The sequence below is a fragment of the Vicugna pacos genome, chromosome 31 (genome assembly GCF_048564905.1).
Source record: "Vicugna pacos chromosome 31, VicPac4, whole genome shotgun sequence".
In the NCBI taxonomy this organism is placed as follows: Eukaryota; Metazoa; Chordata; class Mammalia; order Artiodactyla; family Camelidae; genus Vicugna; species Vicugna pacos.
In genome coordinates, this window is record NC_133017.1 from 15,745,083 (window position 1) to 16,321,798 (window position 576,716).

At 46.7% G+C, this 576,716-nt stretch overlaps 6 protein-coding genes and 2 long non-coding RNA genes across 19 annotated transcripts; 4 read left to right on the forward strand and 4 right to left on the reverse strand.

The window, feature by feature from the left end:
* Window positions 1–3,293: 3,293 nt before the first annotated feature.
* C31H8orf74 (chromosome 31 C8orf74 homolog) lies at window positions 3,294–27,102 on the reverse strand. Its single transcript, XM_006203184.3, has 4 exons — window positions 27,013–27,102; window positions 25,259–25,451; window positions 6,147–6,550; window positions 3,294–3,664 (listed from the first exon to the last, which is right to left on the reverse strand). Exons 1-4 carry the CDS (start codon window positions 27,058–27,060, stop codon window positions 3,425–3,427), a joined length of 885 nt encoding a protein of 294 aa, XP_006203246.2. The 5' UTR covers window positions 27,061–27,102; the 3' UTR covers window positions 3,294–3,424.
* Window positions 27,103–29,397: 2,295 nt separating this feature from the next.
* RP1L1 (RP1 like 1) lies at window positions 29,398–76,836 on the forward strand. 3 transcript variants are annotated; one of them, XM_072952553.1, is made up of 6 exons: window positions 29,398–29,563; window positions 29,999–30,233; window positions 30,427–30,586; window positions 66,453–67,080; window positions 68,598–68,739; window positions 70,304–76,836. In XM_072952553.1, the coding sequence occupies exons 3-6, from the start codon at window positions 30,450–30,452 to the stop codon at window positions 76,342–76,344; spliced, it is 6,948 nt and encodes a 2,315-aa protein (XP_072808654.1). In that variant the 5' UTR covers window positions 29,398–29,563; window positions 29,999–30,233; window positions 30,427–30,449; the 3' UTR covers window positions 76,345–76,836. The 3 variants fall into 3 exon arrangements, with proteins under 3 accessions (XP_072808654.1, XP_072808653.1, XP_072808655.1); XM_072952552.1 differs by having other exon boundaries at window positions 29,398–29,550; XM_072952554.1 differs by lacking the exons at window positions 29,398–29,563; window positions 29,999–30,233 and having other exon boundaries at window positions 30,451–33,962.
* Window positions 76,837–123,098: 46,262 nt separating this feature from the next.
* PRSS55 (serine protease 55) lies at window positions 123,099–133,877 on the reverse strand. Its single transcript, XM_072952610.1, has 5 exons — window positions 133,741–133,877; window positions 130,954–131,146; window positions 130,144–130,394; window positions 128,612–128,754; window positions 123,099–123,442 (listed from the first exon to the last, which is right to left on the reverse strand). Exons 1-5 carry the CDS (start codon window positions 133,805–133,807, stop codon window positions 123,140–123,142), a joined length of 957 nt encoding a protein of 318 aa, XP_072808711.1. The 5' UTR covers window positions 133,808–133,877; the 3' UTR covers window positions 123,099–123,139.
* A 2,872-nt stretch (window positions 133,878–136,749) lies between these two features.
* PRSS51 (serine protease 51) lies at window positions 136,750–145,628 on the forward strand. 4 transcript variants are annotated; one of them, XM_072952605.1, is made up of 6 exons: window positions 136,750–136,884; window positions 141,642–141,739; window positions 142,456–142,715; window positions 143,696–143,838; window positions 143,996–144,052; window positions 144,561–145,628. In XM_072952605.1, the coding sequence occupies exons 1-6, from the start codon at window positions 136,879–136,881 to the stop codon at window positions 144,576–144,578; spliced, it is 582 nt and encodes a 193-aa protein (XP_072808706.1). In that variant the 5' UTR covers window positions 136,750–136,878; the 3' UTR covers window positions 144,579–145,628. The 4 variants fall into 4 exon arrangements, with proteins under 4 accessions (XP_072808706.1, XP_031548337.2, XP_072808707.1 ...); XM_031692477.2 differs by lacking the exon at window positions 144,561–145,628 and having other exon boundaries at window positions 143,996–144,298; XM_072952606.1 differs by lacking the exons at window positions 136,750–136,884; window positions 144,561–145,628 and having other exon boundaries at window positions 141,645–141,739; window positions 142,436–142,715; window positions 143,996–144,298.
* A 5,246-nt stretch (window positions 145,629–150,874) lies between these two features.
* On the forward strand, window positions 150,875–176,917 carry LOC140690689 (serine protease 52-like). 5 transcript variants are annotated; one of them, XM_072952594.1, is made up of 5 exons: window positions 150,875–151,048; window positions 153,036–153,231; window positions 153,991–154,235; window positions 155,559–155,701; window positions 176,778–176,917. In XM_072952594.1, the coding sequence occupies exons 1-5, from the start codon at window positions 150,967–150,969 to the stop codon at window positions 176,883–176,885; spliced, it is 774 nt and encodes a 257-aa protein (XP_072808695.1). In that variant the 5' UTR covers window positions 150,875–150,966; the 3' UTR covers window positions 176,886–176,917. The 5 variants fall into 5 exon arrangements, with proteins under 5 accessions (XP_072808695.1, XP_072808693.1, XP_072808697.1 ...); XM_072952592.1 differs by lacking the exon at window positions 176,778–176,917 and adding an exon at window positions 158,880–159,433 and having other exon boundaries at window positions 150,876–151,048; XM_072952596.1 differs by lacking the exon at window positions 176,778–176,917 and adding an exon at window positions 166,297–166,583 and having other exon boundaries at window positions 150,877–151,048.
* MSRA (methionine sulfoxide reductase A) lies at window positions 161,931–447,086 on the reverse strand. Of its 3 annotated transcripts, none has more exons than XM_072952597.1 (6): window positions 446,666–447,086; window positions 320,594–320,662; window positions 303,822–303,941; window positions 256,868–256,972; window positions 243,565–243,671; window positions 161,931–162,168 (listed from the first exon to the last, which is right to left on the reverse strand). In XM_072952597.1, exons 1-6 carry the CDS (start codon window positions 446,799–446,801, stop codon window positions 162,004–162,006), a joined length of 702 nt encoding a protein of 233 aa, XP_072808698.1. In that variant the 5' UTR covers window positions 446,802–447,086; the 3' UTR covers window positions 161,931–162,003. The 3 variants fall into 3 exon arrangements, with proteins under 3 accessions (XP_072808698.1, XP_072808699.1, XP_072808700.1); XM_072952598.1 differs by lacking the exon at window positions 161,931–162,168 and adding an exon at window positions 220,607–220,787; XM_072952599.1 differs by lacking the exon at window positions 161,931–162,168 and adding an exon at window positions 221,504–221,543.
* LOC140690750 (uncharacterized) lies at window positions 232,848–233,235 on the reverse strand. Its single transcript, XR_012066029.1, has 2 exons — window positions 233,085–233,235; window positions 232,848–232,960 (listed from the first exon to the last, which is right to left on the reverse strand). It is a non-coding gene; the product is annotated as an uncharacterized lncRNA (long non-coding RNA).
* On the forward strand, window positions 233,428–236,256 carry LOC140690749 (uncharacterized). Its single transcript, XR_012066028.1, has 2 exons — window positions 233,428–233,459; window positions 235,937–236,256. It is a non-coding gene; the product is annotated as an uncharacterized lncRNA (long non-coding RNA).
* Window positions 447,087–576,716: the final 129,630 nt, after the last annotated feature.

Genomic DNA, 576,716 nt, shown 5'->3' on the forward strand with positions numbered 1-576,716 from the left:
GAAATCTGAAGCCCACAGGGGAGACAGCCTCCTGAGAAAGTCTTCTGGGATTGATTGGGGCCGGGAGAATGCAGTCTTATGGTATCAGGTTCCCTGCTCTCACCCCGGCCCACGTGCCTTGGAACCTCAGCTGGGAGCCCCATTGCCATGTTCTTAGAACGCTGAGGGGTCAGCAGGAGCCTCAGAAAGTTCCTAGGGGCTCCCTTGCTCCTCATCTCAAAAATGCAGGCATGGGGAATGGCCTGTTTTCTCAAGCTTTTGAGTGGGTGTAAGAGAACTTGACAGAAAATATCAGAAATCCCTTTGGGTTCTTTGGAGGACATTTTACAAGTAACGCGGTGAGGAGTTATAATAATAAAACACTAATGGTTGACAGAAGTTTGGACTGACTGTACTTTATGGCAGACACCCTACTGGATGAGTGGGGCACGATGACATTGCTGTTGAGGTAGACGTTCTCAAAAGAGGGAGTGATGAGATTCTGTTTAGTGTTGCTCAGGTCCTCCATTCGACTTCAAGTGTCAAGTAGTCTTCCGTCTAAGAGTAGTGGCTGTGGTCCCTCTCAGAGTCTAGGACAGAAAGGGTGGCTTCTACCCCGGAGCCATCACACACGCAGGCAGGGCGCTGGTCTTGGCTACAGGGAGCATGCCTTTTGAGACAGTAGAGGACACAAAAGCTCTCATCTGGAGGCTGGATGTCATGGCTTCAGTGACCTTGAGTAACCATTTCACCTGTCTGAGTCTCAGTTTCCTCATCTCTCATGGGAGAAGCATTCCCGGTCTTGCCTGCCTACTGACCTCGTCAGATAATGGGTGTGTGCACGTCAGCTCAAACCACTGGCAGGGTGGAGCTGCCTCCGGGGTGACTGGATTAAGGTGCAATCTCTCCATCTCTCTTCTTTCTCTTCTGCTTCCCTTCACATGCTGTCTTCCTTCTCTCCACCTGGAGTCTGTCTTCTAGAATCCTTACAGCCTCACACCAAGAGGGAGGGAACCTTGTCCGCTCTAGTGAGAAAAATACCTGAGTTAATCACCAGGGCTGGGGGTGTGGTGGGTGGCGTGACTCTAGAGGATTTTGATTGGTCTAGCTTGGGTCATGTGCCCGTGCTTGGCCCAATCACTGTGGCCAAGGGCAATGGAGGACTAGAGTTGGTCCACTCGGGGAATGTGCACATCCTTTGGCCAGGGAGCGGGGCACCGTGGCTGGGAGCCCCCATCAGAACCACCTGGCGGGTGCAAGAGGTGTTGAACAGTTTTCAAAGGAGGAGTTGTTGATTTGGGGCAGTCAAAACTGTGAATGTTCACTGAGGTGCAGGGCTCCTTTGTAAGCCACAGGTGCCAGGTACCTACAAGGTGGGGTCGGTGTTTCTGCTGTTAGCCTGTCAGCCCTGTACCTGAGTTTCTGTCAGGAGGTCCCTGGCCAAGGAAGATGGGGACTTGATTTCTCACCGATTGTTGAAAATTCCAATAGTCCACAGTCTTTTGAAAGTTAATGCTGACCTTTGGGTCAGATGCTGATGGTTCCAGAGCGGATTTGTGCCTTGCTTTTTATGTATATAGTCGGTAACAGCGCAGTGGGTCTCAGGGTGGATGGTAAACGCAGAGAACCAGTTGCACACGTTTCCTTTTCATCATTAACGTTCTTGAAAAAGAGAAAGTCAAGATCCTTGCATTTTCGTTACTCATGCACTTCCCTTTTTTGTCGAGCTCCTTGCTGCTGAGGGTTTATTGAAAAATGAAAAGGCAGCTGCAAACAGTAAGATAAGTAGTTGTAGGTTTATACCACCCAGGAAGGGGCCAAGCGGCTGCAACCAGGTTGCTCCGACTGCTGCCTGGGAGCCCTTCGGCGACACTCCGACTGAGTCGCTGCGCATCCCACATAGACCCTTCCCCTGTCTCTCCCGCTTCCCCACTGGCCCACCCAGCGGCCTGCTGGCCTGGTGCCTCTTGCAGACCCTGGCACAGCCGGCAGGGGCAGCACACGGAGTGCGCTTCGCACCGCCCCAGAGGGGGACTTAGCACTCCTGAGCTGTGTCTGGGAGCGTTGCGCCGTCTCAGGGAGAGCCGAGTGTGCTGACCTGGAGGGGGTGACACTGAGACAGGAAAGGGCTGGGAAGGAGAGGTAGGTCAGCCCTCGTCACCTTCCGGATTCAGCCTCGAGTTTACTGAAAACTCGCTCACTGCACATGTGACTCACACGCCCAGGGCCGGCAGAGGCCGGACGTGCAAGTGGAGGAGCACCAATCCGACCTTGGCTTCTTTTAGAGCAATTCTCAACAACACTCTACTGAACAATGAGAAGCCAGGCAGGGCTCCAGGACAATTGTAGTCAACCAGGACATCCCGGCAACGGAGAGATGGCGTGAGGGATGGGAGCGCTGTGCAGGGCCCTGCCCGTCGTGAGCAAGGACCCCATGGCAGACGGCAGAGGAGACAGAGCAGGTGGCGGGGATGGCGAGAGGCAGTGAGTGGTTCCGTCCTTTCTGCCCTAATCTCAGGGGTCACGGTCACCTGTCAATTATATAGCTGCCCTAAGCCAACAACTGCTGAGTTAGAGGCTCTCTGCCCGAGGCACGATGTGCAGAGGTGGGGGCACCAATAAGGGTCCGAGGCCTGAGTTCTACTCCTGATTCTTTCATTGCCTTGCTGTGTGGCTTTGAGTAGGTGCTCAATCTCCTTGGAGCTTGAACCCCTGCAAGACGGGCTGGCCAACCTTGCTTTGTCTCTCCCTTAGGATGTTAGCGTGGGAGAGGGGCCTTACACACTAGCCAGCAACTCTCCACTTGACAAGAGGGAGAGCTGACGCTCAGAGACAGAAGGGACTCAGGCAAGGTCACACAGCTGACCAGCGGCAGGGCTGATCAAAGCCAGGTCTCTGACCTCTCGGATAGCGCCTGCTCCCCTGCCTCAGTCTAAACAGTGTGGATTGTCACAGAAGGAAGGGTTTTCCAGCAGCCCGGGCTCTGCGCCCTCCAGGAGGCCCAGCAGGCGTGGCTGGCTGCACACGCTCAATCCCATTGTACAAACCTCGGAAAGGAAGGAGGGTCCTGGTGTTCTCTCCACTGTGTTGGCTACAAGTCCTTCCTGGTGTCGGGTCTCACCCTCCTTCTCACCTGCTGATCCCCACTGGGGGGCCACTCTGCCCTCAGCGTGGAAGCTCAGGCTTAGCCGACAGGGATGTTCGCCTGTGCTTACAGGACAGCCGTCTCCCGCGATGCAGGGAAAATCCACTTGGGTGGATTTGCAGGTGGTGAAAGATCGTTTCCAGGAAGAAGACAGAGAAAATACGATACGTGTTGTTTTGGTTTCTTTTAATCGCTGAAAATCTCTGATCTGTTGGGCGCCGAGCGCATCGCACACTACTTTCCTAATCGCCACTGGCTCTTCCTCGGTCAGAGTCCTAGACAGTGGACACCAGGGGCTTTCTACTTCTTCTTCGCTTTTGCTTTCTTTCCTTTGTTTGCTTTGTGCAACTTAGGAGATTCATCCTGGCCTGGCGGGCCGGTGGTTGGGAGTGGGAGAGGGATGGGAGCGTTGAGGTTGAGTGTCTTCTTCTGAAGTTTCAGGTCCAAAATATCAAAGGTGACCTGTATCTCGTACTGCAGCAGCTCCCTCAGGCACTTGACCTGGACGTGGATGGCCTTGTTGATGAGGTCTCCTAACTCCTGGAAGAAGCGGAACGTGGCGGGTGAACAGGGCTCTGGAAAAGGGCTGGGCCATCTGCAGAGAGACTCCCATCACCGGGTCCAGTTCTCCACACAGCCACCGCCTTTCTCGGTGCTGGGACCTCCCATCCACGCCCCACCCCACCGCCCCCCAGATCTCCTCTCCATCCGTCCCCACCCCACCCTGTGCCCTGGGAGGCTGACTTTTAAAGGGCTGCATCAACTGACTTTTTTTTTGTTTGCTTTGTTTGTTTGTTTAATTTATAATAGAGGTACCGGGGATTGAACCCAGGACCTTGGGCATAGCTAAGCAAGTGCTCTACCACTGAACTATACCCCACCCGCCTCACCTCCACAGGCTACCTTGACCTGTGGCTCCCGGCTGGGTTCAGCCAATGGGAGGCACTGGCAGGAGGCCTGAGGGTGGGGAGAGGATGGAGTCTCTTACCTTCCCGCCGGCCAGCTAGGGGTTGGTCGTGGCGTGGCCCCCCACCTGCAGCCATACCTCCCGTCCCGTGGCCCTCCCCTATAGCTCTCTCTTTGGGGTTCTTGTGATGGCTTCTTCCCTCCTCCCTTCAGGCCTACTGTGGCAATCACCCCATTTGAGTGTGTCATTTATTACTAACATTGTTCTGGGTGCAGAAGCCAGTCCCATATCCCCTCCTTTCTGGCCAGTGTAAGCTCCGTCTGGATACCCGCCCTCTTCTTTCCACTTCTGCCCTAATCTCATTCTCTCATCTCAAAGTTCTGTGGCAGGCTTCATCGGAGGGGACGGGGAAGTTGCTCGGCGGGTGGGTGTGTCCCCCAGCCAGCTAGCCTTGGGAAGAATGGAGACCCAGCCACCACGTGCCACGTTAAACAGGAGCCCCTCTCTGTCGTCCCAATCAGGATTAGGGCGTCATGGAATCCTGGAGCCATGGACCATGTAACTGTTGCTCCAGGTTCCCTGCCCAGACAGGCAACCAGCAGAGGAGAGTTCATGCTTGTTCTAGGGTGTCAGGGAGTATCTGGTTGCCTAGAAGTCATTTTTTTTTTTGAGATCTCACATTTTAACTTAAAATCTCACGCAAAATCTTACATTTGCCCTAGAATGTCTCCTTGATTGTTTTTATATAAAAATAATGCTCTTCCCCTAGATGCTTGGAGACGATTGTGCTCCGAGAAGGTGCACTCTATTCATCCGGTGGTGTGAGTGTCCCCCAGCTCAGGCACACCACCGGGGGCACACAGTGGAGCGGACCCTAGCCTGCAAACTCCAACTGGCAGGGACCAGGAGCAAAGTATCGGAGGCCCACGGGGGAGCTGGGAGGAGCAGGGGAGAGCAGCGCTGCGGGGAAGTGGAGGGGGACAGCCCCTTCCATCGCGGCTTAGCCCGTGTATCTAGGGAGGTCCCTCGAAGTGGGGGGAGGCAACCCCTTGTGCTCTGTTGGGTGCCCCCCGGACGTCTTAATGCACGAAGGTTACATGGCAGCCCAATATGCTATTTATCTGGGAGACTTATTCATTCATTCTGTTAACTGTTGTTCAGAGATTTCCCCAATGTTTTCCATATATTTAAAGGGATCTGTCCCATGGCCATTCACTCTTTGCTGACAATTCAGAAACCAAAATGCTTTTGGAACACAGTCCCTGCGACTCCCCTCCCCAACCCCCAGCCCTAACCCCCTCAGCGCCTGCACACATGTGCACACGCATACTTGTCTCTGTGTTCAAAGGCAGGCAACAGTGGTGATATCAGTGCCTGTGTACAGTTGCAAAGTGAATTTAGACACTGCCAGGCCCTGAAGATGTTGGCTGCCTTGGGACCACACTAGTCACCATTTATGGAAGAGCTGGTGCTGGGGACTCTGGCTCCAGGAGCCCCAGGGGTCCTTAAGACCAGCCCAGAGGGCAGCCAGCTTCTTAGACCTAAACATGTCGGGCGGACTCTGCCAGGTTCTCCCTGGGCCACTAGCTCCACCCCTCGCCCACCTCATGGCATCATCCATGTTGAGCTATCTGTCCCCCATGGCCCTCCTTTCAAACCCCCAACCCCCAGCCCACATGGACACTGGCTGCAGGCAGGCAAAGGGCACTGAGAGAATCCACGGTGATTGGGAGCCTGGGGACTGGGGACTGAGCCCAGGACCTCGCGCTTGGGCTATTTCAGTGGAATCTGCAATGGGAAGACCTCGGGCTTTGGGGTCAGCCAGACCACAGTCCAAATGGAACCACGACCACGTGCTAGCTCGGGGATCTTGGGCAAGTTGATGAACGTCTCTGAGCCTCAGTTGCCTCGTCACTAAAATGAGGACACGAATCGCACCTTTCAGGGATGTCTCATGAAACGTGCGTGCAAAGCCTGAGGCTGACGCTAGTGCCTGTCCCCCCATCCCCTCCCATGTGTGCAGATGACAGGGTCCCTCCTGGACATTCTCTTGGTAGGAAGGGACGTTTGAGCATGGCAGGTGAGCCTCCTCCCACCTCGACAGCCCCACCTCACCTCTCTTTTCAGAGCCTGGCTGAGTCGCACTGGCCCCTCCGAGAGCGTCTTCTGCAGCAGGTGCTCCTGCTCCAGGCGCAGCGCCTCCTTCAGGAGCAGCATGTTGGTGCGCTTCTGCTCCTCGCCCAGGATGAGCTCCGCCACCTGCTGCTCATGCTTCCAGACGTCCCTGTCCTTGCCCTCGGCCAGCGGGAGGGGCTGGGGAGGCGCGCACACCTCCAGGTGAGTGACGGTCAGGTTGACATCCTGGTCCTGGCCCAGGACATACTGGTAGAGTCTGTAGTGGCGGAGGAAGGTGTTGTGGAAGTAGTCGCACAGGGCCAGCAGGTGGCTGGTGTTGAACTGCCCCTGATAGTCTCTGAGCTTGTTCCCCAGGGTCATCACAGCCTCGGTGATGGAGCAGCCTGTGGACACAGAGGGGCCAGGCCTCTATGTGAACTGGGGCAAAGCTGCACTGATGGCTGATCAGTGTAGTCTTGGACCCCAAAGTCCCACGTCCTACCAGCTATCCTAGACCACCATTTATTCTTGAAAGCTCTGGGGGTGTGTCTCATTTCCCCTTTTACCTTGGCTTCCAGGAGGCTCCGAGGTAATTTTATGCACATTTATCCCATTTTTTTTCTTTCTATGATTACCCCACTCCTTACCACTATTTTGACATTTAAGTCTTTTTTTTTAATTTTTAAAAATATTTTTACTTTTTAAAAAACTTTATTTTTCATGGAGGTACTGGGGATTGAACCCAGGACCCCGTGCATGCTAAGCACACACTCTACCACTGAGCAACACCCACCCCCCCCAACTCGTCTTTTAAAGACTTAGTGCAGCTGGGCTTTATGTTGTTTCCACTTCAAATCCTGTGGGAAGGAGATGAGGGTGTAAACGAGGGATTCTGATACGAATGGAGCATGAGATGACTGGGAAGGCAGAGGCATTATACCGGAAACACCGGTCACAGAGTTAGGCAAATATTGTTCCGACCAGGCAGAGATGGGCTGCGAGGGTAGCCCTGGGCAACACTCTTCAGAGGATAAATTGCCTTCTCCCACCTCCTCACTTTCACCCCTCTTGCCTGCAACTCCATCAGAATCTCAGGGTAGGAGTGTGGTCGGAGGACAGGACTCTCCCCAGCATATGACTGGGTCTAAAGACAGGGGTGATTCAGTAAAGGGCTGCGGCTGAATGAGGTGCCTGCCCTGTGAACAGACGTCAGGCAGGGAGAGTGCAGGACAAGAGACAGAGAAGGAACCTGGCCCCGGTGTGGGGAGACCTGTGTCCACACACAGATGCCATCCTCGAGGTGACTGTGAAGTCTCTCCTGTTCCCTGATTCAGTGTCACTGCTATAGGGTGGGACTTTGAGCCAGGTGACCACCAGGTCATGTGCTTTGGGGGACTCCACATTTCTGTCTACTGAGGACGGAGACCAAACATTGCAGACGGAGAGCCTGGCTCTCCTCCTGGGGTGGAGGCCAGCCTGCCTGCAGATCCCCGTCCTTGTCTCCCCTGGGTGCGCCCCCCGACGGGACCCTGGTGGAGTCTCCCCCTCCCCAACCAGAGGCCTCCATGCGCCTTTAGGAGTGAGGAGCCCAGCCCAATGCGCAGAGTTGTTCTTCAAGCCCTCCCCACCCCCGAGTCTACGTTCACTTTGGTGCCTCACTCTTGGCTCTGCGTGGATGTATTTACCTTGAATCTCCGAGTGTACTGAGAGAATGGAGGCATCAGGCTCTTAGAGAAACATTAGTACATGGAGCTCTGCTCCACCTTGAGCCTCCTTAGAATGGGCTGGGAAGGGTCACCGGGATTTAGGCTTCAGTCTCCTGGGGGAGGGGAGGAGGGAGGCCCCTCCATTGTGCAGAATTAGAGGTAGGCGGGCTGTGCTGTCCCCTCCTTTCAGGGCAAGTCAGTGGGCTCAGAGGTCTGGGAGAGTGCTCTGTCCCAGGGTGGGGACACTGTGGGGGAGGGCTCTGGTCTGGAGGACTGCCAGCTCTGTGCCTTCCTAGGTGGCACGCTTGGGCCTCCGTTCCCCTCAAATGTAAAATGGGAGATAATTTTATTTACTTCATAGGATGGTTAGGGGGGTCAAATGGGAAGACACGTCCAGGTGCCTTGCACAGAGCCTGCTGCAAAGTGGTAATCAATAAGTGCTGCAGGAAAAGAAGCATTTGTTTCTGTGCTGGGAGCAAAGTTTCTCCTGGCCACATCTTTCCATCTGGCTTTCCATCTCCATTGGCTTGTTCACCCATCCATCCATCCATCATCCATCCATTCATCCATCCATCTATCCATCCATCCATTATCCATCCATTCATTCAACCATCCATCCATCTCTCCATCCATCCATTCATCTTCCATCCGTCCAAGACTAATTGATCAAACTGTTACCAAGGGCCTATTAATTACTAGGCACTATGCCAGGTTCTAGCAATACTATGATGTGTCTTATTAGACGCATCCTGTACCCTCGGAGATCTCACAGGAGAGAGACACAAGCAGCTGTTGACACATATGTGAAGAGGAACAGAATCAGGTGATGAGGAAGGCTGAGTTGAGGGAAGGCCTTTGTGTCTTGGAGAAAGTGACGCATGAGCTCCATCTTGGAAGCTGAGTGGGACTGAGAAAGCAAAGACGGTGGGGGAGGGACTTCATGGGTACCACCTGAGCGAGACCAGAGGGGCAAGAAGCCACATGGCACTGGGGGGGAAGAAGACCGAGTTTGTTGTTGTTGGCACCGAAAGGTGGAGACAGAGAGTGGCAAGCATGGAGCGGAGAGGTGGGCGGAAGACAGCAGGAGGACCTTGAATGCTGTTCGGGAGCCAGGGCTTTGTACTCTCGGCAGTGTGGGGCCTGCCAGGGCTGCCAGCAGCTGGCAGACGTGGTTATGCTTGCTGTGAGCTTGATCCCACTGACGGTCACGTGGTGGCCTATGGGGCGACTATGACCCAGTCGGGACAGAGCTGCTAGGGCCTGCGAGAACCAGGCGAGCAGGTGTGGGCAGACGGGGCAGATTGGAGCTGCAGGACTGATGGCCAGATGTGGAGTGTGACCGAGGCCTGCGCAACTCCCAGGCTCTTTCTGGGGACACTGGAGGAGTGGTGGGGCCACCAATAGACTACAATACTATGGGACATTTACGTCTGATGTGATCCCTGCCCTCAGAGAGCTTCCAATCTATGGGAAAGGAGACAGTTGAACAAATGATATCCCTTCTTTATTCCTCAACCCCCAGCCCAGGATTCTGTGCTCAGTGGGAGCTGATAGGTATCTGGTGAGTAAAGGAACCCATTCTGATAATAAATTAAGTGTGCTGATGGAGCTGTTCATTTATCCATTCAACAGGTATTTTTCAGGGGCTCTTCCTTCCATGTGTCAAAAACTCATGTGGGTTTCAGGGAAGCGGTGAAGGGCTTGGGGGAAACACACGGACAGTATGACTCTGCTCAGGGCTACACGGGGCTGGGCGGGTGCATAGTAGGAAGAAGTGACTTTCTCAGGGAAGTCAGGGAGCAGTTCCCCAAGGAAGTGGTGCAGGAGCTGAGATGGGCTGTGTCAGAGGGCTCACTGGGCAAAGAGAGATGGAAAAAAATGAAGCAGGCAGCGGAAACAGTATGTGCAAAGGCCCTGCGGTTGGAGAAAGCATGGCCCATTTGAGGAACTGAAAGGCTGGGTGTTGAAGAGTTGGCAGGCTAGAGAGCAGCTGGTGAGACCCTCTGGTTCTGGAGGAGCCAGGTGGTGCAGAGCCTCACACACCGCTATGGGAGGAATGTGGTCTTCAGCATGAAAGTGTTGTTAAAACAGTATCTCTTTCACAACGTGAGTCAGGTTATGGTCCTCCTGTGTAAAAAACCCTCCGCAGGCTGCCAGTCCATCCCTCATGCTGCAAAAGTCATTTGGGGGCCCAGCCATCCCTTCCTTCTGACTTAGTTCCTCCTCTTCCCCCCTCCCTCTGCTCCTGGCACCTGCCGCCCACTATTCTCCACCGCGCCGCACACGCCTTTGTGCCATCCCTCAGCCTAATTGCCCTCACGCCCATGGGCACCACCTTCTCACAGGGGCCTCCCCGACCACCCCTCCCACAACCCCCATCAACTGGTTACTTTGCCATTTTAAGCAAAAGTTGAAAGTTACATTTACTGAAAATAATGTTTAAGAAATTAACTTTGTCAGTTGTTTTTTTGCCAGAAAAAAAAAGGACAGTTTTGAATGACATTTTAAGATTTGATTCCATTCCTCTTATCATTATGTATTTATGTAAATTGCTTCTTTGCACTTGTCATTTGACAATTACAATTTATGCAAGTCACATTAAAAGCTACTTAGAAAGTACTGTTAAGTTCGACGTTGAAAGCTTTTCAATTTTTAATTTAACTTAAAAATGTTATTTAGTCATCTTTAACCTTGCATTGAACAAACAATGAGCTTTATATGTATAAAGCAGGTATACATACAGCATGTAACAGACATACAGAAAATCCATGATGTTAAAATTTGATAGGGGTTGGCAATTAGGGAAAACAATTTAAAAATGGCTTCTCAAAAGGATCCAGCAACCCTACTTACACCCAAAGAAATGAAATTAGGCTCTTGAAGGGATATCTGCAACCTGTGTTCATGGCTCATTGTTTACAATAGCCAAGATATGGAAATAGCCTACCTGTCTGTCGATGGATGATGGTTAAAGAAATTGTGATACACACACAAAATGGAATACTATTCAGCCTTCACAAAAAGAAGGAAATCCTGTCATTTGCCACAACATGGATGAACCTGGAGGACATGGTGCTAATTGAAATAAGCAAGACCCAGAAAGACAAATACTGTGTGATTTCAATTGTATGTGGAATCTAAAAAAAAGGAGAACTCATCACAGCAGAGAGTAGAACGGTGGTTGCTGAGGGCTGGGGCGCGGAGGTCACAGGGAACTGTTGATCAAGAGGTAGAGAAGCCCCGATTATGCAGGACCAGTAAGTTCTGGAGATCAACCACAGAGCACATGCCTACAGCGAACAGTACTGCAGTGTGTGTTTGAAATGCGCTGCGAGAGTAGATCTTAAAGGTCCTCCCTGCAAGGAGAAGTGGGGGCCACGTGGACGGTGGACACGGGGGTCATTTCACTCTGTAAGTGTGTACGTACATCGAAACGTCATGTGGGGCACCTTATTTATTTTTCAATTATTGACAAATTGATCATTTTTATTTGTTAGTTATTTCTTAGTAATGCTGAGGGGATCACACATAGAAAAATTAATAAATCCAACAGCTCCTCATGGAAATGATAATGAAAATACCAGGCGGAGATGCTGCTTCTGCAGAGCAGTGCACTTTCTCCCTACTTTCTAATTGGTTCTCAGTTTCCCATCTGTGTCACGGGGACCAGTGGGCACTGGGCATGCTCCTGCATGGAGGACGGCAGAGACGGCCAGCAAAGGGTTCCCAGCTGGTGGGCAGCAGTGTGAGGTCATCGGTTTCTGATCAGAGTGGAAGCACCTGTATGTGAACTTGGTGAGGTGAATCGTGGAAACGTCTCTTGCTTCCACGGAGCTGAACCGGCTGGAAGACACCCCGCTCCTCTTCCCCGCTGGCCTGGCAGGCGTGGGGCGGGGGTCTCCTGCCCCCTCCAGCTGTGGGCAGCCATGATTGCCTTGTTTGGCCGGGCCAGCCCTGGTCTTCTCCTCTCGGTTCTCCCAACCACGCACGGAGCCAGATTGAACCAAGAAGTCCATGGGCCCCGTGGTGCCGAGCGCCCTCAGCCAACACGCACAGCTATCCCAGCGGCCCGTCACCCTGGTGGATCTGCTCCTACGAGCATGGCCGCAGCCTCAGCCATAAGACCCAAGTGTGGACCTTGTCCCAGCTCAACAGGGAGGTACCCACAGGCTGAATTCTAACTTCCAGCCCCTAGACACTTTTTGGACCAGTTCTGGTTTTCAGCAAACATGATCCCAAGCTGGCTCATGAGACACCCTAACTTGGCCCCCAGACCACCCTCCATCTGCCCCAGGTTGAGAAGTCCCTGATGATTCAGAAAGCCCGGGATTAAGTCTCGGAGAGAAGCCTCTGGCTGACAGGCGGACAGATCCGTACCTGCAAGTTGCTCTTCAATAACAGGGAGTGGCCTTCATTTGCATTGGCTGCTGGGAACTTCCTGAAGACGGTCCCCAAGGGCCTGGAGGCCAGCACCTGCGGAGCGCAGGGGAGAGGAGGAGGGCGGCGGGCGGGGGACGAGCGTGGGCGGGGTGACAGCGCCAGACGCTCCGGAATCAGGGCGAAAAGGCACCGGGCCTGGACTGGGCGCTCCGGGCGCCCTCCACCCGCCCTTCACCGCGGAATCTGGGGCTGGGCGGGGGCGAGGGGATGGGCACCTCCCGGCGGGGTTGAGAAAGGTGAAAAGGGGCTGCTCCCCCTGGGTGGGCGTGAGGGGGAGGATCCAGGTGTCACTGGCGCCCCCTGACAAACCAGTTTGGTTGCCCCCGTCTTGGCTGCGAGGGGCGGAACCGAATCAGGGTTACCTTCCAAATACTTGAGCGCCTACCAGGGCACCCGGCATGGTGGGAAGCCGAGGAAAGCGCGGACCCGCCCCGCCGCCCCACTCCTGAGTCCTGAACGCTGCCCCCCACCTCCTTTCTGCTCTTGAAAAGGTTCTGCCCAACCCATCCACCACAAGGTGCCAAGGACAGTGACAGCTCAGATGAGGGGCGTGTTTTCTTTGGGGCCGGGGAGACTGTCTTTCAGGGAGCTCCCACTGTGCCGGCTTGCCCTGGGTCACCTCAGGCTCCGCCCAAATCCTCCCAGCAATGTGAGCAGGTGTAGCCACCAGACCCAATTCACCCTGAAGAGAAACTGACGCTCAAAGAGGTCAAGGGAATTGCCCCAGGGCGCACAGCTGGTGCGTGGCAGAGCCAGGATTTCAACCCCAGCCGGACGTGATCCAGGTCCAAGCGGCGTGGGCTCTCCTTGTAGACCCTGGAGATGGACACTGGAAGGGGCCCCAACTCCCAGGTCACAGTTTTCCAACCGTCGTTCTGCAGTAGGCCTTACACAGAAATGAATGACCTTGAACACGTGTTGGATCCAGGGAAACAATATGCTAATGAGCTCAGCAAAATATGCTAATAGGCCAAAATAGCAAATGGCCAAAGATGGTTGAGCCTCTGCCATGAGGCCAATACAGGCAGACTTTGGAGGTATGGTGGGTTCCATTCCAGACCACCGCAATAAAGCGAATACTGCAATAAAGGGAGTCACCCAAATTTTTTTGGTTTCTCAGTATGTATAAAAGTTATGTTTACACAACACTGGAGTCTACTAAGTGTGCAGTAGCACTATGTCTGAAAAACAATGTACATACCTTAAAAATCTTTTATTGCTAAATTTGCTAGCCACCTGAGCCTTCAGCGAGTACTAATCTTTTCAATAGGGGAGGGTCTTGCCTGGATGTCAGAGGCTGCTGCCCAGCGAGCACGGCAGCTGTGGTGCCAAGGATCTGGTAGTGCCGCGTCTTGCCGGCCTCGTGCTCTGCTCTCAGCCACTGCTCATGGTTGCATGGAGGCCCCCAGGGAGATAGGGAAGCCCCTGGCCCGAAGATGGCCTTGGTGCTGGGGCCGTTCCTCACGGCTTGGTGTGGCTGTGCTGTGTAAGAGCACAGACTGGGAGTCCAGACAGATGCGGGCTCACAGCTTGCTTCTGCTTCTTAACAACAATTGCTGGCACAAGTTATTTTCCCTCTCTAGACATTAGCGTTCCCATCTGTAAAATGGAGGCATTGAAGGTGTCTGCCCCCCCAGGGTTAGACTCAGGCATGTGACAGAGCTTCCCACAGCGCTTGGCACTCGGTGGCACGCAATAGATCACATAGTCATCATCATTGCATCATGAAGATTCTCCTGGCATTGCAACTCCCCGGGCGCTGTGAGCTGTTCTGGGATAAACCTGGCTTTCCGGAGGACCCTGTCTGCTCCTAGGGCAATGCATCCTACAGACTGGGTTTCCCGAGTCCAGTCCCTCCTAGGTCCTTACCTGGCGGCTCTCTCCACCTTGCTGGGGGCAGGGCGTGGAATACCGATGCGCTTTCTTTCCTGGGCACACTGGCTGCTGAGGGCAGAGGCTGGCTGAGTGTTGGCTGACCCCTGTTATGGGGATGCAGAGGGTAGAGGAAGGGGCAGCCCTTCCGGTCAGACCATTTACTGAGTGACTCAATAGTTCATAGCCCCCTTGCCCCCAGCCCCACATGTCTGGAGCATTCTCTGCTCTCCTGTCTACTGTGAGCTCCTCAGTGGCAGGAACCTGCTAGAATGGACCAGATTTCCTGATTCCAAAGGATCTTTTCAGAAAGCTCTGGATATGTAGTCGTTGCCCAGTGCTCAGCCGACGCTGGTGTGCTGCTTTACAGTTGTAAATCATTTTAATTATCCATCAATTTATTTAATTGGTCACAATTAGCCTATAATACAGGTAATTGCTGCCATTTAACAAATGAGGAAACTGAGGTTCAGTGGCCCTATGAGAAATCAGGACTCTCCAACTCCGAAGCAAGTAGACCTCAGCTACTGAAGGATTTTTGAGGCGTGAACGGAAGATATAGAATTACAGGACTTCCACTAGGACTTTTAATTTTTTTATTTTAATTTTTATTGTGCTAAAATATGCATGGCATAAAATTTGCCATTTTAACCAATTTTTAAGTGTACGGTTCAGTGGCATTAAGTACGTCTGCATTGTCGTGCACCCAGCGCCCTCTTCCATTTCCAGGACTTTTTCATTTTTCCAAACTGAAACTCTGTATCCACGAAACACCAGCTCCCCCTTTCCCCTCCCCCAGCCCCTGGCAACTCGCGGTCTACTCTCTGTCTCTATGAACTTGACCACCCTCTGGACCTCGCTCCAGTGGAATCATCAGCATTTGTCTTTGTGTGACTGGCTTCCTTCACCTCGCGGATGTCCTTAAGGTTCATCCACATTGCAGCTTGCAACAGAATTTTATTCCTGTTTAAGGCTGAGTAATACTCCAGTGTATGGGTAGACTACCTTTTGTTTATCCAGCCATCTGTTGGAGGGTTGAGTCCATCTTTCGGCTATTGTGAGTAGTGCTGCTATGAACGCGGGTGCTGAGATATCTGTTCAAGTGCCTGCTTTCATTTCTTCTGAGTAAATACCCAGCAGTGGAATTGCTGGATCATGTGGTAATTCTATGTTAAATTTTTTGAATCAGTCCCCTGCTGTTTTTCCCATTCACTAGGTTTTTTTGTGTTTGTTTTTAAGATTAACCAATAGCCATATTAAAGGAAAAACCTACCCACACATTAGGATTTAGCAAGATTTTGTTGTCCTTTTAGAGATTTCCTCCCTGTTCATGTTCCTGGGACTCAGAGGGTGGACACAGCGCCAGGTAATTAAGATTGTCATGGGCTTTTGCCCGAGCTCTTCTCTTTGCCCATGGTGGGCCCCCTGCCTTGTCTGCTTGACACATGCACCCCTCACTGACCCTCACCCACACTCCTCAAGAAGTTGGCTAATGCTGAAGAGCTTTGGCAGAAGGACAGATTCTGGGGCCAGGCGATCTCAAGGTTAATGCTGGTTTTGCTTTTTACTATGGGATGATTTGCAAATTACCTAACCTCTCGGAACCTCAGTTACATCATCTTGAAATGGGGACAGTAGTACCCACCCAGCTGAGCTTGCTGTGAACGTTAAATGAGATGATCTAGGCAGAGAACTTGTGCACCTTGACTGCTGAGTGGACGTCCCCTCTTCTCCACCCGCTGCCACCAGGCTCTGGCAGTGCTTGCTGGAGAATGGCTGAGTGAGTGGGCAGGGTGAAGCTGACTTGGGAAGGGTTCAGAAGTCAGAACAGGAGCCATCAGGCAGAAGATCAAAGAGACAGATTTCAGATCAGTAGTGGGAAGAACTTTCTAGAAGCAAGAGCTTTATTAGCAGAAGAGTGAGGAGGAATGGGGAGAGAATTCCTGACTAACATGTGTGAGATGGGGGTAGGCGTGAGGGGAGCTTGGATCGGGTGACCTCTTGGGTCCCTTCGACTCTAAGAAGCTATGGTGATTTCCATGGAGTTGACTGTCCCCAGAGCCACATCTCGGATGCCGTGGGCGCCTCCTGCAGCCATCTCAAGTTTGGTGAGTGGCCTGTGACTTGGCATCTTCATTATCATCTCCGAGATAAAAATGACCACATAGTCCCACCGTCTCAGGGACAGGGCACTGGACCGAGACTAAAATTGGCTACTTCATACCTGTCCCCTGTCCCCTCTGATGTTGGGGGGCTCAGGGACCGACTAACACGTCTAGCCAACCGAGGAGGGACGTGGGAAGTTAGAAGTAGGGCAAGTGGTCACTCTGAAGGGCCAGAAGTCTGGTCCCGAGGGCACCAGTAACATCCACCCACACACGGTGGCGCATCTCGGCCAGAACACATCAGCTGATGGGCGCAGCTTACCCCCTCGGCTGGCCCTGCACCACTACTGCGTCGGGGCCATCCTGCTGGGGGCTGGGATCCAGGTTCATGCTGTAACTCCAGGTGACTCAGTTAGGAGCCCAGCCCCCAGGTGTGCCACTGGTATTTGCGGGTGCCCAGCTGCCCTGCCTGCCAGCAGCCTCATTCCACTCCCTGCCGGATGCTCTCCTGGGGCTCCGTGCTGCTCCGGTCCTCCTGTGCCCCGAGTAAGATCCCTCTGGTCAAGTTGGAAGGTCTCATGGCTGGAGGTTGGGGGGGTGAGTGGTGCGCTCTGCTGTCACACAGACCGGGGTTCAAATTCCGACTCCACTTACTGGAGGTTCTTCCTGGTACCAGTTACTCAAACTCTCTGGGCCTCAGTTCCTTCATCTTTAAAACAATGCTTATGACACTAAGTCATAGCGAGGCTTACAGATGCTATGGGTGAAAATGCCAGGATCTCTGTTCCTCCCTCTGCAGCAGGTGTGGCCGCCGGGGAAGGCTGGGGAAGGTTTCTATGACCGGCGACTGGCCCAGCCTCACCTGATGAGCTGTGACCTCACTCACTATTCTAGGCTAAATCAACAGTGCTACCCGCCCCCCCATTCATATGTTGAGGTCCTAACCCCCAGGACCTCAGAATGTGACTGTACTTGGAGACAGGGTCTTTGCAGAGGTAATTAAGGTTAAATGAGGTCATGTGTGGCCCTAATCCGATATGACGGATGTCTTTATAAGAGGAGATTAGGACAGACACACGCAAAAGAAAAGCCATGTGGGGTGTGTGGTGAAAAGACGGCCACCCACCAGCCAAGGAGTGAGGCCTTGGAAGAAACCAACCCTGCTTGCACCTTGATCTTAGGCCCCCAGCCTCCAGAACATGAGAAAATAAGTGTCCATTGTGGAAGCCGCCCAGGCCGGGGTACTTTGTTGTAGCAGCCTGAGCAGGCGAATACACTCAGGGAGGTGTCTCTGGGATGATGGCTGTGCCGTTGCTCCAAGAAGTGTGCTCCTGAGATCTCAGTCAGTGGCTTCTGTGGAAACTTCCTCTCTCCATCAGCAAAGTTGCCTCCAAAAGCCTCTCCTCCAGCTTTAGACTGAGGGCCATGGGGTCTGGGCTGCCCGGGAGAAAGCTGCGGGAGGGGCAAAGTTTCAGGAAGATGGAAAGGCACCTGCTCCCTGCAGCACTGGTCCTGAATCTCCGGAGGCTCCCCAACGTGGGCAGATTCTGAGCAGCTGGCCGTGTGGACCCTGGGCACGGCCATGAGCTCCCTGGGAGAGTTTATGTGGGGATCTTGGGGCAGTCATCACCTCCCGGCAGCCCCAGGCTGTGGTGGGTGCTGGTGGTGGGGTGGCTGCCTTCCATCCTCCAGCCGCCTGGATGACATTTCCTGGAGAATCAAGAGGGGCCGTGGGTGGAACTGCAGATACCAGGGCTGTGACGCACCTCACTGGACACTTGCCCAGTCGCTTCGTGCCTCCACTGACTGGTCATCAGGGCCCCCAGCCCCAGGATTTAAGGGCCAGGGCTGCCGGAAAGTCCAGATGTCCAGGTGGAGCACCGGAGAGAGGCCAGTGCCGGCCAGATGCTGGTGATGAAAAGAGGCAGAAGTGGCGAAGTGGCTGAAGTGATGGTTGGAACAGATGGGCAGGTGGTCATGGGCCCGGGGCAAGCATCTCTGCTGAGTCACGCGCCTCCGGCCCTCAGCTCCCCACTGAGCGGAGCCTGTGACGCGGGAGGCTGCTTCCCGCTCCCTGTCCCCTTCTGCAAAGTGCCAGCTGGAGACAGGAAATGTGGGTCCTCCTGGGCACCCTGAATTTCTGCAGCTCCCCGACGTCCCCAGATGCCCCAGCATCTGTCTCCTCTCCAATCTGGCTATGCCAGATCTGCCGCTTCCTTTGATTTCCTCCCGCCAGGACAGAGCTGGTAGCGGCCTGGCCCTCTGCGCCGAGACTGGTGGCTTCACCCTCGGCTCCAAGGACACAGCAGGATGGGATCGGCCTGGGGTTTCCCGGAGGCTGGCAGAGGAGGGAGGACTCTTTCTTCTGGCCGAGAGCTGAGACCAGAACATCCTGATAAGCCATTTGCCAGGACAGAATCAGCTTCTGCTTTTGAATAAAGGCCCCCCTCCCCACTGGTACTGCAGCCCGATCTGGCTGGGAGATAAGCTGCGCTGGTGGCCAACCCCGCTGAGCTCTGAATCACTGTTGTGCAAACAGGACCCTCCTTAAAGGCTGTCGGCCAACTCTGTCATCTAGTGTGCAAACGAAACTCTGCCATCGCTAGCCCAAGATTAACTTAAACAGAAAAACCCCTGGAGAAGCGACCTTCCGAGAAGAGTGACAGCCCAGAGTGGACTTTAACCTAAACGGAAGCTTGAATGTGAGCTGGCCAGACAGTGGGACCCCCAGCTGTTTGCCTGCCACACCCTACAACCTGTGACAGGTGGACATGCGCCCGGGGAAAGGGCAGCGACAGGAGATGGGAAGGCTAGAGCTCGTTTGGAATCTGATCTGCTGTCTTTGCGAGCTCCTCCTGCCCCCTCCGGCCTGGGTTCCCTAACGAGGGTGGTCCAGAGACACCTCCTCGTGCCGCACAGCCGAGTCTCCTCCCCTGTGTGCCCGAGGGTGGGCAGCCGCATTAGGTGCCAGGCTAGAGGTTGTCTGGACCTCCATTCTGCAGGCCCACGACTTGAACCTGTCTGCGGTCCTGCCCGCATTGCTGGGGGAGGTAAGAAATGGTACAGAGAGAGAGCCCCTGGGGGGCAGCAGGCAGCAACCCCTGGTCCTGGACCACCAGCCTCTGCAGTGCAGCCCTCTGTGCCTCACCACCACGTGTGATGGAAGCTGACCTCTGCCGAGCACTTCCCCTGTGCCTGTCAGTCTGGTACACTCTGCAGGCCCTGTCTCGTGAACTTTTCCAGCTGCCCCATGAGTTGGAACTGTCATGGCCCTCATTAAAGAGATAAGGAACCAAAGGCCCAGACAGGTGATGTTTTCAAGGTGACACAGTAGTAAGTGATGGAGGCAGGACCTGAACCCAGATCTCCTGACTGTAGAATCTAGTGCCCAATCGCTCTGCAACGTGGCCTTAACCAGGCCCAGCCTGAGCCTGGAACTAACTGCAGAGTGAAGGGGAGCGTCCCCGGGGAGGGAGGAGGCACCTGCTGAAATCCCCCCCACCCCCGCCTCCGAGGATCGACGAGCTCATTCACGCTCTTGTGAGGGTCCGTGTGACAGATTTCTGGGCGGCAGTGTGGACACGGCTCCGTGGGGCGGCGTCTGGGCCAGCCCAGCCATCTTCTGGAGCAGCAGGTGTCATCCTGACGGCACCGAGGCTGGGCCCAGCTCAGAAGGCTGGGTTCTGGTGTGGCTCTCCACCTGTGGGGGCCCCCACTGCACCCCACTGTCTGCACCCTCCAAGCCTGGCACCAGCCTGGCATGGCCCTCACAGCGGGTCAGTTCCCCAGGAGCAGAGCCCGGACAGCGTCATCGGCCACCTCTCTTGCGCCCCCACTTCGGCGATGAGTCTGCAGCTTGCTTGACCTCCGGCTGAAGCACCAGCCCCCTCACTGCCAGCGCGTCATCCTGCTCTGCTCCTTGTGATGTAGCTGAGGAGAAAGGGCCTCGGGACAGCCTCTACTGTTGAGAGGGAGCCGAGGTGACTCCTGTATATCTGCAGGCTGATGCAAAGTGGATTCTTCATGAAGCGCGCCCAGCCTCACTCGATCAGGCCGAACCATCTCACTGCCTGTCACGCCTCCGGGTCTTTGTCCCTGTGGTCCCTCCTGAAAATAAGCGTCAGCCCTCACCGAGCGCTGACTAGGCACCAGCGCTGTGCTGTGGGCTTTATCTTTATAACCCTGAAAACAGCCCTCTGGAGCGCTGCTCTGGGTTCCCCATTCTCCAGACGAGTGGGCAGAGGCTCAGAGGCAGTGCGGCTGCCCAGGACCACACGTCCTGTAAGGGACTGAACTAGGGTTTGAGTCTTCTCTCTGGGCTCTGAGCCTCCAGATGGATTCTGTTTCCAGCGAGTCGAGTTTCAGGCATAGGGAGCCCACCCAAGAGCTTGTTCCTACTTGATGTTTGTATCAACCTTGTTTCACAAACTTGGAGACGATTTAAAAGTAAGAGGATGATCTTGTAAGCTGGATGTCCCAGGATCAAGATTTAAAAGATGCCATGAGGAAAAAAAGATGGGCCAATGTTGACAGTCAGTGGGAATGACTGTCAAGTCCCACGTGGACATTCAAAATCGGTATGTGCAAGGGCAGGATGGGAAACATGGGAAAATAGGGATGACGGACTGTCTGCCCAGTATCAATCAATGTGACATTGATGCTGATAAAGCAGATGCTCCCATAGGCTATATAAACAGGAGCATCTTCACCAGCACAAGGGAGGTGATAAAATTCCTTATCACTTCATTGATCAGATTGCAGGTGGTATTGTGTTTGGATCTGGATGCCATATTTTAAGAATGATATCGACAAACACAAGTATGCCCAGGGAAGGGCAGCAAGCTGGGGACAGAGGAGGTGAGGTGGGGTGGAGGGGTCTATGGAAATGATGGCATATTAAGAATGATAAAAGGTTCTGGGGATGTCTAGTGTAAACGTGAAGACACAACCATCCCAGTGTATACAGCCATGCAGCACCTGCAGGGCTGGCACGCTGCTTCAGAGGACAGACTTTGAGTGTGTGAGTAAAAGGTGCAGCAGGCAGGTGTAGCTGCGGATAAGGAAGAATTCCTAATAGTGAGACTGATTGTACAAAGGAATGCATTGCCTCAGAAGGAAGGAGCTCCCCGTTACTTGAAGGGTGCCAGCAAAGGCTGGGAAAACCTCACCAGCTGGTTGAAGAGGGTCCTCACAGTAGAGGGAGTTAAGTTTTCTGATGACCAAGTCTCCTGACAACTCTAAGGTTGTAAAAGTCTACGAGACAGACTGTCGGCGAGGTCTGCGATGACCAGAAACACTGAAAGTGTCATGCGATTTAATCTCTCCGGTTTGAGGTTGGGTTTGCATCATCATTGACTGTTTCTCGAGGGCTCAGCCAGTCAAAGGCGCTGATGGAAACTTGAAAGAGCCCGAGTTCCCACCTGCTTGGGGTTGACATTCTTCTCCCCGCTCGTCAGTGTTTGTTCTGGCCACGAGCCACCGCAGAGCTCAGACGGCAGGGCTGAACTTTGGTACCCAGGCGCTGCTGTGAGCAGCGGGGAGCGGGACCCAGAGGGATGCCAGGGAGGCCCGGGGGCCAGGGTCAGGGGATTTCTGGGGGTGTCTGGGTTGGAATGAAATTTCCCAAGGATCTCTGAAACCAGCCCATGATAATGCCATGTCTTGCTCAAGCCTTCAGGCTGGGACCACTGGGTGGGAACGCTGGCCTGGAGGAGAGATGTGGAAGGGTTCCTGGGCAGCTCAGGAAAGTAAAAAAACAAACAACAACAACAAAAAACCTGGTGCAAGTGCACCTGAGATGTGTAAAAGGGACACTGAATGGCTTGAAGCCGAGGAGTGATGAGATTTTATTTGTGTCTGAAAAAAATCACAGTGCCGTTTGGTGAATGGGTGCAGAAATACAAAATTTGAAAGCCGTAGACTATTCAAAAGATGGAGGTCAGTTAGACAGAATGGTGGAAGAGGAGATGGCGAAAGGTGCTGAGACTGGACATTGAGGTGCTGATAGGACTGGTGGGTGAGCTCTGGGTGCATCAGAGATGGAGACATCATGCATCAGGGACAAGGCATTGTGTGTCCTGTTTGCTGGGCACCTGTTTAAGATCTTGGTCAGAAGACCAGTGGAGGACCTCAAACGTGCCACATATGTTAAAATTTTTATACTTAAAAATATCAAAATAAAGAAATACAGAAAAGTTTCCCCAAAAGTACATAAGGCAGTGTGACACTGGCAAAACAACAGACAGACCAATGGAACAGAATAGAGAGCCCCGAAAATACAGGTGACTGACCTTTGACAGAGGAGCAAAGGCAATACAATAAAGAAACTGTGCTGGATCAACCCGAATCCACGTGCAAAAAACAAAGTTAATCTAGACACAGACCTTACACCCTTCACACTAATTGACTCAAAATGGAACACAGATCTCAATATAAAATACAAACTATTAAACTTCTAGCCTATGACATAGGAGAAGTTCTAGATGACCTTGGATTTGGCAATGATTTTTTATATGCAACACCAAAAGCGTGATTTCATGCAAGAAGAATTGATGACCTGGATTTTATTAAAATTAAGAACTTCTGCTCTGCAAAAGACAATATCAAGAGAATGAGAAGAGAAGCCACAGACTGGGAGGAAATATTTGCAAAAGGCGTATCTGATCAGGGGCTGGGATCCAAACATACAAAGAACTCAAAATTCAGCAGTAAGAAAACAACCCAATTGAAAAAAGGGTAAAGATCTTCACAGTCACGTCAACAAAGATGTACAGATGGCAAAAAAGCTTATGGAAAGATGCTTCACATCATTTGTCACCAGGGAAATGTAAATTATAATAATGAGATACTACAAGATACCTATCGGAATGGCCAAAACACAGAACACTGACAATACCAACTGCTGGCAAGGACGAGGAGCAGCAGGAACTCTCATTCTTTGTTGGAGAGAATGCAAAACAGTGTAGCCACTTTGGAAGACAGTTTAACAGTTTCTCAGAAAAACTAAACATACTCTGACCTTACGATCCAGCAATCATGCTACTTGGTATTTACCTAAGGAGGTGAAAACTTATGTCCACACACAAAGTTGCACACCGATATTTATTGCAGCTTTATTTATAATTGCCCAAACTTGGAAGCAACCAAGATGTCCTTCAGTAGGTGAATGGATACATAAACTAGTACATCCAGACAATGGAACATCATTCAGCCCTAAAAAGAAATGAGCCGTCAAGCCATGTAAAGACATGCAGGAAACTGAAATGCACATTACTAATGAGAGAGGCCAACCTGGAAAAGGCTATGTACTGTATGATTCCAACGGCATGACTTTCTGGAAAAGGCAAAACTACGGAGACAGTAAAAAGATCAGTGGTGACCAGGAGCTGAGGATGGAGAAGGGGATGAATAGGTGGAACACGGAGCATTTTTATGTCGAAACTATTCTGGAGGATACTTTACTGGAGGGTACACATCATTACACATTTGTCAAAACCCATTGAATGTGTAACTCCAAGCACGAACCTTAATGTAAGCTGTGGACTTTGGGTGATAGCCATGTATCGACGTGGATTCATTGATTATAGCAGGTGTACCACTCTGTGGAGGGGGATGTTGGTGATGGCGGAGGCTGTGAGTGTGCAGAGGCAGGGTTTCTGTAGGAAATCTCTGTATCTTCTGCTCTATTTTGCTGTGAACTTAAAACCACTCCTAAGAACAAGCTCTATTAAAAAATAGTACAGCCTGAAACCATAAAACTCCTAGAAGGCAACAGGGGGAACGCTCCTTGATGTCAATCTTAACACTGATTTTTTTGGATATGACACCAAAAGTAAAGGCAACAAAAGCGAAAATCAACACGTGGGACGACATCGAATGGAAAGCTCCGTCTTTCCCTGGTTCCCATGACCTTAATGCTCCTGAATCTTAAAGGAGAGGGACTTTGTTTAGTGCCCTTAACTGGAAGTTTTCTCGTGATGAGGTCAGGCTCTGAGTCTTTGCTAAACCATCACGGAAGGATGCTGGCTTCTTCTGTGCCAAGTGGCACAGTATTCTCAGTGTGTCCTCTCCCCAGTGGGTCGAATACTAAGGGGGTGTCTGCTAGGCTCCCTCACGAAAGTACTCTCTTCCCCTTTGTGGTCAGTAAGAATGTTGGGGGGAGGAAGGATGTAAGTATCCCATTTCTCATCAAGCATTCACCCGCTGGTTCTAACACGTACTGATGATTCTTGGCTGAAATTACTATGATGGTGGCATTGAAGGGTTGCTCCATATATTTGCTTAATGAATGAATCTGCATCTCACAGCTCAAGGCGTGGACAGATATGGCCATGTCCCCTCGTGCCATGCGTCCCAGGGAGTGATGCTCTTCTCCTGAAGCCTGGCAGAGGGTAGGCCTGAGAGTAATGCTCCCTTTATGAGCTCACCTGACTGCAGTTCCCCCATCCCTGCCAGCAAGCTGATGCCTGTAGAGGCTCCTTGCAAGATACTCAGCAGAGCAAACCCTGATACTGGGAACAATTTGCAATCTCTCAGGAGTACAGTAGAAAGTCAATAAAGAGTTTTAAGAAGAATAGTGACACGGTTGATCTATGTCAAGCAGAAATAAAACAAAAACTCTAAATTATGGTCCCTCTTCTCTCTTCTCCAAACAAAAATTGATTTCCCTCTGAGTCGACTCTCAGAGGTATAAATCAGATGATGAAGTTCATGCTAAAGTGTAAATGTCTGAAAATCACCCCCCCTCCAGCTGCTTTGTGAACAGCTTGGAGAGGTACAAGATTTTCAGCCAGGGAGATCGAGGACAGGACTTAGCAAGGACATTCTGTTCGCTCCACTTTCTAGATAGTCTGGACGGAAACCCTGTTTATGAGCATGTGCGGAGGTTGAATGCCAGAGAAAGAAAGGAGGGGCTCCAGGCTCCTCCGAGGGCTCCTGGGGCTGTGTGCCCTCCCTAAGCCTCACCGACACTGCCCTGGATGCCCCATACCTTTGGTTTCCTTGAGCAGCTCTTCTGTGAATTTGACCACCTTGGCCACCTCCACCCACGGGAAGCCTTTGCCCGCAGCGAAGATGATGCTGTCATAGAGGGTGTCCAGCAGGATGCTTCTGCGGGCGTCTCTGAGTTCGTCAAACTCTTCCCAGTTCAGCAGGCTCCGCAGGTGCTCCCGACCTTCCAGTTTCTGCAGGGCGTGGCATGAAGGGGTGGAGGGTGAGACTGGGGAATCGAGATGCCATCATCCCTGGACAGTACACTACAGGGGGCCCTACCTGGGCTCCCCACCATTCCTGAAGAGTGACTGGGAGCGTGGGTATGCATTGGCACAACCTTCCCTCACCTTCCCAGGAGCATGCTCTCCTTTCTGGCCCTGCTCCTTCCTCTGGGAGTCCTCATGCTGGGGTTGTATACCTCCAGCAGGCCCCAAGTCCTGAATTATGGTCCTTTTTCCCTCTTCCCTAAAATAAAATTTGACTTCCCTTGGAGACTACTCCCAACTAAGTGCTGCAGAGAAATCGATCTGATAATGAAATTCATACTAAAGAGTAAACGAGTGACCGAGAAGAGCCTCAGTGAGGCAATACTTTAGCAGAAGAGACATATCTTGCTTGGTGAAGCTAGAGGGTAGAGACTGGTCAGGATGCCTTTTATTTCTCTCTATAGGTAAGAATTCATTTTACTTGAGAGTTTGCCAAGCCCATCCAGAAAGGTTCTTAGAGATTGCCAATGGATGTAGGATAATCAAGTGCCTTTAAGTGAGGGGGTAAGAAAAGGTGTGGCATGAAGTGGAGACCCACTGAACACAGGAGTCTTGCTACCCTGGGGTGAGAGGAGGCCCAGGAAAGGGGAGCTGATGGCAGATGTGGGACCAGAGGGAGACCCGGGGCCCTGTCCTCAGCCCCCAGGGACTCCTCTCCCCTTCCCTGCATCCCTCATAGGTCCCTAGGTCAGCATCCGATGGGACCGCTGGCTGGAAGGTCCAGGGAAGGTGGTGAAAGCACACGTCCCAGGCCCGGGAGGGAGGCCCCAGCCAGAGGCAGCCTCCCTGGTGCTCGCCCAGCAGCTCGTGGCTGTGGGTCAGGGGCCGACCTGTGCGCACAGCTGGCCTGGGGCCCCCGGCCCGAGGGCTGCTGCAGAGCCCGGTGGACTCTGGACGCCCTGCTCTGGAAGAAGCCGGCTTAGAGGCCTGGGCCCAGGCCCTGCAGGTTGGATTCTCATCCCTCAACAGGTGCCCACCTTCTCATGCATTTCAGCCTCAGAGATGGTTCTGAGGAGCCATCAAAATCTACCTCTGTCTTTGCCCTAAAGGCACGGCCCTCCCCCCGCCACACACACAACCACACACAAGCACTCCCTGCACACACTGGGATACAATCCCAGAGGGCTCACAGGGCCCTGCAGCTCCTGGTGAAGGTGGCGCCCTGGGACCAGCCCAGGGGCTTCCCAGGCCCTCCCTGGAGAGGAGGCGGGCACAGGGCCTCCAGTCCGCCACCTCTGTCCCTGCACGTGGGCTCTGCTGCATCAGGGGCTGTCCCTGCAGGCCGGAAAATAGCCCCCAAGCTCCAAGGGCTGGGCAGACTTTGGCCTGGCATCCCCCCGGCACGCAGCAGTGGCGGGCCTCAGAGCTGGTGTGCTGGGACAGGGGTGCCGTCCAGGGGTCCCTCAGAGGAGGCCCTCCTCACACACGCTTCACTCTTAGACCCACCCTAGCAAACTTCCTTTGAAAAGCCACATGTTCTCGTCACCTGAAATTGGAAGACTCTTTTCACTCCCTGGGGTGTTAAGAGTGCCATGGCCTCTGCATCCAGTTGCTAGGAGACCTGGCCAGGAAGGACTCAGAGCCTCAGGGACGCTGGGCTGGTCATGCCTGCTTTGTGAGGTCACGGTGACCCGCTGTGAGGTGGTCTCCCAGGCCCCTTTCTCCCGCCCCTCCTCTCCAGCTGGCTCTGGATCTCACTCCCAACAACTGCTCGGGGACCTGGAGCCCTTTCCTATCTCTCCAGCCTCCCCCCGGCAACCTGTAAACACAAGAACATGGCCCTGGGCCCCCATCCCACACATCCTTCTAACCCAAGCCCCACTTCTCTCCTTCCTTCCACAATCAAGGATTTGTCTTCATAAAAATTTGCTCCCCGTTTGCCATCTTCACCTCCTCACCGACTCCTCGTCCCACCAGGATCTGGCTCCTGCCTCGCTTCATGGCGAGTGGCATCTTGACCCCCTGCTTCCTGCATCCTGGCTTTGCCTTGGGTGCAGAAAACAGCTCTACTTAAATTCTTAAGGCCCTAAAAGTATTCCTGAGCCTCCAAACCAAACAAGCAGGAGGTGGGCCCTAAGGGCTGGGAATTTCTATGGAAAGTCATCCTCCCAAACTCTGTTCTGAGGTGGAGCCGGGGGAATAATGGATGAGGCAGAGGGGAGAGCAACGGGGAAGATTTTTGAGGGAGATTCTCCCAGAGGGTGAAGCAACTGGCCAGGCTGGTTAACCAAGGAGTGAAGACCATGGCCAAGGCCAAGAGCCCTCACTGGTTCTGTCGCAGAGTATTCCCACGGGGCAACGGGTTTCCCATTATTCCCTTTTCTTGATGGGAACTTTTAATGACATTTACCTTCCTTTTCTGCCGTTGCATATGGGGTGTGCTGGGGCAGACTCTTTAACTTTTAGTTCTTAGAGCTTTGGGCCACAAGGACCACATCCATTCACAATAGAAAGGAGGACACCACCCTTAGTGGACATGGACATGAATGCAAAGAAGGTGTTTATGGTTGAAGGGTAGCTCAGGAGAGTGGATCCTGGCAGATACTCTTTGTGGTCTGTCTGTTGTTTATTCTCCTGAATTCCAGTTTTCCCAGGGGCAGAAATGTACACAGCTGAAAAACATTTACCTGCCTCCCTTGCAGATTGGAGTGCTCATGTGACATGTCTCCTACGTAGGTTTTCCAGGCTTTGAAAAGTTCATTTGCCCTTTGTCCCTTTCTTTCTGCCAGTCTGGAATGCAGAGATGATTGCTGGGACACCAGCAGCCATACTGCAAGCACATGAATGGGAATCCCACCCTGACGACAGCCAAGATCTGCTGGCCAGCCACTAACTACTGACCTCAAAACTTTTTGTGACGTGAGATGAAAAACCACCCACCCCTTCTTTAAGCCACTGTTATTTGGGTTTAGAGTTACATGTCGCTACACTCAATCTCTCAGTGCTATGGAGACCAATTTCTGAGCCTCTCGTTGGGTCAGATCAGGTCATGAGATACACCAGGCAGTGAGGGGTTCTTGTTCACAGAAGTAAAGCGATTTGCCAGAGCCAGGATGTGGGGGCGTTTCGGTTGCAGGATGTGTCCACTGGTCACCAGTGTGAGCTGCACGTCTTACTTCCTGGCAGGGCCCTGAGAAAGGGACAGTGGGGTCGTCATCTTGGGAGACTTTTTCAAGGCTGGGGAGGGCAGGACGTCTGCTCATTAATGTAAAAGGAGCTCCATCAAGGACAAATCTCTTGACAAACCAAGAGTCTTCCCTCTTGTGGGTCTTTCTTGGAAGGCAGATTTAGCCTTCGAGAGCATGCAGCTGGCTAGACGGTGGGAACCCTTTGTGCCCCTGGGGAAGGGCCCTGGGAGGAGTGGGGCGGATACACAGTTGAGAAAGGTCACTTTTAGGACACAGCAAATCTTAGCATGTTTCTCAGCATTCATTCATTCATTCACTCAAAGAATGTTAATGGAGCACATAAGAGTGGCCATTCTGCTAAAGGCATGAGATACAGAGACAACCCATAAAGTCTGCTCTGACGTGGCCCCGCCTTCCTCTCCCACCCCATCTCCTGGCACCGGCGCTCACTCTGGTTGTTTTATCTGCACGGCTGGACTTCCTGGGCCTCGGAGCACGCTCCTTCTCAGGGCCTTTGTACCTTTTCTTGTCCCCGTCTGGGAGGCTCTTCTCCCAGGTGCCTGCTTGGCCAGCTCACTTCACTCAAGCCTTGCCCACAGGTCACATCCTCAGAGATGCTTCCTCTGACCTTGCCTCTAAAATGGCCACCCCTCCTCTCCCTACCCTCCCGTCCTGCTTCAGTGTCCTTCACTGCACCTGACACGCACTTATTTATGCTGTGTTTGTCTCCTCCCACAGGAATGAGATCTCCGTGACAGCAGAGTCTTTGCTTGCTGTGGGGACCCTGAGCCTAGAACAGTGCCTGGCATGGGGCAGGCACTCTGTACGGATTTGCCGGATGAATGAGCACTCAAGATGCTCCCAGTCTCGGGCAGGAGCAGACCAAGTTACTAACGGTGCTGTCTGAAAGTGATGAGGGGCGCTCGAGGGTGGTGAGGGAGGAGAGGAGGTGCCCCCGGTCCAGAGAGGGACAGCTTTCTGGAGAGAATGACTCTGCCAGAGACAGAGTGGGACTAACTGGGGACTGAGGGTCAGTGCAGACAGAGAGAAGGGGGTCTGCTAGGTTAGGCGGGCTGGCAGGTTGGGGGCCCTCCTGAATCAGGGGAAGTGTTGGATGATGAGACAGACATTGGTGAGGTGGGACGAGGGGTCATGATGGAAGGTTGAGAAGGGCCATCACACCCCATGACCCTAATTTCAATGTGGGAAAGAGAAGTGTGGCGGTCAGCCTTAGAGCCAGAGGGACAATTCTTCTGGGGGAGGAATTAAAAAAATTTTAATATTAAATTTTAAAATATTAAGAGCTATTTTAAAATAGATTTTAATAAACCTCTTGGGCTGCAGAAACGTGGCCCTGGGGGGCTACTGGAGGAGAGGACAGAAGACCACAGGATGGTTAAGAGGCTCTGCACAGGAAGTGGCTGGACATTCAATATTCAACCCCAAAGAGCGGGGCTCCGTTGGCAGGGAAGAAAGAGGACAGTCGCCCCACCTGCCACAGCAGCAGAGCCTTCCTGCCTGGGATGAGCGCTCCTCGACTAGGGGAAAGGGAAGCAGCAGGACCTCGGTGGTGGGAGAGGTGAGGGATCCGGGGGCTCCGGGAAGCTGGGGCAGAGGGCACGATGGAGGAGGCTGGGGTCTTGGGGGAGCCCATCATGAAGAGTCCTCAGTGGGGGAGGAGGGGTGAGGACCAAGGGGCGTGTCGGAGTCACTTTCGAACGTTCTGCCTCACTGGGCTGCGTGGAAGCTTGACTGTCTTTCTCTCCCCCAAGGTCACAGGCGTCTGTTATGCACGATGGTCTGGTTGCGAAGAAATCACAATCACCGTGGGGCAGAGCCAAGCAGCAAGCCGCTGGGCGAGACTGGGAATTCAACAGCCGTAAAGGAGACTCGGGCGCAATGCGATGAATCCCTCCAGAGATGTGGGGAGAGGTGCTGAGTTTCCCCTCCACGTGGGATGGGGCGGGAGCCTGTTTAACCGCTTCTCTGAGAAGAGAGTGACCCCAGCCTGGTCTTCACGGTATAGCAGTGGGGCACCGACGATGTCACACAGGGCGAGGGGGCAGGGATGGAGTTTGGACGGTGGGATAAGCAGAGGTTTGGAAGAGCAGCTGTCAAGAGCAGGACGGTGATGGATACAAGGGTAATCCTGCGTCCCCCGCCCCCAACGGTTCAGTCAAAGCCTCTACCACACGGGGGGGGGGGTGGGCTCAGTCAGGGTCTAAAGTTTCTCCGAGGGACTCTTTTGGAGAGGGGAGTGTGGCAGAGAGGTTAGACTGGGTGGGGGGTGGGGTGGAACAGGTGGCAGAGGAATAATTTTAACCCGTGAACAAAGAGCCCAGCTCCTATTATCCTGGTCAGATGTCAAGTGGAGACAGTGACCTGGGTTCAGATTCATCCACAGCAATGAGTGAATTCCTCCAGAAGCTTCTAACCCCTGGAGGTGGGAGAATCGAGGAAGGAGGCAGCTGGGCTGATTGGCAAGAGAGTGGCGGGTGTTCTGCTCCGTGGCTGCTAGGCTGGCGCAGAGCATCGATCTGGAGCTGGTGGGTGGGCGAAGGGATGGGGAGGGTGACGCACCTGCTGAGGGTGCAGAGAAGAGGTGGTGGGAGGGAGAGAGGAAGAGAGCCAGATACTCATCTCACAGTGCGGAGGTACCCAGAGCCGATGAGGGACGTGGCCCCGGGAGCGGACAGAGGAGTGAGCTGGTGAGACAGGGTGCAGACACAGGAGATTGAGTCAGAAGGATTCCAGGTCGGGCTGTGGGCTGCATGCTGCGCAGCTGTCATTGCTTCTGGCGTTCTTTTACATCTGGACATGGACCCGCTGAAGGCAGGGCCAAAATCCGTCTCCCAGCCACTCTCTTTTTTTATTAATTGTCTTTTTTTTTTTTTTTGGTAAACCTAAATATTGTTTTTTGGTTTTCCTTTTTCTCATTTTCTCTGGCATGGCTTCATGGCTGTGAACTTGGAGGGGAACATGTACATTCATGCATGAATATACTGCTTTGTCAGGGTCAGAATTTCCTTTCTTTCGCGGGCTTCAAGAAGGGCGTCCTCCTTTGTGAAACCTTTCCAATCACGAGGGCCTTTCTAGCACTCTCCGTCTCTAACACTCACTTGGCACGCTCTGTCCTGGGCCACCTGAAGGGTTGTCAGACTCTGGGATGGATATTTAGCCTTTACTGGCTTATCTTTTATCTCCACACCCAGATGGTAGTTTATCTGAGATAGTGGCTCAGGAGGAAGTTGAAAAACAGCAGGTACAGTAGAAACATTGTGTCCTGAATGCCTTATGCATTGATACACAGGCGCAAATGTCCCTCCATGTAGAGGCCACTTGTTTCACTCCCGTCATGTCATAAATGTGGACGTTGGACAGATTATATTTTCCGGTTACTTGCAGTGATGCCCCATGTTCCTCTGGGGTCGGGGGAGCTAGTGAGCGGTTTGGTTCTCCTTGTGTTCGTAAGTTCAGGCTGAACACCAATGAATGCTGTACACTGTGCAGAGCCATCAGATGTGAGCCCACCCTGGGCGCCTGACGTTTCTTTGTGTCACCCATGCTCTGCACTTTCCATGAAGAATCTGGGTCTCAGCCAAGGACTCTTGGGTTTGTCCTAACTTATTCAAATGACTTGGGAAAATGCAGTGTGGTAGTTTATTTTATGTGTCAACTTGACTGGGCTAAGAGATGCCCGGAGAGCCGGTAACACGCTCTTTCTGGGTTTGTCTATGAGGGTGTTTCTGGGAGAGATGAGTGTTTGAGTGGGTAGACTGGGGAAGGCAGACCACCCTCTCCACTGTGGGTGGGCATTGTCCATCTGCTGGGGGCGCCAACAGGCTGGTGGAGGAAAGGTGATTTGTTCTCTCTGTTGGGGCCAGGACCTCCATCTTCTCCTGCCCTTGGACTTCGGGGCTCTCTCAGACTGAGACTCACCCCCTCCGCTCTCCTGGTTCTCAGGCCTTCGGGCTGGGTCTGGAGCTACACCACTGCTCTCCCTGGGGCTCCAGCTTGCAGACAGCGGACGGTGGTGCTTCTCAGCCTCCAGAACTGCATAAGCCAACCTTTGGTGATAAATCTGTTTCTGGAGGTCTCTATATATCCTGTTACCTCTGTTTCTCTGGTGACTTTTACAAGCAAAGCGATCTCCACTTCAGCCCGCATCCACACACATCTGATTGTTTGGACTAAACTGCTGTATCTGTCAGCCAGAAGCAAACCTTGAGTGGTTTTGTTTGCAGAACTGATTAGCCATGTTGGCGCTGACCGCACATCAGCAAAGCCTCCGCCTCCCAATGGCCAGGCTCTCTCAGGCCCATAGTGGCCGTAGGTGGCTGGTCAACCTGATTAGTTTCCAGTGAGGAAGTCCCCAGGCTTCAGATCACACAGTTCGTGCCTGCCCGTTGGAAACCCTGCACCACCTAAACACCATATGCTAAGAAGAAACCGTTTTTTGCCCTCAGAGAGAGTAGATTCGATTATTCCAGGCTTCAAATCTTTCCCCCAGAGTGTTGCCAGCGCAAAGTCAAAATGATCAACTTAGTCTGAAACAGTAAGGAGTGTCCTCCGAGGGGAAACGGGTTACTCAGCGCTGGCGGAGAGGACAGCTGGTGGACGGGGTGTCCGCTGGTTCTTTCTGGCCTCCGTGCACCTGATTCCCGTCTCAGGCGAGGGCATCCTGCTTCCTTTCTTGCCTTATTCAGGGATACGGCAACCAGCCAGCTGCCTTTTCCCCTAGTGTCCCCCACTCAAGACTGACGTTTCCGTGGGGTGCCCTTGGTGGGCCAGTGCCCCTGCCAGCACGCAGGCAGCTGGAACTGGGGCCGGGGGAGGCCCTGGGGCCCTGGTGCTCAGAGGGTTCCCCTGCAAGCCCACCGGCTGTGTTTAACAGCCTTGAAGAGTGTACCCTTGGGCAGAGGGCCAGGAACCATCTGCGTAAACCTCTAAGCTAATTACTCTCTCCGCAGATGGTGTTCCCACTAATCCTCCCTGGGTTTGTCATAATCCAGCTCTGTTCTGGGGAGGCTGTGGGTGTCTGGCCTCAGCACAAATGGGCTGTCTGCTCGGACGGAGGAGGCAGGGTGCCCTCTCTGTGGGGCTGGAGCTCTGGGCTCTGGCGCCAAGGAGAGTGGCCGTGAGGACTGCCTGGAGGATGGCTGCCAGCCCTGTGGCCCCAGGAGGCTGAACCACTGCAGGGAGAGGGGCGGCGCCCACATTGGCCTGACTTCCCTCTGCTGGACATTCCCCTGGGGCTCGGAGGACTCAGGGGAGCCGGCCTTCCCTTGTTCTCCCTGGAGGATGGTGAGTCGGTAGCTGTCTGTGTGCCACGGGGTTGGCTGCCTGAGGGTATCTGGGCAACGCACACCTGGTGTGGATAGAGTATCTGGAAGTCACAGGCAACGGGGAGGCGCTCCCACCTGAGACTCCGGGAGGGACATCCTGAGCAGGATGCTCGTGTGATGCAAGACCAGGTCTCTTCCCCGCTGCCTGCGGGGCTGTGTGGTGGTAGGTCATGTTTAAACACGGCACTGCTGAGATGCAAGCTCCTGCTCGTTGATTTACGGGATGTTAGTATCATAGCCTGTCTGGTTCTCTCACCTGGACCTGGAGGGGGAACAATGCAGTCGCTGGGGCCAGAGAGGGAGCCATCCCTCCTGCAGACACTCCTGTGGCTCCTGGAGTAGGGGGTGCCCCCTCCACTCCTGCAGGGTGAGAACTCCTGTGTGGGGACGGAGCATGTTTGCTTCTCAGAGGATCAAGATCCAGGGCGACAGGGAGAGTGGCGAGGAGTGGGCTGGGGTCCCTAGGCATCGCCTCTTTGAATTTCCTCTGCTGACTTCAAGGCTGGCATCGCTGCACATCTCTATAGAAGAAGAAAAGGAGGCGCCCGAGAAATTGAGTTCCAGAAAGGCCACAAATCTCAACCCGGGTCTTCCTCAGCCCTCTTTCCTCCTTGTTGCTCTTTTCACAATCATCCCTGGGCAAGTGCCATCTTCCTGTCCCGGATGAACTGACAAAGAGACCAAGGCCCGAAGGAGGAGGGCGGTTCACAGAGGCCACTCGGCCAGTGAGGGCCAAGTCCGGCATGATTGCCACTGTTGTCCCTGTGCCCGGGTCTGTACCTTCCCGCACCCCCACTGCAGCCTCCCTCCCTCCAGAGGGAAGTCCGCTCCATAGCACAGGAAAGGGCAAAGCCATCTCCTCCCCGCCATGTGACCGTGGAGGAGGCCCTGGGAGGACATCTGGTCCCCCCTCAGCCAGCGCACACCCCCTGCTCGGGGCAGCCTCTTGAGAAGCTCAGCCTTCGTGTGCTGTCTGAGATGCAGTCACAGCATCCAGCAGCCCTCTTATCAGTTATGGTAACCGCGGGCGGGCCTGCTCTCCTGGTCTAACTGGGGGAAGAGAAGAGCTGGTTGCCGTGTTCAGCACCCCGGTGCCGACGTGCGCGTCTGTGGGTGTGGGTGTGTGAGCCTATAGGTATGCGCTTGTGCGTGTGGGTGGATGTGTGCGCTGGAAGGGGAGACACGGTGTTGGGAAGAGAGCATTGCTACCAGCAGCCACGATGCCCAGGCCTGCGCTGGCTGGCTGCGTGGTACCCCTGCTCCCTGCGCCCTGGCTCCTGGGTGGAAAGGGACTGGGTTTGACGAGATCAGCCATCGCTCCCTTCCAGGGAGATGGCCTGTGCGCGGGGCTCAGCCGCTTCTCAGCTCCAAGTTAAATAACCCCCGTCGCTATAACCTTACCCTGTAAAGCACATTTTCCAGTACTTTAATCATCTTGGTTATTTTCCTCTGAACTCCCTCCAAGATACCTACGTCACTGGATAAGTATGTCATATAAATTAGTCAGTAAATCAGTCTGTCAACAGTATCTCTTGAGCAACCACCCTGCGGTTTGCAGAAGGTGCTGGGCTGATACAACCCAACCACACAGGAACACAAAGAATTTTTAGTCTGGCTCAGACCCCTGGCTCCTTTGTTCAGCAGTGGCCCGAGGCACGAGGGGTCACCCTGGAAGGACATCACCCCTTTTAATGCTATCGTCTCGCAAAGAGCAGGGACTGCCCCCAGCACCAATTTCTGAAAGTGTTTTAAGGAATCACTGAAGGGCACCTGTGAGGGTTAAAGCAATGAGCGTGATGCAGTCCCTGACCCCCGGGACAAGGGAGAGTGGAGGGCACGGAAGCAAAGAGGAACACGAGGGTCGTGGGTGGGGACCTAGCCAGCCTCAAGGATGCATTGGAGACACTGGCATTGGCTGTGGGCTGCTCTGAAAGGTTTTCTCCCAGAAGCAACACAATCCATAGCTAAGTGAAGCAGCCAAAAGAATCCAGAGTTTGGAGAAAACCAGATCTCTATTTCGCAGGCAAGAATTCTACCACTGAACCACCAATGCTCGGCATCAGATCTCTATTTGAGTAGTGATTTCCCCACTCATTAGCTGAGCATATCTTGGGCGAGCTGTTTAAGCTTTCTGAGCCCCAGGTTCTTTAAGGATAACGTAGCAGGATTCTACGTACCAGGCAAGACTGAGCTTAGATGACATCAGGTTTGTGCATGGCTGGTGCGTCGTGGGTTCTCCACGCTAATCTCTTCTCCACCGCAAATTAGGGTCAGTTTCTGAAGAGCGTTCAGCTCTTCTGGGTGGGTATTCATTGGTGGCCGTCCCGCTAGCTGGGATTCTAAGTTCTGTCAGTCAACGGTGTGATGTATACAACAGCATTCTCTCCGCTTATTGATCCTAAGATAATTTCCTTCAAGGCTGGAGGGCAATCTTCTCCTGACAGCACAGTGTATGCTTCATGATTTTACAGTCTTAGGTCAACAGCTGTGATCTTAGCTTTTATCTTTATGGTTCGGGGTCTGTATTCCTTTTCCTAGATTAGCCTCAGTTTTCTGCATTAGAAAGAACACTCGGCCCTTGACCGAGACCTCTGGTTCACTGGGCAGGGCAACTCTGGACAAGTCACCGAAGAGACAGCTGTGGTGCAAAATAAATGCTTCTTACATGTGATCGTGCAGCAGAATCACCTGGACGTCTTAGGAAAAGAGGTTGCTGGGCTCCACCCTGGAGTTTCTGATTCGGTGAGTCTGGGTGGAGCCCGATAATTTGCATTTTTAGGAAGTTCTCTGGTGACGCTAAGGCTGCCTGCTGGTCCAGGGACTGCACCGTGAGAACCACTGATGTAGGAAGAACAGCCCTGGAGCTTAGTGGAGGTTGGCCAAGTGCGTCGACCCTTCTGAGCCTGCCTCTTCATTTATAAACTTCCCCTCACAGGTTAGATTTGAAGGTAGTAATTAGACAAACTATGATGTGCAAAGCACTTTATAAACTATAAAACACAATATTGTTATTAATAGCTTAATACCCCCCATCAGCTTTACCTTACCTATAAAATGGGGATAATAATAGTAATTTTTGTAAAGATTAAGTGTGATGATCTATATAAAAGCAATTTGTGAAATACAAAGAACTATGGAGTCTTGTTCTTGTAAGTTCCCTAAGCCATAATTTCCTCAACCGTCATATGGCAGGATGGCCGCTGGGTTCATCTTGTGGGCCATTGTTGTTCCTGGGGCATTTCACTATTCTAGAAGTGGACGAGGCAAGTTTATTTTGTACCCTGGTTAATGCTACCCTGTGTCTCCAGGACTCTTTGGTCAAAGCTGCATGTTGGGCCACTGTTGCAAGTTAATGCTTCTGGCTGCAAGAGACAGAATTTCTAGCTAAAAGCAGCTTTCAGATATGGGGTTTGTTGTCTCATCTAATAAGAAGTCCAGAGTAGGATGGTTTCAGGGTTGATTAATTCAATGGCTTGACCAAGTTAAGACTTTGGAATTCTTTGGGCTTTTTCCTCATGGTCACATGGTGGCTGCAGCAGTGCCAAGCATCACATCCACATTTGACAACAATCTAAAGCAGAAAGAGATGAATCCTGACTTGTATTCCTTTTAATGGATTAACCAAAAACAACTTTTTAGGAGCCTCTTATTGGCCAAGTTTGTATCACGTGTCCTATGACAAGGAAATGGAATTGTGTGATTGGCTTAGACTAGTCAATATTCAACCCCTGTGGCTAAGAAGAGGCTCATGAAACACACGGTCACCCAATCAGTGTTTGCTGCACTCTGTATCATTTTCCAACAAGAATCATGTCCATAAGGGCTTGACTTGCCCATCTACTAGACGTGTGAGATCTTCCTGTAGCCAGGGGCACGGTGAGAAAGCAACCCCAGCAGAATCTCAAAAAGCTGTTTAAATAGGTATTTGTGAGCCTTCACAAGAGGGACTGACCTCTCTGGGAGGCAGGGGCAGCAATCCAGTCCTCCGTCCTGATGGGGCAGGTTCTCGATCAGGGCAAGACCACAGCCGAGTGGTCCCCATGGCCACAAGGTCTTTCCCAGGCAAAGTGCTTGACCCTGAGGACTTACCAGTCAACATCCCAGCGTTACTCCTGCTTGTGGTGCTCCCTCCCGGATCCAGCGTAGTCCTAGTACCAGAGCAGGTGCCCGAGAGACACCTAAGTGCTTAAGAAAGATGCTCTAACTGCTGCAGTCGAAGTAGCCTGGTCAGCCAAAGGGGGTGGGGAGGCTGAAGGCGGCTTTTATATGGGATAGGTGTGGGTCGTGTCCGTGGGTTTCAATCTCACTCCTCCTTCTCTGTAAGAGCGTTGTGAACCCATCAGAGTGGTGAACCCAGGGCTTCTCTAAGGGAAGGGAAGACCCCACCAGGTTTTTATTCTAAGGCACAGGCTCCTGTCTGGGCTCAGAGATGGCCACACTCTGGAAGGAAACGGAGCAGGGAGGGGTGGGGATGGCGAAGCCTCACTGCCCTGACCTGCAGGCCTGTGGGATGCGTGTCCTTGGGCTTGGAACTCCCTCCTAGCTCTGCGAAGTGTGGTGGGAAAGCCGCGTGGTGGAGATCCTTGCAGGGTGCTGGGCGGGGGGGTAGGGGGTCTCTAGGGGAGGCACGTGTGGCATTGAGGAGGCAAAACCCTGAGAAGGTGGAAGGTCATGCCCAACTCCCCTGTGCGTGCAGTGTCTGTCTGTGCTCAGCAGAAATGACTGTAAATGAGCTCCTAGCCAAGTCTCACAGCCAGTGCAAGAGTTGGAGACGGCAAAGTCAGGCGGCTCTTGTTGCTTTTCTGGTTCGAAGCTCCCATTTTACTGGCAAAGACGTGGAGGCCGCTTCAAAGGAGACAGAGGACCCAGGGCTCTGGATGTTACGGTCCCAGGCCTGTCCCACCATTTCTTGTGACGTTTGTCTTAAAAGCTCGGAAACGCTCATCCAATCCATGCCAGCGCGGGACTCTGTGGCTGGTGGACCTCGGAGCTGTGGTTCTCAGACCTGTTTGTGTGTCAAGCCTGTCTGGGGACTTAGGAAACAAGGCCCATCTAGGAGGGGCCTGGGAAGCTACACTGAAAAACAAGGCGGCCATGAGGACGGCTGCTCTCCAAGAAACCCCAGAACATCACAAGTGTGGGGGAGGATGCGGAGCGCTGGGACCCCTGTGCACTGTTGGTGGAAATGCAAAATGGTGCGGCCACTGTGGAAGGCAGTGTGGTGGTTCCTCAAAAAATTAAGCACAGGATTAGCACACAATCCAGCAATCTCGGCCCTGGGCATACACCCGAAGGAACTGAAAGTAGGGTCTCAAAAAGAGCCTCGAAATATCTACACCCATGTTCATAGCAGCCTTTTTCATCATAGCCAAAAGGAGGAAGCAACTCCAGTGTCTATCAATGGATGAATGAATAAAGAAAATGTGGTGTCTACGTACCTGCAAGGAAGCTCTGGCTCCTGCTGCAGCACGGACGCACCGGAGGACAGCACGCTAAGTGAAATAAGCCAGTCACCGCGGGAGAACTATTGTATGATTTCGTTACTTACACTGGATTCCCAGCGTTGTCAGATTCGTAGAGACAGGTTGCCAGGGGCTGGGGGGTAGGAAGTGGGGCGTTAGTTTTAATGGGTAGAGTTTGTTTCAGTTTTGTAAGATGAAGAGATCTGGGATGGATGGTGGTGACAGTAAGCATGAGATGCGAACATACTTATGTCACAGAACTGTACACATAAAAACGGTGAGGATGGTAAATTTTATGTTATGCACACTTACTGTAATTTAAAAAAAAACAGGAGCAGCAACAACTATAAGAGCATGTTGTCAGCTGTCGGAGATCAGGTTCCCCAGGGAGCCGCCCCTGAGGGGGAGGTTAGGGGGCCGACATTTATCAGGGGAGCCCCTGGGGACCAGTCCACGTGGAGGGGAGAGAAGGAAGCCGGACCAGAGGGAGAAGGCGGGCTGCCGTGTTCTCTCTCGGTGGAGACTCAGCCGGTTTTACAGGGTGTCCTGGGGGCGGGACAGCCCTTCAGCACACTTCCCATGTGGGGCGAGACGGCCAGGCCTCTGTAGCCGGGCATGGATTTGTCACTGGATGTGCGCTGTCTTGCGCAGGTGCGGCCTGGGGCAAGGCTGTCTTCTGCTGAAGCAATTCCTAAGGGGGTGACAGCTGAGAGCTGTCATCTGAGAAAAAGAGATGCAAAGTGCTTAAGAGCACGGGCGCATGGTAGCCCTTCAGGCCCATTCTTTCATCTGCACTGGAATCTTTGTAGCCCTCTCTGGGGAAAGCGCAGCAGCTTGCATTGTATGTGAGGCACCGAGCAGTTAAGTCACACGCCTGCCCACGCAGCTAGGGAGTGGCTGAGCTGCTTTAGAAGTCCAGCCTCCCTGTCTGCATGCAGAGCTCTGTCCACGCTGCGCTGAGGGCCCCGCTCAACCTTCCTCCAGCTACACCCCTTCCTAGGAGACGAGGTGTCCAGAGGCACAGGGGATGGGCACCATTTACAGGGCCCCGCTTAACGGGTGGGAACACGGAGGCCCGGTAAGCAGAACCCAAGGCTCAAGGTCGCAGAACCGTTTCCCTTCCAGGAGGCCCTCTTTCTTGGCACATCCGGGATGTGCCCATCCGGAAGGTGTTAACAGAGACCCTCCAACTTGGCTGTGCTTCAGAAGCACCTGGAGCGATGGCTCACACCGGTCCCCCTCTCAGAGGCTGCACTCGGTTTCATGGAGCGGATGGGGAACCAAGGTTACAGAGATTAATTTAAGGTTTTACATTTTTTTTCTGTTTGTTTATTTCCTCATTTCCACAAGAATCTGAAGCATTAGGAAGCCCTGGAGAGCACCGTATGGGGTTATGCAGTTATGACGTAGGACAGTGTTCAAGTTCGCACAGAAATGGGTTAGTTTTATAGAAACAAAATAATTGTCTGACTGCATTTTTCATCTTTATTGGCAAAAGCAGCCCCTGTATTTACCCAGAGTTGGAGAGAAGTATTTCTCTTCCCTGGCTGTACATTAGAATCCTGTGGGGAACATTAGAAATGGGCCAGTTGAGTAGGGACCCCTGAGGGGGCTCTGGGTGGATGCTGACATCAACCAGATGTGAGAACTACCGCTCGGGCATTGACAAAGCTCCCCCCACCCTGTCACCAACATCGTGGCATCCTCCACAGGCAAGCCTGTGAAATTGGCAGGGACTTCTCTTGTATTTTACTGAAGAAAAAGGATGAAAAAGCTAAGGTCCAGAGAGGTGAATGGACTAGCTGAAAGCTAGACAGGGAAAGGGCTGATTCCGTGTCTCTCTTTGTGGATGTGGGGACCTCCCCTTGACCTGGTCAGCTCTTAGTCGTCACAGCTCTCTGCAGAGTTGAGAGCAGGGGTGAATCAGACCCGTGTGGCCACGTGTGCATCCTCTAAGGGGAGGGGTGAGGCGGGGAGGGACAGCCATTGACTTCTCTACTCTGGACGCTACTGGCTTTCTGCAGAATCACAGACTTTGAAGACTTGCCGGCTCTGTAGGGATCACCTTATCTGGCCTCCTCACTTTTTGGAGAAGAAATGAGAAGTCCAGAGATGTTGTGTGAAGTTCTGGAGTCCCCACCCTCCACCCCGTGAGACAGCAGCCAGGTCACCTGGCCCCAGGCTAGAGCACTCCCCAGGGGAGTGCTTGTCCTGCCTTTCAGTGGGGCTTTGGTTCTCTGGGAGAAGAGGGCCAGGAGCATCTACAAATCTTCCCAGAACTGGGCTGGATGCTCTCAGAACCCAATAGGGCCTCTTCACATCCCAAACCAGTTCCTGGCAACACGCACCCTTGTTGACAGATGCTGGAACATTCTGCTACGTACCTGACCACCTCCCCATCTCTTTCCACCCACCCCTGGCCGTGTTTGCCAGAATGACACACACTACACTCAGATTTATTGCTCTGGTCTTGTAGATCAGTTTCTTGTAACATTCCAGTTGCTTTCATTCTCTGAATTTCCATGAGTCTATCAATACACTCCTGGAGTGAAAGGCTTTGCCACGCACCACTGCCTGCCCAGGTGAGAGGTAGCCAGCAAGCCCCTGGGCGAGGAAGGAGTGTTTTTCCAGCACCCACATTAGGTTGTTGACTGAACCAAGATCTTCCCTTTCCTGGTGCAAGGACTGGCTTTCCTCTCCCAGGGAGGCAAGACCACATTCCAGCTTTTTGCAGACTCTTGATTACTTGGCAAGAGAAACAGATGGAAAGACAGTGCTCCCCCCCACCCCCAACCAAGACATCAGTACAAATGCTTTCTCCGTATTTCTGAGAAGCTAAGAATGTGTCTCTCATCGCTGATTCCCATGTGTTTCAGCAGATTGGCCATCCTACAGAAGAAGTTGGATTAGGAATGGTTGGAAGAGGGGCAGGACTGCCCTGAGTACCTACTGTGTGCCAGCCATTTTCAAATGCGTGCTCTCATGTAGAACTTGGGGCCAGCTTTATTTCCTTTTTCAGATGAACAAATGGAGGCTTTGGGGCACTACTTAATTTATCCCAAATTACATAACCAGTAAGTAGGGGGATATCCCAAAATTTGATTGCACCTGTGAGGTTCTAAGCTTCATTGTACCTTGATTGAAGATCTGCATAAAAAAAAAAAGAGAGAGAAAAAGAACCTCCTTGACTTTCCTCTTAAAAACTATCTTTTGCACTTTTTAAAAGTTGATGATAGCTTTTCTAGAGCGGGTGTTCCCCTGCCTGTGCCTCCTAAAAACAGCTACTTTCTTCTTTTCACGTATGTTACCGAGCATTAAGCGCAGGACACACTGGGTGCACAGGCAATTCGTGTGTAACCCAAATACACCTGGGCTGCCTGGTGGCACTTCTCAGCATGCTGTCACACGCAAAGAAACACTGTTCTGATATTTTAAAAATAATTTTTCAAAAGCCAAATCTGAACTCAAACTTCCCTAAAAGGCCCCAAGGAGGTTATTTCACAGCACAACATCCAACAGATCTTCGTTGACTTTGCCCTCCAGATTTTCCTAGAAACCTCTCAACAATTTTCTCTCTGGATCTCCGCCAGTGCTATTCACTGTTCTCTTTTCCCTCGCTTTCAACTTCCCAATTATTTTTGTTCTTTTTTAGTTTCTTGAGACTTTTCTAGTATAAATGAATGAGCTTTTCTCTGCTTTTTCGGTTCTGCAGGCTTACTTGTTCATTACCTGGTAAGTACGACTAAACCCCAGGCCGACAAGTCACCTTTCCTCTGTGGGGCGTGGGGACAGCTGGGACTGGGCAGAGGGACATGAAGCAGAGAGACATGTTGCGAATGATAGGGCATACCAATGAAGATTAGGTTTGACTTCATGTAATGAGAAATTAGATGCCAATGGCTTAAATGAGAAACACAGGAGCAGTCAGGGGTGGTACGGTGTCTTCATGGCTATTGGCATCCAAGCTCCTTCTGTCCGTATTCTTAGTATTGGATTCCATTGTGGTGGCAAAATGGTGTCTGTAGCTCCAGCCATTGTGTACCTGTCCCAGGCATCTGGAAAGAGAAAAGAGCAATGAAAAAGGGTTTTTGCAACTGTGAAAGAAGTTACCTAGAAGCTTCTCCAAATACCTTCTGGTTAAAACTCACTGGCCTTTCCTAGCTGAAAAAGAACCTGGGAAATGTAATTCAGTATAACTGGATCAATCACAGTACAGAACTTCAGTGACTAAGAAGAGATATTTGACAGTCTCTGCCATACATGGTAATAATTTTTATCTGTCATTCTTAAGACTTTTTTAAAAACCTTAAAAAAATCAAACCTTTTAATCTGAGATAACTGTAGATTTATATGCAGGTGTAAGAAATAATACAGAGAGCTCTGCTGTACCCTATATTCAGTTTTCTCCCAAAGGTCACATGTCATAAAACTATAGTCCATCACACTCAAGTTACTGACATTGATGCAGTCCAGATACAGAACATATCGTCACCACAAGAATCCCTCATTTTGCCCTATTAGGGCCACACTCTCTTACCTCCCCAACCGCAGCAACCATTCATCCTTTGTCCATTTCTATAATTTTGTCATTTCAAGATTATTCTATGAATTTCATCGCAGAGTACGTAATATTTTATGCCACAATTTGCTGTGCACATCAATACTCTGTTCCTTCCTATTGCTGAGTAGTGTGCCATGGTATGGATGGATCACGGTTTGTTTAAGCATCCTGGCACTGAAGAATGTCTGGGTTGTTTCCAGTCGGGCTGTTATGAATAAAGCTGCTGCGAACACTTGTGTAGAGGTTTTTGCGTGAACCTGTCTTCATTTCTCTGGGATAAAAGCCCAAGAAGGCAGTTGCTGGGTCGTACAGTAGTTGCTTGTTCTGTGAGAAATTGTCAAGCTGTTTTCCAAAGTGGCTATACAATTTTACGTTCCCACCAGCAATGTGTGAGTGATTCTGCTTCTCTGCATCTTAGCCAGTGTTTGATAGGGTCACAATGTTTTATTTTAGCCACTCTGATAGGTAGGTAAAGATAACGCATAGTGATTTGAATTTGCATTTCCCAGTGGCTGGTAATGCTGAGCATCGTTTCGTGTTCTTATTTGCCATCCACATCTCCTCTTTGATGGAGAGTCTGCTCATGTCTTCCATCCATTTTCTAATTGGATTGTTTGCTCCCTGTTTGTCTTGGGATTTCCTTATATACTGTAGATACCACATCTTTGTTGGATACATAGTTTGTAAATATTTCCCCCCCTTTGTAACCTTCTTTTCATCCTCTTAATGGGATCTTTTGCAGAACAAACATTTGGATCCTGATAAGGTACAATTGAACCAATTGTCTTTCTCTGGACCATGTGTCTGAGTTTAAGAACTTTCATCGAGCCCTAAATCCTATGATTTTCTCCTATATTTTCTAAAAGTTTTATTGTTTTATGTTTTACTTTGAAGACTGTGATTCTTTTTGAGTTAATTTTTGTATAAAATATGATGTTTGAGGTTAATTTTTTATTATGTATGTCCAATTGCTCCAACACTATTTGTTGAAAAAACTATTTTTCTCATTCTGCATCTTTGTGAAAAATCAGTTGGACATATTTCTGTGGGTCTTTTTGGGGATCTCTCGTCTGTTCCATTCATCTATGTATCTATGCCTCCAATAGTAACTTTTGGAGCTTTTAAAAGAAAAATTTTTCCCCCACTTAAAGAAATGTATTACATTAAGGAGTATTGAAAACATACAAAAGTTTATTTTTTTAAAATTACCTGTAGGTACCACAATCTAAAGCCAGAACTATAAGCACTTTGGAGTGTTTTCTCCACGCATCTTTAAGACAAATGTGTTTTTTAAATTTTTGTTGTTCTCATGTTTACATTATGTATTAGTGTGGATAGGCTAGGTTATGCTGCAGTGACAAATCTCAGTGGCTTAATCCAATGAAGTTTACCTCTTATTTACACAGGATTGCTGTCAATCCAGGCAACCCTCTGGGGCTATTGTACTGTAAGTGGTGACCTGGGGATCCCAGCTGCTCTAATTGGCCCAACTGTCCCAACTTGAGGGCTCCATATTCGCTGCCTCCGCAGAGTAACAACATGTGTCATGTTTGTTTACATTTCATTGTTCAGAGCTGGTCACGTGGCCCACCTACCTGCAAAGGACAGAAAATGTGATCATATTCAGGAAAGTGATGCAGGATGTGGTGAGCTGTGGCACTGCATCCACCACACACTATATGGAAAATGTTGCATTTTATAGGTTAATATTATAACACAATCTCTTTCCTATTGACCAATTTTTCCAAAAAAAAATTTTTAGAATGATTTACAGCATTAAAAAAAAATCTTAGTATTTTACAAAGTAAAACTTTTGTTACTTGGAAAGTTGGCGTCTGTAAAATGGCTCATTCTCCAAGAATGTGAGATACAGGAGGCCTCACCGTCAGAATAGAGTCATTGCTAAGACAAAGGGACAGAGTTAAGCATTTGGTTCATGCAGCTCTACTTCCTGGGCCTGTCCAAGGCTCTTATCAACCTCATTCTAAAATCTTCCAGTTTCAGTACTTTTCTTCCTATGACTGGCATCATTCCAAGCTGCCTTTATTTTTTGTTTTGTTTTTAACTAGAATAAAATAGAACCAAAAGACAAACAAAAAAACCTAACCATTTAGGACCCTATAATGAATATACCCCATGCAACAGTCTGCCAATAACATCCCCTAAAAGGAGGGAAATGCCCCAGGGCCTTTGCTCATGTCATTCCTTTTACCTGAAATGCTTTTCATGTTGTCTCTGCCAAGTTAAGTGCCATTTCATCTTCTTGATCTCTTGTATGGGGATATCTTGGTGCATTGGTAGTATAAGTAGAGTTTGGCCAAGTTTCCCTGGGGTCGTGAAATGGAAAGTCTCACAAAAATGCTCAAATAGCTCAAATAGCATGATTTATTAAATACACTGAATACATCAGCAAGAAGCAAAAGAAAAGGGATGGGACAGGTTGACACACCTAGGATTGAACTGCATTACTTGAATCTGGGATTACAAAACATCCATATGTCCTGTCCCTCTCTCTCATCACCTTTCCTGCTGCTACTGAGGTTGCAAGGACCAGAACTGAGGGTGATCAAAGGGCCTCAGCAGAAATAACACATGCTTGCTCCATCAGAAAGAGGAGGTCCCAGCTGCCCCCGTTCAGCTCCTCCACGAATCTGTTGAGCAGCTAATGGGTTTTATCTGCATCCCTTTCTAGGGTGAACCCCCTTATTTGTCCTCAGCTCTGGCCCCAATAATTCCAACCCTTGAGAAATTTGAGTAGAAATTTTTATCTAAGTTTGTAAGGGAAAAAAAAATAAAGGCAATAAAGCATTCCAATTCATTCTTCAATTTTTTAAAATTTCACCCTTCCATTCATACTTTTTCCATCCAAGCTAACCAAACTGCTTTACTCTTAGGTGACACCTCGTGAGGATCCAGCAAGTGCTTGTGGATAAATGGAAATGTGTTTGAATGTTTGTTTAGTTTGCACAGGCAAGCTTAGACAAGATGTTTGTGTTCACGTGTGTCATCGACATAAGCCGTACCTGAAACTAACAAAATATTACAACAGCAGGTGTTTTTCAGTCGTTCTTTCCTGTCGCGGATTTAGGGCATGTTCCCTGATCTGAGTCTGTGTTGCCCAAGCTGCTCTGGCCTCTGAGGACACCGGTTCCAGGAGTGGGTGCATCGCCTACTCTTGCTACAGAGGGGACCAGCCGTGGGGCCGCAGGCAGAAGGGTGGGGCCATCTCAAGAACCAGTTCCTTATCAGGAGGATACAGAGTCCTGAAAATCCCCCCACCCCCAGAGCCCGTATTTCCTTTTGGATCTCTGAGCATCTTTTGATCTTTCAACTAATTCATTTTTCCTCTCTCTCTTCCTAGCCCCCCCCACCACTTCTTTCCTCCCCTGTCTCAACCAATTTAGGGAAATAAGAGCCTATGGGAGATAAGTGACCACAAATAACAGCTCCATTAACTCCTTCCCTGCAGGAGAGCTCAGCTGAGCTGTAATTAAGCAGAATATCTAGCACACATCAGGTGGGCTGGCTCACTCAAGGGGGAGTTCTCTTGAGCATATTTTTATTGCTGCGTTTAGGCCTCCATTTAATGCCAGAAAGACATGCAAGCGTCTTCTGGTCCCCAGTTAATATCACACACAGTAAGTGTTCCTTAAATGTATTTCCTAATTGGCTGGACTTCAGTGCATTAGATAAATACTGAAGGAGATCACGAGGGCCCTGTCAGTCAGCGGATTCCCTGACAAGCCTGGAGGGCTGGGGAGGGAGCGCGTGATGCCTCTGACTGTGTGAGTGTTGAGTCTGGGGTCCAGAAACCTGACCCGGAAGGTTCTGCTCTCTCCTCTCCTGCTCTGTGGGCCCTCAGCAGGCCTGTCTCCTCTCTGGGCTCCAGCTTCTTTCACTCTCTCTCTGTCTGTCTGTCTCCCTCACAAGGCGTCTGCAAGGATCAGCTGAGAGTAGGTTAAAGTGCTCTGTAATACTGCAAGGGGCCTCCTCCAGCTGGGCCTGTTGTCATGGCTTCAGGTCCCACGCGGAGCTGGTTTGGGAGCTGTGTCAGGGAGCCGTGTGCGCGGGCTGACCCTGACCCGGGTCACCCGCACTCTGTCTGGGCATCTGGCATCTTCCCGAGGGGCATCTCTCAGGCAGCCTCTGTGTCTTCTAGGATGGGTTGGTTCCGACCTGCTTCAGGCAACAAGCCGAGCTCTGAATTACCTAATCCCAGCTAAGAGCATTTCTGATTGCTTGACCGCTGACCTCCTGCAGCTGGATTATCAGATGTGGCTTTGGGGAATAGGCTTGTTTATAATGCTGGAGACAAAAGGAGGAAACGCAGAGCAGTTAAAACAACAGTCCTTCCTGTTGCCCCAGCACCTTTCATCCAACGAGGTCATTATAAAGCAGATTCCTCGGGGCTGGCTGGCGGGGCCCTGAGATGCGATTCGAGGGGGAAGGGGAAGAAGGAAGGCTCTGACGTGCAGGGAGGGCTCAGGCAATCCCCAGCACAACCTTGAGGGCAGGTGTTGACGTCTCCATTTCACACAGGAGCGCTGACCAAGTGCAGACAGGTTCATTCATTAGTTCAAGTTCAAGGCTTTACAGCTGCCAAAGGGCAGCCCTGGAACTTCCAGGGGTCTGGCTGACTCCAAACCTGCTTTTCTTCCCTTTGCCTCCTTTATGCTGAACAAATCAAGCCTTAACCTCCTCCGAAGGGCCCCAGCACCCCTCTTTAAGGCTCAGGCGTGAGGTGGCCTTTGTTAGAGTCTCAGAAAGGGTGGGAACTGGAAGGACCCCTGAGCATCACTGGGTTCAAACAACTGATTTGACAGATGAGGAAACTGAGACCCAGAGAGGTGAAGCAACTCATCCATACCCACACAGCAATCAACACCGTACCTGGTGGAAGGCAGGTCACCCAAAGAGAGCTGCTGAATGAGTGATGGAGTCTGTGGGGAAGCTGGACCCGCGCCCAAGTCCACCCCGAGGCTCGTCCTCTCAGCCTGTGCAGGCCTCTTCAACGGGAATGGTTTTGTCCCCAGGTCAATGTGGTGGCCTGACCGGGGGTGGGGGCATTGTCCCCCCCCCATCAATTCAATCGCTTTGTGCATTTATAATTAATAGCCCATGTTATTGTGGCAAAGAGGAGACAACAGCTCACAAGTGCTCTACCCACTCTCACAAGATGCCCTGCAGGAAAAACGGGACTCAACAGCATCCCAGGGTCCTGGTGGAGCATTCCTGAGGGAGGGGGACCCCAATTCCTGGTGAAGAGGGGCCCAGGGAGACTGGAGAGGCCATGTCTATTGGTGTCCCTTGAGGAGAGGGAATCCCCACTGGGTTTGGGTGGCCTGAGACCACGTGGAAGAGACATAGTGCCTGGAAGTGCATTTGCTCTGCGCATGGGTGGGGTGGGGTCCCAGGCCTGGTGGGTGCTCTGTGAGGGCTCCACTATCGCCGGCAGCAAGCAGAACCCGCGGTGCTGCCACCGCGCCTATAGACTTGATTCCTGTTGGGTTGTCTCCTAGCCTCTTGGATGGCCTCCTAATCCATCAAGAACACAGAGATTTGGTACTTTTCTGCCGGCTGCCCTGCCAGACTCAGAGCCTCCTTCAGCTCCAGCAAGTGGTACCCAAGCAATGCCAGTAACTTTGGGGGTGGCCCTGGACAGTCATGGAAACCAAGTTCTCCCCACACAGCAACATCAGACCCAACACCCACCTTCTAAGCTCTGGCTGTTTCACATTCTTTGATTTAATCTTCCTAAACTTGTCACAATCCCAGAGGGTCAGCTCACATGGCCTCAAAGATGCCAAGGAAGATGAGGTTGTCCTGTAGGATACATCTTGCTCTGTGGTCCATGTGCTGAGCATCTTTCTGCTCTCGCCCACAGCCGTGGTTGCTGCTCCTTCCTGGATCCCAGGAGAGCACGTTTTCTGAACAGTTCGCAGAAGAGAGGAGTAGACACGTGGTTGAGGTCATGTAGGAAGTGAGTGAGTGGGGTGGTGTCAAAGAGGAGCCAAGAGCACCTGCTCTCCCAGCAGGTGCTGTGTGGCATGAGCACTCTACCCCATCCTGTGCACCCATCGCCTCTCTCCTGTTCAGACATCTGTGGTGTGGTCCAGCTCTGAGCCCTGTCTCTAATTCAGGAGCCTGAGGCCACTTAGGACTAATTGGGGAGCAGGGTGAATCTGACAGCTTGGTCAGGCCCTCAGCCACCCTTCGTCACAGGTGAAGGGAGACGACAGGGTTCCCAGCGTCATAAAGCCTGGGTTCCCCTCACATCTGTCAATTAGTTTTCTCACCTGAAAAAATATAGGGAACGTGGGAAAGATAGTAGATTTTGCATCTCTTATGGGACTATGTGGGGATTATACACAATAATATGAAAATGCCTTGTGAACAGTGGCCCCCGCCACCAGTTCGTGGTTTTTGAAGTTCACGTGATCTTGATGTAGGTGTAGATCTTGGTGTGGGTCTGGAGGACCTTCCAGGGTGACTTGGGTCACAGTCTGGAGGTCTGAAGCCCCTCCTGGTGCTCTAGGTTGATATCAGATTCGAGAAGGATGAAAAAGATGACATTTTGCTTTTTCCTGGACTGTGGTCTCCTCTGGGCAGTCTTATGACCCCCAGTGCCTGGCACATAGGAGGGCTGTGCAGTGTGTTTATGGAGCCTAAATGCACTCAAGGGCTCAGGGATGCCCGCGCCCAGGGTTCCCTTGTGCTGCAAGCTGATCTCATTTGTGGCGTTCCGCTTGTTAAATCTTCATCTGCCCTTCCTGCTCTATTCTTAGTCCTCTGACCTAGGAGTTTGACCTCTGTGGATTACCTCATGGGCCCCTTGCCTTCTGGCTTCTGGTTGGGTTTGGCCAATGGGAGGCACCAGTGGGAGATCAGAGGGCAAGAGGGAGGGAGTCGGAATGTCTGCTTCCCTCTTCCCTGCCCAGCCATCGCTTTGGTGATGTGTGCTCTCGTCCACTCAGGGCCACTGGGGGCTGCTCTCTAGCTTGAGCTCTCACTGGTCCAGCCATGCTCTGTCCTCCCCGTGCCCCTTCTGGCTCAGGGGCGGTAACAACTTCCCACTGTTACCGTCTCCTCGGCACATCTCTGTCCCTTGTTGGACACAGAGTGTTGGACCCTCTACCCATGTCTTTTCCTTGAACTCCCTTCAATTAACCTTTTGACTGTTTCTCATGGGGACCCTGACTGTCGGGGGTGGGTGCCATCAGATGCCGACTGTCGCTCTCAGAGTGGCACCTGAGGTTCAGTGGCTCCAATCCCTGAGCTTCTAGGGGGCCCAGCCCAGCATGATAAATAAGTGAAGTCAGCGGCTGGGGTACCACTCATCATACGTCACAGTCTCGCCCGAAAAGGAGTAAAACCTGATGACTCTGATGGGTGGGCTGAGCAGTCTCAAAGGGTATATCATTCGTGGCTCCAAATAGTGTCAGAACCATCAAAGGGCCCGTGAATGCTTTTAAATCTTAGCATTGACCTCACTGAGCCCATATCGGGTCAACCTCAGACCAAGAATCGTACGCCGTTCTGTCCAGTGAATGTTCATCCTTTCACTCCTTTGGGCTCTCGGCACACGTTTCCTGAGCACCTTGATGTGCCGCCCTGTGCTGCGCACTGGAGACCCCGAAATAAATGGCCTCGCTCTCACCCCTGACCATCTCCTAGTGGAGTAGGAGAAATGAGTTGTGTACACACGTGGCAAGTCTACAGTCAGCATGAGAATGAGACAGGAAGAGGTAAAAAGTGCTGAAGGAGTTCAGGGCAAAAGAGGAAATCTGGACGAGACACAAATTCAAAACCCGAAATTTGGGTGAGGATAACCACACAAATCAGTACGTTGGATTGTACGGCCAAGAGTCGACTGTTTGCCAATAAGCTAAACCAGAAGGGAGATGTAACCTTGACTGATGTCCTACTGTGTGCCAGGTACTCTGTAACCATCACCTCAAGCTTCCTGGTAAACACTATTATCCCCACTGCGCAGGGCAGGAAGCAGCTCTGAGGGTTGGACAGTTGCCCAACAAGCTCCAGATTCAAGGCCTGCCTCTCTGCAGACTCTGCTACCTGCAGACACCACAAGCAAACTGCTTCCATCTGTTTTCCAGAAGAGAAAAGGCTGACGTGGAATGCTCTGTCTCCATCCCAGTGAAGGGTCACGCGTGGAGAGCCGGCCAGCTGTACCTGACCCTAACCAGGGGAGACAGGAATTTCTCATGGTTCTCACTCCCTGTGGCTTCCCCAAGCTAGAGTATGTCATTGGTTAGAACCGGTGTGTGATGGTTAATTGTACCTGTCAACATGGCTAGGCTAAGGGGTACCCGATTGCGGGTAAAACATCCTTTCTGGGTGTGTCTGTGAAGGTGTTTCTGGAAGAGGTAAGCATTTGAATTGGTCAGCTGAGTAAAGGAAGTGGTCCTCACCAACGCGAGTGGTCATCATCCAACCCACTGGGGGCCCGAATAGAATGAAAAAGCAGAGGAAGGAGGGTTCTCTTTCTGCCTGAGCTGAGAACTCCACCTTCTCCGGCCCTGGGACGCCAGCGCTCCTGGCTCTTGGGCCCTCAGACTCTCTCAGGTCTGCTGGTTTGCAGACCTCTGAACTCAGTCCCAGCACATCTCTGGCTCTCCTGGGCCTCCAGCTTGCAGATGGCAGATGTGGGGCTTCTCGGCTTCCATGGTCATGGGCGCCAGTTCCTCGTGAAGAACCTCTCTCTGTGAATCTGTATTTATCCCACTGATTCTGTCTCTCTGGAGAACCCTGACTGACACACAGCAACAGGACTGTGTAAACAGAGCCCCCCCAGCCTGCACCCCTCAGCCTCCTCCCAGCGCTGGACCTTGGCTCCTGTTCCTTCCTCGGCAGGACCTGTCCTCTGGGGGCCCCCTCCCACGCCCCTCCCCCACCGCCTCCCATCGTGAGAAGCGGGAGGACAAAATGACAAAAACATTCTCGAAGGAAGCCAGCCGCCCCGCTCGCGGAGGCCACCCTGAGTGTCAGAGAAAGCAGGATTTGGAGTTATTCATTCCACTTCCATGGACCGATTCCAAATCTGCCCTGTGCTGGTTTTCCCCTTCCTGTTTTTGAATCCAGACACTTGCGATCACAGCATCTTGCCCTCGGTGCAGAATCTTGAAGGGCCGGCCAGCCTTGGTTTCCATTTCGTCAAAACGGGCTGCTGCTCTCCTGCCTTCAATCAGCCCTCATCAAGGGACGGAGGCCGTGCTGGGGACAGGAACTCGGGGCAGCAGCCTGAGGGCCCAGTAGGGCATCCCTCGGCCATCGACGACCCGGAGGCCAAGGGACAATCAAACCCTGGAACTCTGCCCATCCCTGGATTTCTCCTTTGTTCAGTGGGGTTTCCCAGCCTCTCCTCTCCTTGCAGGGTATTGTCGGAGCAGTGAGATAATCCTTATGTCTTTATATTTATATTATATAAATGTTATTATACTTATATATTATTTAAAAATATTTGTATAAATACATATTAATTTATATGTGTATATTTATATAATATTTATATATATGATCATTTTGTAACCTGAAAAGAGCTTTAAACATGTTGGATTTAAGAGTTCTTTTCAAAAAAATTTTATGTTTACAAGGCTGTTTATAAAATAACCACAGTGGGAAATGCCTACACCATAGGGTACTGGTTGGTACATAGGGTACATATGTGGTACTACTACACAAAAATAGGTAAACAAGGTCCTACTGTAGAGCACAGGGAACTATATTCAGTATCTTGTAATAACCTATAATGAAAAAGATTATGAAGAGGAATAGATATATATATACACACGTATATATAAAACTGAATCACTAGATTGTACACCAGAAACTAACATGACATGGTAAATCAACCATACTTCAATGTTTAAAATATCTCTTCCATGGGATATCATGAAGCTTTTTTAAAAATTAAACTTTATTTTTATTGAAATACAACATACGTACAGAATAGTGTGGGAGTCAGGAACGAGTCATCACTAAGTGATTCTGATCGATGATCAGAATGTTCCCAGCGTTCCAGAGCCGTCCTCAAACGTGCCCCCAATCTTCAGTCCCTCCCCTGGCAAGGAGAGAACCACTGTCCTCCCCGTTAACAGCACAGATTCATTACTCCTGTGTCGAACTACGTGAAAGGTCACATGCTGTGGGATTTCTCATGTCTAGTTAAGGACTCTTTAGGCTCTGTGAGCTCTTGCTGAGCTGTGGTTGTATATTCATCATGTGCTTTGAAGAAGTGCCCCTCCCTCGTTATGCATATGTGTGTGTGTGTGTGTGTGCGCTTGCACGCGTGTCTGTGCATGAGCACGTGTGTCAGCACCGTTGCCATGACAACATCCCCACCTGGGAGTCACTCCCCACAGGCCCTCCAGTGCATCTTGCTGGTTGATCTTGAGTGAGCGCCGCTTTTACGACATGGTGCCCCTGCTCAGAAGTCCACCATGGCTCCCGACTGCAGTGGCCGCTTTACATACAACCCCTGCTCCCCTAACCAGGCAATGCCATCCTTCCGGAGAGGCAGGCGTTGGCTCTCACAAGCAAGGCCCCACTTGCAAAGTCACTGGAGGCCTCGCCCCCGCTCTGTCAACGCAGGTCTTCCCAACCTTCCCAAACCCACTGGGACGACTCTGTCAGGTTCTCCGGCAGTGATGACCAGACTTGCCTTTTATGAACCTCTGTTGTGTTTAGACTTAACATCACGTGGGTCGGCACACAACTGGCATCCAATTGTGTCTGGCTGTTACTTTAGCTCAGTGCTTTTCAACACTGGCTGAGAATCAGCTGGGAAGCTTTAAAAAAAAGAAAAAGAAACTGAAAACATTTTTAAGTACTAAAAAATGATTTGGGCCTCAGGCCAAACTAAAGGCTCTGAGTCGCTGAAGGTGGCGTCTGAGTGTCAGTGCTTTCAAAAAGCTTTCCAGGAGGTGGGGCTGAACCGTGTACCCCCGCTCCCTCTCCACTATATTCACAGGCTGAAATCCCAACCTGAGAGCCTCAGAATGTGATGGTATTCGGACACGCGGCCTTTACGGAGGTAATTAAGTTAAATGCGGTAACTAATTAAGGTGGGCCCTAATCCAGTATGACTCTGTCCGGATCAGAAGAGGAGATTAGGGCATAGATTCACACAGAAGGAAGACTGTGTGAAGACACTGGGAGAAGACACGCCATGGAGAGAGGCCCCAGGAAGACCCAACCCTGCAGACACATTGATCTTGGGCTTCCAGCCTCCAGAGCTGTGAGAACACACACATCTGGTGTTGAAGCCACCAGCCCACGGTACTTTGCATGGCAGCCCGAGCTAAGACACCAGGTGATTCTGCTGTGCAGCCAGGAGCAGCCTTTCTGCCACCACCCGGATCTCCCCACCCACGCCTCCCAGCTAGACGGTGACCTCCCCAAGGCCAGGGGTGGGGCTGTGCCTTTGACTCCCTCGGTGGCTATTGACCCATCAGTAAGTAGCTGCCGATGGTGCCGCAGAATGTGGCCTCCCTGACTTGTTCTCATGGGTCTTTACTTCTTATACCCCCATCATACTTGAAGATGTTTGGGAATTTTTCTAAGTGTTTTCCTACTAAGCATCTTGGCCAGTTTTGCATCATCAGTAACATGTCATTTTTTGTGAAAGGCTTTTTTATGTTCCAGGGATCCTGACTTTCGTTGGCAGGTTTAATATTTTCTCTCGTTTTGGGTAAGCATCTGACTCTTCTGACCCTCTTTATGTGACCTGCTTGGCCCCCTGGCCTCAGATAATTGCCACTTCCACCCACGACTTCCCATTCCCGGGAGGATCCCTTTTAATCTTATTCGGAGATGCCACTGGCCTCTCCTTCCAAAGGCTCATTCACCTCCACATGCCTCGTGTGGCCCCAGGCCATCACGCCCTGGTGCGGGGTGGGTCCTCTTTACAGAAACTGGGCTGTTTAAGGGCCATTGGATTTAGGGTTTGGAAGTAACTTAGAGGTTGTTTTACTGATGGGAAACTGAGGCCCAGAGGTGGGAAGTGACTGCTCGCAGTCACAGAGCGAGGCGGTGGCCAAGCTGGTGCTGGATGCTGCCTGCCCGACAGTGCAGAGTGCTGCTCCCTGAGCCACTTGGCCACCCTGTCCAGGGGGGATTTCTTCTCCTGGGAAACGTCAATAGAGAACAAAAGCAAAACTCCTCTCTCCAGGAAGCCTCTTGAGGTTTTTTCTCAGTTTGTCCTTCATAGTGCTCAAATTTTATACCACTTTCCCTTTTAATCGCTTGCATGCTGACCGTGGCCTGAGCGGTCATGGCTGCCAGGCCTCCGCATCCCGTCTGCTGCTGCGGTCGCTTCCGGCTCCCCACACACATAGCGATGGCCGTGGACGTGGGTTCTGCAGTGGGATATGGGCAGACGCTGTTAGAGGAAAGTTTCAGCTTTCTAAGGGGCTAACTCAGTAAGTGTCCCTGCCTTACCCCTTCCTCCTGCCTGGCATGTGGGTGGTTAGCAAAGAGGCAAAGGGCACAGAGATGGATAAAAGCAAGTCAGGGTTCTGGTTCCTGGCTCTTCAGTCTCCACACCCAGCTTGGAGTCAAGTGAAGGAGTCCTGGTTGGGGTGGGGAGAAATATCTAGATAAAATGCAAGACACTCCAACAGTGGAAGTTTCTCCTCCAGTGAAGGCCCATAACTGAGCTCTTAAGGAGACCTCCTTTTGGACTCCTCATCCCACTTCCATTTGGGACAGGGCTTCATTGAGGTATATTTGGAGGAATGTGTTGGAGGAAGCTCTGATGTTCAGCTTTCCTGAGACACTTGGGTGCCACGGGTGTGGACAGGACCAGGCAGGAGCTCAGGGGCTGGCTGTGACGCTGTAGTAGGTGGTCTTTGTCAACACAGAGACTAAGAAGGTAGACCATTAGCATCAGACTGAATGGATCCCAGTCAAACTGCAGGGCCCACAGCAGCCATCTTGTGACTAAGAGGAAATTTGAAGAGGGAAGTCAGGGTGAGGCAATCAGGACAGAAAAATGGAAAGTGCCAGGAACATTGATGGCATCATGGAGCTTTTGTACCAGCTTGAGAGGGTCTATCTCTAGACTTCTTTTATGTGATAGAAAAATTAACTTCTGTCTGGTTTAAGTCATTTCTGGAGGAAATTTCCTTGCAGTGAAAGGCAATTTCTGATACAGCTGTCATCTTGGGATCACTCCAGTTATTTAAAAGTTGTTTCTTAAGTTGAGCTGAGCTCAGCTGCATTTGTCCTAGGGAAGTCCTGGTGCCGTCTAGGGTCACCCCAAAGAAATCTAATCTCTTCGTCTCTCCAGCTTCTCCCAGTTCCTTCCCATTGGCTTTTTCATGTTAATGTTTTTGACTCCACCTCTCAGCCTGCGATTACTTGTTGGTTGGACCACAGGCCCCCTTAGTTGCTTTCTCAGATGCTCAGGGCCATGGGCAGCCCAAGGGTACGTGTCCTGCCTGTCACTTCATAGACCCTCCCCGCCCAGGGCAGCTGTTGGATTGCATTTGCCTTGCTTGTTTATTTGTTTCCTCCATGCCCTGGCCCATGATCGGGCAGGAAAGGTTTCTTCCCTTGGGCAAACCTGCCCTCGATGTATTATTATCATATTCTTTGCTGACTGTACGCCTCACCCCAGTCATACCACCACATGGCCTCTCAAACATCATTTATTCCGCAAACATTTGTCAAGCACTTATGATGTGCTGTGTACTGCCTGGGACACCAGGGACACCAGCAGAACACTTCCTGCCTTCAAGGAGCTCAGCCATCCCACTTTGCCCACTCCACTTTGCATTTTAAGCCTTGTAAATCCGAGCCAGCTCATTAGCCTACTTCCATTGTGGATCAGCTGTCTAGAGAATATTAGTGTGTGTGTGGGTGGGTGGGTGGGTGTGTGGGTGGGTGTGTGTATGTGTGTGTGTGTACAGGGGAGGCAGAAGGATTCTCTAATGCTGGTGTTTTTTTTTTTTCTAAGACAGTTTCCAAGGATTTTCCTTTCTGTGTCAATATCAGGTTTCTTCCTGCCCTACGTCTCTCTTCCTGAGTTGTCATGACCATGTGGTCATGTACGTGTTTTCCCAGTGTCACCAAGGAGAAAGGGAATCCTCTTTGGGAAAACTTTTCTCTGGGGCTACAGGTTGAACAAGAGGGTTTACATTCACAAACACAATCTTTTCTTCCTTCCTCCCTCCCTTCCTTCCTCCCTTCCTTCCTCCCTCCCTCCCTTCCTTCCTCCCTCCCTCCTGTCTTCCCTCCCTTCCTTCCTTCCTCCTTTCCTTCCTTCCTTCCTCCCTCCCTCCCTCCCTCCCTTCCTTCCTTCCCTCCGTCACATCATCCACATCTACTGGTCAGCCCCGAAGCTCTATGTTTTTTCTCTCTGTTGTCCCTCTTCTCCTTAGTTTCCTCATCTTCAAGGACTACATCAAAGGTTTTTCTCATTGTTGTTGTTGTTGAGAGCATTTAAGTCCTATTCTCTTAGCAAATTTCGATAATATAATGCAATGTTGTCAACTATAGTCGCCATGTTATACATTAAATCCTCAGGCCTGGATCAAAGGTTCACAATTCGGGCTTTGTGATCTCTTCTATAGGTGGGTTTCAGAGATCCGTGTGCCTTGAAATTGTATGCAGTATTTTGTGCGTATGGGGATGTGCTCATTTTTAAGAAAAGGGACATTGTTTATGGTTTTCACCATAATTTGAAAGAGAAGGGTATTACCTGGGAATTTTTCAGAACTAATGCCTTTGATATTTTCTCAAGGAGTCTTCCAGATTCAGGGGTGAATATTTATAGTACAGTATCATGTGCTATCTTTTCCTACAAACTCCTAGTGTAACCTCAGCAGCCCTTTCGTTCAGCACCTTCATTTTATGATTAAAGTAACTGAAATTCAGAGAAGTCAAGTAGCTAGCCCACAGCCATCAGTTACTGGCAGAAGCAAGGTGGTCTCATGAGCTTGGGGCCCCCGGGACACTCGTGGGCCAAAGGGTGAGGACTCAGGAGCAGAAGTCCTGTCTTCTTTCCTGGACTTTAAATTCTGTGAGGCATGAGCCCATCTCACCACACTGTGCCTCATTCTCTGTGTCTAACTGAATTTTAGCACATGGTAGATCCTCAGTACCTGCTGCTGGATTGCTTTAGAACATCTGCTCATCAAGCGTACAGGTCTTGTTAGACCGACTCTCCCTCTCACTCTGTTCATTTCTTCCTGAATCCACTGCTCAGAACCTGCAGCCCAGGGGCTTCTGCTGTGTGGAGCCGGTTCCCTCATCCCTCACCACCGCAGCCCCAGCTCTGGGAAGGCTTCATCCACCAAATCGCCTTTCTTAAAGGGCAGTTCATCACACCTCCTTCTTTTTTTAATATGAGTCACACTTTCCCATCTGATCATCATGACATGAGCATCAGGGCACAGCACCCTGGCTTGAAGAAGTGCTGTGTCTTTATCGTCTGTGCGGGGCTCCTTGTAGTGTGTGTTTCACTGACTTTAAGATACGCAGGTTACCCCACCCCCCCATGTCATGTTTTAATATCTCCAAAATCAGGGTGCAGCTTGCAATGAATAGTATGTCTTTGTCTTCGCTGGTCACTATTTTTTCTTTCTTTCTTCTTGGCTCGTAAAATAATGGTGCTCCTTGGCAAATTCAAGTCACTGAAAGGTAGTGTTGAAAGTGGCTCCAGATCCCGTACGGATTGTGTAGACCCGTGCAGCGCTGGAAGGCTCCACGAGGGGGCTTAGCTGCTGCTCTGCGGACCGAAGGCGGTGCTTGTTCTCCCTGGGGGCTGCGTGTGACTGCAGTTTTCCTTGGGGACGTGTACTGTTCACAGCATCCTGGCTCCTTTCCGCTGCTCACGTGTGATATCAGTCAATCAACCTTCAAGGTTTCGGCCCCAGCCCTCCCCGCCCTCCCCGCCCCGCCCCTTCCTGCTAACTCCCTCTAAGGTCTGCTTTGGTGACTTTGCCACCGGAAGTTTTTCTTCTGCAAAGCCCAGCCTCCATCCTGCCAGCGGACTGCTCTCATCCTATTTATTCACTTCCTGAACCCATCACTCTTGCTGCCTGCGCCCGCCTCCAGCCCGTCGGCACTCTTTCCTCCCTGCAGGCTTACCCAGTCCAATTCCTCCACCTGGGCTGTCACCTTTTGGAGCATTTCCTGTAACTTCTGTTTTTTTCTCCTTTTGCCCCTTCATCTGTTTTTCTCCTCTTCCCTCCCCCACCCACTCGCAGCTGGAATGCCTCCTCTGCTTCCTCCTGAAATCCCCTGGCATCCCCCCCATCCTTTGCTGCCCTAAACCAACCCTATCATGGTTAGGACTGGTGCTGTGGGCCTGGGTTTTGCCGGGACTCATTTAGCACTAGTGATCTGCACACCCCTGTGCATCTCTGTGCTGATCAAGACCTCCGACCGCAGCTCAACAGGAAGCCTCTAAGCCCTGGCCTGGGCCTCTCCCCACCCCGCGGAACCCAGGTGGTTCAGGAAAGCTGCACATGAGAGCAGCTGCCCAGCATGCCTTGAGGCCCCGTCCCTGTGGGAGAAGGGTGAGGGGTCTGAAAGGAGGTCTCCTTTCGAGCTCAGCCACGGGCCAGCTGGGCAGAAGCCCTCTGCTGCAGGAGGGACCCCCTTCTCAAGACAGTTCCCCCCCGACACCTGTCCCCCACGTGAGCCAGGCTGGGAGCCGAGTGTGGAGACCTGGTCCCCAGCTGTCCCCCAGCTCTGCAGCCTTCTCCCCAGCTCTTCCTCGCACCCGGAAAGCTCAGCTCCCCTCCTTCATAGCCTTGTCTTGCGGTGAATGTGAGTGAGCGAAGGGCTGTCCTCTCTCTACTGTTGGGGGGGGGGTCCTGATCACGTGGCCTGCCTGGTTCTGTTCAGGGCAAAGAGGTGCTAAATGGACCCTCAGTCTGGGCCCAGCATGGGAGCCGATCTAGTTTGTCTTGTTAAGGAGGTCAAGTCCTCTCCCAGCCCTGCTTAGGGAGAGATGGCTCATTATTTTTTTATTATTCTTATTCTTATTTTTTGTTGAAGTGAAGTAGATTTACAATGTTTGTTTCAGGTGTACGGCAGTTATACATATCCATACATACAAATTTATTTTTCAGTTTCTTTTCCTTTTCGGCTCATGACAAGGAATTGAATATAGTTCCCTGTGCTCCGCAGTAGGTCCTTGCTCCTTACCCACTTCACATGCAGGACTGTGTATCCGTGAGTCCCAGATGCCCAGTCTGTCCCTCCCCCCACCCCTTTCCCCCGGTAACCAGTTTGTTTTCTACGTCCGCGAGAGAAACCTCATGATGCTGAAAGAAGGAAAGCGATGAGGGAAAACTGGACAGATTCGACTTTACAAGTCAGCTGACCAGTAATCCTTGGTCCCACCTCTGAGGGCCGGGGCCTGTGTTCTACTTCCTCCATCCCTCCCTCCCGGCCAGATGGGAGTGAGACGGTTGTCCCCCATCAGGGACAAATCGGGGGCTGGGGACTGAGAGGAGCCTCTGCGCCCCGCCCCCTGCTCCCAGGGGTCCTCCTAACTCAGAAATCCAGCTTCAGAATCTGGGAAAGAGCGAACCCTCACCGCGCAGCTCCCTGATGGATCTGTGATCCTGTCTGTTTCAAATGACAAACCCCAACGCAGATCAGTTAAGCTAAGGAGAGAACTGTTGCCTCATGGACCTGCAGAGTCCAGTTTTCCGTTGGGCTCTGGGTTCAGGCCTCACTGCATGGAGGGGCTCAGCCAGGCTGTTAAGACTTGGTTTCCCATCCTTCATGGAGGCCTCTTTTTCTGGCTCCATGAGGCAAACTGCTTATCTCGGCCTCACTGCCAGCAGGGCCAGTGCCAGGAAGAGGCCACTCGATCCTGGGAAGCTGCCTGGGCCCCACACTGAAGGCAGCTGGTTAGCTGGGGACAGGAGGTGCCAGGGGTGAGTGGGGTCCCAGCACGGGGCCCTTCAGAGCTGAAACTGGGGCAGCCCAGGTAAAGAGCTTGCAGTGGCACCCGCTTCTCATTTCTCCTCTGTTTTTCCAGACTCAGTTACCAGCCCCCTCATCCTCACCTGTTCTTGGATCTAAGGCAGGGGCCCCCCAAGTTTGCTTTCCCAGCCATTAGCCTCTCAGACTTCAGCGGGAGAAGGGCTTTGGGTTCTGCTGTTGAGGTTCCTGGGCCAGAGATGATCATACTGGGTCTGTGATGTCCCATCCTCATGGGCTGTTTGTCAGTCCCCTTAACGCAGCCGGGCAAATGCACCCGGTGCAGAGCCCCCTGCTCCTGCCGAGAGGACGGCCCTTCCCACGGCCTCTCACTCCTTCCTCCAAAACTGCTCCTCTGTCTGCTGTCCCGCTGGGGAGTAGAGTACCGCCTTGTACCGCGTCCCTGAGCCCGAAACCCAGGAGCCATGCTGGACCGCATCCTCCCCACGGCGCCCCCCACAGCCCATCCGCAGGTCATCCGGTCCTGCTGGCCCCTCCTTCTCAGCCTCTGCTGGATCGTCCCTCGGGCTCTATTTCAGTGCAGTCGTCCTTGTTCCCCGGTAACTTTCCCGGTTGTCCTAGAGGGGTCTTCCTACATCATCAGGATGTCATCCATTGAAGGCCATTCCAGAACGCCCAAGCTTTCTCTCCCCACTGCACTTTTGCATGCACGCCCCCACCCCGAATGCTGGAAGCAGAGCAGGGATGGGAAGTGTCAGGCACTGTGTGGCCCTTCTCTGCCCAGACGCTATGGCAGCCTGGCTATCTGATCACAGCACATGGGAAGTCTGGGCACTGGAAGTCCTCTGCCCATCCTTCCAGCCCACTCGGTGGGTCAGAGTTGGCACCAAGGCCATATCTATTTGCCATGCAGGTCCTAACTTCCCCTTTCTCTGGCTAATCCCCAAGTTTATCTTTTAGGTTGTAGCTCAGGAGGCTGCACATCACCTCCTCCAGGAAGTCTTCCCTGACTTGCATTCCCCTTAATCTGCTTTCAGTCACAGCCTGTGTATAATATCTGTATCTGTATTTCAGAACATGTCTTATGCTGCATTTTAATGATGTGCCTACTTGTCACACTGAAACATGAAGTTTCTGAAGATGGGTGCTACATCTCAGTAATCTTTGTGTTCCCAAGACCCGGCATAGAGGCTGGCACACAACAGAAGCTCAGAAATCTTTGTTGGGTACACAGTGAAGTGAATGAAGGGGTGATTAAGTGAATGAGCCCCCTGGTGGGGGCCAGGTCGTTTTGAAGGTGAAAGAATCAAAAGTTCATTAAACTTCTTTGAAAAGGAAAATCAGTTTGCTTCTTCATTCCCTGTGGCTGCAGGAGGAGGTCATGATTCTGTGACTCACCCTGCAGAGGATGCAGACCCTGCTTGTGTCTGCTGATGGGGCTGGAGAGCAAGGGGTCGCCTGGTCTTCCCTTGAGGAGCTGAGTGATGTGTGCAGTCCTGCGTGCCCTCCCCCGGCATAGGCCATGTGCCCAGGCCACCTGCACCATCAGCTCCTGCACGTGGGGCCTGAGTGTTCTAACTTCTCTCTGTGTGTGTATCTGTGGATGTGCATGTAAATGTGCACAGTGCATGTATGTGTGGCTGTGTGTATACGTGTATATGTGTGTGTGTGTGTCTGTGTGTGTGTGTGCAGAACATGGTCTGTTATCTGGGTGCAGATATGTCAGCAGGGAGGGGCGGTCCGCAGCTTCCCTCACTTCTCTGGGGCTGTGCGCTTGGCCTCGCGTTAGGAAGGAGCCTTCAGGATGGACCCTGGCTGGTGACAGCCTGATCTTTGGTACTTAGGGTCCCTTGGGCCTTTTCCTTTTTTATTTCAAAAATCCACTTGGAGATTGAGAATTCCAGTTCAGAGAGAGATTATTTTCTAGAGGAATGTCAGAGGAGAGGGGCCGTCAGCTCTCAAGTGTACTGAATATACCACGAGGCGCTTTGGCCTGGGTTCTCAAGGGGCCCCGATGGCTTTTGCCTTCCCTCCAGGCCAGGCTCCCCTTTCCTGCAGAGCTGCTGTCAGGAGGCGCTAGAGAAGCCCTCTCTGCTCAGAAGTGGGCTGTGAGGAGCTGCGGCCCTTGGAGGCAGCAGGGATGTTGGGGACATGGTGACACTGAAGGACCCCATGACACTGGGGAATGCAGTGATGCTGGGGGGCATGGTGATTATGGGGGACACTGGGAGACACAGTGACACCATAGTGGCACTGGAGGATGCGGTGACCCTCAGGGGCACAGTGACCCTGGAGGACAAAGTGACATTGAGGGATATGGTGATGCTGGGGGACATGGTGTTTATAAGGACATGGTGACAGTAAAGGACATGGTGACACTGGGAGACATGGTGACGCTGAGAGGGACAGTGACATTGGGGGACACAGTGATGCTGGGAACACGGGGATACTGGAAGACATGATGACCCTGGGGGACATAGTGACATTGGGGACATGGTGATGCTGGGGGACACGGTGACTCTAGGGGACACTGTGAGCCTTCCTTCCCCTCTCAGTCCCTCAGTGACGGCCAAGAAGGGTGCTCATTGTCACAAGTGAAACTGAAAATCAAGGGGGAAGAGAGCAGTCCCCCGGGAAGGCACGGCCCAGGAGCAGCGCGCAGCCGCTGCGGGGACGTTAGCGGGAGAATAAGAAAGCAGCTTATAGGGCTTAGCTGGGAGGGAGGAGGCTGAGGAAGCTAATTATAAAGTTTGTGCCGGAGAGGAGAGAAGATTATAAGGCCTCTTTGCACCCCAAGATTTTGAAAATGAGACAAGAGTTCTTTCCCCAAAGACAAATGGGGGTAAGCGGTGAGTAACGGTATGAAGGGAGCCTTGGGTGCTGGCCGGGCCGTGGGTGGGGCTGGCGGCTGCATCACGGGAGACCATGGTCACTGCAGTGGGCGCAGTAACGCGGGTCCTGCCAGGGTCTGAGCCCCACGTAATCAGAGGAGACTCCTCACCTGATTGTGTGGCAGCCGACTGGCAGGCAGGCCGGTCTCTGCTGTGAGGCTCTGGGAAGTACCCGTGTTATCAGTCAGGGGTGTTTCCTGGGCCCCTGCTGTGTGCCAAGCATGGGGCTGGGGCCCCGGGGAGTATGGGTTCTGCACCCCATGCCTTGGGGTAGTTGGCCAGGAAGGATACAGGCCCAGGATGTGGGAAATGTCAGGGAGCCAGGCTGAAAAGCGGTTACCCCAGAATGGGGGGCTGAGGAAGCCTCCACAAAGGGGAGAAGCCAAGCAGGGTGCAGAAGGATGGGTCCACCCTGCAGGGAGAGCCCCTGGGTCAGGCAGCCTGGTCAGAGAGGAGAATTCCTGCAGGAAAGAGGCCAGAGCCGAGGCCCAGCGGGGTGGCAGGAGCAAATCCGAGAGGCCGTGGGTCGTGAGGTCCTGGGCTTTTTCTGCAGCCACTGCAAACCACCTGAGGGGCTTGCGGCACAGAAAAGGTCTGGGAAGAGCTGGAGTTGGGGACAGCTTGTCCGGCGGGGGCACAGAATGGAGCGCCACATGGTGACCTGGGCAGGAAGAGCTGCGGCAGGCTTTCGCAGGAGTCCTGGGTGAGGCAAAAGGCCCCACCATGGCAGGAACAGATGCCAACAGTTGGACGAATAGCCTTGACCCTACACGGCTGGCCTGACGCCCTCTCTCCCGTGTCAGTGGCAGTGGGCTGCGGTACCTACCCACAGGGTTGGTTCATCACACGTGAACCAAAAAGACTTTGGAAGAATGCAGGAGGGCACATTCTTTTGATATTAAAGCCAACCTCCCTATACAATGGAGAAAACACACAGCGTCAAATGGTGGCATCTTCTTTGAGTCACACATCTCCTTGTCTGCATGCGAGCCCTGAGGGGTTTGGGATGAGGGACTCTGCTCCAGCCCTCCCACCCGGCAGCTGGAGGGTGTGAGTGCAGAGAGCTGGGATGCCCCCACCGTCACGCAGGAGACTTGGCTCTGAGAGACTGGGCCGGGTGTCTGTGTCCCTGGCTGCTTGCCTGGCGTTTTCACGTCCCTTTATTCACCCACCTCCTTAGGAGATAAATTCGACAGTGTTCAAAGGAGGTCCAGGTGGGAGGAGAGGGTAAGAGAAACAGCAAGAGGATGGGAAGGAATAAAGGTTTTTTGGATGCTCGCTCTTTGCCAGGTGCTCTGTAGCATGAATTCATTGACTCCTTATAAACCCCGTGCAGACGAGTGTGGCTGCATTTAAGCAGAGCAGATTACATCGTGAACCTCCTGGGTCACACAGGCAGGAAGTGGGAGGTAGAGATGGTGGGATTTGAACTCAGATCTGTTTGATGCCAGATGCTTGGCCTCTTTTCTGTTCGTCAAAATGAATGAACCTGCCTCTACACGCTTGAGTGGAGCAAATTTGGGGTGGGCAGGGAGCACCTCTGTAACAAGGGGAGAGAGAAAACGCAAAACCCCGCAGGTGGCTCTCTGACCCTCGCCTTACTTTGATCTGTTACAGCTGCCTGGTCCCCCCGACCATGCACAGCATCCAGAGGGATGCCCAGGCCCCCGGCCACCCTGCGTGCCTCCTGCCTTCTGTGGCCCGGATCCCCTCGGTCACCCAGGTCACGCCAGCCAAGAAGATAACCTTCCTCAAGCGAGGGGACCCCCGGTTTGCCGGGGTTCGCCTGGCTGTTCACCAGCGGGTCTTCAGGAGCTTTGGCGCCCTGATGGATGAGCTCTCCCAGCGCGTGCCTCTCTCCTTCGGGGTGCGCTCCGTCACCACGCCCCGCGGCCTGCACGGCCTCAGCGCCCTGGAGCAGCTGCAGGATGGTGGCTGCTACCTCTGCTCCGATAAGAAGCCCCCCAAGACCCCCAGTGGGCCAGGTCGGCCCCCGGGGAGAAGCCCTCCCGCTCAGCCGTCACGAGATTTCGAAGGACGCTATGAGGCGCCAGGAACATCCTCTTCCTGCAAAAGTCTCAAAACCCCCAGGAGGATAACGCTGGTCAAGAACGGGGACCCTCGGCTCCAGCAGACCGTGGTGCTCAGTCACAGAAACACCAGGAACTTGTCAGCCTTTCTCAGCAAAGCCTCGGATCTTCTGCACTTTACCGTGAAGCAGGTGTACACGACCAGTGGGAAGAAGGTAGGCTGCTGAGTATGACATTTCCTTACGAAGTTCTCTGGACCTCAGCTCAAGGCCCTTAGCTGGAATGGGGGAGTTATGCCTTAATAAGAGGCACTGATTGCTTCTGCTACACATTAGAAGTGAAGAGAGTGCAGACATTCAGTTGGTTAAACACACGCACGATGGTTATTCATGCTTTTAGCTACCATTTAGCGAGTGCTGAGTACCCTATGGCTTGCACACTTTGATTATTTTCTTATCCAACCCTCTTAATACGGGTGAGAGTTCAGTGTAGGAAACAGAAACTTCTCCAAGAACCTTCAGCAGGAAGCAATTTAACACAGGGCATCAGGGGGCTTCCTGATCTTGGGAAAGCTGGAGTGAACCCCATGCGGGGTCTGCAGTATGGTGCCTAGCATCCTGCAGAAAACTGCCACCTCGGCCTGAAGCCGATGTGGTTACTGAGCTCAGGATCACTTCCCTGTGGTGGAACCCAGGCTCACAAAGCCGGCCCAGGACGCTGCCACGGCTGCATCTCGACGCCCAGCAGCATCAGGGCGCCGGCTCTGGCCACTGCAGCCCGAGCTGCCATGATCTCTCGTTACCCACAGACTTGCTTTGCAACAACAACCAGAAGGAGAAGCGGTGGTGTCTACCCCTCCTGCCTTCCCAGTCCTGAGCTGCTTGATGGACAGTGTGATCCACATGCAGCCTAACTGTAAAGAAGGCTAGGGGATGTGAGTTTTGCCTTTGTGGGTTTTGCAGAACATGAATGTAACCAAAGGCGGATGGGCTGGAAGATGGAGGTTGATTGACCTAATCCACACAATCTCCCACAGTCTAGTCCTGTGGCTACGTGACACCTGTATACACCATTCTGCCAGTCCTTAAATTTGAACAGCAGCTGCTGCAGCGTGTTCCCAGCTAAGAGTGGAACCATCCCTCCTACAGTGGAGACATAGTCACCTGCTCCCCAAAGTCATGTCAGTGCTGCACCAGCCATCCTCCAGCCCAGTCACAATCCCACCTTTATAGCCTCTAACTTAAGATTTAACTCTCAAGTCCACAACCACCAATTTACTTTATATAAAGCATTATAGGAAAGCAGGGGCAAAAATATGGGAAATTGGTTTACATATACGCCTAGCGGAGCTGTGAAGAAAATTCGAGTATTTACTGCAAGGCTAGTGTTGGTATTAAGTTCCTCCCACTGTCCATTCCAGGTTCCCGTTGCCCTACACCTGGCTGTGGTTATGGACCTGATGGAGTGACTGGGTCATTATTCCTGTGGTCCTTGGAAATCCTTCCTAAATGGGGCTGCTGTGATCTTGTGGTCACTTCTACCACTGAATGTGGCAACCACAGAAGCCATCCCAAGGGGTTCCCTGGGCAACATGTGACCTCCTCCTTGACACCATGGCATAACAACAGCACCCTGTTTCCCCTCGATAATCCAACACTGAAACCCTCCGTCTCGCTGGGCAGAGGGGGTTCCTGCAGACCAGGCCTCCTGACCCAACTCTCTCCCTCCTCAGGTGGACTCTCTGAAGGGTCTGCTGTGCAACCCGCCGGTGCTGGTGTGCGCCGGCCATGAGCCCTTCAGACCTCTGGCAATGGAAGACGTCAGAAGGAATGGAACTGAAACTTTGTCTGGGCAGACTTCAAGGAACAAGTATGGTGAGTTCGTTTTGGAGTATCCCCAATCTTATTTGCCACTGAGTGGAGGTTCAGTAGGGTTGGACAGGTTTCCTTTTTAAATAATTTAGGAAACCTGCCTTTGGCCCCAGTTCTTGGGCATCCCGATTGTTTTGCGGTCTGTCTTGCCTCTTCCTCCTTGTCATCACTATCAGCTTTAACTGGGTTGAACATTTGACTAGGAGAGGAGAGAGGGGAGTTTGGAATTTAAAGAGAATAGGGATTAGGAGATCTTGAACCCTAAGCTTCTAGGATCTAAAATAAACTTTATTAAGGACCATGCTGGACATAACATTATAGAGGCAATGGACCCTGAGTGTGTGGCATTTGCATCTTTCAAGAGTCATGACTCTCTTAGGCAACAGTGGAGGCCAAACAGACCAAAACAAATGATAACTATCAATCATCCATTGGTCCACGTGTATAGCCGAGAAGTCTTAAGTGCCAGAGGTAGGCTTTGTTATTTTAAAAAAAGAAAAACACGTTATTTCAAAAGCACAATTGATACATGCAGAGTTAAAGTTTCAGCGAAATTACTGAAGTGACAGTGGACAGACTTGGGTGAGTAAACAAAGTAATGCCCTTGTGAAAGTCTGTTAAGAGAATGACAACAGTGGTCCCAGTGACCGCCACACGCCAGGGGCTGGAGGCACAAACCACCAGCCACAGCACCTTCTCTAGGGGAGCCCCAGTCTCATTTGGTGCTGACAGGGGAGCAGGGCTTGGCAAAACCATCTCCTGCCCAGATGGACTCGAGGGGGTCTGCTCTGCTGCTGGCCATCAGCTCGGCTTCCGCCAGCCCCACCCTGCCAAGCTTTAGCTCAGGAGAGGAAGTGAGAAAGTCCAAGAGGCTTCTTTCTTTCTTGGGGTCATGTCTTTCTATCCCCAGTGACCCCGTCTTCTTCTCTTTCTTGGCTGAGGGGTAAGCTTAGCTCTCAGGACCTGCTATTGTGTGTCCAGGTCCTTCCTTGCAAGCATCATCAACCCCAAAGCTTGATGAGGGTTAAGATGATAAATCACCTCTAATAACTACAAAGCACTTTACAGTTTACAATCAGGTGTGTATGCGGCAGCTTACTGACTGTGCTTCCTGGGCTGGGGGCGGGTATAAGCAGGGCCAGGACTTAGCTCTGGGCACCGCTGCTCTGCAGCCAGCTCCCCTGTCTGTTGAGAACCTGCTCTGGGCCAGCAACCCTGCAGGAAGTTTTAGAGGCACTGCCTCACATCCTCGAAACAAACCAGCCAGACACCATGACTCTTTTACAGCTCAGGAAAGAGGCTCTGCCAAAGACTGCACAGCTAGGAAGTGGCGGGGTGAGGCCGAATTCAGACGTCAAGTTCATCCTGCTAGGCTCTGCAGGTTCACCCCCTGGCAGCTCTGCGGAAGTTCATTCTAGAACAGTTTCTGTCCTTACTGCTGGTTTTGGAGGTGGCAGGGTGTACAGACCGGGAAAGGCTCACGACCAGCCTGGATTCTCCCAGCCCGAAGCTCCTGCAGCAGCTCACTGTCTTTCCCTCTTTTCTCTCACTCTTCCTCGTGCACCAGGGAGCTGGGGGCCAAAGGCCAAGCAGAGCATCATCCACTCACGGTCCAGGCCAGGCAGCAGGCCGCGGCGGTCTTCCTTGCTGTCGGAGAGGTCTGGGCTCAGCGACCCCTCCGTGTCCCTACCTGGCGCCTGCATGGGCCCTGCTCCTGACAGGCACCCCAGGGACATGCCTGTCCAGCTCGGCCCATTGGTGGCTGGTGATGACATTGAGAAGAACATCCGCATGAACCAGGATGGCAGCCTGTCTGTGGAGATGAAAGTCCGCTTCCACTTGCTGGGGGAGGACCCGCTCCTGTGGTCCAGGAGGGTCAGGAGGGCGAGCACTCTCACGGCAGCCAGTGGGGAGGGTGCCGTCCTGGGGGAGGCAGATCCCCCCCACTGTGTGTGGAAGGGCCACCCTGGGGACCCCACAGAGCTTGGGGGCCAGGGACTGGAGCCCTGCAAAGCAGGAGGCATGGGAGCCTTTGACCGTGGCCGGTGGCAGCCAGGGTCCCCATACGAGATCTGGATGAACCCCCTGTACGGCTCCCAGGGAGATCAGACAGCCTCTCGGAGGAGGCCCGGGCCGACCCAGGGCTCCCACTCCAGGGTCCCCCGGAGCCAAGAGGTTGCCACCAGGAAAAGAAGGAGCAAGGACAGCATCAGCCCTGCCTCCAGTGACAGAGCCCCTGAAGGCTCAGAGCCAAACTCTTCCTGCTGTTCCAGGTCCCTAGAGGATGGCGGGGGCAGCTGTGACCTACATCTGGCCTCCAGGGCTGGTGAGGGCCCAGGTGGAGGAGCAGCACCGGGCAGCAGGGACCATCACAGCTGCCTGAAACCTGGGACCCAAGGCCCCACAGGTCCTCTTTCTGACTCCTCGGCGAGTGCCGGGTCCCACGAGGAGTCCAGTGAAAGGGGTGGGCTGCACCCGGGCTGCCCCAGCAAGGTGAGCAGGGTCGTGACTTCCAGGGGGACCACCCAGCAGGGAGGACGCAGTCCCCCCACCGTGAGCCCCTCATCTCTGAGGAACGAGGACCCACAGGCCGAGGTGAGTGGACAGGGCAGCAGGCATCCCCCGGCCAGGAGTGGGTCTGGGTTGAGGCTGCCCTTGGCTCTGGGCCGGGCTGGCCCTGGGGACGATGCAGGAGGCCGTTCCCCACTTTCCGCCTGTGCCTCAGCCCCGGGCGGGAGCAGAAAGCAGGAGGGCAGAGCCAGCCGTCTGTCTTCACCCGGCACTTCCGCCAGCCGAGGGGCCCAGGGGGGCCGCCCCAGGCCGCGCCACAGCTCAAGGGACCCCCACAGCCTACTCGGCTCGCTTGTGTCCAAGTCGGTGCCGGGGACACCCAGCAGAGGCGGGGCCCGCCCAGACGGCCCAGCGCCCGGCCTCTCTGAAAGCCCACGTAGCGCCAGGAAGCGGCCTTCCCGGGACCCAGGGCCGCCCTTCTCGGCCTCTCTTCATTCCCAGGACACGCGAGGGCTCAGCAGCGCCCCCATCACCCCTGTGAGCAATTCCGACTGTGCTTCCAACTTCTACCCACCGAACTCGCCCTCCGCTGAGACCGGCCCTGAGTTCAGGGCATGTTCACCAGCTCCCACACCTTCCAACACATCCGACTCTCTCAGCTCCCAAGCTGATGGCCTGGGCGGAAAGGCAGGGGGTGATGGTCCCAAGGCTTCCTGGCCCTTGGTCCTGCCAGTCGGGTGGCCTGAGGGAGGGAGGTGGCAGGGATCCCACCGAGGCAGCTGCTGCTCACAGATGAGTGTATCCCCAGCCTGCGGGTCCCCCGGTGGGAAGACATGGCCGCTGCCGACCTCCCAGCCTCGGGGCAGCCAGGGGCCCTCCTCTGAGGCCTGCTTGGTGTGCAGCAGGTACTGCCCCACGCCCCCCAGCGCACGGCCCGCGGGCAAGAAGCACACTTCATGCAGCCACAGCCACAGTGTTGGAGACCACGGTGCTGATGGGAGGCTGGGAGGGGGCAAGGCCAGGGAGGGAAAGCAGGGCGCGTGGCGCCCTCGGCCCCCCGACTCTCAGACAGGGGCTGCGGGGAGAGCAGTCAGAGCTGTGAGAAGGGGCAGTCCCCACAGTGATCCCAGGCTTGGGAGAATGTTCCAAGGAAGGTTTGCCGATGGAGGGGAAGGCCTCGGGGAGCAAGAGGAAGGTGGCGGGTTGGTGCTGGGCGCCCTGCCACGGGCCTCCCCTGAAGCCGTGGTCCGTGCATGGCTGAGCAACATTCCGGAGGAGCCGGGGCCCGTGAAATATGAAAGAGTGGATGAGAGCATGGATGGGGCTGGGCATGGCCCGGAAGGCCCTGCGGAGGACCCTGGTGATGAACGTTCCCCTGATGGCCTGGAAGGGCCAATTCAGGCCAGAGGCTCGTCCCTGGAAGGAGCCGCCAGTGAGAAAGCAGAACCAGATGGAGCCCTCCCAGTGCCTGGTGGTTCTGATCCCAAGTCAGGAGACAGCCTTCCTTGCAGCAGAGTTTCAGGAGCCCCCATGGAGGTGGGGACAGGCAAAGGAGCGGCTGCAGACTGCGGGATGGGCCAGAGCGTGCTTCCCAGTAGGGTCTCTGCCTCTATACAGATCATGAAGGCGCTGATGGGCTCCAAGCAGGGCCGGCCCAGCAGCCTCCCTGAAGTGTCTAGCTCCAAGGGCAAGAGGCTCAGCCGCTCGGCCCAGGCCCTCATCACCTGCCTCGCCAGGCTCCGCTTCTTTGACGACCACCTTGGGTCTCCCGCTGGCAAAGGGAGGTTCATGGACTCTCCTAGGTACCAGGAGCTCCTGAGCACCTTCCAGGCCCTGTGGCCGGGCTGTGGCCTCGGGCACCAGGAGCTGGACTCAGGTCTCCGGGAGCTTGGCTGGGGCCAGGCTCTGCCAGGCCCAGGTTCACATGCTGCAACTGAGGACTTCACACCAACGTCCTCCTCTGGGGTGGATGTCGCCAGTGGCTCCGGAGGCTCAGGGGATGGCAGCGGACCCTGCGTGGTGGGCTGCACCCCGGCCCCTGAGAGGATGGAGCTGCCCTTGAACATCCCCTGCCAGAGACCTGATTCCAGAACCTCAGGAAACCCAGAGGATCTGGGGACCCATCAGCCGAGTGATTCTGATGCTTGTGCTACCAGCAAGGATGCGGCAAAAAGAAACAGCGAGGAGCAGCTGCTGGGCAGTGACCTGGACCAGGGGGCTGAAAACATGATGCAGGAAGAGAAGGTAGAATTAGAGGAAATGAAAGAAGAGAAAGAAAGTGCAGAGCTGCAAGAAGAGGGTGTCAAAGGGTTTCCAGAAGAGGAAGGTGTCACAGGACAGGAATTGTCAGGGATGGGCTCTCAGGATGGGATGGGAGCCCGGGAAGATCGGAGCCTGCAGGAAGAGGAGGAAGGAGACCCTCCGTCGGCCACACTAAGCCCTCCAGGGAGGAAAGAGAACCCGACAGAGGGCCCCAGGAGCCTCAGAGAGGGAGACTTCGATGCCATTGCAGCTCAAAGTGGCTCTAAAGCTGAGCTCACTTTAGAGAAGTTGCCCAAAGCAACTGAGACAGGCTGTGGGCAAACCCAGGCAGCGCTCCCCCAGGGGGCTGGGGAGACAGGCCCTCCTACACCTCGCAGAGGGTCTCTGGGGCCTGACCCGCTCTGGGTGTCCAGGTTGCTGAAGAAGATGGAGAAGGCCTTCATGGCCCACCTCGCCAGTGCCACGGCCGAGCTCCGCGCCCGCTGGGACCTGCCGAGCAACGACCTGCTGGACCAGATGGTGGCTGAGCTGCAGCAGGACGTGGGCCAGCGGCTGCAGGACAGTGTGGAGAAGGAGCTCCGTAAGGTCCAGAGCCGGGCGGGGGCCACGGTGCCCGGGCCGCCCAGGGAGGCCCTCCAGTGGGAGGTGTCCCCGCAGGCAGAGCAGCGCCGACGCCGCCTCCGGGGTCTGCGCGACCTCTCGGCCTTCTCTGAGCAGATGCGGGGCTGGGGGCCGCCCTCCTTCTCCCTGGAGGACGCGCCAGCCCTCAGCGCAGCCCTGGGGGCCCGGCTGGAGGAGGAGGCGGGGAGGGACGAGTTCTGTCCCTGCGAGGCCTGCGTGAGGAAGAAAGTGGTTCCAGCCTCCCTGAGAGACAAGGTGGGGGTGGCCAGCACGCCCATCAGAGAGGCCTTTGATCTGCAGCAGATTCTGCAGAAGAAGAAAGGAGGGTGTGTGCACTTGGAGACCAAAGAGGCTGCTCCTGCAAAGAGGGAGATGGAGCCCCTTCAGAGGGACCCCTCTGGGACAGGTGCCATCCAGGGAGCTGACGGAGGCCTGGAGCTGGGCTCAGGCCAGGGCCCTGGGGTGGCGGAGAGGGGCGAGGCTGAGGGCAGTCGAACCCTGGACAGAGACGAAGACCCCCAGGGGGCAGGGGAGGAGGCAGCTGCTCAGAAGAGAGAGGGGCAAACAGATACCTGTGGAGGCAGCGACCCAGAGGGGCCAGAGATGGAGGAGCGGGGCGTGGGTGGGAAGGAAGAAAACTCGGGGGTGGGCTCTGGGGCTGAGGACACTCTGGAGGGCGACGCCTCGGGAGGAGGTGACCAAAGTCTGGGAGGACAGAATGCTGGCGCCGACCCCGCAGAGGCCCAGGAAGCTGAAGGGGAGCCACAGCCCAAGTCAGGAGAGGGACACGGGGATGAGGAAGAAGGGGGCCCTCAGGCTGGCCCGGCGGACAGCCAGTGGGGTGAGGCTTCTGGAAATGGCAGCCCAGACTGGGAGGGGAGGCCCACACTGTCCCCAGCCCCTGGTGCAGACACCCCCCGCCAAAGGTCAGGCCCGACAGCAGGCCTCTCCTCCTCCAGCGCGTCATCTCTGGGGAAGTGCTCTCAGCTCTCCCAGAAAGGCTCTGAAGACGAGCCTTCAGACAGACACACAAGAACCGCTGAAGACGAGTCCAAGGGCATCTCTGGTCCAGAGAGAAAAGTCACCGGCATGTGTCCAGAAAGCTCTACTTCTGAGCAAGAAGGGGACCCCTCAGGCTCAAGGACTCCAGAGCAGAGGGAAGAGGAAGGACCAACTTCAGAGCATGGGGAGGAGAAAGGTCTCACTCCAGAGCAGGGAGAGGAGGAGGGGCTGACTCCAGAGCAGGGGGAGGAGGAAGGACCAACTCCAGAGCAGGGGGAGGAGGAAGGACCAACTTCAGAGCATGGGGAGGAGAAAGGTCTCACTCCAGAGCACGGAGAGGAGGAGGGACTGACTTCAGAGCAGGGGGAGGAGGAGGGACCGACTCCAGAGCAAGGGGAGGAGGAGGGGCTGACTCCAGAACAGGGGGAGGAGGAGGGACCGACTCCAGAGCAGGGGGAGGAGGAGGGACCGACTTCAGAGCAAGGGGAGGAGGAGGGACCGACTCCAGAGCAGGGGGAGGAGGAAGGACCAACTTCAGTGCATGGGGAGGAGAAAGGTCTCACTCCAGAGCACGGAGAGGAGGAGGGACTGACTCCAGAGCAGGGGGCGGAGGAGGGACCGACTCCAGAGCAAGGGGAGGAGGAGGGGCTGACTCCAGAGCAAGGGGAGGAGGAGGGACTGACTCCAGAGCAGGGGGAGGAGGAAGGACCAACTTCAGAGCATGGGGAGGAGAAAGGTCTCACTCCAGAGCACGGAGAGGAGGAGGGACTGACTTCAGAGCAGGGGGAGGAGGAGGGACCGACTCCAGAGCAAGGGGAGGAGGAGGGGCTGACTCCAGAACAGGGGGAGGAGGAGGGACCGACTCCAGAGCAGGGGGAGGAGGAGGGACCGACTTCAGAGCAAGGGGAGGAGGAGGGACTGACTCCAGAGCAGGGGGAGGAGGAAGGACCAACTTCAGAGCATGGGGAGGAGAAAGGTCTCACTCCAGAGCACGGAGAGGAGGAGGGGCTGACTCCAGAGCAAGGGGAGGAGGAGGGGCTGACTCCAGAGCATGGGGAGGAGAAAGACTCGACTCCAGGGCAGAGGGCAGAAGAAAGTTCTGACTTAGAAGATGAGAAGGTAGTGAAAAGTCTCACTTCCACAGAAATGAGGTTTAAAAAGCTCCCCACAGACAGGACAGATGGCTTTGACCAAGACGACTTAGATTTCTAGAGCTCCAGCTGTGAGATGGTCTTAAGTCTGGAGCTCAGCCCACCGGAGAGGCACAAAGAACACGGGCAAAGATCAAGGACTTGCCAAGGACACAGCCACCCCAGGCTGCCCGGGCTTCCAAATTCCGGGCTTCTGAGGCCCCCTGCCCATGCACGCAGCATGTCAGGGAAGGGCATCTCAGATGACCCCGTTATTGGAAGTCAGCTGCCCCCTCCCCACATCTGCCTGCTGAGCCCAGGAGGATGGAACTGACTGGAAACGGTCCAGAACGGTCCCCAGCTCTGGCTGTGTTTGTTTTTTGCTCGCTAGTATTTCCCTTGTTCTTCTGTCTATTGATCTCCAGTTATTTCTCTCCTTGGCCTCCCTTGGCACTGACCTCTCTTGACTTTGAAGTGCTTTTTTCTGGTCTTGACTACATTTGGTGACTCTGCAGATGTGAACACTTGGGAGAGGAGGATAAATTCAGGGTCATTGGACAAAATTTGTTCTTAACCCAAAAGTCCAAGTGTCTTTCCTTAATTCATATATATATTTTTTGTAATAGAAAAAAATTGGAAAACTCAAAAAAGCAGAAAAGAAAAGTAGTCACTCTTAATCCTGCCCCTCGTGTTAGCAGTTTGATGTATTCCCTTCCCACCATTCCCCTAATTATTTGATAGCTGTGCTCATCCTTATAAACTTCTTTTTTAACCTAATATAAGAATTTTCCTTTGAATCTCAAAGTCTTCCTAAACCTATTTTTTATACCTGAATAATGTTTTTAATGCTTGATACTGTATTATGAGACTATAAAATACTTCACCATCTCCTATTGTTGGTCATTGAAGTACTTTCCATTATTTTTTCATATATATATATGAAAAAAAATAATTATATATATATAATTTTTTTTCCCTTGAGGTGCAGGTGATTTCCTTAGGGTAGATTCCCAGGCATGGAATTATTGGGTCAAAGGATACCGCTGTTTTTAAGGCTCTTGACATCTTGCTGCCAAACTGTTTTTCTAAAAGTATGTACTAATTTGCATCACCTGATCCCCCACATTCTCATCCGTGTTTGGTGGTCATTAAAAATGAGAAATCTTTCGCTAATTTCATGGGAAAAAATAGTACCTCATTTTAATGTGGTACTATTTTAGATATATTTGGTTGCTAATGAGATTAAAGAGTTTTCTAGTATTTTTTTAAGAATACTATTTGCATATAAATTATATGTCTACACCTTTTGCTCATTTTCAGTGAAACTCTAGCTTTTAAAAAATGAATAGATTTACATGTGCCCTTTATAATTTTAAAAAGACATTCTACTTATTTTTGAGATTGAAAAGAAATGCCCTGTCTCAGCATCCTTCTCTAGCAAGACCTGGACGGGGCCCATCTGGGTCGGGATCTCTTTGATGGAACAGAACTTCTTTCACTGGTTCTCATGTGCATTCCCACTCATCCAGGACCATTCTGTGTATTCAGAATTATTAAAATGGGAGTCTGTGCTGCAAGAACAGGTATTGTTCATTGGTTGTTTAAATGTAAATGTTAATAATTAAAAATAAATTAAAATAAATTAAATAATAATTTAAAAATAAGGCAAATGTTGGGTGTAGGCTGTGTCTTCACGCCCAGAGTCATCCCTCCTGCTCTGAGTGCAGAAGATATTCTTAATAAAATTTGACATGTTTTTAAAATTTCTGTGGAGGTGATCTTTAAAGTTTTTACATTGAAAGTATATATACATATACATACGCTGGTATCTTAGCCAGACGCCCCCAACAGAGCAGATGGTGTTGTGAGCCTGGTTTAGGTAGGGTGATGTCCAGAACTGGTCACTATTAGTTGACGTGGAACATCTACTGTGCACCTCTTCTGTGACTTGAGGTCCTCAGTCATTTCCTAAGGGATGTTCCAACCTCTTTGCTTCATGATCTGCTATCTCCCCAAATGACAGAGACAGCCACCCCTGGCACCTACTGTCCTGGCACTTCATTAAAATGGTCTCTGGTCAAGAGAATGCAATGGAGAGAGTTTGGGACTTGGAGTTGGATGACCTTGGCTCAAGTCTCAGTGATGGCACCTCAGTTTAAACATCTATGAAGTGGACCAAGTAGAATTTTCCTTGCTGCATTGTTGAGAAATAGATAACATACAAAACTTCATTACATGTATGTCGGAAAAATATCAGTATTCTGATTAGAACTGCTAAGTTTTCCATGCTTGTTATGTGTTAGATACCATATGACATAAGTGAACACATTTAATCTTCTCAACTTGTCTGGGGAGCAGGCACGTCGACACTGTTATCCCCATTTCACAGACAAAGCAACCGAGGCAGAGGAGGCTTAATAAACTTGTCCAAGCTCACACAATGAGGTAGGAGCAAAGGCTGGATTTAAACTCAGATATTTCAGACTCCAAAGGCCACATCCTTTTCCATTGTACCATATTTTCCTCAGTTTGATTCAGGGCCCATAAATAAATAACTAAAGGTGATCAACACTTTGTTGAATGAATTTACTGCAAACTAGTTAGGAAAGTCAATTAGATGGGGTTTTTGGTTCAACTGATTCCAGCATGTCCTTAAGTAATGTTCTACTTACGTACAGACATTGGAAGCCCTAGATAACCTGGTTTTATAAAGCTAAGAGTTAAATTCAGAGTTTAGCCATCCACGGATTCTCCTTTCAGGTACAAACTCACCTGCTTTAAGCCCTCAAATATTTCTGCCCCTTATATTTTAAAAAAAATTTTGCTTTTAATGGAAAACTCTATGCTTTCTTCTGACTTGGCGATGAAATATTTCAGGGCCATCAGCTAAGGTGGGGATTTCGGTGTCTCCTCACCTCTCTCCTCCAGAGCAACTGGATTGCACAGCACGGCCAGGCCTCCTAAATTTAGCACCTTTTGAAAATCTTAGCCGCAACCCATCCCTGAATCAAAACCTGATGCGTTTGCAACTCAAAGCATTGCCAAAGGACTTTTAGTCTCACCAGTAAAATAAGCATTTTTAGCCAGTGGAGTTTCTCCTTGAAGTAAGTGGGGAAGAGAAGTGAGTGAGGAGAAAGCAAGCTCCTGCCCCAGCTCCTGTCCAGCTGCTGGGGATCAGAGACTCCAGCTCAAAGGGGCCATCCTTCAGCGGCTAGGAACTAAAGACTCGGGTCCACACCCTGCACCAAAGCTTCTGACTTTACTGGTCCAGGTTAGGGCCCCAGCCCAGCTGCGCTGTCCAACTCCCAGCTGTACGCAGTGTTCGGTCCCAGTGGCCCGTCACTGATCTAGTCTAGCTTCCCTTTTCCGAGTGAGAAGACATCCATCCTGAAAAAGTGCATTGTCTAAATCACGCAGCTGGAAAAGTGGCCATGCTGGGCCCAGACACTGGGTCTCTCTCCATAGCCCACCTCACAGTCCCCTGTCCCCAGGGTGGGAGAGGCCCTGCCAGGGAACGCGACAAACAACCAGCTTTGTAACCTAGACCCTGCCCCCCTCACCTGCACGCCCACCTGCCTCCCTCCTCACCCAGCTCCCTGCATCTGAGTCTGACCTGGAGGCCCAGGCGCTGGCTCCAGGAAGGCCCTTCTAAGGTGCCCAGGGCAGGAGTAACCTATTCTCAGTCCGCGAAGCCCTGAGTACAAGTACAGCTTGGGAGGGGACGCGTCCTGAGAGGTTTCCAAACAAATCAGAGGCTGGGATATTTTTCCTTCACTCTAACGAACATGTAAACCATTTAGATAGCATCGTTAAAACGCTCTTTCCACGCTGGAGAGTCTGGTTCTGCGTGTCTGCACGTGGGCCTGGGAAGGTGCATTTCAGCAAGTCCCTGGGGGAACCCCCCTGTATGTCCTCCCCCTGAAGGGGCCTGCATCCTATGGTCGGACCATCCTGCCAGGCCTGGGGGTCCTCAGAGAGGCTGAGTACCTCTCACCAGCCCTGCCAGCCACACAGACACACAGACACACACGCCCCTTCCCTGCCCTCCCTCATTATCCCGTCTCCCTGGGGGACACTGTGGGTCAGTCAGGTCATCCTCTCTCTCTGCCTTCCTCTCCTGAGAGGCAATTAGTGGGGAGAGCACGCTCCCCCTGCCGGCCCCCCAAGAGGCACTGTGGGCCTCCGGGGCCCTGGATTTCCGTGGGACTCACGAGAGGCAGACGCGCCAGGCCCGCACGGGCCCTCCAGCTCACGCCCGCTCACCAGCCCGGCTGCCCCAGAAGAGTGACCCCGGCTAGTCCCGGGGCTTCCACTGGAAGGAGTCAGGCACGGACTCCTGGGGTAATCGGCCTTCCACCCTCCGCCCGGCAAGCCTGCCCAGCACCTGGGCTGGGGCCCCGCATCCAGCGGGGGAGGCTGGCTGCCCCGTGATGCTCGTCCGCGGAGCCAGCTCTCCGCCCTCCCACTGCCTCCGCACCCTCGCCGCAGGGCTGCTTCCAGACACCCCCGTGCCCTACCCTTGTCCTCCTGGGTTACATGCTTAGACCTGGTTGGAGGAGGGGGTCATTGCCCAAGGCACCCAGTTTGCTGTTGAGAAGACCAGTGGAAACCCCCACAGGAGGTCGGGAGAACGCTCCGCCCCCACCACCGCTGCCCCCACCTCCACTTTCATCCAATCCCCCTCCATCTCAGCCCACCGCCCCCACTACTCTCTTGATCCCGAAATCACTGCTGGTTGTGTATCTTCCAAACACTGGGGCCTGGTTTGGTCACCATCTCCCGAGATGGCGGTGGCCCACGGCCCCAACGCCGCCCCGCCCCGCCGCCCCCGCTCCGGCTCCTCGTCCTCTGCCTGCACTTTGCACCGGAAGCGCCGGTGACTCCTCATTCTCAGCCGGCGGCTCCGCTCTCGCAGTCCCCTCCCTGGGGGATCTCACCCTCTCTTGCTGTTTCTGCTCCTACTTTGGTCTGAGGAAGCCCAACAAAAACCTGCGATCCCAAAATGCACCCCTACTGTGTGCCAGGAAGAGGCTTTTATGTACAGTCACTTTTCAGCTTTGCCACCACCTACAAGGTTGCCTTAGCGCCAGTTTATGGCTGAAGAAATGGGATCGGAGGTGAGTCGCCCAAGGACATATGGCTGGTAGATGCTGAAGTCCTGATTTAAACCCAAGCCTGACTCTCCCAGGCCTGGGTTCTCTCTTCCATGCAGCCAGGTCCCAGGCCCCAAGCCCCGGGCTCTGAGAGACCTATTACCTCGTACCCCTTGGGTTGGGCTTCAAGCCCCACCACCTCCCCTCGAAGCCCCATTGCCAGAGGCCAACGGCGGATAGGCTGGGCTCCACTGGGCTGCACCTCTGGCCTCCCAGCAGTCTTGCCCTTGGTCTGAGGGGCTGAGCCTTCCAGGTGGTCCTAGCCAGCATCTCCCCACTCCAGGGTCCACCGTCCTTGGCCGCATCCCTGACACCCCCACTGGCCAGTCCCCGGTCCCCACAACAGGGAACTTGTGGTTTTCCATCTGTGGGGAGCCTTAGAAAAGCACTGAACATTTTTGTTTGTCGCAATGATTGGCAGGACCGGTGATGTGTGCGGTGCAGGGGCCAGGACCCTGATCGCCCTGCCACGTTGAGGCCAGTCCCTCACAAGGATGGGTGGTCCTACCCAAGATGTCCCAAGTATTACTATGGCTGCACTTGACAGATGATGAGATTGAAGTTCGCGAGCACAGTGGCTTCCCCAGAGGGCAAGGAGCAGAGGAGTGCCCCTTGTCTGAGTTCTAACTCTTCCACCGTGTCTCAGGAGGAATGATGCAGCCTCCCAACTTTCCATGTTGGCTTGGAGGCTCCCACACTCAAGTTGGAGGTATGAATCCAGGGACCTCTCGAAGCTCCATCATCACAGCCGTTCCAGGAATGGATAAACCTAGGGTCTCATGCCTACCGGGTGCAATGGTGGAAGGTGGGAAGAGTGAGAGTTGGAACTGATTCATTTTCTTGGAAATGGCTGAGCCCCGCTGCACATGGCTTCCAGTTCCAGGTCTGTCCCTAACCAGCAGCAGGATGAGCGGGGCACTGGAGGGCCCAGACTACCCTTACCAGTGCTTAGCAGCCACAGCAGAGGAGCGGGAAGGAGAAAGGATGACTTCACATCTTAAGAGACATTGGGCTGCTGGGGCTGGTGACCTTGGACTTTTGGGAAAGCACCGCTGTTTTCCAATTCTCTGTGTTCTAGAAGCAAGAGACTTTTGGACCAGGAGGGGCCATATACCTGCCTTGTTTGGCTCTGTGTCATTTGAGAGATAAGCACCCAGAGGTCCAGAGAGGGCCCGCCCTGGCCCAAGGTCACACAGCAAGTCAGTACAAAGTCAGGCCTGGAAACCGGGTTCCCTGACTTGCACGCCGGCCTTGGCTCCACCTTCTGAGAGCCCAGAGCCCCATCCTCAGAGGCCGGGCTGCCTCCTCTGCTCGCGCAGGCCGACAGCCAGCAGGGAGGGCAGCCTCCAGCCTAATTAGAAGCTGTAGAGGAGCGGGGACACGGGGGGCGCAGATTAGTGCCCCCTCCATAGATCATACGCACGCCAAGGACATAATAAATAATCTGCCCAAAGGTTTTAAAGGTAAAAATCAGCAAACCATTAATAACGTCCCCGGCACCATACATCACGCTTCCCATTATGCCGCTCCCGGAGCCGATTCGCGTTTTCTAGGCTGTTTTTCTTTTTTTTCCTTTCCCTTCCCGAGGTGATGTGCTCTGCTGCCCCTCTGAAGCCCCTCCCCCGTAGCCCGTGGGCCGGAAGGATGGGAGCCTGAGACCTTTTCGGATTTACCATCTAGGTTCTATTCAGGCACGTGGAGGGATGCGCGCCCCTTCCTCCAGTCAGGGTTTCTGTCTCCGCTTTTTCTTTTAGTGAATGAGATGGAGCTGCACCCCCCCCCCAGCTTTAAGTAGGGGTAATTCTGTGGCCACTCCCCAAACGGCCGAGGAGGGTCACTTTATATAAGAGAAGTGCTGATGGCTACACTGTCCGACCCCTGGTGTCCCCTGCTCTGCTGGAGGCAGCAGGGGGCGTGAAGATTTGGGTGCACAGGACACGTCTCATCATTTGAAGGTAACCTGTGGCATCAAGCAGACCAAGAGCCCGAAGGAGGAAAGTTAGGAGGAGAGAAGCTGGGCCAGCAGCCTGATGGCTTGTGACGTGGGGCGGCCGGGGATGTGGCCACAGCGTGCAAGAGAGGCAAGGATGCCTCCAGCACTGGCCATGTCACCCTCATTTGGCCTCAGCTTCCTCAGCTGAGTTAGGAAAGTCCCCGGCAGTGGCCGCTGACCGCCTGCCATGAGCTCTTTGAAGCGCGCAAAGATTGAGGGGCTCTCAGAACTGCCCCAGTGAAATGGTTTCTTGGATGCAGGGCGTATGAAAACAGAAGAGGAATTCTGTGCTGGCTGGTTCTTGACTCCTGGGAAGGGCCCTCTGACAGGACCCCTGAGGGGGAAGGGGCCTCTCGGGCAGCCCGGTAAGGGGCTCCCATCCTGGCTCTCTTGCCATGGGCTGAGCTGGGTGACTTCAGGCCAGTCCCTTCACTCTTCTGGGCCTGCTTCCTCATCTGCAGCATCCTCGGAGTCCCTCCCAGCTCTGAGCTGCTGGGCTGAGCCACCATCCTGAACCATGGAGCTGGGGCCATGTACTGGTCATTCTGCAAAACCTCTTGAGCTGTCCTGGGCCAGGGCCTGCGAGCCGCCAGCCTCAGCCATTCTTGACCTTGCCTAAGACATATACTTCTCCACAGTCAGAATTCCGTTCTCATCCACTGAACTCCACAAAGTAGACAGTGGGCGTCCACCAGATCACCCCGCACACGCTGGGGGGCTCTGCACACTTCAGAAAGCACAGCCTGGTTTCCTCAGGCCTTCAGAATGGCCCAGTGAAGAAACAAGCCAGGCCACGTCTGCTGTACCCATTTAATGGGTGGGGAAACTGATACAGACAGGTGAACAGGAGAAGTGAGAAATCCTCTGGGAAAAGGCCCCTTGTGGAGAGGAGCTCAGGGTGTGTGGGCTGGCAGTGGGGGTTCTGAGAGCCAAGGAGGCGGGAGGCTGTCAGACACAGACAGCCCTCTCCACGAGTGAGGTCACTTTCTCTAGAATAGCTTGGGGTTTAGTGCGAACCATGCACAGTGTGAGCAAGTCTCAACTGGGAGTCACACTTGACAAGACCTGGATTCCCTAGGCCCCCAAGCGACGTCTCAAATTGATGCTGCAGGGGTGACTCGAAGCCAGGTCCCAGCGGTCGACAAGGAGGTTGGACCCCATGACCAGCAGACACACAATGGCCTCTCCCTGCCCTGGCAGGGGCTCCTGCAAGACCAGCATCCTCCTGAGGCTGGTGGGACTTCCCAGGACAGACCCTCTCAGCCACCCCGGGTCCGAGGGAAGTGCCATCTAGTGCAGGTTCTCCAGGGGTGTGTCGGCAGATCCCCAGGACTCCGCTGGCGGGTCCCTCTGCCATGCCCTCCTTTGTACCTTCGGTTTGCCCATCTGCCCCACGCTACTCACCAGCCGTGTGGTTTGGACAAGTTACCCGTGTCTCTGAGCCTCCACTTACCCTTCTATTAAGATGGGCCTAGCGCCCTCCTGACTGAGTGACTATGAGAATAAACAGTGTAATAACTGCAGATGTGCCGTTGTGAGCATTTCATCAATTAGTTATTCCTGGGACACGCTGGAGATTATTCATCTGAGCGGGTACAGAAGGCTGCTGGGGTGCAGCCAGAGGAGAGAAAGTGCCTTCCTACCGGAGGGGAGAAATCTGGGGAAGGCTTCCCGAAAGAGAGAGCATTTGATCAGCACTTTGACAAAGAGCAGAGTTTGGTTGGAGGAGTTGGGAGCTGGGCTGGGGGAGATTCCAGGGGAGGGAACAGAACAGTCAAAAGCCCAGAGGTGCAGAGGGGAGGGTGTAGCTCAAGTGGTAGAGTGCATGCTCAGCAGGCACAAGGTTCTGGGTTCAATCCCCAGTACTCCTCTAAAACAAAAAAATAACCTAATTACCTCCCTCCCCACTACCAAAAAAATTAAGAAAAAAAAAAAAAAGCCCAGAGGTGTAGGAGGCCAAGAGGGGCCAGCAGGACCAGACACAGACACCTGGGGGCCGGGGGGCATGGTGGCCAGATGCCTGGCTCTGAAAAGCCTGTTCCGCCCATCACCCTAGGCTGAGCTCTGCTGCCAAAGCCGTGGTTCTGATGATGAAATGCACTTTGCCAGGCAGCTGTCCTGAGAGACCCTGGCTCCTCTCGACTCCCTGTCACCCTGACAGACCCTCGGCCCCCTCTCAGGCCTTGATGGATGGTCCCCACACTGGATTTCATACATCTCCGTCTCCCCCAGAAGCTGTGACACAAGTAATTGGTGTCACCTCTGTGGATTGCATGCCAAATGCTGACAAAACAGCCCCTCACAAGGAGCTCCGGTCTGCTGCCCTTAACTGTGGGGGAGAGGGGATGGCCAGGGACTGATCCAGCGTGGCCCTGAGCTCTTAGAGGTGACCCAGAGAGAGGCAGGAGCAGTGGGGTGTCCAGGCAAAGGTAGTCAGGCCCCGACCTGCAGAATGTGCTGGAATCCTTCTAAACTGGGGCAGCGCAGTGTTCGGGATCCATTGTTAGGCCCCAAGTCTGCCCTGGGGGCTGCCACACACCCTGATCATTGCAGTCCACGCTGCTCCTGCAGCGGGGGGGACCCTCGAGGCGGGCCCCTGCCTCCTGCCAGCAAAGATGCTGCTCTTCCCTGGTGCAGAGGAGGCATCTAAGGTTAAATGAGTTTCATCTACAAATACAGGTGTTGGCGAGGGCAGGTGTTGGGGGGTGGGCTTAGGTGAGTAAAAGCCAGGTCACCTGCTTGTGACCGGGCAGACCAGGCGCAATCTGGCCTCGCTGGGGCCTTGGCCTTTCTAACCTCCAGGACAGAGGTGGGGAGGGGCCCCTCAAACGTCTCATCGTTCACTAGAGGAGGACGGCCCCACCCAGGTGCACAGCTTAGCAGCGAGACCCGCCGTGAACCAGGAACTCGCGTAGGGGCCTCCCGGGTGTGGCCAGGGAGGACCCCCCACTGCAGGCTACCCCATCCCTCTCCAAATTTCAACCAAGAGAAGCCTGGGTGGTTGAGGGTTACCTTGGGGCGGTGCGAAACATCCACCTCTCTCCATCCTCTGGAATCTGCCCCCTAGAACTTTGCCTTAAAATTCAGCCAAAACAGCAACCAGCAGGGTGCACAGGTCCCAGCCCCTGCCTGCCCCTGGGAGGTGCTCTAAGAAGCAGGGTCTCCAGCCCAGGAAGGTTTCAGTGCCTTGCTCCGAGTTGTCTCCGGGAGGACTTTGGACGAGGATTGGTCTCTGGTTTGAGCATCAGAAATAACATTTTGGTGTTTTTGTTTGCTGTTGGGTTTTCTTGCTCCTCCAAACAACCTGCGACAGATCGTGTTTCTCCCTCGTGAGGGCGGCTGCCTCCCCCCACTGCGTGGGGACCTCACAGTGGGCACCGTGGTGCCCTCACCCTCTCTCCTGGCTCCACTCCACCTCCCTTCCTGTTTTCTTTTCCCCTCAGCTTTCTTCCTTATTTTACTTTATCCTGTTCCATTAGAAGCTGCATCTTAGCGGTGGCTGTAAGATCTTTTCCATCTAAGGTGGGGCGGAGCAATGAGTGAATGCACACAGACTAGGTGCCCGCGGTCTGGATTTAGGAAAGAGACAAATACTCCTTGAGGCTCGTCATTACCCCTGGGCCGCCCCTCCAGTGGTCTCCACTTCTGGCCTAGGGAGAGTCGGCGATGGTTTCCACACTGCTCCCTCCCTACCACATGCTGTGAGCCGTAGACCTAGTGATGATGGCACCCAGGACGTCCCAGGGGCCTCTCCCGTTTAAGAACAGAGGCAGCGCCTCTTGGGATGCACCTGTAGACACCCAGCCACCGAGACCACTTTGTGTCGTGTTTGGCCAAGCCCCAAGATAGACATCTATGTGCCGCCCTGATGGCTGGCCTACCTGCGTGATTGGCAGACCTACCTGGGTGTCCTGTGTGTGCACCCAGGCGCTCTGCATAGCTGGGGGTGTTGAAGAGCCCTTTGCTGGGCAAGGGCAGGCTGGAGAACAAGAGAGTAAGTTAGAGGCCGTGGATCTGGGGTCAGAGCTGCGGTCATCCCGGAAGCCACTCTCTCCTCTCTCACTTGCTGTAGCTGTGTGAGGCCGGCTCTGCTGCCCGGGGGAGGCTGGAAGGTCCCTTCCTGGGCTGACGATTCCCTGTCTGCAGCTGCCCCACCCACGGGGTGGGGGTGTCTCCTGGGGGTTGGGACAATGCCGAGGCTGCCCCCGCCCTCTCCTTCGCGGGGCACTGGGCTCCCCGCTAACAGCCCCGCCAACAGCAGCCTCCAGCCTGCCCCTTGGGACCTGCAGATCCTTCCTCCATCCCGCCGGGCCTGGGAGAGTCCCTGCGGCCGGCTCATTGTCCCACTCCTGCCACTTTTCCTCTGCTGCATTGTTCCCGTTATCAGCATCCTACACGCTGCAGCGGCTGCACAGGAAGGCGAGGCTGCCGCCGAGGCCACTGCTGAGGCTGGCGACGGGGCCCAGGTGTCTTGCTGGCGGGGGCTGCCTGCACCGTCAGGTCCCCCAGGCTTGTCCCAGAGCTTGAGGTGGGATACAGGGCACATAGCCAGGCTCCCTTTGGTGAGATTTTTTTCTTGGTGCTTGCGGAGGTGGGCCAGAGACTCTAAGCCCAGGCTCCCCCTTTCCAGCTGTGATATCTGGAGGTGAACACAGTCCCTCCAAGTCTCTCCATCAAAGCTGATGTGCAGCAGTACAGCCAGAATCTCCCTCAGCATCTCAGTCTCCTTCTCTTCAGGCGCAGGCCTGCCTGTTTTATTAACAGGACCAAATAAGGCCGAGGAAAGGAAAGTGTGTGAAGTGTGTGAAGTGAAGGGTTTAGATTAGAGCCAGCCTAATAAAGCAGATCCTAGCCAGAGGCTTTTGGAAGAAGAGGGTGGGGAAGGGAGGTGGAATCCTGCTTTCAGTCTGCACTGGGCTGCAATATTCTCAGCATCTTTGGAGAGCTAGGTGGTACAGATTTTGCATATAAAGAGAAAGCACACCCAAATCAATTTAAATTTCAGAACAAGAATGACTTGTAAAATGTGAGTATATCCCATGAAATATCTGAAGCACGCTTATATTAAAAGATTATTTTTTGTTTATCTGAGATGCAAATTGAATTGAGCATACTGGATTTTATTTGGTGCCCCTACATAAGACCCCTTGTGGGGTCCAGAATGCTGCAGGGAGGTGGTTGGGAATTTCAGACAGGACTGGGAATGGGAGGGCGGGGGGGTCTTTGCATCTTTCTCCTTCCCTAGAGTTTCTCTGGAACAGCTTTTCCAGAATCCTCTAGGAGACCTGCAGGCTGGAGATGGCTCTTCAGGGCACAGAGATGCCCCAAGTCTGGGACCCCCAGAGCAGCCCAGGCCAGGCTTCGGGCCCAGGGCTCTTGGCAGCCTCCTCTGGCGGAGCTATCTCATCAGGGGGTGTGGGTGCACACTGGCAGTCGGCAGGGCTGGCCTGGTTAACCTGGTTGGACCAAGGAAAGAGCTCCCGCAGTGTGGCCAGCTTCGTTCCCACCAGCGGGGAAGCCTCGCCCTCTGCTGGCAGTTGCGGATATGACAGGGAGTCTCTTTCAGAGATGGTCCCTGGAAGAATTTCCAGACAAGCTGCATTCTCAGGTTCTCTTCAACTCTTCTGTATCTTCTCCGGGAGAATCTGAATGATGACTTTTTGGTGGAGAAAAATTCACCCTCGTGAATCTTTGTTGTTGAAAAACCCCATTTCTTTCATGCTAGCCAAACAGGAGCTTGGAGAAAACAAAGTTCACTCATTTTGTCTTCCGGAAGGAGTGACCTGGGAAACGTCTAGAAACAAAAAGGCACACAACCGTCTGTGGGGTAATGTCTCTCAGAGTCATTCCTCGCGGTGGGAGCATCAGGACGGGATCCCCTGTCCCCTCCCAACCTGGCTCGCCAGAGCAGGGCGAGGCCATCACGTCCACGGTACCAGGAACACTGTTCTAAAGCCAGTGGCTTATGGAGTTCACTGTTTGCTTTTCCTTCTATTAACGTGGGTAACTGTGTGCTTCCCGTGATCCTCTGTTTTAGCCCAGGACACCTCTGAGTGACCAAAAATCTCAGGGCAGAATTCTCTGCACTTTGCTCAGTAAGCCAGTAATGCAGTTCCCACAGATAGCAGCCCACAGATACAGTGAGAGGGCCGATTAACTCCGGCCAGTGAATGGTTTTGCTTTATGTACTGAATACAGGAAATAGTAGATATCATGTCATCATCAAGGTATTTATAATCCAAATGGAAAAGTGCCATAGTTGTAAGCATGAGCTAACACAGCCGAAGGATTTGTGACATGCACACAGAGCAGACCCAGGTTTTGTGGGGACCTCAACAAATCGGAGGCTTCTTAAAGAAAGAGAACACAAGATTGCAAATGCATAAGTAGGCTCAAAAGTGAGGAGTTATTTGGAATGAGTAAATGAATTACAGCAAATTGCATATTAATTTTTTTTTATTATTTGGAGGGAGGTACCCAGGTTTTTATTTATTTATCTTTAATGAAGGTACTGGGGATCAAACCCAGGACCTTGTGCATGTTAGGCATGCACTCTACCCCTGAGCTATGCCCTCCCCCCAAATTGCATATTTTTTAATAGATTAATTTTTAGAGAAGTTTTAGATTTATAGCAAAATAGAGAAGGTACGGAGATTTCTCAGCCCCCATGCATGCATAGCCTCCTTCACTCTCAACACCCCCCACCACAGTGGGGCATTTGTTACAAGTGATGAATCTTCACTGACAGCTCGTAATCACCATAGTTTGCAGTAGGGGTAGGGTTTACTCTTGGTGGTGTAAATTCTATGGGTTTGGACAGATGTATAATGACATGTATCCACTATTATAGTGTCATTTTCCCAAGTAGTGTATCTTTTTAAATTGAAGTACAGTTGATCTACAATGTTATATTAGTTTCTGGTGTACAGCATAGTGATTCAGTTATACATTTATATATATTCTTTTTCATATTCTTTTCCATTATAGATTGTTAAAAGATACTACATATAGTTCCCTGTGCTGTACAGTATAAACTTGTTGTTTATCTGTCTTATATATAGTAGTTTGTATCTGCTAATCCCAAACTCTTAATTTATCCCTCCCTCATCCCCTTTCCCCTTTGGTAACCATAAATTTGTTTTCTGTGTCTGTGAGCTTATTTCTGTTTTGTAAATAAGTTCATTTGCATTATTTTTTAGATTTTACATATAATGGACATCATATGATATTTTGTCTGTCTCTGTCTGATTTACTTCACTTAGTATGATCACCTCTAGGTTCCCCATGTTGCTGCAAACGGCATTATTTTGTTCTTTTTTGTGGCCGAGTAATATTCCATTGTGTATATACATACACCATATCTTCTTTATCCATTCATCTGTTGATGGTTGCTTCCATGTCTTGGCTGTTGTAAATAGTGCTGCTGTGAACACTGGGGTGCATGTCTCTATTCAAATTAGAGTTTTCTCCAGATATATGCCCAGGAGTGGGATTGCTGGATCATATGATAAGTCTATTTTTAGCTTTTTTAAGGAACCTCTGTACTGTTTTCCACAAAGACGGCACCAACTTCAATTCCCACCAACAGTGTAGGAGGGTTCGCTTTTCTCCACACCCTCTCCAACATTTATTATTTATAGATGTTTTTATGATGGCCATTCTGACCAGTGTGAGGTAATATCTCATTGCAGTTTTGATTTGACAAGTAGTGTATTTTTAAGAGATGAAAACCATGAATATCAGGAAACTGGGAAAAGGAATCCAGGCAAGCTTCTGGCTCTGTGTATTTGTGTCTCCTCTGCTTGGTACGAATTTTCACCGCTGGGAGCCCTAAGACATGCTCCCACTGAAGCCCGACTTCTGTACTCGCACCTTCATCTCGTGGCACCGGTGGGTCACTGGGATGTGCCTAGAAGCCATTTCTACACCAGAACAGTTAGCAGTGTTTAACGGAAGCAGCTAAGTTGTGTGTGCTTGTCATGGTAAGTGTGATGAAGGGAAAGTCCGAGTGCAAACAAACAATAGTCTTAACCAATTTATGATTAAAATATCTTACGTTTGCAGGTTTCACAAACCCACATGCTATTTGAATGTAGGTTGCTGGGGCGCTGAGTTAGCCATAAGGGGCTTCGAGGCTTAACCTTGCTTGGCTCCGGGGTAAACCTCCCACCACATCTAGCCCAAGGTCAAATCTTAGAACAAATAAAGTCAACTAGCCACAAACGTGGCTACTATTTAGAGAATAACCCTGGGGCATCTGGCTATTTTCAGCGTTTCTAGTGTCTTGAAGGCATTTTTCTAAGAAGCAGAGCGAGCCCTATAAGTGTGATTCTGATTTGTGCCTGTGCTTTGCAGGCACCAGGCTTCCAACCTATTAGCCCAATAGATAATCAAACGCTCTTCACTGACTGTCAGTGAGTCCTAGTGGGGACCCAGACACTCTGACAATGTTCAGTTTCATCTGCCGTGTTCAAATCAGGTCCAGTTTGTTCTGTCCCAACCCTACCCTGTGCCCCACCCCAGGGCCATACCCATGGCAGCGGATGCTAAGCAAACAACAATAACAGAGGGAAAGCATGCTGGGGAAGCAATTTGTTCTGCTACAGCATGAGCACGAGGTTCAAAGTCAGTCGAACACAGCGAGAGGAAATGGAACACAATGGGTGCAGGCTGGTTTAAGGGCTTCTTGACCAGGAGGATGGCTACAGCAGGACTGAGTCCCCGAGGAAGAGAGGGAGCTCTTTGTGAACTTATGACCTTTGCATCTTTGGGCTGGTTTGGACCTGGTTTGGAGGAGATGGGAGAATCAGCTAGGTGACCACTCTCAGGGCATCAGCGTTCTTTCTCTTGGCCAAGTCTCACGCTTTTAGGTAAACAGTGCCCTCTACTGCTAAAGAGTTTTCCAGACAACTCACAGAGCAGCGGTGTTCAACAGAGGCCCTGTCTGCAGGGAACCCACAACTGGAGCGGAGCAAGGCGGGAGTGATGGTTTGATCCATAAGACACCAAGAGCCTTCAACCAAGGCAGAGCTTTTGGTCTCAGATTTAGATTCAAGCGTTGAGTTGAGGTTGGACTATGGGGCCCTTTTAACTCTCTCAGTACCAGGATAGAAGGGTATTCACATTTATTTGGGTAATTTTTTTAAAACCAAATGAATAGTTTTTCTGTCTCTTTGGGTCTGATGAATTGGCTGGTGTCTGCAACTCTCCGGTTCTTTGCAAGCAGAAAGGAAGGCTTTGTAAATTCAGAGCTTGCTCTAGGAATCAAGAGTTAAGCACTTTTCTCCCTCCCCAGGACCTCCAAGTTTGCTTTAACTTAGAAAGGTCAAGACTATGGACTTCCATGCTTTATGGAACTTGAAATGTCTTCCCCAGGGGTATTTGTAGTGATCTAGAATAACCTGGGCTCAACCATTTGCGACAAAGCCCCGTGTCCACATTTTCTGCTGCCATGGCTTTCTGGGTGTCATGCTGCCACTTCTTTCTCTCCTGGGTTTTGAGGGGTGTCTTTGCTCGCCCTGCTGCCCCTTGCTGTGTGTTAGGGGGCTAGGGGAGCAGGCCAGCCTCCCCTGGGGCTCTGTTAACCAGAAGCTTGACCTTAGGTACTTGGCTTGACTTTCTTATCCTCACTCTCGCTTCCAGTAAAGTGAAGAAGCGGATTAACTCCATGATGCCCACAGTATCCGCCAGCCCCCTCCAGGACCCCACAATCCCACTTCTCACTCCCTGCAGCTTCTGGGAAGCCGGGCTCCTTCTGGGAAGATTGGTTGCTCTGGGAAGCGGAGAAAGGGTCCCAGCAGTGTTCATCTGATGCAGAAAGCTACCACCCACCAAGGAACCGACTGGCCCCTCTGCAATCTGTGCTTCGACATCTCAGTCCAGGGTCCCCCTGCCCCTCCCCAGTATGCGGCAGAGCAGCATTAGGGGAAGCCCTGACACTCTGTGGAAGAAAGAACCCGGGTGTACACACTCCCTTAACCCCTGAGGACGATTTGACAGGTTGTTTCACTGGCTTCCTTGGTTACATCAAGCAAAATGCTCACACTCACCTGTCTTTATGTTGTCAAGGTTTAAAGAAAACTGGGCACCCCCACCCCCAAGGGCTCCAGGACTGCTATACCCCAAGGGACTGCAAACTCACAGGGTCCTTACAAGTGCCAGGAGTAGGCCCTTGCCCAGCCAGGAGCTTGGCTGAGGAGGCCTGTGCCCTCCGGGAGCCCCCAGCCAAGCGCTAAACACACGGTGCCCTACTGCACCAGGTCTCTGTGGTGAAGGAGGCAGCTCTCCCTGCAGGGCTCAGGCTGCCCCGGCCGCCTTCCCTTTGCTGTCTTCTCTAAGTAACTTGGCAGCTGCGGACGGGAGGGGAGACCGATAAAATCGAAGATGAATCCATGACATTTAACCCAGTGCTTAGAGGGGTTCTTGAAAACTCCCCCGGGCATGGGAACCACCTCAGCTGATGATAAATAATAGTGACGGACAGAAACAGGGCCGAGCGTCCCCCTTTGATGTCCTGTTTCCTGCGCAGGGGTCTTGGCGCCTGGGTCAGTTCTGACTCGGGTGTTTGTTCTACTGTCCGCGCCTCGGTAGGAAAACGCAAACGCCAGCTTCCTTCTGAAGGCGAGGCGCCCGGAGACCCAGGAGCAAACTCTTCGGGGCCGGGGTCCTGCTGGGCCCCTCACCCCCAGCTTCAGTATATGTCTGTCCGGGGAATCTCGGGGCCCTAATCTAGGCTGAGGTTCAGGTGGAGAACTTGGAAAGTGAAAAGTCGGGCTTAATATCCTGTGCGCGTGCGCGCGCGCGCGCGCACACACACACACACACACACACACACACACACACACACACACTCCTCTGACTGTAAATACAGGATTCAGCCTATAACACAAACAATGAGGGCTGGATTCAATGAGGTTCCCCCGGCAAATGGAGTGTTTAGGGTTTTGTTGGGATTCTATTGTGTAGCCTGGAGTTTCTTAACACAGTAAGACAGCAAGCAGCTTCCTGTTATGGAAACAGCCAAACCCTGACATTCAGAAAGTCAATCTATACAGCAACTGGATAAACAACCAGATAACCATCAGCCATAATCGGCACAATAGCCAAAATGGGATTGCTCAGAGAAAGGAGGCTGGCGCCGACCCAAGCCCTGCACATGAATGCAGCCCATCTCCTGCCGAACAATCCCCGCTCACGGCGCCCGGGGCTCGTGCACGCCGGCCTGTGCACGCCGGCCCGGCGTGTGCACACACACAGCCCGACGCTATTTATAGGGGGCTCAGCGGGGCCATGTGTCTGCCTCCCCAGGGTGACTCCCTGGAGGCCCGGCTGGGTGCTGCCCCTGGGCCGGCGGCCGCTGGCTTTGTCGACACTGAGCCCAGCGTCCTACTCCGGCTCCGGGCACTCATGGGAGTGAGCTCGTCCAAGCCAGCCCTTGAATCCAGGTCTCAGTTTCCCCATCTGTAAAGGGCCATCCCTGCACTGTGTTCACACTACTCTGCTCTGTTTCCCCTGAGGGCTCCACAGATGACACTGCCTTTGGATTGCAGAAGAAGGGGCAGAGGGACTGCAAAATGGCTGCTTGATAAAGTGTCTGAGCACAGGGCTCAGCCCCTTGGTAACTGCACACCTGGGTGCAGTGACAGTGAGAACCATCTTCCGTCCCCTAAACTGTTCTGGGGGGAACCTCCCATCAGCCCTGCCTCAACACACGTCCAGCTAGTTAACCTGCCCTGGGCACAGCAGCCTCTCTGGCCAGGTGACCCAGCCTCTCTGGCCAGGTGGACTGGGTGACCGCCTGTGGGGTCTGACCTGGAGGACCCTGAGAGGACTCGCTGACTACGTCTTTCACTGAGAGCCAGCTTCTTTCCCAAAGGAAGTGTCCACCATATGACTGAATTCTTTGGGTTAAACTAAAAGTTGGAGTGCATTGTGAGTGGGGACATTACATCAAGGGAGCCCCTGTCACTGTGGACAGAGCCTGGGCGGGAGATCAGGGCCATCGCAGCACCCAGTGGCTTTCCCCTGTGCCTAAATCTCACTGTTTGAGAAGAGAGCTGGTCAGACAGGCCTGGAGGTCAGAGCAGGGCGTGGGCCACTGCCAAGGTCCAGGTTGGACATTCCAGAGTCAGGAGGGACAGAGAAGGCTGGCGTGAGGTGACGGGGACTCTTGGAATTGTTTAGTGGGACAGAGGAGAAGACAAAAACTCATCAATTGTTCTTCTTACCTGTAGCATCAGATTCTGAGATCTGAGAGTAATCTAAGGGGCTACATTTGGAAATTATTGAAGGGCAGTGATTTACTTTTCCAGCTGGCGAGGGTCTTAGAGATCATTCCAGGCCAAAATTAGAGGCTCAGAGCGAGGGGGGCGACTTACCCAAGGCTGTAGCACATTTGACGGGCAGGACTGGAGGGGGAGCCCCGGCTTTCCCCGTGTGCCCCGCCTCCCTCCACGTCTCCCAGGTTCCGTCCCAGGGGACGGCTTCCTGTCTCCAAGTGGGAAGGAGGGCCACCTGGCTCCCAGGATGCTTCTTTCAGTCCCTGCCTGAGAACAAGCCCTGACCTGGGCCAGGAGAAGCCTGGGACTTTCTACCGAACACAGGCCCCATCACAGGAGAACAGAGTTCTGGAGGAGGATCCTGTGAGGGGCAGCAGGTGGACACAGCCTGAGTGGTCCAAGGATCCAGTCCCTGGTGCCCAGGGATATGGAACAGGCTTGGGGGAGAGAAGCTCGTGGAGAAGGAGGTATCCCCTCAGCTGGGAACTTTTACCCAGTTCTGCTCCCAGACACGACATGTGGAAGTCGGGGCCCTGACTGGTCCCCAGCAACCAGTCTCCAGTCTCTGCTCCCTGGAATGAGAGACAGCCTGGAGAAAGGAAGCCTTCTCTCTGCACTGCCCTCGGAGCAGGTAAACTCTGCCTCAGGCCTGGAGGTAAGTGAGAGATTTGTTGTCAAGGGAAAAAGGCCCAGGGTGGGACCAGCTGAGGCCCCGCTGCATAAAGGAACTACCAGGCAGGAGAGGCCCCCATAGAGGGAGCAGACGACCCGGCTCAGTTGCACAGAGGTCCCGAGCTGCTCTAGGACCGTGCTGGTCCGGGGCATGAGGGACACTGACCCCGCCCTAAGGTGCTGACTCTCAGGGAGGGTCACGTGCCAACCACAGCTGGAATCAGCTGAGCAGAATCTCTCCAGCGCTCCATCTGCGTGCACTGACCTTGACAAATGTTGACTGAACTGAATGTCAAATTAGAGAAGAAAACAAGATGGCGAACCCCTAGCAAAAGTGCAGGGCATTTCCAGACCAAGCCGCAAGGGTGCTCAGGAGAGCCGAGAGAGCTTCCAGGAGGAGGAGACATGTGATTCGGGCTTGCCGCTGCTTTCAGGGGCAAGGGAGCCAGTCACGTGATGCAGTGGATGGTTACTCAACCAGAGGTCCTGAGACCTGGGGTGGGGTCTTGCCTCTGTTACCAGCTGTGTGTCACAGACAAGTAACAACCTCCCTGAAGCTCTACGTCCTTTAATTATAATGCAACTGAAAACAAATGCACAGCCTAAAAGTTGAGAATTTTGCTTTATTTGGTGGATGTACTGAGGACTAAAGTCCAAGAGATAGCCTCTCAGATGTCACTGAGGGACCCTTCAGGAGAGGTAAGGGAGAGGCCAGGATACAAGAGTTCTTGCAAAAACCAAATCAAACCAAACCAAACAAAACAGAAGCAACCAAAAAACCAAAAATCAAAAACGGGTTGTTGGAACATGAAAAGATTAATATTAAAGTAAAACCGGATATCTCAAGTTAATGAAGTTAGCACTTTTCTGTGTATGGGAAGACGCAAGAGTCTGGGCTTATTAAAATCATTCCTTTGATCTGCACATTAACTATCTAGGGCCAGTATCCTGCTTCCTCCATCCTGAATCCCCTGGCGGTGTACAGTCCAGGGCAGCTGTAGTGCCTTGAAAGCCACAACATCCTTTGTTTACTGATACAGCAGGCGAAATTCTTCCAAGAGATTATTTCTTCATTGGTTTGCTAAATCATTTATTGAGTGCCAACGGGTACCCTTCTGGGCTCAGGGAACACAGCGGCAGACACAACAGGGACAAAGCCTCCTAGAGCTTTCCCTCTAGTGAGAAGAAGCAAAAAGTGGAACAGTGAGGAAATAATGAACAAGAGCTTTGCAGGTGGTGATAACCTGGTAACTGTTAGAGAGGAAATGAACAGGGTGGATTAAGAGAGAGAGAGAATGTGGTGGGTCTTTCTCTACTGACTCTATTGTCTGCCCTGGCAGGAGCCAGTACACAAATCTTTCTCAGTGCTACCATTGTAATAAGTTATTTGCTTCTTGTGTGGTCTTGTGTCCCCCCTCAATTCATATGTTGACATCCTAACCCCTCGTGGGATGGTATCAGGAGGTGGGGCTTGTAGGAGGTGATCAGGTCACAAGGGTGGGGCCCTCATGATGGGATAAGTGCCCTTATAAGAAGAGATGGAAGAGAGCTTGCTTCCTCTCTCTCTGCTCCCCACCATGTGAGGACACATGAGAAGACGGCCATCTGCAAACCAGGAAAGAGTTTCCTACCAGACGTGAGGTCTGCCAGCACCTCGACCTTGGACTTCCCAGCCTCCAGAAGAGTGAGGAAGAATTTTGCTGTTTAAGCCACCAGGTCTATGGTAATCTGTTATCTCAGCCCAAACTGACAGAGACACCGTGATTCTTCTGTCTACCCCCTCCCCGTGCCCCGCGGCACAGAAACAGGGGTCTTGCTGGTGTTCTCGCCCTCCTTCTGAGCCAATTTCCCTGCTGAGTTGTAGGCTCACTTAATGACAGAACTGGAGAGACACAAGAGTATCTGGCATGATTCCCTCATTTGCTGCACGCGGGAACCAGGGCCGGCTGAGCTGGGACCACGTGGCTGGTACATGGCCGCTTTGGAACATGACACAGACTTTAGGCCTTCAGTTTGGCGCTGTTTCCTACCACGTCTCTCATCTGCTCTGTGCCCTGTGGGCCACGCCTGGCACGTGTGTGCAGGCTGGAGATCGGAGAAGGGAGGGCAGTACTGCCATCCCTCGAGGTCTGGCAGTGGCCCCGGGCCCGCTGGGCTTCCCAAGGAATTGGAGGAGGACTAGGGTTCCCATGTACGCCTTAAGAAAAGCTGAGGTCATCCAGTCCTGGGGCGATTCAGAGCCCAGCAGATTTCCCCAGTGTAGACAACAATATTTAACCCACTTAACCTCTCCTGGGTGATGCCACTGAGGAAGACAGCACTTTGCAGGCCTGACTTTCTCGGTTGAGGAAAGAGAAGAATGTTTGTGCCACTTACTAGTTACAAGAACTTTGACGCTCCCGTGACCCGTGTGCTTCTGTGAGCCTCCGTGCTCCTACCTGCAAGATGACATACCCTCCTCGCCATCACACAGTTCCTAGACCCACAATAAGACGTATGACACCAAAAGCACCCAGCTCGTTCTCTCTCTGAAGCTGTTTATCTGTGTGTCACCAACATCACCATCACCATTATCGCCTCGTCCTTGTCGCCTGGGGGAAGTGAAGATGTGCATATGTTGGATGCTGAGATACTTAACTCTAAGTACTGATTACCAAAGGCCTTAGGTGACTAACAGAGATGTCAGTCAGACACCTGGACTGGCCATGGTCACAACTTGCTCTCCAAACCCTGGCAACCAGAGGGCAGCTCTAGTCTTGGCCTTAGTACATGCTTACTGCCTGGCGTGCCACCTGTACTGCAGGTGGAACCAAGAGGCCAGGAGTGATAAGATTCAGGGTTTCCAGTTGGAGGATCTATCTCTTGCCACAGTGATGCTGCCAAAGAGCAGTGATGCCGGCTAATATGTCCTAGTGCCCACGGGGTCAACTGTCCACGGGTTCTAGGCAGCATCCCCTGGAGTTGGGCAATCACGGTAGGCTTCCTGGAGGAGGTATGCCTTCTTACTTGTGATGCGGGAGTAGTGACTGATTCCCTGCACAGGGTCAGGGCCACGGCTGGTCCATGACTTCTTATCCATGCAGATGGTGTATGTTGTAAACCATCTGCTGTGTAAAGAGCCAAATCATTTATGATCTGTTTCTACCTCAGCAGAATAAATCCATCCCCCTCCCTTTCAGTACAACAGAGCCCCTCCTTGCTGTGGCAGCGTCTCTATGAATCTGCTTGGCTAAGACAGTAAAAGTGCAGTCTTGCCTTCTTGGGGGGCTTCCTTCGCAGCTGGTGGCAGGAGGGCTGCCTTGGGTGGGCTTCTCGCGGGGCCACAGGCAGGTGTGTGTTCTGTGGCCTGCGTTGTGCTGGAGTGCTCCCGCCCCCACGGTCCCTACTTCCACCAGGCTGACTTCAGTCGTCTGTGCCCTGCCTGGTCTTGTGGGCATCTGAGACCAGAGCCTCCTTTTCCTTTTGGTTTGAAGCGTTCCTGTCTTACAGTCCGACTACAGATCACAGAAGGCAGCACTAGAGGGGCAGCATGCTCCAGCCTTCCAGTCTGGGAGCTAAGGGACAGGCTCAGGAAAGGAGTGACACTCGCTTGAACTCATTGGGCAAGTTAGTGGCCTCGGGGCACCAGCCTCCAACTGTCCCGATGTGCCCGCGCCTCATACTGGCGTGTCTTCCCCACGCCCCCCCCCCGCCACAGATGGGGTCCTGCTCAGCCTCTAACCCCAGTTGTCCCCACTGCAGGAGCTCCTGGCTCCTGGCCCGAATCCCTCGCTGTGTCTGTCACTCATAGCTCATGACCTCCCTCTCCACGTGCCCCCTGGGTTCCCACACACAAGCATCTCTCATCAAACCTGGGGGGGCTGGAATCTGGTGACCCCCTCCTTTCTGCCACCCCCTGCCCTGTACTCTAAAACGAATCCCACAGAGCTGACCCATCACGGAGTCCATCCCAGGAGTCCAGGCCCAAGGGGCCCCTAGTGGCTGCGTGAGGTCAGGGGAGCAGAGCAAGGGGCTGGGGTCGGGCCGGGGAAGATTCGGCCCCCGCGGCCATCCCCGGGCCTGAATGAATAGACGTCTCTCGGAAACACCTGGTGGTAACGGAAATCCAGGACAACTTTTATTACGCCTGTTCACAGGTCCATTCAGACTGCATTGGGGGCTTCCTATTTCCTCTGCTGGCACCTCACGCTCATTCACAACAAGAAAAGCCATTGTGCTCCTGAGTTATGGGCCCGGCAGCCCCACGGGGCAGCCGTGAAATGCCCTGGCCCTGAGGCTTATTTTTAAAATTGTACTCCCTGCTGAATTGCAGGTTCTTATTTTTTCCTCCTCCTGCGAAGATCACTTTAGAAGGGGGTTTTCTCCCAACTGCGAAGGTGAAAAGTCACTGAAATCCCCTGCTTGGAGTCTTCTTGGAGAGGCGCATGCGGGACCCCGCTCACTGGAAAGACTCCAGGTCTAGAGTGTAGCCCAGCTCTGCCCGCGTGCTGGCCGCTTGGCCTGGGGTGAGGGTCTCACCCAGCGCTCCAGCTCCCAGCTGCCGTCGGAGGGCGTGGGCCAGGTCTGGGCAGACCTCACTCTGCACTCCTGCTCTCTTTTGCAAAGTGAAGGTTTGTGGCAACCGTGCGTTGAGCAAGGGTATCGGCAGCAATTTTTCCAATGGCATTCACTCTCTTCCTACCTCTGTGTCACATTTTGGTCATTCTCACACTGTTTCAAACTTTTTTATTATTATTCTATCCATTACGGTGATCTGGGGTCAGTGATCTTTCATGTAACTATGACGAAAAGATGACTACTCTCTGAATACTCAAATGATGGTTAGCATCTTTTAGCAATAAAGTATTTTTAACTAAGGTATGTGCATTTTTTTAGACATAATACTATCACACATTTAATAGACTACAATATAGTATAAACATAATTTTGATATGCACTGGGAAACCAAAAAATTGTCATGACTTGTTTTATTGTGATATTTGCTTCATTGCCATGGTCTGGACCTGAGTATCTCTGAGGTCTGCCTGTATATAGGCCTTTTTTAGTTCCCAAGTGCTGTGAGTATAAACAGCCTCAGCGAAGAGTCATATCTTCTCCTTGGATGTAGCCCAGGGTGGAGGGGAGTCTGTTTAGAGGGGGCATGCCCAGCCCTGCCTACATGGTGACATCTCCAGGAGAGAGTTGGCCAGAGCCACAGATGTCAAAGGGCTGGTGCCTGGAGCTGCTGAGAATTCTGTCCATGTCTCTAGGTTCTTGTCCCTGAAAGAGAAACCCAAAAGCCTGGAATTTTTCACCTGGCCACGACTGCTTATTGCCAGCAGTCCTCGTGGCTGTTCCTCAGAGGCTGGTCCCCTGGGCAAACTCACCATCAAACGCCTGTGCTCAGCAGAGCCACCTCAAAGGCAGTGATTCGTTTGTTTGCTTGCTTTTAATATTATCTGTTAAAGGAAAAATTATTAGGCCTTCAGGACTATCATGACAGGTGTCAAGGCTCTTGGGGGAGGAGATACGGGGCTCAACTCTGGACGCTACAGGGACAACTGGGGATTTCTGGCCAAGGGGCAGTTTGGGGGGTCAGGGGATGGAAATTACTATGAGGAGACATCAAGGGTCGGGGGATTCTGGCTAGAATGATCCGAGGGGGTTTCACTAAATGCAGGCCAGGGGGGTCACGGGGGATGAGGAATTTGATCAGATATTGAGGGTGAGGGTGGAGGACTGTCCCTAAACTGACTTATCAGGACTCTGGATTAAACTAGACTCTGAAAGAAGCCCAAGGATGAGGCCAGGTCAAAAAGAGGGCTCAGAGGACCCTGTGTGAGGTTCGGTCGTACCTGGACCTCAACCGTGGGGAACAGGTGTGCCACGGGACAGGGCGGCTTTATTTTCTGGGTCTCAGTGACGGCCTCCGGCCATGCCTCCTCTTCTCCCCTCTCCTGGAGGAGGGACCCTGCCTCCAGTGGGGAGCCAGGTCTCCAGATCCTGACTCAGCAGCCTTCTTTCTGGGTCGAGGACTAGAGACGTACTTTGAGAGTGACAGGGAGGACTTCGGGGTTCCGCCCCGGGCTGCCTGTGGGTGCTTGGCCTTTCTTGCTGTTCTTTGTCTTTCGCTGTCACTTCTCGGTTGCTTGTATCTGGGAAAGAGGGGTGGGTGTGAAGTATCCACTCTGGGAGGACCAGGAGGGCGTGGGGCTTGCTCCCCACCGCGTGTCCAGGCTCAGGAAGCAGTGAAAGAATGTGTGAGTTTCAGGCATGAGCACGTGTCGGGTGGACACACGGGGACCGAGGGGGAGGACAGGTCGGGAGCTGCTGTTTGCAGACCCCAGGGAGGTGGAGCTCTGTGAGGCTGGGGGACCCTCAGCCACCAGGGGTTCTGAGAAGGATCCAAGTCTCTGCCTTCTTAGCTCTGATTTGGGATTTTGTGAGTCTGGGGGTCCCTGGAAGTAGAAAAATGGAAAAGACATTGACTTGGTTCCTTCAGCTTTTTCTTAGTCCCAGACTTGGGTGAGTTGGATAGGAGGCAGCTTTGAGCTGGGACAGCTGAGCAAAGAGATCCCGAGATGGGCAGAGGACGAGTGGAGACCTGGGCTCCTCATTCTAAGCCCCAGCTCTACTCTCCGTGACCCCCGGACGGCCACGAGCCATCTTTGCAGGGGGAGGGAGAGGAGGGGCTGCCATGCCCACCCTAACTGTGCTTCACATTTTACACCCTTTATCTCCTTTCCCCTTTCTTCTTTCCCACCGCAGACGTTCCCCAGCAGGTGCCGATATCCCCATTTTCCATCTCAGGAATTTGGGAGTCAGAGACGTTGCCCTAAGTTCCACATCCCAGCCCTGGCCTCTCTGGCTCCCACCCCTCCATGGCTGGCACCCCCAGCCAGGCTGCAGGATGGGGCTGGTCTGTCTGCCACGTTCATTGTCACTGTGGGAATCACATGGGGGAACTGATGGGAGTGTGTCTTTGAGCTCCAGAGCCACGTGCTGTGTGTAAGGGTCTCTTAGGACCGACCCCTCACATCGATCCTGGGCAGAAGACACTCCTTTCTCAAATCCTTTGGGTCTCTGTCACTCTAAAGCAGGGGCTTCCTGGAGAAAAGCAAACAGACCAGCACGGAGCCAGAAGGAAGCCGTTGAGGAATCGAGGGAGAAGCGGGTGTTCCCACCTGCTCCTCGGTAACACTGGGTGCTGGCTGTGCTGGAGCCACTCAGTGGCAAAGACCCCCGGGGTCTGAACTGCAGCCCCCACACTCCCGCTGGGCCCAAGTCCTCTCCTCACCTCATCCGGGACACTCAGCCACTCGTAGTGCATGAGGACACACACACACACGTGCACACGCGCACATACAAACATGCATCCACACACATGCACACGTACTAACACGCACGCAAGCACACGCATACACAGGCACAAACATGCATTGCAGAGACACACATGCACACACAGGGCAAGGGTGTTTGGGGGGAGATGTGGGCTCCCCATCCGGAATCTTGGCATTCATAGAAAGGCTTCTGCTTCCCCTTCGTGTAGCCTCTGTGGGTCAGGATTAGCAGCTCCCTGGGCATCAGTGATCCTCGAACGTCCCAGCTCCTCGCACCCCTCCCACTCCCATCTAGGCTGCTTCTCTCAGTGCATCTCCCCAAAGTGGATCTGACCCCTAATTCAGCCCACTTCTGTCACTTCCACCGCTGTCACAAATATCATTACCCTCGTCCCCAGGCCTGACTGAGACCCTAATCAAAAGGCCCTGGATGGCCATGGTGGGCTTCAGGCCACCCAGGAGGCCACAGGCTCTCCACGGAAGAGACAGTTGAGGCAGAGGGACGCGTTTCTCCAGACATTAGCCCTCACCTCGCCCTTCGCCTTCAGTTCCCTATGTCCCTTCTTTCTGTTTCTTCTAGTTCTTTGGCCACTTGACTATTCAGAGAATCAGCGACCTCTTGGAGGAGACCTTAGAGAAAGACCAGTCCGAATCCTCCTGCCAGGGGCTGAGTTGTATTCCCTCAAAATTCATATACTGAAGCCCTAACCCTCAGGACCTCAGGATGTGAGTGTATTTGGAGAAAGGACCTTTCAAGAGGTCATTAAGGTAAAATGAGTCATTAGAGTGCACCCCAATCCGATGTGACTGTGTCCTTATAAGAAGAGGAGATGAGGGCCCAGACCCACAGAGGGAAGGCCATGGGAGGCCCCAGGGAGAAGGCGGCCATCTGCAAGCTGGGAGAGAGGCCTCAGGGGAAGGCAGCCCTGCCAACACCTTGATTTTGGACTTCCAGCCTCCAGAGCTGTGAGACAATAAATGCCCACTGTTCAAGGCCCGCAGGCCGTGGCACTGTGTGAGGGCAGCCCTGGCAGGTGAATACCCCCCAACGCCGGGACCGCTGGGGGCGCACAGCCCACCACGCGGGGAAGCGGGCTGCTCAGGCACGCTCAGCGCTGGCTGCGAAACGGATGCTGAGGACCGCGTGGGCTCCGTGAGGCCACGGCCACCATCTCCCTTGTACTGCGTCACGTGGTACAAGGGCTTTTCTCCCAAGCCCTTCCGGGTCCCTGGGTTCCGATCCCCAGCAAGGACCCCTGGGGCGATGAGGCAGGGGTCTCGGGCCGCCAGCTGCTGGAGGAGAGCCCCGTCCTCCTGCTCTCCTAAGGGTTAACCAAGTCAAGAGCCAGCAAGGCCGGGCTAGGAAGCTGGCTCCGGGAAAGGGGAAGGATATCTTGCCTTTTTATCCGGGTCACAATGCTGAAAGAGAGCCAGTTGGGGGAGGGGCTGGAGGCCAACAAACAACCACCCCCCAAATAAAATTATGAATGGGCCGATTGGGCCACAATGTGGGGGTGGCGGGGAGGGGAGGGGCTGCAGGGCCCGCTGACAAGCGGCAAGGTCAGGGCCTCTGCCCGTAAACAAGGGCTCACAATGCCCTGCTTTCCTCCGGGAGCCGGCTCCTCGCCTGGCCTGGTCCCCTGGGTCCCCGGCCGGCCCTGTCCCTCGTCCTTGCAGGAGTCTGTCCCTGCAAGCCCACCGCCGCTTCCTCAGGGAAAAGCCGGCCCTTTGTGAGCGTCTGCTTCCTCCTCCTGTGGGAACCACTTCTGGGCCTATGACAGCTGCTCCGAGGCGTCTTTCTCAGGGGCCGAGGTGGGAAGGGGGAGGGGGGCGGGCTTCGGGGCAGGGGGGCCGCGAGCTGCCTGGGCTGGGATTGTCATCACGGCCCGGCCCGGGGAGAGAACAATGGGGGAGCCCGGCCCCCCCACCCCGAGGGGTAGATGTTGGTGCCGCTTCCTCTTCCCACAAGCCTGCTCTTTTGTGTGTGTGTTTACTGGGGGGTCAGGGGAATTCTTTTGTTTGCTTTTGTTTTCCCTTTTTTTTTTTTTCGGTTTGGCCTTTGGATAGCCCCTGGCTGAGGGTGGAGGGGCGGGGACGTGCGGGGAGGGGTGGGGGCGCTTCCTGAAGGGCAGGGAGCTGGGGCGGCGATGGGGTGCGCGGGGAAGTTTGGGGGCTTTGTGATGCGAGGAGAGTGGGATGTGGGGAGTGGGGGTCATGGTTTTCTGCCGGGTACACACAGGCATGTGTTGTCCTTTGGACCGTGCACCTGAGCCTGGGGCCAGAGCCACACACGCGACAGGTGCCCGATAACTAGCTGAGGGTGGGAGGAGGGGCGCAGGGCCAAAGCTCTGCCGAGAGAGGACTCAGGAGCAGCTTGGAGACTGTGACCCAGTCATTTTTTGCCTGCCTTCCAGAAGTGGGTCCCGGGAAGCCCTGCCAACATTCTAGCGCAGTCACTGCCCTGTCTGCTCCCCATGGGGTGGCAGACGTGGTGAACGTACCCCGAACACCCAAGGGAGCCCAGAGAGGTCACCCCTCGGGGCAGAAACTGCCTTGGCTGTGGTTCTCTGCGAGAGGCCCACGTGGAGCTCTGGGCTCCATCCTCTAGAGAAACTCCAAGCCCCCAGGGGAGGGGTGGCAGGAGCGAAAGGGACATCCGCCCGCAGCCACAGGCTCAGCCTGATCGACTCTGCAGCCAGCTGCATTTAGACCAGTTTTCCACCTCTCACTGAAGCCTGGCTTCATCGCTACCATCAAGTCGAACTCTGGTCCAGCATGCACGTGAGACCAGGTCAGGACCTGACTCACACGATGAGCCACCGCTAGCCAGACAGTGTATCTCCGATAGTGACAGCGGAAAGAAAAGCAAGCAAGGTGCTGGCTCCCCGCGAGCCCCGTCCCACTCCACGTGCCAGAAAGGATAACGGGACAGCAGCGCCTCCCGGGCTCCAGTCCCCTGGCTGGGACTCAGACAGCCCGAGCCTGCCACAATGCCTCCTGCACACCGCCGCCAGGGCTGCCTCTGCCTCCAGCGGTGGGGCTTTCACAAATGTCCCCCGGAGAAAAGCCTTCAGGGTCATGAATGTCTAGAGAAGGCTGGGATCTCCAGGCCGAGCAGTAGCATTTTCTGCAGGACTCCCTGGAACGTTTGCGGTGCTAACACACACTGTGTATCCTCAAGCTGGAGAGCCTTCTAGGACACGCCACACAGGACACCCTCACCTCTTCCCCCCTCAGGCACTGGTTCCCTTCCAGCATCACGTTTATCACAGCTGTGACTTTGCCCCTGGTGTCTGTCCCCCAACAATCTACACAAGCTCCAAAAGCGACGGCTGCTTCTCTCTGCTCACCCCCCACCCCCAGCACCTGGCAGGGGACGGTTTCTCATCAGGCACCTGTCAAAGGATGGGCGACAAAGTGGAGAAGTTGAGGACAACCAGCGTGGGCAGTGCAGGAAGGAGAGGACATTGCGAGTGATGGGGATTATAATTAGAATTCATCTCCCTCTTAGATCTTTCTTTTAAAATCATTGTTGATTCTTTTCCGGATGATGCAATGATATGCACTAATTTTTTAAAACGTGTGCATCTCAGTTGGAGGGCCTGGCACCCTAGAGGGAGGCCGTAGGGCAAAGACAGGGCAGACGGATGCCTCAGAGCCCTGTTCCCTGTGGTTGGGGGCCACATGAAGTTCAGAACACAGCCTGGTTGGTGACAGATGGTTTGAATTTTCCTTGTGGTTCGCCGCAGCCTCGTAGGGTGACCTGGGGTGGGAAGTCCACTCCCTGCTCCTGGGTGAGCTTGCTCGGTCAAGTTATCCAAACCCCTACGTATCTCACTCTCTCCGCCTGTCAAGTGGAGACAAACAGTCTTTCCTACTTCATGGGGTCGTATGGAGTTTTAAGTGAGATTTTTACAGCACACATCATGTGTTCAATAAATAGCTGGCTCCCTGGACTCAGTTCTTACTATAAGGTGGCAACACAGCTTTGCTTTTTCAACCTAATTCTCTGTGGATTCAAGCAGGAAGCTGCTCCCCAGAGCTGCTCCAGACACCACACCAGCATTCTGGAATGCTTTATAGTAAGGACAGTTTGGGACCTGACCCAGGACAAAGCCACATGCAATTATGTGTTTGCCCCCTACAAGGATGGGTGGGGACTCCACCCAGTCACCAAGCCGCCAGGCCAGTCAGTGCAGGAGGGGGAGACGCTGTTCCATCATCTTAGCTGTCCCCTTCGGCCCCTCTTGCTGGTACCTAGGTTAAGAAACAAAGTCCCTTTGTGCATTTTCCCCACCTTGAACAAGACGACCAGGTCAGACACGTCACCGGAAAGCCTGTCCTTGATCCTCTGGGACACATGGCTCTGTTAACACCTCCAGTGTGGCAGTCCTATTACTGCATCTATCGACCTGGATGCTGCCTCCCCCCACCAGACGTTGAGCTCCCCAAGACAGTAGCCAGGCACTGCCTGCCGTGTCTCCCAACCAGAGAGGGGCACTCAGCATCCACTCCGATTCAATAACAAAATGAGTAAGTGGGTGAGTGAGTGAATGAGTGCACTTTGAAGCCACGGGTGTTTCTGCCTCACAAGGTCATTGTCCTGGGAGGAAAGCAGAGGAAGGAGAAGGAGCCGGGTAAGAAGCCCTGGGTGCAGGATTGCTTCCTCTGCCTTTTGACCTTCAGCCATGAAGCACGACCTTTCCTGCTTGTTGAGCAGAGACGGCTTTTAAAGGATATCCTTCACTGCGCTCCCAGGAGGAAGGGGAGATTGGATGGTGCTCAAAGCCCACCGCTTTCAGGACCTTCTGCGCATGCTCTGAAATAAGACACTAAGGTGAGGAATTTTGAAACAGTCCTGCAGGCAGGTTGGTCCGTTTTGGGTGATGGGGGAGGAGAAAGTCTCAGTGGAAGTGATTGGTTTATTGAGAGTTATCTGAAAGTGAAAGAAGACAGGATAACTGAGCAAACACCCTTCCCCCAAGCCCTCCCTCCACCCCATACAAAGACGCACACATACACACACAAATACACACACACATATGCACTCACACACACACAAATGCACACATATCCCGTCCTTTGGGAAGTAGATCATGTGGTAGACACAGGTGTCAGAAGGAAAGGTCCTTCTCAGAAGAGGTTAATAAAGAAAAACCTCGAGATACCGTAGCCCAGGGGAACAGGAATTTAGACATAACACAGTTGTCATCGCACATCCACATGGATAGGCAGGCAGGGAGGATGGGGTGGGGAAACTGTACGTAATCTTGACTCAAAAGTGAGGAGGTAGAAGATAGGTCCCTGCACCCCGACTTTCTCCAAAAAGGCTAACAAAGCTGCTCCAATTAGGGGAGTCCTGAAATCTGTACCTGTTTCGGAAACCCCAGCAGAAGTCCCAGGATCTAGAATTTTGATATTTAAGCCCAGGCAGCCAGCTGCCATCAGGTGGCGCCAAACAAGAGCCTGGGCTGGGACAGACTCACAGCGCTAGGGACCCAAGGCTCGCACATTCATTCACTGACTTTGCAACACCCTGACCTTGCATTTTAGGGGCTTCTATTCCTCAGCCCCCTCTTAGGGCTTCATGGCAGGGTTTCACTGTAGTGATTCTCTATGGGACAGTGGTGATCTTCAGATATCAAACATCTGCTTCCGGACTGGGGGTCCCCTGCGTCACCACTGTGGGCACTTTGGGGGAAAGGTGGGACTGCTTCAACTCCTCTGCCTGTCTCTCCCTTTAGGCGGAAGGACTTGGGCAGGAATGCACTGGGTTTTCAAGGATCCCTGAGTTCATTCAGTCCAGTGCCACCCACAGGGCATCCTAAGAGGGCTATGCTGACGTCACTGGTTAGGAAACTCCTGGAAGATACCAGATACTCATCCGGAAAGGGGCACAGAACACAGAAATTAATATTAGGAGGCTCCTCCCAGCACTGGGCACTCCTAACTTGGCCACTAAACAGCTGGAGGGCTGACCTCTGGTCTGTGTCCGCACCTTGGAAGGAGGGGCTTCTTTGGTAATCTGCCTGGTCTCATCCACTACCTCGTCTGGCAGGGCTCGGTAAGTTTCTGTGCAAACCCAGAGTGCCAGTTTGAGGGCTGGACACAAACTCAGCCCTGACGCTGCCTCTCCCTCCCTCTCACACAAAATCCTGCCAGCATCAGTTCTTTCTCTGTCTCCACAGCTCCTGGCCCTTGCAGGCCTCTCTCTTCCCCTCCGAGATGGTCACCGCAGTCTCTCACGGGCCCCCTTGGCTGTGCTGTTGTCTCCACTGCCTCCACTTTCCACACAATAGTTCCTGGGATGTGATCTTGTCACTCCTGCCCAAGGCCCTTCAGTCGCTCCCCACGGCTGCGCAGGGCCCTTTCCGGGTCCTAAAGGATAGGCCTACTGGACACACCTCCACCTGCCAGGTGGCTCAGCTTCATCCCTCTCCTGGTCCATGTCCATCGTGGCCCTGCCTCCATCACAGCCCCACCCATCACGCCCCACCCCCATCATGGCCCCCGCTCCATCACGCTCCACCCCCATCATGGTCCTCCTCCACATCCGTCCACCTCCATCACCACTCATCCTAGTGATGCGATCCTATGTTCACTTCCCTGTCTCTCCTGCCAGACCTGGGCTCAGCAAATGTGTCCTATAAAGGGCCGGATGGTACATGCTTTAGGATTGTGAGCCATATGGTCTCTGGTGCAGCTACCCAACCCTGTTTCATAGCACAAAGCAGCCATGGACAATATGATACAAATGGGAGAAGCTGTGTTCCAGTAAAACTTTATTTGAAGAAGCAGGTGGCAGGCTGGAGTCAGGCCTGCGACTGTTGTTTGCAGCCTACTCTGTGACCGATCTGTCTCACCGACTCCTAGGTCCCCAGCACACTGCCTGGCATGTGTAGATGATTCATAAAAGTTCTCCACGCAGGAGGGCTGCGTAGAGAAGGCAGGCAGGAAAAAGTGTTTTCCTGTGGATCCAAATCTCACTGTCTGGCACCGTGAGCAGGATCGGATGGTGGGGTTCTGCTCTGTGTTGCCCAGCCAGGGCTTCTGCCTCCAACAGCACCCTCCTCGGATCTCAGGAGGAGGACCCTCGGGCTTTGCAGACTAGCGTTGGGTAAACTGTAGGGCGAGATTCCTGGCTCACTAGGGTAGACGGACGGGAAGTCCCCAAAAGGACCCAGCCACAAGGCAAAGGGAACCACTTGCCAGCTCCCGGTACTGAGCTGAACCCCATGGGGCAAAGGGTCCCACAAGAATATCCGTCAGCTAAGACTGCTCTGAGCCCAGGGCCCCACTTGTGAAGGCCAATTTAGGGTTGGCAGCGGCTGGGAGGATGGAGAATCCAGTGGTTCTGGAAAGCGCCAACCAGCTGTCAGGCAAGGAACTTCTTCTTCCTTCTCACCCTTCGGGGTTGTATCTGCCTTTCCGGCATCCCAACCTGTCCAAGCCCTCCTCATTTGGAGGAAGAAAGACCCTTTTCTTCCCAGACGCTCGGTAAACTTTTTGCCTGAAGTAACTCTGCCACCTGGTGGCAACATGTGGGAATTGCAGCTCCTTCCTGGCCAATCCCGTGAAGCCTGTTGGCTGGGCTCCCGCACCTCCAAAGCGCTCCCCAGACACCGCCTACCATGCCCTTATCCCACGCAGCAGCACGGTTCTGTCCCTCACTTCCTCTAGGTCTGAGCTGTCAGCGAGGTCCTCCCTAATAGTCCTATACAGCAGCCGCGCTCGTCCCCACGCAGCCGTCCTCCCCCCTACCCCCCGTGATGTCTCCACCGGACATATTCGGTAACATCTGTTGTTTATTGTATCTCTCCCGCCCCTGGAACCTGGGCTTTCTCGGGGCACGCTGACTTGTTCACAGCTCTATCCACCCCTTCCCCCGGAACAGGCCGCCACACAAAGGCTCCCAGGAAATGTCTGAACGAATGAACAGCCCTAATACACACCAGCCCGTGGCGATTATCTTTGAACACTCAATTTCTGTTTTGAGAACTGAATTTTCTTCTGTGCCATCTTGCACACAGCTTCATGTGTGTAACTCTCATATTCCTTCCTGGACTGCAAATTCTGGAGATGAGGTTTGCATTTTCCAACGGAAAGTAAGTACATTTTTGAAGTTACGACTACTATAGCATTACTGTCATTAATAGCAATTCCTCACATGTACAATGTTTTATAGTTTCTCTCAATTTCTTGATCTTCTCGACAATTCTGTGAAAGATTAAAAACAGAAATTACAAATCCTGTTTTAATATAAAGAAACGGGGGCTCAGTAAGGTTAAATGCCTCCTCCAAGATCATGCAACTCCTGAGCGGAGGTGCTGGGATTCCTGACTGCAGACTGAGCACTCTGTTCCCTGCTTTCATCGATGATGGTCCAAATGGGAGACTATCACTCAGATAGGGTTGTTAGGGGAAGGTGACATGACATGTGGGCAGGGGGGATCTGTGCAAAGAGCCTGCGGTCTGTAGAAGGACTGCTTCGCCTACATCCCTCACCTCTGCTGTGTTACTCTGTTAGGATGCTGTGGCCAGGTACCACAGACCGTGGGGCTCACACAACAGAAATCTATATTCTCACAGCTCTGGAGGCTGGATGTCTGAGGTCGGGCTGTCAGCAGGGTGGGTTTCTCTTGAAGCCTCTCTCCTTGGCTTGTCGATGGCCGTCTTCTCCTGGTGTCTTCATGTGGTCTTCCTTCTGTGTGCACCTGTGTCCAAGTTTCTTTTTCTTATAAGGACACCAGCCATGTTGGATTGGGGCCCACCCTAGTGATATCATGTTACCTTAATCACCTCTTTAAAGGCCTTTTCTCTAAATAAAGCCACATTCTGATGTATCGAGGGTCAGAACTTCAATATGAATTGGCAAGGGGACACAATTCAGGGCAAACACTCCACCTCCCGCATTGCCCGCTAACAGACAGATGTCTCTTCTTTCCCCACTGGCCTGTGCCCTCCTTAGGGAGCTCCTAATGCCCGTCTGCCTCTTCAGAATTGCCAGCTGGTTGGCTAACAGCTGGCACATGGAAGGTGAGGTCCCAGGCTGTCAATGATGAGAGGATGGAAAACTCCAGAAGGCATAGAGGCCCCTGCAGGCCAGGCAGCTCACGGACACTGTGACCACTTTGCCTGGAACAAACTAAAACCCCGGGGGAGTGGCAGAGGACTTCCCTTCTGAGAGGAACGGCTTAGGACCAACACCTAGGAGAACTTCTGGTGCACGTGGACAGAGGAGACCCGAGCTCAGAGTTCAATTGCAGACCCCTAAGAAACTCTCCAAATTTGTCCTGATTAAGTGACGCCTGAAATCAGTTCAGCTCATTTAGGGGTAAATCTCTTTGTGACCCTGATCCTCAGTTTCTTAACCTGCAAAATGAGGGACTTAGACTAGATCCAACCACAAGACTTAAAAGGAGGGTTTGGGTCCCAGCTCTAATGCCAACTAACTGTGTGACGTCGCTCCTTAGCCACTTGAACATTTCCGCAAACCCATCCTTATCTCACAAGCAAAGCCGACGATCAGGTAATCTTTGAGCGCCAGCTCTGAAATTATTTCTCTCTCTCTCTCTCTCTCTTTTTTTTTTTTAAATTTCAAGCTCTTATAAACTTACAGGGAAGTCAGAAGTACAGTTACATAATAAAGTCTTTTCCTTGCTGGTCACTGGAGAGGAAGCTGCTGACCTGATTCCCCATCAGTGCGTGTTTCACAAGCAAGGACGTGCTCCTCTACACCCGGGGGACCAACGCTGATACTGGCCCTTCCCAGAGTCGGCAGACCCCCCTGAGGTTTTACCAGATGACCCAGCAAGGTCTTTGGTGACAACAGGATCCATTCAGAGTGATGCCCTGGCAGGTTACTTCTCTTTGGTCTCCTTTAGTCTGGGGCAATTCCTCCCTTTTCCCTTGATTTTCACAGCCTTGACACTTTGGAAGATTATCATGCAGTTATTTTGTAGACTGTCATGCCAGGTCCCCTCCCCGGGGATGCCTCGCTTGGACCCTGACTTCCCACATAGTGCATCCTGCTGTGTATACGCTCTGTGGTCTCATCCAGGCTCTGATCACCCCTCCCCACCCCAGGGGGGCTCCAACAACCCTCACCAGGACGCCCTTCCGGGGTACGCCCTCCTCACTGTCCTCACACAGCCCTAAGACTTCATGGCTCTCCTGTCCTTGAACTGAGGACACAACAATGCTCCAAGCCACATCGGGGTGTTCAGACCAAATCATTCAGGACAAAAGGGAAGAGATAGGAAGGGAAGGTGGTAGCTTAAATCTTAAGTGTGTCCCCAGGGTGGAGGATGCCTGCTGAATGGGAGTCAATAAGGGGAAAAGAAGGACCAGGAGACCGCAGGACTCAGGGAGGGGCCGCCGTGGTGTCAGGAAAAGGGTAACAAGGCAGCTGAGGGCACTGAGACGGGTTTTGCACATTCTAGGGTTCAGAAAGTTCGACAGTGAGGCCCACCTCCCCATCTACCAAGAGACCCCACAAGAACGGGAGGGGGATGGGTCTCCCCTTGGGAGATCTTCTCACCTGGGAGTGGGTGTGTTCAGAGTGATGGGACGGGGTGAATTGTGACAATATAAATAGGAGACACGATGGGGGCTGGGTTGTGTAGCTTGGAGAAGTCAAGGCTCCGTGAGGCCAGAAGCATGGTCTTCAAGGGGGCACAGCTGTCTGGGTGGCCTCGGGAGCGGCAGTCAGTGCAGGTGTGAGTCACAGGGAGGGCGATGCAGCCGAGTGCGGGACTCTGTTGTCCGAGTCAAAGCCGTGCAGAGCTGAGGAGGGCTGCCCGTGGGTGGTGAGTTCCCTGTCCCTTATGCATTCAAGTTGAACAACTAGTTGCTGGGGTCGATACAGGGAACTTCAAGGGGACTCAAGTCCAGTTCAGGGAGGCGGGTGGGGCGATGAGGGAGACCTTACTAAGGGCCAGGTCTTGTCCACCCTGCTTTGCCCCGTGATGGGCACTGAGTCCTGTCACCTGTGCCCGCGAACATCCTTCACACATACCTCATCACACCTGGTATTGGTCTGTGCAGTGCATGTGACCGTTCCCTCATTTCACAGGCCAGGAACCCGGGGCTTAGGGGCTCATGTTCCTGGGGCTAAGCCCTGAGCCTCAGCCTGTGTGTTTCTGGACCTGATCCCAGAGCACAGGACCACTGCTCTCCATGGCTGTCAAGGCCGACTCAGGACAGGGAGCCCAGGCCTGGCCTGCCCTCTTGGTGTGGGTGACAGGGATCTGACCCTCCGAGCCCCAGGGGGAGGTGGCCTTTCCTCCCCTTGTCTGTGCCCGCAGCTGCTCACACAGCCTCTGAGCCCCTGGGTGATCCTGGGGACAGCGCTTTGGAAGGATGCTCCACAGGGAGGGGCGGCCCCTTCCTGCACTCAGGCTGGGAGCTGTTAGCCAGGGACCAGAGGTGGAAAAGGCCTCTTTCTGGGGCTGTTCATGTAAAAATGCAGAGCTTAGAATTAAACAGGCGTCTTGCCTCACAGGGCAATAGTGCTCACTTTAAGCTATTCTGGGGCCTGAGGGCACTTAGGCATTTTGTGAGTTTTTATTCCTCAAGACAATAAATAATACATAAATCTGTACTGTTTCAATTCAAATGATGACTCAGGCATCACACTGAAGGCTTCATTCCGATCCAACATTCTAATGTGATCCTCCCAGACTTTAGAAAGTCTGGGCTTGGCAGCCGCGGGTCCCCTACTTCCTGGTGATTGAAGTTTGGGTCTTTTAGGGAAATGCTTCTCAAAGTGTGGAACACAGGCCACTGCTGGTCTGCAAACTGCTTGTTCCTGGTGCATGAAGAGCTTAGTGCTGGAAGGGAGAGTAAGTGCTTAGAAACCTTCATAGCAATTTAAGAGTGATTTTATGTGGGTCGAATCAAATAATGGAAGTTTGAGCTTATATTTTATATGTTCATTTTTCAGTTTATTTTTCTAGGAATTCAGTCTTACTGTGTTTTATGAAAGTACTGGTTTGTAATAAGTTAGAAACTTAAAACAAGAGCCCACAAGCTTTGCTCTTCCCCACAGATGGTCTGAGATGCACAGGTCAAGGCCACGGTCTTCCCTGCTCATCCCCAATGAGTCTGCCGATCAGGTCAGCCTCTTGACCTTGATGTCTGGTCACTGCAGAGCGTGGACAGTGGTTCAAGCCCACTGGGCACTTCATTTGCTGAGGGGCGCTCTGTGCCAGGGACGTGCTGGGCTCTGGCTGTGTGGTCACTTAGCTGGTGACCACAGCTGACCACCTGGAGCCATGGTGTCCTCTGGGGCTTGCAAACCAGTGACTGAATCAGGGCACCTGAGCTCAAATGCTGACTTTGCCACGAAGTCACTGGGTGACCTCGGGCAAGTCACTTCCCTCTTTGGGGGTCAGGTTTTTCATCATTTTCAGGGCTCAGCTGGCTCTTTCATTCTGGGACTCTGACGCTGACTCTGGGAGCCACCGACATGCCCATTTTACAACAGCAAAATCAGGGCTAGATTTCTAACTGAGTTTCCATAGCACATGGAAGCCAATTTCTTAATCTGGACAGAGAAGAGTAACGGACATCCAACACTCATATTTTCTTACACCTCTACTAAGGTTTCATTTAGCACGACAAGCTGCACATAGCTGAAGTGTCTCCTGTGGTGAGTTTTGACACATGCATTCACCTGTGAAGCCGTCATTGCAACCAAAATACCGAACGTCTCCATCACTCCTGGAAGTTTTCCTGGGCTCCTTCAAAATCCACTCTCCCCTTTACCTCTGACCCCCTCAACTACCACTGAGCTGTCACTATATAGATGACTTCACATTTGCTAGAATTTTATACGTGTGAACTCATACAGTATGAGCTGTTTGGGGGTCTTTTTAAACTCGGCATAATGATTCTGAGATTTACCCCTGCAGCTGCATGCACTAGCCGTTTGCTTCTCTTCACTGCTGGACAGTACTCCACTGTATGGACATACCATTCCGCTTTTATCCATTCAACAGCTGATGATAAACATCTGTGCTGTTTCCAGCTTTTGCTATTACAAATAAGGCAAATAAGGCAACTATGAACATTCATACAGAAAGTCTTCGTGTGAACGCATGATGTCAGTTCTCCAGGGTGAATATGTAGGAACTGAATGGCTGGGTCATAAAGTAGGTATATGTTAAACTTGTCAAGAAATTCCCAAATCGTTATTTTGACAGGGGCCACACTGGATCTGCAGACTGCGCTGGGTAGTACGGCAATTTTATAATGTTGATTCTTCCAGTCCAAGAACACAGGATATCTTTCCATTTCTTTGTATCATCTTCAATTTCTTTCATCAGTGTTTTACAGTTTTCAGAGTGTAGGTAACCTCCTTGGTTGTTTATTTCTAGGTATTTTGTTGTTTTTGATGCAATGGAAATGTTTATACCAGTTATAAGAAAAAGTAAACGAAGGGCCGCCAATGGCAAAATATCCTTCTTTCTTGTGGGTGAGTTGCATTCCATTACATATGTACGCTGCATCTTCTTTATCCAGGCATCTATTGGTGTGCACTTCGGATGCTACCACATCTTGACAATTATAAATAATGTTGTTGTTAATAGCAGGATGTATGTATGTCTTTGAATTAATTCTTATTTTGTGGTTGTCTTTATTCCTTTGATAACTGTGTAAGTTTAAAAAGCTAAAGTTCTAAATGTTCTTAGAAACAATGAACAGTACATATATGTAAATTTTTTAAATGTGCAGTATATTGTGTACATGAACTTACATGCAATATATTGCATATGTGCCATCAAATTGTAACAGTTCTACCTAATGAAACTGAAAAATTAAAAAAAGACATTAAAAAAAGAAATTACCAAATTTTCTTAATGAGTTGTACCATTTTACGATTCCATCAGCCTTGTACGAGAAATCCAGTTTCTCTATATCCTTGTCAACACCTGGTACTACCAGTCTTAAATTCTAGCTGTTCTAGTGAACTAGTGGGCCAGTGTCCTTGCCTTGGACAGTGTCCAGAGGCAAGGTGGCCCAGTGGTTCAGCCCACCTCCATCTAGACCAGACGTGCAGGATGTGAATACCAGCCCCACCACCTTAGAGTCCTGTGACCTTGGGTGAGCCACTCCACCCCTTTGGACCTGGGTTACTCTGAGGATTGATGGGGCTGTTCATATACATACGGGTATTTAAAAACATGGTTGGTATATAAGAAGCATTATGCAAATGACAGCTGTGATTAACAAGGAGGGTCACACCTATTTCTTACGCCTGCTCAGAGCCCACCGGCTGTGAGACTTGGGGCATGGAATCTGAAACCTTCCTGACTTCAGCCGAAAGGAGGCACCTGAATTAGATCCCAGGTCACTGGGGCTCCTGGGGTGCCCTGAGGGCTTCAACCTGCCTACCCCCAAGTCCAGGCTCTTAGCATTGTTCACGCTAATTGAATGCCTTCCCTTCTCTGAGCCTCCCTGGTTTCCTCATCTGAGCAATGGAACTGGTCCTCTCTGCCCTTCTACGTCTACAGGCTACAGGGATGGGAGAAGATGCTGTTAAAAACAGGAGGAATAAAAGGTTTCTCAGTTATTTTCCAAACAAGTGAGTTGTCAGGGTGGGGGTTGGGGGGAAATGCCAGCAGTTTTGAGTTGGAAAGGCTCCTCCTGCAGGAGACTGTCGAAAAGCTGCTTCTTCAGAAACCAGGTGACCTCGAGTGGCGGCCAACAAACAGCCCATTTCATTGGCTCCACCTGCGCCCAGGGCGGGCGCTGCCAGCGGCGGTGGCTGAGCGCCCAGGCCGGCGACACCGCCCGACACCGCCACCGGCAGCCGGCAGGAGGCGGTGACAGCTGCGCGGGGGCGGAAGCGGACGCGGCATTTATAGTTGGAAGACAATATGCATTCGTCAGGGTTTGCGTTGCCTTTTCTAAATTCAGAGCTTTTGGGGAGAGAACAAGAGGGCGGAACACTGATTTCCCCTCCAGGAGGGGCTGATGGGCGGCAGGAGACTGCAGAAGACCGGGACACTTCCTCCCCACGCCCCACCCATCCCGCCTCCAGCTGCGCCTGCTGGTCCCGCCGCCGTCTTCCCTGGCTCCCGCTCCGCGGCTCACTCTCTCCCTTTCCTCCCTGGAAACCAAAAGGAAGCTGCTTCCAGGGCTCAAGTTTACACCACATGTCTCACAAGGAGTTATTCCCCGCTGCCTGTAATGGAATCTCTCCAATAAGAGAGATGCAGACTCCAACATGGGTCATTTGTGAGGCTTGGAAGCAGGGTGGGTGGGGTCTTCCCAGGGGGCCCAGGAACCACATCTGTGCTGTAAGGAGCGGCAGGGCATGGACCAGGGTGGGACCCCTGCCTGTTCACTGCGACACACGCCGGGAGGAAGGGACCGTGAGGACCCGAATCTGTGGACCCCACAGTCCAACAGATGGAAGGCAAAGAAGAGGTGGGGCGGTGAAAGGGGAGGGAGAGAGGAGGAGGAGGGGGCTCCCACTGAAAGCTGTCAGGGGACTTAGAACAAGGCCTGGCCTGACTGTCAGGATCCAGGACTCTGAAATCCAGCTCTGACCTTGGAGAGCCACACCCCCAATCTAGTGCTCTGGTAAGAGAAGGGGAGCCTACACCAGGGTTCCTCGACCTTGGCACTCCTGATACTGAGGCCAGAAAAGCCTTAGGGGGTGGGTTGTTCTAATGAAGTGGGAGGAAAGTGGGCAGGGCACGACCATTGAAGGGATGACACAGCCACTGAGGACAAGACACACTGGTTAGAACCAAGATGGTGGAAGGTTCAACTTCCAGTAGACCTTGAGCCTCATGGTGCACCCGCAGCGCCATGGCAGTGCCTAGGCTGACCTTGAAAGGTCAAAAAGTGGGCTGGGGGGGGGCGTTTCCTGGAAATCCCTACCTCTTCTCCAAAGTAGTTGGAATAATCCCGCTACCCATCGGCCTGTGAAATTCCTGAGCCCGTAGAACCTAACTCCTCTGCGCTCACGGTCGCTCCCCCGCTTACCTTCTAGGACGGCCGCTCTCAGCCTATGGCGTGTGTCTCTCCTGAGCCGCTTTCCCTTCGCAGTGAGACAGGCCGCACTGTGCCTATGGAGTATGCATCTCCTTTATCACGCCTCGCTCTTGAGTTCTTTCTGGCACGAGGCAAGAACCCCTCTCTCCGACACAGTGCCCGTGGTGCATTTAGCAGCATCGCTGATCTCTCTGCCCTCGGCAGACGCCGGGAGTACCCCTCCCGCTCCAGCTCCCAAGTTGTGACACTGAAAAGCATCTCCAGACATTACAGTTGTCTCCCGAGGGGGAGCGAGGGGTGGAGGGCAGAACCCTCCTTGGGCTGAGAATCACAAAAATAATTTCTGTTTGGCAGTTACCGGACAGTGGGACAAAGGGCCTTTAGCATTTTTATCACTAGGTATTCAAATCCGAATTCTAGGAAGAATAACTCAGATTTCTGTTGACTTTAATTCTGCAGGTAAGAAGCAAAATGGAGAGAGGTTTGGCCCTGGGTAATACAGCCAGGGTCAGAAAAGACGGTGGGCCACGGAGTGCCACTGTTGGATAGGTTGCATGGTCAGGTTTTGTAATTTTATTTTGTTTTGTTTTCTCTAGATTGGCTGATGTTTTGGAATTAACTGAGAAAACCCACCATGAAGCTCGTGAAGATTACACGTTAATTCAGGTAAACTGAGGCACAGAGAAGGAAAGCATTTACATAATCCCCCTGAAAACAAGCCTTTGGTTTCTGCCACAGAAACTGAGGAGGTTTTGCTTGGAGCCCTGTGTCACACGAGCCAAAGTCAGACACCTGGTCCCCGACAGTCAAGACAATGGAGGAGGAAGAGAGAAGAAATCTGGGTTTCTTTGGGGGTGGGGGGCACACCCACCATGGACTGCCTATCTCCAGACTTCCTTTACGTCAAAGAATAAAACCCTTGTATTTTCCCCAGTGCCTTTTCAACTTTCAACCTGTGTATCTCTTGGACAATTCTGTGTCAACTTATCCAATCACAGATAGGGGAGCCAATGCGGGAGTGGGAGTCTGCCAGTTGCTAAGTATGTCTATCCCAAGGATACATTCTGGAACTTGAGAAACAACCACAGGATAAACTCAGGACTTCCCGGGCCGCCTGTGGGAAGGACCTGCGCTAAAACTCTATTGATCCCCTGAGCTCCCTAAACTCCTGCTCAGACGGTGGACCACAGTGTCAGTTCAGAGCCAGCTCATCCTTTTCTCCCCCAACTTTGACCAGTACCATTGGAAGCCACCAGCCAATCTCATTATACTTGTTATTTTGACAAAATGTTCAAAAATATCATCTACATGCTCAACCAGATCCTTGCTCTTTAGAAGTGTTGGCTCAGAAGTCTCCAATGGGCATATTTTGCTTCTCTGTTGCCGCATTCCACCATGGACCAACAGGGCTCTCTTTACTACTGGAAAGAGGCTCATTAACGTCTTTAAATCAAATCAGACTAGGAAGCCAGTTCAGAAAGTTCATCCTTAAGTTTTTGTTCCTCTAGAACCATTCTTGGTACTAAAATCTGTATTAGTTAGGGTTCTCCGGAAAAGTGTGTGTGTGTGGTGTGTATTTGTTATAAGGAACTGGATCACGTGATTTTGGAGATTTGGATTCCAAATCTGCAGTGTGGACTGGCAGGCTCACCACCCAGGAGTGCTGAGGTGCAGGTGGAGACCCAGGAGAGGCATTAGTGCAGGTGGAATCCAGTCTGTGGGAGAAATTCCTTCTTGCCTGGGGAGGCTGGTCTTTTTGTCCTACTCGGGACTTCAACTAATTGAATGAGGCCAACCCACATTACAGAGGACAGTCTGCTTACTCATGTTCACCAATTTAAATGTTAATCTCTTCCAAAACCATCCTCCAAGTCAATGCATAAAATTAACCATCACCCTCCCCCAGGTATCCTGCACGGGGCACTTTATGCTAGTCCCCTGTGTTAGAATGAACGAGCCCGTGCTTACATTGACTCCGAGACAACTGATTTCACCTCTTTCTTGAGCAACAATCATTTTTCCTGAGCCTCATCCCCCCTTTTTAATCATCTTATTTTCATTCTCTATCTTGGCAGTCCTCTTCTGTTCCCCCTTCTCCCTGCTCCCAACTTATTTCCTGTTCTCACTTTAGGTTTATTCTTGAGTCAAGTTGACGATGCTCATCTCCAACTTGCCCTTCGTTGGCTCTATTTCCACACTTGGAAAGACCTCGCTTTCCCCTTCAACCAATCTTCCTCCACAGCTCAGCCCCTCTGAGGAGACTTCTGGGTCCTGCCATCCCCTGGCAATGGCCCCTCTGCAGGAGTCCCAGGTGCCACAGCCTCCAGCATCAATGGGAAGGGTTGGGTGTAGGCTGCATCACCATTTGCCAAGAAGCTCCATGAGGATGGATTCGTGCTTTCTGCTGAATGGTGCCCAACACTGAGCTCTCAATACAAGACAGAAAGACTCAGGGCTCCCATGTGCCTCTGCCCTCTGGCTTTGGTCTCTGTTGGATCCCCTGGGCTCCCACTAAAGAAGCAATGGCAATTTGGGGAATGCAAAGCTTTAAACAGAAGCTTGGGCTTTCCCATGACCTACAGCATGGATGGTACTTCTTCAGAAAGAGACTGTGAAAGAGAACACCTCCTGGTTCTCCCTTTCCCCACTCTAACCCTGCTCCTCCAGTCGTCTTAAGGTAACAGTCCCTGGACAGCTTCATGTCCTCATGAGCTCCTGGGAGCCTGGGGTTTGGCTGTCAGGAGGTCAGCCAGACAGAATGTCCACCACCAAAGGACATCTCCAGTATTCAGTCCCTTTTACCTGTTCACAGAACCCTCACTTCTGTCTGGGGGCACCACCTACACCCACTATTAAGGCACATAGTTCTGGATGGCTGGCCCTTTGGTGGCTCCTGGGGTTGGCATGTGACTCGGGCCTTGCCTAGGAGAGTGCCACAGTTGGCCACAATGAGTGGAGCAGCAAGGAGCCATGGGTTTGTGTGTCAAGAGTGTGAGGCCACAGATTTGCTGGAATTATCAAGAACAAGGCTCTCTCTACTGGGGCTGCTAAGCTGGTAGTATGCAAACTGAATGTAGTAGTGGTCATGAGGGCTTCTGCTTGGAAGCCCTGTTGGAGAAACAGTCCCTGTTAACATCTGCTCAGCTCCTGGATTCAGCCATGCCTGAAGGCCACTGACATACCACTTCTTTTTTTTTTTTTTTTTTTTTTGGTTAGGTACATCTAGAAAAAACCCTTTTTGTCTTTAGATGGTTTGAGCTCCATAACTCACCTGCAGTAAAGCCCAGTCCCTCAGCCATGGCTCCAGCCTGCCTGCCTTCTGGTTCTACTCTGTTATCAGCCTCAGTTCTTGCCCTTAACTCTAATCTGCAGTCAGTCCCTCTGCTGGTGGCTCATTCTCACACACACACTCCTTTGAAAAAAAGCATCTATTTTATTATCCATAGAAAATTGCCTAGAATAGCATATAGGACAGAAAGTAGAGCAGAAGCCAGAATCTGGAGCTGCCTGGCTCCGGGAATTCTAAGGCCCAGGAGCGCCCTGGTTTCTGTTTAGGGGAGGCTCCTATTTTCCCAGCGCCGAAGGGCCTTCCCTCTAACTCAGTCACCTTCCTGATCCAGGGGTGGTAATTCTCTACCAGGGTGTACATTCCCGGGGTGGCCTTCCGTCCGCAGCTCCTTCCCCAGCTGATGATGCCCACCAGGTACCACTTGTTGCCAGATTTCGTGGTGCAGGCTAGAGGCCCACCACTGTCACCCTGTAGACAGAGGACACAGATCAGCAGCGAGTCCATTCCAAACTGCCCTTTTGAGGCCGAGCACTGCTCACTAAAGGAAGAGGATTCACTGACCACCCACTCCAGGCCGCCAAGGAGAATCTCATCATTGCCACCCCATCCCAGCTCCATGGGGGGAGAGTGCTGCTGTCAGGCTGGCTCCCATGTTATTACACTGCTTCAGAGCCACTCAGGCAGTGGGGAGAGTGATTGATGATTAAAATAACCATGGTCTCTTATCTGTGAGACAGTTCTGATTAAATATTTTTATACATTTCTTCTGGGCTCTGAGAGTCTATGATTCTATGGAGTGAAATAAGATGTTCGTGCAAGTGTCATGGGTGATGATGGGGCCAAGCTAACACCCGGGAAAGCAGCTCAGGACGGTGAAAAGATTCTGAGTGATGCTATTAATGATGGATGCATGTCGTTATGCATTCGACCAAACTCATAGACTGGACAACCAAGAGCGAACCCTAAGGTGGACTCTGGACTCTGGGTGATAGTGATGTGTCAAGGCAGTTTCATTAGTTATAACAAACGGACCACTCTGGTGGGGATGATGTTAATATGGAGGATTATGCATGTGGGGGATGGGGGTACATGGAAAAATCTGTACCTTCCTCTCAATTTTGCTGTGAACCTAAAACTGCTGAAAAAAAAAATCCAGGTCAACATCCAAGTGAGCTTGGAGGTCCCGTGACCAAATGGCCCAACGGCACAGCTGGCTGCCAGCTCGCAACCCCCCCTCCCCCGGCAGTTCTCAGCCTCCTTCAGGGTCTCTCTGGGACATCCTCCCCACTAGCACTGTGACTACTGATGGGTAGCTTCCGGTTTCCTTGGAAGGGTCGTCTACTTGGCAAACATTTTTTGAGCACTTTCATGCCAACACTGTGCTAGGCACTGGGAATCCACCCGTGAACAAGACCACGCTTCTGCTGGAGTTGAGGAGACAGATGAGGAAGTAGACTGTGTGGTTCATTGGGATGCTCATGGCTCAGAAGTTCGCGACTCTTTCACAGAAGCATTGCTTTGCTAGCTGGGGCCAGGTTTGATTCTATATTGTCTTGACTGCGCCACTTAAATTATTTTCCTTCAGTTGAAGTGTTCTTTTTCATGGTATAATCTTAGGGGATTACAAAGAAGAAAAGCTCTGGAAAAAGTAAATCACAAAGGCCACTTGTATTTAATTCTAATTTGTGTTGGAAGCACAGCATAATCTTATTGCCATTATTTTGAACATATTTCAGTGTTTTCATCATGAAATTATAGTCTTTCCCTTAATTATGTGACTATATATTTCTTTCAAGTTTGCTGAGTTTAAAAGTGTGATTTTCTTTTCAAGGGCAATTATTTTTAAACCATAGCGGACTTTCTGCCTGGCTTATCTGTTTTTAAGTGATGATAATGTTATATAATTTCAGAAAAATTTCCTGGACTGGATCACTGTCAGCTTATTCTTAGCAATAGAAAGTGTTCTAAACAGAGAGCAAAGCTTTTCACTTGACAATTTTTCAAAGGGGCTTAAAATGATAACAGGACATTTATTTATAGCACTCTTAAGTAACAGGTGATTAATTTTAGAAGCTTTCATTCAAGGACATTTTGATAGAGGAGGGGATGGAGCAAAACCCTAGACTCCAGATGGCAGATCCAGCCATCGCAGCAAAGGGTACAGAAAACATCCTCAAAGAAGACACTTGATTTTTTTCCAGTGTTGCTGTGGTCGGCTTTGGCCATTTGAATATGGGATGGTGTTGAATCAAAGAGATTGAAAGCAGAGGTGTGAATACTGGTGGGACCCGATTCTTATATTCTTGGGTGAGCAGTAGGGGGGACGGCCTGGGGTAACAGCTAGCCTCCCACGCGCGCTCACCCTTCCTCCGGGCCCTGCTGGCCCCTCCCCACTCATCCCCCGTTACCTCTGGCTTCTGAAATATCGAAAGTCCGCTAAACACCCTGAACACTTGATGCTGACAAGACTGTGATTCCCTCTGAAATGCCCTCTCTTTTCAATCCCACTATTAAATGTTGTTTCCCCTTTTCAATCGATGTTGGAGCCCTGTCTCCTGCTCCAGTATGAACCGGTTGCTCCCTAGGTCTGCGGCATGGCTGTGCTCTGAGACCTCCGTTTACCTGTTGTTCTTGAAAAGCCGTATCTTCTCTTTATTTTTCTGACTTTGATTTAATGGTAGATTCGTGTGCAGTTGGAAGAAATAGTACAGAGAGATTCCACGTACCCTTTACATGTTCCCCCCAGTAAAACCAACCTGCAGAACTACGCATAGGACAATAGCACAACCAGGACATTTACATCGATACGGTCAAAACACAGAACATTTCTGTCACCACGAGCACACCTCATGCTGTCCTTTTAATGCTGCATCCACTTCCCTGCACCTCCAAACCCTCCTTAGTCCCTGGCAACCTCTAACCTGTCCTCCCTCTCTATAATTTTGTCTTTTTGAGAATGTTATGTAAATGGAATCACACAGCGTGGGACCTGGGGGGTTGGCTTGTTTCACATGGCGTAAGTCTCTGGACACATGCACGAGGTTGCACATATCAATGGTTTGCTTCTTGTCACAGCTGAGTGGCATTGCACGGTATAGACGCACCACCGTTTATTTAATCATCCGCATCTTGAAGGACATTTGTTTCCAGTTTTTGTCTGTTACAAATACATTTGCTATAAACACTCCTGCACGGATTGTTGTGTAAGCACAAATGTTCCTTTCTCTGGAATAAATGCCTAAGAGTGGCATTCGCTGGGCTATCCAGCAAGAGTACATTGTTTCTAAAGAAATGGCAAAACTGTTTTCCAGAGCGATTACACTATTTTAAATTCCCACCGGCTCTGTATCAGGGACCCAGTCGCTCTGCATGCTTGTCAGCGTTTTGTGTAGGAGCCATTTTTTCATTCTGGCCGTTCTGGGCGGTGCGGGGTGAGAGGGCCTCATGGTTCTCATTTGCATTTGCTGGGGGAGCTAATGATGCCGAACATCTTTTCATGTTCTTATTTTGCTCCCTGTTTGTCCTCTTCGGTGAAATGTCTGTCCATGCCTTTTGCCCATTTTTGAATTGGACGGTTTGTTTTCTACTGTTGAGTTTAAGAGTTCTTTCTGTGTTCTGTGTTCCTTTAATGGCTACCATCTCCCAGTCGGCAGCTTGTCTTTTCATCCTTTTAATGTGCTCTTTCATGCAGGAAAAGTTTGTAATTTTGGTAAGGTCCAGCTATTCAATTTTTCCTTTATGGATCACCCTTTTGATGTCACTCTATGTCCCAAACACTTTGTTTCTTCTAAGTTTTTTAAAATATAGTTTTTACATTTAATGGCATGATCCATTTTGAGTTAAGTTTTAATTGAATTTATTTTAAGAATGAATAATTGTCAATTTAAAAGAAAAGATTCTCTACTCAGGTTTTTAGCTTTATTTTACCTTATCCTGTGTTTATTAATAAATTGAATCCACATATAGTAGCAAAACTCTATTCTGTCTATTATGGGTCATGTCTTGAGTATTAGGTTGCAAGACTCTGGTTCTCATATAAATCTTCTGTTAACAAGTCTTTTATGAAAATGGAGTGGAGGGAGGGGAATACCATCTCCTTCCCATTGGACTGGGGGGCAGTCTAGACACCTCCCCACCGACACAGGTCAGTGATACACCAAGGGGAAGAGCAGGAGGGCCAGGGACAGTTGGGTGGGAGCCCAGGCTCAGAAGAGGGCAGAGGATGGCTTATTACTACGAAGTGGTAGTTAAAGTCCTGGCTTGCCACTCAGCCTCCCGTGACACGACCACCGTGGGCAGGGGAAGGGGGAAGGCAGGGCTGTGCACTCAACCTTGGTTGCGGGGGTAGAGGGCAATGGGATTTTTTTCCTGGTGTTTTGCTGCAATAGAGTATTTATTGTTGAAACGTTTCTGCCTTGCTAGGTTGCCCCCTTTCTTAATTCAAAGAGAGGCAGGCTTTCTTGGTTTGAATTGTTTTGTTAGTTTTTGTCTGTGCCCATTGGCATTTCTGGGTTGCGGGTTTCTCTAGCATCCAGTCTGGGATATAAGAGGCAAAAAGAAAGCCCAAGGAATTTGCTGCTGTGTCATTCCTTAAGTATTAGGACATTTGCTTCCAGTCTTCTCTTCACCTTTCAGAGCCTTTATTTTCTTTTTACCATATACTGTCTAGTGCTTTTAGTTGTGCTTAGTGAGAGGGGTCAAGAGAAATGTGTCTACTCCATCTTGTCCAGAGACAGAAGTCCTAATTCTCTCTTTTGTTTTGTAATGTTTTAAGTTGTCCAGAATATGGAGAAGACGCAGGGTTCATGTGATATTGATTCTGCCTCTCTGTGGTCCTCACAATATTCATCCATGTGGGGGACTCCTTCTAAACCTGGCGCCATTGCTGCCGGAGTCCAGTCTTTACCTCCCAGCCTCTTCATCTACGTTCTACAGAACGTTTAACATCTGTAAGTTAATCCACTGTTCAGCTGATGAGTAGGACCAAGTGGGCTCATCAGATTGAACCCCTCCAAGATGAATCCTTCCCATCCATAGAGCCAGAGGAAGCTAATCTATGAGGGTTTTTTTTTTCCTAGCACCAATCAAAAAATGTTTTTCTTTTTAAGTTTTTTGTGTTCATTTTATTAAAGAGAACCTAAGCTACCAGACTTTGGTTCAGTGAACCCCCCACGCATTACCCAGTGTATTACTGTTGTCTACCAACTGCCTGCCCAGGAGATTGTCGACTCCTTTAGGCAAGAAACCGTGTCTCATCAATGGTTGGCTCCCTAGGGCTTAGCACACTCAACAAAGGTAGCTACATTAATGAAGTAAACTAATTCCTTGTATGGGTCTCAAATCTTTCTTGCCTTTTTGTTTTTTAATAAATGGGTAAAGTCTTGGGACCCTAGTTCGAGAAGACCAGAAATATTTGCACAGGGTTGCTGCATACTGACTCCAGGCAGGCGTTGATAATCCAAGGACCTGACAGTAAGTATTCCTGAATCCACATCCCCATTCCCCTGTCTGAGCTTGATTCCCACACATTTTCCAAACTCTTACTGTCTGTTCCCAGTGGAGAAGGATACCTGTGCATTGGCCGCCCTGAGGCAGGGTAGAGACCTGTAAGATGAGGGAGGGGCTATCCGTAGTTACCTGGCAAGCATCGTAGCTCTCATTCTTGTATCCAGCACACAGCATATTTTTGGTAAGTTTTGGAAATTCCTTTGAACACTTCTCCCAATCCATGATGATCATTGGCACTTTCATCAGCTCAGTTTCCATAGGCTGTTTGGCACCTGACCCGCGGAGAAAGCACAGTAGAAAAGTCACTGGACAGCAGTCCCCATGCCAGCAATGCAACTGAGCGTGTCCTAGACCATCCTGCCAGCCCCGCTCCCCCTGGCCACCTGTCCACCTCTCTTCACATCCTCGCAGAACCTCACCTCCACTCCATTCCAGGAATCCCTTGCAGTTTACTCACTCTGTCACGCCAGGCTCAACCAAATAAGCCCCCACCTCCTTGAAGTACCCCCCTCGTTCAAAACCGCATTCCTGCCTCCAGGAAGACTTGACTTCCAGCTTGAGCCCAGCAGCCCTACCGACCTGACTTCTTGGAACTGGCTAGTGATCATTTCTCAGCATAATCCTGCCGCCTCCGCATATTCGCCTCTTTCTACTTTTCATTACGTGTTTCTCTAACGCGGGGCTGCTGAAACTGGGTTTGCAGTCCCAATGAGAAAGCTTTCTCATCCTCCAGATAAAGGTAAGTGGGCCGAGAGTCTTCACAGTGGATTTGCCGAGACCCTTCATGGACTGCCAGCTTCCAGAATTTGCCTGGACTTCTCTCCATCTCATTAACTCTGACCACACAGAGATTTCCAGAGTCTCCTCTTTACTGAGTATTTTTAATCTTGTAGGCACCCATCTACCTCCTCCTCAATTCTAAATTTTGAGTTGTGCCTGGAGCCCTGAGTCAGTGTCATATCAGTTGCCCCCCATCCTTCAGACCCCAGCTCACTGCAGAGCATCTCTGAGGATGGAGTCCTGTTCAGACCTGAGATAGCGCTATACTGTTTCCATCTCTTCCCCCATCTGTTTGCACTTGGTTTTGTTGAGTTTTCTTTGGGGACAGTCCAGTGGGGCTTTCATAATCCCTTTATGCCCTCGTACGGTTCCTCCTACTTTGGCCAAGTCACAGTGTGAGAGCAAGTGATGAGTAACACCAGATTCATTTCTAAGAAGGGGTGGGCAGCCCTCCAGGCCCATTGAAAGTCCAGGCCAGGGCAGGCGTCTTGAATGCCTGTCGGGACCAGGTGGGAAACATCAGTGGGTGAATCAGGGAGATATGAGACAGCAGAGCAGAGAACCCCTGGCCAGCTGGAGGGTTTAAATTCAATTAAACAAGCCTGCTCTGTGCTGGTAGGATATGACCACACCCAGGGCCTGGCTCACACCTGGCATCTCAGCTCGGGGCCTTGGGAGGATGTTTCCCTGGCACATGGAAGAGGCTGAGATTAAGCCTCTGTGAGTTTCTGGTGTGCAGGAATTTGTTCCACGGCAAGCCGTCTCCCCCACACCCCCCTTTCACCTTCTCCTTTCTCCTTTAGGTTTACTGGCCCATCCTCAGACACTGTGAAGGGGCCCTTCCCCGATCTGCTCCTGGGAGCTGCTCAGCAGTTACGTACCAGCTTTGATCTGACCCCATCCTGACACCCAGCACTTGTGCCACGTGGAGGGGCTGGGCTGCGTGGGCAGGCAGATCGGTTCTTTCAGGCCGTTGAACGTGATGGGTGAGTCCACCAGCAGCAAGGAGATATCATTGTCCATGTTGAGTTTTTTAAAGTCCTTGTGGATAATCACGGTCGTGACCCCCTTTACTTCCAGAGACGGGCCGGTTAAGCTATTGGTTCCCAGCACAATGTTTAGTTCTGAGGGACTGGTGGCATAGAACCAGAGGGAGAGAGGGAGGGAAACGGAAGTCACAAGGCACGTGGGACTTGCCGTGCCCAAGAAACTTAAACCCCATGCAGTTCTAGGGTCCTCCGGGGCTTGTCCGTGACTAGGAACCAGTAAATGCTCTGTTTCACACCAGTCCCCTGGAGCACAGAGAAAGCTCTACAGGAGCAGGGAAGTAAGGTGTCAGACGGCCCAGACGCCCAGAATTAGGAGGATTTCTTCCCAGAAGGACTTGAATGTCCTAGGAGAGCTGGACACACCAAGCCCTTTGGCTCCAGCAGGCCGGAGATGTGCCTGGAGAGGACAGTGTGTAACATCTGGGAAGCCGTGGTTATGGTCCTGGGTGACAACAGGATGGGCACAGCCTCGGATTCATAGCCTCCCCATCCCCAGGGCCGGAGGGGACGGGTGGAGCCATTTGTGCCTGATCCACGACCGATCAGCCCTAGGGTCCCCTCAACAGTCAGGTCTGGCTGCGTGTGGGGGTGCCCCGGGGCGCCCACTGTCAGGAGTAACGGGGATGGGCTCTGGGTACTTACGGTATCTCCTCCGAGAAAAAGCAGTGAGCCGCCGAGACAATCCACCACTCACTGATGATCGTGCCACCACAGAAATGCTGATTTCTTGCCTGAATACTCACCTGCCATGGAAACTCACCCACTTTAGCCTCCACCCCGTCTATGATTCTGGAATACTGAGCTCCTCTCTCAAAATTGGGCCTTTCACCACATTCTGGTAGAATGGAAGGGAAAGGAAGGGAAAAGATGCAACAATTCATCAATATCCACAGAAGGCCTGTAAGTAGCTATCATTATACCCATTCTAGAGATGAGGAGACTGAGGCCAGGCCAGTGAAACACCCTTAGGAACGTGAGTAAACCAACATACACTTCATATTTGTGGCACAGAGCCGGGAAAGTAGGTCAGAAGTGTTAGCTCTGTCTCCCTTCCAGGTAGATAAGTCACTTCACTTCACTAAGTTTGTTTCTTTTTTCATCCAAGGGAAATCAGAGGAAAATACTCGTTCAGGACCAACCCCAGAGTGGCCGAAAGAAGAATGCCCCCTCACAAAAGATGGCCACATCCTAATGGACCACACCTTGGAACTCATAAATATATGACCTTACAAGGTAAAGGGGACTTTGGAGATGGAATTAAGGTTCATCAGTTAACCTTAAAATGGGGAGATTATTCTGGGTAATCTGAGTGGACCCAGTGTAATCACATGGGTCCTTAAAAGTGGTAGAAGGGTGCAGGAGAAGAGAGGTGTAGCTATAGAAGAAAGCCGCAGAGAGATGCAGTGTTGCCAGCTTTGAAGATGGAGAAAGGGACCACAAGGTATGTGGAAGACCTCTAGAAACTGGAAAAGGCACCAGACTCTCTCCAAGAGCCCCTAACAGGAACACAGTCCTGCTGACACCCTGACCTTAGCCCAGTGAGACAGACCCATGTTGGATTTCTATCCTGCAGAGCCGTAAGATAAGAAGTTGGTATTGTTGAAGCCACTAAGTGTGTGGTAGCCTGTTACAGCAGCACAGGACACCAATACACACAGGAAACCGGAAGGGTGGCCCTGAGAGGGCCTGAGCCTCCCAGGAGCCCTGAGCTATACTAGGTGAGAACATTCTGTTCCAGATGGAGCAGCTCCGTCTCCTCGGAGGCTGAGAGTAAAGGCTGCAGCCGCCTAGGCGGAGAAGAGGAACTTGCCTTCTGGACAGAGTCCAGATCCAGCCCCTTGCCCCCAGGAGGAGGAGACCCTCTTGGTATGTTCTGACTTGAATCTCATCTTGTGTCTGGAACTAGGAATAAGTCTGACTGTTGGGAGCCTAAGACCCCTTTCTCTCTCTTGATGCTACTTTTCCACCTGTCCACTCAACAGAGGTTTTGAGGACTTCGTCGTATGGGTTGGAGGGACACACTGGTGGTCATCTGTGGTTTAAAAAAACTGCAGTGAAAGTGTGTCGCTATGTTTCAGTAGCCCTCAGCCGTCAGTAGCAGGTAGAGGCTCCTTCCAGGACTTTTGGGTCTGCCCTTCCTCTTTATTTACCAAACTCACACACAGTGTTTACACGTGTTGGGCACCATTTCAGGCTCTGGGGTCCCCCAACCCGAGTCTGAATCTTGGCTCTGTTGCTTACTTGCTGAGCAATTTGGGGAAAACTACTTATTCTTACTTACCCTCTCTTCCTTCATTCCCAGAATGGACATAAGCTAACACCCACGCCATAAAACAGATGCACAGTGTGAACGAGACCGTGGGTGTTGAAGCGCCCCACACAGTGCTTGGCACAGAGAAAGCCCTCCAGCCACGTTAGCCGTCAGGATTTCTCATATCCTCTTGTGCCAAAGGCCCCCTTTCCTTGGTCTTGAGAACAGCCCACATCACCAGCGTGGAGCTGTGCAGACTTACCGATTAACGCTAGAGCATGAAGCCGTACGCAGTGATGGAGGCAGGGCTGAAATGATGAGAAGGGCTTCGAGCCTCCATCAGTCGTACTTGGACCGGCTCTTAGAGAGAACTCGGCCAATTCTTTGCCCATAACACGCCAACCACCCAGTTCACATGGTGCGGCCAAGCCCAGGCCGGCATGAGGGAGGCCGGGGACACAGGCCGTGTGCAGACAGGGAATCACACCCGTGCCAATCGCAGCCCTACCATTTCCCTGCTGCGTGACTGGATCAACCTGAAACCCCGGGGAGGCTCAGAGCTCCTCGCCCGAGCGTGGGGCCAAGGGTGAAGAGCCCACCATGGCAGGGTGGGCATTAAACGTGGGAAAGTACTTGACCCAAATGACTTCCTTCCGACATCAGCCACCCTCTTAAGAGAGAAACAGCCTGTCAGGGGCCATGAGGAGCTGCCTGTGGAGCAGGGCAGGCCTGGTCCTCCACCCGTAGGCACAGCACACGGAGCCTGTGCTCAGCTAGGCCTCTGCTCTGTGTCTGCAGCTCTGGGAGCCCTGCCGGGGCCCAGGGCCTATGTTCGTCTGCCTCTGAGTTCAAGGACTGATGCTCAGCTCATCCGGGGCACGGGCTTCTGGGCCCTCCATCACCCATTGGGGATAAAGTCTCAGACTTCAAAACCGAACTGTAAGGTCAGATAGGCTGGGGAAGAAGAGGACGGGATGTGTGGGAAACAGGAAGCTACTGCTCTTGTGAGCCGGCCTCTTGGTGGCCAGTGAGCTCATTCCTGAGCTCCTCTGCCCATCACTTCTCTCCCTGTGCCCTAACGCCCATCACAGACCGGCCGCAAGGGAGTGAGCTGGGCCGCAGCCAGGCCCAAGCCCGCCTCGGGGGGCCGCTCTGGCCTCGGGGAGGCGTCCACGTACCGAGATGTGCGACCCAGTACTCGGGCAAGAGCAGCAGAAGTGGCCAGAGGAACATGGTCCTTGGCATGGCTGTTGGCCTGGGAGGCAGCGGAGGCCGGGGCTGAGGGCAGTGGTGCGGACGAGGCCTCCCTCTCACAGCCAGACCCGCCGGCGACGTCACAATGGGCAGAACTCGGCGGAGTCACGCAGGCTTCTCTCTGGTCATTGTGCCTCTAAGACGGTGCACAGGGGCCTGATGCTCGAGGCCCTGTTGTCTGCGCTGCCCTTCCCCTGGCCTGGGCACGGCCTGCCCTTCACGAGTCCTCAGTGGGCGCCTAGCCTGTGGCCCTGCCACACCCAGTGTGTTTTAAGGCTCAGGAGCCTGTCCTGTTGGGGCTTCTCTGTGAATGTGCACACGAGGCCTGGGCAAGGGGTTGGGGCTGGACCCTCAAGGATGGGGGGGTGCTCCAGGAGGCCCTGACGCCCTGCGGTCCAGGTGTCCACACGGCTCTCTGCTCAGCCCTCTGACCTGGGGTGGCCAGCAGGGACCTCACAAGCTGGGCTCTCTGGCCCTGACCTCCCCTCCCCTCACACTCAGCCCCGCAGGTGACAGTCCCTGCTCCTGCCTCTTCATGGCCCCCAAATCTCCAGCTAGGCCCCTGTCCATTTCTGAAGATGGACAGATCAGACCCAGAGATGGACGCGCCCAGCTTCCTCTGACTCGGCCGTGGGATCTGGCCTCACTGTTTTGTTTTCACACTTTCGGGGCCTGGGCTTGGGGGCACTCTATCCACACGTCCTCGGTACTGCCTGCTGGACACTGGCTGGATGTGAACTGGGTGCTCATTTCAGTTCCCAAGGGGACCACTGGTCATTTTCTAGGCTTTCTGTGTGTCCTCTGAGCCGCCTTGCCCCCTCGCTTCTCTCTTCTGCAGAGAAGGAATTAACGTGCCCACAGTGAAGCTGTGAAGCTCAGAACCAGACCCTATGGCTTGGGTGCTGGGCCCTCTTTCCTCCACCAAGGACTTGGCTCCAGCTACTTTCTGGGAGGAGAAACTCCAGGACACGTGACCTACTCTTCCTCCAGGACCGGGGCCCCCACAGGCAACTGCTCCCAGGGCCCAGGTGTCCACTCTGCGGGGTGGGCAGAGGCCTGCTGTGTGGCTCTCCACACCTGTTCTAAGTAAAACCTCATCTGCCTCGGCCCTGCTTCACCCTGGGTCACCCAGCCCTGGTCTTGTCCAGGGAGGCTCCGAGTTTTCCCTGTGCTCTTTCTTTGGACTCAGCTTTCTCCCTCCTCTGCTACCCACCCTCTCAATGCTGGTGGCTTTCTCCTCCTAGGGGTGGAGGAGAGGGGGCGCCTGGGCCCCGTGTCTGATTGGAAGAATGGAGGATGGCAGCTAAGCTCCCTGGTGGGGAGGCAGAAACGATGGTCATATTCACTCTAAACTGCTGTTCATTTTCTATGAAAGTATCTGGATAAAATCACAGCTCATCTCCAGGAAGAGCCATGCCTGCTGGGTCTCTGTCTTCCTATCGACATGACGTGGGCCCTACCTCTTGTAAAACACACATTCACTGTCCAGCATTTTTTTTGGCCAAGCTTCTCCATGATACCAGTGGATTACACCCTGTCTGAACTAGAAGGATGGACCAGTGGGGACAGAGCCACCGTGCTCAGCCCCACCCCCAGGGGGGCATCCCTGTAGACTACAGTGGGAATGGCCCCCCTGGAACTGGACAAACACAGGGGCCTGAGTGCAGAGAGGAACTTCAGGAATATAAGGAGTCCATAGAAACCCAAAGAGGAAAGCAGGTTCATGATGACATAGGTGGCCCAGGGTCTGCTTGGCTGACACGCCAGAGGTTCCCCAGGGTGGCCTTATCGAGGTGACTTCATTCACCACGGTCCTGGCCAGAGGATCTCTCACTCAGATGCGCAGCCTGGGCGGCTTGTTTGGCGCAGATCAGGGTTGCAGATTTGGGAGGGTGTGGTCTACAGCTCAGAGGCAGAGCCCGTGCTTCCCAAGCACGGGATCCTGGGTTCAATCCCACCTGTCTCCATTAAAATTGTTTTTAAATAAGTAAATAAATCTAATTCACCCTCCCGACCAAGAGCACGAGAGCTGCCAGGTTTTACACTGAGCTGCGTTGTTCAGGAGGCGGTCTGTGTGTCGTGCTGGGGAATGGCTTCCGGAGTCAGACGGGCCCAGCTTCAAACACTGTTTCCAGCACGTCTGCTAAAGGCCTGGAGCAAGGTACGTACCCGCTCAGGGTTTCCCTTAGCTCCACGAGGGGGTATGACAGCTATGAGGGTTGATCTGAGGGCTGGCTGAGGTCACAGCGTGTCTGAGCCCCGGCTGCTACAACAGCCCTGCTCTAAGAACCGGGATAGAGGAGCACTTAAGAAAGGAAAGAATCTCTGGCCCTCGCTAAGGTTACAGTCTAGTGGAAGGGACAGAAAGTGAATGAATCCTGAAGATACAGAAGACATCGGATGATCACACGTGCGACACAAGATACAAAGCCAGGAAGGGCCTGGGAAGTGCATGATGGGGAAGGCAGCAGGTGTCGTTTTTTTATAGAGTGGCAGGAGGGCGGCTCCCAGTGACAAGGTGGCAGAGGAGACCTGGAGGAAGGAGGAGCAAATCCTTGCAGATAATTAGGGAGCCTTGTAACTAACTGGAGAGACTTGCAGATAACGGGCGAGACTTGTACACAGCCGAGGAGATTTTCAGATAACTGGGAAGCCTTGCAGGGAACTGGGGAAACTTGTGATATTATGATGTAATACGTTTTGTATAATAAGAAATATATGTTTTGGTCTTCATCCGGGCTCCTGGCCAGAGCTCCTGGCAGGAGGGGTGGGTACAGACAGGTGTGTCTAATGTGGTGTCCCTCTGGTCCCCCTGCAGAGAGGACACAGGCGGGGGAGGACTGGGCTGGGCAGCCCCCTGCTTCCCCACTAACCCCAGGCTTACTGTGATGTCACCCAGGACCACGCTGCCATGCATTTGTGATGGCCCCCTGAAGCAGCAGCTGGCACTTTGTCAGCTTTGGCTGGAGGCCCAGGTTGGGCAATTCTGGACTGGAATAAAGCAAAAATGCTCCAGCTTCTAATTCCGCTGCTCATGGCGCTCGAGGGACGTGCCCAGGGAGATGCAGGTCTGTGCCAGGCTAACCCAGGGCAGAGGATGGGGAGAGGCCTGCAGCCTCTCACCTGGCTCCTTTGGGTTGATTTAGAGGCCTGAGGGGGAGCAGAGTTAGAGCCAGTGGCTCCGGAAGTGAGGAGATCACAATCCATGGCTCACAGTGGATGCAGGGGGCTCAGTGAGCACGCCCCAGGGTCTGGACCCAGAGTTCAGGAAGAACACGGGGCTTGGAGCAACAATTAGCCAATGCTTTTGCTTCCCCAGGCTCCACTGCCCACTTTGTAAATGCATGAAGGATCTTTCTGGGCCCAACACTCCAGGAGGAGCAACAGAGCTGTGGTGGAACCAGGGTCTTGTTATTTCAGACCACCTTATTATTTTATGTCATCTCATGAAGATGGCAGGGATGGTTTATATCGTCCACACATTTACAGTCCAGTCAGGGACACATGTCAGCATTAACACAATGTGCCCTGTTGAAGTGTTTTCAAGGTGCTTTGGGACAACAGAGCAGAAAATAACTCTCGAAGACTACGTGCGTTCCCAGGTGGATAGTGGATGTATCTACGGCAGAGAAAAGACTGGCAAAGGCATGAAGCTGAAGAAGGTCAACATGTTCCCAGATCTAAAAACCACTTAGCGACGGCTCAGAGCACAGGGAAGGCACTGGGGAGTAGCCAGAAGTGCGGCTGGGAAGGCAGGTCGATCATGCTGGATCACTGACGGTCTAAGGGTCGTGCCAAGGACTGGGACTTTGCTCTGTTTAGGGTCCCTGGAAGGGGCCATCCAAGCATTTTGAGAAGAAAATTAGCAAGGTCAAGTTGACCTGCTGGATGACCTGCTGGAAGGGAACCAAGACAGCTGCGTGCAAGGTTGAAGATGGAGAAAGAGGAGACTGAGGTCTCAGAGTTTGGGATGACAGTGAGGAGGCCGTCACCACGGTCACCTCCATCCCAAGAAGAGATGCTGAGGGGCTGAGCCGAAGCCGAGGTGGGGGAGGGTGACGGCCTGGCCAAATCTGCCCGGGGTCAGAGTCTGCACCGGGAGGGTCAGAGTGGCAGGGGATGTGTGGAAGCGGTGACAACTCCAGTCGGGGAGAGAAGACCTGGCGGCCAGACGGGCTGGCGCTGACTTGTGTTCCCTGTGCCTCGGAATTCACACGCGGATGAACCAAGAGCCAAGAGCATGTTGAGGACAACTGACCTGAAAGGACATGCCTGGTTTTGACAGCAGAGGAGGAGCAGGTTAAAAACGACAATGCCTGTTTCTGGAACATGACATCTCCTAAACTAAATGCCTACTCACTTATTTTCATAAACTCTGGGTACTTAGCAAACTAGGTTCATTTAGTCTGAAACATTCTGCCGGCGTTAAACATGTGCTGAGGTGACGCGAATGTTTATCTTTTGTTTAAATGTACTCGTTGTAGAGTTATCATTAGTGCTTTGACCAAACCTGGTAAATTAATTCAACCGATGCCACCAGTTACCTGACCTGCTCTTAAACGTGGTGGCAGCAAAGCCAGAAATTATTGAAATAAAGTCTGGATGAAGGATTCAAGCACTGAATTCCAATTTAGTTTAAATCTTTGTTTGTTTCTTTTTTGTTTTTATTTATTTATTTATTTATTTACTTACTAACTTACTTATTTACTTATTTATTTTTAATGGAGGCACTGGGGATTGAACCCAGGACCTTGTGCATGCTAATCACGGGCTCTATCACTGAGATCCCCCCTAAATCTTCTAATATAAGAACAAATCTTTGTCTCAGAGGCTATACTTGAGGCAGCCAGAGTGTATAGGAGGATGCGCACCACCGAGTTTCAATATAAGAAGCAAAATTGAAACATCTGTAAGGGCTGTGCTGAAATATTGCCACATACTCATGATAAACTAGCTTTACAGCACATAGTGAGTGTGTATCTATGTGTGTGCTCACTTGAGAATCTGAGAAACTCTGAGGAGGTAGGGGAGAGAGTGGCAGGAGAGAGGAGGAGATCAGAGCAAAGGTGAGAGAAAGGGACCCTTCAACTTTGATTTGATATTTCACATCTGGATTCCAAAACTTGGAGACAATATAAAATTCAGGGGCAAGAGATGGGATAAGAAATCTTCAACCCGAATCAACCAAAGGTGACTCCTGGGTAAACGCTTCTTAAGCAGTATTGCTGAGAAGGATCAGTGCAAATGACACGGCTGATTTGGCCAAGGAGGGACCCCAGGGGCTGCACACGTTCATACCCCACGTCGAAGGCAACCATGACAGATGGACATGGACAGACTACTTAAAAAGAAGCTCCCTTAACAAATTTTTAGCAAAAGGAATGACTTTCTAAGCGCTTAAACTATAAGGAAAAAAATTATAGAGGAAAACTTTTGACCCAGTAAAAAAATCTTAAGTTCTTGAACATCAAAAAACAAAAGAAATTGACAAATTGGGTAATTACAATTTTTTTCAGGTAAAGAATTATTATCCCTAATATCTAAATAGCTCTTTGCAAAAATAATTGGTAAATATCATACTTAAGATGACCTTCAAGCAAGTTTGTAGGTGCAAGTGACATTTCATGCAGACCCTTGAGAGGAAGAGCTGTATGGAGCACAGGGGATGTCAGGGGACCCAAGGAGAAGCACCCAGAAGGAGCCAGAAGGAATCTAATCTCTTGACTTGAAATGCCTCCCCACTGGCCGTGTCCCAGGTCAGCCCTCGTCACCTCTCTCCTGGCCTCTCCCATTGCAGCGCACATGCCTGGGGAAAACCGTGCAGCCGCAGGAGAGCAAGGTCTGACAGTCAGAGTCCGCACAGCTGCCTGTGAACTTAGAGTTGTCCTCAGCCCGTGCTGCCTGCCCTGGCCCCCATCATTTCATGTGTGCCTGCAACCAGCCCCTGCCACTGCATAAGCTCCTGAAGCAGGGCCCCATGGCTGAGTGCGTGCACACCACCAGCTCTGGCCATCAGCTCTGCCCTGGTCCTTACTCACTGGACCTAGAGATGCTGCTAAAAGCCCTTGCAGCCACTGCAGACACCCGCCCTGCCAAGTGCTCACCAAGGACCACACAGTTATGAATGCTGTAGCTTTCAGTGGTCTGAGCTGAAGAGACATGATGCCCATACACTTGACCCTCCGCACTAGCAGATCAGGGTTACAGCCCAGTCCAGCATGCTCCCGCCTACACATTGAAGGCTTCCCTTCCTGAAGTCAGTCCATAAAATCTGAAAGAGGTGACTGTTTCTTCAAATGTCCAGATGCCTACGTTAGGCTACTGGATGATGAATAGTCAGGGAAACATGACTCCACTGGAGAAATACGGTAAGCCTCCAGTACCTGGCTCTGCAAAATGGGGCATCTGTACATTTCCCAAAAAAAGTTTCAAAATAATTGTTCTAAAGATGCTCAGAGAGATGCTTGTAGCTACAAGAGAGCAGATAAATGATTTAGCAACATCAGGAAAACCATACAAGAGCAAAATGAGAAGTTCAACAAAGAGAAATGTAAAGAACCAAACAAATTTTGGAACTGAAGAACGAGTCAGTGAACTCAAAGACAGAGCAACTGAAATGATCTAATTAGAGGGACAAAAAGAAAAGACGAATCAAAAGGAATGAATAAAGCCTGTGGGACTGATGGGACACCATGAAGAGATACAACGTACACATCCCTGGAGTCCCAGAGGGAGCGATTAGGAGAAAGGGGTAGAAAGCTTTAGAATGTCCCAAACCTGGGGAAAGATTGTCCATCTAAGTTCATGAAGCTAATAGGTCACTGCAAAATTTCAATCCAAGGTGATCTTCTTCAAAACACATTGCAATGAAACTGTCTAAAATCAAAGGTAGAATTTTAAAGCAGCAAGAGAAAAAAAAATTTCTCTCCTACAAGGGTATCCCCGTAAATCTAACAGCAGATTTCTCAGCAGAGACCTTGCAAGCCAGTAGTGATTGGGATGATATATTCAAAAGGCATCTACTGCATGCAGACCTGTAAAACCATCACTCATATAAAGCCTGTGTATGCTATAGCCACCTGGTGGCCATTTCTTTTTCTTTGATCAGCCCCCAAATCCTCCAGACCCCCTACACCTCGCCACTGCATCTGTGCCAACACAGACCTGGACACCCAGGCTTTGCGTCCCCCCTCTGACTAGCAGGCTCTCGACACCTAAGCTCCCTCCACACTCTGGCCCCCCAGTCATCAGCTCGCTTGCCTTGGGATGGGGGGTTCTCCAGCCTCAGCCCAGCTATACTCAAGAGGAGTGTTTCCTGCGATGGGGACTAGCAAGTTTCTGCCTTTCCTTGGGCGGCAGACACATTCTCCAGTGAGCTCCGAATCCCAGCCTTGGGGAGGGACTCTCCTGCCAAGTTTGGCCCTTCCATTCTTCCCTAACCCGGAGATATTCCTGGAGTCCTCTTGACCCTTTATAGTTACTCTGCTGTTACATTAAACTCCCGTGTTCAAGTCCTGCATGGTTTCTGTTTTCTGAATGGACTCTGCATATCTTTGGCCCTTCTCCATTGCCACCCCAACCCCTCTACAGCTTCTGATTGATCTCCGCCCTGACTCCTCCAGCTCTCATAGGTCTTTTTGAATGGGAGGGACAGACTCTAAAGGAGGTATGCTTTGCTGGTGTTGTCTCAGATCTGTCCCCTCTGCACCTGCTCACTTCTCTCAGCTCCATCACCAGTCTTAGCTGGGAAGATGCTAGGAATACAGTATAAGAAGGACACCTCAGTGCTTCTCATGTACAAATGGCTCTTTCTGTTCTCTTTCAGATGACATTCAATGTGGCTACAGACCCCAGTTTTCAAACTCATCGCTGTTACAAATTCATGAACTGTTTGAAGTTCAGGATGGCGAGTTCCCATGGCAAGTGAGTATCCAGATCTCGCAGAAACACCTCTGTGGAGGCTCAATCATACATCGGTGGTGGGTTCTGACAGCTGCACATTGCTTCCCAAGAACCCTGTAAGTTTCTGCGGTGTTGTCTTAATTTATATCAGGTCTCTGCAGCATATTGTCTGGGCTGGGTAGCTTAACGGGTTTGTGTAGAAGGCTTGTGAAGCCATGGGCTCTTCAGCCAGTTTGTTCCCATTGGCTTTGTACCAAAAAGTGTCTGCTCTACACCTATTCTCTCCTCTTTAGTAAACCGTATCTAAAGGTTGGGTGCTAGTTGTGGCTACACAGCCAGTACTGGAAAATCAGCACAAGGCTTCTCTTTTCCTGCCTACCATCTGTGTAGACAACACGCTGTATCCATTCATTGTACACACACAGGCTACCATGTGCTGTTTGTAAGTGAGGGTGATGTGGTGGTCGACAAGGCAGTCAAGCTCCCTGTGATCAAGGAACTCACATTCTATTCTCCTGGATGGATTCCTTCCACTTCCTTTGAGGGGATGAGACAGTCCCCATGGGCTGATAGTCACTAGCCTGAGTTGAGACCCCTGATTCCTGCCCCTCTCATCTCTAGCCACTGTTTTTGCACTTCTCAGTGTTCAGTTGTACACTCTGCTGATTACAAATGTGTCTGTAAACAAGAAACACAATGTATTATTATAGTTTGGAGTTATTATATTCATTCTTTAGACTAGAAATGACATTGGAAAATGTCACTGTGGTCATGGGATCCAGAACATTCAATGATGTCCACCTAGAGAGAAAGCAAGTGCAGAAAATAATTATTCACAAAGATTACAAGCCACCCCGCGTGGACAGCGACCTCTCCCTGCTCCTGCTCGCCACGCCAATACAATTTACGAACTTCAAAATGCCCATCTGCCTGCAGAGGAAGGAGAGGGTCTGGGACCGCTGTTGGATGACAGAATGGGTGACACCTCCTGCATACGGTAGGTGCCTTCCCTTCAGAACCCATAGCAAGCCCGCATGTGGGTCCCACTGGGCCTGACAGCGTGATGCTCTGGAAGACTCAGGTCTGAGCTTTGGCCTCTCCACCCTAGCTCTGTGATTTCCAGCTGGCTCCTTCACCTTCCTTGCCCGCACCTTTCCTCATCTGTAGAATGACAGCAATGCTGCCCTCAGATAAGTTACGTGGATTAAATTAAGTGAGATTATACATGCAAGATCTCTAGTAGAAGCCTGGAACATAGAAGACGCTCAAAACATGAGAGTGATGATCATTTTTTTGGAGCCCAGAAGCAGTGTAGAAAACCAGTTTGGATTCTTCTGTCCTGGGCTGTTTTATAGTCGCGTCTCCCCAGCTGTTCATCATCCGATGCAGCTCATGCAGGCCACCATCCTGAGATAACGCTGAGACAGAGGGTCCTCAACCAAGCACAGTCATCAACTGCTCTCCTTTCCCAAGGCACCAGGCTGGCCAGACAGGGGTGGCGGGGGTGGGATGGGGAGAAGGCCAGAAGGTCCTCTAGGCTCAAGCTTGTTTCCTTCCCACAAGATGTGCCATTTTCCTGGTTTCTCCACTGGCCTGACAGAGACAGGTTCAGAAGTGAGGCTGTTCTGAACCTCTGCACAGGGACAAATCATGGCTGTGAAGAGATGGCAGGGTCACAGAGAAGGCTCATTCCGGCTTCACCTGGCGGGGCCTGGGGTGGGGGTTGGTAACTTTCTCCCGGAGGGAGTGAGATCCCAAAGGGGACACGTATAAGCAGAGGTGAAGGAACCGCTTACTGGAAATACCAGAGAGGAGACTGAGCTGGGCACGGCAGGAGGTCCCCTCTGAGGCCTTCTGTCCCCTAGAGTCCAAGGTTTGCGGAGTGTTCGCATGCTTCTGGTGCCTTGGCCCTGATCATTTGTAGGCCCATCCCTCTCAGCAGCGTTCATCCTCACACTAGCTTCCTCACTTTGCCAGACCAATACGGCCACTTAAACACATACCTGCAGAAGCTGAGAGTGATGCAGATTAACCGCAGAGAATGCAGCCAGAGGGTGGACCAGCTCTCCAGGAGCATGCTTTGTGCGTGGAAAGAACCCGGCACCAAAGGCAATTGCCAGGTACTCAGCCCCTGTCTCAGTCCCGTCTTCTATGGCCCCGCCCCTTCCCAGGTTCCCAGGAGGGAAGCCCCCAGCCCACGCCGCTAGGACTCTCTGACTCTGCCTTCTAGTTATAGGCACTTTGCGGACTGTGCCCTCTCCCTTTTCTCATTCTCAGGGAGACAGTGGGGCACCTATGGTCTGTACCATCCATGGAAACCAGAGGCTCTTCCAAGTGGGTGTCTTCAGTTGGGGCGTAAGATCTGGCTTCAGGGGGAGGCCTGGGATGTTTGTGTCTGTGGCTCAATTTCTTCCATGGATCCGGGAAGAGACAGAAAAGGAGGGGGAAGCCTACACCACCTCGGGATCCCAGAGCAGACCCCTGACCCACGTCCTGCAGTGCCCCTTGTTGTTAGGCTTGGGGTCTCAGATGCTGCTGACCACCATGGTTACCGGTGATAAATCAAGGCACTGAACTTCAGACCCACACTTTCTTCTTCTTCTCCCTTCTCTCCTCCCATCCTTACACAAGCATACATGCAGCATCTACTATAGGTTAGTCCTTATGCCTGACCCTGGAAGATGGATGTGGACTCAACTCTCCCACATTCTCACAATCTAGAGAAGGAAGATCAAATGGCACTAAAAAGAGATACAAGCGGTGCACGAGGGGTGGGGCTGAAATAATCTGCATTCTGCAGCAGAGAATTACTGTTTGTTAAACAATTCTTGCTGTTCCACAGAGGTTTAGAAGAGAGTGAGTGCCTGGGCATGGGACACCAAGTAGCGGTGTGACCTGGGCTGCCCACCGTCACCCAGCAAAGCACGTGGTTTGGCAGGCCAGCAGCACTCCATCTTCTGATGGAAACGTGGGATTGGGCTCAAGCAAGTTTAAGTGAGTTGATGGAACACATCCCCTTGGCCCCCATGTCACCTCCGTCTGCTGCAGCGAAGCTTCTGTTTTAGCCTGTGTAGTGACTTAACAGGAGGCCCTCTGCCAGCTGATGACAGAGGAAAAGCTCTCAGTCTTGGTTCTGCTCGGGGTTGACCTTGAATGAGGCAGTGAGGGGAAGCAGCCCTGCGGGCAGAGCGTGGAACAGCACACTGGACCATCTCCCTGTTGCTAAGAAACAGGTGGTGTGAGAGGAAGCCTTGGGCAGTGGTGCATTTCCATCCCTTGATTTACAAACCTGTGTTTCCTGGCCATGGGAGAATCAGCACATGCGTTATATACTGGCTCTTAAGTTACATCATTCTTTGTGAAAGAGGATCTCGACCTCATTAGTCATTAGATCGCGGTAGGCTCAGTTCAGACCCTTCAGTGAGACGTTCTTTTCCGAAGGGTGTGCTGCTTCTGGGCAGGGGAGTGCTCGGTCAGCTCAGTGAATCCCACTGCCTCACTTTTGTTGTGTTATAACCAGTTGATCAGAAGTTGTGTCACATGGGAAATCATAGGATGAAATAATGAGGCATTTAGTAAGTCGTGTGTGGTGGCGTGGCAGAAGCCTTGCGGGCAAGGCAGACACGTCCGCACACAGGGTACATGTCTATTACTATGATGAAAAATCACTGCCTGCTCTGTGAGGGAAGAGGTCAAGTGTAATCATCCTTCCACGAGGTGGGTTAGGTGCCACATCACCCTCGCCAGCAGAGGATGGCCACAACAGGGTGTTTTAACGACACGGACGCTCCTTGTGGAAATGTATTTTTCAATGCCTAATTTAACACGGTGTCATCAGGACTTACATAAGGGATGGAGTTAGAGGACGGGTGAGCAGGTCACACTTAATAAATCCACTCTGACATTCCTATGCAAGACTTTGTATGCCTTCTTTTATAGTCTACAAAAGAATTCCATTTCATGCAGGCTTTTTTTTTGGTCCAGGATTTTATTCTGTCAGCTAAACAAACAGCCATTTCTAGCTGCTCCAGATAACTCACTTGAAGACAGATTTTTCTCTTAAGTGCACTCAGACTGATAAATTTGGCCCAATCACATTTTACTTTACCCCTCGCCTAACTCCCTTAGAATCTACGCTCACACATAATCCTCAGGTTTCTACAAAGACACTTCAGCAGAATGTTGCAGTTCCTTTAAAGTGTGTGACATCTTCCACCAGGTCAGATCTGAACTGAAACCCTGTGAGGTCTGTTTGGATGGCTTCACTGATGGTTCCTGAGAGGTGGCAGGGGTGGGTCCTGCAGAGGGAGAACCAGCATCCCCTGGGAAAATAATTATTTCAGCTAAGTCGCTACAAAGTCTTCAAGGAAGAGATCAGCTGCTTCCAATAGGAAGGGAAGCTCCGTGAGGTTTGCAGTTTTAAAATACACTAATTCACCCAAATATATCGCAATTTTCTCAGTCACCTTCTTTCCCAATAAATCCCCTTCCAGGTACGCATCTGAAACAGTTGTGAAGTCAAGTTACATCGCCATCCTGCCCTCCGCAGGGCCAGCTCTGGGGCTGGGTTGTGATACACTAGATAGGCAGCGGTAGAAACTTCTCCAGCTCCTGGATGATGCCTGCGAGCTGAACCTGTAAAACCCCAGTATTGTTGTTGTTGCTTTTTTCCCCCCTGGAAGCTTTGCACTGCATTTGGCAGCAGCAGCCCTTGTACTTACCTCTCCCACCAGGAAATTTTATCGCAAAACCCACTTGTTCTCCTCTAATAGGATTCCAAGAATGACAGGTAATAATTTGAGAAACTGTTTGGATGCTGCAGGCCGTGGTCTCCCAGAATCTCATTTTCCACTAGTGACGAAGTCATTATTGCCCTCAAGTCAAATCCAGCCTGATGAGAAATCTCAGATTCCCGTCTTTGCACTGTATCTCCTGAAACTACTTTCAGTACCAAATACTGTATCAGTCAGGATTCTATCAGGAAAGCAGAAAACACTCTCTGTATCTCAGGCTGAAAGGGATTTATCACACAGAGATGGATGCTGTCAGAACCATTAGAAGGGCTGGAGTGCACAGACCTGGAAAAACAGCCGCTCACTCTCAGAAGCTTAGTAAGCCTCAGGAATCGCACAGACTCAGTGCTAATGGTTCTATTATTCTTTTCAACATTTCGTGTAATGATTTGCTGAAGGATACATACCCAAAGTTAATAGCAAAACGTGGGGGGGGAAGGTATAGCTCAGTGGTAAATAGCTACATAAATGAACCTAATTACCACTCCCCCCCCCCGCCAAAAGGTGCAAAACACCAAATAGTAAAACCTCACAACTGTCTTTTGCTGAAGTCTGCGTGCCTCCTACAACAAAACTTGCCTGGGACTCTAAATAAGTTTGCTGGGACTCTGAGAAATGTGACCAGGCTTCAGCACCTAAAATTCTAAGGAGGGTTTAGAGAGGCAGGAGGCAGGACTGAACAGCAGGATACAATCTCTAGCACATGGATACACTAAAGGCGGAAAACAGGAGCGATTTCCTCGAATAGTCGCTATGAGAATTAAATAACACTTGCAAAGTCCTCACTCAGCAGGGTGTACGACGTGACACGTGATTAGGGTTAAGTGCTTGGCATTTTAAGCTTTGGTTGCTGAGTGATCCATTTCAAAAGGCATCCCTCCTAAATAAGCATACTGCCCGGTTCTAGCAAAACAATCAGATGAGGAATCAGGCTGGTGAAGTTTCCCACGAAGAAGGTCCCTGTTTCAGAAAGCCCTGGGTCACCCACGGAGCTGCTCGGGTGACCTGCTTCTTCCTTCCTGCACCCTGATTCCTGGTCCTATGCTTGGGATTAGTCAACACAGAATGACCCTGTGAAACCCTAGACACCCCGCTCTCAGCCGTAATAAAAGCAGATCCCCAGGTCTGCTCTCTTTCTCTCTCTCCCTGCAACCTTGCGGTGTGTCGCCTCCAGGACCTGCCTGTTAATAAATCTTGTTCCTCTGCAGTCCCTGATGGTTTTTGCTGAATCGCATCCTGCTGTCATAATAAGAACCACAAGGGCTGGTGCAGCCACACCACTGGGGGAGGTGGCTGTGGGGGCTTGCGACGAGTAACATGGTCCCGGCGAGGGCCACAGGCACTCCAGGCCGACAGCACCCCTATCAATGTGCTGGGACCAACACAGCTCCATGAAAAGCCTTACTGGGTAGCTTGCTTTCTTTATCTGCCTGAGATAAGAACGGCTCATAGCTTTCAAGTCTGTCCCTGGGAGGGAGCACTAGATGATTCTGCACAGTTACTTTCCATGTGTCCCCATTTCACCGCTACAAATCCACCGACTGTCCTTGCCTGAGCCCTGGGAGGCTTGCTCCTAAGGGCTAGTCACCTGGGGGTCCTACATGTCACTTGGCCTGTGGGAGCTACCGGCAGAGGTACAAGGCCAGACATGAGGGGGTAGGGCAGGGGTCCTCCCAGTCCCTCCCTGTTGAGGCCACTGAGCTGCCAGCAGCAGGGTCCCTCCCTGACCCAGTTCCTGCCAGCATCTCTCCTTTGCCACTGCCAGTCCCACTGGGCCCCAGCAGCTCCGCTCGCTGCGCTCGGCCCTGCGCCTGACTGCTGCAGCCAGTTTCTGGGAGGCCTTCCTTCTTTGGGTCACTTTACGAAGCCCACAGCTCTCTGTCTCTTCACGAAAGTACCTTGATTTCAACTTTCTGAGCAGAATTCTGTTTCCTGCTGGGACCCTTCCAAATTGCTCTGCTCGGGGTCATCTTCCTAAACACCCAGGGCCTGAGGTTCTAGAGCCATCAGTCTCCTTCATTTCCCTTCAGAGGGCTGGACGGAAATCCGGAAAGTCACGGCAGGGCCCAGCAGGTCAGGCCGTGGGTTAATGCTCAACTCAAGGACCAGACCCCCCTCTTCGTGGCAGACGTGAGGACATCACCTCCTGGAGACCGATGGGCTGTCAGCAAACAGCAGCTCCCTCATGGAGACAGGAGCCCCAGGTCCCATCCTGCACCCTGGTCTCAAGTGGAACCAGCAGAACCGGGGTCGAGTCTCTGTAGCCTCGTGCTCAGCTGCTCCGAGCAGCCTGTGCCAGGAAGGAATCAGGGCACAGCTGAAACCCAAAAGGGAGCGGAAACGGCTAAGCTCCACGGGGAACAATGTCTATTTCTTAATCCGTCTCCTGCCCCAAATAGCTCCGCTCTCCTCCCCCACTGGTGTTTACGTGTGTTTCTTTCCCTGACAGCAGATGCCAGCAGGCCTTCAACTGGGTCACAGAGGGCGGGGGTGAGCCCACCAGGCCCTCAGGCCACGTCCTCCCCTGACCTCACTCCCCAGGCTCCGGGCCTGGAGTGCCAGAGCCCAGAGCCCGGGAGGCCCCCTGCCCTCCAGGGCATCCCGGCAGGGTCCCTGCTGCCCAGAACCACAGCGAGGGAGCGAGTGGGGCGCCTGTGTCTGGCCTGCGGCGAGTGGGCCGAGAGGCTGCGCTGGGCAGTGTGCAGCCCGCCTTCCCTGCCCTTTCATCCCCTCCCCCTGCAGCCCGGCCTGAGTCCTCTCGGGGGCCCCTGTCTCCCAGGGCAGCCGGGGAGCCCCACGCCCTGCTGCTTCCCCTGGAAACAGGGCCCCAACCAGGGCTCCCGACACCCACAGGGACCGCTGCACATCCCCAGCCACGTGTCTGCCCCTCACCTCCCGACCTCCCGCCCCTCCTCCTTCCCAGGATCCCTGCTGGTCCCCAGCCCTGATGGTCCTTTCCCTCCACAGGTTCTGTCGGAGCACGGCTTCGGCCCAATCACCACAGACATCCGGGAGGGCCAGGCTTTCTACTACGCGGAGGATTACCACCAGCAGTACCTGAGCAAGAACCCCGACGGCTACTGCGGCCTCGGGGGCACCGGGGTGGCCTGTCCGCTGGGTATTTGTTATGGACCCAGAATTCACACGTTGGAGCCTAGCCATTTGTTGTTGGGGCCACTAAGGAAGAAATGAAGGTTAAATGAGGTCATAAGGGTGGGGCCCTGATCCTATAGGATTACTGTCCTTACAAGAAGGCACAGCTGAGGGGTCTCTCTCCCACCTGACGCCACACCGAGAACGTAGCCATCTGCAAACCTAGAAGCGGCTCCTCACCAGAACTGGATAAGCCGTCACCTCGATCTTGGACTTGCAGCCTCCAGTACTAAGAGAGAACACATGTCTGCTATGGACGCCTGCCCGCCCGTGGTGGTTTGACTCGGCAGGCCTGAGCAGTCTAAGCCAGAGTTAAAAGAGGAGTTTCTCTCCTCCTGAACCGCCCTTGAGGTCACAACAAAAAACACTTTCAACAAAGCAGGCAATTCTTTTGGGGGGCTCGCAGTGAAGTTTTGAAATGTACAAATCACAAAGTCTGGTTTTTGAGAAGTGATTTAAATTCAGTAAATAACCTTTTTACAATGTATGGGTCTATGAATTCTGACAAACTCAAACGGCTGTGTGACCACCACCGCAATAAAGACACAGAACCTTTCCACCACCCCAGGAAGTTCCCCGGAGCGCCACGGGGACCCAGCCCCTTCCCCAAGCCCAGCCCCAGACGACAACTGACGTGCTCTCTGGGCCGCCTGTGCGTCATAACAGAAGGTGGCAGTTGTGTCCAACTTCTTCAGCTCAGCATAAGGCACCCGTGTCAGGGCAGGTGCCCGTGGTCTGCTCCTTTTTATCACTGAGGACACCTGCTGATGTCTGCTGGACCACCTGATAGACGTGTAGAGTGTCAATTTTTAGCACTTACGAATAAAGACACCATAAACACCGTGTACAGGTCTTGGGGCAGACATATGTCTTCATGCAATGGTGCTCCCGCCACTGTATCACCTGACTGGTTTGGACCAGCAGACAGGTCAGACCCCGTCTCCTGACGCCTTCAGCTCTTTTGTCCTGAAGCATCAGTGAATCTGAGATGTCCCGACCTGCAGGAGAACAACTGGTGTGGAGTCCGCCCACTCCACTGCCTCTGCCTCCCAGTTGCACAGCGACCTGCACATCCTAGAGGACGGGCTCATGGAGGTGATCAGGCCCCGGATCCAGGGTGCCACCTGGCTGCCTTGCCTGGACTCTTCTGGCTCCACCCAGTGCCCTATTGTGACCTGGGCAGTCAGGCTGGGCTGAGAGACAGCAGGCACGGAGAGCGAAGCCCTGACTCAGTCCCTCTGAACTGAATATGCGCAGTTTCACCCGAAGCCCCTCCATCGGCTTCAGTAAAGACAGGGGACAATGACAGGGTGGAGGGACGGAAGAGCAGTGCTTCTGCTGCCCGTCGCCCTGCTGCTGCCCTGGCCTCACAGCGGCCTGCCCCGTAGGTCTCTTGGGGTGTTCTCGGGTCTGTGCCTCTCCGGGGCGCTCGCTCCTTGGCGGGCAGGAGAATCGCCTGGGGAGCTTGTTCAGAAAGTCAAGTTCCGGGATGCTGATTCCGTAGTTCCCGGACTGGAGGGACTACACTTTCAGTAAGGCCCCCGTGGTGACGCTGGTGCTGGGACCCCTGGACAGGGCTTTGAGGTTGTTGCTCCCCAAACGTCCCCAACTTCAAAGTTACGTGTGGACAAGCCTGGTGTGTGTGTGTGCGTGCGCGCTTAACACCTGTGTTAGGTACCAGAGTTTTCCTGAGTAAATGGCCAGTGTAAATAAACCCTTTGAAAGGGGTAACCAGCTGTCAACCTGGAGGTGCCAACCAGCCGGGTCTTGCAGCTTTAAGGCCACGTGTGATCCTAAAAAGGCATTTCCCTGCTGCTTTCTCTTTGAAAATATTCTGAAGGATCCTGTGGAGACTAGCAGGTCGAATGCAAAACCATAAATAATATAACTGTAATGAAGGCAGCGTCTTAACACCTACTATGGATTCATCTCCCTGGGTCTGGAGAACTTACAGAGACTCGTGTTATGCTGTCAGTCTCTTGATGGACAGGTATCCAACCTCTACCCCGTGCCGGGAGTGGTTTTAGGAGAGAGATGCTTTATGACCAAGGACGACATATTCATTTCCTACCCTTACGCAGTTTTACTCCCTAGTGAGGGGAAGGAAGTATTAAACATACAAAGGAGCACCATCTGGCAGGCGCACAGGGAAGAGCTCAGAGATAGGAAGGAGCAGGGCACTTCTGGGGAGCTGAAGGGCCAGGGAAGTCAGAGGAGAGAAACCCAAAGGCAATGATCAGCGGCGGCCGTGGTGGTGACTGGCAGTGGTGGCGATGCGCACTGGTGGCAATAAAACGTGCAGGGACGAGTGCTGGGCTTGATGGTGACATGTGGTGGGGACAGCTGTGGCGGGCGGGTTGTGTCATGGCAGGGGTGTGTGGTGACGGGGCTGTGTGGTGGTGGGCATGTTGGTTTGGTGACATGTGGTGTGGGAACCACGTGGGCGGTGGTGATGCGTGGTGGAGAGCTGGTTTGAATAGATATACCTTTTAAATGATGCACTTCTGTGAACATTTTTGAATGTCATTGCCTTTCCTCCCCATGTATAAATATGGTGAACACTTAGAAGGCAGTTTGCCCAGTGGTCATGGAAACAGGCTCTGAAGCCAACTGCCTCTGTTCAAATCTTAGCTCCATCGTTTATCAGCTGTTGGTCTTGGCCAGATGTCCTAACCGTAAAGTTGCCTTCATTGTCTTCTCTTTAAAATTTCTGCCTCCTCATGGGGTTTTGTAAGAAAATTAAATTAATTAATTTAGACAAAACAGAATGGTGCCTGGCAAATAGTAAGCACCCAACATTTTTAGATCCGATGATGTTTATTTTTCTCATAGCTCAGATGTTTGAAAGCCATCAGAAGATGTTAAAACAATCCTATCACGGAGGAAATGCCAAAATTTTTATTTCTCTCAAGGTCTGACTGGGATGATGTTTAGGGATGAAATTGAGCGAAAGATGGTGCCGCTAATCTCCATGGGAAATGCAGGGAAATCAGTTAGGAAAGGAGGGGCTGGTCAATTTCCCTTGGGTTTCCTTCCTGGGGGACAGTAGCAGGACCCAGCCCCAGTGCTTGGGGCTGTGTGCCGTTCACCCCCAGGCCCTCAGAGAGGGACAGTCATGGTGAAGGCAGGAGCCGTTGCCCCTCCATAAGCACAGTCTCACAGGTGGAAAATTGGGGGGCCCTCGGTAGGCATGGAGGGCATCAATTTTGTTTGCTGGGCCCCCCACCGGGTATTAACCTGGCTAATCCACCGCTGTCTGCCTGCTGCGGGGTGAGGAGGCAGGGGCATCATACTTGAACTTCTTCCAAGCCAATCAACCTTGATTGTCGGGCCCTCGGTCTCCCCTCCCTCTTCCTTCTTTCTGTTCTTAGTGAAATGCGGCCAGAGAATCAGAAGCAATCCCAGGAAGTTAGAACCCTTGGAGATCATAGGTGGGGCGCCTGCAGACATTAGAGATTTCCCATGGCAGGTGAGTATCTTTCACAAAAGCAAACATCTCTGTGGAGGATCGATCCTCAGTGAGTGGTGGATTCTAACTGCATCCCACTGCTTCAAAGGCAAAACTAAGTAAGTATCGCAGACAGAATTTTTCCTTTTCAAACTAGTCGTGGTAGAATATTTGCCCCTACTCGTTCATCAACCATAAAACAAAACACCAGGAGGTATACGCCTGGATGGTTATGCATCACGCTTTGCGGACGGAGAGGAGCTCCTCCCCTCCTGCGCTGGGGCCCAGCCCACCATGTGGGGCCGGAACTGCAGAACGGACCTTGGATTCCTCAGCATTCTGCTAAGTGCGCATGGTCCTGGTGCGAACGTCTGGAGAGTCCTTCCCTAAGCACTTGCTCTCGCTCAGAGAGAGAGTGGGCTGACAGTGACTACGGAGCTGGGGGCCCCTAGCAGGATTGGCCCCCGAGGGCAGGACACCAGGCCTGGCTGTGTGGCAGAAGGTGCTGTCTGCGTCCCGGCCCACGAAATGGTATTTTTGTGAAACTTCCCAGGTGCCTGTAAGATAGCCAGTCCGGCTTTTCTTGCAAATCAAGGTCCAGTCCCTCAATTACTCGTGCACAGCGTGGCTTCCCAGGCGTTTGTTGATGACATTTACAGGTGTATTTGCCCAAGTAAGAGGCCGTCAGGTCGGCTGGCCGGAGGGCAGGACTGGCGCTACGGGTCTGGCTCCTCCTGCTCAGCTCTGTGCCAAGTGCACGGCCCCAGATGCCCTCTGTCCCCTGGCTCTCGGGATGACAGTCTCAGACAGTGCAGACATTTCCTCCCAAGGAGCACTTTTCATCCCTTTTTTCCCTCTTTCTTTTGTTTTGGAATCAGAGCTGCCTTGAAGGTCATACATGGCGAAGAAGATCTTAATGGCATGCAGAACTTAACAAAGGTCAAAGTGAGCAGGCGTATTACTCATCCTAATTTTGACAACTGGCTCTTCAACAATGACATCGCTTTGCTCTTGCTTAAGTCCCCACTTAACTTGGGTGCCAAGAAGGTACCCATCTGCCTTTCAGAGGTCACAGACCTAGGCAGATGGAGAAACTGCTGGGTGACCGGATGGGGCGTGACTGGTGAGTTACCACAGCCCAACCCGGGGGCTGGGGGGATGGGGGTGGGACCCTGGCTGCGGCTGACAATGAGAAGCTCTTCACGGAGGGGCTCTTCTGGGCTTAGGCAGCCTGGCTTGTGGATCTGGGGACTCCTAGTTCTCATTTAAGGTCCCTGATGAAACATTTTCTCAGTTCACGTGGGAGCCGTCTCTCCTGGGCTTTCCTGGGCTCCTGCAGCAAGTTCTATGCCATATTGTGGAGCAGGGCCTCAGGGGACGCCCAGGCAGAAGTGTTCAGAGTCTGAAGGGTGACTTAGAGGAGTTCTGAGGACGTACCAGTGGGTGAAACGGCCTGGCCTCCAGGAAGCCCAAGCTGGTGTTCGCCAGAGCAGTTCTTGTTCCAATGGGTGGGGCCAGTTCTGCTCCCTTGTGATCAAGGCTTCTGCGGCTAGAATATTTGAAAACCACAGATCCAGGCCAAAAAGGAGGGGATACACTGAATATGAATTTGTCCTTCGAGGGTCCACGTGTAACCTACTTCTGCCACTCTGCCCAGCCATCCCACAAAGTGGTGTCTGTTTGTCTTCCTTCCTGGTAAATGTGACTTCCCCCATAACCAGCAGGGCAGGGACAAACACGCTCCCTGCTGTGCTGCTTGCCCCAAGAGGCACTCAGATGGCTCTGCATTGATTCCCGCGTGGTCCCAAAGCTCAGAGCCATGTTAGAACCCCTCCTTGGGAACTGCCCTTAGAAGCTTTTCATGAGCTTCAGAAAAAGGCCACCTTCTTCCCTGAGAGTCCCTCATGATTCATTGACCTCAGTCACTGAAGCTCCTCTGTGATCCAGGCAGGTTCCAGGCTCTGGGGACGCAGCAACTGACAAAGAGGAAAATATCTGTATCTTGGGGAGTGAACATTCGAGGAGCTGGGTTCACCCACAGCCCATAGGCAGCAAACTCCTTAAGGGCCCTGACGCTGTCATGCCCATCTTTTTGTGCCACTAACCCCAGGACACAACTTGTCATTGTGGGTTCTCTTTACAACCTTATGGATTTGAACAAAATACATTTCTAGGACCTAGCTGGGACGCAGCACCTTCTGCAGGGCGAGAAGATAGTTCCCTGAGGCTGACATCCAGTAGGGACCCAGTCCTGGGGGTCTTGGTTCAGAAGGAGACCCCTCTTGACCCCTCCCCACCCAGTCCAAATGTGGGCTGTTCCCCGGGCCATAGGGCAGCTCCCTTGTCTTGGAGGTGAAAAGATAGGATGTGGGTGGGTGCTTGACCTCAACCCAAAGGCACCATGTTGAGATCCTCACTCTCCACATCTGCTTCCTCTCCGGGGCAGCTCCTCGCCAAAATACGGATACAGTGCTACAGAAGGTCAAAATCCAGCTGGTCAACTGGGAAACGTGCTCCAAGATCATGCCAGTGCTCACCAAGAACATGCTGTGTGCTGGGGACTTTCAAGGCGGGAAGGACGCCTGCCAGGTAATGCAGCTTCTCCTCGGCTTGGAGAGGGGCTTCCCCAGAAAGCTGGCCAGCATTGGCAGCATAACCCGCCCCCCTTTCTCCTGTGGATCAGCGGTGGAGCAAAACAGCAGAAGCATGGTCTCTCACGGAGCCCGGAAGTCCAAAGCCAAGGCATTGGCAGGGCTCTGCTCCCTCTGGAGGCTCCAGGGGATGATCCTTCCTTGCCTTGTCTGGCTTCTGGTGGTTGCTGGTCACCCTGGGTGTTCCTTAGTTTGTGGATGCATCACCCTAGTCTCTGCCTTCATCCTTCCACAGCCTTCTCCCCTGTGTGAATGTCTCCTCTGCTTTCTCTTCTTATAAGGATATCAGTCATTGGATTAGGGCCCACTCTAATCCAGCAGGACTTCACCTTAATTTAACGAATTACACCTGCACAGACCCTATTTTCAAATCAGGTCGCATCCCAATTTCCGGGTGGGCATGAATTTGGGAGGGATGCTGTTCAACCCAGTTCAGATGCTCTGCAACCCCAGGGAGGCTGTGCAGGGTAGTGGTTAGGGGTACAGACTCCCTCAGCTCCCCCTCGGCTCCTCTGCTTGCTGCCTGGACTTCCCTCTGTGTCTGCGCCGTTCCAGATTTCCTCATCTGTAAAATGGGAATACTAAGAGTCCTTCCGGGACTGTTGTGAGGATAAAGTCAGTCCATGCACTAAGGCATTTAGAAGCGCACAAAGCAGAGGAGGGTCGTGGTGCGCATCATGAGTACCGTTCCCTCCTCCACCACCTCTTAGTCCGTTCAGTGCACAGTAGCATCCAAAGTGCCTCCACAACACCTTCCAGGATTGGGGACTAGCCCTAGGAGGCAGGCCTGTTTCAGATGGGGAAAATGAGGACCAGGAAAGCTGACAGCCTTGCGGAGGACACACTCCAGCAAGGTAATTATAGGCCCAGAGTTCCAACCGAGGCAGGCCGGCTTCAGGGGTGAGCGCCTAGGAGGAACAGGGCTTCAAATCCAACGGCCCCGCCTGGCCATGCCCAGATTTGCCTGGTTCAACAGCCACAAAGATGCCAGAGCTACCACTGAGCACAGGCTGGTGTGTATCGGGGCCAGGCACGGTGCGCTACAGGTGCCATTTCATTCCCTCCGCACAGCGGTCCTGCAGGAGAGGGACAATTTTTATCACCAGCGGAAAAACGAGGCTTAGAATGCTAAAACAACAACAACAAAATTTACATTCTCTTAACTAAGTGTTCATCCTGGGATTTGAACCAAGGTTTGTTTGGCTCTGGAAATTTAAGCTCGTAACTGTACATCTTTCACATCATCTCTAGAGATGCAAGTATAATTTTTCATTTTAAAGAAAGGTCGTGGGACTGTCCAATGACTTCGAAGTATTGGGTAAAGAATAGTTTGGCAATGGAATACTACTCAGTCATAAAAAATAATAAAATAACGCCTTTTGCAGCACCATGGATGGACCCAGAGAATGCCATTCTAAGTGAAATAAGCCAGAAAGAGAAAGAAAAATACCATGTATCACTTGTATGTGCAATCTTAAAAAAAAGACAAATGAACTTATTTACAAAACAGAAACAGACTCACAGACATAGAAAACAAACTTATGGTTACCAGGGGGTGAAAGGGGTGGGAAGGGATAAATTAGGAGTTCTAGATTTGCAGATACTAATATACATAAAACAGGTACACAACAAGTTTATGCTGTACAGCACAGGGAACTATATTCAGTATCCTATAGTAACTTACGGTGAAAAAGAATATAAAAACGAAAATTTGTATGCTCCTATATGACTGAAGCACTGTGCTGTACACCAGAAATTGACACAGCCTTGTAAACTGACTATACTTCAATAAAAAAAAATATATAAATAAGTTAAAAAAGAATAGTTTGGTTCCAAGTAAGTTGATGGACACAGCAATTTGTTCATGATAACAATCTGGTTTTTAAAAAAAGCAAGCAAACAAACCCATGTCTTACTTTCGGGGGGAGGGGTTGTTTATTTCTTTTGTATTTGGATTCTTGGCATATCATTAAGTGGTGCTTCTTGCGGACTTTTCTGTGTGTCACTTGGTGTTTTCAAAAATAAACCTTCATGAGCCGTGAGACACTGTGTGCTGCCCGATCCCGTTTCTGGAAAAGAGGAAGGACGCGCACGTATTTGCACAAGCGAGGATATGGAAAGTTGTATGTGACTGAGGAATTGCCTATTTACGGCTGGAGTCAGAAACGTTATTTCATTTCTCTGTGTACGTGGTAAAGAAAACGCAAGCGGTATAGATGGCGGACCGGGAAGAGGAACTTACCTGTATCTTATCTGAAATATTCTCACACACAGTTGTGTGTGCGCACGCGCTTATATTTAAATTTAGCTGTTTGTCTTATCATGGGAAGCCTGCATGCTTTTTCTCCCTCGTATCTCAGTTTTCTGATTGTTTTTGATGAACGTACATTCTTCGTTGATAGGAATTTTTAAGTGTTCCACAGGGTTTGGGGGTCATGAAAGGTAGTGTATTCCTTAATTTTCATGTCAATGATGTCTGTTGTCCTTCTGTTTATTTGGCAATCTTTACATGATGTTTTAAAAATTGTAAATTGTTTAAAACTGGATGTTTTAAACCACTATCTAACACTGTGACACGTTTTTTCGTATTTTTTTTGCATCCTAATGTACGGCTTGTATGTCTGCTGTAGTCAACCAATGACCTAGTAGAACGCATAATGGAATTTGGGTTTTTTTTTGTTTTGTTTTGTTTTTTTGCTTTTTGCTATTGTGAACAATACAGAAAGAGCAAAATGAGATCTTTCTAGGGAGACGGGAAGAATCCTGAAAAACAACAAAAGTGCTGAGAGGCAAAACGGATTAGAAAAGCACTCCCTGGGGACATCAAAATAAACGCATGGGCCTGGATGACGATGATGGTGGATGTTTATTTTTTTGACCAAATTGTCATTCATCACCATTGCTTTTGACCAAATTGTTTGCTACCCTTTCTGATGGTCACAGAGCTGGGTGCACAGGCATGCAGCTGGAGAATCTAATCAAAAATTTAAAACATCCACTCATCGAAAGACAGCGTCAGTGCTTCTGGCCTTGTGTCAGGGGCCCACGCACCTCAGTAGGCTCTAAGAGCCACTTCCCACTGCCCCTTCCACTCCCAAACAACTTTTCTCTCCTAGGGTGACAGTGGGGGGCCTCTGGTTTGCCAGAAAAAAGCCACAAACATATGGTACCAGCTGGGCATTGTCAGCTGGGGAGTGGGCTGCGGCCGGGAGAAACGGCTCGGCGTATACACGAAGGTGTCTAATTATCTGTTATGGATCGAGAAGGTGACCTTGAGCGCAAAGAGGCCCTTTAAGCATCAGCCAGACTCCGGGTCTAGTTTGCATCTATCACCCTGGGCCATCTGGTTACTGTGCTTTGTGATGCTTCTGTCATACCCGTGATTAAACTCTGCATTGCCTCAAAACCCAGCGTCCTTCTCAGTTTGTAGAGTAAGGCCAAGGGTGGGCAGTACCTTGTGAAGAGGGATTCTTGTGCGATTAGCTGTGCCTGAAACAATCGTATATCTACAGGAGAGCTCAAAATAGACCTGGGACCACCGCACCCCTCCCCTCCGCAGGTCGATGGTGCCCCTAGAACTTGGAGGCAGGTTACCAACTTCAGCTGCAGGCCTCTCCAAAGGTTTGGCTAGAGCACCCGGCCACGAGGAGGGTATGCCAGAAAGCCTGGTCCCCTGCCGCTTACAAGCAGGTCCCCTTCCACAGCTGCTTCCGTTTTCCACGTCTTCTGCTCCTGCAATGAGAAACGTTCCAACTCCTCCCTTCCCCTTCGTTTGCAGCTCATTCCCTGAGCTCTACAGACTTGGTCTCTAGAAAGGTCCTTGTTCTTTTCTACCCCCTGCTTCTGAGCCCCAGTAAATGCTGCTTCTGCCTCTCAAGAGATCGTGAGTAACAATGCTAAGATTCGGGATCAGGAACTCACCAAAGCAGACATGTCCGAGAGATGAGGTGGGGAAGAAACACACAGATATTGGGTGGGTTGTTTGTTTTTTGTTATTGAGTTGTATGAGCTGTTTGTATATTTTGGAAATTAAGCCCTTATCGGTCCAATCAAAAAAATGGGCAGAAGACCTAAATAGACATTTCTCCAAAGAAGGCATACAGATGGCCAAGTGGCACATGAAAACATGCTCAACATCGCTAATTATTGGAGAATGTAAACCAAAACTACAATGAGGTATCACCTCGCACCAGTCAGGATGGCCATCATCAAAAAGTCTACAAATAATAAATGCTGGAGAGGGCACGGGGAAAAGGGAACCCTCATACACTGAGAATGTAAATTGGTGCAGCCACTATGGAGAACACAATGGCGATTCCTTAAAAAACTAAAAATAGAGTTACTGTATGATCCAGCAATCCCACTCCTGGGCATATATTCAGAGAAAACTCTAATTGAAAAGATACATGCACCTCAATGTTCATAGCAGCAGTATTTACAGTAGCCAAGACATGGAAGCAACCTAAATACCCATCAATAGATGAATGGATAAAGAAGATGTGGTATATTTATACAATGGAATACTACTCTGCCATAAAAAAGAATAGAATAATGCCATTTGCAGTGACATGAATGGACCTGGAGATTATCATACTAAATGAAGTAAATCAGACAGAGAAAGACAATTATGTAACATTTAAATTATAAAAATTTAAATTTAAATTATAAAAATTAAAAAAAATTTAAATCCTAGTAACCTGTTCTTAGAAGACTCTGCATGGTCTGGCTCTTCCGACAGTTCTGAGATACCTCTCTCCAGTACCTTCCTCATTCACGCTATTCCAGCCTCACTGGTCTTTCTGCTTCTTAAACAGCAAAAATTCCGACACCGTACCCACCCCCGACCCACACCCCACCTCTGCCCTGGCTTTGGCCATTTGTACTTCCTGGTCCTTCTATTTGAAAAGCTTTTCCTTCAAGCAGTCACAGCGGGGATGCTGACAGTGACGAGATATATTCACTCCACTCTTGATGTGTTAGTGGAACTCCAAGAGGGAGAAGGAAGAAACGGGCTGTTATCTCTGAGGAACAATGTCTTATTTCTTAATCCGTCTCCTGCCCTCAGAGCTCTGCTCTCCTCCCCCAACTCTCCTCCCCCTTCCTCCTTTCCATCGTTCAGATCATTCAGTTATCAACTTACATGTCACCACCTCGTAGCTAAAACAGCTCTGAACACAGCTCCTCGGCCCCCAGACACAATTTATAATCTCATCCTATTTATCATCTTCATAGCATTTCTCAAGACCAGCAATTATCTTATTTATTCATGTGTTTATTGCGGATGCCCCTCGACCTCTTGTTTTGAATTTAAAGACTCGTAAGGGCAGCGATTTGATGTGTCTGTTCTCTATCTAGAATAGTCCCTGATGTGACTGACGGCTGTGGCAGGCATGTGGTAAACAGCCATTATTACTAAAGTTTTATTGCTAACGTTGCAAGGAGCTAGAGCTGTATGTGTTTTCCAAAGATTTCAATCGTATTTCCCATTTGGGTGAAAACGATTTTTCGGGTTTTTTTTTTCCCTCCCAAGCTCTTTGAGAGTTCTAAAATTTATCTGACAATACTTAGAGATATCTTATCTAAGCAAGTAAAACACAGATGAGACATCAGTTTGTATTATTAGATTGCACACTTTTATTAGAACGAGCACTTCTCATAGCTGTAAGCAAAGGGTTACGCTAATTCACTGCCTTTCCCTGCCACCGGGAGGACTGAAAGGAGAGAAAGCTCCTGACACGTGCACAGGATCAGAAGAGCAAAGTATTTCAAGTAATGATTCACGGAGGAGATAAAGGTTTACAAATTTTAAGGCACTGGAAAGCCAGAGGGCATGTGAAGTGCAACAGGGCACAGACAGAGGACTTCCCACCTGCCCTAGCCCGGCGACAGTCTCCCAGCTTTGTCCCATAGAGTCCAGGGCAGACACCCAGGCACAAGAAGGGTGAACGCTGATTATTCATGATCTCCCTCAGACAACAAATGATTCAAAAAACTTCACAGCTCTTCTCCCACTATTACTTATTAATTAGAGGCTAAATTACATGCTATCAATCATCCATTGCACCTCATGTCAATTACACCTCAATGAACATGATTTTTAGGGGCCTTTGTGCACTTTGAAAAGCCCCTTGGGAAATACAAAAGAATTGCCTGATTTGTTGGAAGCGTTTTTGATTTTTGATTTTTGATTTTTTTTTTTTTTTTTGCTGTGACCTCAAGGGCTGGCCATGTGGAGACAGATTACTTTTTAATACCCAGCGGACAGGCCACCCCGGTGCCCCCGAGGCCGCAGTAGCCGTCGGGGTTCTTGCTCAGGTACTGCTGGTGGTAATCCTCCGCGTAGTAGAAAGCCTGGCCCTCCCGGATGTCTGTGGTGATTGGGCCGAAGCCGTGCTCCGACAGAACCTGTGGAGGGAAAGGACCATCAGGGCTGGGGACCAGCAGGGGTCCTGGGAAGGAGGAGGGGCGGGAGGTCGGGAGGTGAGGGGCAGACACGTGGCTGGGGATGTGCAGCGGTCCCTGTGGGTGTCAGGAGCCCTGGTTGGGGCCCTGTTTCCGGGGGAAGCAGCAGGGCGTGGGGCTCCCCGGCTGCCCTGGGAGACAGGGGCCCCCGAGAGGACTCAGGCCGGGCTGCAGGGGGAGGGGATGAAAGGGCAGGGAAGGCGGGCTGCACACTGCCCAGCGCAGCCTCTCGGCCCACTCGCCGCAGGCCAGACACAGGCGCCCCACTCGCTCCCTCGCTGTGGTTCTGGGCAGCAGGGACCCTGCCGGGATGCCCTGGAGGGCAGGGGGCCTCCCGGGCTCTGGGCTCTGGCACTCCAGGCCCGGAGCCTGGGGAGTGAGGTCAGGGGAGGACGTGGCCTGAGGGCCTGGTGGGCTCACCCCCGCCCTCTGTGACCCAGTTGAAGGCCTGCTGGCATCTGCTGTCAGGGAAAGAAACACACGTAAACACCAGTGGGGGAGGAGAGCGGAGCTATTTGGGGCAGGAGACGGATTAAGAAATAGACATTGTTCCCCATGGAGCTTAGCCGTTTCCGCTCCCTTTTGGGTTTCAGCTGTGCCCTGATTCCTTCCTGGCGCAGGCTGCTCGGAGCAGCTGAGCACGAGGCTACAGAGACTCGACCCCGGTTCTGCTGGTTCCACTTGGGACCGGGGTGCAGGGCCCATCCTCAACTTGTGTCTTCATGAGGGAACCGACAAGCCTTTTGACTGTCTCGGTCCATTTAGGATGAAGTCCTCAAATCTGCACAGCATGGGGAATCCAATGTAATATTCATCATGATTCACTGCCCCAGTTTCCCCCTGAGAACTTTTACCTTCTTCCTGAATCTCCACCAACTCTTTGAGCTGGGATGAGGTCAACTGAGGATGTGATGCCCAGCAGGCCGGGACTGTCAAGGACGGGACCTTCACCAAGGTGGGTGGGTTGGACCTCGCAGCTCAGAAGCAGCCGGGCTCCTTACGGGGTCAGAAATGAGAACGGGGAGCCACTCTGACTTCAGTTTCAATTTTTTTTTTTTGTAAACCAACCATTATGGAGGGTTCACCATATGCCACACTCTGTGAATTTCAGCCTCACAACAGCCATCTAAAAGAGGTCCTGTTGTTACTGTCCGTACTGAAAAGTGTGTCAGGTACTGTCCTTGACCCCCGACATTCTCAGGTGGCCCTGCTACTGCACAGGCTGAAAGCCGGGAGACCGCATTTCCCAGATCCTACTGCCAACAGCGCTCCGGTTTAGATTCCACCAAGGAGAGAAGCGCATGTGGCATTTGGCAGGTAGACGGAAGGAGAAGCCATCGCCCACCAGGTGCAGCGGGGAGGACGGGCAGAAGCACCTGCAGAGAGCAGACCAGCTCCTCCCAAGGGTCAGTCCCTTCTGTGCGGCTGGCAGTTACAGTCATCGCGATGATGGTTAGCAATTGCTGGACCTTCTGAGCATCCTGAAATCCAGGCGTGCTGCCCCCTGACCTTCACTCCAACAGCCTTTCAAATGATTCTGGAAGCAGTAACCCCTCTTTGTAAAATCCATCCTGCTTGAAATACCTAGAACACTTTCTGTTTCTGTGACTGAACCCCAGCGAACACGGCATTTGGTGCCAGGATTGTTTTCAGGAACAAGAGCCTCAGGGAGCATGAGAACCTGGGACTGGTTAACTGTCCCGGTTAGACTGTGAGTCAGGAATAATCTCACTGTGAGCAAAAAGCAGACCAGGGAGCAGCCACCACGTGCAGCCCAGGGCACTTACTTCCGTCATGACTAGGATTTGCCTGTGAAGAAGGGACACTGAAGGGAGCCTCTGGGACATGAGGTGGCTGTGGCAATGGAATATTCTGGTGTGTGGAGCATGCTGGCTCCCCCAGGCAGCACCTGGGAGGTCATAAAAGAAAAAGAGGTGAGGCCTTACCATTCCTGGCCCACGTTCAAGAGAGCCAGAGAACTTCTCCAACTGATTCAAAATCATTTCTTGGCTCTTGTAGCTGGAGCCAAATACCAAATAAAAGGTTAGATCCTTAAGGTTCCAGACTCAGGGCTGGAGCTCACACCCTCTCCAGTCTGAAGGCCTGCGATGGCCTCGGGGAACTCATCCCTCCGCCTGGTTCACACGCCGCAGGGCTGATGCTCCGCGCTCCACGAGTCCCCACGTGCCGCGGTGACCTCGCACTGTGACCTGGGAAGCTTCCCTGCCGGGACCTCACTTAATGGGAGTGTTCCTGCTGCGAGAGGGCTGTACCGCTGCCTCCTCTCAGCCTCATCCCAGCTCGTCCTCTCTGCGTGCCACCTCCTCACCTGCCACCCGCCCGCCGGGACTTCTCTCCCTCACAAATGGCCATCCTCTTGTACAAATGAGTTCGGCCTTCCTGAGGCCCCCGAGCTCGCAGTCGCCGTCTCCAGAAGCTCCTTTTCCCGAGGTAGGGAGGCCGGCGCCAGTGAGCGCTAATACCTGGCTCCCCTCCGCCTCTCATGCCAGCCTGCCCAGGACCAGCCCAGGGCAGCATCCTTCCGGGAGCAGCGGGGAGGCGCGGGGTGCAGTACCGGGCTCCGCCACACGATGGCAGACGCTTCGCTTTCATTTGAGAGGAGAACCGAGAATAAACAGCGATGAAAACCCACAGGGGACAGAGCCACACGCTGCCCTCCTGCACCTCCCGTTAGGCTGGGACATTCTGGCCACGTCTGCACTGGGGCAGACGTCGCCCCCATGCACTGGGCCAGCAGCCTCCAGGCTGAGGCCTCACTTGGCACAGGGCTGTCCTCAACGCTGTCTCTGAAACTGCGCAGAGGGGACAAAAGGGCGCAAAAGAAACTGGATGTAAAACAGAGGAAGTGGGAAAATGAAGAACCCTATCTCGTCTGTTTCCGTCGTTCCCAGAGCCCCGGCCCTCTGCTTCCTCATGTGCATCCTTATGAGAGCAAGTCAGGCCGGGCCTCTCCCACGGCCTTCAACCAATACCTGCCTCCCCGGCCACACACACACATACACAGCTGGAGGCAGTGCCAGGGGTTCCCGAGGTGACTTTAGATCTTGTCGCTGACGGTCAGTTGAGGATGTCCTTCCCCTTCTCTTTCACCCCCTCCCCATGCTGGGCCCAACTACAGGGCTAAACAGAACAGGTATCCCCTCCAGGACCCGTCTGATTATCGCCCCTGGAGCTGGGAGAGCAGGCGCTGGTAATAGCACCACCTTAAACCTAGATCCCTGGGAGAACCCGCTCGGCCCCTCCCCCTTCCTGCAGGGCCCACCCCACCTCCTCAGCTTCATCCCCCTCCCTGGTTTTTTTAGCACTTTCCTTTCCCTCTCTGAGTACAACTGTCTTGGGTCGTTTTGAAACATATATTTCCTGAATATTCCATTCTTTTACACAATACCGCATTCTGTCTTCTTTATTGCACGAGCTCCTATCCATCCTTCAGGACCCAGGTCAAATGCTCCCACCTCTTTAAACCCTTTCCTGGTTTTAGGAGGCTGAAGTTCCTCCATTTTCCAGACTCCCACAATACTGCTGCCCCTTACAGCGCTTGAGACATTGCAGTTAATTATTCACTCCCACTCCCACTCCCCTCTGGCGTTACAAGAACTCTCTGGGCCTAACTTTCCTGTCCCTAATTCTTCCACTCTTGTTGACTCTAAAGCAATTATCTAAAACTCCTTGTTTGTGGCAGTTTTTTTTTCCTTGCTGATTTTTGAGAGGGAAGTAAGAGGGGTCTAACATGAAATAACGCACATCAGTGTGACACCTGGTCCAGGAGCTCTCGGTGCGGGGTGTCACCTAATGCAATCAGTTGGCCACGTTTTTCTCACAGACTCTTTTTTATATATAATTTTTTTTCCTTGAGGGGGCAGGTAATTTATTTATTTAAACAGAGGTACTGGGGGTTGAACCCAGAACCTCGTGCATGCTAGGCACACACTCTACCACTGGGCTATATCCGCCCTCCCCTTCTCACAGAGTCTTATCTCACCCTTTTTTTAGATGGCCCCAGGAAGCCTCCTCCTCTGTTTTTATTCTCTTATCACTTTCTTCTTGCAGGCAGCTTTTCTATCTGTAAAATAGGCATAATACCTCACTCCCTGGGCTGTGATGAGAATCCAAGATGAGGCAGAGACAGCACAGAGCATCCTGGCGTATTTTGACTACATGATGGTCCTGGTCTGCCTTCCCACCGACATCCACCCTGGGGAAAGGAGCCCACCATCTTGCCCTCCTTAAGTAGATCTCCGTCTCCACTCCTCAGCCCTCTCGACTTCTACAGCTCTGAGTCCATCTCTGTGGGGCAGGAAAGAGAGGTGGGCAGCTACTCATCGGGGCAGAGCTCCTGGCCCCTAATAGGCGTCTCCAGCGCCAGCCACTCCGCTGAACACCACACATGCCCCAGAAAGTGGCCTGGCAATTCCCTTACAGGCGTTCTGCCAGCAAGTGTGCCCTGGGTCCAACCCATCCTTAGAGGGCTGTCGGCAGGAAGACTTTCTCTTAATAAAATTAATGAACACGTGACCATTCTGCTTACTGTAACCTGCTAACAAGCTTACTGTTAGCATCCGGAGAGGCTCCAAGCACCCAGGGATACTCACTATACTGTGTGGAAAAGACAGACTCTTACACCTCCCTGAACGCAGCCCGGAGGTCACAGCAGCACAGGCCAAGCTGGGGCATCGACAGGTAGGGTTAGGAGTGTGTCGAGGTGGAGAAGTCTGCCTTCATCCCTGAACTGCAGTGTCTCCAAAGTCCTAGTCCATGTGAGGCTTTCACTGCCTTAAGAGGGAGGAATTGCTACTCTTATGTCTCAGTGGAGGACAGCAAAGCCCAGGACGTAGGTGCACAGTTGCGTGTGTGTGTGCTCACACGCATGTGAATACAGGTGTACATGAGGATGCCGAGTGACATACACTCAACCCCCACAGTACACAGAGTGACCCATGGACACCTTCCCTTTTTAGAAAATGGATCGTTATAAAAAAGAAACCCAATTTATGATAGTGGCTCTTAACATCCTTGGGAGGGGGCCATGGATTCCCTTGGGAACCTGATAAACACTGTGGATGCTCTTCCCACATAAACTCACCATCACATATTTGCTTATAATTTCAAATGATTCTATGACCCACCAAAGTCCACCCACAGGCCCTGTATTCAGAACCTTTGGATGTGCAAGTCATCATAGCAACTGCACAGCCCCTCTTAGGGTGCTGGAACATGCCAGCATATCCAGCCAGCAAAGAGGATTTTCAAGATAGATGACCTTAATTTCGATCGCAGTTGGAAGGCCCAAAGAGAAATGGCTCTGTGGCCAATGAGAAAGTCACCAGGAAAGGAAGAAGATACCTATAGTTCAAACCCCATCAGATGCCTATTTTTCAAAAGCCTCATTAAGTCCAATCCAAGCAAACCCTGTTTCCTCTGCCCGCTGATAGAATTTAACCTTCTCTTAAGTGTTCCGTTTTGATGACGGTATTTGTAAAAAGCTAAGTGTGTGTTCCATTTTATGATCACTTTTTAAAGATTTTTAATGGTAAGAAAGTAACTTCCTAGAAGTGAAATCCAGTTTATGATTCTGAGCCCACAGGAAATGAGGGTTTGACTTTTAAGAGCTCAACCAGAAATTGCTGCCCAAAGGCCAACCAGGTCCACGTGAGAGGAAAAGGCTCCCGGCAGGAGCCAGGGGACTGGGATGCTGTCCCGCACTCTGCCCTCTAGTGGCGGCGGGGAGCACGTACAGGTAGAACCCCTCCTTGGTTCCTACTTTCCCTTCTCAACAGAGAGCCCTTCAGTTCCTTCCAGATCTAATTCCGTCGAATACTGCGCTGTTTCCATCCTGCACGTGTGCATGCGCACACACATGCACACCCCGTCGTGCAGGTTTAATAAGCAACACCAACTCCAGTGCCCAAGTCAGCAGTTTTGTTCCATTGGCAGCTTCTGGCTGACCAGATTGCCATCAATCAAAACTTCTGGGAAAGGATACAAAGTGACTGGCACGACTTTTAAATAAAACCGCTAGAAAGGAAAACCCCATCTCTCCTGAGCTGAGCAGAGGCACACACGCTTCCAGTTTGGTACCACTCGGCTGCAGGTGAGCAGGGAGCCGGTGTGCCGCTGTCCGGGTTCAGCCTCAGCCACCAGGAGGAGGGGCAGGCTGCCTGCCTTCAACACAGAGAGGCCCCTGGGACAACAGGAGCTCCAGGCTCTGGAACCACGGAACCGGCCCGAGCCCGTCAGTGACCAGCAGCACTTGCAAGGGTGAGAAGAAGATCCTGGGGACAATGACGTGACATGGATGAGGAGGGTGCTCGATGGGGCTGAAGCCTTTATGAAGCCGAGTCAGAGCTGCACTGACTCTTCCCAGCTCCGTGAAACTAACAGGGGCAAAGCAGACAAAGAGGTGACACAATTAGGTCTAATTGGGTCCATTTACCAAATCTGCTTATGTAAATGGTGGCCTCTGGACGGAAGGATCCTGGCTTCTTAGAAGAGCTGCAGCATCCTTGTGCTCTGTCCTTCCCCAGACTCCGCCGCTGTGCTGTGCCGAGCACTTAACGGCTTTCATTATCCATCCCTCTGTGTCCCCCTCACCCTCGAGGTAAATCACAAGTGTCTTCTGACCTTCAAGGATGCTTTTCTCGGTTTGCAACACAAAATGAGAGAGCTGAGAGCTGAGTTCTATCGCTGCAGAGACGGGGACAGGGAAGGAGTTCAGTTTGGCCCGTAAAGATGTGGACAACGGTCCAACAGCTTGTTAGAAATGTGAAATCTGGCCCCTGCCCAGACCTACTGAATCAGGATCTGCATTTTAACACTCCCTCCAGGCGATCCATGTGCGTGCTAGAACTTGAGAAGCTCTGCTCCAGGGGACAAGCGTGGCAGACTCTGTTCGTGGTCGCCAACATCCCCTGCCCTCCGTCTTGAGGTCAGCGTGCCCACATGACTTGCTCTAGTCACAAGGCTGCCAGTGGAAGGGACTTCTGCCGTTTCTGGGCAGATGCTGCCCCGCGCCAGCACGAGCATCGCACTTTCCCCTCGGCCACAGCGGCCAGCACTGCTCCAGCTGGGGCTGCTGTGAGGGCAGTGACAATGTGGAGCAGAGCCCCCCACGCGGAATATTTTCTTCCTCTAGTACAGATCCCAGTTGTCCCGGGTTTGGGATGTGATGCTGAAACATCCAGGAAGACAGGCAGTGCTCACGTGAGCCGGTCACGAGACTTCCCTGCAAATAAGCTCTTTAACTCTACAATCCCACTTAATTAACTAATGCCAGCGGGGCATTCGCCGTGCGCCATGGACTGTGCCAGGCGTTAGGAACATGGAGGGGGACCAGGCAACCCCTGACCTGAAAGAGCTCTCTCTGGAGCAGGAAACACAGCAGACATGGGAGCAATTACAACCTAAGTGCCTGTTACACAGCAGGAGCTGGCGAGGCCGGACGGGGGAAGAGACGCTCCCAGCGTTGGAGGAGATTTCGATTCAGACAGGGAGGCTGGTCACGTGATGGGCCAAGGGATGGGATGGCTGACCCGTGACAAAGTGGGAGCCACGCCCACATGCTGGGGAGTGAAGAGGACCATGGCCCATCACTCAGGGAGGTCAGAATTCTGCTAGAGGAGACAGCTCATACATGCAGGTAAAGGCAGACGGAACGTGCCAGAACACCGGAGGTGCAGAGGCCGTGGGGCCGCAGAGGAAGGAAAGACCAATCCAGCCGGGAAGGGGAGGTCCCACGGAGGTGAGCAGTGACGCGACAATCTTACGATGGGCAGCTGTGAGGACAGTGATGGGCCTGCCCCAAGTGCACGGAGGGAGGGGGTCATGAGCCTGGACAGGGCAGGGGGCAGAGTAGGGGGAGAGTCCCGGAAGCTGAAAGGGACTCAGGCCAAACAGCAGGAGCAGATGAAAGCAGGTAGGGGGAGAGGCCTTTGGAGGCATCAAGCTTATGGTCTTTTTCTCTGCTGGCTCCCACTTAAGGTGACCCAGCGACACACTTCGTCCATCGCCTGCCCTGTAACCGCAGGGACACATCAGAGCACTCTACAAGATTAAAGGAAACACTGGGACCCAGCAAAGCTGGCAGATGCCTCTGAGGTCACCTGCTTGCCTGTGGCCATGTCTTTAAGGCAGATGGGCCAAGGAAGGTGGGGATGGGTGGGGAGGAGATGGCCAGTGTTCGTTTTTCCATGACTCAGTGGTTATCCTTTGCCTCCCCACACCTGACAAATTCCAAGCACCGTCTCCTGGGTGCCAGAGGAACTGGGTCCTCCTGCTTCTCGACTTCGTGTCTCGGAAGGTGGAGCCCCGTCAGGCTGGGCTGGGCGGCAGCCCTGGCCGGGGAAGGACAGGGGCTGAGCTGGGCCCCCCGCTTCAGGCCAGGGGAGAAGCTCAGAGCTGTGTGGCTGAAATGCGCCACTGCCCATTTGCTCTGGCTTCCGCAGGCCCTCCTCCACCCACGCGGTGACTCACACCAACCCCACATCCAAGGCCTGCTGGCTTCTCTTGAATAGATCTTCCCTCTGAGGTCTGCTGGTTTTGAAAAGGAATTCAAATGACTTTTGCTACATGAGGTTTCCTTTCACGGCTTTTACAGGAAATGGGTCTGTCTCCCTCTTCCTCTCCATGTTCTCTGAGTATAACTGTGAGCGGTTATAATCTGCTTTTTCATATCTGAAATCAATTAACGCCAACCTCTGTTTTTGTCAGATCTTTAGCGTCTAGTATACAAAAGAATCCACTTGTCACTTTCAAGGAAGCCAAGGACACTGGCTTTCAGGATGACATCTAGATTTCATTAAAAGGAAAGAACGATTTCCTTCTGAAAGGCTGAATAGAAAAGAACTTAAAGCAAAATGCCAGCTGCTTAAGTTTAGAACACGGAAGTCAGCAAGGCAAAGGAACTTCCCTGAATACCGCCATTTCTCATTTATGCATGAATGTCAGGGATTCAGAGCCACAGGGACGAATATTCATCCCAGTTTGAACCACAGACAGTGCGGCCAACAGGCCTGATTGGCCCAGGATGGGGGCTTCTCAGGATGTGGGACTGTCAGGGCTAAAACTAGGACGGTCTGAGGTCAGCTGGGCTGGCTGCTCACCATAACCGTAGAACGTGTAAAGAAATTCGTGTTGATTGCACGAATTGATTCCACTGGGCAGCCTGCTTCACTGGTCTGCATCTGGGCCTCAGTTTCCCCAACTGTGAAATGGGAAGATTAAACTAGGCGGTCATCCACCTGTTACCCATGTCCTCTGTTTCGGCCACATGTTTTGGAGCCTTTTCTAAACTGTGCTTCTTTTTGTCAGATAACTATTTTACTGAGATACAGTTCACATGCCATAAATCCAGCATTTTGAAGTTTTCACATCTGTGGCTTTTAGCAGAGTCTCAGAGTTGTGCAAACATGCATTTCCACCAGCAATGTTTGAGAGTTCTCACTGCTCTGTGTCTTGCCAGCACTTGGTATTGCCACGATGATGATGATTTTTGTTGAAGTATAGTCAGTTTACAATGTTGTGTCAATTTCTGGTGACATGGAAACAACTTAAATGTCCTTCGACAGATGACTGGATAAAGAAGCTGCGGTATATTTATACAATGGAGTACTACTCAGTCATTAAAAAGAATGAAGTAATGCCATTTGCAGCAACCTGGATGGACCTGGAGATTCTCATGCTAAGTAAAGTAAGCCAGAAAGAGAAAGAAAAATATCATATGATATCACTCATATATGGAATCTAAAAAAAAAAAAGACAAATGAACTTATTTATAAAACAGAAACAGACTCATAGACATAGAAAACAAACTTATGGTTACCGGCAGTGCGGGAGGGAGAGAGAAGGGATAAACTGCCATTATTTTTTAATTTCGCCATGCTAAATGGGGTGTGGTAGTCTTCCAATGTGGTTGTAATTTGCATTTCCCTAATGATGAATAATGTTAAGCTTCTTTTAATGTTCTTACTTCCTTCTGTATATCTTCTGTGGTGAAGTGTCTGTTCACATCTTTTATCCATTTTTAACATTGATTTGTTGTTGTTATTGTTGAATTTTGAGAATACTTTACATATTCCAAAGTTGCATTTTGATTTTAAATGCACAACCCCTCCCCTGGGACTCTGGTGCACTCTCACTGGGCATCTTGTCTCCACATCTCTAACGTGGTATTTTATATTTTATATTGTATAAGATAGCTATCTCGCTCTATATATATATGTACACACACATATACATACACGCACACACATACACAAAGCTCCTTAAGCAATTTTCTTTTTTCAGTTTAGCTCAAGAAATATTCATTGCGTTCCAGGGAAGACACTGTACAAGGTCCCAGGGGACCAGAATTGAATAGCATGTGGCCCCAGCAATTGAGGAACTTTTGTTTTTAAGAAATGTGGGCTTAAGTTGGATTAAAGTAAGAAAGACGTAAGAATGACTGCATGTAATACATCAGCTTTCTGTGTATAAAATAATTATTTGTTCAGACAAACAGTTGAAACACGCTCACTATGACTTTATAAAGGCCATTAATTATCATTAGAAAATCCTTTATTCATAGTCAGAAATATACCTCAATACAGCCCCTTGCCTAAAGGAGCAGATCTTCTGAAAGACTGCAGTTTGCATTAAAAGATTTCTGCTGCAATTGTAAATGCATGCTCCTGTATTCTGAGCTCATGAAACGTGATGAAAACCAAGCCACGTTCTCTTCAAAGACAAAGTACACCCACTCGGCATGTCTTAGCAGACACCCTCTCCCTGCCGAGGACTGGTGTCCACAGGACAGCTCAGAAAAATGTTTCACGTAACTGCAATATGACTGTCCATCTGCAGAGCTGCTGGAAGAATCTTCCCGAACACAGAGAAAATTAACTTTCAACAGTTATTTCAAAAGCAATTATAATTTCTTAAAATCCTCTTACACTGAGTTTAAAGAATGAGACTTTGCAACTTTATTGCTTTTTTATTCACTGATTAAGACAATAAAAGTTGTGCTCATTTCAATATTAAGAAATTAAAACCTCCCTTGAGACTTCCTCTGCCCTGGAGTAGGTTACATCTGTCAACTGCAAACAGGCTGGCCAGCTTGCAAGCAGAAATCCCCCCTGGGGCTGCAGTATGTATAACCTCACACTGTACAGTCGAGGGCTAAGAATTCAAATGACTGGATTTTTTTTTTATTATCAAAGAAAACTAAAAATAGGACTGGAATAAAATAAAAGCTCGAGGAGAAAATACATTTAAGATATATTTTGCTTTAATGCTCTCACTTCTAGCCTCACATGGTAGGGAATATATGATGATGTTAAAGAAAGAGAGAAAAGAAGCTTTTGTTGGTCTCCTCCAAGGCTTAAAGATGACACAGTGCAAGGAAACGGGAGTAGGACACACAGAAGGCTGTTTCCTGTGATGCTGTCAGCATGCGGTCCTGAAGCTGGGGTGACAGGCCCAGGCCCGCGATGCTTTCTAGTTCCAGGCAACTGCATCTCAACGTCTAAGGAGGCATCAGCGGAGGACTCTTGCCTCTTCTGTTCTTCTAATTGCTAATACGGTAACAAAGGAACAAATAAAACCCGAGTGGAGATAAGACGGAGGGGTCTGGATTAATGAAGACTCTCTATTCAGGCTGTTTAAGCCTCTTAGTGATGAAGTGCAGTCAGGGTTGTTTTTTTTTTTTTCAAAGAAGAAAGGAAGGGGGAGAAGGAAGGAGAAAAGAAAAGGGAAAATTAAAGAGGGGATCCAAAATAGGCTATGGGTGTTCTTGGCCAAAGCGTAATTTTAATTTTCTCCAAGGCTCAGAACTAGGAGAAGAACTGGAACTCCCTCAAGGGAAGACGGCAGAACATAAGCTAATTATACGGTTTAAATGTGGTGACGCCGCCATATAATCAGCATGCTTTCTGGTTAAAGCGACCTGGAGTCAAGACAATGACGCTATATATTCAAAGCAGCACTTTGTGTCTCTAAGTATCAAGAAAGCCGTATGGTATCTCCGGGGTTCTCAAGGAGACCATGTTTGTACAGATGTTAATGACAAGAGGGGTCTAATTCTACTCCTGGCTCTATCAAACCACGTGGCCTTGAGGCTTGGCCGTCCCTTCTGTAAAATGGGGATAAGTACCTCCCTCCCAGTGCTGCCTGGAGGAATCGATGGAACAACATGCTAGGAACACCGTGTTCCATTTCAGTAGCCCTGCTCGCACTGTTAGTTATTTTTGAAGATGTCACGATCTTTTTGAGCCCTTGGAATGTCCTACTGCGGGAAGTGGCAGGGATTCTGCCGAGAGAAGGTGGGAAAACCAGAGCCTTCTAACTGAAGCCTCATTTCACGCTTCCCTATTTTTCTAGAGACACTCAATGAGGGTTTCACACACCATGGTTTGGAGACAGCCCATGGACCACACTGCCTGCACTGCACTGCTGGGGCTCTGTCCGCAGGGCAGTGCTGAATGTCACAGCTGCACAGCGGCTGGACACAGGCCTGGAGTTTGGGGAGGGGGGTTTCTTTTCCTTCGATTTTCCCTTTGAAGAAGTATCTTGCATGATGTCTATTAAGACCCTGGTGATAATCCCATGTTTCTGGCAGACAAGGAATAGGATGTGGGTGTGGGGTTGGGGGGAGGTGAAGAGGCGCTAAGAGCTGACATTCCTCTAGTCCCTCCTCTGTGCCAGGCGCCACCCTGCATGTGTTACTTATGCCAGCCTCAGAATAGCCCCTCTGACTCAGCACAGGGTTGTGGGGCAGGATTTGAACCCAGGTAGCCCAACTCCTGATTCCCTGTCCTCAATCACTCACTATATCTGCCTTCTTAACTAAAAAGTATTTCAGGCCCTCTGTGGCACAGTATACCTGGCCCATGGTACAATATTTACACTACCTGCTTTCAACATGATGGAAGAAATTAACTTCATCTAAAACCTTGGATGTTTTTATTACCTATTCCCCTTTGAATATCACTATATAGATGTGAATTAAGACTGGTCCAAGTTAACGATCCTGAGAACTCCCATTTTTATACTCCTCCTTCCTGGAGATATGGCCATTTATTTTGGCTCCTGTCGTTAAACTAGTTCCCCGTTTGTGACGACAGAGATTTCCTGCTGTGCTGCTGATCTCCAGAGGACCCTCGAAAAATGGGAATTTGGTGTGGAAGCTTGTCAGTGTGTCTGTCCACTGCTTTTTGGAAAGCCTAAGAATTCTACAGCTATTAGGTCTTCTTTGCAATCCTATTAATCCACTCAAAGAATCTCTGCCTCGCCAGAGTAGCTTAAAGATTTAAGAGATCCTTGACAAAACTCTCAGAATTGGTATCTGATCAAGATGCGGTATGCAGTCACCACAGGATGCAGAAGAGGCAGTAAAATAGAAACGTACTGAACAAGTAGGAGTTTCAGTACGAATACAAACTATCCCCCCCCAAAAAAATTATTGGAGAGGGTCTAATTAATTCAGAAGACATCAGCAGCCTTGTGCTTTATTCCTAAGTCTGTGAAGGTGTGTAAATTGTTCCTTTTCTTGATAAAAGTAATAGTAACACTTACATGGGGCTTATTCTCTGAAAAAAAAAAATAGAAGAAGAAGACAAACTGTCCTGCACCCCAGGTACTGGGCTGTTTGGACCAAGGATGCCTCACTCTCCGTATTTCTATCCCCCACCATTTCCTGGGATCCCGACCCTCCTCTTTACTTGCTTACTGAAACCTGCCACACCTGCCCCCCAACCCCCAACCCCACTAGAGCTTCAGACACAGCACAGCCCAAGCTGAAGCAGTCCATCTTCTCCTGCTCCCACTCTTGGTGCAAGACATAACCAGCCACCTATTCCCCAGGCTAGCCATCTCTTTGCTACTGTCAACCCTCTGCTCTCTGATGTCTCAGAGCAAATCCTGTTTCTCAAGCAAATCTCAACACTCCATCTTGACTTGAGGCTCAGAGAAGTTAAGGAACTCGCCCAAGGTCACACAGCTAACATGAGTCCACCCTACCCTCATCGATACTTCCCAGGCTAAGCCATCACCAACCTTTGGCTGGACTGTTGCCACAGCCCCCCATCTGGTCCTGCTGACTCATGTCATGACCCTCAAGTCTGTCCCTCATGCTGACCACGAGCCAAGGGGAGCAGGGAACACGGCACTTCATCCGTGTTGTCTTATTTTCATCCTGTTCAGTTCGCTAAAAACACACTCACTGCGGAGAGCCTCATCCGTGGAAGACGCTCAGTGAATAGCTCCTCTCTGTCACCCCGCTGTCCCACTGTGATCCATCACGTATGTGTGTGCACGCGCCTGTGTGCACTTTCCCTCTGAGCTCGCCTTTAAGTCTCACCACTCCAGCCCCATCACATCATTTGCCCCAGTGCTTTGTCTGCCATCAGGCGGTGAAAGTCTGCTCTAAATAGTTATGGATGTTGGGTCTTCAGACGTCCGAGTTCCAGGGAAAGCAAAGTGACAGCTGAGGTGTCAGGGCAAAAAGAAGGAAGAAATGTGGGGTGTGGAACACACATTTTTATTCTCTCTCTCTCTTTTAGAATCTGGCACAGGGAGCTCACCTCCTTCCTGCCAGCGATGGAACAGCAGTGACTTGGCAACGGTCTCAAGCCAGATGTCACCCTCATCTGGTTGCCTTGGCTGGTTAGCTGTTTGGAAAGAGCAGCCCAAACACGGCGCAGGCGGGGCTTCTGCGAAGCTGTGGGCAGCAACGCTGGGGGACGGCGCTGGCGAGGCCTTGGTCCCCGGTGGGTGGGGAGGCTCAGTCATCGGGCGGCTCTCAGCTCAGGGGTAAAGGGGCTGGGCTGCCTCCCGAGGACGAGCTGCGTGATCCTGTCCCCCAGCACCGGGCCACAGACATGTCCTGCTGTTCCACCAAGATGAGGCTCCTAGTGCATTTGGGATCCCACCAGTGTCTCCATCGGATGCGCGGAGGACCACGCCCTAGGTTACAGATGACAGAAGCAAAGCAGGGCCCAGCCTCTGCTCCGGAGTCCTGGGGCGGCGTGGCCACTGCAGCTGGGCCTTCGTGGGCCTTTCCCAGACAGAACCCAGAGCCTCATGGGGCGCGCTGGGGAGGCAGGCAGAATCCAGGGCAGATGCACCAGCCGGGAGACACGTGGCTGCAGAACGGAGGATGGAGGATGCTGTGCCTGGGCGCAGGCACGTGCCCCTTCAGCCTGGCAGCCAGATACCGAGCGGTGGCCCAGGGACCATGCCTGTCCTCTGGAATGAGCCTCCTGGTGTCACCTGAAACCGGACGCAGGTCCTTTAGAACAAAGCCATGCGCTCAGACACGTGTTTGTACACACATCTGCGTATGATGGGAGGGCGGCGTGTGGAGAGCCCTGCCAACCATCCCATTTCGGTCACCATCTGCCGTGGGCAGCCAAGCACCTGTCGGAACCAGCTGCTGATGGCAGACAGGAGGTGAGGGGAGGGAGCAGCCCCACCCCGATGGCCTGTCCCCGCAGAAACGCCAACTGCTTGCTTTGAAGCCCATCCCGGAGAGGAGGGGGTGTGATGAAATCCCGCTCTGTGCGTTCCTTCCTCACAGGGAGCATGGAAGGAACATCTCCTGTCCTTGCCTCCCTGGTACCAGGTGTGATTGTCACTTGTCACCAGGACCGAGGAGAAACGCATTCAGGACTCCTGTGGGGAAGAGAACACTTCCAGGGCAACTCTCCCTGGGGGCTGTGAGCCCAGAGGCTCCCATGTAAAGGCCCCGCTTCCGTCTGTGGAGGAACAGTAACGCCCCACCTTCCCGGCCTCTGGGCAGTGAATGTCCCCTGCGTCACGGGGGGAGGTGAGCGGAGGGGCGCAGTGAGCATCAGAGGGTGGCGTGGCCCAGGGCTCGGTCCTCTGAAGTGTTTCCTTTCAGGTAAACAAAGTGAACTTCAGTAAGATGAAATGAAAACCTTTAATGTTATAACTTCTCATTAAAAAGCTTTCTACAGTGAGTTAGGCACTCCCCTGCCCACCATGTTTTAAAGTGTCTGTCATTTATTAAATGTCCGTTCCCTGCAGCTGGGGCACCGGAAGCCTGTCGGACGGTGTAAGGCGTCGCCCTGGCTCCTCACCCAGCACGGTGGGACTTCTTGTTGGCTGGCTGATGTCACTTTTCGCATGGGATGTCCCACAGCAGGGCACCTTGCTTCCGGGATCCTCAGATCTGCCCCTCCTGGGCTGCTGGCTGGTGTTTCTTTCTGCTCAGGCTGCCAAGCTTCCAGAAGCTTCGCTGGTCCCTTCAGAGGGCCTCCCTCGAACTAGCCCTGAGACATTTTAATCAGTGGCTTCTAACTTGCAGGGTCTGGTCAACGAGAATCTGCAGCTTTATACGTTCGTATGCCCAACACCAGAGCCACGCGGGGTAGAGGGTCCCGGCTTGAGGGCTGGGACTTGGTGACTCACCTTCAGGTTCTCAGAAGCTGTTTTTCCTTGCAGTTTTCGGACACTTGAAACCACTGTGTTACTTGGAGGTACAGGCTTTGGCCAGGGGCTCAGCGGCCAAGGACGGGGCAGGCGTGGTGCTCGCTCTGCTTCTCAGAAACAAGCCCTTCCAAGTGGCAGGAGGCATGGGCTTCACCCCCCGTGTCAGCGCCACGCGGTGCACGGCAAACACAACTTTGTGTTTAAACGTCAAGTCTGGAAAATTCTCTACTGACTCCATATTGCAAAGCAAAATAACCACCCTATAATAAACACTTTTTTTTTTTTTAAATAGCTCGGTCATCCGCAGCTAAATCCTTTGTGAAAGGGGCACTTCCTGACACGATGTGATCCTGCTCTGTGGGGACGGTCCTTCAGCTGCTGCTCCTTCACCGCCTCTCTGACCCTCTCCTACCCTCCTTGTGAGCGAGGGGCCGTCTTTGGAAAGGATGATAGGGCGCCTGGGCATCCAGCCGCCTCCAGGGAGCATCCCAGGGTGCGACAGGGCATATGGGGGCTGTGGATGCTTGCCCCTTTGGAGCGATGGCCGACTCAGGGCTCTCCTCCCTGCGGAAACTGGGTGCGTGGAAGCCGTCAGTGGGAAGCCGTCAGTGGAGAGAGAGATAGCTAGCTGCTGTTAGAGGGTGACACCCCGCCTGCGGGGCCTGGCAGGGCTCTGTCCCCTGTCCAGGCAGGAGCCTCCAGGAGAGGTTCACCAGAGCTTCCCCCAGTTTGAAAGCAGCTCCTTCTCGGCCCAGGGCTCAGGCCGGGGAGGTGGGGCGGGAACCCACAGCACAGCCGTGGGAGCTGGGAACCAGGATGGGAGTGGGTGGGAACCCTCAGCCACAGCAAAGCTCAAAAGGCACAAAGATGGGAGACCATGGGAAAGAGCCTCGCAAGTTCAGGGTCTGCCCTGCCATCCCTTTCTTTTTTTTTTTTTTCAATGGTAATAAACACAATATTTACCACTTTAAGCATTTTAAGTGTATAATTCCATACATTAAGGACATTCACAGTGTTGTATGACCACAATCACCGCTAGCCATTTCCATAACCTTTCATCTTCCCAAACAGAAACTCTGCACCTTAAACGATAACTGCTCCTTTTTCCTCCCCACAGACCCTGGCAGCCTCTATCCCACGTTCAGTCTCCAAGAATGTGCCCATTCTGTGGATGTATGTGGAGTCACGCACCAGACTATTTCACTTAACATAACGCCTAGCTTATTTCACTCAGCATATTGCTTTCATGGCTCATCCCTGCTGTAGCCGGAATGAGAATTTCAGTCCTTTTTAAGGCTGTGTAATATCCCATTGTATGTATAGGGCACATTTTGTTTATCTCTCTGTTGATGGACCCTTGGGTTGTTTCCACTTTTTGGCTGTGTGAAAAATAATGCTGCTGTGAACGTGTGTGTACAAATCTCTCTCTGAGTCCCTGCTTTCATTCTTTTGGGCATATTTCTAGGAGTGGAATTGCTGGATCGCATGGTAATCCTATCTTCAACTTTTTGAGGAACTACCAGACTGTTTTCCACCGTGGCCACACCATTTTATAATTCTACCAGCAGTGCTCGAGGCTTCCAGTTTCTCCACATCCTTGCCAACACCTGCTGGTTTCTGATTTGTCGGTCGTAATCATCCTGTCTCACTGTGGTTTTCATTTGCATTTCCCTAATGAGTGACGACGCTGGGCATCTTTTCATTTGCTTGCTGGCCCTTTGCATGTCTTCTGTGGAGAAATGTCTAGTCAAGTCCTTTGCATATTTTCAAAAGGGGTTGTTTTGTTGTTCAGTTGCAGAAATTTTTAAAAAAATACATATTCTGGGTATTACACCTTTATCAGACACAGAATTTGCACATATTCTTTCCCATTCTGTAGACTGTCTTTGCACTTTCTTGATGGTGTCTTTTGACACACAGTTTTACATTTTGGTGACGTCCAACTTATTTATTTTTCTTTTGTTGCCTCTGTTTTGTTGTCACAGCCAAGAAATCACTGCCAAATCCAGCGCAGACCTGCATTAAATCCACTGCAAAGCCAATGAATAATTTCCTCTCTGTTTTCTTCTAAGAGTTTTACAGTTTTAAGCTCTCAACGTTAAGCCTTTGATTCCTTTTGAGTTAATTTTTATACATGGCGTAAGGAAACTTCATTTTTTTGCACTTACATTCAGTCACAAGACTGGATATCCAGTTTTTCCAGCACCATTTGTTGAAAAGGCTGTCTTTTCCCCACTGAATGGTCTTGACACTCTTGTCAAAAATCAATTGACCATACATGTGAGGGGCCAGCCTTCCTTTTTAATGCTGCCCCTTACCCTTTTCTTCCTGCCACCACGTTAGCAATGTGGCTTCCCTGAATGGCTTGATGACCGCCCACCCACTACATCTTCCAACCACATCATTATTGCCTTCAGACAACAGCCCCCAAAAGCAGGTGCGCTATTCAGTCAGCACAGATCACCATTATTCTCTATCTGTTCTCCCACATCTGTTCCCACTCCTGTTTTCCCATCTCAGTTCCAACGCCAGCCGCACGAGGGGAAAGGATGTTAGCCTGAGCTCCAGCCCTCATTGACTCATCATTTATACCCACTTACCGACCCCCACCCCAGACTGAGTACATCACAAAGTCATCCTAATCTTATCTCTGATTTTTTCCTTCAATCTATCTCCTCCCTTCCCTTCTCTGCACCACTGCCTCAATCTCGGTTCTCTCTCATTATTTTTAACCTGTAACCCATCTCCCGCCCCGAGGCCTACCTGTTCCAGCCCAGCCCCCACACCTCCTCCAGAGTGACCAGGCAATGTGCCAATCTGCCCTGGTCTCTGCTCCTTATTAGAGATGCCCCATTTCCAGGAAGGCCGTCTATCACCCCTCCACCCTAACACACACACACACACACACACACACACCCTGCGTCAGGCACACCAGAAGTGCTGCTGGTCCCTAAACATCCTGTTTTAATCCCCGTGCCTTCCTTTGCACGTTACTTTTCTTCCTGTTAGGAGAGTCCTTAACTCCCACTGTCCACCTTATTGTTCCAAAGCAGCTCAAACATCACCTCCTCTGGGACAAGTTCTAGATTGTCCCCTAAGACATGGGAAGCAGAACTTCAAATTGTTCATTCCACGTGTCGCACAGCCTTTGCGGTTTGTTTGGCACAGTGACAATGACAGCAATCATCTACGCTACCTCCACCACCACCACCATCCCGCCACTACGTACTGCAGGCTCGTCAAGGTCCAGCACTCCGGGGGACACCTGTAGACCGTTTCTCACAGTAATGCCATCCCTGTTTGTCCTGTCCGTTTCTCCCCCCAGACAGTGAGAGATGTGAGGACGGGGACTGTCCTCCGTTCACCTTTGCAGTCCCAGCACAGGCTCTGACATCCAGCGGGTGCTCATGCTAATTTGCTAAACAAACAAGTGCCCACTTGAAAGTTGTGCAGTCCTGGGAAAGCTCCACCACTAGGGCAGCCGCTCTTGCCCTCTATGCGAATAGGCAGCGGCGGGGGGGGGGGGGGGGTCCCGGGGAAGGCCGCGTCTGCCGGGCCGGACTCCGCCCTCAGGCGTCTGCCCAAGCCGCCCCTCCGCTCAGGTGGAAGCTGCACCTGACCTTCCCGACAGGCGCTTCTGCCAGGGACCCAGGAAAGGCGCCTGCCATGCAGGCCTACCCTTTCTGATGCCATTTTCAAAGCAAATTCAGAAGCAGTGGTGGTGTTTTTTCCCCTTAAGAATAAGACAACTCCTTTGACATAATAAGGTTTAAAAAGAAAGGAGAGCCTCACCCTGCTTTTCCTTTCAGCTGAATTGGGAAAAACAAATCTCCAGTCTCCCAGTTCCAGCTGGCAGACCGCTGGGCTCTCGGCCTCCGAGAAGAAGAGGAGCAGAAAGATCAGCCCTCAGCAGCTGAGAGATTATTTTTGGCTGAACAGCTGGTGGAGGAATCGCTGGCACCAGACAGCGTCCCCCTGGCACAGCGTGGGGGGGCCCCCGGCACGATCTGGGCAGAACAGCCCAGCTGGGGGGCCCTCGGCTCTGACCCTAACAGTGACAAGTCGGACCTTCTTGGGACTGAGGCAACCCAGGTGGCCAAGGACCTTCTGAGGGATCCTTCTGGGGAAAAGGGTGCTCAGCCCCCAACGAGGAGGCTCCAGGGGAACCTCACTGCTGGCCTCAAAGGAAGTTCTCTCTCTCTCTCGGGAAAGGGGGGGGGCCAACTCCGTGCTGCTCTAAACCCAAGACCAGGACCAGTAGGTGGGACCCCATCAAAGCAGAACTTAGCCTCTCTGCTACCAGGCAAAGGCCCTCATATAGAGGACTCTGACGGTGGAACCGGTTGCCCTGGAGCCATTCAAGTTGAGACTGATGGATTGACCGTTTGCTAGAAATTTTTTAAAAGGGACTCCCAGGTGGAGTGAAGGGAACTTAGTCTCTTACAGCTGGGAAGGCCAGTGGTGACCAGTCAGGACCAGACGGAAGTTATCACTGGGGACAGGCAACTGGAGAGTGGACACTAAAATTGTCATACCCCCTAGAAGTGGATTTTTACCGCAAATTAGAAATTTGTTGATTTTCTGTGATTAAGGGCACAGGGTAATAGCCGATCTTCACTTTGTGCCGAATCCCCACCACCTTTCGTAATGTTGACGTTACAGCCCAAGTTCAAGGCTTTCCACGTCGACACAGTGAGAACAGAGGGCCTCTGCCCACTTCTGCTCTTCACCAAGCTGTCCTCGTGGGCTCACTTCTTTACTTCTGGTTTTGTTTTTTTTTTTTTTTTTGGAGAATTGAGAGCAACAGGAATAAAAAGTCCTAAAGACTAAGGGAAAACAAGTTGTTCTCCAAAGAAAGCTTTTGCATTTATATTCAGTCCAGAGATCCAGTACTCCAGACCCATCTCATGTTCAGTGTGGAATAATGGAAATCAAAAGCGAAGAAACGTGAAGTCAATAGAAGAAAAGACAGTTTTCGCCGGCAGCGAGCCCTCCAGCTCCGATGCAGAGGCCTCCTGTTATGTGCCAGGCCCTGCCTCCGCTACCACCATGGGTGATGGCGAGCGAGAGATGGGGCCCTGCCCGCTGGGGGCCTGGCGCACACGCTCCACGGCGCTCACCCCCGCGCTCTGCCCCTCCCTCCCCGGCCAAGCCTTAGAGGTGGTTTACAAAAATAAAACCGGACCAGGGAAAATACACATCCGAAGGGAAGGTCAAGGCGGGAGACAAGGTCAGCGCACACACGCGCACGTCACAGAACCCTACATAGCTGGTAAAACAGAGCCGCAAACGCGACTCCCTGGGTGAACAGGACACTGGCTCCAGGATGCCTGGGGGTGGAGGGCAGCCCTTACACCAGTTTGAGGAGTATAAAAGCAGAGAAGTGGCCCATGGCAGCTGCTCTAAATGCTCATAGGATGCCAACCAGAAGCATCAGAACACAAGGTCGTGCCTCAGAGCTGGGTGACGGGGGCTGCGAGGGTCAGGAAAGGCTCTGCCCAAGAGGTCTCATCCCCTCGTGGCCACTTCGATGCGGAGACTGCCCAAGGTCACCAGGCCAGTAGCCGCTGCTGCCACGGCACTAGAATGGAGGTGGTACTATAAAGAAAAACGTCACACAGTTCCTCAGGCAATGGTGGCCCCACTAAACAGGGCATGCTGGCAACACAGGGGCTGAAACCTCAGAGTCATAATTCCCTTGGCCCGGGCAAGTTCAGTCACTTAACAGCCTCGAGGCTCTGCCTGGAGGTGCTGGTCTTGAAACATTCCTAATGGCAGTTCCTTTGGGTAAAGAGACAAGGTCATTCCACACCCAAAAATATATCATCCATCTAGAAAGTTATAACCCCCAAATTATCTTCAACCTGTACCTGAAGTTCTTCACTCTGGGGAATCTGAAATGACCGGCAGCCATTCCCAAAAGGTTTAACCGCCAGGACACTCAGGGGCTCACCGTGGGCGTTCTCAGTGTATAATCTTCAAAAACGAATCCCATTTTCCCTTGAACGCTTATCTGGTTTCCCACCAAACAGTATTTATTTTTGTGATATAGCTTCTTATCACACTGAAGCTCCAAATACAGGAACATGAGAAGTTACTGAAATGCTGCATCTTACTCCACGGAAGCACTGCATCTTCTTTCAGAGCCCTGGCCACTCAGTGTGTGGAGAGAAGAGCGGTGGGGAGCGGGGGTGGGGGACTTCCAAGGTGAAGGAGCAGATGCATTTGAAGAACAGCAGCCCCGGCTAAGTGGGTGTCTGGTCCCCGCCGGAAGGCCCGGTACCTGCGCCATGGACAGAGACCGCAGGTAACGCCACCACCTCCTGCTTGTCCCTGGCATCCAACGGTCCCAGTTAGCAAGTGGAAGAACCAACAGCCTGCAGTAAAAGAAGGTGGGGGATCGGGCGGGCCTCACAGCGGGAGCCGCAGCCTGAGAGGGGAAAGGTGCAGCTGAGGGCCAGCGGGAAGCGGGGGGAAGTGAGCAGCAGCACACGTGGGCTAGGCCAGCAGAAGCCGTGCGGCACAAAGTGGACAGGGCATCACTCACTTGAGCTCGAGCCCACTTACAGGGCCACCTGAAGACCTACAGAAACAGGAATTTGGTGACATGCAGTTTCTGATTCCAGCTTTTGCAGAGAAGGGGCCATGTGCTTGGGACCGCCCTGCGCAGTTTTACTATAGATTTGCCTGTGAGACCCACAAGAGACACGGCACCTACACCCTCACGTCTTCAGCATTTTTCAGCGATACAACGCAAAACGAAGCAGAAGAACACTCTCACAAACAGGCAGATGCATTTTCACTGGATATGGGAGGGATTCAAAGTGCCCTCTGCTGAAAGGTTATTTCTGTAGCTAGGGTCAGCGGACAGGCAGACATTCTCAACATTTCATTAAAAATGGAGGGGCGGCGGCAATAACCTTCTCACCTCGAGCTGAGATGACTCGTTCGTGCTCCGCCAAAACTTCTGCAAGAGTCTTCGAGCTGGCCTCAGCCTCAGCCTCAGTGTCTGCCCCTCTGCTCCATTCACCGCGTGACTGTAAGAATGGCTCTTCTAAAACACATCCCTGCCGCCCATGGCATCCCCCTGCTGGAAAATACGGCTAAATGTTTCCTCCACAAACTGGCCTCAACCAAACTTTATGATTTCAATCTCTCCACTCCTCAGACCCATTCTGTGTACATCTTGTGGTTCTGCACCCAGATCACACCTGTTGAGGTTATTTCTCCTCCTTGAAATGCACTCCTTCTCTCCTCACCCATCACAGCCCCGCGTGCGCATACACCCCCACACACACATACATCTGGTTAGGAGTCCTACTCGTCTTTCAAGGCACCTTCTTCAATGGGCACATCCTCCAGGAAGCCTTCCTAGGTTTCCCAGATTAGAATTCAGTGCTCCCTTAGGTGTGTTCCTAGAGCATCCTGAGCTTCTCCTTGATGTCACATGTGTCATGCTGTTCTAGGCAGCTGTGTGTGTGTTAGTTTCTGCCACTTTATTGTAAGCTGGCTTGATGGCAGAGACTGAGCTGAAATCACTGTTATTGGTCCCACCACCCTCCCACACATCGCAGGCCTAAAAGCAGTGTCTTACACATGGTAGACACTCCATCTGTGTATCGATTGAACTGAATATGTAATTGCAGATCATTGATTTACAATCAATAAGTAAGGACAATATTGAAAAGACTCTGGATCCCACTCAGGCAAAGAACCATGGCAATATCAGATAGAAACTGGACAAGCCAGCTCACACGTGTGCCTTGGTACACGTTATTTAGAAAGCAGCCAATGCCATTGGAGAGACAGAAGTCCTAGTTCGCTGAGAGCAGCAGGAGGTGTGGGAAATGAGCTGGCTGTGGAATCGCTCTGTCTCCTAGCAGCTGTGACTTCAGGTAAGTCCCACAGCCCTCTGGGCCTTGCTTTTCCTGTCCATAAAATGGATGTGAGAATTCTGCCACTCTGACGAGGCTGCTCAGGGAACCGATGAGATGCTATTTATAAAAGGGATTTTAGAACTAAAATGTGCTGTTCAAATGAGGAAACTTACATAATCACTTCATAAATCCTACTGTGATAAGCAAATTTTTGTACTTAATATAACATTAATCCCCTTTTTTGGCCTGGATAAAGAAGGGATGGGACGGGAGGAACCGGAGGTCTATTTATGATTTAACAGCCTGGTATTGGTAGAGGGTCTGAAACTTGGAGATTACTTCCTTGAAAATACAAACTATTATCTTGGGGGATCACAGGGCTCCAGCTGCCCAAAATACAGACACATAGTGTCAACTTTGGTTTCTTTATAATAAAAACATTGAACTATCTCTTTTGGTGTGGGAAAGGTCAAAGAGAAAAACTCATCATAATAAGCAGGGTGAAGAGACTGGTGAAATATTTAAGTGTTATTATAAATACCCAAGGTGCAGATGCCATCTAGTTAACAGTTCTTGTCAACCCCCTAGACAGCCACTGCTGACACTGAGCATGTGGTCTCAGGGTGTCTCCCATCGGCTCTTGACTCCACCACCGGTGGCAGAAAGCTGGCACCTTCAGACCCGTGGGCTGGCTGTGTGGCCACCATACATCACGCAGCCTGCAGACACACAGCCACGTTGGGGGGGGGGCTGTGACTCCCCTTTTTTCTGAATGTCCAGTATGTTATTGTAGTGAGTTCTTTTAAATACAGTAGCGATAATCTGAACCTTAAGCCTAAAACATCAGCTTTCAGAAATGTTTCACATGTTTCTAGAGATCAGGAAAAGTCCACTGCAGGAACAGCACTGTGGCAAAACCAGGCCAGCCATCCGAGTCCCTAGTAAGTGGAACGCAGTGTTCTAAAGATGGGACCATCTGCCCGCTCACTGCCCCATCACTTCCTTTCATGTGGGACACATGAAGCCACAGACAAATGAGGCCACGGATTACTCCTCCTGGACTCCAGGGCAGGGCGGGCTGGGACACTGGGCGACAGATGTGTTAGGTGTGGTCAAGTGGACAGAGGGCAGGATGTGTGACCCTGGGAACTCACCTACCTCTTCCGGCCTCAGCATCCTTATCCCTGTCCTGTCACTGCTGTCACGTGGCCTCTGGAAAATCCTCTCTGACTCATTCATTGGATTTACTACTAGTAAAATGTCCACAGAATTATCAATAAGTGCTGAAAAATGTTTTAATAGAGCTTTAATTAAAGATATGGTTTAATCACCCAGAACATCAGAGACACCTACAACTGTCTGTGCCGGGTCCCAGGCAGTGCACAGAAATCTCACGTGCAGTCTGGCACCTTCCCCCAGAGAGAGCTGATCTAAAGAATTATGCCCATTTTCAGATGAAGAAACTGGAACGTAAGTTGCCAAGAGCATAAAGCCTGCTCCTTGTCAGAGCAGCTCCTTGTCACAACAGTCATGGATAAACCTCCTTCCTAACTGGGTTAAGTCGGGTTGCGTTACAGACGATTTAAAAGTTTAAGGGGGGGAAATAAAAGTTAATGAAAAATTAGGTTAATATTTTTCTAAAAGTGGACTCCTACGGGAGTCAGACTATTGACGAGTGAGTTCCAGAACCACCTCCCTCTGGCTGGGGAGGGGAAAGCGGGCGGAAGAGGGCGGGAGGGCAGGGTCCGCTCCAGGCCAGCCCTGGGGAAGCAGAAAGACACGTTCAGGAGGAAATCCTTCAGGGGGTCTTATGACAACTCCCTCCCCATTTTTTAAAAAAGAATGATTTGATTACTGAAGTAGTAACAAGGAAGTTGCAATTGGATGGGAAAACACAAACAATAAAACATTAATTTCACGGGTTTCTAGAGCATAATAGCGACTTTAAAAATACTGCCAAAGGGACTGAGTATTTTTTAACCCTGTGTCTCCCACGTGATGTTTGATCACCCTGGCCTGCCGTCAGCAGGACTCCTGTCAGGCTGGTTTACCCCTGATGTTTCCTCTTAGGAATTTTCCATCCTTGACCTCCACTCTGCTCCTTGGCTAGAAATCCCCACTTGACCTCTTATCTTTGTGCAGTTGGTCTCCCCTCCTGCAAAAGCCCACGGCAGTAGCCCCCCTCAAATGAAGTCTTCCTTATTGTCTTTCACAAGGGTCACTTTTTTTTAAGTTTCCCCCAAATAAGACTCAAATGTGAGTCCTTCTACCTAGCCATTCTCAATCGCGGCTGCATTCTGAAACACCTGGAAGCTTCTTTAAAAAAACTCCTCATGCCTGGGTCTCCCCTCAGGCTGGGGTTAAACATCACAGTGGGGTTGGGGAGGGGCAGGAAGAATTTTTTTTAACTCCACAGGTAACCCCAGTGAGCGGCCAGAGTTGAGACTCTTTGGGCTGAACCTCTGTTCCCCTTCCCACCCAGACACAGACAGCAGCTCTGCCGGGGCGGTCTTGCGGGGCTCCACGTGGACTGTCATCGGGGTGATTGGCACACTGTCGTGTCATTATCTGGAGGGCAGGAATTCTGGATTTTCATTCTCTGGATGCCCAGCACTGGCAGGGTGTCTGGCAATGTTTCTGAGCTGACTGCTAGGAATGAGAGCAGGCAGGCGGGGGCAGAGGGAGCTCCTCCGAGTTCAAGGCAGGCTGCCGCTACTCCCCCCACCCATAAGGGCACAGAAGGAGTCGCACATAGTTCTCCAGGGTGAACAGCCCTATATGTCAGGCATATTCTAACTTAAGGTACAAACTCTGGGCTCATAGATGTCCTAAAACTGGCAGGTAAATGTCCCTGTAGGCATTTTCACATGTAGCTTCGTGGAGCCAGGATGGTCCAGAGTCATCGATCTGGGGGTGAATCTCAGCCCTGCGGGCATCAGTCATGTGAATAGGGTCACATCCCCTGCCCTCCGAGCTCCTGGGAAAAAAGTGGGGATGAGCAGATGGAGAAGGTTCCTCAGGTTCTTCCCATCGTTAACATCCTACAATGCTCTGACCAACAAAACAGAAACGCTTTGTCCTTAGCTGTGGGCAAATGAAACAGAAGTCACTAAAATGAGGGTGACGGGAGCAGGAAGAAACTCACAAAGACACCCAGGCTCAGAAGCAGCCTACAGTTTCACAGCCCGTCACCTGGCTTTGTCTGAAAGGCTCTCGAAAGAGAGAGGCAGGCCCTGGGGCGGCCGGGAGGACCACTCCCGGGATAACGCACTTTTATACTCCTTTTGGTTCCAAGGCATCTGATACAGTTTCCAAAACACTTTTATAAATGTCAGACTCACTGTCAACCCTAAACCACCTGGAAAGGAATAACTGACAGGCAGCTAAATTAAGGAGCCATAATTTCACTGAAGTGTTTCAGGGACCTTTTAAGCCACAAGAATCAAACTGAAATTGCTTCAGTCTAGCCCGGAAGCTGCCTGAGTACAAACAGACCACAACACACACACACACATACACACACACTTTAAAACTGAATCAAGCTGCTAAGAGGGTAGATCTTAAGGTTTTCACCATAAAAAAAAAAGGTTTTAATTGTTTGAAGAGAGAGATCTATTAATTAGCTTAAATTTGGTGATTGTTTCACAATATGTATGTGTATCCAATCATAAAATTATATGCCTTAAAAATGTATAATTCTTTTGTTTTGCTTCTACATATTTTCATTGAAGTATAGTCAGTTTACAATGTTCTGCCAATTTCTGGTGTACAGCATAATGCTTCAGTCATACATGAACATATATATATGTTCATTTTCATATTCTTCATCACCATAAGTTACCATAAGATATTGAATATAGTTCTCTGTGCAATACAGTATAAACTTGTACAATTCTTAATCGTCTTAATGTACCACAATTAAAAGAAATGGAACCTGTGATATAAAACAGAGAAACAACAAGGACCTACCATACAGCACAGGGAACTCTATTCAATATTTTGAAATAAGCTATCATGGAAAAGAATCTGAAAGAGAACATATATACATGTATAACCGAATCCCTTTGCTGTACACCTGAAACTGACACATCACTGTAAATCAACTATACCTCAGCAAAAACATTAAAAAAAAAACCAGAAGTTGTGGATGTGAACTGGAGCCTTTTCTCGTCACAGGCCCTCAGTCACCCCACTTGCCATCCTGAGCTCCCTGTGACCTCCTGCTCACACGGGTGACCCTCCTGACACCTGGACACCCCCTCCCTGCAGCCCTCCTGCATTCCAGACAGCAGCGCCCCTCCCCGAACAGTCCTGGCTCTGCCAGCACCTGGCCTATGGACCCCAGCAGAGCACCAGGCCTCGAACGTTCCCCCTCGAAGGGCAGGTGGCCGAACTAATTTTCCTCCATGGATGCTCCCACAGCCCTAGGGGAAAAAACATGAACACCTGGGAATTCTCATCTCCCATCCCGCCTCCCAGGAGACAGCGAATGTTGTAAGGAGGAAAGCACTTGCGGGAAGTTGACTCCCCACCAGGGAGCTGGCTGGCGGTGTGGAGACGGGGACGTGAGGCGGGTCAGCAGGGGGACATCACTGGGACAGGGCAGCCGGCTGACTCTGTCTCACCATCAGCGAGCTGGAGGCAGAGCTGGGCCTCTTCCAAGCACAGCCTTGTCCTTCCACGACTGGGCCGGTATGTCCATTTAAAGAGAAGGGTCCAGAAATGCCATTCTGGCCCTTGAATGGCCTTTGGCCACTCAGGACCTCTGCCACCTGCCAAATCTGAAAACATAGCTGAGCAGATCGCCACGTGAAGCTGTAGCTAGTGGACCCCAAAGGCCCGTTGGCCAGATTTTCACGAGCTGCTTTGGCAAAGGCCTTTCCTGGCACTACCTTGACAGCTCGAGATCAGGTCTCCAAATGAGAGGCAGGTGTAGAATGACAGCCTCTGGTCATTTTGCAAATAGGACACTCAAGGTGTGTCTCCCTCCCGGCCACACCGGGCCTGACGCCAGATGCTACCGATGGGTCTTGGCACTGAAAGCAGTTCAAGGGAGACTCTGGTGACAGGAACCTCCTCTAAACCAGCGTGGGTCGGGGTAACAATGAAGTAGGTCATGGCCCTGGACGCTCACCCTCAAGACCCAAGAGAACCACAGTGGTGGGGGGAGGGGGGACCTATGGGCAGCGCCGTCTCTGAGGCCAAAGGCTCCCGAGCTGCCGGCAGTGCTGAACGATCTGGAGAAGCAGCCAGAGGAGGGGAAGGCAGTGGCCCCAAATGCTGAAACCCACAGCCAAGTAACACACAACGATCCTTGCCCCAGGCCAACAGCCACCGCGGGCCACCTGCCCTCACTGGGCCTGTTTCCTCACCTGTAAGTGGGTAGGAGGAAGCCACACCACACAGCATAGGAAGCTTAGCCTCGCTATTCTCCAGTCACATGCTACTTCTCCAGTTCCTATTCGTGATGTGTCCCCTGCAAGCTGGCCCTCTCCCATCTCACAGGATCACACCGGTGACAATGCCTGAGATGCGGAAGGGAGCAGACCAACCCAGCGTGACTATTCCAGCCCCCAGGGATGGCCCTCACTTCAGGGGTCCCTGCCACTGTTCCTAGACCTCTAGGGAAAAGCAAAGGTCTCACCAGCTTCCTGAGTGTCTGCCCAGCCTCTGCTTCGACACTAAGGACAGGGCAGAATGTAGCACCACGACCTTGACGGAGCGCTGGGGGCGGTGGGGGGGGTGTGTGTGCTCTGCTTGGTGGTTCAACGGAGCAACTGCAGAGAGAGGGCCTGGGGGCATGTGTGCTCCCACCCCGCCAGCCAGGCACCTGGAGAGGAGAGGCCTGACGCCAACGTGAAAGAATGGAAGCTCCCTGGGGAGGGACCAGCCTGGCAGAGCCAGTTTGAGGATCTAAGCCTCATGGCCCCCTTCCTCCCAGCTCTTCTCCCAAAGTGTTTCAGAGATTCTGCTCCTCAGGCCACTCCCTTCCTGAGGCCTTGGGAACGAGCCCTAAACAACAAACCTCCTGGCCATTTAGGGTGAAAGAGCCAGAGACAGCGGGGAAGGGACTGGGTTATGTTAGGAAGAGGTGGATCCAAGAGAAAAGGAAGGAGGGAGAAAAACAATGAAATCAACGTAAAGCTAAAAAGATGAGCACAGGCGACTGGGAGGTGGGAGGGAAGGAGGGCAGAGGTGGGCAGGCTGAGTGAGGGAGAGGCTTCGGGAAGACGCCTCCCTCTTCAGGGGTCACGGGGCATACGGATACAGAATACCCTTCCACCCACCTACCCATCCATCCATCCAAAAAAAAAATTGCCAAGTACCTATCGTGTGTCAAGCAGCTTACTGGTTTTGTTAGAGCAGGCAGGTAGCTAGGTATCAGCAGAGAAAGGGGGACGTGGGCAAATGGCAGAAAACCACACATCTTGAAAACAATGGGGGTCCTGGAACAGACCAAGAAAAACAGGATCCTTTGGACTCATTAAAAAAACCACACCTTCTGGGTTGACAAGTGTCCTGCAGGCAGAAGGGTGGGACAGGACAGGAATCCCCACCATCCTAATGTGACCTTTCGATCATTATGATCTCATCCAACTTCCGGATCGAGACTAAATAAGGATGAAAAACCCCTCCTCCTCACCTGGGAAGGTGGAGCCGGGATGAAGATCAGGAAAGACGACCCCAGACCCCTCCCTGCCAATGAATATTCTGTCCGTTCATTTTTACATCCAGATAACAAGCTTGCCGAGGACACTTGGGGCAGCCACCCACCTGGGTCTGCCCGCTCCTTCCCTGAGAGCGTACTGCCCATCCCTTAATACATCCTTGCTTTGCTTTCTTAAACTCCGTGTCTTGTCTCTGAATTTTTTCTGTGACAAAACAAGAACCGCTCACCCCTAACAGTTTCTGGATACAGAGAATTGGGAAAAAAAACACAAACTTCTTAGTCTAGAAAAGGAAAGGAATGTAAGCTAAATGCCAATGCATTTTCTGATCCTGGACTGTCCCTAGAAGGGTCCAGAATCTGGGTATTTCACAGTTATGGGCTAACCAGGAAAAACTGCCCAGGAAAGGCAGCCACACCGTCAGCGCCCTTCAGAGGTCCTTTGGGCTATCCTTAAAGAGAGATTTCAAAATTGCGAATTGTAGCAGCGCCCTCAAAGGAGAGTAAGGCCCAGCACCGCGGCCGTCCCCCACCCAGCACAGCGCGGGGAGCTTCCCCAGGGGCCAGGCCTCCTCCTGACCCAGCGGCGGTTGGTCTGGAAAAGCTTCCGGCAGGAGGAAATACTGCTGGCTGAGTCTTAAGAGCAGGAGTCAACCAGGGATAAAGGGGAAGAGACATTCTAGGCAGGGAGGCGGCTTGTGAAAAGGCAACATGGCCCCAAGCAGGCCGGAGCGGGCATGGCCCAGTCAGATGCGGCTGGAACGCTGGGGATGGGGTGGGACCAGAGGTAGGGGATGCAGAAGTGAGGGACTAAAATCGAGGCAGAAACATGCCTCCCCCGTCATTGATCGTCCCTGGAGCTCTCTTCCCTGCTGCCACTGAGGCGGGGTGTCCCCTCCCGTTCATCACGGCCTGCTCTCTCCCAAGCTCTAGCCCAATCAACATTCATGTTAAAAGCCTGCCCTGGGAGGCATCCGAGCGGAGTCTGTGATCCAAGAGCCAAACCAGGAAGACCCCAGTTGGCCAGGTTGTGAGGAGCAGTGTGGAGTCACTGGTAGGGCAGACATGTAGATCGCTCCGAGGAGCGGGGACAGTGGCACATGATGGGACCTGGGGTTCACCTTTAGCCCGCATCTACGGATTTATCCCAATAAAATCATTTCAAAAGGTCTAGCATTATTTGTATGACCCAAGAACGGTCAGTGGTCTTGTCCAAACAAAGGGGCCACCCCTCAGGGTTGTGCTGGTCAAGCTGTGTGTCAGGGCTGTAACTGGGCTAAGCCGGGCTGGGGGAAGGAGGGGGACAGGTGATGCACAGGTGTGGGGGGGGTGAGGCAGCAGGAGAAAGAAGGAGGGGCCTTCCTGCTGGGGACCAGGATGCTCAGGAAATGACCGACAGCAGGCCTGGCACCAGGCAAGGCCACGGGCTCCCAGCCCACTGGGCGGAGGAGGAGGCTCCCGTCCCCACCCCCACACCTGCCCCCCTCTGCAGATGCCACCTGCGAGGGAAATGGGAAGACACTCTGTTAACAAAACTCAGCAGACGGGGGTGTTTCAGCCACCATGCGGCACTGTGGATTCAGTATCTGTTCCGGAGGGATTTTTTTTAACTTATCTTTTCCATTAAGTAATCTTTTTTGGATAGACTCATGTTGAGGACTGACTTCCAAGGAGGTCGGACGCTGGGCTGACAGGGAGTCACATGGAACACCCCAGAAGCTGACTTCACCCTGGACAGACAGGCGACCTCTCCAGTAGTGAAGACAGGCAAGTTGCCAACTGTCTCGGGACAGGGTGGTCAAGCGTGTTAGGCAGGCCGTGGGAGGAAGTGTTTTGCAGTCACTGAAAATAACAAGGATGCAGGTGATGAAGCAATTGGGGAGAAAGCATGAGTAACATTCAGCGAAAAAAGGACAACAAAAAAGAAGTCTCTAGGTAATGCCGTCCGCGTAAGAAGTACGGGGGCAAGTGGACAAAGACCAGGAGAGAGCCCAGAAAAATGAAAGCAGTGCCTGTGTCGGGGCAGTGGGACTACGGTAATTTTTCAAAGTGTCTTCATTGCTGTAGCGTGGTCTTCATTAATAAAAACGGTTTTACGTGAGAGAGAGAGAGACGATGGTTGTCAGACGATGGGGTCGGACTGGTGCAACCTGCCTCGGACCACTTGCAGGGCTCGTTAAACAGATTGCTGGGCCCACCCACCCGGGGTTCTGAGTCAGTAGGGCTGGGGTCGGGCCCAAGAAGTCACATTTTCAACAAGTTCCCAAATGACGCTGGTGCCACTGGGCCCACACTTGGAGACCCACTGAGCTAGTGCGTGGTGTCTCTGAAAGTCTGAACTTGGAGATGTTGAGCGGGAGGTTGGGAGCCCAGGTGGCGAGGCTCCAGCTGGCCGCAGAGATGATGCCAGTCTATGTTCTGATGGATGCAGTGAGCCTGGTCACCTCCATCCTGCTCCTGGTCAGGGTCACCCACCCAGCAGGTCACGGGGATTGCCTCCCTGATCAGAGAGTTCCTCCTGGCTTTTAGAGACCGAGAGACTATTTTAGGGGGTTAGCTGTCAGCCCCCCTAGTTTCTGGGACCTCTCACTGGGCGACTGCTCTTCCACATCTGCTCTTCGCTGTGGTCCCCAGAGTCCAGAACATGAGGACACCATCGCCGAGACCCACGGGTGATCTAACCCCACTGCCAACTTTCCTGTGTGAAGAGGCCAAGGCCCGGAGGGGAGAAGCCACACCGCTGGCTCATGGCAGAGCTGAGACGAGAACCCAGGGCTCCCGGCTCCCAGGCCCCAGCTCTCTCTCCCGTCACGCCCTGCACTCCCCAGGGTAAGCAGAGCCCCTCTGCCAACGTTCAGTTGCTGATAAAGACATCTGCTGGCCTGGCTGCCTGGAGCCCTTCACCCCGAGCAGGTGTTGCTGAGGAAAGCTTTGTACTGGGGCCAGAACTCCCAGCGTGGGGGTCCTACACACACTCCGCCACACCCAGCTTCAGACTGAGACCCTCCTGGACCACGAGCACCAGCGCTGCCAGGAAACTTTCCGCCTGGTGGGCTGGGCGGTGGGGCTGGGCAGAGCGGGTCCCTGCTGGCTGGCCCTGGGAGACTCAGGGCCCCCATACCCAGCACCTCGTCATTCACGACCCTCCTCTGAAAGTGTTTGGCCAGCAGGAGTTTGCCCTGTGAACTTGCCATAATTAAAGCCGCCCAGAGGGGCCCAGCAGAGGTTCCAGTCTGATTCCAGAGCTTGAAGTCAAGCAGCCCTGTGTTCTGAAAGAAGCACACTGCCTGCTGTCCCCAGCTCCAGGTCACAGGCCCCCAGCCGTCTCCAGGAGACATTCTGGTGCGACATCTTGCTGGGCAGATGCAAAACCAAAAGGTCGGAAGTGCAGGGTACATATCTGGGTAAAAATATCTACACTCCTTACCTCCTCCACGCAGATGTGGCTTTCTCACCCACCCAAAGGCCATGGCTGCAGAGAAGCCACGCCTTCCAACAGAGCCAGTTATTGTGAACTTTTGCTGAAGTGAAGAAAGAATCAGTATCTGCTAATGGAAAGAGCTGGCTACTAGTAATATGAAAGGGTCTGGTTCTTAATAGGTCAAGCTGTGCTTCAAACTGGAGGCCCCACGTAGATGCTGGCAGAAATCTCCTGAAAGGGGATTCGGGCCACCTTCAGGTTGGGGTTTCGCCAGCCAAGAATGTCAAAGGTAATTAATGTAAAATCCCGCAGGCAAACTGGCTTGGTTTCTACCCGCTGGCTGGGTCCACCTGTGACTTATTCCCCCCCAAACCCTCGTGATCATCACTTTCAGTACGAAGGATCACCAGGGTCCTTCCACGCAGCCGCGTAACATGAACCACCATCATGAGTTAGGACATAACCCTGCAGGCCCATTTTACAGATGAGGAACTGAGTCACATCCAGGAGGCTTGAACAGCTTACCCGAGGCCTCGTAATGAGTGAATCTGGGCTTTGCCTCAGGCGTCTTGAGCCCCACACCTCTCTGCTTCTTTTTCAAACTTTCAGCCAAGATCTTTTTTTTTTTTAACCTAACTTATGCTCAACAAGACTATGACGAAAGCCTCTACACATCAGTGGTGACTGTCCCCAGGAATACTTGCTTCTACTAGACAAAGATAAGGAAAAAGACTTCACTCATTTGCCTTTATATATTCCACACTCAGCACGTGCCAGTCCACTGCACGCACCACTGAATGTTTGTTGTTACGAGAGCTGACAACTCAAACTAAACTAAATTAAAACCACTGTAAAATCACAACTGGTTTCAAAACTCTAATAAAGTTAAAAACAGGATTTCCAGGGGGTTTGAAGTGTTTAGTAATAGCTAGTACTTATTGTGTACTTACTATCTATCAGGCACTGTTCTATGATTTACATGGAATAATTTACTTATTATTTACCAAACCCTAGGAGGCAGGTACTCTCATCATCCCCACTGTACAGGTTAGTAAACTGAGGCAGGTGGAGCGGGAACATGCCACATCGAAGAGCACACAGTAAGCGGCAGAGCAGAGATTCAAGACCAGGCAATAAGGCGACAAAGCCCATGACACTAACATCGTGTTGCACCGCCTCTAACCTGCACTTGACCGGACATGGAGGCGTGGTTCTGAAGACGCCTTGCAATTAAGGGATCCAAGTGGTTTTTGCTGTTTGTGGTCGGAATGTAGAAGCAAAGGCTATGAGGATCCTTCCTCAAAAAACCTGCCGGAAACACCGGCATCCTGAGGAATGCATCCTCTCAAGTGTAAAAGTTGCACTACTGTTTGCCAAGTGACTCAGTTACAGGAATAGCTGATTTACTCGCTATGTAACAATGAGCTGCTCAGACCATCAGAGAGGTAAGCGTGCAGCCCAGAAAGGGGAGTCATTAACAGAAACCTGGACAAACTCAGGCTTGATGCCTCATCTACCAATGTGGTGCCATTCTGAAAAATCCAAAGCCCGGGGACTAGCTCCCGTTAATTCCCCACTGGTGCTTAGCGGTGACGGTCCTGTGCCTGCCCTCCGTCCCTTCTTCTCCAAACACATCCTGTTCCTACTGAGGCTCCCATGGAACCCCAGGCTCCACAGAGCATCATCCCACTGGGGCATTAAGAGAGGAACAGAAGCACATGAATTCAGTTCTGCAAACACATCTGCGGTAGTGCCCCGGCTACGGTGTCTTCATCAACCCCAAGGGCCATCCCGGGCAGCCATCTGCGGTGCCCAGTGCCAGCAGCTCCCAGTCAGGCCACGTCTGCATCACAATACGCATGTCAGCGTGCGACAGAGTGGATGCTGCCTTACTTTAACTAAATGTGTTGGGGGTGGGGGGGAGCGAAGATGCCAGAAAGAGACGAAAAAGCAGGAAGAGGAGGAGCAAACATGTGTCTGTCCACACCAACTGCGAACGTCTCTTATCTATTCAAACGTACAAGAGTTTTCAAAGGCATAATGAGGGGAAAATGGAAACTAAATGGTCAAGCTCTCTGCCTGTTTCAAAGCAGAGACCCTTGACCCAGCCAGCTCCATCTGTGTATTTCCCTCCAACGTATAGTGGGAAGGACACAGAGACCTACCTGGTGGCTGTACCTGTCACTTCCCAGCTGTCACACCTCGGCAGCTCATATAATATTTGAGACTTAATTTACTGATCTGTAAATCAGATCATAACACCTTCCTCACAGAGTTCTGCGAGTCGCACATGTAAGGTGCCCAGCCTGGGGCCTGGCACCCAGGGCTTGCATGATTAATGGTTACTCTTACCTCTAACCCAGCAAGAGGGCCAGGTGGGGTCTGCCTGTTCCCACCGAGGCAGCCAAAAGATCCCACGGCACAAGGCCTCCAGACCTAGGAGAGTCATACCTCCTGTCCCATCTCTATTCACAACCCCCAGATTATACTCTGTGAGTTCACTTCTGTCCTTTTTATTATAAACGCCACAGGCAAAGTGTTCTGGGACCAAAAGGACCCTAGGAATTTGGCCTGGAGAACAGAAGCCCATCAGCCCACTGCACTGAACAGAAGGAGGCTTGACTCCTCCATCAATCAGCCGGACAGCAGGGGAACGCGTCTCCACTGGTGTCCCCGTGTTCGTGCATAAGCCAGGAATGCGGCTGCGCACTGACCGGGGAGGGCAAGCCCCCAGCTCAGGACGCTGACACAGCGGCAGTGACTCACGCACCTGCCTTTGGGCTGGGCCCACGGACTTTTCCCGGACCCCCGGGGGCCAGTGGCCGCAACACAGACCCCACAGCCAAGGCTTCGCTTTGGTGGTTTTTACATCCACCCACTTCTCCTGCTCAGATTCCTCCGGAGGCCACACAGCCCACCCCATCACATCCAAGTGCCCCGAGTGACTAGTAACCCAGCCCATTCGCACTGCTTCCCCCCGTGACACCACACTCTCTCCTGGGCTCCCCAGAGTTCCACAGACCGCATCTGTCCTGCCCTCCGTGCCTCCAGTCATGCTGGCTTCCCCTCTGGGGTGCCTGGCCTCCTCTCTCTGCCCAGAAAGGCCAATCGTGACCACAGTCCAGGGCCACCTCCTGCCCTGCTTCTTCCATGAAGCCCAGAGGGCGGCAGCACAGCATCCCCTCAAAGCACCGCCACATGGGCCACCGGTCACTGAGAGCCATTTGCTGACCCTTCCAGCCCTTGGTCGACTGGAAGATGACAGCATTGACAGTGACGGTCTCACGCACTGACGGGGGACTCTGTAAGGGCGTGCTTGTAAACGCACACCCAGCACAGGGCTTGGCACACAGTTAAAGCTTTACAGGAAATCCGAATTTCAACTTTATTGGCGTTTCAAACCAGTTTTAGCTGTCTCCTTCCACTTTCAACCCCACCAAAATGTTAATTATTAGTCCCTGACGATTCCAACCTTCTCTTGCCAGTCCCGGAGAGCCTTCAGTTTCTTTCGTTATGGTTTTTCCCGTCTTCGCTTTGTCTAACTGGAGCCTCCTCCCTTTGTTCTCATCCAGAGACAGAGGTGGGAGTGGACCCGTGTCCCCGGGAACAGTGGCTGTCAGTCAGATTCCCTGAGATTCGGCTTAGTTACCCAGAAAGAGGCGAAAGAGCACTTGCCCGACTTCCCTTGTGACACGACTGTCACAAGACAAAGCGGCCCATGTACAGGCGTCTTACACTGCAGAGCACTACAGATGCGTGAGGAATCTGTTTGTCTTACTTGCAAGCATGGTGAAAATAATTTCCACGGAGTTCGCTTGGAAAACTACTCTAAGTGCTTTCGGCTCAATGAGGCCTGTGATTGTAATAGTCTATTTCTTAATTCCTAATTGGACCCCCTTGGCTCACACGGCAGCCGCTGCCCAGCAGGGCCAGGGAGACCCAGTGACAAGGCCCGGGGCAGCGCCGGAGGTGAAAGGTGGTGGGGCCCACTGGCTGGGTGAGGGCAGCTCGCAGCGCCCTCCAAAGCAGAGGGAACCCCGTGTGCAGAGGCCCAGAGGCATCAAAGCAAACGAAGAAAGCTCATGGTAGAGTAAGAGGGGGCTGGCACGGAACAGGGAGTCTGGCGAATTGTGGACAGCCTCGCACGCGATGCTGAGGAGGCCAAGTCCTACCATGGCCAGGGGACCAAGCTCCCGTCTCTCTTCCCAACCCAGAAGACACTGCTCTTCGCTGCTGTGTGCTTCTGCCCAGGCAAAAAGCTGAGAACAGGACAGTTGTGCCATTCCCAGAGTACAGGAACCATCTGGGGAAGGCCTGTGTCAAACTCGGCTTCATCATGGAGGGGGTCGGGGAAATCGGGGAACGAGGTGCGGGCCAGCTGAGGTTTTAGGGACTGATGACACTCTTTCCAAGTCCAACAGGAAGAAGAACCATGGACGAGGACTTCTCCCATCATGTCTACGCTCCCCCAGGCTTAAATCTGCGCCACCTCTAAAGGCTGAGATGGCAAATAACTTCCTTTCTGACTTTCAAGTACCTTCTGGCATTTCTCTCCTTCCTGGTCTTGCCCCCCAGTAATACACCTAAAGTAACCAATGAATTAAGTTTTATCAGTCACCTCTCATGACACAGAGAGCTCTGTTTCTTACACGGGGCTGCAGAGGGGGTGCAGTGGGTAAGCCTGGCTTGGCAGCGTCCCCAGGGGGTTATGGTCCACCCGGGTTGATGTGATAGCACAGGATGGTGAAAAGGAATCTTCATTTTTCAGAAGGACTGAAGTCAGGCAAGGAGTCGAATTATGGAGAGGAGACTTGGATCCTACTTAAGACACATCTAACGATTAGCCATTGCGTGTGCACATGTATGTGTGATGGAACGTCTCAGAACAAAATGAAGCTGCCTTTTTTAATCCATGGCAACCCTGGCATGTTTGGCAGGAGAACAGATCCACGCACCAATCCACAGGCTGACCTACAAGACCTCAGGAGTCTCAATGTATTTTTAATACGTTTTCCTCTTTGCTGTGCACCATGACAAGCAGTGACATTCCCCCAGCATTCCAGGTGCATTACACAGACTGGAGGAGGCAGATTAAGAGAAAAGGGCTCTGGACAAGAGAGAGGCACTTACAGATCATCAAAGCATGGGCCCCTCCAGGCCGTCATTCTCTGTGCTGACAGTGCAGGTCATATGGTTGCTACGCTAACAGTAATTGTCATCAGGTAAATAACTGAGTTAATGAGCGCTGGCATTCCATTAAAAGAAGGGTGTATCCAACGGTTGTGGTGTGAAATCTCTTTCCTTAGAAGCTCAGACATCGGCTGATCCTCTGCCTACCCTGCTATTTCTTGCCCAGCCATATGAGTGCTGTGCCACCATATGTAACGGAATCAAAGGATTCCATCTTGAGAACATTCTTATCTTCTTTTGGGAAGCAGGGCCACAGAGTAGAACAAGCCTGAAATTTAGAGCCAGAAAAATTGAGATTTACCTCCTGCCTTTGTCACTGACTAGCCATGTGATATTGGGCAAGTCATTTGATTTCTATGAACGTAGTGGACTCTTCAGCTGTAAAACAAAGGTGCTAATTATCTAAAGAGTGAAAACGGCATGTGAAAGCATTTTGAAGCTGTAAAACATGATACAAGTGTTGGCTGTTATTAAACCAGAAAGCAAAAATAACGACAAAACAGAAGTTTATAAAGGTGTCTACCCTGGCTGAGGACTCAACCCTTGCCGATGACTCAACGTCAAGTTTCTTCTTCAGCAAGAACAGAACATATGCGCCAAATACCCATCAGGGAGGAGATGACAGAACTCTGCCTGTGTGGGTACCTCAGTATGAATTCATGGTTTCATAACTACATGGGAGAATGTGTGAATGGCTGTTCCTCCTTTATCTGCCTCAAGTTATGTAAGGATGACTTTAAACCTGGAACACTGATGAGTAATTCTCATTTCTGTTTTTCTTCCTGTGACTGTTTTTAAAAACATGTTTTATGATTAACGAGCCCTAACTAACCTGAAGAAATGACTGAGTAATGCACAAACTGGATGACTACTGATGACCATTACCTAGCAAGTATTAAAAATTATTTTAACCAATGCCCATTTTTTAACAACAGCTTTCATTCCAAAACCAAATTGTGATCGATCTACTGTAAATTCCTGTAGTTCTTTTTACATTGCCTGCATTTCTGGTGGACTTTGAGAGCATAAAGCACCACAAATCAAAGACAAGCAAAGGTCGAAAGATGACATCTCTTTTAACCGATCGGACAGTGATTTATACACTGTATCTAAGGTTGGTCTCCAGAGGTGGCATTTGGTTTGCTGTATTTATATTTAGTCTTGAAATTCGTGTCTGTTCAGATCTTACTTGGTCTGCAATTAAGACACTCCACCACTGGGTGGCAGGAGTGTCACAATCATGCTGTATCCAAGGACGATTCTGTCTATAGCAGACAGAATTATATACTATAATGGACAGAATTAACTGAGAGGGAGAACCTTTTCTTCTTCTTTAAAAAAAATTATAAAAAGAGCCACATTTCAACAGTATTTAAAAGACTACTTTAGTTTTTAGCATTTAAGGTAAAGAAGTATTAAATCATTATAATCTTTACCTTAACTATTCAACCTTAATAACTCCGTGACTGCTTAATGTAACCGTTTCTCCCCTAGAACTGAAAGCAGAGTTCATTTCAAACTAAGAGACCTGGGCCTGGATTCTGACACTTGTCCTCTTGGCCTCTGAACGTCACGTGTGTTGTTTCCACATCCCTGTGGGATGTGGTCCCTTGTTGGCACAGCGGAGTGGTCCTGTACCCACGAGAACGCTGGCATCTTACTGAGCTGCTCAGAGACAACCAGGGGGGAAGCCTTGCTTTGCTCTCCTGGCTACCAGGTCAGCTGGAGGCCCTTCAGAGCTGACGGTCCCGTCTCCCAGACAGCGAGGGAAAGCGGGGACAGACAGGTACAAGCACCCCGTGGGCAGCAAACACCACGAATCCTTTCACTACATGGAAGAAAGTCATGTTCCGCTCTCTCCTGGGGAGAAACATGTCTCCTGCTCAAGGGAATCTTGAGATGTCAGCTCATTTAAATATAAGCTCTCTTTCTTTGCGGTTCCCTTAGTAACGACTCTAACTCAGGGTCAGATACGAACAGTCTCACAGCTGCTTTAGAAAAGAGCTTTCATCTTTTATCACAAAACAGTGTGTCTTGCAGATAGCATCTGTGCAGATAGCTAGGCAGAGTTTCACACTGGCTTCTAGAGGGTTCCATCCCAGAAGCCGTCGCGGGCGAGGCTGAGCGGGACCTGCAGCCTTCCCCCAGGCCTCCCGCGGACCAGAGTCTGCGGTCCTCAGAGGGGCCCACGCTTTCACGCTCCCATTTTGCAAAGGAAAACACCTTTCGGGAAGTCCAGCGACAGTGCTGCATCTGATCTCGCTTAAGTTTTTAAAAATTGGAATTCTTTGGACTAGACTTTCAAGGCAAGGATTGGGGAGAAGGTTTTTAAACGATTCAATCTGTAAAAAGGAGTTAAGGCTATTTTAAGCTTTAAAAATGTCTCGTCATAATGACCATTGTTTCACGTACTAAACGAAGAACAGACGTGAGGGATCTGGGGGTTGGGATGGGCGTTTTCAGGCGCACTCGGATGAAGCTCCACATCAGTGGGGCGTCCTTTCTATGGCTTCGTGACACACGGCCATTCTGCTGCCTGGTCCTCCTGTGCAGGGCGTTCGCTGCTTCTACTGAAGCGCAGCTCCACTCGCTTGGAAATCCTTCCTGATGGGCTCGACGGCGGTCCCCCTGCTCTTGAGCCTGGAGGAAGCCAGCACACCCTCTCTCCCTTCCAAGGACAGCCCGTCGGAATCTTGAAGGTAGCCATCGCGCCTCACTTCAGTGTTTTCTTCCCAGGCCAAATGGAAAAGCTTTCTCGAGGGTTCCTTCTAAGGCCTCTCTCGTCTTAGCCGCCCTCCTGCAGGTGTGCTGGGGGTGGCAGGGCGCTTCCGGCGGTCACGGGCACTGAGCACGTGCCCCGGGGTGCAGCAGCTCACGGAGGCCTGGTCACGGCCCGATTCAGAGCAACCGGTTCGGCTCACAGGAGCTCTTAGGCCCCGCAGTTCCAATCGGCCTCTGACGCGAACTTGAGGTGTGACTCGGGAAATCTGACCCCTCTGTGCCTTGGTTGGATGATCTTTATAATGACAACAGTGGCTTCTCAGGGTTACTATTAATAAACTGAATTAAATCACATTGGATCAGAACATTTATAAGGTACCCAGTACAGCGACTGGCCCCTAAGCACTCTTGTAATGGGGAGAACAGATCTGCCTCCATATTGGATCTGTGTCTTTTGCTATAACCTTTGTATTCCGTTGCTTTTGCTACAAGTTAATCATTGAAGGGAGGTTACCTACAGACTTAAGTTATACATAACGGCCCATCTCTGGGAACCCTGCCTCCCAGGTAATGAGCATTAGGCTAAAATACCTGGGTTTAGCTCATAGGAAACCTCCTGACCAGGCTCACCTTTAAGTGGCTGCAGGAAGGAAGAAATTAACACCCCCTCCAGAGTCTGGCCAGAACCAGGGCTTTGCTCCCTCCCCTTTTAGTGCAAAAGAAGGCTGAATCCTAACTCAGGCAAGATGGTTCTTTGGGACACAAGTCCAGCACCTTCTGTCTGCTAGCCTTCCAAACAAAGTCACTATTCCTTGCCCTAACAACTCACCCCTTGATTTATTGGCCTGACAAGCTTGGACTTTGTAACACTCTCGATAACTGGTAGCTAGTTACAATAATGCTAACTGGAACTGGAAAAGCTCAGGTAAACCAAAAGCAGCTTTCACAGGAGAAATACTGTGGGACTGGGTCTAGCAGTCAACACAACCAGTCAAGTTCTGTATTATCTCAGCAACTGATTCATTCTCCAATTGAACGTAAGTGGAACACATACTAATCTCATCAAAAGACGGATGAGCTTGCCCTGATTCCAAAGAGTCTCTAACAGGAAGGACAGAGTCCCAGCAACCAAGACAGGCTTTTGGGGCAGATATGTCAGAGCTACGAGCAGGGGCTGTGGGAACATGGAAGGTGGACCCAGGGTCTGGCTGGGATTGAGAGAAGGCTTCCAGGTGGAGATGCCACCATCTGGTCAAAACCCAAACCTAACCACAGCTGCAACCCCAGTTCCCACCTCTGACACTCACATCAAGACCAGACTGAGCAGGCAGCTCATCTGGGCCCCAGGATGTCCAAGGTCAGTTCAAAGAAGCTGCACCAGGCCAGCGCAGGGGTCACCCGGTGCCCTGCCCATCCCAGGGTCAGGTACAGGCCTCCTTTTGCTGGCAGGCCCGCGGCACAGGGCGCCTAACTCTAGGCAGGTGGCTCTGGTATAAATTTAGAGCCCTTTGCTTCCTCTGCCCACTCAGAACTTCACACTTTCCCCCAAGCTGCCTTCGCCTGGAACAGCTTCCGGAAAAGAAACGTGAAACCTCTTCTCTTTCTCTCTTAAAAAAAATCCTCCTTCAAGCCCATCTGCTCTGGAAAGTCACCCAGATTCAATGGTCGCTCTTCCACAAAGCTAACATCACAGGTCGCCAGGGTTCCCCGAGCCTGCAGAAATCCCTTCTCTCCTGTCTGTCCTGAAGCAGCAGGGGATAAGGCATGAAAGGTGCCACAGTCGCATAACAGGAACTACAGGTGGGTGGAGGGAATCCCATATCCACAGTGACAGGTCAAGACAGGGATGGGGTCAGGATACGGGAGCCGGGAGTCATGGGTTCACCATCAACTAGCCTGTGACCCTGGACTAGGCATTCCACCTTCATGCATCTTAGCTTTCTCATCTGAGCAAGAAGAGGTTAAGACAGGTCTTCCTCCCCTAGAGCCAGGGATTTTGAAGACATCCATTCTCCTGAGACGGGGACCACTGCTCCAGCCCCACAGTCTCCATCCTGTTCTGTGTAGAGCCAGGCAAGTAAAAAGTTAATGCTCTCAGTCTATAAGTAGTTCCTGCTGTTGCAGATAAAATTAAATGGCATGGCTATTTTGGTGGAAAATCAGGTAAAAATGCTGAAAAAGAAACTCTCTGTCAAATGCCAGCCCCCACCCCACCCCCAGCTCCCCACCACGTTCTTTTTTTATGCCCATTTGGTATTTGTTTTTAATTCTGGCTGATTGTCAACTTTAAAACCTGATGCACAGAGTGGCTTGCTATTCCGGAGGCGTTATTTTAAGATGAAACAATGTAAATTCTGACTTTGGATGGCAGATGGCTGGCAGTTCACTGTTTGGCAAACCAACTGGTATGGTATGTTGGAAATTCAGAGCAGCAGGTATGCAGTTCAATTTGAAACCACCACAGATGCTCGGAGGGAGCGGGGGAGGGGCGCAAGCTGGTCAGGAAATTAAGAACAGTGCTCTGAGCTCAGAGGGGAAAAAAAGATGATAATTAGCTGAAAGTTTGCTTCTTTCAGTCTCTACTTTTTCTTTTTTTCTTTCTTTTTTTCTTTTTTTGGTTGCTTCTTAGAAAACCAGGAAGGGCCCTTAGAAGCCGGTCCAGTGAAAAGCTTCTAATTTTGCTCCATCGCTGTCTGTTTGGCAAAACTGAGCCTCCATGAAGAATTCAAAGGTGAGGAAAAAGCAGATAAAGAGAAGCTCAGACATGTTCTTCAACAGAGAGACGCCAAGGGCATCATTACGTAGGGAGCCCACCTCCAAGCTGATTTTTAAGGCAGGATCAATTCCTGATATTTCAGAAAGGAAAGGTTAGGATTCATGCTTAGGAAAGACCTACACATGTGAAGTGGTCAACACAAGTTTTTCTCCATCCAGGGGATGTCCCCAACGGTGGAGGGAGGCAATGTCTACTACGCGCTTCGAGCAGGTCCTAGGTGGTGTGGACGGCGTCTGGAGTGCCCGTCTGCAGAGGGACTCGGCTCTGCCCAATTCACCCGTGAACGAAAGTCTACTCAGTCAGGGAAGACAAAAGGTACTTTTAAAGAAGGTCACCCAGGCTGCAAACCTCAAAGTGTCAGAATCCTGTCAAGGGGTATGTCAGAACAAGTCACTAGGGGAGGAACTCTTGGGGGGGGGGGTGTGCGCATGTGTGCATGTGTGTGAGTGAAAATTGGTCTATTTCTCATTTCCTCCAAATCTGTATAATGGCTAGAAGGTAAGTAGGGAAGCATCTGTTAAGTGGCCCCCAGTGCTCTCCCAGGGCACCAAAAGGGGACAGGACGCCCGGCCAAGGAACTGGAGTGAAGGTCTCCCGGGTACGATTTTGACACCTGACAGCATCTCTGCAACTACTCTCGCACTAAGGGTGCTCTGGGCAGTCGAGGCTTGGGGAGCTTGCTTTGATGGTCCCGAAAGGCAACCACAGTCCCACTTTGGGTGTCTATGGGTCACAACCACGAAGTCCAGAGTTCCACAGTCCTGGCGACTTTGAATACCTCAAACGGGCGGGGATACTCTGGTCACAACATCGCAATCAGGTGTTTTGGCCAGAACACCAACTCACTGAAACTCCAATTCCTCTCCTAATTGCTCATCTGGACCTTCAGTAATGAGCAAAGGGTCTCTGGGTTTTAAAATGATGCTACGAGCCAGTGTGCACCATTTCTTCAGCAGAGCATCACCAGGAAGAAGCCTGGGGCGAGTGAGCCCTGTTCCTTGCTTCCTCCTCACACACGCTTGCAGCTGAGCGGGTGGCTGTGTGGGTTCTTGCTGTCAGCAGCCATGGACCACGTACAAGGCACAGTTCTAGGCACCGAAGGGCCAGAAGATGAATCAGATGTGGACCCAGCCCTAAAGAACTTTCCATCTGAGGGGAATGACCAGGGGTGAATATACCTAATCACAGGTAGGGCACAGCGGGGCCCAAAGGACAGACAGACAAGCAACAAAGGGAATTCGAGTTGCTAGTTTTTTGCTGAGATGCACTGTTCCCTCCTGGAAGACAGGTCCTGACACAGGAGCCCGACAGAGTCCTCTCCCGCTCATTGGCCCTATGGGTCAAGGTGGGACAAAGTGTCCCGATCTTCTTCCTCCGTTACGGCCCAGAGAAGTAAGCCGGACTTGGCTGTGTTCCAAGAACCTGCTTAAAAACCCGGAGAAGGATGGATCCCAGCTCAAAAATAAACCAGGAACTGCGGTGCTTCGAATCGAGAATTAGCTGAAAGATAAACACCTCTCAGGAAGAAGGACACAGAGGACGGGAGGATGGACGATTCTAGGGGAAAGATGTTGTGCCTGTTACATTACCAACCACCAAATGTGAACCACGCCAATGAAAGAGGCTGGCGAGGGTCCCTGAATACATTTCTCATGAGCGCTCTTAACACCAAATGGATCAAAAAGAATTTTTTTTTCTGAGATGCCGCAAAAAAACAGCATGTCCTTCTGTTGTTTCAAAAGTGACATTTAAGCAGCAGTGAAGCTGAGTGTACTGGGGTTGGGGGGAGGGGGCAGTGGCAAGGACAGAGGAACAAAAGAGCTGGCGGCCAGCGGTGGGGGGTGTATCAGAGACCACATAGGTTGTGGAGGGAACTGTGCTTACAAAGGCCAGGATGCCAGACTTGAGCTTGATTTTCCGTCTCTCAAGCAACGTTTTGCAAAAGAGACTGCATCTGAGGCCACCCTCCCCTTGGGATGCAGCAGTGAGGGAGGGGTGAGATGGACTTCTCTGCGGACCCAGGAGTCTAAGGCGGTTGCTTGGCCAGGCGTTATGTCTATTAAGAGGCATGAAAACCTCAGACACGGAAACGGGAACAGAGCCGAGAGACAGACATCACAGTGACCCCTCCCCACCCACATGCTTAAAGAATCCACACCCACGTGTCTGGCTGGGGTTTCGTTGCTTACATATCAGTATGAACGGCCAGTTCTGATTCATTTCAGTGGCTGTAGCTCTATCTGTGTGGAGAAACACGTCCTCAACAGCACAGGAGGGAAAACGGAGGAAGCCCACCCACAGGGGGGAGGGGGAGTGAGAACAAATACCACACAGTATTTCTCATGGGCAGGAGGTCACATTCTCAGTGGCAGGAGAGTCCCCAGTAAGGATGATTACTTTGCAGGTGTCAACATATGCCAGGTACCAAGCGCTTTATACAGATTATTACAATTAATCCTGCAGTGACAAAGTGATGCAGGGATTGTTTAAAAAAAAATACCCATTTTATAGGTGAATAAACTAAGGCTCAGAGAGGTTAACTATCTTGTCAAAGTGTCACAAGTTAGGATAAAGCTGGATGGGAGTGCTAGGCTCTCTCACTCCAAGGCCAAGATTTTTGCTCTGTTTCCTCACAAACCAAAGATTCCAACATAGTGAAACAAAGGAAGAGGAGATGGGGGAAAGGGAAACCATCGCCCTTATGTGGTAGGAATTACTTCCCTTTCCAGGAAATCAAGGGGAGGCAGTAGGAAGAAAAATAAATGAATAAAACACAGCTTTGCCTTGAAAGATGATGGTGTGATATAAAAAAAGTTGAAATTTTAAGACCTAAATTAGAGAGACATTTTTCACATAATTAAAGTCGTATTTACTTCACAAAGGGATGTTCTTAAGAGTTACTATAAGGAGATGGCGTCCTGTGTACATTTAAGCTAAGTGCCAAGTAAAAATCTTTCTGACATCAACTTTTGAGGAAGACAAGTGGGTGCCTGAGAAGACAGAGAAAAACGCGAGTCTTCAAATGTCACAAATGTGTCTCCTAGTGGTAGTTTTACTTGCATCCAGAGTTTCCAGTCTTCAGGAATCCTAATAAAATGCAAAAATAGGCTTAGGGACCCCCTACATAATGGTCTAATAGTAGTGGGGCATTCAAAGGGGAAGTTACCTATTTTATAGCTGTGCCCACAGCCACAACCACCAAACTGTGGTGAAAGCCTGAAAAGCTGTAAGAAGACATAGAACCGCAAGTCCCAAGTACAAGGCTCCCAGACAGAAGTTTAATGAACTTTAGATACAGACCCCAGAGCCTCTCGGCCAAGGAGCCACACTGGCTAAGGCAGCCACTGACCTGGGCTACGTCTTCCGCCAACACACTGCATTTCAAAAGGCTTGTTATCTCGAAAAGTTTGCATTAAATGTATCTTGTCGTTATGTCTCCAAGAAACATAGTACTCTCATCCGCGTTAAACGCTTCAGAGGGTGGCCCCGCTGAAGGCACAGGAACTTAACCCTGGACCATGGAGCCGAAGAGGACGAAGGCAGAGGCCACTGAGGCATCGCCCAATTCTATTAGCCAGGGGGAGGGTGTTTATTGGGTTGAAAAAAGCTTTAATGAGGGAGTGCAGCAAACAAGTGGCTAAGTTATGGCTATATAAAGTGCTTTCATAGGCAAAGGCGCTGGGAGTCATAAGCTGGCCCAACTGCTTTCCAACCTGGTCGTGGTTCCAAGTGGCAGGCTGTGAACTCTAAAAGCCAATTCAACATTTGCAACTCATTATCTCCATGTAATGGGCAACAGAGAGACACTGCCCTCCCACTAGAGGGTGAGCTCCTCCAGCACCAGGACCAGACCCCCTGTCCCTGGCATCCCAATGAACAGCATGTCTCTTTGGAAATAGGATGAGCCACCGAAAGCACTGTTTGTGGGCTGGGATTTTAATCCAGAGGTAGACAGTTTCATTTCATCCCGCAAGCATTGATAAAGTTCATGTTACATACAGGACAACGTGTGGAGTGCTGCTGGAGATTCAACATGAGTCCTGCCTTCCATTAGCTTAAAACCCTGCTGGGGGATTCCAGGAGGAGGGCGGTGGCAGTGATATCTTCCCAGTGCCTCACAGAAAGAACATACAGAAAAACTAAACGCAAAATCAAAAACGCACAGACAATGCTTATGACAAACCTAAGTGAAAAGGTACCCCCATGAACCCTCAAAAGACAGCCCAGTGGAGAAAACCACTAACAGGCACAAGATGTGTGTGTCACTGACATCTGTGCTAGAGGAAACAGAGGGAAGCAACGGGGCATCAGATGGACCTGAGAACAAGACACCAAACTATCCAACAGGAGCCTGCTGGAAAGCACAGATGACTGAGAACAGCTGCTAAAACGGAGCAGTTCTGCTCACTCTAGTAGTCGGAGCCTGGAAGGACCTAGTTTGAAGGTCAGAAGTGAAGAGGCTGGAGCTGCCTGCTCCCTAGGAGCTCCAATGAAATCACCTGGTGAGCCCCTAAGACTGAGCAGGGAGGAATTACAGAGATCCCAGAAAGATGTGGTCCAGACAAAAGTAGAGGAGGGGAGCAGAAACAGGAAATCTCAAAAAGAAAGTTGCCATATTATTTTTTAACACTATGGGAAACAATAGAAGAGGGAATGCCGTGAAGTTAGGAAAACTAAATAAACCAACCCTCCTCCTAAAAACTCAGTAAAAGTAAATTCACATAAAAATTCACACTTTGCAAAAGTGCCCTCATTAAAGATCACTCTCTTATTGGAGAGTTTTGGTGGGGGAAGTTGGAGAAGAGCCTCTCTGTAGTGGTATGCATGCAGGTAAAATTTCATATAAAGCTATTACCAAAAAAAAAAAAAAAAAGGACAGAAGACCATCTTTATAGATAATGAAGGCAAGCCAGAAAGATGGGCTCAGAAAACTATCAAAATTGTAGTGCATTATTTCAAAATCAGCTAAAGGCTATAAGAAAATGATGTAAGATCTAAAATGACTTCAAAAATTATTTTAGAAATGAAAACGAATCTAGAAGGAACACAAAACTAATACATAGAACAAGTGATGCCTTAAAGGAAAGGCTAAAAGGATAAAAGTTTTTAAAAATCAAAAAGAAATGAAGAAATAGATTTTTTCAAATAAGGATCTGAAGAAAGGGACAAATATTGAAGCTAGGAAAAGAAGATCCAGTGGCAAATAGGGGTCGGTCTCTGAAAAAGAAAACCCAGGCGTGAATATATGTGTATATATATGTATGACTGGGACGTTATGTTGTACACCAGAAATTGACACACTGTAGCTGACTATATGTCAATTTGAAAAAAAAGAAAACCAAGGTAAGGGAATAGAAAAATATTAAAAAGTATGGCTCAAGGTAATTTCCCTGAATTTTAAAACAAGACTTGAAACAACATATTGAAAGACCACACCACACACTTGAAACTCTCCACCCAGAACTGTCAAGACATAATCTAGTAAAATTACTGAACTTTAAAGATAAGGAAAAAATATCTTTATTATACAAAACTTATAAGGGATTATCACATGCTTTTTTGATAGCCATACTTTATTCTAGAAGAAACTGTACTGTTTTCTTATATTTTTGATACCTGTATTTATGTTATTTAAAGAAAAAAAGGTGAGTGAAAGGTTTTATATCCAGCAAAACTGACTTCATGTATAAAGAGGACAAATTATTATCAATACGCAAGAATTCAGAGAATATTTTTTCTGTGCGATGAATGCTTACTAAGGAATCTAATAGAGAATAAGCTTAGATAAGCAAAATGACTGGATTGTCATCAGCATAAAAATAGTCAGGGTTAAATATATAGCTGCCTACAGAACTAGAGCTGAATCAGGGCTAAAAGGGACAGATTACGGTATATACTGGCTATATGATCTGATAACACAAATACAACCAGAAAATTTGGGGGCCGGGAAGAGATTATAGAGATTTAACATTTTAGCTGTTTTCAGTAACCGTAATTGATGGTGGTGGTATTGTTGTTACGGTTATTCTGAGACTTTCATAATAATTATGGGATGTTCTAATTCTAATTCTGCGTTTTTAAGAACCAGGACTCTTGGTTTGGAATAAAGGAGATACAAATGCAGTAGAAAAGTAGTGAAGTAAAAGCTCTCTGGTTTTGAACCTGAATAGCTTGAACTCACAAAATATTTGATCACACACATCTGCCCTCCCCTCCCACGCACACATATTGCACATGTGCATACTATGTGCACTGAAAAAGCTAGAATCAAAGACCAACCCAGTAGGAAGAAGCATCCAAAGTACCCAGATTGTGGTCTTGAAATACCTTTTCCCATTAAGAGAAACCAGGCTTCTTGGAGAAAGGCTGAGTCTGGAGCAGGAAATACACAACATGAGCCTAGGGAATCTTCATATTCCAGACAGGAAGGATGATCGGAAACCTCCCGAGGTTACGTCAAAGGGAGCCAGGAGCCAGGTGAAGAAGCTCCAACTGACAATGGATTTAAATCCATCAAGTATGTGAAAATCCGTGAGTTTTTTTGTTTTAATGGGGATGCTGGGGATTGAACCCAGGACCTCATGCATGCTAAGCACACACTCTACCACTGAGCTATTACCGCCCATATAGTTTTGCTTTGTTTTGTTTTGTTTAATCCATGAGTTCGTAATACTATTTTAAAAGAACTAATTGGTCACATTTTAAGGATGACAGGAAGCCAATTTATCATCTCAAAAACTGGATATATAAACACACTGAATATTTATTCTGTCTTTCCTATAAGAACTGTACCACTGGGTAACCAAGTGGTAGATAAATGGAAGATTCTCCTTAAAAAAATTATCCCAGCTAATAAATAAACACAAAATTATAGAATGAGAATTACATCAGTGTTTGCAGCCCACAGTGAAGTTGTGGGTCTAGACACTGAGCATCACAGTGTGTTAACGTGTAAAGTAAAAACCACATGTTATGTGCTTCCTGATGAAAAACACCATTACCTGCCAAAGAGATTTGAACCCGATCTGGTCGAGCCTCTGGAGGCAGCTGGCAAGGTGCAGGAAATACAAAGCCAGAGGGACGTGCTGAACTGCACCACAACCCTAGAAGGTTGTGAGATTCTACAGATTAAAAATGCTTCGGTCCTTCCACAGAAAAAGTGTAAGGAAAAGAAAGGGACGGAGGAGGTGCTGCAGCTTTTAAAAAAGACTTCAAAGGCAAATCTTTTTTTTTTTTTTTAACGGGCATGACATAAAAAAATAGCAGTGAAGATTATGGAAAATAGTATGGTTTCTCAAAAAACTATAACTAGAACTACCATATGATCCGGCAATTCCTCTCCTAGGTATATATCTGAAAAAAACAAAAATACTCATTCAAAAACATACATGCATCCCCAGTGCTCATAGCAGCACTATTTACTATTTTCCAAGATATGGAAGCAACCTTAGTGTCCATCAGCAGATGAATGGATTAAGAAGATGTGGCATATACAATGGAATACTACTCAGCCACAAAAAAGAATGAAATCTTGCCATTTGCAACAACATGGATGGACTTGGAGGGTATTATGCTAAGTGAAATAAGACAGAGAAAGACAAATACTATGTGATATCACTTCATGTGGAATCTAAAAAAATACAACTAACTAGCGAATATAACAAAAAAGAAATAGACTCACAGATACAGAAAACAAATAGTGGGGAGGGGGGCAACATGGAGGTAGGAGATTAAAAGGTACAAACTATTTCGTGTAAAATAAGCTACAAGGATATATTGTACAACAGGGGGAATCTAGCCAATACCTTACAATAACTACAAATGGAGTATAACCTTTAAAATTGTGAATCACTGTACTGTACACCTGAAATTTTCAGTACATCAACTATCCATCAATTATATATATATATAGACTACAAAAACTAGCAGTGAGGAGAGCACCCTGAGGTGACATCTACCAGGAAATGCAAGAGAGCGATTATCATAAAAATTGAGAAGGTGGGGGGGCTGTGATTTTGACGGATAATGGAGAGGCTTTTAGGGTGGCTGGCAAAACCCTTTGGGAATAAGAGTGTCTGCCTTACAAAATGCACGAAGCTATGGATTTGCTTAGTATTTCTTTCTGTGTCTGTTTTACTTTCCAATAGAATGATGAAAACAAATTTTAAAAAATTCCAACAGGGATCAGTTTTAAAGGTTGTTCAGAATGCTCTAGACTCTATCTAGATAAGAGCCAAGAGAGAAGGCTGTCAACTACAGCGTTAACAGTAGTGAGTGTCCAGACTTCCTGACTCTAGACACCCAACCTTCACAGCTGGGAACACTTAATCCCAGCTCCCCAGATAAATTAAGGAGCTTCAGGTTGACAGTTCAGCAGACTAACCACTGTGAATGAGCCCTTTCTTCAAAACCCCGTTCTAGCATGGCTCACCATTTTTTCTGTTGCCAAGACCCTAGTTCCTACGGAGAAAGGCCAGGCCTTGTCATCTCCAAACCTCTAGGAAACCGGGGTTCCACTTTGAGTCCAAGTCCCTTGACTACTGGGTCTCCCTGATGGAGGCCAACCACCTGGCTAGACCTCTGACCATCACCTGCTTCTGGAAGTCCTCACCCAGAACCGCCACTCATCTGCCTTCTGAAGGTTCACGCCAAGAGTCTGAAGCTGGTATTTAGCCAGTCAACTTTCAGATGCTGCCTCTTGCCAGGAGTCACCCTAGTAGCCCAAAGAGTGACTGTCCTGCTGCAGCCCAGGCCCTTCTGCTGTCACTCATGTCCTGAAGGGATCTACCTGTTCGGCAAACTTCTCCGGCTTCACTGTGGTATTTTCCTCACCGCACCCAAGCCAGCTTTTTCCATCCCTTACACATGACTCACAAAGACTCATAACTGTGCAGGTCTGGAAATGTCCTCAGACAGATTATCTTTTTTAAATGGCCTCATTTGCTTGTGTTAGAAAATTGAACATCAGAGAACTGACGGCGGGTTTGGCAGATCCCACATTTATCTGATAAAGCTCCTACCAGAAGCCAGGAGTCTCCGACGATGACTTCCTCACCCCTCCCTCTCCATCCAGCCTTGGCCATTACCTCTTTTCAAACATGCACCAATACTCAGCACTTCATGCCAGTTGCCATCAGCTCCGTGCCAGGAACGATGTGGAGTAGGCAGGGGTGGGGCTGGGGGCTGGGAGGGCAACTCGGTGCTGTAGCTTGATGAACAAGGGATACACAGCCCTGCCCGAATACATATAAAGATTTACGGGGAGGACAATAAACAATTCCAGAGTGTGCTAAACGCTGACACAGAGTCTCTCATTGACCACACTGTACTCACACTCCCTTGAACTCTTTTTCAACTAGCTCTGACTTTGGGACTTCTGTGTCCATCTGTGCATCGTCCCAGTTTAGCAAGAATCCTGCTAAGTCAGCCTAACAGAACCTCCCAACCTCAATATGTCATCACCTTTGATATCTGATCAGGTTCCTCATCCCCACCATCTCCCAGGTGATGACTGATCACCCTGTTCTGCTTTTCAGCAAGAGTCCTCTTAGGTTGGTTTAGCCAGAACCTCCCTTACCCCTCATGTTTCTCGGTAACTTTCTGTCCACCGACTCCCACCCTGCTCCCTGGCTATAAATTCCCATTTGCCTGTGCTGTGCTCAGAGTTGGGTCCCATCTTTCTTCCCCACTGCAAGACCTCAAGTACACTGAAGTACACTGCAAGGTGTACTTCACCATGGCCTCCTTGAATAAAGTCGTCCTTACCACCTTCAACAAATGCCATGAATACTTTTTTCTGTGACAGTGTCATAGTACAGAAAGGACATGGTGCTGTTGACACACACATCTCAAAAGCTGTCAGAGTCCACATGCCCATATATGCAGCCATTCCCCTTCTGGGAACTCATCCCAGGGAAATAATCACAGATGCACAAAAAGATTTTGCTGCAGGTACGTTCACCACAACAGTGTTTACAATTCCCAGTTGTCAGAAACAACACAAATGTCCAAGAATATTGGGTTGGTTAAATAAATCGTGGTATATCCATTCAGCGGAAACTATGTAGAAAAAAATGATACAGAAAAATAACATGGCATGGCATGAAAAGATATTCACGAAATACTGATCAGTGGAAACGCATAACAAAAAGGAATGTATACTGACTCTATTGTTTAAGGTATTTACTCCCACGAGAAAGGAACAGAACATATGTACCCAGTGTTTAAAAATATGATTATTAAAGGTAATTTTTTATTCTCTTCTTTTTGCTTATCTGTGTTTCCCACAATAAACATATATTAGTTATGTAATAAAAAAATTAAAACAAAATTTTCTTCCTCCATCTGATTCTCTCACTGAGTCATTCTCACTGTGTCTTCTCAAATTTGTGTCTACAGTTGGATCTTGCAAACAATGTGGATTCTACCAACTTAGAGATCAAGTCCAAAGCAAACACACTATAATTCCATTTCCAAATAAGACCTTACGCTAGCTTCTTTGCATTTTAGAAGATGAGCTTTCCCAAGTACAAGAAAATCTTTATTCAGGGCTTAAAAAAAAAACAACCCAGTGAATTTAAACTCTTGTGCTAACCAAAGATACGCAAAACAAAACAAAGTGCCGTTTTATGCTTATCATATCAGTAAACAATTAAAAACAATGATAGCCCCTGGAGCTGGTAAGGCTGTAGTAAGAAACAGTGCAATGCAGTGCACTGAATAATACTGCTAAAGGTTAACCCATTGAAAAAAGAAGAATGTTTTAGCTTTCTTCACAGCACTTAGGCAAATTTTCTTACACATAGGTTTCTTGCTTTCCATTAATAATAAAGTTGTTAGCATCCATCATTTTTTGGGAGGTGGGTGGTAATTAGGTTTATTTATTTATTTTTTTAATGGAGGTACTGGGCTGGAACCCAGGACCTCCTGCATGCTAAGCAAGCACTCTGCCACTGAACTATACCCTCCCCCACAGCCATCTTTAAAGTCCTTTGTCTCATCATTTTTCTTTGTAATTTTTGAAATGCAGTTTCCTAAGACACGTTACAAGACATGGAAAATAGCTGCCTATTTATTTCTGTTTATCACTGTCCTGCGTGGGAGTCAAAAGAATCTTCCAGATGGAACTCTGTCACCTGCTTGGCATCTTAGAAACTAGAAGGGTGGGCAGCAGCAGATGCAGGCACTGAGGGAGGAATAGTCACTGGTCTTATCTTCCGGATGGGCAGCCCTTCTATTGATCTTCTTCCGTCAAACATACAGGGGTCCTTACTTAAAGAGAACAGCAGAGCTAGAAAGAGGATACTTAGGAAAGCATTAGGGAACAGACGCGGCCCGGAAAAGTGCATCTGGACCCAGGGAGGTGGGCCAGGCTGTTCTGCAGGAGACGCTGACCGCTAGTTTTAACACACGGACCCCAGTTTCCAATACCGGAAACGCAGGTGAGGGAAAAGTGTTCTCCAAATACATCATTCAGGGGCCTGGTGGCAATCAGGAACAAATCGGCAGAGCAGTGTTTTTCCTTCATTGATATTCTGGTGAGCACGCTTAAATGGAAAGCCGGCCGCTGCTGAGCGGCTTTTTATTAGCAAGGCTGCAAGAAGCAGCACTCTCCTGTCCAGAAATGCGCTCTTTGCAAAGGCCCGTTCTCCGGACTCCTCTGAGCAGCGCTGGGCCTCGCACTCTTTGTGGCGCCGTGAGCAGTGCGAGCGCGAGCGCAGGCGCTGGCCGAGGTTCTGGCCCCGAGCGGAGAGGGAGGGGTGCCGGGGCTCTTGCTCGCCTCCCCCGCCCCAGGGGAGGCGGTGCCCGGAAGGCCTCGGACTGCGGAAGCGTCCCCCAAAGGCAGCTCGGCTGCGCAATGAAGAGAAGGCGACGCGGTGCTGATATACTGCGAGGCGGAACTGATTTTTAAAATAAAAGAAAAAGATAGTCGAGCCCCCGTCTTCCTCCTGGTTGTTGACTCTCCAGAACACTGGGTCTGGCGCGGGTTCTGATCCCTGGAGTTGGAGGCACGTTTGATTCACAGACTGCTGCGTGTCTGCACCAGATGGCCTCGAGTTAATGAACACAAACTCATCCCTTTTGCTCACCAGGGAAATGTGCAGCTCAATCTGATTCGTACTCTCCAACTAAAAATATTTGAGTATTTTTAGGGAGCATTTTACTGAGACAAAATGGCACTTCAGGAAAGCATTAAAAGAACAGAGACAAACCAGCACTTTGCAACTGCAATCCTCCTCGACACGTTGAGAAGCCATCTCTCAGATCAGTCTTTGACCAAAATGAACATGACATGCTAGGAACTGCCCAGGAATGACGGCCCCGTCCTGTCCTCCGGCCTTTCTCCCCTTCTCCAGTCCCTCTGCCCTGCCCCCAGCTGAACCTGTGGTCCCAAAGCACAGCGTGGAACTCCTTCCAAACACAAGACAGTCTCCTCTGCATGGGGAGAAAAACGTTTCTCGTAGAGAACACACAAACACACACACACAGTCTTATAGATTCTTTTAATCTATATGCTCTTACCTATAACAACTTTAGGAGTCAGAAAAAAATTCATTAGCTCTCAAAGATCTCCATCTTGTCCAGTTGGGACAGAACTTTGTCCCACCAAGTATCTTCCTGGTCACCACCACCAGCAAACAAAACAGTAGACTCCTCATAAGGAATCAGGAAACAGGAAGGTGTTTGTATAGCTCCCTTTCTCCCTTCTCTAAACTCTCACATTTCCTGCTGTTTTACTAAATCTCAGCGATTCAGCTCACGAACGTGAAAGCCATGGCTTCCCAAGTCAGCTCAATTCTCCCAGCAGAGCCAACAGCCACACAGTCGAGTTCTTTGCCCGTGAACTGTGACCGTGCATCCAAGGTCCAGACCAAGTCCTTACAGCCTTGACACCTGGGTCTCACCTGGGAGCTGGTTAAAAATGCCCAGTCTCAGGCCCCGTCCCAGACCCACTGAATCCAAGACTGCGTGCATTTCAGCAAGATCCCTGGGTGACTCCTACGGAGATGAGCGCTTGAGAAGCACGGCCTTGCTGTCACCTCGTTATGTGTAACAATGTTTGAATCCAGCTCACAAGCGTTCTTACAGGCTGTTCGGTCTTAATGGGGAAGGAGTTTAATCACCTAATCGTCCTGATAGCTTCCAACTACTGGGTCTGAACAGAAACCTTTGACTTTTTCATAGTGATCATCTTTACAAATAGAAGTCACTCTGCTGTTCAGAAGGAAAAAAAAACTGCCGTTCATTAAATTACACAGTGTTCTTGGTAGAGATTTGCACAGGGAGGAAAAGCATACTGTTTCTCACTTGAACGGATGAGCCTGGAAATAGGGCGTCACTACGAAGAGGAGATAGACTCCCAGTGAAGCATCTCCAGCTGCCTTTGGCAAGATGTCTCCTGACTCACAGCCTTCTCCTGCTCAGGCAGCTTAAGTGGCGTTCTCTTTCCAGCCAATTCTGGAGCAGCTGCATAGAAGTAACAGGAAATAATGGTTTTGTGCAGTGGTCTAAAAACACACTCTGTGTCACCTTCATGGAGGCCATCGGTAGGAAGGGCAGTGAGAAGGCCACTGTTGGCTCCAGAAGCTCCCACGTAACCCGTCCCTGCCAGGTCGACTGCAGCAAATGGCTGAGAAAGTCTGACATGATGTTTGGAACCAGAAGAGATGCAGGGAAGGCACCCAGGAGGGAAGCTTGTTGCTGTGAATGGAGGTGGAGGCAGTGGCCTCTGTGCGTGCTGCTGCTACAGAGAGGTGGCTTGTAGGGGCCTTGGTCTCAGTGCTGCTAAGCACACTGGGGCTGCCAGCTACGGGGACAGGTCATCACGCCTGGGTCTGAAACAAAGGAGGGTCTAGTTCCAAGCCCACTCAGCTCGGGGCCCCAAATTTCTGACCCTGCCAATTTGAGAGCTGCTTTCTGGTCCGAGTTCAAACGCTGTGGCTCCTACTGAGTTCTAATTTGGTGAAACAACTCCGCTGGTTCTGGACTCATTTATCTCAGAAATCCCCCCCTTACAACAGAATCACAGGATGTCACGGTAGAAAGAACTGCCGATGAACCTCTTATCCAGGGGTTTCAGACTCAGATGCTTTCAGAAGGAAGGAAGGACAGTCAATGCGTGACGTGAGGAGGACCCAGAACGGCTCGGTCCAACCCTGTGACCACTGGACACGGGTGGCGACTGGATACTTAGCGTGTGACTAGTTCAAACCGTGAGGTGCTCTAAGGAGAAAACACAAAGGTTTTCAAAGGCATAGAAGGAGAAAAAAATGTAAAAGAGTTCACTAATAAGTTTTTTATAAATTACATGTTGAAATGAAAATATTTGGGATCTGTTGTGTTAAATAAATTATTCAAATTAATTTCACTGGTTTCTTTTTAACGTTTTAATCTGGATGCTGGAATACTTTAAATTCCACGTGTGCCTCAGATCTGTGACTGACATTGCACGTCTGTGGGGCAGTGCCGGTCGGAGCAACGGGGAAGGCTGGAGACCACCGCTGACGGCAAAGCGGATGCCTTTTGAAAAGCGTTAAAATTCAAGTTTTTTTTTAAAAAAAAAAATAGAAGAAAGAAGACTCCAGTTTTCTGTATTCCACTCACAAGCCACTGTTTTATGACTAACGATTTCTTTAAAAAGGGAGGCAGTGTCCCTGCCACACGGCTAGTTAACATAAAGACTCAAATGAAAACCTAGGTCCCCGGTTTGCCTATGGAGGCTTCGTCAACAAAGTCAAAAGCTTAAATGGCAACTGGAAGGAAACCTGTGGCCTTCCTTTAGTCCCTCTACCTGTCTGGGATTTGTACCTGTAAAATGGGAGGTGCTATGGTCTGAATGTTTATGTTCCCCCCAAATTCATCTATTAGAAACCTAAGTCCCAAGGTGGTGGTGTTAGGCGGCGGGGCCCCTGGGAGGCGATCAGGATGTGAGTAGCCCCCTGCAGGAACGGGCGGGTAGAGCTGCCTCACCCCCTTGGCCACGTGAGGACGCAGAGAGTAGTCTGCCACCTGGCAGCGGACCCGAGGTGCGCCTGGCCCTGTTGGCCCTTGATCTTGGACTTCCAGCCTCCAGAGCTGTAATTAAGGAAATGTCCATTGTTGGTAAGCTGTTCAGCCTGTGTCATTTGGTTACAGCTACCCGAAGGGACTAAGACAAGGGGATACATGAGAAGGCCCCTGGACCCCTCCCCGGGCGCTAACAGTCTAGCATTCACGGGCCTCACACAGAAACTGAGGGCAGTGGAGCCAGAGAGCCCAGTGGGGAGATAGGAGTTCTCTAGGAGCTAAATGGTTAGAGCCTCAATCCTGTATTAGTCCCATTTTATTGAATAAATATTTACTGATTTCCAATAAGCGTCAGGCCCTGTGCCAGGCCTGGTGTGGTGGGAGTTAACAGAAGCAACGAAGGCAAGTCCTCCTTATTGTCAAGGAGCTGGAGGGAGAGGGAGACCTATGCTCAGGGGACATTACCAAGGTCACGGGTGCAAATGTGCAAATGTCAGCAAACGAGCGGGAGGCCCTGCAGCTGGGAGTTCGGGGCTGCATCGCTGAAGAGTCAGGTTTCAATTAAATCTTGAAGAATGAAAAAAAAAAAAGGGGGAAGGGGTAAAGATGTTCCAGGCAGAGGGAACAGTATGTATGAAGGCATGGAGTGATGCAACCAGGGAGGGTGGGGAAGAGCAGCGCAGGTCAGAGAGACGTTCTACCGCATCAGGAGTATGTCCTGTGTGCGTCACTGACACCATTTGAAACAGCCGCCTCGCCACTCACGACAGCGAAGATGGATCTGCTGGCAGTGCACCTGCTGATGCCTCCAAAAGCAACTTCTAGCTACAAACTTCAGCAACTGAAATAACACACGCATTCTGTTTTACTGGTAGCTGTGCTAATTGATGACCACCAGGTATAATTTCCATTATCTAATCATGTTCTAAAACTAATCCCCGTATTGCATATGATTATTCAGCTTTTGCAGGCATTCTTTTCATTCCGTTTTCGTAGGCTGGCATTCTACACGGTGCTGGCATTCTCTACGTTAGATGCAGAAATCCAAGAACCAAAAGACCAAGTTGGCAAGTTTTTTTAGACAGTGCAAGCCACAGCGCGCCCTTTTCCTCTTTTCCCACCACGCTGGCCTCCTGTGATACGCGCTTCGTCCTCAGCGAGCCTTCTCTCCCCCACTGCCCCTCAGGTCCCAGCCACCTGTTGGCCTCAAAGTCTTCCAACCTCTCTCCTTCCAGGGTACATATCACAGCAAGGTGTTCATTAGTAAGAAAATCAGTATTTTAGATGCCTTGGTGGTACAGACTGAACTTCCACTAAAGAGAAGCCAGTTATCTCTGGATACAACTGGGGAAATGGGCATTTGGCTGGCACAGACCTCAGAGGGAGAGCTCTCCTGGGGATAGGGCCACAGCGCTTACTCAGATACGAAGCAATTCACTGGCACTGCAGAAGGAAGGACTAAGTAAACACGTAATTACTCTGAGACTTTGTCTAGAGGAGCCCGTGATTTCCAGGGAACTCTCAACCGCAGGTCTGAACTAATCGATCCCAAGTCAATCTCAAGATGAACTCATTTTCTGCGAGGGCTGGCCTAGATGCCCAGACCCGCTGCATCACTCATTCATTCAACCAATATTTAATCTGTGCTCACTCTACATACAAGGTAGAGACCTGCCAGGGTGGATGTTTCAATGAGCGTGGCCCAGAAAAAGAGAGAAAACACATGCTTGGATAACTGCAACCCGGGGCAGGACACAGCACTGCCGTTGGGAGGGTACAAGAGAATGTCTGGTCATCCATTTAGGCTGCAGTGACGGCAAAGGCAGAACAGAGGAGGGAAGGGGAAGGCAGAGCCTGGAAAGAAGGACACATTGATCGGAAAGCCAGGTAAGTGTCGGGGAGCAGTGAGCGTTCTGGTGACAGAATCACTGAAGGTCATGTCGTACAGAGCTCTGAGCGCCAGGCTAGGAAGTGTGGGGCGACAGAAGGGTTTCCATGAGAGAAGCATAACTGAAGGGGACTTTGGAGCAGTGTGGACAATGGACTGGAGAGAGTGAGACTGGAACCCAGAGACCAGTAGGAGGCTGAGGTCACTGTCCAAGTCACAGCAAGGGTTGAGACAGGAATGGAAAGGAATAGACAGAAACGGTGAAGATAAAGATGAAGGAGACCCACTTTCTCACCTGGGCTAACCACCTAGAGGAGAAAAGTCCCTGTAAAGAAAAAGAGGTCAGACGTCCCAGTCACCCCCTCTGAGCCCAGCCACCAACGCACAGAGTCGCATCTATGAGCCCAGGCAAAAACCAACAAAAGGATCCAGCCAACCACAGAATCATAAGAAGTAGAAGGTCATTTTTGCCTTAAACTACTAAGTTTTGGGGTGCTTTGTTACACAGTGGTAAGTAACTGATACACGAAGGAAAAAGAAATGTGTCCGCGGTGGTCATTCACAGGCCCAAGAGAGGACCCGAGGTCCTCAAAGTCCATCATCATCATCTCATACAGAATATCTTGCTGAACTGAGCTTCCCTGACTTGGAAATCTGAGATTGCAATTCCAGACTCACTCACAATCACAATACTAACATATTTTTGCAGCAGAAATCTGTTGGCTTGCCTGTGAGGGCCACCAAGGAACAAAGCATTACATTTACATTTTCCAGATAAGAAGAACTGGGTCACCTCCCATCACTGAGCTCTCCCATGAACTGATTAGGAGACAATTAAAAAGTGGTTTGGGAATGCAATTTGCAAATGGATGGTGCTGCAGAAACACACATTTTACTTAGGGGGAAGAAAGAAAAAGGAAAACATATGCTACAAAGAAATTTTAATCTTCCTAAATCACGCTTCGCTCTATTCAACTGTAATAATACTATTCGTTGGCTCTTTACGAGGTTTCACACCACCTTGAAAGCACTGATCACACTGCGTGACGCACAGCACGGGTTGCTGGGTCTGACGTCTAAATTCCTAATAGCCGATGTTAGCTCTGCCTTCAGCCTGGTGGGAAGGCAGAGGGAGACAGCCTTCACCGGGAACATGGGATCCCTTGCTTCGCCCAGCTGCTGAGCTGGCCCGGATGTGGTCAGAAAGAGGAGGGGCTGAGACCAGAGCTGGCGAAGAGCCGCAGCAACTCCTAGGAGTGGTGGCTGGCACACTATCACAAAGGGACACCCCGATAGTTTGTTGTTTTCAAGCTAAAAGAGGAAAATACAAAAGTGACTGACAAGTCAGTGGGTTCCAGCAAAGCGGAGATGTGGTCAATGTTTATCGGATGCTTGCACAAGACACTACTCCCTTCTATACCTTATCTCATTGAATTTTCCCAGCAAGCCAGTGAGGTGAGTATTTTTATAGTCCACATTTTATGCGTGAGGACGTGGAGGGCAGAGGAGCTGAGAAACTTGCCCAAGGGCCCAAGCCATGCAGCTGGAGACAGGAACCCAGCTATCTTGCCCTTGAGCCTGAGCCCTAAGCCCCTGGCCTGAGACGCAGGGCAAGCCCAGGGATCAGAAGCTCTAGGCTGTAAACTCACTTTGGCAACTGGGCGCTGAGACCTTCTCGAAGGCACTTTCCCAGCTGTTTCGGTGAGGGGGTCAAAGGGCTCTGCTCTGACTGCTGTGCTTCTCCGAGCCAGATCCACGTGGCAAGACATACCCTGTGCGCTCAAGATCAGCAGTTCAGGGTGGGCCACGGACCCCCCGGTTGCCCCTAAGATTGTTTCCAGGGTCAACAAGGCCAAAACTATTTTCACAATAATACTAACATATATTTCTTTCTTTCCTCTCATCCCCTCATGAGTGGAGGTGGAATTTTCCAGAAGCTACATGAAGTGTGATGACACCACCACTCCGATGGCTAATGGAATGTGCACCTGTATTAAAAACCTCCGTTTAATTTCTAATATTGTAAATATCAACAGATGTAACCCTCAAAAACAAAAGTTCTTTGGGACCCTCATAATTTTTAGGAGTTTAAAGAGGTCCTGAGGCCAAAAAGTCTGAGAATCATTGCTCAAGGTCATGCCTAGAAGACCAGCGGAAATGAAATCGCCTAAAATCTCCAACACTGGAGAACAGAACTTAAGAACAAAAAGACCCGTTTGCTTTCACACAGCTGACTGCTAACAAGCCATTTTTAACTCCTTGAGTTGAGCAGATCCCGCTGACTCACACTGCATAGGACGGGGAGAGTGGGACACAGGCTGTTCCGTGAGCACTTTGTGGGCTATTCGTCCCTAAAATCCTTAACCCTGGGTGGAGAGCCCACACTTGGGAGGCGTAGCTTACGTCAGGGGCGAAATGTGTTGGTGGAAAGTGCGTTATAAACACACCCCAGTTAGCAACTGTCTTGCCCCACGCCTTCCCCATCAACAGCTGAGTGTTCGACGTCGGACCTTCTGAGCACATCGTTTGCCTGTGTGTGTTGATTGCTGATGTAACTGAAGATTTCAGGATAAACTGAGAATGACGTGCCAGATGCAAGAAGAGGAGGGAAGACAGTTGCTACGGATGAAGCCCTCCTGCAAACCGGGGGCCTGGTACCTGTCATTTCATTCGTTCTCCACAACCATCTTCCCAGTTACATGTGATCAGATCCATTTTGGAGATGAGTACATTGAAGCTAAAAGGTTAAGTGAGTCACCCAGGCTCAAACACCCAACACTGCGTCCTAAGTCTGGGGACTGAGGACTAAAGACACCCAAGAGTAAGGGCTCACCCACCACACTGAGGTCCCCAAACCTAGCTGTGCAGCAGAATCATTTGGGGAGTTTTAAAACATTCTGTAATTCCTGGCCCCACCCCTGAAGATTCTAATTCAGTGGGTCCATCCAGGGCTCCAGAATCCACAGAACCCTACAAATCCTCAAATTCTAGCCTGGCTTTTAAATAGCTGTACATTAGGTGGATAAATCATTTCACATTTGAAAGCCTTTTCCACACACTAACTACTGATTGGCTTTTTTTTTCAGGGCCTTTTTTCTCCCTGGACGAAACAGTACTTTTATTATATCATGAGCATTGCTCTCTACCTGAATGGGAGACTAGGTCAATAGATGCAGCCAAGCCGATGCAGAATGTGCCCCCAAGCTCTAAGCGGTCATGCATCCACACTCTTAGATTCTGATTTATGTGGGTTTCCGCCACAGCCCTCCCTGCAATATACAGGTACTTGGTAAACACTTCTGAATTGAATTGAAATGTGATCGTATATAATCCTCACCACTCTGTAAAGCAGGTTGAATAATTCCCAATGTGACGGCTCATGGTTTTTCCATGGTAAATTAGAATTAAGATACAAATCCTTTTCGATTGTCAAAATCTAGTTCAACAACCTCGTGGTGTTGACCTGGAGAGGGCTGGGCACTTTGGAGTCTGCTTGGAAGGACGAGGGGATGCACAGAGCTCTGCTGGGAACAGCAGCTGTGGCTCCTTGGTCCCTGGGAGCCACACATTCCCGCCTGTGTGCCACCACCAGTGGCCACTCATGGTCTCCTACCACACAGACAGGTAAGGGCCATGTGGGCACGGCCATCACCCAGCTGAGGCCAGGGTGGCACACAGCAGGCCGCAAGGGTCCCTGTGTTTCCTCTCTAAGTTGTCAGACAACCTGTAGTGAAAACCCCATTACTTTATGGGGGAAAAAAAATCCCTGACACGCAGGAACAGGGCGTGTGCTGAATTTCTTTCACTTGTGTTATACCAGTGGACTTCTAAACAGACCCCAATTTAAAAGTGGCCAGTTTAGGACCTGAATCATAAATGATGGCAATCCACGATACAAACTCAACTCTGATTTAAAAGATGGGTTGCCTTCTCAAGAAGTTATTTAGCCAGGAATGTTACAGAAAAGGGCCTGCCTCCAAACTGAAAAGAAAGGGTCGGTAATAGAAGAAGTTTACAGACTCCTACTGAAGCTCGGCCCAGGACTGAGGGTTCATAAGTTGTGGTTTTCATTCTAAAGCTAAGGGGCCATGTTGGCAATGGGTGACATAGAGGAGATAACCTACATTTCCACGTGGAAGCCACCCTCAACTTATCTCTGCAATCGCGTCATCTCCTTACATTAGAACCAGGTAAGGAAAAGAGTGTGGAGATCCGTTAAAAAACTGAAAATAGAGTTATCATACGATCCAGCAATCCCACTCTGGGGCTATGTCCACAGAAAACTCCAATTTGAAAAGATACACACACCCCAATGTTCACAGCAGCACTGTTTACAACGGCCAAGACAGGGAAGCAACCTAAATGTCCATCGACAGATGACTGGATAAAGAAGATATGGTATATTTTATACAGTGGAATATTACTCAGTGATTAAAAAAAATGAAATAATGCCATTTGTAGCAACATGGATGGACCTGGAGACCGTCATCATAAATGAAGTAAGCCAGACAGAAGGACAAATATCATATGATGTCATTTATACATGGGATCTAAAAAAGTGACACAAAAGAAATTATTTACAAACCAGAAACAGACTCACAGACATAGATAACAAACTCATGGTTTCCCAAAGGGGAAAGAGATGGGGATAAACTGGGAGTTTGGGACTAGCAGATACAAACTACTCTATACAGAACAGAAGAAACAACAAGTTCCTACTGTATACCACAGGGAACTACATTCAATATCCTGTAATAACCTATAATGAAAAAGAATGTGTTAAAGAATATATATATATGTATAAATGAATCACTATGCTGCACAACTGAAACTAACACAACATCATAAATCAACTATACTTCAATAAAAAAAGAAAAGAACAAATTAAGAACCCCAGGGAATGAAAAAAAAAATAGAAAAGGATAAAATGTCAGCTCTGCCGTCAAATAGAAAATGCAGTTTGCTATCTTTCGCTCTCCGCAGCCCCCATCCAGCTAATGCCTGACACACGCAGACCACTTTCCAAATTACAATCCTCTTCACACTTAGCATCTCCCTAGAGCCTCACACCCCACAACGTGAGCAAGTGGAACGAGGACTACCAGCCACGTTTCACAGATTAGGAAATTAATTTTAAAAAGTTGGCTGAAAGGCTGAAGCACCACAGAAACCCATCAGATGGTGTTAGAAATTTTCAGTCCAAGGCAGTGCTTCTCAGACATTTTTTGTCCGTTTTGACTTCTTTCCAGTGTTTTCCCAATCCTAAAATGAGTAGTTTTCCTTTCTACTGGAACACGATGACCCTGGCCCACCTTTCACTTTCTGCTGTGTTTCTCCCTCCAGGGCTGCATTCCCTGGTTCCTTTTTCACACACGATGTCCACACAATGACCAATGGATTTTCTCTTTTAACCCCACCTGGTCCCTCACACATCCTGTTCTCCCTTTCCTGACTTAAGAGTACTTTTTCTTCTGCTGCTCTTCAAGTATCGCTTCTGTTCACTTATTTTTGTCAACCTTCCACCCCCGATTTCCTAAGCTCGTAATTTACCTCTCGACTCTCACGTCCTCTTAGACTTGCATCAGAAACACACAGCTGCGCTGTCATCAATGAGCACATGTGTATTTTTAAGGGCCACTTTACAAACTGATTTAGCAGAAAGAGGGTACTTTGCTGAATACTAACAATGCTTTAATAACATTTTCCTGTCACAAGTGCTGGGTGTTAAACTCTGTGGATTTCCCAGACCACACAACCCCTTTTGGGTGAATATGTGCAAAAATAATAAATTAGCATTTCATTCAACTCAGTGTCTTTGGCGCAAAGAACAATATCCCTGAAACCAGGCTCCTTTTTCTCCCCCAATTGTTTTTCTTTCCTACTGAATCTTGCTACTTTGTAATAAAGTGTTTATCTTGGTAAACATGTTTCTAAAATTGTAAATGAATCCTCCTGGCAGGAAGAGGTCTGGTGCTTCCCTTCAAGAAATGAGAATGTCTAAATAAAATCAACATTAGATCTATACTCAGACGACTTTGTACATTGCATTTATTGCCCAGTAAGGAACTGACTGACAGTCTATAAAACACGCACAGAACGTAAGGTGTAAAGGGTTTAGCATCTAGCTCAAAACCCAAAACTGGGGGAGGATATAGCTCAAGTGGATATAGCTCAAGTGCATGTTTAGGATGCAGGAGGTCCTGGGTTCAATCCCCAGCACTTCCTCTAAAAATAAATTAAATCAATCAATCAATCAATCAATCAATCAATCAATCAATCTACTTCCCCCATTCCCACCAAAATAAAATAATTAGGTAATACAATGATAAAAATATTTTTTAAAAACCAAGGCTGTCCTTTAGTCTCCTGGCATATTCAGGTGCGCGATAAATCTTTTCTGATAAAACTTCAAGCTCTAATGCCAACCCAATTGTCTTACCACCATTATGTCATACAACCTAAGAATTGGTGAGGAAATTAAGGGTCATATTATACAACCGTTAATCATGTGACTAAATACTGTTGAACTAAATATTTTAGAGGAATTTCTTCAGGTAGATGAGTCTAAAATTATGGATAAGAAAATAGAGAAAAAAGAAAAACCTTGCCATTTTTTCAATATAGAGTAGGCAGCTACTCCACGTGATGGCTAATGGTCTTATTCCTGTGTCTCCGGTAAATCATGATCACAGACCGTGCAGATTTCTTACCAGTTCAGGGAGTTCAGACCGATTTCCTTTCCAGCTGTTTAAATGGATACCAGGAACTTCTCTGGCTTTTACCTGCTTCATTTTCTCTCTGGAAAACTCACTGTTAAGGCTGTCTTTCACTACATTTTTTCTTACAGCCTCATGTCACGGGAAGGTAATTGGAGGAATGCTCGGGGTAAGTGTAATTGGAAGAACAGTTGCCTGTAGGTTTCTTGAGTCCAAATCTACTCCCTTATAGCTTTATAGACCTGATCCTATCTTTTGGGGCAAAATGTTACTCATGGTAACTTCATCACTCAAGTTTTGATTAAAAACATCATTTGAGTTGCAACGTGAAATATTCTAGCATTCTTGTCACTAAAGCGTTTTTGTTTGTTTGTTTGTTTTTGAGTGCTTGCTGAAGTCCTATCTCTGGGAATGCAAAGGCTCTCCATTTTGCTCAATTCCCCCTAAGTGGGTGCTGTACCCAGTCTAAGAGTGAGGAAAGGAAGGAACTCAGTTTGCTGGTTCGTTTAATAACCTCTTGCTACTTGGGACACTGGATTTGAGGGTAAGCTTTTGGGGACTCCAGGCCTCATTTCCCACCTGATCGAGTGTGTGTTAACTCCGCTGGCTCTGATCAGCACGTGGATAGAAAGATTAGAACGTGAATCATCGGCAACTGTATCAGTCTTGGTTTTGCCAACTTGCAGGAGCAATCGCACAAGTTACAATCACACAGAAACACAGGTGAGTGCTACCACATTCTTTTCCTGTTCCTTTCAAAGATTTAGGAGTAAATCCTCAAACGTCTAGATTCAGGCCAAAGGGAATGAGCAAAGATAGCAGAGAGGCAGCCATTAATCACACAGAACTCCTCCATCATGATTTTCTGGTACATTTCTGTTCGGATAAAACGCGACCCATCCCCAAATAAGTAAGGGAGCAAAATAAGTCTGAGAGAGGGAAGTAGAGGCAACAATAATTTTTAACTCTGTCTCACTGGTTCTGACACAAATTGCCTCGTTGTCATCAGCCGAGAGCCCTCTGCTCGGTGAAATGCATGTCTCCAATGCTTTCAGACTGTAACCGCAAGCGGCCGCCGCAAGGAATAACAAAAATTCCTCAAGCCATCAGTCCCTGATCTTGACAAATTAAACACTCATGACACGTTCTCATCAAATGTAAAAGAGGCACGATAAAGCATGAGCAGAGGTGGGAGGAATGGTCTTCATCACAGGCTACCTCCCCATATATAGACCTGTGGGGGTTTAAGCATCAGGCACCCACCGTGGCCGTGTGACAGAACCGGCAAAGCATGTGTAGTTTGGAAGCAAAGAATTAAAAACTGCATCCTGGGCTCCCCGGCCACAAGATGTGTGATCTTCAGTCGCCTGGAAAGTAGGGACCACACATGCTCACTGGGAGGAGCAGAAGAGAGAATATTGGTGAAATTTCCTCCTCCACCCTCAATTATGCTGACTGGTGCCGTCAGTGTTGGCCCAGGGAGACAAGGTCACCAGCCACACCCAGATCCCAACCGGTATCCAGCCCTGGAGGCTGAAGGCCTAGTGTGGCTGGTGCACAGGACACCCCATCTCTCAGCGGTGGGGACCTAAAACCCACCTGGAGGAGGGAGCCCGAGAGAGGCAGCAGGGGTTTGGCCCACGAGGCTTTCACGGCTTCTCTACATCTGTCCAACTGACCAGGTGCGAGGCACTGGGGTGTCGATTCACTTGGCCATGAGGTGAGGATGTGAGTAACCTACAGCTACGAGGCCAGAACTATGATAACCTGCAGCTCTGATTCCAATCACATCATGAAATTCAGAGATGACTCCAACAAGAGGAGAATGATTTTGAAAACAATCAGGTTCAGGTGTGGATTTCGATATGGAATGCTGTCCCCTTTTCGTTTTAAGAGTGACAGCGTCACAGTCAAGGTAAATGGAATCGGACAGTGGCTTTTATTCCGACAGCTTAACTCAGGCCCAGGTTCTCTCTCTGTGGGGACGGCCGGGAGCAGAAAGGGTCATATTCCGAATTTCAGTCCAAACACTACAAAAGAGAAGAGAGCCCCGAGGAGTTCAAGGTGAAGGAAAAGGCAGCCCACTTTTCTTTCCCAGCTCTGCTTTTGTCCTTCACACACTTCACACTTGAGGGAGGAACTAATGACATTGACCTTGGGGCCCCCAATCTGCCCGGAGGTGTCCGCAGCTGTGGCAGCCGGTCCCGGCGGGGCTCTGCCCGCTGCAGCATGCTCCGTCAATGCGGCCAAGCCAGCAGCTGCCTGAAAACAGTGGCAGGCGGGCTCTAGGCACACGACCCCTGACACCGTGGGCCTCTTTTTCCTCCTCTCTGCCAGCAGCCAATGGGCGGGCTCTCTCCACCGGCTGCCATGGCAACGAGAAGAGGGCTCCACAGTGCCCAGAACAGATGTCACATGAGCCAAGATGAATGTGGTGGGGGTGGGGAGCGGGTGGTGGGGGCGGAGGGGGAGAGGGGGACACATTTGGAGTTAAATGGTCCCACCAGAGGGAGTCAGGCATATTCTGAAGTAAGTGCAAAGCGGTAACATCTATTTTCTTTCTCTCCCTGTCCTTTAAGTTCTGAACACACAGGCGCACACACAGGTCCTTTCATCTCCGCTACTGAGGTGCCTGTGGCTCTCCGGCTTTCATGGCAAACATGGAAGCCCTGATTTCGGGAAGCCTTAAATGAGCATCGCGACCACGGCAGGCATGCAAGCCGGCTTCTGCAGCCATTTAAGGACAGGCTGGGAAGCTCTGTGGAGGTGAATCGGAGAAACTTAGAACCACAAGGAGCTGAGACAGAATCCACGGGAATTTCAAAGCAGACCACAAACCCTGTTTCGCCCCCGTGGCCACTGAAACGTAAGGGCTCCTACGTCCCTCCCCTCCGGGGGTACTTTCTCTGATCGGACCACTCCTAAGGCCATTTTATACAGAGGAAACCAGGGCGAGGCTTTTAAATCTACTGCTTCAGCAACAAGGGCTCTTTTGTTGTCTCTAAAATAGATCCTATCCTAGCAGAAACGGTGTATTTAAAATGTTTCCACTGCCTGGCGTTTATCTGCCACTGAAATTAACAAGCAGGGCAAGTGCACGCAGGCGCACACCACAAACCCATGTATCAGTTGGTGAGATAAGAGTGATTCCCGCACAGGCAGGCACGGGACACTGCAGAACTTTTCTCCTCCCGGCTAGCAGCCAGTGGGCAGGAGACCTAATCCTGTCCCTGTTATCGGACCACATGAATCAGAGACCCAGAGGGACAATGTACAGGCCCCGTCCTCATCCGACAGATGAAATGCACTGAATGTGCCAGATGACCGGAAGACGCCTCCGCTTAGAATTAGTCTGCACTTGTGCTTAACTCTTGCGGCAAACATGCAGAGTCCTGCTTCGTGCGCAGTGCCACGTGGAGTACCCTCCACAGGGGAGGCCCCACCTGGAGTCCAGAGGGAAGAAAACATGGAAGCTGTTCCTACATCGGGTCCGAAGGAGGATGGAGTGGGCGTGGCAAGCAAAGCACGATGGGAACGTGGAGGAGGGGGAGCTCCGAGAAGGGTCCTAGGTGTGGGGAGCCTGGGGCGCCCGTTCTGTGACAGGCACCTGACCTGTACACCATATCGCGTCATGTTACAACACCCTAAGAAGTAGCCACTATTATCCTATTTAACAAATCAGAAGCCCCAGGCGTAGAGAGGTTACCAGTCCAAGGTCACATCACAAGCAGGTCGCTGAGCACTGCTGCCCCACGTCATCTCCCCACCTCCCTGGGCGGTCTGCCCCATCGGCCAGTGGCCATCAACCACCAGCCGCATCGCTGCAGAGAATGCAGCATCTCCTGGTCTCCCCCTAAGCAATAACGCCCAGGAAATCATGGGCTGCAAACACTCACCGCCTATTTCCTAAAGCATGTTAAAATATTAACACGTAACTATTAAAATTTAAAATGTTCATCTGGACACACCCTAAAGTCATCTTGGGTACCACAAGGGGTACATATGTCACACGTGGGGAGCCACTGCATTTTCCCAGGCCGGCCTTGACAGATGGGGAAGAGCGTGGCCCATGGAGAGTTTGAATTCACTCGAAGGTCACCCTCCGCTGGTTATTTTGTATGTATCCCTCCCCTGAAATGAAAATGTCTCCTCGGTCCTCAAAAGAATGCTTTCTTCTGTCATTATTCTGGCCAGTAAGTGGAATCCTAAAGTGTGTGTGGTGCATTTGGATGGAAGCAACGAAGATGAATTAAAGACTGATGGCCCAGCCCGCCCGATGATGTCTGCCTCGCTCCTGGAAGCTGCCACCGCAGGCGGAACCCCACCCCAGGGTCGCGCTTCCCCGCCGCTGCAGCAACAAACTACAACCACCAGAGGGCAGTAACACAAACCGGATTTCTCATTTGGCCCCAAATGTGGATGCACACAGTTTAATAATATGTAAAGCCCATTATTACAAGCTTTTTCTCTCCCCACCCCCTATTAATGAACAAATGCCCAGGGGTAATGCAGATATTTCTAAATACAGTGCAAGAAAGGGCAATCTGTACTCATACACAGGGAGTCTAACACACAGTATTAAGTGGAAATGAAAATAATCACCCAGATGCAACTAAACCATTAAGGCTAAAGATTTATCTGTCTATATGGCTGCATACATAGAAAGATAGGTGCCTGCCTCCCAGAAACGGGCACTTTTAACACATTTATTTCCCAAGTTCTTATTTAGAGTTCATAATAATACCTGCAACGATAACCACAAAGCTACAAGAGGGGTGTAAGAGGAATTTCATCTTTATTGCTGGGCAGACAAAGGGGGATTTTTCTCTTAGACTAAGGTAAGTTAATGAATTATTCAGGGATTTTCCATGGACTTTAAAAGTCATAATTCCAAGCTTTAAATGATAGCACAAATTTAAAAAAAAAAAGAAGAAGAAGAGAAGAGGAAGAGATGGCTAATCCCTAAACCATAAAATATCAACTGACATTTACCCACGTCTATTCAGGGTGCTTCGATGCAGATAAATGAGTTCTGGTGTTGGTGAGAGCACAGTCTTTTGCTGCTGTCACTGGTTCTCACATCAGAGCGCAGAGAACACAACAGATCGAGGAGAGGTATTTCTAGGATGCAACCTACCCATTTTCCAGCGAACAAAGAAACAGGAATAACCCTGCCATCTTCTCGATTCACGACAGAGAGGAAGGTTCCCCGCTCCTGTATTTCCACAACGGTTTGAGATTTGAGGGCCTCTGGGAAAGCAGGATGAAGTCATCGCCAACAGCCTTGTCTCTGGAGTCCCCCCATTAAACTGTGATGTTTGTAAAATGCTTGACAGATTACCAAGTACCTCCACACGGCGTGCGAGAAAAGCATATGGGATTCAGAGTCAAATGACTCTAACTGTCTAAGTGTATTATCTGGGCCATCCTGGGAATGTGAATGAAGCCCTCTGTGCCTCAGTTTCTTCCTCAGGCAGGCAGGAGAGCAGATACTAAATGGCCTCCCTGTGTGGGGTGAGTGTCACCATTCCCAGCACATGGGACAAAGCACTAGAAACTGCTGAGGTTTATGAAAATTTCTGTTCTTATCATCCTTATTTTATAAACAGGGAACTAGAACTGTAAAGACTTGTCCAAAGTCATGGTCAGTAAAGGCAGAGCAGGGCCCCAGCCAGGTGTTCTCACCCAAAGCCATGGTTCCTCTCACCCCTCCATGATGTCTCAGCTCGGGCCACCATACTGGGTGGCTTTAAACAAAAGACATCTATCTCACAGTTCTGGAGGCAGAGCAGTGCCAGCAGGATAGGTTTCATGGTGGGGACTCTTCTCAAGACTTAGAGATGGCCACCAGCTCATTGTGTGCTCAAGTGACCTCTTCTCTGTGTGCACACGGGGAGAGAGAGCTCTCTGGGGTCTCTTCCTACAAGGGCACTAATCCCATTGTGGGGGCCCCACCCTCATGACCTCATCTAACTCTAGTCACCTTCCAAAGGCCCCACCTCCAAAACCATCACATTGAGAGTTAGGGCTTCAACACATGAATTTGGGGAGGGGGGGGACACAAATATTCAGCCCATAACAAGGGGTAACAGTGGGCTTCTTAATTCTGCTACATCTTTTCAGTTCAGGTCAATAAATATCTGCTGACAATCTGCGAGGTGCCAAGCACAGAACTAGGTCTTGGAGGAAACGAGGAGCTCCCACACGGCTCACTTAATGTCAGGACAGTTCCCAGCAAAGGCTCTACAGGAAAGAGTGACGTGGACTTTCAGGACTGTCGGTAGCACCGTTGATGACAAGAAACTTCACAGGCTCCTTCTTCAGATATCTGTGTTTGAAACCACTGTAATGGGAGTCTGGCAACTGATCAGCACATAATTAATATCTGATAAGGTAATTAAGGTATTAATTTACTGAGGAAGGTGGGGGAAGGTAAGGAAGGGAGGACTATTGGCTGAAAAATTTAACATAAATTTTAACATAAATTTTCAGCCAATAGATGCTTACAAGGAAAAGGCAAAGGATCTGTACCTCCTGGTGGGGAACCATCAGGTCCGGTTATAATATGACGATTACAGCATAACTGGATATTTATTGCATATACTTAATGTCTCTCAATAGAGTTGGCATAATTAGAACTACTTTCTTGATTGGAAAACTGAGGGGCTCGGCTTCAATTAATGCATATTGGGTAGTTACTGCACGCTAGCTAGAGTAGGTATATATACATTTTTTTTTCAGTCCATAACAAGAGATATTTTACATATGTATAAAATTCTATTTAATTCTTATAACAAATCTGTGAGGGACTCTTGCTATCCACACTCAGACAATTTAAGAATGAAGACCAGAAGTAGAAGCCAAGGATCCACAGGTAGTAAGTGACTGCGAGAGTTCTAGAACATTCTTGCCAACCATTCAAACAGCATTTTGATTCCTTACACACACACACAATCTTCTCCCCCCAGAATCTAGCTCTTAGGATTTCCTTCTGGTTGTTACTTTATTTTGGTAAGCAAGATGGGGATGAAGTTGGATCTTTTTTTGAAGGTAGAGATGTTTGAAAGGGGATAAGCTTCCGCAAATTTCTACCTTTCTTCAAAACGAGACAAGGGCCTCAAGAGAGAGGAGATGAAGTCCCACCCTCTCTCTGGGGACCTGAGCATATGGCCCTGGGTTCCAGAAGAAGCCAGACAGGAAGCCACCTGGTAAGCAGTCCATTAAAGGAGAGCTCTCAGTTTCAGCCCCTGTTTGGGGCTGGACATGCGGCAGTGGTACCATGGAAACCAGGCCGGGGGGTGTAGTTAGGCTGAATAACGATGCCCCCTGAACGTCCTCATCCCTTGGAATCCTTCACCATTATGTGTGATTAAATTAAAGACTTTGGTATGGAGGATTATCTTAGATTAGCCAGTGGGCCCAAAATGTAATCACACATGTCCTTATGACAGAGAGGCTGCGGGAGATTAGACACACAGAAGGGGAAGAGGCAACGTGGCCACCGAGACAGAGACTGGAAGGATGTGGCCACAAGCCATGGAATGCTGGCGGCCACTAAACAAATTAAATAATCAAAGCTGAAGCAACTCTAAAAATACACATTGTAATCCAGTCAATTGCATATTATTTTTATCTTTCACTTTGGGTACTTTTCTTTAAAATGACATTGTATAGAGTATAGATAACAGATGACAGACTGCTGGATAATTATATTTCAAGATACAACATGGTAAATACTTAGAGATTATAGCTATGTTGAAGATATGGATGGATGGATGGATGGATGGATGGATGGATAGGTGGGTAGGTGGCTGGACGGATGAACAAACATGCTGAGAGACAGAGACAGATATTCAGGCACTATCTTACATTTGACGTATGGTGGGTAATTTAACATTCACCCAAAAAGGTCATTCAGGGGAAAGGTTGTGCTTACTATTCATGAAGCCTCCAGGAGTTGGGAAGGAAGTAAGGCATGTGGCCAGAAAAATCTTAAGATTTATTAATTCTCTATCAAATTTCAGGAGACTTAATCTATCAGTGATCAAAAGGCTTAATTCCTAAATGAGGAAGAGTTTACTTTTCAGGACCTGAGAATCACACATGAACAACCCACATCCTGGTCAGATGCCACAATCCAGTTTAGAATATTAGAAAATGTTTGTCATCACAGGTTCACTTGAGAGGTAAACTGTCTACATTTGATGATCCAAAGACAATTAATATTACACCCAATTATCTCTTCCATAATACCATAAGCAAATAATTCCACTGTGAGACTCTGAGGAGAAAATATGAAAATGACGTTAACAAAAGATTACAAAGTCTTCATTCCAAGGCAAGAACAGCCCACATTTTGTGCTAAGTCTGCAGCTCACCAAAGCCACAAAGCAGCTGTCAAGTTCTGTGAACAGAATCCCTCCCTTTCAAGGTCAAGGAACCCAGTGTGAAGTTGACATGCCACTCTGATCCTCTTCTGTAAGCATCTCCAGCCTCCCTACTCTGAGCATAAACGAGCAAACTCCTTCAGCCTCCCTTCCTTTCCTAGCGTTGTCAGGGAGCCTGGTATCTACAACCCAGCCAACTTTGCAGGAAACCACAGTTTAGATGGAAAATCACTTTGGGTTTCTGGCTCATCAGCACTACTGCACATCTAATTAGCTCAACAATTGGTCCCTGTGATAAAATCAGCTAATTTTATGTTCAAATGGCTGCGCCGTGGTAAGCAATACTGTCACTCTCAACTTCATGAAGCAGAGAAAAGTTGCTGAAGAAGCTGGTTCCTGGGGGTCACTGGGGGCAAACTAGTGACGACTATTAAATTAGTAACCAAAGTCAATGTTAGCGTTAGTGCAGGGGGTCCCACCAGGGCTCAAACAAGATGAATTCCCTGAATATGGTGACAGGGTCAGAAATGCCAGCTCTTAAAGGAGTAAACAATGTGTATAAAAATGCATGAAAAAGAGGACACTAATGAACTCACCTACAAAAGAAACAGACTTGCAGACATGGTAGACAATCTAATGGTTACCGGGGAAAGGGGGTGGGAAGGGATAAATTTGGGAGTTTGAGATTTGCAAATGTTAACCACTATATATAAAAATGGATTAAAAAACAAATTTCTTCTGTGTAGTATAAGGAATTACATTCAATATCTTGTAATAACCTTTAGTGAAAAGAATCTGAAAACGAATATCTGAATGTATATTCATGACTGAGACATTTATGCTGTGTGCCGGAAATTGACACATTGTAAATAAAGTATTCAGTTCCTCAGTCACATGAGCCACATTTCAAGTGATCGACAGCCGTATGCGGCTGGCGGCCACTGCCGGGCACTGCAGAAGAGGCCACTGCCACTGGGCAGAGGGTCGTACAGAGGCGCTGGTCTAGGGCCAGGACTCTCTGGGTGTTAGACAGTTTGCCAGGAGAGAAGTACTAGACTTTCTACTCACCTATCAGTAGGATCCAGGGCTAGATTTATTTATGCATAAAATTAAGGAGACACGACAGTATTTGCTCTCTGAGGTGTGATACAGCCGTCACACGTGGTTATGTTAAGAGCAATGGATATCTGGTTGTTGGGAGCACAGGAGAGCCTGAGCTTTATTTTAAAAACGGACCTGACTTTTAAAAGTCAAGTAAAAAAAATGTATATGTATGAATGTATTTCATTTCCATATGCTTAAGTACAGAACATCCAAAAGGTTAGAACAACTATTTAGAATATAAGATTAAGATTCCCCAAATCTACAAAAATAATGGAGAAACAATGAAAACAATATTTACTATCTAATTTTTAGATATTTCATAGGTGTATCAGTTATCTCAAATCAGAGGAAGGATAAGAAACTATATGGGGGTAGAAACCAGAACGTTAGGTCTAAGTTAGTCTCTTCATCATCACATGGAAGGCACTGACCTTCTGAACTTAAAATCTCCACTGTGAACACCAGAGGGTCACCTTGTTTTGAGATATTCTGGAGAGAAGTCAATACCCTCCCAGAGTTTCTAAGTGTTACTATTTGTAACTTAAGAGACTGTGAATCATATTAGGAAATCTATATATAGCACTGGTCATATGTAACTTTAAGTATTAATTACAAACATAGGCTCTATAATTAAATATAGTTAGGTTAAACCAAATAGAACTAGATTCTAAGTTTTTGCCTGGGGTTGATTCTGTATGGAGCCTGCCGCACGTCTCGTCTAGTGTAGGCACACCCCTCCCCATCTCTCAAATGTTGGTGTTCCTCAGGTCCTAAGCCTCTCTTCTCATCACTTTCCACTCTTCCTAAGTGATCATACCAGCAACTAAGGCATTGTTTACCAAATATAAGTTGATAATCCCAATAGTAAGAAAGGTTACCATTTATTGAGCACTTACTATGTGCTTTACCAGCATTAAGCCAGTTAACAGTCACAGTAACCCTCCCTGCAAGGTGGGACCAGCCCATGTCACCTCGTAACAGCCTTGTGCATGCACCTATCAGGGCCACCTTAAACTCCACATTTCCAAACTAAACTTACCTTCCCCACCAACTGCCTCTGCCCCTCCCTATCTTCATACAAAACATCACTAGCCAGCAACCTGTAAGTCACCCTGGACCCCTTCCTCTCATTTATCCTCCACTTCCAATCAAGGTCCAAGTCCCATCAGTTCTACTTCCCAAATATCCTCCATTGCATTCATACTCCCACCATCCTACACAAAGCTGCCATCATTTCTGCCCTGGAGTCCTGTGACAGAGGTCTCTCATCCTTATGTGTCTGCCTGAGGTAATTGTGATACATGGCTTTCTAAGTGTCAGGCACTTGCTAAGAAGTTAAGCAGCTGACTTACAAATTGAGGCAATTCAAGGCTGGAGGCTGAATGCTTAACTACCAGCACACATGCCCAGGTGAGCCCACCATCATCAAAAAAATCACCATAAGAAGACATGAGGAAGGATAATTCAGTTTAGAATGGAAATATAAACATACTCAAATGACTCCTAAACTTAGCAGTTCCTTCAAAAGATTTATTTCCTTGCAGCCTCTGCAGCACAGCTCAGCTGGGTGCCTCTGGTTTGAGGTCCACCTTGAGGTTGTGGTTAAACTGTCAAACCAGGTCTACAGCCTCATCTGAAGGCTTGACTGGGGCTGGGGACTTCCAAGCCTGCTCCCATGGTTCTGAGAGACTTTGGACCCTTGCCACGTGAGCCTTTACACAGGCTGCCTCACAACACCACAGCTGGCTTCCCCCAGGGCAAGTGATCCAAGAGACAGTGAGAGAGAAAGGGCGCCCAAGATGCAAGCCACAGTCCTGCCAGAAACTCGTCTCAGAAATAACATCCAATCACTCCTGCCGTTCATTAGGAGTGAGTCATTAAGTCCAGCCCACACTCAAGGAGAGGGGATTTCACACAGGCAGAGGCCACTGAGGGCCATCCTCCAGGCTGCCTACTGCAATCACCTATGCAGACACCACAGCCTTGGAGGGATGGAGGGGGACGTGCCGAGGAATAAATGGGGCTCTGTGAGCAACCCCATCAGCCTTCTCTGTTTCTGGAGTTGAACTGACCATGAGTTGCATGTCCTGCTACTTTTTCTCAGTAGATACACTTTTGTCCCTGCCTCCTGCCCCCTGCCACCTCTGCCACCATAGTGATGGGTGGAGAACCCACACATTTCTGGGGACTGAGGCATAGCAGACTTTTTACATAATTCTAAAATTATAGCAGTATTACAGTCGCTCCTGGCTCTATTGTTAAACATGGATCCAAATCAGAAAACATAAAGATAACTAAAATTTAAACATTATCACTAAGTTCTGAAAATTAAAGCAACTCTAGTTATTTTTAAAAGAACTGAATCTCTGAATTAGAGGAGATTTTTTAAATATAATACAAATTAATAGTGAAAATAATTATTTCATGAGGTAATGTTTACATTCCTGAGAAGTATTTTTATTATAATTCAATCCACTGTTACTAGCAAGAGAGACAGCGCTATGGGTTGAACTGTGTTTCCCCAAAAAGATATGTTGGAATCCCAACTCCCAGGACCTCAGCATAGAGGTAACCGAGCTCAAATGTGGTCACTAGGTAAGGCCTTGATCCAATGCTACTGGAGTTGTCATAAAAGGAGCTAATTTGGACACAGAAACAGGTGCGCATAGTGGGGAGCTGATGTGAAGACACAGGGAGAAGACGGCCGTCTACAAGTCAAGGACAGAGGCCTGGAGCAGGTCGCGCCTTCGCAGCCTCAGAAGGAACCAGCCCCGCCAACGCCGTGATTTTGAACTCCCAGCCTCCAGAACCGTGAGACAGCAGATTTCTGTCATCTCAGCCCCGAGTCTGTCACACTTTATCGCTGCCCGAGCAGACTTATTCAGAGAGAAGAAAAAAGAGACAGACTCAGAAGGAGACAGAGAGACTAAGTGTTAAGCTATGTATGTTCATCCAGATGAGTTGATTTCAAAGAGAAATGCATCAGGGTCTGCTCATTTAGCGCTTCTGTGGAGCAGAGGGGCTGTGTTCCTAGAGGCTGAGAGAAACTTCCAAACCACGTGCAAATGGAACACAGTGCCAGGTGACAAGAAGAGGACTCTCCCTCTGCAGGGGGTTCCCAGGAGGGAGAAGGGGGACCCTACCTTCTGGTAGTCCTCCTTGGACCTCAGGGCTGCCTCCATGTGCGCAGCAGAGGTCGGGTAGATGGCAGAGCGGTACTGAGAGCCGTGGTCGTTGCCCTGGCGCAAGCCTAGGGAAGAGGAAGGCAGAGGGCATGACTGGGAACATCTGAGAATCACTCCAAGGATATGGTATAACAGGGGGCTCTTCCAAGGATCATATTTTCACAGATCATCTGGTTGAAGCAGGATCTAATGAAACCTGTAAGTTTACATCTGTTTTTAGAGCTTCTCTTGCCCTGATGGGACAACCTAAGGGTTTGAAACATCAGGAAGATTTCAGAAAATTGTGTGGCCGTACAGAAAAGATGTACATGGCTGTCATTCTAGGCAAGTATGTAAGGTAATGAATTTCTGTAAAAAATGATTCATGGATTATTTCTACAATCAGAGTTTATACTACCACTGTGATCCAGGCTAGGGATGTATGGACCCTTCCCTGAAGCCATGATCCCTTGGTTCTGCATTCTGACTTGATCCTCTGTTCTACTATAATACTGATGTGGCTCCTGTCACTGTTGTCCCTGTCCTCCTGTGCAGGCCTGGGCTGCCCCCAACATCCTGTGGACCGCCTTAAAGAGCAGTAACTTCACAGGCATGACACACAGCCTTGCCCCAGACTCCCCACACTTTTCTCTTTGTACAAACCCAAACTAACCATCCATTGGAAAAATGGGAGTTATTCATCAGTGGGCAAATTTCAAATCTGTCTTTCAAATTTGAATATAAAGCCCTGATCTTCTTGGATGTTCTAATAAAACTAAAAGCTCCCCGTGTCAGGAACAATACACGTTCTCTTCTTGGTCAAGTCTGGCTAAACCCTTGACTGGCCAGAAAGGAGGACAAGAAAGTGCTAAAGAGATACAGCAGAGAATAGAGAGAAAATGTCACAGCCTTTGTTCAGGATCCTTTGAGTCTTGAATGAAACTGGACAAGGCATTAACTCTCCCATCTACTCAACAACATTATTTTGATTGACTTTTTCCATCAAAGTTCATCCTGAGGAGAAGGCATAATATCTTAAACCAAAACCGTACATATATAGCCACAGACGTGTGTGTATTTGGTTAATTCCAATACATGTACTTCTTGGTTCACTAACGAAGGGGCTTCTTAAACGGACAGAAGCTTCAAATTTGAAGACAGATGGTTCACTGGGAAATATGATTTGATGTTCAACAGATTGAAAAACCTACAGAACTATGGATTTTCTGTTCTCATTATTTTTAAGACATTGCATTTACAGATGTTTAGCATCATTAAACTTTCACCATTTCTTTCAACCTCCATTGGTTTATATAATGAACGCCAAACAGTCATTCATATGTGAGGAAAATCTGCTTACTAAATCCCTTGTAAGAAGCCTAGGACTTGGAGCTGCAAGATCTTGTTTTTGAGTCTGACTCTGCCACTGACATGTGTTATGCAAATTACCTCATCTTTCTGAGCTTCAAACCTCTTCCGTAGAACAAGGATTATAAGGGCCTAACCTATAGGTTTGTGGGGAGGAGTAAATGAGACGGAACCTGTAAAGCACTCTGCTGACTGTAAAAAATGATGCAGGTGTTAAACACTTCTATATTTACAACTTTTTATAATCTTAGAACAGCTCAGAACAACTAGCTTGAAATAAAAATAACCAATGACGTCACACAAGATATTGTAGGAGAAACTCTTTTTCCCCCCAGAAAAAGTATTATTTATATTAATCTCTCAGATACTCACACAGCAGGGGTTACACAGATAAATGATCTAAAGAGAGGTTCAGAATTAATTTTATGTGTGTAAAAATGTACTATTTAGTTTTTTCCTGTTTATTACATCTATTTATTTATTTATTTTTATGGAATTACCTTCCTAGTTAAATTTTAACTCTGCTAGTCTCCACCCTAGTTCTCCACTTCAGTGGAAAACAAACCCAAGAGAGGGGGAAGTCTCTCTGAGTGAATTCTCCTTCCCCTGCCCTAGCCCATGAAGAGCTTCACAATATGATGTCTTCACTCTTTGTCTCTGATCTGAAGCTTGGAAAAATCAAGCCTGTTGGCAATTATCTTGTATTGCTCAAGCTCACACTCACTGGGTTACTAGGAAGTGGGAAAGAAAGACTTGCAGACTGGTAGAAAGAAACAGGAACAATGAAAAGTTAATGATAAAAATAGTTTTAAAAGCCCTTCTTCCTGACTTCTTGCCTTCTTGTCTTCCTTCCATTCATTCATCTGTTTTTCCCTGTCCAAGGTACCAGCTACTGGGATTCAGAAATAAGACGGTCTTCTCCACTGTTCTAGTCTTTCGCCCATTTTCCTATTCAGTGGTCTGCCTTTAAAAAAAAATCTATTGGAGATTTTTTTTAATTTTTAAAAATATTTATGTATCTTGGATACTAATACTTAGTCAAATATAACCTCTCTGTCCTTACAATTTCATTATGATATTTTTTGATGAACCAAAGTTTGATTTTAATATATAGTTAAATTTATCAAGCAGTTTCTCTTATGGTTAATACTTTCTATACCTTGTTTAAGGAATGCTTCTCAACATACACACAACAGATCCTTGTTGCTTATTTATTTTATATGTAATAGTTTGTACCTCTTAATCCTCTAGCCCTACCTTACCCTTTCCCCTTTTCTCTCCCCACTAGTAACCGTTAGTTTGTTCTCTATATCTGTGAGTCTGTTTCTGTTTTGTTATATACATTTGTGTTATTTTTTAGATTTCACATATAAGTGATAACATAGAATATTTATCTTTCTCTGCCTGATTTATTTCACTAAGCATAATACCCTCTAAGTCTGTCCACATTGTTGCAAATGGCTGAGTAATATTATGTAATATTAGTTATATTATGGCTGAATGATACTCCATTGTATATATACACTGCATCTTCTTTGTCCATTCATCTATTGATGGACACTTAGGTTGTTTCCATATCTTGGTTATTGTAAATAATGCTGATATGAACATTGGGGTGCACATATCTTTTTGAGTTAGTTTTTTTTTCAGATATATATCCAAGAGTGGATTTGCTGGATCATATGGTAATTCTATTTTTAGATTTTTGAGGTACTTCCATACTGTCTTCCATAGTGGCTGCACCAGTTTACATTCCCACCAAGAGTGTACAAGGGTTCCCTTTTCTCCACATCCTCACTAACATTTGTCATTTGTAGACTTTTTGATGTTAACCATTCTGACAGTGTGAGGTGATATCTCACTGTGGTTTTGATTTGCATTTCTCTAATAATTGGCAATGTTGTGTATCTTTCATGTGCTTGTTAGCTATCTGTATATCTTCTTTGGACAGATGTCTATTCAGGGCTTCTGCCCATTTTTTAATTGAGTTGCTTGTTTACTGATATTGAGTTGTATGAGAACTGTTTACATATTTTAGATATTAACTCCTTATTGGTTATATCATTTGCAAATATTTTCTCCCATTTGGTAGGTTGTCTTTCATTTTGTCGATGGTTTCCTCTGCTGTGCAAAACCTTTTAAGTGTAATTAGGTCTTATTTGTTTATTTTTGCTTTTATTTCTTTTGTCTTTGGAGACAGATCCTACACACACACACACACACACACACACACACACACACATACATAGCTATGATCTATGTTAAAGAGTGTTCTGCCTGTGTTTTCCTCTAGGAGTTTTATAGTATCCAGTCTTACATTTAGGTCTTTAATCCATTTGAAGTTTATTTTTGTATATAGTGTGAGGAAATGTTTTAATCTCATTGTTTTACATGTAGCTGTCCAATTTCCCAGCACTACTTATTAAAGAGACTGTCTTTTCTCCATTGTAAATTCTTGCCTCCTTTGTCATAGATTAATTGACCATAATGCTCATGGGTTTATTTCTGGTCTCTGTAGTCTTTTCTGTTGATCTATGTGTCAGTTTTTCTGCCAGTACCATGCTGTTTTGATGACTGTAGCTTTGTATTACAGACTGAAATCAGGGGGCCTGATACCTCCAGGTTTGTCCTTTTTTCTCAAGACTGCCTATCTGTAGTGACATTCCATATTTTCTTCCCAATGTTGGGCATTTATGCCTTCTCATTTTCTTCTTGATCAACTTTCCAATGCTTTTATTAATTTTATTAGCCATTTTGAAATACCAACTTTTGGCTTCATTGATTCTCTCTACTACTTTTTTACTTTCTATTCCATTTATTTTTGTTCTTTATTATTTCTTTCTTCTTCATTGTTTGGCTTATGTTTTTGCTGATTTTCTAAGTTCTTGAGATGGACACTGAGCTCTATCTTTCTCTACCTCGAATATATGAATTTAAGGCTCTATATTTCTGGCTAAGAACTGCTTTAGCTATACCCTACAAGTTTTGATGTATAGTATTTTAATTACCAATTACTAATTTCCATTATGGCTGGTTTTGATCCATAAGATAATTAGAAAATTTCTTCTCTTCTAACATAAAAGCATTTTCTATATTTTAGCTATCCTTTTTGCTATTGATTTATAGTGTAATTGCATTATGGTAAAAGAAACATAATCTCTGTGATTTTAGACCTTTTGCAACATATTCAGACTTTATGGCCTCATATATGTTCCATGTGTGATTAAGAAGGTGTAGGGTGCAGTGTTTTATATACGTCCATTAGGTCAAGTGCTTTAATTGTACTGGTCACACCCTCTATACCCTTAAAAAGGCCCTCAAGACCCAACTCTTCTGGAATTGGCAAATTTCCTAGAACAAAGGTGTTTTAGTCCCCTGCTTACCTGTCTGGATTTCTGTGTTCCCATCAATTTTAACACGGTAATTCCTAAGCACTTTGTTGGCTTTTTGATGTGATGCTTTTAATTTTTTTTCAAATCTTATCCAACATTTTGAGCTGTTTTTGATGAGAAAGTCAATCTGAATAATCTAGCCTGCCATTTCTGGAACCTGGAAATTCTAGCTCCTGCCAACGTTATCAGCTCTGATTTTTTTTCTCTTATCTGATTTAATACCTTTTTATGTGAAGTAATGTAATTCTTCTGACTTCATTTCTTCTTATTGATTTTGTATCATTTCAGGAATTGATCAGCAAAGTTTAAACAATTTCACCACTCCTGTCTAAAAGATGTAGAATTCTTCCTGGCTGAAAGTTTTCAAAAGCCTATGTGAACTTACTGACCCAATCACATCCTTCAAAAGAAATTCTTGGCTCCCTGCTCTTTGTATAGGCTGCCAAAAGATATTAGCATTTCTAACTTCTGCTACCACACTATTCGATACAAAGACATTTGATTTACAGCCTTAAAAAAACAGCCCATTTGAACTTCTTCATCTTGAAAATCCTTAACAGGATTATAAAACAGGATTTAATGGGTATTACAAGGAGCTCGTGAGGACAGAAACTCTTCCGTGGATAATGTGCTGCTGTTTCCGGTCATGGCATGCTTTCTGTTGGCTCTTGTAACATGTGTAATCTTGTAACAATGTAGGACCACGTACTATACAACGGAAAGAATATAAGGTTTGAAAATGAACCCTTAGGTCCAAAACCCAGCTCTGACACATAATGTACTACCTGGCTCATGGCAAATCACTTCACCTCTCTGGGCCTGTCTGTTCATCTGTAAAATGGGTCTAAGACCACCTACTCACAGGTTACTCTGGGATCAAATGGGGTTACATGCACATAAGAACCTAGCACCACGCCCAGCCCAGACTAAACACCCAGTAGGAGTCTTGCATTGAGTCTGGAGGCACCAAACCCTTAAAGCACTAGAAAGGCAGAGGAAAAATGTTAAACGTAAGCCCTACAGGATTACATGAGAGAGGGATTTGAAAGTGCAAATAGCACATTTGCAAATACAAAGACACTACGTACATGTGTGATAATGTTATGCGTGGAAAAGTATGACTGAAAGAACAATTAATAAAGAAAAATATCAGTTAAATTCTTTGTTTCTTTTCTTTTCTTTTTTTATCTGTTTCTGAAATTCTTAAAAGAATGAAATCCCTTTCAGAATTCATAATGCTGGGTTTGGGTTGTTTTTGCATTTTATGTGTGTGCAGCTGTTTCTGCACTGTAAGTACGCACATCTGCTCATTAGCAATACAATATCATTCCCACTGTCTAATTATTTGCAGATGATAGATTTCTTGTACATGGTCTAAAAAAAGGACAGTCCTTCAAAAACTAGTGACTTATTTTTTAAAAACTAACTTAAAAGGGTCAGCACAACCAAGTTCAGATATTAATTTGGCAAGTTCAAATATACGAACATCAGCTCTTAATTGCCAACTTGATGAGAAACAGAAGGAAACTAGGATTTTTCTGTCTCCAATTAATGTTTCCCAGTAGACAGCACAGGGCTGGGGGGAGTCGAGGGGGTGCTGGCCTCTCTGCCGTGCACCTGAAAGAGGCTATGAAGCAAATCTGCTGGAGATGGGATGGACAAACGCCATCCCTGATTCTCTGGGGGCCTCCTGGGAGCAACACACCTCGAGCAATGCTTCACAGTGAGAGGTGAGATGTGGGGTCCAAGGGCACTGAATGGAGAAGAGTCCTGGGGGGTCTCGAGTTCCAACCACAGGCTGAGGAACCACATTAATCTCCTGCTCTTGGCTCTGAGGGTAAGGCAGCCAGCCAGGGTGTGTGGTCCTGGGGCTCCAGGAAACCCAGCACCAGAGACAGTGCGGCCACGGAGCCACACGAAGCCACTGAGGACAACTGGGAAGCTCCCTGTGGGAGGGTGGGGGGTGGGCACGGGAGGGAAAGGGGTACTGAGTTGCTGACTGAGGATAAAGGATTTGGACCAAGTGTAGGAAATGATCTGGAGTATGCAGAATATGAGATGGGAAAAATGAGAGAGAAAAAATGGAGAAATACTGGGATTCGAAAGAGAGCAAGGCAAACAAATGGGGGCTGGTGAAACGGCTCTTCCTCGGGCAGGATGAGCCCAGTGGCCGTGATACATGGCGAGCTTACCCTCTGCCTGGCACTGGGCTCTGCCCAACAGACCACGTTCCTGCACCCACCCTGATACACACTGATGGGGTAGGAACCATTTTACAGATGGGAAAAACTGAGGTCCCCTCACTCATTTGTTTAATGAGAAAATACTGAAGATGGAGCTGATTTTGCAGAAGAGGAGCAGTTAATAAACGAGTAAACAGATAAATCATTCCGCTTCGCAATAAGTGTTACGAAGAAGCAGGGGAACTGTGGTAGCGAAATCTGGGAGGAGGCTGCAAAGTCTCTCTAGCTGAGTCGGGAAGGGGCAAGACAGGCCGGTCAGAGGGGAGAAAAGGAGAGCAAGGACCCTGGTGGCCAGGTGGAGATGGAGGCGACGAGTGATGTAACTTCCCCAGGCCACGCGGCTGGTATGCGGCAGACCTGGTTAAAGCCATCTCCTCTAACCCCAGAGTCCATCCTCTTAACAGATTTGATTAAAGATGTTTTAATTAAGGACACATTTTAATTAAGATCTTCAGAGGAGTGACTGTGAGTTCATCACCAGCTCATAGTTGAAGGCCGGTTCAGTCAGGATTACTTCAGCTGTTGTAGGGGGATTAAAAAAAAAAAAAAGACCTAAAATGAACCAAAATAAGAGCAGCTTAAAGAAGACTGTTCTTACAGAAAGAGCCCAGGCTGGGGTAGTGGCACTGGAGCCTTCTGTCCTGTCGCTCCTCAGTTACAAGGGCGAAGCCCTTCCCTGTGGTCTGAGACGGTCCATCATGACCTCCACAGGCCACCTGTGGGATGGGAGGACGAGGACAAGGACGAGGATGGCCTTTCCTCTCAGCGCACACAGCCCAGAAGTTGACACCATCATCTGTACGCACGCCCTGGCCGTCAGAATGTGAACACTTGGCTATACTTATCCATGAGGAGTCTGGGAAATGCAGTCTTGCTTGGTGGCTGCTTATCCGGCTAAAATTCCAATCTTTCAGAAGTGGGGAAATGGATACTGGGGTCAGCTAGCAGTCTCAGCCAGAAGGCCTCTGCCCCCTTGGGAGTGCACCAGAGCAGTTCCCCACCTGCGGCCACAGTCCCTGGGGAGTCCTGCGGCAACAAGAGGTCCCCAAACCCAACTGTGCAGCAGGCAAGGCCCAGAGGCTGCAGGATGCATCACGCGTGTGGGCATTTCCGTTTTCCAGAGGTAAGTGTCATGGTGGTGGGTAATAAAGCAGGCATGCAGTTTAAAGTATGATTAAATTTGTAGCAGCATTTCAATATATTTGCTTTAAAAGGTTATAAAGGGCATAAATCTGTCACATGGGGGATTCTGGAAAACGTTTCCGCTTAGAAGAGGTCCTCCTAGTCAGGAAGCATGGACCCCTCTGGTGTCGGGGAAAGAAAACAGCCCTGGGCTTCAGACAGAGCTGCGTCCAGTGACGTCCACATCAGGCAAGATGCTCAGTTGCCTGGAACATCGTTTCTTCCCTTCTGTTAAGTGAAGACAACGAACCGCAGTTCATAAGGTTCTGTGGTAAGGGTTAAATGAAATGACAGACATAAAGCATCTACCACTAAGACTGGCCCACAACAGGTGCTTTATAAATGTTCCTACTCTTTCCCCCAGGATGAAGGGGAGACAACAGGGTGGAATTGAGAAGCCAGATTTATGGGGTCAGGTGAGACAACGCTGAGTCTCTACATTGCGCACTTTGTACCTGTGGCTTGGCCCAAGGTTCAGAGTCTGTGCCCCGTATCCTGATGCAGGAACAGGAGGCCTGAAATGATGTAGCTCATGCATAGAGCGCTCATAGAGCAAGCTAGGTAGAGGGATCCAGATCACGCGCGAGAGGCTGGGGGCTTATCTGGTTCTTTTGATGACTGTGCCAGGCAGCAGACGTCAGGAGTTCCCTGTCCTCCAGCCTTATCACCGCCAGCAGCAGCCGTGTCACCACAAAATGAGAACACAAACAACGCTGTAATCTTTCCAACTAACAGGAAGTCCAAAACAAGCTTCGTGGGTAGAAAACTCCACCTCAGTAGGTAGAGGGTAAATATTTTCCCACAGAAATCAAGAATATGAAAATAAATAAATAGGTCTTCTGCCCATTTTTTGATTGAGTTGCTTCTTTTGTTTTTTTTTTTTAATATTAAGCTGTATGAGCTGTTTGTGTATTTTGGAAATTAGTCCCTTGTTGGTGGCATCATTTGCAAATATTTTCTCCCATTCTGTAGGTTGTCTTTTTGTTTTCTTGATGGTATCTTTAGCTGTGCAAAAGCTTTTAAGTTTAATTAGGTCTTGTTTGTTTATTTTTGCTTTTATTTCCATTACTCTAGGAGCTGGTTGGAAAAAATATTGCTGTGACTTATGTCAAAGAGTGTTCTGCCCATGTTTTCCTCTAGGAGCTTTACAGTATCTGGTCTTACATTTAGGTCTTTAATCCACTTTGAGTTTATTTTTGTATACAGTGTTAGAGAATGTTCTAATTTCATTCTTTTACATGTAACTGTCCAGTTGTCCAATTTTCCCAGACCTAGACATCTCTCCAGAGAAGATATCCAGATGGCCAACAGGCCACAAAAAGGTGCTCCATTTCACTAGCTAGTAGAGAAATACAAATCAAAACTATAGTGAAGTTTTACCTCATACCAGTCAGAACGGCCATCATTAAAAAGTCTACAAATAAAAAATGCTGGAGAGGATGTGGAGAAACAGGAACCCTCCTACACTGTTGGTGGGAATGTAATTTGGTGCAACCACTATGGAGGACAGTATGGAGGTTCCTTAAAAAACTAAAAATACACTTTCCATATAATCCAGCAATACATCCAAAGAAAAATGTATTTCAAAAAGGCACAGGCACCCCAATGTTCACAGCAGCTAATTTACAATAGCCGAGACATGGAAATAACCTGAATGTCCATTGACAGATAAATGGATAAAGAAGATGTGGTATATAAACACAATGGAATATTACTCAGCCATAAAAATGAAATAATGCCATTTGCAGTAACACAGATGGACCTAGAGATTATCATATTAAGTGAAGTAAGCCAGACAAAGAAAGATAAATATCATATGCTGTCGCTTTTATGTGGAATCTAAAAAAAAATTTATTTACAAACCAGAAATAAACCCATAGACATAGAAAACAAACTATGGTTACCAGGGAGGAAAGTAGGGGGGAAAGATAGATTAGGAGTTTGGGATTAACAGATACATATTAGATTAAACAACAAGACCTACTGTGTATAGTACAGGGAACTATAATCAATTTCTTGTTATAAGCCATAACGGAAAAGAAACCAAAAAAAAAAAAACCATGTATATATGTATATGTATAACTGAATTGCTTTGCTGTACCTCTGAAAGTAACATTGTAAAGCGACTACACTTCAATAAAAAATAAGAATAAAAATAAATTTATTAATTTAAAAAAATGAACCCAGTGAAATTGTACTGTTGTGCTGAAAAGGACACATCAAAAATGCCTACATCTTGCATGATACTTGAGCATTTTCAAGTTATTTTCACATGATTTCATTTAGTTCTTGTGACAACCCAAGAAGTATGCAGGATAGAAACCATCATCCCTTTTTGATAGGCGAGAAAACAGAGGTTCAGACTGTGTCTTGGCCAAGGTCGCGAGGTTGAGAAGAGGTCTCACTGGGGCCAGAACCCAAATCTAAATGTCACACTCTGCCGTGTTGTCTGGAGATCGGGGGAACTGGGGACCACATGGTCAGGAATGAGCCTGCTATCCTTGGGAGCCTGGAGGAAGTGTGTTTGCCCCATGAGTAAGACAATGCCAGAGAGGACCTATCAGCTTAAACAGTGATATCTGAATGCTTTGCAAAAGTAGTTTTGAAGCAAATTAAGAGACAAGACTATTCCACTTACTGGCCAATAATCTGTAAACTTCACCTGAAGCTAATCCATTGTGTCACTCTCTCAGGACTCACTGCCTGTTGGCAACGGAATAACAGGTCTCTGCCCCCTCCCCATATCCCTAGGAGCCCACACTTTCTGACAGCTCTTACCTACCAGCTTTGCTCCCTTCAAAACGGCGGGCCATGGGGATTTCCTCCTTCTCATTAGGACCCACACTGTGAGAGCTGCTTTAGTGCCTTGAAGCAGTGAGGGGTATGCAGGATTTTCTCTGTCTAGTCTGCGCCATGAAGATCTGATTTAATTGAAAGGGGACTTAAATTAACCTTAAATTCTTGCTGTTTCCACTACAGAAGACTCTTGTCATTAGCCAGAACCCCCACGCTTGCTAATATCATCTATATTGCTTCTCCCACAAAATGAAGTAAATTATAACTAAAAAATTTAAGTGGCCCCTGCAAATCCTTAATGACTTTATAAACAAGGCACTAAAGTCTTTCAACATGCTAATCAAAACCCATTTCTCTTGAGTTCTATTGCTGTGGAGAATCGTGAATAGCCCAAGTACATGATCACATCTAAGATCAATGCCTTCTTAGCTTTTTCTTCAAGTTTCGTCTCTTTGTTGATAAGTAATTCTGGTGCAGCTAAGAGCATGCCTCAAGCAGTTTTAGGAAATGTCTTACTCTTCTTTCCCAAAAAAACCTCGAATGGGCTATTGCTTCACTGACCAGAGTCTCCACCAAATCCAACACGCTGCTGTCTTTAGAAACATCCATTTTCGGAGTAAGAGCAACCGATCTTACACGCCTCCACCTCCCTCATCTGCTCTACTGGTGCTTTTCTTTTCTGGGCCACTCTGCACTGTGAAAAGTGACAGGAGTCACCATGAGGCTTCAAAAAGAGAAATTAAGAAGTTGTGGTCAGATGACCAAGTTCACCTGCATCCCAGCTATCTCCTGCTGCACACCCACCCTTCAGAGAGTGGACTGCAAATTCTTACCTCAGAAAAATGACTTCATGACCACAGGTTTTAGACCTTCAGATTTCCCTAGGAATATTAAATCCATTGATACCAGAGTTCTTCTGAACTCACGTTTTTGCTTTCATGTCCCAGGATTAATATATATCTTGTTTTAATTATTTCAGGTTAACACCTGGGTCTGTGGTCTCACATATATTTCTCTGAATGCTCATTTGACATCAGTTTATTGGGATTAAACTACTGTCTTCCTATAGGAACATATTTTTCCCTGTGTGTTAACCAAAAGGTCGGGTACTGCTGCTTATTCCAGACCACTTAGTCATCTAGCATCACTTAGCAGAGTACCTGGCAAAAAGAGTGGACCTCGCTGTAACGGAGAGCCTGCTCCTGGCCTCCTTCCAAGGCCTCCATCCTGGACCTGCCCTACCCTCACTGATCATTCTGCTATTCTTGCCTGAGCTCTGACCTTTACCCTCTGGCAAATCATCCAGGCACTAGGTGGAACCAGAACTTAGGACTCAGCACCCTGTGCTGCTGTGGTCCTGGGAAGGTTTCCACCACAAAGCACAACACACAGTTGGAAAAAACACAGCCATCCGTTCATCAGGGAACAGTCTCCTTGGGACGCCCCCAACCCCAAAACCTAACACCAAATGGAAAACATTTTTGTTAAATAGACAAATTGCTAAACGAACAATCTGTTTGTGGGTTTGCGAATATCACATCAGATACATAGGACTTTCCAGTTCCTAAGCCTCACAATATCAGATCATCACACTAGCAAAGCAGTGCTTATAAGGCTGTTAAGATGAAATCTGGAAATTGCTCCCTTATTGAATATTACAATGGTATTTGCCAACATGGGATTTTTGCTTGTGTGTGCATTCAAACAAAATTTCTGACCACCATTGTTTATAGCCGCAATATATGAATATCTGCATATAATAAATTCCAAAGAAGATAAGTGAAATATTTAAATAACTCAAGCATTGTAGACCCACTGATTACTGCATTTTACCTTTATGCTTTTTTTCTCTTTTAAATCACCCGCAGACATTTCAAAGAAAAAAGAAAGCTGATAACGTCAAAAAATGAGAAAGGCTAAATTCAGGGAAATAAAGGAACCATAAATCAGGAAAACTTTGGAGCTGCTAGAAAGACACTTTAATTTTGTAGACAAAAGACTGCATTAAGGAGGAATAATGCAATAATCAAAGGTGAACGACTCTCTATTGTCTGGCGTCCCTCTCTGTGGGAATTTTCCCACCCCTGACAGCTGTAAAGGGAGGAGGGGCGCACACTGTGGCTGCGCCTTTATTCTCTCACCCTTTCTCCCCCAGCCCCTCCTCTTCTCCGTCAATAAATGTCTGCAATCATATTCTTGAGCTCCTGTGTGATTTCAAGGTTCATCTCTTCCATGCAGCTCAAACACTAATTATCCCCGCTGTAATTAGTAAGATAATTAAATACTGGCTCACTCATCTACCTTGGGTCGGGTCATGATTCTCCCAGAAGACCTTGAGCAGCTCCTCAAAGCTGATGCGTTCTGGCTGGTACACCACTCGGACTACCTCTGCGTGGCCAGTTTTTCCTTGAAAGAAACAGAACATACAACCCAAATTTACTGACAACATCAATTTATTACACATTATTTGTTTCCGAAAAACCACTAGACAAAGGCTGAAATTCTTCCCTTTGAAGGCAGGGCGGGAGGCACAACTGTACATTGATAGTTTCATCTTAAGTCTCTGTCGCTGGTCCTTTTTTCCAGAGACGCACACTGCTGAGCTCCAGCAAGCTTCCTGAGGATGGTGATTTCTCTTCAATGTGCTCTAATTTTTTTTTTAATTTCATGAGAAAATAAACTCAGGTTTTCATTTTTTCTAATCTCACTCTTACGGAACCTTAAGGATCCAATCTAACATGGTGCTACAGATTCGAAACTACGCAAAGAGGAATAAGCCAATTTACTTTTATCATCACCCCATGCTGTATGTAGTAAGCTCAGCTGCACCGTGGAGGGAGATGGTGCCAGGTAGAGAAACCTGGGGAAGAAACAGGTTTAGAGCTCGTTCATGTTAGATAAATTTGTTAACGGAGGGACATATTTGCTGTGCTGTTAGCACCGAGGCAAGGGTCAGGTTCCTAGATCCAGCAGGGCGATAAGTGTTTTCTCAGCCTAATTCATCTCTGTGATAAACAATTCCTGTAGCAAACGCCTGTCTGCAGCCCCCACTGCCAGCCAGCCCCTTCTCAAAGGTGGTCCCCACAGTCCTGTGGATCAGGGAAGCGGGTATTTGCAGCATCACTCGTACCGATGGAATTCATGCCCTCTCTTATTTTACACCGTTAGAACATGGCAAATAATAGACCCCTCCAAACTAACCACATCTCTACATTTAAATTTGTTTCCCCTCTCTTTTCAGCCACCTGTGTGTAGGAAAGAATTGAGACTTGCCCACATAGGTAGCCGGCCTTTGCCTTGGCCTCTGATACCTGAAAGGAGTGCCCTTATTTAGAGAAGGGCCAGCCACACTAACAGCCTTTCGGTAGGGGTGCCAACAGTGTTACGGAAGCGGCTGCTAAGACAGAAAGACCAACCCTGTGACTGAGGGTGGGGGTTTTGAGCAACAGAGTATCTGTTGACCTGAAGACTGAGTCCAGCCATGTGAGCAATCAATCAATCACACCTCCATAATGAAGCCCCAATAAAAACTCTGGACACCGAAGCTTGGGGGAGCTTCCTGGCTGGCAATACTCTTGGCATGTCATCATGCGCGGATGCCAGGAGGGCAACACATCCTGACTACGTGGGAGATGACACGAAAGTTTCACGCTGGAACCCTTCCAGACTCTGCCCGATGCTCTCTTCTTTTGGCTGATTTTGATCTGTATCCTTTCCCTGTAATCAACCGGTGAAGATAACAGCTCTGGGGGAGCTCTGTGAGTCCTTCTAACAAATTACCAAGCCTCACGGTGGTTTGGGGAATCCTTTGAACTTACACCTTAGTTTGCAAAAGTGATTTCCCCCTGTGTTGGCGATGTCACCTTAATTCTGACAACCCTCCAGTGGTACTGGCAGTGAAGGTAGAAATCCCCATTTGTAAAAACAGGTACATGTAAGTTAGATTTGCCCAAGGTCACATAGCTAGTAAATTTCTGGACCATAACCTGAAAAACTACCTTCTGACTTCCGGTTCAGGGTCCTGTCCAATACATCAAAGCTGAGAGAGCAAAATGCGCTGAACCCAGAACAGGAAAGAAATCTATTCATTATCTTTAGTTTTTTAAAAAAAATTTAAATGTATTTCTGATGGTAGAAACAATAATTTGCAAACAACATGAAGCTTAGAAAATGTGCATCTGTATAAAAAAGAAAATAAAAATCACTTACACTTCTACCATATAAGACGAGTACTATGAATATTTTTACACATTTCTTCCTAGATACATACCAGATACACACACAAAACACACACTCACACCATGACACACAATTGGTTTTATTATAATCACTACATCAAGCTTTTTCTCCTTACCAGCAATACTGTGTTTTCTCATACCACTGAAATTTTTAGGAAATACCATTTATAATGACTACATTACACTCCAAAGATGGCCATACTGCTACTTATTCAACCATTCACTGTTACTGTGCATTTGGACTGAATCCCATTTTTAACCTATGAATATAAATGTTTTTCTACATTTCTGAGGCTGCCTCAAGCCTTAGTTACATAAGTGGAATTTCTAGATAAATGTTTCTAAACTTTTTTAAGTTTCCTGACACCTAGTGTCAAATTGCTACTCATTAAAGTTGACCCAATTTTTCTCCCAATTGGCAGCATATCCGAGGGCCAGCCTCAGTCACCATTACAGTGTTTTTAACTCCTACCAATTTATAGATGGCAGACAGTATCCTACCACTTTACTGCTCATGAATTTAATTATTAGGTTAAAAAGTCATGCTTATTAATCATTTAAATTTTTATTTGCTCTAATTTTTATGCCCTTTTTATATTAGGTTATTCGTATTTTATTCTTAATTGGTCAGTCTACATAATTTTAATTCAAATATTATAGTCATGCTAAACAATAGTCAATCTAAACAGATTTTATGCCAGGGTGGAAGGAGATAGGGAGGGATAAATTGGGAGTTCAGGATTTACAGATACTGACACCTATATATATATACATATAAAACAGAAAAAATTCAAGGTTCTACTGTATAGCACAGGGAACTACATTCAATGCCTTGTAATAGCCTATAATGAAAAAGCATATGAAAAGAAATACATATGTATATCTGAATCAAGATGCTGTACACCAGAAATTAACACAACACTGTAAATCAACTATACCTCAATAAAATAAATAAGTAAATAAAACCGGATTTTATGCTAATAGACATGAAAAGAGTGATGGTGGATTATGGGAAGATGATTCATTAATTATGTTATTGTAGAACCACCTTTGATCTACTTTAAAATCTTCTTAGTTTGTGTCTTGAAATGTTTAAATGAGTGATTTAACTGCATAAGTAGTAATATCCTATTACTCTGAATATTAAACATGGCATACAAATATGATAAAATATATTTGGTAAGAAAGGCATTGAAGCCACACTAGAACTATAAGCAAAAGATGTAAATTTATAGGCAATACACATTGGAAAAAATAAATGTAAATCAAGACATGAAAAATTTTCAACATTTTTAGTGATCAAATAAAAGCAAACAAATACACATTGAAACATTAACATACCATCGCTGACTTTAATGTAAGATGTTCTTTAATGCTCATAACAAAAGTTTTTCCAATTTTTCTCTATGGCGGTAAAGAACACATAACATAAAATTTACCATCTTAACCATTTTTAAGTGTACTGTTCAGTGGCACTAAGTATGGTCACATTGTTACACTACCATCACCACCATCCATCTCCAGAATGTTTTTAATCTTGCAAAGTTGAAATTTTATATCCATTAAACCCTAACTTCCCATTTCTGTCTTCCTCCAGCCCCAAGCAACTGCCATTCTATTTCTGTCTCTGTGAATTTAACTACTCTGGGTACCTCATATAAATCAGCTCACACTGTGTTTGTCCTTTTGTGACTGGCTTATTTCCCTCAACAGGAAGTCCTCAAGATTCACCCATGTTGAAGCATGTGTCAGAATGTCCTTCTTTTTTTAAGGTTATATAATACCCATTGCACTTTAATGCCACATTTGGTTTATCCATTCATCTGTCAATGACACTTGGGCTGCTTCCACCTTTTGGCTGTTGTGGGTAGTGCTGCTATGAATATGGGCAGACAGATATTGCTCACAACAGTTTACAACAGATATCATCCCCATTTTACAGATGAGGAAACCAAGGCATCTCCACAAAGTTTTCTCACATAACATCCCACAGCCAGTATGTGGCAGGGTCCAGAAAAGAGCCAACCAGGTCTCACTGAAGATGGAAGGATTAGCTCATTCTGTGTCCCCCAAGCTGGGCTCCTGAATATAGACACCTGATGCTATCACATGACAGCCAATGTCCCACAGGCAGTGGCCCAGGTGAGAAATCCCAGCTGTGGGGTAACTGACATCCAGGCTGTCAAGGCTGTTTTCCAGGATTAGGCTCTTCTTTTGTGGCACAGCATGGGGTCAGAAAAGAGCCCCACTCACCAGCAAACACCTTCAGGCATAATCTGTACACTGACATTATTTGTGGAGAGGTTTAGAGAAGCTTAGTTGTTTAAAAGAAACTACTACCATTAAAATTCAGGCTCCATCTGCATCGACAAACAGTGTGGAGAAGCCCTTGTCAAACTCACCTTTAAGTTTCTTTATTTTATTTCTCCAAAGCACAGAACTCTGTATAAAAATACACAGTGCAAATGATCAAAAGGATTAAGGGGCCAGGAACCACTCGCGGAAATGCCCACGTCTCCAGGAACTCGCCAGTGGGCTAGGCTAATTTGCTTCCCGAGACCAGTCTGCAAATAGTCTCTGGTGCTTCCAGAGATAAAAGGCTACATTTTAAAAGTACTTTGAGCTGTTTCTTCAAGTAACATCATGCAAACAGCATGATAGATGTGATGTGCAAACGTGCCTGTTAACAGTTCACGGCAGCATTAGAGACGCTTTAACACTGTCGTTCAAAAATACCTTGAAAGGAAAAATGAAAAGGATGAATGTCTTCTCTGAGCATTTCTCTGTTGCTTTACCTTGTGACCCCAAAGGGAGGTGAATGAACGCAGACGGGTAGACTATGGAAGTCATTCTGCACAAAAGTGTTCTAGGGGCAGAAAAATCACACATCTGCTGTGTGAGTAAGATGGTTCTCTAGGACGTTAGTCCCCCATCTTCTCAGTCTTCTGGCTTTCCAAACAAAGTCACTGTTCCTTGCCCCAGCACCTCCTCTCCTGACTTATTGGCCTGTTGTGTGGCGAGCAGAACAAGTTTGGACTCGGTAACAATTTCCCCACGCGAGCTGCCTGATCCAGGCACTCCACATTCCCACCTCCACCCCAGTTTCTCTTGCCTCCTCCCCCACCTGCAGTGCTCTTCCTCCAGCCATCTGCAACCCAAGTTCTCTCCTATTCTCAAGGTTCCCTCGGGTGCTGCTTCCTCCAGGAAGCCCTCCCTAAGTACAGGACTTTGAGAAGAGGCACGATGCAGGGGGAAGCACCGTCAGTGGGATCCCATCAGATCTACTGTGCTGAGATTTGTGCTCCTGGACTGAGTCAGGTCCCTTGAGGACCCTCCCTGGGTCTTTGTGACGAAGAGAGATGATGTGTGTAGCAGATAGGGTCCAGCAATTAGCACATAGAAGGGACTCAAAGAATGATCTTTCTCGTCCAAGCACCACTGATGCAGCGTCCCCTGACTCTTCCTGCACTTGGGATCAGTCACACACAGTGTAACACTTGGGTGCTGTCTGTTTTCACATGCTTGCTTGGTCTTTCCACGTACAAAGTAGGTTTCTGGAGGAGGAGGACCGGGGACAGGGCTGTTCTGTCATCCACCAGGATCAGGCACATGATCTGACATTAAGAAACACGTACAGATTGGAGGAGTCTTTGTGCTGAATGTTTCTATCACTGACTTAGCCTCCATCTGGGTGACTGTCCACGCTGGCCCCAGCATGGCTCACCTGCCAGAGGACCAGACCCCGAAATGGAATCACACCTTCAAGCCCTGTTCTGCCTTTCTGTCCCTAACACTGAAGTCTATGTAAATCTCACCACACATCTTCAAATGGACACAGCTACTACCTGGAGGAAGGCATTGGACACAATGAACACAACTGTAACACCTTACCAGAGGGTCAACGTGATATTTTCTTACTTATTAATGGATAAATATTTACTGAATGCCTTCTAAGTCCCAGGTGCCGTGCTGAGTGCTGGGGATACAGTGGTGGCAAAGGTTGCTGCCGTGACAACTAAAAGACTCCTGCAGCCTGGGTATCGCTTATAGTCTGAGTCGAGGTAAAGAACTGCTCTTTAGAGCAAAAAGACCCGATCTATTCTGTTTACCCTACAGGCAAGATGGAGGGGAGAAGTGAGCTACAGTTATTTTTTCATTAAATAATAACCATTCTTCAATTCCCCTCATCTTTTCCAGCCAACGAGACCAATCCAAACCATTAAACCAGATGGAAGAGCAAACACAGAGATCCAGGGGTTTGACGGGAACAGGGGAGGATGGAGGACTAACACCTCCCTTTCCAGGACGAGATTCAAACCACTACTTTTCTCCTGCTAATTAACTACAAAGAGGTAAGATGTCAGCTCAGTTTCATCTCCAGCTCCTGCAGACAGAAAATGTGATTTCCAACAATGTATTCATTATAAAAAAAAATCCTAATACATCAAAATTGGATGCCCTGTGGAGTTCATTATAGGATTTGAGGAGTGTCTATACTGTCATTTTATCTTGGCTTTCTTTCTTTTGTCTCATCAGTCACTTAAAGTGTCCAAAGAGAAATGTAAGCCTTAAAAAGCATCCCATTGATTGAAAAGTAAAAAAAAGAAAATACTGTTAGAGCAATTTTAATTTTTTTTTGGTCCACCATGGGGAGACGTTCTGGGGGATGCATGATCCTTCAGAGATTATTCTCTCAGAGGAGTACTAGAAACACATTTGAGTACTTCATCAAGAAAATTCCTCAAGAAAACAATAAACCATAACCATCAATTCTTCGTGCTACTGGCGGTTTCTTCCACAAAGCTCACTGGCAGGGAACTAGTCTAGGAGTGAGCAGCTCCCGAGCTTCTGCACCCACCCTGCTGACTGCAGAGGCTGGCCGTCACACCCTCTGACCTGTTTTTTTCCCAAACATGAAGTGTATGAAAGGATCTATGCAGTTGGCTGATCAATGCCTGTTTCCCAGACCAGCCCCAACTCCCACCAGACCATGAGACAGGCGGGAGCTAAGAGATGTTGGCAAAGCTAACCTGCCGAGTGGAGATCACGGCACCCTTGAGAACAGTTTTATTAAATGGCCTGATCAAGATAAAAACGGCACTGCACACTGAGAGACTATAACTTCTTGATGCTGCTAAATTACACCAAAAAGTCCAAAACGAGGCCTGCTTGCACCTTGTCATTAGCGGGCTACAGCAGAAGAGTGGTTCACCACCAGACGCCTTAGAGCCACGTGTAGAACTTTCTGGAAAAGACTCTCACCCTCCCACTCTGCCCCACGCTGGAATTCTGATACAGGAGATCTGGAGTCTGGCCTGGGCATAGGTGTCCTCACAAAGCTTGACAGGACTTCTGATGGAAAACCCAGAAAGGGAACCATGAAATCAGGCATTTGATGAATGAGGCAATACCAAGGGAGAGAAAACCAGGCAGGAAATTTCTTTTATCAAAGTCTCAGAATTGTAAGGGACACAAAAGGTCACCTAGCCAAACGCCGTGTTGTTCTACCCCATTGAAACCTCCAGCCAACCACGTCAAGCGACAGGGTGCGGGCTATTTCACAAAGCAGTCCAAGCCGGTGTGGGAATGTCCTGCCTTTACTGAGGCAGATCTACCTCCTTCTACTCACAGGGCCAGGCTATGTCTTTTGGGGTCTACTCACTCCTCCACAATGACTCTCGAGAAGGCTGAAGGGGGAGGACTTTGTAGGGTAGTTAACTGGGCACTGACTCTGGAGTCAGAAGACCTGAATTTGAGGGCATAATCTGCCAGATAAGCCATTTACCCTCTCCTAGTCACGAGTTCCTCATCTGTAAAATGAGGACGCTAACACTTGTCCCATCAATTTCGGAGTGTGGCTGAAAGCACTGAGTAACAGACATTAAGGGGGAAGCACTGTGGGAACTGACAGATAGCAATCAAATCTGTGACAGCATTTCCATACACCACTAACAACGAGCCATGTCATGACAACATCACTGTACGAAGCTAGAAGTTCTCAAACATTCAGGATCAGGGTGAATACAAACAGAACAATGTGGACGGCTCTCCAAGAAAAGCTGGGTCTCTTTGGGTAAGCGGCCAAGGGCAGGTTTTCCTAAAAGTGTTTGTGTTCTGAATCAGAGTGAAAACACAGCTAGCGCACCCCTGAAATCCTGGTAACAGAAGCGGTCTTTAAAATCAAGTCGGGTATTTTCTCATATTCTCCCCAAACTCCTCTCAACTCATAATAACATGGATGAGAAAAGGCACCCTTATTGAAACTCATCACTGCTAACTCCCGCTGCTTATGCAGAGTTGCCAGAAGAGCTACTTTAAGTCATCCAAAGATAATAATTGCCTATTCATTTTGCACACAAACCACATTACAGTTGCTTTTTTTTCCTCAGAGAAAACTGCATGAGACACACACTTTGATATTTATATTGAAACTGATCACCCTCTCTGCTTGAATGCACTGCTTTCCCTGGGCGCATGAGCCGCTGCCTCCCCCCTCCTTCCCTCTCTCTTTTTCTTTCTCTTTTTCTCATCAAACATGAGATCTCTATAATTCTCTCTTTAAGAATGAATAAACATAAAAATCCTTTGAAGACATTGTCAAGTATGTTCAAACACATGATCCCTGTGCTATACAGTAGGACCTTGTTTATCTATCTGTGTGTTTTCCAAGGGTCAGCTCTGATCTCAATTTGTGTGTATGTGTGTGTGTGAGAGAGAGAGGTTAGTCAAATTCAATCCAAGTCTTTTCCACAACAAATTACAGAGAGGAGGTGATGAGAAATACAGAGGCAATCTGCTTTTCTATATTTTTGATGGAGAACACAAATTCCAGGATCAAGAGTACAAATTTTGCAACAAGTCAAAGCGAGCTGCTAAGAGTTAACATTATTTCAAGATTAACTTCGCAGCCTCCTGTGGGCTGTTCTGGTGGCAGTGCGGTCCGGAGGCAGAGACAGTGACTAACAGGGCGTCCCCACTCTTCTGGGTCTACCCTCATCTGCACCCTCCATCGCCCACTGATCAGAGAACAGACTAGAATGTTCTAAAGGCTTTGCATCAAGCAGTGCCACCACGGCTGCTTTGCAACATGAACAGACAACTGGGCTGCGGAGACAACTGGGGCACAGAATGGACACAATCCCCCAAGTGGCTGGAAAATCTGAGCTTGTCTAGGTTTGTCAGTGTTGAAAACACCTGGATATGTGAATTTCATAGTTTTTACCTTGGTGGATATCCCTTATGTAGGTCAGGGTAAGTCATACTCCTTGGCCACCAAAATAACTAATGAAAATAAGTTCAAAGTGACTTTCAGAATATAAATTTCAGGCTGCAGATACATCAGTAACTATTTCTGTACTATGTTCCCTACCCTGGCCCTTCTGCAAATTAGGGGTAATTGTACTTGCCAGACACTTACTTCAGAGGCTGGTGAGAGGATATTTGTAAAGCTTGTTGGGTTTTGTGGATGAAAGGTTTCTGATTAGTACAAATTATAAATTATTACTATTCATTAGAAAGAACAAATGAATTATTTCATCTCTTAATGCATCTCTGACATCCACGTGCTATTGTACACAGAAGGACAGGCTTGGAGAATACACCCTGCTCAGAGCACAGCTATTAAATAAAACTACATCCCTCTACCTTAAAAAGGATGCTTCAGAACCGCCTGAAAAAACCTGAAAAGTAAGTCCCGTATTTCTTTGTCCCTTTATCTAAAAAGCAGGAAAAAAATATAATTAGAAACGTGGATAAGAAGCCTTGGCCATTGTGCTTGGTTATAAGCTTCAGATGTTTGGATCCCAGCTTGATAAGGGCCACCTTCTTGATCAGCGCCCCTTTACAAAGCAGGCTTCTACTTCACAGCCAGGGTGGGGTCAGGGTTTCCAGCGCAGAGAATAAAGTAAAATCCTCCACAGAGAAGCCACTCTACACAATCCACTCATTGTGTAGATCTGATACCATTCTCCCCGGTGACACATGCCAGAAATCGTCTCAAAGACCATTTCTTATCTATAGCGTTTTCTAAGGTATGTTATATATAGTCTACCTGCTCCTACATTCACTGCACTGGTATTGTTTCAAGATTCTGCTTTCCCAGAACCATACAGTCTAAGCCTTGTGTGCTAGTCAGTCAGCACCAACAGACTGTCAGGGTTACACCATCTCAGACTGTTAGTATACAATTATCTGAGGGGGTGGATATTGGGCAATTACACTCATGTCACTATTCTCCATTAATTTTCATTAAGTTGATCCTTTTTTTATAAACAAGTTATACTTTGTTACTCAACTTTTCCAATGAGAGACAGGAGAGGGAAGAGACAGAGGAGGAAGAGGAGGGGGGAGCTGGCGGGGGAGGAGAGAGAATGAAAATTGGCACATACACATTTAAAAGTCATTTAGAACTATTATAATTTATTGGTGATTTCAGTAGGAAATGCTTTCTTCTTTGGTAACAGTTTTATTGAGATAAAATCCAATTCAATCATTTAAAGTGTACAAATTCTGTGGGTTTTAGTATATTCACAGAGTTGGCCACCCATGACCACAATCAATTTTAAAACATTTTCATGACTCCAAGGAACTCCACATCCTTTAACTCTAATCCTCCCAACCCTCCATCCCCTCCAGTCCTGGGCAACCACTAACCTGTCTATTCCTGTCTCTACAGATTTTTATATTCTGGACATTTCAGATACATGGACTCAGACACTCTGTGGTCTTTTGTGATTAGCTTCTTTCACTTGGAATAATATTTTCAAGGGCAATCACGTTGTGGTATGTATCAGTACTTCACTCTTCTTTATTGGCAAATAATATTCCATTATATGTATATACCATTTCTTATTTATCCATTTATCAAATGATGGACATCTGAATGGTTTCCACTTTGGGGCTATTATAAATAGCTAAATGCTGCTGCTATGGACATTCATGCATAAGGTATTGTATGGACATACGTTGTCATTTCCCTTGTAGATACACCCAGGAGTAGGACTGCTGGATTATAACTCTATGTTTAACCTCCTGAAGACCTGCCATGCTGTATTCCAAAGGGACAGCACCATTTTCCCTTCCCTCCAGCAATGTATGAGGGCTACAAATGCTTTTTTGACTTAAGACTAGTAGATATCAGTATCAAAAAGTAATTCTAAAAATAAATAATTCAAAAAAAAAGAAACCACAATAAAATATGGTAAATACTTAAAACGAAATTATAATGAAAATACTATTATCAAAACTATTGGGGGGCAGCAAAAGTGATTCTTTTCCTGAATGTCCATTAACAAATGACTGGATAAAGAAGTTGTGGTACACACACACACAATGGAATACTACTCAGCTATAAAAAAGAATAAAATGATGCCATTTGCAACAACATGGATGGACCTGGAGAATGTCATTCTAAATGAAGTAAGCCACAAAGAGAAAGAAAAATACTGCATGATATAGCTTATATGTGGAATATAAAAAAACGAAACAAGAACTTATTTATAAAACAGAAATAGACTCACAGACATAGAGAACAAACTTACAGTTACCAGGAGGTAAAGGGGGTTGGAAGGGATAAATTGGAAGTTCAAAATTTGCAGATACCAAATATTATATATAAAACAGATAAACAACAGATTTCTACTGTATAGCACGGGAACTATACTCAATATCTTGTAGTAACCTATAATGAAAAATAAAATGAAAACCAATATATGTGTGTATATGTATGACAAACATGATGCTATACACCAGAAATTGACACAACAGTGTAAACTGACTATACTCCAATAAAAAAGAATGAAAAAAAAAAAAGAAACAGACTATCAAAAAAGGGAGAACACTGCCCAGCACGTTCTGTGGGGTTAGTACAACTGGATACCAAAATCGGAAAAGGACAGTGTAAAAAAGTATAAAATTATAGGCCAATCTCATTCATGAACCAAGATGCAAACTCCACACCAAAATTAACAGTAAACTGAACCCAGCAATGTATTTAAAAGCTAAAACTTCTTGGCCAGATTAGGTTTATCTCAAAATGTAATCAAAATCATGACCAGTAATTTTTCATGAAAGTTGAACAAAGGGCTGAAAATGGCCAAGACTCTCCTCAAAAACAAGTTGAAAAGACTTGTTTCACCAATTATACAATTAATAATTAAGACAGTGCATTGGTGCAGTGACAGAAATAGAGAGCTAAGGAACAAAACAGTCAGCCCAGAAAGAGATCCATGCAAGTATGGAAACTTTCTATGTGACAGAGGTTACATTATGGGTCCCTGGAACAGCTGATTATTCATAAAGACAAAAATAAAATAAGGTCTTTACATAATAAGCAAAAGTCAATTCTAGTTACATTAAAACTTTTCATGTAAAAGGCCAAACTCCTTTAATATCTTTAAGAAGCCAAAGGTGGGGAAGATAATTTGTGGTCCCAGGTTAATCTAGAAAAGATACAAAATGTACAAACCATATCGGACAAGATTAATAAACTGAACCACATTAAAACTAAGAACTTCTCATCAAAATACACAGCAAAGAATTGTAAAAGAAAAGCCATCAAAGATAAGAAAAATCCTTGGTATACATATAACTGTCAAAGGATTCGCATCCAGAGTATATAAAGAATTCCTTAAAACCAACAAGGAAAAAGACAAAAACCTCAAGAAGATAATTAGCAAAAGATCTAAACAGGCATTTTGCAGAAGAGAAATTTAAAATAGTCCACACATATATGAGAATTACTTCTATTGCATTAGTCATCAAGAAATGCAAATTAAAATCACAAGATGCCATCGCATACCCATAGAATTGGCAAAAAAATTTATACTTTGACATAGGCCCATGGTACCTTGGAAATCAAAACTATGGTACTTCTACAATTCAAAATTCCAGTGGAGCCTAGAGATACTCTTACACCTAGGTAGTGGGAGATATGCAAGGATTTACCAAGCTGCACCGTCAATAATAGGAAAATAGTGTACACAAGCCAAGAACATCTATAGGAAAATAAAAAAATAACTTGCAGCTTGGCCATACAACAACGTACCACCTGCAGAAAGCGATCAACTACAGCTATGTGGCTCAATGTGGATGAATCTCAGGAGCAAGCTGTTGACTGAGAAAAATAATTCATGCAAGAATCCATACCGTACAATATCACTTATAAAATGGTCCAAACAGGCAAAACTAAATAATATATTGCTTTGGGATACACAAAGCATATGGCAAAACTGCCAAGAAAAGCAAAGCAACAGTCAGCACCACATTGTTCAGACAGCAGACAATGCTGGGAAGAGGCTCTGGGGATCCAATGGCAGGTGGGGGGCCAGTGGTGGGGGGTGCATGCCAAGGGCTTCCACATTATAGATAAAGTTCTAGTTCTTCAGTTGAGTGATGGGGTCCTCTTATTCTTAGGTTTTATCATTTAAGTCCACGTTATATAATTCTTTTCATGATCAAATATTTGATTTTATTTAAAAAGGAGTGCCTATAATGTCCCTAGAACCTCAGACTTACATCTGTTTTTATTAAAAGAAACTATGGATAGTAACCTTTATTTTTCATTTAAGACCAAGTTATTCTAAACACCTCTCCTAGGCATTTAACTTTAATTATACATACAAGTATACAAGTTAATTACTAGTTTACTAAATTTTTTTAAAGTTATACTGTGTCAATCTAGAACTGAAAATAATCATTTTCATTACAGAGGCCATGATTCAAACCTCTTTTTCCCCTATTCTGTTAAGAGCTACTCTTCAGAAGCCTTATAAATCATAAAATCCAAAGGGTGGCTTGGAGGTTGCTCAGTGACTCTCGGAGGGTCTCTGCCAGGAAGTTAAATACAATTGCCTTTTGCCTTTCGCTGTTTAAGCTGCCCCATCTATAGACTGTTACCGCAGCCCTAGGAAATTAATACATCCGCTATTGGGGTTACCTCTCCACGTGGTAGATGGATAATTACAGCTTCTTTTCCTCACTGGGTAATTTTGTGGGTTTCTAGGGGATCCTCTCTCTGAGAATCTCTGGCTGCTGGTCCCTAGAGGTGGGCAGGGCCCCTCCCAACCGCTCCAGCTGGCTGCTTACAGCCGCCCTCCCTGCTCCCCACCCTCTGGGATTCCAGCAATCCACTCCATGGATTTCCTCTGTGGGAGTCCCCTGGCCCCTCCACGTGGTCCTCGTGGGAGAGGTACTTTGTAAAAGATCCCAGACTACCTCCTTAGTACAGGATCCAATTCTGGAAACCACACACCTTTGCCCCACCTGGGAGGAAGCACAACCAGACCCCAGGCTGGCTGTGTCCTTTCTGTTGCCAGCCGGGCAGCTCCTGCCACAGTCTTATTAGCCTTATTCCTCCATGGGCAGGAAACACACACCAACCCTGACATATCCCAGATTCCAGCAGCAGATGTTAAGTTGTCCGGGTGCTCCCCCGGAGGCCTCCTGCGCTTGGCTTGAGGTCAGTACAGATCCCGCTCACCGGCTCGCCTTAGGTATTGGCCTCATTCTCCAGCAACTTCTCCCAAGAAATCATCGTTCTCAATTATTAACCCCCCTCTGTCTGACGTTGGTATAAAGCATTTTACAATTTCCTAGAATGCTCTATGCAGATAAGTCTAAAACGTCCCTACAGAATGCGGGGCTTGGCACTTACTCTCATTGATCCAGGTTCTGGGGCTCTGCTGACCTTGGTGAGCAGACTTTAACACCTAGTTTTACCTCACTTTCCTGCTGCCAACTCCCCTAGATGATACTGTAACAGGGAGAACAAATCTGACTCCACATTAGATCTGTTTCTTTTACTTTAACCTTTGTATTCCATTGCTTTCGCTGTAAGTTAAGAATGTTGCTGTTAGCCTGAAATATACAGGGCAGCCCACTCTCAAGGCTCTGACCTTTAAAGGTATAATGCTTTTCCATTCATACGGAGATGAAAAGTTGCAGAACAGAGAATAGCATTTGTCTTGTTGGAGGTTTACGGGAACATCATGACCTGACCTATGGGGACAGTGGCAAGAACAAAGGATTCCGGCCAAGAAGTTCACAACAACCGACACCCCTTCCTCTTTTAATATAAAAGAAAGCTTGAATTCTAACTTGAGTAAGATGGCTGTTTGGGACACTAGTCCACCATCTTCTCTGTCTACTGGCTTTCCGAATAAAGTCACCATTCCTTGCCCCAGCAACTCATCTCTCGATTTGTTGGCCTGTCGGGTGGGGAGCAGTACAAGCTTGGACTTGGTAGCAATAGGGAGGCCTCTATCAGTAGAAGTGACTGAGAAGAAACTGGTGACAAGCTGACAAAGGCCACGCGGGGCTGGCTCTCCACCTCATCTCCTTCTCTGCAGTTTTAGTCCCTCTTCAGTTTGGCTGAATGATTTATTTCCAGAGTGTTAGCTGTTCCCTGCTCCCCATGTAACAAGAGAGAAAATTTGCCTTTGCTTGAAGGGAGAGATTATAGAGGAATCCTAGAGGCCAGGGTTGGTGGAGCCTGGGATTAGCTGATGCGAGAACCCTGAGACCCAATCTTCTTAAGGGTAGGAGCTAAATTGCATTCTGCCTTTGAACCCCAAGCATCTAAGTGCTGTGTCTTCCGTGCAGCAGGAATGCTCCTTACACTGAATTCTAAATGCCCAGGCCTTTGAGGGCCTGACTATGCTGGGGTTAGTGGAGAACTTGGGAAACCTGAAGACAACTGATGATGTTGTATTATCCTCTTGACTATTTAAAAACACATTTTAGTCTCTCTGGGGAATTCTTCAATGCCAGAATATTACATTTCTGTTGTGTGTGAGCCATACGATTTCCCCCAATCTTCCTTTCCCACCAGACTTTCCCCCTGCTTCTCCTCAAGGGCCATCCTTTCCTTACACTTTCCCCACACCAGCAGCACTTAGGGGCTTCCATCCGATCGGGCACTTGTCTTCCTCCCCACCTGCTTCATCTGCCCAGGGTCAGCTCCTGCATGGCACCTTTCTGATTCCCAGCCAGAAATCACCTCTGAGTTCTCAGAGCTCTCCACCTGCATCCGTCATGGGGCCCTGAGCACTCTCTACCTTAAGTTAGAATGACCTTCTCTGCTCCACAAGGTGATGAGCTACTTGAGTTACAACAAAGTTATGTCTTATGGAGCTTTGTACCCCTCGCAGCACCCACACTGACAAGTCCCACAGATGGCACTCACCAAGGGTTGAAAGAATTTTTGTGTAACCTCAGTGTGTTTTATCAATGCATATAATTATTCTTAGGTGACAGGAAAGACTGACAAGGAAGGTTAACCTGTACGAGTTACAGGCTTGATTTACAGGTTTGGTTTCACAGTTGTTCTGCAGTAAAACAAAGTCATGACTTTTCATGTTGGTTTTTTTATTTCCCCCAGAAAGTGAAAATACACATAGAAACACTTAGAAACATTCTTAAAAATCTGCTATTCCCCCACTAGCAAATCATACCTTATATCAAGTTTACAATAATGAGTCAGAGAAATTTCACCATCTTATGACAACACTTCTCTTGATGAGACTGGCCTTTATGATGACAAAGGTTTTGTCTTGTCTTTATTTTGTGTTTCCTTTTGTATGACAATTGGATGGAATGTCTAAACACCTATACAGCTGCTTGTTTATTCTTATTGCAAAGTCTCAGAAAGCATACTTTTTGTCCAAACTGATGTCCCTAAGTATTAAAATCCTGTTACATTCTTAAAGTTCTGTTTTTCCATGGAGATTATTTTCAGACATACAGCTTCAGATGAAACATGATTGAGAAATAAGAACTTTGACTTACGTGTGTATGAAGTAAAAACCATAGGGAACACACTGGGGGTTTAAAATACACACCAGGAACCATCCAGTTAAATAGTACAATCCTATCGCACTTCCTTCATAGTTTATGGTTAGACAAGCACTGTCCATGGTACTGAACACACTGTTGGCTGTCTACCCAACAACGATCCACCTCTCACCCTTTCCTTGCTTGTTGAATACCAAGTCAGTTCAGGAGTCAGGCAATCAGGCAACTTCGGGCAGGCTGGGCCCCTCTGACTTACCAGTATACGTTCTGACTGCTCTAACTCTTTATGACCACTGCATTCCTCTTTCCAGTGACTGGTCTAGGCACAAGAACGTGAAACACTTCTAGCTGAAGAAGTGATTTAAGGGGATGCCTCCTGAAGGACTTCTAGGAAATGCTTCTTACAAAAATGGAGCACTAATTCCCTTTTCTTGACAGTGGATCTTGAAATTGAGGACTTGATGCCGGAAACTGTGGCAGCCATCCAAGGCCAATGAGGGATGCTGCCAAAAGTGAGAATGGCAGAGTAGAAAGATGGGGAGAACCTGAATTCTTGATGACTTTTTTTTTTTGAGGCACCAAATTAATCACCCTGGAACTTCTTGACTTTTAGTTATGTGAAAGAGTACATGTTCCTATTTTTAAGCCAATTTTAGTTAAGATTTCTGTTACTTGCCACCAAAAGTATCCTGAATAATCTACATATTGGATCTCATTAAATCCTCACAACAATGGTGTGAAACAGGCATTTTACAAATGAAGCAAATGGAATAGCAAAAAGTTGAATCTCTGTGCCAAGGTCACATGTCTATAAATGGCATAACTGGATCTGAAACCAGGTCTGATTCCAAATTTGGTGTTTCTTCCCATGAAACCTGATGACACACACAGAAAAAGCCTAGAGCAAGAAAACATACTGTCAAATCATCCTGACATTCCCATCAAGTCTAAGGCAATCGTGCCATCACGGAAACAGACTAGCCACTGAGTGCAAATACTAGTTCTGTCAAAGACTCTGGGATCATGACTAAATCACTGAAGTGAATTCTTGATTAGGAGACTTACAGTTTTCAACTCTAATTTAAAAGCAATGAATTCAGGGCAAATCCAAAAATACTAAATTTCAACCTTTTGTCCACAGCTGTCTGGCATTGTGAGCAATACACAATAAACCAAATACTAGCTTGTCCTTAAGGAGAAGAACTTGCTCACCTGAGAATCTGAGTCATAGATAGTACCTGATATAGCTAAAGAAACACATGCAGGATGACATCATCTATTAGCCTGTATGTCAATGATAGCGTAATAGATGCTAAATACAGCATGAGACTCAAAAGTAGTATGGGTCCCACGTTAAGGTGTCACACATCACTCAAGGGCCAACAAAATATCTCATGACTCTTATGTATTAGGTTCAATCATATGAAATTGCTGAAACCTAACCACTTTTTTTTTTACTAAAAAAAAAAAATGGCAACTTTGTGTGTTTCAACCTTGCCAGGCCCAGAGATACAGCAGAAAGTAGAAAGCATTCGATGCAGTGGGAGAGTCAGCGACGTAAACCTCAGTTACAATCCAGTGGACAAGCGCTCAGTAGAAGGGCACGTGTAGGGTGGGGTAAGAGCACACGGGGGAAGTGCTGAGACCGAACTTGTGGAGTCAGAGAAGCTGCCAAAAGAGGAGACGCCTAAACTGAGTTCTCAGTGGGAATTAGCTTTGATATGACTGATTTCTTAAGTCTCTAAAGAAGTATATTTCTAAAGGAACACTCATACCTTCCTACTTTCACCTATTACATGTGTCTGGAAAGCCAGCTATTTTTATGTTAATTAATTCTCTTAACAGGGCTATGTTGAGTGGTTTGCACAGAAGACGTGTAATGTGTGTTTTAATCATCACCCCATCCATCAAGGTGAGAAACAGTATCCCTGCTTTTACTAATGAAGACGCAGGGGCTCAGACAGATCCCCAGGATCACGTAGCCATTTGGCAGCAGAGCCCAGAAAAAATTATGATAGGAAATAAGAAGAAAAGCCACAGTGTGATCCCCATAGAATCAGTGATCTAAATGTTCTGTGTTAAAAACAAACAAATACAACCATGGAAGGAAAACAATTTTTAGGATTCTACTCTAAGGCAAACATCTATTCTGGTTATTAAGCATGGTCAAAGGACTACCATAATTCCCCTGTCTAGTGCCCAAAGGGTGCCAATAAGACTCAGAGCTCCAAAAAAGTTCCAAGGACCAAGCCAGAAGCCCAATTAGTCAGAAGGGGGTTTGGAAATGCCTAGGTCCTTTAAAATCAACTTTAAAAGACCATCTGAGATGCCCACAAGGAGTTGCACTCACAATGAGTGCACTCACAAAGGATAACAATTTCGGCATCTTCTTCCAGGAGTTTCCATATAACTGCAGGAAGGCAGAGCTGAAAGGGCCTCGGGGAGCTCAGCAGATTCTGCAGCCTCTTCGCCAGAAATGTGCTTCCTTGTCTCTGGTAGCCCACCTTAACTGCATCTCCTGGCTTCCCTGGCGGTCCGCGCAGTCACGTGAATGCGTTCTACCAAGAACAGGAGCAGAAGCCATGTGAGCTGGTTCTGAGCTGAGGCCTTTCAGCCGCAGGTGTGCCCTCCCCAGGTGCTCTCTCCCCATGTGATAGGCTAGATGTAGATGGACGTAGATGGCAAAAGGGTCACAGGGGACAGCAGAGCCACCAAATGACAGGATGCCATCTGGTTCCCTGAATCACCATGTGAGGAAAGCTGTCACTGGCCAGGAATGCCCACTGTCATTTGTTACCCTGACAAGAAATAAATCTGCACTGTGTTTGAGCCACTGTACATTTTGGCGGTCTGTTTCTTATAGCCGATTGTCCAATCCCATAGACAGTGGCATAACCAGGTCAAGAAGCAGGTGTGCTGTGAAATTCCTTTGCGGCTCTGAGCACATCTTCTAAGACCAAGGGGATGCCCCCTGCTGCACCTGGCCCCTCAGCCCAAGGGAGTCCTACCACAAAGCATTTTTGGAAATGAGATCTAAAGGCTAAGCAAATAAATCACTCAAAGTTAAAGCATGTAAGAAGACAATGAACATCTGAGTTACAATAGGTATCAAAATATGGGGCAAAACAGGAGGAGGAAACGGAAAAAGATTTTAGAACTTGTCCCTGATATAATAGGTATTACTCCTTGATGTGGGTTTTTATTGCCTGTCTAAAGAATTCTTGATGCAAACAAAATTATGTCAATAAGTAGATAACCATTTATTTATAAGAAAGATGTCTCTAAGTATTAAATCCTCTTACATTGTTAAAGTCTTTTTAATAAGGGTTGTTCTTAGACAAATACCTCCAAATGAAACAGGACTAAGGAACCAGAACCTTGACGGATGTGTGTATGAAATGAAAACCATGGGGAAGGAACACATCTGGGGGATTAGGTACAATTAAAAGTATATGCAGTGATACTGAGTTACTTGAGGCTCTTTGACTTCCAGATTTGATTCAAATATCAGTAAATTTGATCATTTATACTTCACATTTTGTAAAGGGGAAAAGCAAAAAGATGATACTGGAATCAAACCCAGTAAATCCTATGGTAAGAAGCCATAGATGCTGAATCTATAAAGTAATAGAACTAGACAATATTTGAGAAAGCTTCCTCCTCAATTTCCTCATTTCATCCATGAGGAAACTTAGGCACAGAGAGGTTAAGTCACTTTCCCAACATAACACAGCTTTTCGATGAGAAAATAACAGAGGTTTGCTGACCCCCAGACCTGGGTTCTTTGGCTCTGATAGTATAGAAGGACAATCAAAATTTAACCTCAGAAAAATACCTGAACTATACTTTTAATTAGCTGAATTATACTAAGGGGGCAAGAGATGAGACCTAGAATTAGTACCATCTTGAGTTGGCCAGGATACATTTTATAAGAATAATTTCACTGAGCTTAAGAAAATTATTAAAGACATTCTTAAAACACTGCCCTTATTTCTTCTACTATCACCCACCACTGTTATTATAAAGATCTAGGTCTCAAGTAATGAGGTATATACTTTGTTATTTAGAAAAGCTAACAGATTATTTTTAATCATCATAATGGTTATACACTTCCAATTACACAGAGAAGAAAAATCAAATCCCTTTTAATTCTACCTTTCTTAACCCTGAAGGATATTTCTTCCAGATTTCACCAGCTGATACAATTCAGATGAAAAAAAAGATCCTTCCTTTATTACTTAAAGGGAGCTGTAAATCAAATGGGGATCTCAGGGGCAGGGGACAAAGGGAGGGAAGGAGCAAGGACTCATTTGCTTATTACGTTTCCATAAAAAATTAAGAATAACAAGCAGATCTAAGTCTGCCCACAACTGGAGCCTCGTATCAGTTGCTACTGAAACATTAAAGACTTTTCTCACAAACTGCAATCAACCTAACTTTCTGTTGTCTCGAATACATACGTGCAGCTCCAACTGATGAGATGTTATTAATAAAGGAAGCGAGCGCTACAAATGAAAGCAAGCCCCGCTTAATCACATTAATCCAGAGCAAGTCAAAGGCTTCAATTTTCGAAATAATTTTGGGCTTAATGCCTTGGAGATGGGCAGACTGCTCCATTGAGGCAGCAGCTGGTCCAATTTAAGCTGCATTGTGAGGCCGGAACTGTCAGGTCCTTACAGAAACAAGGATGCAACCAAAACTGCTGAGACAAAGGAAACTGCAAGGAATTGAAAGGGCCGTGGAACAATTATGAGGCGGCCCACTGTGGGTGCATTGTATACGATGAACCAACTCTCACTGTCGGGATGGGGTGGTACTCACGCACTATGATGGTGCCCCCAGCCACGGAGCCCCAGACAGCTGCCACGACGCCGGCGTACCGATGAGAACAAAGCCTGTCTGTAAGTATCACCTGACGCACATTCCTGCCTCCACCGCCCTAGACACGGAGGCTGTCCTGACCTAGACATGGACAGAGGCACTGGCTGGGCACCAACAGAGAGATGCTGCCGGAGGATGTGACGGCCAAGAAAGGGTGAAACCCTGCGAACAGGTTTTTCATCAGTGGGATTTCAATTTTCCTGAGCAATGATCTTAATGATTTCCTATGCAACAAAACTGGAAAAAAAAAAAAGGTCAAAAATAAACAAAGACACAAAACCCAAGTTCTGGGCTGCAAATCAAGAGATCTAATTTTTAATCCCAGATGGGCAGCTCTGGCTGAGTGACGCTGCGCGATTCACCTTACTCTCTGGGCCCTCATTTCCTTGGGAACCAAACCAAGGTTCCAGGTCTGTGTCACGAAGCTTGCAAAACAACAGAGCTGACCAGCTCCAAACTTCCCACGGCATCCACTCACCCGGACACGTCTTATATTGTATTAGGAGATGCTGCTGCACCGCAGTAGCGGGGACTGTGGAATCAAAATGCCTGGGTTTGAACACTGGTTCTGTTCCTTCCTACCCACTATTACTGTTTTCAGTTTCGCTACTTGTCTCATCACTGAACAACGAAGAGGCCCCACCAAGGAAAGGCTGTTCACAATCTCATTTGTCATTGCTCTCCAATTCTTTAAAAGTCCCACGTGTCAGAAAAGACAACACATCCAATTTCAAACAGTAAAATCAGGCCATGAACTCTCTCAGACCAGGCTGGAACTAAGGAAATAAAGCAGGGGGACATTAATGACTCAGGTCCTGGTCGCAGCTCCCTGCCTGGACAACTGTAGGCTACGTTCCTAAAACTTCAGTGTGGAATTACCTTGGAGTCACTCAGTTTATTTCACAGTGTGTTGTGTTTACTCATTTCAGTGCTTTAGCTGTATGCGGTTTTATTCACTCTCTTTGATGATATTACTCCTGCCTTTTGGCATATTACAAGACAGTTTTAGAAAAAGAATACCTGGAAGAGAAAAGACAGCGAGTAAGAATTATTCTAATTATTCTATTTTAAACCAAAATGAAAATAATGCATTTGTATCTAATGTTGATTAATTTCAATATTAATGTAATAGCCCTAAGAAGCCAACCAAAAAATGCTGGTCCAAATAACACGAGTTTTAAAATTGAGTGAAATAACTTCATTGAGTTTTGAAGCAACTCAAAAGAGGATGGATGGATGGAGAGATGGATGGATAATGCACAGAGATAAATAAAGGGGGGCGGGTTGGTAGGCAGATCTACAGGCACACCTCACTTTAGGTAACAGGTATTCCTGAAAAGTTTATAGCTTCTCCAGATGGGAATGGTCTGGCTCCACCTCCTATGCTGGTTAACGCCCACGACTAGCCTTTGTTTCACCGTTCTTAGTCCCGGGATAATTGCAACATCTAGAGAGAAGCATCTAAGTTCCTCAGGGAATCTGCCAGTGTCTGCCTCCCTATACCTTTCACTAGGCGTGCTCCCTCTGAGCAGTGCATAATAATGATTTCCTCCTTCATGGGGCAGATCTTTATTTGAAAACAACTAACATGCTCCCATTCCCCACCGCACACATCCAAGCCTGGGACTTACTGGGAATTTAATCCTAATAGTATGTTAGAAGGCTTCTGGATTTAATAGAAGCAGTAGTTATGAAGTCTTTGCCCTTCAGCTCCTAAGCCACCCTTCCTTTCCACTCTGCGATCATGGAGGTGGGCTCGGTAAATACTCTCCTTTGCCAGATGCCAGGATGTTATGCCTCGTCACTAGGGAGCCCGGGAGGGACAGCAGAGGAGGAAGGAGCTCCTCTCCCAGGCTCCCCTGTGCCTCCCTCCCCAGGCCCCCGCAGGGCGCTGCTCTCTCCAGCCCTCACCTCCTGCCAGCAGCTTCCTCTCGAAAGGCTCATGCCGGCCCACCCACAGAGAGGATGAGATGCTGGGAAGTGGGAAGGTGGTGCAAGAAAGATGTTTCCATCTATTATCGATGATTATAATAATAATTATCATTGTTACTGTCATTTTTTTAATATTGATTTTTTTATTTAATTGTTTTGGTGGGGAGGTCATTAGGGCTGTTTATTTACTCTTTCTTCCAGGACCTAGTGCATGCTAAGCATGCGCTCTACCACTTAAGCTGTACCATCCCTCTTTTAGAAAAAAATATTTTTTAAATTTATTTATTTTTTGGTGGAGGAGGTAATTAGGTTTATTTTTTTAGCTAATGGAGGTACTAGGGATTGAACAAAACAACCTCTGCATTAAGGAATTTACAGCCTAGAATAAAATACAGACTTGTGAATCTATATAAACGCACATGGATGCTTTACTACAGAATTTATATTTGAGCTAGGTCTTAAAGCTGCATAAGTGTGATGGTTCATTCTTTCTGTCAGCTCGAATGGGTCACAGGGTGCCCAGATATTTCTTCAAACATGACTCTGGGTGTATCCATAAGGGTGTTCTGGGATGATTCTGACACGTGAATCAGGAGACTGAGGAAAGTAGATTGCCCTCTCTAACCGATGGACAGCCTCAACCAATCAACGGAAGATCCGAGTAGAACAAAAAGGTTAAGTAAGAGGGAACTCCTGCCAGACTGCCTTGGAGCTGGGACTCAAAGAATGTCTTCACACTCCTCCTGGGTCTTGCGTCTACAGGCTCTTGGACTAGAACTCATACCATCAGCTCCCCTGGGTCTCCAGTTTGGCAACTTCAGATCTTAGGACTTTTCAGCCTTCATAGTGCTATGAGCCAATTCCTAATAATAAATTCCTCAGATAAATGATAGATAGTTAGATGGATGGATATAGAGATAGATGTATCGATCACCATCCTATTGGTTCTGTTTCTCTGGGGAACTCTGATAAACACAGTAAGTGAAGAAAATAATTCCAGATAGAGGAAACCAGCTTTCATAAAGTTTTGGAGTCATGCAAGGATTCAGCATGCTTGGCTGGAAAGTAGAAGAGACTGAAGAAAGAAAACGGTTAAATTGTGAGGATTTAGAACAAGACGACTCATGGAAATTAAATCATTTAATGGAATTCCGTGGTAAACCATTTTATAAAAGAAACAACCCCTTTGTAATGCAAATAGACAGTTGATATATCTGAATTTTTAAATGGAGATAAAACCATTTTTAATTGAATTTATGGGCAGGTGTTTCTTGCATGTAAAATACACGGTAATCTATTCCTAAAATTATGTGTCTATTTATTTCTATTTTATAGTCTGCACGATTACTAGAAAGATAGCTATAAAGAATTTTTATTATAAAAGTTTTCAAACACACACAAAAGCAAAACGAATAGTACAATAAACCCCACCTATCCACCTATCCTCCAGAGGCAAAAATTACCAAAATTTTAGCATACTCATTTCATCAATTTCTTTTTTCTTTCTTCCTTCCTTTTTCCTTCACTTTGTAGTATGTTAAAGCAAATTTCTCACATCATTTCACACCTAAATATTTTCACATGTAATTGTTAAAACATAAGGATATTTTTGTTCATAACTGCAATACCATGATCTCATCCGATAAAATTAGCTGTCACTCTTTAACATCATCTAATTCCCAGTCCGTGTTCACATTTCCGTGAGTGCTGCCAAAAGGAGTCTTTTTAGAGTTGTCATTTTGTTTTGTTTTCAAGTCAACATCCATCCATGGTCTGCACATCATATTTGATTATGTCTCTTAAACATTATGTAATCAACAGTGCTTTTGCAACTTACTGGCGTGTTTAAGAAACCAGGTCAGTTGTCCTCAGGGTATCCTATATTCCAGATTTGCCCAGTTGCTTCCTCACGGTATGTGCCATGTAAGGTGTTTCTCCATCCCCTTTATTTCCTGTTAACTGGATGTTGGATCTAAGGTTTTGGCTTTATTTGGGTTCAACTATTTTAGCAAGAATTCTTCATAGATGAATTTTATCTATGTATTGCTTCTTTCATCAAATCAGAATATGTATAATGTGATGTTAAGATTGATCAGTGGATTCGGGTGATGACATTCATCTAACCTGTTCCCAGCAACATTTATCCTGATGGTTTCAGCAGTGTGAACACTGCCGAAAGAAACTACAGGGAGACCTCAGAGATAGTGTGGGCTCAGCTGCAGATCACCACAATAAAGCAAATTTTGCAATAAAGCAAGTCACAAATATTTTTTGGTTTCCAGTGCATATGAAAGCTATGTTTACCCTATACTATAGTCTAAGTGTGCAATAGCATTATGTCTAAAAATATGTACATGCCTAATTTAAAATTATTTTATTGCTAAAAAACGCTAATCATCATCTGAGCCTTCAGTGAGCTGTAATCTTTTCACAATAGTAACATCAAAGACCAGTGATCATAGATCACCATAACAAATATAATAATAATGAAAAATAAAATAATGAAAATGATACATTGTGTCACTTCCTCCATAAAAGCGCTCATAAAATCAGAGAATCTGAGACACACCCAGCCCTAGGACATGCGATTCCCCTGTACAGAATCCCTCACATGCGCTTGGAACTGAAGCTGGTCTGACACGGTTGGAGCGACCCTATGCCACCCCTGGTGTCCATCCCCTTCCTCCTCCAGCAGTGCAGGCGAGAATCTTGTGTGTGATGGGCATCAAATTGCCAGTCTTTAATTAGCAATTTTTTTCTTATTATTTTTTATAATTAAACTTAGGGTTAAAATTTCTACCACATGAATAAGGCAACCAGTAGATTATGTATTATTTTTATATGTATTTTTTAAAAGATACATTTGTTATCTTTTCCATGGGAAACAAATAGAAATGAGGCCCTCTACCAAAGGATACCATGTTGCCTTTTATATAGAATTTTGCAGCTCAGTGAATTACCTTGAAGCAAAAATAGCTATAGATAGGCAGACATTTATTTTATTCCTTATAATAGAATCTGCTATATAAGTAAAATTTCCAAACACATATACACAACAAAACAGATTTTTCTGACAATATTTAATTAAAGAAAGACCAAACCTCCAATGTGAAACCTGAATGAGTTTTCCAGTTCACACAGGAATGTATTACTTCTATGGTAACAGAATTTTTTTCTCCTTCACTGTCCAAACCATACCCTCCACACCTGCATTGTCTTCTCTGATACTCATAACAAATGCACAAAGTAGCTGAGAGAATAATTTTTCCATGATCACAGAGGGGACAAGTGGGAGCCAGGGCTGATAGCTAAGTCTTCTTGGTGGCCTCATGCTTTTTGTCACTATGCTCTTGATCACCCATCGGTAACACTTCACTTTTGTCCACACAAGTCTACACCTGATGCAGCCAGAAAATTGCAGAGAATTAACACTGCTGTTCCAACTTCACCAAAGTGATCCTGTTATCATTGGTGCCATGTTTCTCATTTCATAAATGATTGTATAACAGAACATATTTCTGATTCTGCTCTAAGTTCTGTTTCTTTAGGAAAATAAATTCCTTTAAGCCTTCATTTCCCACTAAAAAATAGTTGACAAAGGGATATCTTACAATGAAACCATTTAAATGATTCAGAAAAACCCAGAATGGCTCACTCTGTGGTGTCATTTCTTTGGGCACAATTGTTTGGATGAATTCTGCTCTTTTCCATTATCTGAACACAACGTGCGGCAGCAAATTGCATTCTGTGGTAACAATGTATCCATATTGGCTAGGACTCTATTTTCAGCTGCCAATAAAGGCTCTGGAGAAGCAGTCAAACCTGGAGACAGACGACAGTGCGAGGAAACACAGGGCACCTGCGGACGGTGCGTGGGCTGTGCCTTCCCTGTTTGGGCCATCGCGTTCCCATCTACAGCTTTTCCAGAAAGCTAAAGATAAGGGTCCCAAGAGGTGGTAAAAGGTTACTCCTAAAAAGTTGTGTGATAACAAAAAGAAGTTAAATTGTGCCTGCACTTCAGGACAGCACAAAATATATCTCTTTGATAGGTTAACTCATCGAGATCTCTAGAGATCCACTTAATGGTTTAGTGTGGCCGACTGAGGTAAGCCCACAGTCTTGCTGAGAATGAACCCTGCTCACAAGAGCCGGAGTGAAAGCGCACCGTTGTGGAAGAAGAACTTGCAGCCTTAACATTTTTGAAGTCAGGGTTATTTTTTTTTTAATTCTTTGTGATTCAGGACTGGTGTGCACATACACTTAATTATTCAACAGTAATTTGCAAGGATCTGTTTGCCAGGCACTGTTCTAAATGGTGAAGCTAGAGTAGTGAGTAAGACAGGTGCTAAGGTAGATGCTAAACAGATAATTCGTCAGAAAAGAGAAGGACGATGCTGTGAGAATGTTTAACTGGTGGCAGGGTGGGGGGCTAACCTAATCTAGGGAGGGGAAGGGGCGGTGCCAGGGCAATGGAAGACTTACAGATGAGTAAGGACTGGAAAGAAGGGACACTGTCTCCCCTCGTCTCTTCTACTCTTCTTAGAAACCATTTTCCAGCAACATACTCTCCACCCAAATGTCTTGAGTGCCAATAAAAGATATTTTGTTAGATGAGAATGCAGTGTTCACAATTTGCTTAAAAATGAATAAATGAATTGCTTGTTGCTGCTGGAACAGTCAGCTACAAGTACTCATATCCACCCATTTCCTCCATGAGGCTATGAATTCCTTTAACACAGGAATGTCCTGCTCATCTTCATATTTACTCATTTAGCTGCTTACTCATCAAACATTTATTAAATGGCAGTAGGGTTATAAAGATAAATCAGAGGTCTTGCCCTAAAGAAACTCCTGCTCCAGGCAGGGAGGAAAGCGAGCACTGTGATTTAGCAAGTGAAGGAGGGAAACAGGCAAAGGGGACGAGAAGATGGAGGGAGAGCTGACCCAGCCTCGGGGTCCTGGAGGAGGGAAGGCCAGTTCTCGTGGTGCCTCCAACAACAACAAATGTGTGCAAGTGATTTTTTTTTCTGTATGAAAGGATGAAAGAAGACATGGCTGCCACTCCATTAATAACCACTGTGCCGTTGGGAGCACACTCTCCAGGCGTGCCCCTGGGCACACTAAAGGGCTGCTCTTCTCCTTGTTTGGCAGATGAGGAAACTGGTGTTAGGAGAGGCTTAACGACTGGTCCCCCAGTAGACGTTGGGGAATGACAGCACATAGACACTGCCGTCTGCTGACCTCTGTCCCTTTCTCTGTGTATCTACCTGCTGCTTTTCAGAAAGCAGGCACATCCCTGGGGCCAGGAGCCCAGTGGAAGGCAGAACACTGGGGCCCATCAGGAATCACCAGGGATGAGAAGAGCAGCTCCAACCCTAGATGACAGTGTCACGGGGCCTGAGTCACACCTCACACACGACGGTCAATGGAATGGTGCCAAGGACCCCTCCTCCTCTCATAATACATGACACGCACACACAAAGCCCCGCCATCCCGACGCGGCCTGATCCGGTCTCCAGATTGACTCCTTCCCTGACTAAGAGCTGCTCTCTTCAGCCACGGCCGGCTCTCCTCCCCCTGAGTCTTCACAACAAGAACTCCAAGTTCTCTTCTGACTGTTCCTATGGATGATGGAGCTAGTGCCCCACACTGTATGGGACATAATTATGTGATTAAGCATCACGTCCTCTCCAGGAATTCTAAAGTGCCATAATCACCACAACGGGAGGGGTGGGGGGTAAGCAATGTGCAATCACTGCTGCTGTCAAGGTTTGCAACTTGAGTCCAGGACTATGTTGGTCCCCATTAAAGGGGAAGAGACTTACTTCTTACTCCAACTATGTTCATATCAAGAAATATAACTAACTATAATCAAGAATTTAATCAGGACTATAACTAAACACTGATTGCCCTTCATGACCTTATTATTCTTTCATTAAATGTATTGTGAAAAGCGGGCGATGTATTTCAGTAGGTTGTTTTTTGAGTGATATACATACTTAACGTATGGTTAACCTTTGCATTTAAACATAATGATATTGGTAAAAGATCCCCATGGCCATCTGTGGATAAAGAGACCACACGCATTTTACTACATTGCACGTATGTCGAAAGACTGTGGGCGTCTTGCACCATAAGCAAAAATTAATTCAAAATGTATCATAGACCTAAACGTACATGTCAAACTAGACAACGTCTAGAAAAAAAATAAGACAAAAATAACTGGGAACGTGGGTAAGGTAAAGGTTTCTTAGATATGACATCATGTCTTACAGGATAATCCATAGAAGAAGAAATTGATGGATTGGCCCTCATCAAAATTTAAAAGTTCTACTTTCTCAAAGATACTCTTAAAAGAATGTAGACTCAGAGAAAACATTTGAAAATCATATAGCTGATAAAGAACATGTAATCATAATATATAAAGAACTTTCAAAACTCTAAAATAAGAAGATAATCCAATAAAAATGTACAAAAGATCTGAATAAACATTTTTACAAAGGATATACAGATGGCGAGCAAGCACCTTAAAAAATACTCAAGTCATTTGGCCATTAGAGAAATGCAAGTGAGAAGCACAGAGCTGGATCGCTACACAGCTGTCAGAATGGCTCAAACTGAAAAGATCGACCACATCAACTGACTGCTGGTGAAAATGTGGAGGAACTGGAACTTCATACACAACCAGAAGGAATGTAGAATGGTACAACCACTTTGGAAAACAGCTTGACGATGTCTTAAAAAGCTGAACATCCACCTACCATATGACTGAGTCATTCCACTTCTAGGTATTTCTCTAAAAGAAATGACGGTGTCTGTCCATACAAAGACTTGTACATGAATGTTCATGGCAGCATAATATTTATAAGAGCCAAACTGAAAACAATCCAGCATGTTGACTATGTTAATGTGAACTGATGGTGTATTGCATGATGGAAGACTGCTCAGCAATAGAAAGAAAAGAACTGCTGATACACACAGGACTGGAAGAACCTCAGATCAATTATGTTGAATGAAAGAAGCCAGATGCGTATGATAATCATGTATGTGTGATTCCATATAAAATGTTAGAAAACGCAAATTTATCTAGAAATTTGAGAAAGCGGATCAGAGGTTGCCTGGACATGGGGGCCGGGGGACTGGTGGCACACGGGCAGGGGGCGACGGGGGATGAGGAAGGCAGGAAAGAGGAACTACAAAAGTGCAGGAGAAAACTTTGGGGGTGATGGATATGTTCAATATTGATTGTGGTGATGGTTTTATAGTGTCTAAAAATATTAAAACTGATCAAATTGTATACTTTAAATATGTGTATTCTCCTATATGTCAATTATATCTCAATAGAGCTGTTTCTAAAAAAATCAATGTGTGTGTATATATGTATATAAAAGACTAGGGTCCTGGCCAAGTCCCTGCTACAGGCTAGCTGTCTGAGTGGTAAGGCATTAACCTTCTTGATTTTCCATTTCCAACTGTGTAAAAAGAGATGATTCCAGAGGCCCTTCCAGCTCTGTTAGTTTGGTTGAGCCATGGGTCACTTGTTCCAGTGGTCACCACAGTCTATGACAACCTGAGGACGTCTCGGTCAGCCTGAAGACCTGGCCAAGTGGGAGTGCCCCAAGCTGACAGCTGCCCAGATGGCCCCAGTGATGTCCTTGTCCTGCCCGAATCACCATCCAGCGTGCACCAGGTATCTCCCAGGAGCCAAGAATCACCCCAGACTCTGTACAGCGGCTGCAGACCAGCCTGTGCCCCTGCCTCTCCCTCTCTACCCTCCACTTGGTGTCTGGCCAAGCTGTCCGCCAGCCAGCCACTGGGCACCTGGGCATCTGGGCTGATTTCTGGAATACATTCTGGCCTCTCCTCCACACAGAATGTAATTGGGTAAACACCAGCAGGATATTCAGACTCGGCGTCCGATCAGCCACAGGTGGAAAGTGAGCAATAGCACTCAACACTCTCGTCTTCCTGAATCAAAGGCAAAACCCCCAGTTTGTCATGACCTGATCCTAGCGGCCACCCGTGACACACCCAAAGCCCCCTCACTCTGGCTCCAGGGGCAGCGCCCACTCAGAGATGGGTTCAAAGCTTCCTCTCCCTCTGAGCGCCACCCTGCTCTCCACTTCAGTCTCTCAACACCCTGGCCTGCCTATCGAGTCACCTGGCTTCCTAGGACTCTCTCCTTTGATCCCCCACTTTATTCCCAGGTGTTTTCCCTGGACTTGAAATACATGGAGGAACCTTACATGCATATCGCTGAGTGAAAAAAGCCAGTCTGAAAAAGTTACATACTGTGTGATTCCTGCTACATGACATTCTGGGAAAGGCAAAAACTGTAAGTATGAAGTCAGTGGTTGCAAGGGATTTGGAGGCAGGTGGGGAGGATGAACAGGTGAAGCACAGGGGATTTTTAAGGCAGTGAAACCATTCCATATGATACTGTAATGGTGGCTACGTGTCATCATTATACATCTGTCCAAACACACAGAATGGAAAACACAGAGTGAACCTTAACACACACTACGGTCTTCCGTGAATAATAATGGCTAAGTTTTTTGTGCAATTCAAGCAAACAGACATTCTATGAAAATAACCTTAAATAAAAGGTTTGGCTCATCAATTATAACAAACGTACCACTCTAATGCAAGATGCTAATAAAAGGCAAAATGTAGGCGCAGGCGATGGGGAATAATATGGGAACCCCCTGTAGGTATTCCTGCTCAGCGTTTCTGTAAACCTAAAACTGCTCTAAAAATTAAAGTCTATTTTAAAAAAAAAAAGAAGTAATGGATGTACATCTTCATGAAAAAAAAACTCCTCTCTCCTGCCCACCACTGTATCTGGCACAGGGACTTTCACACTGGGTGATGAATTATTAAAACCTTTCAACAGAGAACCTAGCATGACCGTGTGCATCTACTAAATGTATATAAAAGTGCTGAGTGTGCAGCAGCTTAAAAATATGCCAAGTTATTCATTTTATCATCAAATGAAAAGGTTATCGGTATCATCAGAGCAGACTACGGTTTTTGTGACACACTATTAAAGTGACCCAGATGTAACCACATAGACTTAGTTTTGTTTTAGTTTAATACTAATTGGCTTTTAAACAAAGGCTTCATCTTTTATACATTTGATGCTGTATTTTGAAAACCAAGCCTTTATAGGAAATTATTTTCAAGAAAGTTATTTTTCACTTTGTGCTTAGAGTAAAAATTCAGTGTTAGGAAAATTTATTTCAAGTATATTTTGCCTATATTTCAAATACCTAAATATTATTTCCCCTTCCGGTGCTCTGCGTGTCATGTGATTACAACATTCAGAAGTGACGTAATACTGTCAGGTCTCGCAAAGACAAATGAAAGACAGCAAGTCCTCTTATAACAAATACTTTTTAAACACACACACAGATGATGGGATTTTCTTTATTTTTACTGAATTTCATTGGTTTTTTTTCTCCCCACCATTGCAAATGGCTGTTCACTCTCCTTTCAGATCATGGGTACCCTGGTTCTACCTCTGCCCAGGTATGGTGTCACTGGGTCAACCTCAACCTCATGCGTCCTCGGCTTTCCGAGCGGGTACTGAGGTCCCTGGGTATCCAATTTATGCAATGAATCGTCCATCTGCTGACCTAACTCCAGGCTATATGCCCGGCCCATCTGTGCCTACTGACATTATGAGCTGCTTCACTTAAGCGCTTGTGCTGCTGGAGCTGTGAGGAGCTCTCCTCCACCCTCCCTCTCCTCTCCTCCCACCCCCTAAGGAGCAAAGGAAGCTTTGCTGGTTCTCTATTACACTGGTATTGGGCTACCGGCAACTTTTTGTTTGTTTAATTGAAGTCCGTCTGTTACAATGCGTCAGTCTGGTGCACACCACGATGTCCCCGTCATGTATATACATACATATATTTGTTTTCATATTTTACCTGCAGCTTTTTCACTCCACTTTCATCACTAACCAGAATGTTATGCCCTGTACACCTGGCCCGGGCATGGCAGAAATAAGCCGTTTTTGCTTATTTATCATGTGTGGTTCTTCACGTAGAAGTGGAGCTTTTATTCTGCTGCATTTGGTCCAATTACAGAGCGAGCCTCATTCATCGACAACACACCTACACACAGCCGCTGATTTCTTCCACTTCTTGGCCATTTAACCTGACAGATCTTAGAGCTCTCGTGCCCACTTTATCTTGGCAGCATTTGTCACCAATCCAAATTTGAAAACAAACCGAAATAACCAGGTTGGATTTTTCTTTTCTGGAAATTCCGTATCTTATAGAATCTAAGGGAAACAGGTCCAGGCCTTCTTTTCTGGAACTTCTGTGTTGATGTTACCTCAAGGCACAGAACAAAGCAGAACCACGGGCAACAGAGCCACCGGCCCAGGAGGTAGGGGTGAGGCAGGCAGAGCCATCCATCCATGAGGCCCTTCAGGTGGGGGTGAGGTAGACAGAGCCTAAAGCACCAATGTCAGGAACAGCTGTGAGCAGAGCAAAGCTACAGACCCACAGAGAAAAGCCCAGGAGAGCAGCAGCCACCATTTGCAAAGTCAGAGAATGCAAGACAGGATCCGGGAGAGAGCAGGGAACACTGCATCTTGATTCTCACCTCAGCGCACCCAGCTCACTTTCGCCCAGTCCTGCTTCCCTACTAGAAATATATTCCTGGTGTAGAACATTCAACATATTCTTTTCTTAACTTTCCCAAATGCCCAAAATAATGCTTTCTACCCAATGCATATGCGATAGACACAGGAAGGGAAGGAGGAAGGACCGGTCCCCTGTGACTCCCACCCCCAGGAGAAGGGACAGGGAAACGGACACTGCAGACTGGAGGAGGACACGGCTCCCTAACACCTGGTTTCACCACAGGGCACATCCTTTACCTCCTGAATGATTGTGAACCATGTTCCTGACAATTTCTTCAGGTTCCTTCCTCTGTACTCAAATGGTAGGTCCTGGGGGTGCAGGAATTTAACACACGTGAAACAGTCTCATGGACCAAACAGAACAGAGCATCTGGGCTGATGGAGACTCTCCGCTGTCCGAGGCGTTGAGCCCCCAGGTCTCTAAGGTCATGTTTCACTGGTGTGAGGGAATTCTATCTTTAGATCCAAAGCCCTGGAGTTTCTTCTGGACCCTCTCTGGTAGCCACTTGGGGTGGGGAAAGAGGGCAGGAGATGAAATTTGGGGCTCCCCCAAATGAGTTACCTAATAGGAAATATCCCCACAGAGGTGGAACTCCGAGGACTTACACCCTCGATGTGAGGCTGAACAGAGACACCTGGCCATTGAAAGGGCCGTACAGACCCCCGCCTGCCCGAACGCTGGGACTGTCAGAAGACAGGAAAGCTACCTTCCCCTGAGATCTTGTAACCACCGGCCACCCACACACAGGTGTGCTGTGCGAATGATTGTTACCTGTGTGACACACACACACACACACACTCAAGTAAAGAATCTAAGTGTTTCTGGCAGATGAAGCCCGCAGTTGCCTGGTGCGAGCTGCCAGGAATCCTCTCTGGCAGAACATCCCTTCATCCCAGGACTCCAGGACTCCCCCACCCCCAAGGTCCCGCACTAACCTCTCCGCTTCGTGGTTAAAAATGAGCTTCTTAAGTTTATAGCAGCTTTATTCATAATTGCCAAAACTTGGATGCAACCAAGATGTTCTTCAGTAGGTGACTGGATAACTAAACTGTGGTCCACCCAGACAGTGGAATATTGTTCAGGGCGAAAAAGAAATCCGCTATCAAGCCATGAAAAGGGGTGGAAAAAAACTTACATGCATATTCCTAAGTGAAAGAAGCCCGTCTGAAAAGTCTACATACTGTATCGTTCCAACTATGTGACGTTCTGGAAAAGGCAGAACTACAGAGACAGTAGAGAGATCAGGGGTTGCCAGGGGCTGGGGAGAGGAAGGAAGGAATCCTCAGAGCACAGAGGATTTTTAGGACAGTGAAGGTTCCCTGTGTGATGCTATGATGCTGGATATGCATCTTTACACATTTGTGCAAACTCACAGACTGGACAACACCAAGAGTGAACCCTAAGGTGAACTGCGGACTCCGGGTGATAGCGCTGTGTCCATGTAGGTTCATCAGCTGTAACACATGTACCAGTCTGGTGGGGATGGTGTCAATGGGGGAAGCCATGGGGTGGGGACAGAGGGTATATGGGAAATCTCTGCATCTTCCTCTTAATTCTTCTGTGAACCTAAAACTTCTCTAAAAAAATAAAGTTTATTACTTAAAAAATGTTATTGAAGAGCCAAAAACAGATAGCGTCTTCCCGTGCCCACCCTACCAGCACCCCCAGTATGAGGCTTAGCCATTTTACAACGCAACTCTTCAAAGTGGACGGGTGGGTTTTCCTGGAGCATTTTCAAACTATCAAATACAATTTAACAAGCCTTAAACGAGGTGGCAGACTTTTTCTCTTGTGCACAAAGATACACAAGTTCAGGCACCTATGACTGTTTGTCAACCCACCCTTCTGCAGCAAGGCAGGTCCCCAGATGGTAGCTAACAGTTCCTGACCTCCAGGACTGAGGAGCAGAGAGGGGCTTTAAAATAAATATGCTCAAGGTGCCAGAGCTGAGACCGAAAATGGAAGGAGACAAGTGATTGGGTGAAACTGGATGCTCTGGCTGGGAAACCCAAAACGCCTATGCTAACGGCTCCTACGTACATCTCGGCACCTGGTACACGTCTGCAAAGGCAGAGAATAAAGGGTCCCCTTCTCCTGCCTTCCAGAGCTTTATCTCTGGATGGCTTCCCTGACAATCCTGGGGACTTTGGTAACTTCCAGGGTGCAGCCGAAAGCGGGCACGAGTGTGTAAAGAGAGGGTCTTCTCCTTCAGTGTGCGATGCGGTCGTGGGGAGGCCTTCTCCTTTTCACCGTGTGATTCAGCCCAGAGTGAAGTGGCCCCTGGTCCCCATCTGCTTTCTAGACGTAGTCCCAAGGAAGCACCTCTCTGGCCTGAAGAATGAGGACAGTGTAGGGAGAAGCCCCTCTACTAATCAGAGTATCTGGGACACTGTGTTTTAATGTTAGACTTATATGCAAAATCTTTATCAGAAGAAAGCATTCTGATGCTGACTAAAAGTCTCAAGAATCACTGAAACAGATGACCTCCAAGATCCATCCATCGAAACCGAAAAAGAAATCCATGCTTCTATAGGTCAAGTTCTTCCATATAGTTCCCGGCCACCAATATTTATAAACCATTTTCTAAATTCTAATTTATTCCTATAAGAACTTAATCGCTAAATTTTATATCTTTTCAAGTATCCTAAAATGCTCAAGAAAGGAATGTGAAAATGCATTTATTGGAAATGAATGCAGAAAAAGCTTAGAAGGAGGTGGTCTGAAATACAAACCTGTTTCTTTCAAAAGAGATGCCATGAGAAGGGATGGTCAGGACCTCTAAGTAGCCGGTGACACCCCGAGCATCTTTCTGCTCTCGAGAGCTTTGCCTCCTGGTCATGGGAGCGACAACACTGCCCTACCTATTTCATAGGCTGTGACAAAGCTCAGCCTCTGGAGATGTTCTGTAGACATCATAAGCCAGCAGTTAATATAAGCTATTACAATACTATGTGTTGAGAGCATCATGTTATAAACTCTTTTAAACCTAAGGTGGGCACCATGTAAGTCACTGGTTCTCGTGATTTTTTTTAGGACTATTGTGAAGGAAAGCAACTAGAGGAAAGAAAGAGAAAAAGAGGGAAGGGGAGGAGAAGTGGGGTGAGAAGATGACAAAAAAGGAGAGGAGGGAGGCGGTTACAAAGCAGAGGGGACCCTGTGACCCGCCGTGGGGCGGCATCCTCCTCGTAAAGCTCCGGCCGCAGAGACGGGGCGCCGGCTCCCCCACGCAGCCTGAAGATCCTGACATCAGCTCTGTCCCTCGGCGCTCCTGACAGGCCCCGCAATTCCACGCATCAGAGGCCAGGATTTATTAAGCAAAGCCTGGCCCACAGCTGCGGGGACGCAGTGGCCTGTGACTGATGGCATGTTGATGAGGGCCTGGCAAATCCGAGGCCAGCCTGGCACACAGCAGTGGCCTCTCTGAGGCCGCTCCCAGCCTGCTGCATGGCTCGCGCGCATGACGGGTGACCGTGTCCTCAGGCGAGCCCCTCTTGCTGCGGTTCTGACTTGGCAGATGCGGTGGTAATTGACCCCCATATTTACTTTTAACATAACTTAGACAAAAAAAAGAAAAAGGAAAAGAAAGACACCAGATTCTAAGGCTGTAAAAAACTGTCCATCATTGTGAAGTAATTAAGACCCAGAGTATCACATAAAACTCCTAGCGAAGCTCAACCTCCTGTTCGGTGCTTTGCTCATATTCCATCACAGCCCCGTTACCTGTGATTTGAAAATACCAGCGCAGGCACATTCATCAATTGCTTTTGCAATTATGTTTTAAGAATCACTTGCTATAGCAAATTCCCTTTAATCTCCCTTCTAAATCTTTGAGAATATAATCCCAAAACAATGAAAGAACAACCTATTTCTAGTGCTGTGTAAGTATAAAAAAAGTTTGTTTTTTCATTACTGTTCCTTTTCATTTAATTTCTTTTCCATTTAAATGGCCTATTAGAATTTGACCATCGGATATGCTGAAATATTGGCACATTTAACTACTTCAAGTCCATTGGAACATGCAATACTTTCAGAGTCCACAAAGTGTCAAAATCCATTCACCCTCCCTCCCCTTAAATGACAAACAACAGACAGTGACATACTGGAGTCTCTGGTCGGTCAACCCGACAAGGAAGGAAAGGCATGAAGGCTTCCTTTCCCACCTGGGGACACAGGTCTTGGGCTGCCTCGTGTCCTGGGGCTCCCCAGATTTCAGCCCTTGGAAGCTACAGAAACATCTTCCTCCTCCTCTGTGACATCTAAAGCTGGACTGAATTATTTTAGCAAACTTGAAATATCTCTAGCAAAGGGCTCTCATGTCTGTTTTGTTTCAACTTTGGGAACTTTGACCAGCCTGCTCATGAGCACAATGGGTCCACGGCCATGTGAGCAGGAGAGACAGTGTGATTCTGTCCAGCCGCTGCAGGAGAGGCCAGCCCAGGTGCTCGTTTTAGCATCCAGGGATGAAGGGCAGACTGTGATGAACAAAAGGTGCTCTGCATTCAGTAAGGCTGCATGAATGTATCTTCCATTGATTACAATGTCATCTCCCTCCGAGACTGAACATGAGACACAGCTGTGAGTGAGATGGTTCGTCAGATCTTGTCAGATCTCGAGGACCTGCTTGGTGGACAAATCAGTCTGCAGACTGTGCGGGCACCATGCGTCCACAGCCCAGGCTGGAGAGCAGCAGAGGCTCTGAGAGAGGGAGAGGCAGCAACAATCTCTGGGTGACTGATTTGCTTTCTCGCTCCGAGGTCGGTGCAAACGAGAGATGCCAGGTTAACAACAGGCTGGGGCAGACAGCACTGAGGGCATCCAGCAGACCTAAGAACTGTCTATTAGAAAACGCCCATGCTCAATTAAAAAAAAAAAACCAAAAACCCCAGCCTAACTGACATGACAACCAGGATATAGTTGACAAAAATATTAATGTTTTGAAATGTTAACATTTCAAATTCAACAGCCATCTCTGCTCTGAATCCGCGGTCCCTATCCTCACTTAAAAGGGCATGATGGACTCAGACTGTGACTTCCTTTTAGGATTCCAGGAACATCATGATCTGGGAAGACAAATAAATGTTCAGTCCTTCTCAAATCTGTCTCCCAAATCACCTGCTCTTGGCCGGTTTCCTTATCCGACAAAGCAAGCAGTCTCGCTGGTTTCCAAACATTTTCCAGAACTTTTTAAAATGAAGTATTAATCAAGACCACAGTATGTAACAGAGCTAAAAGTGTGAATGAGTGCTCCTAGCATCTTAAGTCTTCGTTATTTACTTAAAACACTTCCTGATTGGTGGAACCCCTGAAGCACCTCCTGGAGCCTGAGGGTCCTACCATCGCCCACTTTGAAAGCCCCTGGGCTAGAAGATGGTTAAGCCCCAGATCCCTCCCCCCGCCCCGCCCCAGAACTGAAATGCCATCACCTCCCCATGACCTATGCCCTTCAGAAGGGTGCCCTTGTCAAGAATCCAAATTTGTCTTTGCTGGTTATTGAAGCTTAGAAAATAAACCAAAAAAGCAGTTTTCCCATGACCTATATTTTGCCCTGTCAGGTAGAGTCCATTCACGGAACTGATCTGTCTTCAACGGCCACACGGATGGGTTGGGTGGAGAGGCCGTATTTGGTCCTAGGAGTTATAAACAGGAGTCACAGGACCCCTGACCTCGGGGCTTGCTTTCTGCCTGGTGGTTTGAGAGAGATAAGCACTCTCATCCTGCCTGCTAGAAGTTCAAGGTTAATTTTATGCCTAATTAAGAGGAACAAAAAGTGATCCAATCGCTTACAGCAAGAACTGAACTCCAGAATTCTTGCATTTTCAGGGGTATGTCAATACCTTAGTAATTTACTTTGACTGACACTGAAAAGGGTACAATAAGACTTACTATGCACTAAAAAGAGGTTTAATGTAGTCTGCAAGGAATTTAGAAAGAGTTGTGCATTGCTTGGTAAAATCTGTTAATAACAGAATTCATCACTACTTTGCAAAAGCATGGGGTCATTAATCTCATGCAAGATATGTCGACATGTACATCCACCCAAACACTTCAGCAATGAAGTCAAACTAAAAACGTATACTGAGTTGCTTTGTATTAGTGGGGAGATTATTCAATGCTTTGTTAGAGCTCTTAGGCATCACGGAAACAGGGATCTGCATTTGGCGAGGGGGTGGGTACACCCTACTAAGGACACAGAATAGGCTAAAAGGAAAGCGCCTGCCCCTCCACGTGCACCCTCTGGGGGCTGACCCAGCCCCCTGCCAGGCGATGCTTCCAGACCCACTGCTTTTATCTTTAGCAAGCCCCAGAGCTAGAGGGATAGAAAGTGCCTGCCCTGGATTTCCTAGGATACTTTCAACATGAAAGAATTTTATTTTCAGATCAGAACCCCATTGCAAGCAACTCTGCCAGCCTCATAAAGCAGCCCTGCCCCTATTTCACAAGACAGGCAACTGAGTCCAAAGAGTGGAACGGCCTCAGCATGGACCCCACTGGGAGGTGACATGAGCCTCCCACTCTCCGCTCCCTCCGAGCCGGGGCTCCTGCACAGAACTTCTCCTGAACACGCTGCGCGAAAATCCACCAGAGTGCCCTGCTGATAAAGAAGAGCGTCTGGGCCTCAGCTTTTCTGTGGTGATTATATAAATCTCACTGATGAGAAAAAGTTGTGCAGGCCCTTTCACGCTTCTGGCGTCGGTGCCATTTGGCTGTGCAGATTTCGAAAAGCTTCTGAATAGACTAATAAACACGGAATTGTTCTGAACATCTGTAAGCAAAATCCGAAAAGATATTACCCAGTGAATGAACATCCTGGGTTTTCTTGCCAGAAATGGGGTTATTTGTGTATTAGGCTAATGCACCGAAATTAACCCAGAATGCTTATCCATTGCAGAATGTCTTTTCATATTTTCATCTGTGTAGTCGTTATTACAAAATGTAAGAATAATTCTCTATCAGGGTATTCAGGAAACTGAATAGCTCAATTACTTCTAAAATCAACGCAGTAAAGCAACAGCATGCCAGTTAATCAGTTGGTTTGCATAACAAATGTGTGTTTTTGGGTGTGTGTGTGTGCACGCTTGCATGCATGAGCTTGTGTGTGTGTGTGTGTGTGCGTGCGCGCATATCTGGGTGTCTGTGTGTGTGTATAAAGCCAGGGTTGGTACAACTCTTTAAAACAAATGTGCAAAATCAAGCTTTCATCTGACAATAGAGAAAGAATTCTGGAAGACAGGTACTAGCATTATTCAACCATGTATCATACACAACCATCCTCTGGTACCAAGTGCAATGTTCTGCATCTGCTACATTTATTTAAGAAAGCCTGCACGAAATTTAGGCTGTTCTGTTCCTGGTTTCTGTGGGTTCTCTAGTGCCAGGCCTACACTGAGCTATTAAGAAATACCAAATAAATGGATGAATCCTTGGAAATCATTTTAGGAACAGAAATGATGGCCACTAAGACTTAAATTATTTCTCAGCACACCTCTTAGAGACAGATGTGAAACATGACAAGAAACGGTAGCAAAGTTGTGGCTGTGAACCAGGCTACCCTGCCTCCAGCTGAGACTGGGTTCTTGGTGCAGGAGCCAGTGGTGGGCAGCTCTCAGAGGCCTCGGAATTCAGCCCTAGAACATTTGGGAGATGCAAGTTTCTCAGTCTGTGAGATCCAGCAATAACTGATGAATCTGAGGAAGGGAGGTTTAAGTGCCTATTCCAGGAGGATGGTCACTTTTCAAACAGGGTTGAAATGAAACGATGGACACATGTGAGGGACACATGTGAGGAGGCTCCAGAGAAAGGCAAGGAGGCCACCAGAACCTTTGGAAAATCATGGCAGTTCAGGCTTCTGACTCTCAGCCTTCAAAAGGCCAAATTCCATTTTTACCACTTAATTTAACCCCAGGTTAATCCAATATGGAAAGAATGACCCAGGTAGACTAAACTCACAATAGACTGAGCTATACATCTCAGAATGCATTGAACTGAATTTGAAATGAGAATTAGAACTGTCTGGTTGACCGACCTTGTCTCAGTGCATTTTCTTCCTGAAAATAATCTCCACAAGAGGAGAAAAGACAAGAAGTTTCTACAGAGTGTGGAGCAGAACAAGAGGAGTTAGTGATAGAACTTAAAAGTGTCATGGGGTCAGGCTCTGGGAGTCAGTCCAGCAGCCAAACCTTACAGAGCAACCCGTGGCTGCCAGCAGACCTCCCCTTCCCCAGGCTGGCCTGGTGCACCAGCCCCCCACGAAGGTTCTTTTCTTTCCCTTTCATAATGTCAGGACATTCCACTGGGTTACGCTGAGGTCCTGGGGCCCCAGAAGCCAACTCTCTTCTCGGTGGCTGCCCATCTCTACTTTTACACATTACAGACTTATTTTATACTTTACCCCAAAGGGCAACTTCATTGCAAATGCTTGAGGAACTATTTTCCCCATGTCTTCTCCATGAGTCAGGCTCAAGTCTCACACTGATCACCCAGCGTGTAACAGACCCATCAGTGAGCCAGCCGTTCTGTTTACACGACAGAGTCGACTCTACCCAAGTGTCGCTGTGGGGGTCACCTCCTCTCCTGGCTGTTACTAGAAGCCATATCTCTTTTCTACGTGCCTAATCACTGGCCCATGAAGAGCCACCCGGTAACTCCATCCAGACATTACTACACATCCTGTGTGGATACACATCTGCTTTGATACTCACATGCACACTCACGTGCTCACTTGGCCCTCAAGGCTGTGCAGCCAAGACCCACTCAGAAGCAAGCACAACGGCGGCCAATGGTTCCAGATCCACGGCTTGTGATCATCGATCTGTTCACCAAGACAATCATTGTGGAAGCTCTGACACAGGCTCTGACTTGAGGAAACACCCTCCACCCCCAGATGATCAGTTGCAGGTGGGGAGGAGCAGGATCCTGAGACTCCTTCCTGAGCACTAACCCTGGAGGTCTGGCACCTGCCCCGGGAAACCGGAAGGCGCCTCAAGCTCAGGTGTGCTGCTCTATGAGGGGAGGGGGTTTGGCACGCGGGCCAGGTCCTTAGGCTTCTTGTCTTGAATGAACGAAGGCAGGAGGGAAGGAACACCTTTACAAAAGGCTCCTGGTTGTGACCAACTTTACAACAGGCGTAACTGCAAACATGAGAGTAAGCAGTATTGAAATGAAGGCAAATACTGGTGCACAGACTAGTATTTCTCTCACACAAAACCTCAGCAATTATGACACGTCTTAGCAGAGACGTGGCTTTTCTTTCTTGCAAGTCAGACCCCTTCAGGGCTGACTCGTTCAGCAAGGCTTTGCGCACCCGAGGCCCTAGCAGGGGTCCCCAGCCAGTATCACCTGCTTTCTGTCTCCCCAGTCCCTCTCCTTGGTCAAAAATCTTTAATTGGCTGGTTACCATAATTACACGAGTGAGGGACCCTGTCTGTTCTCCTTCCCTGCTCCTCGCAGGGATCGGAAGGCCCACCACTTCTATGCCAGAGAGACCTATCGCAGCTTCTGTCTGCCTTTCTGTTTTTCCCTTTCATGATCAGAACAACAACAACAAAAAAGCCTGGGGAAGAAATCATCTCTCCTTCTGTGTCTGGATAAGACCCTGTAACTCTCTTTTCCCAATCAGGAGCAAGTTTCCATGACAACCATGCTTCCCGGTGCCACCGCTAACTTAGCAGGTAGCGTTCACATCAAATAGGGAGTTCTTTGCCAACCTCTGTGGTTTCTGTACTTCACCATTGCTACAGACCTCTGACGCACCAGACGTCTACAAAAACTGCACCTTAAAAAGGTTTTGTCCTTTTTCTTTCTAAACATCAGAAAGACCAAAAAAATTGCTCAGTATTTTCCAGACACTAATCATTAAAAAGCCTACCAATATACTCAAACGTACACATGAAAATGTGTGGAGGGAAGCTTGCATAGATGAATGGAGGATGGCTGGGACATGATGACAGTCGGGTGACTTACACCATGGTCAATGGCATCAGTTTTGAGTTGAGAGCTAATGAGGTTGGGAGACATGACCTTGGGCAAATTACTTATCCCCTCTGAGCCTCAACACTCTCTCTGTAAAAGACAGAAGCTGAGACACTTCATGGCACTGTTTGGAAGATCAGATGGAAAAAAGCAAAGATGCACAAAGTGCTTATCACACATAGTAGGGCTTCAACAAAGGGCACTTATCATGTGGCTCTTGCTACAGTGAAGAGCTGAATGGGAGCGAGTCTGAACAAACAAGCAATCACAATACTCTAACTGATGATTAGCAGCTTGCTGGTGGAGAGTAACAGAATAAGCAGTAGGTACCTGGAGGTTTTCTTAGCAACCTTTTCTCTCAGGCTATTAAGCCTTGTCTGCAATTACAGGAAGGAATCCATTAATTTCGATTCTTAAGACTGAAGAGGCTACACCTGGGTAATCTCCAGGGTTCATCTGACTGCATTAATAGCTCTGCATAAGCATTTGTTTAATTTTAAAACAGAAGCAAAGAAAAAAAAAAGGATTAACCACTAAAGTATTGGTTCGATATTCCACATTCTCAACATCAGAATATTTCCATTTTTCTCCAGAAGCAAGAAAAACAAGTATATGTATACTTTTATGATAATTTCATCGTTGCCTAGTTCAAATTTCGTCTCAGAATCAGAATTTACATTGTAGCAAACACGCCAACCTGCTCACTATTGAACAAACTCCAGTTCCTCCCTCACCTTCATTCACAGCACCCTCCAAGAGCAGAGAGGGTCTTCCACAAGTAACACCAATTCAAACCTTTATTTTCAAAAGATAAAACAATTTATATGTTTTTAAAATCCCATTTCTGTCAATGTGACAGACTATATATCTAGATAAACTCTCCCTATTAAGAGCTCCTAAGATCGTGAATAACATACTCTTATAAAAGAAAGACATGTCTTACAGTAACGATGTGCCTCAAAAAATTAAAAACAGAACTATCGTATGATGCAATAACCTCTCTTCTCGGTATATATACAAAGGAAATGAAATCTGTATCTTACAAAGATACCTGCACTCCCAGGTTCACTGCAGCATTATTCACAACAGCCAAGGTGTGGAAACAGCCTGTGTCCATCAACACAGGGATAAAGAAGGTGTGGCATGTATACCATGGAAGATTATTCAGCCTAAAAAATGAAGGACATCTCGCCATTTGCAACAATATGGATGAAACTGTAGGACATTATGCTAAGTGAAATAAGCTAGACACAGAAAAAAAAATACTGCATGATCTCACTTTTATGTAGAATCTAAAAAAATTAAACTCACAGAAACAGAGAGTGGAATGGTGGTTACCAGGGAAATGGGAAGATGTTGGGCAAAGGGTTCAAACTTTCATTTACGTGAGATGAATTAGCTCTACAGGTATGATGTGCAGGATGGTGACTGTAGTTAATAATACTGCATTCATTGTACACCTGAAATTTGCTAAGAGAGATCACGGGCACTCTCGTCACAGAAATGAAGTCTGTGAGGCAGTGGGTATGTTAATTAGCTTGACTATTAGTAATTATTTCACTGTGTATATAGAAACATCATGTTGGGCACCTTCAATATGTACCATTTTTATTTTTAAAATGAAAAAAAAAGTTTTTAAAAGAGAAAAATAATGTGTTTGAAATGTTACCGGAGCTGACAGAAAGGTAAAGGAAGTCCTTAAATGCTGGAAACAAACAGCAAAACAAAACAAATTCCAGAGAGGTTAGCTTGTATTTGAGTGAGAATTTGCCCTGGGGGGCATCTGCCTGTCCTGGTCAGCAAATGTTTTTCCATAAAGGGCCAGATCATAAATATTTTTTGCTTCACAGGCCATACAGTGTCTGTTGCATCCACTCAACTCTGCCATCGTGGCATGAAAGTATTCACAGGTAACATAAATAAACAGTCATGGCTGTATTTAAAAAAAAACCCGTCTTTATATAAACAGGCAGCAGGAAGGATTTAGCCTGCGAGCCATAGTTTGCCAGTCCCTTCACGATAGCCTGGTTTTCAATGTCTTTCCCTCAAGAAAACAATAAATATGACATATCTGTCCCAGGTGATAGATTGTTGTGGTGATGTTCCCAGTTTCTTCCCACCCCCCGTACACCTGCTTTAGAGGAGTCCCTCCCACACAGACTCTGGGCTAGACCACGTGATTTGCTTTGGCCAATGTGATGACAGTAAATAGTTCACAGAGACTTGAAAGGTGTTAGCAGAATGGTGCTTGTCCTCTCTTACTGCTCCTGGATCTCCACATCCACCGTCAGGTAAATTCACCCAGGCCAGTGTGCCAAAGACACGTGGTCCACCATCCCTACTGCCCCAGCCAAGAGAAAATGGCCGCCAGGCAGCAACCACCAGGTGCATGGGTGAAGCCATGGAAGCCCACCCAGCCCCCAGGTAACCCACCAGGTGACTGAAGTCACACGAAACAACCGGGAAGAAACCAGCAGAAGAACTACTGAGCTGGGCTCAGTCTAAGTCGCTGACCCACAGAATCATAAGGTAATAATGACTGTCTGAGCGATTTAAGTTTCGGGGTGATTGTTCTGCAACGGAAGCGAGATGATACATTCCACAGGAAGTCTATTATCTTCCAAAAGCATAAAGTGAAAGGCCAACAGGTATACTTAGAGAAATGGGCAAGAGAAGACTGAGAAAACACCAAAAAAAAAGAAGAAAAATTATTTCCATTTTAAAGATCCTGTCACCTGCCAGCAGGGACAAGTCCGTCCTTATTTCTTACACGATGGAGCAGATTCTTCCTACCTGAGCAGACTTCTTTATAAGTAGGATTGGGAGTGTAGCCTCCAGCGTAACCAACTTGAGTTGAATATACTCCTTTCAGGGTCCAGAATTTCCTTTCAGCTCCCCAGAAACAGCCCATTCCTAAGAAAAACATATGACAGTAATTAGTCCTTTATGAAAAACGAACTGGTCATTGAATATTAGAAGTCCTGTTACACTGGAGAAGAGATGTCGTTCTTGGTAAATAAAAACGACTAAGGTTTTATTTTCTAAAGAAGTAGCGTTTCTAACACTGAGAAAGGATTTTAGGTTATTTTCACAGAATGCCTCTTTGCTTTAGCTGTACAAAAACTTTAAGAGCCTCAAACTTTAACGGAGTTAATAAAGCTATACCTTTTGAAATAATTTAGGAAAAGGATAACTGGGTTTGATGAATGATTTCCACACTCAATACATTATGGACTTCTCAAAACATAGTAAGTGGTGGGAAAGGTGGGAATTTATTTAGTGATCAGCATCCTGGTCATGCTTTAAAAAAAAAATTCTAACAAAGAAAAGTAATATTAAATCTGATTTAAAAGGGAAAATTTCCTCAAATTAAAACCGATCGGCATGGTAGTTGATAAACAATTTCACATATGTGCTTAGTTTTTTAAAATGTTTTAAGTCTTTAGAAACTTTCATGTGATAAATCTCTGCTCATCAAAAAAAAAACATTTACACAACATTGTAAAATGATTATAAATCAATAAAAAATGTTTAAAAAAACATTTTTCTGAGTTTGATTACCGAGTATAATGAATAAGGAAAGAAAAGGGGGAAGGCAGGGGAAGCAGGAAAGAAGAAACAACAAAGAAACTCACAAAAATAGCATTCCATTCAACTAGCAAACATTGTGCTTGTATCAGTGGTTAGTTATTGGATTCCTTTGAACATATGATGAAAACTAAGACCCATCTCCCAAGATTGCACATGTTTACACACATTGAAAATGCTGCATTACATTTCCCGAACTCAAAAAAAAAAAAATCTTCATTTTCTACAGTGAGTTTCTAAACTGTCCACAACTGCTATTCTGTGGCCAATTTCTAGATGTAAACAAGATTACTGCCTCACTCACGTTTCACATGGCTTTATTAAGTCATACATAATTAAGATCTTGGGTGGAACAACAGTTGGCAAATTAACATATGCCTCCTACTTCAACAATCACTAGGTTTGTTCGACTCCATGACAGAGCAAAAGAAAAATTAGAAGTTTACTGAAATTCTTGACACTTGCTAATATTTTAACTTTAAAAATTCAGAGCAACAACAACCAAAAAGAAATACGCACAACGTTATACATTATACAAAAATGTAATTGTTCAAATGTGAGGGGAAACAAACTAACCAAATATAGGGTAACAGTTAAAAAATGCAACAAAGCCCGGTGACAAAATTTAACGCAGTTAAAAAAATTACCATTGTGATGACAATGTAGCACGGAAATGGGTATGTGATTATATGATAGTTACTCAAGGTGAAATTTAAAATGGAAAAATACAATTATATGTATTTTTCACAACTATGAAAAAATATTCATACCAAAATAGGAAGAAACAGACAAAATCATAATCATGATTGTAGTACTGTAGGGAGAATATACACACATTTTTTCAGTTTTCAAGTTTTTCTGTAATAGGGTCATATTACTTTAAAAACAAAAAATACATACTTTTTTAAAGGAAAGCAAAAAATTCAAAGGTAAGTATATGCATTATTTGAGTTACATACTGCTAGATACCATTTCTCCTGTTCACAAGTGAATTGTTTGCTGCTAGTGAATGTAACTAAGTATTAACTGAGTATTTCTAAAAATGGACTATCCTCAAGCCTCTGGAATAAGGATTCACTATTAATTTTACTTCATTGTGTTCCCGGGATGCGGGAATTATGTCATCAGGGTTTTCCAGAGAAACAGAACCAACAGGATCTATACAGATATACAGAGAGAGGTTCATTATGAGGAGTCGGCTCCCACAACTACGGAGGCCGAGAAGTCCCAGGGTCCACGAGCCTGCAGGCTAGAGACTCAGGAAAGGCTGCTCTACAATTCTAGCCCAAACCCAAAAGCCTGAAAACCCGGGGGACCAACGACCTGATTCCCAGTGTAAGTCTGAAGGCCTGATAACCAGGATCACGGATGTTCAAGGGCAGGAGAAGATGGATGCCCCAGCTCAAACAGAGAGAACAAATTCACCTTTCCTCTGCCATTTTGTTCTCTCCAGGTCCTCAGTGGACGGGCTGGCGCCCACCCACCTTGGTGAGGGTGAGCTGCTTTCCTCAGTCTGCCAGTTCAAACACTCATCTCTTCCAGAAACCCCTTCACAGACACATCCAGAAATGATGTTTGACCAGCCATCAGGACATCCCTTAGCCAGGTCAAGATGACACCTAAAATTAACCATCACAGGAATGATGACAGGGAATCTCTGGAGAAGGGCAGGTAAAAGGTGATCTGCACAGCATTACTGAACATAAAAGGCCACAAAGACATCCGGGAACCAAGCAGAAGGCACGCAAGCCCCTGAAGATCAGAAATCTGCGGGATCCACAAAATGAACCATTTCTGTATCTCATGATGACAGTGAAAGAGCATTGCATGCCTGCACCAGTCTCCACACATGGGACGTAACAGGCTATTTTAGCAGCCAGCCTACCCTGCCCACTGTCTACAGTCCCACACAGACTGCATCTTCACTATATCCTCATGATGTAGATTTATAAAACTTAGGGTGACCAAACAAAAATTTACTGCAAGTGGAGAGATTATTTAACCCCCTTTTATGTTTAATAGGGATCAGGAAAAGATTTCTGACAGAAGGGAGAGTGAACCACTCCAGCTAGGCAAAGGTCTCCAAGGGGGGCCAGGAGTGGCTGAAATAATGCAGAGACCTGGTGTACACCCAACACCAAAACTTCTAGAAAGGCACTTACCATAGGATAGGGGCTTTTATAAGAATACAACTCTTTGAAGCAAGACTTATTGCCTTATAAAGCTTTTATTCTTATATCTAATGGCATCCAGTATAATCTAAGCATTCTGTTATTTGGTTTTGAGTGTGTGTGTGTGTGTGTGTGTGTGTGTGTGTGTGTGTGTTTAAACAAAGAAGGGTTTATTTAAGGCAGAGTTTCTCAGAACTTACAACAGTCTAGTAAACAAGATGAATATCATCAAAGAAGATGTAGTTTGCACTATTTTATTTAAATTCTTGTATATTTTAATCTTTTATTATAAAGTAAAACAGATGAAGAAAAACCACACAAAACAAATGCATAATTCAATGTATTATTAATATGTGAACATCCTAGGAGTCAGCACCCAGGTCAAGACTTAGAACTTTGCTGTCCACCCCGTAACCCCTCCTTGTACCACACCCCATCACAACCCCCTTCCTCCCCCCAAAAGTAACCACTATCTGACTTTTATAGTAATCACTTCCTTATGTTGCTTTATATTTTTATCATTCAAGGTATCGATCCTGATGCTAGAGTTTGGTCTTGCTTGTTTAAAAAAAATTGATAAATATTTTAAATTCTTTCAATTGACAGGTTCCCCCACCATACTTTTCCTTTTAATTTATCCATTGACGAAAACATGAGCCGCTTGATCTGAAGAATTTCCCATAGTGTGGATTTTGCCAGTTGTGTTTTCATGGTGCAGTTCAACTTGCTCCTCTGTCCTCAGTATTTCCTGCACATTTGCACATTCTAGATATTCTGAGAAACCATAGTGCCAGTTTATGGAGAGCTCAGATCTTCCTTTGAGGCTTCTAAAGTGGAAACTCAATGACGATATGGATGGAAAATGTAGTGCTGAACTAAGAAAGAAAAAGGTTCTTATTTCACTTGTCTCTTCGCTCAACCAAATTCCTGGGTTGCTGTAGACATGCACTCAGAAGCACTGAATGTGGTCTGTTTCTACCAGGTCTATATGCTGAAACCCTACCTATGCGGCCTCAGGGAACTCTTGAAGTCTAAGTTTCCTCATTTGTAAACTAGGAATAGAAATAATACTAACCACAGAGTCACTGACAGGATTTCATGAATAACAGAGAAAGTGTCAAGCATACAGCAGTTACTCAATAAGTGTTCATTCCCATTCTCTTCTCTCACTTTCCCTGCTTGCTCCACCTTCCTCCTCCCAACACACACATGCACACACTCAAAACTCCTTCTCTCAGTCCATCCAAGGTCGGAGATGCTTCTCTGTCACCCTTGGTCTCTGAGATGTCACACTGTCCTGTGGGAGAACCTGAGAGTCATCCCTCTGACCCCAAATGAAACAGACCGCTTTGCAATCTCATACACAGCCTCTCTGGATTCAGCCAGAATTCTCAGAATTTCTCTGAACCAGTCTCTCCATTTCCTGAGCATATAAGTCTCTGGTTACCACTCAATTCAGAAAACTCTCTAATAGCTACTTCTCAACTCACCATTTTTTTAAAAGCATAATATCTCTTCCCATATCTGCCTTCTCGCTGCCTCCTTCCTGCCTGATGTCACTAGCCAGGTGTCTGTCAACAAAGAATGCCAGCCTCACTGCAAGATGTGTGGCTCTTGGTCACTCAGGGAGGTGTTTAAAGCCTCAATGACTCATCTGAAACATGAGTAGAACTGAATTATTTCTAATACCCAGCCTGATCATTGAATGGTCTGATGTCCCTCTGGACAGAGTAATAGGGAGAACTGAAAGCTATTTTCCTCTTTTCTCCTCAACTCTAAATGTGACTTTGTGACTGTGATCAGTGAGCAAATAAAATATCTCCTATAAAAGGTACATAACCTGGCATCCTTTTCCTTATGAGAGAAGAAGAAAGAGGACAAAAAGGAAGGGAAGAGGAAGATACAAAGGAGTTTACATTTATCAAACGCCGCTGTGACCCCCACATTGTATTAGCATCTTTGTACACACGGAATCCCTCACTAACCCAACTAGGAAGATGGTATTAGCCTCACTTTCAGGGTCAGAAAATGGAGGTTCAGAGAGGTCAAGTTACTTGCCCAAAGACACAGAACCAAGGCAGACCTGGGAAGCTGACCCATGCCTGCCTGGGATGTGAAGCTGGTGCTCTTCCCACCTGCCACGCTGCGCGGTAAGCTGTGGCGAAGTCGGAGTTAAGAGCCTCCTACGACATATGCAGGGTTTGGAGGATGATTCTGTTGCATCCTGTTATCCATCAGAGAGAATTCATTGGTACCTGGTAAATAACAGGCAGTCCACATGGTCTCGCGCAAACAGTATGACTTTATGGAGCACTCTGCTGGAATTATACTTTCTGCAATGGGATTTTACTGGATATAAATAAAGTTAACAGAGAGTCAACAGCAAAGACACAGTGCACTTTTCCCAACACATTCCAAAGGCACCCCTCTCCAGGGCTCCCTGTCTTCTCTAAAGGCACTGGGGGGACATCCAGATGGTATCACACTGATGATGTCACATCTGGTCCACATTGGAGCTCTGACCAGGGCAAGAAACTGAAACCCAAATTCCAGCCACAATCGGACAGGTCTGAGCCCTTTATCAGAAGGGGAAACCTGGGCAGAGATGGGGAGTATCCTCGGCTAAATTCGAGAAAAGCAACTCAGTAGACCTGAGGCAGACAAGAGGCGGCCAGGCTCTGATCACGGACACACATTCACAGAGCCTGGCTGTGTGTGGCTTGGGATGAATAACTGCAGGTCAGCTGTCCAGCAGAGAAAGGAGCAGGAGAAGGTGGATTTGAAGGTAATTTTCACCTCTAGAATGTCATGAGTCTCTCTCAAAGAAGCGGAATGCAGGTGGTAGAAATGTAAGTGACGTCTCGGTGTATTTCCCAGGCTAGCTTTACTTTTTAGCAATCCCACATCGTATTAGATAATTCAATGAGAGCTTTCCTTATCACTGCTCTTACTTTATAAACGACAAAATTTTAAAATATCTTCTGCTAGAAAAGACACCATACAGCCACCAGAATCTGATTGATACTTGCAGTATTTGGTGACAATCAATTACTTTCTGTCCACATCAATTCCTAATGTTGCTTTAACTTTATTAAGTATCCTTCGCAGTCTTTTCCAGAATTTAAAACATGCCCATGTACACACATGTATGCTCCATCTTTCCCTCTGTACTGTGATTAATGCCGTTCCTGGTTCTCTATACACATTGATGTATTTCACCCTTTACCTTGGGAATAAGCTCCAAAGAGTACTAGGTATTTATTCACCAAGAAGATTCAAGAACAGAATTCCAAGGTTAGGGGGAAGGGTATAGCTCAAGTGGTAGAGTGCATGCTCAGCACCCAAGAGGTCCTGGGTTCAATCCCCAGCACCTCCTCCAAGCGGGAAGTCAGTGAAACCTAATCACCTCCCCCTCATAAAACAAACAAGAATTCCAAGGTTGGAAGGGATCTTACCCTCACCTAGCTTAAATGCCCTGCTAATATTAAACAAATCTCGCAGCATCACAGCAAACAGCTGTCCAGTCCAAGCCTGAACTGCCCTCAGCCTCAAAGCAGCCACTCCACCTCTGCAGATCTAATGACAGCTAGGAAGCTCTGTCCTACACTGAGCCAAGACCCTGGGATGTTCCCTTCTTCGCTTTGATCCTCTCCCTCGAGGCCACACAGGACAAATTTAGTCCCACTTCCTCAGGACAACCTGTCAATCCTTTGACCGCCTGAAGACAGCTCTGGTAACTCCACAGACCTCCTCTTGTCTAAGCTGAATACAAGTTCCTTTATCTGCTCACTCACCATCCACCCTCCTTGGGGTGTGCACCACTGTGTCTGTACCCCTTAAAGGGCAGTGAAGCCACAACCGCTCCCCAGGGAAGGGCTGATGGGTCAGTGAGTCCCCGTGGAGAGGCTGACCCTTGGCTGTGGCATCACTGTGAAACCCAGCTCTCTGGAAGCAGCACGGTTCTCCCAGCTCCTGGAAAGCAAGTGGCTGCTAGCTGGACTAGAGGACACTCCCCGATGAGCAGACAGCAGCACCCCAAACCAGGAGAATAGACTCCTCCTGAGGACGTGGACAGGAGGCTGATGATGAAGCCAGGTGAGACTGAGCTGCGGATTTTATCAGGGTCTGACAAATACGCCCAGCAGCTTGCCTGTGCAAAGAAAAGAGAGCCTTAAGGGGAAAAAAATAGCATTCAGTTTTCCTAGGAAGCATCCTTCAGTGTGTTTCTATTTCCTGGATATGTCTGTTCATGGGCCCTGCCTTCCCTCAGGCACTTGCAATTTTATTTTCCCTCCTAGAGGAGGTAAGAGATTGACGGGATTTCAACGAACAAATGACTGTGACACTGGCCGCAGGCGTGGACTAACGCAGCAGGATGCTTCCAGTTCCAGCAGAATTCTGAGCGAAAACACAGCACATGTGGTGGTGGAGAAGAAACCCCAGGTGGAGGTTCCCCTAAATAACCCTGCAACCACCATCTACTAGTGACCCTCTGCTCACCTTTCCTGAGAAGCAGCAAAGCATTAGAGTGAAGCGAGGTCAGCCTGGATCATTCCATTTTATCCCAGAGGAGCGGTCTGGTGAGGTCGGGAGGTTTTTAATGAAAACCCAGGCTCTTGCTGGGTCAGGTCAGCCCAGATCAGACAAGACAACTGGTTTGAGATACCAAGTGTTTCCGTCAAACCAAGCAGTAGCAACGTGACCCCGAGGGACCTGGTCAGGTACCTTTTGCTTGAGAAATAGGGGTGGAGGAACAGCAGACATTGTGGGTTTCTGCCACCAGCTTACACCTAACCTCATGACAGACGCACAGGGTCCAGATGCAACGGGGCAATTCTTACGGCATCACAGACAGTGCCCTAGGCTACCAGTCCAGTGAATCAGAGGAATTTAGAACTTTCCCTCCCTCCTCTGGCACAGCCCACTGTCATTTATACCTCTTCTTTCTGGCATGGATGGACTGCTTCGTCTCTCACTTTCCTATTTCTCAACCATTTTTCTGCCTTAAAAATACCTCCCTTTCAGCCCTGCCTGGCATCCAGTAGACAGTCAATAAAAACTAGCTCCATTTACCTAGCACCTGCATCCTGTCCGCCTCCTCTCAGAGCCCCCTGGACGTCGTTCAACCAACAGGTACCCAGAAAACTGGGCTGGTGACACATCTAGACCGAGGAGGAAACCCACCCCCTATAAAGCGCATGGGGCCATTGACTGCTAAATCCCTAAAAGTTGCCAGATCTTCTTCCTCCTTTCACCAAGCCTTTTCCTCAAGCTAAATTTTGATAATTATTTCTTGCTCGACTCTGTGTAAATTAAGTAACAGAATATTAAAAAATGTCTCCCACTTCCATTGCAGATGTGCAGAAGAGTATTCATTGATTATCTAACAAATATCTATGCTAAAGGCCAGTATTTGAGACTAGGTCCTGGCAACGCAGAGACAGTAAGACACCATCCCTATCATCAAAGAGCAGGCAGACAGAGGGAGACCATCAATTCAACAGCGACTCATCATGCAAGGTGGGAAATCTTATCTGATGAACAAAGACACAAAGAAGAGCTGGGGGTAAAGACTGGGGGAAAGTTGCTGAGTCTCCCAACACGAGCAGGGTTCCAGCTGAAGATGTGAAAGTGTGGGAAGCGGTTAGAGAACCAGCATGAGGCCCCAACACAGGCTGGGTGAGAAGTTGTATTAAAAATCCACTGAGAGAGATAATATTTATAGAAAACTCCCTAAAACTTATCTGGTCCACTGACTGTTTTAGATACAAGTAATTCCTTTCCGGGTTAAGCCGAGCCTGCACAAAAAGACACTGGCACCGCAGGGGCACAGTGACTGCTCCTGGTGGATTTCAGGAGCCCAATGAGAAGAGTGCTGGGACCAACAGCTCATGAACCTCCCTCCACACTCCTTCCGACTGCCTTACATTACAGTGTCCTCCTGATAAACGCCCTCGGAAGAAATTTCTTTCTGGTTCTAGAATCAAGAAATTGTATGATTCTCCCAATCATGTAGCTTTTCAGTATCACTAAGTAAAACTGAAACCAATCACCACTTCACACCCATTGGGATGGTCACTATCAAACAAAATAATGAGCGTTGGCAAGGATGTGGAGACACGGGAACCCTGTGCTTTGCTGATGGGAGTGTAAAATGGTTCCACTCCTATGGAAAATGGTATGGAGGTTCCTCAGAAAAATGAAACAGAATTACCATATGATCCAGCAAATTCCACATCTGGGTATGTTCACCAAAAGAAAGCCAGGTCTCAAAGAAGTATTTGTACACCCACATTCACAGCAGTATTATTCACAATAGCAAAAATGTGGAAGCAACCCAAGGGTCCATTGACAGATGAATGGATAAACAAAACAAGGTGTCTGCATTCAGTGGAGTATTACTCACCCTTGAAAAGGAAGGAAATTCTGATATACACTGCAACTGGGATAAACCTTGAGGACATTCTGCTACATGAAATAAGCCAGTCACAAAAGGACAAATATGGTCAGATTCCACTTATACAAGGTTCGTAGAGCAGTTAAACTCACAGAGACAGAAATTAGAATGGCGCTTGCAGGGGCTGTAGGGAGGGGAAATGGACTGTTATTATTTAATGGGTATAGAATTTCACTTTGGAAAGACAAAAAAGTTCATGAGGTAGATAGTGGTGATGGTTGCTCCACAGTGTGAATGTACTTAAAGCCACTGATCTGTGCACTTAGAATTGGTTAAAATGGTAAATTTTTTATTATGCATATTTTACCACAATTTTAAAAGGCTGAAGCCAATCACGCAATTAATTGACATTTGAGTCGCTGCTAGGAAATACAGAACCAAACCTGCGCCGATCTGTATAAATTACGTAGTAAAATAGCATGCCTTCTTTGTATATTTCACTTCTATTTTTTCCTTTGGTCTAATGTTTACCTAATTCTAATGTATGCTGTTCTGCCATGTCTTGCATATATTTTAATTTTGTTTTATTTCATGTCATAACAAGGTCCGAGAAAAATGGTTGGGAAGAACCAGAGCAAGAGAGAGGATATTCTGTTTTACTTTGTCTGCAACATGGGGCTCAGTATTTTCCTTAAAGATGCTGGCTGAGTTAAACTGAATAATAATTAACTTCTTAGGTTCTGGTGCTCTCCACAGCTATGTTCCTCTTCTAAAAACAAGTTAATTAACAGAGAAGCAGTGGAAATATAATTGATTGTTTTCCCTGTACATCCGGCTGAGCATATTTTATCTGTAGAAATTGAAGAAATTTCTGCCACATTTGTAAATTAAATGAAATTAACCTCTTTCTCATTTTTAAAACTTAAAAAAAAAAGTCAGTCAATTGGATAGCAACCATATACCAGTGACAACAGTGGAAAAAATGAGCCATTCCTGAGCAACTGTATAGCTGAGAAGTAAAGCTATTTTCTGAGCACTCTGTACTGATTCAGAAGGAAGCCACCAGTCTCGTTTAGACCAGTGATGAGAGTGGACCTAAGAGGAAATCTACCACGGGCCGCCCAGTACCAGGCCAACAGCAGATTAGTTCTCAGCTAACGCTGTCTGCTGTCCTTCAGAATCCCTGAACTAAAGAAGCCGTCAAGTTTTATGCAGGAGATATTATGGGATCAGAAGGAACTGACCAAGGTTGGAGTCCCTGGCCTGGGGCCTGACGGGAGAACAGGGGCCCCGAGGGAGCACCTCGCTGGCTGGGCTGTGAGCCGCGGTGCCCAAGCTCTGACGGCACAATTCCTGTCATCGCCTCCTCTAAACGCCCTGATGCACTATGTCCTGACAGTCTGACAACAACCCCAGGGGGTAAATATCCTTTCCCTCATTTTCTAGATGAGGAATGGGGCTCAGAGCGGGTAAGAAACTTGCCTGGAGTCGCACACCAAGGTCTGTCTGACTCCAAAGACCTCTGCGAATTCTGAATTCCTTAGGGACTTCTCTACAGATTTTGAGGGGAAGGGCATGCTTAATTCCTGATTCTTAAACTTGCATTCCACATATTTGAGGTTGATGGATATGCGAGCTCTAGACAAGAGAGGTGTTACTTTATCGAACACGATTTGATCCACTCCTTCACTCAATGGGGTCAGTTCCTCCCCTCCAGCACAGAAATCCCCACCCACGCTCCAATCTCCCCCTTCTTTCAGGACACCCTCTCCAGCGCCACACCTGTGCCCGTCAGGTCCAGGACCAGGGCCGCCCGGAGCAATGCCACACAAAGTAAAAGGAATTTTCCACACAAGGTTTGAAAAGTGTCTTCCCCTTTGCCCTTATCATTAGACCTTTCCACATTCAAAACAAACAAACAAACTAAAAAACCCTGAGATCGTCACACACACAAAAAAAGACACATAAAATAAAATGTGTCTTAAAACATGTCTGCAAACGACTGGTTACTGTCCCTCAAAGGTGCTTCAGGTACCACGGGAGTAAGGCCGACTTTTGTTTTCCCAAGTGCTTTATCACTTAGGAAGTTTGCACCAGTTAGCAGCCTGCTGTTCTAACAGTCTTGTGAATTTAGATTGTTGAGTTAATTATAAACACATTTCAAAGTCATTCTTTCTGGCCTTTTTCCTAGAATGAGTGACTGCCGCTCCCCAGCTCCCAGGATGGTCTTCAGTAGTTTTCAGTCAAGGTTCAGGGAGAAATATGTCACACCGGGACTGGATTATTTACCAACATAATGTTGGATCCGAGCCAATGAGACACCAATATATTTTCCTTTGAAGTCTGACATATTGCCTGCTGCTTTCAATGCTGTCTTCTTGGCTGGCAGACAAAATAACTGTGGCTGTTTCAAAAATCACCTCTCATTCAAGTTGGGGGAGGGGGGTGGAATGTCTCATGGCTGGTTCATCTCACAGACACTGCTCTCACTCTCCTTTGGGGTTCAGAAGGTGGGTCCCCGAGGGTGGGGTACATCTGTGGGCCTCTGACAGCCACTGGCCCCTCCTCTGGGGCCAGTCCTTCCTCACAGCTCGTCGGGAAAGAGTCAAGCAAATTCTTGGCACGGTGGCTAAAAACAGATATGTAACAAGATGATCAACACAGTTGCATGATGCCTCCGACGGTCTTTCGCTCCCTCCTGTTTGAAGAGCCCTAAGAGGACCTGACACGAAGAACACGTCTTGCAGGGGGTTGAGTCCCCAAAGCCACTGCCGCCTGGGCTCCTGGGAGCCTAAAGACCCACAGCAACCCTCAGAACTCATGGAGATACTTCTGCCCTTGCTGCCCGGTGCCTATCAATCCCTGAACGCTATGATTTTTCGCTGCAGAATTTCTCCTCTCACCCAACAGCCTGGATGCGGGTTTTCGTTAGGATCCAAGAATTTAGAGTTAGAAGTGATTTTTTTTTCCAAAATGCTTTAACACTCTGAAACAAAGAAAATCCTCATTAACTTAGAAGAAAGGATCCTAAAGGCTGTTTCCTTCCACTTCCCAACTGGCAAGGAAGGATCTGTCGCTGGAGTCCTTCTAGTGATGGAGAGGGTATTACCCCGCATCACTGGACAGTATTACTACAACATTAAAATTGCAAAGGTATGATCAAATCACTTTCCCATCTCTTATCAAAGTGCTAAGAATCAGGTTTTATCAGTGTGAATTAACTTTTAATTTCAAGTCATTGAGAAAGAATATAACTAATTACTGAGTAAAATCTTGGACGTTAGTATAACTACTGACGTTGATGTATGTGGTACATAACGTAAGTCCATTGCATTGTAATTTTTCATTTGTTTATTTCATTTTATATATCTAAGTTCATCATTTTTCAATTTCATACTTACATATGTATTTATTACTCTTGGCACAATATTTTATAATATACAATCTCATTATAGGATGACATTAGACCCCAGTTGTCTGAAATCCTCCAGGTATGTACTCATTATTATTTTCATGTAATTTTTAACAGCATCCTTTTCATTCTCAAAAGTATCCAGGTTTGGAATGGTAAGTATTATGGTCAAGTACTGAAATTTTTAAAGTCTTAAAAAATCTGTATTTCATTTTTAAAAATTGTACTAAAAATCTTCACAAATAAGACTGGAATCCCAAACCCCCGACTTCTCTGCACTCTTCTCAATGAATACATTTCTATTTATTTTGAAATGATAAACCTTCTTGACTATGGAGTACTTGTAATAAAATGAATAGCTGTTCTGGGCTTAAGGAGGACCCCCACGGACAGCCCGGGGCCCGCGCTCTCTGCGTGGAGGGAGTGGCCCGCTGCCAAGGGCTGTCCCTTTCATTAAGTTACTGGGAGCCGGAAAGAACCTTTCTAAGACGGGCCCAGCATGCTGGCAAGGGTCACGTGGACATCCTCCTGCCTGAGAAAGCACTCCCTCCACCTGATCATACGTCTTTCATCTTTGGGAGCCTCAGTTTCTCCATCCCTAAAAGAACACAGTAATGCCCACTTCACAGGGCTGCTGTGGGATTTAAGGCACGACAGCTGTAGGGCACTCAGCCTCTGGGAACAAAGACATTAAGTAATTGCAAAATGTTCCGTTCGCTTCTCTGGCCTGTAAAAAAAGGGCTCCCACCGACTTGAGAGAGCATCGCACACAGCCGAGGGGCAGCCCGCAGGGAGAGCAAGCCCATTACCGTCGTTAGCATCATCCTAAAGCCGGAGGAGAGAGCGAGCAACAGAAAAGCTAAAGGACTGTGATCACAGAAAAACAAGACAAGGATAAAACTCGCTGGGCCACAAAAGAAAATCTGAAAAAAAAATGAATGTCTTGTTTTAAAAATAATCTGTGAAGATTATATGCCACAAGGAGCTCTTACGGAACCATCTACAGCTTCTCTCATCACTTGATCTATTAACACATTCGTACATTTTCCAGAACAGAGCCGGACCCGGTCCCCCGCTCCCCTTTTGCTTACATCAGCCGCCCTAAGCCCAATGTCCAGTGGCAGTTCAGTGGCCACTTTAAATTTAAAAGTTCCTATTTAGCAAGTATTCTGTGTGGTACATTCAAATGATTAACCAACAGACAACATAACTGAAACTGGTGACACTCTTTCGGCATAAAATACTAAGACCTCCGAGGCTAAAGGACGAGTCTGGACCAGTAGAAAACGCCACCATTGCTTTGATGAGCTCACAGTGAAGTAGAGGCAAGACGTTCTTCTGCACATGAATACCTGCTACTAAAATCAAATGGGAGACAACGGTAAATAGTAGGAGATGTCACTCCAAGCAGGGTTTTCCTGGCAAAAGCCGTGTCTCGAGAGTCCTTCAGAGCACTCTGGAAATGCACAGAAATTCACAAATCAATTGGCTAAATTGGCTTGGCTGGAAATCACGCTTTTGTGCATGGATCGAGCTGAAAGGCATTTCTGACTCTACCAGAAACTCCCAGGACTCCTGCAACCAGGGCCAAGAGTCGGGGAACATGGTAAAAAGAACGTGGGCTTCGCGGTCACTGAGACCTGGGCTCAAATTCGAGCGCCAGCATCCTACTGGCTGAGGGACTTGGGAGAAACCGTATGAGCTCTCTGACAAGGGCACTACATAATTCTACCAGCCTTACACGGTGCTGGGAGACTTACGTGCCCAAGAGATATCAAAGGGCTGTACTTAGTTTGACTTTTTCAGTACGACTATAAACAGCCCGAATGACAGAAGTCCAGCCCCCAGACCACCTACTCACTCACTCCACTGCAGGCCGGGCGGACGAGCAACATCAAGTGAGAACTATTTTTAAAACATGAATACAGAATGTTTACAGGCACTCAGTCAAAGCGGGGGCCTTACTAAGCATCTGGAAGAGCCCAACTGCAGTTCTAATAATGCAACAATCCTTACACGTCAAGAGATGCTCTGTTTTACAATCTGTATAATTCTGCAGTGGTAGAAATTATGCACTTGGCTCGTTTCTTTTAAAACCACACCCCTTGGCCATTCACAGTGGGCTTGCCAGGGCTGCCTGCTGCCAGGTGAGCCTTGAGGCCTGAGTATGGAAGATGCAGAAGCAGAGGGGAGGGTCTCAGAGCACCCCAGCCTTCCCATTCTACAGGGGAGAAGGCTGAGGTTTGGAGAGGGGGAGTGGCTTACTTAAAGTCACACAATGAAAGCCTTGGGTTAGGATGTTCAGGAAACTCACTCTAAACCAAACCTTTGACAAAACAAAATAATAAGAAGAATCTCTCCAGAGCTTTTTTCTCTATTTCCGATTCGGTGGCAAAGAATGTCGCCCTGTCCGGGACCAAGGTCAGTCCTTTGGGAAGGAGGCTCTCCTCCAATAATATCCCGACATACAGAAACCTAAGGCAGGTCAGTCCCATTTCACATTTCCCAGTGTGACCTGAAACCTAGTTTCTAACCTGTTGGGGCTCACAAATCTGAAAGACAAAAAAAAAAAAAAATCATTACAAGAACCTTTGGCCTTTGCTGTCCCCTGGTGACAGACATCGTGCGGGGCCTACAACTTGGGTAAAATGGCATCATCTGAACGTAATTTCTCAGAGGAAACTTAACAAATCAAATAGCACACGTTTTATAGGGACCATTATTTTGTTTTCTACAAAAGCCAGGTTCTCCATTTAAATTTCTAAGCACAGTAATTTCTAATCACTGATCAGTATATTTTAAAAGGTGACAGCCCATACAAAGCGAGCTGTACAAACACCTAGGCAGAATCGGGTCCTCATTTCATAACTCTCCAACTGTTAATCATCAGGGATGACTAACTCTGGGGTTACGTAAACATTTTACCCTGAATATGCTAATTTAGAGACAGTGTTGTCAGGAGGCTGATTTCTGGCTCAAAGATACTTCAGTGCTTAAAGCAGATTGATATCAGAGGCCCTTGCAGGAGACTTCCAACAGGACCAGGAGAGGATGGAAGCTGGAGCAGGGCACGAAGTCAGGGGAGTTCAGGGTTTTAGGACAAAAGAGATCATAGAATCTGTCTAAAAAGCAAAGGGGGAGAAATCAGAAGAAATAAAAAGTTGAAAATCCAGGGGACAGAGGTGGAAATCTCTGAAAGGGTGATAAGGGTCCCTGGGCACTGCTGGAGAGAAGCGGAGGGAAGTGGAGGTGGTGGGGAGCAGAGGGGGCTGTACGGAAGAAAAGGGATGGAGGAGAGGAAGGGGAGAGAGAGAGGGAGGGAAGAAAGTGGGCAAGGAGAGTTCCAGATGCAGAGACATTCTGAAGGAATGTCAGGTGATGTCAGATATGAAGGTAAGGAATACACGAATTACAAAAGATCTCTTCACCAAAAGGTTTGGAATTTAGCAGAGAAGTTCTGCTCAGCCACATAGCCGTACGTGGTAAGGATACACTCGGGGATTAAAAACATTTTAGCTGATGTTTTCTCTTGTGGAATATGCTTAATTCATAACGGAAGAGAAAGAGACCATTCAATTAGATTGACTTGTGCAGAATAACAACTCAAAACTACTTGAATTCCAGCTTTAATATTTATATATACAGAAAAAATATTTATATATATATGTTTTTTATATATGGGGGGCAAAATCCTCCTAGAAAGAAAAAGTCAAACGCTAAATTATCAGGTTATTTCACAGTGTGGACGTAAGAAATAGCAAATACACAGTTTGAAATTTGATTTGCAAAGTGAGAAAGGAAAGCATACTAAATTCTATAGCATAAGCTTTTCCGATCCCAGAAATCCTAAGAACTTGAGAGTTTTTTTGGCTTCAACGACTTGTAAATATCTAGAAGCGCCCAGATTCTGAAGCCCTGCGGACACTTGCTAAAACTCAGAAATTTGGCACTTGTCTTTGCACACAATTTGGGTTTTCTTTCAGAGTTGATATCTTACCAAATACAGCCATCTGTGTTCCCTCTGGGAAAGGTTCAACTGTTCTGTTGCCATTGACATGATGTTTGGCTAGAAAAAAAAAAGAGAGAGAAAGAAAGACATGCATGTTAAGTGTAAAGTTCTACACACATACTAACACATGTCATTAAATGTGTCAGATAGTCTATTTCTTATTTTTAGTTCGCAGTGGCACCAAAGCTCACCCTCTTAAGAGAGTTTCAATTATTTTGTTTTTAAGGATCCCAGTTACAAAAGAGCCTAGAGATGGTCAGGCCCAGGCGCGTCATTTCACAAGCGAGAGTGCGCGGAGCCGGGCAGCTGGGGCGGGCGGGGCCGGCTCAGCCTGGGAGCTCCTGACTCCCAGCCAGAGGGTCCCCCCAGTGCCAGGCTGTGTCCTGGAGAATGAGGGGAGCTCGGGGTTCCAGGGTGAACTGGGTGGCTTTTGCTGAAGGCTCCTGACCATCAGAAGTAACGTGAGCTGTGAAGACAGCAGGGTAACACTGGGACCAATTTTTTAAGAACCAGAAGAGCAGAAGACATCATTTCATGACAGTCAAGCACTGTTCTGGGGGCCAAAGACACTTGCTTTCTTAAGAACCAGACAGATATTCCAGTGCTTTTTACTACTCTTTGTCCACCCTTGTCCCCTCCACCGATCACCCTTCCCATCCGAGTGCATATCAAGGACTTAGAAATAAAACGTGACCAGCTCATGGTTTTCCAGCATTACCTTATTCTCATAACCCCCCGGAAATGCAACCAGAGAGAGAAGACCTGAGTTTGGTCCATCTTGGAGTATTTTAGTATTATCCTCAGCAAGTTCTTAACATGGGCATTTATGCTGCAAATACGTTAAGTGAAGCATGGCTGAAACACTTCGCCATTGCATCATGGAACACATATATTTTGATTCAATGGGTCTCATTTGACTTCTCAAGCTCAGACACTGGGCTCAGTGCCAAAGCGAGGCTCTGAGAGGCCCGGAGGGGAAGACTGATACGGTTCTCGCCTTCGAGGAGTGTACGATCATCTCCAAGAGGTAAGAATTTCAAAAGTGAACTTTTCCAGAAAGCTTACAATTGTGTGCTAAGTCCCGGCGTGGAGACCAAAGGCACCATTGGGGTTTGCAGCGGAGGTACAACAGCTGGAAGGCAGAGGCAGTGACCTGGACGAACTTCAGCTCACGTAGAGTCTCAAAGGAGGGGTTGAGTTTGGAAAGGCAGAGGGTGAGGGAGCAACTTGAGTGAGAGCCTGGCTTTCTGAGTAGATGCAACCAGGGTGTCATCCCGGCCAGAGCAGAGTCTAGTCTGGGTGCAGTGGAGGCACCATGCTCAGAAGCAATGACGCTTAAGGATGGACTAGAAGGCAGGGACCAGGTCACAGAGGGTCTCGAGACGCTCATCCAAACCCTTGGGAATGCTAGGCAGCACACTGCAAGTCTTTTAGAACTTGAAGGCTCGTGAGGCTCAGTCAAGTTTAGACAAGCCCTTCGGGAGACCGTCGGTTCAGGATCTTCCACTGGTTCTTAGGTAATTGTGGCACCAGCTGAAGAACAAAAACCCTGGGAGGAGGGGAGGAGCCTGGCTGAAGCAGAGAACAGGCAGTACAGTGTCTCCAGGCACCAACCGATACAACCAGCAGATGCGAGGGGGAAGGGCACAGGGGGCCGAGGGACCTTGTCGCACGCTCACATATGGTTAGGAACATTGGTTACCGAATCCAAAGGCTCCACGTGGAGGTCGCAGCTCTGTTCTATGGTTAGGACCCCAGAGCCCCTGTCAGAGGTCTTAAAACGTTTGCCTTTACACATAGCAAGAGTGGTAGCCCCATCCAAGCTCTAACCCACTGACCACACTCAGAAGAATTTCACCTAAGGAAAAATGCAAGAGGACAGAAAAGGTGGTAGGTCTCACAATATTTATTAAAGTATTACTTGTAAGGATGAAATCTTTAAATCAACTAAATGTCCAAAAACAGAGAAGTAGCCTAGAACGTTGTAGTTCATGATTCATCAAAAGCATGGACAATTATGCAACAGTTTAAATATAGAATTTGAGAGCTATATAGAAATGTGGAGAATGTTTGGGATAACAGTAAGAGAAAACAATCCTCTTATACGCTGGATGTAGGCTCTAATGACAGCTAACTAAAATGCGAATGCTTCTGGGAAAAGACTGGCAGAGAAACATCGCAAAAACAAAAATACCTAGGGAGATTGTGCAAGATATTTCTATCAGTTTTCTTTGTCATCGTTAGATTCTTATTTCCTAGATGAAAAGATGTTTGTTTTCTGTCTGGAGTTTTTAAAGCCAACAAAATTACAGATTTCTACAAATTTTTTCTGCTGCCCTAAGTTTCCCAGGACAGTCCACTGAGGCTCATGCGTAGCTGGCTGAAACACTACACAATTATAACAAGGAGTGTGGTCTATCTGGCAGCTCCTCTGGGACAGCTCAAAAGCACCTCCAACACAGGCGCCCTTCTACACCCAGCCTGACCCTCTTCCGGCAGCCCTCCCTCTGGGAAGAGGACAGCCATCCTCCCACTTTCTAGGCATCCTGGTCCATTCTCTCTCCTTCACTACTCCCATCTCATCTACCACCAAATCCAGCTAATCCTGCCTTCTGGACATCTTTAGAATCCTTCCACTTCTTCCCTGCACCACCCAAACCACCGTAGTCTCAACTCCTGAGTCCTCTGTGCCTGAACTCCGTCCTACCAGTACGCCTAGCTCTTCCCTCTCCCCTCTCCAACTTATTCTTCCCAGTGTAGCCACCATGCTCTTTTAACTCTGATTATATAAAACAAAGTCCCCCCCCACCCCCACTTCTCCTGGCTTCCCGCTACTCTTCGCCTAAAGTCAGAACTCTTTCCTGAAGCCTTCAAAAACCCATGTGGTCTGGCCACCTCGGTCCCCGGTTCCCTCTGCTACAGTCAGAGCTTCACCTTACACTTGGTCATTATTTCAACGAGTAGCCTACAAGCCCAGGGAAGGCAGAGCTCATATCCCTTTCAGTTCACCACTTCCACAGTTCTAGCAGAGCGTGGAGCCCAGCAGAGGTGTTCAATACATTGTTAAATTAATGAAGGAAAACGAACTACTAAAACAAACTCTTTATAATGTATCATAAAAGATATGCACCCTTTGATGGTTTAGCTGGTAGAGCAGGGAACTACAGAGGTAATAACGTATCATGAAAGATACATTATTTAATACACTCAACAGCCCTCTCTCCTTTTTTGTTGTTGACATCGAACATTCTTTTTTTTTATTGAAGTATAGTTGATTTACAATGTTGCGTTAGCTTCACATGTACAGCAAAGTGATACAGGTGTATATATATATATATATATATATATATATATATATATATATATTCTTTTTCTGATTCTTTTCCACTAGAGGACATTACGAGATACTGAGTACAGCTTCCCCTACAATACAGTAGGTCCTTATTATTTATCTATTTTATATATAGCAGGGTGTATTGGTTAATCCCAAACTCCTAATTTATCATGAACATATATCTCTCTTTATATGAACATGTATCCCTTATATACAAATGCTCATTGAAAGTGGCCACTCAGAAAGAGTGTCCCCAGCCAGGTGGCTTAGAGACCAAGGATCTCCCTGTTCCAGTCCTTACACTCCACCTTCTTCCCTTCCCATCCACCTCTGGTCTGAGCAGGTGGAGGTGTGGCAGGGGTGGACAGACTAGAAACGCTACCTGGAGAGGGAGGAGGACTTCCACACACAATTCCCTCCTCGCTGCTCAGGTTCCCCTGGACTCTGTCTTATCTTCTATTCTAGAGCCCAAGGCTCAAAGATAACAAGGTCTGGAAACATAATTTTGCATTTTGAACCACAGCTGAGCATGACATGAGTCCCTGGACAGCGCAGACACGGCACGAGCCATTGAGAGAGGTGCAGGATCCGGGCTGAGGACACGGGGCTCTGGAACAGAACTGCCTGACTGAAGCTCAGCTCTCCCTCCTCCCCACTGGGTGACCTTGGCTCGCTGTGCCTCAGTTTCCTCATCTGCAGGAATTTCCTCATTGTAAGTGTCCTCATTTGTGCCCACCTTGTGGGTTGCTTTGAGAATCAAAGGAGTTAATATATGTAAAGCACTTAGAACAGTGCCCAGTGCAGAGTAAACACTGCTTAACTGTTAGGCTAGTGTTCACACCATCTACGTGTGAATTTGGTTTTTCACCAGATCTGAGTCAAGAGTGGCAAATACAGGGCATATATTCAGCTCTCCTCCTTGTCCGTGCCCATGGCAGACATCACTAATCAACCACAGCACAGATGTGATCACAAAACTTTGTCTCAACTTAGCACACCCCAGAGTCTCTTACTTCTAAGAGGTGGCATGTGGGATGAAATCGTTTGGCCATCCTTGGTCTAAGTGAATAAAACAAAAAGATGGTACAAAGAAAGAAGCCGTTTTCCTTCTCATTTCTACATGATACATTGCAATTAAAAAAAAAACTACCCTTTGAAAATCTCCAAAATGCTATACAGCTTTAGGGATAAGAGAATGGAGGGAAACCTGAGTGCTACTGTTTACCCCACGAGGAGAGAATGGAGGGTTGTTAAAAACCAAGCAATGGCTGCTCTAGTCCTGCAAACCAAGGCTGAGCTTCTAAGGGCATTTTCTGTTGAAACTCTGTTGAGACAAGTATTTGGGGGCCAAAGAACAAGACTCTTTAAACATATTACAGAAGTTAAAGACTTGGGGGAGGGAAAGTTAACCTGGAACCCAATTAGCATTTATATATATATATTTTTTCCAGAATTGGTGGCACATTTCATTGCGGCACAAAAACAATCAAACTGACTAAACAGAAAAGTCCCTCATTGATTGGGCTCTAACTATTGATAACCAGCAGAGCACGAAACGGAGACAGGAGGGGGTCTGTGACAGGGACGTCTGTTGCCCGGCCACAGCAGGGTGGATGCCTGTGATCTGGCTGGCTGGGCTCCGTGGGGGCACGTTCCAAAGCCCGGCGCTCCAGGAGGACAACCTCTGCTGATGGCTGTGACATGTCCCCAGTCAAGGGCATGTGAGGATGAGGAACAGATTTTCATTTATCTTGAAAGCCCAGTGCTTGAGGAACAGCAAGGTTAATTAGAGCAAGAGTGGGGTCAAAGTCAACTTTTAGAGAGATTTTGAAGGGGATTTGGGGGACACATTCAAAAGCTTTAGAAGATGATACTGCCATTGTCCTTTGTTTTGTGAATGTCTAATACACTTGACTTCATGGCTATATTCTTCATTGAGAAAAACACAATAAAGTACCAGCAGTAATTCAAATGTAGACATAAACCAACCGGTGATTAGCACCAGGTCCTGTGCCCAAGTTGAGATAGCTAAAACTCAGATCCTCTGGGTGAAGGGGGGTGGCGGCAGACATATAGATAAATGGCAGGGAAGTGGGGACTGGAGGGTGGGCCCCCAGATCCTCAGGATTCTCTGATAGGACCAAACTCCTCCAGTCTGGGTGACCATGGTGACACTATCTAATTGGAGATTCCAGGAACTGCTCCTGCTGTCCTGTGAGTCCTGGTCCACCGCTGGCCCCAGAATCATCCCGGGACTGGAACAACCACAAATCAGACTAAACTCTCCGAGCTGCAGGTCAACTAGCAGTGCAAGCCCTTTTCACAAAAACCCAGCCCTACCTGTCACAGGTTACTGGCAATCATTCAGGCCGCTACGAAGCTTCCTGGGGTGATTAGGTTCAGTTTGGGGTTGCAGTGAGAGTGCGTTTATTTCACTAATAACGTAACAAAAAAAATCTGTCAAGCCCCCAAACAAAACATGGTCTTACAGTCCCTTCTATTGTCTATCTCCTTGTGGCTCTTTCTTCAGGTCACAAGTTCCTGGTGTCTCAAGATACAAGTCAGACTGGACCTAAGTAGGGCTCCTCCTATTTGACCCCCAAGCTCCAGCCTTAGACCAGCATCTCCTGTCCCCAGCAGGGGGGCCTCTGATCACACTGACTAAGCCCTCTGGGCCCTGGTCCTGCCAAGGTGCCCTCCATAGTGCTTTAAGGATGATTTGATGACCGTGAGTGTTGATTTATAGAGAAAGTGGAGCAGGGGTCGTGAGGCTGCACCTGCTACTCAGTTACTCAAAGATGAGACAGGTGCACTGGGAGAGGATGGGTAATGATGCTTCTAGTCCCCTCTGCCCAGAGGCACTGTGGTTCTATATTGGTTTTGTCCCTTACAGCTCCTGTAACTCTTAGCTCTGGTGTCTCAAGGTGAATGTCAACCCAGAGTGTGCTCTGTATGTGAGGGGCGGGGGGGAGAGGGGAATCACATGGTGGTGGGCAGGTTACCGGGAGGGCACTGCTCAGCCTAAGGGCCAACCTCTGCTCTTCACCAACCCTGTGTCCGAGGAACACCGAGTCCTTCTTACTGACTGGTGAGTGCCCGACTAGAGGCGGACGCCATTTGTGGCCAGGAGAGGCTGGAGAGGCGTCCCCAGGAAGGCAGTAGTGGGAATGAGACGAAGGTCCCCAGCCACCTGGGCCCCCAGAGGTGAGCCCGTCCCTCAACTCTCCAGGGCGAGAGGAGGGCCAGCCCTCCGCATTCCTCACACGGTGACCAATGACCATGTACCTAAGTGGGGACTGCCCTAAAAACAAAAGATACATGACGAAAAAGGCAGGATAATCAGATGAGAACATTTAAGATTGTAGCACTAAAAAAAAAAAATTCATCCATCACTCAGGATTTCATCCTTATGTTCTGGCCGCTGTCCTTCCTCCAGCTAACCACCCCCCCTTTGCTCTGGGTGCAGCAAACTGCAGACCATCTCTTGGCCAGTGGAGGGGCTGATGCCCGGGCCCAGGCAGCCCCGCGCCTCCCCACGCCCCTCTCCAGCAGAGCCCGAACGGTCCGGGGACGGGGCAGGACGGGGCAGGCCAGGGCCGAGCCCAAGCTCAGTCTACAGGAGAACACATCTTGGCGAGGCACCAGCTAAGGCCCAGGGTGGGGTCTTTGGCTCGTGTCCACCAGCAGTTACATGTTGAGTACATGCCAGGGACCAGCTGCTGTGAAAAGAAAGATAAACTTCATAGACCCGACACTCAGGGACGTCCACTTCATCAACGAAGTTACTGGGAGAAATCCTAAGGGAAGATTCTGGCCAGAAGAGTCAGCTGAGGATAAGAGCGTGTTTTAAAAATAAAGCATTATGTAAGCAGAGGGCAGTCTGACTTTTCAAGACACACCTGCTGTGCTTTCTGAGGTCTGCTCAGGGCACAAGACCACGAGAGAGAATAAACCGAGAACCGAGATGCCAAGTGCACAAGCCCCGAGGCAGGAGCCCTCTTCTGTCCCTAAGAAACACTAGCCCAGAATGAGACTGCTGTGCCCTGTGTCCCCTGGGGCTACACGACGGCCCAGGAGAGTAAAGGCAAGTGACCGTGGGGATGCCCACAACAAAAGTGCCCCAGAAACCAGCATCAGAATGATTTCTGCATGCTCCCCAAGGCGGTGGCTCCACTGCCAGAGAGAAAGTGGAGAATGACAGGAGGACACATGACACATTTTTAAAAATTAATTATATAAATAACAAGTAAATACACAAATAGATGCTCAACCACACAATGAGATCCTATTTTTAATTCACGAAAATGGCAAAACTTACAAAGCCAATGCTGAGCACCCATGAGGGTGCAGAGAGATGGGCTTTCTCACACACTTCCGTGGCGGTGGGAGGACCGCCATCTGTTTGGAAAGCAGCCTGGCAGGATGCATCAAGAATGTCAAAAGCGTTGAAGTTCTTGACCCAGTAATTCCAAGTACTGGGCTCTACCTTAGGAGACAATGAGAACTGAGGCAAAGGTTTCCAAAGATGTTTGTAGCAGAATTGTTTATAATAGTGGAAAACTATAAAAAGCCTAAATGGCCCAACAAAAGAGAGCTAATGAAGTAAATGGTGACACTGTCATCAGAAGGAATATTACACAGTAATTTTAAAAGCATGACCATAAGCAGGTTTTTTTTCACGGCATCAGGAAACAGTGATAATACAGAGTTAAATGGGGAAGAGCAGGGACAAAGACGAAATCCAGACCCTGTCAGGTATGTTCTTCAGCTGTAAAAATCTAAACATTTTCCTTGGGGTCGCATCGCTCTGTTTCCTTTGAGGAGTAGAAAGAGCAAGAGAAACCATAAAAACTGTCTTAGGTGAAAATAACCGAAGAGCAGACCGTTTCCCACGTGGTCACACAAGGACCCTCTTCTTCCCGGGGTTCTGAGTGCCCTGAACTCGCACTTGCTCCTTAAGACACTGCCCTCCAGGTGATGCGCGCGGGAGCTGTTCAGGAACTTTCAGGCTCGCTCAAACCAGCTGCCTTGCTGGCCTCCAAAGTCCTCTCTGATGAGAGCCATTGTCCCCGTGATGCTTGTGAGCTCCTAGGTAGGCTGTGGGGGAGCGGGAGGTAAGGCTGAGAGAGGGACCTGGCGGGCACAGCTGCCCCAGTGAGTCAGGCCCAGGAATCCACGTTCTGTTCAAATAGCGTCACAGTTCTGGAAACAATGACTGAACACCAGTTACGTGCCAGGCACCAGGCTTCCTGTCGGTGATACAGAGTAAGACAGCACCTGCCTCCTCTTCATCCTTCATCACTGACCAGCAACGACCCCCGCCCACTTCCTCAGGCCGCTGACTAGGACTCCACGCAGGGCTTCCGTGTCACGCCTATGGGTCTTAACACATCCTTTGCCCCACGGTGATCAGACCAGCAAGAGTTCATACAACATACCCCAGTAAAAGCACTCACTTCACTGTTAGAAGAATTCCGTTTTCACTTGTGTACGACTGTTATTAATCACCTCGTTTAAGCACCATGACTAACGCAGGTGTCTGTGATAAGCACAGAATATTAACTGATGGAAAATTTCCACCTGACTTTTATGAAATCTCCCCATGCCCCTCCCCAACACACGTAATTCCTAATGACTAGCAAAATTAGGTAATCTTGAGATGAGAAATTCCATTTAAAATAAAGTTCTTTTAAGGATTAAAATCTGTATGTCAGCTAGATATATGTGACATCCTTGTGAACACCAGTGCTGAAAACAGTTGTGTTAAAAGATATGGCTGTAAACCAAAATGATTTCTAAGGGATATTTCCTGTTGATCCTAAAACCTATTTTAGATTCTGAAAATGAATGTTAAATGGACCTATAAAGGATCACAGAGAAATCATCCTTTTTAGTATTGTTTAAAAAAACCATTGCCCTTCAAAGACTTGGGAGGGACTCTGGTGTCCCTGACTTGTGTTGCTTTGGTCCCTTCCATGTAGATGAAGCAAAGTTACCAACCACAGCATTTGTCCGGGTCAGTTCCCCACATGAAAACAATCAGTGTCCTGCAGGGTTCTGTGAATGTAACTGAGGCATGAGCCCCACAGAGGGACCTTCTCACCCCACCATCAGAGTTCTAACCCCACTGTGGCACCTACGTGTCTGCCTCTAACACGGGCTCTGACACATGGTTCTCTCCATCCGCCGAGAGGAGGCAGCACCCGGCTCTAGTGAAGGGCAGTAGCAAGCAGAGGTCTGCTCTCTCCTCCCTTGTGACCATGTCGGGGCCTCCAGCAGGAAGTGCACTGCCCCTCCACGGCACAGCATCCGCCTGGAAGCTGCGTGAGGCACTGTCTGCCGTCAGCCCTGGATGGGCAGGGATGGTCCAGTAACTCCCCCGCCCCACCCCACCCCTCTGACAGTGATAAATGACCGGGCTCCTGCTCAGCTGGGCCTGACGGGCCAGCCCTCCCCGTGCAATCTGTTCCAGACCAACGCCAGCCTCTCCCCGGCCACCAGTGTCCCCCCTGCGTCCCCCCAGCACAACACGCGGGCCTGCGCCGACGTGAGGTCAGACCTCCTTGCTTTCTTCTGGCCGTTCTTTCATGAAAACAAATTATGACTTTTATTTCCAAGTGGAAACTCCTAATCAAAATGGAATATGTTGTTACAAACCTTAGAGGAAACTTGTCTCAATTATCTTTTGACATTAGAAATGACGGCAGTACAGCTAAATCTGGGGCTTTGATTAGAAAGAAAGAGGAACAGTCATGGATATGAACAGAGTCATCAACTTGGCTTCCATTCAATACGCGTTCAACTTATTTAATTATTACTGTGGTGGGACGTAAGGAGAAAGAGACAAAAGGTTCTAAGGGGAATAAAACAAGAGGATGGAACAGGAACATTGACCATCAGCAAGATTCATCTCAGAGCAGCTCCTACAACACATCTTGCTCGTGTACAAAGACAGTCATTTCAGGATTGTTTGTAAAGAGACTGGCACCAACCTTCTGCATAAAATAGTCTATAATGTGGAATAATATGCACTCGTTATCAAGAATGAAGTAAGTCTATAGGTGAAGACATGAAACTATCTACAAGATGCACTGTTAATTGGGGAAAAAATTCAACAGGCAAGATAATGTGTGTAACATGCTATTAGTCATTTTTTTAATATTCTGTTTTTACCTTTTGAATTTTGTTCCATGTGATGCATTACTTTCTCGAAAATAGAAATAAAAAATATTTTAAATGGCCCCAGTCTTTGCTACCCCGTGATTACCCCTGCAGCCCGAGAGCCTCTTCCCAGGGCTGAAGGCCACATTGAGATGTGGGTTTGGCTGGTAGCCAAACAGCCCCTGAGCTCGGATCAGCTGGATGCTTACATTTTACTCAGGTCCTGGATAAACACCAAAGATGACTCCGCCCGTATCTCACGGCAGCGGAACATCTACCAGGCTTCACAATTCTGGGTAGTTTCTAGCAACCTAAAAGGCCTTGTGATAGAGGTATCGCTCCATTCCCTCTCTGATAGTGATCTGTGTTCTCCAAAGCAATACGTTAACTGTTCTTCCTTTCAAAAGGGGAAGAGTTTTAAGAGAATCAACTGTTACAAATTTTAGATGGAATCAAGACATCATTTACCTAAAAATAAAATAAAAGGTGTTTATGAGTTTATCTTTTCTTTATTTCAGAGGAAAGAAGAGAGGGGAGGGAGGGAGGGAGACCAGTACATCAGCAGTACTGTGCCTTTCTGGAATTTGGTACATATTTTAATTATTTCTCTGTCCTTCCCATCTCTCATCTTCTGTTTCTCTTTCCCTTGTGAAATTTTTCTCCACAGAAGATAAGGGTACTTTAAAATCTATTTTAGGTTTACTGAATAGAACTTATGCTCATCATTCATAATTTTAAAAACGGCTAAAACGTTCTGTATTTCCCTCAAAACAGAAGGTAAATTAAGTTTTTACTGTGAAGCCTTCCACTGACTTCCAAAAACCTGGTGAAATTTTTTACGATCCAGCTCTTCCTAGAGCAACAGCACAGGCAGATCGTCCACCTCAAAGACGTCCCCCGGGGCCTGCATTCTAGACAGCAGGCTTGGTCACACAACGCCAATCAAGGGACAGTGGGTGATCCAGTGCATGTGCATATGAAGAAATGGGATCAACAAAGCCTTCAACTCCAGTTCTGCCAGTGACTCAGGCATTTGTCACGTGTCACTGTCATGTGAAAGGCATTTTATGATGCTGTGATACTCGTCTACCATGAAAGAACGACACGAAACCAAACATCCTAACTCGGGGAAGTTAAGTATACGCGGAGGTGGCTCTTCAAACATGCTTGTGGTCACCTGACTTAATGAAGGGCCAGAGGTCAGAGGTGGCACAGCAAGGCCTGTTAGGTCATCTTCCTCGAATATGTGCTCAAGCTGATCCCCGGGGGTTCAAGTGATGGGCTGACTCCTGGAGGACTCCACTGCTGAAAAAGCGTATGGGACACCAATGTCGGCAGCTGTTCCCCGAGCCCACCCCGGGCCTGAAGGGCGGTCTGTCCCAGCTGGAAGGCCGTCAGCTTCCGCAGAGATGTGGGCTGCGGAGTGCGAGGCAGGCCAAGAATACTTCTCAGTTTAGTATCTTCTCAGGCACTAAATCTGATCGAATGATTCTGGAGGTGCCTGATTAAGACCCTAGAACTGTACACAAGGAGATGGCTGTGACCTGGTATAACTCAACTGTAAAGAGACTTCAGTGCAGGCCCTGCAGAAAATCTGATTTTTGAGCAAAAGTATGCCTTGATAGGTCTGCCAGGCTCTTAGTGCTAAGAGTAAATTATAGTAATCTCTATTTTCTGTCACTTTATCTTCCCACATGGCTGATAGCTCCAAATGTAAACTATTGTGGGGAAGGTAGCTGGAGAGGAGCTAATGAAATCCAGGCAAGTTCCCAACTTTACAATGAGTCACATTTCAAAAGCACGCTTAAGAGATGGACGACGGGGATACAGAATCCATTTTCTCATGAACACGCTGTTATAAGTGGTGGTGTGCTAGCCCGCGAGGGCCTACTCAACCTAGAATGAGTCTCAAACATAACTCCTCCTAGGGTTCTAACCACTGTCTGTAAGGTACCGTCTCAGTGTGAAAATCTACTCTCAGTTCTGCCCTACGATACCAAGAACGCAGCCTTTCACGCTGGCCAAGCTGGCTGCCAGCTACAACTGGAGAAAAGAAAACATTTCCCTGCTTTCCCAACCTGCCCAGCTGCTAACGTGACCACAGAAGGAAATCTCCACTTTATTCATCACTGTAGAAAGGAGATTTCTTCCTGCAAAGAGGAGGCAATCTCTTGTTGCATAATAACCACCATTCATTCAAAGAACATTTTTAAATTCAGTGGTCTCACTGCAGATGAGAATGTGAAGCTGGGTGGCTCAGGCTCAGGGTTCTCCCACGGGCTGGAATCAAGGTGCTGGCTGGGCTGCAGTCCATCTGAAGACTCGACTGGGAGTGCACTGCTCTCAAGCTCATTTGCTGGCAGGTCTCAGCGAGCTGGAGTGCAGATCCTCCCCAGGTTGAACCTCTGGAAGAGGCAGCACAGCTGATCTCTTGATTGCAGCCTGGAGAGACCCAGATCCAGGGCCACCCAGCTAGGCCACACCCAGATTTCTGACATCTCCCCCCCTAAAAAAAAACAGTGAGATAATAAATGATTGTTCTTTTAAGTTGCTAAATTTGGGGATAATTGATTATACAGCAGTAGATAACTAATACACTAGCATGTTCTAATAAAGGAGAAACAATGTAATTTTTAGCAAAGGACAACCACTGAAATAAGGAAGGAGATCAAACCATCTTCTAGAAAGCTGTATTGAATTTAGTGTATATTTTATAAAGGAAAAAAGGTATTTCCAGTCTAATTGATTTACAAATCAACCCCGGAACATGATCTATTTCTAAGTCGGAGACTGCCGCCACGTAATTTATTTTTCCCACGAACTGTGTTCCCTAGTGTGCTGGGATTGCTAAGACAGGCGTTCCTGAACCACTGAAGTCTAGGAATAGTGCCTTAAAACACCAGAGTAAGGCTTTCGGTACTTCTGCGATAATTCCAGCAATATTTATTCATTTGCACTATCCAGAGTATCGTTAGTTGCTTTTCCTGCTGTTTTGTTTGGGGAAGTTATATCCTTGCCACATAAGGCTTACAAAAACAACGAAGAAAAATATTTTTCCAAAATTCCCAGGTAGACTAAATATAAATTCATGCCAAAGGCCTTAACTGCAATGGAGGAAATCTTCTGTATTTTGATGGGGTTTTGTTTGGTTCATTGGTTGTTTGGTTGAGTTGGAGGGCTTTTTGCTTCGACTAGATGGCAGTAAGAAGACGGCTGGATTGTTTCTATCCATAGTGGTACCGATAAGAAACAGTTTTTCCCCTTTCCTATTGGAATCAAAATCAAATCAAAAAATCAAAATTGTTGCTGATATTAAACTAGGTATTTTATTAGCCTGGATACGTCATCTGTAGCAACTTAAGGTCACAGTACCTCTGTTTTAAGCAGCAAAATAGTAGGAGCCTGTTATGTCCTGTGCTGATCACAGCTTAAGAAATTCCAAGCATCTCATAACCACCATGAAATACTGGGAGGGCCAAGCTTCAGCTGGTCATTTCTGGGAGGTAGGAAACACATTCATGGCTCATTGTTTGCTAAAATTCAGTTCTCGCAGAGACATCACTCACCACACTCTCCGTCTTCCCTCCTCACTTTAGTTAAATCTCAGATTAAAGTACATGGGGAGGGGGAGGCGTTAAGTGAGAGGAGGAGAAAAAATACCAGTTGAATACATAGCGGTGTCTCCTACCCTTCTTGAAAATGAGGACAAAACCCACAGATCACAAAAGTGCTTACAAGAAATTCCTGTGTAGCAGTCTGGGTTCAATCAGGAGATGGAAACCATGCAGCAGGTCAAGCAGGGTAAATCTAACATCAAGAATATTAACTATGATTAAAAAGTAACCACACAAACTGAGGAAACTTTCTGTGCTACCCAAGGACTGAGGATACCGAAGGAAGGACAGTCTTGGAAGAATTCAAGCCCCCTTGGAGAAGAGGCAGTTAAGCCACTGGAGAGCAGGGAAGTTCACTGGTTTGCAGGCCCGAGCTGACCTGGAGATGCTGGGCAAGCGCTGGCCACCTTCCAAAACATAGGCGATCAGAAACCAGCGGCGTGAGCGGGGGCAGGGATCCAGGAACCCATGCGGCCTTAGGGTGTCTGCAGGGACTCAGAGAGAACAGGGATGGCACAGGGGCTCTAGTTTCCTTGTCAAGAGCTCTGGCTGCACAAAAGTTATCACCAGACCAAGGCTGTAAGCTCACAGAGTTCAGAGCTGGTGGCCGGGGCAGGCTCCACTGGAGGTCCCCACACCAGAAGTGGCAGGAGAGGCTCTTCCTCTTGCAAGGTCTCCCCAGTGCCTTATTTTTCCAAAATTATACTAGAAAGCTTAACACCATGCTCACACGGAAGGAAAAAATACTACAGAAATTCCAGAGCTTATTCAGAATGATGTATTCAGAGCTGAGAGGCAATAAATTAGCAACATACCTCAAAAGCCACAAATGACCACAACTGACAAAAGAAATGGAAGAATCTGAAATGGAAAACTCCAGGCTCATATAGTTTCACTGGGAAATTCTAGATAATACTTAAGGAAGAGATAGTACCAATCCTATGTAAATTCCTTCAAAAATAGAGAAGGAGGGAACTTTTCGCAGCTGATTTTATTAATTCCCTGCATTACCCTAATGTAAAAACCAAAAATACAGAAAACTATAGATAAACCTCCCTTATGAATGTAAACACAAAAATAATAAATATTTTTAAAAATATTAAATTCAGGAATATATTTTAAAAGTATAATAATCATGGCCAAGCGGGGTTCATCCAAGGAATTCAAAGTTGTTTTAATAATCAAAAAGTGCAATCAATGCAATTTAACATGCTAACAGACCAAAAAAGAAAAAAACTATAATCATCTCAACAAATGCTAAAAAAAAAAAGCTAAAAAAAATTTTACACAATTAAGCACATATTCATAATTTTTAAAAAAATTCTCAGTAAACTAGGAAGAAAAATTGATGAACAATGTCCATAAGAAAACTGCAGCTAGCAAACCAAAAGGAAAAAGAGAAGAAAAGCTGTCTGTATATGATTGTGTAAATAAAAAATCCTAAGGAATCTATTAAAAAGCTATCTGTATTAATAATTAGGTTTATCAAGATCACAGGATACTAGGACAGTATGCAAAAATAAACTGTATTACTATAAAGTTGCCACAAATAAATAGAATGAGAAAAGCAGTATTATTTACAATAGCAACAAATAACATGAAGTACTTAGGGAGATTTTTAACAAAATACATATAAAACCTGTACTATGTAATATTGCCAAGAAAATTCAAGAATATCTAAATTCATGGAGAGATATACCATGTTTGCACATTGAAAGACTTGCTAATCCTTTAAGATGTCAGTTCTCCCCAAATTAATCTACAGCTCAACACAAGGCCAATGAAAACCTCAGGAAGCTTTTATAGAAACTGAAGGTGATTATAAAATTTATATGGAAAATCAGAAGACTTAAAATAGTCAAAACAAGATCTGTGCATTTAAAACTATAAGACATTGAGGAAAAAACTAAAGAAGACATAAATAAATGGAAAGATATTCCATGCTCATGGAATGAAAAACTTAATGTTGTTAAAATGTCCGTACTGCCCAAAGCAATCTATAGATTCAATGCAATCCCTATCAAAATTCCAAAGGCAATTTTCACAAAATAGAATAAACAATACTAAAACTTGTATGGAACCACAGAAGACCCCAAATATCCAAAGCAATCTTGAGAAAGAAGATTCTGGAGGCATAACACATCCTGATTTCAAACTATATTACAAAGCTATAATAATCAAAACAGTATGGAACTGGCATTAAAAACAAATACGTATGTCAATAGAACAGACTAAAGAGCCCTGAAATAAACCCACACATGTATGCTCAAATAATTTACAACAAAGAAGCCAAGAATATACAGGAGGTAAAGGGTAGGAGCTGCAATAAATGATACTAGAAAATGATACAGGACCCTTTTCTTTCACCATGCACAAAAATCAACTCAGAATGGATTAAGATTTGAATATTAAGACCTGAAACCATAAAACTCCTAGAAGAAGCTACTTGATATTGGTCTCATGATATTTTTTCTTAATTTTAACACCAAACAAAAGCAACAAAAGCAAAAATAAAGAAGCGAAATTACACCAAACTGAAAAGCTTTTGCACAGCAAAGGAAACCATCAACAAAATGAAAAGGCAACCTCCTGAATGGGAGAGAATATTTGTAAATCATATATCTGATAAGGGTTTAATATCCAAAATATATGAAGAATTCATATGACCCAACAGCAAAAAAAAAAAAAATCAGATTAAAAAATGGGCAGAGGACCTAAATAGGCATTTTTGCAAAGAAGACATACAGATGGCCATCAGATACATGAAAGGGTATTCAACATCACTAATCATCAGAGAAATGCAAGTCAAAAGCAGAATGAGATAGCACTTTGCACCTGTTAGAATCTCTGTCATCAAAAAGATCAGAGATAACAAGTGTTGATAAGGATGTGGAGGAAAGGGAACCCTTGTGCATTTTGTTGATGGGAATGTAAATTGGTATAGCCACCATGAGAAGTAGTATAGAAGTTCCTCAGAAAACTAAAAATAGAATTACCAAATGATCCAGAAATTCCGCTTCTAGAGATAGATCCAAAGGAAGTGAAATCAGTACCTTGAAGAGATATCTGCACCCCCAGGTTCACTGCAGTATTATTTACAATAGCTGAGACATGGATACCATCTGTGTCCATCAAGAGATAAATGGATCAAGAAGAGCTGGTATGTTCATATAATTGAATATTATTCAGCTATAAGAAAAGAAGGAAACCTTGGGCATCTGTGACATGGGTGGACCTTGAGGGCATTATGCGAAGTGAAATAAGTCAGACAAACACTATATGATCTCATATGTGGAACCTAAAAAGCCAAACTCGTAGAAACAGAGAAAGGATTGGTGGTTGCCTGAGGTGGAGAAGGGTAGAGGGTTGGGGAAATGGGTGAAGGTCAAAAGATACAAACTTCCAGTTCTAAGATAAGTAACTTCTGGGAATGTAATGTACAGCATGGTGACTACAGTTTATAATACTGTATTGTGTATACTTGCAAGTTACTAAAAGAACAGATCTTAAAAGTTCTCATCACAACAAAAAAATTTTGGAACTAGGCGAAGAGACGGATGTTAACTAAACTTACTGTTGCAATCATTTTGCAATATATACACATAAGAAACCCTTATGTTGTATAACCTAATGCAGTAACTACTGAAATCCGAATAAGGTCTATATTTGAGTTAACAGTATTATACCAACATCAGTTTCCTGGCTTTGACAATGTACTATGATTATGTAAGATGTTATCATTGAGGGAAGCTAGTCAAAAGGCACACTAGAACTCTGTACTATATTTGCAACTTCTTGTGAGTAAACTATTTAAAATAAGTCTTTAAAAACATCTTTAAACATATCAATATACCCTAACTGTCTGGAAAGCAAACTTAGAAATACTCAAAGCTTGTGAAGGAAATTGAAAGGATTTCCCTTCCCAGAATGTAATTTTCAAAGTTCCAGAGTGCTGACCCGTTCATTTAAGTTAAATTCCGTGTTTGCAGTCTACCTGTATAAGCAGTTCAGACGATTGAATAATTGATAGTTCTCTTTCTTTACTACAAAAGAACAACTATAGAATTACCTCTGATGAGAGGAATGGCCAGAGTATAAGCTCCATGCTGACCGGTAATATGATGTGTGTCTAACACACTTGAAGGATCTTGTATGCTCAACTTAAAAATACCAACAGCAAGCAATGCTAGTTGCTAGTAACACAGTATAATCAAAGAATTTGGGGAAGAAATACAGAGGGAGAAGCTATGCCTTCTTTTTATAATGGGTAATCTACCTATTTTTTTAAACTTCTCAGACTACTAGGCTTTAATTTGTACAGAAATGTATTAAATAAACATTCCTTTGAGCTGTGGAACAGCCTTTTTGGAGGCTGGATGCATAAGTCAAGCATCTACGCAGTATCCCAGTGCAGCGTTCCCAGGAAGCCCCCTTGTGTACAACACAGGACTTAGGGGAGGAGGTGGAAGACACCTTGGGTACCAGTGAGAATTGAGTTCCTCGTCAAGTCTCCACTCCCTTTCTGATGCTTCTTTCCAAATTCCACAGATAGGCATAACATTTCATGGCAGTTTTGACTCTGCACCCAAGGCTAAGTAAAAAGCAAACCCTTCAGGACACTCCAGAGATCACTGACCAAGTTTCAAGCAAATGCACGGTCACTGCAGGTCACCTGGAGGCCAAATGTGGAGTCCAACTGCAGGTCTTGGTGGCCAGCAGGAAAGAGCCAGTAGCTGACCACACCCTTTGCTGAAGCTCTCACATTAAAAAAGGCTCCGAAGCGCTCCTCTAGAGCATAATGGCACTTGCCCGTGTCTTGAAAATCCAGTTGAGATGAAAAATACAGCTAAAGTTGAAATTCAATGCAAGTTCCTATCGAAAGAAACACTTCATGAAATTGTTCGGAAACAAAAGCAATCCCTCTGCCAGCACTAAAAAGCACGAATTTACAAGATCAACAATCACAAAGGCTGATGACAGCTCACACAAAACCATCCACGCCTGGTATTTTCAAAAAACCAAAGCAAGACTTTTTTCTCTCTACAGAGCTCAAAGAGAAATGACATACAGGACTTAAACCTAACATTTTCACTGAGGAGACAACAGGCGCCCAGCGGGATTGACCTTATTCCACACGGAAGCAGCCATCCCCCGGCGCCACCTCGCCCACCCGACAGCCGTCCCAGGCACAGCTGCCCAAAATCCCTTCAGGAGGTGAAAAAGCCTTTCACCTGAAGTGAAAGGCGTACATTGTCAGCCCTTCCGGGACAACCGATGCAGTGACAATTTTACCAAAATCTAAATGATTTTGTAGAACAAAGCGAAACGTAGAACAGCAGTTGGCAAACGAAGGCCCACCAGCCACAGCCTGCTATATGTTTTTGGGGTGACCCATGAGCCTAGAGTAGTTTTTCAGATTTCTTTAATGATCAAAAAGCAATTAGAAGAAGAAAAAAAATTTGTGACACATGCAAATGACAAGAAATTCAAAAATTGAGTGTCGTTCAATCCAGTTTCCTTGGCACACAGCCACGCTCATTCATTTCTCGTCTATGGCTGCTTGCGGTCTGCAGCGGCAGCGTCGAGTATAACCCCCATCTGCACCTTCATAGGAAAGCTTTCCAAGCCCTGCCCTAGAGCAAAGCTCTAAGAGGCAGAGCGTAAGGGGACCAGATGTGAGGTCACGGTCTCTCCTCTTCTTTAAGGAAGAACTAGACATACAGGACAAGGGCCAGGAGCACAGAAGTCAAACGTGGCTCACCTCACCCCGGTGTCAGGGCCAGCACGGGGCACATCACAAGGAAGGGATGCACCAGGGAGACACAAGTGCAGGACACATGGAAAAGCCGTGGCCGGAGGACCCCACTCCCCACCAGGACTATGCCTTTGAGCAAGTCACAGAACCCCTCTGAGCTTCCTGATCTGAAAAAAATGAATGGAAATCACACCCAGAATATGAGGGGATGCTCCACGTGGAAGCACCCGGTGCACGTGTTAGGGAGGAGCCTTGAAAAAGGAGGGGGTTTCCATGAGTGGAAGTCGGGGGTCGAAGGGATGACATCCAGGACTGAGAACGCAGGGATCCAAGGTCCAGAGGAGTGAGTGAAGGGTCAGCTCCGACCAACATCTAGGATTCGCTGAAAAGTGTACAGCAGCTGAAACAGAAGAGGCCACCAGGGGCCAGATCTTGATGGCGAAGGTACCACATACAGTTCTTCCCTCTCCCTTTGTTTACTCCTCTCCCTTCTCTGTTCCACACCCTCTTTCCAAGAACTCCCGAAGACACTCTGGAGTGTTCCTCGGCCCATCGGAGGCACCGAGGGTTAAACTGGGTCCGCAGCTCTGACTGACTCCCTTAACGGCATCATCTGAGGAGCATCTGCTCTAAGGCAGAAACAGGCTTCCCCGCTTTACCCTTACCCACTCATCATCAGATCATTTGACCTGTTCGGCCCCCACACTTGGGTAAAGTCTTTGAGGGGGACCCTAACTCCACAGCTGGCCACATGTTCCAGTTGCTGAGTGAGAACTAAATGAGATTCCTGGGACTCTGAGTAATTTAGAATGAATTCTAATCACTGGCAGGCCCGATCATGATGCATACTGATGAACCGCCCCTGCAGCCAGCTGTCCCCCTCAATCACCAACTGGCCACGAGGGGACTCCCATTCACACAGGGCACGGCCAGCCTCCCGAGATGAGAGAGGAGCAGGGCTGTGCCGAGGAGAAAAGCAGCCCTCAGCCTTCAGGGAGAGGACTTTGTGGTAAATGCTGGGAATACTTACAAAAGCAGAAGGCACAAGGAAAGAACAGGTAAAAACCAAGTCTTAGGCCTACAGCCCTATGCAAATGAATGCAAACTATTATTCTCAGGTTTCATTCAACATAATTTACTGTTTTCCCCTCGGTTCACTCTCACCTTCTCTTCTTTCATGGGCTGGGTGATAAAATCTGGCTACTTTTTGTGTGAAGCGAGCTCGGGACTTGGAGTGGGAAGACCTAGAGAGGAGTCTTGGCTGCAAACAATGATGAGTTGTTTGGCCTACCGCTGTGTGCTTTGACATGTCCCCTAAATTCTCTGAATCTAGAATCTCTTCCTCCATCAAATGTGGGTCACACCTTCTCTACCTGCCTGCTCAGGATGTTAAGTGGGTCAGGTGAAAGCATATGAGAAGATGGACGTGGTAAGCTTAAAGCATCAGACAAATCTAAGGATCCCAGTGTTGTTTTAAATCTATCTTCATCTTTAAAGATTTTCTTGCCGGTGTCTAAAAGAACTGGCAAGGGAAGTCTTTAAAAAAAAAAAAAAACCCTAGAATCCAATGTAAACCAAGCCATTGAATCCCAGCCTAGAAAAAGAAGAGAGCTTTTCTGCTATTTTCACTGAACATAACGGAGTAAGCAAACCTTCCATGTCCAGAGGGGATGTGGCTATCAAGGTATACTGTGCCCAGGGACAGGAAACTGAGTCCTTCCACTTCACGGAAAGGGGTATGGAGTCTATAAATCTCTGAGGAGGGAGTGGAGGCACCAAGAGCTTGGGGAATCATTTCAGAGAGCAGGGAGGGGACTGCAGGTCCACCACGGCCACCAGCACCAACACCACTCCCAATTCCAGCAGCGCCAGGCTCAGCTTTGCCTCCTCTGATGCCACACCTGCTTCCACTCCATTTAGCAGAAAGGACACAAGGCCTCTACATCACCTATGCCTGAGCTTCTGCTGAAGAACAAAACTTAAAGAGAGGGAGAAAGAGACAAACACCCCTGCCCTGGACCGGCCCAGCTCCTGCTCTCTGCTCATCAGCACTGTTATTTCACTCACTCTGAACTTCTGTATTTTAAGCCGTTTCTGCCTTGACGGCCACTGCTTCCAGCTCCCAGGCTCTCAGCCTGCCGTGACTGATGCTTCAGCAGACTCCCCAGCCCTGCTCTGACTCCTGCACTGTAGAATCTTGGCTCTTAACAGCAGATCCCAGGGAGCGCCACAGCCATTTTCTGGACCTCTCACCTCCTAGCCCGTCACTCACATTTGGCTCTATACGTTCTAGGTGACATGGGGACTCAGGGGCCAGCACAGCGCCAAGTCTAGGGAGCCAAGCAGCCTCCAGAGTTAACAGCAAACACAGAGCCAAGATTCAAGATAAACTGTGACTTGAGGGTCCTTAACCTGGGGGTTTATAGCGATAGATGAGACCACAAAGGAGATGTTCAAAACAGGTGAGACGGCTGATTGGCTCACGGAGCCTGTTGTTTTAAAGACTCCCTCTAAACTACGCCATTTACTTTAAAGACATGTTGATGTGAAGGGGATAAAAAACGTAGAAAACACAGAATTGAAGCTGGATAAGCACAGGCAGAGCCTCTATGCCTTGGGTTTCAAACAAAGTCCAAGGTGGGCCATTTACATCCCATTCAGATCCAGGCTTGGGGGTCAGCACGTAGTGACAGTGCATCAAAAATGTGCAGAAGAATAAAACTCCTTGAGGCTGAAACTTAAAAGGCAAAGTTAAAAACCACAATCTGCCACCTTATGGCAGGTTAGATACAGCCCACTTATAGTTCACTGGGTTGAAAGTCTGAAGTTCCAGCTCTACCTCTCCGAGTAGCTATGGCCTTGGGTGAGTCACCTCACCTCTTTTGAGTTTCAGGTTCCTCACCTATGAAAAGTGAGGAGAGCCCCGGATGATGACTAAGACCCTTTCTGCTCTAATATTGTGAGTGCAGCCATGATATGCAGCAGGCAGCCTCCAGGATGGCCCCCAGATAGCCTCACCTCTTGGTATGTGCAGCTTGGTGTAATTCCTTCTCCCTGAGTAACTTGCATCTAACTAATAGACTATGGCAACCTTGAGAAGACGTTACTTCTGTGATTAAGTCACAGAAGACTGTGACTCCCAACTTGCTGGCAGACTCTCTCTATTGCATGCTTTGATGAAGCAAGTTGCCATGCTGGAGAGACCAACATGGCAAAGAACCAAGGGCTGCCTCCAGGCAACACTCAGGAAGGAACTGAGGCCCCCAGCCTTGAGGAACAACCCTTGAGGAATGGGATCCTGCCAACTATCAGACACGAGCCTAGAGGCAGCTCTTTCCCCAGCTGAGCCTTCAGGTAAGACCTCAGTCTTGGCCAAGACCTTGAGTGCAGCCTTGGGAGAGACCCTGAAGCAGAAGATGCTGCCAAGCTGTCTATACACCTGATCCACAGAAGCTGTGTGATCACAGATACATGTTATTCTAAGCCACTAAGCTATTGAATAATTTATTACAGGACAATAGGTAGCTAAGTACACATAGCTTTGATTCTGTAGCCTTGACAGCCTGCATCTCTGCCTCTCACTTTGGATATTCTTATGAAATTCTACACATTATATGAAGGATCACTGGGAATTGGGATCAGGAACCAGCAAACCTGACTTAGCTGCCACAGCTAAGTAGATAAATCAGGCAAGTCACAAAAGCTTCTCAATCATCAACCTGTCCACTCCTCGATCACAAAAAAATTTAGGGAGAGGGGCTGAGAAAAGAGCTGTAAAGTTGTAGATGGGGCCATGTGCCAAGAGAATTGTATTTCCTCTCCCTACCCCAACCTTGTGTGTCACCTACATATTCTTATTTTGAGGAGAAGAGAAAGTATATTCTTACATTAATCTCTCGTACCCACCCCTTAACCCCAAATCACACCAATCACATTGTCAGGTCAAAGCACATGGGGCATGGAAGAAAGGCCATCCCCATGCAGAAGCATGGCCCACAGGATGGACGCAAGGCCTCCAGGACACCAATACTCTAGAGAGACCACCTCTACCTGACATCAGGAAGTCCCACTGGCTTAATGACCACATCTTCTCAGCTCCATCACTACCCGCCCAACTAGTTCATCTCATTTCCTCCGCTAGTAAAACATCTGCCAATTCCACTCTTGCCCTCTCTGTGGGCTCCCCCACCCTAGTCTGTTCTCTGCTGAGCAACCTGAGTGGTTGTTATTGACTGAATGTTTGTGCTCTGTCCCCCAAATTCATACATTGAAGTCTTAATCCCCAGCGTGATGGCATTTGGAGGTGTGGCCTTTGGAAGGTAATTAGGTTTAGATGTCGTGAGGGTAGGGCCTTCGTGATGGGATGAGTGTCCTTATAAGAAGAGGAAAAAGTGTCAGAGCTCACCCTCTCTTCACATGAGGACACAATGAGATGGCTCCAAAAGCCAGGAAGAGGGTCCTCACCAGGCACCAAATCTGCCAGCAACTGATCTGGGACTTCCCAGCCTCCAGAACTGTGAGAATAGATTTCTGTTGTTTAAGCCACCTGGTCTAAAGTATTTTGTTGTAGCAGCCCAAACTGACTAAGATAGTAATCGTAAAATGTAAAGACAATCTTGATAGCACGTATATATGGAATCGGAAGAAGCTGAACCATAAAAACAGAATGTAGACGTTAGCACAGCTCTTGATCCAGTGTCTTCTGAAAACATCTGGTTTCCTGTCCCTGTCTTCAATGCATTCAACAGAAGAAAGCTACAAAATAATTTCAAATGGTATTGGCACTAAACACATAAATACGTTAAATGTATATAAATGAAGGGTTCGTATTTCTGCACATAGAAACCTTTACTTGGGAGGAAGAGGGGCAGGGTTCCAGGCCCTGTGCCAAGGGCTTTACCATCAATATTTCACATCAACCCACAAAGTCAGCATAATCTCCATTCCTCATATGAGAAAAAAAAGCTCAACTGGGATTTAGTACCAGGACTTAAACCCAGGAGCGTTGAACTCCAAAGCCCGTGTTAGTAACTAATACATCCCATCAGCTGGGTGGCGCGTTCAGGCCTGGACTGGAAGACAGGAATGTCCACACAGAAGAAAGCAAGACAAGATCATGCCAGAACCAGGCAGAAAGCATCCATTCAACAAAAATAGATACGCCATTTCAAGACAAAACCTTCTTTCTTTTCAGAATGACTGAAACGCACACAGATGCAGCACACGTTACAACTGTAAATGAGAGGCTGTGAGAGCTGCAGGTAACCATGGAGACCACTCGGTCCTATCCCTGTGCCAGAAAGATGCAGAGACCATCTCCCAGAGCCCAGCCCCACAATTAGAGAAGCAGAACCCCTTGACTTCTGTCCTTGGTATCTATTCAGTACACAGATCTCAATATCTGCTGCTCCTGCAAGAAACTGGATTGATTCAAACCTGAAAATGCTGCTATATTTTAAAAAAAACAAAAACAAAAACAATGACCCTGTCTTATCGCCACATCACTATACAGGCAAAAATAATAATAATTTTATAAAAATAAAATACTATAGAGGCAAAAATAATCATGAAAATAATGCATATTTTTTAAATTATCAAAAGATACCATTAACCTGTGGGGCAGCCATGACAAAGGGTGAGGCACCGACTCACCACGGTCATCAGTGAACCGGATACGGCCAAGGGGGAGCTTGTGTCGCAGAGGGTGTTTTAACTCTTCCTAATGCCCCTGAATCAACAGGACATCCAGAAAACTGCAACCAGGTATAAGTACTAAGAGATACGTCCTTCTAGTAAAAACAGAAAACAAAGAGAATTACCATGAAACAAAAGCCTTCACAAAGGAATCTCCTCACTGGGTGGCAGGTTTGAGCACCAGGTCCAGATACTGGCTGGGGCCATGCTCTTCTCAAGTCGTGGACCACAGCATCTCCCCCTGCCTCTTTATGTAATAAACATCTCCTAGCATCTCAACTTAGTTCCAATCCTTGATAAAATCAAGAGCTTCCAATCCTTTATCATAGTAGTCTTCTGATCTACCTGGGTTACTCTGAAATTTCAACTGAAGAAACAAAACCTGAGTTAGTAAAATGATCATTATTGTCGCTGAGATCTATGCAAAGTGAATATATGCTTTTTTTTGTTTTCTCTTAGATGAAATGCATCTAGCGTATCTTCACTTGTAACTCTGGCAGTTCCTGTGATACAAAATTAGCAATAATGCAGTTACCAGATCTTTCAGAGTTACTTTCCTGTTTGGAACACCAGTTACTGCTGTTGAACAGCTAAGATGCATTTTGCTTTTACTGTCAGAGCGTGGTAAACGAAGTGAAATCTATCAGGAAGTGTATACACCCTTGAGTCTTCTGATTCTCACACTCTTAGCTCAAGGACAATGCAGACATTTAAAATGTCATGGCTAATTAGCCAGCCTCTTTACAAATAAGACTGCTTGCTTTGATAGAATCACAAGGTTTGCCAGTCTCGGGAATAGATGTACTCATTAGGAGGTGATCAGATGTAAAACATTTGTTTATGTTTCTGGAATAAAAGAAGTGGGTGATGAGGTAGAAAGGACTCAGGCCTAGAGGTGAGGAGATAGGTTCTGAACCCAGTCTGAAGTGATTCTAGAGAAGTCGCTGCCTCTTTATTTCTGCTTTCTCAACTGGGGACCCAGAAGACTCCCTCTAGTTCTTAAAAATCCTCCTCTGCCTCAGCGATACACAGACATTCTCAAATGAGGAAGATACTGTGCAGGTAGCATGAACTTTCAACTAAGCATCCAAGTGTCCACAGCATTTCTTCCTTCCAAGATTGGTTTCAAGAAATTTTAGGACTATTCCTGGATTACTGCCAGAAAAAGTCCATCAACAAAAACAAGATGGAAGCTGAGAACTTCGTTACCAAAAAAGATGTCAAATCTCCCTAATGGGGCACAAGGTATCACCAGAACACGTGGCAAATACCTATCAAACACAACTTTTAAGTCAATGCTGATGTATCACATACCATCATTATTTCTGCAGCCATTGAATATTAAAATGTCACCATTTTCTCCCAAAGTAGGAGTTGCTAAAAATACACCTGTGAAGGTCTATGTACCTAGCAAACTCACTGAACTCAAAAAAATTTATCAACAGAAAGTATCGAAGCTCAATGATTTTTTTTAAAAAAGTACACAAGTAAATACAGTACATAGAAGCAACATGAGTTCAAAGAATCGTATTTTTTATCCTCCATTTTATTCATCAGAGTATGTTGCCAGTTCTCTCAGGTCTATCGAGTCATAAAAGGATGTAATCGTTTAGAGTCATGGGATCCAAACCAACCCTTCACCGATGACTCAACATCAACCAGTCTTCGCCTGTGAACGCTGTGAAGTCTTCAAAACCACAAGAGGTATGTGCCTGGCGCGTTTTACCAGTACCAAGCTCTTCAACACCGTACCCCTCAGGACATCTACCAGTTGCAAAAAGGCATGAGACTCATTGAACCAAAGAGAAAAGCAGCGCACGGTAGACTGGATGAGTCTGTAGAACCACTTCTCACTCTAAGGTCTCTACTGAGAAACAAGAGCTCCTTCCAGACCCTGCTTCCTTTATGAGATATGGGAAGGTCAGAGCCCCCATTAGCAAGTTCCAGACAAGACGCTATTCTAAGAGAGGAAGTTAAATTATTTAGGGCCACTTCCAAGTCAAGAAGAAGGAGACAGTTTAGTGGAAATAACTTGAAAACACAGCTGCTGGGCTGGTCAAAAGGCCCAGATGGAACACACTTCTACAAGGGGTGGCAAGTCCCCTGGGCGGGGGCTAGATTCTGACTCCACCCCTGTTGCAGTGCGATTGACACGTGACCTCGGGTGTGCCATTTAACTTCACCGACCTGGTGTTCAGGTCTGGCCAGAGGAAGAGGATGGACTATGATCACTAAGCACCTTTCACGGAGGTTTCTAGAGTCAGATTCCTTCTATCCTTATTCTTCATGTGAAAAGGAGAAGGAAGAAATCAATGCGGAAAAGCTTAAGTTTTCCACAGCTGAAACAAGAGATGGGCTCATGACAAGTATAAGCATTCGGGTCTTGGGCCCACCTTGACCGCTGAGAATAAGGAATTCTTAACTTGGGTACTTTGCTAAAGTCAAGCTTTATGCCTCTGGGAAGCCCCCAGGCACCACCCAGGCCTCTGTACCTGCTTGCCCTCCATCCACCACCGGTTCCCGGGCCCTTGTGATACTGAGGCGCCCTTCTTCCCGGAACCACCGCCCTAGGGGGACTGCTCAGACAGGCCTGCTTCTCTGGGGAGGCTTGATTGAAATGAACAAATGCTTCTGAGTTTAGAAAGGACAGATTTGAGAACTTTTCCACAGGCAGGCTTCTTCTGAAACTTCAGTTCTCATCCTGAATTTTAAAACCATAATGTGACATTTTAACATATGGCAAAAAGAGATGAATTTGAGATCGTTTCAAACTGCTTAGAAGATCTGCATTAAACACAGATTTCCATTATTACAGATCTAATAAGTCCTATTCTCATCTGGGCTATCAGCAACAGAGTAAGTAATTACCATTCAACTCGGGCCGTTCCAGGCCATTAGCCCAATACTGATGACTCAGGCAAAGCAGGGCATGAAGAGCAAAATGCTGATAAGAGATAAAATGGAATGGAAGAAATGCTGTGGCCTTAACCCATTCTGCTACATCAACTGCAAGGAATGAATCAAATGTAAATAAACTCGATAGAGTGATAAGCCCAGAAGGAAGCATTAAAAACATAAAACTGAGTTGTATCTACCTAGATAAGAGGCGAAAGCAAAACGCCTCCTTGAAGGACCTTCAATCATCAGCGATTACAGTGCTCACCTAAGCACAAGGACTGGATCTAAACAGCGCCAAACATCCTCAGCGTGAAGAGCTGAAACAGGTATTCATTCAGCAAAGTTTTGCCAACAAATCAGGCTCCACGCTAAGTGCTGGGGATACAAATGTTAATAAGACGCCATCCCTACCAGCAAGAAGTTTTAGGACTTTTAGGGAGACAAATCAGTAATACAGCTGTCACAGCACAAGGAGATGCACGTTTGATAGAAATATGCACAGGGTGAAACTGGACCACACCAGGGTGTTACTGGAGCATCTAACCCAGAGCAGACAGTCATGGAAGGCTTCTGGAAGGAATGCCTGCCAGAGGAGAATCTTGACAGGCAGAAGCAGGAAGCCAGGTGAAGAAGGGGGCTACCAATGTTCCAGGCAGAGGGCGCAGCAGGTGCACGTGGAGGAGGGGTCACCGTGAAGTACGGCTGGGCAAGAAGTGTGAGGCTGAGCTGGAGAAAGTGGGAAGGCAGAACAGATCGTGGAAGGTTTTAAATACCAAAACGAAGAGTTAGACTGTATCCTGTACACATCTGGGTTTTAAGCAGGAGGGGTAACATAATTAGTAGAAACATCGACTAATTTGAGTGGGAAGGACATGAGATTGATGGCAAAGAGTCCTGACCAGCATCTGCAGAAATATGGGAGGGTTGCGGGAGGGAAAAGGGAGCAGAGATTCAAGACAGTCATTTTCAACATCCCCAAACAGAGGGCGTATTCCACCAGACTTTCCAGCCAGAGTTTTAAGCTCATTAGACTAAAATTTTTCTTTAATCCAAAATCTCAGTTATCAGTTATCAACTAACCACCATTTGTTGAGCCTATTTCCCATTCTTGGCATTTGGGGGAAGATCCTTGTGATCTGATAAGAGTGTATGTTCAAGCTGGAGAAATTAGACTCATACGCTTGAAACTGAACACACTGAACATACATGGTTATATGTTAAACTGTGTAGGAGAAATCATCAGTTCTAGAAGAACAAAGGAGAAAGACGGAATGATTAACACAGGCTGAGAAGGTTTCCCAGTGGAAGTGAGGTGTGATCATCGTGGCATCTCTGGAGTGTAGAGGAGAAGGGCTTGTCTCCAGAGTGTTGATGGCATGCTGGCTGGAGTACAGACAGGTGAGTGTGGAAAAGCTGTGGGACAAAGAGCTAAAGAGGAGAGAAGACCCCGTCACGAGGATGTGAAAGCAGTCCTGGAGGGCACCGAGGCTGACAGGATGGACCACAGGAGCCTAGTTGAGTCAGGGGAGATCAGACATTTAGGCAAAAACCTCAGAACTGGTGGTGACTGTGTGGACCAAGGGAAGAGCCAGATGCAGGGTCAACAGGGCAGTGGAGGGACAGGAAACCTCAGGGATGGTTGAAGATGGCCAGTCCTGGGGTGTGAACTCTACTGACAGAAACCAGGAAACAGAAGAAAATCCTGTTTAAAGATGTGAAGATGGTGAGGTTGGTTTGTGACATAAGCCCCAGAAATTCAGAACTGGAAGAGATCTTACAGGTCACTTAATTGGACTCATCCAATTAGAGGTCTGAGGACAACACACTGAGTCTGAGGTGACGGGGGAGGGCAGCCAGTGGAAATGTCCAAAAAGCGAGGAGAATTGGGAGCAGGAGTAAATGAGAGGTCAAGAATGCAGACACAGAGCGGGGAGACTGTCGCCACTGAATCAAGGACCGTGGCGGGGGGCGGGGAGGGGTGGGGACAGGCGAGCTGAAAGAGAGAAGAACACAGGACTTCGGCCCGGGTCTGAGTTCAAGAGAGGAAGCAGGAGGGGGAGGTGTCTGTTAAGGTGTCTGGAGAGGAAGCGATCAGTGGGGGTGGGAGGAGAACCAGGGTAAGGTCGTAAGACCCAAGAAGGAAGAGTGCTGGGAAAGGACAGCTCCGTGAAGCCCGAACACATTGGCGGCTACTGGTCAGTCCGGGTTTCCTACATCCTGAGTCCACTCCAGCCATCCCTTCCATATGCCCCATGCACGACTTGGGACTAGTTGGCCCCTTTCTCTTTTCTAGCTGCCACTATAAGCTCTTCCGTCGGGGTCCCCTCACACCCTCCCCCTTCCTGCAGGGATGGGCACAAGCTCCCTACTTCCACCTGTCTGCACCCTCACCGGCATACCCATTAACAAGCACCCAAAGCCCTTTAAGTAACGTGCAGAGGGCTACAGCTGCTCCTAACTCCCTTTCCCGGAACCCTTCGGAGATGACCCTGTGGCTGGCAGTCTTCCATCTCAGTGCCTGTTTAGGAAATCTGCCCAGACCTGTCCTCTCGGGTTTGAATGCTGAGCCCAGGTGCCCCAACCCACGGCCCCATGGAAGACTCGCCCAGCCCTCAGCCTTCTGCGCCATCCAGGTGTGCTTCCTTCTGCAGCAGACAACAAGCCACCTCCCATGAGTTAAATGGAAATGCAGTCATTTGCAAATGCAAACGTCTAAGATGGGACAGACAGGAACACAGATGACTGCAGGAAAAACTAAGAGAGTGTCAAGAAAACAGTGACAAAGAAAGGGGCTGCAGATTGAGTGAATCAAGGCAGGATTTGGAAGACAACATCTTGAAAGCTGAACCTGGCTGCAAGCCCAGAAAAGAGACAAGCGGGAAGATTCCTGGGCCCAGGGCCCGGGGAGGCTCAGGGTGGGGTGTCGGGGAGACGCCTGGAGAGCAGTTGCAGCCTCCATTTGTGGGCAAGGCCTGAAACTAGCCAGAGGGGGCTCAAGCTTTCAAGTTCAGGGCTGGAGACAGACAATGTGGCCCCGCGTGGAAACAAGGTGACACTGACTACGGACAATGACCCCTCTCTTTGTGGGACCAAGTTACACCATGATGGAGGCCATTTCACCTCATCTAGGCTCCACCCTCAGAGTCTCACCAGAGGGACTTCTTGATTTCAAAGGAGACGGGTGTGACATTGCTGGCACCATCTTTAATCTCTCACAAGGCAGAGAACAAAGTCGCATGTCTTTGTTCTGCAGACAAACACAGAGGACCTTCGGCTCAGAGGTGCTCTGGCATTTAACTGTCTTCTCTCTGAAAAGCTAAAAACCACACACATGAACCAAAGGTACTAAGGTTTTAAATAGAACTGTCGTATCAGGCAGGACGATGAACAGAAAAGGGGCTCACAAGGACAGAGTTTGCTGTGAGAAAAAAGTAACCCTCCCGCCACGTTCATCTATTTGCATAAGCCTTCCTACAGGCGTTATTTCTGCCTAGAATATTCTTCCTTCCTCTTCCTCCTTCCCCTTCGCCTTCTAAACTCCTTAGAGACCCAACTCAAATATCGGCTCCTTCTCTGCCTATGTGAGATGTGGTCATCTCCACTTGGTGTTCTATTTGTAATTAGCTGGGCAGTCTGTCCCCTCCTCATGCAAAATCTCCAGGCTCTTATTCATCTTTGTTACACAGCATCTGTGCCTGGCATCTGAGACAGGTGCTTGATACATACGGCCTGATTAACGAGCAGGAGTTTCCACTGAAGGAGAAGGGGCGTCCACATGTCCGCAGTCTCCTGCTGCTTCGTTCCTCTGCCTCCGGGAACACAACTCCACGCCTCCAAGGCTCCCTGGTTCCCTGCTCTGGTGAACCACAGCTTCCTGTCAAGTAACACCCTGGCCCTAGCTTCTCTCCATGAAGTTCAAACTCACGTCCATTCCCAAAGCCAAGTTGGGCTATTTCTTTTGCCTCCTTAGCTGAGTTTTCGTCCAGCCTCTATGCTCTCGGTCAACTGGTTCCTTAATTGGCACATTCCCCAACCCCCACCTCTCAGTTAATACTCTATCATCCAACGAGTGGTCCTAGCTACGAGCTTTGTGTCATCCTTGCCTCCTCCCTCTTTCCCTACCCAGCTCATCCCCACCAAATGACCACAATTGGACTCTTCCACTCAGGCTTCAGAGTCCACCTTAGAAACGCAGCCAGCAGCCATGTCCTTCCAACGAGCCCCACTTCCTGCCTGTTCTGTCCCTCTGAGCTCAACCAGCACTTTCTGAGTGCCCCTAAAATGTCATTCCTTTGCTATTCTGAAAACTGTGAGCCCCTTCAGTAGCCCAGCATCCTCTCCCATTCAGGGTGACTGCCACGCCAGCCATCCCTCCTCCCCAGATCCCACTGCCTTTGTCCCTGCCCACCACCCTCCGTTTTCAGACACTAGCATGGATGAAACACGCCCATAGCTCTTCCATCCCTCCATGCCTATGACCCAACCCACCTTGGAGGTTCAGGGAGGTTCCACCCTAGTTCAGGTGGAAATCTGGGAGGGAGTTTCTTTGATTGATGGATTGATTGATTGATTGATTGGCTGACTGACTGACTGACTCTGCTGCTACTATGATCATTATCATCATAGACGGACATTACCTATGTAGACCCAACCCTAGACTTAAAATTCCAGATTCCATCGCTTGCTTTAGACTTCAGATACTGTGTTGTCTCTTTGAGTAAGAATCACACAAACACCATGCAACATTATAAAAGAAATGCTTTGGCAAACTTAAACAATAGATAAAATACTCTCTGATTTCAAGTAGTTGTTAACAGAACTACAATGCTATTACAATGATTGATACTTTGCACAGATTCTGCTACCAGCTAAACAAATTGCAAAGACATTTTTAAGATGATTTCCAAAGTGTTTTCACATGGTTGAGCTGAGGATTTAGCTTTTTCCAGTAATATAATCTTTATTTAATTAACTGGGTGATTCCATATCGGGAGTTCGCTGTTGCTGCCTGTGCTGTCAAACGTGCAGCAATTTAGTCACCGGGGGAAGAACAGCCGTGGACAAATTAAAAAATAAATTTCTTCTTACAGTTTTGCTCATTAATAGCAGTTACATGATGTCTTATCAACAAAGATATAAGGCCCTTGTTTTCTCTCACAGAAACTAGAGGGTAAACGTGGGTAAGAATCCTTGTAACAGATACAAGGAAAGGTAGAGAACTATTCATTTTCTTAAAGTTCTCTTTTCAAAAACTAAGGTTTAAATTGGAATAAGGCCCTTAAAATGACAGCTCTAGTACATTTCTTCAGGGCTAGGGAGGAGACGGAGAAAAGAACGGGACATGCTGGGGAGGACATACCTGTACTGGCCCAAAGGGGAGAAAGATCAGATATTTCTAAAACAAATCAAAACTGACTCCCAAACAGCAGTTTCTTCTAACTGGATTACAAATGGTTCAGCCTTTCCCTTTTGCTACCCTTCAGCACAATGTTAAAGACGTCAGGGAAAAGTCAGCTGGGAGGCTGCAACCTCTCCATCGAGATGCCTAAAGTAAAAGTAGCTGGCAGAAAACCTAGCTGGATGCTAGCCAGCCAACAGCCAGCATCATTCTTGATGGTGAATAGTCCTCCCCTGAGATCAAGAACCAGGCGAGGCTATCCACTCTGTGCTACCTGCCTATTCAGCATCATGCTGGAGGTGCTAGTCAGTGCGATAAGGTAAGAAAAGGAAATAGAATGTATTTAGCCTGCCAAGGAAGAAATCAAACTATCATTATTCACAAAAGACAGTTTGGGCCACACGGAAAACACGAAGGAATGGGCAAAAAAGTTACTAGAACTAATAAATGCATTTAACATGCCTCAGGATACAAGGTCAATATATAAAAATCAACTTAGTTTTTATGTACTAAAAATGAGCAGTTGGAAATGAAAAAAATTTTTAATGTATCATTTATAACAGCATCAATCAAAATGAAATGATTAGGAAAAAGTACGCACAAGATCTGTCTTCTCATTTTCTTAATTCCTTTTGAAGAACACTTCTTTTATTTTTATGAAGTCTAATTTAGCCTTTTTTTTAAGGTTTGTGGGTTTTGTGTCCCATCTAAGAATTATTTGTGTCCTATCCAAGAACTATTTGCATAAGAATTATTTGTGTAAGATTTTCTCCAATGTTTTCGTTGAGAAATTTGATGATTTTGTTTTACATTTAGGTTGACGATCTCTTTTGAGCTCCTTCCGTACAGGGTAGTTCTGAAGTAAGCGAACACTCATAAACTTAAGTGGCACCAATACAGGAAACAGAAATGGCCAAAACTCAGAAGATACACACACAGCTAAACCCATCTTTCTGCTGACTTCCCTCGGTTGGGGCAAAGAGCTGTGATTTACGTAGTAACGCAGGTTGATGAATATGGCAAGGCTTTTCCTGGTTTTCCTGTTGTATACAGTTAGACGAATAAAGAATTGAAGGAATACGTTAGTCCCCACCCCTGTCTTCGCTACATCACTTTGAAGCCCTAGCAGGTTGTTAGGGCTGATGTCACAATTTGAGTGTCTGCATAAGAGAGCCCGCATCTTCCGCCATGAGAGAAGGCTATGAGCAAAATGATACAAATGCAAAAGTACTTACAGCATTCCGTTTATTCGGTTCCACCTCCAATGCAGCCCATACCACACAGTGATTAATAACAAATAATTTGCACATCTTTTGATCGTGAATATCTATCTATAAATGCCTTGAAGTCAATTAGCATTTCCTGTGACTAGAAACAATAAATTCTGTGACTAGAAACTGATACACGCTTAGCACAGTCAAGATGTCACGCTCCTGTAAATGTATGATTCATTCAAGCAAAGCTTGGGTTATCACTTGGCAGGTGTGTGGAAGAGTATTCCCGCATGGGGAGGAGGGTGGAGTGAGTGAGCTTGAGGCCCCTCAAGTCTTTGAAAATAGACGCGTGTCTGAATCCCGGCTGAACTACTTCCCAGCTACGTGACACCAGCCAAGTTGCTTCACTTCTCTGCGTGTCACTTTCCTAATTGTAAAATGAGCTAAAAGCACCTTATCCTACAGGGTTTTTTTTTCTCTAGATTTAAATGGCACTGTTTAAATATTCAAGCAATGCTAGTTTTCTCCTCGGTACTTCCCAACAATCACATTCACCCTTTAGAATTCTCTTAAAAGTGATTTTTCTGCCAAGCTGCAATGTTCCACTTGGGAGTAGACAGAGATGCCTGAGACCTTCCCAGTGACATCTGAGCTGGCTTTGGGGGATATCATGATGTGGTTGGACCAGAGTAACAGAGAAATCCATGTATGTTGATTTATTTGCCAGACTGAGAATTCCACACATAAAATTACACAAATATTCAGAACCAAGAGTATTAATAATAATTAAAGTAATAACAGCAGTAGCAATACATATGTCCCTGACACTGCGTTGAGCATTTTACATGTATTAACACCCTTGATCCTCACAACAACTCCGTGAAGTAGGTACTTTTATTATCCCCATTTTACAGATAAGGAAAACTAAGGCACAAAGGGCATACGGGTCTTGCCCAAGGTCACAAAGATGAGATTCAAACCCACAGGCAGGTTCCAGACTCCCTACTGCCTCCTACAGGTCCGAAAAGAAATTTATGTGCAGTCAAACTGTTAATAATTCTACCTAATAAAACTGAAAGAGGAAAAAAATGAAAAAGAAAAGAAAGAAACTCTTCCTGTCAAGAAGCAGCATCACCAAGTCCAAACAGTGCTTTTCCATTCCTGGCCACTCACATGCCTGTTCTATATGCCTATTTTCTTAAACAACATCGGGGGACAGAGGGAACTCTTCCAGGGCACTGGCAATATTCTTTTCCTTCGGGGATGGGGTATCCGTAATTATTCATTAAATGTCATGGACTCTTCTGTTCTTATATCTCACAATAAGAGAAGGCGGACCAGCATCCACACAGGGTCCCAACTATGTAGGCTTTTGACTTTGCAAAGGCTCCGCGACACACACCCAGGACAGAAGACGAAGGCTGGGGAGCAGACAAGTGAAAGGTACTGCACGCGCCTCCCCACCCTCCCCGCGTGCTCAGAATTTGCATGCGAGAGCACCAGCTCCGCTAATCTCCTGGCTTCGGGATTGTTACTATCGAGCGGCGCACACATGCATATTCATCCAGATTTAAGGGGAAGAAATAAGCCTTCCTCATGGCACTGCTGATAAACAACTCCCACAAAATCTTCCTCCCTATACTCAAATGAAACAAATTTTTGAAGCCTTGTCATACTTAAAAGTGATTTGCCTGTAAGTCTTTTATATGTTAATAACATCGTATGTTGAATATTTCATTCCCAAGATTGCTAGTTGATTGGTTTCCACGTGATGTTCAGCACAATGGAAACGGACACAGCAATGTCGGGTGCCGTGGACCCCGATCTCCATGTTAAAGCTCGAGTTGCTGGCATCCAAACACGCTGAACAGCTGCCCCGGCCGTGTTTGTCAAGTCTGCTTATTTCCAGACAAAACATTTTAATTCCTTGTGTGGGAGAGGGGGAGCTTAGGGGCAAAGGCGATGCTGGAAGAAGATGGAGGGGAGAGAAACAGAGGAAGAGGAAGAATGAAAAAGGCAGCATAACCCGCTCTTCTGCAGACTAACATCTCTGTGTAACCCTGTCCCGTCTGCATAGGTTAGGTGTATGCAGCCAGGGCTTCGCAACCCTAGGAGCACACTGGATGGATCCAGGTCCTTCTTGCAGAGAACTTGATTTCATAAGGGGGCAGAGAGACTGGGAGCAACATGGACACCAGTCCCAGGTGGCCCTAATGTACATCCAGGGCTCAATCTGGGAGTAGGTCCCTGGGCTCTGCAAGTGTCTGGGATGCAGGTCGGGGGCTGCTCACAGACTCCAGGAAATGGGCTGAACCTATCCTGTAGTGAGGGCTCGGCTGAGACCTCTGAGGCTCCAAAGGGGTCATCAAATGAGTGACTAACCAGGGGAAACAAAAGATTCCAGAAGATACAACACAGATCAGTGAATGCAAAGTTGAAGAATGAGGCCAGGTCACTTGTCAGATAACTCCCCAACACCCAAACCCACGTTCACGCAAACACATTCCACCCCACCTCCCACGTGCACACAACCACTATGCTAATATGCATCTCCTGCACATTCTCACCTTCGACAGATAACTTCATTAACTAATAACATCTCGAGCTCATTCTCCCCTGCAGCTTAGGTAGCCAGACCCTCCAAAATGTCTAGAAAAGTCTTTGGCCGCCACCACCAGCCTACTCTTCATCCCCCCCACACACCCCAGTTCTTGGCCTTGGCTCTTCGGAGTGCAGACAGGATCACCTCTGCTCCCTCCGATTTCACCAGGTTCGCTCGTTTCCTGAGGGTCTATCCTGGACCACCTTCCTGTGCCCTAGCAACACACGCAGAGCTTTATGGGTACAAACTCCAGAATCACCGCACAGCTTCAAATCCCAATAGCCCACGGGCCAGTCCTGGAATCTCAGGCAAGTCACCAAGCCAAGCCTCTTCATCTGTAAAACAGAGATGATGATGGTACCTACTCCCTGAGTTGTTTGGGGAGTTAGATAATTTAATACATTTGAAAAAAAAAACTTAGAATGGTGTCTGGCACATAGTAAGCATTCAGTAAATGTTAGCAATTATTTAATCCTCCCTGCAGTCCCACGAGGGGCTCCTCATGCCTCCAATTTACAGATGAGGAAACAGCTTCAGGTCCCAGCGACAGCGCCCCCACTTAGACTCTCCCACTTAGCAGACCACGTGTCCTGACTGGGGTTAGAAAGTGGACTCACCTGCATAAACCGAAAGAGCTTTGTGAGGTGCCATCAGGAAACCAAAGCCACTTGTCCACAAACTGCCCCTTATTTCCTGGCAAATAATCCAGGTGTGAACTCGCTGCTGCCCCCGACCTCCAACCCAGTTTGGCCCCTGGCCTGTCTTCAGGCTGGGTTTGCCAGGAAACTTTGAAATCCACAGCCTAATTCTTGCCTGAATGCAGTTCAAAGGTTCTACTCTTGTGTGAGCTTGAGTTCTTAACTGGAAACCTACTTTAAAAACAGAAATGAGTGCTTAAGCCAGAGCAAGTGGGTATATTATCGGAAAACTGGTCACAGTGGTCCTCCTTCCTGCCTCCGGTCCCGATGGGCCATCTTCTGCCACACGGGCATCTGGTGTCCATCCCACGAGGGCAAGGCCCCCGCTGAGGTTCTTACCCAGGCCCACCTTCCCCCTTGATGATGGCTCTGGCTCCCACATTACCCATCCTGCATCTTGCTCTTACTAAACAGATGGTCCCTTGATCTCAGAATACACTAGGAGGCAACAGAATTCTGTTTCTACCAAGCCTGATCTGATTTCACACTTATTCCTCCAATTTCCAGGTACATACTCGTGTTACCTGATTTCCTCATGTGGTACTGAAACAGGAATCTGTCTCCACAGCTCCGTGAGGCACTGGTGCCCCGCCCCCAGGATAAAGGGCAGAATAGCCAGCTACGTTTCCATGATCATCAGCCTCACAGCATTTTAAGCGGGACAAGCCTTTGCAGGTTCCCGCATCTGGCCCCACTTCCCTCTCCCAGCCGCCCTGTAAAGTGGGTAATGTTGTACTCAAGGGAAAAACTGCAATTCCAGTGGAGGGGCTAACAGCTAAAGATCCACTCTAGCTTCCCTGCACACCAGTCTCCCGGTTCCAAGGCGCCGCGATGCTCCGTGAACTCCCACCACACGCGCCTCGGTCGCAGTTAAGAGAGCGAGAGCTCCAGACAGAGTGCCTGCTTTGAATCCTGGTTCCCTACCTGTGTGACCTTGGGCAATGCACCACACCTCTCTGAGCCTCCCGTCCCCCACCTGCAAAAGGAATGATGCTAGTACCTGCCTACAGGGGGCTGTGAGAATTAACGAGATGGTGTATATAAAGCACCTAACACGATGCCTGAAGCGTAGAAATCAGCCGATAACCATAAGCCATTCTTGCTGCCTTTCCTTTACAGGTGCACCTGTGTACACAGGTGCTCACACACAGCCAGGCTCTCTGGAGATCTTCCTGCCCCTTGTGCTACTGCCATTTACAAGTGGCCTTGACCGAGGAGGCTACTGAATTCTGCATTCCTTCTTTTCTGTTCTTCAGAAGCCCCTGTACCCCCTAGACCCCCACCACACCCCACCTCCAGGCCATTGCCTTCCATCTCCTTCCATTCTCTAAGTTCTCTGGGGAAAGATGGGCCAGGCTTCATCATGGAAATAACAGGAGCGCCCTGCAGCCAGGGAGATGGCAGCGGTGCCAAGAGAGCAGCTCTTCCTAGAGCGATGGGGGCCTTGGGGTTGGGAAGAGCTTACTCTCACCCTAGAACACACCTTGTGTTCTGAACCCACAAGGGAGACGGATGCTGCCAGGTCCAGGCCTGGGGGTACAAGGTGAAATTGATCTCTCAGCCTGTCTTATCTTGCGCTCCATTCTTTAGGCTCCAGATTTCCCCGCCAGATGCCCCCTGGCCACAGCCGGACCAGGCCTGCAATAATCCTCCTCTCCTTCCGGCAGCTGCGGGCCCTCCCGCCAGCACACCCCCCAGCCCAGCGGGGCGCCTCCCAGCAGAACCCGGGCCCTCACAGAAAGCAAATACCTACGCATTAAAGAAGAAGCAACACTGGCACCCATGGGTGTAAAGTACCCGTAATGACAGCAGGACGCACTCAAGATCACACACCGCACCCCAAAGCTCCAGCTCTGCAGGCACGTTTCCAAAAATAGAGTATGACTGAGCGCTTTGGCCTCAGAGCTCTAGGACGCATTCAGACCCCGTTCCAGGGCAGACAGACCACTGCCGTGTCTGGAGGCCGGCGAGCTCTGCGCAGGTGCGCTCGGCACACTCTCCTATTTGATCCTCACAACCCACCCGTGACAAGCGGGTAACTCGGCACGAGTGGTGTGTCCCCATTTTCCAGATGCAGAGCCTCAGGCTTAGGGAGATCGGGTGACTTTCTGGGAGCCTGGGTCCTGCCAGACAGGCAAAGAGAGAATCCAGCTCCCTTGCTTCCCAAGACCCAGGAGTCTGTGCCTGGTGTCAGCTGCGCCCCCAGAGTCAGAGCCCAGGCCGCCCCACCGTGCTCTTCTAGGTAGGACATCACGCTCCTCATTCACCTTTTCTTTACCAAGAAGCATTTTCAGGATCAGCAGTTAGTTGCTATCAGGTCAGAGGAAGCTCGCCCGGGGAGACCAAAGTCTGTTCCAAAATTGTTTCCTTAAAAGAATGACTTTTATTTTTCTCTTCTTCAAACAAACCAGTTTAAAGCTGCCTAAAACCTGCCCTACTTAGAGCTTCCGCAAAAGGTTCGGCTTTGTGTGCGGTACATCACTTTCAGCATCACTCGGGGACTCATCACCCCAAGTAGCTAATGAAGATGATCCGTCAGGGCTGCGGCCGCTCCAGCCCAGGGAAACAGCGCAAACAGCCAGAGGGGGAAGGAGCCACCAGGAATTAAATGGGGAAACAGATGATATTTAATTATATAAATATTCTCAGCGATGCTGAGGAATGGGATTATTGGCTGGCTGGGCAGCCCCTCACTGAACCGGGCGGAAAAGAAAATTTATCCCACAGAATTAGTGTTTTCATTAGAATTCATACAGCCTGTTTCAGAGAATAGGTGTCTGGGAGCTTGGTGATATTTTGCGTTCAGAGTCGGATGCGTGATACGGTGGCGTTAAAAAGAGAAGGGAGGCTCCTGTCTCACTCACTGGATATTTACATTTTATGAGTGTTATTACTTGACATAATTGCATACAAAGAATTAGCAATGTTAATTAATGCTGCACTAATGTAGTCGTAATTGCTTCCATTTATTCGGGAACGTAAGTAAATTTATAAATTTATTTATTTGTAATTCAAGTGACTTCTGGCAGTCCCATTTTAAAAACCTGAAATCTGTTTGCCCATCCTCTCTACCCAGGCTGAGGAAAAAGGGGGTCTTGAGTTTTAGCTGAAAAGGCCCTTCTCCGGCTGAATTCACGAAATGGAAAAATAAAACCACTGTAAGGATGAGCCACTGAGTCACCCAAACTGTATTTTCAGTCACTCACTGGGTTTGTTTGATATTATTTTTATCCCTCTTCTTCCATAATGAAGGTGAATTAAGTGGCCCAAAGGGAATTTCAAATAGACTTCTTCACACATTTTCAACTGACAAAGTGCAAAGAATAAAAAGAAAAGCATTTGATTTCAACCCCCGCTCAGCATTCGAGAGACTAGCGTCTCTAAAAGGTTTTAAAAGATTTCGAGTTATAAAGGTGTTTTCCTGGGGAAAACCAAGGAAAACTTTGTAAGCATTTGCTGCTAAATGTAACAGTGAAATGGCCATTAAGAATTAATATCCCCAAATTAGGAATGTATCTCCTAAAAAAAAATAATAATCAAAGTATTTAGAGGCAGTTTTCGACTAGTGTACCTCTTCGTGAAATATGGTCTAGTCATCATTTAAATCTAAACAGCATGTTAACAAGATTTCTTCCTGAAAGAAAGATTTCGAAAGACGATGCCAACCAAATTCTGCCTTACAAGAGGCAACCTCTCTCCTCTCTCCCCACCACACACACACAAACCTACTTCCTGGAAAGCTTTGATAAAGATGCCATCCTGGGACAAATTTCAGTAAACTGAAAGAAATGAGGTTCTTTCCCCTTAGTCTGTACTGAGTGAGGCTAGCACTTCTGTGTGTGTGTTTTAGGAGGGGAAAAATGGCAGGGCCCATCCTCACACAGCCCGGCACAGAGGGTTCGGCGTCCCTTCCCCGATTCTGGCATCTGGGTCCTGGAAAGGATGGAGATCACCGAATCCAGCCTGACCCCGGCCAGCCCGAAGCTGTCTATGACCTGGTGACGCAGAAAGAGGAAAAGGACTGAAGAGCTGGCCCTGGCTTCTTTGTGACACTCCTTTCCTTTGGGGAGCGAGTTCCCCGTGGGACTGACACGTCTCCCCGCCTGCAGGGGCGGGGGCATGCGGCTCCATGTTTCCATCTCTGGCTCCAACCCTCCCCTGAGCTCCTCATCCCTGCACGGGGCTGACTCAGTCCTCACCGCTGGCTCAGTGGCCTCACCTAGACCTCCGGCAGACATCGAAAGCTGACCTCCACCCAGACCTACACCCCCGTGGTCATCTTCATTCATGAAAACCACCACTCTCCTTCCCCCGGCTCAGGGGACCAACCAAAGGGCGTCCTTGACTCCTCCCTTGGACTCAGCCCCACAACCAACCTGTCAAAAAATCCCACTGGCTCTACCTTGCCAATAAATCTAGGATCCAACCAGCACTCACCAGGCAGCCCCAGCCACCATCATCCCTCACCAGGATGACTGCCCTAAGCCCCCAGCTGGTCACCCCAATGCCACCTCTGCCATCTCCGTCTCAGGAAATTCTCAGTACAAGGGCCAGGGAGATGCTTTTAAGACATTAAGTCATAATGTGTCACTCTTCTGATCAAACCGTCCGGGAAGTTCCTGTCACAGAGGAGAAGACAAAGTCCATGCAATGGCCTACGACAGCCCACGTAATTCGGGACTGGCTCCCACCCCCACCCAACGCCTCGCACCTCCTTTCTGAACTCATCTCCTACTAACTCCTCCTACTAACTCCATCTCCCTCCCTCTGCTCCAGCCATGCTGGCCTCCTGGCTGTTCCCTGAACGTACTGGGCACCTGCTTATGTCCTACACCCCTCTAACCCACCTTCTACAATGCAGTAAGCGCGAGCATTCTAATTTCCATGTCGGCTAATGCCGCGCCACCACTTAAACCCTCCAAGGGACCATCAGGGAAATGCAAATCAAAACTACAATGAGGTACCCACTTCATACCCACTAGATGGCTTTACTTAAAAAAGAAAAAAGTAATAAAAAAATATTGTTGGTGAGGATGTGGACAAATTGGACCCCTCTGTGGATGGAATGCACTGCTGGTGGCATTGTAAAGTGGTGCAGGGAAATGGTCTGGCAATTTCTCAAAATGCTAAATAAACACAGAGTTACCACCTGACCCAGCAATTCCATTCCTGGCTACTTACCCAAGAGAAATTAAAACCACTTTAAGACACAAAACCTTGTACACAGATGACTGCAGCAGCATGACTCCTAATAGAGAAAAAGTAGAAACAACCCAAACGTCCATCAACGGATGGATAGATAAAGTGTAGTATATCCATACAAAGGAATATTATTCAGCAATAAAAAAGGGATGGAGTACTGATATTCGCTACAACATGGACAAGCCCTGAAAATGTATGCTAAGTGAATGAAGCCAATAGACCACATATTCAATGACTTCATTGACACAAAATGTCCACCACAAACAAATTGACAGCGACAGAAAGTAGACTGGGGTTTGCTTCGGGCTGGGGGAGGTTTGAGAGGAAATGAGGAGTGATGTTAACAGGTACAGGGTTTCTTTTGGGGGTGATGAAAACATTCTAAAATTGACTGTGGTGCTGGTTGCACAACTGTGTGATGACACTAAAAACCACCGCATTGTGCACTTTAAATAGGGGAACTGTATGGTATGTGAATTATATCTCAATAATGCTGTTATTAAAAAGGAGGGAGGGAGAGACAGACTTACCAACCAATTACAATGTAAGACCCTTCTTTAGATCCTGATGTGAACAAAGTATAAATGAGGGAAATTTGACACCGGTGCTAATATTTGACAGCATTAAAGAATTACTATTAAATTTTTGAAGTGAAAAAGAAAAAAACACCATGCAAGAACTTTCACTTTCCTTATAATTCAGTTGGAACTGCATGGGATTGCTTACAGATCCCTAACAATACCCCCTGCCTCTCTGCAGCCATCCCCACCACTAGACTCCCAAGCCCTCCTGATCATCCCTGCCCCCAACCTTATTTCTGCCACAATAATCATTTTAAAATTTCTTTGAAAAGTGTCATGCTATCTTAATTCCTTGAACCAATCAAGGTATCAACTAGACCAAAGGATGATGATATTCAAGAAAACCAAGGCCTGTGGGTCACACTATTAGAAACGGAAGTGGAATCCCAGTACAGTTCCACTGCCACCATCTGCTGACTTAACCTCAAATATCATACATTCAGGGAAGTATTAACTTGATCTTTACTACCATGAATTTCCTCAAGTAATGAATGTCATCACTTTGGACATCATTTGAAGTCATTTATTTTCAAGGATAGACAACATGACGTTGTACGATGAATAGGTAAAAACTCAGTCAAGACAGAGTTGAGTTTAAACCTCAGCTCCACAACTTATTCACCATGTGACCTTCTGAAACACACTGAACACCCTGAGCCTGTTTCCTCATGATAATATGGAGATCATGAAGAATGGAGACAATTCAAGTAAAAAACATAGGGCATTCTCAAGCACATAGTAGTCACTCAATAAATGGTAGACTGCCCTATGACTAATTCCTTTGTTACTTTACTTACCATAATTCATCGGGGAAAATGTAAAAACCCATTTTGAGCCAATATATAAAGGATCGTCTAATTTATAAGGAACTAGTTTGGCTGATAGAGACCTCAAGGAAAGTTGAGCACAACTAACTGCAGTACTGGAAAACCCCAGCCCGTTACCACTGTTCCACAGAAAGGCAACAGCATTCACAGTTTCCATGCTGGGGGTAGTGGAGAAAGAATATACTTGTCTTACGGGAAATTATGTCTCAGAGACTACCTACCACCTGATCCTCATGCTCCTATATGCAGAAATACACGTAACTCATGGGTATCCTTTCCACTTGTTTTTAATTAATTTATTTTTTATTCTGAAAAATGCCAAACCTACAGAAACGTTTAAACAATAGTACACTGGGGGAAGGGTACAGCTCAAGTAGTAGAGCACATGCTCAGCACCCGAGAGGTCCCAGGTTCAATCCCCAGAATCTCCTCCAAGAGGAAATCCATGAAGAAACCTAATTACCTACCCCTCAGAGAAAAAAAACAAAACAAAACAATAGTACACTACTCATATACTCCTCACCCAGATTCATCACTTTAACATCTTAGCAAACCCTCTCTCCATTCCCAACCCCCCCCGACCCCATCCTGTATCTCTGTCTCTCTCTCTCTCTGTCTCTCTCCAATATGAATATATACACATGCTTCCCTTTTGTTAAAATATCCAAAACTGGGCTTAACACATCATGAAATTTCACCCTAATTTTTTTTTGTGGGGGGAGGTAATTAGGTTTATTTATTTATTTTTTAATGGAGGTACTGGGGGTTGAACCCAGGACCCTGTGCATGCTAAGCATGCACTGAACCACTGAGCTGTACCCTCCCCTCAACTTCATCCTACGTACTTCAACAGGCATCCTTCAAGAATAAGGACCTTCTCCCATCTAACCACACCTTTCAAAAAGTGAACATTAATTAACTCGGTATCATCACCCAATATAAAGTTCATACTCAAATTTCCCCAAATGTCTCCAAAATGTCCTTCATAGATACTTTGCTTATTTTGATCCAGAATCCAACCAATTTCATTCATTGCAATTGGCTGTTATTTCTCCTTAGTCTCCCTAACCTAACACAGCTCCTGCACTCCCCTCTGTCCTTCATGGCATTAAAGGGGTCCAGGCCAACTCTGCAGAAGTTGTGTAGCCTCCGCTCCATCCCATCAGGACTCCCGCTATTAGTGACGCCAAGCTTGCCCATTTGGTTAAGGTCCTGACAATCCATCTCTCCACTTCAAAGGCACATTGTCTCCTGAAGTCATCTCAGAACATGAGAACATTCTATTCTTCAACAACAACCACCTTTCTCCCCACCGTTTTAGCATCCATCCTGAGTCAGTGATGACGCTGGTGTTAACAAAATGATGATTTTTTTAAATTCTATAATTCCTTCTATCACTGCTAACTCATGTTTTTTAAAAAAAAAATCTATGATCATCAAAATTCTTTTTGATACTGGGATGGTCCTGAGTTTGGCTACTGAGAGTCCCTTTCAGCTAGTACCTCGACATGACCTCTCCAGGCTTTCAGCACTGCCTTGCTTCGGACACAAATACCTCAGGCTTGCAGTATCTCCAGTGGCTTCTTTTAGTGGGATATGGAATTTAGAAACCAAGATCTGGACATCAGCGATGCTTATTACTACTAGCATGACATGGCTTCTAGGCTCTCTCAGTTACATCCACGCGGTGTGTGTGTGTGTATGTGCGCGCGTGCGTGCATAACATGAGTTCATTCTGATATCTTCAACTCAAATCCAATACCATGAGACACTTCCTTTCATTCTCCCTTTTCCATATTTGTGTCCCTGCTCATCTGCAGCAAAAATTCTAATTTCCAACACATCATTACATTTCTTCATTTGCTCTCTCCTAAGTAGACACGTAATAGTTTCAGACTTTTGTCACCAATATCCCTACCAACAGAAATCTTTTTGTCTCCAAACTACATCCAGTGTGGGTATAATCCTTTAGGACTCTTTAGCAAACTTAGAATAAAAAGATCTTTTTAATGATTCCGCTCATCATAAAATTAGCTTGTTTGCTCAAAATGTGAATTTAAGATAATGTCAATACATATAGACATATAAGAATCAAAATCTATGAAAATTAGCTTCCACATTACATTTTACAGTACCTGTGATATTTAAATAGTAATGTTAAGCTTTTGTGAGACAACATCACAGAGCTTTCAAAATGATGGTTCTCTTTTCCACTGAAACAATAAATCTCTATTTCCAAGGAAGAAAAATTAAAATCTTTTTCAATACAGAAGTAATTTTCTTAAGATGACCTTCCAACAATTAATAAGTCTGACCCATGCTTTAACATTCTCTCATGAGAAATAAATGAAACTGTTCTATTTAAAATGGAAATGTATTGTTCCTATAAAACACATATATGGCCTTGAGGTTTCCATCCATAAAGCAGATTTTGGTAGCATCTTGGTAACTAGTGCTTTTAACTGGGTGGACACATCGCCTGTGACCTTGGTAAGACAGCTACTTCCCTGCAAGGTTGGAAAGCAGTGTCCCCTCCCAGGCAGACTTAATTAGTGACTAGGTTTTGACCACTTCTCATTTCTCAAGAAGATCAGGTCTTAACCCCCCTTGCGGTCCACTTTCAACAAATAAAACCTAAAATATGTGTGGAGGATCCCAGACTATTATCTCCTCTCCTCCACGACTATCTCTGAAAGCACAGATTTCTTAGCCCAAAAGTACAGTAGTTTTGATTTCAGCTTCGACTACAGGCACTGATTACCCACATGAAAATGGTCAAAACACCGTTGCTGTGACATTATTTTTAATTAGTAATATCAACAAGAAGCATGCTAAACCCTTGATCCTAAATAAAATGAATTTTAGACTGAAATGGAGAAGACAAGATTCAAAACCCAAGTTCATGTCCTTTCTTAAGTTTTTCCACAGTCTGTTTCACTTGCTTCTTCCAGAAGCATATTTAGCAGCACAACAGCACATTCTTCATGACAGAAAAGCAGCCAGTGCACTTAACTGTGTTTCTCTGACAGTGGGCAATAGCCTCCCAGGAGCTGTGGGCTGTTGTCACTTTGGGAAGTGACCAACATCAAAACCTTAACTTTCAACTAAAAAAAAAAAAGTCACAACTGCATGTCTACTCCAACTGTTGCTCTTATGCCTAGAAAGCAGAAAAAGAAGCAAGACACTGGTGTGAGCGTCTCCCAGGGGTAAGAACTGATCGGGTAAATGAAGAGGGGACAGGCAGGATAAAAGCTGTTAAGAGGAAAGTGAAGGCGGAAGACGTGGTAAAAAGGACGATTTCACTGGAAGGAAGACCCGTTGTCCTCTTTCCTCACCTCATGGCTCAACTGGTGTTTCCATTTCAGACAACAGCCTGGCCATCCAACTTCTCAGGTGTCTGCTTTCCCTGGTCCTGAATAAAGTATTCCACTCATTTTTGAAATTGTGGTAAAACACACACACACCATAAGATGCGCCATCGCAACCATTTTTAATTGTGCGGTGCAGTGGTGTGAAGTGCATTCACAGAGTTGTGCAACCACCACCAGCATCCATCTCCAGGACTTTCTCATCTTTACAAACTGAAACTCTGTACCCAATGAACAGTCACTCCCGTTCCTCCCTCCTCCCAGCACCTGGCAACCACCATTCTAGCCTCTGTCTCTATGAATCTGCCTCCTCTAGGTACCTCATAAAAAAGTAGAATCATTCAGTATTTATCCTTTTGTGACTGGCTTATTTCACTTTGCATAACATCCTCGAGGTCTGTCCATGTTGCAGCATACATCAAAATGTCATTCCTTTTTAAGGCTGAATAATATCCCATTGTATGTACAGATCACATTTCGTTTATCCATTCATCTGTCAATGGACACCTGGGCCTTTCCACCTTTTGACTGTGGTGAATAATGCTGCTGTGAACACGAGTGATCATACGTCTCCACTCATTTTTAACAACCTCCTTTAGAATGTACAGACAGCAATACCTCTTTACTAATTTTTCTAAAGATACTTCTGTACTCGGCAGGAGATCCACAGAATCTGAAAAACTGGAGAGAAATACTCCTTTTGATGATTTCCCCAATCCACTCAAATACCCAGTCACTGATTTAGCCCACGTTTCTAAACATCCAGCCTGAAATAAATTCCCCCCAGGATTCTTTACAGCTTTATGATTCAAATCCAGTGACTCATCTTCCTGTCAAGAAGATGTGGAATTGGGCAAAAAGAAATTGACACACACTAGTTCTTGGTCTTAAAAATACCTCTTTATCACACCTCCCTTCTGAGTCATGAAAACAAACTCCTTCTCTAATAGATTTTATATTTGATATATTTACACTTTTATGACTAGTCCAGTTTTACTTCATTTATTTATATACACATATGCATGCATGTGCATCTTTATGCATGTGTATGTCTGTGTGTGTGTGTGTGTGTGTATATACATAGCACATTTTATACACACACATACATACATTTATTTACATAGAGAGTTCTATCCCTCTCACCCCTTCAAGCTGAAGTCCAATTTGCTGAATTTCCAAAGAGACTTTCCACTTCAATACACACAAAAATTGGCTCACAACTTAACTGCACATAATAAAATTGCCAGTGCGTCTAAGTGAGCCACGTTTCAGAGTGCAAGCATGTACTTACTAAAATCAAGAATAAAATAAAGAACTATTTTAGAAGTACCCCCAGTTCTCTTTTGAATAAAATACGGGCTCACAATAAATTGGTCATTAGAAGCCAAGGCAGTAAGGGTCAAGTGATGGGACTCTGATGCTGTGCTGTCGTGTGACATACCTGAAGTCAGATAAAAAAGGACAGGTAAACTTTTAAACGACCTCACCCGACTTCAGGGTTGCAGCACGGCCTTCCCATCGAGGGGCACACGCAGAATGAGAAATACGATCGATATATTCATCTGCTCCGTTGAACTTACCCATCACGGCTTTTCTCCAATGACTATAAGATCCAGCCAAATGTGGTCCTGACCCAGCCCTTCCTTCCGCTAGAATGCTCTCCACCCCCAACCTCTTCCATTGGTCTAAATCCCTTCCCTCCACTAAGCCCCTTCTGTGAGGCCCATCCTGACACCCCCAGGAACAGGCACTCCCTCCTCTAACCCTCACGAAGGTTGTGTGGTGAATTTCCGCCATGTCTTGTCCCCCCGCCCCGCCCTCCAAACTCACGCGCGAACACACTAGCTCGGGCTCCCCGGCATCACCTGCACCAGTCCGTGCACGGAGCTGCAGGAGCCGGTCCAGCCCACACCTCACCCATCTACAAAATGAAGAGATCACAGCCTGCGCTACCCACTCCACGGGTTCACAGGGCAGCCGACAGGATGCTCTAAGAGACACACGCCGGGCAGTGCTGTGCAGGGAAGACAGGATGCAGGAGCTGAAACCAAAGGAGTTGTTTTCAAAACCTGTGAGCTTTTCATGCAATGGCTTCAGAACAGAGGCAAGAACAGGCCGGCTTTTTTGATGGAAGTCAAATTACCAAGCCAGACACAAAAACAAACTCCCAGATATCTGTCAGTCAAATGAGGCCATAATTGCTATGTGAGGTTGCTTTTTTTTTTTTTTTTGGTTGTTTGTTTCTGGAGATTTGAGGTCATATATTAACACATTAATTGAAATTTTGGTCATAATTAACATGTATTAAGCTGTTGATTACATGGCTGCATTTTGAAATTTTTAATTGGTTTGTTTCGATTGATAAAAGGTAATTTGTTTGGGGATGATGTTTAGAATTCTGTATTTAATTATCATTGAATAGATAATTAATATAGTGGCGCAATAGTAAACAATGACTACGGTAATTATCATTAAAGTGCACATATTTGTACAAATATGACAGACTGATTTCCTCTCTGAAGTTGCTTTGGTCTTCGCTCTGAGCTGGTCGCGCTGTTTCACTTCCTTCACCGACGACGCAATTAACAGCATCTCTGTGTCATCCACTTGCGGGGATCTGAAAAGAGCGTGAGAAGCCGGAAAGACAAGGGCTACCTTAAACAGCATGCAGGGCTCCCTCTTTCCCTCTCTGCAAATGACTCACTCAGACAGCTTTCCTGCACTTCAGCTGGCTCTCAGCATTCCCCCAGTATCAAAGGGAACCTTTTTATTACAACTATTACAGCATCCTGTACCATTAGGTGTTCTTTCCCCAGCCCAGCAGAGTAATCATAATCCAGGAGTGGGAAAGCCTCCTAGAGCGGTTTAACTACACTGGGTAGAAAAACACAGCACTTACCAATGGGCTGAGTTAAACTGACAGATGAAGGTGGCAAAAACCTCAGTGGTTTGTTTTGTTTTTTTTAAACTGCTCTCCTCACCAAAAAATTTTTTAAAAAAATCCCCAACTTATAAGAAATGATCATGAATGTTAGGGTCTCAGCTTTCAAGTCCTGCCTGTCTGTCCAACAACAAAACTGCTGTTACAGACTGAGGTCTCCTGCAAGATCCGGGCCCCTCACCTTCCCCCGCTGGGTTCCAGAAATACCTGAGTACACCCCAGGAACGTGATGACCGGGGCTCCCCCAAGGTGTGAGCACTGAAGAGGTTGGTGCTGTATCTCCTGAAGGGCAGCCACGTGCTGCCAGAGAACCTGCCCTGAGCTTGCCCTCTGGGACCCACTCTGCCTTCGTTCCTCCCCCCTCTCAGTACAGGGTGGGGACTCAAAGGCAGCTGTGGTGGCAGAAAGGAGTGACTCTGTTAACGGGTGCCGACCAGCATTCAATCTAATCCTCCCCAGAGCCGAGGGAGGGTGGCCTGCCCTCTCCCTGGATGCAGCACCCCAGGCTGCACACAACACGTTTTTAGAGATGCCCCAATCTGCGACTCACTGCTTCTACAACATAGAAATAAAAGAAATAAGCAAGCATGAGTAAATTTCTCGTTTAATAAACTTAAAGATTGGAGGGGAAGGGATTACGATTGGCCAGACGAAACGTGAACCACAGAAAAAGCCAGGCGTGGGCTGGCGGGCAGCAGAGGGAGGGGGTAGGGCGGAGTCCATAACTCTTGTCTTAACTTACATGAAAAAGAGTTAGATCTGGAGAGCAATAATATCATCTGAAAATAAAGAAGAAAAAACTAAAATCTGGCTACTTGATGTCATTCCATAACGCATTTTAGATTTAGGTTTTAGATCTAAAGTGTATTTTTTAGCATTTTCCAAACTTCTGTAAAAATGTGAAGTAGCTTATTCTCACAGTCATCTTGCATATATGAAAACCCAGTTTAATAGAGGGGCATTTTACCAGCCTTAAGTGATGTAAGCTACACAAATGTTGTTCAACTTGTACCTCAAGAGTTCTGTGAAGGAAGGAAGGTGTTGTGATCCCATTTTAGAGACGTGGAAAGTGAGGCTGCATGATCTGCCAGTAGCCACACACCCAGGATGTCTGACACCAACCCCAGCACCTCTCAAGAGTGCCACTTCCCATGACACAGAGATATTGCAACCCTTGTGCTATAAACTGAATGTTCGTGTCCCCTGCAATGTTCCTCCGTTGAAGCCTTAGCCCCCAGTGTGCTGGTACTAGCTGGAAAGGCCTCTGGGGGTGATCAGATTTAGATGAGGTCATGAGGATGGGGCCCCCAGGATGGGATGAATGTCTTTACAAGAAGAGGAGACCAGGGCACCATGACAGGACACGGTGAGAAGGCACCATCTGCAAACCAGAAGGCCCTCACCAAGAACCAGACCAGCCAGCACCCTGATCTTGGACTTCCCAACCTCCCAGTCTGCGTTATCCTGTTGTGTGGCCCAGGCAAGCTGAAGGAAGCCAAGTTAACGCGCTCTCAGGGACGGCTTCCTAAATTTCAGTCCTTTCACTGCCACCGTCATGATCTCCACCAGCTGTAATATCATTTACGTCCTATCTTTCACACAAGCCTCTTGTGAGATAGACAAGCATTTATTTTCCAGAGAGAACTCCACGCCACCACCAGAAATAGAGAGCCAGTCTCACTGACCACAAACAGAAGGCAGCCACATCATACACACAACAAAAACCAACGTCATTAAAGTGTTAGCCTGCCCAACATTTCTGAGCCTCCCTCTCTCTTTGTAAAAAAGGGAAATTAGCAAGTATTAGCGAGGTGTTGATATGCGGCAAGACAGACAGGTACTGTCCCTCAGGTGATGAATGATGATGATGATGATGGATGGAAAAACTTACTCCTGTTCCCAGTCCCTCCACAGTGATCCGCACCATCCCCTCTTTGGAACTGTGCGTTGTGGCTGGGCCCTGGGGACAACTGTTGGGGTCAGGAATCTCTTCCCAGCCCTCTGGCCCCTCAGGGAGTCAGAGGACAGCAAACTCCCAGGAGTCACAGTCCAGAGAATCAGGGCCCTGTTCATTTTATTCTCCTGCCTCTGAACGGAGAGGTGTCCCTAAACGGTGTGGGTGAGTGGATGCTCCGGGCAGCGCAGGCTTCCCTGCACTGAGCTGGTGCCCGCCCGCACCTGAGGGCCCTGCCTGTCACACACCCTCCAGCATCAGGGACCACACTGCTCTTGTTACTACTGTCAGTGCAGTGCCAGGCACCAGGGTGTGGCAGCCAGTCCAGGGTGGCCTGCGGCAGCCCTTGGTCCTCATGCCTACCTGCCATCCCCTCTGACCCTGCGTCATAGTTGGTCTGTGTGAACAGGAGCATCTTGCAGAGACGACAGAAGGTCACTTCTAAGACCAGGTCCCTGGGACACTGTGACTCATTTGTGCCTCACTCAGTCACCTACTTGATCATGGGTCACTGGCTCTGGGGGAGCCAGGTGACATGCTGTGGGGACGTTCAGGCAGCCAGCGGTAAGGTCCACGTGTGAGGGTCCGGTCCTCCAGCCAATGGCCAGGTGAGGGGGCCGCTGGGGAAGCGGATCACCCGAAACTCCTGTCTGCAGATTCCCAACTCTCTGACCAGCCTATTCTCGGGGTCACAGACACTTCCAACTCTTTGCAGAATGTTTGCTTATGGCTGGACGGCAGTTCCCTTGAGTCCAGCATATGCAAAACTCTGCATGTTCCCTCTTGTAAACCTGCCCCTCTCAGCACCTCCAGCTCCTTGTCTGGCCTGGCTCCTCAGGCCCCGCAGAAACACCGCCTGGAAAACTGCGGATTCCTCCAAGCCTCTCTCCCACGTGGGCCCCGTCCAGGCAGCCACCCGGCCCTGCTGGGGTCTGCTCTCTCCGCGTCTCTCCGCTGGTCCCCTCCACTCCATTCTCACTGCCACCCACCACTGTTGGCACCAGTGAGGGCCACGGCGCCTCTCCGCTGGTGACCTAAAACAGCCTCAGCTGGCTTCCCAACTTTCAGAAACCGTCCTCCATACACCTGTGAGTGGGTTTTTAAAGAGCAGTCTCCAGGTGCCCGGTCTCCACTTTAAAACGTCCGTGGTTCCTTTTGGCTGGGGAAGCGCAATCCTTTCAGCAGGCCCTGCAAGGCTCTCAGAGGTAAAGCCCGCCCACCCTTGCAGCCGGCAGCCCCAGCGGTTGCGCTGTCTGGCTCCATCACCTGGGGCTCCTTCCCAGACGATCAGGGCCACCCTCTGGCTTCTGATCTCACTGGTCTGGCCTGGGAACCGGGCTGCAGTCATTTTTCCAGCCACTTTAATGAGATATAATTCACATACTACATAACTGATCCATGGAAAGTATACAATTCAGTGTTTGGTTTTCTTAGTGTATTCACAGACTTGTGCAACCATCATGACATTCAATTTTAGGACATTTTCATCACCCGAAAAGAACCCCCATCCCCATCAGTAATCACTCCCCGTTCTCCCCCAGCTCCCCCACCCCCAGGCGGCCTCTGGTCTGCTTCCTGTCCGGTCTCTATGGATTTCAGGCAGCAGTCCTTTTTATTATAGGTTCTCCAGGGATGCAAAAGCACAGCCAGGGAGGGAACCCCCAGCCAAACCAGACTTCTCAGCAGTTTACACGTTCCACTCTGCTTGGGATGTTTGTCTTCCGTTTCTCTGTTTAAAATCCCACCCCTCCCACTGCCCACCGCTCCGCACTTCTAATATAACCTCCTTTATTAAACCTCCGTTGATTCCTCCTCTTCCTCAATTTACTTTTGCATCGTCTGAACAGTTGAGTAACAAAGCCCGTCCAGCCCTGCTCTCCTCTGCTTTCCTAGAGCCCAGGGTTGGGGCAGCAGCGTTCCCTTCCCATCTAGAGCACCCATGTCCCGGAACCGCAGGGACCATTTCTAATTCACTTCTGAATCCCCACAGCAACCGCAGTGCGCCTCTTGTACTCGGGAGATACTTAAAATACATATTCCAAATAAATAAAAGTATGGTCTGTCTACAAATTTTCTCCACTGTCACAAGATTTCAATTTGAAGGACACCCTCCTCTCTCTCCCATCCATACTAAATCTCCATTTTTTTTATCCCTTAATAGCAGTAATAAGGAAACTGGTATGGAATAACCTTTCAAGCTACAATGCCAAAATCTTTATACGCACACACATACACATACACATGCACACACATGGACACCCACGCAGGGGTGCATGTGTGCATGTGTGTGTGTGTGTGTGTACAGTTTTTAAATTTGCACCACAGGGAGCGGGGAGAGTTATAATAAAACACATATAATTATTATTCTACCATCACAGGAGGCACCACTCCTTAAAACATTTCAGGGAAACCACATGCAAAGAACTTTTTTTTTTTTTTAAATAAAGGATTTTGGAAACGAACAAGCCGCACGTTCACATCACCAGGCTGTTCAGACAGCACAGTACAACAGGGGCGGGTGCCCTGCAGATTGGGTGATCATAAGTGTGCATCTTCAGAGGATGCGTGCATGGGGAACGTGGCAGGATGAAATGAATTATGCAGACAGCAAGCAAAATAAAAAATCAAGACAGTGCATGCTTCAGCTAAAACACAGGCTGACTCGATAATCTAGACACTGCCTTAAAGTGGATTAAACACACTTGAAAATCACACAGGGTAATTTCACAGAGAACCTTATCTAACCCAGATGTCTTGTTTCATCCTTAATCAGTTGGCCTTTCTTTTCCAATGAGATATTTTTCGCGTTAACTATTTTGTGTTTGTTGTTTGATTTGATAAGGAGGACCACCCCTCCATGTGGAACAGGGGCTCAGACTGGATCTTTCTGTCCCCGAGATGTCTGCCCTCCTCTGTCACTTGAGTTTTGACTCAGCTCCGTCAGTGAAAAATTAGACTTCATTTCAGTATGCTAATAGCAATCTCTCCAAAACAATGTAATCAAGGCCTCATGTGCACCTATAATTTCATCCTTGACATAAGCCTGACAGCTATTTATTGTCTGAAAGGGAAAGGGGGGAGGGGAGAAAGGGAGGGGACTTCCAGACGCCCCTCTCCCCCAAAACAAACCCAGCAGCTTTATGTTGGAAGGCAGAGTCTTTGCAAAGTCCAAACAAATGGCAATAATCAGGGGGTTTACATATGTCTTGTCTTAAGCAATCAAGGCAGAGGGTTAACAGAGAAACACATTCAGATGCGCCAATTCCCAAACTGCCCACCTCTGATGAGCCAGCTGTGAGCCGCAATTGTCACATTATAATTTAGGCAAAGGGAAAAAAAAAGGCATCAGAATACACACTGGATCAACATAATTATTCACAGCAGGATGCTGCAGAATTAATTTAGCCAATCAGAATTATACTTGGGGGTTGGGCACGCGGCAGAGATGAAGTGGAGAAAGCAGGCGGTGGGGGGGGGATGAGCAGAGGGGGGGAGGGGAGTGCTGGTTTCAACACCTTACTAATATTTGGATAATCCGATCTGGAATACATTTGGAGTACACGTAAGCATAATGTCGTTTCTTTTTCATTTCTGTACAAACACCTATGCAGCACTCACAACGTGCCAGTCAGTAATCTGAACATCGGCTTATTTAATCCTCGTGACCATGAGGCAGGTGCTGTTATTACCCTCATTTTACACACGGAAACTCAGAGAGGTTAAAAAGCTTGCCAAGGCCACACAGCTAGGAAGTGGAAGCACCAGACATAGAACCCAGGCCGACTGGCACCAGAGGCTACGTAGTAACCAGCACAGTTTAAAAGTCCTTGCTCCCAAATGATGCCAGTGAGGAGTCAGAAGGCACGCCATGACTGGTGATGGCCCTGAAACCAGAACACTGTGGCACTGGAGCTCGGTGGTCCCCATATTCCTGCGAGCTGACTTCCCTAAAGAGGCTGGCCATCTGGCGCTGCCCTTTAGGGCTGTTAACCTCCCCGTCCAGATAATGTCATCACTCAGCTCTCAGAGAGCAGCGGTCACTCCGCCGCCCAAAGGGGCTATGGGGGGCTTACGAGGGAACAGTCACAGCCACTGAGGGAGCAGCTTGGCCTCCCTGTCCTGACATGATCTTCCTGTAGAAAAGCAGGAGCTAGGACTCCAGGAAAATCGATGGGAAAGAAAGGGAAAGAGGGCTGCTCCAAGAAGAAGGGTTCCGCTAAACGCCTGGCGATGGGCAAACACGGGAAAAGGACAGAGGAAGTCCGCGGCCACCCTGGAACAACTTCCTGCCTGGACCTGGAGCTGCAGACCCGGGTTTGCAGTGACGAGGAATGGGGCTCGCCTTTCCCATGCGCACAGGGCGAGTTTAAATGAAAGTAGCCCTCGCCCTCCTCTACTTGGCACCCTGTCACCAGGGCAGACAGCGGAGAAGCTGAGAGGAGCCTCGGATTCCTTGTGAGAGTTAGACTTCAGCTGGCATTCACGGCTCCGGTAACGGGGGGGCGATGACAGGGAGCGGCCCAGGGTTTTATGTGTGGCAATAATGTTTGATCTATGCCATTGTCAATGAGAACTGTGATTTAATCCGGGAGGATATAGAGGCTCGTGATGAAAGGGGAATAACGACAAATCCTGATTAACAATCACTGCTACACTAAAGCAGGTTTCCATAGTAACGGGGCTGAAATTATACAACAAACTGTGATGCCACACCAGGCAAATTACTCCGTGAAGGGGCCCTTTTCTGAAAGCAGTTGGCTTTCTGTGTTCTCTTAAAATTAAGATGCAAGCATCTCACTTTCAACTTGTATTAGCTTTCCGCTCTTTTTTTTCCTAAACACTCCCTCTTCACTCGGTCTCGGATAATATGAGGGAGAAATATGTACACACAGGAGCTGTAGCAAAAAATTAAGCACATTTCAGCCCACTCTTTCCCCTGAAGGGAGAGGACAAAACTGCGGCAGAGAGAATCTTCCTTTCATATCATTCTTTGGATAAAATAATGCTTAATTCCTTGACCTAAGGAGTGGTGGCGACGGGGTGGAGTGGGTGTTGAAGCATGTTCTGGTACAATACTCACCTCTCCAGATAACGAAGTTCTCTGAATCTGCAGCCAGAAGAACACAATAAAAGAGCAGAGTTGGGGTCGGGAAAGGGAGGCTATTTCCTTTGTTCCTGGTGATGTTTCATTTTCAGTTGAGATTTTGAAAAATAAGAACGTATGTTTCAAAATAATGCTGCTTTCCAACACCTACTCAGAATAATTTCTGAAGCAGGGGATAGAAAAATTTGCACTGGTCCATGACGCTTTAAAACTCTTAGAGCTATTACTGCAACTGACTTTGGCCGTGAACCCTTATAAAACAGATCTTAACAAGCAGCCTAGGAAAAATCAATAGCATTAAAACATCATACTCAATGTTCTCTTTCAACTGCAGAGGAATAAAAAAGCAAGACGTTAAAAATAAACAGGGAAGTCATAGACCTAAACATCCTCTTAAGAGGGGTTAGAGGCTGAAAGGGGACCAAGGAGGTTTAAACACTGCAGGCATTTAATATTCCTCCTTCCAAGATTGGGGGGGAGGGAATCAGAGCTTCCCATTTTTCAGAAACACTACAACTCTAGAAGAAAACACATTTTTCTTGAGATTTATCCATGGCTTTCAGTTTAAATCACTGAAGGGCAGTGTGGCCTCACGGAAAGAACCTGGATTTAGAGGCAGAGCACTAGGGTACCAGCTCCATCACTCACCAGCCGTGAGTCTTGGTCAAGTCACTTGGCCCTCAGAGTCTTGGTTTCCTCATCCATAAAATGGGAATAATGATATCTACCTTGCTTAGCCTCAAGAAGTTTCTGAGATAATGAGTAAATACTGCATGTGAATACATGCTGAAAACCATGAGGGTGTCCATCATTAAATAAGTGCTAAATATTGTGATTTGATTATTCAACACTTATTGAGTATCTACCACATGTTGGGCACAACACAGCCGTGGTAATTCTCCTAGAACGCCACTGTCCTCTGGCTTAAAAAAAAAAAAAAAAAAAAAAAAAAAAAAAAACTGCTGCCCGGGTTTAACTGTCTCCAGCAAAACCATACTATCACTTTAAGTTTATACCAGGTCAAAACAGGAACAAAACTTTTTTTCTAATTTTGTAATTTAAAAAGCAGGCATTTACCAAGGGGAAACTACTTTCCCCTCCCCGGCCCCATTTATCTTTGTGCCTTTAAGAGGTATACCACTGTGCTGACCGCTTTAAAATCATGATACAAATATCGTGCACAGTGGAAGTCAGAAGGTTGGGATGTGTTTCCATGAAAGACTAGCTCGAAGCTTCCCGCCTGCTGTCGGAGGAGCTCTGTCTCTGCCTTTTCCAAGTCTGCTCTTCTGTGCGCCGGGGTGAAGGGTCAGGCTGATGACAATAAACAGAAACTATGGGCACTTCATCCAACTTTCAGGAACACAGCCCCTCTCTACTTTTTACAACGAGGACACACTTATCAATACCAATGTCATTCCAAGACTTTAAAATGATATTTTTAAAATAAAAAATATGTAGACTATTGTTCTATCGTCCACTGCCCTTCAGTGATTTAAAGTGAATGCCATGGATAGCTCTTGAGTGTCACCCTATGTCTCCATGTGGGTTTTCCTTTGTGTACACAGCCCTTTCTGCAGCTGAGCTCCTCGGGGTCAAACCTCAGCTCTTCCATGTACCAGCCGCATAGGTCCCGTAACCCGTTTGTGCCTCAGCTTCCTCCCCTCTGAAATGGGGATAAGGACAGTAGCACGTGCCTCCAAGGATGTCAGGAGAAGGCAGTCCTTAAAGGCGAGGTACCCAGGACAAGGCCTGGCCCCGAGTCAGCCCCCCGTGAATGTCAGCTCTCCTTTCTGTGGGTGCTCAAAACCCAGGGGTCTAGTCCGGTGGCCAGCAGGTGCCAGAAGGATTTCCTAGTGTTTCCGTTCTGTTGGATTTGAGTGCCTTTAGGGGAGGCAAGCACTCCACATCTGCCCACCACATCTGCCACACCTCTCGTTAAGTTACATCATCACCTGCCCGACCCCCAAGAAGGAGTCCGGTCTGCCAGCCTTGCCGTGTGCTGGTGTTTCATCTCTCAGCATCTGTTTCACTCTGTCTCTGACTCTCACTCCCAGTCCTTGTTTTTATCTTTGTTTCCCTTTGGGGGGGGCTCTCTCTTTCCTCTTTTATCTTCATCCTCAATCTCTCTTAATTTTTATCTCTAGTATTTATCAAATAGTTTTATGTTCCCTGTTCCTATTTTTTAAGGCAGAGGAGTAGAATACATTTCTCTCTTAAAGAAATTAAGCTGCTCTTTACTTAGTAGACTTTGATTCATTCTTCCTGTGGATCAGTGACTTACGACAGAAACAGTGCTCTCTACCTCTGCTGCCAGAAAATCCAAATTATAAAGTCGATAAATTGAAAACTTATGTGCACTACAAAAAAGTTCACATCACGGCTTTTTGTTTGCTCTTTTGTTATTGTTTCTAACACTGCGCCCTTCGTTCGCTGAAATATGAATTTATTACAGACCATTAAGGAGTAAAGCTTTCTTTATAGAAAGGCAAAACTAAGCATCTGGGGAAACTAGCTGAAATCTGAAAGTGCATCAAAAATAAAAATAGGAAATCCTTGAAAACTGACACAAATAAAGAGAAAATATGGGCACTTGATACAACTTTCAGGAACACAGCCCCTCTCTAGTTTTTCAAAGAGGACACGTCTACTGACACCAGTGTCATTCTAAGACTTAAAAATAGTATTTTTAAAATAAAAAGTATCTAGACTGTTGTCTCATCATCCAATACTCAGATCAGTTTTTTTCTTCATCACGGATTACATGCTCGTAAAATATATTAGCAAATCTGATCCAGTTAGTATCATAATGTTCTCAGATTCTCGCTAAGAAAATTTCAAAAGTGAGAACTCCATGAAACGTAACAAACCCAAGCCTCAGTATTCTTCAGCGTCATCTACTCAAACGCAGGAAAGTCCAAGCAGTCACTCTGACGTGATAGCACAACGTGGAATTAACAGAATCCTGGATCTCAGAAGACGTCGCGGTCTGATGCATCACTGACGCAGGACTGGGGTGCCCATCGTCCACACGATCCAGGGATGGGGAGCCTGGGACCACCAGGCCACCTGCTCCCGGTGACTAGCTCTGCTGTTGTTGTGACTTTGCTGCTGCTGTCAGGCTGAACCCAAATCTCTCTCACTAAATATTCCACCCTTTGGGCTGAATTCTGTGCTAGCATCATTGTATTCAGATAGGTGTGTTTTCTGGCTTTCACCCAGACGGTATTATGAAATAGATCAGTGGCTTGCAACCTCTTTTTCCAAAAATGATTCAGGAGAGGGGAAATGTTTTTAGAGCCTTTTAGTCCATCCAAAATGCAAACAACTTAATTTAGTCCCATGGGGAAATACACAGTAATCCTACAATCCAGATTATCTACTATACTGAATGAAATACTGTCACTGAAAAAACTGACGTATTTGAGAAGCAGACACATGAAAGCAGCCTTCTAGTTTTTATCCTGAAAAAGGAACAAAGGCTGTATTTTGAAAATGGTGGGCTGCACGTGTTCCCTCAGCCACAGAACGCCCGTCTCTGAAGCTCCAGGAAGTTGAAGCCTGGCTGTCTTCTCTCTCCCCCTTTGCTGTGACATCCACTCCTTGTCCTAAGGCTCTCAAGCCTGCAGAGCCTCATGAACCCCTCTTACAGAGCATCTTGTGCATTTGCTGAAATCAGCTCACACCAACGAATGAATTCTCAAAGGGATTTCCATTGTTTGAATTTTTCACTTCTACGATATGATGGGCTGTATCCCAGTCACCCCACTGAACATCCTCCAGTTTGCCATCCACCCACCACTGAACAAAACATGCTAGAGAGATTCACCAGTTCAAAGGAGCCTGGACTTTTTATTTCATCCACAGACAACCCTATGATTCAGTGAAATGAGCCCTAGACTAAGAGTCGGAAGAACTACATTCCAAACCCTGCTGCCTTACATATTAGCTGTGTGCCCTTGGACCTGTGACTAACCTCTCTGATCCTCAATTTCCTTTTATGAAAAATAGGGGCAATGGGGTAAGAATGTCTTTGCTGCCTGTTCTCCAGAGTCAAATAAAATGATGTATAAAAACATGCCTCGAAACTACAACATTTTTGTTTACTTAGAGGATTACTATCTGTATGTAACGAATGTTATTAGCACAGTGGCTTTCAAGTTTCTGAGGAGGAGATAACCTAGGGCAGAGAGGGGCAGAGCAGCCATGCTGCCCAGACTCTGGGCTCCTCACGTCTCCTCCATCACCATTCAGTGCTTCCATCTGTTTTAAGCACAGGGTTCCAATATTTCCATTGAGAAAAAAAGTCTTCCTACTTTGCACAAGATTGAAAACCACTGCACTAATGTATCAGCTCCAGTATCACATGACTGGTTCCTATGAAGCTTATGGTCAGGTCTTTCTCATGGCTTATCTCATTTATGATGAAATGAGTTTCCACTGAATTTTTTCATTTCCCTGTATACCACACTCCTCTTCTGATGAAATTGGCACAGAATTTTTTTAAATGCTGATTCCCAGTGTGTATTGCTTTGTTCGCGAAGAAGGCAGTTAACTTCTAAATGTCAAAAGGGTCTTTCAGATGACTGTCACAAGAAACAGCAGGCACCCTGAAGTTCCGAAATCAAACAAAACCATAAGACAATTTCTTTACACACAAATACGGAAAACCGAGTCTTAAAAATGCACTTTCAAGTAAAGTTGGGAGATAAAGGCAGAAGTGCTAGTTTCTAAAGCTGGTGCCAAAATGAAGAAGACACCGTTGATGGTTTACTGAGCTACCCAGGATCCCGGCAAAGAGAACGTGTTTCGCTGCTGGTTAAATGTATACCCTCTTCAGTATACAACAGGGGTTGGCGATGGAAGTGGATTTCCTCTCAAGCCAAGCACACATCACAGGTTACTCATCTGCACGCCGTCCCTGCTCCGCGCAAGCCCCTCCCTTCCTCACCTGCCCGGCACCTGCCATCCTCCCTCACCTCCACACGGGAGGTCTGACTCCTTTCCCACCCCTCTCCTCCGCACCGCAGAACAGCCTAATGCCTAGAACCCTGCACCTGGTATAAGCCCCCACGGGTAGCTGACCTCTGAGTTGGAGACATCACTTGCAGCATTAGCTTGGATGGCCTGCAACTGAGAATCAGTGGAGGAAGACTGAGCAGGTGTCCCAGGAGATGCACAGGCCACATCCCAGCCTCACACTCGGCACCAACTCACCCAGGACAGCAGGCAAGTCTCCTCACCTCTCGGGGCCCCACCTCTGTAAAACGGGGCCGGGCCACCACACAACCCCTGGGGACCCTTCTGGCTCTCCAGATCTGGGATTATTAGATAGAACACTTAAGAGCTTTCCCTTCCTGCATGGTTAGTTAGGCATTTGTGGAAAATCCCACGTTTCTATGCCACTGAAACATCAGGTCTATCCCAAGGAAATTCCAGACCTGTGTCTGCCAGGTGGGGATACAGAAACACGTGCTGCGCTGAACCAGAGGAAGCTGCCCATATATGACTCTTTATGCTCACAAAACAGCAGTTTCATATGGTTCAATATAAATCTATTCAGCACAGGGACACACAAATGCAGTGTTCTTCTATTCAGCTGCTGCGCAGTTTCTATGCTTGGGATCATGAGCCACACACACCTCCATCTTACCATAGTATCAATTTCAGTGTGATAAGGGATACTAAATTCCTAGTACAGTGAACGACACGGGTTTGAACTGTGCAAGTCCCCTTACATGCAGGATTTTTCCACTAAACACAAACCACAGTAACACAGGATCTGAGGTCGGTCAGTTGAATCCATGGCTGTGGAACTGCAGGTACGGAGGGCAGACTGTAGACCGTAAAGTGGTGCTCAGATACTAACTCTATGGCGGGCTGTCCGAGGGTCAACTGTATCGTACTCGGCACATCTGTCATAGAGCGACATTGCTAACGTCATCATTAATATTACCTGTTGGAACTGCTTCAACTTTTTTTCAGCACAAGGAAATGACTTCCTTCTATCTAGTATAGAAGAGAGCAAAAAAGCATTTTAGGTAGGGTGGAACTGGCAAAAAAAAAAAAATCGCACCAAGTAAACTATGGAATTTCTTCCATCATTCTAGAGATTTCGGTTTCAATGGTAAGAGCACAGGAGAACTATTTCTTCTTATCACTTTGCCTCTTTCTGAAGTTCAGTAGCCCCCAGAGATGGAAACAGCCTTGGTTGAAGACTTGGCCTGAAAAGCAAGGGAATCTCTCTGCAGGCATGGAGTATCTAGGGCCTTTTTAGAAAGAAAAACAGAATTGTTTGTTAAGGAGTAAGATATAAACACTAATGGCAGCGCGTTCTAAAAGGCTGGTACTCATCTCGTTCGTTTTTGCCTGCTATAATCCCTACTCCGTTCTCCTCTTCATCCTGAAGTAAAGCTTGGGTCAGATGTTACGTGAAATGTAAATACAATTGCGAGATTTATACATTTAAATTCCTCAGTTGGTTCCCTTAGCAACAGCTCTAACTTTCACAGCCTACCTTAGCTACAGAATATTCCAGCAAGAGTTCTTTGAGACTGATTTCTTAGAAAACCTACATTGTCATCAGAACACAGCTTGTTAAGCATTTGAACACAAAAATGTAATGACATTTTTGAACAAAAATTAAAGTGGCTTCAACACAGACATATTTCAGCCCAAACACTTGGTTTAGATGCTCTGTTCTGCCACAGGAAAAGCTTTCCCTCCTCAGCATCTCATTCAGACCTCTCTAAAGCAGGGGGCAGTTTCTATACTACCTGGCTTCAGGGCTCTAACCCGGCGTGTGCAGTCTGGTCTGGAAATGACTGTGGGCCATGGGGAAATTTAGACCAGAGACTGTGCAGAAAAACGAGCCTCTTAGAAAAGCGTCCTCGAGCCAGAGCAAGCACTGACAGCGACCTGGTGTGTGTGTGACACAGGCCTGGACATATCACACTGTCACCTGAATTTGAGAGCGACACCAGCACAGGTATCGATTAAAGTTCCCTTTTTGTACCAACTGGCTGGGCATGAAAGAGAATTTCTCTCCAGTCTGAATGCTGACTATACGGGAGCTCAATACTGAAAAATCTCAAGCGTTGTACGGGGTCTTCCAGCTGGTGACCACCAGGAAGCCATGAGCTATTCTTTTCCCGGTTTTCTTACCAGGATTTGATTAGAGCTACGGACTTGCACCAGGACTTCTGCGACCATCACCTCTGACAGGACAACGGGAAGGGGGCGGTGCAAGAGTGAACGCAGGAAACCAGATGGCACGGAAAATACATTCTACAATTTACCATCGTACACGTTCTTCTCAGGCAGGACCCAAAGAGGTAGATTTATGGGTCAGGACACATATTCTCAGCCTCAAAGAACCACCATCATGGCCATTTCTTGAGCATTCACCACGTGCCAGACCACGCGCTCAGCACTTCACAGCGCTTTCTCGTTGAAGCCTAATGATAACCCTGTGACGTGGGTATTCTTCCCAGCTGTAGAGATAACAACACTAAGGTTTGAATAGGCTGAGGCTGAAGGGCTGTCTGGCTCGGAGGCAGCAAAGCCCAGATCTGAACCTGGACGAGCTGACCCCAGTACTAGTACAATTTTTCTGGCGGGTCGGAGGGGCAGAGCCCGGGGATCCAGTCAAGCCCATGGCCAGGACCTTGGCCTGAAGCACTGAAGCAAGAGTTAAAGCAGGTCTGGCTGTGGACCAAGCGCCTTCCTAGTGGGGAGCCCCAGAGCCCGGGCTCATTCCTGAAACGTGTCGATGCTACGAAACTTACAGAGTGGCCGTGAGGCCCCATGAGCTAGAACAGAGCACACAGCACTTAGCCCCGGGCAGCTGATGCTCAGTCAACAGTAATTCCCTCCCCTCCAACCCCTCTCCCCGCCTCCCCGCAGAGTCCGCGAAAAACAGGACTCAAAACGTAGGTCTCGCTGCCATGGACCCAGGGACCTCCGGCGTCTCCCCAGAACATCCACACCCAGTGCAGCTTTGCTTCCCTGAGAGCTGGACAGTTCCCCACTTTTAACAGGCACTCCCGTAGGACTCAGCTCCACGGCAGGATCTTTCAGTGCGCCGGTTATGAGTCAAGTCTTATTTTTGTGAGGCCAGGCCTGCCGTGGAGACTTCCTGCATCCCAGCCCACGTGGCGGGGAGTAAATGGCCAAGGTCTCATTCCTCTCGGTGGAGGGTCCATCCAGACTGAAAGTCAGAAGGCATGTCTTCGAGGGACTGACTCTGCCACCTGTTTACTTTACGACTTTGGGTAAATCATTTAACCTTCCTGACCCTAGCCCGGAATGTGACATACCATAGGCACTCAGTAAACAGTAAGCGGTAGGCTTATTACCATTACATATCTCGCAGGGCTGTGGCTGGGCTTCTAAATGTACCGGGAAGTGCCTGGCGTGGATGTGTTGGCAGGGCGAGGGGGACTGGAGCAAGCGGGCAGCAGGGAACTTCTAGCTCCAGCTGCCAGAACAGCAGATGCTTCAGATGCCTCAGACCTGCGTGCGAGGCTCACAGGTCGGTGAGTGGTCCTCATACTCAGGTGGGTTACCCAACACACACCACGAGAGCCACACCCGGGGTTCCGCGGGGGCGGGAGGCCCAATTAGGGCCAAAGACAATGCAGGGAAACCAAAGCCAAAAACGCTAGGCAGTGGCCTGCGAGGTCTGCACTAGAGCAGTCTGTCATCACTGACGTTAGATAAGCAATCTGAAAGCTCAAACTGATTTGTGAAGGAGGAGACTTCCATTTCTCCAGTAAAATTCCCTATTTACAGACAGATCAGGACCAATGTCACTTCACTGAAAAGCATTGCTCAGATAAATTAAAAACAGCAGTCCCCCTTGAGAACATTACTGGCCAGGTGGGAATCACCTCACTCCCTCCAAACCCTGGTAGAACAAACACGTGCCAGTCTTCCCCGTCTTCCCTCTACTCAGCAATGAGGAGGCCAAAAAACTCAAAAAAAAAAAATCATATAAAAGGCTTATAAACATCATCCAGATCTTCTTTACCAGTCATTTGCTTTCATTCAGTATAACCGGTTTTTCCATTGAAAGAAAATTAAATAAAATATGAGATGTTATTGTAGTTGCTTGGAGGAGACTGGGGGATTACACTTCTTAGAAAAGTAATTTCCATTTCCCTCCCGCTCTGACATCCCGCCGCCAGGTCCCAGCTGGGGGACACACACAGCAGAGTCTCCAGAGACTGGCTGCGGGCCTGACACTGGCCAGGGCAGGGAGGGACAGCAGGACCCCTGGCCTCTTCTAAATGGTGATGTGCAGAGGGGTCCCAGGCATTGGAATTCTTAACAAGCTCCCCAGGAATTTCTAGGGCACATGAAAAGGTGAGGATCAGGACTCCAAACCACTCACTGATAACAGCAAACAGGTTCCTTCTCTGAATGGTCAGCAGTACATACGAGGACCACTCACTAACCCTGGGCTGCACCCACTCGCACACCACTCCTGCCCTGACCTCAGTGTTCTTCCGCCGGCTGGGGTGCCCTCCTTCATGACACCTTTTCGCATCTCCCTGCAAGCTAACTGCTACCTACACGAACCCAACATAGGCTGGAAAACAGTTAAATACCATTTCCACTCTTTCCTCTCTGTCACTTTCTTTGATCCTATCAGCCAGAAGTAATTTCTTGTGTGGCTAAATTTCCATTTAATTTGTGCTTTATTTGCACCCTTATCACCTTCCCCCTTGGGTTGCAGATATTAACGCATACGTTGCTCCCGTATTAGGTGGTAAGCTCCCGGAGAGACGAACCCACGAAGGAGCCACCTGGGCAGCCACAGCCCCCAGCACGTGATCGGTGCTCTGTCATCACACAGAGGAAGAAACTCACAAGAAACAAAGGAGCACAGGCAGGAAGGAGGATGGGTGTCCTTTCCGATCACTTTTATAGTTCTGTAGTTTGCAAAAACAAGCTGAGCTTGCTCCACAGACCATTAACATTTCTATACACACACTCAGCCTGCTAATAAAAGCACACTGAGGATTCTTAAAGGCCCTATAAGAAAGGTTTTATATCCTGGCTTTAGCATCACTGGCATCTGTGGCATCTAAAACCTGAGAACGCTATTCCTCTGAGGTGTCATTAGCTTTCTGCGTGCCTTCAAAGGCTCAAAGACAATTTCCTGGACTCCTATAAGAATGCCAGTTTCTTTCCAGTCCCTGCAAAATATATCTTGGCTACCGCCGGAATTGTCATTTGCTTTCTATGCCTTCAAAAGCACCGTGAGAGAAATAGCCCTGTGCTATTATTGGCACTGTCGGTTTCCCTATGTCATATCAAAAGAGCCCTGCAAAGTTTCTTTGTGTGTGCAGACTCTGCATGTGTGCATGGTGACGCGAAGATTCTTTTTCTGGTGAAATGCCTTGTCCACAAAGCCTGCCCAATTTTTATCTAATGGCTTCCCAATGAAAGAAGGTCTGGGCAGGGCAGGGATCCAAAGAGCAATCACCTTTATTTCACCCCATCTGTATGAAGAGAAGAGGGATAGCTGTGCCCTAAACTCTGAAATAATGCTCACACATAGGTCAGAATTTAACATACCTAGAATTTCACAGCAAGGATCAAGATGCAGTCATTCCTGTCACCGAGTAATACCATTAGTCAAGGCACAGGCTCTCTTGCTTCCCCTGAAACTTGTTATCCTTTGTGACAGAATTATAAACAGGCTCCAGTTGACAGAGTGGCTGAGGATTCTCCCACACTGACAATGCACTGTTTTTCAAAGGGGCTAGACGGTTCTTCGTTGGGGGCGGGGGGGGGGGGGCGGGGCTGTCTTGCCGTCTGCTGAATGTTCTGTGTCCCTGATAAGGCAAGAGCCAGCCCCAGTTGTTGGGATTACCGGAAAGGCACCACCCCAAGGTTGCCACTAACCCAGTTTCCCCTGAGGGAGATGAGTACTGCTGGGGCATTGGACCCACGGGGACACACACGTTTTGCAATCCAGATTGCAACTACGTATTCTATGTCATGGGTTAGATCCATGTGTGTATCACTAGAGAGAGAATGAAATCAAGAAGAAGGGGATGTGGAGAGGGGAACGTTGTCAACGCCAACTGTGAGCGAGCCAGGTGTGCACCGCCTTCACAGGCAAAAGCAGGTTTGGACACAGATTCAACACAGCCATTTAAAAATACAGAGTGTCTTAATTTTTTCCTAATAATTGATGTCTTTGCTTTTTTGTGCTTCCTGGACTCAAGACTGGCGGGATGGGGAGAGAAACCCTAGTATCTCCAGTTAGCAGCACTTCCCCACTTCTGATGAGCACTGTCCTATCCGGTGAGTTCTGTGTTCTAATTCTGTTATCAAAATCAGGCTTCCTTATCCCTCTGGTCTTTCTTCCTCCTCGAGTCCTGCTACTTGGTGCTCATGGTTCCCCAGGGCCCAAGGCTGGGGGGAGGGGGAGGGGGTATGAGCATCTGATCAAGGGCAAAGGAAGGAAAATCGTTTTGAGTTACTGCCACGGCAATTTCTTCCCCTCATCATTTTACAAGTGTATTATTTCACTTAATTTTCTCCACAACCTTGAAAGATGTGCATTTTTATTCTTTTAGTGGGTCGGGCGGGGGAGTAATCTATTCATGCCAAAGCTGACCTGGCTTTTCTTTACATCTCTGCCTCTACAATCCCTCCCAGCCACCATTACCACTAATAATAACAACAGAAATGACCATAATGCCAAGGAGCATCCAGGGTAGGAAAGAACCCGCAGCAAATTCGTGTCTGTTTGAAAATACAGCCTCAGCATTATGCTGTACACCAGAAATTGACACATTGTAACTAACCATACTTCAATTACAAAAAAAGAAAAAAGTACAATCTCAGGCAGCCAGAATCCAGAGGCGTTCTGGTTGATGGAGTCCGTCAATTAGCCACAAAGTCCTTCTGTTTGCACAGAAGAGAATTGGGATGTTACGCTACAGTCTTCTCCCCTCAAGGGGCTTGCAAACTAGTGAGAAAATTAAGACTTAGAAAAAGCACATACTATACACTCTCTTGCTGCCTAAGAAGGGCCGACAGTAAAGGCATTTGGAAGTTTACCAAGGAGACTTGAATGTCTTCCTCAACTCCTGTCCTGGAAAAAAAATCAGTTTAAATATAATTAACATAACAAGCTTTTGATATGATTCTTACAACATGTCCACTGCATAGTAAACATTTAATAAGTTATTTGTTGGGTGAGTGAATAACTGAAGTGACGAACAGTACCTCTGATGAAAAGGAAGAGTTGGGCAGCAAAGAGCTTTTCAGCGGGTCTTGAGTGCTGTCTAAAGGAAAAAGTAACCCCTTCCTACTCTGGAGACCGACCTCAATTTGGAATATCACCATGGACAAAATTTCCTTCATAAGATGTCCTTGTACAGACAACAAAGCCAAGCCGAGTGGGGAAAGCCGAGTAGCTCGTTTTCCAGGCTCAGCTACAAGCTAAAGGAGCCACACCAGCCTCAACAGCAGGGCCCTGGAAGAATTATAAATTAATGCAAGTCACGGATGGATACGCTAAAAGGTAGTCAAAATCAGAATCAGCAAATCCAGTAATGCCATGTCATCTTGAATAGGTTTATGTTAAGGATTTACTAACATCGGAATTAAAACAGAAACTTCTTTAAGCTCTCCTGAGGACTGCATCACGGGGTGGGGGGTGGTTTCTCTGCTTTCCCCCCTCCCCACTGCACCACGGTCCACAGAAGGGTCCAGAACTCACGCCAGCCTGAGGATCACCGCCCTAGATGAAAAGACCAGGCTGGCAGCCTGCCCACCCGCAAACAGAAATCATTCCACGTGCAGGCAACAAAAAAATCCACACCTCCTGAATGTCTTAAAAAAAAAATCTGAAATTAAGTAAGATTTAAATGTCTGTGATACTATAAAGATAGTAACATACAGTTTTCATACCTGAATTTCTCTACCTATCCAAACTCTGACATTTTTAAGTATGTATTTCTTCTGCTTAACAACCTTTTGTATTGTAATCAAGTTAACTAAAATACTTGCTAATTTACTCATCTCTTTTATTAATAAATATAACAAATGTCCTTAACCCCAGTATCAAATATTCATTGATTGTTTTAATTCTAAATAGTAAGCTTCAGGAAGGCTCCCTGGAGAATATCACTTAATGTATCAGCCTCTGTTCATTCCTTCTGGGTGACGTCTAGTGACGTCTACTCTCATGAAACAAACTTACCCTATAAAATGACCACTAAATGAACTCTAAACTAAATTCGAAAGTGGGTTGGTTATCCAGTGAAATGTGGTATATACATATAAACAAATACTATTTGGCTTTAAAAAGGAAAAACTTTCTAATGCATTGTACAACATGGATGTACCTTGAGGACCTTCTGCTAAATGAAATAAACAAGTCAGACACAAGAGGACAAACCCTGTAGGATTCCCCTTAGAATAGACCAATTCATAGAGACAGAAAGTAACACACAGGTTACCAAGGGTTCAGGGGAGGGGAAAATGGGGATTTATTGTTTAATGGGTGTAGTAAATTTGGGATGATGAAAAAGGTCCAGAAATGGATAGTGGTGATGGTTGTACAACATTGTGAATATACTTAATGCCACTCAATTGTACACTTAAAATGGTAAGTTTTATATTACGTATATTTTACCACAATAAAAGAGTGGGTTATCCAAATCAAGCATAACTACAAACAGTTCAGTTTCTCCTCCCAATTGTACCCCATATATATATATATACATATATATATACACCTTATTTTGTATATGTGTATTTTGTTATAAAACAAGCCAAGCACTGTAAAGAGAAGAAACAAAATGGAACATAGTCCCTAATTTAAGAAACCTGAGGAGTTAAAAAAAAAATCTAGACAATCACAGCAGATATCCTACAGAGGGGACAGAGAACTCCGGATTTACAAACTGAGAGTGACTGGGAAACACAACACTACGAATTCTAGATCGATGTCTGGTAGTCATGTTCACCAAAATACTACATGCGGGTATCTCCAGGGGATTGGATTTTTCAGTGATTTTTACTTTCTTGCATTGCGGGGTACTATTTGACGTCATTCACAGTAAGTGTGCATCATTTAACAAAAATGCAGTTATTTAAAAGAGAAAAGCTCCTAAAACACCAGGCAATGGAGTCCATTTCGTCCTTCATTCTCCTCCGTTTTGTCTGGCTTCAAGGACTCTGACCTGAGACACAGCTCCACCCTCCAGGCAGTATTTGTTCACTTATGGATTACAGGAACCTCGGAATCCTACCCAGGGGACAGTCTTCCATGTCCAGAAGGGAAGTGGTATGACTTCCAGGGTTTTCCTTCCTTTCCTTCTAAAGATCGATAAACACAGAGCCTTCCTCCAGAACCTGGCCAGGTTCATCTCAAATCATAAAAGTTGTGGCAAAGGCCTTTTGAAGGGAATGATGGTTGTCTTAACTAAAGTGGTCAAAATAGAGGATTAGGCGTTGATGTAAAAAGTAACACTCAACTGGTATCAATTTCAGTGAATGAACTTCTGGTCCCATCATTAAATCATGGCAGAGGTTAAGATACTGCATCAACCAATTATAAAATAACCCCATGGACCAACTGATATTTTGAACAGCCAAGAATGTTTAGGAGAAAGAACTTTCACTGGATTCTTACAGATGACTCTGAAGCCCACAGAACGCATCTATCATTCAGTGTCGCTCAGTGGCTCCCCCTTGGCCTTCAGGATCTAGGTCAAGCCCAGCTGGTAGCTGAGGTCCTTCATGACCTGGCCCTGAAGGTTCCCCAGCCTCATCTCCCACCACACTCTCGGGGCAACTTCCCTCCAGCAACAGCCAACAGGTCCAGACTGACCCCTCTCTCCTCGGGACCCCTGCATGGGTTATTCCCACTCCTAGGATGCTCCCCTTTCTCTCCCCGTCCTTCTGCTTAGAAGTGGTGACTTGTATCAGAGCCTTAGTTTGAATTTTATGCTTTCTTTCAATCTTACAATTTAATATCTCTATTTAATCATAAAGTGAATTATCTTCCAAAATAATAAATGTTCACTATCTTTCTAAATAATAAAATACATTTTCCCAGCACATAAACCAAGAGCTTTATTTTTATGCTAGAACTGATGTGAAATTACATGTTATGAATTATTCATGCCATCCAATTTAATTCAATTATTTTTACTGAATTCATATCTAATCCATAAAAATGTTTAACTCACCCCCCAAAAAATCATCTCTGCACCCTTGAATAATAGATTTCTTGCAAAATTTCAGGAATGATAAGTGGATATTTGGTTTGAAATGACAAGGCATATTATCATTGTAATGATGAAACTAATTTTAATTATTTAACCATACATTCTGTTCTATTTACTGACTAATGTCCTATAAAGGAAAACTTATTTAATATCAAAGTAGAATCATAGGAGCAAGAAGTGAGTCTTAAGTTTCAAACATGGCACCAAAGTCACTTTTAGATTTTCTATAAGAGTCATACATAGACCAGGCGGACGCCTCCTCGAGGGGAGTGGACACCGTGAATATTATCTTCCCTTGGGCCCAGTCAGCTCTGTGCGGGATATTCTGTTTGCTCTTCTAGAAGCACCTTCCACTCTTCTCTACCCTGTTCATGTCCTCTGCCAACCATGCACCAATGAGCTCCCTTGATCCCTGCCTTCTAGTGAGTTTGGCCAGTGGGAGACGTTGCTGGGGGACCGGACAGCACAGAGGCTGGCTAGGCGTGTGCCCCCCGCCCTCTCCCCTGGCCAGGCCAGAAACTGGCAGCGGCTGTGCTCCTCTCAGCAGTGCCCCGACGGGGACACTCCTGGAGAGCGGTCCTCTCCTACAGCCCCAGTTCCATTCTCTTAGCCGCTCCCTCTTCTTGCCCCTTTGGGTCCAGGAGCAGTAAAGCTGTCACCAGCTCCCAGGTGCTCCACCATCCCCTGCGGGTTTTTTCAATCATCCTGCCCGCATATTTGTGAACAGTCCCTTCACTCAGCTTCCTCCAGTTACCCAACCCGAGTGTATTTCTGCCAGAACTCCTACCAGCACAGTCCCTTTGCCCACTAGGCAGAGAGAGAATTAATTCTGAGACTCTGCCGCTCTCAGTATCCTACTCACATCCTCCCCTGGACCCCATCTCCTGTCCTCCCCTAAGGCTGTTCTTCACTGACCACCTGGTACCCTCCAAGAATCAAGCACAGGCCTCTACTGGAGCATTCACACATTTCTTTGAATGTTTTTCTCTCTGAAAGGGTAAGGCTGTGTATTAACCATTTCAGTAATCCAAGTGCTTATCAGAGAACCAAACACATACAAGAATAGCTTGCCATGACTGCTTTTCCAGGCGAGAGGAACTCCACTCTCCAATCATCCAGCCCCCTGCAAACCACTCCCAAGTACAGCATTAATCACTGTTCTCTGAGGTTGCAACAGAAAGCACATTAGCCAAGTGGCCTTCACTACCTCCTCTAGACGTGGAGGAAGGTGACCAACGAAGACTTAAATAACGGGCTCCAGCAGTGTCCTGTCATCACCTTGTTCATCGGCATTCTTCTTCCTTCAACAGACACCCATTCATATTTAATTATGAAGACATGTACTTTATGGACAAATTACACAGCAACATTAAAACACACCCAGAATAACACCCAGGATAACGGAGCTCCATGGAGTCAGTAGCTGTAATTCACTGTCTGCTCTTGAGAACGTGTGTGTAGACACAAACTATGAGCTACAAGGAAGAAGAACAAGAGCCTACACAAATGTCCAAGCCCTAAAAGGCACACTCTGGGTTCTCTGCATCCACAGGGGAGTCCAGATGTCTCAGGAACAGGGGGACTCTCCTCAAGGGTCTCTAAACAAATACTGCCATCATAAATACTGAGATTCTCCTGGAGGGGCCACCTTAGCCCGGGCTAAGCCAGGAAAGCCGAGGATCGTTGCCTTCCGATATTCTAGGCACCAGAAGGGATCCTACACCCAAGATGTTCCTGCACAAGCCCAGAGGCCAACTCCGCCACAGGGGGCAGAGCTGGAGAATCGGATAAGAGTTTCTCAAAAGGGGAACAGAGGAGCTGGCTTTAAAGAATGTGCAGAAGCTTACGGGCTAGTGGAAATTTTAGAAAGAGCAGTCTAAGCACAGAAAATAGAAGATGCAAAGGCACAAAGGTAGGGAAGAACATGGAATTCGGGGAAAGGACAGAAAGACCCAGCACAGGGTACGGGGGGGAGCAGTAAGAGGTGAGGACATCAAGGTGGGCTGGGGGTAGGTTGCAAAGAATTTTGAGTACACAGCTGAAGGGTTTGGACTTTATTGTGGGGAAAACGGAGAACCACTGAAGCTCTTTGAAAAGAGAAGAGATGGGAAGGCCCATGGTATTTACTCCATGAGGTTATAAACCACTTGAGGTAAAGATGTGTCTTCGAAGATTATTTATGTCACCCAGGGTCCTTTACACGTTGTTGGACCCATGATTTACATGCTTTTGTTTCCACTCAGCATTTCCCATAATTCACTACACAGAGCTTAGGCTCAGTCGATGTTTGCTGAACAAATGAATAAGAGGGTCATTATTTATAAAGTCTCTCCTATAATCAAGGATGCATGGCAGTGACTGATGATACCTGCCAAGGCTGGATAGTCAAAGAGATAAAAGCATGACTCCAACGCAGGAGTGAGGAAGAAGAAAGGCTAAAGTTAAAGCTCGACCCTGCCAACCAACTGAGCCCAGGGGGACAGTTAAAACCTGGTAAAAATAAAATCACCAGAAACTTTCACTAAAATCCTGTAAACACCTTTGATTTGGCGTCTGCATCTTTCTTGACTGATGAAAATTAAACATCTCCTCAGAGTGATGAAGTGCTCGTGTGTTTTTGTTTATGCTCAGCCTTTGGTACCTCCTGATCAAGATGGAATGTTACATTTGTGTTAATTCGAGCAAGGAAGCGGGACCCAGGGTTTTTCCTTATCACGGCAATCAGGGATTCATTCATGACCGAAAATGAGGGTAAATTTAGGTTTTCTAACTGGTTCATCAGAGCAAAGAGAGTCCAAGGTATGGAAAATTAAAATATCTTAATACTAGCAAGTAGCATTCACAGCCATCATCAGAAAGCCTGAAGTGTATACTTGCTTGATCGTAAGGTAAGAGTGGGCAAGCACAGGCATCGAGTTTATTGACATCAGCACTGTCAAATTCCTTGGCTAGCCATATTTACGAGACACTTCATTAGGTTAACAAAAGACAGGATCCCAACAACCAAGATTCATTCCAACACCCAGAATACAGAAACTTACATTTAGAAAGCCAGTCTCTCTCCTCTCCCAGAGAGAAGAGCCAGGGGTTCACGGCCACACACAGGACAGCACCGCCCACACGCCCCTTCCCGCGCACCCGGCAGCTGGCCAGGGTGCTGGGAGAGAGCGCCAGGCAGACCCGGCCCAGGCAACGCTGTGGATCTTCCAGGCTATCTTTGGTGCCCCTTCTAGGGACTCTCTCTGCTCTTTCCTGGCAGTTCTTAAATCCTTAAATGCCCAGGGGTCTCTCTGGGCCCAGGGAGGGAGCCCTCTTCTCCAGCCTCTCTCTGGACCTTCCCTGCCTGTGACCCCTCCCTGGTCATGGGCTCTTCCTTCCCTTGAAAGCCAGCTTGGGAAACCAAGCCCCAACAAAGTAGGGAGGGAACGACTCATGGAGCCCTACCGAGGAGCCCGTGCTCCAGACAGGACTCTTGGAAAGCATAAGGCAAAGAAATAATTGCCCAAGGTAGAGGTGCAGGCATTATTCAGCCAGAGTTATTCTGGACAGATGTGCATTTTTCAGCGCCCCTCGTATTATTCCATGACTTAAATCATTTTGCCAACATCCAAGCCTTGACCTCACATACAGCCCAAACAGTACTTAACTTTTTCTGAACTCTAAGATGCCGCGTTCCACCTTAGCAGACCTTGCTCTAGGTTCCTGCGGCATCCTAGGCTTATGACAATTGCATGTCATCACACTGTGTCAAAACCATGTCTACTTGTCTGGCCTCCCAGCCCCCAACAACCTGTAGACTGTCTTCAATCTCTGGACCGCAGAGCCTAGCACAGCACTCAGCATCCAGTAAACGTTCAGCCGCTGCTTGTCAGGTGAATGTGTTTTTACTCAATATGTGAAAATGATGAACCGTTCTTTGGTGCGTTAATAATGTTGTCTATCTTGGGTTTTAATGTCACTGGTTGCAAGGACGGGTCCTTCCTTTGTTGACACACAGCTTTCAGTCAGGTACTGCGACAGCAGAGAGCAAGGCTACTGCTTCAGCAGCACTGGGTCACAGCAGCGGCTCCAGGTAGGAGCGGACGCCTCCTTCTTCTCTAGTCACCCTGAGTAACAGACCAAAGAAACGTGCAGGACATGGGACTGCAGACATTCTGGCCCTACTGTCCCACCACGGCCCAATTTTTTTTTCAAAATCAGTGTCTTCATTGTTTTAAAAAATAATAATACACTTTGTATTTTTGTATATTTTCTATTTATTAATTCATTCATTCAAGAGTCATTGAGTGTCAGCTATGTTCTAACTGTTCTAAATGCTGTGGAAACAGCGGTGACTAAGACAAGGTTCCTGTCCCTCTGGGTCCAGTCCAGATTCTTCAAATTCATCCTGCAGATCTGTGAGGCCTCCTTAACCATGAAATTGAACTCCTTGTCCAACCCAAAAACTGATACTAATCTTTGATTATTAATCTTTTAGAAAATGCAGAGATGTTACTGACTAGCCCCTCTATCAAATCAAATCTGACTAGTCACTGTATCACTTCCTAGGACTGCGGTAACAAACGACCACAAGTTTCACGGCTTAAACAAAGAAATTTATTCTGCAGCAGCTCTGGGGGCAGAAGTCCACAGTCAAGATCTCTCTGAGAAGGAGACACCTAAGCTGAGACCAGGTGACTAAAAGGAATCAGCCATAAAAGTTCAAGGCAAAGAGCTTTCAACAGAAGGAATGGCAGGAATGAAAGGCAGAAATGAACTTGGCAAGTCTGAAGAACAGAAGAACTGCTAATTCCCCAAGATGGGGGTAACCCCAACTACAGGAGAGTTCCCACAGCACTTTGGGTCTTGTCCGTCCTAGAATTTATAACACTATCCTGGAATCATGTATTTTATGGAATGTCTTCGCCAATACATCATAGGTTTTGCAAGATAGGGAGCTGAACACATGGTATATGCTTATTAAATATCTTTTCGTGAGCTTTCCAGGTGATTATATCTGAAAATAGTGCTTTTGTTTCCTTTCCAACATTTGCATTTTATATCTTTACGCCATTTAATGGCATAGGCTACAGTTTCTAAAACAAGGTTGAGTAACTGTGGTGACAGCAGGCATTTTATCTGGTCATGACTTTAGTAAGAATGTTTTTTCACCAAAAAGTAAATGGCGCCGCTAATCCTTTCTTAGACTGTCTATCGTGTGAAAGAAGTCACTTTCGCCATCTCATTTACAAAGAGCTGCTGTTTCTTTATTTTTAAAGAAAAAGTAGAGGTTGAATTAAATCGAATGGCTTTGAGTAACTATCAGGATGACCAGAGTTTCTTCTCAAACAAATTAACATGCACCATTATAATACTAGCTTTCCTAACATGGAACTGTCCTGGTGGCTCCGGAATAAACGTTCCCTGACTGTGGTGAATTCTTCTTTTAAAATAAGGGGCAGACTAGGATTGTGGCTAAAAGCTGGGACTTAAGTGTCGGAGCTGATGAATGAATTAGAGAAAGGTCAGAACACAAATAAGGAGGAAAAAGTTCTAATCAGATGAAAAAATGAAGCTAAGAACTGAGTCTCTGAGGAGAAGAATAAAGTAGGCAAATTCCTGGCAAATCTGCCCAAGAAAAAAGAACCACCACAGCAGCACCACACCAGGCAGAAGCGGCTGGGCGCTCAGGTGCAGCGAGCGCTCGCGAAGCTCCGTTTCCCCTCGTTCATCACAGACCTCGCGCCGCACCGCGGCTTGTGTGAGGCTTCGACGAAATGATGTGCGAAAAACAGAGTGTACGGAGCCCAGAGCTGGCTCCCTGGAGGAACCGAAAGAAGCTCTCTTTAAAATCTGCTAATACCTCATTTGGGCTTTTATTTTGACTGACTTATTTTTATGTTTTATTTAGACAGCTTATACCAGTCTAATAATGTGAACAAGGACATCACCCTTCTCCCTCTGTTCCGGAACACTTTAAATAACTCGGTCTTCTCTGCTCACATACTTTGCTTCTAAAACCACATGAGAGCCCAGCGGCACTTTAGATCCTAATTTCTTAACGACTCTTTCGATTTTTTTTCCTTGTTCTTGATCCATTTATGTTCTACCTATTTTAAAGGCAATTTTGGTAATTTCTATTTTCTAAGAAAATCACCCATTTAACCTAAGGTTTTCAAACTATAATGTTTTGCATAGTAATCTCCTTTCACGTCCTCTGCATCTCAGGTCGCCCCTACAGCAAGGACCCTGACTTTCCACGACACAGTCTTCAACAAACTGCAACATCTCTCTGTCCCTTTATTTTCTAGAACTCCGCCCACCCATGCAGGCTCTGGCCAGAACCGTGTGTCAGGCCCAGATATCCCGCGCAGTTGGGTCTCTGTGTCTTTGCTTCTGCTTTTTCCCTGCCTGGAATGTTCTCTTCTGCTTTCTCCATTTGATGCAATTCTATTTATCATTTACAATCCAATCTGGATGTCAATCTGATGGCAGAACAGAACTGGTCACCCCTACCCGTGTCTAGGTAACTCTCTGCTCACAAGACTTCTCAAAGGGCTTTCTCTTGTTGTGTCCTGACTGTTTATATTTCTCTGCAGCTCGGGTTTGAGCTTCCTGATGACAGACCACGTCTAATTCAGGGTATCTTTCTTTTGCACATCTTTGATCTATCTAATCCTAGTACTTAATAAAACGCCTGGCACATAGTAGTAGATAAATAGTATGTTCTCATGGCACCCTGCAGTTGTCCTTCACAATCTGTAGTGATACATCTCTCTCTCTCACACACACACACACACACACGTACGTAATATACACTTGTCCTGTTTGCCCACTGTATTGAGGACAGAGCCCTGCATGTCTTGCTCTCCACTATATCCCCAGCTCTGGTATATGGTAAATACTCAAAATATCTGTTGAAGGAATGTTATTTGAAATAAATTAAGTACGGCTGAATCTGCATGAGACAACCATTTGTCTGAGAGCAAGAAGGCTGAGTCTAAGACATATTAATGGGAATTAGTCTAAGACACATTAATGGGAATTGGTGGGACTTTGACATATTAACAGCGGTTGGACAGGCCCTTATACTACAGCCACTCAAGTGCGGCAGTTAGGTGGGGACCCCCAGGAGGCTCCAAGTGAGGAAACTCTGCCCCTCCTAGGACACAACAACTTTTTAAACAATGGTGGACACACTTGATATGAATCTTGGTGAGCAGTAAAGTAGGAGAGAGGCCAGAGAGCGAGACACACATCTGGATAATGCATATCCTTGAGAAACTCACCCAGAAAGAAATAAGAATTGAGTAGAATAAAATGGGGGGCAGTAGGGGAAGCCTTCTTGTATAAGCATCTGGAAAAAAAAAAAAACATACTGAAACAGGCCAGACCTGGCTTGCTCCAAACCCAGCTTCCAATGGAAATTAACTGCAGAATTTTGATGGCACTGAGGGAGCAGGGCAGGGCCATCACGAGGGCCTCGGTGGAGGCAGCATCAGAGCCCTAGGTGGGAAGCAGCTCAGGAAAGCCTGCTGAATGAGTCAGTCAGGCTCGGCCTCACATCTGAGAGCCAGGAGCTAACTGAAATCTAGGGTCTTGAGAATGAGAGATGATTCAAGCTATTAAGGGCAAGTGTGATCAGTAGAACGGAGCTACATACACATCGAAGCCAGACACTGTGGTGGCCCATCATTCACGAGCCAGTGATGGTAAAACCCAGAGCTGGGTGAGGTCCCGTTCAGACTGGCTTTGGATGTCATGCTACCATGCCATCTCAACTCCAGACAGGTCAACAGTCAGTGACATATCAAACTTCATGGAATCAGTGACTTCAGCTTCTCATTAAAATTCTCTGTCATATCCACTGAACTATCAGAGACAATCTGTTTCCTCAAAAACAAGAGGATATGTGTAAGTTCAAACGCTAAAACTACCTCGTAAGAAAAAAGAAAGCATTTATATTTGAGCATTTTAGTATCCCAAATATTAATTTAAATAACATGAAGATTGAGCACTAGGAAGAAAAGGGTTACTGATTTTTCATCCGATGTCAAATGTGGTTCCTTTGCCAAAATATTTATTTTAAAGGCAGGCTCTAGATGCACTTTATCTCCTGGTCTTAGTTTGTGTTTTGCTATGCTCGACAATTTTAATGCCAAGAGGAAGAAGCTAAGTGAGAAAGGCAGGGTACTGGGCTGAACCTGGAGAGTTGATCTAATTGAAGTGAAAAAAAGAAAACCCTTCTCCATCTGTTCAGTACACCTGCTGATGGAGTCCCACCGCAGGTAGGGAGGAAATCCATCAGAGACCAGTTATAAATAGATTTTTATTTCATCCTCTAAAAGCCTGGCAGCCGAGGGGGGAGGCTGCCTGCACCACAGCCAGGCAAAGGCTTGGAGCTGCTTTTATGTTTAGGTAAAAGGGGTGAGAAGACAGAAACCTGAAAAAAACAACATGAAGTAAATTCCCCAGAAACTCTTTTGACAACCAACCAACAGTCACGAAGGTTGTTTAAAAGGTGTCGGGCATTTCTACTGAGTGCTGGGGAGGTTCGGAGATTGACTCCAGCCCCTCGTAAGGACCGTGCACAACCTGATGGGAGAGACGTGCTCGCTCACCACTTACCCAGCCAAGTTCACACATTCCAGCTTCCCTGGCGGCATTTATAAAACTGTATCAAGAGTGAGCAGAGCCCTGGGAAGAGGACAGTGCCAACTTTACTGATGTGCTGTGTCGTTCTCAGGATGAGGTCGGCGGAAATCCGAAATGTACCAAAATGCCAACCGGAATGAAACGTTTTTGTGGAAGGGAGAAACTCGCAGGCGCAATCCGCAGACGATCAGAAGGACCAGGAGGGGCTGGCGAGAAGTGTTCTAGTCCCTCCTTCTGGGAATAAGTCAGAGAGGGGAACACCTCCTCACGCCCCCTGCAGCCTCCAAAGCAGCACCTCACACCCTGAGGGAGGGCAGCAGGGAGCAGACAGGTCGAATGAACCGACAGCGAAGGAGGTGACAAGGATCTGGCTCTTTGAGTAAAAACGGAACCAATGGATATCTCAAGACAGGCCTGACGTGACTATTTGGATCAGATAATTGAGCAAAATGTCAGACAGCACAGTTCCAAAGAGGACCCTTGAGCAGTGGGGGTGGGAGGGGAGAAAAGGGAGTATGTTTATTTCACTGGGGGAACGTGCCGGCTTAGGGAAAACTTCCAGATGCCCTTCAAGACCGTTAAGGATACTATCAAGAAGATAATGACCTGCTATTCTGCCGCCACCAAGGATAACAAGAGAAATGGGATTGAACGGTGGCAAGGGAAAACTGGGTTAAATATGAGGAAGAGGTTCCTGACAGCAAAGGTTATTAAACACAGAAAAGGGAAACTCGAGGCGATTAGAGATGCTCTCTGGAGGTCTTTAAAAAAGTAGAATAGCTTGCCAACTATCTGGCGGTAATTTAGATGCAGCTCTGCCCACTCCGCTGGCCTTTATCAGCGCTTTAATTCATCCCCTGGCCCGGACAAGGCACATTCACCACGGTAAACTACTGTCACGCTCTGTTCAATAATGAGCTCTCCGAAGAAGAATAAGCATTAAGAAAATGGCAAAAGCTCTCTTGGAAGTAAAACTCGTTTTTCTTTATTTAAACTGCACGTTGGGTTTTTGTGATTTTCTTTCCTCCCCTCGATTTTTCCTGACACTTACCCAGAAATAGCCAAACAAAGCTCCTCTACACCGATCTGTTATTCCAAAGAATTCAAAGGAATCCAGGTGGAAGACGAAGTGGGGAGAAGGTTCTGCGTCAGAGACCCACAGAATGACTCATTATGCACCTCTTTCCCAGGTGCTGATGAGCACAGAAAACTACTGCCCAGAGAGGCTAAGATCTGCTTCTCAGGAGGCTGAGAAAGGAGATTCTCATGGTTTGGCTACAAGGAGGCAAACCAAGTGACCTCTAAGATTTTAATATTCTGGAGTCTTTATTTATTTTATGGCTCTATACTCAGTGTCACATTTTAAAAATGCAGGAGGGTCTCACACCCCAAGAGGTCCATGTTCTCTAAAGTACATGGATATTGTTCTCGCTTTACTTGAGGAGGGAAAGCAAGCTGTGAAAACCAGGGCCCTCTTCTCCTGTCACACCATCATTACACGTGGTGAAATCGACTTGTTTGTGGGCTTTATTTGCCACGACAGGCTCTGTGAAGGCAAGGGGGTTTATGTCTGTCGATTCCTGTATCTTCATCACTTAGCTCCAGTGGACACTCGGGTACTCAATGAATGATGGATGGAGTGCTTGAATGAGCGAGTGAACGCATGGCAGAGGGTTAACCCAAGTACACAGCCCCAAGAGGTGAATGGAAGAGCCAGTATAATTGCAGCAACTTACTCTCCCGGTGGCCCCCTTACAGAGTGAACAAAAGCCACAGAATGGAATGAACAAGGGATTTGGAGGCAGAAGACTAGATTGAGCCCCAGTGGTGTCATGAACCAGGCCATGTTGCAGTAACTTAGGCTGTAGATGCAGAGGAAACAAAGTTTGTAATTGAACAAATAGTAGTCATTATTTTCACATATTCTTTATTAAAGCTTCCCCAGAACTTCTGAGCAGTGGAGAAGGGATGCAGAGATGGTGACTGGTGCCAAGTGCTGATTCCAGGGAAGAATGTAGTAAGTGGCAGAAGGGAGAAATACCAAAGCTCAGCCAATGAGGGGATGTTTAGCTGGTTTCCTTCTGTACTGCCGGGAGGCTCATTCACTGCACTAAGTAGCAAGCAAGTGTAACAACACAAACGTGCACTGAGCAAAGCACAAGGCCCCTGCTTGTAAGAAAGGTGAGTCTGGGGGTCATCATTTTGAAATGTATAGAAATATCGAATCACTATATTGTGCACCAGGAACTAACATAATGTCATAGGTCCATCAGCTCCAACAAACAAACAAATGCATAGAAAAAGAGATCAGATTTGTGGACATGGGGGGGAACTGGATGAAGGCAGTCAAAAGGTACAAACTTCCAGTAATAAGTAAGTACTAGGGATGTGATGGAGAACATGAGAAATATAATTAACACTGCTGTGTGTTATATATGAAAGTTGCTAAGAAAGTAAATCCTAAGAGTTCTTATCATAAAGAAAAAATATTTTTTTCTATTTCCTTAATGTTTTGTCTATGAGACTGCAGATGGGCGCTGAACTTAGCGTGGCCGTGATTTCATAATGTATGTAAGTCAAATCATCATGCTTAAGGCTGCCATTGGGGAGGACACAGCACAGTGGCAGAGCACGTGTTTAGTATGCATGCGGTCCTGGGTTCAATCCCCACTGCCTCCATTAAAAAATAAATTTAAGAAAAGCACAAAACTTCAGGCTGCCAAGTCCAGGCCAGGAGGCTTGCCTTACAGGCTTGGATTTACAAGTCCGGTCTTCCACTGGTTGCTAACTTCCACCTAGAACTTTACCCTCGGTTATGACAAACTGTCATCGGACAGACAAGGGCGCCAAATGGCCTGAAAGACCGTGTTTCCTCGAGCATGCTTTCACACTCAGATTTTAAAACAGATGTGTAATAGCCAAACAGTTCCGTATGAGGAGCAGGGGGCAGGGAAAGGAGAGGGTGCGCTGCACACACTACATCCAGCGTCCGCCCCCAGTCCTCCTGCTTTCTGTGTCTTCTGTGTGTTCTTTTGTTTTGCAAAGTGATTTGGGAGATTAGGTGGGTTTTGTTTGGGCGGGAGAGCTGTGGAGAGTCGGTGAATAAGTGCTACTTGATTGCACCACAAAGGATGCACAAGGAGCCTCCGCCACAACTCAGTCCCACTTGCCCCAACAGTGTGAATTTCTCAATTAGGTTATTTTGTTAGCAAGAGGACTGGTCGGGGAAAGGAGAAAGTGCTTACTGCACCGAGATCATTCACTGTATAGAAATGAGTGTAATCAGATAAACAGAACTTTCTTTCTAAGGGCCCGAGAGCTCTTCTTTGGTGATGCTGCTGATGCAGTAGGCATGTGCCCATGTTATTGTGTGCTTAGGAGGGTCTGCAAACAACAAAATAAAACTGCCCCACAGTCATTAAGTCAGTGACTGGTGCTCAGGAACCAAGAATCTACCCAAAGATTTCCGTTGTCCAAAAAAATCTATATGGAAAATAAGAAACCTTATCCTCCATATAAATTAAGGATAAAATTCTGGTACATTCAAAGAAATAGTGGTCCCATTAGCCGTCTTTGCCACGTCCAAAAGCACGAGTTGTAAGTATCATTAAAATCATCTTTGGCGGGGAGGGTATAGTTCAAGTGGTAGAGCACATGCTTAGCATGCACAAGGTCCTGGGTTCAATTCCCAGTACCCTCTGTAAAAATAGTTTGGATTTACAAGTCCAGTCTTCCACCGGTTGCTAACTTCTACCTAAGTAAACCTAATTACTTCCCCCCAAAAATGACAAATAAATAAGTAAAAATTTAAAAATAAATAAATTTTAAAAATAAAAAATAATAAATAAATAAATAATAAAATCATCTTTGAAAATAAAACTGAAAGTATTCCAATTTTTCAAACGTATATCACAGTTTATTTCAAAAGTCACCATAAGGAAAATGAAAAAAACAAATCAAAGACTGAGACTGAGATGATATTTTAAACCCATATGATAAAAGATCACTATATACTTTGGTATATAAAATGTACCCTGAAAAAGCTATATGAAATATACTATAAATTAATAAGAATAAAACAACTCAAAAGGAAAATACACAAAGGATATGAATAGAGAATGTATAGGAAAGGAAATCTAAACTGTCAACATAAAAAGACGCCCAATCTCAGTAATCAGGTACACAAATAAAAATAATAGCAAAATATTTCTCATACATTAGAATGATAAAATTTTCGAAATCTGATACCATCAAGTATTGGTAAAGATGCAGAAGATATAAAGATACCAGAACTTTGGTGCCCTAGTGCAGGAATGTTAACCGGTACAAATGCTCTGAAGAATAATTTGGCAAAATTGAGTAAAGCTGACATATTTGGCAACTCAGCTCCATTTCTACGTAATTCCCCTGGAGATCACAAACGTTATAGGAAGCACATGCAAGGTGGCCGTTATAGCACAGTCAGCAAAAGGCAAAAAATTAGATGTCCATTAATAGAAGAATGGATAAACTAATATGAAACACTCTGCAGCATAGACTCATAGTAGCAACGTGGATAAATCTCAAAAATATCTAATCTCATTTGCAAAAGGATAGCAACAGTATAAAATCATTCATATACATTTTAAATGATGTAGAACTACAGTTATATTGTTTATGGCTGCGTATATAATTAGCATCTATTTCTTGTACAGTATTTAGTACGTATGTAACACCATAAAGATGTGCATGGGGATGTTCTACATCAATTTCAGGGATGAGAAAATAAGGCTTTAGTTATATCCCTGATGTTTTATTTTCTTTAAAAAACAAATCTGAAGCAAATAAATAATGGGATTTGCTAATTCTGGATATTGACTACATGGATATTCACTCCTTTTATTTAATATTTAACTATGTGAAAGGTTTCCATAATTTAAACTTTAAAAAGCATTTTAAATATAGATGTCTAACCCATAGTCTACTGGCACACAGAGCTGAAAATCATACAGAATCAGGTACATTATCTTTACCCATCACAGTTATACACTTGATAATGACTAGATAATTATCTCTCATATTTGTGTAATAGCTACCAGTTAAATTGCTTTCAGGCATATTGCCTCATTTAATATTCTTAACAACCTTTTGATTTAGGTATTGTGACATCCACTTTTCTGAGAGGAAAAGTCAACCTTTAGAGTTGTGGAGCTTTTCCCAAGATCACCTAGTTAGGCAGTGTTCTAGTACTGAGACTCAGTACTGTCATTACTATACCTCAGATGACCATTAAGAATCTTGAACATCTATTATTCTAAAGACATATGCATCAAATTCAAGTTCTGTTATTGACCCAAAACCATAGGTATTAGTTAGTAAATGAAATGAAATACTTTATCACTGAAATGTTTAAAGCTACCTGTCATACACCCATTTATTCTGACTATTTCTAATATACTGACCTCCTCTAAAAGTAAGTTACACAAGCCTGACAAAACCTGGCATGTTAATGGGAAAATGGAAATCCTTCACAGGAAGGCTTATCTCTCCTTTTAAAAATAAATTTTCAAAGTTAATAAAGTATAAACTATAACCTTGTTTCTTCACTTAAAAAAATTTTTATTTGCTGTGCTCATGGTAAACACATACTAAACACATACACTAGTCATTAGAGAAGGCTCAGTCCCCAGTTTGAGAATTTAAATGTTATTAAACATCAAACACAAGTAGCACCAACAATATGAGCTAAATTTAAGGAACAGACAGCTCAGAGACTGTTCAGGTTACTCTACCAAGTACAAACCTAACAATATAAGTAACAGTATTGCCTAGGGGGAAACAGAAATTCACCCCCCACCCAGCAGTATCAAGGCACCCCTGCCACCCCAGGATGTAAATAAAAGCCTGTGAGGAGCCTGGACTTCCACCCCCACCTCGAAGTAATGAGAGAGTGCCTCCTCTTCCCTGCTGGCAGGGGGTCAGAGGAGTTCTAAGAAAACAGAAGATTTAAATAAGATTCTCAGTCTCATAACATAATACCCCAAGCGTCTAGGATATAATCAAAATCACTTGCCATGCCAAGAACAAGGAAAACCTGAACTCAAACAAGAAAAGACAATTAATGAATGCCAACACCAAGACAATTCAGATGCTGGAATTATCTGACAAGGATATTGGTTTTCAATTCTTCGTTTTTTTTATTGAAGTATAGTCGGTTACACCCTGCCAATTTCTGGTGTACAGTACAATGTCCCAGTCATGCATCTACATACATGTATTTCTTTCCATATTCTTTTTTATGAAAGGTTATTATAAGATACTGAATATATTCCCCTGTGCTATACAGAAGAAATTTGGGTTTTTAAAATCTATTATCTGACAAGGATTTTAAAGCAGCCATCATAAAAGTGTTTTAACAAGCAATTATGAACACACATGAAACAAACGAAAAAAATCGAAAGTCTCGGCATAGAGGCAGATAAAATACAAACTGAAACTCACTAGGTAGGCTCAGTAGCAGAAAGAGGATGACAGAGGAAAAACTCAGTGAGCCTGAAGATCAGAACAACAGAAATTACCAGTATGAACAATAAAGGAAAGATAGGCTTAAAAGAAATGATATTTTGGGGGAGGGTATAGATCAAGTGGTAGAGCACATGCTTAGCATGCATGAGGTCCTGGGTTCAATCCCCAGTACTCCCTCTAAAAATAAATAAATAAATCCAATTATCCTTCCCACCTCCCCCCCCCCAAAAAAAAATAGAAATGATATGTTGTCAAGCACCTGCAGGACTATAACAAAAAAAAATCTATCATTCATGTCATCCAAGTCCTGGAAGGAAAGGAGAAAGAAAGCAGGCCTAAAAAGGACTTAAAGAAATTATGGCTGAAAACTTTGCAAATCCGGCAAAAGATATAAAACTACACATTCAAGAAGCTGAGTGAACCCTGGGATAAATCCAAAGGAATCCACTCTGTGACACTTCACAATCAAACTCCTATCTACACCAGAAAGTCAAATTCAGATTATACCGTATTTCAGTTTGCAATAAGCTTTTCAAAAACATAACCTGCTGTGAGTGCTAATACTGCCTGCTGACCCAGAAATTCCACTTCTGGCTACATACCCAAAAGAACCAAAGACACAGACTCACACAGACACTTGTACATCCACACTCAAAGCAGCATTACTGATAACAGCCAAAAGGTAGAAAAAATCCAAGTGTCCAACAGATGAATAGGTAAACCATATGTGGTATATACCTACAATGGAATATTATTCAGCCTTTAAAAAGGACACTCTAGCATGCGCTGTAACATGAATGAACCTTGAAGACATTATGCTAATTGAAATATTCAGTCACAAAAAGACAAACACGATATGATTCCACTGACATGCAGTGCCCAGAGTAGTCAAATTCATAGAGACAGAAAATAAAGTGGGGTTTCCAGGGACCTGGGGGTGAAGGGGGAATGGAAAGTTATTGTTTAACAGGTACAGAGTTTTAGTTTTGCACAACGAAAATATTTCTGTGGATGGATTATGGTCATGACAGCACAACAAACAATGTGAATATACTCGATGCCACTGAACTGAACACTTAAAGACGGTTAAGACAGTTATTTTATGTTATGTATTTTTTACCACAATTTTGAAAAATGATATCTAGCATTTATTGAGTAGTTACTATGTACCAGATACGACACTAAGAGCTTTTCATAAACTTCCTTCTCTCTCCTCCCAGCAACCTCTGAGGAAGGCAGCATGATCCCTGTTTTACACACGAGGAAGCTGAGTTCACCTAACTTGACCAAAGTCCAACAAGTAAACAATGGAGTCAAAATTCCAGCTGAGGCTGGTGAGGCTCTCAAGCCCACTCCTTCTAACCCATGATGGTAAAGGCGCCAGGATAAAGCACTCCTGGGTCTCAGAACCATCTGACCTTTCCAAGTTGGGGAAAACACTTGCAGTGCGTGGCTAATGGAAAAAGAGATACAAATGGGATGCAGAGCGTGGCATCACTACAGGGGGGCTAATTCTTCAAAACTCAAACCACAGCACTGAAATATTGTCCATAAAACCTCAAGAGCCATACATGTGGCGTATTCTGATTGTACAGGACCAAGAGATTCTCAACGATAAAACAGAAGAGAAAATTTAAATTCTTACAACATTGTGGAATACAGAACACAAGCGGGTAGCTGTTCTTCTTTTCTGCACTTGCTTCTAAAGAAATAAAGTAACCTTAACACCAGCCATGACCAGACTAAGTGCCACTTTGCAGCTGGTGCTGTTTTTACGAATCACTGTCTGTTGCGTTTCAGAATAAACTCCTGACTTTTCTCAGCCTTTTCTCTCACTTGACCAGCATTTCTATATCCTCATCTCTTCCTGTTTTACCATGTTCTCTGCAATGTGACTCTCCCAGTCACATCCGTACCAGTCCCGGACCCCATGGTCAAGTACTGGAATGCTGCCCTCCCTGCCCAGGACCCTCAGACCTTCTCCCACTCCTGCTGTTCCAGCTCCAAGCCTACACTCAAGCCATGGCCACTCTCTCCAGGGCTACCACTCACACCTGTGGTGACTGCGTACCTCCTTCTGGCTGACCAAGACCAAGGCACAGGGCTTGGGGAGGAAAGTCCACAACTGTACACAATGGTCCGGACTCTGCACCTTCCTCTCCTGGGCCTCAAAACACCCTTGGAGAAAGACATAGAAAGATGCCATTCACCAGGAGCTGGCCTCAGCAACTCTTCATGACGTCTTGCCACACCCTTGAAGCTGACTGTTTCTGATACACGTTCCCGTCTAACCCCAAGATCCCCCATCTGCCCTCACTGGCCTAGTGAAGTGACCCCAGGACTGAAGCCAGCCATGGGGCAGGGCCCTCAGCTCTCTATAATCACCGTCCTCTCCCCCTTAGTGCCCGCAGCCTTCGTTCCACACTCAGCACAGAGACTTCAGCTTGCTAGACAGCCGCGGGTCTGCTCCATGCTCAGGCCACACCCCCAAGGCCTGAGGTGGAGTTCTGGGGTCCTTAGGGAAAGCAGGAGCGGCAGACTGAGAGACAGTGGAGGGCCGGCGGGAGGGAGCAGCTGGCCAGGGCCATTGTGACCAGTCAAGTCCTTGTTTTATACTATCAGCAATGGCAAACTCGGGGATTCTAACTTGGTCACAGAGAATGTGGCCCTGCACTTTACCCTCTCTAAACCCTTAACCAGCACAGACTCAAAATAAAAGCAATCATGAGGGGAAAAAAATTCTCTTAATCGAATAAGACTTAAGGAGATAATCATCCGGTTCACAACTTGGTTTATTCCTTCAATGAATCCTTACTGGGTGGCCAGGATATACTGGGTCCTGTGCCAGGCAGGCGTGGTTGCCAGGAGGAAATGAGATGATGGGTGAGCATGCTGTACACTGAGGAGATGCAGTCGGCAGTTACTCTGATCCCTCCCCGCCCCACAACTAAACCATGAATCCCTGATGGGCAGGAATTATCTCTCTCTGTATCCCTGACAGCCCACGTGGTGCACAGAACAGAGTGGCCCTTTGGGGATATCTGCTGCGTCACCAGTTCAGCAGCACACGCCGCGGCTGAAAGTTCTCATCTCCATTCCGCCGGCCGCCAGCCCTGACACCACCGCAGCTCCAAGCTCACCTCCCTGGCCTGTGGGACTCCAATCTCCTCTTCAGGATGGGAATCTCTACCTTCTTTTTATATTGGAGAACCACCACCTGGCATAAAGTCAGGCCACCAAGTTAAATGCTCACCTATGTCTAGAGTCGAGAGGTGTAATATGCCTATGAGTTTTCACATGTGTGAATAAAGCTTTGGGGGGCGGGGGGAAAGCGAAGCAAAACACTAGAGAACACAGAAAGTGAACCCACTGGTCCATTTAAAACACACCGCCCTCTAGCAAACTCCCTTCCTAAGGACCACGCTGGCTGGTGGATGTGCGGTTGGCCTCCTCTTCTCTCGCTCTGTCACAGAAGAAAACAAAGAAAAAAATCCCTCAGGAAGAAGCCACTGTGTTTTCACATTGCAGCCACATCTTCCAAGGGTCACCGACACCTCTCGAACGTATGTAAAATCAAGCAGGTGAGCAGTGGCTCAATTGCCCCTACTTACTTTCCTCCTCTCAACATTTCAATTTGCTTATTTTATACGTTCATCAGGAGACTTTTAACAACTGAAGATTTTTGGTCAATAAGATGCAGAAACTTAAACAACGGTAAACTAAAATTCTCACAGCTGTACAGACTACCTGCTGCTAGTCTCCTGATTGTTTTAATTTTTTTTTTATTGCAGTGTAGTTGATTTACAATGTTAGCTTCAGGTGTACAGCAAAGCGATTCAGTTATACATATACATACGTGTATATATATATATATTCTTTTCGGAGTCCTTTCCATTATATGTTATTACAAGAAATTGAATACAGTTCCCTGTGCTCTACAGTAGATGTTTTAATTTTTTTAAGGTGAGAATCCTTAGGCAAATCTTACTTCTTCATGAGGAAAGATCTATGAATCAGTGTTTAAAGTTATATATAGTAAGTTTTACGGCACAGGAACAATTGTAATACATCAAAACATTTACAACAGCAGCGGCAGCGGCATATCCAAATGATGTTTGTCCAAGTCTTTAGGTCTACAGATTGTGATAAGAATTGGAAAACACAAAAAAGCTATCAATCAGCACCACCAAATATTAATGACAAGTTTGGCCGTTTGGGTGCTGTTTAAACAGCTGGTATCTGGGCTCAGTTTGAATACGTAAAATTCAACAGTGCTAGTTTTTATTCCCCAAATCTGCATCAGAGTTAGCTAGATGCAGAGAAACATGGTTTGAAATACTATATAAGCTTGCATCATCCACGTATAACACAAAAATGTTTTCCTTTAATAAAGATTTTCAAGCCCTGTTTAATGGGAAACAGCTAAAATGTGATGCAAACAGCCCAGTAGATAAATGTTTACTATTTATCTTTTGGATTTCATAATTTCTCTTCAAAATCTACACCTATTCCTGTGATGTTTTCAAAACTTTATCTTCATTTAGACTTGACTCATCAATAGATCCTGGAGGAGAAGCTCCACAGGACCCGGATTCAAATCCAACAGCGGCTTCTCCTAGCTTTCTAGTCACCTTTTGTCCCGACTCCTGCTGCATCTCAGTTGTTGTAAAACCACGCTCTACAACACGTACACTGTGCAACAAAGGTTAACGTACTTTAATCTATTGAAGTAAGTCTCACGAGAGTAGCTGCTCTTTTCTCTCTAGGCTTTTGCGGTTCTATCTTAAATCTGTTCCCTCTTCCATTCATGTGCGTGGCTTCCTTCCCTGTACCCAAAAATCACTACAATATTAGCATATTTGAGCGGGTACTCAGAAAACCTTTGTTCAATAAAGTGAATAATTATAAAATGTTGGGCCAACACCCCCTGAGGGCTCTGCATGAGTTTACAGCATTATGCGCTTGTATGTTCAGGTGTATATGTCTGAATGGGACTGGATAACAGGCATCAGGTAACAGTTAAATGTTCATCTGTTCCCGTCGTAATAATTCTACTACAAAATATGATATAATGCCAACCGCAATGACTATATGCTGAGGTGGCGTTCATTTCAATCCTATCAGTAGTATTTATACACTTTAAAACAAGATTTGAAATATTAATATTCATACGGAAGTAATTCATAACCTAAATGCCAATGTGTTTGTAAAACAAAAGTTCGAAAAATAAAGACGAATGCATTATACTAAAACTAAATGTACATGTTTGGCAATGCAATCAGCACCATCTCTTAAACACACCTTAATAAAAAGGTTGCACAAAGAGTCTCTATTTCATCCAGTTAACAAGGAGCATCTTAATACTGGACTTTTTTCATTTTAAGATGTGTAACAAGTAGGCCAGAGAGAATATATCAATAAGAAAGTTTATTGGGCATAACAGCTAATGCTTATTATCAAATCTTAAGTCTAATAAACACTATAAAATGTAACTTTACCAGTATCGAAAAAATTTAATATTTTTAAAGTATGTTCTGATACCTTTGTTTTTTAATTTTTTGTTATACTGTTAGAAAATAACTGGACAAAAAAATAGTCTGGATATAAGTTTGTTCCTACTGAGTTCGCCACAGAGATGTTATAAAATAAGCTAGCAAATGATCCTTTTAACTTTAAGGGGACGTGGTCTTAAATAAACTAAAGAAGTCATATGTTTAGCAAGCCTGGATGACACGAGGTCACGTCAAATGTCTAAGAAGTAAATGAAAGTAAATATAAATCGGTAATAAGACGGTCAGTATGGAAAATGTAGCTCTAATTTAAACTTGTTTACTGAACTTGCCTTTAGTTTCCTGTATGGTTGGGTTTTAGTGGAGGCGTGAATGATCTCCTGGATCAGCTCAAAAGGGAAGGCTAGCCACGCAAACATCTCCCAGTGCCTATCAGCACGTCTTTTATGTCTTGGCGTCCATTTTAGAGCCTCAGCGAGGTGGTGTATAAAGAAGCTTAGGAAACAAAGGTTGTCATTTTGGCAACCCACATGAACATTAAGTGATTTCATTTTATTGAAGGTCAAAATGTTGGTTAGTTAAAAAAAAAAGTTGAAGGACTACTTAAGCTGAACTAGGCAAACACCTGTATTAGATTTCACATATTTTTAAATCATATCTGTATTCTAAATGCCATTCTCTGAACTGCTGATGGGTCATGATAACACAATAAAAAAAACATTTTAAACAATTGATTATTTAAGGGGTGCAATAATATCAAGCTATAAGCAAAAATAAAAAATTTTTTTTTTGGTCAAAGGATTAACAAATCCATGATTACACACTCAAAACAAAAGCAGGGATCCTGGAGCAGTCTTTTATACTGCCCAAAATGATTTGTACTTATGTGGATATACACGATTTTCCTACATTCTTTCAGTATAATAAAATTAAAAAGAAAATATATTATTACAGGAAGTCAGAACCCAATCCTACAATTCAAACTCTCTTCTTTAGAAAGAGAATCCTCACTGACAATGAGGGTGGTCGACAAAGATACGTCCCTTACAGTTCACCTCTCCTATGATAATGCTGATTTTTAAGAGCAAAACTATCACAAGCCAACCATAAGCAGGCCTAATAGGAAGTAAATTAGATATAAAGTATATATCCAAGTGGAATACCAGGTAGCATTGAAAAGAAAATCAATGAACTTTCCAGATTTTCTTCCTCCTTAAAATATTTTGAGAGAGCCAGACTATATAGTAATCGTTTAATCATATAATCTAATCAGCTTTTTAAAAAATAGCATTTTTCTCCAAGTATTGCAAACACAGCTCACTCCTTCTTACCCAAAAGATTTAAATTTCTATTCCCTGCCATTCCCAGCCATTTCTGCCAACCCCATAAAAATTACCTTTTATCATTTCCTTCTCACAATGAGAATTCCCTAATCGCACATATCTTTTAGACACAGACACCTCCCCACCCACCTCCCCACCCACCTCCAAAAACTGGTTCAGAGCAAAGACACACACAAAAATAATGACCAAGCTCACATTTCTTGTTTGCCCTTCAAGCGAAGTCTGGTGTCTTCAGCTTGCCTTTCTGGTCTTCAGTGTTGTCACTCATTGCTGGGGGATGGAGTTTAGGACAGCATGAAGCAGCAGAAATAAAAGCTGTTGCTTTAAGAAAACGTTTTCTTACACACATGGATAAAACAACTTTTACTCTGACTTCCTGGCTGGGTCGCATAAAATCTTAGAAAGGCTCCTCGAAAAGGGAACATCTACAAATGGGAAAAATAAAAATAAAAATAAAATAAAAGCTAAAAACTTACGTTCTCAAAACATTCCGAAGGATGTCTGATTTGATCTGAAAGCAGGTTTGTACTGATGAACAAAGTTTATTTTGTAGAAAATGAATATTCTCGCTAGTTAGAAATTTGCCTTGCCATCTTCTACATTGTCAGTCCTGTCTCTCATGGTACAATCATACATGCAGAAAAAAAAAATCAAATACAGTATTTCCCAAATGCATGGACACTGGGGAGAAGCTTCATTTTGAAAAAGGCTTTTATTTCCCTTAATACTGGTGACTAAACGTCATTGAATGAACCAACACTTTCAAATAGCCCAAGAGACTTAAAAAGCCTTCTAAGTTTGAAAACCAAAAAGTTCTGAGTTTTCTGTACCCCAGGACGGTTTTCTTTCCTGAAGCTCAAGCCGAGAAAGCAGACAAAAGAAGCTGATTTGACTGAGCTGTGCCAAGCTTTGCCTTTTTTTCTTTCCTCAGCTCTCCCTCTGCCTCTCTCTCTCCCTTCCCTCCCTCTCTCTCTTTCTCTCTCACTCTTTTGCTCCCAGTATGGCAACCTTCCGAGCAGTCTTGGCGGAGGTCCAGCCTGTGCCAGCCTGTCTGAATTCTTGTCTCCAAAAGATGTCCTTTGCGGATCAATTAATACATTTGAAAAACAGGAAACTGTGGTTTGGTACCCAAATCCTGGCACCAACAGCATCAGCTTCTGCCAAATCACCTTACAGATTTCATGCTATCCTACCTTTCATCATCATTACTAACATGTTCCCGGAGCAATAATGGAGTACTAGAAGCCAGTCATTGCTCAGCGATAAGGAATCTGTTCCCTAGAAGTGTCCATATGCGACATACGCACCACCTGCAAAATTCTCCTGTGAGCAGAGATGTATGTAACTTTAATAAGCACCACATACTGTATTTCTTTTTATAAGCCTAGCTTTTTCCTTGCCCTGCTGCAAAGAATCATGGGAGAAGAGAAAAGGAGGGATGCAGATTAAAATTAAAACTGTATGCCCAAATAAGTCATGCTTTCTCCTGGGGAAAAAACAACATAACTCTGATTGATCGGCAATTCCTATTTTCAAGGAAACTCTAATACGCACTGTACCTATCCCAAATTCCACTGGCGGTGAAGGGAGGTAAGGATTCTTTTCAAAACATAAATATCAATTAAGGGAAAAACAAAAGACTTAGAGTGGATTGAGTAAAACTAAGCATGTTTTCACATTCTGAACTTCAAGTTGCAACACAGCCACTTATTTACTAAATACATACTAGGACAATCTAACATGTATAAATAAAAACTATTTATCTTTATTTGTGGCATGCATGTCTTTTGAAGCAAAACAAGCCAGTCTGTGCTTCACACATGTACCTGTCCTTTGTGGATCAAGTAATATATCTGAAAACAGAAAATTGTGGTATGGTACCCAAATCCTGGTAATGACACCATCAACTTCTACCAAATTATTTGCTGGCATTTCATTTAAGAAATCATTTTTACCTCTGATGCTTGGAAATACAGACCAGTCAAATGCTAGAATCACCATGGTTTCATAGAAAGAACCCAGAATAGTAGGTTCTAGTCCTTGGCTCTGTCCTTCTAACTTAGATAACCTCGAGGTCTTAAATCACTTGATCTATATAATTCTTAGTTTGCTTGTCTATCAAATATAAAAATCAGTGATGTCTTCCTCTGTGCTCCCCAAACACTCCATTTATATTCAGTACACTTTCATTCTAACTGTACAGTAATTTGTTGAGTATGTGTCCTCACCAACCAAATGTGTGTCATCCTCACAGGCAGGACCATGTGTCACTTATCTAAGAAAACTGAAAGTCTTGCATGGAGCCTTTCATATGTAGGTGCTCGACAAAATTATTAGGTGAATGAGTTATAGGGATCAATCACATAAATATCATTCTGAAGTTCTATAAAACTGAAATATAATAATTAAAAACAAAACCACCTAGTACTAAATCATAAAGTTGATAAATGAGAGAACTGTTACAGAGACAGCCTAAGGGTCAAATGAAAGCCCTAACAAGAGTACTCCATGCTATCCTTCCAAATACAGATGGTGAATCATGGACAGAGTGACAGCGAATCTGCAATTTGTATTCAAATTGCTGACAGCTAAAGACAAAGAGACAATCCTGAAAGTAGCAAGAAGTGGCTCGTCAAGTACAAGGAAGCCTCCATAAGATTAACAGCGGACTGCTCACTGAAAACCATGGAGGCCAAAAGGCAGTGGGATGGCATGTTCAAAGTGCTGAAAGGAAAAAAAAATCACCCACCAAGAATTCTATGTTAGCAAAACTCTCCTTCAAAAAATCAAGGAGATATTAAGACATTTGCAGATAAACAAAAATCAGTTTAGCTATTACCTTGTAGAACAGATCTGCCTTACAAGAAATACTAAAAGATCTTCTCCTCCTGGCTGAAATGAAAGGAGATTAGCCAGTAACTCAAATCCACATGAAGAAATAAAAAGCACAAGTAAAGGTAATTACAGAAGCAAATGTTAAAGACAGTATAAATGTGTTTTCTGTTTGGATCCCTTTTTTTTTCTTCTACCTGATTTGAAAGATAACCCACAAAAAGCACTAATTATAAATCTGTGTTGATGGGCATAGAATGTGTGAAGATGTAATCTGTAACAGCAGAATAAAGGAAGGATAGAACAGAGCTATATAGGAGCAAAATTTTTATATACTATTGAAATTAAGTTGGTATTAATCTGAATTTGATTGTTGTAAATTAAGATGTTAACTGTAATCTCCAGAGCAATCACTAAGAAAACGACAAGGGAATTTAAATGTTAGCATACAAAAATACTTACTTAACACAAAAGAAGGCAGTAATAGAAGAACAGAGGAATGAAAAAGAAAGACATACAGAAAGTAGCAAAATGGCAGAAGTAAATCAACCTTATCAGTATTTAATTAAACTTAAATGAATTAAAGACTCCAATTAAAAGACAGGGATTACAGAATGAATACAAATAAATGCTCAAACTATATGTTCTCTATAAGAGACACACTTTAGAATCAAAGAAACAAATAGGCTGAAAGTAAAAGAATGAAAAAATATATACCAACCAAAAGAAAGCTGAAGTGGTTGTTCTAATATCAGATAGAACAAAAATTAAGACAAAAAATATTGCTAGAGAAAAATAAGGACAATTTACAATGATAAAAGGGTCAGTTTATTAATAAAATATGACCACTATAAACATACATACACTTAACAAAAGAGCCTCAAAATTCATAAAGCAAAAAATGAAATAACTTAAGGAAGGAATAGTTCAACAAATAGTCAATCCTCCAGAAATAGTTGAAGACTTCAGTACCCTGCTTTCAATAATGGATAGAATAACTTGACAGATGTTCAGCAAGAAAACAGAAGACTTGAACAAGACTGTAAAGTAACTAGACCTAACAGACATCTGCAGAACACTGCCCTCAACCACAGCAGAACGCACATTCTTCATAAGCGCACATGGAACCCTCTTCAGAACAAATGATATCTTAGGCCATAAAACAAGCCTCAGTAAATTAAAATGGATTGAAATCATACAGAGTATTTCTCCAACACAGTGGAATAAAAGTAGAAATCAATAATAGTAAAAAAAAAACCCATATTGCAAGAGAACCACAGACCAATATTCTTTTTGAATATAGATGCAAAAATTCTAAACAAAATACTAACACACTGAATGTAGCAACATAAAAAGGATTATATACCGTGGCCAAGTGGGATTTATCCCAGGAATACAAGGTTGGCTCGACTTGGAAAAATCAATCAATGTAATATACTATATTACTAAAGGACACAAATCACTTAACCATCTCAATAGACACAGAAAAAGCATCTGACAAAACCCAATATCTTCTTTTGGTGAGGAAGCAATTAGGTTTATTTATTTATTCATTTATTTATTTTTAACAGAGGTATTGGGGATTGAACCCAGGACCTCATGCATGCTAAGCATGCACTCTACAACTTGAGCTATACCCTCCATCAACCCAGCTTTTAGGCTAGGAAACTAAGGCATACAGGTTTGACTAACTTGCCCAAGGTCATACAGCTTGCCCAAGGTCACACTGTTAATAAATGACAGAGCAGGAACTGAACCCAGGCAGTCTGTCTCCAGTCTATGAACCTAACGGCTACGACTGAGCTGACTCTAATGTGAATGACATTTCAGGAGGATTTTTCAGGCAAAATTTGTTCACTGAACTAAAGGAAAGACTGGAGACTATTGCAATGACCCAGGCATCAGATCCCACGGGCCGGCTGGGCCTGGAGGGTAACTGCCATTTGCTGTGGGCAGCAGAGGGCAGCAGAGGGCAGCAGAGGGCTGCGGAGCAAGAGCTGGGGCCCCGCCCAGGCTTCCGGCCACTGGCTTCCGGTGGAGGACCAGCACCTTAAGGATCAGGGCTAAGGCCCAAGTCAGAGATGCAAGATCTACGCGATGCAAGATCTACCCGATGCAGCGATGCAAAGAGGAGGGCTGGGAGCACCACCATCCTCAGGGGTAAATTTCAGAAGTCACTTCTGGCCGTGGGGCCGAGTCCAGAGAGAGGGCAGAGGTGCTGAAGGAGCCGCGTCTCAGAGCAGCCGGGTGGCCCTGCCCCCGGCTCCCAGGCGGCCACCCAAGACCCTCTCACACTCTCCTCTTATTGCCCAGGTTCTTCCACGTTCCACTTCCAAACGTAATAGTGAGATCATGACTCCCCTTTTTTTAAATTATTATTATTATTTGCAAATGGATTTCAGGTCTTCCAAGTGTGCGAAATTTGGCCATCCCTTTTAAATTTAAAATATGCACTTAGGACTGGTATCTAGTTCTCAGAGCAATTAAAATTAAGAAATACATTCAAATGGTATTTCCAAGCTTCTGACAAATCTGAAACATCTTGAATACAGACACCGTTCATCCACAGACATCAAAATTGTTTTATTACCCTAAATCATACAACATTATTGTTTGAAAAAAAAGTAGGATAGCAGATAAAACTGTCAGAATAAGAAAAAAAGAAAACCTCCTTGATGAAAACTTCCTATGCATGGAAAAAGACAAAAAACTTAAAAACAAAAATAACTGATTTGGACTGCCTGATTTGATGCTTAACTCAGGTCTCGTTAAATAAGTAGAAAAAGTAGACATTGTAGGTTTGTGATTTACTCTTGGAAAAGTGTGATTCTTATTTCCCAGGAGAAAAGCTTTAAGAGCATCAATAGATTTCTCTGGATATCAAATATTTCTCCATTACTGTGAGTAAATTATATTTAGATCAAAATCAGACGGATTAAATTTCCTTTAAAACACCCAAGAGATTTTTAAAATACAAGGAAACGTGTCACATATCCAGAAACAGTATTTTATCCTAATACTTCCATGGAAGTATCTCCCCATTAGAATAATCAGCCAGAAAACAAAACTAACCTGAGTTTTAGATGCACGTAGTTCAAAATAACTTACTAAAACTAGATTGTCATTTGCTGATGCTAGAATGTAATTCATAATCTTTGGTGCCCTTTAAACATCTCTGGAAATATGCCTTTACATTTTTGTTTTTAATCTGGAAAAAAATACATCTGAATTAGTGATAAGTTGGATAGAAGTCTGAATTTTACTTAAAAACTACATACACAACAAAGGATGCAAATAACATTAAGCATTTTCAAATTCTTGATAAATTCACCCCCTCATCAGTGCCACAAGGTTCGTGGCTTAACTATTCTCATCTATGTTATTTTTGTCTTCCCGAATGAATTATAAACTCCTTAAGAGAAAAGATTCTTAACTTTTTAAATCATCCATTTGTTCAGTAGATATTTACTGAATACCTGCTATGTTCAAGGCATCTTGGTAGGTGCTACAGGGATACGGTAATGAAGCAGAAACAGTCTTGCCTTCAAAGATGTTACTGTCTAGAGGGGGTATGGGGAGGCTGATAAAATGGGACAAGACTGAGGGGGTCACAAATACCCCTCGGTGGGAAGAGGAGCCCTCTGAACCAATCACTCATTACCATCCCCTCTCCCTGGTCTCAGAGCTACTTAGTTCGGCACCTAGTTCAAGCTCCAGTATTACAAAATTTAACCCTAGGTCAACATAGAAGTCTTTGGTCTCTGAGAAACAACTTGATGTGGTTTTTGAAATAGAAGGTAAGGCCCTTAGCACCGTAAAGTAGCTAGAACCCAGTCCTAGAGGAACGCCAGATCTGTTCTGTGGGAGAAAAGATTTACATTTTCTGAGAAGGAGGCTGAAAGAAAGTGAGGAACAAGCAGGTGGGAGGTGCAGGCCCTGCATTGGGAGAGGCCCGGGAGGAACCCAACGCCTGCAGGGCTGGCTGAAAGGCACTGGGGAGCAGGACTGTGAGCAGGCCTTTCACTGTTCGCTGGGCCCTCTGCGGTCTGACCCTCCCTCCAGCGTTCCTGCCCCAATCTTCAGTAAAGCCTCATGTGTGCTTTGTAGGATTTGGTTGATACAACGCTAAAGGGGTCGGTTCAGTGTGAAAAAGAGAGAACCTGGCGATGCAGGAACTGGGAGGCAGAGGTAACCAAGAGAACACAAGCATCCCTGAAGGGATGCTCCCGAACTTAGAGGAACCTTAAGGATGGCTTTGGGCTTCCGTGGTTTGAAACTAGGATTTGAGTCAAGAGCAGGAGGCCCCGAATGGTAGTAGATGACACAGTCATCTAGGGGAGGCTCAGACCACCACAGGGGTGCCAGCCCCTTCAAAGGAGGATCCCTACACACAAGTCTCACCCAGACTGGCCCCAGTGATGCCTCCTGACCAACTGTTTCGTGCCAGAGATCTGCTGCTGCCCCTAGACCCGGTCTGTGCACGGCCCTAACTGGGGCTGCCACCTCCTGCTGTGTCCACCTGGCCCAGTCTTGCCCCAGAACTACTTCTGCTTTGATCTGTGTTGTGACATCTTGCCCAAACATTTCCCCAGCACCCAGCCTCACCCTGCCTCTGCACTCCATTAATGACTTCTCTTTAGAGACTGCCAGTTTGGAGGAATATGGCTTGCCACATGGGCACTGCTGAAGACCTGGCTGCAGTGATTGGAGGAGACTCGTCTTCGGAAGAGAAAGCTGTAGATAAAGTTCACACTTAGGAGACAGAGTTGCAGGCTGTACAGAACCAAGAGCCTGCAATGAACAAGGTCTATGTGTGGTCCAGTCCGCGTGGGAAGAACTTTGCACACTGAGAAAACCACAGTGTGCTTGCTTCTAAACTCCTGGGAGTTTGCTTCAACTGTACTTTCAAATATTCAGATATAGGGGGAAATGTTGGTCTCTAAGAATTTCCAAGAAGAAAACCAGATTTTTTTTTAATCTGTAAGACGCTGTCCCACTAAAATAAAATAAGTAAGGATAAAGTGAGTTCTGAGGCAGAGAGATGGATTCGCGGTTGCCAAAGTAACTTCCTCCAGACTGAGAAAGAGGCCATCAGGAAAAGCTGTAACTGTATTTGCAACCATTTTCTTCCTCTTTCTCTGCCGTTTCCTCAAGGGGAAAAAAGAACAGAAAAGAAGAGCAGGGGGAAAAGCAAGTGCAGCCATGCAAGAAAGATGCAGGGCTTAGAGCTGGGGTTAATATGCTTCTGAGGAAGGAGATTAATTCTGAAGGGAAGGGAGGAAATATTAAGCATAATACAAAGAAAGCACTTTAAATCACTGCATGAACGAAAAAGAACCTCCAGGATCTTTGCTTCCAAGCACTTTTTATAGATAAGCTAATAGGCAGCCAGAGAAGGTAAGTAAATTGCACAAAGTTGCACAGTGAATTAGTGGCACAGCCGAGCCCAGAAAGCATGAGCATCGTGGCCATCCCCTGGGGCCGCAGTGGCTTCACACCTTGGTTTGATGAACAGCACAAGAGTGGCCATAGGAGAAAAACTTTAGGAGGCTCATGGGAGTCACTGTATAAGCCATGAACCCTGTGATTATTAACTTCTGAAATGCCAAATATGGAAGACTAGTAAAAGTTTCCCTTGAAATAGGGGGGAAACAAGTCAAGCTTTTATGATGCAATCCTTGGTATTAGCTGGGTTTAACAACATTGCTTACCAGGAGCTTGTAAATACCACCTCTTCCAGTGAGGAATGCTGCGACTGGTGATGCTACTTTAATAGCTTGATTTTTCTAGGAAAAATCATAAGAGCCAGACCACATTGCTGAGCCACTACCGTTCACCTGGTTCTTGCAGCCTAAATGTGTACATGCCGCGGGCCCGGAGGGAAACGCTGGAGAAGCAAATCACAGCCTCCCCGGGCACTGTCAAAGTGTGGGCTTCCCAGTCTGCTCTGTAAATGTACAGTCTACAGCTCCTGTCCCTAGCAGACAGGCACCCGAGCCCTGGGAGCGTCAGGTCCCACCGAGGTGATCAGCAGTGCTGGGGGCAGTCACAGTAGACAGAGTTCTGCTCTGGACTCTGGAGCCACGTGAAGGGGGCCAAGGCAGCTCCTTGACAAGGGTGCTGGGCAGGTGGTCCTTGGTGAGCACATAGCACCCACCCCACCCCCTCTCGCCCAGGGCACCAGCTGTACGTAGCATATGCCTACAAGCATCTCTCAAATTCCGGCTTCCATTCCTGTCTCCAGCACGGTTTATTACACTCAATATCAGGTTGGCTGACAAGAGGAGAAGGAGGAGGAAGGAGGGAGGGAGGAAGGGGAGGAGGGAAAAAGGGAGGAAGGGCAGGAAAGGAACAAAAAGGAAGTTTCAAAACTGCAGAGACATCTTCATTGCACTCACCTCTCCCCCTCCAAAAGGACAGTTACAGAATACTTACTGGGAAGCCGAAACTGAAGTTTCCCAGGTTGCCTTTCTATCAGTTCTAAATCAAAAAAGCGATTTTGTGTGTTCCATTTCCTATGCCACTGTTCTTAACAAAAACTGGTTGGGCTGGCATCACAAAACCCTCAAAGAATTAAGCATGAAAGCAAAAAACTTAATAAAAACACAGGGTAAATACCGGGCCCTGAGACATGGCTTGACACAAACAAGTTACACAGCAACAAGTAAAGGCTGTAGGGAAGGATTAACGCAGCTGAGGATGGACGGGGCCAACGGATAACACGGGTTTCTTCCTAAAAGAACAATAAGAAGTTGCCTGTTCATAGCAGCACTATTTACAATAGCCAAAACATGGAAACAGCCTAAATGTCCACCAACAGGTGACTGGATAAAGAAGAGGTGGTATATTTATACAATGTAATACTACTCAGCCATAAAAACCGACAACATAATGCCATTTGCAGCAACATGGATGCTCCTGGAGAATGTCATTCTAAGTGAAGTAAGCCAGAAAGAGAAAGAAAAATACCATATGAGATCGCTCATATGTGGAATCTAAAAAACAAAAACAAAAACAAACAAACAAACAAAAACAAAGCATAAATACAGGACAGAAATAGACTCATGGACAGAGAATACAGACTTGTGGTTACCAGGGGGGTAGAGGGTGGGAAGGGATAGACTGGGATTTCAAAATTGTAGAATAGATAAACAAGATTACACTGTATAGCACAGGGAAATATACACAAAATGTTATGATAAATCACAGAGAAAAAAATGTGACAATGAGTGTGTATATGTCCATGAATGACTGAAAAATTGTGCTGAACACTGGAATTTGACACAACATTGTAAAATGATTATCAATCAATAAAAAATGTTAAAAAAATTAAAAAAAAGAAGTAGGGAGAACAAGACACATACTGCACTAAACTTAATACTCTCATATGCCTTTGCTTTCCCTTCCTTGCACATTTACTGGAGGTTAGGTGTGTTTAATTAAGGTTATATACCAATAAAAACCAAATTATAAAAAAAAAAAAGAAGTTGCCATAACCCAGACCCTATGTTGATATACAATAGGGCAGGACTGTAAAAAACCCATTAACAGACAAGTTGTCAGAAATCTGAAATAGCGGGGAGAGAAGAGGTGGGGAGCGAGGGAAGGAAGGACGGAGGGAGGGAATGAGGAAGGTGAAGCAGGGAAATAACCATGAATTAAAAGAACAAAAGAGGACAGGTGGTCAAAAGATAAGAATTCACACGTAAAATGACAAGGAACAGTGCAAATCTGAACAGACACCTTTTTTCTAAGATCCTCCCATACCTTCCCCATTCAGAGTATACGTATTGCCGAGTCTCTCCCATCTTTAAAAACCATCTCCCTTCTGAACGTCACTGTTGCCCTTTCTTTTCATTTGAGCCAATCTTGCTGAAAGAGAAGGTGGAATCCGCTCTGGTCTGGACTTCCTCACCACCTAACCCACGGTCACCGGCTTCTGCCCTCCCACCCCGACTCCCATCAAATCCAGTGGTGCCGGCTCAGCGTCCCTGTCCCCTGGGTGTCCTCTCCCCTCCTGAGCATGCTTTTCCCTTTCCTCGCTACTTTTTCTGTTTCCTCAGTGGCTCGTCTTCCTCTGCTCTTAGTGTTGGGATTCCACCACACCCCATCCCAAGACCCTCTTCTCTCTCCTTCTGATGCACACTTCATCGGAGCTGTGTGGAGACACTCTGGGGGAAGGCGCTGGGCTCTGAAAATCAGCACACTAAGCTGGGAGGCACTCTACGGGCAACACCACTGTTGTAAGGGCTCCACAAACACCCCCAAGAAGGAATCACCCAGGCTCTGCTTGAACTTGAACTGACAGGGAGCTCACTGACTGCAGAGAAGCTCACCCTGAGGACCTGGGGAGGGGGCACAGTCAGGAAGAATGGCATCTCTGGGAAGTAGGGGGATGGAGGCTGAGTAATGAACACTCACATTGGCCACCCGAAGCCCTCCGAGAGGCCCTGTTTTCCCAAGAGGCCGGAGGAGCATGGGTTTAAGTAATGACGGACCATCCTGCCTCTCAGGTGGCTCCACGGCCGATCCTTCTGAAAGGACGATTGGCCCAGGAAAGGAAATTAGTTGAGTTCAAGGTCACGATAAGCCATTGGCTGGGCTTCCTCCTTGTCGCACGCTGTAGCAATTTCAGTGAGTGTGCTGGTAAGACACGGCCACCAGCCAATTTCACAGAACAGGGGGCAACAACGCAGCAGTAAGCTGCTCCTGAAACGTCCCCACTAGACACATCTCACGGCACAAGCAGCACCTGTGCGTCTGCCGGGAGCCGGGTATCAGCTGGCTCCTTCTCCGTGATCTCATCCGTTCCCAGAGACATCCGTGTGAGGCAGGTGGCACTGTTTCCATTTTACAAGTGAGAAAACTCAGGCAAATCTGTTCAAGGTCATGCAGCTGATGAGCACGTGAAGTTCAGAGTCACCGTCCAGACAGGAAATGCCTGTGCTTTCCACCAAACCAACTCATCCCTCACTAAAGAACACATTTCTGAACGCTGCCTATTTATAGCGAGAGGCAAACATCCACCTACGGTCATGAAAGGTCCTGTAGAGGGAGAGAATAAACAGACATTCACTTCCCAGCGCCATACGCTGCGGCAGGAACAAGTTTCCATATCTTGGTATTAAGTCAAGAGAGGAAAGTGGTACCTTTGGGAGAAAAACGTGAATGATACTAAAGGAATGCAAAAACTCAATAAATCCAGAGACGACTCCTGCTGTGTGATCTCTGCAGTAGCTGTGCTGGTGCCGATAACCTTATCGAAGTTATTGGTGGAACTTGTTAAATTATAATATCATCTCTTGATTCTAGAACATGAAACAATGTCTTTTTTATATAAACACAACCTTGGGGAAACTGCAGATAACTGTGGGTCTTTTTTAAGATGTCTTCTTCTGTCACACTGGGAACCATTTCCTTCACTCACCAATATTTTTACATATTTACAGGAAGACGTCTCTTCCATAAAAATTAAACACGAATTGTAACATCCCAGCTAAGAGCTCAGATCACTTCTAACAACTGTTTGGAAAGTTAGCCCTGGGTTCACACAAGCAGTCATAATCAAATTTCTAGAGATGGACAGTCTGTGCTGGAAGGTAAGTTACAAACAACATCCATTTATTAAGATTCATTAATATTAACGCCTATTGACCTGCACCGCACTAAAAGGATTTTATTGAACAGACAACTTCCAAACTTAATACTACACGGAGTATTAGCTCAATCATTCATTCATTTAACTAATAATTACAGTGTAACAGAAACACAGATAGGCATAGAGCTTATACAAATAAGTAAATTCCTCAAACAAATTTGTATATCACTTACATGAACTAGTAAAAAACCCCCACTAAACTCAAAATGCAGTTACAGAGAAAACAAATACATATAAGTAAATTCTTCACACAAACTTGCATAGTACTTACATGAATAAGTAAATAAGCCGTCACTGAACTTAAAATGCAGTTATAGAGAAAATACATATGTATATGAAAGTTAAATCGCTATTATAAAGTTAAGCAATAATAAGACAACAATACAATCAATCAACACAATAAAATACAATCATCAAATAACAGGACTGCATACCCAATGAGTAGTCAAGAAAAGGATGCTAAAAGTTTGTAAGAGAGGAGGGTCAAACGGGAGAGAAGACATTGCTGAGGGAGGAGGTGGTAATGGGTAAGAGGAAGCTCGGTCAAGACAAGAAAAGGAGGTGTTACCAGTCAAGGCATGTTCTGGAGACAGCAGATCGGACAACCTAGAACAAAATGTGTATGCAGAGATGTAGGACACAGTACCTCTGCCAATTAATAATCAATCAGTACAAAACCACAATGGTTTACCTTTCAGAGATCAAAAGAGCACATCTGCTTATTTTCTAACTTAAGGCCAATGTTTATCCAGGTCCTCATTTTCAACCAAAGCAACAGACTTGTCAAAACTTTAAAACTCCCTTAGAAAAACAAAATATAATAAATATGTATCTACAGTGTAAAGAGTCACTGAGTTTAGAATGCCACACTCCTGTGGACCCTTTAGGGACACCAAAGTCAGGTATCATCCCATCCTGTAAACATTCTGAAACACAGCAATGCAGACAACACAAAGTGAGAGTCTGGAATCAGGGTAGGAAAGAAGGGTCAGGGCAGTGCAAAGAGTTTGTTCAGGTTGATGGTCAAGGTAAGGAGCTAACAGTAGCTCCCAGGCTAAGAACTACCCAAAATACTACCGCTGATAGAAATACAGACATGTCAGAGGGTGAAAGGCCTTTGGAAGTCAGCCAGATCTACATACATCCATACTCTGCTGTCTTTTGAGATGGGAACTGCCAACAACTCAGGGTCTAAGTCCCAGTGAATTGAAGATGCACATGTGGAGCGATTAAGAATTTGCAACCATCTTACGGTATCAAGAGACAGGAGGAATTCTGATGAGGGAAAAAAAAAAAGCAAACCAAAAGAAAGACTTCATGAAACTATAGCAGCAATCAGAAAACCTTTTCCATAAAAGGCCAGATAATAAGTATTTTAGGTTTTGAGGGTCACATGATCCCTGTCACAAGTACTCAGCTCTGGTGTTGTACTGTGAAAGCAGACATAGACAGTAATGAACCAATGAGCACGCCTGTGTCTCAATAAAACTTTATTCACAAAAACTGGTGGTGGAAGACCCATTCATGATAAAACTCTCAGCAAGTCAGGAATAGAAGAAAACTACCTGACCTCAATAAAGAGTGTGTGTAAAAAAGCTACAGCTAACATCACACTTTCCCCCTAAGACGGGGAACACAGGATTTTAACAAGTGGTGCTGTAGCAACTGGATCCCCATAGGCCCCTGAAAATGAGCCTCAAATTAAATCTCAAACTTTATATAAAAATTAACTCAAAAGGGATCACAGACTCAAATGTAAAATGTCAAACTATAAAACTTTTAGGAAAAAAATAGGAGAAAATTTGGGGGATTAAGGCTAGGCAAAGAGTTCTTAGACTTAAAACAAAAAGCACAGCCCATAAAAGGAAGAATTGATAAACTGGAACTCATCAAAAATGAAACACCAAAAGTGCAATCCATGAAAGAAAAAATTGTTAACGTGAGATTCATTTAAATTAGAAATGTCTGCTCTGCAAAAGACATTGTCGAGACTATAGAAGACAGGCTACAGTCTGGGAGAAAATACCTGCCAAATACATATCTGATAAATGACTGCTATCCAAAGTACAAAAAGAACTCCTAAAACTCAACAATAAGAAAACAAAAGATCCAACTAAAAAAATGGACAGAAGACATAAACAGACACTTTACCAAAGAAGACATACAGACGGTCAACAAGCATGTGAAAAGATGTTCCTCGTATGTCATTAGGGAGTTGCAATTCAAACAGCAATGAGATACCACTACATACCTATTGGAATGGCTAAAATCTAAAACACCGACAAAGCCAAACACTGACAGGGTCACGAATCAAGAGGAACTCTCATTCACTGCTGGTGAGACTGTGAAATGGTACGACCACTTTGGAACACAGTTTGGGTTTCTTACAAAACTAAACATTCTCTTACCATGTGACCCAGCAATTGTGCTTCTTTGGGTAAATTTGGGTATTCACCCAAAGAAGCTGAAAACATGTTTACACAAAAACCTGTATAAGAATGTTTATTGTAAATTTATTCATAACTGCCAAAACTTGGAAGCAACCAAGATGTTCTTTGATGGGTAAATGGATAAACAGATTCATAGAACGGAGTATTATTCGGCACTAGAAAAGAAATGAGCTAAGATATGGACGAACCCTAAATCCGTATTGCTAAGTGAAAGAAGCCAATCTGAAAAGACTATGTACTGTATGATTCCAACTATATGATATTTTTGAAAAGGCGAAATTACAGAGGTGGTAAAAAGATCAGTGGTTGCCAGGGGTTCGGCAGGGAGGAAGGGTTGAATAGGTGAAGCACAGGGGATTTTTAGGGCAGTGAAGCTATTCTGTGTGATACTGTAATGATGGATACATGTCATTATACATTTGTCAAAACTCACAAAACGTACAACACAAAGAATGAACCCTAAGGTAAAGTATGGGCTTTAGTTAATAATAATCATCAATTGTAACGAGCACCACACTAAAGCAAAATGCTAATAATATGAGAAACTTGGGGGTGTGGGGGACGGGTATATACGGGAACTCTGTACTTTCCACTCAATTTTTCTGTAAACCTAAAATTGTTCCCCCAAATTGTCGATTTATATTGTTAAAAAGAATATGTTAAGCTATACCAGCTGACTTGGAGATGCTTCCACAATCTACTACCAAGAAAAGTGAGATGCAGAGAATACATGTTGGTCCATTTTTATAAAACACTGACAATAATGTGTCTGCTTGTGTATGATTTAATGAATGCGGAGAAAGGTATGGAAGAACGCTCTTGGTTCTGGAGAGTGGTTACTTGGGAAGTTGGGAGATGAGGATAAAAATGATTAAAAACTTACAGACCAAAGCTGGAGCAAAAATGTGAATAAAAATGTAAGATTTAACTAATTAAGATCTTGAAGCAAAGAGAAGCCATCTCAGCTGACCGGGAAGCAGCAGCAAGGAGAGCCTACCCCCAGACTCACTGGGATGAGAAACCAGAGGCTGAGAGCAAAGATCACTCGGTTCCCTTCTAATGGAGTAAACAATAAAGAATCCTCTTTTTATAAATTATATCAATTTTGTTTGTCAACCATCCTACAAGTTCCAAAGCAAATGTATACAGAAAGCGTAGACTCAGCTCTTTAATCAATCTCCTTATTCTGAAAAAAAGAATTGTTGGGTTTTTAATGAACCAAAATAGTGAAGGCTTAAGTTCCATCATATTAATAGAAATCCCTTGGTTCATATCTTGCCCCTGGAAATTCATATTTAAAGTTATATAGCTTATATAACGTTATTCGTCCAACTCCTAATTTTCACCAGAAAATCATTGTTCCCTTTTATTCCACTTATCGGAATAAATCCACAGAGCTTCTTAGCATGAGCATAATCCCGAAGAAGAAAAATAATTTGTTTTTTAATTTCTGGAAATAAAAGTTATCTGCAAGGGGCTCCTCCAATCTCTTTTACATGCAGAGGCAGTTGGGTGCAGAGTCTCCTCTGGGAGGGATGCGGTTTCCCAGGCAACCTGCCCCGGGTTGCCAGGGAGAGACCCTGGTGCGCTGGTGAGCGGAGCTGTTATCAGGCCCGCTGCAGCCCGGGCTGGGGGAGCGGGGAGCTCGGTGCGGCTGTTTCGTGCCAGTGCACACAGCTTGGTGTGCGAGGAATGCTAAGTGGGGGACTTAGAAACCCCAGGGACCAGCAGGAGTTGCTTCCTGTTTGATGACGTGGCTCTTCATGAACTGGTTCCTAAGAAGAGATAAGAAAATGGAGGTTTGCAGCAATGCGGTGTTTTCTCTGGGGCTCTGTTGGAAAGCTGGCTGCTCTGTTCTGCAAACCCTAACACGGTTTTCTTCTCGTCTGCTAACTACGGTACTTTCGGGATTTTTTCCTTGAGGTTTCATTTCCTCCAGCTGGAAAGCTCTGAATTCCCTCACAGCATTTCATTTTCATGGCTCTCGCCTTCTGGGTAAAATCTGTTAAAATATCCAATTTTTTTCCAGTTGGCCCAAGAATAATTTTTGGCCTCCTGTGAACAACGCTTTTTACTTTTTCACGTTGTATTTGACCTAAGCAAACTATAAATTACCTAAGGGTAAACTACAAATTAAAAACAAAAAAGAATCAAAGGGAAAATCTGAAAAAGTTCCAGAGGAATATTCAACACTAATGTTCTTACTTTCCCATTTGGTAATAACATTTTCCAAAGAATTCATTTTATATACATGCTCTGGGAAAACAGTCAACGTTTCTAGATTTTATTCTTCATTTTAAAAAAATGTAATGATAATATATTCATCAAAACATATTGTAACCCTGCATTTCTTCCAATTGTACGATTACCAGTCTTTGCTTTACTGTAATGCAAATTTAATACACTTATTCAACAAGCTAGTGGATCAGAAATATACCCTGCCAAGAAGCACTGCAAATAAGTTCACATGAAATGGTACTAGAGTCCTGCAGAAATATAAGGTACCATGTCTTTCTCTGTGAAGGGCACTAGCCTTATTTCACCTTGTACACGAGACCCAGCTTACAGAAGAGGTCCCAGCTGATTTAAAGACTATGGCGGTCTCTGGTCAAGATAAAATCAAGCATTTGGCATTGTCTTTTAAAAAAGGGCAACACGCTCAAAATGAAGTCACTTATGCTAAGCCCCATGTCACCAAATCAAGATTTATCTTGGCTACCGTTTTGGCTGCGGCCAAATGAAATGAAATCTTAAGCCAGTCAACCACCAGCTGGGAATCTGCCTGGGAGACACCCTGCCAGTCCCTAGAGGAAAGGAACCTTGTAATAACCCACCTGCTTTTTTGCCCAGAATCACTTCCTTGTTCCCGTTCGCCTCTGCCTGTAAAAATCTTTCATTTTGTGCAGCTCCTCGGAGCTCTTTTCTATCTGCTAGACTGGATGATGTTGCCCAGTTCAAAACTGTTTTTGCTCAAATAAACTCTTAAAAGTGTATTATATTAATGCCTCCACTTATTTTAACAGCATCGCGAGTCAAAATAGTCAAGTATGTCACCAAATGGGAAGAACACGGTGATAGGACATCCAGAGGGGAAACAGCCAGCAGGCCAGGGAGCCTGGCCATTGTCATCCATGAGCTCTGGCCATGCCCGCAGGGCCCCATAACCATGCTAGGAGTTCAGGAGACACACGGGGGGAAAATGGCCATCAATGAGCTCCAAATATATTAAAGGAGCTCAACCTTCACTTCCGTAAGGAGACACATTAGAATGAAAGTGTAAAACAGGGCCTCAGAGCCCTCGCTCCATCTCCAACTCCAAGAGCAATCTATGCTGAAATGGTCCCCCAAAAGGCAGCACGGAAGGGGAAGAGCGGAGTTCAGCCTTGAAAGGCCCAGGGGGATTTAGATGGGCTGTGAGGAAGAGAGCAGATATCCCAGGAGGAAGGAACTAAGCAGCAGTCAGCCTCAGGGGTGGAAGCAGAGATCCAGAACACTTGAGGTTAGCAGCAAGTCGGAGCAAGTTTCTGACTGCAGGATGAAGAGCGCCATGGCACAGACCACACGAGCTACTGCTGTTTTCTTAGCAGTGATAGAATGAAATCTGACGTTTAAACAGATACCTGATCGCGGTGCTCACAGTTAGGCTGGGAAGAGTGAAAGCAGTGACCATGGAAAGAAAGTGTAATGGTTAATTTTATGTGCCAAGTTGACTGGGCAAAGGGATGCCCAGATAGTGGGAAAACATTACTTCCACGTGTGTCTGTGGAAGTGCTTCCAGAAGAGGTGAGCATTTGAATTGGTACACTGAGAAAGGAAGCCAGCCCCATCAATATGGGCTCACCAGTGTTTTCAGATTAGAACAAAAAGGTGGGGGAAGGGTGAATTTGCTTCTCTGCTAGAGCTGGGACGTCCATCTTCTCCTGCCTTGGACATTTCTGGTTCTGGGCCTTAGGACACAGATGGGCACTCATACCACTGGCTCCCCTGGTTCTCAGCTTTCAGGGCTGGACTGAATTACATCACCAGCTCTCCTGGACCTCCAGCCTGCAGGCAGCAGATCTTGGACTTCCCAACCTCCATTCTCACGTGAGCCAACAACCCCTCTTAATAAATAAATACATAATATACATACACACACAAGCTACTGGTTCTGTTTCTCTGGAAAATTCTGACTGCCACACAAGCCAAGGACCAATAAGGACTTGTTGGAGAAGGGCTATATTAAGTACAGAGGCAAGGATCCGAGATGAATGTGGCTAACTAAGGTTTGGGGGCTTGAGAGCATAATGTAGGGCCACTGACAAAAATGGGGAAATTAAAATACGTATCCAATGTTTTGAAGGGAAAATGGTAAGTTTGGTTTTAGAACTGAGTCTGGGGTTGTGCAAGGACATACACATCCTCTAAGTATTTGGAAATGGAAAGCGGAAATTCTGCAAGATGAGATTTTGATTTCAGGAACCATCCACAGACACGAGCAGCTGGGAAGAAGCTAGCCAGCCAGCCAGGAGAAGAGGGTATGAAGACTAAAGCAATATGAAAATGCATACATATACATATATACATATATATATACATATATATATACATATATGACTGGGACATTACACTGTATACTGTTACCAGAAATTGACACTGGGTAACTGACTATATTTCAATTCCAAAAAAAAAAAAAGATTAGTGAATCAATGTACACTTACAGTTTTAATTTCACCTAAAAATTTTACTATATTTAAAAAAAAAAAGTAAAGCAGTAAACTGAGGGCAACGAAGAGGGTGATGCCAGGAAATGCCAACTGCACTAACGCAGAGATGAGGCTGGTTGTCAGAGCCTCCTGACTTCTGACTATCTCTTAGACGGAAATTTGGTGAGGGGATAGATACAAGTTAAAATGATTGATCTGCTCTAGGATGACAAACCCACGGCTCACTACAAATCTGATGTAACCAAAGGCCTGGGCAGCATGGCAGAAACTCAGCTCCATGCAGCCGAGCCCGGGCTGATGCTCTGGGCTGATGCTCTGAACTGAAGGAGGAGGGAGTGGCAAGTACAGAGCCTGCCATTATGTGTAAGGGCACGCTGACACTGCATTCTTCAAATATAGCTCACTTCTTATCACACGTGTATCCATTTGGCTGCAGACACTCTGTCCAGCGAATAAATTTTTCTGATACAACAGGAAAAACTTTTAACATGGAAACCAGCACACAAGGCAATCTCAAGTCCCCAGGCCCCTGCCCTTCCTGTCTCTTTCAATGTACTGTTCTCTTCTCCTCTACTCATCCAAACTGGGTCCAGTACTTTCATCACAAGCATCCTTGCCATGGACATCATTGCTCAAAGCATTTTTGCCACAAATGATTTCACGAACTTAACTACTTGGCCGTAAGGCAATTTTGCCGTAAAAGATAAAATGATGAAAAATAAAAGAGAGACATGAAGAAGGACATGATAAACCATGAGAAGTGCACATTGAAGGCACTCGCACAAATAACTGGTTCTATTTTCTGGGTTGTACCTGAGTAGTACTTGCCTTCCAAGTCTTTCATCCACTGAGTTTTATATACATATCTATTTTGCTTGTTAATCCATTTCCTTGATCAGCATCACACTTTCTTTTTTGCTAAAAGTTCTCCCTTCATTAAGAGAAGTATCAGTTTCCAAACACTAGGATGTATTTGTGACTAGACTTTGTATTGCCTTGTGAAAGCCTCTACACTGTTGTGTATTCTTGCCATGTCGTTACACGTCTGTTGACACACGTTTCAAAGTTCTATAGGAAACATGAGTTCAACTCTGTGCCTTTGAGGCCCTCGGCCTCTTTCTCCTTCAATGCAATGTGTTTCAAAATAAGAAACTAACCCCTGGGGTAAATCATTGTCATTTGTCAGCTCAATAAAGCCATCAATAATGTCGCTAACTGGAAGAAATGCTAACTCATTTCAACCAGTCGAAACCAGACTGTCAAACCAAAAACTGTCAACCAGTTATTTTATCTTTCACAGCATAACTGCCTTCTGGCCAATTAGTTACGCAGCCAGAATGTTTGCAGCAAAGATGTCTACAACAAAGATGCTTACAGTGTACGTACCGAGAACCCATTCAGGTTCTGACTATCTATTCTGTGTCATAATACACGTATGTCTTTGAGGGACCAGCCCATCAAAGAGCTCACAATGTAATATGCTGCAATCATTCAACAAATATTTATTGTCAGCCTACTGTGTTCCACGCACAAAGAATAAGACAGAATCATGCCCTCAAGGAGTTTGCACTCTCAAGTGCTACCTTTTCATACATTAGACATTGTGATGCTCTCAGACAATCTGGGGATTTATTGATGGAAGAAAGATGAAAGAGCAGGATACAGAAGACGCACAACTTTCATCCATCACACACTGACACCCTGACACCAGTCACTCGCACAGCACCACAGTTTGCTGGCTTGGGCTGGCACAGGACGGCAGGGCCAGCCAGCTGCTGTAGCCTGGGGAAGGGTCTGGCCGGCTGCCAGGCCACTAGGGCCTGTGAAGGGGCCAGACCAAGCTCAGCAAAGAGGCCTCCACTCTGGTCCTTGCTGAGGGCCTGAGGCTGCTGGCTCTCTTGGGGCCCATGGAGCAGGCTGATGTCTCTGCACACAAGCAACTTCCCATTCCTCGCCTCCACTGTCCTCACTCTCCTCTCTCCCCGCCCACACAAAGGCTCGCTGTGTGCCTTGAACCTGAGGGGAGTAGCAGGCCAGGGCCCCCAAAGATGGTGCTGAGCATGACACCTTTTCCCCACCACTGCGGCAGGTCCTAGAGTGTCCCTGCTCAGAGATTTGAAGACGAGGGCTCCCCATCCTTCATCCTGGCCAGTGGAAAGGTTTACCACTGGTCACAAGAGTGATTGAGAGGAAAGTCTGAAATCAGCACAAATCCATCACCACTAGTGGAGAAACAACTCAGAGTGTGTGCCCCACGGATAAAACATGTTTTGTTAGCTACTCTGTGTCACCATTGGTCACAAGATGGTCACATGATGGTCACATTAAAAGACCACCTTTTTGGTCTCTGCTTTCAAGCACTCACCACACTTTGCCCAATATCCGCAGAACATTTTTGAGTGTCTGATGTAGGCAGTGCCCTGTGCAACATGCTAGAGACCACAGGGTGAAATAGTATCAAACACAGCCCAGCCCCTCCCCACTCTGGACAGTCATCTTTCTGGAGAGTGTCACTCATATGGAGAGACAAGATATAGATTTAATAACCTGGGTAGCAAATAAAGCACCTAGGTAACAATGCAAGATCCGCTGGAAGGAGTCATAAAATAGTACATAATTATTGGTCTAGTAGAAAAGACAGAGATCGCTTAGGTTGGAGAGGAAAGGGATGGGTTAATGGGAGAAATGGAACTCAAGCACGGCAAGTTTTGAAGAAGAGTAGGATAAGGATATATGGAAAACACAGTATTTTGCCAAAGCAGGAATTTAATAAACATTTAATGAATGACGAAATGAAAAGACTGGACTGTGGAAGCCACGTGGGCAAAATCGTACGAACATCTCCAGAGGCAAAGCACTGAAACACATACCAGCCAGACAAAGGGGTTCTCTGGGCGCACAGTGGGAAGAAAGGCTGGGAAGGAAAGGACCAAACAGGGGGAGGTATGGAAGGAACACTCTTACCCCAGGGACTTCAGGAAAGTGGTGAGGATTCTGAAACAGAGGGTAATATAAAGAGCTTCAGACAGAATGCAAAGAGGAGAGATAATAGTTCTGTGTCCTATAATTTAGAAATTAATCACACATTGGGGAAATTTTTTCTAAAAGGAAAATTGTTTTCTATCATTTTCTTTTAAAAGTCTATGTACATCACTCAAAATAAAAGAAACACACATAATGCCTTCTACATAATAGTGGAAGGAATTTGTCCCCAGAGATCTCTTCTTTGTATAAATGATGCCACTACAATTGACGCTTCAATAAAAATGAATATTTATGAAATGTAAAATGACTTGGATTAACTTATTCCAATTTCACCCTCTAAATTTAGATTTTTAAATCACGCCAGAATGTGGATTTTGATTACAAAAGCAAGTTGGGGAAGGGAAAAAAAGGCTGTGACAAGAAAAAGGGAGCAAATTTTTTAAAAAACGAACTTGAAATATGGATGACAAAAGATGACAGAAAGGTGGTCAATTAGACTAAGAACAGCAGAAAGAGATCATCTTCAAAGTGGAGTTATTTGATTCAATAATGCAGTCACATTGCAAGAACCAAAAGTTATAAGCAAGCAAGTCTCCCAGTTCTGTCTCCCTCATTGCACAGTCCTCTCCCCGGCCAGTAGTTTCTTAGCTACCCAGAGTTTCTTCGTGCACACGTGTTATTTTCCTCCCTGTTCACACAAAAGTTAACATTTTTTTTTCAAACAAAAGCTAACATATTATACAACATGGTTCTGATCTTGCATTTTTCACTTAACACTGTATCTTGGCAATCTCACCATACCTATTCATGTAGATTTTCCATGTTCTTTTTTACAGCTGCTTATTCCATTGTGAGGATGAACCATAATTTATTTAACTAGCCCCTACTGATGGGCATTTGGGTTGTTTCCAATCTCTGACTACTGCAAACAAAGCTACAGTGAATAACCTGGTACAGTCATCATTAGGCGTGAGTGCAAGTATATCTGTAGGATAAATTCCCAGAAACCGAATTCTTGGGTCAAAAGGTACATGCATTTAAATTTTTGATAGATATTGCCAAACTGCCCTCCGTAAGAGTTGAGCCAATTTACATTCCTGCTGGCAATGTACAAGAGTGCCTTTTTCCTTAAGGATTTACCAACAAAGTGTATCATCAAAGTTCTGGATTTTTGCCAATCTGAAGAATGAAAAATGGTCCTTGCATTCTCCTCATTATGAGTGAAGCTGAGCATCTTTTTCATATGTATAAGAGCCAATTACACTTCCTTTTCTGTAAACTGCTCATAACCTTTGTCTATTTTCCTAAAGGATGTTGGTGTTTTCTTATTATCTTCTGGGAGCTTCTTTCTTTTTTTCTCATTGAAGTACAGTCAGTTGACAATGTTGCATCAATTTCTGGTGTACAGCATGTTTCAGTCATACATATACATACACATATTCGTTTCCATATTCTTTTTCATTATAGGTTACTACAAGATATTGAATATAGTTCCCTGTGTTGTACAGAAGAAACTTGTTGTTTATCTATTTTATATATAGTAGTTAGTATCTGCAGATCTCAAACTCCCAATTTATCCCTTCCTACCCCCTTCCCTGCCAGTAACCATAAGTTTGTTTTCTATGTCTGTGAATCTGTTTGTTTTGTAAATAAGTTCATTTGTGTCTTTTCTTTTTTTAGATTCCACATATGAGTGCTATCATATGGTATTTTTCTTTCTCTTTCTGGCTTACTTCACTTAGAATGACAATCCTCAGGTCCATCCATGTTGTTGCAAATGGCATTATTTTATTCTTTTTTATGGCTGAGTAGTATTCCATTGTATAAATATACTACATCTTCTTTAACCAGTCATCTGTGGATGGACATTTATATTGTTTCCATGTCTTGGCTATTGTAAATAGTGCTGCTATGAACATTGGGGTGCATATATCTCTTTGAATTAGAGTTCCCTCTGGGTATATGCCCAGGAGTGGGATTGCTGGATCATATGGAAAATCTATTTTCAGTTTTTTGATGAATCTCCATACTGTTTTCCACAACAGCTGCACCAAACTATATTCCCTCCAACAGTGCAGGAGGGTCCCCTTTTCTCCACACCTTCTAGGAGTTTCTTGTATATTAGGGAGGTCAGTCCTTCACCTATGATATGAGTTGCAAATATTTACCCCAGGTGTCTTTTGAATTTGCTTATGGTAATTTTTGCCTGCAGAAGATTTTTATTTTGTTGTGATCTAATTTATCAATCTTTTAAGTCTTCTGATTTTCACCACTGGAAAGGTGTTCTTTTCCAAAGGAATTCTGCCCTTGCTCGTCCTTAAAGTGTTTCATTTTTTATATTTAACTAAATGGAAAACATCACATACAGTAGTTAAAATCACAAACTCTGGAGCCAATTTGCCTACATTCATACCGCAGATCAACCACTTATTAGCTATATGACCCTGGATAAGTCACTTAACCTTTATAGGTCTCAGTTTCCACATCTACAAGTGGGGATAATAATAGTTACTACCTCCTTGGGACAGTGTGAGAATTAAATATATTAGCAAATGTAAAACAATTTCCACCATGTCTGGCATTAAAGTAAGCATTCAATAAGTGTGAGCTATTATCAACATACATCTTTTGGAACTTATCTTGGTTTAAGATGTGAAGTACAGATCCAACTTTGGTTGGTTTTTGGTTTTGGTTTGTTCGGTTTTTTGGTTTTTTCCATATGGCTACTCAGTTTTCACATAACCATTTATTGAATATTCCATCTTTTCCCCACTGATTTGAGATATTATCTGTATCACACACTACATTCCCCTACAATTGAATGATTTCTAATCTTCCTCTTCTGTTTATTGACCTTTCTATTCATGGACCAGCCCCACACTGTTTAAATTATTAAACCTCACTTTTACTACCTGGTGGGGCTGGCTGCCCCTCTTTGCTCTTTTTTTTACAGTTACCATAACTATTCCTGTTTATTTTTCTATATGAATTTTTTTAATTAGTGTCTAGTTCTAGAACAAAATTAAAATATCATCAGAATTTTTGTTGAAACCATATTACCTTTATAAACTAACTTAGGGAGAACTGATACATGTTTCCTGCTCAGCCTTCCAACCCAAGAAACTGGTTATGTCTTGTCATTTGTTCAAGTCTTCTTTTGTGTCCCTGAGTGTGTTTTTAAGGTTTTCTTCACATAGATCTTGCATATTTCTTGCCAAGTTTATTCCTAAATAACTGGAGACTAAAGCTATTGGTTTCTGTCTTCTAAGTATATGTTCTGATACCTTATTAAATTCTCTTGGATTTTCCAGTTATATAATCTTATCATCTGCAAATGGTGTTAGTTTTTTCCTTCTCTTTTCCAATCTGTACGTCTCTAATTGCCTTCTCTCGTCTGACTGCGTTGACTAGCACCTACAAAACAATGTTAAATAATAACCCATCACTCAAAGCAGGCCTAGTCATGCTGGGATTCCACTTTAGGCAGCCCTGGAAAAATTAAACATTAAAGAAATTTAAAGGTTTGACTCTTACCTTCTTGCAAAGTAATAATCTACTCGGCCAAAGTTTATAAAAGGAAGGAAATTTTCCTAAAAACACAAAAAAGGGTAAGATTAAAGCTAAGATGAGAGCCCTTTAGAACAAAAGTATTCAGCAGTAGTGCACACTGCCCCTAAGCAAAGGAAGACCGAGCCACCTCCACGCTCTCTCTTGACTAGGACTTCAGTGCGAATCTTTAATATTTCTTCATTAAGCATGATGTTGGCTTCTGGGCTGGGATAGATGTATTTTATCATCTTAAGGAAGCAGCCATACCAGGGGAAGTGGGTGGGGAGGGATAAATTGGGAGTTCGAGATTTGCAGATACTAATACATATAAAAATAGACAAACAAGTTTATACTGTACAGCACAGGGAACTATATGCAGTATCTTGTAGTAACTTGTGGCAAAAAAGAATATGAAAACAAATATACGTATGTTCCTATATGACTGAAGCATTTGTGCTGTACACCAGAAATTGACACAACATTGTAAACTGACTATACTTCAATAAAGATATGTTTAAACAAAAGAAAGTAGCCATGTCTGAGTGTAATTATGAAGAATGGTTGTTAAATTTAGTCAAACAACTTTACAGCATTTAGAGAAATAGTTACATCACTTTTCTCCTTAGACCAATTCAATGATGCATTTTACTAATAGATTTCCTAATACTGACCAATCCTTATTTCTGGGAGTAAATCCCATTGCTAGGTTCTGTTTAGTCATATTTAGTTAGCATTTCTGCATCAGTATTCATAAGTGAGAGGTCTGTTGTTTTCTTTTTAGTGCAATCTTTATCAGGTTTGGTTTCAGTATTATACTTGCTTCGTAAGAAAAATTTAACAATTATTTTAGTTTAAATACATACTACTGGAATTATCTGCTCTTTAAATATTTAGAAGTCCTCTGCAAACTGTCTGGACATAATGCTTTGAGAGGAGGCAATTCCTTGGCAACTTTATTTCCTCTAGAAAAATCAATCTGTTTAGATTTTCTACCCCTTTCTGGGGTCAGTTTGGGTCAGTCATAGTTCCTAAAAGTATCTATTTCATCCAAGTTTTCAAACTTATTTTCAAAAAGCAGTCTCTTATGATTCTCTAAATTTTCCATTTCTATTATTCTCCCTTCTCAGTTCTTATTTTGTGTATTTGTACTCTCTTCCTTTTTTCCCTTTATTGATAGCTAATGCAGCAGTTCAATTATTTTTCAAAGAGCCACTTTTCAGCTTACTCAGATTGTTCTATTGTTCGTCTGCTTATATTTCTAGTTCTTAAAAGAGCACACCTTTAGCATGTAATCTACATCTGTTCCTCTCCCCAAAAAGGCATCACAGTAATACAGTGAACACTGAAAACTATAAAGGCAAGAAAGGAGAGATGACAGAGGAGCTGTCAATGTTATCTTGGATGGTATCTCCAAACACCTGATCAAAAAAACAGATTTGGGGGTGGGGGGGAAGGTGCCATATATGATAAAAGCTCGGCTTTTACAATAATGAATTCACTAGAAATAAGATCAGTTTTAACTACAATAAACTTAGATTTTAACAACATAGGAGGCCCTCTGAGGCTTTAATTATAAGCTTTCCACCTCCTGCCTATTTCTAGCAATTAATTGCCCACCAATTCAGTTCCACAAGCATGAATTCCACTTTTCCCCCAGTCCCAAAGTTCTCTGAGTATTGCTTTATAGCCAGGCACTGAAACAGACAGAGACCACCACCACATGATAAGGCCAGCAAATTCCTGTGTGCCCTGCTAGCCAGCCTGTGGGGTCCAGAACCCACCACTAATCTGAACAGAGGGTGCTTCAAATGTGGCAAGGCAGTCCAGTTCAGGTTTAGTTTTAACCAATCACCCGGAGTAGGCCTATTCATGTTTTGATCCACTTTGGGTAACCTGGGAGAAACTAAACATTAATGAAGTTTGAAGGATTGAATCTCATCTTTCTGCAAAGTAGAAATCTACTACTACTAGGCCACAGTTTATAAAAGAGTGTACATTTCTTTAAGAATACCAAAAAGGGTAGGATTAAAGCTAAGATAACCCTTCACACCAAATGTATCTGTAATAGTGCACACCTGGTACCAGGCTGCACCAAAGACACTAACCAGACAGACCAGGTCTTGTCTTCTAAAATCAAAAGGTGATGCTCTTGTCACAGAACTTTTGACAAGAGTCGGGGTGCAGATAACAGCAGACACAGACAGAGGTATTGCAGAGAAGAGAAGAGCTGTTAAACAGATTGGAGGTTGGAGTAAAGATGAATTTAACTTTCAAAACAATAACGTTAAGCCCATATGCCTCAATCTTATAGCCACTGAAAAATCACCAGAGTTAACACTGCCCGTTTCTGGGGTCAGTCAGAACCCTCAGCAGCCTGTCAAGGAAAGCAGCAGTACCAGGGTTGGAGATAGGAAAGGCCACAATCTAAAATTTAAATATCTGGGGGGTGCAAGGAAGTTACAACAGCTGAACAAAAAGGACTTGTGCATCACAGGCCTGGCTCTACACCAAAAAAAGCAGTTTACTGGTTCAGATACAGCAATGTCTGCATGGCTATGTAAAATGCAGAAGAGCCTGGAAGAGGACTACATCCTGAGGTTTTGCAGTCAGAGTTAATAGGTGAATAGAAAAAGAAATCATTGGCTTGTTTCTGTCATGTTCGTTAATCTTTTACCATAAGTGTCATTTATAGACTGGGGAATTGATTGGGATGACTTTGGTCGAGATAAAACAGAGCTAAATTCTGGTCCCTCTTCATCTTGAACCAGTTTGGAAATCTGACTAGGAGTTTTGGGCTTATTTTTAGATGTCTGGGAGGACACACAAAGACACTGTAGTGTGTAAAGAGGAAATTTCATACAAGCTGGGGAAGTTCAGCATTGAGAAAGTATTGCCTTTAAATATCCGTATGAATCCATGTTTGTTAAAAGAGAATTCTCTTTCAAGATAAAAGTTTAGATAATGGGGTTATACAGTTTAGAGATGGAAAGAGTTCAAGATAATCTGATTTTTTTTTAAACTCATTCTCTGAATGAGCTTTTAGGGCTCTGGATGACTTGAATGTGAAGTGATGGGGAACATAGGAAAAAGATCTGCTAATGTAGATGAATGAGAACAGGTCACACAACGTGTTTCTAAACTGCCTGAAATCCAAAAACCTCTACCTTTTCTCACAATGAGTATTGCATATGATAAGCAATCCTCACAAAGACCTCGTCCTGTATATGCTCAACAATTCTTTAAGGAAAAGAAAAAGGGAAGAATTCCTAGGAAACTGTAAGTGCGGGCTTTATCTTGGCATTGAGCCATAATGTAAAAGATTAATCACTACTTACTCCTCTGACAGCCCTAAAGCAGTGGTTTACAAACTATCCAGTGCCTTTGTATCACCGGAAGGGCTTATTTAAAAGGTATCATTAGGACCACACTGTGACAAGCAATGCATCTAGGCAATCCTACTCAAAGTATGGTCCTCAGCTTGGTGGTCCCGTGCTGTCTGCGACTTTCTCCCGGGCTATGACAGAAGGTCAGAGTTAAGCTTTGGGAACTTTCAGAACATTTTAACATTACTGGACATCCAAGCACGTGATCGTTTTTCTAGCATTTCATTTTTATTGTATTTTCCAAAAGTACTGGTATAAGATTGGAAAATTATCTTTAAGTTTGGTAAGCACAGCTCTAAAACTGACACTTCTGCATAACGGATACACAGCGACAGACCCGGGAACACAGGGCTAGCGGCAGCTCCTGACAACTGGGGGAAACCTGACAACTGGAGGATAATTCTTGCAACCCGAACACTGGAGATACAGTTTCCAAACGGCAGGTCGCATCATTCTGTACTATTCCATTGCTCCCAGTGACAGCCCAACAAAAAATCGCACCATCGCGGCAAGTGGCCGGCCTCCCAGCGGCCGGTGCAAAGAAGATAGAAAACGGGACCCACATCTGGGAGAAAGGGCGGAAATCGGGTCAGCGCTTTTCCCACCCAGAGTGTGAAGCCACAGGGGTATCTGCACTCCAGGTGGGTTATACCAACGTACTACATTCCGTCAACGCGTTCGGTGTTGTTTTAAGGGGTGAGCACCTAAACAAAGAAAGAGGGGCGACCCTCGTCCCCTCCCCTGCCGGCGCCCTCCGCGCCTGCGCAGACCCCAGACTGCCGACCCTCCCGAGGCCGGCCCTCCGCTCCCTCCCCGCGGGCGGAGGCCGCGCAGGCGCCGGGCGCTGGCGCGCAGGCGCAGAAGGGACGACCGCGCCCTCGCTGCGTGCCCGCGTCCTTACCCGCTACGGCGACCGGCTCCTTCCGGCCTGGCAAGGCCTCCTGAGGGCTGACGAGCTTGGAGGCGGAGTTACCCATTCTCGGGACGGGAAAGAGGCTGTGGAAGAGCTGGCGGGCCCTCCTGGTGGCCGAGAGCATGGGCGCGCGGCTGGGCCGGGGGCCGCAGCGAGGGCCGGCGCGCCGGGAGCGGAGGCGCCGCTGTGGGGTCGGCGGTGGCGCGGGGTGGCGGGGCCGGCGTGCACGGGGACGCGCGGGGGCACCGGGGCACTTGCGCCGCGGGCTCTGCAGCAGCCGCCCTGGAGTCCCGGTCGTTAGCTAACTAAGCCTCGGGCCGGGCCGAGGGCGTGTTCTCGCCCGGATGCGGCCCAGGCCCCGGAGGCACCAGCGAGGTTTTCTTGCTCCCTCTCTGTACAAAGTTCCCAGGCCCAGAGTAGGTCTTCTGAGTGCGGTACGAAGTACGTGAAGCGGCAGAGGCCAAAAAAAAAAGAAATGTCCGACCTTTGACTTTTAAAGTTCGTTCGCGTTTCACAACTTCCTTAAGCGTTGTTCGGTCTGCCCAGCAACTACCCTTACAAGTCAGAATGTATGTCTATTTCCATTGGAGCCATTATGATAAATTATCAAAAAGATGAGTATTTATCCAAAGTGAAAACTAAGCACAATTTTCCAAAAGCTCAGAATAGGGTAAACAATTAAATATAATGTTTTACATACACATATATAGCCGCACGCACACATACATACACACACACAAATATGTTGGTAAACCCATTTTACGGGAGGAGAGGGGGAGAAGAGCAAGTCACTCCGACCCTATGAAGGCAGTTTAGGTGAACTAATGGTACTGTTGGATCATTCTTGGTTCTCAAATCATGGGAGATAACATTTGTTCCTGTGACAAATTTTCAACCCCAAAAAATAAAGGTGGGTGGAGACAGATGGGTGACTTGGGAGTTCCATATGTGAAATTTTGGTTTTACACGAATGTTCTGCCAAAATGGGCGGATAGTCTCATGAAGGAAGGAACTTCAGATTAGCACCCACAGAAACGAGAAGGCTTTCCCAGCCTCCCCCCACCAACACACACACCATGGGTTTTGTTACCTGTGTTTGCATGCGGTCTGGGCTGTTATGTGAGGAGGGCAGGAGGATTAGCCCTACTGTATTGTAGAATATGGCCAGACATGTGGCATTAAAAGATTAGATTAAAGTGTTCATTTTACAATGTAGATTCTGTCTGGGCAACGTGGCTCAGCTTTTACTTCTGATGTGGTTTTGCTATGAGATTATACCAAGTAGGTTCTGCAGGCCTTTCCTGAAAACACTCCGAAGTGTTCCTTCTACACTTATAAAGGCCTGGTCATAAGATGATTCTTCTGTCAAAGGGAATACGCTGTTTTTTCTTTCTTTCTTTCTTTTTAACACCTTTTATTGATTTATAATCATTTTACAATGTTGTGTCAAATTCCAGTGTAGAGCACAATTTTTCAGTTATACATGAACATGCATATATTCATTGTCACATTTTTTTCTCTGTAAGATACCATAAGCTCTTGTATATATTTCCCTGTGCTATACAGTATAATCTTGTTTATTGTGCTTTCTTTTTAATTCGTGCCTTTGAATACATACTTATTTGCTTTTTCTCTGTTTTGCACTTGACTGTATGAAATTAAACATGTGAGGAAGACACCGCAACTGAGAACTGAGGAATTTTTCTTGGTAAGAAGCAACACTTATACTATGTTCAATGAGAACACACAATAAAGCCACAGTGTGCACAGAGGTCGTATGTGGAATGTGTAAATATGCACACACCTGCCCTTGAGCACTGGTTGAAGAAAGGCTAGAAAAAATTACAATAGTGTTTACAGTTTTGCTGTTCAGGGTAATGGTTGACTGGTTTTCACTTTAAATTTCTGATTTAAGTGCTCACTTCGGCAGTACATTTACTAAACTTCTGATTTGAAATGTTAAGCATTGTTACAGTGTTCTCAACTGTTCCAGTGGCTATGTTACTTTTATTATTATAAAAAAATAAACATTTTCTTTTTTTCTTTTTTTTCTTTATAGGGCATGGGAGAGGGTGGGGGTCTGTAGGGGAAGGGAGAGGGGCCACAACCAGACAAAATGGGTAACACACTGTCACAGGCACCACCGAAGTCACAGACACCACAGCGGGTGCAGATAGGAGCTCCAGCTGGGCCTCCAGATGGAAGTTTGGAGGGAGGCAGGAGGGAAGAGAGGAGAGAGGTGGGTCAGCCCCACAGACACCTTGGCTTTGTCCTCTGATTGCCTAACTGTCCCATTGCGGGATGGACAAGGGTGTGGAGGGTGCCTCTTTCTGGATTCCACCCTTCCCCTCCAGGCCTTACCTCAGCTCTTCGCAGTCCACCTCAGTCTCCAGCCACCTCAGTCCCCAGGCTTGGCCAGGGATATTCCACCCTTCCCCTAACAAAACCCATCCCGCAGCCCCTAGCCAAGCTTCTCACCCTGCCCGTCCCACTGCCAGACCCCCCCCACTTTAAAACATATTTTCTTCACTGCACCATTGCAGGGGCGGGGCTGCCCCTTTTGAAACCACTATGCACATCCCCACTCCAAGCCCCGAACTGTCTAGAACCTGGACCACGACCTCATCCCGTTTAATCCACTCCTGAACCCCACTTCTTGCCATGCCTGAGATCTGCCAAAAAGAAAAAACAATTTTAAGAAAAAAAACCTTTTTTCGTAAAACAGGAGTTTCTTATCTCATTTACCAGGATAGTACAGAGAAAAGTTACATTAAGATTTGTTTGTTTCTTTCTTCAGGAGAGAATTAATATTCCTGCCTTCAGTGATGCCATTTTCACCACTGAGATTTTCACTTCTTCAGACTGGCCTAACTCCTTCCGAGCTTCACCATGCTGACAGAGTCTCTCTCTTTTTTTTTTCTTTTTCTTTTCTTTTTTCTTTTTTTCTTCTGGTCCATATTCCCATTGGACACATGCTGCTTTGATGTGATGTTTTTGAGATTACACTCTGGTTTTCCAACAAATTCTAACAATGTATTTCTCTAGGACACGGTCTAAGCATCCTCTTTGGTATAACAAAGACCCAAAATACAGCAGTTCAGACAGAAAAGTTTATTTCTCTCATGTAACGATCTAGAAATAGGTAGTTCAACACTGAGCAGAACTGTGTCTTTTCTTCATAGTATCTCGCACTGTTTGGGCTCAAATTAAATGTTCAGTGATTACATATTTGGTTTAATTGGGTCAGAACCCTGACTTAGAATACCGTAAGTTTCTTTTCTGTTTGCTCAAGAATGACTCTGCCTTACCCCTTGGAGAAAAGAATACTTAATACTCTATTCCAAAACTAGGGCTAGCTTTGAGTTGGAGTACGGATTAGGTTTCTGTAACCCAAAAGTAATGTATCTGAAACAAGACAGTTTTGTTTTGTTTTTTTCTCTCATATACTGGGCCAGAGGTAGGTGGTCCAGGACCAGAAGGGCAGCACTGCTGTCCCCATACATGACCTCCATCCCACAACGTGCCATCACATCTGTCTCTTAGCCCAGCAGAAAGGAAAGGGATGCACTTCTCAGTATTCCTAGGAGTGTGTCCCAGAGGTAGCACATGTCCTTTCTACTCCTTTCATTGACCTGATTAGAGACGCAACCACAGCTACTGTGGGGGAGGTGGGGGGTGAAGTTCTCTAGCTGGGCCACCACGGATCCAGCTAATACCAGGCAGTTCTTGTAATAAAGGAAGAAGGTAAGAATGTACTTTGATGGACAACTCTGTTCCAGTCCACTGCTCTGGCCACCCAGCTATCCATATCTACCCTTCTCTTGACATAGAACACACTCTATTTTAAAGGACGAGAAACCAAAATTCCAAGCAGGTACTGCATCTAGCTCAGAGTCCACGATCTAAAGATAACGTGCAGTCTTTTACAAGTCTGGATGTAACTCCTCATGGTCCAGTGACCTATCAACCTAGAAATAAAGTGTCTGTTCCCCTTCCTGTTTCCTCTCGTGCATACCTGGTGTACAGTGGTGAAGCAGGAATATGAAAACCCATTTGGCAAAAGAATGGGGCAGTGGGGAGTCATCACTGGTCCACAGTCTAATCAAATATTGCAGAAGGGAAACTTCAAAGACTGCCCAGATGGTGGAGTAAATTCTTGGTTAGACCTCAGTTCTGCTTTCTAGAAGGAAGACCCTTGTTACTTGCATCTGAAGGTACTGGCTTTACCAGCTGGGATTCATGATTCTCCGTGATTCCATTTGGAGGGTGTACTGAAGCGGATGACCTCCTAGGAGGATGCATGTCTTTTGTATCCAGTTTCTTACTGGTGCAGTTTTGAGGGAATGTCAGATAGACAGAGGTATTGGCAAGCTAGGCTGGTAGATTCTTTGTTGATTCTGTTTGAAAAGGTACTGAAAAGATTTCTGGTCTGTTTGTTTCTTTTACAATTCCTTGTACAAATAACCACATCTAAAGATCTCAACTAGTCGTATTTCTTATGCCTAGCCACTCCTCATTTTTACTTACTAGACTCTACTTTGTCCCAACTATCCTGTATCTATTAACTTAATGGCAGTGACCTTGCAGCCAGCAAAATCTACGAGTTTGGTTGGGAAGGCAGTCCCTTTAATATGATTTTACTGCTTGCCTGGCTTCCATTGTCTGGGAGACAACACTTTGCTAATGGCCCTTGAGAAGGGCTTTGGGTCACAGTTTTATCTTCTGCTGTTGGGAGTATAATAACTTTTGGCTTTATCAAAACTAGACTAAGGCCCTAAATAACCACTCTCAGTCAATTTGTATTGCAGACTGCAGGCAGAGAACTCCAATCTTAGCAGAGCTTTATTTCCTTCCATCTCTGTTAACAAAATGGCTAGTAGCTTTTACCTGAATTCGTCTTTCACAAAGGACTTTGCTAAAAGAGGCGGGGAACAGCCAATACCCTCCCGTTGGTCAGAGAAATCATCTTTCTGACGATTTTCCCTCGAGTTACAGATTCAAGGAGCATGTGGAAATTTTATCAAATGTTTTGTGGCAGCATAAAAAGGTTTGCAAGCTTTCTAGTCTGTAATATCTATGCCCTTATCTGCTGCCTGTCCATTAAACCAATGCCACATAGTTTAGGTTAATGTTATAAAGTCTAGAGAAAAGTGCCTAGAACTAATATGTTGATTTAGCAACACTGCAGGACATGAGATCTATATACAAAAATCTATTTATTTCTATATATTAGAGAAAAAATTGAAATTCTAAAAATAACATTTACAATAGCATCCTCCCAAAATTAAATATTTAGGGATAAATTTGACTAGAGATGTGTTAGACCTGTACATCAAAAACCACAAAACATTGCTAAGAGAAAGCTTACAAGATCTAAACAGATGCAGAGATATACCATGTTCATGGATCAGCAGATTCATCATCTCAATATTGTTAGATGCCATTCCTCCCCAAATTGATGCATAGATTCAACAAAATCCCAGTGAAACTCCCAGCAGGCATTTTTTTTTTTGAAGAAATTGGCAAGCTGATTCTAAAACTCAAGTGCAAATGCAAAGGACCTAGATTAGCCAAAAACTGAGGAGTACAGCTTCAGACCAAAGTGTTACATGTCATGTTTCAGACCCAATCATAGGCAATTATAAAGGCTTTGCCTGGCATGCCTCATTAGGAAAAGCTGTCCTCCTCACACCAAACCTGGTGCACAGACAGTGAATTGTAGTCTTCTGGAGAGAGTTACAGTCAAGGACTCAGGTCCCACCCCAGGCCAGCCATGCTCATAATCATATCTGCATTTCTAGCCCATTTGGAGACCTCCTTGAGAGGTTGACTAAGATAGTTTCTCTCGCTCTCTCTCCATGCCTCTCCCCACCCCACCAATAAAACAGCAGGAGACTTTTGTTCAGTGCTTTCCTTCAGTGAGACAATTTTTCCCACTTATGCTGCATGTCATCTGACTGATCCTTGCACCCAATGTTTTTCCATGGGGAAAATGGAACAGAAGGAGCAAGCACTTTCCATTTTGGCCTCTTCCTTATACTACCCCAGTAAGTGACTAAAGACTTGATTGTTACTTTCAGTTTTGCTTATTGTCCTAATTGACCTCCCCAATACCTAATAGTTTGACAAAAACAAATTTGAAAAATAACACAGCTGGAAGACTTACACTATCTGAGTTCAAGACTTATTACAAAGCAACAATAACCAAGAAAGTATGATCTTGGCCACAAGAGAGACAAACATATTAATGGAACAAATCAGAGAGTCACAAAATAAACTCACACATATATGGTCGATTGATTTTCAACCAGGTGCAAAGGCTGTGACTTCTAAAATAGTGACTTCTAAGCTTCTAAAAGAAAGTAGAGAAGGAAATCTTTGTAATCTTAGGTTAAGGAAAAATGAAAACCACAGAAAGATGCCATTGTGCAGTCACTAGAATTAAGACAGGTGGGAAGAGGACAGGACACAGCCATTAAAGGAATGACACAGCAATTAGCACCAAGATGGCAGAGAATTCAAATCCCAATAGACCCTGAGTCCCAAAATAGCTGGAGATTTGACCTCCAGTGGACCTTGAGCTTCATTACACACATTGTAATATACTAGCATGGTGAATGACACACCCACAAGCACCATGACAGTTCTGAAGCCAACTGTAAAAGGTGAAAGAGGTCAGTGGCCCAATTCCTGGGAATCCCCACCCCTTCCCCAAAGTAGTTGAAATAATCCTTTCACTTGTTAGCGTATAAAAACTAGCAACATGACACCTCATGGTCACTCACTCTCTCTTGCCTTCTGAGATGGCCAGCACTCTATGGAGTGTCTATCTACTTCTACTTTTTTTTTTACATTTTTTTTATTGAGCAATAGTCATTTTACAATGTTGTGTCAGATTCTAGTGTAGAGCAAAGTTTTTCAGTTATACATGAACATATATTCATTGTCACATTTTTTTTTTGCTATGAGCTACCACAGATCTTGTATATATTTCCCTGTGCTATACAATATAATCTTGTTTATCTAGTCTGCATTTTAAAATCCAAGTCTGTTCCTTACCACCCCCTGCCCTCTTGGCAACCACAAGTTTGTATGCTATGTCTATGAATCTGTTTCTGTTTTGTATTTATGTTTTGTTTTGTTTTGGGTTTTTTAGATTCCTCATATGAGCGATCTCATATGGTATTTTTCTTTCTCTTTCTGGCTTACTTCACTTAGAATGACATTCTCCAGGAACATCCATGTTGCTGCAAATGGCATTATGTTGTCAGTTTTTGTGGCCGAATAGTATTCCATCGTATAAATATACCACAGCCTCTTTATTCAGTCATCTGTTGATGGACATTTAGGCTGTTTCCATGTGTTGGCTATTGTAAATAGTGCTGCTATGAACATTGGGGTGCAGGTGTCATTTTGAAGTAGGGTTCCTTCTGGATATATACCCAGGAGCGGGATTCCTGGGTCATATGGTAACTCTATTCCTAGTCTTTTGAGGAATCTCCATACTGTTTTCCACAGTGGCTTTCCTTGCTTCCTTCTCCCACTCTTAATGATTTAGATGTCTTCTTTTACAATTTTGTGTTTATTCTTTATGTAATTCATGACAGTTATCTCCTTTCCAGTTATGAGTTTCTCATTTTTGTAGTATCCTGCTTCTTTTCTATTTAGAGTAGACCTGTCAATATTTCTTTTAGCATGGGTTTAGTGTTCCTGAACTCTTTGAGTTTTTGCTTGTCTGTGAAGTTCTTTATCTCTCCTTCTATCCTAAAGGATAGCCTTGCTGGATAGAGTATCCTAGGCTGCATCTTTTTTTCATTCAGGACTTTGAATATATCTTGCCACTCCCTTCTGGCCTGTAGTGTTTGTGTAGAGAAATCAGCTGAGAGCCTTATGGGAGTTCCCTTGTAACTCACTCTTTGTTTTTCTCTTGCTGCCTTTGGGATCATTTCTTTATCCTTGACTCTGGTCATCTTGTTATGATATGTCTTGGTGTGGGTCTGTTTGGGTTCTTCCTGTTTGGGACCCTCTGAGCCTCCTGTACTTGGATATCTGATTCCTTTAGGTTTGGGAAGTTTTCAGTCATGATTTCTTCAAATACCTTTTCAGTCCCCTTTGTTCTTTTTTCCCCTTCTGGAACCCCTATTATGTGTAGATTGGCATGCTTTATATTATCCCATAGGTCCCTTATATTGTTTTCATTTGTTTTTCTCTCAGCTGTTCTGATTAGGTGCTTTCTGTTGTCCTGTCTTCTAGGTCACTTATTTGTTCCTCTGCATTATCTAGCTTGCTTTGTACAGCCTTTAGGTCAGCTCTCATCTCAGCAAATAAGTTTACTAATTCTACTTGGTTCTTCTTTATAGCTTCTACTTCATTTTTGACTTATTTTATATCTCTAAACACTATTTCTTTTAGTTCCTTCAGTACTTTGATCAATCCTTTTTTGAAATCTTGATCTTGTAGGCCATCAATGTCTATTTCCTTGATCGTGCTTTCAGGGTATTTCTCTTGATCTTTTAATTGGGAATGGTTCCTCTGCTTCTTCATATTGCTCATATCTCTCTGGCACTGTGGCTTAAGGAGTATCAGTTATCTAGTTCTCCTGGAGATAGTGTACTCTTAATGATTTTATCAAGAGGTCTTTGTGTCTTTGCTCTGTTTCGCGAACTCAGCTTGCTGGGTCCAGAGGCCCTCTGTTGGCGCCCTCATCTGTGCTGCTCCCAGTGGCTGTTGGCTAGCAGATCGCGCCCCCTCCCAACACTGGGTCAGGTGCTAAGCTCTTACCCAGTGGGCGGGCGGGTTACTCCCCCTCCCGATGCCGCAGTCAGATGCTGCACTCATGGGGAGGCAGGTGGGCAGATCATGCCCCTCCCAGCACCGTGGTCAGATGCTGTGTTCCTGCCAGGAAGACGGGAGGCCACCGCTCTCTCCCAGCGCTGGTAGCTCCGCTTCTCTGTGCAGCTGTCCGCTCAGCCTCGGGTGGGCTCCCCGAAGGCGGGCTTGGGACACCAGAACCGCCCTGCCCCTGCTCTGTGCCAAATCTCAGCTCCTTGTTTGTCTTGGTGGCACGAATTCTCTGAGGTGCCAGGGCAGAAAGATCCTATCTGCCTCGGGCTGTAAACAAGTGCCAGTCCTGCCTAGGAGGTTGCGGAGCCCCTGGGTGCGGATTCAGGGCTCGGCCGGCCCCCACCCCCAGGGCGCTGGCACAGGAGGAGGTGGCGGCTGTGGCTGCGCCCGCCTCTCTTCTCCCGAGAAGCGCCAGTAATGGTGGCGCAGGGCTGAGGAGACAAAGGCTACGGTGCCCCTCCCCCCAGGGCACACCAGCCGGTTGCTTTGCTTTTTTCGCAGTTTGTGGGGGACCGAGGTTGCTGTGCTCCGTAACCCCTCCCGACCATGGTGCGCGGCCCCCTGAAGTCCCCCAGGGCCACCTCAGTGCAGCCTCCCGCATCCTCTTCCCGGCTCGGGTGGCCCGGCCCGGCCCCAGCTGCCGGCCTGCGTCTCAGGCTGGGTGTCACGGGGACCCTCTGTGCCCGTTTAACTCAGTTCTTTTGGTCAAGGGGTGCTCGGGGCAGATCTGAGCCTCGGAGGCTCCCCCTCCGTCCTGCTGGCCTCTCCACTGGGGAGGGGGAGGCCCAGCAAATGAGCGCCAGTCCTCCTTTGCTGCTCCGTCCCCGCAGGACTGGTCCCGCACTGTTTTGCTTTTTCTTCTTTCTTTTTTCCTTTTCTCCTACCAGATTTTTGGCGTCTTTGTCTTTCGTAGAGGGCAATGTTCTGTCGGAGTTCAGCAGGTGCTCTGGTTGGCTGAGTAGGTCTGTAGATGTGAGTTTTGGTGTATTTGTGGGAGAGGGTGAGCTACAAGCGTCCTTCTACTCTGCCACCTTGCTTCTCTATATCTGTCTACTTCTACTTTAACCACCACCACCCCCACCCCCCCATGTACATCTCTCTAAATAAATCTAATAAATCTACTTTTACTCAACTGTGACTCACTCTTGAATTCTTTGCTGAGCAAAGCCTAGGACCCTCACTTGGCAGGGTGCATCCCAGGAACTCACCTGGAACCTGGGTCATAGCCATTCTCTCACCCCCCGACTTTAGCCCCCACTTTTTCCTGTATCATAATGGCTATAATTTAAAAGACTGACCATACCAAGTGTTGGTGAGGATATAGAGGAAACTGGAACTCTCATACACTGCTGGTTGTAATACTAAATGGTACAACCGCCTTGGGAAAACATTTTGGCAGTTTCCTCAGTTAAATATGCATATGACATATGGCCCAACCATTTCATATGAAAGCATGCAACAATACAAAGTCTTGTACATGTGTGCACCGTACCTGCACTGTAGCTAAAATTAAAATATATCTCCTGGTGTAGCTTCTGGTCAAAAAAAAAAATTGAAAGCCATGGTCTAGAGAGACTATAACTGCATTCAGTAGGGCGTGCACTGTGCTATGTGTGCAGAGGAGGAGCAAAGGCTGAGGGCAGGGCCAGGTCTGGTGGCCCTGAGGGCAGCCTTATAGGATCCTATAAAATTGTGTTGAGGGAAACACAATTTCCCCTGTGGGGAAAGCAGAAGAGCATTCCCAGGTCTCCCAAGGCAGGTGGGGGTATGGAAGGAGTAAGAGAATCAACGACCCCAGTAAAACCTGGAGTTAGAGTAAGGAGTTGAGCCTGTGTGACCAGATGCAACAATAAAGTCCCCAGTCATCAGCACGAGGAGCCAACTTGATGCCCAAAGGACAGCTGGGAACAGCTGTGTCTCAATGGGACAAGAGCTTGGTGACCAGGAGTCCAAGCCACACCAATGCACATACTCTGAGGACAGGGGCCAAGGCTGAGAGTCACCTCAGTGGGAGACCTCAAGACCAGGAGGACATGGAAGCTGTCTCAGTATCCAGGTGCCATCCTGAAAGGAGAAAGAAGTAGGGAAACCCCGGGAGAGAATCCCAGAAGACTGAGCAGTTACCCAAATACACTATTTAAAACCAAAAGACACCAAGAAGACACTTTTATTTGGCAAGATCAAGTGTTTTCCTCCATCATGAGAGACAATGAGAGCAAGATGAGATCAGTTCTAAAGAATAAGGCAGTTAACATTTTTTATACATCTAAGTCATTTTGTTTACATTTTGGCCTCATTACATGTGGTTTATGAAAGCACACAGAAGGGGTGGCTAGCCTGGCTAGGAGTCACGGGTGCTGCCTGCTAAGATATCACGTACATCAGTGAAATAGTGTGTGGTACCAGTCTACCACTAAATGGCAAAATCCAAAAAAAAAAAAAAGATAATTAAGTTTTCCATGAAGCTATATAAATTCACTTTGAAAAGCTATCCTTTATTCTAAAATAACACACTCTGAATTTTCTGGTGTCAAAATGTCCTTCCTGCTCATATGGTGTTGGTGAGAGATGGTAGTTGTTCCTCTAAGGCCCTCACCTGGCAAAACCAAAACATTTGGTCCAATTCTACTGTGATAGCCCTTGACACAGAACAGTCATTCTATCAACGGAAGTTCTCTTCCTCCCTCGACCAGCTGTTACCATCCCTGTTCACAGAGATCAGCCCTTAACAAGCAGCTTTTGCTCCTTTCCCACTGGCTCCATCATATCCTCTCCTCTCAGATTTCCTAACCACACATGGTTCCAAGCCAGCTCTCCCCAGGCAGACTAGACAGGGCAAAAGACATGATTTAAGGCATGAGAGAGAAAGTCAAGCATCCTCTTCCCTCCTCCCACCCTCGGATGCACCTGGGGATGGGTTCCTAGACACATCTAAGTGGACTCAGGAAGAATCCAAGGGTGAGGATTCGGGACAGGTGCTCAGCAAAGAGGTGGGCAAGCAGAGGTGTCTCTCCTGAGAATTCATCCAACTGCATCACCCCTCAACTTCTAACACAAAACTGTATACATCACTGATAAAATGAGCCTAATTACATACTGAAAACTTTCTATGAACTTGGAAACTTCAGTGCCAAGTTATTTTGCCAGTGAATTTTCTTTCGTAAAAATTATCTATGTCTCAGGGTTACTTTAAAAAAAAAGCCACTAGGAAGAAAAATATACCCCTTGAAAAGTCAAATAATACAAGAAGACATTTTAGTAGGAATTGGGAAATGAGTTGTTATATAAGGTAGGGGTGTGACATTTAGCTAAGTTATTAAGAACACACCTGCTTCCCAGTTACAAATGTTAAATGAATTCTTGATGTGTTGCTTTGAACACAGTTTTTGCATCGTCCCTACATACAGATTCTGCTGTACCCTCATTTGTTTAGTAAACACCATGGAGCTCACACCATCCGCAAGACACCAACCGGTTGGTGCACACCCAAGAGTCCAGCCTTACCGCGACTCCAGGGGCCACGGTGTGCTGGAGAGACACCCCAGCCCCAGCCCAGCTGCACACCTGGCAGACTGGGGTGCTCACTCCACCCCACCGCAGAGCCCTGGCAAAGGGCTTTCGAGAAGGAAGACAAATCGTCAACCTCAGGGGTTGCGGGCGGCGGATATGGGCAGAACCATGCACCAAGGCTGAAAAAAGAGCTGTCACGGGTGTGGAAGGTGAACTCCAGGACAGAATGTGTAAAAGGTGAGACTTTGTCCTCTCCAGGAGGAATTTCAGCTCTTGTCTCTATTTTTTTTAAGCCCTTTTTTAATTGTTTAATGGAGGTATTAAGGATTGAACCTGGGGCCTCATGCATGCTAAGCATGTGCTCTACCTCTGAGCTATATCCTCCCATCCCATCTATTCTTTCTTAAACCATGAATAACTTCACAGATGCCCTGGCAGACAAACTGAGATAAGGCTCTTTTGGCCTGTTTATAAAAATCCACTTAAGTAGGCAGAGACATCCTTATAAATGAATAAATAGAAAGCGTTAATATGACACTTTACATGCGCAGACTCAAAACCATGTGGCCTTATTCAGGTCTACCTGTAGAAGGTACAGAGCTGTCTTAAGCGTATTAATTCATTGCAGAGATTATTTTACTGAGTTTTAAGAGGCAAGTAGAAATAACGAGAAAAACAACACAGCCTTTTCCCCGCCTTAACTGCAGTTTCACTTTCCAAGGTTTCCTTCGGTTTCCTGAAGTCAGTCGTGGTCTGAAAATATTAAATGGAAAATTCCAGAAATAAACAATTCATAAGTTTTAAATTGCGTCCTGTTCTGAGGCGCACGATGAACGCTCGCCATCCCTCTCCGTCCTCCTGGGACTTGACTCATCCCTGTGTCCAGCGGATCCCACCCATGCATCACTTAGCGGCCGTCTGGGGTCTGGGTTATCAGATCAGCTGCCCTGGTATCACAGCGTTTGGTACAAGTGACCCTTATTTCACTTAATAATGGCCCCAAAGGGCAGGAGGAATGATGCTGGAAATTCAGATGTGCCAAAGAGAAGCCATAAAGTGCTTCCTTTAGGTGAAAAGCTGAAAGTTCTCGACTTACCAAGGAAAGGAAAAAAATCGGAGGCTGAGGTTGCTAAGATCTACAATAAAAAATGAATCTTCAATCTGTGAAATTGTTAAGGAAAAAGTAATTTGTGCTAGTCTTACAGCCCCACTGAGTGACAAGTGCATAGTTAAGGTGGAAAAGGCATTAAATTTATATATTTTGAGAGAGATCGATCATGTTCACATAAACTTTATTAGTGTATTGTTGTAATTGTTCTATTTATATAATCCGTTATTGTTGTTAATCTCTTACTATGTCAGATTTATAATTTAATCTTTTTAAAATATTACTAATTTTTATTATTTATTTTATTTTTATTTAAATTTTGGTGGTAATTAGGTTTATTTATTTAATTTTTTTTAATAGAAGCATTTGAGATTGAACCCAGGACCTCGTGCATGCTAAGCATGCGCTCCACCACTGAGCTATATCCTCCCCTTTCATAATTTAGTCTTTATCATAGCACGTTTGTACAGGAAAAAACACAGCATATACCGGTGTTCCTGCACTCCGCGGGGTTCGGGCATCCACTGGGGTCTTGGAACATGTCCCTGTAGAAACGGGAATGACATAGTTATTGGTTGCTAAGCACCTGTTAACCTCCAGCAACTATGTTAGGAGCTTTACATGCATTATTTCTAACCTTCGCTCTGACCAATTTTCACAATTTTATACACAAGGAAACTCCTGCTCAGAGATGTGCCCAAGGAAACAAAACTACTAAGAACCTGGATTCAAGTCTGAGTTTTCCCAGCTCCCAAGTTCAAGATCATTCCTTTACCAAAAAATGAGCTGGTTAGCTCTTACTTTGACAAATTCCTCTGCTCTTAATCACTTTGCGAAGTTTCGATCTAAATGGAAAACAAAATGGAGTGACTTGGGCAAAAGGTAAAACCCTCCTTCCAGGTCCTTCCTAGGAGGTCACCAGTCCCCGTGGCCATCCTTGCCTTCTTCGGTCAGCAATAGAAACTCCACCCCATCCCAGGTTGTAATTGCTCCCATGCACGCAGGTAAAGATGCCCAGGTGTGGCCAGGTGGCTAGGTGATGGGCAGTGGGGTGTGAGTAGAAGCACTGTGTGCAGTTCCCAGCCCAGGCTCTCCTTCTGACCCTTCCCTCCTGCTGGCTGGAACTCAGGTGCGAGAGCCAGTCTGGAGTAACCCCTGCAAACCATGAGATGGACGTGGCATTGTGAGAGCAGCAGGGACCAGAGGGAGTGACCCAGGGTCCCCAACATCATGGAGGTGCTATTTCACCCCTAGACTGTTTATTCATAGGAAGATACATGACTGAGAAATGACCTTTGATTTTATTTATGCCTCTATGGTTTTGAGTAGCTCAGTGGTTCTCAAACTTCAATGTACATCAGAATCACCTGGAAGGCCTGCTGGCCCCATCCCAGAGTGTCTGGCTCAGTAGTTTGCGAAAGTCCCGAGACTTAGCATCTCTAACAAACACCCAGGTGATGCTGACACTGCTGGTCCAGGCACACACTTCACTCTAGGATATCACACCCACTGTCCCAGCCCTCCATAAACACTCCTCAAGTGTTTAAAATCTAACAGTGTTCTCTACTGCCTTTGCCCACTTCGGGTTGCATGCTGAATCCAAAACTAAAACTAAATCCAAACCAAAAACTGAATCCAAAAGTAAAACTTAGTTCAGTATTAATTTGTCTACAGCTATCACTGCTGAATCTAAAGGGATTTGGAACATACCAGAAACCAAGCAAAGAGAAGAAAATACAGTCTATCCAGTGGCAGCTGAGAGAATCTGTTGGACCCTCAAAATCTGGATTCTAGAATCTGGATAATTCAAAACTTCTCTTTGTAGTAATCCATCATTTTCAAGAATTATAACTGGCTTTTTAAAAACACGTTTTGGGAAAGGTCCACGTGTGTTTGTCGTATGTCAAATTAAATTAAACTCTGATTTTTTAATAGTTCATCTTCTGAGGTCAGGCACACCTTGAACAGCATCCAAATCTGCACATGAAGCAACAGCCCAACCGTGGAAAAAGGAAAACACAATCCTCCCCACAAAGGGGAGTCGTGAACGTTTGAATGGCAGCAGCGCTCAGCAGCAACAAGCTGAATGCTCAGAAAGCAGAAAGAGTCACAGATGCCATAGAATAAGCAGGGAAGCCTTCAGGTGTGTAACTCACGCCTCCCCAAACCGCCGTGCCCTTTGGAAGCATCCAATGAGACAGCTTCGAGCTTTTTCTCTGGCAGGGTCCCAGGTGATTTGCGAACTCACCTCAGCTGTCACTGGTGTCCCCTTGCCACCACAGATGCCACTCCCCTGCTGCCACCATCAGAGCATCTGACACTGCCAACCCCATGCTGCTGCCACTCCCTAGGGTTCAGGGGTCACCTCGTTTTAATTAGATTTCCCTATGGGTAGCCTGATGCTCTTCTTCTCTGAGCCATCCACACCCCCCACGCCCCTTTAGGAACTCAGGGTCGGAACCCTCAAGTCGGGTCAGAGAGCAGTTCAGGAAGAGGGCTGGGTACTGCGCAGCTCCAGCATACGGAAAGTAGTAAGCACTTAATAAATGTTCATTTTCACTCTCTTACCTACTGCTAACAATTCATTAGTGCCCCAAACCGATACCCTTCAGCACTTCCCTCCCACTTGGAGAGTACCCTGCCCACCTCGGAAGGTGGGCAGCCTTTGACAATCCTTTCTCAGTCTTCCTGGGATCGACCCCCAGGCCAGGTTAGCTTCCCCAGGGAATGATCCCAGGTCACCACGAACTTCTCCTTGACAGCTCCTATCAGAAATATAACTGGGGCTAATAAAAGCAGCACCTAACTCACAGGTTCTTGATTTTGTTTTTGTTTTTTCTTGGTGATGACTCAGTTAAAACAGGAAAAGTGCATGAATCACGTCTGACACATAGGAAGCCCTCAGTAACTATTAGCTATGATTATTATACACATTTATTTGGGTGATTGTTTGAAATCTGTCTCCTCCACTAGCCAGTGAGCTCTAAGAAGGCAGGCATGGTGTTCATTTCTTGCTTTTTGTTGTATCCCAAGTGCATACTCAGTGGCAAGGACATGGTAACGCTCAGCCAACGTTGGTTGAATGAATGCATGGATCAATCTTAGCATCTTTTGAACCAACTATGTAAGTCCCTCCAAAAGTCCCTCCTGGCCACTTCTCGATGTCCGCTGGGTCTGGATGCAAATAGGACTTATCTCTCATTTTGTTATCTACTAAGTGTTCTCCAGTCATTTTATAAATTAAACTCATAAACACACACACACACCCACACACGCACATACACATCAGAGTCCCCCAAAGGATGCAGGTAGAATACGTTTTTGGTTTTTCTGTTTGTTTTAACAGCTTTACTGAGGAATAATTGCTATCCAAAAGTTGCACATATTTAATAGATAAATTTGATTATTTGGGACACATGCAAATAGCTGTGAAGCCAGAACCACGACCAAAGTAACAGATACATCTGTCACCTCCAAAATTTCTTGTGCCCCTTTGTTTTGTTTAGTTTTTGTGTGGTAAAAACATGTAACGTGAGATCTACCCTCTTAACAAAATTTTAAGTGCACAGTACGATATTGTTAGCTAAAGGTATTATGTTTACAGCAGATTTCTAGAACTTATCATCCTACATAACTGAAACTTTATACCCACTGAACAATAACTCCTCATTTCCTCCACCTCTCAGCCCCTGAAAGCCACCATTCTATTCTCTGCTTTCACGAATTTGACTATTTTAGGTCAAATATGTGGAATCGTGCAGTATACTTGTTCTTCTATGACTGACTTATTTAACTTAGCATAATATCCTCCAGGCTCATCCATGTTCTAGCAAATGAAAGGATTTTTCTCTTTTTAAAGGTTGAATAATATTCCATCATATGTACATGCCGTGTTTTCTTTATCCAGTCATCCACTGATGGACATTTCAGTTGTTTCCATGTCTTGGCTATTGTGAATCATGCTGCAATGAACATGGGAGTCCAGATATCTCTTTAGAATGTTTTTTTTAAGAGAAGTTTTAGGTTTCCAACAAAATTAAGACAGAGGAACAGAAATTTCCATTTACCCTGTGTCCCCACACATGCATAGCCTACTTCCTCATTATCAACATCCCTCCAGAATTTTTTACCAAGGATTTTTACATTAGCACATCATAATCACGCAAAGTCCCTAGTTTACCTTGGGGTTCACCCTGGGTGCTGTGCATTCTGTGGATATGGGTAAATGTTTAATGGCAGCTATGATTATAATACCCTACAGAGTATTTTCACTGCCCTAAAAATCCTCTGTTTTCTGCCTAGTCACCTTCCCCCACCCTGACATTCCAGAATGTTTTTTTTAAGAGTATTGTAATTTGTCAACATTATTTTTTCTTCTCTAAGTGCTTGCTAAGATTATATACCCATTAAACAAGATAATCCAAGTGAATATATGTAATCTAGTGCCTAATACTGAAGAGCTGTTACTATTATTTTGTCTTTGTGATAAAACAAGCCCAGAGACCTGGACTGCCACTGGAGAGACAATCAATGTTTGATGATTAAAGGAAAAAATGGCCAAGTGAATGAGTACAAAAGTGGAGGGCTGCATTATAATATTAGTTTTGTATTAACTAGTTCTGTGGACTTTGACTAGTCTCTTAGTGTTCATCATCCGTGAAGTTGAAGGCAGCAGAGAGAGGTCACAGCTTCTCCAAATTCATTGAATCACCAACTTTTCTGAGCTGAGGGGGCATTTGGCAGACCTGTCCATTGGTGGGGAGTCCATCAAGTTCACCCAGAGTCTAAATGTGATGCTGCCGAGTCGTCCAGGTTTGATAAACTGGGCTGACTGGTTCTTAATCCAGAAAACAACAGCTCTAGCCACACAGACAGCCTCAGGAAGTGTGTGTGGAATGAAGAAACAGTAAACAGTATCGTGTTATCTAATTTACAGCTGATTTACATAGGCTTTTTAAAGCTCAATTATTGGATAACTTACTTCTCTGAATATTACTTATCAAGGATAATTCAGTTAACTACTTGTATGAAGGTAATTCAGTTAGTTAAAACTGTCTTTCTTGGAGACAGTTTTGACACAATACAGTACATGTTTTTTTCTTCAACATGCTATTTTTAACAAAATACAATTATTTCATAGTTTCATTATTTTTAAGTGTGTGTGTAAGAGAGAAATTTTTTAACATTTTATAAATCTTTAATTAGTAATGGGTACTATTCAATTAATTTCTACTCCTCTGTCCTTGCTTGCAGTAACATTTTCAGACTCCCCTACAGTAACCACATCATTGCAAATTTGTTTTGTTCTGTGTTTGTGCATAGTAAATAAAGAATTTTTTTTCCTGTTTGATCCATGACTAAGCTGTTGACTTTCAGGCTCCACTGTAGTTCAAGAAACCCAGAGAATTTGATGCTTAAAATGAAAAACCTGGAGATAAATTTTATTTAATCCTCTACTTTATCATATTTTAAAATGTGCTCCTTAACACATAGCATTAGCTACAGGTAGTGCCAGCCAAGGTAACTTTACACCAGATCGCTCCAGAATTTAGCAAAATTAGAATCTCCTGTCTCCTAGTAGTTTCTAACGTGCATTTTTACAGCCTCAGTTTATTTTGTCTTTTTAATTATTACTCACTTATGATTATAATCCAAACATTTCCACTACTCTAACTTTTATTTTCTATCCTCTTTGAAAGAGAGAATTTTTTAAAGTCTGGACAAATATACACCAGGATATTAACAGTAGTTATCTCTGGATGGCAAAAATATAGGCGATTTTCATTTTCTTCTGCAATCTGCTTTGTACTTCATTTATTGAATAGTCGGAACGTAGGGGATAAAAGAGTGGTTAATCCACTTTATTTGCTTCCTAAATGTAAATGTAATATCTATAGTTCCTTGAAGAAAACTGAAGTGTAAAGGAGAAAATGTCAACTAACTTACGATGTATTAGCCCGTATCTCCCTTCCCAGCCCTGCCGGCTGTCGGGAGGGTTCCGCGAGATTTGTGCTCATTTCCAGTTATTAAAACCTCAGCCAGCCAGGTCCACACTTGGAGACTTCACTCCTGTCTCCTTAATACTCACTCTTTTTCTCACTCTTAGCCCAGTTCAAACCTGGCTTCCCTCCCAAAAGGCATGAAGCAGGGGAGGGATCCGTTTTTCATTCTTCTGTCTTTCTTTTTTCTGGGATCAAGTTTTCTTAGGACTGGGGACTGGGAAGAAGGATGGGGGAAACAGGACACGCCTTCCTCAACTGGACCACTTGTGTTCATCCCAAGGTTTCTCTACTGGCTTCTCAGGTCCACACCCACCAGCACAGGAGCCAGGAGGGCCAGGTAGGGGGGCAGTGCGGCTGGCAGACGCTCTGATTAAATGCTCAAGGGAACATCTTCAGCGCATGGCATCTTGCGTGAGAGTTCACAGCCAGGAAACACTCTCCACTCCTGGTCTGGAGGTACCAGATCTCCATGTTTAGCTCCTAGGACCCCCTGGCCTCTAGGAAACTCACTTGGGTATTTTAAAAAGGAATGGATCCCCATTTATTGGGTTGCTTTTATTCAATTCTCATTAGCAAATAAATATTTTTAAAATGTTAACCAATCATTGTAAGATGTGTTGTGCCCTCAGAAATCTTTGCTGAATTCCTTTATATACACCTCAACTTTTGTTCAGAAGTTTAAAAATAATCTGATATTGAATATTTCTCTTTTTTCTTGAATATTTCTGAAAAGCCTTTTTAATGTTTTTAAAAGCAGGCATTTAAAATATTTTAATGTTTATTTAAATATATATTTTGTGTATATTAAAGAGCAGACATTGCAGATTGACATAATTTATAAATAGTCGCAAAAGGTTAACAAATTTTACTATTTTCAATGTTAGTATAAGTAGAGATTAGGAGCTCTAATTCATGACTCTATCTTTGAGCGTTGCTTCCTTCCCAGAGTCCATCCCATAGGGTATTTGTCAAATAAATGAATGGAATTATCTTTAACTAGGTTTACATTTCATCCTTTATGTTCCAAAATTATAAATAAACATGTGCTTGTTCCAGAAACTTCACACAGTGCAGAACATCTAGAGTATAAAATAAAAGAGCCACTTGAACATGTTCTACCTGTATACCTATGTATATATCCTCCTGGATCTTTTTACACATAGGTTTACTTTTAAATTATCCCATTAACATGTTTTCATCTACTCTAACAATTTCACCTCTGGTTTTCATATACAAATACCATATAAAATACGTTTTGATTTAGAACCACTATTGCCATCTGAAGTTTTGCTTTATTTTGTTTTGTTTTGTCTCCTACCTACTCTGCCTACAGATAATTACATAAATTTGCTAGGTCACCGTGATTTTCCACCAGCATTCCTCCTTGAAACTGTAACCAGCACTAGTGCTCACAAAAAGACATCCATCCTTGCTTCTAGTCTCTGGTGTTATTTCCATGTGGAGTGAGCTGTGCTTCACATGGCATATGTTCCAATACACCTCTCCTAAGGTTTAATTGGGTCTTAGGCACTCAATAAATATTTGTGGAACTGAATTGAATTTTGGTAATTATTCTGTAATTCTTAAAGCCTGTAGACACTGGAAGGATGATACACAGTTTAGTGTTTTTCACTTTGAAGATAGGGAAGTCCCTACAGATCCATTCCTGAAGTCAGATGACACTGGTAAGAGAGGGGTTGTTGGTTATTTGGGATTTATAATAGACAGCTGTCTGAGCTCCCTCCCAACCTGCTTTACTTGGTCCTGGATTTCTCAGCTAAAATCTGGATTGGAAATAAATTCATTTCCTTAAGCCATCTGGTGGCTTTCACTTGTAACTACAGCATCAAGGAATGGCCAAATGAACTAACTCCCCTGCACATCTCCGCAGACGCCAACACGGTCATTTCCTTCCTGTGTCTCTTACGAGATGTGTTATGATGACGTGATACCCAAGGAATGCATAGGGGTTAAAAATCCAAGAGAAATGGTCATGATTTTCACCTCAGGGCCACATTAATATCAAGAGCAACAAAATAGGGGGTGCAGGGTGTTAGCTCAGTGGTAGAGCATGTGCTTAGCATGCACGAGGCCCTGGGTTCAATCCCCAGTGCCTCCATTAAAATAAACAAACAAATTAAAACCTAATTACTTCACCCCTCCCCCCAAAAGATAAACAAAAATTAAATACGTTTTTTTTAAAAAGAGCAACAAAATGGAGGCTATGGGTGATGGAGTAAGAGAAACTATATTATTTCACTAGGGTTTTACAGTAAGACAAGTGGTGTGCGTGCCAGCGCTAGAAAAACCAGTGCAGTTCCCGCATTCTCAGGGAATGCAGGCAAACTGGTGCCTAAACAAAGGGAAAGCATCATAACAGAAGCGCTGAGGTGGAGGCGGGGCTCTTCTCTGTCCCACACTGGACACCAGGAAACGGACATTATTCCCTCTCAGAATATGCAAGGTACCAGGACATAAAACCAAAGCTCATTCGGAATCAACTCAAAATAATTATTAACACAGTAATGGAGCGGTAAGTGTGTTACAGAACATCGTCTCCTACCTTTGGCAAAAGCCTAGAATATTCACATCCATGGGTAACGCGTGACCCTTAAGGCCGTGTTGCCCCGAGCTGGATCACAACAGGGACCTGGGGAGCCCAGGGGCGGTAGATAAGGTCCCAGGTGCCCATTTCACTCGTCCAAAGACCACTTCCACTCCCAGCCTTTGGAGGAGGTGGGACAGCAAAGAGGAGACACAGCCTGCTTTCTAGGGCACAGGTGCACCCCCTCCAGCTCTCCCTCATTACCCCTGCACGGCCAAGCGTTTTTGCAGCATTTTCTGCCTTGGAAGGTCACCGAAGTTTCCTGAGAGGCTGTGAATTTGGGGCAAAATGTGGAAAAGCAGAGAGGAATTTTCAGGTAGATACAAGGGCTAGGACATCCCATTTTAACGGGCACCTGTGAAGCAGTGCAAAGTATTAAAATACAAGGCATATTTGGGGACTTGCAGGTCATTTGCAGTGGCCTGAAAGGACATTGTGATCAGCGGGTGGTGAAGGCTGCAGCTGGGGGAGTAAGGAAGTGCCCACTCCCGAGGGTGGCACGACACATGCTCAAGAGATGGGCTTTTGCCTCGCTCAGAATGGGGCCGTGGAAGGGTTCTGATTAGGGCAATGATATAATCATCTGCATTTTAGGGAGACCATCCCGGAAGCAAGATTGCTATTAGGTTGAAAGGACTCACAACAAGATCTAGAAGGCCAGTTGGGTGGCTGTTAATATATTCCAGGCAAGACATGATGAGGGTGTCTAGATGAGGTAAGTGGCATTGAGGGGAGAAGAGGGAATGGATTTGAGAAATATTTAGCAGGTAGAATTAAACTTACAAGCTTTTGCACAGCAAAGGAAACCATAAGCAAAACAAAATGACAACCTGTGGAATGGGAGAAAATATTTGTGAAAGATGAGACTAACAAGGGCTTGATTTCCAGAATATATAAACACCTTATACAACTTAATAAGAAAAAAACAAACAACCCAATCCAAAAATGGGCAGAAGACCCAAACAAGCAATTCTCCAATGAAGACATATGAATGACCAATAGGCACATGAAAAAATGCTCAATATCATTAATTATCAGAGAAATGCAAATCAAAACTACAATGAAGTATCACCTCACACCCGTCAGAATGGCCATCATTCAAAGGGCCACAAACAATAAAACCTGCAGAGGGTGTGGAGAACAGGGAACCCTCCTACACTGTTGGTGGGAATGCAGTTTGGTGCAGCCATTGTGGAAAGCAGTATGGAGACTCCTTAAAAGACTAAGAATAAATTTACCATATGATCCAGCAATCCCATTGCTGGGCATATATTGAGGGAACCTTAATCCAAAAAGACACCTGCACCCCAGTGTTCATAGCAGAAGTATTTACAATAGCCAAGACATGGAAACAACCTAAATGTCCATCGACAGATGACTGGATAAAGAAGTTGTGGCATATTTATACAATGGAATACTACTCAGCCATAAAAAAGAATAAAATGTCATTTGCAGCAACATGGATGGCCCTGGAGAATGTCATTCTAAGTGAAGTAAGCCAGAAAGAGAAAGAAAAATACCATGTGATATCACTCATATGTGGAATCTAAAAAAAAAAAAAGACAAATAAACTTATTTATAAAACAGAAACAGACTCACACATATAGAAAACAAACTTATGGTTACCGGGGGCGGGAAGGGATAAATTGGGAGTTCGAGATTTTCAGATACTGACTGGTATATATAAAATAGCTAAACAAGTTTATACTGTGTAGCACAGGGTACTATATTTGGTATCTTGTAGTAGCTTATGGTGAAAAAGAATATCAAAATGAATATATGTATATTCATGTATAACTGAAGCATTGTGCTGTACACCAGAAATTGACACAACATTGTAAACTGAATATACGTTAAAAGTAAAAAGTTAAAAAAAAAAAAAAACAACAACAGGTAGACTAGCAGGCCTTTGTGACTTGGATATAAGAGATGAGGTATATAAAGGAGTTTAGGATGATTCCCAGATCTCGGGCTTATAAACTGAAGTTCCCTAGGCAGCAGCACGTACAGATCTGAAATTCAATGAGATGTCAGGGCTGGAGGTATAAATTTGGAGCTGATCAGTGTCAATAGGATGGGAAAGGAAGAGATTATCTGATCAGGGATGATCTTGCCCTTGTATCTACCTGTGAATTCCTCTCCACTTTTCCACATTCCTCACAAACTTCACAGCCTCTGAGGAACCTTCTCTGACCTTCGAAGGCAGGAAGTGCTTCAATAACACTGTGTTGTTTGAGGGTAATGGGGTAGAGCTGACCAAAACACTATGATACCCACACTCGGAAGAGATGTGTTAAATAAATGTCAAATGAGTAATATGTATTCTTATATACACCTGAGTATACACAGACCACCTGGCAGGCTGAAGAGGTGGAAGCCAGCCTGGCATCTTCTGTAGACCAGCACCTGGAAATGACGTTGAGGTCAAGTGGGTGGGAGACCCAGAACAAGGGGAAGATCTGATTTCACGAGGATGTTATGGATAGTTCTAAAAATAAGTATTTCCACCACCCATGTGTCTAGCTGCATTAATGTCCTATACCAGAAGTCATAGTGCCAAGTCACTTGCCCTGGGCAAGCTGTCACTCCTTATCTTCAGCCTTGATTGGAGCATTGAACCCTAGACCCAGCCAGCACAATGAGATGGAAAGTGAGTGGGGATGAGGGTGTCCAGTATGGAGCTATGAAAAATGCACCTCTGTCTTTTCCTGGCTCTCTCAGATGGTGGAGGAGGGGGAGGATGTTCCAGTCAAGGTCACTCTGGGGAAATATGAACATTATTCATCTACTGGAACTTTAAATTAAAAAGCTACCTAATTCTTTAAGGAGGAATTGTTTCCCTACTAGCAGTAAGTCAATTTTCCCCTCTCATCTTCCACCCTATTATATTTTAAAAGAAATTAATTTCAGTTAATACTAAAATGAGTAGCCAGAAATTATGAAGGATGCTTATGGTGCGGCTCTAGTGATCCACTAAGTCTGTCTGTTAATCTAGGTACCAATAATACACTTACTTTTCAATCGTTTGTATGCTCTCACTATCCATCTGCTCTTGGAACCAATCGGAACATCCCAGCATTATAAGGGATGCTCTAATGGAAAGATACTAAGCCCCTTTATTAACATTAAAATCTCCGTGTCACTTTCAGGCAATCAGTAGGGGCTACACTAAAGGAAAGCATGATGGACACACAAGAGTAGTATTAGAATGAATTTGACCCTTGTGGAAGAGAACCTCAGCCCAACCAGAACAGGCTGTGGTTCAGTTCTCCCTTATTGAAATGTTCAAAAGTAAAAAGTGTATACCTATTTCACCACATTTCTGCTCAAACATTTATTATTGTCTTTGTCAAACCTTGCATGGTTAGATAAACAAAAAATAGAGATTTCTCAATGAGACCAAGCATTTTCTATAAAATATTTTGACGTTTAGTGAGGTGAACATTCCTTTGTTAGTGTTCTTTTTCAAAATTATTTTGGTTCTTCTTGTTGATAGATTTCAAGTTTGTTAATTGCTCCCCAATCTTTTTATTTCTATGTTGTAAACTGGAGAAAACAGACATCTTTGATCTCCCTATCCATGAATGTGATAGGTGTCTCTATTTCTTCTTCTTTTTTCTTTTCTGCTTCAGTAAATTATAGCATTTTCTTTATGTGAGTCTCTCTTAGGTTCAATCATTATTATTTTACTACCACTTCACTGCTCTTTAACGCTGAGTATATATACAGAGTTAAGTGTAAATCACATTAATCCAAAATGCTTTAAGATATACATAAATAAACTTACCTAAGGAGCTAAAAGACCTGTACTCAGAAAACTATAAGACACTGATGAAAGATACTGGAGATGACACAAACAGACAGAAAACTATACTGTGTTTAAGGACTGGAAAAATTAATATTGTTAAAATGACCATACTACACAAGGCAATCTACAGATTCAATGAAATCTCCATCAAAATACCAATGGCATTTTTCACAGAACTAGAACAAATAATTTTAAAACTTGTATAGAAACACAAAAGACCCTGAATAGCCAAAACAATCTTGAGAAAGACCAGAGCAGGAGGAATCAGGCACACTGACTTCAGACAATACTACAAATCTACAGTAATCAAAACAGCATAGTACTGGCACAAAAACAGACACATAGATCAATGGAACAGAATAGAGAGCCCAGAAATAAACCCATACACTTATGGTCAATTAAACTACAACAAAGGAAGCAAGAATATACAATGGAGACAAGACAGTCTCTTCAATAAATGGTGCTGGGAGAACTGGACAGCTACATGGAGAAGAATATAATTAGAACATTCTCTGACAGCATATACAAAAATAAACTCAAATTAAATTAAAGACCTAAATATAAGACCAGAAACAATAAAACTTCTAGGGGAAAACAGAGGCAGAGCACTCTTTGACATACATCACAGCAATATTTTTCTGGATCTGTCTCCTAAAGCAAAGGAAATAAGAGCAAAACTAAGTAAACAGGATCTAATTAAACTTAAAAGCTTTTATACAGCAAAGGAAACCGACAAAACAAAAAGACAACCTACTGAATGGGAGAAAACATTTGCAAATGACATGACCAATAAGGGGTTAATATCCAACATATATAAACAGCACATATAACTCAACATTTAAAAAATAAAAAACACCTGGATTAAGAAAATGAGCAGATCTGAATAGATATTCTCCAAAGAAGACATACAGATGGCCACAGGCATGCGAAAAGACGCTCAGTACTGTTAATCATCAGAGAAATGCAAACCTAAACCACCATGAGATATCACCTCACACCTGTCAGAATGGCCACCGTCAGAAAGAACACAAATAACATGTTGGCAAGGATGAGGAGAAATGGGAACTCTTGTACATTGCTGGTGCAAATGTAAATCGGTGCAGCCAATGTGGAAAACAGTATGGCGCTTTCTCAAAAAACTAAAAGAACTACCATATAACCCAGCAATTCCACTGCTGGGTATATATATCTGAAAAAAAAACAAACAAACACTAATTTGAGAAGATACATGCACCCCAATGTTCATAGCAGCATTATTTACAATTGCCAAGGTATGGAAGCAACCTCACTGTTCATCAACTGATAAACGGATAAAGAAGATGTGGTGTGTGTGTGTGTGTGTGTGTGTGTGTGTGTGTGTGTGTGTATATATATATATATATATATATGAATACTACACAGCCCTGAAAAAGGAGTGCTCTCCACTGGACATGAGAGAAAACAAGTAGCCCCAACCACTTCACTTCACTGGTGTAAGACACAAACCCAAGAGGTAAGTGGCATTATTGAATGAGGTGGGATCCCAGGACTTTCCATCACTACATCCATGCTCTTTTCACCATTCAGCACAGTGAGTCCCAATAGTACATCCTTAGGGGACTGTCTCCCCTCAAAATAGAGGAAAATCTCTACCTCCCTATTATGGGTTGAATTGTGTTCTCCAAAAAGATACATTGCGGTCCTAATCCTCAGTACCTCAGAATGTGACTTTCTTTGGAAATAAGGTTATTGAAGATATAATTAGTTACTGTGAAGTAATAATGGAGTGGGCCCTTGATCCAATATGCCTAGTGCTCTCAGGGGAAGATGATATATATACCGAGGGGAGAAGGCCATGGAACGATGGAGGCAGACTGAAGGAAGGAGTGCCAAAGGTTGCTGGTCACCAGTAGAAGCTGAGAAGGGGTGAGAAGGACCCCCCCACCACACTCCCAGAGGGAACATGGCCCTACAGATCCCTTGTTTGGACTTCTAGCCTCCAGAACGCTGATGGAATACATTTCTGTGCTTTCAAGCCATCCAGCTTGTAATTCATCACAGCAGCCCCAGGGAGCTCACCCACTCCACTAGACTGCAAGCTTCTGGAAGACAGGCCATGCGTCACGCACATTTCCCCTTCAGTGTCTGTCTCATGGCAGGTGCTGCGGAGGAAGTGAAGCAGTCATTCTGCTCCTCAGGTCCCCGGAGCTGTGCCCCAGCCGTGTGTTGGCTAAGCGGCTCCTTTGACGCACATGTGGGAGGAGAGATGTGGCGCTAACTCTCTGGAGAAGTTACGTCTGTGTTCTATTCCGGAAGCCCACTGAGGAGTTCCACTGGGGCTTGTGTTGCTGTTGATAACGTCAATATTTGTCAGCCCCTCTCTTCATGTGCAACTCAGCTTAACATCTCTCTGGGCTCCAAGCACGTCCTGGGCCACTTCCTATCCTGGTTCTGCCACAGACAAACTGATCTGCTGGTGCCTGCCTGTGTCACCCCCCAAGACTGAGGACTCCAGTGGAGGGGGTACAGTCCTATTCATTTCTGAACCTTCAATACCCACTGTCTGGCCCATCGTAGGATTCCTCTGCCAGTGCTAACCTGAACACACCTGGCTATTTTAGTTTAGCTGCAGGTTCAAGAAAATTTCTGGATGGTCCTTAGCATCCCATTCCTCAGTGAGAGCAGCACGGTGTCTTAGAGAAGATTCTGCGTGTACAGGATGTTTTATGGGCACACCGTGCTTGTGGAGAGGCTGCAAAGCTGGCCCGACTCGTTTCTCCATGGTTTATTATGCGGAAAAACACAAGCCTTCTGTTTTCCTGGGCTGTTAACTTGGCACCTCATTTCATATATAAAATTTGCATTCAAAGATACTACCTCTGTGAGTTAATCAGCCATAGAAAGATCAAAACTAGTTTACAGGACGAGGAACTCTCAGAGCTCACACTCCGTGAAGAACAACTTCATAGGCCAGGTGAGAGAGACGGGCTGCCCCATCGTTAATCCCCCAAACAACTTAATGTAGTTGGTATAAGACCCGCTTTAAAGCTAAGGGACAGAGCCCAATGTCTCTGACTCAAAGCTGTGGGTTTTTTTTTTTAAACTCCATTCAGAATCTCAAAGTGACAGAATTTTAAAAAAAACAATGAATTGTTTTTCTCAAGAAGACTTGGAATTACTTGTTCAAATGGGTGGCGTTCTTCACAGCCATCCCTCAGTTCTGATGATCGGCTGTTCTTTGTTTCATTTTGGGAGACACTTCTTCAAAGATTCAGGTCGTCAGAACCTGATATGCATTCTTTTAATGGTTACTTCTTCTGGTGGCAAATCTTCAACTCTGAAGTCTTTCTGAATAGAACATGGAGAATAAAGCAGGCGATAAAACTGGGCACTAATGTTTTAGGTCAAAACATGGTTGGCATAAAGATACAGGATGGATTTCTGGTGTGGATCTGGAGAGAGCATGGACAGTTTCCTGCATCAGATTTGAAGCCGGGCAGAAAGGGTGTGAAAATCTGTTCTGCCGCTGACTAGTTGACCTTAAGCAAGTGGCTTGACCTCTCCAAGCCTGTCTCCTTCTCAGTAAAATCGCTTCATCACCAATCTCATAGGGTGGTTTAAAAAAAATGAGATAATGCATAATACAGCCAGTGCTTACCAAATGACAGCCATTATTACTGATCAAAAAAGACTTCCCAGCAAAGGTTTTGAATAATAACATCACTGAACATACATTCTGGAACATTTCTCCAAGTGTTTAGTCTCTGGTACCTGTTACATACGTCCAGGGTCAGGACAAGTGGTGCACAATAAGTGCTTTGGGGTCTTGTGCCTTCCCATGGGTCGAATACATCCCCACACTCTGCAGTGAGGTTGGCCCTTACAATAATTGCAACAGTAAAATAACACCATGCTCAAGGTCTGATCATTCCTTACCTGTTTATTACTGTTCTGTAGCACCAGTTTCCAGGAAAAAAGAAAAAGAAGAAAAAGAAATGGGCTTCTATCAAAATTAAAACAAAAAAATTCTGTCCTTAGACTGGTAGGTAACTGAGCATGGCCTCCTTCCCTGAGCAGAGCTGACTCTGCACCTGAACTGATTGGTTAAATATTTATTGCAGTTTTATGCAGTCAACTGGCTGACAGGGATTCATATCCATAATTTTTTTTTCATACAACATATATTTCTTGTTCATCTCACTAGAAATAAATGTTCCTTGTAGAAAACCTAGAAATTGTTGACAAGCAGAAATAATGTTTAAATCACACAGAATTCTGCCAACCAGAGATAAAATACTGTTAGTATTTTGGTGAACATTCATTTAAGTGTCACTGTATATTTATCTATTTTTTACACAAATGAGATCACATTATACATGCAATATTATAACATGGTTTATTAACTAAGCAATACCATGAACATCTCTCTATGTCAATAAATGTACTTGCATAGTGCAGTTTTCACCAAATGGTGCATAGTATTCCACCCAAGGAATAATCTATATTTTTTCAATCTTGTACTGCTGAGTCCTTGAATTGTTTCAAAATTGTGTTTTTGCTGTTAGAAATAGGGCTGTGATGAGGTGTCCCTGGGAGCAGTATGTTTAGCGAGAAGAGGACAAGAAGGGACACAGTGGCCCTGATGACAAGGATTGGCCCCTTGGGATGAAGTGGAGCCTAGAGGACAAGAAAGAGCAACTGGAAATTAGAAGATGGAAGGGTGATGGCCAGGGGCTGGGGGGAGCACGAGGGGGAGTTGACGTCTTTGTATTGTGTTTCTGTCATGCAAGCTGAAAAAGTTCTCGAGATCTGCTGTACAACATTGTTTTGTTAAGAGAGTAGATCTTATGTGTTTTTTATCTTATATGAAAGGAAAGAAGGAAGGAAGGGAGGAAGGGCAAGTGGAAAAGCAGAACTAACCAGGACGGAGGGGTGTAAGCAGAAGTCAGTGGAGGAGAGAATTTCACAAAGAAGGCAGAGGCTTCTCAGTACTTCAGCGTTTGCCACCGCACCAGTTAACTGTCTTCCATGAGTCAATTGAGTCTACAAAATCTATGAATGCAAAAAACTTCACAAAATTGTTTCACAAAGTCCTTGAAAAATGAAACCCTTCCTGAGCCACTTCACCCTTCAATGGACTTGGCATTCACAAGGTTGACTTTACAGTCAGAAGACGCTTTCTGGAAACTCAAACGGTTACTGACTTCTTGGTCCATGTCAGCACATTGATGAACACAAGTGCTGCGTCTCAAACAACGGCGCCTTTTCTGGTGTTAGACACAGGCGCCCCAGGGTCAGGCCGTCCAGGAGCCCCTGCCTTCGCTGCCTGGGCCCGCTGGGACTCCTGCTGCAGCTGAGCAAGGGGCTCCCTCTACTTTTCTGACTGAAAGTCCTGATTACGCAGAGCCGTTAATCACAAGTCAGGCGAGCTCCATTCATCATGTTCATTACCTCTTAAAATTAATCTACATCTTCCATACTGTCATCAATCTGGTGTAAGAGTTCAAACAAGGTTAGATCCTGTCCTATAAAGGCAGATGCTTTCTGGGCTTCCCAGTTGGGGCCCAAGATGACTGTAAATGGTATTTGACTAGGGTAATCAATCGATCCCTGGGATTGCCCTGGAGTTTTATGATTTTAGTTTCCTGGGAAACTGCAGTGCCGGGCAAATCACAATGGTTGGTCACCATTCACATGGCTCCAGCTAATTCAGCCTCTTCTCTCTCCTGAACTCTGTCTGGAGGCCTTCTTTTCATCTTGGATTTCATAACTCACTGATTGTGAGTCAATCGCTACCTTAGAAGGAATTCCATACAATTTGTTAACAGTTAATATTTATAACAAATTATTAGAACATATAGGACAAATTATAGAGAATGTCACAATTCCTTGGAGTTCTGGCATTAACCTCACCCCACTCAGTGACTGATGTGGCTCTTCACCAGGACAGAAGGGGGAATGTCCTGCTTCTCAGTCCAATCCAGGTCCTCACCTTTATCACACAGGATTGGTGTTGTATTTGATCCTTCTTTATCTATCCATCCAATATGTAAATCACAGGCACCAGGAATTCAGCAGAAACCAAAAGTTACATCCTGCCCTGGTGGAATTTACACGTTGGTTTAGTAGATTGATATTATTCAAATAAGCTCACAAACAAATACGCAACTTTTTTTTTATTGAAGCACAGTCAATTACAATGTGTCAATTTCTGGTGTACAGCACAATGTCCCAGTCATGCTTATACACACATCAAATATGTAACTATGAATTGTGATGGGTGCAATGCAGAAATCCAGAGTGCAATGACAGAGGATAGCAGAAGCTGATTAGTGTCAGATATGGCTTCTCAAAGGAAGAAACATGTAAGCTAGCCACAAAGGGTGAGCAAAAATGCAAGCCAAAACTCCCACCAGATGAAAAAAAAATTAAAAGTCAGATGATACCAAGAATCTAACAAAGATATGGTGCAGAGAGAACTCTTCTTTACCTCTGGTGGGAGTATATATCCATTGCTACCTAATGCTCTGAGTGCCACATCCTCTTTCCCTACTCTGCTCTGTCCTGCTGGGGTTTGGAATCTGCAAAATGCATTTCCCAGGATCCCTTGACTGCTGGCTTCCCGTGAAGCTTTGCCAGTGCAGGAGGAAGAGGGAAGCTTTCTGCTTCTGGCTCTGACCCTTGGTGACAGTTTCTGATGAAGTTATAGCAGATGATCTGGATACCGGCAGCCTGGGGAGAGGCAGCACCACCTACAGCAGTTCCAGCTCTGCTTTAGAAATAATGCCTTTTCAGTGGATCCAGAAACAACTGCAATAGTGTCTCACCGTAGCCAGCAACTGGCTGGTGGGCTGAGCTCCAGGGCACCGGCACCTTCTGATTTCTGGGCATCACTGATTCCTCCCTTTTGGTCCTCTAGTCCCACCTCCCACCTTTTACACTTCCAGCCATCCCAGTGCCTTTGAAACCAGTTCCTTGTATTAACATCCCTCTGTTTGAAATACCTGCAGTGGTTTCTGCTTTCCTTACTAGATCTTAACTCTTTCAACCATTTTTTCTTTTCTTCTCACAACTTTTTACTTTGAAAAATTTCAAAACATATGTAAATAATCCACCAACATTTTGCCACATTGTTTGCTTCCTCCTCTCCGTCAATCTCTGTCTCCCTCTTTCTTTCTTCTCCCTCTCTCTCTGTCTCTCCACATATACACTGTCTGGCTGGGCCATTTAAAAATGAATCATAGATATCTTATCACTTCACTCCTAAATACCCTTAAGAAAGAATAAGGAAAGGACATTTTCAAATATAATTCCAATACCATTCTTATTTTTTAAATTATCAATAATTCAACAGTATCACCCAATATTCATTCCATATTCAGGTTTCCCCAATTGTCCCAAATACGCATTTTACATTTTCCCCCTAATTCCAGATTCATGCATTATGTCTGGGTTTTGTTTTGTTTTGTTTTTTTGACTCAATTACATTTGAAAACAATCTGGCATTATCTTATAGAAATTTTTACATGAATGAACCAGGAAATATGTATAAAACGTCCATAGCAACATAGTTCTTAAGAGGGAAAAAAAACCAAACCCTAGAAACAACCCATCCGAGGACAAGAGGAGGACACTGCAGGAGTCAGCAATGACTCCAGGTCTGGCTTGGGCATCTGGGATGCAGGCACCTTGCAGCCTGCTTTCCCCGCATGTCCCACAATAGTCCATTTGCTTTCTGGTTTCAAAGTGCTCCTGGCTGCTGCCTGCAACTGCTCCAAATTCACTCTACCTGCTTTCTGCCTCAAAAACATTAAGAGCATTTTTATTGCCCTAGTGATTTCTGTCTCTGTTTGCCTTTCACAAAACCAAGAAATGTAGGCGATGCTGTGGAGGTAATTCCCCTCCAACGCCGCAGGACTCGATCACTGGCCCTCCCTCCGCACAGCCCCTGCTCGTCCTCAGATGGTGCAATGGCCTTTAATTCCAAGTGTCGCCTGAAAGACTCCCCCATTGTGCAGCAGCCATTTTTCCTACAATCGTGCCCGGTGTCTCCGATGAAACTTCCCTCCCTCACTACCCCCACCCACTTCCCTCACTGCAGCTGGAGTTAAAAGCAGCCACCTGCTGCCCCATGGGGTTTAACTACTTTGCTCTCTCATGCCCTGTTCCACGTGCAGCTTACATATGCAGTGGTGAAACATGTGCTTAGCACTTAGATCTTTATGCTTGTCTACAGTAATAGAATGGCTTGAGTCATCCACTACTGAATACTCCGACTCGTATTGTGTCACCTCCATAGGTCATTTCACTCTTCAGGCTGATCAAGATTGAAGGACTAATGGTGGGGTGAAAAGACTGATGAATAAATCAGCCATCTACAAACCATCTACAAGCCAAGGAGAGCGTCCTCAGAAGAAGTCAAGGCTGCCAACACGTTGATCTTGGTCTTCCTGCCTCCAGAACTGTGGGAAAACACATTTCTGTTGTTTAAGCCACACAGTCTGTGGATTTTGTTATGGCAGCTCTAGCAAATGAATTCACAAAGACAGATCCGAAATCAACCAAGCCAAGTTCCACCCTGACTTCCTTTCAGGTCTGTCACTTGTTCAGATTCTCCTGAGGTCAATTTCTACAGCATCCAAATTATTAACTCTCCAAAATTAGCAGACTGAACAAGCCATCTTAATTTTTTAAATCAAAATGAAAGACTCCAATAAAGCATTAGACGCTTTGCTATTAGAATGCAGCAATACGTTCAAATAGGCTCTATAGGCTTTAATGAATAATTTATGTATTGCACTGGTATTAACTCTACAATTATCTTACTACCACTTGCTGGGACGTAACAACAATTATTCATGTATTAGTGTATTGAAAGCAACTTCAGTCAAGTCAATAAAAGAAATGAAAAAAATAGCAGTTTTATAATGTATTTTACAAAAAATAATTCTAGAATTTGTAGACTCCACAGTAAAGTCTGGTACAAAAACAAAATGGAAAAAGCAAAACTGGTTGAAATACCAAACATTTACATGGCTGTGATGAATGTCAACTTTATACAATTATTGGTTTTTTTCAGTTCAGTTGCTACTTTGAAGATTGAAAAAAAAAATCATGTGAATTGAACAGAATACATTTAAAATGATCAAAGGTGGGAGACCAGAAGTTACTGTGCAGTGAACAAGAAAATAGCAAACCACAAACCCTGTTTTATTTATACATTTTATCAGAGGATTTAGTAGAGATCTACAGTCTATTTAATTAGGCTCATTTATGGGACAGCAAGTTAAATAGGCATTGTTTCATAGTGTTTTATTTTACATCTTCTTCCACCTTCCCTACCTTTCAGCAGCCTCTTCTGTGGAAGGTCCTACACTCTTATGTTTCACCTTTTATATCCTCTTAATTGCACTTTATTATTTCTCTACATGGGCAAGCTATTTTTGATTGCTATCAACACTCATTTGAGTACCTTTGGAGGAGGCACTGAGCAGGGAGAAGGAAGATCAGCAAAGCTGGTCCCTGTCCTCGGGGTGTTTACCGTCTACAACGAACAAGCACTTAGAAGGTAGAACCAAATCTACTGAGCTTGCTTACAGTCCCTGCGATTCGGGTCCTGGTGCAGGATACAAAATGTAAGTCATTTGACGCCTCCTTCCCGCGCCTTCTCACCTTTACCCCCACCACGTAAAGCTGCCCTTCCATAATAAAACAGATAAATTGTGGTATAGTCACGCAATGGAAAACCGCAGAGCAGTAAGGATGAACATCTACACCTACACTCAACAATACCGATGAATCTTCCATGCATAATGTTGAATGAAAGGCGGCAGACGCTGAAGGGTGCACACTGTATAATTCATGTATAAAAAAGACAATGAAATACCTTATTTAACACATCGACACAGAAGAAATTTATACATGGAGTTAACAGGACCAAATGAGCTTTCAAAGAAAAGAGACCCCATGCAAAAGCAGGCAGAACTAAGCTATGTTGTTAGACGTCAGGAAAGTGGTTACTTGGGGGTAGTTAATGGGGAGCAATGATCGGTTAGGAGCATGGGGGTGCTCTAGGGTACTGGTGATGTTCTTTTTCTTGGTCTGATTACTGGTTAAACAGGTGTGTTCAATTTGTGATAATTCACTGAGCTACGCCTTACAATATGCGCACTTTTTTCCATGTATATTATACTTCAACACAAAGATTTTTTTAAAATATTATCAAAGTGTGCCCAGTAATATGAAGTTTTTCTAATACGGATAATTTAGCTCCAAGTTTTCCTGATTTCCAAAGAAACAGACAAGAACAATACATCTTCATGACAAATCTCAAAGAGAGAGGCATTACTGTGTTCAAAAATGCTCAACAGGGTCTTCATATCAAAGTCCCCTCCACACGTGGGCTGAAAGAGGAATTCGTGTAATTGATCGGGTTTTGTGTCCTTTGCCCATTCCAAGGGCACGGGGGTTAACAAGAACCCCAAGCTGAATGAAGTAAATGTGTTTTTAAGTTATTTCTATCCGTTGATGAAGAAAAATGCTCTTTGAAAAACACTCACATCTTCTATGCTAGCACCCATAAATGCTAGCCTTCTATGCAGGCACCGCTAAGTGGGTAATGAACAACCTGCGAATACAAAAAAGACAACGAAGTACCTTGTTTAACGCATCCACACAAGAGAAATACACATGGAGTCAATGGGACCAAATGAGCTTTTAAAGAAAAGAGTCCCTGTAAGGAATAACATAACAGAAAGGGGAATCAATTGAATTTTACAAGATAGAAGAGTGTATTCTACAGTTTAAGATCTATTTTTCACTGGTAGGATTGAAAGTCTTTGTGCTTTCCTTCCACACGTATTTATTGTATCTACTACATTAGCATATTTTATTTAAAAACAATTCCACGTGTCCAAATTGCAAAGTACACGAGAAGAATGTTGAATTCTATCAGCCAAAAGGAAGCATCCGAAAACCTGATTAGACGCATACTAAATCATGGCATGACAGATATAAAATGAATCCATAGTCTATCCTTGATTTCAAACAAGGACTTAAGAAAATGGTGCAGAATATAAAATTATGGAAAAGCTTTCAGCACATCAAAGCAAAGCAAGTTTAATTAGGCTTAGTTTCATAATTGCGGAAAACAAAGGACCTGCCTCTCAGCATGGCTGGTGTAAAATTCAGCAGTAAGTCCAGTTGATCCAAATTAAAACCGCCCTATCTACCATCCCACATGAATCCTTTTATCTGAAGTCTACAGAGAACAAAGAATTACAATTCAGCTCAGAATTACAGAGGGCTGGTCGTTTTCTCATCAGGGTTTGCTTTGGCTAAAACCTGACTATGTATATCTTGTGTCTCTATTTTTAAAATGTAACATATAAGGAAAATAAAGTAAAAGCCAAGAGACTAACCAATACTAGCAAAATCCAGTAGCAGATCAATGTATTTCTCCAGCGTGTTTGGATCCACAGAATCTCATTTTCACTTTCCCCATATAGGAGTCATAGGCAGACAAAATTCATCATCTCACAGCCAAATTCCTTTCTGAATTATTGATTCTCTAGATGGGAAGTGAAGAAATGGACCTCTCAGGGGAGTTATAAAATCTCCCCTAAATTTAAATAGATTAGGAACATCACGAGATTAATTGGGTCAAAGTGTTAGGTTAATTTTTCAAAGTGAAAATGGAACAGGGAATCAGGAAGCCTACAAGTTACAGGTGGAGACGGAATGCTGTCAGATCTGCCTGCCTCCCTGCCTGGGTTAGGTCCTCATCATCCATCAGCAGACCATCACCAAGATCTCCTGTTGGTGCTCCTGACATCAGGCTCCTCCCACCACCCACTTGCAACACTCGCACCCAAATTACAGTCCTAAAAATTTGAATATGATCCTGTTGTCTGCCCACTTATAAAATTCCACTGAAATTTTAAAAATTCAATCCTCACATGAAAAACATTCAACCTCACTGATAATAAAATTCTAATTAAAACAGCAATTAAATCATTTTTGCTTATCAAATGGGCACAGGTGTCAAACAAACAAACAAAAATGATTGGTGCTGGCAAGAGAGCTATGGAAGCGGCACTTCTTTAAATACCTCCAGCAAAAGCATCAGTTAGTATGGCCTTTTTGAACATCAGTTTGGCTATATAAAATCATGGGCATTAAAAAAACGTCATATGGTTTGAACTTACTTCTAAGATTTTATCCTCAAAAGTAATCAGCTATGAAGATTGATGTAGAAGAACAGTCATAGGTTAAAATTGCCACCTTTTGCAAAAACAGAGTAAAAATCCAACATTTAGAAAATGGCAGCCATGGAAGCAGGAGTGGGTATGGCTCAGTGTAGAGCAGATACTTAGCATGTGTGAGGTCCTGGGTTCAATCCTCAGTACCTCCATTGAAAAAAAAAAAAAGGCAGCCAGAAGGCCCCCTCATGGCAGACCAGACACCTGTCTCAGTCCATTTGGGCTGCTATAACAAAAATACCACAGACTGGGTGGCCTGAAAACAACAGAAATTTATTTCTCACAGTTCTGAAGGCTGAGAGTCCAAGATTAAGGCATCGGCAGATTCAGTGTCTGGTGAGGGTCCACTTCCCAGTTCACAACCAGCCAACTTCTCACTGTGTTCTCACATGACGGAAGGGCTGAGGGATTTCTCTGGGGTCTCTTTTATAAAGGGCATTAATTTCATTCATGAGAGCTCCACTCTTGTGACCTAATCACCTCCCAAAGGCCCCAGCTGCTAATACCATCATATTGAGGGTTAGGATTTCAACATAGGAATTACAGGAGTCACAAACATTCTGTCTATAGCAACAGTGTAGGGCAGAACTCCAAGGATATGAAATTTTACAGTGATGATAGCTGTGCACACACTGACTAGCCTCCTGAGTAAGAAAAGAAGTAAAACTGATGGATGGTTAAGGCCATGGGTACAGGAGTAGATAAGCAGAAGGAAGTTGTCTCAATTTGCAAAAAAGTCCCTGCGAAGTTGCTGATGCTGCATTTAATAAAAAAAAAAAAAAGACTTTGTAATAATGCAAGTAACAAGGAATTCCAGTAACACAGAATACACAAAAATCAAACTAAAATTTATTCCAAACACCACCATGTGAAATAAATCATTATCAGTATTAAAGTGCACATTATACCAGGCAACTCTCCATCCTCTACAAAGATAAACGAAATAGAAGACATACTTTCATAAAAATATGATCATAATATAACTTCCATCTTTGTTAAAAAGTATTATATTTAATTTTACAGAGAGAATGGAAAATAAAGTGAAACTAAAGGACTCGCTGAAGTCTAGATAAATATTTTTCACCACTAGAGATATTCTATGAAATTATAAGGGGAAAAATTTAAGGAACATAGAGGTTGGAGTCATTTCTTTTAAGATTGGTAAATGTTTCAATTTTTGACAATAGCAATACTATCTGTAATGAAGATACAGAAAACAGATTTCTCCTACTTCCTTGCATCTTCCTATTTGTGATAGCTGTATTATTCTTCTTTCCATTGGAAGCATTATATAGTAGTCATTATATTCTGTTCTGCCACAATAAGCCTCACAGTTGTTTGATCTTAGCTCTACAACTTTTTTAAAAAGCAAGAGAATGGTAAACACAAGAGTCAAAAGAGTTAGCTTCCATTTGGGGAGGTAAGGAGGTAGGACCAGGGAGGAACAGACAGATAACTTCAACCATGTGGGTGCTATGTTCATGATTTTTCATGCTTACTCCCAGTCAGTTCTTATGTACATGTTTACAAAAGTGGAATGGTATCATATTCAAAGTTTGATACTATTGATATCCTCAAAGTGCTGAGAGAAAAGTAACTGTCAATTGAGGGCAACATACCCAGCAAAATTACCTTTCAAAAATGAAAGTGAAATAAAGACATTTTCAAATAAATAAAAGGATACATCAGAGCAGCAGTGCTTTACTAAAGGGACTCCTAAAATACGTATTTTAAGAAGAAGGAAAATCACCCTAAAAGGGAGATCTAAGATGCAAGAAGGGAACAAAAACAAGGAATTGGATAAACATAGAGGTAAATCCAAGCTAATAATTTCTGTTGGAAATGAGGGAACACTTTCCAACTTATTCTGTGAGGGCTTATATGACTTAGACAGTATTAAAAACAAAACCACAGGCTAAACTCACTCAAGAATATGGATGCAAACATCTTGAAAAAAATTACCAAGCTAAATTTAGTTTATAAAAAAGTCACACATCATGATCAAATTTAGCTCATTCCAGGAACATAAAGACATTAACATAGACAAATATAAAAACATAATCCTCTACATTTTGAAATCAAAGGCGAAAAAAATCACATGACTATTCCAGAGACGCAGAAAGAGAACTGGATAAAATGTAGCACTCGTTCATCCAGCTGCTTATTACCTCGCTGACTCCATCTCCTGCTATTTTTGCCCCCCTTGCTCATTCACTTTCAGGCATGCCGGGCTCCTTGCTGTTTCTTCAGCAAGCCATGCAGCCTCCTGCCTCAGTCTTTGCACCTGCTACTCCTGCGCCTGGAATGCTTTCACTGTATTTATTTGCAGCGCTTGCTTCCTTACCTCCTTCAGGTAGTCACTCAGACATCACCTTCTCAGTGAGGCTGTCCCTCATCACTTCGTTTAAAACTGCATCTCTCGGCCTCAACACTGTCATCCCCTTCCTTGCTTTGGTTTTCTCCATACTATTTATCTCCTAGTACAGCATAAAACACTTCTTTGTTTTATTTGTTGTGTTTTCTTCCTCCATACTGCAAGCTCCACGGGGGCAGAACTTTTTGTCTGTGTTGTTCTGGGAGGTATGCCTAATGGTTAGACTTAGCCTTACTGCTCACTTCCTCTCTCCATTACCCTGATCCCAGTAATAGAAAGTATAAAGATGTCCCCTCAATTAGGTCATCTCCAGATTTGGGCATATTTCAATTTACAGCATCACCTTCGGGAGGATGTACAGAGTTGTCCCCTGCTACAGAGAATTGGTTCCAGGACCCCCACAGATATCAAAACCCCAGGAGGCTCAAATTCCTTATATAAAACGGGGTAGTATTTGCATATAACCTACACACATCCTCATGTAAACTTTGACTCATCTGTAGATTACTTATAATACCTCATACAATATAAATGCTATGTAAATAGTTGCCAGTACAGCAAATCCAAGTTTTGCTTTTTAGAACTTTCTGGAATTTTTTAAGGATATTTTTGATCCTCGGTTGGTTGATTCTGTGGCTGTGGAACCTACGGATGTGGAAGGCCAACTGTATAGCATCAGGGTTAAGTGCTATGTCAGGATCTCCTTCCTTAGCTGGAATATTTGGATGTTTGAGGTATTAAACGACAAGCTTTTTCTTGTTTAAATGCTGCTAGTAATTTTTTTAATTTTTTGGTATTTTATTTTGTTTTTACTCTTCAAAGTTGTTGCTTCCTCTCATTAGGTATTGTGGAAGATTCTGTGATCCAGTTTCATTCTGCCTTCTTTACCAAGCTGTCTCCCATAGTCCTAAGTATTAAACATTTTTTTCTTTTTTTTTTAATTGAAGAATCATCAGTTTACAATGCTGTGTCCATTTCTGGTGTACGTCAAGTATTAAACACTTTGATGCTGGGCCACACGTCTCTAAAATCTGCTGAAACTGATTTGTATTTCTAAATCAACATACTCCCTTTTTTAGGGGCAAAGACAAGTGCGTTTATGTATAATACACTGTCAGGGTTGAGACCAGAACAGAGCCAGAGTTGAGAAAAAAGACCTCGTCTTTCACTTAAGTCCATTCTTAACAACAACAACAATAAAGTGGCTTCTAGATCTAAGTATTAAATGTTGCCTGTGGCGCTTCCATGAGGAGTCCACGCAATCCATTTTGCAATAGCTCTTAAGGGTCACTATTTAGAGTCCTCTGTTGATCTGAACCAACTTTAAGTGTCCTGGTATTATAGGCATCTGGAGTTGCAGGATCTTGGATTAATCAGTCAGTTAGTGTTTACTGACCACCTACTATGTGCTCCAGTCTGCACTCAGTGCTCTGGAGATGAATAACAAGTAACCATCTCTGCCTTCCCAGAATTTACCAGTTGGGGAGATAAAATGTGTTCCTTCAAAACCATATGGTAACAATTCAAAACACAGTAAGTGCGCCACTCTGGGCTCCAACACAATCTAAAGGTTTGATTAGATCGATGACGTCCATGGGGAAGACCCCGGGAGGTCATTCTGTCCGACCTCTCACACCGAAGCACTCATCATAAATGCCTGCTTGTTGAGCCGCCATTACTGATCATGAACTGATAACTGCAAGTGACACGTTTAAAATGAAAAATTATTGAGCTCTTTGTGTGTAAAAGTTTTTTAAACTACCTGTTCATCAACCAGTTCTCCCTCAGAAGCACATAAAGCCATCATTTTAAGTCACACTGAGTCAACCCCAGGCTCATCGACACCCCCTTGACTCAAAATTAGAGGGACAAAAACTAGTTGATGTTGAGCAAGCGGAGGATGGCCCCACTTCTATTACTATTTCAGGTACTCCAAAATTTAATGTGTACTTGTCACCCATGAGTCAAAAATCATGTATTTTCTAACATAAATTTCAGCTTAGGTGGCGGTCCAATATAAAAGGCAGTATGGAGCCAGTCTTGGGTTCAAAATCCCCAAATTTTGATGCTCTAAGATGGCATCCATTCAGCATTTACTAAATCTTTGATGAGTCCAAGATTTGTGTAGTGGTTTAGAAGGTAGAGAGAGTAGTGAAAGCAGTGAGGGTTTCATGAAGGGTGTAAAAACTAGAGTCGAATCTTAACAAATAATGCAGGCTTTGGGTGGGCTGGGAAGAGAGGGGAAGACAAGACAGAGGTGGAGTGGGGCTATATGAGCAACAGAGAGGAGGCGGGAATGAACTTGACAACGGCTGAGTCTCCAAGAAAGAAGAATGAAATGAACTAAACTTTTTTAGGAAATCTGCTATATACCAAGAAGCTTTATGAGTTCCTTTAAGACAATCATTGTATTTAATCCTCCTAACAAACTTATTAAGTAGATTTCTTAATTGGGTCCTCAGTTATTTATTGAGTTCCTACAATTTTTTTTTTAGAAGCAGTTAGGAGACGTCTAAACTTGCTACAGTCAAACACGCAGTAGAGCTAGAATTCACACCCAGAACTGCCTGCCCCAAGCTTAGGTTTTTCCAGCTATAAACTGCTGCCCCCACAGGGGAGTGGTGTTTAGATAACTAGAGTGAGGGTATATTACAGATATTACAGAGGACTGGAAAGGAGGTAGATGTGTTTAGAATTGTTGCAGTGGGCAGTTACAAGCTCTTGAGATGTCCAGATAAATAGTCATTGGTTATTCTATTGCTCTGTTAATTGAATTATAAGTCCATTAGCCAGCCATGTATAGGTGTATCATTTATCAATGATTAAATACTTGGTAAGATACAGTTTTGGTTAATCTAGGTTAAAGGAGACATGACAACTGAATGCAATAACCAATCCTATACCAGATCCCACACTGAAAGAAAAAGAAGAAAAAGAAATGCATTATAAAGGATATTATTGAGTTGACTGACAGAAATGGAATAAAATTTTTAAAAAAATTTTTAAAGTTAGTTAACATCCACCCTTTCCCCGGATCATTCTAAAAGCATAGTTTGGATTAATTGTCATTAAATGCATTGTCTTATTCATCTCTCCTGAAGCTTTAAAAATGAGGGGAATCACCAACAAAGGAAGCTGAATCACGAAGCAAAGAAAAGAGATGCTGCAGCAGAAACTACTGGCCAGAACCTCACCCACCACACCTGCTCACCCCACCATTTAAGCTCTGATTTTCACTCCACGCATGCGTACACACACACCACGTGGGACTGTAGCTAGTCCCTCACTCCCTACCCACCCAAACCTACACACTCCCCTTTCGGGACTCAGTCCTTCCCTCCTCATCCTTTCTGCCCCATCAGCCCCTGTTATCAGGGAGGGACTCCAGATGCTCAGGGCTCACAGCAAGATAGGACCACCAGTGTCACATCCCCACGGTTTGTACCTCCACAGGTAATTCCAACCAACAATGCGTTTCACTGATTTGATTTTCTTTGTCACAGCCTCTGTTGTGATTCCAAATAGACCTAAATGATGTTAATCCAGGCTAAGAACTCTGGGAGGAGAGGGAGATCATACAGAATGGAATTGAAAGAAAGAAGAGGTGTCAGTTATCACAGACGTGTTCATCTTTTCCCTGTCATGGTGGCTTTTGAAATTTTTCTATTACTCATTTGGATTCCAGGCTCTGAGCTCCCCTCTCCTTTCTTCCAGCTTCTAAGTCAAACAGATTTTCTCTCAGCAAAATAACCCTTCAGTCACTACCAGGGACAGACTGGTATGTGGGCTACAACAGATGCACAGGACAAGCTCTGCAGGCATGTTAAAGGGTTCAGTGTCAAGATAAAATTTATCTAATGCAACGTTTCCTCTCAAGTGCCATATATCGTCCCTGAGATGTTGAGCTCCCTGTAAAAATATTAGATTCTCGTTCTTCACAAACCCTGTTTGTTCTTTTACCCTTCATTCAAGACAGTCTTCGAAATTAGATGGACTCGTTTTGTTTCTGCTTGCAAATTCACTTTCTTTACTTCCAATTCTAATTTTTTTCCCTTCGCCTTGAAATTCAATTTACATTCTAACACCTTGAAAAACGATGTCTGTTGGAATTTGGCACTTTTGTGGAAGCTGTTAGTTCCAAAATGCCTTTTAGCACATCCACATCAATGCAGTGTCTACCGGTGGACCCACATCATAGGAAAACTGATGGTGACTACAAAGTCACCGGGTGTGTGCCTTGGATGTGACAATATCTCTGATGTTACGAAGTCTTGGCTGTAACTGAGCAAAGAGACCCAGTTGCTTTACAGTTATGAAGTCCAATGATGATAGGATATGACAGCACAAAGCTGTAGGTGCCAGGTGATTCTATGGTGGTGTGATTGGGGAAGGGAGCATTAGTCACAGAATATGACCCTAGAGAGTTATCCTCAGGTCCTGACCCCTAGAGGATGCCAGGTCATGTCACAGTAGTGTCTCCAAAGAGGCTGACAAAGCCAGGGCTTCCTAAGATAAGCAGAATTGGAAATACCAACACATAACCAATGGACGTCAGGAATCAGGGGAAGATGCCCTAGATGTGCAGTGGATCAGAAAAGCCAGCTAGACGTTGGATGAGGCAAATTCTGGGAACAGGCTAATGCCCTCTGCCAGTTCTCTTCTTTTTTGGAAGGGTTTGGAAGGGGCAGAGCTCCGGAACCTCCCAGCCCGATGCCTGCCCTGAACAAGGCCCACAGGCAGTGCCACGTGGTTTTCCCAACTGAAATTAATCACTCGCTCCCAAAACTCCCACAGCACTTTGTTACCTCATTTACAGCCCTTGAAATAATGGATGTGGATGTGCTTTGTAAACTGAAAAGCACTGTACAAATGTCAGACGTTGGGGGGTTAGCAGGGGAGCAATAGATAATGCAGCTCTTCCGTTCCTGAGTCAGGAACCAGTGGAGAGAGAGACACAGGGAGTCAGCCAGATGGAGATCAACTCATCAGACTTATAACTGGTAGCAGCTGGTTCAGATTCAGGGCCACAATGAACTTTCTCATACTTCACCCCAGAATTAAATCTATCTACCCAATCAACATAGAGAGAAACAGAGAGTTCATTCACCATAAAGGGCTTCCTATGCCTTCATGCTTTCATCACTTACATATAGTCTGCAGGCTCTGGGCTGGATGCCGGGGCTACAGAGACCAGTGAGAGAGTTTATAACCTAGTAGAACTACTAGCAATCCAATGTGATAGCCACACACTAGGAAGAGTGGAGTTCATTCTCCTTGGGTGAACTGGGGAAGGTTCCATAGAGCAGGTGATAAAGGAGTTGGCTCTTGGAGTATGTGTAGGAGTTCAACAGATGGAGAAGAGAAGGAAGGGAATTATTTCCAGCAAAGGAAGCATCAGGGCAAAGACAGGAAAGCTCAGACTCTTTATGGAATGAAATGAGGTGCAAATAAACGAACATACAAAGGCTTTCGAGAGTACAACAATATATGCGATCACATCCTACTTTTCAGTACCCCACGGTCGAAGGCAAAATTTGGCTTAATATCCATGCTTTTCATCTCAAGCTAAAACAATCATTTTTCTTTCTAATCCTGTTTAACAAATGTAATGAAAACTTTTGGAATTTGCTTTTGTTTCTTTTTCTAAATATAAGTCCCAAAAGTGTCTTGAAGAAGACACAGCCTTTATGAACTGAGACACAGGTGGTTCTGTTCTTGAGCGCTTTACCGAAAGGCACAGTTCAATAGACAATAGAAAACAAGATGGGACACCACTGCCGACTCATTTCTATTGGGCTGGTGGAGGAAATTTACATGGTCTACAGCAACACTGAGTAAAATCCCCTTTCTTACCCAATCTACTTCTTGAATACTTCAAATCGGGTCAGAACCTCTCTCCTCAACAGCCCTCTCCAAAACAAAGCCTTTTTCAGTTAGGATAAGGGAATACCTCCCCTTTCATCATTTATGTTTTATGTCCTAAAATATATATTTGCAATATATATGAGATACATGGTATATACAAGCTGTGTAGGTGAGGACACAAATTCCCATTCAATGTGTAGAGAATTCATCGGTCATTCAAGAATCAAATCCATATCCAAACATATTTCCCCTGCTCTCCATACATTGAAAAGCAAACTATTCTGGCCACTTCCTCCAAGTTTACATTTCTAGGTTTTCTTATATGCACTTGTCATAATTTCTTCATCCCAGGGAATGGAGCTGCATTCATCTGTCATCTGAATTTTTTCAAATAAGCTTTCTCCGAAGTCTGAGGACAGTCCTTGCCTATACACTCTAAGATGTCAGAGTCACTTTCTCCAACTGTCCCCGTCACATCCACTTAACCCAACACTTTTCCTGATTCTAAGGGCGCCCCAGGGCATGTGCCTTCACCCGCCTCTGTCCCCCCGTCTCCACCTGACCTTGCTAATCTGCTCAGGGGTTACCTTTAAACCGAATGACTCATCTGGGCTTTCCACCAGCATCCTCAACAGACACCCATCAGAACTCCTGACCGAAATATTTCTAAATGTCAGCTCATCCCCACCCTCCACATGGCCGTGCTTCTGTTCCCAAGGGCCCATTGTTCTGGCCTGGTAATGACGAAGAGCACCAAACCACTCAGGGAAAAAAATATATCTGTAACAAAATAACAAGGACTTAGTACGTTTAATATAGTAAAAGACGATACAAAAAAATTAAGATCCTCGATTGACAGGTGGATAAACAAACAATTCACCAAAATTAAATAAAATGATGAACAAATTCAAGTGACACTTTCACCCTCTCAAGTAACCAAAGCAATACAAATTGAAACAATGATAACAAAGATATTTAAAAGATGACATCCAATGCGGTCAGAGGTTTAGGATGACAGATGTTCCAGTAAATTGGTATTATCTTTGATGAAGTAAGTATCCGAGTATTTGCTTTCAACTTTAAGATCCTTTCATAAGGGTGAAATGGGAATAAAAATACATACACAAGGATACTCAGCACTTTTTGTATGCTCAGCATTATTTGTATTAGCAAGAAAATCAGAAATATCCTTAATGTCTATTTTTAGACAAATAGCTAAAAAAATATTTTGTATGACGCTGATAAAGATTGTAATACGTAAGAAAATATTTACATATGTATGTATAGTGTAATTATAGAAGTACAGGCAAATAGGAAGAGAAAAAAGAATAAAAGGAAATACACTAAAATATCAACAATGACGGAGTTTAAATGATGGAACCATGGGTGATCTTTTATCTTACCCACCTTTTCTACGTTATTCAATCTTTTTTAAAAGACTGTGTTATATCCGCAGTATGGGGGAGAAATTTTTTAAAAGGTATTTGAATTGATAACCAAGAGACCTGGTTCTAGTCTGAGTTTGACCACTAAAAATATTACTGAGTTTTGGATAATTCACATCATCTCTCTGAGCCTAATTTTTCAAATCTGAAAGTGTGCTGGCTTTGCAGTGCGTCAACTTGACAAAACTGAACTGGCTTCTAAAATTCCTTTCCCTGTAAGTTCCCAGCTGGGGCAGGTCTGCAGAACTGGGGTGAAGTGAAGTAGCAGCCACATTTGCTCTTGCACTTGGCAGGTCAGTGCGGGGGACCCGGCGGCTCATGCATGTTGCCACTTACCTGTTGGCGTGGGCAGAGTCCTGAAGCTTCTCTGTCTTCCCTCACATCCTCCTTCAGCTTCTTCATGTTCTGGACTTGATGTGTGTTAAACTCTGTGATGAAGGGAACCAGCTTCTTCAGCGGGACTTGCCATCAAGATCGAAGGCAGCAAGAACAGACAGGGCTTTTGTCCATCCTCATGGGCTCCAGTTCACGCTTCCGGGGTCCATCTTATCCTGACTCTCCCCTGCTTTACCTGTATCTCTCCTGCCCACCCGGCAGAATTCAAATCTCAGATTCGAACAGAAAGACAACAGCCCTAGAGAGACTTTTTCATCACCTCTCACCATTGTGTAAGGTCAAATATTTATTATAAATAAATGAATACTTAGTGTCATGCTTCTCAGATTGAACCATGATGAATATAGAAAGTAAGAGGTGGATGGGATTTATTTATTAAAGTCCAAGATTCCTTCCAGCCCTAGAGGATCCTAAACTAAACTCAAAGTCTCTTCACATCCACAATCAACTGAAAATCCAGAGCATCACCTCTACACAAAATTAACATCATCACAAAGTTGGGCGTTTCAGGGTGAGGTGCCAAGCACACACGGGTACCTCTGCTCCTCCCAAGATCTTGTGGAAAAGATGGTAAGATAACTTCAAAGGCAGAAACCCATAAGGACCCAAGAATGGAGCCAACAGTAGGTGCAGAGTTTGTAATAAATTGCTGGACGACGTAAAGCAGGTGGAAGAATGGTGAGCAAGGAGAGGGAACAAAGGAAGCATCCACCTAGAAGATGAACAAAGGATGCTGCAGGACCTGAAAGACTCTAGATTCTGAGACAGCAGGTGACACGGGCACAGGAATGAGAAGCAGGGTGGAGGACTCCAGGAGCAGATGAAAACCTGCTCATCAGCTATGTGAGCCTTCCCCCCAGCCCCTCCCTACTTCAGGGAGAGGAATTGCCACAATGAGGCATTTCTCCCTGGCCAAAAATTCAGTTGCTCTTTACTGGAAAAAAAAAAAAACCTTGTTCTCAACTTTAAATGCCATCTAGGGAGAAATTAGGGCCCTTACTAAGCAGTGTCACCACAGAGTAGAGTCCTCCACTGAATTCCACATAGAGGTCCCCCAGCATAGCAGCCTGCTCCCCACCCGTCCCTTTCCAAAGCCATCCCAGTTCTCTGGACAGAACTCCCAATTCAGTGTTGCTTTGGTATTAAGTATCAACAAATATCTGCAATGTAAATAAAAAAATCAAGCAGAAAAAATGACACTCTCCCCCCACTCCAAAAAAAAAAAAATTCAGGGCACAGAAGAGAACTAAAATCACAAGCAAAACAAAGTCTGTAAAACCAAGAATTATATTCTCGGCATAAACAAGTCCTGAGGGAATAAGAAAGAGCTCTTAGAATTTAAAAATCTGGCTGTATGGTTGCCGAGATATTTAAAGTGCCATAGAATGATGGTTGGAAAGTAAATTTGAAAATATCTCCCAGAATAAAGAAAGAAAAAATATATATTTGAAAAATATAAGAGGAATTTTAAGAGTGAGAGGATCAACCCAGAAGGTTGACACGTGTTCAGGAAAGAGATAGCAAAGAAAACAGGAGGTTAGAAATTATGAAGGAAATAATATAAGAGAACATACCAAAGTTGAAGAAAGGCACAAGGCTTTAGATTTAAAAGAGAGCCCCTCAGGAAAGGCTTACAGGATGAAAAACAAAACAAAACAAAACCCTACCTAGACATGGCATTATGAAATTTCAGAGTACCAAAGATAAAGAGATTGTAAAAGTATGCAGAAAAAAAGAAAGAACATTACTAATATAAAATATAATAATAACAACAATAGATGTATGACTTAAAGCTTGGAAAAATGGAATATATGATAAAAGACAAATAGTAGGGTGTGAAAATTAACTATTTGAACTGAATGTTGGACACCATCTCTGCTGAGCAGCAAAGTGGAAATGACATCACACCCGCAGAGAATAAATCCACTTACATACTTACATGATCCCAAAAATGTAAACCATGCTTCCTGATCTTAAGCTTGTAGAATCAACGTACAGAGCAACGTTGGAGACTCCATGATAGGTACAGAATACAATGCAGGTGTTACCTCCTTGAAGTAGAAAGAAGTAAGGGGAGGAGGAACACAGGGTAAGTTTCCACATCTTATACCATGAAAGAGTCAAGACAGAGTGGCTGGAGCGGGAAATGAAGAGGAAGTATGTTTCCTGCAGCTGCACAAGTCATCCAGGGAAGAAGAAACAAAGCATCGTGATGGATCTCTGCTGCCAGACAGTGTAAGAGTGATCTGACCTTCCTCGATCCCGGAGAGACACTGATATGAGTAAATAAAGAAGCAGAGAGCTAAGCCTCTTTATAGTATCATATTATTGTTTGTCTTCGAGACTATGAAAGTCACTAACCAAAAGAACCCCAAATAGGAATGGTTAAAAAAAAAGAGGCTGTCCTGGGGAATGAGCCTGGGAGTGAGAAGGATGTAAACTCGGAGCCACCGAGCCACCTTGAGAGGAGGGGCTGCCTCAGAGAGCAGCCTGCGTGGAGGAACCAGGATCAGGAGACAGAGGAGACAGAACAATCTCGATCTGATGATGCAGTTAGAGTCCTTCAGTCAAGCGGAGCACGGAACTGGATTCTTAATCATGTAGGCTCTTCTAGCGCGTTCGAGCTGCCAGAACAAAACACCACACACTGGGAGGCTTATAAACAGCAGGAATTTGTTTCTCACAGTTCTGGATGCTGGGAAGTTCAAAATCAAGGGCTGGGAGATTTGGTGTCTGGTGAGTCTCCTCACTGTAACCTCCTCTGGTGGAAGGGGCAGGGGAGCCTCTTACGTCAGGACGTGAATCTCATTCATGAGGACCTGCACGGCCTCATCACTGCCACAGGCCCCACTTCCAAAAACCATCACCATGGAGGTCACGATTTCAATATCTGAATTTGGGCCGACACATTCAGACCGTAGCATAAGCCAATAAGTCTGCTTTGGAATTGGGTTTCCGGAACGTTGCCTTAAAAATGCCCAGTAGGTACCAGCTCCCTCTGCCTCCACCCCAGTTCCAGTTGAGCTCCGTGCCTTCCTTACATACTTACATGATCCCAAAAATGTAAACCATGCTTCCTTTACAAACCTGCGTTGTGGGATGCCTTATGTTGTGTATTTGTACAATAGGGTGGAAGTTCTTAGCTATGTGAATTAATAACAGAATTATTTTTTAATTGGTAAGTCCAAGTTTATCTAGCAACGCTATTTTTAAAAAAAAGGAAATACTGAAAAAAAAAAGAATTGTAGGTGTTAGTCATGTTCTACCTCTCTGAAGTTTTCAAAGATACTCACTTTTGTCAAGCTTAACATCCCAGGTCACTGTCTCCTTACTTCGAAGAAATAAGCTGTTGTATTGTAATATTACTGCAAAAGTATTACATTGCTTAAAAATATTAATAAAATTTTACTTGCAAAAAAAAAAGGAAGTACTGTTGATTTGATTGGATCAGGTGCATAAATTGAGTTTCTGGGTTGGTGACCTCTCTGGTAGCCACAACAGGAATATTCTTGGATTGCGCCCCAAAGATCTGCCTGGTGAACAAAATGCATGCCTGTCTCTTTCTCATTCTTAGAATCATGACCCCGTGGAGCACCAGAAATGAAGGGGTCTTAGGTATCACCTAGTCCACCATCTCCATGTTCACCTGTGAGAAGCTGAGACCCTGTGTGAGGTTACATAGTTTTCCGAGAGAGCGTGCTGAGAGCTAGTGACAGAGCCAGACTTGGAACTCACAGTCTCCTGTTCTTTGTCTTCTATCTTTTCTTTGGGGGGTAGGGAGGTGGGGAGGGGAGAGAAGCACAAACTGAAAACATCAGGTCTGCAGAGTCAAATAAGGGACATAAAGACTGATGCAAAGGTGCCCCAGGGGCAGTGACTGACCCCTACGCCTCCCCAGACCTCCCTGCCCAAGGCCTCCCCCGAATTAGGCCAGTTCCAGGGAGCCCTGAGGCCCTCCTGAAGCTGAGCTCCTGCACTGGGAGGCCAGGACATCTGGGGTGGGTAAACCCTTTCTGCATCTTCTGGGTGCATGAGGCATGTTCAAGGGCACGCCTTAGCCTGCTTCCCTGAGGCCGGCAGCACCCAGCCCGGGTCAGTGTTCTCCAGGTTGCTCTGCTGGGTATTTCGCTAGAGAAATTTTGTTTTTCAAAATCAAATCAATAGTAAATTATATTCTTTTTTTTAAATTTTTTGTCCAACTATTTTATTTTTTAATTTAATTTTTTGTGGGGTAGAGGTAATTAAATATACTTATATACTTATAATGGAAGTACTGGTGATTGAACCTAGGACCTCCTGCATGCTAAGCACTCACTCTGCCACTGAGCTATTCCCTCCCCAATTATATTCTTGTATAAATGTTAAAGAATAGCATTAAAGGAACGTCTAAAGGAGAAAAAAGAACTACCCTGAGTCTCACTGTTATCACCAAGTGCTGCTTCTGTTCTGGCTTGAGTCCATGTACACACATAATTTTGCTTGGTTGTAATCGGGAGCATACAATTTCGTATTAAAGCAAATAAAGTTTTAATGACACACAGACATAGAAAGCAAATGGCTTTAAAGCTGAATTTATGCATGTTTGTAGGGGAAAATCCATTTTTAAAGGGGAGACTCTAGGAGAATAGCACGGATCAAAGCAGCACACTTGGGACAGCGCTTATCAAGATTCTAATAAAATTCCTTCTCTTTCCCTTCTATATTGTTCTTTAACCAAGTCGTGATGAAATAAATGTAATATACATTCAGCCTATATTTGCACCACTTGATTTTTAAACCATCCTGGTGGTTAAGGAGAAAAAAAAAGGAAAGAAAACAGATCTTAGCGCTAGAAGGGACCTTAGAAATATTACTTCCAACCCAGTAAGAGGCAAATTGTTCATGGCATTTGGAATTACATAAGCGAGACCCAGTTTCGTATCCCTCGGTCTTGCCATGCAAATTCGGCCAACCTCAAATAATAAGTCACCAAGCATTTCTCTGCTATTTAGCACAAGTCTAGTACTGTGATTTTTAGGGGTCACAAAATGGTACACCCTTTGCCCACAAGCATCTTATGAACTCCTTAAGAAATTGAGGCAAGCATCCACCAGCCCATCAGTGAATTGACCTGACACATTATGCATTTCACTGTCATTTTGTTTTCTGTCTGCAATTTCCCATGAGAAGGTAAGCCCTATGAAGGCAAGAACTTTGTTTTGCTCACAGCTGCATTAGCCACACCTCTGTCAACTCATTTTAGTTAGGGCAATTAGTTTTCTAAATCAACAAATATTTTTCCAGTTTCATTGAGTATAATTGAAATATAACACTGTACAAGTTTAAGGTGTACAATGCAGTGATTGGATATTTGTATATGTTGTGAAATAATCACCACAGTAAGTCTAGTTAACATTCATCACCTCACAGAGTTATGAATTTTTTTCCTTGCAATGAGAACTTTTAAGATCTACTCTCTTAGCAACTTAACAAATAATGCAACACAGTATTGTTAACTATAGCCACCACACCGTACCTTATATCGCCAGGAATTATTTATCTTATAAGTGGAAGTTTGTACCTTTTGACCACCGTCACCCAATTCCCCCAACCCCTACCTCTGGCAACCACATAGCCTATCTCAAAAGAGCTTGCTTTTTCAGATTCCACAAATAAATGAGATCATGTAGTATTCCTTCCTCCAGACATCGTACAGAAGTCCTGCATTCATTCCACTTGGATCAAATGGAACCAAACTCTGGGCTAGGGGAGGGCCACACACAGAATGGTTCAGGCCTCTGAGCCAATCTCTGTGACAAGAGAGGTGGAATTTTGTTGACTGAGTCTAACTAATCAGGGCCCACCACTTGGGAAAATTCTACCCAAACCACATAGCAAATACCAGATGGTGGGGAGTGACTCCCCAAAGGAAATTTGGGTGCTCTGAGCAATGAGGGAGGGAAGGGATGGACGCCAGGAAGAAGCCAACTCTTGTCCATGATAGTAAGGAAGAGAGAGGCAACAAGGACAGCGCCAAGATTTCCAGCAAGGATGGCTGAGGACATAGACACCTTAACAAAGACCAGAAATACAAGAGGAGAAGCAAGTTTGGGGGGGGGGGGGGTAGAGCAGAGAGGTGAAGGGGGATGCAAAAATTTGTTACTGAGTTTGAAGTGACTAAAAGACAAATAAATGGAGATGTTGGATGCTTAATGGTCAATTCTGGCTCTTTCTGGTAACCCCGCACAAGTGAAACCACAGCTAAGTGGTCCCACTGTTTCCCACAACACTATACCATGTCTCTTTAGAGTCCTGAAATACTCCACAGTTATTGATTAGCCATTAGTGATTCCCTCTGACCCTGCTAAGTATTTCCTCTTCCTCTTTAGAACTACAACCTACAAATCTCTGGAAATGGGGTTGAGCAGGTGCAGATTTAAAGATAAAACATTCCTCTTAATTTGAGAAATTAATCTGTAGCTCTAATTGTCTCCAACTCTAAATGAAAAAAAAAATCTACATTCTCCCAGCATTCAAAATAGAACACAGGTTTTATCTGAATAAAGAAAATAATCTGTCAGGGGGGAAAAAAAAGGACTTAAGCTGCTAAAATGTCAATCTTATCACATTGTTAAGGAAAAGCAGGTTTAATTACACTCAAATCTACATAGAATCATTTCTGAGTGGTGCACACAGGAGCCTGAAGGTCTAAGATTTCAGAATTGGCAAGGTACATTCAACAAAGGCAATGGGAAAAGAGCAAAGTACAACAGCAGGGGCAGGTTTGGACATGATTTCAGAATCCTGAGGTTTTGAGTCATAGAACCCCCTCTGCCATGAAGCCCTCCAGGATGTTTGCCAAGTCCGGCACTCCCTCCGGACCACAGATCTGTCATATAGAATAAGAGGTGCTGAGGTGTAAATATCCTCACATTGCCTTTTGCATCTATGGAAACATCACAGAAAATTGAGTCTACACCCTTTCCCCCAAAATACTTTACTGTGTAGAACACAGCCTTACTGGTTACTCTATACCCCTGTGAAGTAGACAGAGAAACAATCTGGAATTTTCCAATTCACAGATGTCAAAACAGAGGCTAAGGAAGAGGTCGCATCTGAGGTAGTCCGGAAAACCAATGGTGACTCCGAACTTGACGAACGAAAACAATATTGCGTCCCAGAAGCCGGGCCCCAGAGCAATCAACTAAAAATAACGGGCAGTGAGTTCTCACTTTGGGAAAAATGAGCCTCCTCTTACCATCGTCCCTTTTCTGAACCTTAACCCTCCCCAGAAGGAAAAAATGGGGGAAAGAACATTATTTTAAGTGACTCCGTACATAGAGGCCACCAAGGATGCTGGCTTCTGAGAAAGTGACACAGGGGAACTCGTGCTGGCTCAGGGCAGCCCTGCCAAAGGGACCTGTTCTCTTAGCTGAGCAACTGCTCTGCGCCGGGGTGTGGAAACAGGCTTTGGGCGGGAAGATTTAGACAACTCAAAAGACTAATTGCTTTAATAAGCTTCAAGGGTTGTGCCTCAAGAGGCAGCTGCTGACCGGCAACCAGCTGTAGACTCTGTGCCCCGAGTTCAGGCTGCCACATTACCATTGCAAATTGCGTCTACCCGGGCCCTAGCATCAGTCTGCTGATCACTGGCCTAGTTAGCTTTTCTTTTCTTATTTTCCATTCAAGAGTGAAGCTATCTGGAGAACTCAGTTCTTGGTTCAGTATTTGTCTCCCTACTCTTGCACTGCATCTCCAAAGGTCTTTAATAACACCAAAAAAAAAAAAACAAAACAAAAGAGCTGGTAGCACAGGGAACTATATTCAATATCTTGTAATAACCTTTAATGGAAAGGAACATGAAAACAAATATATGTATATGCATGAATGGGACATTGTGCTGTACACTGAAATTGACACATTGTAACTGACTATACCTCAACTGAAAAAAAAGGATGGTAGAACACAGAAATCTATCCAGGCAGGAAACTGCAGCTAAACTGTCATTTCTGTAAACAGCAGCTGGGCAATACTCCAGGCTAAGTTCATCTTCCGTAAGGACAATGCTCGGACCAGAATTTCACCTGGAGAAGTCAGAAGGGTCCAGCTGGTTCACAAATCAACCTGCAAGAAATCCCTGAAGAGGCGCTCTAACTCAGGGCATGATGAAGACAACTAAAAGACTGGAAGGAACCTGACCCGTGGAAGGAGAGCTACGTGCAGCTTAACCGCTAACTTAAAGTGCCGACAGTAAGACATATACATCAGGGCTCAGGTGTTAACTGCTCATCTCCCCTCCCCGGGGGAACGGGTGGAAAGCCCCAGTCAGAGGTGACAGGGAACTGCCATCGTCTGGTCCTGCTAGGACTTATTTTCCTTCCGTGCGATCCGGGTTCCGCCCATCCTCTGCATCCCGGGCTGTTCCTGCTCCATGCCATCCTGTGCCGGAATGGTTCCTTCCTGATATCAGTGTCATTACTATGTATTTCAGAAAATGTCTGTCTCTTAGCCTCAGATTTTTAAAAGGAGTCTTCGTCTATTGTAGTTAGCAGAGTGCTTGCTTTTCTCCCAATGCTCTCTGTTGAATGTCTATTTATTTGCCAGTCCATTTATCACCTCAGGAGTAGCTTTTTCGCCTGCGTGACTCTGGCTTTCTGTCTCTGCCTTGAATATCTCTGCCTGAAACCTCTCCCAAAACTCCTAGAGGAAGACAGGGAATTTACAGGCTTGCTCCATTTGATAGGAATAGCCGTTTGCAGACCTAAATAGAAATGTTTCTCTTCCATTTTCTTCTGCAGAGGTGGCTCTGCAGAAACACTGCGGGCTTGCACCCTCTGGCACACCCTCCCCGCCTGCAGCAGCCCTGGATCTGATTCTGTAACCATTTCACATCCTCCGTTGTGTTAGAACAAACCTGCCAAAGAAGCCCCCAACCAATTGGCTTCTCCTTGCGTTCTGACTCTGGTTAAACACTGTAATTGTATCAAGGACTCAAGACCATAAAAGTTTCAAGGATACATGATCCTTAAAAAAATGAGTCCTGCTTTTTTACCTTAATACACTTCCACTTTCTTTGGGTTGGTTGAGGGTGGGTTACCATAGGCAGAACCTATACTTGGCAATCAAACGTTATCTAAATGACAAAAATCTATGCCTCCAGAACGTTTTACACTCGACTTGTTTTAGATGTAAATCTGAGCAACCTAGCTACAATCTTATAGGGAATGTTTGGACCCCGAGTCTATAAAACAGTATTTTAATCAAAATACATCTGATTGTCCCATAAAGTAAGCTTAAAATAGTTTGTCTCTGTGAGTCGATGGTCAGTATTTGTTCTCAGCTAAAACAGTGTTGTAAAAGCCGTTTCCAGGTGGAAGCAACCAGTGCCCAACAGTAGATAAATGGACAAACAAATGTGGTATATCCATGCAATGGAATATTACTTGGCCTGAAAAAGAAATGAAATTCTGACACCGGCTCTAACATGGATGAACCTGGAGGATATTATGCACAGTGAAATAAGCCAAAAGGACAGATACTGTATGATTCCAATTATATGAGGTCCCTAGAGGAGTCAAATGCATAGAGACAGAAAGGAGAACTGTGGTTGTCAGGAGTTGTGGGAGGGAGAATGGGGAGTTAGTGTTTAAGGGGACAGAGTTTCAATTTAAGAAGAAGAAAGGAGCTCTGGAGTTAGATGGTGGTGATGGCTGCACAAGGTGAATGCACCTGAATGCCACTGAACTGTGCACTTTGAAATGGTTGAAATGGTAGGATTTCTTCTATGTATCGTTTACCACAATTTTTTTAAATGTGATATAAAAATTCGTTTCCAAGTGAGAATTTTTAATTTCCCCCAAAATATCTGGCTCTGTAGTTGAAATTTTTTCCAAATGACCTAAATTAGTTGCCACATGATCTTAACAACATAGAAAGAATATCCAGGCAGCAGGAAAATAGGAAAGTCGTGACACCCAGCTGTAGGGATTTCGAAGTTCAGAGCAGAAAATCACCAAGGCTTTTCCTTGGCTTTCTGGGAAACCATCGTAAAAGGCTTTTCAGTTCTTCAAAATTTAAAAAAGTTATGTCTTGCTGTTTTACTCTCAAGGGGAGTAGATGCTTTGCTCAAGGCTAAAAAGACAATTGCGTGGCCCCCAATTCTCTATGACAAATCACACAGCAACGCTATTCTTTGGTTTGAAACCAGCGACCCCGGAAGAAGCGTCAGTTACCATTCTGCCTCCCAGACCTCAGTCCAGCTGGGGCTCCCCACACCCAGTGCTCTCCAGTCTGAGTATATTCTGCTCACGGAACTGAGTAGGAGTGAGGAATTAGGAGTCAGAGCCAATTACCCAAAGAGATAAAATGTATACATATACATGTGTTCACTTTTAAAGAGAGCTCTCTAAAGGCCCCATGTTTCCAATTTTATAACTGTTGACGATATCAACCTCAAAAAAGGTATATATTCATCACCACATGGAAGCTGAAATGAAAATAAATCCCAAATGAAATCCTAATGAAAATAAGTTCTTAAAATAAAGTCCTTATCTTTTTATTTTTTTTTCCAGCAACTTTGCAGATGACTCTGCATTCATTTCCTTTTTCCACCTCTGACTCTGTCTCTGTCACGAGGGGGATGTGGCAAAAGGGGAGGGGGAGGAGGGATGGGCTTTAAAGATGGATCCGATTCCTGGCCCTGCCATGTACCAACTTAGTAGCTCTGGCTGTCTCCAGAACCCCAGCTGTCTAGCTGCAAAATAGAGATAATAATACAGGCATTGACATGGCAAGGCTGTAGAAAGGATAGGAAATTATGTGTGAGTAGCATTTGAAGCAGTGTCTGGCATGTAGTAGGTGCTCATTAAATTTTAGGAATGATCCCAATGTCTGCATCCCAAACAAGGTAGCACATATCACTTAACCAATATCGACTCACCATTCCATAGTGAAAGATGCTCATAGTCATGGGTAAACACTGCACGAGGAAGCTCTCTCTGCCTGCACAGAGGGAAAGTGGATTGAGAGCAAGAAAACCAGTTCTGAGGCTCCAGCAGTTGCTCAAATGAGAGATAATGAAGACCTGGACTGGCCGAGGAGACACCTCCGAGATAAAGTCACTAGGATGGGCAGTTGGTTGGATGTGAGAGTCAGAAGCAAGGACAGAGATTCCTCAAATTTTTCAAGCTTGTTTGACTGTGAAAAGGTGCCATTAGAAGAAATGGCTCTCAGAAAGAAAAGGAAATCATCAAAATATTTGGGCATGCCATATATTCTGTTTGGAATAGTTTAGCCTCTCTCTCAGAAACATCCAGGGAGAACTTACACATCCCAGAGGAAGAAAGTGACAGGAAACCAGGAGCTGCCAGGACCCCCATCGTACCTCCAGGGCAGACATCCATCAGTAAGGTACAAAGCACAAAAATACAAACCAGCTGCAAGGAAACAGGACCCAAGACTGTGAGGTCTACTTATCCCAAAGTCCTAGACAAATGGTCAAGATCATTCTTCCAAACAAAAAATGTTTTCTCTCTCCAGGCTTAGCCCTTCTGAGGACACGGGCTGGCGGCATGAGCCTCAGCCGGAATGCTGTCAGATCAGATAGTCAACAGGCGTTTACTGAGGGTCCACCATATCAGGGGTAGCCTAGAGATGTGACATTACTGGCTCCCCTTAGGATTTAACCAGCTTAAGCGCACAGATGGAGTCACAGAGACCACTGTTCTACAGAGTAAGTTCCTTTGTTTATCTTCGATTGATCCACAAATAGTGGCTTCTTCTGGTTATGACCAGGGACTCTCTGTGCTCCACAACCCAGGCTGGATGCACCTGGCTGTCACACTTAGAAAGCAGTCATAGAAAGATCTTCCAGTGCCAATCTTCTTTCTCCCTCTGTTTGCCACTGGATCACCAGAGAAGGCAGATGGTGCACTGCAAACACAACCATAAACCAGGCAAATGTGAACCACGTTGATAGTGGAAATCCACCACTGGGCACACCAGCCCATGGGGCTGACGACTGCTGTGGGACCGCTAGATGGGAATGGGAGGCGAGCTTCAGGTCAACCCAGCAAGACCATCCCCAGCAGTTACGAGGGTGCCCTACAGAGTCAGCCTCCTCCACCAGCATCAGCTGGGAACACTCCCTGTGCCTCAATTTCCACATCTTTAAGAGGAAATGATCCTTAATGCCTCCTAAGTTGGACAGAGGCACAAAAAGAGATACACCCGCATGGAGATTTTAACAAGGCGACTGCCACATAGTAAGTAACCACCCAATAAATGATGGCTCTTGGCGGGGAGGGTAGAGCTCAGTGGTAGAGTGTGTGCCTAACATGCACCAGGTCCCGGGTTCAATCCCCAGTACCTCCATTAAAAAGCAAATAAATAAATAAACATAATCCCCACCCCCCAAAATAAATAAATGTTGACTGCTATTAACCCCATTCCATGAACTCTCGTGGTTCCTCACTCAGAATTTGGACACCTTTGTCAGTAACAGTGCAGAGGAGAGTTCAGCGTGGATGGGGAACGGAGTCTATTCAGCTTACTCTAAAACCACTTTCCCTGCGGAGACTCTGAAACATGGAGTCCAGCTATGCTGTTTCTTTGTGAGCAGCTGTATCACCCCGAGTTCACTCAACCAGCATTCATGGGACACCTACTATGCACCAAAGCATCGTGCACTAAGGGTCAAGAGTGGAGAATTTTAACCATAAAGGCTGGGCAAGCTTGCTTATACCCCGCCAGTGTGGCCATGGTGCTAACGACCCCGGGAGGGGCACACAGAACAGCCTACGTGCACTAACCAAACGAAGACTTGTTTTCTATTTTTGCCTTTGGGATTATCTCAGGGATTGGCAGGTCTTTAAACCGCTCCAAGCTGCTTGACCACAACGCCAGACCTGCTACTGAAAACACCCTGCCAGGCGTGATGCTGTTTATCAAAACAAGGTCTAAAAAAATCTTTTCTTTCTATTTCCATTCTATTTCCTAATAGAGAAATGCACAAACCCAGTAGAAAATCGGCTCTCATTTCTCTATCTTTTTCTGTCCCTCTTTCTCTCTCTCTCCCCCTCTGTCTCCTTCTGTCTCCCTTGGCCTCCTCCCTCCTCCCTTACTCTCACTCTCCCCGGACCCCCTCCAGCTTTTATTATTTTAAGCTGTATGCATGCCATTCTTCAGGGGATTAAAGTCAAATTTAGTCTTCTGCAATTGTTATTACCTACCCCTTGGCTTATGAGATGCATTTGCCTGCATTTGTAATGCATCAATAACTTCCACTCTCCTCCACTTGTAAACAATGCATTATATTAAATAGCCTGTGTCTAGCCTTGTATTGAAACAGACGATAAATTAGGACTTCCAGCTCTTGGTTTTTACTGATTCCTAAACCTGCCAGTTACATGCCTGTCCGCCCCACTAAACATTCTCTCTAAAGCTGAGAATGCACAAAGCCCTTGTTCATCGTTCTCCTGTCTCCATCACTGCTGCCGGCTGTCAGTTTCACACCACCAAGCAGATTGTAATTGGCAGGATGAGGTGCAGAAATAGGGAATGGTTTGAATATGTGGTTCTCACCACACACACACACACACACACACCCCACAAGACTTTCTGGCTCACAGCATTCTGCAAATTTAGGGACTTGCTATGTGAAGCTTCTAATCAGAACCCACAAGAGCTGCCCTCATTCTCCAGCCCATGGATTGGAAGCAGAGAAAGGGGACACAGTGCGACCAGCACCTACTGCTGTCCTAATCTAGTGCAAAGCCTGCCGGGTCCTGGATGGATGCTGCCTTGGGAATGCGTCCTGCTGGGAGCCAGCCCTTGGGTTTTGTTGGGCTGCTTCCCTGGGATCTGAGGTCTGCAGGCTTCCTGAGAGTCATAATTGTCCTGCTCAGCCTTGAGTGAGGTCCTGGAGCAAAGAGAAATACCTAGCTCCGGGAAGGTCTGGTAGTTTTTGTGGAACTTTTCCTTCAGGGAAATGAGAAGCAGACATCAGTCTTACCACGTGGTGTATGTCAACATGTCCTGTTCTGACACAAATCCAAACCTAGCTGAACTGGAGCACTTAGATCAGGATTTCCCAACCTTGGCAATAGTGACATTCTAAATCAGATCATTCTTTGTTGTCGGGGGCTTTCCTCTGCATTGGAGGATGTTTAACAGCAGCTCTGGCTTCTACCGACTAGATGCCAGGAGCAGCATGCCCTGATTTAAGACTATCAAAAATGTCACTGTTACAGCAGGCAGGTAGCTAGATATGAGCAGAGAAAGGGGGACATGGGCCAAACGGCAGAAAATCATACATCTTGTGAACAACAGGGTCCTTGGACAGACCAAGAAAAACAGGATCCTCCAGACTGATTAAAAAAAAAAAAAAAGAAATCTTCTGGGTTGACAAGTCTCCTGGAGGCAGAAGGGTGGGACAGGACAGGAATCACCACCATCCTAATGTAACCTTTTGATCATTACGATGTCTATCCAAATGTAATCTTTTGCTTGATACCCCCATCTGAATGTAACCTGTTGTTCATTACGACCTCAGCCAACTTCCCGATCAAGACTAAATAAGGACAAAAAAAAAATCCCTCCTCCCCATCTGGAAAGGTAGGGCTGGGATGAAGATCAGGAAACATGACCCCCAATGAATATTCTGCCCATTCATTTGCCAAGGAAACTCCGGGCAGCCACCTACCCGGGCCTGCCCGCTCCTTCCCTGAGAGCGTACTATCTATCTCTTAATAAATCCTTGCTTTGCTTTCTTGACCTCCGTGTCTTGTTTCTGAATTCTTTCTGCGACAAGACAAGAACCTCTCGCCCACAACGTCTCTAGACATTACCAAACAGCCCCTGCAGGGCAGAATCAGCCTCGGTTGAGAACTGCAGCAACTTAGTTATGTTTAGTCCTGAACGTCTGCCCACAGTTACAGGATTTCAGACCTAATAAGAACCAGAGAGTTCCTCTACCCCAGGGCTTCTCAAAGTGCAGTTCCCCAACCCAGCAGGAGCAGCAGCATCCAGAAACTTGTCACAAATGCACCTGAGGAGCCCCATGCCACACGGACTGAGTCAGGGACTCTGGGGTGAGGTCCCATTTCAATAAGCCTTCCAGGTGATTCTGACCAAAGCTAAAGTTTGAGACCTACTGCGCTCTTCCAACACTCACCTCTGACAGATAGAAAAGCCGGGACCCGGAGAGGTGACCTGACTGCCCCAGAGTCACATGGTCGACCCAGACCTTCTACTGCCCAGACTTTTACTCCACTTGACATATTGGCTACTAATTACGCTGAGGTTGAATTTAACCATCTTTCTGTTCATACGCCCTCCCTGCTAGCAGTGGGGTGTGTGGCAGTGCCCACGGTGGGAGCGTGGATCTGTGTGGGTTTGTGGGTGATCTCTGTGTTTGTGTTGACATCTGTGCAGCCTCAGCATGTGTGTGCAGAAGGCCCAGGAAGGAGAGAGGCCGAGGTTCCCGTTGAGTGGCCCTGCTCCTGCACTCAGGCCCCCACTTCTGAACACAGGATCAGTAACCTGTGACAGCCTCTGGCAGCTTGTCCCTCAGTTTGAGGGCCAGAGGCAGGCATGAATTTTATAAGGCAGATTTCGGCAGGCAGAAACTGACATGTCCCTTCTTTCAGACAGGATGACGATGAAAATTCATCTCTTGAGGACTGAACACACATGTTAATCCAGGGTCAATAGACTGACAATTTTTGAGTGAAATTCAAACAGCCTTTGTGATCCCCCCCCACACACAGAACTGATCAATTGCTAGAATTAAAGTTATTTTTACATCAGATGGACAGAGCCCCTAATCCCTACTCTTATGTGAACATTAATGGTTTAAAAATAAATATCAGATATTCTAGCTCAGAAGAAGCTCCAAACTGTCTGATTCAAATCCTGATTGGAGTCAAATGTAGATGTACTGGGGTCCTGGCTATAGAAATGTTGTATTTAGGAGACAGGGCACAGATTCACAACCGAGCTTCAAGAAGAACCCCGGACTCCTGACTGATCAACACAGTTATGTTCTGACAAAGATTCTCTCCTTGACCAACTTTAACCAGTCTCCTCTGAGCCCTCTACTCAACTAGACCCAACCTTGAGCTTCCATCTCTGTCCTTGTAAACTTTTAGCAAGAATCGTGTGAAGTCGGTTTAGAGTGAATCCCCACCCTCAAACCCCCAGGTGATATCAGATCACCCTGGCCCACCTTCAGCAAGAATCCAGCTATTTCTGAAGTTTCCTCTTAGTGATTTTCCATCTACTGACCCCCACCCTGCTCCCTGGCTATAAATCCTCACCCTTCCTTCTTGTTTTCAGAGTTGAGTCCGATCTCTCTCCTACTGCAAAACCCCATTGCAGTAGTCCCTCTGAATAAAGCCATCTCACCATCTCTAACAAGTGTCATGAATAATTTTTTCTTTAACAGCTCACACATCAGTCAGGGTTTATCCATTTCAAATGGTGAACCAGACTCTTCCTTGACAGATACCTGAGGTAGGTCCTGGGACTCGGGTTCTCTGCAGCTGCTGCGAAAAGCCAGGCTGAAGAGACAAGACAAGCTGACCAGACTGCGCTTCCCCTCCCAGCACTTGAGACTTCTCTGAGGTCCTAGAAATGGGCAGATTCCATTCCTGGGAAAGAATTACCTAACAGATCTGTGGGGAGAGGCCCCAGATGAAATGGATCAAACCTGGAAACTTAAATAGCTGATTGCACCATATGAAAATGCCTTCTTATAGTGAAAAATGGTAGGCTGTTGGCAAGCTCCCAGGGTTCAACTTCACAGCACTCATGGGTCACAAAATAGCTGTCTTGTGAACAGCCACTGTGTCCACAAAGACTCAAGGCGCTACTGGGGAGAGGAAAGGGAGAGGCCTTAGATTGCTTCAAAGAGCTTACAATCAAATTCCAGACTCAGAAAATTAAAAGTCTGCTCCTGTCTTATTCCTGAGTTGGAAAAATCAGAATGCAGATCTACGATTCTCCTATAGCTGCTTGTCCATATGGGGACGTTTCCTTAACACCAGAAATTCTGTCTTGATTAGAAAGAAGAAGAAAACGGTGGCCTCTGGTGATAATCAGCACTTATTAAGTATGTTTGTTTATTTTAAAATCATTTCTATTTCTAGCAGGTGAAGGGCAGCTATAAGATAAACAACGTTCTGAGGACCGCCCGACAAAAGACTGCCAAAATTTGCTTCCTGAAAAAGGAATGGGCCTCTTGCAGGATGAGGCAGAAATCAGCGTGCAGAAACCTGGAGCAGAGCAGCTTGGAGTGTGTCTGTAAGCCAGTGGCCGTCCACAAGCTGGCCGCTACCAGTTCATGACAAGTAAGAACAGCAATTGCAGGCAACAATTTAAAAACACTTACAGCAATTTGACATAGTAATTTTATTTCTGTTGACTATAATAATAAAAAATTGGAGTTTGAATTTTATATGTTTGAGGTTTTTAAAATCTCACCTTTCAGTTATTCCATGTTATTATATTTCACAAAATTATCCGTCCACAGTGGATTGGAAAAAATATTTTAAGGTCCTTTACCACAGATAACTGAGAAACACTGATCTACAGGAAGGTCGATGTCAGCTTAAGGTAAACAACAATGACATCATCATAATTCTCATGATGTATCAGGCCCTGTTATAAAGGCTTGCACCCTAAATGTATTTACTTCTCACAACAATCCTTTAAGCAGGAACTATTGCTCCTCTGATTTCACAGATAAAGAAACTGAGGCAGAGAGAAGATAAATCACTTTCCCAGTGTCGCACACCTGGTGTGCGACAGTGAGATGACAATTTGGGAAGTTTGGGTCCGTGCTAGTAACCTCTGTCACAAGACTCTATAATAAAATATAAAAGAGCTTGATTCAGATGTAAGTGGGAACATAAAGAAAACCAAGGAATGGTTGACACCCCAAAATTCCAAAAGGAAGACACCTGTGGGGGAAGGAATTCGGGGAATTTACTGGAGAGGGGCACCTGCCAAGCTTCAAGGGTCTGGTCATGTTTTATGCCTTAACCTGGTGAGGAATACATATGAGTGTTCATTCTACTATTATTCTTCAACTATATATAACACACTTCATATACTTTAATGTGTATTTATATTTCACAGTTTGAAAAATAAATAAATATATATTTTAAGGAGTAATTGGAGCTGTCAACCAATGGCACCCATAGTCTCTAGAGAGGGTGAGCGCCCCCTAATGGAGCAGACGAGTACAGCCATTCCCCTCCGTCAGATACCTGGCAGGTAGCAGGTCAGAAAAGGACAATAACATTTCCTTCTATTGCTGGGAGTCTAAGATTCTTCTTTGAGTCACATTCTACAACTCACAGGAAGGAAGAATCCCATATTACCTGAGAATCTGAACCGCCACCTTTATCAAGTGATGCAGAATTAACATTTAAGGCCGACGGAAATGCCACACTTGAGAAAACATAACAAGAGCACAATTTACAGTGATAGAGGTATTGAGGAACTTCTTGATATTTTCAAGAGCTTTTACTCACTGTATGTGATTTATACATTAATACTGATGTGAATAATATGGGGCCCACTTCAGTAAACAGGTGAAGCTACTTGCCTCCTAAGAGATGGAGGTGAAATGTGTTTGCACTACACAAGAACACTTCTTGATGTGGTGGGGGCTAAAGTTGCTAAGGAAAGTCTGGGCTTGCAGGGTTTGAGCCGTTTGGGGTGTCTCAACAACAGCCACGTGAGCTGAAGACATTCATGTCTGCTCACCAAGAGAGCTGGATTGGTCTAGCAAGCAAGTCAACACACATGTGACCGAGAGATTGCAGACTCTGGGTCCCACACCAAACCAACTGAGTCAGAATCCCGTGGGAGTAGAGCCCAGAAGATTGCATTTCTACAAATCATTTCCCCCACCCCAGAATTCTAACTGAGATATTCCTGGGGCCATTTAAGATACACCAGGTGAATTAAGAGCAAACGTTTTATAAATACACTGAATTTATAAATCCAGGCTGAATCTTGTTTCTGCCACTCTCTAGATGTATGGCTTTGAGGTTAACTTCACCGAGTCTCAATAATCCCATCTTTAAAACTGGATGATAATATTATTTACTTCTTAGAATTACTTAGATTTAGTTAGAGCTTGTATATAGTACTTGGCAAATAATAAACACTCAAAAACTTTAGCTGTATTTATTTACTGTCATTTATGAGTATCCATAATATATAAGGCAACGTGGGGAAGGGGTAGAGAGAATATAAAAATGAACAAAATAGTCCCTGCCTTCAAGATAATTGTATCTAGTGAGGTTACATTTAAAGTTTTCCTATAAACTTCCCAAGAAAAAAATTCTCAACATTTTTTCTAGGATTATCATGGCATTACAGCCTGAGCCAAAACCACTCTAAACCCCTTGATTTTATTCAGGAGTCACCTTTGTCAGTCAAAGGTAGGAAATCTTCTGGGAATATGTAGGAGCCAAAAAGCTAACCCTCCTTTGAACCAGACTAGGCACTCTGAGTGACTTTAAACCACAAGCTGTTGACCAAGAGTTTGCCAGACTATGTCTTGTACCTCACACTGAGCCTTCGTACCGATGGGTTTGATGCCAGAAGGCATTACAGCCTTAGGAAACCTGCAAGAGTGCTCTTGGCCACTGTTTATGGGTGTCCTTCAAATCCTCCATTATGGGGTAGTGGTTCCCAGGACCCTGCTGACCTATAAATGCAAAGTGAGGAGAGCAGGGAGTGAAGCGGACCTGCCCAGCCCAGACAGTATAAAAATTCATCTCCTCTGAAGGGAAAACAGAGTACCTTTGATTATCCAAGAGTCTATGGTAATGTTTTGTAAGCACTATTGTCAATTCTGTGTCAAGGGAGGAATATCATTAGCAGCTGTTTTTCAAAATTATAGCTAATTCCAAAATCATGTCTGGGGGCTTTACAACTTCACAATGCTTCAGAGAAATTAGTCCATCCAAACAGACCCAGGGAAAGCTAAAAAGTTGTACCCCTGCCCTCACCTGAACTCTTTCTCATACCTGTGTCCATCCTAGAGATAAGCAGTGAACATCTCCTAAGCTGATGTGAAGCAACCCAAAGCTGATTTCCCCTCTTTTTGATTCAAGTCCAATTTGAGTTGATAAGCAAGGGTTTTCATTCAGAAGGCCTCTTAGTAAAATTATAGATTGCACAGAAACATAACCGTAAGAGAGAGCTACTGAATAAGTTGAAATAAGGACTTTATCCCCTTTGCTAATTATGTCAAGAAGAAATTTAAATCAAGAGTTTCCAAGGAGGAACAAGGATTAGATAATCCATCATCAGATAAGTGGCAACTCTTCATCCAGAATGGGGTATGATGCTTTAACTTGGCGCAGTGGTTTTCAGTGGTAGTTCTTTAAAATATCGATGCCAGACTCTACTACCAGACCAATTAAACCAGAATTCTTGGGGGTTGAACCAAAGCATCATTATTTTTTAAAAGATCCTGAAATAGTTCCAATGAGCAGCTTGGGTTGAAACCTACTGCCTTAGTTAACAGAACATTTACTGAGGTAAATGTTGCTTTTAAAACAGTATGACTTTTTCCCTTGAGCACCAGACAAATCATGTTGATTAATTAACATTTTCCAAACAACAGCCATGAATTAACTGCTGCTAATGTTCAGACAATGGAATTAGACATGACTCCTAGGCATCAGATTCATCTCCCCAGATAGAAGGTTGCACATGGATTTCAGAGAACGAGGGCTTTGTAGACAACAATCAGAGAAAGGTTGACCCTGGCTGAGCAAGTACCACAGAGAGAGCAAAAAGACAAAAGTATGAGCTCATTCTGCATACATGCAAGTATCTACTAAGGGTGCCAAGCACTGTGCTAGGATCTAGAGAGTCTGAGATGAAGAGAATATGATTGATGCCCCACAGGAACTGACAGTTTACTGGGGAGAAAGAAATGTAGACAAAACTCTCCAGCCATGTGATATGTAATTGAAGTACATAGTAGGTACTTGGGGAGCATAGAGGCAGCATGGAGGCTTTGAAATGACAGGTGAGGATTCCCGGAGAATGTAACAGTGAGATGAATCTAGAAGGGTGGGTGGGAGTCTGCTAGGTCAATGGGGTCTACAACCTGCACCCAGGTGAGGAAGAACATGCCCATTCTGGGAACAGCACAGGTGGCAGATAAAGCTGGAAAGGTAGGCAAGGAGCTGAAGATAAAGACGTTTGTGTGCCATGTAAGGACTTTGGACTTCACCTTGGAAGTGATGGGGGTTATTGATGGATTTCAAGTAGGAAAGTGACATGATCATGTTCACATTTAGAATGTTCACACGAGCAGTTTTTAGAGCCTCGCCACTCAAAGTGTGGTCCACAAACCAGTGTCATCAGCATCACATGGGAGTTTGTTAGAATTTTTTTTAAAAGACCTTCAGTTCCAATCCCAAATGTACTAAATCAGAATCTGCATTTTAACAAGCTCCCCCGATGATTCATATGTACATTAAAGTTTGAGATGCACAGTTAAAAAGAAGAAATTTTCACAAAAAAGAGAGGTAAAACTTTAGGAAGACCAGTCAGAAGGCTATGGCAATTACTTGATATACCATCTTTTGAAACAGCTCTTTAACAAACACCTACAGATAGATCCATGTGTAGACTGTCCTCCAAAACACCCAGCTGATAAATGAAACACTCAAGCAATGCTTGTGTAGACAAGCTGAGTTTTTTCTTCAAGTTACCTTCATTTTCCATCAGATTAGCCAGAATCCCACAGACACAATCATAGCATGGGGACCACAGGTCAAGTGCTTTCTATTGTGGGTCAAGTAAAGTTTCAGGAGAAGAGAGTAAAAGTTCCTTTATGTAGTTTTGACAATGGACACAGGCAATAAGACTGTAGGCTTTCTCTCTTTGTCTCAAATACCATGTGTGGGGTGAACACTATCCTGGTGGTAGGGAATCAGAGACCCAGACTGAAATCAATCATGAACTTTAAAATTGCTGATTGGGGATTCTGAGAGATACATAAAGAGAGACAGAGGCAGACAGAGATAGAGAGAGAATCTGAAAAGAGAGATGGGAGAAGCTGTGTGTCTTGGGGTGATCTTCCGTGGAGGTGATTTCCTCTTTTTGATCGTGGGTAATTGTGATAACGGGGCTAAGCTGGGGCTACCCTAAGGCACTCCTTTCCATCAGACAACACCCTTCTCACAGAACTGAATCTTGAAGAATTTGAAAGAAGAAACATGATCTACTAGGTAAGAAGTAAGGGTTTAAAGGGACAAATAAGCAATTAGTCTATAAATAAGCGCGAGTGTACCTCGTCTTTAACAATCACTGTGTTATTGAACAGGGTGTACAATTGGACTGGGGTTAAGTTAAACCTATTTTAAGCCCATTCTGGGATTTTGCTATTTAAAGGAATCCTTTGTAAAATGGATAATCACCCACTAATGAAGCTTTTGTTAAATCTGGAGCTCTACAAAGCTGAAGTTCCCAAACAGACTGTGATGGGAAGATCATCCCACAGATACCTGGAAGAGTACAATTTGTCTGTGTGCCAGAGAACTGAATTCCATAAAGAGAGCCTAGTGGCTAGGGAACCCACCCTCAGAAGGAAATAAGAGTCCTTCCTTTGAGGAAAGTGGGTTTGTGGGTAGATACAAGAACACGTAAGTTGGCAACTAGAAGAGAATCTAAGACCCCCAGGTCAAGTGAAGCAGGTGGACGATTGGTAAGGAGAGAGCAGATGAATCAGTAGACATCACATTGGAGGCGGACAAAAGAAAGTGTGAGTGACTGCAAAAAATCTGGAGATTGTACCTAAATCATGATTAAATCCTTCCTTATTCATCTCAAGATTTCTACTGCTGGTATCCAGAATGTTTCAAAATACTGTCAATTCAATTACCTGAGGGACATCTGTGAATTCTTAACTAGCTAGAGAGACATTCTGGTTGGGAGCAATGTAATATACAAACAATTTAGTGTTAATCGAGTGATGTAGCGTATCCTGACTCTGAGTGCCAAAAGGAGCTATTCTTCTGTAATGGACTTCTTGGAATGCCTTCACAGAAAAGATGGAATTCGAATGAGAAATTGAAAGATGGGGAAAGTTTGGTAATTTGGACAAGGAGTTAGGAAAAGGCAAACAGAATTAAATCCAGAGGTATAGCTATTTAAGATGCTTTCTTTAAGTTACCAAACACAAGTCATGGACTCCCAAATAAAAAGATATATCCAGTTATAAGCATGGTACGGGACTCCAAGAAAGAGCCCAGGGTGAGAGATAAGGGCCAAGCACCTTCCTCTTTCCAATAGCCACCTAAGATCATCACACCCTTCTCAGCATCTCACACTTTCCACAAAGCAGAATGCCCCCTTCCTACAGCCGAGGGGTGAGTGAGGAGGAGGTTAGGAGATAAAGAACCACCAGTCTGGTGAATCAAAAGAGAATTCGAGGGCTGAAAAACAAATCCAAGAGATGGGCCTGTGAAAGGGTCAGAAAGGGGTTAAGTAGAGTCAAAAGAAGCTCCATTTAGATTTCAACCAAGATCAGTACCAGCTATTTCTCAAAAGCTTTTAAGACTTCACGTAACTTAGCAACTGACCCATGTTTGTTTTTTGTTTTGTTTTTATCCATGTCAGTTTCTCTGTAGTTACTATCAGAAAAAAAAAAAAAACGCTTACGATTCTGCGTTTACTGAGGGATGAGAGGAAAGGGGGGAAAATACGAGCTACGTCTTGTTTGACAAGGTTGTGACAAGACAGAAAAGCAAAAAAAAAAAAAAAATGAGCAAAAGGTCCAATCCTTGGGGTCCTCAAAAGAGGAATCAAAGCCTGAAGGCCATCTCTGGCATCCAGATGTGCTCTCAGGAGACTGTGTCCCAAAAGGGCTTGGTGGGACATTTCTGTGAGATACTTCAGAATTTTATTCCTTGCCTACCTGAAAATCAGAACCAAACCACATGATTAGTCTTCATAGATCCACTGAATTGAAGGGGCTAGGAAATAAACCAGGGTCTAGGAAATAAACCAGGGTCTCTCACAATGAATCCGGGGCTCCACAGAATCCTAGCCTTCCATCCCCACCAGATCCCTGTTCTCTCTTCTTAGTGAAAAATGTTTGGAAATTCCTTGGCCAGTGAGTTCTCTCAGTTGTCAAGGATAAATCACTGAAGTGGTAGAGAGAAACTCACACACACACACCCCTTGTGCTCTCCTTGCTGCTGCCATGCCGTGGCCATTGCAAGCACAGCGGCCAGGTTTTTCACTAGCCAGGCTGCATGATGTGCGTATCAGCACCACCCTGGCGGACAGCTCATAGCAGGGCCCTCTGTGGAGATTTGTCCTAGAAATTCTTTTCAAAACTCTCAGTAATGTAAAGAAAGCAAACTTCCTCATATGCTCAGCTACCCCGTTCAGTCTGCCCTGAGACAGAGCCAAGAAGTTCTGTAACCCTCTCTTGGCTTAAGGAGGGCTCTCACTACTGCCCCCAGGATGTCCAGTTAGTTTAGGCACTTGGAGGTAGATGACTATTTGCACTCGTTTAGACCTCAGTGGTGCCACCAGGAATTCCAGATCCATCTTTCCATTCTGCCATCCTTAGCTTGTTGGCTTTGTGTCACCTAATGGTCTTAGGATAGCTGCCCCTGCTCCAGGTGTCACATCTGCATTCCAGAAAGATTGAAGGGAAAAGGGATGTCACCCCAGTAACATGTCTCCAATTTATTAAGAAAACAAGTGTTTCCCCTGAGGCATCCAGACGTCTCACTGAGATCTCATTGGCCAGTACAGTCAGAGGACCACTTCTAGCTGCAAAGGAGGCTGGGAGAATGAGTATTTCGCCTTCCCATCCTTTGTAGTCCAAGAGGGCAAAGCAGAAGCTAATATGTCTGCCATAAACAAAAAAACATAACAACTGTGAGTCAACTTCCTCATCTATAAAGTGGAATAACTCTAGCACCTCTTTCATGGAGATGATATGAAGCTACATGCATGGGACACAGAACATATAGGCACATCCAGTTCCAGGACAAGTATTGGATACTTCATAGTCATTACAAGAGGCAGGCAAGCAAAACTCTGGGCTATAATGTGATACTAATACCTGTAAAGAACTTTTGAGAAAACAAAGGTGCACATCAATCTAAAAGTAATAGGAGGCTGGAATCTTCATGATCTGAGAGAACGAAACAATTTCTTTTTTGAAAGAGCTGATAAATTTGACTACATTAAAATTAAAATTATTCCCAATTTACAGAGGAGAGGCTGGAGCAGCTCAGAAAGGTTAAGCAACTTGCCCAAGATTATATAGTTAACAATATTCATAACAATTGTAACTACCATTATGAAACACCTAGAATGTACATACATTACATTTAATCCCACATCAGCACAGCCAGACATGTATCATCATCCCTATTAAGCTAATCTAGGAGAGTCAGAATGAGAACCAAGGGCTATTTGACCCCAAAGCTCTTCCTGTTCCACCTTAACATAGTCTGTACTAGACCCTCCTACCTCCAGAGATGGGACACAAGGAATGGTCAAAAAGAATGTTCAAGCAGGTCCTCAGTTCTGGGACCTGCACTTTCAATAAATAGGTCAAACAACTGCAGATTGGCTGAGGGAAGAGGGTGATTTATCCTAAACTATGATGAGGCAAAAACTTTCACACACCCTTGCCTGGCAGCCTGCTGACAAACGAGCCAGGCTCTCCATTCTGGAGCCCATCCACCCGCCACCAATTCCTGGCCAACCTGCCAGCTGTCCCACAAGTTCGTCTCACCCCCTCAGAAAGAATCCTTCTCCTCAAAAGACACCCCCCTCCATCCAACCTGGTGTAGCCCCTGAGATGCCACATTGGGGCAGCCTTGCAAAGTGGCTGTGTCTCTGGGAGAGGTGGTTTATGCTGAATTCATTAGAAATTAATTTAATTCATTCTGTTTTTCATAGACAGTCAACTAAGAACAAGAGGAAATGGAGCCTCTCGTGGATTACATATTTTGAAAAGAAGAGGGGCACTAGATTTGGTGAAATGGGAAGAGGGCTGGATGGAGAGTCTGGAGTACTGGGTTCTAATGGCAGCTAGGCTTCTTTGTTAGTTGGTTGACCGGGTAAGTCTTTTCAACTGTATGAGCTTCAGGGTCTCTTACATCTGGCCCTGGAGAGGCAGGAAGTAGGTCTGGAAAGGCAGCTTTCTGAAAGACGGGCCAGGATCTTGCTTAGCTACTAGGTATAATGAGGTCTCAGAGTGAAATTTTTTAGGGCAGCCAGTTAGGGGTGGAGGTAGGTGGGTGGAGATGTAATGCAGGGAGTAGTCGTCAACTCTTACTGGTAAATCCAGGAAGACTACATCTACCTGGATTTTCAGGTGGAAAGAAAAGAGGCTGCCCTTGTCTTTGCAGACACCCAGCCCCCTGCTACCCTTCGTGCAGTGATGTGAGTGGCCGTGGTTCCCCTTCCTAGGCAAAAAGTCCCCTTAGCTGAGAACCATTTTTGAACAGCTTGTTTGCTGGTATGTCAAACAGAATGAAGCTTCTTTGTTCACTCAAGAGATTGAATCCGCCCATCAGCTTCCTGCAAGGTGCTGTGAGATGCAGAGAAGCCTGGAAGAAGACACAAACAAAGAAGAAAACTTCAGCACCAACTTGTGTCAAGCCCAGTGCTAGGAGATTTGCATCCATTATCTCATGGTATTTCAGAGGTCACTATTACAAGTGAAAAGGAATAAACTGCCAAGAGAGATTTAGAAGATAATGATGATAATAATAATCATAATAGAGAAAATGTGCTCGGGAGATGTTTCTGACTTTCCCTCCTCCCTTCCTTAGTTTTCCCTTAATCATCCTGGTTTCTATTTCCTGAGTTTCCTTCCTGCTGTGTGGGGCCTCTGAGCCTGTCTTTGGTCTCAGTCATAAAGTGATTCTGGGAAAGAGAAGAGGTTGGTCTCAATAGGCTGAGATCCTCCAGGGTGGCCTCAACCCAAATGGAGATGAGCAGGAAGGAACAGTGCCGCAGAGAATGGTGCATTAAGGACAGGGCATCCCTTAGGAAGTGATCCATCACTCATGACATTTAAAATGGAGCTGGGAAGAGTCAGAGGACGAGGACCGACAGAAAGGAGTTCCCTGACTAATGCCCAGAAGAATGAACTGGATGTGTCCCTTCCAAGACTCATCTTTCTTTCTCTATCTCTCTCTCTCTCTCCAGGTTCCACCCTACAGACTCGGAGGCCCCACCCAGGAACCGGGTGGTGAGCTCAACATGTCTCAACGCAAGGACTCCAAGTTTTAATCCTAATTAGACTCTCCATTTGCTGCTTGACCCTTGATCTCTTAAGCAGTGTTTACACAACTCCAAAACATCTTATCAGCTGAATCATAAAATTTAGCCAGTCATTTACCTAGAGGTCTGGGCTCCAAATCTTTGGACCAGTTTGAAAGGATGCTTTTATTGAATTGATTCAACTGGCCGATGTTTTCCCTTCATTTTGGCATGGCCTCAGATCCATATCTGGTTACAGCCCTAGAGCCTAAGGGGAAGGATGAATGAGAAACGAATGTGCATTTTTTAAACCCGGGGTTCTGCTTACTGCACTTTGCTTGAATAAATTAGAGTGATTACACTAAGTTTCTGTGAACCAAATCTATGGAAAGAGCCCCCACCCTACTGATGACCATTCTCTATTATAATAATAACTATAATTCACAGGGCATTTTGTGGTTTGTAAGTACTTCCATATTATTATTTCATTGAAACTCAATGCAAAACCAGATATTGTTTTCCTTATTTCACAATCAAGAATCAATATTCTCTCACCCAGAAGGATCACCTCCCTCCGGTAGAACCTAAATAAAACTCAGCCTTCTTGTGCCTGGCATCAGGCTCAACTCTCAGGATCTGAGATCTGGGAACCATTCACACCCAAAAAAAAGCAGCTCTGGCTCTAAAAAAGATCTTACAGGGATGTGTAGTCAAGATGATGCAATAAGTGCAAAATTTGGTGGATCTCTCTGCTCCAGCACATAGCTCTGCTAGATAACATGTTTTTTTAGAAAACATGTAAACATGGATAGCTTGACCTGAAAACCAGGTAAACATTCCCACGTGCTGTAGATGGAACAGAAAAACAAAGGGTGAGAGCGAGTGGGATTGAAGCCACAGCCACACCCAGGGTCCAGGGGCAGCAGTGGCAGCTGGGAACTCCACTCAGCAGACAGTAGTGCTCACAGTGTTCCTTGTGAGGCTGAGGACCACACCTGGGATTATTCTAGGAGCCACAAGCAAGGTGATACTCCTCTACTTCCCCAGTTCCTTCCACTTTGCTCTTAAAAAGAGGTTTTAACACAAATGGACTTATTTACAAAACAAAAACAGACTCACAGATAATAGAAAACAAACTTGTGGTTACCAGGAGGGAAATTGGGTGGAGAGGGATAAATTGAGAGTTTGGAATTTGCAGATACACACTACTATATATAAAATAGGTAAACAACAAGGTCCTACTGTATAGCACAGAGAACTAAATTCAATATCTCATACTAACATATTGAAAAAGAATGTAAAAAGGAATATATATATAAAATTGAATCACTATGCTGTATTACCAGAAACTAACACAATATTGTAAATTGACAATACTACTATACCTCAATTTAAAAAAAAAAAATTTTAAAGAGACTTTAAAAACCACTGTTGAACAGAGGATTTTTAGGGCAGTGAAACTACTGTTTGATACTATAATGGCGGATACAAGTCATTAGACATTTTTCCAAACCCACAGAATGTACAACACCAAGAGAGAGCCCTAATGAACCCTGATGTAACTCGCTGGACTTTGAGTGATAATGATGTGTCAATGTACTTTCATCAGTTATAGCAGCTGGACCACTCCGGGGAAGGATGTTGCTACCAGGGAAGGTATGCCTGGGTTGGGGGTGGGCAGTCCATGGAGAATCTCTGTACCTTCTGCTCAGTGTTGCTGTGAACCTAAAACTGCTCTGAAAATTAAAGTTTATTTAAAAAAAAACTGTTGCTGAGAGCACCGTTGTTTTGTGCTTATTCTGAACTGGGGATCTAGGGGCCTGGAGCTGGCTGTGGAGACCCAGAGGCAATCTCATAACCAGGAAGTGCCCCAACCAACCACTGACCCGGCTGGGTCAACTGTTGCTCATAGACAAGTCAGGTGAGACTTCCCCATCTTCTTTGCTGGCTACTCTTTCCAATCACTAAATACTGGAGTGCCCAGGGTGCTGCCTTCAGCCCCTTTGGACTCTACCTACATTCACTCCTCTATAGTGTTCCTAACACTGGACACTTCCCAAATTTATGCTAGTAGCCTTGACCCCCTTCTCTGAGTGCTAAGTCCATATAAATAAATTCTGTGAGGGCAGAGACCCTGTCCTAATTCATCTGTGCATTCTTCGCGGTACTCGGGGCAATACTGAAACAGCAGGTCTCAGTGAGGTGCTGCGTTAAATTCTCTGCCTCCCAGGCACAAAGGCGAGATGGGTCGGGCAGCCTGGAGAGTCCAGTACTCACTGCTCAGGCCTGTGGTGTCCCCCTCAGGGTGCCCAAGGGTGACCTGTCCCCGTGACATTCCAAGAGTCTGTCCATCTTTGCTCCCACGTGAACGCCACACTTCTCCCACCCCTGACCGAAATACCACCACCAACACAGACTTTCAGCTCCCGCCCAACTGGAAACGAAAAGGGCAGAAATTATTCAGTTCAATCAGAATAGTTTCTGGGATAAATTCAGGAGGATCCTGGGATGAGACAGGAGGAGATTTCTCTGAGACTTAGCAGAGACAGTGGGTTTAAGTTGCCACCGAAATAGTATACCCACGGAGGGGTGGGCAGCCTCTAAAATACCGCCAATCGTCCCCACCCTCGGCATTCACACTCCGTGTAATCTCCTCCCCGTGAGTGTGGGCTGTGTATATTGACTCACGTCTAATGAATAGAACATGGCAGAAACGATGGCATGCCACTTCCAAGATTCAGTTATAAAAAGACGGTGCCTTCCTTTGGGGGCTCTCTCTGCTCTTTCCAGAAGAAGGCAGCTGCCACATTGCAAGGCAGCCCTGTGGAGAGGCGCACGTGGGGCTGCCGACGGCCACGTGAGTCAGCATGGAAGCACAGGCTCCCCCGTTGAACCTTGAGCCCCAGCTGACAACTTGACTGCAGCCCCGTGAGGGACCTTGAGCAGATTCCGGACCCACTTAGAACCGTCAGATAATGCATACTTGCTGTTTTCTGCTGCTGTGTGTTGGGGGGATTTGTAATGCAGCGATCGACAACTCATACACTGACTTGAACATGTATTTGACCCCACAGCTCTGGATAACTATTTAGCTGCTTCCCACAGCTGTTCAGATATTAACACACACATTCAATCGTGACACACACGTTCAGTTCAGTTGTTACACACGTGTTGGTATTTGGATGTTAAACACAGTACTGAAATATAAAATATTCATTTAAACGCACAGGAAAGCTCTCAGATGCTGCCTTACGTTGGGTCCCAGAGAAAGCAGACTGATGCAAATCTTAGGTGCTGACAGACTACTAGTGATGCAATGCCAGGGCCACCATGGTTGGGGGGGGCGGGGAGCAAGGCCGGGAAGGGCAGAGACAAAGGCAAGGTGGTAATTACCGAGCTGGCTGCAGCCTCACAAAACAACACAGCACCTGCTCAGTCACCGGAAGTCTCCAGAAAGAGCATATGGAGTCGTGGCACCTGGAACAGTCCAGGAAGGGGAGAAGAAGAGAGTCGTCTGCTTCTTGGTTCCTTCCTGTCTCCTGTCTCTCCTTGGTCAGACTTCATCCCATGGGATATTAAAACCCCCTAAACTTCCAAGTTGTGTTATCCAGCTCCTCCAGCCTATGTAGGGACCTGGGGCTTCCCCTGCAACCAAAGGCTCTACCTGGCATCTGGTCACCCCTGGACACCGGACCCGCTACCACCACTGTAGACGCCACGGAGACCTTGCCAAAGCCTGGCCCTCACTCAGGGGAGGCTGAGACAGATGGCAGTCCTAGGAGATGAGGTGACAGAGGAAGCAGCTGGGGTTCTTCGTTGATCAGACAGCCAAGAACTAGAGGGTAGGTGAGGCTGAGCAAAGCGGGGAGGAGTGGAAACGGGGTCTGGAACAGATGTACACCCAGATGAACACCCACTCATGGGGGTGCTGCTTTTACATCTGAATTGTGTACTTGCATAATACACATTCAGGCGGCACCTGTATTATTTGTCCCCGAGGAAGAGCCACCCTCTACAGGAGGCTTAGGAGAGAGGTTCTGCAGCTCTGAGCAGTTTTATTTCATCGAGGCACCCTTATGACTCAGGAGAATTCCACTTTCCTGGAAACTGAATGTTATTCAATTCCATTGTCTGGTTTCATATCATGATGTCACCCAGAATACAAGAAGATGGCAGCTGACTTAGGATGAGAGTGCAACGGAGACTTGATCAGTCCTACAGAGTTGATCAGTCCTACAGAGGGTTCTCGAGCTAAGATGGCCCTTCAGGGGTGTCCCAAAGTGGAGGCAAGGGGCCCAGCCTTTGTATCCCACACTTACCAGCCATGGGGCAGGCAGCTCCCTGAGGGGACCGGAACCTTGGTGGAGGCAGTTCCTTGCTGCCCGAGCAAATCTCACCAAGAGACACAACTCTGAGCCCTTCAAAGCCAGGGTTCCGAATGGCCGGGACGGGGATCTAGGTGCGATGTCACCATACCAACAACAGTTGGCTACCATCTTGACTAAACTTCTCATGATAAGAATTACAACTTGGTCTAACTCTATGTTTCCTCCAAAATCGAGCAAGCACACTGATTCACCCAAGACTTTTCCCAGAGTCAAAAAGGCTTCCCATTCATTAGTTGCCATAAAAGATTCCCCAGAAGTGTTTAGAATAATCACGTGACTCTTCTTTGTGGGCTCAGATGATTTCCTGATTCACCAGAGTGACGGGAACAGGAGCCAGGCCTCAGTAGCCCCAAATTCCAGGAAGATTTTCCTTTACAAATACTCTGAAATATAGAATCAGCTTTCTTAACCACCATGCCCAGATTTCCTTGCCCCTCCTGAACCAAAGAGCACACCCAGCTATTCATTCTAGAGAAAGAGAACTATGTCCTGTTGCCTCCTTAGACTAAAAGAAACAAGTAAAACAAAACAGCCTCACTCGTAGGTCAGAAATCTGATAACACTCTCCCCACCCCACGTGTGGCCAACCTCTTCTGATGATTCTCCCTCATCTTCCCCTTATGCTCCCTCTACGGTCCCTGATGGCACAAAGCCTGCAGAATCCTGTCATGGTGCCCAAGTCCTCAAACTCTGCTTACCCACCAGGTCTCCAGGATCCCTGGTTCCCCAAACCGGTGCTTCTCCAAGCGCAGCCTGAATGCTTTGGGATCTGACATCGTGGAGGGTGGGCCCCTCCCCTGGCTTTTTTCAGAACAGCTGCTTTGTTTTTTGTTTTGTTGCTCTTGTTGCTTTTAATCTGTAGCACACACTTACATCTTTATGTAAGATGTTTTCTGAAGAAAGGTCAAGAAAGTACATCTGAAAATCTCTCTTCTTGTTCAATATCAAAGTGTTTAGCATCAACCACATCAAACTAAACACCAAATTGACCCCTGTTTCAGTAACTAGGCTTCCCTGTTCTTAGCACAATCTCCCATCTCTCTGACACTTGCTAATTTCCCACTTGAACTGGGAAAATGTGGGCTCTAGCCCTCAGCGGTATCTAGCTGGCACTGCATAACCTTTCTTTTTTTTCCCAATTCCGTTCCCTCTACAGATGCCTTCTTTTATGGCAAGCAGTGTTTGTTTACCATCTACATTTCTGGTGTGAAGTTTTCATTTTAAATAGATAGATTTCAGATCTTTATATAAATAAATGTAAAGAAAGCTATTAAGTAAATAATAGAGCAGGCTCACAGAGTAAGGCAAAGAACACGAAGGTGGCACAGGGATGAATGCCATCCTCTGTGGGGCAGTTACCTCTTGCTGGGCGATCCATCTGTGGTCCATCACCACCATCATCCAAATGCAGCACAGCAAGACTTCTCCACCTGATTGTGCACAAGAACCAGAGATTCTAATTCAATATGTTGGAGGTGGAGCCCAGGAGTCTGCATTCTTAACTGGGACCTCAGCTTACTCTGGTGCCTGATTATCCTCTTCCCAGCATATCAGTTCTCTAGGTCCACCAGACCAGTTCTTTGAGGTGAAAAATCATAGCTCACTTATACTGAGCTGTGCTTAGGACAACAGAACCCAAAGAAACGTTTGGGGAATACAGTCAAGCAGGTAAGACCGAAGTTACATGAAGTCAGAAGTGCCAAGCTGGGGAAGATCTTTCCAGCAAACAAATAGATAATGAAGCTCAGAAAGGTTGAATTCCTCGTGCACAGCCCTTGGCTAGTGAAAAGCGGAGTCACAACAAAGGCCAAGTGTCTGGCTCCAGCTCATAGTCTTAGACCACAGCCTCTTGAGTTGACAAGCCTCCCAGGACTGGAGCAGGAGTCAACAAGAACTTGGAAGATCGTGGACACATGTTCAGCTGGTTTGATTCACTCTGTTCCGCAGTATAATTTAATCTCTGAAGTTTTGCTCCTCCTACTACAAAGCCTGTCGTTTTTTTTTTTTTAACTTTTAAGGGGGGAGGTAATTAAGTTTATTTATTTTTGTTAATAGAGGTACTGGGGATTGAACCTAGGAGACTGTCCTCTCTTCCCAATGATACTAGTTACCTGACAACATGCTGGGTTGCAGATGCAACACGTGACAGGGTTCTAAATAAACTGTATCAATAGACCACCATTCCTCAGAGTCAACCTTACCAAACCTAACAAATCTCCACTGTATATGATAAACGGCCTCTAATTTAATTAATGATTTAATCGGTTAGTCGATTTACTAATGCATTAATAAGCCATTAATATCTAATTATGCCTAAGGATACCAGCCTAATACTGGCACCATTAGGCTGGAAATAAATGGTCTACAGGTATAAGCCACTCCCTGGTGCTAGAACAATACCTGGCACATAGTACGTATTCAATAAATATTCGTTGAATAAATAAAGTTACTCCTGGTTTACACTCATTTTCATGTTCAAATAGCTTTAACATCTTTATTATTGCTGTTTGTATTTTATGTGAAACCAGGTACCTGGTCTCATAAGGATTATGGGCTCACTAATATTAAAGCAACATCTGGTCTTTCTAACCCCTCCATGCATTGATGAAAACCCGGGAACCACAAAAGAAACTGTTCCGTCACGCAGCTCTACCAGAAGCCCAACCCAGACAAGGAATGTCGGGCAGACCATGGATGAGGAGGGATGGAGTGAGGAGCAAGCTGATGGACTCCAAAGAGAACAAAAATTCTACAGCAAGGAACATTCCAGCACAACTAAGAAAAGTAGACTGGGAATTAGAGATGGAGTCACCCATCAAAAGATAAATTAGAACAGGTGTGAAACTACTGACCCACTATTCCTATGGCCTTTGGTCAACATAGCCAGTGAATCTTATGTTCCTATCAGCTGGTACGCTGATCAGAGGAACTGTAACTACAAGTCTTGCTTTAAAATATGGTCTGCCTTCCCCTGTCTTGCGAGGAAAGGTGTCAGCTCTGCACAACACGAGTTGGAGCGGGCTGGAAGAGGCGACAAGCATGAAGTGCAGGGGAACTGAGGTTCCCCATCCTTATGCAAGCACAGGGGTGGGCGTGGAAGGAGTAGGCCTGAAGTGAAGGGCTCCCAGCAGAGGTCAAGTAAGAGGGAGCAGTCAGGTGCAGGAGGCAGAAGTTGGGAAGAGCCTCTGGGGACAATCTGCAGGGAGACTTGAGGCCTCCAGGTGGCCAGGAGACATCCCGGAATGGGCCAACTGTTCCAGGTATCATGTTGGTTCACCCAGGTGCAGAGAATCACCTAACACACCAGGACAGCCAAGTGGAATTTTACTTGTATTTGACTTTTTATCAGAGTCCTGGCAGGAAATAGATGGCAACTCAACCGAGGGAAAAGAGGAGAGATAGTAAGAGCCTATTTATAAAGGAGCTGTCAGGATTCAAAGAAACTAACCAGGGATGGCATGGTGCCCCAGGGCTGGCAACACTGGGGACGCATGGCCATTCCTGGACCCAGAAGGACAATGGGAAGTACTGGTTGCCTGCACAAAAGCGGCTGTACAGAGAGGTGCTCTCTGACAGGAGCTGTGGCTTTAGTACAGGGACACAGACAGCCATAGCAATGCAGCGAGGAGGAAGCCAGGGAAATAAATACCCTGCCACTCTCCCAGGTGGTGCATCCTGCTGGCCAAATTTAACCAGGAGCCAGAGGGCAAGGGTGACCCTGAGGCACGGAGCAGAGTGAAGGGTGGAGAATGGACCAGGGTTGAGGCAGAGGGGGAGCAAATGGGACAGAAGTGACAGATTCCACACGCCTCCCAAAAGTATTTTCACTCTTCTCCATCCTGCTTTCTACTTGTAGGGATCGTATCGAAGGATTTCCGTGATCTCTCGCTGGGGTTAGCTTTTGGCAGAGATGAGAATGCGATCAAGGTGTTTATTTTTCTGGCCATCTCAAACTGAACGTGTCCCTGAACAAAGAGAAACTGACTCTACACAACACTCCACTCAGGCTCGGGTGACGCTCCCTCTCCCCTTGTCCCTTCTGATTATCTCACGGCTCTTGTGGTTGCTCTAGAGCTCCCCTACCACCTTTGTAATTGTTATTTTTTTTTTCAAGTCCCTTCAACTTATCCCATTTTGAGTGTGCTGCCTTTTTCTTGTTAGGTCCCTAACTAATCCACTTTATAAGGATGATTTTTATACAGTGACATTTTCCTATAGAAACACAGTTCCAATTTTTCAATGGAAGTTAATGAGAAATTAGAATTTATTTACCAGAAATTCATTTTTAGATTTTACGAACCCTCTTGGAATATGTACATCCCACTACTTAACGGATACTTGGACCAGGAAAAGTTCATTACAATTGTTTTATTACACAAGTGGGGAACACAGGAGATAGAGGGCTGTCCTTTCCCCTGACCTTGAGACTCTGCCCGAACTTTAGCTTAAGTAAATGCTCCCCAATGTTAACGTTAAAAGCAAACTGACCAGCTAGCTTAACTCTTCAGCAAAATACGGATTGAGGGAATGTTAATCTGAACAGGGTTGGAATTCCAGTTGTGTCTTTTCTGCCTTTAAAAAAAAAAAAATGCCATGGTTCCTGGCTGTGTATAGAATGAAATAAAACCCAAGGCATAAAGTCCAAAGCCCTTTCAGATCCGACTGCAACCTGCTCTCTCTTTTCCCCTTGCCCTCTGAGTGAATATCCTATATTCCTACCCCAGACTGCTACCCCTTCCCTGTCCCTGTCCTGTCTTTACCCCTCGGTGGCCATGTACTCCCTCTGTCCAGAACACATTTTGATCTCTGGCTGTCAAGATCCTACTCAACATGCAAAGACTTGTGTACAAATCTTCACCGCAGTTCTATTTCTAATAGCCACAAACTGGAAATGGCCCAAATGTCCATCCACAGGGGAATGGATACACAAATTATGGTATATCCACACAATGGACTTCTATTCAGCAGCAAAGAACACACTCCTGACACGTGCAACAGCATGGCTGAGTCTTAAAATCGTTATCCTGAGTGATAGAAGCCAGATGAAAGGCAGTACCTACTGTATAATTCCATTTATATAAAACTTTAGAAAGTGTAAACTAATTTACAGTGGCCGACGGGAGAGCAAGAGGTTGCCTGGGGATGAGGACAGAAAAGGAGGGCTCGCCAAGAGCCCCAAGGACTCTTCGAGGGTGATGAAAATATGTGTTATTCAGATTGAGGAAGATGTTTCCCTGATTTCTACGTATTTCAAAACTCATAAAATTGAATGTTAAAAATATGTGCCATTTACTGTGCACCAACGATACCCCCGAAAAGGGGTTAAAAAAAAAATACTTACAAACTAAAAACACAAACTTAAGAAACTATTGGCAGCAAGCCAATAAAGGAAAATTAGTTATAACATACTAAGTTCCCCAGCACGTAAGTGATCTGCTGAAACAGAACGTAAAAATACACCCAATTCACCAAGGGGCCTCAGGACCAGCTATGTCTGTACTGATTCTCCGCGAGGAGTGGGCCTTCAGGCAGGAAAAAGGCTTCTCCACAACCTCAGCCCTTTGACCTTCATCCCGCTGGGCTCAGCATCCTGAGTGACACCGGGGATGTCAGGTCACTAAATTCCTTATGAGAAACGGAAGCCCCGTCCCACATGTACACATGAACCTTTTCTATGCGATCGTTATTGTAGAGAGAGCGGATCCCGATCACAGGTCCATCTAGACCACTCCAGCCCAAAACCAAGAAGGGGTGGTTAGCCGTCCTCCGGCCAGGCCAGGGCAGAGCTCCGCGGCGGCTTTATCACAGCCTGCATCCTGCTGCAGTGAGTGGCACACCCAGCTCTCCGCCCGGTGGGAGACACCGACTTCCGCCGGCCACGGGGCGGCCTGGCCATTGCTCTCCCCCCACCGGAACCCGGCACGCGGCTCCCTGGCCCGCATCCGGAGAAATGTGTTGAGTTTTAGCATGGCACCCCCCAAAGCGCTGTCCCATACTTTTAACATTCAACTTTCACAAGAACCCTGAGCTAGCATGATGATTAATGGTGTCATTACCCTTCTCCTCAACGTGAAGAAGCGGGGGCTTGCGGTTGAGCGCCTTTCCTCCAGGCGGCCCGCTTCATCAGAAAGGGGAGGGGAGCCTCTCCCAGGCGGCGCTGTCCCCAGCGCCCCAACCACTTTGGAAACGGAACTTCCGCCGAGGCGGTGGGAGGTGGGGCGCGGGTGCACCCGCTGCGCGATCTGACTGCTCAGGGGTTTCCCTTCTTTTTCCCGCGCGTCCGCCTGGCGGTTCCACTCGCGTTGCCCGCAGCGGACTGAAACTGACAGGCTGGCGGGGGAGCTGGCGCGGAGCGGGTGGGGGAGGGGAGGGGAGGGGGAGGGGAGCGGGGAGGGGCCGGGCCGGAGCAAGACCGCGACGGAAAAAATCCCAGGTGAACCGGGAGGGAACAAGAACATGGCCAAGAAGAGGAAGACAAAGAGAAAAAAAGTTGGACAGCCGAGGACACGCAAAGCTGCAGAAACCTTTCTGAGAAAAGAAGAAAAAAAAAAAGAATGAACAGCTCACTTATTAATTATTAACAAATAAGTAGCACTAATGAATAGCATCATTAAAGGGCATTTTGGGAATATTAATATGTGGTTATATTCTAAATAATGTTCTCCCCTTGGCCAGCCAGTGTCTTGCCAGTCTGCCTTTTAAAGTCAACTATTTTAGTTATAACCAGCCCCCCTGCCAAAACCCCACAGTCACAGCCCTGATTCCGTGTCTCTCATAGTCCTTATCACCAAGAAGACACTGCTAAGATACGATTTTCTATGTTTATTTCTACTGTCTGCACTAGGGCATACCCTGTACAAAGACATAGATTTGTATGTTTTGTATATTGAAGTGAATAAGTACTGAATTCACCATAGGTTCTCAGTAAGTATTTATTGAGAAAATAAAATACTAAACAGGAAAGAGAGAAAGGTTTCCTTCAACGCACCACGCCCACTTCCAGTAGAGTTCCTCTCTCCAGACAGCCCTTTCCCTCAGACACCTTGCAGGAGAGGTCAGGAAAACCTCAGTTCAGCCGTGAGCTTAGATTTTTCCCTCCAAGCAGGCTTCTAGCAACAAAGAGGCTGGATCTGGGAGCCCCACCTTGGAGCTCCTGCATGCTGGCCCTGCCCGTCGGAATCCAGGGCAGCGTCCCCCCAAATCAGAACGTCAGAGTGAGAGGCTCAAATCCTCTCCCTGTGCAGATTCGGACTTTGGAACCCAGTGAGATGGACTGACCCGCCCGAAGGTACACGGTGAGCTCCTGAATCCCTCTAACCTCTCTGTTGACTCCTGGGGTTTTATTAATGTTACCAACGGCAAGTTCGAGGGCCGGGCACACTGTGAGACAGACCGAAATGTTGGAGTTTGAAGCAAAGAAAGGTTTATTGCAGGGCCAAGCAAGAAGGACAGGGTGGCTTATGCCCAAGAAAACTCCCTGAGGGGTTTCAGCAAAGCATGTTTAAAAGCCAGGTGAGGGAGCGGGGATCACAGGGTGAGCAGCTCGCGCACAATTCTCTGATGGGTTGATGCTGAGGTAACAGAGCAGTCAACACTATCAACCCTTAGGCACCAGAAGGTCGTAGACCATCAAGTAGTTAGTTGCTTCCCTTTGGTGGTGGGTATTAGCGTCTGAAAAACTCATGAAAAACACTGAACTCAGGAGATACTATTATCAGAGAAGAGGTACAGCAGAGGTTATGGGGGAAGGGTGTGTCCCACGAAGACCCCATAGGGTCCTGCTCAGCTACATAAATAGGTGGCTAGTGGCCCAGCTCTTGGCAAAACAAAGGTAGAAATGCACTGGAATCTTACAGCTTTGGCTTTCTGTGTTCTTGTGCCTCCTCACCCCCTGCAGAGGTCTGTCCTTTTCCCAACCTTCCCAGAGCCATGGTAAGCTGGGCAATTCATCCCAAGATTGCACTTGGCCCAGCAGGCAACACCCTATTTGGATCACCCCAGGGGAGGAGGCTCAGGCAGTAGGATTTCAGTCCTCAAGAAACTGAGTAGAAAGATATTTTGCAGAGAAGAGCAATCTTGTCCAAACTCTAATATCTGTTTTTCTAAAAGAGCTTGCAATCTCTTGAAACCCACATGGCAGAGCAGATGTCCAAAGCCAGAGAGAGGAAATGACTGGCCCAGGGTGTCTCTGTGAGTTGAGACATAAGAATCCAGGTTTTCGGGTTCCTGCTCTCTGCCTGAATATTCTCTCTCCCCTCCATTATCATCACATCTTGTGCAGAGAAGAGCCGCATATATGAGGACAATTTCAAGCAGGTTTTCTCTGATCCTCCCAGATCTAAGTAAGCCTGGCATATAAGAGCTTGTTTTCACCCACACTCTTCCGAATGGATGAACCACATCATTAGAGGCTGCCAACGGAGGACATGGAGCAAGAGCTAAGAACCCAATGCTTAAAATAGGAATAATGATTTCTATTTGTTGAGCATCTGATCTGTGCCAAGCACTTCCAGTTATTCATTGTCTAATATAATCAAACAAACAATCCTATAACATAGGCTCAGAGAGGTTAATCAGCCTGCTGAGTGTCACACAGCTGGTAAGTATCAGAGCTGGCATTCAGACTGAGCACTGCATGACACCAGAGCCAATGTTTGTGCTCCCCATCATTCCACCTCCCTAAAATCCTATCACTGTGGGTAACATCAGGATAGAGCAAAGGACCAGCTTCCCATCTGCCTTTGGGATGATGACTCTTGTCCCTCAGAGGCTGCCATCTCCACAGGGTCCTTTCCATCCCACGTTTCCGGGTTCAGCTTTCCACATCTCCCGTTGCCATGGCATTAGGGGCTCTCGACACTATTCAAAAACCCAGAAGAGGAAAAGAAGAGGACTCAGCTCTTTGATTTGAGAACTGAGAGTTCTTTTAAAAGATAAACTCAATCTGGTCCTTGAATCAGGATTCGAAATGGAAGACGGATAATGGCACTTGTAGGCGTTGGAGTTATTTAGCTTCTTGCTCCAAGAAGTTCAGTTCCCTTTTCAGACATGATCTCATTCTTCTCTGCAGGACCTCAGAGAGAGACCAGAGAAGAGACCTGGATGACTCTCTGCGGGGTGAGACTAGAGGAAGGCTCATGACCCCCGCCCATGTGTCTGAACTCATTCCTCTTCATTTTTTCCTGCCAGCATGAAAGACAAAGATGTCACACTACTGGCAACATTACAAGTAAGTGGGAATTTATGTGAGGACCATGGTCTGCCCCATCAAGTTTAAAAGATCAAGAAATAAATATACTGCAAGAGATTACTGTTCCGAGCCCCATTCCATATAACCACCCACAACCCAGCACCCAACTGGCATCTTCCAGAGGAACAAATAAAAGCCCAGATTGATTAAGCAAACTGCTGGGAAGGAGTTTCAGCTACTCACCTTCAAAACAGCCTCCTGGTATTGGGACCACCTTTCCTGTTGCCAGAGAGAAGCAATTTCCACTCCCCCTCTAGGATGCTCAGAATAAATGTTATCACTCACTCTTCTGGGTTTTCGGTTTTTCTCCATGACTCTATTTGCTCTTAGTGGTGTAGTGAAAAGAAAATGCCCCTTGGAATCAGGCAGGCTTGGGTTTAAAGCTCAGCTTTTCCTTCACTAAAAAACTGTGTGATTTTAGGCAAGTTACTTAATATTCTGTCTCTCTCAGGGCTAAGACCAGCCTGGACAGGCCCTTATGAAGTCCAACACTCTGATTCCCTGTCCTACTTTACTTAAAATAAGGTATCAGAAGATTTCGGGTCCTTACTTTATGTTTCAAACACTTCAAGTGTTTTTTAAAAAGTTTTGGATCCCATGTCTCAAATTCTCCAAGTTTTTATATTTAGTCACTACGGCTTAAGCCTTGTTGACCAGTTCTCAATACAGAGCAATCTGTTAGGAATTCTATAGCAGGAACACACACCACCAGTTAACAACTTGGCTAAACCACTCAGCGATGAAAGGAGAGACAGAGCCCTGGCTTTGGTAGAGCGTGCTCTTTAGTAACCAATTTCCCAGTTTGAAGGTGAAGCCAAGGGTGTTAAGCACTGTTTGTTTAGTCATCTGTGAATCAGTGCTCTCAGCTCTCAGCCCAAACTGCAAAGGAAATTTTATCTGAAATTTCCAACAACCCCAGCCTTGGGCAGCACATAAACAGAGAAGAAAAAAGTGGCCTAAAAGTGCAATTCTAGAATGTCCTATCCCAGTCAGTACATAGGACAATCGAACACTGTAGGTGCTATTTAGTAAGAGGTCATCCAGGAATTCATCCTCATATTTAAACTAAACTATCTGCTTCCCTGTCTTGTCAGAATCAGTCTCAAAATTAGCAGGGCTTGGGGAGCTAAATAATATTCTATTAATTCTGGAATTCTAAGCTTTCACAAAGCCTTCAGTGCCCAGCAGGCCCAAGGTCAAAATCCTTAAGCAAAATCTTGGGGATTTGGGGAGAAATGGGGCTAATGGAGTCCAGATTTCTTTTGAAGGTGATGAAAATGTTGGAAAATTGATTGTGGTGATGGTCGCATAACTGTGAATATTCTAAAAACCATTGAATTATACACTTCATTATATAGGTGAATTGTATAGTATGTGAACTATATCTCAGTAAATCTGTTTTTTTAAATTCCTAGACAGCTAATTTTTAGTTTCATTAATGCAAAATGGGGATAATACCTTAAAATGCTATTGTGAGGGCTAGTGACTACAGAAAAGTGTCAAGCACTGGTTTCAATAGATGCTCAATTAGTAGAATCTTTTACTGTCAGAGCAGCAGTAGTGATAGTAATTATGACAGTGATGTTGGTGAAGCTATCCTCATAGCCTCTGTAGTTTCTTAGTCAATTGTAGCCCCAAATTTCCTCTCTTCTCTAGATTTTTATCTATACAGTTCGTTGGAAAAATTAACAACTTATCTTTTTATGATAGCTCTTCTATTGTTGTCCAGAACAATTATCATTTCTTCTATTCAGCTAGTTTTATAGTTCAAAGTAAATTTTTGCTTGTTTAGATCATCTTTTAACTAGACTATGAAACCCCAAAGACAGAGAAAGTATCTCAGGGCTCCTCCCAACAAAATTTGCACTTGGGAGGCCCTCGATATGATTTCTTGACCAGGTTTTATTATTGCATCTGCTGAGAATAAGAAATGAATCTCCTTACAGCTCCTTTTGTCCCTCTGTTCCCCCATCTGTCCTTTCTTTTCTAATTTCCATCTCGTGGTCCATCGATCATCTATCAATGGGTGTGAAGAATCAGTCTTTAAAAAATGGCTTCCTCCACTTTCTACCATCCCTGTGAGTCAGACAATACACCAGAGCTAAGAGGAATTTATTATTGGTCCAGATGACAGATCATTTGCTAGAGAGTCTTGCATAGAAGGATGGGGATGACAACCTCTCAATATGCTCCTTTGAAGATTAACAAATATGGCCCTCAGAAACCCTTTGTATACAGAATCTTGGGCCCCAAAACTGGCTTCTAAAGAGCAAAAAGTACACCAGAAATTAACGCAACATTGTAAACCGATTATTCTTTAAATAAATAAACAAACAAATAAATAAATAAAAATTTAAAAGAAAAGAGTTTACACATGTGAGGATCATATCCTCAGGGGAAAAAAAAAAGCAAAAGGGTCTTGGTACTTGACAAATATCACCTTCTCTGGTAGGCTCCTTGTTCCACGTAACTAAAGGAAATCCTTCCTACCAAAGCAAACAAAACTACACAAACCAAGCAATTAAGTTAAAAAATGAGGCTTGGCACCTAGAGAAAATAGAACCAGCTATGATTAAGAATGAATCTGAATATCTAACAAAATAGAATCCACAAACTTGCAGGATGTCTCCTAACTACTGCCAGCTTACGTCATCGGACACACATGGCTAAGAGTGGCAGGAGTGAGTAAAAATGCTGTTGGCTTAAGAGGCTCGGTAGATTAACTTGGAGTACCGTTTGAGGGGCCCCATAGCAGGTCAAGTGCGGGCTGTGTCTTTGACAAATGACCTAGACTCATCTCCTGACCAGCAACCGAGTGTATTAGCATGCTTTTAGCTGCAAGTAACAGAAACCCCTGCTCAATCAATAAAGAACTTGATTATCTCACATAACAGGAAGGCCAGATGAGATGCAAGTTTCAGAATTGATTGATTCGGTGGCTTGGCAATGTCACCAAGGACCCAGGCTCTTTTCATCTCTCTGCCCTGTCATCTGTGGTGTTGGCTTAAATATTAGGCTGGTAGCAGTTTGGCAGCAACAATTCTCAGCATCTCATCCAGGCATTTCACCATCTTTTAGGGATAAGGAAGCCTTTTGCAGAGACTTCCCTGCACTATCCACTGGCACAGAGTAGAATACCCTTTTGCCAACCAGGCCTGCTAGAGAGCCAGAGGCGAGGTCAGCCTCCCACAGGCACATGGCTACATGGGGAATATAGGGTATATGAATACAGCTGGGGTTCTGTTAGGAAAGAAGGGGGAGTGGAGGCTGTGTAGACAACCAGGCATGCGCATTGCACAAACCACCCTAAAACATAATGGAATGACTGGTAAGGGCTGAACACCTATCTGAGCATATAGGCAGGAATTGTATTGTCCACAGCCTTAGGGCTCACCCTCTTTAGAGACAACACAAAGCAGTCTTTCCTAGGAACTCTATAAGAAGGTCAAATCATCTAAGAGATATGGCAGCAATGAGTGGAAGTGACATGCAGGTAGCTGGGGGATGGATGGAAACACGTGGGCAATGACTAATAAAAACCCACAGGCTTCTGCAAGGTTCTGAGATGTCCAGCTGCCAGTGGGAAGTGAGGACGGAGGAGGAGATGTGTCACTAGCTGTTTCCAGCAGCACTGTGACTATCTGATAAATCAAGGGTGTCAGTGTGAGTGTCCTTGGTTTATTAAGTTAATGGAAGAAAAAAATGTTTTTCAGATACAGAAGGGACTAAAGCCAAGTTCACAGACAACAGCCAACTCAAAGCAGGATGACAAGTGTCCCTTTGAATTGTCCTGGCATCACTATCTGCACCTCCCTGATGCTCATGGTTTAACACTCTCACAGCCCACAGTGGTTAGGAAACCAGAAATGCCAGTATCTTCTCATCAACAGTTTTTTAAGGACTGTTATTATTAATTATTGGGTAGCACTCTGCAGTTAACAAAACAATTTCTCATAAATAATTCAATTAATTTTTACTTAAGATGGGTATTTGTTGTTATCTTCCTTTAGAGTTGAGGAAACTGAGACTCAAGGAAGTTAAGCGACCTGTTCTAATCCTCACAGTCAGTGAAGAATTAGAACCATATCCAGGGTGACCTTTCATAGAGGTAGAATATCAGTGTGTCTTTTACTGCATAATCTGCGACATCTCTGAGGCCCTGGAGATTCTTTGAGACTATCTTCCACCTTGGCCTGAAATTGAGCCTGAAATTCCAAATAGTGGGAATGTGCCCATTGATCTAAGGCACCATGACTGCAAGAGGTCCATGTGCTGCTGGGAAAGTGGGAAAGAAATGGGCATCCTGCTCTCTGCCATTTGTATCTTAGTGTCCATCCATGCTTTCCCTGAAATCCAGGGCTGTTTAGCCAACTCTTGCTTGGAAAACAGTGAGCCAGAGGTCCAAGGAAAGAAGGAGCATACTTCGGCCGAAAAAAATGAGATTAGCAATGGGGATGGAGAAAGAGATGCCACAGGATTCCATCTTTTTTCTGATAGAATGGGGCAGGAAAGATTAGATTAAGTGCCTCAAGTAGCTAGAGAAAGAAAAGGGAGCCCAAAGAATACACTTAAAAGGAATCTGAGCTAGACCCTTGGATCCTGAGCCTTCCTTAAGACCCCAGGTTCCAACTTTCTGCACAGCTTGCCGAAGACACTAAATCAAACATACAGAACTCCCCGGTGTAAACAGTCACGGAGTCAGGGCCCAGTTTCCAAGGGGCTCGCGAGGCGCTGTCTTCGGTGCTGAAGTAGCACAGCCCGGTGCCCGGATCGCGCAGAGGCCGCGAGGGCGGCTCCAGGCTGCGCGGCGCTCCGCCTCTGACTTCACTTTGGAGCCAAGCAGCCCTCGGCCCTGGAATTGCTTGTTTCAGAGCTGGGACAGAGTGCCTTAAATGCTCATCTTCACCTTTACTCTCACCACTCAAGCCAGCTTCTTGAGGGCACAGGAAAGGGATTTCGAATCTTCAAAACCAGTGCCAGGCAAACTGCCAGGTCAGATCATGTGCCTCTAATACTCCAAGAATCCACTTTTCATGTCCCATTTCCTCTTTCTGTGGCTCTTCCTTCCCCTGTCTCAAGTGCAGCTCTTCCACAACCTGCTTCCCAAGCCCGCTCTTGGAAGAGGGTCTGGAAGAAATCTTTTATAAACTAGAGTGAATTTACGTCAGTGTGGGACTTCATTTGAACCATTACATGCCATGAAATGAAAGGTTACACTGCCATTTAAGAAAAGTGTTTGGTGGGGGGAGGGTATAACTCAGTGGTAGAGCACATGCTTAACATGCAAAGGTCCTGGGTTCAATCCCTAGTACCTCCATTAAAAAAAAAACAATAAAATAAAATAATAAATAAATAAACCCAATCATCCCCCCCAAAAAAAAAGTTTAAAAAAAATTTTTTAAAGGTATCTTGGAGGCAATAAGGAAGGGGGAAGTTCCTCCAGGCTTATAGCATTACATCCATGGGCAGCTTCCTGCTATCTCTGTGTATAACCAGTGCTCACTACTATTTTCATTGCACAATGTGAATGGTTTGGGAATTGCAGAAAAAAGACACATTTAACTTACTATAAACCAAAAATATCTAGTCATTAAAGTGAAACATAAGGATGGCCAAGGCACAGTCCTTATTCTTAAGGCATTCCCAGTATAATTGGAGAGATAGGTGTTCACTGCTAACTAATCATCTATATACCAACACATGAGCCAACTTTTGTGGGATCCCCAAGACCTGCCTGGAGGACCTAGGCATGGATCTAGTGAGGAAGCTTACTGTGTTAATAAAAGCAGACAGAAAAAAGTGCAGGCTTTGTGGTTAGAAGATGTGGGTTCCAGTCCCAATTCTGCCAATTATGATGTGTTCTTAGGAGAGTCATCTGTCAAAGGAGAAGAATAATATTATCAGACTTACTGAGTTATTTTTGAGATGAATTGAGATAATATGAATACAGACTTCCTTAACTGCATAGTACTTACAAATAAAAAGCTAACATGTTCCTGGCTGCTTGAGTGACAATATCTAAGCTTGCGTGTAAGTGCCATGAAGGCAGGGCTGGGTCCTTCTTGCTGGTTACAGTGCCTAGCACAGAATCATGTTCCCAGAGAGAGTTATCAAGAGCATTCTGATTCCAAAAGAGCTCTGAGCTGAAGAAGAAAAACATACAATGTTTGTCCTCAGTGGCCAGTTCTGCCTAAGCCACCCCTGGGGTGCAGGGCAGAGAGGTGCAATGGAAAAAAGACAGCTCTCACAGGAGGAGTTGGCCTAAAACATGAGCTCCAGATGGAATTTCAGCTGGAAGCATACAGCAGCAGCTGAGCTCAAAGAAATGACTGAGGTTTTCTGGACCTACTCTCTGGCTGGTGGATGAGATGAATCAGAAAGGAAGGAGGACAGGTGGTGCAGGCAGAAGGGAAAGGAGATGGGGGTGAGGAGAAGCAAAAGAGAGGTCATGATGGAGGGTCACATTCCAAATCTTTTGCTCGGGTGGAAATTTTCGGCTAATGCAACTGCCACTGGATATCACTCTAGCTTCATGAAGTGGTACTTTTTCGAAAGAAGATAACCATAGATTAGTAAAGTTGGAAAGACCTTTAAAATGCTCTAATCCAACACCTTCATTTTACAGATAAGATTAGGGTCAAGAAAGGTGACTTTCAAAGTCGGAAAAAAAATGAGTTCCTGAAAATCAGGACTAGGTTTCAGGGCTTCTAATTCTCAGGTCAGTTTTTGTTTCTCACTACTCTGTAATTGAATTAAGGTGAAGTTTGAGGTGTTGCAACAAATAAAGCCAACACTGCAGAGACTTAAAGAATAAATAAGGGTTTTTCCCCACTCATGTAGCGGTCACAATGTGAGTGGTATATTGGGTTGGATTCCCCAGGAAATAGACTGATAAGGAGACTTGCATGCCAGAGGTTTACTGGAGAGTGCTTTCTGGAAGAGCAGCTGGGCAGAGGGGTTGTTGCAATTCCAAAGAAGCTTCAGCCAGTGCCACAGGGAACTCTGTAGCTGGGATGCCCTTTAGAATTGTCCAAAACTGAGGAAAAGGGGTCAGGACTTTCAACCCAGCATTGACAATCATTGCATGTCAGCTGTCCCTGGAGAAGGGAGTGGAACTTCAGATAGGGCAGCTCTCTTTGTCCAAGAGCAATTGCTGAAGAAAAATTCAAATGTGAACCAGCAGAAGTCACCGTTTCCAGAATCTGGGTGGTTGAGGTCCCACAGCTTGAAGAGGGAGATCCAGGCAGCCCACCACAGCATCCACTGCAGCAGCCCAGGTTTGGGAAGGGGACAGCAGCCTTACTCCACATGGTCATTTAGGGAGCCAATCACTGCTTGGCTATCCTTTAAAGAACCATCATCATTTGCATGTCCATAGCTGAGTCACCATAATGTCTGGATTCATGTCATGGGAAGAAGAAAGAGAGGGTGGTAGAGACACATTAATACCTTAAGTAACAGAACTGGAAGTGCCTTACATTCCACCAACAAGAACTAAGTTCCATGGCCACACCTAATAGCAAGGGAAAATGGAAACAGTATTCTTGTCACGAAATAGGTAACGAGCTACAATTCTGCTACCATGAGAGAACATATTAGGAAAGAATTCCCCAAACTGCCATTTATTTTTTTCACTGAGTATATGTTTAAAACTATCTCTTGATGTTTTATCCTACCATTTGGAGCTGGATAACACATGTTCCTTGAGTCCCTTCTACCCTATTGTTCTTCCTGAAGCCAAACTTACTCCGGAGAGAATTGCTCCCTCCAAGACGGTGGTCAAGCCAGGCTGCTCTCTAGATGAGGTCTTTCTCATCTGCCCATGAAGTGTCAGAAAACTATCGATGAGACTTTCAGGGATGGTCACTCTGTTCCAGGAAGGCCTATGTTCTAGAGTCTCTCCATGACCAACAAAATCTGGAGGTCACAGTGACTTAAGAGTCTTTCTTCCTCCCCACGCTTATAATCACAGGGCAAGCTACAGAGGCTTTCTGGGTGAAAGTTTTGCCAAAGTCACAATTTGTGAATATTCCATCTCTCTCTCCCAAAGTCTGGCTGGTCATAAGCAGCACCTCTTCTGGCTCAATGCCCAGTATGATCTGACCTCACTTATTTCGTATCAGAACCCTGTAATCTAACTATTTTTGAAGAAATAAATGAATTTTTCAGGATCCAGGGAAGGATTTCTGAGTATTCTGTCCAAAATCCTAGAACTGTACTGAGAGTTCCAGTTCTCCGAAATCCAACAAAGCCTTCTGAAATTACAATGCAAAACCTTTTTCCTTTCTTCACATTTGTAACACTAAACCTGCACTAAACTTCCTTCTTACCGAGCATTCTCTTACGCCTCTAATCCAGAGAATAAGGAATTTGGATCTATGCTCAATGTGCTCCTAACAGTCAGGCAGGAAGCACAGCTGGAGTCAAAAAGATTTGGGGAAGATCAGCCCAACTTGCCTGGGACTCCAGTTCGAAGGAGGAATGACCAGGCATGGTCTCTGTGAGCACCAATGAGATTGATCCTTCTTAGAAAAGTGTTCAGAGGTTCTTAGAGCTTTAGATGAGAACAGCCCTGCCCATGAAGACATTCTTCCCTGAATACGCATCCCCACCATTACTTTCATGTGTCAATTATTTGCAGCTTGACATCCATCAACTCGGGTTTCCAAGAAAGAGTACAAATAGGTACCCCAGGGTATGTGCAGAACCACCCAGAAAAGAAAATCTCAGAACCTCTGCTTTATCTCAAATACCAGAAAGAAGTTAATTTTTATTAATATCTGATAAATGAATTGACACTGATGACTTTTAGAAGCCCAGGTGTCACAGGAAACATGCTGTCCTGAGGAAATAGTTCCACATGCGCAAAAGTTAAGTTGAAGTGCAGAGTGTACCATCTAGTTTTAATTAAACTAACCCTCCACACACAAGGAGGATGCTTGGCTTAGAAAGATTCTAATGAAGAAATCCCAAATGGACGTGAGCACTAATAACACAAACAACAAGAAAAGGTAGAGTTGACACTTCCACTCCCAGTGAGAACCCAACCATATTACAACCCTATTCACAACCATATTACAAGATCAAAACAATGACTTATTCAGACCCAAGAAGAAGTTGGCCAAAATTTTTTGAAATTATCACAAGTGTTTGAAATATCATTTAACATCCACTACCATTAATAATGAACGCCATCATTAGTGTATATTTTGACTTGAGATATTAGCTAGTGATATGTGTGTTATATAATTTACAAATACATAAATATACATACACTGGGGGTACACGAGCAAATAAATTTTTACTGATGGAGGATATACTCAAAAAAATTTGTAGACCATTATCATAAACCATGTAAACTCTTCATGACCACCCTTTGGGTGGTATTATTTTGCAGATGAGAAAACTGAAACTCAGGGTGGCAAAAATGCCCAGAAACTATGGGCTACAGAATTTAGGCAGAAGCAAAGACTAGCCACCCTGAAGCTGGCACCCCAAAAGCTGAGTGAGCAATTCAGGGAGACGTCTGTGGAAATTAAAAAACAAACTCCACCCGCAAAGTGAATGAGTCCCAGGCTCTGCCCTGTTCTGTTCCCAACAGATAATGCCAGGAGAGCCAGCACCCCAAAGCACATCTCATCCTATCAGGCTGAATGATGTCACCTGGAACTCCTGGAAGCCCTCAGAAACATCACCCTTTAGGAAAGAAGCCAGGCATTTCCCCTGGCTTTTAAGGATGCTTAAAGACCCCATCACTATCCTCATCAACAAACACTAATGTTGCCTTAGTGTTTGGAGCAGGAAGCAAGATCACAATCCCAGATGACTGAGTCTGACTTCACCAGGAGGGTGCCTGATCTTGGCAAAAGCCAAGGTTTCTCAAATTCATCCCTTTGGGGATTGCAACGTTTCAAAGCAAATTTCCTGCCACCACTAAAACTCACTGGGTGGAAATAGCCCTTGGAAGAATGGAAACCCATTTCCCCCTGCAGCAAGCCAGTCTGCCTCCCAACGCTCAGAAATGTGCTGTGCTCAGCACTTCTGTGCTGATGCAGCATCCATGGCCGAAAAGGCGGGTGGCTGCGGCAGCCACAGCAGCAGTTGCTCTGGGGGTGGAAATCAGATTGCACCATTTCTCCCTCGCTTGGCAGCAGAAGCACCGAGTCACAAGGAAGATGAGGTTCTAGTCCAGAAGCAGCTGGGCTATGTCACTCTAAAGGTGGTGAGTAAAATGGCTATTCACTGGGATGTTAGGTTTTTGTGCTATTTCCTTAAGTGAAGATTCTGGGTGTGAGAGTGTGCGTATATGTGTGTGTGTGTGTCTGTGTGTGTGTGACTGTACACATGGATGGACATTCATATTTTCAGTGAGCAGTAGTACTTGGAAAGCTGTGGATGGAATAAATAAATAGAATGTAGTGTTGTCGAGCTGGAGGTGGAGTGCAGAGAAATCATGCATTCTATAGCCCCTTATTTCACAGAAGAGGATCCTGAGGTTCAGAGAAGTGAAGCCCTTTGCCTGAGATTATGGAGCTAATAAGTGGCCAGATCTAGAAGCCGGTGTCCTGGTTCCCAGTGCAGGATTCTTCCCATTGCTCTGTCTGGGTATAGGATGACCACCTCTATAACAAGTGGCCTGGATCCCTGGGAATAGACTGAAACCTGCAGCCACAGCATTCATGTCACCAGACTCTTCTCGATGTTTCCAGTAAACATGGGAGGCCATTTCTGACTAACTGCAGCCTGGGGCACAGCAGCAAAAAGCAGCACTTGTTTGCTACAAATTACTCCAGTCCTAATGGCTACCTCCTCCCCCAAGGTTATTCTTTGGGTCACACTGCAAACAAAGTGCATCCAGCACCAGCAAATCTTCCCAGCAGGGTCAAGTGGGCTGTTGATAGGGCTGGAGAGTATGCTTCATCAATAAGATCCCCCTTTGCTTGGAACAAATATTTGCTGAATGTCATCCGTCTGCCAGTCACTGGGCAAGCAACCATCACACTCTTTAATCTCACTTAATTCTCACCACCTCTTCATGGGGTGATATTATTTGCACCTGACAAGCAAAACTGAGGCTGGGTGAGGTTAAAGTGTGCAGGCATTTTGGGGTCTTGTAAAAATTCCTAGTTCTTCCAAGAATTATGGTTTTCAAAATAGTTATTTTCTATGACCCTCCTTACCAGAATGACCATTGCCCTTGCAATGGAAGGAAATGTTCTATCCTTAACGGAAAGCAATTATCTGCAACATTCTGCATCAAATGTGTAGTCGGAGAGGGAAAATGTCATTGAACATTTGGAGACTTTGACTCTAAATTAGGCATCGCACGGGCCTTTCGGGTTTTCTCAGGTTTTTCTCCTATTTTTCTGAGTGCTGGTTCAAGTTGAGATTGCACCATATGCTTAGGAACCTTGGTTTTTTAATGCAGCTCTACCCCTAACTCTATGATCTGGAATAAGTCCCTTCACTTTTCTGAGTCTCAGTCTTCCCATTGATAAACTGACAACGAAGACTAAATGATCTCTGTCCTCCTGGTGAGCAAGGAAATGTTAATGTCTGTGTTCAGTCATTCACTTATTCAAGTGTTCCTTGAGTTCCCATGATATGCCAGATGGAGTGCTGGTGGTGGAAGGAATTTTAGAGGTAACCTCCTTCAGCCCCACACCTTTCAAGCCTGGAGAGATTATCTGCCAACAGGCATGGTTCTGGACAAGCCCCATCAAGACGCTGTCCAGCGTGCTCTCCATGAACTATTCAGCTTTACCTCGAGTCGCCCTCCCGGCTCTAAATGATTTGAGTTTCCTCCCCTTTGCCCTCTTCTATAATAACATTTGTTGAGTACTTCCTCAATAAAACACTGTGCCAGGCACTGTGCTAAGCAGTTTTCATGCATTACGTCATTTAATCCAGTCAGTAATCCTGTTCAGTAGATAACATGATTAGCCCTGATCTGCGGATGAGGAAACCGGCAACTTGACCAAAACTGCAGTTAAGAAGAACTGGGGACAGAATTTCTGTTATGTATAATTGATGAAAAGTTTCTGGAAATGGCTAATGGTGGTAGTTGCACAACATTATGCATGTACTTAATGCCACTGAATTGTACAATTTAAAATGGCTAAAAAGCGGGGGTGGGTGTATAGCTCAGTGGCAGAGTGAGTGCATACTTGGGATGCACGAGGTCCTAGGTTCAAGCCCCAGTGCCTCCATTTTTTTAAAAAAGGAGTAAATAAACCTAATTACCTCCCTCTCCCCACACAAAAAAAATTTAAGGCTAAAATGGTTTTATATTATGCATATTTTACCATGATAGTAAAAAAAAAAAAAAAAGCAGATGGGAACTTCAACCTAGGTAGCATCCAACTCTAAAACCTACTCCTAAGCACTCACTCATCCCCACCACAGACAGGAATCAGAAAGGAATGTGTTTCCTCTCCAACGGAGAGCTTAGGATTTTTTTTCCCCCAGTTTCTTAAGAAGTCACAAAATCATGCTGAAGCTATGGGAAATTTCTTTCTGTGCTGAAGGTCAGCAGTAGCCAACTCTATAAATTATGATCAGATTCCCAAGTCCGGAAGTATCAGAAATCACTTCCACCTTCCTTATTCCATTTCTCTTCCAGCCTATAAGCTTACAAATTCAATTCAACTTCAAACAGATTTAAATATCAGGTGGTTCCTTTGGACAGGTCCTGGCTCACATGTTGTAGAGGAGCAATGATGAGGAAGATCTAGTTTCTGCCTCAAAGAGTTTACAGTCTAACAAAGGAGGTAAATAACAGATAACTCGAAAGGGAAAGTCATTGACTGGAATTGCTGAGCCTCTGTGCTACATGTGAAGGCTACAGAGCTGAACAAAACACGATTTCAGTCCGCTTTGAAGGTGGTACAGGTTTGATGAGAAGGGCCTTCAGAGGAGAGATTCCATTCTGCTGCGAGAGCTAGATATTTGCAGTGGAGGGATATCCATAGAATAGCCATGGACCTTTTCCAGAATCTCAGCACCTGACCTCACTTTTTCCTCCTATCATTATTTTTTTTCTCTTCTCCTTTCTTTGAGCTTACTGTTTTTCTTTTTTTATCTTCCTCTATTGGACACTCAGATCATCAATCTTTAGTCTTTCTTCTTTACTAATATATGCATTTTAAGCCCATAAGTTCTCCTTTAATTATTTCTATAAGTGCTAGACACAAAGTAGTATTAGTAGATATGTAGAATTTTAATTAATTAATTACAGTATGACTTCTTCTTGGATCAATGAGTTACTTAGAAATGACGGTTTTCCCCCAAATGCATGGAGAGAAGCAAGTGAATTTTTTTTTTTGCTAATGATTTCTCACTAAATTATATTGTCAAATAACACAATCTATGTGAGATCATATCATAGCATTTGTTAGGATTTCATTTGTGGGCCAGCATACCATCAAGTTTTATAAATGTCCTGTGTATGCTCAAAAAGAATGTGATTTTTTTCTAATTACTGATAAGAGGTTTCCAAGCTGGTGCATTAAAGCAAGCTTGATAGTGTGTTGTTCAAATCTTCTAGGTCCTTCGCAACTGTTTTTATCAATTACCAAGAAAGGTGCATTAAAATCTCTTAACTATCATTTCCAATTTGCCCTTCTCTCCCTAAAATTGCTTCACTTTTTGCTTTTATGTTTTGAAGCTATGTTTCTAGGGGCATGTAAGTTTAGAATTATTCTTCTACTTAATTGTCCTTTTTAAATTGTTCATTATATGGAGACTATTTTTATCACCAATACTGTCTTTGTCTTCAAGTCTATTTTATATTTACATTAATAAACTGCATCAGTTTTCTTTTGGTTAGTATTTACCTCTTCTTTCTTTCTCATGTTTTTCCTCCCAGCCTTTTTGTTCCATGTTTTGGATGCAACTCTTAGGAATAGCAAATAGCTAGATTTTATTTCTGGTTCAGATATATTTATTTCCTTCAAGCTCTACTAAAGAATTAAAAGGACATTCATATATCTTATCTAAAAATTTTAGGTGTTAACTTCCAGGAGACTTTCAGATTTCTTATCGCCAGAAATTAAGGGTCTAAGGCCCTGCTATTTGAGAATTTTTCTGAGGATGCTTTTTACAATGTCTCCCTTAGGATGTTTAAAAAAAAATGACTCTCTCACTCAGACTGTGCTGTTTCATCACATAAAACAAGTCCTAAATTTCATTTTGTCCCTCCCAGACATCCCCAAAGAACTTCACATCCACAGCTGAAGTCTTCGGTGTCTCCTCATGTTCCAGCTAATAGATTGTACCAGAAGTGAAATGATGATAAAGTAGATACTATAGGTTATCACTTCCTTGAAAACAGACCTTAGCTTTAAGGCTCAAGTCTCCCAGAGACAGAGAGTTACTTAGACCCTTGGAAAACGTGGTTACAATTGGCCTCCTCTGCCGTTAATGGTGATGTCATTACCACAGGCATCGGGGAACTTCTCTGGCTTTCACTAAGAAGAAAGCCAATTACATTAACAGTCTTTCCTTGCCAAGAGCAACATGGCTGCCTTTTTGTGTGTGAGAGGTGAAAAAAAAATGTATCTTCAGCTAATATCGTTGAGCACTTACAAGGCGTTGTGTTAAGTGTCTATTATGCCTTGTGTCATTTTTATCTTGGCAACAACTCTCTGAGGTAGGTATAACTGTTACCCACCTGAAAGAGACCTCCAAAGCTTAGGGCCCCGTCGGAGCTGTGCTCAGGCCCGGGAGAAAGCAAGTCAGCAGACTTCAAATTCCCCCGACACAGAACCCTCCCTCTTATCTGGACCCTACTCTGGTCTCCCACACACATGTCCACCCTCTTCCTCTTTGATTTCCAGCCACCTAATAACTGGGAGTCCCTGGAAAGGTGCTTCACTCCTCTGAACCCCAATTTCCTCGTCTTGTAGCTCTGAGATTCTCTCCCATCTCTGACCACACCACACACAATGGGGCCAAGACTGCTGGTCACCTCGAGAAGGCCATGCCCCTCACCTGCTCGAGCTCAGTTTCTGTGGGAGCTTCTGAGACCCTCAGGATTCAGAAACATTCCCCAGGGTTCACAAGGCACTCAGAGCTGTATTTCTCGCTACTTCATAATGTGCTATTTCCACATCACTTGTTCAGTCAGAACAATTGTGGGTCAACTACATCATGAAACAATCCTACCCCGGGCTCCCCTTCCACTCAGACTGGGGCCAACCCGTGGACCCCACACACATGGCATTGCATTTCCCCTGCTCACTCCCCTGCATCGTCTTCTGCCGGGGAGTGGGAGGGGCTGACAGAAGCGGGGACCATCCCTGAACCCCCACCCCTTTCAGAGAGAAGGCAGAAAGAAAAGTACAAAACTGGCATTTATTGGGTGTTCTCTCAGTAAACACTAGCCCTGTGAGGTCGGCATTATCATCGTCCCCATAACACACATGAAAAACTAGCCAAAGTCACCGAGTAGGAAGGTGGTGGAGTTAGTGTGTGGTCTCACGTCTGTCTTGGCCCCAGGACCCCTGCTTGTTCTCCTGTAGACCCTGTGCTTTCTCGTGGAAGAGGTCAAGGACCCAGGCAAAACCAGCACAGTTTCAGAAGTGCAGGGAAAGCATCCTCTGTCTCCCACAGACAACCATCCCTCATCAGCTTAGGGATTCCCAAAGTGCTGTTAATTGATGTGACAGTCTTCAAAAATTCCCTTAGGAGAATAGGTGTCTTTAGGTGACAGGTACGGAGTCAGGATCTTGTCCTGCACACATCAGGAGGCACATCAGGAGTGGGGAGCAGGGAAGAGAACAAAGGAAGGTTGGAGCCCTGGGTCCAACACTGCACCCTCCACAAGGGAAACTGCCCTGTCCAAGGTCACTACAGCCAACAACCCGAGAACTAGGACCCAGGCCTCCCGGCTCCCAGACGCCACCCCACGCGGCTGCACTCTGCCGGCATGCTAGCTCCATCCCAGACAGGGGACGCCGGGTGATACCATGGTTGTTGACATGTGACAAGTAAGGAATTTGGAATGAAATGCCATCTTTTCCTGCCCTGGGGCAGCTCAGTAATTTAAAAATATATATTATAACAGGGGAAGAAATCCCATAAAAATTAAATTCCCATCACTCTTCTGTTATTCCCTCCTACATTTTCCATCACTTGCTTCCATCCACTGTTAGGCTTTTCTTTCTTTCCTTTTTTTTTTTTTTTGTTTGTTTGTTTGTTTGCTTTAATTGTTGTTATTGTTTAAGATCAGCTCAGGGTATCTGATCACACACCAAATACAGGAAGCATCTCTGCAAAGGGGATCCTGCTCATCAGCCTTACCTTGGGGGAGACAGGAAGCAGATCTCCCAGAACCAAATGGAAGTATGTTCACCTTGATTTACAGGCCTCCATCCCAGGAATTTCCCTGGGTTCTCTGCCCTCAAAGGAGCCCCTAAGTCCTCCTCTATTTTCCAACTCCCCTCCCCCACCCCACCCCAGGTGACAAAACGCCATGACTGTTCAGATGCTGCCTGAATGCAGAATGTTATTATCACTACACATCGTCCAGATAGGCTTTCTAGGTTGCAGCAAGATGTCAGAGTGCTACAAGCCAACAGTTTTATTATTTAGGATCCAGTATACTAAGTTTATGTTGATTACGCTAAGTATCATCCTTGAAAAATAACCAGCATTAAAGTGTTGATAACGTTCCACTTTTGCAATCATATTTGCATAGTGTACATAGAGTTTAGCAGGAAGAATTATCTGAAGTGGTGTTTCTCATCTGCTCTGTCAGTCTCACAGTGCTCGCTTCAACATGGCACAGGAGGCAGGACAAACGCTTACAGTTCATGTTTTTTTGGTTTTTTTAAATATCAGCTTTACGTTATATAGCAACGTTCTTGTTTATTCTGGGCAGCCCGGAGCACGGAGTCTTTGAAGCCGGTCATAACTGGACTCCAATTCCAGCTTATGCACTTGAGAAAGTCATTTAACCACGCAGGGAGACAGTCACTTCTTCTGCAACATGGAGTTAGCAAGGCTGTGAGACTTAGATTATATACGGACAACACCTAAACAGTACCGTGCCTGGCACGCTGCTGGCTGGCAGGCAGCGGCCCTTTGTTTTACATACAGTGTTTTTAAATGCCTGTCTTACCGCGTTTGGAAATGAAAGATGGGAAGTAGACCCACTTCGCCCGCACCGCCGTTCTAGCTGACGATGCTGTGGCCTCCCAGCAGAGTTATATATGCAGATAATCTGTTCAATGCTGCTCAACACAGAAGGGACACGGATTTTATTTTATGAACAATAGTTGAATGTCTCCTGAGTGTCGGCTACTGGGAAATAAATATTCTAGATTTCATCTATTCATTCATTCATTACAAACAAGCTATCATCCAAGCGACCCCCTCGTTCTTCCCTTTCCCCTTTCCTTTTTTTCACACTCCCCCAGGCCCTACTACAGTCTTTTTGCCCAATTGGATGCTATTTTTCATTTTCATCTTGTCACCACCTAATGTCCAAATTTATTTAAATCATCCTCAGACACAGTCCTACAAGATATGAATCACATTCGGGTTTTTTCTTTTTTTTTTTTTAACTCTGACTCGTCAGCTGTCTCATCTGTGACTGACAAGATTTCCATTTCAGTAATTTCTACTAATTCTGCCTCAAATCTATATATTTAATGAACGCACCCACTGGCACCTCGTTATGAATCAGGACCATTTTTCCGAGCATAATGCACTGGTTTCATAACTTATAGCACAGGGTAGCTGCCTCTAAATGAAACTCAAAGAAAACCTTGTCCAGTTTGCATTAGAACACTGTCTGGCATATGAATACGAACATGACTACCTCTCCGTGATCTGATCGTTTATGCATATGAACGCCCTGTTTGCGTGGTCCCCTCAGACTCCTAAACAAAAACAGGGCTTTTCTCTTTGTAGAGGTATGTTGAATTGTATAGCTCTGCATAAAGGCGAAAAGAAAAACAGATAGTTTGCCCGCACCAAAAAAAACCCAAAAAAAAAACCAGTCCAAGTTCTCCAATGCAAACACAATCTGACACATGCTAAAAATTGCCTGAAGCAAAAGCAAGTTATAGATCTCCCTGGGGCAGATAATTCATTAGGAAATAGCCTCCTGCCCTGGGTAGCAATTGAACAAAAATATTTACTTGTGGTAATATCAGATGATAAGGGCACCGGGGTTTCTTTCTGCACAAGGGAGAGGGAGAACCCTGCAGTAGATGCCCGTCATAAGCATTGCAAATGAATCATTAGTCTTCATCCTGCAATGTAGGTCAGGATGGAGCTAAAGGAGGGGGGGCCTTTAAATCTGCTAAGGGGCTCAGCTTGGATCTGCTTATATGAAGGCACAAGAAGCAGACAGTCACACTGTGGTGAGGTGTCCTAAGGGTGAGAGGAAAATGCCACTAGGTGAACCTGAAAGAGGGACCATCTCCTGACGCAGAGAGTCATCAGGAATAAAGAGGATTGTGCTTTGAGATGAATGCCATTTAAACACACACACACACACACACACACACACACATCACTTCTTTAAGCTTTCTGTATTCAACATCTCAGGCCCTGAACAGTATCGCCCAGGTAGATCTTAAAAGGGAAACAATATCTTCCAAATACAGGAACATGTGGATTTTTTTTTTGTTTGTTTTTAAACGACAGAATCATACCCTATTTGTCTTGAAGGGGGCTTGAGAAACCATCTACTCCGAACCCCTCATGTTGAAGAAGAGATTTCATATCCTCTGCGATAGAGTGACTAACCTGCCCACGGGCCTATAAACCATCTTCATCAGACCACAGTCGATTTTACTTTGGGGGTTTTCCCCCAAGATTCTATTTTTTGTACAATATGAATAATTTATTAAATAATGCAAAAACAAGACAAATTGACTTGGTAACTGCCACCTGATAAACTAGATCTGTGTCCGAGACTCCTGCCATATGCCTCATCCTTCCCCCAAAACAATTATGAAAGAATGCTGTTGGCCAGCCCTCTGTCTTGGGGGTCCTTCCTCCAAACCTCCAGCTCCGGCTCTCGTGATTATCTTCCCGGCACATTGTGGGGCTTATTTCACTTGAAACAAAGTCTCTTTCCCTATCTCTCCAAGACCACAAGAGGTTGGCAGTGTGTGTTTTCCTAAATTTGCTCTGATACATCTCTAAAACTAGAGAAATGTAAATAGGAAAACCTGAATTTCAAAATTAAATCCAAGCTACCCACTAAATGGACTTGCCAGGGTTGGCTGGCTATTTCTTTTACTAAAAAATAAAATAAAATAAAATCATATGAAAACCTAAAGTTCAACTATGATATGAGAAAAATATAGAGGCAAGAAATGAGAAGAACTGGTTTTATTTGTAACTTAACCACAGAATTTGCTGCAAACCATTCACATGGCATCCAGAAAAAAATTTTCCTGCTCTCTAGGCCTTGCTTTCCTCTTCTATTCGAGTAGGAAGCAAACCAAATGATCTCCGGGTTTCCACCATTAGTTATGTCATTCAAATAATATCTCCAAAATTGTTTTGTTTAGTTTTTTAAAGCCACAGTCACTGCAGAACTCTGCATAGCTATTTCCGAAGATACAAACTGACACTAAAGGAGCACTTCAGTATCTGCTAAATCTGCGCAAGGCTTTCAAAGGACAGAGTTTCACTGTTGAAATTATTACTCCAAATCCATGTTGACTGACTTTGGACTCAGACCTTATGAATCTAATTCTCTAACCTGTATCCCACCCACCCCCACACTGTTTCATTCTCCAGGTTGATTTGTGAGGGTTCCCCCCCCCACCTTCCCTTTAAAATATTTAAGGCCTGAAGAGAAGTAGGAGTCTGGAGGACGCGGCAGGCGAAAGCACAGATAGGTAAGTAAGAACAAGCCTGCTGCTTTTCTAGCCTGAACACTTCAGTAGGGACTCAGTTTTGTATTCAGTTTCTCCGGCCACCATAACTTGAAGGTTAGAGAATATTCTATTTCAGGACACCTTTAAAAACGAGGAGGCTGTTTCAAAGTACTGCAGAGTGTTATTTTGATTTCTGCCACAGGATGAATCACTCCTCCTGAATGCAAACACCAGCAAAGAATGCATCAGAGGATCCGCCATCATATTAAAAATTAAATCCGGCTGCATTTCATAATGGGCTTTCCTTTTGAAAGCACGAGTTCATCTTTTCACCATGGAAATTGCACTCTTATGGCCGTCTTCATGGTTAACGCTGAGGAATCGGCTGAGGTCAGAACCCTGCTTCTCTGAACAGGGAACCACAAATGTCACCAACACATGGTACGCTTGGCAAATAATATATTTCTTCCCATCTCCTGTGTCTTCAGTTTGCCTAACGTCATGCTTCTGGTAAGCTGGAGAGACTTGATTTTTCCGGTCTTCCTTCCTTCCTTTGGTGGCACCAGCAGGAGGCATGCAATTTACAATGAATTCAAAAGTGCACCTCTTGTGATATTTGTTGTTGTCTTTATTTTAACCTCCAAGAAGAGAGAGATTTAACTCAGTCTTCACCCCAGGCTAAGCTAATACTTAGGTCATGTCTGAGCTCTCTGGGGAACCCCTGCTTTATACCATCCGAGGGGCAATGGTGTCTTTTCACGTGGAGCAGCACAGCTGTCCAGCCATATGGGCCCCAAACAACCCAGTCAATCGGATTTGGGGAGGTTTTACAATGTAATTTCTTAACGTGTTAGTATTTGGGGTGAGTTTGATCAGGAATATAGACAGCTCTTAAGCCCAAGGGTTTAGGTTTTAAGAAGCCATCACAAATGTCCCAGCATCTGATCAGACTGTTTAAAAACAGATATGAAACCTGTGACTGGGGGAGGGGAAAGGACTCCTGATCCCCTCGTTCGAGAAAGCCCCAGGGGTATGTATGCTCCAACTATTAATTCAGCATCAGCTGCTTTTTTTTTTTTCTTCTTCTTCTTTTATTTTCTTTTCTTTTTAAACCTGGGGCTCATCATTTAAGGCGTTCCCACTCAGGCCTGCAGAGCCTGTTACAAAACCATCTCTCTGCTCCCCTCCCCCCATGCCGCAAGATGAGAGAGCAAATCTCCTGCATTGCAGCAACTGCGCAGGAGGACCGCACCGAACCTGTCCTTAAGTGAAACAACACCAGGCCTTTAAGAAAAACCAAGGCAAGTGCAGCAGAGGTATGTCCTGCTGCCTCTCAGTCAAGACAACCTGGAACTCAAGTCGCAGCCCTATCTCTCCACGTAGAAGGGGTTCGGGAACTGCTTGCTTAAGGAATTCTTAGTGAATAGGAGACGCACAGTCCTGAATCTAAAACTCTGATCAAAATGGTGGAAGTCTTGAGCCAAGCGACCGCCAACATAGCTTTTCCACCAGAAAAGTATTTTAGATTGAGGGGAACGTTATCAGAATGGTAAGTTTTCCATGGAAAGCTTTTCCGGATGAAGCCTCTTTCCAACTAACTGCAGTCTTCAGAAATTAAAATTCTGCTGCAGGGATGTTTTATATCCTTTTCATCTCTCTCTCCTCTGTCTCTCGCTCTCAATTTACAGCTTTCAGCTCCTTAAAATTTACAAAAACTGCTTGTTTTCAAGCTTCTCATGGTACATTGTTGGAGGCAAAAAGCCAGTGCGAAGAGGTTGCGAGATTGCTAGGCTTCTTTTAATGGGACAGACACCCAGTAATTGACAAGAACCAAAATGGCCTAAGAGAGAATAGGGCAGAGCCCAGGGTCACCAGTCACGGCGACCGGTCCCGCTCGGTGGGCGCGCATCTGCCGCGACCCCGCAGGACGGCTCCCGGCCGCCCAGCGCGGGCCATCTGACTTGAGGAGCTGCTTTAGCTGTCAGGGGCTCCTTCTTTCTACCCATCGCTCGTTGCTCTGAATCCAGCGCTGCCCAAGTAACACTTAGGTTTTTCTTTTTTTAAGTCATCAAAGAAGAAAAGCCGGAGCAGGGGAAGCAGATGGGCCCTGCATGTACGGACGTCGCCGGGGTTAGGGTTGACTCCCGAGGCTGTTCAACCGACTCTTGGGGAAGGCCGAAGATTTCTCCTTCTTGGCGCTGGGTTTCTGTTGGGGGTCGGGGCGGGGGTGTCTTTGGGTTTTGTTCTCATGGGCAGATTCATTCTGAGTCCTTCCTTAAGGCCAAGCTAACCCCAGGCTCCCGGAAAAACACTCCACACGGCCACACCAGCACAACAAAAGGCGCCTCCCGAAGTGAGTCTAAACGTTCTCGGGACGGGTGGCGGCCGGACGTGGAGACGCACTTCTGAGCGCTCTAATCTCGGGCGTCCATCTGGCCCCGGCGGCGCGCGCGGGCGGGCGGGCAGGAGGGCGCCGCGGGCCGCGAGGGGGGAGCCGAGAGAGGCGCGCGCACGTACCCAGTGGCGCGGGCACGCGCGCCCGCTCTCCTTCACGTTCACCTTGACTCCAGGGGGGCGGGGGATGGGACTACCTCCCACCCCCGCAACAACCCCTCTCCCCACTCCCGCTGCTGTCCTGCCCTGACGCAAAGGGGCTGGGAGGAGGGGGGAGGCGCAGAGGCGCTCCGGTCGCCGCAGCAGCGGGACAGCCGCGCGCTCTCCGCAGTGATGTCAACCGCATCGGCCGCAGCCCGTCCCCCCAGCAACCACCCTACCCTGGGCCTCGCACGCCAGAGCCCTCGTCCAGCGCCTCCCGCCTGGGGTTAGAAGCAGAGGGCGTGCGGTGCCCGGGTACCCCTACTCCATTTGCCAAAGCAGGAGAGCCAGGGGGTGGACCAACCGCAGGGCCGCGGCCTCTGGGGCGGAGGAAGGGGAGCAGGGCGGGGGACCGGGTGCAGGTTTGCTGGCCCCCGCCGCTCAGCGGAGTCGGCCCGGAGCCGGTGCGGCCCGGGGGTACGTTAAGGAGGCAGAGCGCACGGACCACTGCAGATGCCGTCATGTGGGCACGGCGAAAGCGCCCCCTCTCCCAGGATAGAAACGGATAAACGGAAGCGCGTGTGAATATGGGGGTGCGAATCGCCACCTCCAGCCTTGGCTTTCCCGCTCTTCCGAGCGCTCCCACTTCTCACTCTCCCCAAATCCGCATTTTCCTTGGCACAGCTCTCCCCAGGCAGGGAGAGGGAGGTACCCGGGGGCAGTGAGAATGACGTGTGCTGGTGCAGAGAGGGGGTGGGGGGCTGCGGGCCCGGCTCTGTGGACTGGCTCCTAATCCTCTTGTTTTCGGTACAGTCAGCAGATGTGGCTTCTTTTAGCTGAATAATCCGTTAAAGGAATAATAATTTCTAAAAAGGAGATCGACCTCACCCAAAGAGGACGGCGAGCGAGATTAGGGCTGGGTAAGGATAAATTAGAAGGTTCCAAATTCCCTGTCCCTCTCTGCCTGCCTCTCTGCTCTCCTCCCCCTCCCTCCTCTTCCCCTCCCTTCCCCCCTTCTTCCCCATCCCCTGCAATCCGCACCCGACGCGAGTTCACGCGGAGGGCTGGATTTCCAGGCGGAACCGCAACTTGCGCTGCGCGTTATTATTATTCATCTGAGGGTGCTGCCGCCACAACCTTTGCCTCCTGCTCTGCTATCCTCTCCTTCCCCCCGGCCGCCGCCGCCAGCAGTGCAGTCCCTCCTGCACGCATGCTCTGGTTTACCGAAGGGAGATTCTGAATTTTTTTTTCTCCTATCTTGCTCAAGATCATCACCATGATGCTCCTTATCATGGTTATCATTTCCTCCTGCCAGGAGGAGCGACTACCAGCGCCTTCTCTCTGCCCGCCCCTTCCCCAGCGAAGGAAGCTACTCGGCCCGGCCCCGGCGGCCGCTCCCTTAGATGCGGACTTTGCCTCTCCGCACCCCTCTCTCATCCATCTGCATATATATTATCTTGATCCCTTTTATTCCAGTAGATCTACTGCTTTTCGTTGGGCCGGCTGGAACGCTGCGGAATGCGACCAGTCTCTTAAAAAGAAGAACAAAAAGAGGAAGACCCTGAGCGGACCCCCGGACAAAGCACTTTGGACTCGGCAAGAAGGGACGCGCGGGAGCGCTGGCTCGGGAACACGAGTGATCTTCCGTGTCCTAGGGCGGCCGCCCGGCGTCCGGACCTCTGAGGGTATTCGGATTGAATTTTTATTTATCCTGTTGGTATGCTTGAACTGTGTCATTGGCGGGGAGGGATTCTGTTTGTTTTCTGGGAATGGGAGAAGAATTGTGGGAGATCAGGTAGACTTGGCTTTCCTGCTCCCTGCCTCACCCTGTCGAGATCCGGATGTTGGAGAGGAGACTGGGGCTCAAACGGCTTAGAAAAGAGTAGAAGCCGGAGCTGCTGCCTGGAGGGCCAAGGGAATAGTGGCGCGATGGGGGAGGTGAGTGGGGATGGGCCAGCTGAAGGAGGATTGCAGAAGAAGGGGTTTATTTTAACCCCCCTTTGGGTTCACAAATGAGTTTTGCGAGGAATGAGAATACCGGTGTCTGCTGATAGGAGCTCTGAGACATTGATGAAAAACTGTTAAGTCCATGTACACACATAAGGAAACGTCTGGATGTGTGTGTAAACAGAATGCAGAGGTAGGGGAGGGCATGGAAGGATGGGGCTTAAAATAATGTCTTATTATCCCTTCAGCTTTGGGGACTCTCATCCTCTGGCTCTCCCTCTCCCCTCCCTTTTTTTGACCCACGGATCCAGCGCATTAGACACAAGTGACCTTTTAAATCTGTGCCCACCCTTTACCTGGTAAAGCTCGTTGACAGTTTAGGGCGGGGTGGGGTGAGGAGAGTGGTAGGGGTGTTTCGAAGACATATATATTCTCTCTCTCTCTCCCCCTCCCGCTCCCCTCCCCTCCCCTCCATCTCCTCCTCCCTCGCTATGCACCCCCCCCCCCGCTCTTTCTCTTCCTCCCTCCCACCTCCCTTGCTCCCTCCCTCCCTGCTGCATTTTGCATGAGCTATCTAGGTCATTAGCATTTTAGCGTATGCAAGACTTGACAAAGCTGATGAGGGGCCAGATGGGCCTCGGTCTTATGGGTGTTTTTTTTTTTCTTCTTCTTCTTCTTCTTTTGCTTCTTCTTTTTCTACTTTTTTTTTTTTTTTCCTTTTCCTTTTTCCCCTCCACCACTTGGGACCTGAGCGAGAGAACTGCAGCAGCCGAGTTCCGGAAGGCTGATTCCCCAGATCCCGGCCCAGGGCCCCGGCAGCTCGCCCCTGCGGCACGCCCGGCCCGGCTGCGCCTGGACTCGGCGAGCGAGGTAAAGACGGCGGCGGAGCGCCCTGCCCTGGCAGCCGCTGCCGAGCCCCGGCTGCCCTGCTCATTTCTCGCCCTCGTCTTCTCCCTCCCGCCCCTCTCCCCTCAGTTTCCTGGGCAAAGCTGAGGGCGAGGTGGGTGGATAGGTTTTGCTGCGCTAGGGCGAGGTGGGGTTGGTGGTGTTTTTCTCATTGTCTGGGGCTGCAGGGGAGGCGAGGAGCTGGGAAGGGGCGAGGGGAGTCGGGGTAATTAACACGGGAGAGGCATCACTCCGTCTCCCACTTCCACCCACACCCCCCAACCCACCACCCCCTCCGCTTTGCAGGAAAAAGCCTGGATCCGAAAGGATGGGGAGAACAAAGAGCCTTTGGAAGACGTCGCTGTTACCTCATTGTCTGTGTGATTGGGGGAGCTGCGGTAGGGAGGATGCTGTGGTCCTTTCCTCCCTGCGCTCCCCCGCCCCCACGCCTCTCCCCGCTGTCAGTGCGCACGCACACGCGCCGCTTTTTCCTTGGTTTTCCTTGTTTTCTCACTCCATCTTCTCCCTATCCTCCTTCCCTTCTTCCACCTTTCCTTTCTTCCTCCTTTCCTTCCTTCCTCCTTTCCTTCCTCAGGAGAAAGGCCTCTCTCTCCGTGTTCACAGCGGACCTTGATTTAAATGTCCATACAATTAAGGCACGCGGTGAATGCCAAGAATGGGGCTGGCTGAGCACCGTCGGTCCGCGAGGGCCCTCCAAGGAAGGAGCCACAGAGCCGAGTCGCCCTCCGCAGAGCTCAGCGCTGCGGCTTCAGGCGGGAGGGGTCGCCGGCTCTCGCCGGCTGGGCTGCCCCAACCGGAGCCCTTGGGGTGGGGAGGTGTGTGGCTTGTGACAGACAGGGGCTTAGAGATGCAAACAGACTCAGAGAGAGAAACAGAAGCTGATTCTGTGACAGAGACACAGATCTGTGCAAACCGGGGGTGAGGGTGAGCGCATTGCGGAGGGCTTCCATGTGCAGATTTTCCTCTGGACTCAGGATGCATTGAATGTGGGTAGACACCTTTCTTCATGGCTGTGTTTTTGCTCTGGGCTTAGCGTTTGGTTTGCCCTTAAAAAAATAATCTGGCATCCAGAAGACTGGCAGACTGTGCCAGGGCTGAGACTGCGGATATATTGTGTTGTGCTTGGGGTGAGGGAGAGTTGGAAGGGAGGAGGGAGGTGTTTGTCCTCTTTTACTGTTGAGCTGTGTCCACCTGACAAGCTTAAGGAAGTCATTAAGATACAGGGGAAAGAAATGACAAACTCCCAGCAGGTTCACAAGCTCCATCAGAGCTAAGAGTATGGCCAGGGCTCTCAGGAGCATCTTGCTTTCCTGCTTGAGGCTGTAATTGCAGCTTCAGGCGGAGATCCAGGAGATGCAGAGGAAGGGAGAGGCGCGGTAACCTCTGTGCTGAAGTAGGGGTGCATTCCTTTTCAAATCTGAATAGAAGGAAAATCAGAATGTGTACAGGTGCGGGTCTGAGGAAAGACTGTTTTTGAAAAAGGCCGTCAGAGAATGGAAAGGGTTAACCCTCCCTCATCCTGAAGAACCTGCTTCCCAAATTGGCCTTCCTCCCCATCACCAGTCCTGGAGTAGCAGCTGGTCCTAGGGACCCCCCTGCGCTCCACAGCCACATCCCCATCCCACCTCCAGCTCTGAATTAACCCCCGAGCTGCAGTGCTTGGTGAGAAGACCTAAACTCATTAATTTCCAGGTGGAGAAAATGGAGGAGGGGCAGGGCCCTGTAGAGAAAGGAGGCCAAGAGCTGGATCTTCCTACCCAGGAAGGCTACTAACATCCTTTCCCTGCCCTTGGCAGAGGCCTGCCTTTGCAAGGCCAAAGCCAATAAAGGATGCTTAGGATTTTAGTTTGACTCCTGAAACAGGAATGAAGGCCTAAAAAGGAGCTCTTTCTTCTTCAAGACTCAGTCTAGCCCACTAAATAAATTAGTATCCATGGATCCCTTGCCTTATCACCTTCCAAGTATTTATTGAGGACCTACTATGTGCCAATCTTCAGTTCTTCCTTTGCCCTCTAAGGAGTGCCTGGAATCAGGCGAGGTTAAGTGTGCGGTGCCTTATAACTAGACACTCCCAGAATCTGCTCTGGGTCTGCAGAAATGTGCCACAACCTGCTCACCCCTGCAGCAAGAAGGCTGCAGTTTGGATGATGCAAACTGCAGGTGCAGTGCAGTCCTTCAAGCCCCAAAAGTCAAGCCTGGCTGGAGGACAGAGAGAGAGCAGCTTCTCTTGCCTCTGAGCCTTAGCCAGGGTTATCGTAAGAGGCACCGGCAGCCACTGCCTCCAAAATAGACCTCCCTCCAAATGGTCCCGCCTTGGGTCTTCCTTCCCTCCTCACTAAGAAGGCTGCTCTTACAGTTCTTTGGAGTCTAGCTTAAGCCTCTGATGAACAATCCGCGACCCCATGATTGTCCACATTAGCGAGCCTCGTCTCGATAATTGCTTCCCATAATTCCATCAGACGTAGCTGTACCTTTCACTGATGTGGCTGCCGCTGGTACAATCTCCAGATGCCTCCCAGAGTAATGCCCCTTTTAGGTGGAAACCTAACACACTTCTCCCTGAGAGCTTAAACCACAGGCACCATGGACAAGGCCTGCCAGGATCTGGCTGCCCATAATCTGCAATGGGAGGGGCGTTTTTGTTTTTCTTTTTAATTTTATTACTTATGTAAACTCTTGTTCCAGAAAGCATTAATGTGCATGGAAGTGTTCTGGGTTTGCTGGGCCTGTGTGCATCAGCGTGGGGCTTTTCCTGTGTTCACCAGGTCTCATTACAAAATGTGTTTTTATGGGGGGCATTAATGGCCGGCAATGGCAGAGATGAATGTACCGCTCTGCTTCCTGGGTAATTTCAAGGTCTCTTTTGTGTTCACCAGAGGTATCCGGGTGAAGGTCAACCCCAGCTTCTCCTCTTCCACTCTATTAGGGGCCTGTTTATGCCCAGTGATATTTATGTAAGAAACCTGAAGATTTTTGCTCTTTCCAGGCATTTCTTTAAATCTCAACATCATTTTCTCCCTTGTCTATTTGAGCCCCTCTAATTACATCCTATGGCTTAAATGAAGGAAAAACTATATGATTTTTTTAAGTATAGGACACATTTGAGGCAGTTTGCAGACCGAATATGTTATGAAGACCACCATCAGTCCACACAGACCACCATCATTATGGTCCTCACAATGACGGGAGCTCATAGGTTTCTCAAGGTGACGCACCAGAGCCTTTAAGATGGATTTAGATATGTATCAAAGGAAAAAAGTGGTAATTTTCTTCTTTCCTCTGCCAGAGACAGCCCAAGCCCAGATCTCTGTTTAAGTGGAAAAGAAACTGATCCTTTAACAAAGACAAAGGTAAATTCCTCCATCACCTCTACCACTTCCTATCACCAGCCGTCTGGGGAGGGGGGACAGTTTCTGCAGGCACAAGAGGGGCCCTAGGCAGTGAAACAAATATATGGGGGGAGGGGATGGGGAATTTCTCAGCAGGCATATGCCCATAGACACATAAATACATAGATTTTCTCGTATGATCTTATCCATTGCTATTATTTATAGGAAAGCATTTAACCACACACACACACATAGACACAAATCCTATACTGTCTCCACAGGAAAATAAATTTCTCTTTCCCTCTACTGAAATTACATAATACCCCCACCCCTTGTTCCAACCTTAGAATGGAGTCCTCTGGGGGCAGCTGCAAAGCATTCTCCCTAGGACAGATGGAACCTCCCTTCCTCATGTACTCTGTGGGTGGTTTTAGAGTCCATGAGTCAACACAGGCTGAGGGTTGCGCTGGTGGTATGTGTTTGAGGCTTGCCTGGCTGATTCACGGTGCTGAGTATGTCAATAACAATTATGAAAATTATGATACCTAATAAAGATGCTTTTTCTTCCAAGTCCCATCTATAATTCTTTCATCTGGGTGTTTTTGCCAAGTCTTACTCAATGTGAATTAAGTTTTTTTAAAACCATATTTAATACTTAATTGCATCTCCAATGTAGACATAGAACAAGAGAAAGACTTCAAATAGGATGTGTTCCCTTCATGTGTGCTGCTCTGGGCCACTGTATGCCCATCGGCAGCCAGAGGCCTGGGGAGAGTTGCACCAAATTTAGATGGCCTCAAAAAAAAAGGCATTATTGAGAACAAGGAATGTTCCAGGTCAGAACTGAAGTGCCAGCAACTCTCAATAGAGTCATCTTTTCATTTTCTAATCCTTCTCCCTTTTGTCTTAAAATGGAAATGTTACCCAAAACATGAGGACCTGGGTCATGGCTGCATAAAGCCAAAAAATAAACCTCCAGGATCACTAGGGTCTCTCTCCAAATTAGAGTGAGGTTTATTTTAGATTAAAATCCAATCGATTTATTTCTTAAACATATACAGTTATGGAGACCTAGGACCTAGGAGGCAGTATTTTCGCTGGAAGTTCCATCTATTGCTTCAAGGAACGTCCTAAAGGCGGTTCTGCGGCGGACGGGGCTCCCTGCCCGGCGATCCTGCTCCGGGGCTGGGGCGCCCGACTAGGCCTCGCCGCCCCGCGCCCGGGGCTCCCAGTGACCCGCTTTCCAACAAGCACGAGGCTTGCTTTTTTCGCTTTATCTCCTAATGCCTCTGAGACATCAAAATCGAGCAAGGCGAAAACAGCCGCTGGTTTCCTTTTGCTTTTCTTTTCGGTTCCTGTTTTCCCCGCTGTGTTCTTGTTGGGTTCTTCTGTTTTGTTTTTTCCCTTGCTCTAATCAAGAGACTCAGGCCCCAAGGACCTGGGTCAATCCTCGTTTCCCCAGGCTTCGCATTGATCCGAGTTGTGAGTAGACGCGGAGAGCGCTGGACGCCCTCGGCATCCGGCCACCAACGGCAGGGGCAGTCCCTTTCCCCCTTTTCCGCGCACCTCCGCTCCCCCAATGTCACAGAGGGACACTTGACGGTCAACAGAGGTGGTTACGGAGTCGGGGTAGGAATGGGGCGCGCGCGGCTCAGGGCGGTGATCCTTCATCAGCTTCTTGGAACTGGACGAGGCAAACCCGAGGCCTTGGCAGATGAAACGTCAGCCCCTCCCCGCGCCCCCGCGCTTCCCGGCCTGGCCTTTGCGCGGGGACAGCTAGGTGCGCCGGCCTCTTTCCCTCTCCCCTCAGCTTCTTTCAGGCCTCCTTCCCGGCCACTCCAGGTCCTGCGGCCCCGACGACCTCATCCTGTGCCCTAGAAAGCCTCGGATTGTGCAAGAAAGAGGAGCTGGCCGTGCGTGGCCCGGGAGGGGGTAAGGCAAGGGAGGAGGCTGGGAGAGGACCCGACCGGAAAGTGACTTCTTAGCCACCCCCTTGGCTGCCCCACGGCGTCCCGCATCTCCCCCCTGGACCAAGCGATCCACAACCCCCAGCGACACACTTCGCCATCCCCAAACATCTCCTTCCCACCCCCACAACACTCTCTAAAAAAGCCAAAACAACAACAAAACCCTCAACCCAGAAGGAAAACGACATATTTCTCCTCCAGCCTTAGCGCCGGCTCCAGATCGACGCCAGAGGGGACGGAGCCGCGGAAAAGTCGGTCTGGCTTGCTCTTTCTGTCTCTATGAACCTCCAAACCCCAGTTCCAAGCAGAAGAGCATAGAGCCATTCGGTCCACTGGACATGATCTCTGTTTTAAAAAGAACTAAACTCTCTTCCTTTTCCTCATCTGCTGGGCCCACCAGGGTACCGAGTTAGTGATGTAAGTCTCCTCTGGATTAACAGGCCAGTCCCCTGAAATAACCTTCAGAGCCTGGGTCTCAAGGTCACGTGTCCAAGAAAAGGGGCCTGTTGGCTTCCAGAGGCCACACAGAGGTCAGGACCAGAAGTGCCTGACAAAGGTCGTGCCAGGGAAAGCTTGTGACACACAGGAAGGTGCACCTGGACTTCACAGGGGCTCCTCTCCAGCCCCTGACACTTACAGACTGATGTGGTAATGTCTACTCCCATTTAATTGAGACACTGGTTTAATTTCACATTGCTTCGGCTTAAGGCCCAATGGGGTTTTCTGCAGCTCCTTTCCCCAGTGCCTCTACAGAAACTAATTGCTGTTAATATCCAATTTTGGCTTTATTATTCGTTAGCCAATTATGTATCCCATAGCCCAGGCCCCTTGCTGCTTACAGCCTCTGCTGGAATCAGCTAACACTATGCCTGGCTTCTGCTTTCTTCCTCGCCTCTATTCAAACCCTTCCCCCACTCCACGATGATTTACTGGGCACATCAGTCATTTTGCTTGTCTGTCCCAGTACTTTGCCCTGTTGGAGTGGGAGTAGGGGGAGGAGGGGGAACTTCTAGGCTTTTTTTTTTTCCTTTTGAGAAAGACTTCTTTACAGTTGAAGTAAATGATCCCCCCCTTTTTAAAAAAGAAAATGTAAGTTTTTCCTCCCTCTCTGCACCACCCCTGGGCCTTCTTTCTCTGGAGCCGTTTCATTTTGTTTTGTCTTGTTTTTTGGAGCAGCACTTTGCAATCAGAAGAAGGTAGGATGCCTCAGTCTTGGGTTGTCCCTTCCCCTGACCCTCCCTGTCACCTTCCCAGGAGCCCAGGGCCTGTCTGAAAGCCACCACAGGCGTATAACACCATCGATTCACACTGAGTGATCAGGTGATATCATTTCACATTTCACATTTCACATTTCGAGGAGGGAAACTTGAAAAAGCAATTTGGGAAAGGCATCCTTTTTGGAGATGAAGAGAGAAGCTTTTGTCTCCTCTCCCACAGATGCCCTAGGGAACACTTTACTTCCTTACCTTGTGGGGCTGACACAGTTGTGGGTAATAGCCTTCTTTTTTTCTTTTTTTTTTTTAGTGTTCTTTTGCCTTGTTTTATTTGTATGCCCTGACTTGGCTGATATATGAAAGCAAGCACTTCCCATTACGGGTGCTCTGGAAACAGGAAAATAAAAGTAAAAATCAGAATGGCAGCAGGGAGATCCTTCTTTGTCTGTTTTCCCTTCTTCCCCCGTTTTGCAATAATGCTTTAAATGCTCCGATGTGCTCTTGCATGTACCGCCAGCAGTTCTATAGCGACCTGCATCACGTCAGCCTCAGAATGGAACGGACAGAAAACAAAGTGTCAGAGCAGCTGGTTTTGGCTGAGGCCTCCCATTGCCACCTGGAGGCCTGGCCCTTTCTGCTGAGGAAGCTGGAGGCTTTCATCCTGGCCTGGGAAGCCTATGGTCAGGTTTTCCGTAGGGGGGATGTGGGCGCGAGTGTTTGCAGGGCTGGAACATTGTTAAGAAGGTGGCTTACACATAAGGCTCGATAAAATACCACCCAAATTGGATGTAATTAAATTAGCAGCAGCTGTCCTTCTGCTTTTGCTGCAGAAAAGCTACAATTATTCATTAAAGCCTCTTGGGAAGAGAATAGATAGAGTGGCCTCATGGACGAGGAAGGGGCTTTAAAACTGTTTCTGGTTCATCCCCTAGGCCTCCCACCCTGCCCTGCTTCACTCGTCCAGGTGTGTGGACTTTGATTTTCAAATAGTTCACATGTGGTAGAGAGACAACACACACTCCCAGTCCCAGACAGAAATTCAGGGTAAAAATTCTCCTTTGAACCCTTCTGTTTTCTTTGTAGAGAACTTCTTTTCCTTTTTGATAACCTCCACACTCAAATCTCTCCTGCGCCACGCCTAACTTACATCACACCAAAGTCTTCCCGACTGAGGGAGGTGCCATAAATAAATATCAAATTCTCTTTCCTTCTACTCTCCTCCCACAACCCCCAGCCCCTTGAAAATGTCTATATTCTTAATGGTCAAGAAGAGAAAAGCAGTGAGGTTAAACTGTTTTACATATTGAATTGCTTAGTCTCTTAACTTTCCCAGAGGTATTTACATCGTAGAACACTTAGAACAGGTGGAATCTGATCAGAATTTCTTATAAAGCATCCCAAAGTGGGAAGAATAACATCAACTTCCCCACTTTTTGTGCGAGGACAGCATCCTCATTCTGTCCTTCCAGACACAGGCAAGCTCCAAGCACATCGATATGACAGTTAATAAGAAAACGCATTTCTGGAACCTCAGATGAATCCTCATCGGTTTCCTCTCCAAGGTCTGACATTTTACTAGCCCCAGTTGAAGGCTGGTAGGAGCACCCCGAGCTTTTAACAGAGACACCTATGATTTTTGCATATTCAATGTTCTCTGTCTAGGTTAAGGCCACCGCATTTGAAGCCAGCCTCTTCATATCTCTTTGCATAGCTGTGAATTCTGACTTCACTGTTCCATGAAGAATCACACTTAGACGTGACCTGGTGAGCCCACTTTCGCTGCAGTAACCCCAAGTAGACTCAGAGGCGGTCCAGGTGAACCTGGGGATTGGGTGGTGTATGATCAGGCCACCCAAGATGGCTGTTCTCTTGCTCTCTGTACAAGCCCTGCTGGACCAGTGCCTGCTCCACCTAAACCCTACTCACATGACTGATCTCCCTACACACGTGCCCCCGCCCCAGCTAGTGACTGTTCTAATCTTAGATCAGAACAGCTCCCCACGATAGCTTACCGGAGGGGAGGGGAGGGGAGGGGCGTGCCCCTCTGCTGGTTTCCCTGGTAACCAAGGAGCCAACCAGAGGTCGATTCCCCTATAACTGGCCCCTCCCCCTCCCGCTGAGAGCGAGGCCACCGCTGCCTGCCACCATGTCCTGCCTCACACAGTGGGGTGTTGCTCCAGGACCTTGCTTCAGGCACGTAGGATCCCCCCTCCATGAAACCACTGCCATCTGTCTCGGTCGCAGACTGAGGGCTTTTTCTTGGGTCTTGAAGCTGGGCAAGATACAGGCCTTGTGGGCCTGCGGGGCGAGCTCACACCCGACGTCGGCACGTCCCCGGGCCGGTTTAGCTCGCTCTCCTCTCCCTAGTCGGCCTTCCCTTGCCCAAGTGGAGCTCCGTCATCTCCTCGACGCCCTGAACAGGTCGTTCCCGCAGATCCTGCACGTTGCGAAGCATACAAAGTCAGGACTCGCGGCAGGTGCTTGCGGGGCGAGGAGCGGAGCGCGTGGTGACCCTTTTCTTTTCTTTTCTTTTTTCTTTTCTTTTCTTTTCTTTTCTTTTCTTTTCTTTTCTTTCTTTCTTTCTTTCTTTCTTTCTTTCTTTCTTTCTTTCTTTCTTTCTTTCTTTCTTTCTTTCTTTCTTCCTTTCTTTCCTTCTCTTTCTTTCTTTCCTTCCTTCCTTCCTCCCTCTCTCTCTTTCTCTCTTTCTCTCTCTCTCTCGTTCTCTCTCTCTTTCTTTCTTTCTCTCTTCCTTCCTTCCTTTTCTCTTTCTCTCTTCCTTCTTTTCTTTTCTTTTTTTTCTTCTTTTCTTTTCTTTTCCTTTTAGTGAGCTGGAGGCCAGTACCCTGACTGCCTTTCTAGCCTCCCACCAGCCTCTTAGAAAACTTGGTCTTGGAAAATGCCAAGCCTCTCCCTCATTTCCCTGCTTGCCCTCCTACCTCAGCATAACCACCGCCTTCACGTGGGTGATTTATCAACAGCTGTGTGGCCGGCACGGGTAGGAGCCTGGTCTCCCTGCCGCCCACGCCGCGCCGCCGTTGTGGTCAGCCTGTCGTACCCAATCCTCAACCACTCATCGGACAACGGACTAAAAACTGTCCAAGGCAGCACTGGGGACAGCTAGGAAAATTATATAATGTGATCCCAGGGCCTCTCAGAAGTCTGGAGGGATTTGGCCTCTTCCATTTCTTGAGGCTTCCAGGATATTATAAAATGAAGAAATGCCAAAGCAGGTTTACCAAAACTGGGATGTATGTTATATGCTTACAGTTAAGAATCTGAGATTCAATGATTCTGCTTTCAGTTCTGTTACTATACCTATGCTGTACGGATAGCATCTTCCAAAAATATTACCCGAAAGTCTGCCCACAAGGCCCTTTGTGATTCTGACACCCAAGCTCTGGGCCCTGTGTGTTCAGGCCCAGCCCTCAACCCCCAACCCCCAACCCCCAGAGAGCGCGTAGCACAGTGTGTATGACTTTGGGTAAGCTGCTAAATCTCTCTGCCCATCCTCTGTACAAAGGTGATGATGATAATGGTGTCTACTTCACAGAGTTCTTCTCTGGATTAAATTAGATAATGTGTGTTAAAATGTTTAGCATAGGGCAAAGCATTGTTTAATCGAAATATAATGCAAGTGGATATGGAATTTTAAATTTTCTAGTAGCCACATTTTAACAAGTAAAAAGAAACATGTGACATTAATTTTAATCAAATGTTTTATTTAACCCAATACATATAACCCCAAATATTATCATTTCAACATGTAATCAATATAAAAACTATTAACGAGAGGTCTAACATTCTTTAATTCATACTAAATCTTCAAAATCTGATGTGTATCTTAACGCTTACCATGCAATCCAATTCAGATGCTAAATTTTCATCAGAAAGACTTGTTTCATATTAGACTTCATAAAACTATAGTTGAAGAAATAAATTCACACACCCAAGTTAGTTCCAGTCATTCTTGAATATTTTCTAATAACCTAATAGAGTACCTGTATTTAGGTTTAAATTAAAGATCCATTCTTCAATTGTAGGAGCCACATTTCAAGTGCTCAGTAGCCACATGTGACTAGTAGGCGATGCAAGTTGTAGCATAACACCTGGCATATAGTAAGTGCTCAGTAAACACTTACTAGCCGTTGCTCTTAGGGCCCCATCTCTCCCCAGGTGGGAACAGGGAATAGCTCCTTCTCTTCCCTCAGGCTCCAAATTGGAGGCCAAGCCTGTTGTTTGCTCCACGCACAGCCTGTGAAATGAGCTCAGGGCCTCTCTGGGTGCAAATTCTTAGTCACTGATGAGGCCATTTGCCATTAACATCTCCCTGACTTTCCCCACTGTAGCTCTAGGAAGCCTTTCAGAATCTCCTGGATGATTCTTCCACGTGCATGCGTGTAAGGAGTGGGGATAGGACGGCTTCTGTGCAGAGTTACTCTTGGAAACAATAACTTGGTACCTCCGTGTAGCAGAAAGGACTAACACAGCCACCCCAGTGACTGACATTTGTTCCTCCTCACGGACCTAATTGGATATGGGAGAAGATAGACATGAGTGGGACACCCTAAATTTATCTCTGTGCTAATTCTCATGCTGTTGATTACAAATCTTCTCAGCTTCCCAAGATTCATTTGCAAGCAACTTTTATTGAAATCTCACTGTTTGTCAGACCCTGATGTCAGCCAGGAGGAATATGTGGATGCATAGGGCTCCCTCCCTCCCTGCCCTCAATAGCCTTACAGTCCAGTAGAAAAAATAAGACAAATACATAAATAACTATGACAAAGCCAAACATGGTTAATGTCACACAAGAGAAACAGTCAAAATGTTGGAAGAGTTCAAATAAAAGAGATGCCTTTTTTAAGGAGAGTAAGATTAGGAAAACTTCAAGAGGCAGGTGGGATTTGGGGGCGGGGGGAGCATCCTAAGATTAGCATGAGCACCGTCCAAGGGGTGAGGAGGGTTTGCAGAACTGAGCATAGCTATAATGACAATATATCAGAAGGAAAGTGTGGGGCCAGATTGCATGTGGGAATGGCTGGATCACATAGTGTCTTAGTCAGCACAGGCTGTGTAACAAAATACCACAGACTGGCTGGCTGAAACAACAGAAATTTATTTTCTCATAGTTCTGGAGGCTGGATGTCCAAGATCAGGGTGCCAGCATGGTCGAGTTCTGGTGAAAATTCTCTTCCTGGCTTGCAGATGGCTGTCTTCTGGCTGTGTCCTCACATGGCAAAGAGAGGGACAGAAAGGGGGCTCAGGTCTTTTCTTATAAGGGCAATCAGATGACCTTGTCCTTAATGAAACCTAATCCCTTCCCAAGTACTATCACTTTGGGAGTTAGGGCTTCAATATATAATGTTAGGACTGGGGACGAACACAATTCAGTCCATAGCACATAATAATTTTAATTGTTTGAGGAACAGCCATACTGTTGTGGCTGCACCATTTTGCATTCTGACCAACAATGCATGAGAGTTCCAATTTCCCGACATCCTCACCAACACTTACTTTCTGGTTTTGGTGGGTTTGTTTTGTTTCTTGGTTTTTGTGGTCATCCTAATGAATGTGAGGTGGTGTCTCATTGTGGTTTTGACTTGCATTTCACTAAAGCTTAGTGGTGTTGAGGATCTTTTCATGTGCTTATTGGCCCTTTGTATGTCTTCTTTTGAGAAATTTCTATTCATATCTGTTGCTCATTTTTAAAATCAGGTTGTTTTTGTTATTGTGACAATTATTGTTTTGGCAAATCCAAGGACATTCTGACAAATGGAGTGGAAACAGCAGTCCCTTACCCACTGAGTGAAGTCTTGAGGTCCTGAATCTAGTATCAGGCAGTTGCCCTGCTCACCTCCATGCCCACTGATCGTCCTGTGTCTTCTAGCTGTTTGTGCTTAAATTAACCTCAAACCACCCTTGTTGGTTGGGTCTCTGAAATCCCTCCTACATCTTGCCTGCCTCTAATTTCTGAGAGCGAGGCTTGACCTCTGGAAGGCTTCTATTCCAAATCTGATAAAGGACTTAAGACAACATTCACATCCCTGACCCTGACCTCTAGCATATTATTCAGAACTCTGATGATTTCAAGTGACAGAAGCCTAGTCTGAACCAGCTTCAACATGAGGGGGAATTTATCATCTCCTGGAACCCTGTACAAGAATCCAGTTGCAACTCAAGGACAGCTGGCAACAGGGACTCAGGCATCTTTCTCTAAATCTCCAGCATCTGCTCCTCTCCGCACATGTTTAATTCTTCTTTCTCCAAACTGGCCTCCGCTTCCCAGGTTCACACTGCAAGAAACATGGCTGTTGGGATTTCCCAGGTTTTACATTTTATAGCCCAGATTAAGTCAAATGCCCATCCCTGGACCAATCAACTTGACCAGAGGGAAAACCCTGATTGGTCCAGTGTGAGCTGGGCGTGTGCATGGAGCTCCCATCGTAACCGTGGTAAGGAGGGATGGGCAGCCACCTGGAAAAAAGTAGTGGCCGTGTATTACCACATGTATTACCACCAGTGCCCTGTGGATGGCGCCCCTGAAGTTGTGCAGTGCACACCATAAGGTGGAGCTCCAGTAGAACATCTTATTTCCCACCAAATTGGCATCTTCCTCCCACATCTTCCCTACTCAGAAGACCTTGGCACTGAGTCCATCACATTGTCTGGAGTCCTGTGGTTTAAAATGCTGACCATTTCTCGTAACCCTGGAGACAAGGTCCCAGCACACTTCCGTGTCCAAATTTAGCCTATGACAGAAGCTGGTTGTGTAGACTACAAATTATTACCTTTTTTTTTTTTTTACCAACAGTATAACATTTTGGTGCCTTTTATTTTGTAACATTACACTGCTTCTGTTTTGCTCTGCTACCCCTCTCCCTAGCAAGCCACCAATATTTCTTGTCTCCTCCCTAGAAGAGAAAAAAAGGAGGAAAGTACCAGAAATGCCTGCGCCTACCTCTCCGCGGGGTTCCTTGACTCAGAGCCCTTTGGGACCTGAAGGAAATCCCTACGGAAAGGCCCCACCCCCACGTCTCCCTAATTCTGGATTTACTTCTCTCCTGCGAGCCAGGCACTGAATTACTGCCCCCACCCCACACCTCCTGTTTCCCATTGTCTCATCTAATAAAGGTTCCAGATCTGAAAGTCCCTGAGACCCTAACCCTAATCCAATTAAACCCTGCAAAAACAGCTAGACTCGGGAAAGACGAAGAGGTGAAGAGGTTAATAGCAGACAGAGCCTCCACTGACAAGCTGAATCAGCCGGCCCACCTCGGGAGAAATGGGAAAAGCAGATTACTGAGACTGCTGGTGGTGATTAACATTTGCTCAAAATTCTAAGGAGCTGATTCTTTTTTTCGTCCAAGTTAAATGTTAACCTGAGAAGACACAGCAGCCATGGGAGAGAAATGTGAGGAAGAAAACAGAGGGACCGGCCTGCCGGGGACTATCTTCTTCCCAAAGCCACTGGGATGGAGGGACCCTAAGGAACCATTTCCCATTCAGGCTTGTTTCCTTCCCAGGTAGGAAGGATGGAGATTTTCAACGTCCCCGTTTCTCAGAGAAGCTGTATTCCAGGATGAGAATGGAAGCAAGGAGGCAGCTACCCAACCCGACGTTGGAGGGAGCTGCCTGGAGGCCTTCCAGTTCTGTGTCCTGTCTTAGACAATTTGGGTATTTGCTGTAACAAATAGCATAGTTATTTCTTAGGAGGCTTAAACAAAAGATGTTTCTTTCTCATAGTTTTGGAGGCTCTGAGTCCAAGATTAAGGTGCCAGTCAATTCAGTTTCTGATAAGGACCCTCTTCTTGGCTTGCAGATGGCTGCCTTCTCCCTGTGTTTTCATGTGGCAGAGAGTGAGCGTTGGTCTCTTCATCCCCTTATGAGGGCACTGATTCCATCAAGGGGCCCCACCCCTATGACTTCATCCAAACCCAATCACATCCCAAAGGCCCCACCTCCAAGTATCATCACATTGGGAGTTAGCGTTTCAACATACAGATGGGGGGGTGATTACAGACATCCAGTTCTTAGCACATCTTTGTGAATCTGTCTGTCTGTCGGGTGGGTTTGTCCTGGTGCAGCAAGTAGCTAACACGGTGGAAAAACACCATCTCCACTCAGTGTTACGGGGCACTTTGGTGCATCAGGACAATATTCTTGGTGCAAATAAACATCTTGATTTTCCTTGAGATCCTTTATTGGAGGCTTCATTTACTAAGATAAGGAGTAGAAAGATTATGATGCGACTGTGTGACTACTTGTGAACCATTAGTAGGACGTCCGTGTGGATAGAAATTCAGTCCTTCAACAGCCAGTGAGGCACAACAGCAAGGAGCAGGGCGTCAGTGGGCAGGACACTAAGCACTAATCTGGACATCTGAGAGGAGACAAAGGAAAATTGGACATGGGTCTTAGCTCTAATGAACTTATAATACAGGAAAGAGAAGGCTTGTAACAGTGGCTAAGAACATCGTGGAAAGTGATAACTAACAGAGTGCTGTTAAAAGGTCATGTAGTTTCAAGACTGTAAAATAGTGCAGCCGCTATGGAAAACAATATGGCAGCTCCTCAAAAAATTAAAAACAGAACTACCATATGATCCAGCCATCCCGCTTCTGGGTATAAATCCAAAAGAATTGAAAGCAAGGGCTCAAACACATTTGTTACATGTATGTTCATAGCAGCCTTATTCACAACAGCCAAAAGGTGACAGCAACCCAAGTGTCCATCAATAAATGAATACATGAACAAAATACAGTATAAGCATACAATGGACTATTACTTAGGCTTAAAAAGGAACAAAATGTCAACACATGCTACAGCATGGTTGAAACGTGAAGACATTAAGCTAAGCGAAGTAAGCCAGTCATAGAAGGACAAATACTGTATAATTCCACTTGTATGAGGTACCTAGAGCAGTCAGATTTATAGAGACAGAAAGCAGAATGGTGGGTGCCAGCAGGTGGAGGGAGTAATATGGAGTTATTGTTTGATGGATACAGAGTTTCAGTTTTACGAGATGAAGAGTTCTGTGGATGGATGGTGGTGATGGTTGCATGCCAGTGTGTTTGTACTTGATACCACTGAACTCCACACTTAAAAATGGCTATGATGGTAATTTTTATATCATGTGTATTTTACCATAATTTTTAAAAATATGTTGTTTCAAAAGTAGTGGTTACCAGTGGGGAGAGGGAAGCAG

Coding starts and splice junctions, on each gene's coding strand:
- C31H8orf74 (XM_006203184.3), bottom strand. CDS start 27,060: ATGGCACTCTTAACACCCCAGGGAGTGAAAAGAGTCTTCCAATTTCAG. Junction 25,452..27,012: donor AAAGAGTCTTCCAATTTCAG/GTGACGAGAACA, acceptor CACGCCCTGCAG/AAACTGGAAGGTCGGGAGCA. Junction 3,665..6,146: donor GCCAGGCTCTGAAAAGAGAG/GTGAGGTGGGGC, acceptor CGCTTCTTCCAG/GAGTTAGGAGACCTCATCAA.
- RP1L1 (XM_072952553.1), top strand. CDS start 30,450: ATGGTCTGGTTGCGAAGAAATCACAATCACCGTGGGGCAGAGCCAAGC. Junction 30,587..66,452: donor CTCCAGAGATGTGGGGAGAG/GTGCTGAGTTTC, acceptor GATCTGTTACAG/CTGCCTGGTCCCCCCGACCA. Junction 68,740..70,303: donor GACTTCAAGGAACAAGTATG/GTGAGTTCGTTT, acceptor CTCGTGCACCAG/GGAGCTGGGGGCCAAAGGCC.
- PRSS55 (XM_072952610.1), bottom strand. CDS start 133,807: ATGCCAAGGACCATGTTCCTCTGGCCACTTCTGCTGCTCTTGCCCGAG. Junction 131,147..133,740: donor GTACTGGGTCGCACATCTCG/GTACGTGGACGC, acceptor CCATTCTACCAG/AATGTGGTGAAAGGCCCAAT. Junction 130,395..130,953: donor TTTTTCTCGGAGGAGATACC/GTAAGTACCCAG, acceptor CTATGCCACCAG/TCCCTCAGAACTAAACATTG.
- PRSS51 (XM_031692477.2), top strand. Junction 142,716..143,695: donor GGTGACACCTCCTGCATACG/GTAGGTGCCTTC, acceptor TCACTTTGCCAG/ACCAATACGGCCACTTAAAC. Junction 143,839..143,995: donor GCACCAAAGGCAATTGCCAG/GTACTCAGCCCC, acceptor TCTCATTCTCAG/GGAGACAGTGGGGCACCTAT.
- LOC140690689 (XM_072952592.1), top strand. CDS start 150,967: ATGACAGGGTGGAGGGACGGAAGAGCAGTGCTTCTGCTGCCCGTCGCC. Junction 154,236..155,558: donor GACCGGATGGGGCGTGACTG/GTGAGTTACCAC, acceptor TCTCCGGGGCAG/CTCCTCGCCAAAATACGGAT. Junction 155,702..158,879: donor GCGGGAAGGACGCCTGCCAG/GTAATGCAGCTT, acceptor TTTCTCTCCTAG/GGTGACAGTGGGGGGCCTCT.
- MSRA (XM_072952597.1), bottom strand. CDS start 446,801: ATGCTCTCGGCCACCAGGAGGGCCCGCCAGCTCTTCCACAGCCTCTTT. Junction 256,973..303,821: donor TTATAAAGAAGTCTGCTCAG/GTAGGAAGAATC, acceptor GTTTCTTTCAAG/GAAAAACTGGCCACGCAGAG. Junction 162,169..243,564: donor CCAAGGAGGACTACCAGAAG/GTAGGGTCCCCC, acceptor TTCCCTCCACAG/GTTCTGTCGGAGCACGGCTT.